This window comes from Lissotriton helveticus, chromosome 1_1 (genome assembly GCF_964261635.1).
Source record: "Lissotriton helveticus chromosome 1_1, aLisHel1.1, whole genome shotgun sequence".
NCBI classification, from domain to species: Eukaryota; Metazoa; Chordata; class Amphibia; order Caudata; family Salamandridae; genus Lissotriton; species Lissotriton helveticus.
The window spans coordinates 901,625,970-902,202,685 of record NC_136057.1 but is presented as its reverse complement, the minus strand read 5'-3'; the positions used below and the strand labels follow the sequence as shown (position 1 = coordinate 902,202,685).

At 45.4% G+C, this 576,716-nt stretch overlaps 3 protein-coding genes across 5 annotated transcripts in view; 1 reads left to right on the top strand and 2 right to left on the bottom strand.

Moving 5' to 3' along the window:
• Positions 1 to 205,436, top strand: part of VEZT (vezatin, adherens junctions transmembrane protein) — a 280,161-nt gene extending 74,725 nt beyond the window's left edge. The window contains exons 2-13 of one of the 3 annotated variants that reach the window (XM_078675924.1): positions 10,657 to 10,791; positions 48,177 to 48,266; positions 53,930 to 54,108; positions 59,605 to 59,886; positions 60,022 to 60,099; positions 71,839 to 71,988; positions 127,539 to 127,686; positions 136,057 to 136,388; positions 159,998 to 160,191; positions 169,557 to 169,657; positions 192,730 to 192,937; positions 204,305 to 205,436. In XM_078675924.1, coding sequence (XP_078532050.1) covers positions 10,657 to 10,791; positions 48,177 to 48,266; positions 53,930 to 54,108; positions 59,605 to 59,886; positions 60,022 to 60,099; positions 71,839 to 71,988; positions 127,539 to 127,686; positions 136,057 to 136,388; positions 159,998 to 160,191; positions 169,557 to 169,657; positions 192,730 to 192,937; positions 204,305 to 204,879 — 2,472 coding nt within the window. In that variant the 3' untranslated portion in view covers positions 204,880 to 205,436. The remainder of the gene's footprint in view (positions 1 to 10,656; positions 10,792 to 48,176; positions 48,267 to 53,929; positions 54,109 to 59,604; positions 59,887 to 60,021; positions 60,100 to 71,838; positions 71,989 to 127,538; positions 127,687 to 136,056; positions 136,389 to 159,997; positions 160,192 to 169,556; positions 169,658 to 192,729; positions 192,938 to 204,304) is intronic. The other 2 variants (XM_078675941.1, XM_078675933.1) reach the window with 2 other exon arrangements.
• A 16,520-nt stretch (positions 205,437 to 221,956) lies between these two features.
• On the bottom strand, positions 221,957 to 537,556 carry LOC144771275 (uncharacterized protein C3orf20 homolog). The gene is made up of 11 exons (XM_078655868.1): positions 537,439 to 537,556; positions 506,442 to 506,573; positions 445,236 to 445,346; positions 383,916 to 384,069; positions 364,164 to 364,401; positions 341,285 to 341,371; positions 337,701 to 338,028; positions 323,527 to 323,643; positions 259,715 to 259,857; positions 233,334 to 233,435; positions 221,957 to 222,748 (listed from the first exon to the last, which is right to left on the bottom strand). Exons 1-11 carry the CDS (start codon positions 537,541 to 537,543, stop codon positions 222,694 to 222,696), a joined length of 1,572 nt encoding a protein of 523 aa, XP_078511994.1. The 5' UTR covers positions 537,544 to 537,556; the 3' UTR covers positions 221,957 to 222,693.
• LOC144771259 (uncharacterized) lies at positions 267,333 to 271,160 on the bottom strand. Its single transcript, XM_078655867.1, has 2 exons — positions 268,223 to 271,160; positions 267,333 to 267,867 (listed from the first exon to the last, which is right to left on the bottom strand). Exons 1-2 carry the CDS (start codon positions 270,768 to 270,770, stop codon positions 267,710 to 267,712), a joined length of 2,706 nt encoding a protein of 901 aa, XP_078511993.1. The 5' UTR covers positions 270,771 to 271,160; the 3' UTR covers positions 267,333 to 267,709.
• Positions 537,557 to 576,716: the final 39,160 nt, after the last annotated feature.

Sequence of the window (576,716 nt, the reverse complement as noted above, 5' to 3'; positions counted from 1 at the left end):
CATCCTTTGCATCTGACGTGCGGCGTTCCAGTTGGTTGAGACGGTCATCGTGCTTATCGACCTTTTCCTTCAGCCGATCAAATCTATCAGCAGGAAGATCAATTTTGTTGTCAGTTGCTGTCAAGCGCTGCTTTAAGTCCAGGAACATGGTGCATATATCGAGACCGGGGGGCATACCCCCGACCCCCCACGATGCCCCTGCACGCCTCCAAGGGGCATCTCAATGGCTTTTGTCTGTCGTTGAACTGGGGTTCGGGCGGCCGTCTAACCGTTTCCCTCGTACAGCAGCAAGTCCGGTAATTCCAAGGCTGTCTTCGGGCCCTGCCAATCCCTGGGCTACCACAGAGGGCAGGAGCAGGCCGGTGAATAACTCAACTGAAGCAATGGCGAGCAATCCCATCCTCATTTGGAGTGGTGTCCTGATGGAGAGAGCCGGGTGGACCACAATCCCAAGGCCACCGAGGGCTCACAACGCCCTGCCGGTCCAGCCCCCCCACACCCCAGCACCAGGGGGCATGGACAGGTCCTCAATATCGTACCAGGCAGGTAATGAGAGTGTACGCAATACGGCGATTAGCGTGCCCTAAGCAGTGATAGGGTACAGAGGGGAGCTTGAGGCTGAGGTCCAGAAATACAACTGTGCACAACAATCGCCGCTCCTCTCATGTTCTAGGAGCTGTATGCCCCTCCAAAGGTCAGACTCATCCCTCAGGGTCCAGCATGTCTGGCAGGCACAGCCTGGGATGGGAGCTACACACCACCAATGTGCACCACAAGCTCATCACTCGGGCACTGCACAAGTCCTTTATCGCGGCAAATCCTCCCAGACCAGGAGCAGCGTCTACCTCTTTGAAGACCCCAGAGACCTCACCGACCCCTTATACACTCATCGGTGGTACAGTGCAGATCGATTGCTCCGAGAGGTATGGCAGGTAAGACTGTGGTGGGTCGCTGCCAAATACAATGTCAGAGCAGTGGTCAGCGACCCCACATGGCCTCTTCATATCACGGCTGGTCCTCAAATTCCTCTCCAGAGCTAAGCGCCGTTGCGCAGCCGCGTACCTCTAGGCAATACATGGGGGAGAGCCCCAGATGCGTCGGCGCCTGCCTGCCACCCCCAATCTGGTGGGCCTACCAGGGAACACAGCAACCGAAGCAGGCCAAGACTGGTCCTCTCCACTCAAACCGCCCTCCCCCCACCCTCCCATACCCTATGGGCCTGCACTACAAGTTAGGAGGTGCCCTATGCCCCCAGTCTGTCAGGTAAATGACGGATTATTATCCCAGGCCTGTAGAGCCTCAGCAGAGTGTGGCCATCTTGCGGTCAGGCTCTATAGCGCCCTCTAGGCCCTGATTCCTTAGAGGATATTTCTAACTCCACACAGAGTGACTGGAAACCCCGTTAGACAGCATGTTTAAACTTTAAAACCCCAATCAGGACAAAATCGAGAAATAATCAAAGCAAGCTCCTGTTTTCTGTCTATTTGAGAGAGAAATATATTCTCTCTTAAAAGGATTAGCCACCCTCTAAGGAGCGATCAGCCCCAACGTTTTCGGGTATTCCCCAAAGCTCTTTGTAGTTTTAGACTTCAACTGCATCTTATTTCTAAATGAGGAATCGAGGCCTGGCTGCTGTAGATGATGAAAATCACCTCCAGTAACCAGTCCCTCAGCACTTGCTAAGGATAAAAACAGTTTGTTAAATGGAACAGGGTCATCTTTAACCGGAGCGTACAAGTTAAACAATGTTACTCAGTATTGCTGAGGCAGCTGGTGCTGATCCTTGGTGTCTGTGCATAAGACATATGTGTGAGCTTTAGTTTGCGTTCTGCAAGCTTGCAAGCGTGTTTTGCTATTGTCATCCCACTGATATAGGTTTTAAATGCCTCCCAGCTCGTGACATATTCTGCCACAGAATCTTTATTGAACTGAAAGTATTTCAGTATACCCGTTTTTATTAATCCATGGTAGAACACTGGGTTTAATAAGGAGTCTGCTGGAAATCCCCACCGTGTCCGGGGCAGTCGTGAAATGGGGAGTGTGAGCTTCAGCCTAACTGGGGAGTGATCAGAAAATATGCGAGGCAAGTGCACAATCTCGGTAGCCCAAGTTCTCGTCTGCTGAGAGGATAACCATTAGTCCAGTCTTGTAAATGACTCATGCGGTGAGGAATAGAATGTATATTATTTTATGACGATGCACACACTCTACCATCAATTCGGGGTGACCATGTAGAACCGTCAAATTTCCAGCACAAAGGGTATTATGTCTTTCTTCATGTTCCATTAAGGAAGTTAAATATGCACACACGCTCTAATGCAACAACTTTTGTCATGTGAAGTTGCACCTGTGCACAGATGAACTATGTTAGCCCCTCGATTAAGCATTTATCCACCATTGCTGTATCGGGTACCCAGGGATGCCGTCTAACCTGCAGCATTTAGAACTTGTCTGTTTCCATCACAGGCCTGCCACCCACCTGTCAAAGAGCAGTGGACTTTTAGTACGAAAAAGCCATCCGTATCACGACAACAAAGAGAGTCCTCTGCTTGCCCTCCCAGATCCACTTGTGCTGTTCTTGCATCCGATTGAAAGGCATTTGTAGAGTAGGTAGTAGTAACGTCTGTAAGACATAATTGAATCACACCGCCTCTCTCTGGTAACACTTTTCAGAAAAGAAAGGAAGGCTGAGAAATCTGGAATGTTTCTAGTACCTGATATGTCCTCATCCTCGAGGTCCTGATTACCTGGATATGAACCAACTTGGGTATGAAAATATGATTGCATAGATATGAGCCTACCTAGGTATGAAGACCTGCCTGTCTGTCTGTCTATGTGTGCATGTCTGTCTGTCTTGTAGGTCATCAGTTTGAGCTACTGTAATATACTCTACACTTCATCTTTTCTAGATTGGTGAAATAATAACCAAATGTGTTGCCTAATGACCGCATGTATAGTGCCATGTGCAACTGATAATACCCCTTGTGGTATGCACTATAAAATGGCCAATAATGTTGATTCACAAAATTCTTTCTCAAACAACATTTTTAGTTTTTTGAAATTCATGCCTCCGTTAACATTTTATTAACGCAGTATATAGTTCAGGTTACATTACCTAACGCATGAAAAAAAGCGATGAGAGAGGTTAATTAAGTTTAAAACCACTCAATGTTTGTCGAAAGAGTAGACGGTACACATTCTATTAAGGGTGGCACGTTTATGGAATTAACTTGTTATTGACCACAAAGAAGTGGTTATGATAGTGAAAGAAGTACTGATGTGGTTTTTGGGGGTTGGAAAATGTTCTGTGGGGCAGGGGTGTCAAGTGCTTAGTGTCCTCTTAAACTGAAGTTCCCAGCCCGGGAATTGAGGCTCAGATGTTTATAACGACTTCAAGCCTACTCCGCAATGAAGCAGTCTTTGGTCGTAAGTTGTTCCATTATAGTCTGCCTGAGGGCCAGTTTGGATCTATATAACCATGTTTCTTCCACTTGCCTACAGGAGCTGCTACTCTTACATGTTTTAACTCGCTGTGTAAACTTTTTTGTTAAGATTATACAATGCGCTTTGTATTATTTGCCCGTTTTTAAATATTGCAAAGGAAACTGGGTCTATGCTTGCGATTGTGTAGAGAGATGTCAAAGAAATTGGTGACTATTCGCGACATCATCTCTTTACCTGATTATAAGGAGAGTTGATCATGTTTTGAAAGTCTAGTCTGAGAAACCTCCAGTCCGTGCCTTATAGTGTGGTGGCGCTGCAAGGCCCTGCAGGAGACCCGCAAGAGTGTAGATTGCCATCCGATGCCTTTGGTGAAGGGGTTAACTGAGGAGGGGGTTCATAGCATGGTTCAAAAGCTGTAATGAGTCTGTGATGACTTCAATCAATCAATCAATCAATGGCATTTATAGAGCGCACTACATACCCGTAGGGTCTCAAGGCGCTTGGGGAGGGGGGGTGCCGCTACTGCTCGAACAGCCAGGTCTTCAGCTTCTTCCTGAAGGAGAGGTGGTCTTGGGTCAGGCGCAGGTCGGGAGGGAGTTCCAGGTTTTGGCGGCCAGGTAGGAGAAGGACCTTCCTCCTGTAGTCGCTCTTCGGATGCGGGGGACGGCGGCGAGGGCGTGGTTGGCTGATCGGAGGTGGCGTTTGGGAGCGTAGAAGTTGATTCGGCTGTTGAGGTAGCTCGGGCCTTGGTCGTGTAGGGCTTTGTGTGCGTGGGTGAGGAGGCGGAAGGTGATTCTTTTGTTGACGGGGAGCCAGTGAAGGTCTCTCAGGTGTCCGGAGATGTGGCTGGTTCGTGGGATGTCGAGGATGAGTCTGGCAGAGGCGTTCTGGATCCGCTGGAGTCTCTTCTGGAGCTTGGCGGTGGTACCGGCGTAGAGGGCGTTGCCGTAGTCCAGTCGGCTCGTGACGAGGGCCTGGGTGACGGTTTTCCTGGTCTCGGTGGGGATCCACCAGAAGATCTTCCGTAGCATGCGTAGGATGTTGAAGCACGCCGAGGAGACGTTGTTGACTTGCCTGGTCATGGAGAGGGAGGAGTACAGGATGAAGCCCAGGTTGCGTGCATGGTCTGTTGGTTTGGGTGCGGTGCCCAGGGCGGGAGGCCACCAGGAGTCGTCCCAGGCGGAGGGTGAAGAGCCCAGGATGAGGACCTCCGTCTTGTCGGAGTTCAGTTTCAGGCGGCTGGTCGTCATCCACTCGGCTACCTCTTTCATCCCTTCGTGCAGGTCGGCTCTGGCGGCGGCTGGGTCGTTGGTCAGGGAGAGGATCAGCTGGGTGTCGTCGGCGTAGGAGATTATGCTGAGGTTGTGTTGGCGTGCGATGGCCGCGAGGGGGCTCATGTAGACGTTGAAGAGGGTGGGGCTCAGAGAGGATCCTTGAGGGACGCCGCAGATGACTTCGGATGCCTCTGACTTGTACGGTGGGAGGCGGACTCTCTGTGTTCTTCCGTCGAGGAAGGAGATGATCCATTCCAGCGCCTTGTCCTGGATTCCGACGTTGCTGAGGCGCTGTACCAGGGTGCGGTGGCAGACAGTGTCGAATGCCGCGGAGAGGTCTAGGAGGATGAGGGCCGCTGTTTCTCCGTTGTCCATCAGGGCTCGGATGTCATCGGTGGCGGCGATGAGGGCGGTCTCGGTGCTGTGATTGGCTCGGAAGCCGGACTGTGAGGGGTCGAGGGATCCATTCGTCTCGAGGAAGGCGGCCATCTGCTTGTTGACGGTCTTCTCGATGACTTTGGCTGGAAACGGGAGGAGCGAGATGGGGCGGTAATTCTTGAGTTCGGTGGGGTCCGCTGTGGGTTTCTTGAGTAGAGCGCTGAGTTCGGCGTGCTTCCAGCTCTCAGGGAAGGTGGCGGTGTCGAAGGATGTGTTGATGATGTCTCGCAGGTGGGGTGCGATGACAGCGTCGGCCTTGTTGAAGACGTAGTGAGGGCAGGGGTCAGTCGGTGATCCGGAGTGGATGGAGTTCATCGTTTGGATGGTGTCTTCGGTGCTGATCGGGGTCCAGGCGTGGAGGGTGGCGGTGGGGGGTGGTTGTTCGGTCCTGGTGTGCGTTGGTTGGTTGCTGAAGCTGTTGTGTATGTCCGCGATCTTGTTGTGGAAGTATGAAGCGAGGGAGTTGCAGAGGTCTTGCGATGGGGTGATGTCGTTGTTTCCTGCGCTGGGGTTGGATAGCTCTTTCACGATGTTGAAGAGTTCCTTGCAGTTGTGTGCGTTGTTGTCCAGTCGGTCTTCGAATGCAGTTTTCTTGGCGGCGCGGATCAGCTGGTGGTGCTTCCGGGTGGCCAGCTTGAAGGTGGTCCTATTGTTCGGTGTAGGTTCCCTTCTCCAGACTTTCTCGAGGGCTCGGCAGTTCTTCTTGGAGCTCTTGAGTTCGTCGGTGAACCATGGGGCTTTCTTGCTGCCGGGTCTGCTGGGCGGGGTCCTTAGCGGGGCGAGCTCGTCCGCGCAGATGCTGATCCACTTCGTGAGGTTGTCGGCAGCCTGGCTGGGGTTCGTTGAGCTGGCAGGAGGGTGCTGGCTCAGGGAGGTGGCGAGCTGGTCTGCTGTGATCTTGTTCCAGCTTCTGCGGGCGGTCTGTTGCTGGTGGTGGTGGGTCGTCGTTCTCTTGAAGGTGAAGTGGACGCAGCTGTGGTCCGTCCATTGAAGCTCTGTGGCGTGGCTGAAGTCGATGTCTGGGCTGGAGGAGAAGACTGCGTCGAGTGTGTGTCCGGCGAGGTGGGTGGGGGTGGACACCAGCTGCTTGAGTCCAAGATTGGCGAGGTTGTCGAGCAGGGAGCTGGTGTTGCGGTCGTTGTTGTTCTCCAGGTGGAAGTTGAGGTCCCCCAGGAGGATGTAGTCGGTGGAGGGGAGGGCGTGCGGGCTGACGAAGTCGGCGATGTCCTCGCTGAATTGTGTGCGTGGTCCCGGGGGTCGGTAGATCAGGGTGCCTCTGAGGGTGGTGTTCGGGTCGGTGTGGATCTGGAAATGCAGGTGTTCGGCGGTGGTCAGGGTGTTGTCGATGCTGGTCGTGAGCCGGATGGTGTTCCTGTGGATGATGGCGATGCCTCCTCCCATCTGGTTGGCGTTGCGGTCCCTCCGGACGATCTTGTAGCCTTCTGGGATAGCGATGGCGATGTCGGGCGCTGAGGAGGCGTTCATCCAGGTCTCCGTGAGGAAGGCGACGTCAGGGGCAGTGGTGTCGAGGAGGTTCCAGAGTTCGATGGCGTGTCTGTGGACGGAGCGGGTGTTGAGCAGGATGCACTTGAGGTGGGTGCTGCTGGTGTTCGACTTGGCGGGTGCAGGTGTGCGGCAGGTCCGGGTGCAGGAGAATTTGCAGGCGTGGCAGCTGAAAGGTCCGTGGGAGCGTCGTGGTGAGGCTTGGTGGCAATCTGGGAGTCGGCCGGTGTTGAGTGCGATGAGGGTGGCGGTGGTGTACGTCAGGTGGGTCGGTCGGGGTCTTCGTGGGCCAGGGGTCCTGGCGCTGGTCGCGATCCGGTCGCGGACGGGCGCAGACGGGCTTACCTTTGGCGCGCCTTCGGCGCACAATCGGCGCGCCCGCTGCGCGTCAACGCTGCGCGTTCGCACGGTCGCCATATAAGGCGAAGTGCGCGGGTGGGCGGAGCAGCTGCGAGGCGGGAGCGGGGAGGGAACAGAAGGAAAAAAGGGGCGGGGTCAGCGGTGGTGGCGGGAAGCGGGGGGCGGCGAGGAAGGCGGGAAACAAGAAGGAAAACGCTAATACGGGCACAAGCTGACAAAAACAGGCACAAATGAAAGTCAAAAAACGCTAACACGGGCAAAAACTACTAAAAAACAAGCACAAATGAAAATCAAAAAACGCTAACACGGGCAAAAACTACTAAAAAACAAGCACAAATGAAAATCAAAAAACGCTAACACGGGCAAAAACGACTAAAAAACAAGCACAAATGGAGAACAAAACAAAACAAAACAAACGACAGCAGGGTCAGCCGGCAGCGAGGCAGGCAGCGAGGCAGAGGGCAAGGCAATGGGGCACACGCAGCAGCTGGTGGCCGTGCGGCGCGGGGGTGTCCCACAAGTGGGTCACACTCACCTGTGTCGCACGGTCGCCATATAAGGCCAAGTGCGCGGGTGGGCGGAGCAGCTGGGAGGCGGGAGCGGGGAGGGAACAGAAGGAAAAAAGGGGCGGGGTCAGCGGTGGTGGCGGGAAGCGGGGGGCGGCGAGGAAGGCGGGAAACAAGAAGGAGAACGCTAATACGGGCACAAGCTGACAAAAACAGGCACAAATGAAAGTCAAAAAACGCTAACACGGGCAAAAACTACTAAAAAACAAGCACAAATGAAAATCAAAAAACGCTAACACGGGCAAAAACTACTAAAAAACAAGCACAAATGAAAATCAAAAAACGCTAACACGGGCAAAAACTACTAAAAAACAAGCACAAATGGAGAACAAAACAAAACAAAACAAACGACAGCAGGGTCAGCCGGCAGCGAGGCAGGCAGCGAGGCAGAGGGCAAGGCAATGGGGCACACGCAGCAGCTGGTGGCCGTGCGGCGCGGGGCCAATGACTTGGCCCGGCTTCCATAGTATAGACGTATTCTCTTGTTCTTGAAGTTCCTTCTTACACGGGTTGGTGGTCCTAAATGTATTTCATTGAAAAATTCTATTTTTCCGGAACCCACCACATCTGTGTTATTCCTTTCACGTGCCCATGATCACTTTCCCCCTGCCAGCTCGTGATTTGAAGAATGTGACTCAGCAGCCTCCTCTTACCTCACATGCTATGAATTACTGACGTTTGGGAGAAGTGCTTTTAGGTCTCGCCTATACAGTACATGCACTGTGCTGCGAGGCATATTGTTTACAATTCCGTAGGCTTAAAACCCGCCCACAGCATTCTATTTATAGTTGTTTACGCTGTCACTCTCATTCGAAATCTTTTGATTGCTTAGCTCCCGTAGGGTTTTCGTTCGTCCTTTTTATCCCCTCCTTGGAGCATGGACCAAGTACGTGTTCTTTCTTGTCTTTGTTATTCCTCATCTTTTTGCAACACATTTTTGTTTATTAGCGTTTCTGTATTTTTCCTGGACATGAAGTATGATTTCCGACTTATAATACAGGCATATGGCTTCTTATTTATGTTGCTTTCACCATATCTGCCATCTCTATCGACCTTATATTTACTTACTTCCACAACTGTACTACTCTGCGCCACTCTACACCATTCCACTCCATCCCACTCCGCGCCACTCCACACCGTGACACTCCACACCGTGACACTCCACACCGTGACACTCCACACCGTGACACTCCACTCCGTGACACTCCACTCCGTGCCACTCCACTCTGCTATGCTCCACTCTACGATGTGCTACTTTATTCTACCCCGCCCCACTCTACCATACGCCCCTCCGATCTACCATACGCCCCTCCACTGTACTCTAGTCTACGCCATTCTACTCTATGCCTCGCCACTCCACTCTACTATATACCTACAGATGCTATTGAAGATCTACAGCACCCGGCCAGATACAACTTGTGAGAATTCTGTATTCGCAGGCACTTCATTATTGATCACACATCTCAACTGCAAAAAAGTATGTCGGCAAATAGTTAGAAAACTAGTCTGCCTTAGAAAACTAGTCTGACATTATAACATTCTACGGTCTTTGAGTTGAAATTTGGTGTCTAAATAAACAGATCTGGTCACAAAGTTTTGCCCTTGTAAATGATTGACTACAGAATGTTTTTAGGTGGTGGTGCATGTGTGTTTCATGTTGAAACCTACCAAGGTGCTTTACCAAGGCTTTGGTGTGATGCTCTGCAGAGTCAGACATTTTCACTTAAGCTATGCTGCAATGTCAAAAATTGAGTAAATAAAGGGGTGATGATATGACCGCTGCTGGTGGTCACATCTTTCCACTGGCGCTTGCATGTCCAATGACATGTACGTGCATGCATCAGAACGCATGCGCACCCCTGGGGATTGAAGCAAGCACCATTTACTTTCATTTTTTATTTGCCAATCCAAGATGGCAGACGCCTCTGGGGTCTGTATATACAAAGAATTAATACTTGTTTTTTTTTTATTTAGAAAAGTGACCATAGGGGTTGGGTGGTAAGTGGGGCATGGAGAGGAAACGCATTGCACTAGAGAGAGACCTCGGAGGAGCAGGGAGAGAAGCCCCTTGGAGAGAAGAACACAGTGCATGGGTAGTTGGGGGAGAGAAGAACATGGTACGCAGGGTGTTGAAAGAGAAGAACATGAGAGATTGAGAATCAAACACACAAGTGACAACAGCACTGGGTGTGGAAGAGAAGCACAACAGTGTGAGAATAACTCCAGATTGCGAGGGAGGGGAGAAGTAAATGAGAGAGGAACACAGAGCACTGGAAGGGTGGGCATTTTGAGGGAGCACCTGAGGAACAGAAGGAGAGAGCTGGAAAACACATGCACTCTTATCGACCATGAACTAAAAGAAAAAAAAACATTTCTTAAAAGTGAGCAGCAGAAGGATAGAGTCCACCCAATCCGAGAGATGGTGAAAAAGCTGTGCTCCAGGGGAGGTACAAACACAATATGGACACGATGGAACCACTAAATAAGAAGTAAGCAAATGAGTAACAGTAAAGCCAGCCAATGATCATCAATGTGCGGAACGAAATTCCCTGTAAGTTCTTGGTATGCCCACACTAGGTCTTTTGCAGCCAGAGAGCCCACGCGGCCTGGTACTCTCGACCTAATAATGGTGATAGTGCAAATATAACAACACAATCTATCAGGTTGAAATACTAACTCAAAAAGAATACTGTTGAGGGATTGGTGTACTGCATTAAATCATATGATTGCACCGAGGAACAGTAAACTTTATAAAGCTGATGGGTGGAAATGTTTTACTATATGATCTTTAGTTTTAGAAAAATAGATGTGTGTGAATGTACATATAGTATGCGTAAGCATTTTGCACCTTTGTAAAAATAAACAAAAAACTTGACTCCATGCACCATGTTAGAATACAGTTTGTGAAAACAGTTGCCAGTCAGTCTTCTAAAGAAAGCTAGCATCATGTGGTACGGTGTTTAGTGATCTGATACCGTAGTTGAACATAGACGACTGTTTCCAGAAGTAATGATTAGGTAGGCTGGCGGAGTTTCGTCTTCTTCACTGTGTGCCCTCCTCTTCTGTTTCAGAACTCTCCCCTATACCAGTACTTGCAGGATCTAGGCCACACTGACTTTGAAATATGCCAGGCACTGCCTCAGGAGTCCGATCAATGTGCAGCAGAAGATGGTCAGCGGAAGCAAGATCCCCTCACCCTGCCCGCAGTGAGTTTTTACGCCGCCTGTTCCTATCTTTCTGTATTTCTGTCTATGTGGCTAATGCATCTGCCTAACCAATCCTTTTTGGGAATACTTTTTTGGTGTGTTTTTTACATTTTGACATTTATAGTAATTCATGTTGAAAATATCAGAAGCATTGCGTTGAATGACAAAAATATTAAACTCGTGGGATTGATTGGTGTTTTAAGTGTGCATTATTTTACTCCCTGCCAGTTAGCAAAGCATATAGACCAGGACCGAGGGCAAAGAGGGGATTAGAAAGAGACGGAAGTGAAAGATGACAGGGGAACATCCACATTCCATTACAAAATATAGTGTTGGTGGTGTGGTCTAGAGAGCATCAGAGAGAAAAAATCTGTCAAAATGATAAACATCCCATTAATGATGTTAAACGATGCATAGACATGACAGGTGAATATGTATGTGTTAAGCTTCCTTGTAATTCTACACATATAGCCAATAGGAACATCAGTAAGAAGAACATAGACTCGTAAACATTTAAAAAGGAGAGTGCCTCCTTTTTCGCATTAATCAGAAAGGGCTTTTGTTGCCATCATTCCAAAAAAAGAAATAATCTGTACTCCTTGTAATGTATCTATCTAGACATGAACAGGTTTCTCATGTATAAAGTTCTGTCTTTATGCAGCTACCCAGATCCTAGCGCTATCATCCCAAGTCTATGTGTGTATGTTTTGTGTATGTGTGCGAACCGTACATGTATAGTGTGTGTAAGTGAGCCAGAATAATGGAGGCCTGTGGGATCCACTTTGGATGCCTCACACCTGACTTGCGGTACAAGGTGGAGGTGAGGTTGTTTTCACAGTCAGTTTGCTTACATTGCTGAAGCTGGAATGAGGAGACATAGACAGTGAAGTGAGGAATGAGGAGACCAGGCTCCTTTTAGAAGTTCAGTTAGACCTTTTGCTGAGCAGGAAGAAGCTGATTGGTCTTCCTGAAGCACTATCACTTTGTAGATGGTGGATGTGAGGGGTGGGACTGCAGACTCTAGTGTGCAAGTTGAAGGGAACCCCTTAGATGAGGCCCAGCCTTTTGTCTTACCCCGATCACATTCTTCAGTCTGGCTTATGACAGCCCAGTGCAGAACCTTTCATCTCTGCTGTGGGTGCTCCAGGCTGAAGACAATCCTTACTGATCATTCTCCACAAAGGCTATGTCTGAAGAGTAGCCTGGAAAAGGCGCTTAAACTGAGAGCTACTTCAAACTGGTTCCGAAAGTGGAGAAAATGCACCAATTTCTCCTTCTACTTGTACTATATAAAGTAGGACCCACTGACAAACTTGTTGTTCCTGGTCCACATTCTCTGTGTCAACGGATGAGAGTACTCTGCAAAATACTTAGAGGGTTCTTGTGCAACCAGAGATGGTGTCTGTCTGACAGTTAGCTTTCCAGAGTTGATAGAGTAGTTAAAGCTGTTCACCTGTCATGCAGCCTGCCTGCCTGCTGAGAGTGGGAAGGAGCCTGCTCATCCTGCAGGAGGAGCAGCTGTCCTGGAGGATCAAGATGCAGTGTGACTGCACAATGGTAGAGCTTGTCAGAAGATGACGACAGCGGAAAGCGATCTCCATGCGCCAGAGTCGGCAAGCAGCAGACTACCCCCCCCCCCCCCCCCCCCCACCGAGGTTCCTGGCGGGAGCCATGCAGCATGACCAAAGATCGTTGGAGCCCAGTCGGTGCTGTGATCCTCAGTGGCATGTACCTGAGCTGCTGTGGTAGCAAAGAAGTTGCACTATCCCTGGCGGTATAGGGCCGCACCTGCCCAGACCCATCCGACCCAAGTGGCATGCACTGATCTTTTTGCACTTGCTGACCTAGCCCATGTGTCATACAGTGTCTCCTAGAACAGCCACCTCTGCCTGAGAAGAGCCACCTCAGTCCCCATAACACAGAGCTGTTGCCTCTGTGAAGTACCTGACCACCAGAGGAATCCCCCCTGACAAGAATTGGCAGTTCATGCTCTCTCATAAACTGGAGACAGGGTGAGTGGAGGTGGAACTGGTCGACTGCCCAAGTGCACTGACCCAAATATGGATTGAGAACTTCGCTTGGTGAGAAAGTGAACTGTGAGAGACACTGCACAGTAAGACAGTAAAGCAGTAATCCTCCCCTGAGCCTGATCACACATGACCGATCCAGGGAGGGAACCGCCTGGACTACAAGAGGAGACTTTGGCCAAGAGTGAGAAATGATCCCGACAAAATTGAGCATCCAAGATACTAAATGGCACCTTGTTCATGTTGTATGTGTAGCGTTTAGTTTTAGTGTGCATTAAAGTTCTTTCCTTCTTCAAAGTAAAGCACTTGGATGGACAATCCTTTATTGCACTAATGTTTGTTTGAGTGTGCTCGAGCACCGCCATTTTATCGCCCTGAGAAGCCTGTGACTATCTGCCATCACTACCATTGAGTCAAGCATTGAAAGGATTATACTTGGCCCAGTTTGCAGAGCCATGTTAGGATGGACCCCAGGACATCAGAGTCAAAAACCCTCAACCCTACTTTTCTACTGGCAGTCCTAAGGGCCCCTTCCTCTTCTCAGATCTCTTAAGAATTTAATGAAGGAACTGCAATGTGTGTACACATCAGAGTCCTAGTGGTGGATACAGTGGTGGATACAGTGGTGCACATTTTCAACAGTTGTCCTGAGTCCCGGCCCATGGGCGGGATCTCTTGTGAGTGCCAAGGATAGGGGACTCAAGGCTATCAGTACCACTGTGAGTGACTGTAGGAGAGTAGGGTCTGCTATCCTATGGTCACCCCAAATTTTTGCTTTTTGCTTCACTGGTTTATGACTTAATGTGGCTGTGGGCCTGCTAATCAGACCCACAGCCTGCTGTTCTCTCTCTAAATTGTAACCCATGTACTTTAGGTGCATAACGAAATTGGAACTGGTTCACCTTATTGGCCCCTGTAACAGTGTACCCAGGTACCCAGGGCATAGGTGCTTCCAAGGCCTACCAGGGGCTGCAGCATGTATTGTGCCACCCCTGGCCTGGCCTCCATATTTGACACAACTGGCTGATCACTCAGCTGGGGTAAGTCGGTGTAACCACCCCTTACTTAGGTGTAGTATGCCTATACCTAACCTAAAATGGACACATATGTTCCTATCAGTCACTCCTATGGAAGGCCTCATCAATCCTGGAGGCAGAGTGCTTGGAAATATGTGAGATGGTGCTCTGGCATGAGCTGAGCCTGTCTGCAGCTTTCGGAACCATGTCCTTTAGCTGTTTCATGATATTGCCATACCATATACTCTTAAGTGCATTATGAACCTCGCGGTTAAATGCTATCTTAGGTTTGGCTTTATCAAAACATGTCGAGTAAGGTGTCATACGAATTGGAATACTACCCCCTCGCCAGTTCTTGCGACGGGGGTAGCATTCCACCCTTCTAGAGGGACACGACATGTACCTAGCCTGAACACCGGTTAAAGTTAAACAGAGCCTTAGCATCTCAAAATGGATGCTGCCACCACAGACACAAGTCTGACCTCCTGCTGCTGGGAGTCCTTCCAGCGAGGGCAGCTTGGACAAAGGGTTTCCTGCCTGGGGAGGTGCTAGCACCACCCCAGACAGGATTTTGTGTATTGGGTAGGACAGGGCTGAAAAGAATCAGACATGCCTGGGGCACACAAGGTGTCCCTGTGCATAGGCCAGTTCAAACCGGTGCTGGGGCTTTCCAGCCCCAGTCCTGGCGCGAAACTGGACAAAGGAAAGGGGGTGTAACCACCCCCTTCCTGGTTCCACCCAGAGGAGGGACCTAGTAGGTGATCCGGCCCCCCAGATTCGAATAAGAGTGGGAGCTGTGTCCTGAGACTTCAGATCATCCTGAATCAACTTGAAATACAGAAGAAGACTGGACTTCGACATTCTGCTGCACAGAAGACGGAAGAGAATCTCCCTTGTGGCCAAGGAGTGACCACCCTGTGAACACAGGCACCAACCAGCAACTCGACGTCTGCTTTGCCGCCGCCTCCCGCTGGAGCCCGAGCCCAGAGCCTGACAAGACCCAGACTTCCAGACTTCTCACCGCCCGATCCACAGTCCCTGCAAAGAAGGGACCCGTGGAGGCACCGAGAGACGTGGGACCGGACATCTTGGAAGACCCCCGAAACGCTGACTGCGCAGCATCAGAGGCACCCTCGACGCTGTGCTTTGGGGTTTGAGAAGCCCCAACCTCGAGCAGCCCTTGCACCGAAGATCAGCCCCCCAGCATCTCCACGATCTGCGTGGGGCCCTTTTGCATCGTGCCACTCGACGCGCCTAACCGTCCACTTGCCACGCGGCTAGTGGCCATCTTGGCGACAAAACCTACAACTTTCACTGCGTGTCTGGTTGCTCCAGACTTGCCCTTGCTCCTGTAAAAAGGAGCCCCTGCTCTGACCTTGCTGGTCCGAGTAACAAACCTTTCTCGATTCCTGCGTGGCTTGCAGTAGCCAAGGCCTGTTTGCTTCTATCAAGTCGCTGACACCGCCAACAGCGAGAAGCCTGCGTGGGACAGCTCGTGACCGACTCCTGGACGTCTTCGACCCCTCGTGTCCACGTGGCTGCAGAGAGAAGCTACACCTCGACGCCTGTTTGCACCCGACATCGCCTGGTTCCACTCTGGTTCCACGGTAGTCACTGGCTAGTGACTTTGAACATTGTCCCCTCTGCTTTCAGGTCTTCACCTCTTCAGATCCACCCTTGGATCCACCGGAACTCTTCACATCGAGCCGCCTGCAGCATCTTCAGCTCCAAGCACCATCGACCTGCGTGACGAAACCCGACACTACTTCGACCCTATGCACCCGCTTCCTGTGGGTGAGGTAACTCAGCTCCGCCGGTGTTCCCACACTGGTACACACCTCTAGTGTCTGTGTCTCAAGTTTCAGCTTTCTAGGTCACCCGGAAGGTTCCTTTCTAACTAACTTTGTACTTTTTACGCACCATTGACATTGCATTGGTAAAGCGTGCACTTTCCGCACTGCTCCCGAGTCCCGCGGGCCTTTCCCGACTTCTTCACTGCTAGTCCCGAACAGCTCCAGCGATTCCCCAGGCCCTAGGCCTCTTCACTTTCCCCATAGTGGTTCTTATACCACTATTTTAGTATATGGTTTAGGTGGCCCCTAGGGCTCATCCATATTGTGCAACTTTTGTGTATTTAAACTGTGTTTTGTTTTAACGCATTTGCTTCTGTGCTCATAAAGAGTATCAGGGATATTTGTAGTAATAAATCTATATATATTTTCAATATATATCTGTGTGGTGTCCTTTCATTTGGTATTCAAGGGATTGTGTATGGTAAAACAGCTTGCTTCACATGCCTTTACAGAGGTTAGCCTAAGACTGCTTAGTCCATGCTACCCCTAGGATAGCTTGTCTATAAGGTTGACTTTACAACCTGCACCATAAGGGTTGCTTGGCATGATACAAGGTGATCACTAGAATTAGTGAGCATCATATATCAGGCCAACTTCTCACAGTGACTTGTACTCACTCCACAGGATGCTATGGAGTGCTTTCAGACTAGTTTTCAGAAGGTCTTTTTACAGTATTCAGATATTGTCTGGCCACCTTCCTTTGAACCAGCTGTTGACAGTCCAGAATTTTCTTTGAAGAGATTCATGTGAATGTTCCAGTGATCCACTGGTAGAATATAGTGATGTTAACCCAGAGGTTAGCTTGAGATAATTTATGTTTTTTAGAGACCCCGCCAGTTATGGGTTGCTACACTTAAACACTGCACTTTTAAGGAAGGGGACTAGGTGAAAAGTATTTCCATGAATGACTTATGAGCGACATCGACTATTGCATTGGAAGTTCTTAATCTGTCTGGCTGGAGGTGTGCGCTCCGAATTCCGATTTTAAATGTCTATGAAAACCAGATAAGTTATACATTCTTAATTGACAGTTAGTTGAGATTCTAATTTTACTAATACAGCTGAACAAGATCGTCCATGTGCTATGATTCGAGTTAGCTTGAGTTCTGTTCTACTGCCTCGTGATAGCCAGTATTATTGCTGGAGCTCTGCGGTCGTGTACATAGCTCCTGCCTCACACGAAGCTTTGACGGGGGTGTCCCACGAGTCAAAGATAAGACCCGATAGGAGTTTCTTTGATGGGAGTAAATAACACCTTCATATGCTGCGGCCATTAGAGGGAATATGCGCGTGCGAGCGAATGCGCGTGCGCACGACGCGCTTCACTGGTTCGCTCTCCCGCTGCATGACCAGGCAGAGTCATCCTTCCAGGATGCATGAATAATTCAGGTTACCCTCACCCGCTTGCGATAACATGTTTACTTTTTTCCCCCCTAAGTACTGGTGTGCTTCGGTCAGGCCAGACCCTGCCTTTCTTTCAGGCCCAGACACCGCCCAGGAGGCTCAGTCATGAAGAATGATGACTTTGCAGTCTATGGCGTGCTCCATCTCACTTCCTTATTAGATTCCCATCATGCTTTTCGTCCTTAAGTGCCCATAAAGCCCGTGGGCGTTCGGTTCATCCAGAAGCGCTTCTCGCTGAGCCTCATAGAGTCCACTTTACGTTTTGAGTGTGTTCTGTGTTGTATGCTCGCCATTTGGAGCGGAACGGTGCATGGATGTGTGAATACATAGAGTGGATATTTGTGACAGTACTGAGATGCGCGCCTTTGCTTTGGTGTTGCTTGTGATCTGTTACGAAATAGCTCATCTGTACCTTTAATTGTGCTCGCTAATAAACATTAGACCAGCTTCTTGGAATCTCCTTTTCTGTCCCAAAAAAGAACAGAAGGTCGGAAGGGTCTCTTTGTTAACACTTCTCCTCTAGCAGTGACCGCAAACTGTGTTAGCCAACTTAGCCCATTGTGCCTTTGCTTCCTCAGGACTTAATTTATTCTAGATTTCTTTAGTATTCTAATGCTCAATTTCCCCCAAACCGCACAAAATGCAGCTTTCTTGTCTTCATCAGGCTAGTCCTTCCTCCTGCCTGGTAGCACTTAGTGCCCTGCGCCGCCCTCACTTAACAAGAGGGAAGCATCGTGTGCTTGAAAATCTTTCACTAAACAGTTAGAGGTTTTTAAATAAATAACATTAATATTCTGCTCATGTTAAGAGTAGCCATTTTCTGCATCTCAGAATGATGGAATCCCAGTCAAGTCTTGTAATTTGAATTCTCTTTATAAAGGAGCAAGAACAAGAGATAGCAGTGCCAAGAAGTTCAATGAAAATTGATCTAAGATTAAGGGAATTGTTTGTTCCAAACTCCCTGCTTTTAATTTGCACGGTCTTTGAATGCATCATTTTACTCTAGGTGCTGTCTGGCAAATGTCGCACGTTTTATGGCGAAGAATATTTATTTTATTAACATACAGCCTTCAGTGCAACGTTTATGGTGTAGCACTTGGGTATTGGAATGCGAACAGTTTTGGGTGAAAGCTCACTACTAAATAAAATGCATTCATTTCCCTTTCAGCAATTGCGTTTGAATATAAAATAAAGCAATTCACCTAGAAATCAGTCCGTTCCAAAATGTGTAATCACTGAAATATGCAGATAATTATTCTTCTAATAACACTCCGCATAGCTCAAACGTAAAAATAAGAATGTGTACCACATAAAGTTGCGCGCGTATATCAAGAGGGAGAGGGAGGACTAGATAGCTAGTCCAGATCCCCAGGGGTTTATATATAGCATCAATAAGGACTAGCCAAGGGTGACCTAGGTAGGACTCTAGGCTGTATGTTATCAGCAGGTGTTCATGAAGCCCTCACCCACCAACCTAGTTGGTGGCGTGCTTCATCATCGGGCCCACCACAGTGACACCTAGCGTGTCCCGGGTGTGCTAGGACGCCTGATTACACGGAGCAGGTATGTTGCTGAGAGTGAAGTGTGGTGAGTGAAGTAGTGAAGGTTAAAACGGCATCACAGTGATCCCAGTACCCGAGGGTAAATTAAATTTTAATAACTGGGTCTCCGTGAGCGGTTAAAAGTAAGGCAGTGGGATGCTGTGGTGGTGAAGTTAAGACCACCTGCATCCGGTATAGGTCGACATGTTTCAGCCAATGCCTTTCGTTATGCTGGCTTTCCTCAGGACCATAAAAGTGTGCGTGCAATTTAAAAGGTTATTATACTTATTAAGTGAGTGTTTATCGACTATGTGTCGCACTCGCTAAGGTGCTCTACGTGTATGAGGGGATTCCCTCATCAAGCATACCTTAACATGTAACACAAGACATGTAGGACAAAAACGGGACATACAGAAGAGTTTATTAGCATATGTCTTAAAGGTCACTCGACATTATGGCCGGCTTGTAAGTGCTTCGTGGGAAGGAAGGACTATAGCACGGCGAAAGTGTAACAGCATAGGTGGTGCTGTTAGTGAATTTATCGGGAGATCCTAGCGTGGTGAGGCTAGAGAGCGAGCATCACACAAAGAGGTGGGATGAGCGTAAGTAAAAATGTTTCTCAAGCTGGCGATTTGCCTGGTATGCCTCCTGGAGTGATTCGGCAAGGGGATGACCCTGAAAGGGACCACTGAGAGTTAGAACCTGTAAGGAGAGAAACGCTTACCCTGTGGATGCGTGGGGTTCAGCATTCTCACAAGAATGTCGGTCAATGCCTGCAGGGTACCTGTTGTGCCGCCATCAGCCTCCGGAACCCGTGTGAGGGTCGCGGCGTTGTTAAATACTGTTCGTAAGTACCAGCACCTGGAAGAATGGAGAAATGGTAGAGAGACTCTCGTGCCTGCACCCGCTGCTAGAGCGCATGTGTGGAGTGGAGATAGAGCTGGCGCGTGCGCAGTGTGGGCTGCTACTGCGCATGTGCGGTAGTTCTGGGTATAGCGCATGCGCGGTAGTTCTTAGTATAGCGCTTGTGGTATCTCAGTATGGGGGGGCAAGGCATTAGCGCCTCTGTAGTGGGAACCTGGGTGCTCCGGCGACACACCAGAGTCGAGGGGCAGAGTGCACTAATTGCATTGAAGGATAAGGCGCCCCCACAGTGGGCAGCTGGGGTGCCCCGAGGGCTAATAAAAGGGGAGGCGCAGTAATAAGCCCAGTAGGATGGGTGGGCCCCAGTAGGGGTGGGCAGTGAGTTATGGCCCAGACAGTGGGTTTTGCAGAATCAGGGGAGCCACCCAGGCAAGAGATCATAGGTTAGCCCATGTAGTGGGGGTCACAGGTTAAGGGAATTCCATGGTTTGGCATCATTAAGTCCATGTTTATGGAGGGAAAGGCGGTAGATCCACCGCTGTTCCTTACTGAGGAGGAACTTGTCATTATCACTCCTGTTGGTAGTGAATTGTTCAATCACGGTCCAAGTCAGATCATTTGGAGTGTGGTTGGAGTTCAGGAAATGTTCTGTCAATTTGCTGATGTTTTTCTTGCATCTAATTGTGCTTCTGTGTTCCACCACTCGTGTACGTACTTTGCGTGTGGTCATACCTATGTAGCGGAGGCCACATGGGCAAGTCAGGAGGTAGACTACATTGCTGGAGTTGCCATTGGTGTGGTGGCATTGGGTCCATGTTCTACCTGGTTCCAGGGTTTTGGTGTGTCGTGTGAGATGGCATACACTGCAATCGTTGCAGGGGTAATGTCCCGTGACTTTTGGGAGGCCCCAAGTGTTGAGGATAGTGTTGGGTCCCATGGTGTTTTGGGGCTTGGAGCGAGTGGACACTAGTTGGTCTCTCAGGTTGGTAGATCTTTTGTACGCGAAGCGTGGTGTCTCCCACGTCTTCGGGCCTGAGATAATTATTTTCCAGTGTTTGCGGATGATCTTCGCAACCTGGTTGGAGGCCGTGTTGTATGTTGTTACACAGGTCATGGGTTGTTCTTGGGGCTCTTTGATGATTGTTTCTAGAAGTGCCTCCCTTTTCTGGTTGCGGGCTCTCTTGCTGGTCTTGGCGATGATGGCCTTGGGGTAGCCCCGTTCCGATAGCTTCTGTGCCAGGGTGGTTGACTGTTTCTTGTAGTCTGCTAGTTGGCTGCAGTTTCTCCGGATACGCAGAAACTGTCCATAAGGGAGGTTCTCCCTAAGGGATCTGGGGTGGAAACTTTCGAAGTGCAGCAGGGAGTTCCTTGCCGTTGGTTTATGGTACGTAGTGGTCGTGATGAGCCCTTCTTTGACTGTGATGTTAAGGTCCAGGAATGCTATGGTAGTGGCACTTGCGGTGCCGGTAAATCTCAGGTAGGGGTCTCTGTTGTTTAGCCAGGTGAGGAAGCTCTCCAGGGTTTAGTTTGAGCCTTGCCAGATAATGAGAATGTCATCGATGTATCTGTGCCATTTCTTGATGTTTGCAGTGTAGGGGTTTGTGTCAGTCATGACATGAGTCTGTTAAAAATGGTGGACGTATAGTCCTGCCACACTGGGGGCAAAAACGCTGCCCATAGATGTACCGTTAGTTTGTAGGTAATGGGTGCCTTCGTACTCAAAGTAGTTATCCTTGAGTGCAAGGGTTGCACAGTCCAGGATGAATTTGCGGGGTGTGTGGTATGTCCACGGGTTTGTGTGAGGATGTTCTGAGCACCTGAAGGGTGGCATCTTGTGGAAGGCTGGTATAAAGGCTCTCAATATCCAGCCCTACCAGTAGTTGAGTGTTCACATCAAACGGTTTGTTGTGGATGATGTTGAGGAGATGTTTCGTGTCCTTTATGTAGGTGGGGGTTTGTTGGACTAAGCGGTTGAGGAAGAAGTCACAATAACGTGATAGGGGTTCTAGGAGGGAGTTTATGCTCGATACTATGGGTCTCCCCGGGGGTGGTAATATGCCTTTGTGTACCTTAGGTACGGTGTAGAAGTAGGGTGTTCTTACATTCTTGGGGCAGAGGTAGTCAGCTTCCTGTTTGGAGATGTGTTCTAAGTCACACGCTCTCTTCACCAAGTTCTGTATGGTTGTTTGTAGTGCTGGAGTTGGGTCCTGATCCAGTTTCTTGTAGTTACGAGTGTCGCTAAGTAATAGTCGACTTTCTAAGTCGTAATCCGTCTTGTCCATCAGGACGATGCCGCCACCTTTATCTGCTGGTTTTATTACCAGCAAACAAAGAGGAGTTAGGTCCATAGCGGGGCTGAGGGAGGGCTGGACCCTATATATTGTGAACCAACAAAATGTGCCCCCTCACTCAATCACTTGAATGTTATTTCAGGACCAAATAAACATATACATTAAATCTGGTCTGGTATCTTTATTTATACCTTTTATGACTGATTTTTTCAAAAAATATTATTTCATATGGCAACAGTAGAATACGACATACATAATTATTTACAAAATAAAGCAAAACTTCATTAACACAATACTACTACCCCACTCTGTGAACATTATTTACATGTGACATTCCAATGACGACACAATACTCAAATCATAACCATCGTCACAAAGCAGTTTCATAAAACCAAAGAAATTTTTTTCAAATTGATCAACACACATATAAAGAGCCAATTCAAAAACAAGAGAAATAGCGTGAAGCACGTATAATTCGATAATACGAATTATACGTGCTTCACGCTATTTCTCTTGTTTTTGAATTGGCTCTTTATATGTGTGTTGATCAATTTGAAAAAATTTTCTTTGGTTTTATGAAACTGCTTTGTGACGATGGTTATGATTTGAGTATTGTGTCGTCATTGGAATGTCACATGTAAATAATGTTCACAGAGTGGGGTAGTAGTATTGTGTTAATGAAGTTTTGCTTTATTTTGTAAATAATTATGTATGTCGTATTCTACTGTTGCCATATGAAATAATATTTTTTGAAAAAATCAGTCATAAAAGGTATAAATAAAGATACCAGACCAGATTTAATGTATATGTTTATTTGGTCCTGAAATAACATTCAAGTGATTGAGTGAGGGGGCACATTTTGTTGGTTTTATTACCAGGGCTGGGTTGTTCTGGAGGTGTTGGATGGTATCCCTGTCTTCTTTGGACAGGTTATTGAAGTACCCCGTGGGTTTCAGTTTTTCAATGTCAGTACATACCGCTTGTTCAAACGTGGTGATTTTGGGGGGGATGGTAGCAGGTGGGGGAATGAAGGTGGATTTTGGTCTCAAGCCGGTGACATTAGGGTTTTCATTGGTGATGCTGTCAGTCGGAGTGGATTTCTCAAAGAACGCCTTGAGTTTCAATTTGCGGAAGAACTCCGCCTATTCAACATGGAGTTTGAACTTATCCAGTCTGGGTGTCGGTACAAATAAGAGACCCTTTTCTAGTACCTATTGTTCTTTGTTTAGCTGAACGCTTGATAAATTGAACACCAGTGAGGTCACTGTCTGCTGGTGCCCAGGAGGTCTTTGGTTTTCTGGCGTGTGTTCGCACTCACCGGGTTCTCCTCCTCGGCCCAAATACTTGTTGGTGTTGATGGTTGGGCCTTCTTCTGCCGTGTGATCTGCGGCCCTGGCCTAAAAAAGGCGGTTGTGGTCTGGGGTTGCCTGCGAAGAGTGGCATGGGACCCGGTGGGTACATGGGTGAGTAGCCAAAGTAGGGGTTCTGCATGTGGCCAAATTGTGGTGGTGCCCCATAGAATGGTCCGTGTTGCGGTCCTTGCAATGTCTGTGGCCATTGTCGCCCACGGCGTCCTCTGCCTCGTTGCCGGTTGGATCCAGTGCTGGAATCACTGGAGGCTGAACTGTTGTCTGCTGATGAGTCATTGTCTGTGTCCCCTTTGGGTGGTGGGACGTAGTCTTCATCGGAGTAGGGATAGGTTTTGGAGTAACTGAATCTTTTCAGATCCTTTTGAAATTTGTTGATCTTCGCTTGGGTGAGGTATTCTTTATACTCGTTCATCTCCTTATTTTGATCATCGAGTTTTTTCTTAAACGATGTAATGGTTGTCTTGAAGTGGCTTTCTGTGGTCTGGATGTCAATGATGATGGCATCTGATAATCGTTTAGCTGTTTTGATGATCAGCACCATCCAGTCTCTGGTGCAGTGCCAGGCAATCTGGGCCCAGTCTTTGCGGAAGTTGGCATCATCTAGGAATATCCTAGGGGCATTGGTCACCAACAGGCCTCTGGGTGCTGTGTTGGTTCTGAGATATTGGGTCAGGATGACTCCATGTAGGATGGTTCTGATTCTGTTGCGTTTCTTTTCGGTGAGTGTCTCCCAATCAGTGGTCTGTGCTATCGAGGTCGAGATGTTGAAATCCGCTAGGAGGGAGGGATCAGCGAGAATCTCGCTGATGTCGTCCTCGCTAAAGGTGAGTCCATGGTTTTCTGCCATGGTGCAAAAAAGAGAGAGGGACTCTCGCAGCTGTGCGCTGCTTGGATATGCATATATCAAGAGGGAGAGGGAGGACTAGATAGCTAGTCCAGATCCCCAGGGGTTTATATATAGCATCAATAAGGACTAGCCAAGGGTGACCTAGGTAGGACTCTAGGCTGTATGTTATCAGCAGGCACCTAGTAGGTGTTCATGAAGCCCTCACCCACCAACCTAGTTGGTGGCATGCTTCATCATCGGGCCCACCCAGTGACACCTAGCGTGTCCCGGGTGTGCTACGATGCCTGATTACAGTGGAGCAGGTAAGTTGCTGAGAGTGCAGTGTGGTGAGTGAAGTAGTGAAGGTTAAAACGGCTTCACGGTGATCCCAGTACCTGAGGGTAAATTACATTTTAATAACTGGGTCTCCGTGAGCGGTTAAAAGCAAGGCAGTGGGATGCTGTGGTGGTGAAGTTAAGACCACCTGCATCCGGTGTAGGTCGACATGTTTCAGCCAGTGCCTTTCGTTATGCTGGCTTTCCTCAGGACCATAAAAGTGTGAGTGCAATTTAAAAGGTTATTATACTTATTAAGTGAGTGTTTATCGACTATGTGTCGCACTCGCTAAGGTGCTCTACGTGTATGAGGGGATTCCCTCATCAAGCATACCGTAACATGTAACACAAGACATGTAGGACAAAAACGGGACATACAGAAGAGTTAATTAGCATATGTCTTAAAGGTCACTCGACATTATGGCCGGTTTGTAAGTGCTTCGTGGGAAGGAAGGACTATAGCACGGCGAAAGTGTAACAGCATAGGTGGTGCTGTTAGTGAATTTATCGGGAGATCATGGCGTGGTGAGGCTAGAGAGCGAGCAACACACAAAGAGGTTGCATGAGCGTAAGTAAAAATGTTTCTCACGCTGGCGATTTGCCTGGTATGAATCGGCAAGGGGATGACCCTGAAAGGGTCCACTGAGAGTTAGAACCTGTAAGGAGAGAAACGCTTACCCGGTGGATGCGTGGGGTTCAGCATACTCACAAGAATGTCGGTCAATGCCTGCAGGGGGGGGGGGGGTGAAAACTACCGTGGATTGAGGGTCTGAAGGGATAGATTATAGACCTCTAGGTGTATGTTCCCACTAACAGTCTAAATACCAGATTGTACACCTATGGTCTCTGACGTGTATATGAGCAAATAGGTAGTGTCTCTCTCAAACAAAATACTACAAGTGAAAAATAGCTGGCTGGGGAAGACATCCCTTAAGGATAAGAACCCTCACTCACCCGAAGGTGACATGCTTCATCATATGGGTCCTCCTTACCAGTGTAGAAAACCTAGTCACCACTGGGAGCTACTACTTCGGTGTTTAAAGAAGGAGCTCAGAGATGTTTTGGGTAAGGAACAGGATGGTAATCCCATATGTGAGATGATGGATGTAGTGAGGTATGCAGCGCTGTGTTGAGGAGTGGATGGGTGACATTAAAACTGTCTAGGTAGAATCACTACATAACTTTATTAATGTGTTCTACTTGACAGGGTTAAAATGAAACAGCACAGCGGTATGGATATAAAACCACTGTCACTTAATGGTCGACATGTTTCAGCCTGTTGATCTATTCCAAAGTATCAGCAGCTTTCTTCAGGACCAGATTTACTATGTGCTAATGCTGCTGCAATAGAGTGAAAAAATTATGATATTAGAAAAATGTAAATAAAGTATTATACAACACCGGTATTCCTGCGTTTCATTTGTCTGTCAGGTCATACCCAGGTATCTATAAATAAACATAAGTAAAGAAAGAGAGGGAGAGAGACATAAACAGATTGCTAAATTATCACATGAAATACTATGCATACTAAGTGCATTTGTCACTTTATTGCAAGTATTATTATGCTATGAAAATAGACATAGGTAACAAGGACTTGCCCTCAATTGTAGGATAGTCCTGCCGCACCTCTACCTGGCTGGCTGCTCTGGAAGGAGGCCCCGCACTGCGGGAAATGATACAAGTGTCTAAATAGGTACACCATTCTCATTTCACAAAAATATTGCTTTGTCAAACGGGAGAGCCAAAGTACTACTAAGTATAACAAAATAATGACCCAAATGTGCTTAAAGTAATAGCTGTGGCATTGCAGGTTAGAACTACAGAATGTAAGCTTAACCACAAATGAGGTAACCTGTTTTGTTACACTATGCATAGCAATACATCAAAAAGGGTTCGAAGAGTGCCTAGCAACTAAACGTCTTACCTGTCCGTCGGTACCTCGATGCCCAAGAGAGCTTGCCCCGGGAGGTACCGAGCGGAAGGCAGACAACTGTATTTATAGTGGCCTTATAATTGTTTGCAGCCGTGCACGAAATAAGGGGGTCCTAATGATTTAGTAGTCCCAAAACGCGCCTGTATTGTCACTGCGCATGCGTCAGGGAGTGTAGTTTAAACCCCGCGCATGCGTGTTTAATATGGGGAAAGGATGTACTGATCTTTTGCGCGTGCGCGGAAGAAAATATATGCACTAGTACGCGAAGTATGGATTAAAGGCTTAGAGGTTGATAAGCTAGTGTTCCTGGCGATCCATATAATGGTGAATAGAAGGAAACGCCTGTATTACCGCTGCATATCTGTCGGGGATTGTTTATAAAGCCCCGCACAAGCGTGCAGTAGAGAAGAAATAGTAATTTTTTATTTATATTGCGCATGCCTGGAAATCATTAGTTAATATATGTGCTAGTACGTAATGTACAGAATCTAGTATTTTTGGTAGATCATATAGTGATGAAGCTGGTATCATCACACAAATAGCAAAACACCCTTACACGTAAGAAGAGATTAAGAGAGGCTCATGCTGTGAGTATGTAAATGTTAAGCCTCACGCAAGCATTATAATCAGTTATGGTAACACATCTAGAGTATATGTACTCTACATAATTCAGGGTCATAGATGGTGAACCAAAAAAGTGGAGGTGAATTCATAGTCCACCTAGTTACCTGACTCTTCTTGTATGCGAGAAGACAAACCTTATTCTCATTGTGTATCTCCGAGTCACATACCTGGTTAGAAACTATCTACCTAGTCGCAAGACTGTAGACTCATTATAGTTGTGCCTGTGTATTCATATATACTAAGGGTAGCTATCCAACTATAATGGTTGTGATGGAGATATCGACTAAGGACCCAATTGTCTTTATCTATGTCACCTAACTCGAGTACAGAGAGATTCTTATATGGAAACCCAGGGTATATCATCATTTAAGCCCACTTCATCTGTTTTAAGTTTGTACACCCACTGTTGTTCTTAACGAAAGAGAAAATTTGTGGGGTCTGCCAAATGTGGTGGAATCCAGGGTTTTTCCAATACCACCCAGTGTAGGTCAGTGTCAGCATGTCCTTTGTCAATGAAATGATTGGTCAGTTTGGTTGACCGTTTGCCGCATCTAATTGTGCTCATGTGTTCTTGGATGCGGATCTTAATTTTTCTAGTGGTCATACCCACATAGCGAAGTTGACAGGGACACCATATCAGATAGATCAAACGGTCGCTATTGCAATTTGTATGTTTTTCAATTTTCCACGGGCATGATGTGCCTATGTCTATTTCGAGAGTTTTCTCAGTTTGGGGACAAACTGTACATGACCCACACGGAAAATGGCCAACTAACTGGGGCATATTCCACAACGTGGTCTGTGACTCTGTAGTCTTAATACCCCGTGGTCTGGTATGGACCAATTTGTCTCGAAGGTTAGCACTTCGTTTATAAGCAAACAAAGGCCGCGGGAGGGTGTTGTTTGTTAAGTTCAGAACCCCCCAGTGTTTGTTAATGCTCTTTTTCACGGAATAAGAAAAGCTTGAGAAGGTGTTGACAAACGTTATTCTCTCGTTAGTTTCTCTAGTTGTACTTTTTTCTAGCAACGCTTCTCTATTATTGTTTGCTGCTCTTTTCTTGGATTTACGAATTAGTTGTGTAGGATACTTCTTTTCTTTTAGATCAAACGACAATGCATTAGCATGTTTTTCATATTGTGCCATTTCGGTGCTGTCGCGTCTTATTCGTAAGAATTGCCCAAACGGCAAATTTTCGCATAGGGCTCGTGGGTGATAACTCTGGAAAGGTAACAGAGAATTGCATGAGGTCGGTTTTCTGTATAATTCTGTCTCTAGAGCTCCATTGTTAGGTTTTATTAATAAGTCCAGGAACGGTAGACTAGATCTGGAAAATTCAAGAGTAAACCGTAAGAAATCATCCTGCTGATTCAACCATTCGTGGAACAATTTAAGTGTGTCTTCGTCCCCTCTCCAGATGACAAAAATGTCATCTATGTACCTTTTCCAGGTGCATAGATGGCTGAAGAACGGGTTGCTAGGTGTTAATATAGTCTCCTGTTCAACTTTATGGACATATAGGTTAGCCAAGCTGGGGGCACATACACTGCCCATACAAGTACCCGAAATTTGGAGGTAACAATTGATCCTCAAATTTGAAAAAGTTCTCTTTAAGCACTTTCCTGGCACAAAACATCACAAAATCTATTGGTGTTATACTCTCCCAATTGAGGTTCTCAAGCATGATTTTGATTGTGGCCAATGTCTCATCCTGTGGAATGCAGGTATAAAGAGATTCCACATCAAAGGATACCAGCCAGTCCTTTTCTGTGTCAAATGACAACCCTTGAATATCTGAAAGAAGGTGCTTGGTATCTTGGATGAAGGTAGGCATTTGTGATACCATAGGGCGAAGAAAAGAATCCACGAAGGTAGAAAGTGGTTCGAGTAGGGAGCCGATCCCCGAAACGATCGGTCTCCCTGGTGGTGGTCTGGTGGCTTTATGTATCTTAGGCAAGACATAAACGTACGGTGTTATTGGAGCCGTAACTACCAGATAGAGTGCCTCATGATCCGTGATCCATTTTTTCTCATTGGCTTCTTCCACTTTGCTGGTGATTTCTTTAATCAAACGTCTTGTTGGATCCAATTGCAGTTTTTGGTAAGATTTTTGGTCATTGAGTTGACATAAACACTCATCTCTATGAGTCTCGTTGTTAAGAAGAACTATCGCTCCCCCTTTGTCAGCGCGTTTGATGACTAGATCTGAGTTGTTAGCCAGATTGCGTAGAGAAGTTTTTTCCATTCGGGTAAGGTTTTGATATTGATTACGGTTGCTGCTCGTAATGTTCTCAAAATCATAGTGTACAGCTTCTTCAAAAGCAATGATGCGTGCTGGAATCATGTGCATCGGTGGATTGAAAGTTGATTTTGGACGTAATCCAGTGTTGGTAACGTTTGTCTCTCCTTGTTCTCTGTCCTTAAAAAAGGCATTGAGACGAATTTTTCTGAAAAATGATGCTAGCTCTTGACGTGTTTGGAACGCATCCCCTTTGTACGTAGGCACAAAGCCAAGCCCTTTCTTCAAGACTTGTAGTTCAAGTTCAGTAGGTGCATAAGAGCTCAAATTGATTATTATTTGTTTGTGCCGCTCGTTGTCGCTGTTCCTGGGGGTTGAGCCGTCATCGTTGTCGCCACAGGTGAGTTCCAGCTCACCCTTGTTTTCGGACCTCTTCTTCTGCCTCTTTGGTTGATGGGGCCAAACCCTAAAAAAGGCTGTGGTGGCATCATCTGATTGTACGGAGGGTACGGAAAAAACTGTGTTTGTTGTTGGTTACCCGGTGGAAATCCAAATGGTGTCGGTTGCCACCACGGATTATATCCTTGCCCAAAGGGATTACCCCTTCTGGGACCTCTTCCTCTTCCTCGCCGATTGGATGGTCTGCCAGTCTGGCCACCATAGTTCGTATTGTCATCCATGTTGGAGTCATCTTCGCTTGATGAAGTGGAATAATTTGAACCATATCTACCACATCTCCGGTTGAATTGTGGTGGGACATAGTCATCGCTTGTATATGGATATACTTTATCCATAGCGAATTTATCCAGATCCTTTTTAAATTTTGTAATTTTTGTGGTTAAAATAGAATCCCTAAAGTCTGTGTTATTTTTGTTTGTATCTTCAACTTGTTTTTTGAAGGATTCCTCTGCTTGTTTTTTATCTGATTGTTTTTTGTACACTAGACTTACAATGGCTTGCTTAATACTGGCTTCTAGTGTTTGTATTTGCACAAGGATTAGGTCGGCTGCCTTCTTTGCAGTTGTAATAATCAGTATTAACCAGTCTCTGGTGCATTTCCATGCGATGAGAGACCAGTCGCGTAGGAAGGTTTTATCACTGAGGAATAGGCGCGGGGCATTTGTGAATATTAAACCAGATGGTGCACAATTAGCCCTAAAATATTCTGTCATTACGAGCCCATGTACTTCCGTTCTAGAGTGTGATTTTTTCAGTGTTGTGAGTTTTGCCCAGTCATCTTTAGGTTTAGATATAGTGTTGGGAGTAATATCTAAAATACTGGGAGTGCTAAGTATCTCACGTGTCATATCTTCATCAAAGGTCAAACCTAGTCTCTCTGCCATTTTTATACCTCGGGCCTTAGCACTTGCGCCACCCAGAAGGACAGAAGCCACCCCGTTCGAGCTAAAGCAACAAAGAAACCTGACCTGACAGACAAATGAAACGCAGGAATACCGGTGTTGTATAATACTTTATTTACATTTTTCTAATATCATATAATTTTTTCACTCTATTGCAGCAGCATTAGCACATAGTAAATCTGGTCCTGAAGAAAGCCGCTGATACTTTGGAATAGATCAACAGGCTGAAACATGTCGACCATTAAGTGACAGTGGTTTTATATCCATACCACTGTGTTGTTTCATTTTAACCCTGTCAAGTAGAACACATTAATAAGGGTTATGTGGTGATTCTACCTAGACAGTTTTAATGTCACCCATCCACTCCTCAACACAGCGCTGCATACTTCACTACATCCATCATCTCACATATGGGATTACCATCCTGTTCCTTACCTAAAACATCTCTGAGCTCCTTCTTTAAACACCGAAGTAGTAGCTCCCAGTGGGGACTAGGTTTTCTACACTGGTAAGGAGGACCCATATGATGAAGCATGTCACCTTCGGGTGAGTGAGGGTTCTTATCCTTAAGGGATGTCTTCCCCAGCTATTTTTCACTTGTAGTATTTTGTTTGAGAGAGACACTACCTATTTGCTCATATACACATGTCAGAGACCATAGGTGTACAATCTGGTATTTAGAATGCCTGCAGGGTACCTGTTGTGCCGCCATCAGCCTCCGGAACCCGTGTGAGGGTTGCGGCGTTGTTAAATACTGTTCGTAAGTACCTGCACCTGGAGGAGTGGAGAAATGGTAGAGAGACTCTCGTGCCCGCACCCGCTGCTAGAGCGCATGTGTGGAGTGGAGACCGAGCTGGCGTGTGCGCAGTGCGGGCTGCTACTGCGCATGTGCGGTAGTTCTGGGTATAGCGCATGCGCGGTAGTTCTTCGTATAGCGCTTGTGGTATCTCAGTTCTGGGTATAGCGCATGCGCGGTAGTTCTTCGTATAGCGCTTGTGGTATCTCAGTATAGGGGGGGCAAGGCATTAGCGCCTCTGTAGTGGGAACCTGGGTGCTCCGGAGAGACACCAGAGTCGAGGGGCAGAGTGCACTAATTGCATTGAAGGATAAGGCGCCCCCATAGTGGGCAGCTGGGGTGCTCCGAGGGCTAATAAAAGGGGAGGCGCAGTAATAAGCGCAGTAGGGTGGGTGGGCCCCAGTAGGGGAGGGCAGTGTGTTATGGCCCAGACAGTGGGTTTTGCAGAATCAGGGGAGCCACCCAGGCACAGAGATCATAGGTTAGCCCATGTAGTGGGGGTTACAGGTTAAGGGAATTCCATGGTATGGCATCATTAAGTCCATGTTTATGGAGGGAAAGACGGTAGATCCACCGCTGTTCCTTACTGAGGAGGAACTTGTCATTATCACTCCTGTTGGTAGTGCATTGTTAAATCACGGTCCAAGTCAGATCATTTGGAGTGTGGTTGGAGATGAGGAAATGTTCTGTCAATTTGCTGATGTTTTTCTTGCATCTAATTGTGCTTCTGGGTTCCACCACTCGTGTACGTACTTTGCGTGTGGTGGTACCTATGTAGCGGAGGCCACATGGGCAAGTCAGGAGGTAGACTACATTGCTGGAGTTGCAATTGGTGTGGTGGTGTTTTCGGTAAATAAGAATATGCAGCACTGCTGTTATTTTACAGTATTATGAAATTCAGAATTTACAACTGAAATTTGGAGTAAATAATTCTAGTGGTCGGACCAATACAGAGTAGGTTACCGAAGATTCTGGTATGTTCTGTGAAAAGGAGATGCTGCTCTTTAAATGTGTCCAGCAACTGTGTGACCAGTAGAATAGGGCCACTGGTAATGTAGAACCCGCAGTCCTTCGTTTCGTTTGATTTAATTTCAGGCGTCCAATTAAAAATAAATTCCTTAAGTAGACGCTGCCCAGTGGAGATGTCTAGGTGAAGGTTCCGCCAGAGCCTCCAAGATCTCCTTACCGAGCTGGGCTTTGGTGGCCGCGAAATTAATGTTCCAGTAGCTGAATATGCAACAGTTTGTCTGTAGTACGATTATTCTTACATGGATCGTCATAGCAGACTACCCCGGACATCGGCTTGCACCCCAGGCACTCAGAGGCTGTTAATAGTGAGCAATGGATAGTCCCTGAACTGTAATGGTCGCCTTCTCCAGGCTGCGCTTCACTGAGGACTGATGATGCTCCAGCGCTCTTCTATCAAACAGATTGGGTGCTTCCCTGCCTTGGAGCTCACTCCATTTGTGCTATTTCTTACTTTCTTGAAAACAATGAATGGTGACAGGTAAGTCGGTAACAGGAATCATTTTTGAGGCATTCACAGGTTAAAGGCAAACAAAGCTCGGCTGGAAACCGTATCTGCCTATTTCCTGCCAAGTCTGCCCAGCAAAGCTCTTCTCATCTGGAGTCTCAGGTTGCTGATATGTAACGAATGCGGCACACAAATGACCGCTGCTCATAACTAATTTATTCATTGGCACAGTGTTGTATAGGGCCTGCACACACCTGAAGGGTCTCCAGGCACATCCACTCCCTTTTGTCTCCCACCATTTAGTGACCTCTTATCTCCTCCTCCTCCATCTTTTCTTGCTCTGTACATTCCCATGGAGTTCCTTGTTTAAGTTGTTGTCCACAACAGTGCTTGTTTCTTCTTTGTGACATGGACTATTGCATTGGAAGTTCTTAACCTCTGTCTGGATGGGGGGTGGAGGGGAGGGTGTCTGGATACATTCCACACTTCGATTGTAAATCTCTATCAAATCCATATAATTAAATAAAAAATACTTATTTCACAGCTAGAGATTCGTATTTTAATAATACAACTTTACAATATCATCAATGCGCTGTGTCAGTGCAAAGATTTTAAAATTTCAGTGTAAAAAGTCAGACACACCCAAATACGGTTCACTTTCTAACAAAATTCTGAAAAAAATTCTGTTACAGTACCATCATTTTTCTGATATCAAGACCTACATTTTGTTTTTTTGACCAGAGGCATCTATAGTCTCACAGCTTTCCCCTAGCCAGAGGACACGGGCAACACTCTTCAGTAGCATAGCTGGCTACTGACGTTTAATGGTTTTGATACATTCTCAAGCTAGAACAGACCAATTATTTAAATGAAAGAATCGTTATGATTTTGCTTTGAAAATGTGTGACTTACTATTGTAGTACTCTTGGTTTACCCCTGAGTTTCAGTAATGGTAAGCCAGGAGAGTAATCCTGATTTACCCTTGATTTACTCCTTTAATTCAGGAGTAAACGAGTTGTACAAGCCGGGTGTACTACATTAGTAAGTCTCAACAAAATCTCTTTGAACCAGGCCCTGGGTGTTATGAAAAAAAGGAGCAAAGAGGCTTTGTGGTACTGAATAGCAAATTATTGGAGCCGGGGTAAGGGGAGAGCATCTACAGGTGTCCTGACACTAGTTTCTACTTAGGTGATTAAGAGATCAGTGGAGGTTATAAATGTGTCAAGTGGCATGCATTTTTCAGTGGTTGAATTTAGCTTGAGAAATAACATTCTTAGATACTCCCTTCTTATAAATGTCTATATCCATAAAGAAGGTCATTGACAAATGAAAGGGTGGCTAGAAGTATTTGAATTTTTTTCCAGCACCTTTTAGCAAAATACCTGGAAGCAGTCCTAATAATACCAGGAGATGTCAATGCTCGTCTCTTTCCCAAACAGTTGAACCTGCAGCTGGAAGAAGTTTTGGAATCTTATAACATTCCCCCAGCGCAGTTTCGTCCTGGTGTCATCAAAAAGGAGGCCAGTGGTTGGCGAATCATGGTCTGATTTATTTAAATGGACGATTCAAAAATGATTTGCCAGCAGCAGCAACTTTCCGGCAGGGCCAGTCCTCAGGCCCCATTGACTATATATTTATGTCCTTTTGGCAATTCAATCATTTTCAGATGTAGGAGGTGGCAAATAATGAGGGTAGTGATCATTGGGCAACTACAGCAGTTCTTGACTTGTGCGAGCCAGGGTCCGCTGACAGGGTATTGCCTTTAGGAATGTCCTATCGGCGTAGGCTCTCAACACGCTTGGACTCTATTCATCTCCAACAGTTAGCCGCCCTCCAATTAGAGGAGAAGATTGATATCCCCCCCAACTATTTTGATGATATTGTGCGGTACAATAAAATTGTATGGCAAGTTTTGGGTTGTATCACAGTAAACATAAGTGGGAAGGGTATGCGAGCAGACCCTCGTCCCAAAAGGGGGGCTCGTTGGATTCCACCTGCCAGGAGCTGAAGCGATTGGTGAGACCGAGAGCCAGGCTCCCTATCCTCCCAGGAGCTGGCTAAGATTAAACTCCAATATAAATGTCTTGCGCAGGCAAAAAAAGCAGCCTTCTACCATAATAAGGTGGAGGAGATGCAGGGAATTATCCTGTCCAAGGATCAACAAAACCTTTGGACAAAAGTTAACGCGTTTAGTGCGCCAAATAGGAGAACCCTCATTTGTGTGATCCCAGAAGAGCAGTGGGCTACTTATTTGACAGACCTGTATAGGGGTTCTTCTGGTTCAGATAGATCCCAGACAATTCCTAGGAAAAAAACTCCCCGTCACCTGTTTATCAGTTAAGGAAGTAAAAGCTGTCATCGAGAAAGTAAAGCTCTACTGAGCTGCTGGCCCCGATAATATCCTGGTAGTAATAATTAAGATGAATAGTGTTTGGTGGGCCACGGTTTATTCCTCCCTGTTTAGTTGGATCGCCACGTCTGGCTCTTACCCTTTTTAGGTCTCGTACCTGGCCATCGCTGTCTTGCCTTCAAGACCTATAGTCACCAGCTCTGCTTCCCAGGATGGGCACGTGCAGCATGACTGAACCGAATCAGGTTATATATATATATATATATATATATATATATATATATATATATATATACGCACACGCACTCACTCGCGCACACTCGCTCTCGCGCGCTCTCTCGCTCTGCTCCACGGGCACAGGAGTGCGGGGTAGGCTCCCGTCTGGTTCCTGTCTTTTTGCGGCCCCAACACAGGTTGCCTGGCTTCCTGTCCAAGGCGGGCTGCGGCGGTGAGTTTGTCAATTAATGTGCTGGTCTTTTTTGGGGTGTTGCATAAAGGTGTCGGAGCGCTTTACATAAGCGGTGCATTTCAGACAGACGCATTCATTTATAGGCTCGAGGAGAGGGAGCAATTTCCTTAGCTTTCCGTTGAGCACTGGTTGCAGTACAGACGTGTGCATTCATTTTTAGGCACAGGGTGAGTGAGCGACTTGCCTAGCTTTTTGGGAGCACTGGTTGCATTACAGAAGGACGCATTCATTTTTAGGCACGGGGAGAGTGAGCGATTTGCCTAGCGTCCCGTGAGCACTGGTTGCAGTACAGACGGCAGGTTCATTTTTAGGCACGGGGAGAGTGCATGGCACGATTTCCCCATACCTTACTTAGCCAATTATTCCTCGCCTACCATATTAAAAGGAGAAACTTTACCGCAGGGGTGGAGCGCAGCTGTCCTTTGCAGACGGAAGTCACAGCGCTTGCTGCTGTGTGCACTGAGGCGCACAGACCATTCCTGCCATTATTAATATTAATTAAGCATGGAGCCCGCTCCTCAATGGGCCCTGACAGAAGTGGATGCCTGCTTGTGCCCTGGAGGAACTGCAGGACTACTCATCGGCACAGAGTCTCTTGAGGACGCGTCCGGTAAGTGTTTTATTTTATTATTCTTTTATTTTATTTGCACAAGTGTCCCGCCCCCCATAGATGCAGGCCGCCGCTCTTCAGCAGTCCCCACTGTCCTTTAGATGTCCTCTTGTTGTCCTTCCCACTGTGTGTAGTTTCCTGGTCAGCACGGATAGATGGATTTGATGCTAGGGCTTAGTTTGTTTCTTCTTTAGCCGTTCTCACTTACATTGGCATACTGCTTGTGACAGGGGCTTGGACTTAAAGTCTTTTTTGGGCCATTTGTTGCCAGTTGCAGTACTTTCATGGCTATATGTGGAGGAGCCTTCGGGAAGTTGCTTACTGCGGGACTTTGAACTACACACCCCGGAATACCACACTTGTGAAAGTGGTGATCTATGATGAAAGAAACTCCGTGATGCACGTAACGTGACCCTCAAAGGACCGTGGTCCGTGGGAAGTGGGCCATGGACTGAAGGATACATGCATCAGCTTTAGTACGTAGAGAAGCAAGGAAAGAGTGGTGAGAGCCTGAGGATCCTTTTATTGCCATCATGTTGCATGTATGCAGGCAGAGGCACTCAGGCCACAGAAGCTTAAGGCTGCACGTGCTATGCAGGATGTGCCAGCTGCAGCACGGAGGCGCCCACAGATTGTAATGTTTGGAGCTGCAATGTAATTTTCACCACCCTAAACAGTCGCAAAATAACACATGAAAGAAAAACACACTCTGCAAGAGGTAGAAACACACACAGTCACATGCACAGGCAAACACACCAAACAGCTGTCAAAAGTGGTGGCAGGGTAAAACGTAAGATATATAAATACACATTTAGGCCACCACGGCGGCAGCAAATAGAGAAAAGGAGGAGTTGCACAGACCAGCACATCCAGATGTGCACGCACAGATGGCGTGCACCACACGATCCACTGATGTTGCGAGGAATGCAATGCTCACACTCTTTAAAACACAAACTTTCAGGAGTAAAGTAGGCAGCAGTTTTTATTTGATTATCTGTCACAGCAGGGTTGTAATATTGACCTCCACCAGGCTGGGTGTCTACTTGTAAGTCCAATTCATTTCTGAATGCTCTCATATGTGCTAATGTCACCAGCACACTCGAGAGTACCTGGAAATACTGGAGCTCACGATCTCTTGTTGTTGCTTTGGCGGCCCCCTCCCACGGGCTCGCGAGCCGCGCAGCACTTCTCCAGCACAGCTGCAAACCCCGCATGCGCTGCCACTGGGCACGCCGATTTGCACGCTGACGGCGTGCCTTTCACTTTCACTTGCTCTGAGATGCCGAAGCCCCAGGGGAGAAATCACCTCCGCAAGCAGAGGCAGCCCAAGTGGCTAGATGACCTCGGGCTGTGTGGAGACGGCCAGCCCCGACGCTCATGCGGGTCAGGACACTGGCTGCTTAAAGAACTGCAGAGGAGCTCTGGAAGACGGGCCAGCACAGCAGACGGGCAAGGTAGGAGCTGGCGGGCCTATCTCTGAGGTCTCACCTGTGTTCTAGATGTTGTGACGCCTGCCGACAAAGAGAAAAACCCCTGCCTGAATTGTGTGCGACTGCTCTGTTACTGACAGCTGCCTGAATTGTGTGCGACTGCTCTGTTACTGACTGCTGTCATTTGAGGTGAAGAACACCGAACACGTCGGATTGCATGGCATGGGGGGCGCACTGAGTGGTAGGAGGAGCGGCCTGGACCACTGTATGTCTATGCTGAACCCCCTCACTCCTCAACCCCCACGCCCCCCAACCTGGACTGTTGCAGAAACCCATGGCCCAGTAGTCTTTCAGGTAAGTTTAGGAGCATCATCTCCCTATCAAAGTAGTGCCTGGATTAGGTGATTCCAGGGAGATGCGGAGATGTTTCTGATCAAAAGCCAGTCACTCTCTCGAAGTCCCTCATGTAGGATGCACCTCCCTGTACCCAGGCCTGGTTCCTATGTGCTTTATCTTTTCTACACTCCACACCTCGCCCTTTTTTCTCTGACTCACCTTCCTCTCTCCCAACTTCACCCTCCTTTCTCTCCACTTCAACTTACTGCCCACCCACTTCACCCTTCCACCGACTCAATTACAATAACTTTTATTTAAGTATTAATTATTTAAAAAAATTAAAAGCCATTGTTATTTGTAATATCAATACATCTAAGTCACGTAAATACAACACATACTGCATTACAAATGCTATAGGGGTCACAATTGCAAAAGTTATAACTATTGGCATTGTCATACACAATGCCAATAACTCAAACTTTAATGTTGCGAGACCTATTGCATTGTAAATGCTTGTTCTTGGAAAGGGTCTGTAGTAAAACTTATTTTTAAAAAAGGAAGTTGTACAGACCCCAAACATTATAGGCTTATTAACCTCCTGAATATCTCACTAAAGATCTTCTCTACGATTATTTTATCCAAACTAGAAGACTGGGCCCTTGAAACCAAGAGAATACCAATAGAACAGGTTTTTTTTCAGGAGGGTCACTCCACTATAGATCACTGTTTGCATTACGGGCCTTTATCCGGGAGTCATTGGAGGTAAATCAAAGGCTGTGCTGTTGTTTTGTAGACTTTAGGACAGCTTTTGACTCTGTGGATAGGGTTATCCTTTGGGGGAACCTTGTTGGCTGGGAGCGTCCGGTAAACCTCCTGAGTGTACTCCTATCTTTGCATTCTGGTAATTGGGCTCTTATGGATCTAGACAAGGCAGGTTGGTTATCCCAAAGAATCTCCATCGAGAATGGCCTTCGGCAAGGGTGTGTTTTACCATCCCTGCTTTTTAGTTTATTTTTAGCTGACCTTCCCGCCTTGATCTCCATTACAAGTCTTTTTTTCCCCAAAGTTGGGAAACATCATATTGACTGCCTGCTATATGCAGATGATTTGGTATTACTGGATGGTACTCCAATTGGTCTGCAGAGGAAATTGGATGCTTTAGCAACTTATAGTAAGCAGAAACAGCGTTGCTTCAACCTGGAAAAGACCAACATTTTGGTTTTGGGCAAAAAAGTAAGGAAATTGAATAGGCACTTGAAAACATGGGAGGTGGAGCAAGATGACCAATATAAATATTTGGGTCTGACCTTTAGGAGGAACCTAAACTGGGACCCGCATCAGGATGATATTAAGCAGAAGCCCCTATTGCAAGCCGGTTGCCCACCAAGATTTAATAGTAGCTTTCTTATACTACACTACTAAAGACTTATGAAGGGAAGATTCCCCCGCTGGGTCTGTATGGGGGAGAGGTCTTTTCCCTTGATCCAACATATAAATGGGATAGATTAGAAGGGGCAGGGCATAGAAGGCTTTTATTTCTCCCTCCAGGGCACCATGTTACAAGCCGTAAGGAGAGAGTGTAAGTTTGTTTCCTGGAACCTGATGGCCTTTACTCGGGCCCTAAGATATTTTAATACACTCTCTGATGATGATGAAGTGTCCAAAGTTTCCAAATTGTGTTTGGAAGAGATTCAACGTAGTGAAAGAAGGTGGGCAAAGGATGTAAGAACCAGATTAATTGCCCTTCGGAACCTCTATACAGATAGTGGGCCAATTCCATCCTGGTATCCCTTACCAGGCAAGCCGGTATTAAGAGTATGTTGCTTTGGTGTCCGAATCCAACAACTTATCTTACCTGAGCAAGAAGCAATCTATCAGCTTTTCACTTTCTACTCTGGGTCAGGACAGTGTCTTTCCCAATTTGTTACAGTTACCAGATCCAGGGTTACAAAATGAAACATTAAGGGTCAGGGTGGGATGTAATCCAATTTACTCATCCTGCCCAAAGCGGGCCTGGGTCCAGGACAATAGTGGCCTCTGCCCCTGCCCCACGAATGTAGAATGATTCTGGCTGCATATACTAATGGACTGTGTTTTTTATTCCGCAAATCGAATTACGTTTTTAAGACCTCTATTTTTTAGGTCTCGGGCCTAGGGTCACACTGCGTAAGCAGTGTGGGCGGAGCCCGGATTTTATGTTTTGGCTACAGTGGGGCTTGAACCCGACCCTCTTCTCCATTGGCTGGCTTCCTAAACGGAGGCCAGCCATTGGAGGAGAGGGGCATCACTCTGTTCAGGCCCCGTCTTTTTGCGATTCGCGGGCGTGTTTTTTGCAGTTTTTAAGCCGTGACGTCATCCGTCACTCAATTGCAAAAACCATGCCCCCGAATGCGAAAATGGCTTTGCTTTTCTTATGCCATTTCGGCTCCACCGCCGCCGGAAGAAGTCGCTGAGTCCTCCGCCCCAGCCAGTGAGTTATTCCTCGTTGTGCTCGTTTTTCACCCCCCTGTCCCTCGTCCCGCTCGCTTGTCTGCCTCCCACTCCCCTGTTCCTCGTTGTGCTCGTTTTTCGTCCCCCCCCCACTTCCCTGTCCCTTGTAATAAAAACTGCATTCACTTGTTGATTACTGCAGCTGGGGAATGTTTTTTAAGCAGGGGAAACTGTAATATGAAATTGGATGATACTGCCTTGAACAACGGATACTATACTGTAAGCATTATTCACATTGGTCTACAGTGATCACACACTCCTAGAAATCCAGACTGGGGCGCCAGATGTCATTTATTATTCATTACCGTTGTGGAGTGAGGGGAGAAGCAGTGGCACATCAGAGATGGAGTCCTAAATGAGTTATAATGTCTCTCTCGTCCTTTAAAAGTAGTAATAAAATGTATAGCACTGTCAGCGAATCTAAATATGTGGTTTACGCCATGCTGTTTTTTTATGCAGTCATAAACAACTTTTTTTAATCATATCCGGGGCAGATAAATCCGAGCAGCATGTAAAATCTCATTTACTGTGCTGTGTTGTGCTCGTTTTTCGCCCCCCCGCACCCCCCTGTCCCTCGCCCTGCTCGCTTTCCTGCCCCCCCACCCCCTGTTCCTCGTTCTGCTCGTTTTTCGTCCCCCCCACCCCCCTGTTGCCCTTGTCCCGCTCGCTTGTTTGCCCCCCACCCCCGTGTCCCTCGTCCCGCTCGCTTGTCTGCCCCCCCAGCCCCTGTTCCTAGTTGTGCTCGTTTTTAATCCCCCCCACCCCACTGTTCCTCGTTGTGCTCGTTTTTCGTACCCCCACCGCCTGTCCCTCGTCCCGCTCGCTTGTCTGCCACCCCCCACCCCCCTGTTCCTCGTCCCGCTCGCTTTTCTGCCCCCCACCCCCTGTTCCTCGTTGTGCTCGTTTTTTGTCCCCCCCACCCCCCTGTCCCTCGTCCCTTGTCCCGCTCGATTGTCTGCCCCCCACCCCCCTGTTCCTCGTTCTGCTTGATCTTGCATTTCCAAAGAGTGTTAGCTGTTTCTACGATGCTGTGATTCTGTATTTGTTTCATGCAGCAGATTACTCTTGTACAGTATAGGGTACACCTAAACTGATGAACTGAATCACCTCCTGGTGTTTGTAACATTGACACTGTTAGCTCTGGAGTTGAGGATGAAGGCAGTGCACATTTCTCACTGCTTGTGCGTGGGTCATAAAAGTGTTCAAATTTCAGGCCATCCAATCCTTGGCCGCTCTGCAGAGTGCACGTAGCTATGGTCAAGTATTCTAGTTGTTACTGTGATTCTGTGGAAATGTGGGTGAAGAGCCACTGTTGTTGAAATATTTACAATGCGGAAGTGAAAGAAAATGCAGTGCTTGCAGGTGAGTGGGTGCGTTGTGTGTTTGGGTTGGGGAAGTGAAGACGATGGGAGGTACATTCAGGAAGGAGAGAGTGGAACAGTGGCGGCTGGTGACATTTGAAACCGGTAGGGCGTAAACTTTCTGTCGGAGTGCACCGTGGCGAGCGAGTGTAGCGAGCGAACACGAACATCTTAAGAGGTGGTCGGGGGGTTCAAACGCGAGAAAATTTTGAAAAAAGAGTGGGTAAAGGGGGCATTTTCAAGGAAATTTGAGAAGCAAGATGGTTAATAAAGCAGTTGTGAAAGTGCAGTTACTACATTAATAAAGGGAGCCATATAACAACATGTAGGTACTGACACAAAGTTGGTTTTATAAAAATGGGTCTAATTGGTAAAAATGATAGCACAAGTAATCGAATACATTGGCTTGCAGCCATACAATATTCAGTCAGGTCTATGGGGGAAAGCATGTAATATTGCAATAATTCAGGGTCTGCCACATTACCTAGGAGCTATATATTTCCAAAGCTGAAAATCCTCTGCATATAAAAATGTTGTGCCAAATACAAAAATGGATGCAGGGTGGTGGAGCATTGCTGCTACAGAAAATGCAGTGCTGGCCTAACTAATACAGTTGGCCTAGTTGCATCTCCAAAGTTGGAAACTTTGTGCCAGTATCTAATAGCCAACATTTTACATGTGCATTAATAACGTGGGTTGCTTCTAACGGTATGATGATACACCAGCATACCACACCCTGTGACATCACAGACCGAATGTTCACTGATGCTCATTGGGACAGAAGACAGCTCACTGTGCCAATCAGCCACTCAAGCTGCCTGCTTTGCAGTTTGTGATGCAATGACAGGTGCAAGTAACCAAATATACAGGTTCCAGTTTCACACATTATTAGCATTCAGTAACTACACGTACTGCTATGAAGCCAGCACCCACTCTGCTAAAATTGGAAAAACAAAGATTAGATTGACATTGCAGATTCTACAATTGAACATGTGTAGTAAATAACACTGCCACGCCTGAAACCTAATTGTGAAGTTATGCTAAGGACCACTGTTCCGCCATAGTATATATTAAACTGCATGCAAAGGACCATTGTCATTCCAGAAAACATGTTATCCCACAGCAAAAGCACAATTACCATGCCGGAAGTCGCATTGCCCAGGGAAGGAGCACAACTCTATCATGCCAGATGAACTAACATGGAAAGGGTACCAGATAGGTTTAATTAAATAAACTCTACCCTGGGAACACATATGAAGCCCTCTTGAGGGGAACCAACCAGATGTTTCGACCGTCCGTCACCTCTTCACACAGCTTTTCTTCCTGATCCAAACATCAACATTCCATGGAAGGCATCACACAACCACTCAGCTAAGGCGGCTCCCAGAACATTCTCCGCCTGAGCACGCACACAGCAACGAATACAGGCAGCACCTCAGAAAAATCATCACACCTAGGCAGAGGCTTTAATGCTGAGGAATTAATATACAGTCCACCAAAACTACGAGGCGCACAGTCCTGCTGTACTCTGCTCCTTTTTCTGAGAACTTCCCTTGCACAAACATGTCTCCCAGGCAAGTAATATACACAACTCCTATTTACATTTAACAGTAGTCACTCTGAGCCCACGAATTTTTGAGTAGTATGGTGAGCATGGCATACTTGTGTGGTGGACATTTGTAAAAAAAACAAAAACTGAAGCTAACATTTGAATATTTGTCCATCATATTCCTCGTCCTTACTTCGATAGCGCGCAAGAGTCATGACAGTGGCAATAAACCTTGTTACACTGAAATTATGAAAATGTCACACTCACACATAAGCAATCTGAACATGGGATAATGTACATATTTGTTTATAGGCATTCATATTAATAATATATGTTTGGGTAATGAATATGGGGCACTTGTATATATACAAACAAAATTATTAATTTATCTGAGAAGGTGCAATGCAAAGGTTCTCCCAATTTAGTGGTCGCAATGTAATGACTCCCCATGCAATTAATGCAGACTACCTCTCTTTCACGAGACGCCAAGCAGCAGCGTACCCATGAGGGAACAGCCAGGCATAAACCATGCATGCAGATCCACAGACATTTTTATACTATTACTTTTGTTGTGGAAGAGGCCAAGAGGGCTTTGCCTCTTCTGGGTCATGGCCTCTCCCAATTCCAAATGTCGAAATACTACATTGTACTCTTTGCTTCTGCATATATTCTACATATTTAAAATTACACATTTATACATATTTATATATTTTAAAATAGGCATGTAATTCTTTGAATTGGTGTAACTACTAAAACCACCAACTTAGATCTACAGCTAAGGGCATAGGTGATTGGCAGTTCACTTCGCAAAGTGAAAGGTCAAGGATCTTGTTTTAAAATAAATAACCTGCACAGAATTAATGTTTTCACGGATGCTGTTCACAGTTTTATCCATCTGCCTTTCACTGGCCCTGACTACCGACCTGCAGGAGGCGGAACCATCGTCCTGAAGACTTTCGGTCCGTTTCCAGATCCCACTGACACGCTGGATGAACATGATAAAGGCACGTGCACAGCACTGCACACAATACCGGCCTCGGCATCACTAGGTGACCTGCATCCGGTCTGGGGTGGAAACTTCAGAAATAAATTATGGGCGCACTTTAACCTGCGATGGCGCTGCGAGGCCCCAGCACTGGCAACACGTGCGCTAGTAGACACATGCCTACAACATGAGAGGAATGGCATGCAGGCCAGCAGCTAATGCTGTTACTCGTACTCGGAAGGGCCAAGGGCTGAAATTAAATAATATATGTGAAAATAAAATAAAAAACGTACCGGGTCCGCGCTGGCTGCAGCCTCTACTCGGGTCCCGTTGGCGCCTGAGGAACAGCCTCTCCGTCCTCTCCGTCCTCCGTCACTGCTGGCAACACCTCGCTCTCAGCCAATCCGATTGACCTAGGGCAGTGTTACGCTCTGCCCATTAGGAGACCGAGGCCTTTGCTCAACCCTCGCTTTCATGCCCAGCAGAACAGACACTAGTGCGCATGAGTGGGCACGGAGGAAAATTCGACCTCCGTCCCCACTCATGCGCACTTGTGGTGACAAACAAACATGACGTGGACCGCCCACCGGGGTGGGCGGTCCGAGTCATGCTGACTGACATGATTGTTGTCAGTTCAACCTCGGCGTCTTTTTGAACTTGAGTAACCTCTGAGAGTTTACTTATCAAATTGACGCCGAGGGAGCTGCGTGTGCTGGCGGCTTGTGGGGCAACGCCCCAGCGCCCTTAATGGACGCACCGCCACTGGAGTGGAAAGAGATGTAAGATCTGTTGATGGGCGAGATGTGGGGAGAAAAAGGGAGTACATGTCTAATGGTGATCATAACAGGAGTGACTGAGACGCTGACGACCACTGCCCCCTTCCACAGGCCTCAGTAATGTTTAAATACCGGTCAGGTGGCACACTTGAAATCACAGATATGTAGTTTATCTTTAAGCACTGCACTTAATTATGTAGGTGTTTGCCCCTTTTAGAAATCTCTCACTACTTTCATCCCACTTAAAGCCAGGTATTTTCCACCTTAGGGAGATAATAGGCTGTGTCTAGAGCATGTATTTAACCCACCAAGCTGTTATGCCAGTTATTAGATCTAGAAACTACGTTCCTTGAAGTTTCGGTCACTTTGGAACCAGGTTCAGGAGATGATGCAGCTCAAGTAATTCCAATGAGAAGGTTTTCATAGTGTGACTGTTCGTTGGGAATTCGCTTTTAAATACAAGTGACGTTTTCCTCCTTGCTTTATTCTAACCTTTGTTCCAGAATTTATTTTAGAGGACACGAGAAGTAGGCAGTTTTCCATGAATAATTACCATTTTGACAAGGGCTGCACTGTACAGAGTATGGGCGAATCCCCCAGTCAGGGGAGAGAGAATCTTTATTTCCCTGCTTCAAAGAAAACATTTTGAGCCCCCCTGCATTTCTCTAAATAAAATGGCAAACACTGAACATACGCAGGCATCTGTGTGAAAAAGAGTGTTGTTGAGGTGACCAGAACACATCCAGTCACACCTCTCACTATATAATACTCACTCTTTCACTTTTTACTACTCGCTCTCTAATACTCTCTTTACTAATAACTCTATCCTACTCACTCTCAACTACTCACTCTACTATACTACTTACTCTGTGTGTGGGTGCTAATGCAATAAGTCTCGCATATGCAAGCGATTAAGCTATTGGCAATGTAAATGACAATGCCATTTATGTATGATTTAAAAAAAAAAGAAAAAAAATCATGAACAATGCTAATAGCTCTACCTTTAATTCTGCCGAGTCCATTGCATTGTAAATGCTTGGTAAATATGGTACTCTTCATAGGGGAAAGCTGTGGAGTTATCAGAAATGCGCTATTTAGATGTGGCAGTTGCAATTGCTCGGTTTTTATAGTCCATTAAATAGAATTTTATGATGAATTACAATGTGAGGGGTAGTTGGGTAGTAAGACTGGACCTTTTTATTGATTTTAATTGTTAATTGTGCTTTTTAGACTGTTTTATGGACAATCGTCTAAACACACTTATTTTCTACCTACCTTTCTGAGCAGCTCACTGGCAGAAATTGAAAAACTGTTCTCTCTTAGGTGGTCTAAGGTTATCAGGATGTTCTTCTTAGTGAAAGAGCCAGTCATTAGGTGTAAGTAAACGTTTTTCTCACCCTGTGAAGAGAAACGTGAAGCTCCACCCTATGTTGATCATCCGTGATACCTGCAGGGCAATCTGGCTTTAAACACCCCTTGGACTCTGGTTAGGAATTACAGGGACCATAAGGATAGCATAGTCATTATTGAAGTTTGGGTAAATGTCCTTGTTTTTTAAAATCTATTTATGTTCATTCCACTAGTCAAAATAAATAATAAACGTTGTCAGTTGATGAGGTTCGGATTAGCATGCGGGCTATTCTGTAAAGGAAGCACATTTTACAACAGTTGGTTTGAATGTAGTTTAATGTATTTAGGAAAGTTTGTGAATTGGCCATAAGAGTTAAGGTAAGTGTTATTTAAATAGTTAACTAATATACATAAAAACATTTTTGGCAAAGGACAGTGTAGAGATTAGACTTGAGGAAAAGAGAATACACTTTAATTTTAAATAAAGTGTATATAATTAAATTCAAATTCTATTTTATTTAAAACAAACATTGGAGTGAGGTTTTGAATAGGGTAAGATACATTTTGTAATCAAAAATGATTTAATACTAAAATGACTGAATATTTATTATTGGCAAGAGATACAGTTAGGCGTTAGGGATGCTGAAAACTAAAATGAGAAGATCGTTTGATGTAATGGAAATTTTAATATTAAAATGACTGACAACTTAATGACAGATTAAATAAAATGGTCAATGAAGAATAATGGTAGGTAGGACTGGAGAGATAGTTGTATGTATTCCTTTAGGATGACTGGTTTGTAAACTCTTCTCCTGCTCGAGACTGGTAACAGAGTGACAACAAACTTCCTTTTCTCCCTCTCAACTGCAGAAGTTAAGACGTGGTAATAAGCAGGAAACCTGCTGCACTAGACTCCAAAAGCCAGTTTTACTCTAAGGTCCTTTTCGTATAATCAAGCCTGGATGGCAGGCTAATACATCATTTCTAGTTTGACTATTGGCTGTTTTTATGAGTTCTTTTGTGTGATGGTCTGGGATCAGATTCAGTTTTACTATAAACTTTAATCCTTAATCTAGTTTGCTGATACAGGCTATCTGTTCATAGTCTAGCCTTCAGAGTCAATAAAAGTTCTAATGCACTCTTTGGCGAGAATGGTAAGTTGAGTTGTAGCCAGTCTGTGCACTTGAGAAGTCTATGATGGGAATACTCCTCGCTTTACTCCCCTACTTCTGGTGGGGCCACAGTGTGTGAGCGGGATACTCCGTCACAAATACTCCCTGACCAACTGCAATTCATGTGTCATAAACAGGGACCTCCAGTTTGTAAGTCCACCTTCTTAATACCTTAACTTCCTTCCCCTGGTGTCTTCAGCTGACGTCCTACTGCAGAGAGCAGTAATATGTCGCTAGTGCAGAACCTTGCTGTTGCTAAATCCAAACTTTTGATAATTGTTCTTTTCGATATTTTTCTAAAATGAGGGTTATTTTTTGTAAAATTATTTTATTTTCTGTGAATGAAACCAAACTAAATTAAAAGTTCCACAGTAAGCTAATAGTGGGGCAATTCTAGATTGGGCATAAAAAAAGTAGTGTGGTCTAAATTACCTTGTAATTAGCCCCTTTTCCTTACCCTTGATTGTTCTGATGTTTAATATTTGTTTTTATCACAAAGGGAATGACTGTTTCATATTATTAAATTTAATTTCTTTTCTTTTCTTTTTTGTTCAGCTACACATCTTTTCAGGCCTCGTTGACACTTTGAAGAGCTGGTCGCCGTTTCCATTGGATAGAAGGAAAGATAACACATTACACCAGTTGGTAAGTTTACAAACCACACCTTTACTGTCTTATACATGGGCTAGTTTGTAGGTGCTTGTTTATGCAGACATTCTTCCTACACTCCTGAACCGGAGCAAGTTCAGTACAGTGATTAACCGCATGCGTGCGGGCGGAATTCCGCCCGTACGCTGGGATTTACTCATTCCCATGTTTCATGACGAGCTGGGCTCGTCATGAGCGTGCGAGGAGGCTACCTCATGACGAGCCCAGCTCGTCATGAGCGTCGAAGGGGTTAAGTAACTCCTGTATGAACCAGAACAACTAGCAAAAACAAACCACAAATAAGATTTTTTCTAACAGGTGTGCGGTCCTTACAATGGGGTGTCTCTTTGGCAGTGCGTATTGGGGGTTGGCCAAAGGGCCTGGCCTACCACCATGCCCTGCGATTAACCCCCTCCCCCACCCCACAGTGGATTGGTTGCACAACCTTGCTGTGTGTAGCCAACCATGTACCATGTGGTGGAAGCTTGTTCAGTGGCTCCTGCTGCGCCTCATGGGAGGGCTGCGGGAGTACCACTGTACTGGCTGCCTGAAAATGTTATTTTAATCGTAATCTTGGGGGGAGGGGATTGGGGGTTTGTTTGTGGCCCCGCAACGACCCAGACCGAGAAGGGTAGGTTCCTACCACCTGTTTTTCAGGAAGGCTCATGACAGTAACTTTTGTAATGATCTTTGCTATGCCTAACTATTGAGGAGAAGTGACTTGAACCCGAATTGGGATGGTCCCTTGATTTGTATTATTAAGGTACCTCATTGAAAGGTCATCAGAGTGATTGGTTCATTTTCCATAACCAACCACCTGTGTAGCTAGTGCATCACGATAGGTCCTGAAGAATTGGCGAGTGATTTACACACATAGGGCAAGAAACATGTTGACCATGACTACACACACATAGACACCTCCAACCATTATAATCAGCGGTATCCCTATTCTGGTTTTAATTGGGACAAGTGGGCTTGCAGATAAAATTTCATTTTGGAGCACCACCTCGCCTCATTTTATTTCTCCTCACATCACTTCACATCTACACCACTAGGCCCTCACACCCACCTCACCTATACGGCTTGGGAAAAAGATCTCCGACAAAGAGCCACTCATAGGATGCCCGTCGCACATTGCAGCGCCGGCCTGACGAGGAGCAGGCCCTATGATGAAGCATGACACCCAAATGGGTCTGTGAGGGCCCCACTTCCCAAATTGGGAGACACCCACACTCCACTACTAAGTAAGGGTGTTGACCAACCTAGCCTCCTTCTTCTTTCCCCACCCTACAAGAACTGCATACTCCTTCGGTGCTACAGTGGTTCCGCTGTGTCCTTCCAAAAGGCACCCGTGGCCCATCCAGATGAAAATTCCTGGAGCCGGGCTTGGACAGGATTATGTCTAGTGTGCAGAGTCCAGAGAAGCATAGTTTGGAGTAGAGGAAGGCAAGTCAAGCGTTCATCCAGGTGTGACAGAGTAGTGGTGCACTGTAGGACAGTACCGGACTGAGAAGCATAGTTTAGATCAGTAGAAATCAGAAATATTAGATGCATAGCTCAAGGCTACAAATGTGAGAATAAGATTTCAGACGTGCAGCAAACTGCAGAGATGCGGGCCTGAACAAGGCCAAACCGAGAATTCACCCTTATTATCTCTGCCAATATCCTTTCTGCCCCCATCCTTTGTTTACTCTCCTCTATGTCCTCATCCTCCTGCACATGACCCGTTGGCTCACACTTCTCGCGAGAAGTGACAAACTCCTCCTAAACAAACCTTTTGTTAGGAAAAGTGCAGAGTTTTGTGTGTAAGGATCTTGCTCAGGGAAACCCTACGGGACCAGTTGCCAGTGTTCTGCTTACTTCTGTTTTAAAGCTACGTGGCTGCCTTAACCCCTTCCACGCTCATGACGAGCTGGGCTCGTCATGAGGTAGCCTCCTCGCACGCTCATGACGAGCCCAGCTCGTCATGTAAAGTGCGGTTTTAAAAATCTCAGCGTGTGAGCGGAATTCCGCCCGCACGCATGCGGTTTTAAAGCAGCAGTGTGACTTTTCCTTGTCGGAGACACTAATTGGGCCTATTGGAACAGTTTTCATTTCAGGTTTACTCTGTGAAAGAGAGTTTTAGTGAATAGTGCCACACTCTGTGCAGGATTAAACATTTCCAGCGAGTTATTAATATGTAGAGTTACATTTTATTAAAAGACCAACATTGGAAAGACGATGTTACTTCAGATGCGCATTCCATTTTTATAACTGCAGAAAGAGCTTATTCTCGTCTCAAGGTTTGTTCTGTGATTAAACACACTGGAGAGACGCACATTCTTTAAGGATATTCAGGATGGTACCTTATTTGTTGTTATTGATAACTTTTTATCTGATTTTATTTCAGATTAAGGTTTGTTCGGTAAGCTTTATGTCAATGCTTATATAGGTGCGAATTCTTGCATATTTCAGTACATTATGTCATGTGTAACTGATGGAAGCATTAAATCATCATACAAAGTGGTGTGAAGCAGTACTAATCTCTTTTTTTAATATGGTTTATATGGCACACATCGATTTAGTGTTGTGTCTACATAGCGCTATTAAAATGGCGCGTTTACTATTATCCAAATAGCGTCTGTTTGAGTTAGAACCTATAAAGATCGAAACTTACATGTGCTTTACCCAGCATTTAAGCCTGTGCCTTGCTGTATGCACATAGATTTCTGCAAAAGATGCATTAACCCATTGTGCTCCATTACTGCTTTATAGTTGCAATTTTAATTAGTTGAGACACACAGCACTACCCTTTAAAGATACTCCTATCCCTTTGATATCTCGACATTATAGCACTTTGCTGTGTTTGTCCAGAAAAGTAGCTAAAATAGGAAGCTGGACTTAAAAAATCGATTGTTACCTCAAACAAGCATTTGCAAAGTCAATAGGTCCCGCCTTTGGAACCTACTGGCTTTGCTGTTTCTTTTTCACAATGCCCGACAGCATCGGTAAAAAGCAATGCTTTTAGTCGATGCTGCTTAGCAGTGGCAGAAAAATAAGCTTTGTGAAACCCAGTATGTCTCGCCTATGTGAGCTATTGGCCTTGGTAATTATTTTTAGCCAAGCTGGACAACAGTGCGGCTGCTTTGCAGCATGGCTAAAAATAAAAAAGGTTACAACATGGCCAGCGCAAATGTGCTTCTTTTTAATAACAGAAAAAAAAGACATTCGGCTGGGGGATGAGGCAACACCGAGGGAGGACGGGCAGAAGAGTAGGACGCAGTTGGAGGAAGAGGACTTGTGAAATACAATAGAAAGCTTACACACAACGGAGGGCGGGCAAGAAATACTGGGGGGAGCGGGGGTGGGGAGTGGGCAGTAAGGGCTGTGGAAGCAAGCTGTCAACGGAGGTGGGCAGGAGGTGCTGGGGAAGCAAGATGACAACTGAGGGTGGGCAGTAGGGACTGTGGCAACACGCTGACAACAGAGGGTGGATGAGGGGACAACAAGATGACAGCGGAGGGTGGCAGACAGGGGAAGCAAGATAACAATGGAGGATGGACAGGAGGAGCTGGGGAAGCAAGCTGACAACAGGGTGGGCGCCTTAGGCTTGAGCTGCCTGGTAGGTTTGACCCAAAAAGGTTAAACGTGACTGGGCCGCTAATGCTGTGTAGATTTTAAAATTGTTTAGAAACATGGTGTAAGGCCCTTGGTATTTCAGGTTCCCAGACTGTGGAGTAACCTAAAGCCGAGCCTGAGGGCAAAACCTAAACCACCCTCACTGGAAACTAGGGAAAAGAAGTGTTCAGAATGCCTATGGGTAAGAGTTCGCAACTAAGGAATATCAGATCTGGGCCTTTAAGACCACAAACTTCTCCTTACACTCCTCCGTACAACCAAGTGATTTGAAGTATCCACATGGTGATGCATGGTGCTTTACAAACGTATAGATCAATTTGTCAATAAAGAAAAAGATGTTATACAACACTGAGTTAATAAGGAATCAGGAAAGGGTTACGTTTGTTAGCAAAGCATAGGTTTACTTCACAGGTATAGTCATTCTATACAGTTTCCTCCCAGTGATGTGCCGATGACTACAAAAACAATGACTATTAAAAAAAAGCTGTGGCAAAGCCCTTATTGCACTCTTTTGTTTTTTAAAACATGCAACGGCAAAGCCAGTAGGTCTGGCAGTTTTGTTAGGAGAAGTGTGTGGTAATAGTTGGGTAATCTTGTGTGTATTGTTCCTTGCAGTCCTTTAAAGAAAATATCAACATAATGCTACATGTGGAGAAGTGTGGCTCAATGGTTAGAGCGGCAGACCCTGATGCAGAGGTCTACCCCGGGACCAGGGTTCAATTCCCCGCCTCGGGGGGGGGGGGGGTTTTGGGCTAAAAAATTCCACGGACCTGATAATTCTCGCCTCGGTGCCTATTCCAATCATGGAGTCCCACTCTGCAACTCTGGGCAATAGCTTGCTTAATCTCCACAACGGCCCCCACAACGCTAAGGATGCCTGGCCTCCACCTTGGGGGTGCCCAGGAGTGGACACTTCCCAGGGAAAGCCAGGATGGGTTCCACAGCGGTATTCGTACAAGCGCCTTGAGACCCTTGCGGGTGAGTAGTGCGCTATACAAGTATCAATTTACATTTACACTTTTGGGCGTTAATAATATGAAAGCCGGGAGCAGGGTGGCTTTGTTGAGCAGACTGCATTTAGAGAGCTAAGCCGCACACTCAGAGAAGCATGCTATGGAAAGAAGTCAGAAGATGACGTTTGTGTTGTGTGTGAAATTTGAAAGGTCTAACCGGCAAAATATCCTATAGGAGATACTTCTGACAATGGAAAGTATTTTCTGTGCATCTTTAATAAAGCCTATGTGCGTACAGGTCCTGAGTTTGTGAACAAAATTAGCTGTAAATCCACAACATGTTTTCATAACAGTAAAGTAAAAAAAAAGTGCAATGTTGAAAAGTACACAGCTTTAGCATATTGTAGAAACAAACAGAACACACTTACTAAACAAAAAAAGCCATAAACCAAGAATTAAAATGTCACGATGTCAGTAAGTCAAATGTATCAAAGTACACAAACTGTCTATGAATTAAAAGTTCTATTCCTGTTTCTTCTGCATTTTCACTAGAGCCAATAGCCAAAATAGAGTGGGAGCACAAATGGCACAATGTAACTTTCCACTAAATGCCCTGACCTTGATGGAGAGCACCAAAAAATGGCAAACTGTGAAAAACCCATGAATTGAAGGACTGAAATGGGCTTACCAAAAGCCTAGTCCCTCTGTTATTATTCTTATAAGTATATTTTTAAAGTCTGAGGTATCCTAGACAATTAGAGCTGTTTACTTCGAGACCTAATAATACATTGGAACAACGGGAAGCTTTGATTAGGAAAGTAATGGAATAGCAGGAGAATAGGGAATTTCTTCTGTAGGACTATCAGAAGATTAGTTGGCTTGGTAGTTGATACCCACTGCCAGCGTCTTTATTTTAGTAATAACGCAAATTTTAATATTCACTTTTATGCGTTTGGATAATCAACTTTTCTTTCATAGCATTGTCACATTAGGGGAAGAAGGAGGTTGAAAACTGTGCATTTTGCTGCTCGCTCCATAGGATGCTTCACCTTTTTTCTTTTCCTCCACCGCACTCTTTCCTGATGTAAGGATGTGGGATTTCGCCTCGACTCCCTGTGTACCATCCTGCGACAGGAAGTTCTGCTGCAGGAGGATGTGGAGCTGATAGAGCTTCTCGACCCCGGTATCCTGTCTGCGGGACAGCCAGAGCAACCGGAAACTCGACGACATCTTCCCAAGCTGCGCTCCCTAGCAACTCCTAATATTTGGTAACTTTCAACTAGCAGACTTGTGTGTCCTGTCCTGTACAACACTGTCGCTGTCTCTGCATTGTGATTCCCTAAGACTGTTTCTGTCACTAAGGTAGTCCTAAATGTCACAGAGCTTCATGTCAGATGTGAGTAGATCCTTGTCTTTCAGATGTGCACTTCTTAGTGGATAAGTAAGACTACAAGTATCTTAATGTAATGAAAATAGCGGGCCAGAATGATCTACGCATACCTTTCATGACAAGATATTAGATTGCTGGATATCATTTTGTAAATGTGCTGAGCTTGGGCTGGAGTGTGAAAAAAAAGTCTGGATCTAGTTTGGCTGATACCACTCAAGAATACAGTCTTTTTTCGATTTGAGCTATGCCAAATTCATATCTAATTTCTGCAGCTAAGTACATGTGCCCAAGAAGAAGGGAGAGTGTTGTGAACTTGGAGTTAAACCTTGCTACTTCCTGCTTCATCCTTTCCACTAAAAGTTACTGAGAAACTTTGTAGCTTGCATTGCTAACATCACGGTGCTGTCTCACATCCAATATGATATAAAATGCTTCATGTTACAAAAAATTGAGATATTATCCAGTTTTTAAAGTCATGTAGGAGATGCAATTAATTATTTATATAGCTACAAGCTGTTTTATTTACTCCTTTTTGATGGAAGAAGTTTAACTAGAAGGACCTGCCCCCATGAAAGCATCATTTCTCTTCATTGCTTTCCTGCTTATCCATGAATTCCTGTTTTCCCTCCACTGCTCTACATATACTCTGTATTTTGTATTTCCACCAGCATGGGCTCACAAACACTTTACACCCTTTGTTCCCCTCAAACCAGTCATCCGATTATAGATGATCTGTCCGGCGCTGTTGTGAGATTGGGGTGTTTTCATTGACCTGGAGTAGTCAGTGTTTGTTGGCTGTACAGAGCAACAAGACCATTGTTGTTCTGCTTAACTTCTTTAACTAAAGCAATTAATTTGGAAATCTGCATGTTTTTTTAGTGATGATTTGCCTATGCTAAAGTAGCAAGAATTTAGGTAATATTGAGTAACCAATCTCAAACAGTTCTTTATACTTTCTCCTTGGGCGGAGTGGTTTGGCGTAGTCAGATAGCACATTTTAAAGACTCACTTGCATCAAAGGGTCAATTGATGGTGATTAATGTCCCAGTAGATAGATAATTGAGTTGTTTAATTTGTGTGGACTGGCGTATTTAAATAAATCTGGAGTAATGCGCTTTTGGATCTTGTAAGGTGATTTTGTGCGTTTTTTATAGAATGCATCGGTGATGACACCACTGAGACAAGGCCTGTTGCCTCTACTTCAATATGAAATGGTTTACTATGAAAATCTGGTATTGTGATGGTGGCGCATGGGGATGGTGGGTGTCTGGCACACACTCTCATCCACCCCACAGCCCCCCTACACACACAGGGCGTGGGAAAATCAGGGGGAGAGGGATCTCGGCCTGCAGCTTGTTTAGAAGGAGGAAGGCACGTACAGATTTTTCTACCTAGAGTGACAGCTACGACTACTAGTGCCCATTAAAGCCAGATGTGGAGTTTGTCCCCTTTAGAGCACAGAAAGACAGAGGAAGGGACAGCCACAGAGCTCTCCATATGTAAAGCTCAGGAAGGATATAGTAGGGCCTACAATGATGATCCCAATGTGTAGATGTGGTGGACGGGTGTAAGTGATTCCATCATTTAGGTCTCCATCTGTGAAAGGTCAAGAGAGACAATCACCTGAATCTCATTTGAGGAGCCTAGCGAGGAAGAGTGCAGCCACAGAGCTCTGCATCTAAAGGAGACCGGAAATAGTGTAGAGCCCAGTGGAAAACCATATGGGTCTACATTTGAAAGAAAGCAGACTGAGGAGGGGCTTCTAAGGTGGTCTGTGTCTGACGAGTCCTCATGAAGTAGGAAGAAGGGAGCAGCCATTGGAATCTCAATCCGTACAGAACATATTAACATAGAAAGGGAGGGCATCCACCGAGGAAGAGATCCCAAAAAGGTGTGGTCGGATGGAGCCAACGCTCCTACCTCTGCTTCAACCTTCTTGGAAGTGTAGCCTAAAGAGTGTGAAGGCAGGAATTTCAAGGTGGATCTGAACCTAAACTAATCATGGACCTCTACCTTGACTGAAAACATTGGCGTCCTTCAACCAAATTGTGAATGAATTGTTTGAGTCACTGGTAAACAATGATTCAAGGTGGACCCAGTGGGCGACCCCCAACCAAAGTGCACTCATTCATACATCAATACCAAGAGATAATGAATGGTTGCTCATATATTTATGAAAAGTGGCGACACCTGTTGCCATTCACTCAAGTGAAGATATTGACCTACGTTCATGTAAAGGATGCCACCTTCGAAGTTGTAACCTTCTTTCCAGCCTCTTTCAGAGGGTACCTGTAGTTTAAACCTGTGTTAGACCTCTGTCAGTAGAACCTCCATCAGTGTAGGATCATGGGATGAGACTGACCAAGGAGTGTTTACTATTGGCATGTGGAATGTTCCCTCATAGTCCTCCCGGAGTTCCACCAGTGACTGCTTCCCAGGCATTGATGATCTTGCTTGCATCAGCGTCCCGATAGGATGAAATCTGCGGAGGTGAAGGCAAAGCAGCATCCACGAAGGATTCAAAACAATCATTGAACTTTTATAACCAGAATGTACAGCGAACTCGCGCCCAGCGGGGCGGGGACTAATTATTTTAAAACACTTGAGAAACTATGCACGCTGTTGCCTTCCTCCGAATGCCAAGCCAATGATTAAGGAAAGCTATTTCCGAAACGCGTATGGTGAGAAAGGCACACAACTTCGTTGTGAGGGCTCGTTCAAGTTTGCTGCTGCCTGCCAATAAACTAAGGTGAAGTACAGCGTTGTGTGAGGGGGTTTCAGTATATGTGTGTATATATATATTAGAAACAATGTTACTTGACACTATGAGCTTACTTTGCCATTTTTTGCAGTTGCAAAGCCTGCCGTTAAACAATATGTGGCAATGGATTTTAGCCATGCTGAGATGGCCTTCCAGCGAACAGTGGTCACTTTGAAACGTATTAGGATGAGATTGTGAGGAAGGGGTGTACCTTGCTTCCGAAAATGCAATGCAATGCAGTGTATCATCGGTTTGCCAAAGCTGCTGTTGTCACAAACCATTGATAAGATATTGACACCTGAAAAGGAGTGGCATCCATTTTGTGAAGTTGATAGCTCTCCCTCAGGAAGTGGAACTGCTCTAACTTTGTGAATTTGGGCTGTCTGCATTGGGGGGAGCAGATAGCGGTCCAGGTGACCCTTGCACTCTTCCCCACCCTCACTACAAAATGCATTGGAAAAATTTTGGCATTTGGTGAACGTGAATAAAAGGATTTCGAGTATGTTTCTGACAGGCTTTTATCCCTGCATTTGCAGGCTTTCATAGGTATTTGCAAACTAAACACATATCCCATTAACATTAACATGGCAGACATTCTGAAAACCTATTGAATGCCGTTTTTGCACTCTGGCGGATTAGTAGATCCACTGCAGTGGACAAATTTATATTTGGTCGCATTGTTTGCATCTGCCATGTGACTCAAGATAATAAAGCAGAATCTTTATGGACTTCTTTAAAAGGAAAAGAACGAAGTATAGCAAATTGGCTTCAAAGACCAAATCTTAAAAGTGTCTGTCAGAGTAAAAAAAGGAGAAAAAAACTCAGTGGGCAAGACATTAGTTATTTCTCACTTTCTTTCCTATGCACCCATTCTTTGGAACATTTTGGGAAGGGATTTAAATCTATGTGACATTTGGGCATTCTAGTTCATTCGATGGTGGCCCGCTTCGTTAGCAGGTCACGTGCGGGTTGCACAGCTTGTACACTTGGGTATTTCCAAATTAATACTCATTCACCATAGTAATCAAATGTTCATCATTTTTTATTTCCTTCGTTTTTGTCTTGTCTTGTCGTTTTTTACAAGGCATCACGTCAAAAGGTGACATTCATAGTATTTTTTAAGTTGATTTTATCCAATGCATTGCCCATCCAGGCCTATACACGAATGTATCTTGAATATCAAAACATCCACCAGTTACGATATTATGTCTTCACTCAATGCATTTCGGTATTTAACCTTCTTCAGGAGTATCTACAAATCGTAAGAATATCTCTATTAACAACAGATCACCTGTACATCCCACCCAAACAATAAACATTCAATATATTCATCATTACCCCACAACCCTACTTTGCCTTTCATCACCCTTATTTTATGCTCAAAATTATTATCTCAACTTAAAGTCAAAATGTGCCGTCCATTACGTTTTCACTTATTCCCAGTTTTACATAAACCACGTACTCTTCAAACCTCCCACCCTTAAATCAACGTTGAAAAACATCCCTCATCCACCTTCCGCTTTCTCCCCCCGATTTACCAGAGTTTCCCTTGCTTCCCTATTCCTTAACCGTACTTGATTTAAAACACCTTTTCCAACCCCTCGGCATACCTGGTGTAAAAAATCTCCCAGCGCATCACCCCGTCCTTCGCTGTTGAAACTTGTTAAGAACCACAATACTGTTTCTCACAAATTTAAAGTAGTTGTTCCCTGCCCCTCCTTTCCAAACACAGGTGCAAACCATCACGTGTTCTCCCGTACCCGCCCATATCCTCTCCAAAGTCTGCCCACTGAAAACTCTCAGTAAGTATCACATTCCCATTTCTCCACTTCTGTGTGTGTCATTTAAATTCAAAACAAAAACATCAATGCAACATTTAAACATCTAACAAATACACAGTACAATCATCCCTATGCGAGATTTTCCAGTAATCCGACCGTGACGTGGCATGTCTCTTTCGACGTGAGGCTTTCATTTTCTTTTTACTGAACTCTTCGTTTATCCTCTTAACCGGGTGCTAACAGGGGTTTGAAACGGTAAGTATTACGACACTGCAAATTGTGTCCTGAAGCACACCTCATATATTCTGAATTTCTTTTTTAAGTAGTCTTGTAATCCGTTTTGCGTGCAGCACCCGTAAATGGTGCGCCGTTTCTTACACACCAAGGCATAATAGTTCATTCGATGGTGGCCCGCTTCGTTTGGGCATTCTCCATTCAGAAACGTTTTGGTTAGGATACGAACTGGTTACTTTTAGCAGAAACTCTATTACTTGTGAAGTTGTACAAACCTTGCATTAGAAAGGAAACCCATCATTCAAGGGCTTTCTGTCACACAGAAGGCAACATCATGGGCTTCTCATTAGGCTGGATATTGGAAATTAATTTCATTGCAAGAGCAAAATGGCAAGTGGTTAGATTAGTAAAAATGCAGACTGAGTGGCCATTCTTCTCACTATCCGCCACTCTTATAAATGTACTTATGTTGTTTTTTGAATCTTTTATGAATGATATAGTATTTATCTGTAAACAACAGTAAAAACGGAAAACAGGGAGCCTTATTTATAATGCACTGTATCGTTGCTGATTTTTTCCGATATTATTTTCCTTGCAGGGATATGTCTGTGCTGCTTGCTTTTGCCAGTGCTCTGTTTGCGCTTCAGACGTGGGATGCCTCCTCATGGTTGATGTGGGGTCCAGGTCTCTCTGCATTTGCTGCCTTTTTATATGTGCGCCTGGTCAGCAAGTGGCGGCTGGCCAAGCTGCAAATAAGCCTGAAAAAATACCGGACACAGCTGGAAAAGACTGTAGCTGACAGCCGCGCATTTACCAACCTAGTCAGGAAAGCTTTAAGACTTATTCAAGAGACTGAGGTCATTTCCAGAGGGTTTACTCTGTGAGTATTTCTCTTAATAACAAACTAACATCAACTGTTTTAATAATGGAACAACCTTTTAGCACATTCTCTTTATATAGTGGTGTTCATCAACATTGAAATGTGAGGTAACATGAAGTTCTCATGTTGTAACAGAATCTTTTGGAGTGAAGTGGTGCGTTATAAGAATTGGTACTTTTACGTGTACATGTCCACAGATGTACATATTATCAAGTGAGTATATTATGGATTAAAACCCTAAAACCACTGAAATGAACCTGTTATTGTTAGCTCTGCAAAGCATAAGTTCAACTACAGCAATGCAAACCCTAACTCCGACTTAAAAAATAATCTTTTTAACTTTTAAGAAGGAGCTTTTGGGGGACCCCCACACCTAGGTCAGGGGGGGTCATGGTGTGCCCACACTGACCCTTATGTGGCATTTTGATTCTTTTTTCAGAATGCAGAGACTGTGCCCCGCCTCTTGTAATGCCGGCTTCAAGAGAAACTTTTCTCTCTCAGCCAGACAGTCAGTTTTGGTTTCACAGACCTTGTAGAAAAAAAGCTCCCTTGTTCACTGGAGGGTGTGGGAGAGACTATTTTTTAAGTTAGGTCTGCAAACTGTCCATGAACTTGTGTACAAGGTCACTTTGCAAACTAATGGTCCAGATAGTTCTACAACTTACCCTTTTAATTCCACCTGACTCACTTTTGTGACACTGATTTCTAATTACTGTGTAGATTTACACCAAATAATGCATAGACACTAACTACCCTCAGCAAAGTTATAGTTTCAAGTGTAGTGCAGTTCTGTTCAGTGTTTTTGTAGCAGAGAGCAGTTTCCTAAGGAGGTTAAAATGGGAAATACTGTTTTTGACCCACTTTACTCCCTTCTCCTGAATGAATCTGCAGTCCATGCCAAACCAAGTTATATGTGGCTTTTTCAAAAGATGCTAAACTTCCCTGGAAGGAGCTGAGGTGGATTAAGTTGTTTTTTGGAAAGTTTTGTGCAGATGCATAGATTAATCAAATAGCCCCAAAGTTATTAACAAAAAAAGGCTTTTCCTATGGAAACTCACCCTTAATTATAACCGCATATTGTTGACCTCCACTGTGTAAAAAAAATGTGTGCGTGTGTACATTTGAGTATATGTGTACATATTCTGTTTGTTGTGTATTCACTAGTTTTTGCAATTATCCTAATTCTCCTTATTGAGTACAATGAATGAATCAATGTTTACACTGCAGCACATTGTATTGTGGCATTAAAATGTTTGTGATTTTTGAATTACTGAATGTGGGAATGGGCATTTAAAGGATATTGCCATTACACTTGATGCATGTCACTGCCATGGTGAAATGTTTTGTGAAGCTGTGGTTATCTTGACAATAGTGCTAAATTGTACTTTTATACTCTTGAGACTTCTAATTTTTCCCTCTCTTTTGTGCACATGAAATCTTTAAAATGGAGGTTATCTTGGATTTGATTAACATCGCTTTGGTATCTTTGTGGAGTGATGTGGTGTACAAATATTAGAAATTAATAAAGATTACAAAGTTGATGCACACTGTCTCATTAGATTATGGGAGACCAATCATTAGAACTCGTATGATACGATCCTCAGTAGATGGAGATTCACTTTGGAATGTTTATTATTTATTTATTTGAAGGTTTTATATATCACTAACAAGACCCCTGCAGTATCGGAGCATTCTACACATTTCAAAGAACAGAGACATATACTATCAATATTATAATAGTCTAGAAACAGCACAGGATATGGCAGATCTCCGATGAGGGAGGGATTGCCTCAATAATAGGACAGATAGATCAAACAGTAATATAACCAGCGAGCCGTAATCATGAGCAAACTTGATGAGTCCTTATAAGCTCAGAGAGAAAAGTTCCTAGGATCTAGTTTAGAAATGTGTTCATGAGTAGTAGTTCAACTTCTTTCTTGAAAGATGCAGTTGAGCGATTCAGTCTGCAGGAGGGGGTTCAAATTCTCGGGGTGATGTCAGAGAAGGCTCTCCTGTAGGTTTTCTTTTTAGAGAATCTCAGTGGTTCCAGCAGTAAAGTGCCAGAGCTTCTGGAAGATCTGGAGCCCCCAGAGAGTTCAAGCTTCTGAGCAAGATAACTTAGGAAATTGAAGTGTAGGGCTTTGTGGGTCATGCATGCAATTTTCAGCGGAATTCTTGCTTCGTAGGGGAGCCAATTGAAGGATTTCAAATCAGCAGTGATGTTGTTGTTTCTTTTCGATCCAGTGATGAGCCTTGCTGCAGAGTTGAGGGAGGCACTAAAGGGAGCCGTTTTGGCAGGAAGATTTTTAATTTTCTTAAGATGTTCATTTGGAGGTTCGCTCCTTTGGTGGCAGCACTAATGTGCTTCTGCATGTTCTTGAACTGAGGCAGGCACTTGAAGCCTGTTAGTTGCATCATCCATTCGTTAATGACGGGTGACTGTTTATGTGGGGTGATTAGGAGGAATTCAGTTTTGAGATTGTTTAGTTGGAGGTGGTTGCATGTCAGCAGTTTTTAGGTTTTGTAGGGTAAAGTTGAGGGCATTGATATCTTCAGGGGAGGAGACTTTCAAGTATAATTGGGTGTCATCAGCATACATGTGATCGTGGATGTTGGATGAGCTCAGAATTGACGTTAGCGGCTCCATGAACAGGTTAAAGAGGATAGGTGAGAGGGAGGAACCCTGTGGGATGCGTATTCTGACAGGGCCGGACTTAGACAGAGACTGATTAACCTTGAGTTTTTTTAGCTCTGTTTCGGAGAAACTAGGTGAATCAGTTTGAGACGGTCCCTGTGGGTCCCTACCTATATTCCAATGGTCTAATAGTTAGTCGTAATTAACCATATTGAATGCTGAAGATAGGTCAGGGAGAATAAGGAGGCATGATTCGTTTTGATCTAACGTTTTTAGCGCATCGTCCAGTATATGTGTAATTACTGATTAGATGCTGGGCCCCGGGCGGAAACCGGATTGTAATTGATCAAAAATACCGAATTGATCGTTGATGGATGACATGGTATATGGGCTTTAGGGTCTTGCAAAAGTGCTCTCGTGCAATGTTAACAAGCTGAGGAATAAAATTAAATGTGGCACAGACATCCACTTTTGACAAAGGCATAAGCCCTTCCTGGTGTTGTTCCAAGAGACCCACTTGATTGGTGCTGAATATCAGTTTGTGGGACAATATGCCAACTGTTCTGAGGGCCCCAGGAGGTGACGATTTACTCCCTTAATTCTCTAGTGTTTATGATGACCCACAAATATGGAGACTGTGATGAATAGTACATTATGGCTTGAGCCACAGTGTGCACACACAGGTCACAGCCATGAGGGTTACTGCCCCCGAATCTTCAAAATAGAATTCTAACAGGAATGTTTCATTGCTGTTGGTGGCACCAGGATGAACCTGCTACTAAAAGATGACTTCAGTGATAATAAGGGTCCCTCTAGAGATGGATCAGGGTCCCATCCCCACGGGTCAGTCCCACTGACTAATCTGGCCGGATTAGTCTTTTAGGTCTATGGGTCTCTTGGATGCCTGAAGACTCTGTAATGTGGTCAAAGGCTGTACTCCTTTTTCTCAGGGGTACTTAGTTCCATATCAAAGGTCAACTGCTTTTTTTACCACACTTGTATGCTCCTATGTTGTATGTTGTGCATTCAGTAGACTTCCTAGCAAGAGATATATCTGACCACTCACTATTGGTATTGACATTTGGGAGTCACTAAAAAGACGAGAAAAACATATGGGGATTGAATGCATCATAGCTTACCGGCAGATCTTTAGATAAGCAACCAATCATAATAACCAAATTATACTTTTTGGAAAATAATCGATAATTTCAAGCCGGGGTCAGCTTGGAAGAAGATTTTAAATCAGTAATTCAGAATCAACCCATGTCATTGGAGTCATATAAAAAGTAGGCATATAGTCGGGCTATCAAGGTAATGGAGGGTGAGATTATCAGCTTTAAAGGGCTAGAAAGAAGCACCCATCCCTAGTAATAAATAAAATACTACACCGTTTACAGGATGACTATAGGGAATTGGCTCCTGAAGCAACTCATTTACACTCCTGGGAGGAAAAAGGCAGATCCAGGTGGCAGGAAACAAGGGAACAAGTTATTAGCGTGGTTTACTCGGAGAGTCGCAGCTATATTGTGGGTGGGTTCATTATCTGATGAGCACGGACGACTGATTACTACTTATATGCAAAAAGCCAAGCTAATTAGAACTACTTTGAGAGCCTGCATAGCTCCCTACACAGCTTTAGGCGAGAATTTCGATAGCTTCTTGGAAATTGTACTCATGACACATCTGACATAATGAAAAAGATAACACCATGTGGTAACCCAGTACGCCATCTGCACAGTGCTCATATAAAAGCAAGTGGCTCTCGTTCTACCTACAGATCTGTAACCGCAGTCGTTTCCCATCACAAAATGCTTTGGTTAAATTGCATTTTTTATGGATTCTTGTTTTTTCCTTTGGGAAAGTCTGATATTGTGTGTGTGTTTTTAGAGTGGTCCACTCTCCATCCTGTGGCTGAGGGAAAGTTAACTTTCTTAGTAGTTTCAGTTCATCCAAACAGCCACAGTAGAAGTACAGAACCACCCCTGTACTTCAAGGCTCAGAGGGCCAAGCAGGATACACTTGTCCACAGTGCCGAATGTAGTGGCGGAAATCAGAGGGGAGATGAAGGCGCAGTTTTGTTTCGGATCTCACGATGTAGGTAGTACTTCTCTAATGTTGATTGGGGGGGCTTAGTTCAATGTCCACGATGGAAACAAGAAAGGAATTTGTTGAAGACTAAATTGATTTGAGGATCGTAGCTGCGGTTGAAAGTGGCCGCTCGGAGCATTCTTGAAATTCATTTGAGCCTTACCAGTAGAGTGTGATGTACTAAGAAGCTTTGTCATAAGCTGTATGAACCTGGGAACGTCCAACTTGAAGGTCATTGAATCGCAGTTGTCAGCAAGAGCATGGGTGGGTTCCCTTTGTGGATTGTCGTGGTGAAGGAGATCTTGCAGTGTTGTCGAGCAGTCTTTGATGGTGGGTCTTGTCCATTAAATCTCTGTGAATGTGCTGGGTGGAGAGAGGGCAAAAAATTGACATAAATATTCAAATAAAAAGGCTAAACATTTCGAGTAGTTTCTCAATAGTAAAGATACCTAAAAGGAAGTTCATAATCAATACGCAGGGTTTCCTTTTCTTTTGTCGACGTCATTTTTTCTACCGCCCTAGTTCTCTTTTGCTATTTTATCTCTAAATGTGCCGAATTTCAGCAGTTGTCAGTATTTCAGATGACTTGATTGCTGCTCATTTTCAAGTCCAAAAGACTTTAAAAGCTGATATTTTTCTCAGCTCTCTTTAGAACACGGTGTGTTTAAGGAGTGGACAAGGTCCAAGATTAAATTAACCTAATACATTTTTAAAAATACAGTAGGGACCCTGTTATGACGCATAAATCATGCATAATGATGCCAAAATGTGCTGCATGTTAAAGAATGGCTGAATTAGCAAGGTAACCCAGGTATCACATTTGTTGCTGTGGATTTCACTCTGCTTCAAGAAAGCTGCGACTCTCATCCTGGAGAAGTGCAAATTACGCAATTTTGGGTCTTTTTTAGTGTGGGGTAATATGATGACTTGCGGATTGTGTGTCAGTCCTCTGCTCATATCCTCTGGGGATGGTGTGGGCATGCTCTGACACAGCCGAGCATGGTAAGACATCACTGTCACAGTGAGACACCAACTAACCATGCGGTCTAAAAGGAAGCAGAATTTCCTCCTTGGTTGCGATTGTAAACCAGCTGCCCATGCTGTTCCGCTTGTGGTCACTGCATGACCTCAGATAATCTCAAGCATATCATAAAGATTGTGAGTGCTTTTTATATATAAATAAATGATAATGCAGGCTAACCTGGGAGTACATTTTGGATGTAGATTTAATGCTCTAGAAATGAGCTCGATTTGGAGCACTTGAGATTTGCACCCTCCACTGTTCAGGCTTCTTCGGAGACCCAATTAATCCCAACTAGGCACCTCAGCGTAAACCTACTCACTCAATGCTCATAAATCATTGGCGTCCCTGCAGCAACTTCTACAAGCTTACCAGTTTGTGTGAAAACAATGCAAAGTGACTTTTACAACAGACAAAAGGCTGCTGGTTGTAAGAAAGTAAGACTACAGCTAGTGTGGGTGACCCTCGTTCTTCTATGTTATGAAGTGGTTATGCGTGAGACCAATTCCGTTTGCTTTTCTGTTCACTCTTGGTTGGTGTCGGAACTCGTTCGGGTGGCCACAGGGCTATTGGGCTCCAGCTTAGGCGATGGAGATCGCTTGCCATTGGTGCAGATTTCCTCTCCTCATCAGTAGTGGCGGCACCAGACTTTCAAGATTGAGGTAGATTGACTGGTGTCACAGGAATGCATGGTGGGGTACAATATTGATACAGCTCACTTGTAAACTGTGCTGAGAGACTAGGTGACCCCTTAGCAGGACTGCTACCTCCTGGATTGCTCTGTTCTGTCCGGTGGAAGCTGTTCGGTTCCTTAGTTTTGTACCATGTTAACGCATCCAAAATGGATCCCACTGGCCGCAGTAGTCAGATTCACACAATACAGCGTCCTACCGCAATACATGTGCTACATATGCGCTGCATACCCACGCACTTGACATGCACACATAATGTCAGCACGAGGTTCTGGGTTTCACATCACAGTGCAACTTTAAACGAGCAGGGTCCGTAGAATGCACTTACAATGATGGAAGGAGGTCTGGTCACACTGAAGATTAAAAACACAATATGCTACCACCACGGCCTACTGTGTTACACCCATACCATGGACAGAAGTCCATTGCCTACTATAAGTCACAGGGCAGGTCCTGGAGCTCCCATTGTCCGGGGCATGCCAGGCGTCTTTGCACACTCTCGTTTAGTGTGACACCAGGGCCAAAATAGAAGTATGAATACCAGTTTCACTCTCAGACGGGCACTGAGGACAGCACACATGCCCATTTACCATGAAGCATTCCCATCCCAACAGGTGAAAACTTTGGAAAGTAAGTGTTTTGTGAGTAAATGAGGAAATCTTTGAATGATGGGGCCATCCTGTCTCTAGACAGCATAGGATGAAAGTCAAGAGAATGCCTCAAGCAAAGACTCCATGGTTAAAATTTTGACAGAGCATAACAACCCACGCAGGATAACCAAAATGGATAAACAGGGGACAAAGACACAGTCACTTTTAGGGCCAGTACTACATCAAGACAGTGCTAATCAACTACCTAAAGTGTGACCAGCTACGAGTCGCCATATTGACTGTGGTCCCATTTTAGGGGCAGGGAAAGTGCTGGGTGGCAACATGTTGCTTTGCATTTGGAGACAAAAACCATTACAGTGACCCTGGGTCATCCGGAAGCCTTTATGCAAGTGAACCTGAGCCGAGCTCGGTCTCTATGCTATGGACTATTGGAAAAACGAAAAATGTCATAGCAACAAAGGTACTTCACTTGACAGTTCTTCAGATTAGGTTGGAAGGAAGTAACATTTTACTCGATTCTCTTGAAAACTTGGGAGCAAAACGATTGTGGCAATTAAAGAAGTAATTATCATTCCAGGTAGGATTATTTGTCTCTTAAATGTGTGCATTTCTCTGTCGTGCTCTGGGTACCTCTCAGTCTCCTCGCATTTTCTCTTTTAATTTCTTTTTACCCTCAAGGGTGTCTGAAGGCAAATCAGTGTTGTAAGAGGCCAGCACTTGAAATGAAAGACACCGCAGTGATGGAGCTCTCCTCGCCAGGGAGGCAGTCTATGGAAAGGGCTTTATTCTGAGAGGCCATTATCTTCTAGAAAAAAGACTATTGTGTGAGACTACCGGAAGACCCTAATACAAGTAATAGTATTAGATCATCAATCAAACTACCAGAGGCTGAAGCCAAAAAAGCACAATATAAAATTAACATTGAGTCCAGTGCTGCCCCTTCCACTGCCCATGCACCCATTTATCGTTTTTTCTCTCTCTCTTCTTCAGGGGAAGATTCAGGCTTGCACTACGGTTTCGTTTTGGTCTGCAGGATTCCTCCCTCCAATATCACCCCACAGATTTCTGGTTCTAACCGTAATCTCCCATTGAAGAAAAAAGTTGTTTGTGTTCCGTATGCCTTTAAAAAAGTAGAATGGCTGCCTTTTTCCCATCATGCCCAACTTTGCTTCAGTCCGGATAGTTACATTGTTCAGGACCACCTCAGAAAGGGTTCAAATTGTCCATCATTTTGGTGTCAGCAATTACTGATATTTCTTGTGGAGTCATTTGGAACAGTAGCTTTGCTGCTCATTTGTACTGTATTTGGTTTTCTCTATTATTGAAAAGAAGAAACATTGACATAACATGAACAAGTGTAAATGGGCATTGTCTTTATTTAAAAGAGAAAAGATGCACGATTTGGCATTGAGCTACTCTTTTGGATGGAGGTGGGGTCAGGACACAGATACTGCTCAAACCCTGTTGTCTTGCACCATGAACTAATCTTCGAGATTTCCCACTCCAGTTACAATGAATAGCTTTACCTCAGATAACCTTGTGGGGTCTGTTGAGGTTTGCTTCAGCCCTGCTGATTTAGATTGCCATCTGAGGTCATCATTCTACGTTACCCAAGGACGAAATGCAGGGCTACAAGCAGACGTGATTAATACAAATCAAGTGTCAACCTAATTTTTACAGCTCTCCTCTTAAAGCATTTTTATTGACAGATAAAGAATTATAATGAACACCAGTTTGGTGAATATCTGGATACTCCCAGGCTGCTTCACATGCAAGTTCAAGCAGGGGCGTGCAGGAGGGAGATATATTTTACCCCTCCGGGAGAGCATTAAAAGGGAGTACAATACGTCGTTGGCTTTATTTTGACGCCTATAAAAGAGTGACCTGCTTACATAATGATGTGACTGGAGTCTACTGCAATGCGCCTAGAGGCACAGTTGTTTAATGAGATTTATTTTCCCTGCATGCATCCAAACCCGTTTAATCAGATTCTTATTCTTACTGAATACCAAGCAGTCTATTGTGGGGAGCCATCTACAACATATAATAATACAATTTAGCAAGAAATATTCTTAAATGTTTCTGTCGGTGTGACTGTGGTCTGACATTCCCCACTTCACCAACATCAGCAATATGCTTTTATAAGCTTCTTTATGCTAAGGAAGGTATATCAAAGAAACTACAGCCTTCCCGGGTTTCTCAGATTAGATCCACACAACCGTCCCTTTCCATGTTTTATGAACAAATTATCTGAGAAAATTTATTTTTGGTGCAGTTACAATTGAAGACCAAATGGTAAACAAAGTAGATTTGTTTTTACAGTGCTCAGCAGCTAGATATTTAATAGCTTTCAGAATGAGTGTTGTCCAATATCATATGCATGGTGGAATATAGATCCAGCCTGAAGCAGCATTGTTGAAGTGCTCACTCACGACAACCTCCACTACCTTTCTTCACATGGCATGATCAACAAGCTCTTTTAATTCATCTCTGTTACTAGAAGAAATAAAATCCCTCCTGAGCACCCCTAGATCTGTTCAGTGACACCATTCCTGCCTCCCTAGCCAATGAGTGTACCCCATTCCTTGCCCTCTCCATAACCAATCTCCTAAACAAAATCCTCTTATTTCTGAGCCTTGCAGCACGGTGTCTTTAACTCCTGTCCCCACGAGGTCAAACATTTAACACTTCTTCCTTGCCAGTTACTGAAGGAACTGTATTCTACCATGGTAGAGCACAATGCATGAGGGCCAATCGTTCTCGGCTGCAATGTTTTCTGCAGACACACAACACCCTAGACCGTAGTCAGTATGTATTGCAAGATCTCAGTCATTAATGAAGTCTAGGCTGAGACCTTTTCAGACTCCGACATCCTTCTCGGCCTTTCTGTAGCATTCAACACCGCTGCCTAACCACGCCTGTATTCTGAATTCAGGTGATGTATGATACATTAGTCTGTTTTCTCCTGCTTGTGATATTGACTTCTCCTAATAGGTCAAATTAAGGTAATCTTTTAGATCAGTAGCCATTACCTACAGTGTTCTGTGCGACTTTACATGTTCCCATCCCCTTGAACATCTTAATTAGCTTCTTCTCTTGTTCCTGCTAAGAGCCCTTAGCCTACCTTTTTACTTCTGCACAGACAACAATCAAATCTACTCCCAAATACAGATCCCTAGCCATGAATACTGTTTCCCCCCAGGGAGCAGTCTATAATCTGCTTCCACTCCATCCCTGTATTTCAGTTCACCCATCACCCTTGCCTCCCATGTCAGATATCTCCACCTCAAAGATTCCTCCTGAATGTGAATCCCTGTTTGGCCTCCGATATAGATGGCTTAAACTGTTACACATTCATCATACTGCTGTTCCTTAGAACGAGCCTGTGCATTACCTCCAACCTTCACATCGAAGGTATTGTTCCCATCCTAGTTTATACTCATACCCTCTATATCAGAGGACCAGCTAGACAGATACTAAGTAGAAAAGGGGCCAAAAAACAGAAGACCGAACGCCATCTTCACTTCCACAACTCTCTGCCTCGCTATCAGAGTTAGAAAAAACATTAACAATCCTCAGCCTCGTCCATGTGCTTCACAGGAACTGTCCCTGTACCTCTCTGAAAGTATCTACTCTATACTTCCAAGAGACCACGCCAACTTCAACTTTTCAACTTCTACTCCACCTAAAAATCCGAATACATCGGATGATTCAATAAACAATTCACCTTAAGAGCCCCCAGACTCTCCAGTTGTCCGTCCTCACTTTTGGCTAGATCTAGACCTAATCTTCCAAAAACATAAATACTCCGCTCTTTCCTTACATGGGATGTATTTAACAATCTGGCATTTATGCTCTCAATTACTGTACGCATATATTCTGTAACCCTTTCCCTAAAACCATTCTTTGCCTCTTTTAAACCCATTGCTGCGGGTTTCTGTTCCAGTCATTTAGCACTTCCTGCCTTTTATGCTCTGGGACAATTTGGTTCATAGTCTGTACATTATTAATACTATAAATAACTTGCTAAATTGTATGAACATTTTTTAATACAATATAAATACAAAGATAATATCAAATGGCAAAACATAAAAACAAACCGGTAGGCCAGCAAAGCACAAGGTAGAATTAACTGAAAGTGACCACATCAGTGATATAAAGGCCTCAAACCCTAAAGTGGGGAAAAAAAAATAACTCTCAAAATATTGACTTGGATTTGAATAGAAGACCAGAATACGAGATAGGTATCCTTTTCTGTTTCAGGGTCATGGTGATATACCTGTTGCATGGGTTGTCGAATAAAAATGCATTATGCCCTTTCAGGAGAGCTGACATTCTAACAGAATAGCTGTGATTGCTTTTCATTTCTGTTGACTGTGCCCATTTGCGTGGACTAAACGTCAGGCGTTCATATTTAAATTTTTTATTTACCACTTTTCTTACAAAATTTAAAATGGTGATATCAAACAGGCACGCAATAATGCTTAACATATGCATACACTGGTTCTGACGGTATTATGTTGATAACTATCACAGTAAGGTTGGCGGGACAGTCCTATTACTGTAGCTAATCCATCTTTGGAGAAAGACATGACACTAGTTGGTCCAGCATTTGTCTTGTCACTCGCCCGCATAAGTGGTGTGACAGTGACTGCCTCCTGCCACACGCTCCTTTGTTCATTACAGTTTTTTAAACAGACCACCCCTCGTGACCGATAGATATTGATGCTGTAGTCTTGTGGTTCCTTAGGAGGGATAGTCTCAATGCATGCCGCCGCCTCCTCCTTTATTTTCTTTATCCAGTGGGTGTGCCTCATAAGTGATTGACGTCAATGCTGCTGTTGATGCTGTGCTTTGGGAGGCGCGAGGACACCTGTACAGATGTATCACATTTTACTCTTCAAGTTTGCTTGACAGGGTCAGTGCTGCTTGCCCCTTCGACAAAGCCGGTCAGCACCCCAACCAGCACCTCATTGGCCTGCGAAAAGCTGTCTACCGCTCCGTCCGAGCCAACTTCCGCCTGTCAAGACTGGCCACCCTCTACATGCTGAAAAAATATCCTTTTGTATGCCCCCGAGCAGTGGGGTCTTTCCGAGATGCACTTGGGAGACCCTACTACTTACTGCTCTTTCACACGTGCAACACACCATGTAAAAATTGTAATGTATCATGTAATTTTAGACCCTCTTCTCGAAGGTGCAAAGAAGCTGAATGACACCTTATGTTTCACTTTTAATTTAGAAGGAGCTACTGAATAGGGGCACTAAGAATTTGCTTTCACGCCTGACTGCAAAGAGGGCATTAGTGTTTCCCTGTTATAAATTCAACAGCGATGTATACTTCTTTTAAATTAAACTTGAAGGGCAGCAGAATTACCATTGTAAGGTGCCATGTTTTTTTTTCTGCTGAAAATGGTTGCATAAGCAGCACCGTTTTCTAGGGCTGAGACATGGGTTCATCCTCGGTACCTGAAGGTGACACTGGAAATGGGTGAAGCCTGCATAGTAAAAGAAAGAGCCTTTACTGCAAACACCGTGTACATTTGATCAGTCACCATTCGTGTCCTAGGTTAGTTGCTGAACTACTTATGCCGATGTCAAGTTCAGGAGTTCTTATGGGTTTCATGTGTATTTTGTTTCAAGCATTGCAAACTTGGGCCTGTCTATTAACAATGCAGCTGAAGACTGTGTTTTTATGTTGCTGTGCAGTTTATCGGCAAGATGCTCGCTTTCCTCTGTCCTGCCTCTGTGATGTTTGACATTCGTAATTTGAACAAGAAGACACTTGAGAAGACAAGGAGGGTTTGTGTTGACATGGCAACAGGAAAAAGACGGCCGTCAAGGTCACCTTTGAATTCATCAAAACATTGAAAACATTTGAGTTTTGCATTGGCTAGATTGTATATTTTTTTTTACTAGCAAACTTAGTCAGTGATTGTGTATGGCCCTATTCACGCATGTGACTTTTAGGAACCAGTGTCATAACAATAAGGTATAATACCCTTAGGATTCTCTCTGACTATGCTTTTAAATCTACTGATCCCCCATGGTATGGACTTACCAGACCCAGTGCAGCAAATTTCAATCCAGGTTTCCAGGCACTCAAATGTTGCAGAGCACCCTCATCCATTAGAATTAGTTCTGCAGAGCATCCATCATCGCATAGGTGTAGATGACATTCTAATATCTGAATGAGTGTAAATTCCATACCAATTATCGCTTAAGGCTGAGAAAACACAGAAGTTCATAAATCAGTTTGTAAATGTTAAGATATGTTCTTTGAGATCCTTTTTTGGAATCCATATTCATTGGCACTTTAAGAAGGCCTTTATTTATGTATCTTCAAGGAAAAGAAGTGCTGGAGTGATCACACAACATAACAAGCAGTGGCATAGCCAATAGGTCTCGCCTTTGGGAACTTATAAGTATTTAATTATGAAGCACAAGGGCTTATGTTGAAAGAGAAAAAGTATAAAGTGCCCCCATGCCTTTTACGTCATGCTGCGTAGATATACACCCAGGAGCAGCAGGAGCTAAAGAACCCCCACCCCCGGACACTGATCAAAGCTAACTAAACACAGCATTATCTGTCTTCAATAAATACCACCCTATGTTCAGATGTCCAGAAGCGACACTGGCAGGGCAGCGTAGAAGGGAGATCGGGGGCTGCGGGAAGGATGCCCACCACCCATGCCAGCACCATTCCTAGTCCCCTCCATTGCAAGGTGAGTAAGGAGATTGGAGGGACTCTGTGCTGGGCAGCAACTTACCTCGCCGGTCTGTTCCTACAGCAAAGGGAGCATATGAATTCCCTTTAACCTCGCTGCCACGATTGAGGCTGGCACTCACTTGGGGCATTTGCATAGGTAAGCTTCAAAAGAGAGGCACTTGGGTGCAGTCGGGGGCCAGTAAGGGGGGAAAGACCTTGCTCTCCTTTACCCTCTGCTTTGATGCAAAGCAGAAGGTGGAATCCTCAGGTTCTTAGGGGATGTATGCACTACACGTAAGAGCCATGGGCAGGTGACAGCAGTTTCTCAAGGACAACTGTGATGAAGAACGGCAGTAAAAGATGTGAGAGTGTCAGAGTCTAGGTGACACAGTGGACTCAGTACATGGCGTCTGTGGTCCTTCCGGGATGCCGATATCTGCTTTCCTACATGATGCCGTACATTGAATTCAAGGCATGCGCCTTTCCGATCTCAACAGCATCCCGTGTCTTCCCAGGAAATAGTGCCACACAAGGCTTCCATTTATTAAGAGCTGCTTCCGGAGAGCCTCTGTACATGAACTTTGCAATTCATTCTAAAAAGAACATTTGGTTATCTCTGCGCCAGCTTTAGATTATGTATTCGAACATATGTTTAGACTTCATTCTCCGTGAACAAGTCGAAAAAAGTGCAAGAGAAGGTAACAGTGGGAGGAAGAGAGAAATAGAAAGAGGGGAAAAACCGAGAATAAAAAATGACAAGACACAAATAGAGACAGCAAGGGATGATAAAAGGGGAGTTGGGGGACATAAAAGAGTACGAGAGAGGTGAGTGAGGATGTGAGAACCCGGAAGAGTGGGAGATACCGAAATAAAAAAGACAACAATGTGTATGTGACCAAGAAGAAGGGAAAGGCTGCGAATGTGTTGCCTGGGGACTGTTTGTGCTCGTATGCAAACAAGAAATAGAGAAGCCCGGGAGTGGTGCGCGCTTGCTTGTACCCGCCACTGCACGCGAAGAGAGCAGTCTGCTCATTTTCAAGCACTGCACTCGTGCTTGTGGCGCACCGCTGCTCGCTCCCGCAAGGTGGATGCCGCCACAAGCACGAGTGTGTGCTTGAAAATGACCAGAGCGACGGCTAAAGGTCCTCCTATGCAGCGCATGTGTGCTGCGTAGGCGACACCTAAAAAAGTGACGTAATTAATATAGCAGTGAACTGTAATTCATGACAGGCCAACTAGACATTGAACAGATGAGCAGATGTGTGTTGTTAGCAAGCCTGTAAATCTATATCGCGGAAACGCCAAGACGTCTTGAGCCTTGTAAAATATCCTGTTGAAGAAATTGGACAGCTAAGGTTTAGAGGAAGCCAGGATAAAATATTATGAAATTAGTTTACAGAAGTATACACTGATCTATTTGTACCACCTATTTAATCCTATCTCTTTCCTTTTGCAACAAGTTTAAAACAACTGAGAGCACAAAAGTGTGTGTGTGTGTGTGTGTGTGTGTGTGTGTGTGTGTGTGTGTGTGTGTGTGTGTGTGTGTGTGTGTTTGTGTTACTATCCTTGTGGGGACTTGGGTATGATAACACACTCACGCTGTGGGGACTTGATTGCACTGTGGGGACCTGAACCCAAGTCCCCACAAGGTAATGTTTACTAAATGATTGGAAATGACTTCAAAAACATCTGTGCCAATTTTTACAACTTTTTAAAAAATTGCCTTGTGGGGACCTGTGTTTCACCATGTGTGTTTATTTTTTTGCTCGCTCTGCCCCTGTAGACAGGAGGTGGTACTGCAGCCTCAAACACACTTAGCATATTAAACACACTTTCTCTATCAGCAGAAAGAAGAATCATTTTAAAGGTTACATTTTGCTGAAAACAACCACTTTTCGGTTTATTAAAAGACTGTACAATTGAAATAAAGGCCATGACTTCTCATTTTCTGCATTTAAGAATGTTTTTTTCAGCTGTTTTTAAATTATTTTACTAACCAATTTCATCTAGTTTCTTGCATTAACAGTACATTTTAGATGTATTGTTTCACATGATAAAGCAATTAGTGATTGCAGTTTAATCATTCACTGGAACTGAAACATATCTGACAAATATTTTACAACATAAGTTCTGTCCTTATGTTTTTGTAGTTCAGGGAATTACTGTTCACATTTATATTTACATTTTAGTAGTGGGAATTTGAAAACTTTTAAAATGAAGTCATTTTACATATTTGATGCTACATTAAAGACTCATCCTCTAATTTCACTGCAAAATATTTTTGCACAATGTTTATGGCGTTCAAAGGGAAACAGTTCATTTTTTCACTTTGCCCACTTCCACATGGAAAGTTTAGCATGTGTGACGATTATGATGCATATGTCTTGCATGCAGCAGATGGCTGGGAGAAGCAGGCCAGTCGTACATGCTGTCAAGCCCCAAAAGCAAACTTCCTTCACAAGACATAGTCCTGTCCGTGCCTCAAGCCCTCATGTGAGGGAGTGACACTGGAAATTTCTGTGGTCCTGCAGCATAACATTGAACTGGGCCCCTGAAAGGTATTACTGGAATTATTGGAGGGAATCGGTGAGTCCCGGGCTGAGAGGAGATTCATTGGGGTGGTATATCTGGTGGCGAAAAGAGATATAGCCCACTGCCAGAGGCACCTGGAGGTGTGGCAGAGGGGCGTCGACTGGTGTGGCGCCAAGAGTGACCCATCAAAAAGCACTGTGGTTGCCCTCAAAAGCATGAAAATAAATGGGGAAAATGGTTTGCTCATAACAGACTGCTTTTCTAATGCTATATTGTAGTTGGGGAAGTGCTGGTGCCCCTGGATCAGACCCAGTGGAAAGTAAATTCAGTATTGTCCTTGTATGTGGATGTAGCTGTGTAATACACAAATGTAATAACATTTTGTTATTTAAAAAATTATTTTTACATATATATTTATTAAAGACTCTGAGATAATGTTGTTCCAACTGAAATATTATGAGCTTGGCTTAAATGGAAACCTTACCAACATTGTAAGGATGGATGTTAACGTTGGTCTTGCAGAGATTCAAACATGTGACCTGTAGATCATAGATGTCAGTAAACTGTTTAACTCACTGAGCCAACTTGCACCTCACCTACAGATGGTCAATTCCACATTAGTGCTCTCGGAAGATGACTTTACTGGTGTATATTTACTACCATGGTGGCTTGATAAACCTGATAACATTCCAGAAATTGCCTGCCCCCTAAGTGCACAACTAGAGCAACCAATGCATCATCATATGTGAAACCTGCCATTCTTGAACTGTAATCTAATGCCTAATGTGTTCTGACTCTGACCTTAACCACCCTCTTCCCATTCAGTATTCAGGAATGTATGACTTACATTATCTACAGAAGAGAGAGGGCACAGTAAAAAAAACAGTGCAGCAAAATGCACGAAAAAACACCTGCTAATCAAAATAATGCATGCCCTGTCTATATTTTTCTATACTCCGAGAGCATTGAAGCTTATTTTCAAGCAGCCTCTATTTAGTACAGTCTTGTATCATTAAAGCAGTTTTTTTGCTATAGATGCCTCCCCTTGTCTGGGTTTTTACTGCATTTAAATAGGTGTAGATTTGTATTCTTTTTGTGCACAAAGCACTTCTACCCCACCCAAATCTCGAACAGATGTATTATAGGGGAAAGTTTCATACATTTTCATATTCCGACAGAAGAATTAACATGTGGGGGAAGACCGGAGATGCAGTCAGGACAAAAGCGTGGTTTTTGTTCTGTTTCTAGGGAAAGTCCCGGTTTTGTGCACTGAGTGTACTTTGGGTAAGCCCTCTTCAGCCACTGCTGTGCAACTTAGTCAATCACATCAGCTATTAGCTGTTCGGTGTACGTTCCACCACCGAGTGGTCATACTGTAAAGCACAAGGGGAAATGTACTTTATTAAAAATGCAATATCACGCTTTTTTCGCACATTGAAAATACATTACAAAATAATTGTCTTGTTCCTTTACCACAGCACTCCCCCTTCCACTTACTGCAAATAGGTGTTCATTGCACCCTGCAACAAAGAAAACGTTTTCTTTTCTGCCCTGGAGTATTAGGGTGAGCAGTTATTTCTACGGCCCACATGTCTCTGCCTTCACAATGTCCAAAGGTTTGTGGTTATGCAAATATCCTGTTAGGGCGTACGTAATTTGCAGTTGCTCACATTCTCAACTTCCCACAGCAGAATAACAGAAACAACTAAATTAGGTTGCTAAATGATTTTAAAATAATAATCCTGCGAACACTTAGGGGCAGATTTATGTTAACTGGCGCATCCCCAGGGATGCGCCAGTTTATGTGCGCCACAGTGCGCCACAGCTCCGCAACCCATGGTGCGCCGCATTTATAATGCGGCGCACCATGGGGCAAAAACGGCACAGATGCGTGACGCATCTGTGTCGTAAAGGTGGCGCATTGCTGGAGTTGCGTCGCAAGCGCGACGCAGCTCCAGCAAGGCTCGGGGGTGCCCCATCTTAACAATGCTTCATCAAGACCTACGCCTGCTTCAAGCAGGCGCAGGCTTTTGACGCAGCATTGGCCTGAAAGTGACTGAGTGAAATCTTATAGATTTCACTCAGCCACTTTTGCGAGGCGCACCTGCCCCGGAACGCCCACCCTGCGCCGGAACGCCCACAAGCGGCGCAGGGCTTTACAACGTGACGCATCTGCCTAGATGCGTCACGTTGTAAATCGTTCGTAGGGATGCGCCACGTTTACGCCGCCTTGCGTGACGCACCAGCGGCGTAAACGTGGCGCAAGGGCCTCATAAATCTGCCCCTAATTTTTTAACAGAGCAGGCAGTAGATTTCTAGGACAATTTGATAAACATTTCCTCGTTTTCTTGCTCGCAGGATATGTATTAAAACATGTAGTACTTCAGGATTGTCCTAATATGAGAAGAACACATACATTTTGTGTGCCATCACAGAGACTTTTTTCTTTTAAAAATAAGAACCCCTTCAGTGCCCCATACACTGTGGCAGCCTTCCCCCCAAACACAGGTTAATGTAGTGGGTGAGAGCCTCCGTTGTCATGACCACGGCTGAGAATCAGGTGTGAATGGGCCTCTCCCAGGTTCAGCATAACAAAGGCCTGAGAGCCTGACCCTCCCAGCTACATCTCGGCCTGCTTCACACCCTGGCAGCAGTAAGCGTTCACAAGGCAGCAAGCTACTCAAGGCAAACCCCTGCACTGCGAGAATGCAGCTGGGAGAGGAGATCGAAGAGAGCTGATGTCTACGGCTGACATTTGCCTCCTCCAAATGAAGTTGTCAGTAGGAGCAGTTAGTACGCAAAACACGCTTTCCATAAAACGCAGTAGCAAAGTATTTCTTTAACTTTCTTCTACTAAGCGGAAACAGTCAGTGTAATTCAGGGACAGGTGTTCCACAAGTGGACAGCAAACGCACTATTTAAAGCACCTTTTGAAGAACATTTCTTTGCTTGATAACAAATTATATTTCTCAATCGAGACAGTATTTCTCCACAATCTGTGATGTTGCCAACCTCTAGTCATAATACTGTACCCAAATGAAAATGGAAAATGTTTAAGGGTCTAAAAAATCAATTATGAATGGAATAAACCTAAACCGGGTGTTACAAGAAGTCTGTGCATTCAGACGCATAGAATCATTAGTATTTTACACAAAAAAACGATTTATTTATATGCAATGCTACATGTCTGTAAAGTGCTGCTGACTTTTGCACCTCGACCCCTGGGTTTTAAATGTCGCTTCTGCACATAGATAAAACATTTTGCAGTCAGAGCAAACCTCTTTATCTCCCCTCTTAACTATGCTGCTATTCTCCAATTTCTGGACACATTTTGGTTTTTCTGATCCAGTCACTACTGGTCTTGCACCTATTTTTGTTTGAGAAGCTTCTAATACAATACCAGTGTTCTCTGCACACCGTTCCACTGTTCCCAGACAATAGATGTGTGCACTTAATTGAAAACAAGGATATATCTAATAATAAAACTTGATTTTGCCAATGGATAGCATTCATACACAGAAGATTGGAACATAAGCATCATAGACAGAGGAAATCACAGACATTAGACAGGAGAAGGTTGACATAGAAAGACTGAAAATGGGTAAATGTGGGGAAGACACAGACATACAACAACACAGGGTGACTAGAAAGGAGTCAGGAACAGAGGGAAAAATTACAAGAGAAAACCTACATCACAAAGGTAGGGGAAGTCACAGACGAAGGCATACACTAATTTAGAAAGACATGAAAAGAAAGACACAGACACACGAAGACCAGGGGAGATCATGCAGTGAAGTGAAGCTGAAAAGGACCAATGGGAGCCACGAAATCAGAAAGACATGATTAATAGAGGCATTATTCAAATACCATCTAACGTAACATAGCTTAAAATTATTCCTAACCATGGCAAATAAGTATCGATTTGATCAAAAGCAAAGAAGTGTTGGCACGGTCCACAAAAAGTTTAAAAACACTGCAGGGAAGGGGTTTTGGAGGTTTTCCCATTAAATATATTTAATTCCAGCAATAACGTCTTGGTAATGTAAATTGCAAAATCAGTAGACATGTTTAAGATGTGCCATTGAAGGTACTGCAGCTCTGGCTAGAACTACTGGTGGTTTTCACGAAAAGTACAGCAGCACCACTTTATGAGACATGTAAGTATTATCCAATAAACCTATGGGAGGCTCAGCCTTACTGGAAAGTGTTTGTTCTAAATATAAAATTGTAACTGACTTGCTGACAAATTATTGAATACCAGTGCAGAGTTGTCTTTTTTATCCTACTGAACCAATAATCCTAAAATACCAATACTGCGTCTAGAATATACAATGCAATATTCCCTTCGGTATTCCTAAATCTTCAATGAAATCAGTTTAAATATTTCTATATCAATGGTTTTACATCAAAATAGTCTCAATTACGAGAGTTTAATGCAATGCACAGAGTATCTACAAAGGTTAACCCAAGCACATTAAGTCATTACAGCTTAACAACTCATATATATCCACAAGTGTTTGTTGAACCTTAAATTAATCAAATTACCTTTACAATTATGTTCTAACATAAGTATTATAAGGTGTTTTATGAATAAAAATCTGCTAGTTTATCATATTTTTAATACTCCTTTATAAGCAGGAATATCTGTTCACACCTGGTGACAAATTTTTGTCCTGCATCATTACTTGTTTGCTGCTAAGAACTGCCAGTACTGGCAAGAGTATAGCAGCGGCAATGCGAAGTGTTGACGTTGCTTCATCAAATGTAATGCATCCCAGCTGAGGAGAGCACAGTGACGGTGAAGGCATGCTGGGTACCTGAAATAGATTCCATATAAGCAGCCTAGCAGTAGCCTGACTCAATAAGACTCAGAGGTGTGCCTGGTTATTCAAGAGCCCTCCCCAGCCCTGTGAAGCTCCAAGAGGCCATGTTTTCAGTTTCCTGCACATGCAGGCTTCAATACCTCCTACAGTAACAGTGCATACACCAGACTCAGCACGTGAATGTCTGTCCAATCTGGTTAGGCAGCTGTCTAAACACTGCTACTTCTGGGCTTCAGTGCACTAGAACTGCTACATATGGTGGAAAGAAGAAGTTCTTCTTTTCCTAGGGGGTGTTACATTGTGCAACAAACTTACTCAAGGTGGTGTACCTTTGGAGGAAAACAGCACGTCTCTGGTTTGTATGCTAGCTGATTGGTCAAGCTGTATTTCTCTGGTTTTTGTGCTCAGGACACAGGTGGGCATCGTAGCCACCCAGACCGCATTGCATGTCCGCAGTCACAGTCACCTGGAGTGGTGCTCCGTGGCCTACGAAGAATACCATTTATAATGGGCAGGGGCTGGAGCATGGAAGACTGCAAGGAAAAGGGGATGTCAGATGTGGATTTTTTCTTTTCATGCCGATACAATGCCATGCTCCTGAAGAGAGAGGCTATCCTTATGTATGGCTCTTTGCAAGATAGTGGCTTTTTCACAGATTATTGCCTGACGATCCCAAGCCAATATGGGGTTCATTATTTTTCTGGGATGTCATTTCCTATATATATCGTCCATATAAGGAAGGATTGACAAGAGATTGATATGTCCCAATACATTTGATACCCTATATTTCGTCACATTTATTTTTCCTTTGCTTTTATTTTTGGCCCTGTTTTTCGCTCCACTTTTCCTGCGTGCGAGATACCATTGGAGTCCTTGTTTTTGGAAGATCTTGTTGGACAGTTTCTCTGCCCGGTTTCAGGACGGGTTCGCTGCCTGCTTATCTACATCTGCCAAGGAGGTATTTTCTGCCATTGTGGATTTTTACTCCTTTTGGGACAGTGTTAAGGAGGCCCTTGACACCTTTCACATGTATGTTAAATGTGCAGGACAGCACCATGGCTTCTGGCAGGAGACCTTTCCTAAGTCCTTCACAAAGGACACTTGAAAGACTTTCAAAGCCTCTAGTCCTTTACAGGGGCTTGGACAGAATTCCCATTTTCGTTGCATAATGCTGCACATGCCCAGCCAAAGGGGAATAAGGCACAGGCAAAGGCGTAGAGAATGCAGCAGGGAACATGAGCCTGTATCCATTTTTGGCACCAACACTCCCTTACAAAGCCATGTAGGAAAGTAGTTCAAGTGCATTACCTTTGTGAGTTTCTGCTTCTGTGGCTAATGATAGAAATGGCACTAGCTTCTGAAGTCCAGTTTCAAGTCCCACCAATGACTAATGTATTCCTTGCAGTAATGTAGTGCATGATCTAAGAAAATACTGTGCAATAATTCAAGGAGGATTAACTCCCTATTTTTACCTAAACCTTGATTTATGGTGTTCCTTGGGATCATGTCCCCCAAAAGCTGTACGCCAAGGTCTTTGGAATATGGAGGACCCTGGACTGCTCCTTTTCACATGATTTATGTAGAAATCATTCAAATTTAGTAGATCTAACTTGAAGACCAGAGCAGCTCTATAACTTCCATCGTGGCAATATGGTCATTCTGTAAAACATTTCTACTTTTTTTTTTTTATGTACACCATAATTTAACAAACATATTTTTACAATTAAGTTTTGACAAATTGAAATCATTGCTTTTCATTCCTTTTTAAATTTAAGTAGCTAGGACACTGTTTTTTTATATGTCAATTTTTAGTGCAGCCATGTACCTTGAGCATAGAGGCTCATCATCCAAGTATCCATTCTTTTATTCCTGGTCTTGATATGTCACTCTTAAAAGTGCTGTCTACACTTTGTCTTGGTAAGAGGATTCAGAACTCTGTCCAACTTATAAACCTTAATAATGAGTAGGGTTAATTGCTTCTTAATTCAATTTGTAAAATCCGCTATTCCCTGAAGTACCCTCAATTGGTTTGTTCCACAAATTGGATTTTTTGCGTAGAAATGCAGGCACGCATATTAGTACTTCTACTTTGCACTTTTCTGAATGACAGGTATTCATTTCACCACCTCCCTCATTATGTCACAAATGGATTCAGCAAACAGACTTTCAGTTACAGGACTCCCGACAAGAATTCAAAGGGAAATAGAAAGGAAACCCCTACACATAAATCTAGGAGACCAGATCTCCCTTTCTTTAAAAGCCCTTTACTTGCTTCCAATCATGACAATCTATTTTTAAGACAGTCTGCCTTGCTCATAAGGCCACAAATGGAAACTGTCTAGCATATCTACAAGTAACGCTCAAGAGGAAAATAAAAATCTGTATTCTCCCTAGTTGATTACAAAAGACTTTTGAGCCTTTTCAGGTTTCTCACCTCTGAAGCATTTTAAATGTTGATGACTAATGGCGGCCTGGGATACCCAATGGGTGCTTGTGGTGTCTGTGGAATTTGCACGATGTGCCTTCTTGCTCTGTATGTGCTTTGAAGGTGTTCAGGAGAGGGAAACAAAACTTATAGTGGACTCCATGAAGAGGAAATATAGCTCTCACTCTAGCGGAAGACCTAAAACATATTCTCACACCACGACTAAAACACCTAGTCAGAGACATAAAAAGTATGATGGAGCATTGTAGATCTTTTCAGCATTATGGTATGAACTGGGAGAGGCCTAACAAAGATAATTGTTATTCTTCTGAGCTGGTGCCAGTATTAGAGCCCATGTCAAAGTTAGCTTTTCCCAGCTGTTAGCATGTCTTCTGGGCAGGAATTCTTTTTTATACAGGCCTTGTTGGAGATATTTGGTAAAGGCCCTTATTGTTCCCCAGTTAATGGAGCTACGTATCTGGTAGTGGAGTCCATGAGCAATGTACCATTGAAGTCTACTTCGGCATTTATTATTTGGTGTCAGTGGTTCCTTTGACTTCGACGTTGGTACCAGTACCGTCTATCAGCGTCAATTTTGGCACCAGTGATACTGGTTATGAAGCCAGTTTCAGCAGCAAATTAAATCTGAGGCTTTCCCAACAAAGGATTATACTTTTGTTATTTATTTTCTAGCGTAAAACTTGTTTTGCACTTGATAGTTGCCTAAATGTCACACCATTAACAGAGCATTGCATAGGTGCTACAGAGGCATTCCCATGCAACCACCCACAAAACCCTATCTACTATCAGTAGCAGACAGGGTTTTGCATCAAAATTAACACCACTTTAAAGCAGGCGTTAAAAGGAGAAATGTTTTCATTTACTTTGCATGTGTGTTGCAGAGTACATCACACAAATAAGGAGTAGGAAAAGTCTAAGCATAGTATTTTGTAATGGAAGGGAACCCTTCCATAAAATCTATGCTAGACTCGGGCACACACCCTTGCACTATGGAGCAACGGTGTGTGAATGTTGCTAGGCAGCAATATTTTGCTCTTGCATTATAAAGAGGGAAACCATATATCTGTAGAAATGGCACTCTTGCTTTCTCCCTGTCATGCAGCGCAGCACAGCCTTTTTGGCTGCTGCACTGTGTTGAGTGACACTTTCGTGGATCTGGTCCTCAGTCTTTTGTAAAAGAAATTTGTTTCCTGGTGAAAGCAAAGATTATGACTAAGCAATGTATGCAGAAAAAGCATGACTTTTTTTGATCTGATTCAAACTCAATTAAAGTGCACTTTTTTGTTGGAAATTGATGAAGATGATACAAGTAAGGTAGATAACCTGGCCCTTCCTCTTGATTCAGGCACTGCTTCATTTGCACATCTGTTTGGATAGAGTGGGTGTGGACTTTTGGGGGGCAAGGGAAATGTATGGTTTTGAGTGGTTATGGGTTTTTGGATGATTATGGAATTTTCAGGGATTAGAGTGTGTTCCTTGGGTGGTAAGGTACTTTTCAGGTTTAGGGTGGGTATGGTTTTTTGGGTAGCCAAGGAATTTTTATGAGGTTAGGGTGGGTATGAGTTTTTGGGAGGCGAGGGATTTTTTAAAGTTAGAGTAGGTCTGGGTATTTGGGTGGTAAGGGATTATTGGGGGTTCGGGTCGCAAGGAATATTTAGGGTTTAGCGTGAGTATCACTTTTTTGGGTGTTGAGGGAATGTTTAGGGCTTAGAGTGGGTATGGGTTTTTGGGTGGCAAGGCATTTGTTAAGGTTTAGGGCGGCAAGGGAATTTTTATTTCTTGGGTGGGTATGGTTTCTGATTGGCAAGTGATTTTGTAGGGGTTAGGGTGGGTATGGTTTTTTGGGTGGCAATGGAATTTTGAAAGTTAAGGGTGGGTATGGATTTTTGGGTGGTAAGACATTTTTTAGGGTTTAGCCTGGGTATGGGTTTTTGGGTGGTAATGAATCATTTAGGTGTAGTGTTTGTATGAGATTTAGGTGGCAAGGGATTTTTCAAGGTGGGTATGGGTTTTTGGGAGGCAAGTGAATTTGTAGGGTTTAGGGTGGGTGTAGGTTTTCGAGTGGTAATATTTTTAGGGTTTATGGTAGGTATGGGTTTTATGGGTGGCAAGGACATTTTTAGTGTTTAGGGTGGGTGTGAGATTTGTGGTGTCAAGGGTTATTGTAGATTTTACATGGTGTATGGGTTTTTGGGTAGCAAGGGTATTTTTAAGGTTTAAGGTGGGTGTGGGTATTTAGGTGGAAATTGATTTTTTAGGGTTTAGGGTGGGCATGGGTTTTGGGTGGCAGCAGAACATCTAGGGTATAGGGCTGGCATGGGTTTTTTAGTTGGTAATGAATCATTTAAGGTTTAGTGTTTGTATAGGTATTTGGGTCAAATGGGATTTTTTATGATGGGTGTGTGTTTTTGGGTGGCAAGTGAAATTTCGAGGTTTTTGAATGGTATGGGATTTTTAGGGTTTAGGAGGAATGGTTTTTATGGGTGTCATTGGAATTTTTTGCATTTAGGATGGGTGTGGTATTTTTAGTGGCAAGGGCTATATCACGATAATATCACGCTATATATGATGAACCCCCAAGAAAACGTGTCGCCCATGACACGTAAAGTCGTACGATATGGTGGACTGTCAGATGTAAACATCAACTGGAGCAAATCTGTGGTCCTCCCTTTCACGTTGGTCTGGGCGTCGGGTCCAATTCGATATTTGGGCATATGGTTCAGCAGTAACATGCAGGAATTATGGACCGAAAATTATGGCAGGGTGGTGGCCTGGATTGAAGACAGGGTGAGCCAGTGGAAGACCATCCCCCTCTCTCTGGCAGGCCGCACAGTGGTGGCCATGATGATTATATTACCGAAACTACTATATCTCTTTGTTAACATCCCTTTACCACTCCCAATGCACTTTTTAATCTCATTCGGTCACTCATGATTGAACTAGTGTGGGCACGCTTGGATGTATTATACGCTCCGACCATGCCACTTCTCAACAACCCGCTGAACCCCCTCCCCTTATGGAACGCAAGGCGCAGAACGACGCTTCTAGCCATAACCTAAAATTGGCCACTTATATCCCGCAGGTACCTTTCTCAGGGTGGGCATGGGTTTTTGGGAGGCAAGTGAATTTTTAGGGTTTAGGGTTGAGGTAGGTTTTTGAGTGGTAAGAGATTTTGTAGGGTTTTGAGTGGTTAGGGGTTTTATGGGTGGCAAGGGACTTTTTAGTGTTTTGGGTGGGAGTCAGATTTTTGGTGGCAAGGGATATTGTAGATTTTAGTGTGTATGGGGTTTTTTTGGGTTGCAAGGGAATTTTTAAGGTTTAGGGTGGGTGTGGGTATTTGGATGGCAAGGGAACATTTAGGGGTTAGGGCTGGTATGGGTTTTTTAGGTGGCAATGAATCATTTACAGTTTAGTGTTTTTATGGGTATTTGTGTCACAGGACATTTTTTATGGTGGGTATGGGTTTTTGGGTGGCAAGTGATTTTTTGGGGTTTAGGTGGGTGTAGGTTTTTCAGGGGACTTGGGCATGTCTATGATCACACACATTATCTTTGGCAACCATGGTAATATAGTCACACACCACTTCTGTGGGGACTTTGACATCTCTAAAATCACACACTATATCTGTGGGGACCTGGGCATGTCTATAATCACAAACTATCTCAGTGGGGACTTCAATATCTCTATAACAACACACTATCTCTGTGGGGATCTTACACCGAAGCTGCTTCTCTGCAGCGGCTTTTTCACAAGCAAAACCTGGCCTCCGCGCACGCCATCAAAGCGGCTGTGGATCCTCTCTGGCTCCCTCTCCCCACCCTTAGAGACAAGTCTAAAATCGACTACATCTTTATTTCTGATCGTCTGGTATCACACCTTACTAACTTCTAAGCCGTCAATAGGGAGGAGAGTGATCACAGGCCGCTGGATTCCCCAAATGTTGCTAAAGGCAATAATTGCACTACATCAGGGGACCTGTGTCCGTATCAAGACCAGCGAAACCACTGTAACAGCCAAGGTGCCAACCTATAACAGCCTGAAACAAGAGTGTGTCCTTGCCCCTCTACTCTATAATCTTTACACTGAAAAGCACTGGAAGGTGCAAGTTTACTAACACCAAGGCTGGGGAAAGTATGGCTCCAATTTCTTCAGTACGCCGCCGATATTGAAATAATGACTCACACGTGGTCTAAATGCCCAACACAGGTATAATTGAAAAAATCACCTCCTGATGAACCAGGAGAAGACCAGGATACTCATCTTTGGGAAGTACCACCGAAAGAAAACAGCACAATGGCACCTAGGCGATTTGCAAATTAAAACATACACAAGTTATAACTACCCGGCCTCAGGCTATGGGAAGGGGAAAAACCAACAGCCCACTTGAAACATATATGGAGCAAGGGGGCAAGCATTATTCACAGTTTGAAACGCCTAAACCAGCGACTTCAGAGGCTGACAGCAGTACCCATCTTGAAAGTTCTAAGAGCAAAACGTGTTCCCTCTCTTAACTATGGTCAATTAGTCTTTCCCGGCGCCTTCAATAAGCTCCTCATGAATGTCCAAATCTCTGCCTACAGGAAGGTTCTAGCTCTCCCACGACAGGCCAGGAGAGCAAGAGTAAGGCTGGAGCTGGGACTCATCTGCCCGGATATCACTTGCTCAGGGGACATATTAAAATACTATATTAGAACTCTGTGTGCCTCTGCATCCTCACTGAAAGCTCAAATCAAAACAATTTTTGAAGAGGGTGGCTCTCCATCGCAGGCCCAGTTGGTAGCAGCTATAAGGCTGCTTGAAAAAGAACATATCTCTCCACCTATTCCGCTGACGGTGGGACGAGTCAACGATGCCCACTCTCTCCGTTGCTGTTCACCCTTGCAATGGAACCGCTGGTGATCAGATTTAGAAAAGGGGGAGAGCTTTGGGGTATACCACTCGAAGGACGAATTCACAGTGTCTCTTTACGCGGATGACCTCCAAATATATGTGAGACATTACAGCGGACCTCACACCTTTGTGGGCCACACTTGAAGACTTTGAGAGAGCCGTGGGTTTGAGTGTGAATTTGGCCAAATCTACCATTCATCCCCTTCATCCAGACACCCCCCAATGGGAGATAACGGCAGGTGAAATTAGGTTAGCCTGGAATGGGACTGCTCCTAGATATCTGGGAATCAGGCTGTACCATACTCAGTGGGATCTCATTGAGGGCAACCACTTTCGGGCCCTGCGGGGCATCAAGACCCTGGTCGCCTTCTGGCAAATGCTTCCATTGGCCACAATAAAGATGGTGGCTTTATCGAAAATTATCATAGCCCCCCGTCTTCTCTACTTTTTTGTGAATGTCCCAGTGATCCCTCCATGGGCCTTTTTCCAGGAGCTATATTCCTTACTGCTGATCCTGGTTTGGGGCAGAGGTCGTCGCAGAGGTATTCTGACGACATTACAGCTCCCTTGAGACTGGGATGGCCTGGGAGCCCCATCCTGTAAGGCCTACATCCTCACAGCACAACTGCAATGGACCTTGCGTTGGACAGTGGGGAGCCATATAGAAGAAACTGAAATATCAGCGGAGACACTGTCAGTCCCAGATATCACCCAAATGCTCCTCCGGGGACAAGACCACATCCCCCCACTCTGTCTTGGTGGAGGTAGCCAGATCCTGTATAGTGTGGACAATCGTCTTTCTCGAACAACGCCAATGTACTCCCCCTTATTGCCAGTAGCGGGTCTGCCTAGGGGTTATAGCTACTACACATCTAGGGATTTACAAACTTGGACAGAACATGCACTCACAGAGGTGGATACCCTGTTCACCGACAGCCAATTGACCTCGTTTGAAGGTCTATCAGAGGGAATCGGGCTTCCGGCAGGACAATTCCTGCTCCATAGACAACTAATAGCCGACTGTAGAATGTAATGTAATTGGTTTTTTATATCGCGCAACTATCGCTCCAAGGAGCATCTAGGCGCCATTTACTGATCCAGAGATGTAGGAGATAGGTTGGTTACTGTAGAAGGACATGGGATCTGATGGGGGGAGAACCCAAAACACACCCGACAATACACTCGATATTAAATAGGAGAGCAGGGAGACACCTTATCAATTGGATCTACAAATCAATCATAGCTCTCACATGTGCACCATTAACGAGATTACGGCTCAAGTGGGAGGAGGAATTTGGCTGGATATTACATGATAAGGAATGGTCAACAGCCCTAGAACATCATAAAAAAGTGTCATGTAACCAATGCTTTAAAAACATCCAATTTAACATTCTACACCGCGTGTACCTCACCCCAGAACGGCTCAAACGCTTCTTCCCTGCGACACACTTTGAATGCCTGCGCTGCCACACAGCAGAGGCTCCCTGCTTCTATGGGGACTTCACAGACTCCTAATTCTGTCATGATTTTTGGAAGCTGCGTCAGTGGCACCTGCACCACTTGGGGGTTCATTAGACATGTTTCTGGTAGTTTTGGAAGGTGTGTATTTCTGTGAGTGTATCTCTGCGACCTAGGTGGACTCCATAAAATCAAAACTCTCTGATGGTTTGGAAGTCAAGTCTTCCAGCGGTATTCCTGACACCCCTTCTTGATGGCCAAAGGACAACTAAATAATCAGTTCCATGGTTGTTTATGGAAACTACATATTTGACTGGTGTGCACCCATGCTGCTTCTATGGAAACTTCATAGACTGTTAATTCTGTGATGATTTTTAGAAGCTGTGTCTTCTGATCATCAGTTGCACCTGCACCACTTGGGAGGTAATTAGACATTTTTTATGGTGATTTTTGGAAGGAGTGATTTTCTGTTTGTGCATTGCTGAAACTCCATAGACCTAAACCTCTGGGGTGGTTTGGAAGCTAAGTCTTCAAGCGAGTGTCCTCTCACCACTTCTTGAGGGCAGATAGAAAACTAAATAGTCTGTGTTTTTGTAAGCGAAGTGTACCCTGGTGGTTTGCAAACTGCATCTTCCAGGGGGTTACACCCAAAAACTCTTAATTCCCTGAGATTTGAATGTTGAGTTTTCCTCTCTATTTCAAAAACTGTTGCTTCTTCATCAGGAGTCTCCAAACTTTCTGTAATGAAAGCTACTTCTGAGTACTGAAAATAATCCTGAGCTGCCATCACATTTTATAGCTGTTACAATATTACCACATCTGAGTTGACATTTTTAGTGCCCATCCTATTCATAGTAGAGGTGACCAACATTAGTATCAGAAAGTGTGTAATCTAAGTGAAAGTCCTCCACATGCCTGATGAAATAACAGCCAAAGCAGCCTTCTAGAATAGGTCTTCCCCAGACAGATAGCTATATCATTCAAATTTCAATACGTTCTGAAAACAGTTATTTTGTCCGCAAACATAAGCATATCAGTTTGGCTCAATTTCAATTGTTCTAGCAAATAAATACTTCAACTTGGGATATACAAACTCAATTCCCCAAGGAAAAATATATTTTTCTGAAAAGAAAGAGACAATCCTTGGGTCAAAATTGTAGCATGCTTTATAAAATCAGCCTTTCATTTCCTTTAGGTACTCAAATGTACAAACCCCTTGAATGAACAGATTATGCCTTAGGTGCCCAGGTACTGCCATTACATCTCACTGATGTCCAGCACAATGACAAGGATGCTTAAAATATAGCAAGCAATGCCACCACTGTGCAATAATGCAGTGGCTGGCCAAGAACTCACAAAATATGTTGATCATAGCCATTATTATGTCGGGTGACAAACACAATGCCAGGGTTGGCCACCATTGGGGAGGCACCAACTGAATTCTGATTTCCATTTCAGACAATGCAAAGACCACCATGGACAGGACCAGAGTTGCTGAATTCTCACTGCTACTTCTAACTGCTTCTTGTGACACAGTTCACCACCACTCCCTCATAGTAAGCCCAGATGAACTTCGCATCATTACAAGTATTTGTGACTGCCTCGCCTCCTAACTTTCCATTAAACCCAGCATAATCTTGCTGTTCAATTCACATCACCAAATGTCAACATCAATGATACTGTTCCTTAAAACTCCCTCATTTCATTATTACCCTTTAATGCCTACCTAAGACCACTACCTAAATTCTTCAATTCCCCCAACCTGACATGCTATAGGTGCACTGACCCCATGTAGGTCATGTTAAAGTTGAAACAACAGAGGGACCTGGAAACGTCAGGACTAGACCACTGTCTTAAGTCAATTCCAATGAATACTGATTATTTCCCTTAAACTAACCTGGTCCAAAACAGAGATTCTATCCTAACATGAAGCAATTGGTAGAACTACTGGCAAACAAGCATTTGAAATCAGGAATTTAGTGCAGCATCAGCCATATTGACAAAAGTGAAAAACCTTGGAGTGACGATTAATTGTAGCCTTTCCCCATATTCCCTAAATTAACTAAGTCACAAGAAATGCTTTATACACCATGCAAACTCTAATATGCAGTTTTATGCATTTCACATTACCTCCCATGTACCTGGCTGCTATCTCACTCACCCTTTCTCCTCTTGATGACGAAAAGACACTAGTCTAGGACCTTGTTCTGAAGACAGCAGTTAATCCATCTACATGACCACATCTACTCTGCCCTGCAGCACTCTGTTGATTCCCAATTGCCAGATGCTCTGCCTTTAAGACTGAACTTCTTTACCTATAGAGCCATCTATAGGAACAGCCATTCAGAAATTAGAGCAACCAGGAGAATCAAAAACAACATATTCAATTGCTTGTAATTCCTCATGCCGCAGAGTTTCAGTGGGGACTTCTCCTGCTTTCAGCAGGCAAAGTCACTAGGGGGGAAACTCCAGGTCTTTGGAGGTATTGCAGAACCCATATTTCCGATGCTGAACGGTAACTTTAATTGTAGTTCCCATCGGAAATAATGAGGCTACTCATAATGAGGGCCTCTATGTCCTTTCTCTCCTTTTGCTTCGCTACTTGCTAAGGTACAACAACAATAAAAAAGATAAAAACACAACTATGGTTCTCATGCATGACATTGAAACACTATTCAACTAAGTCACTTGACACCCACACTTCCATGAAGTAGCATGCTACCCCTCTTAAATTGAAACAATTTATAAATGCAACTGCAACACATTATCAACAACAGCCAATACACACACTAAACAAAGTAGCTAACAAAATTCTTATGCAGCCCAAAAATATGCCATATACTCAACTATCACAGTGCTTCTTTTGATAGCACTCACTTTTTTCAAGTCCCTCAGCACTTCCTCTATTGAATCTGTTTTCTTTCAAAACTGCCCTACTGTGGCTTTGAAGAAGGTGAGCATGGAGTTAGGATTGAAGTGAATCTCCTCTGTGGGGTCAGCCAGTGTCAGGCACTGCCTCACTTGATTTTGATACGATTGTCAGAATGGTGTTGGATGGGAGAGGAGGGTGGCTGTGGTGAACTACCAAGCATTAGTGATTGACTAAAGAGCTGGAAATGCTGTGACAAGAAAACTTTGGGCCAGGCATCTACTGACTGAGCAAGATAGCGACCAGCAATTGTGGGTCACCGTTCACCTTTACTGAGGAGGAGCAGGGCCTCTGGCATGATTCCAGGACCTAACATAGCAGAACCTATCTGGGTGACTCCCACTGCCTGTGGGAGGAGGAAAAACGGAGGAGGTCCAATGTAGGGAGACCCTTCACCTAAATATGGTGGTAGTTCCTGGTGATCAGTGCTGCTGGCCTTTGTCGGAAAAGGCAGAGATGAAGACTTGGGGGCAGCTAAGGTCCCATAAGTGAGAACCTATGGGTTTGCATGTGTTAAGGTTGGTCTCCTCTTTGGAGTCTTTGCCATCCTGAGGGAGGAAACATGGATGTCTGCAGGCACACATAAGACATCTGCTGATTGGGAAAGGCAGCCCCTGAACACTGATACAGCATGGAAGATAGTGATGAGAAAGGAGACAGTCAAGTCTTCATAGGTGTCCATATACAGGTAGCATAAGACTGTCATGCAGCAAGCTATGACGAAGGTACACCCTCTCACAAGGAGATAAGAGGTGAACTTTCCTGCTGCTTATAGTGACAGAGAGTATGGGGCCCGTGGCTGTCCGGTCATCAACAACTGTGTCAGCCAAGGGGTGGCTGGTGAGAGTGAGGCAGGGTGGAGGATGTTTAAAAAGTCATGCAAGAGTCCTTTCAGGATTGGACTGGGGTTGACACGCACGTCCTGGGTTTTGCCCAATAGGGCAAAGTTGGGAAAGTGTATTTTGTGCTTGCTACAACAGTTACATGGAGAGGTAAGCTTGCAATTAGAGAGGAGTTTTTGTTAGTGATTCATGTGGCTAGAGTAATTTCCACAAGTACACAATATGAGATGTAAGAGGGAAGTACAGCAATTTAGATAGGACAAAGATCTCAAATCAGGAAGGGACTGCTGGATTAAGAAATTCATGTAATCTCCTTTAATGTATGAGTGGTGTAATGCTCTCTAAGCCTAATGACCCTTTTAATGTAAGAAAATATGTAGGAACCACAAGTCAAACAGTAAAATATAATTTTTTTGTAATTGATCTGTTTTGTTTCATATCCCCAATGGCCTGCAAGTGAAATGTTTTTTGTCATAGATACTGGCTTTTGCCTCTAATGGACATTAGTTTCAGACATAGGGAACAGTGCCCCCGGCCTACTCTTTCGTTGAATGGGATAATTTGAGAGTTTAATGTAACAAAAATACATTGTGACAGATTTACAAGCCCCATGCAACACTTTTGCAGTGCCATTGCCTCACTTTTGTGACGCAGCAGCGGTTTAAAAAATGTGGCCAATTTAAAACGCGATGCATCTAGGGAGATGTGTCACGTTGTAAAGCCCTGGTCACATCATACCTGCATCAGGTATAATGTATCATTGCTGGAGTTGCGTTGTGCTTGCGACACAACTCCAGCAATCATGACTTTCGCCCAAACAAATGCCTCACAAATTTTGATGCATCTGTCAATCTTTGCGCCATGGTGTGCCGCCCACTTTCTTGTACATCTACACCTATATTTTTTGTAATTTTATTACTTTATGGATTTTTTTGTAAAATTCGACTTAGCATTGATTGATTGATTGATTGTTTAGTGGTGTGATATGGCAATCCATGCTCATTCCTAGCTAAAATGGGGGTAATTTAACCAAATAGAGCATCTTGTTGGTATTCTAGACTGATGAGCATATGGATTTTGAGCAATCAAGTTATCTATTAGCAGGCGCCGGCCTTGTGTTATATTTTATATTTTGCATTCTGAGGCTTGTTGTCTAAAATCTGAAAAGCTAAACTAGAGTCTACAAAATATAAAGAGTGAAACCAATATGTTTGGGATTCCAGCTTGTAAGGGCTAATTTTCTGAATTAAAAAGCCAAGACTTGCTATAAACCTGTATCCATAAACCAGTCCCACAGTAGGTCATGGAAAACGTTTATCATTTTACAGATGCAATTCAAATCATGGAATAATCACGACTAAAGCAAAAGCAGTAAATATTTTTGAGGAACATACTCTCTTTAATAAAGAAGTTCAGATTGTATTATTTTTCAAAAATAGTTACAGATTTTAAATGCGTGAGTGTGCATTTTTCTTGGTGTAGACTTGTGCTTAATTTCCTAAAAATGGCTTACTTTCAATTTTTGCAATGGATTTCTAAGTGAGCTTTTTAGCGTGCTCAAATGCCACTTCTCCCAGTTCTGAGAATTAAGGCACTCTCTCGCTGTCCATCACTGCAAAAGAATGAACTTCATCTGTTCCCCATCCTCCTTGGCGCCCTTCCCCCTCCTGTAGATCTGCAGGTGAATGCGTCTTTTGTCTTGTCTGAGGCTGAGGAGCAGGTGTTAATGGGTCACTGCCAGGGGCGCTCTGCATGACAAAGTGCCCGAGTCTTTACCCTCCCAGCTCCAGCCGAGCCCCTTCCTTTCTCTTGCCCAAGTTAATGTTTGCAGCTTTATGTAGCGCTTATTCGACCCGAAGGTACACGGGCGCTTTACATTTTTTAGGCAATGTCTGTAGGTGAAATGCAGACACCTCGACAAACACACAGCACACCAGCATGACATCAAGGTTGCTTCTACATTGAAAAAAAAAAATTTCAGTTATGTCACCTTATCTTTGACTTACATAAAAAAACGAACTTGCTTCGGAAGCAGATGTCCTACAAAAGTATTGTATCTCACTTCAAAGTGGAGATGGTTTTCCAGGAGCAGTTGCAATATCAGTAACTCTGGCTTAAATAAATACGTGCTGTACACGTTCATGCACAAAAGCTGACTGAATGCCAAATGTGTTTCTTTTTAGAGTGGGACCTTTCCAGTAATTAAATGTAGGCATTTGTCATAAACTAACCCTCTACTAGAGCACTCCACGAGCTGCATTTCTTTTAGTAAAACATATTTCAGTGTACTGGTCTTTCCAAATCCAATATTGTTCTGTAAGTAAATCACCTAGAAGGCACTGCAAAGGATCTTTGCTCTGCCCACTAGGCAACTTAAAACATAGGCAGCTGCATCTATGGATGGCTATGGAACTAAACAGATGCTGTACATGTAACTGGAACACAATTTTCAATAAGATTTCAAATCAAGTTTTTGAATACTAAAAGGCATGAAAAAACAAACAATTGAGATGTATCAAACAGGACTGTCATTTAACTTGTGCTGTTATCAAACTTTTAAAGAATTCTGCACATTTATAAGTACGGTGTTTAGGATGGCCAACTTTACATTTTCACGTCGCAGGACAATTTGTATGTGTAGAGAGGCACTGTCTGCACTGAGACATCAGAAAATGTTTACTGGCAGCACGGATATTATGAGTCACATAGCTACTATGGTGCATTTTGAGGTTTTAATTCTAAATCCCCTCCTCTAAATCAGGTAATTTTAAAAGATATAACAGTCCGAGATTGATTTTATGTGTGTGAGTATAATTCATAGTGTTTTTGAGTTCTAATCTATTTAAAATCTTCTGAACTAAGCCTTGACTACTCGCTCCTGCAGCCTTTGAGACAAGCTTAGAAAATGAACAAAAAGGGGTAGATTTACAAGCCCCTTGCGCCTCTTTTATGCCGCCGTTGTCACTTTTGTGACGCAGCGGCGGCGCAAAACCAGCGCCATGCTGCAGGGTATTTACAACGTGACGCATCTGGGAGATGCATCACGTTGTAAAGCCCTGCGCCGGAAGTAGGCGTTCCTGCGCAGGGGGGGCGTTCCGGCGCAGGTACGCTTCCTAAAAGTGGCTGAGTGAAACCAACAAGATTTCACTCAATCATTTTTGAGCCCATGCTGTGTCAAAACCCTGCGCCTGCTTGAAGCAGGCATGAGGATTGACGCAGCATTGTAAAGAGAGGGCACCCCAGGGCCTTGCTGGAGCTGCGTCGTGCTTGCGACGCAACTCCAGCAATGCGGCGCCTTTACAGCACAGATGTGTCACGCATCTGTCCGTTTTTGACCCATGGTGCGCCGCATTGTAAATGCGGCGCATCCATGGTGGCGGAGCCGTGACACACAATAACTGGCGCATCCCTGCTGATATGCAGGGATGCGCCAGTTATTGTAAATCTGCCCCCCTAGTCTCCAAATTTTATGAAATAGTTGCAAGTTTTAAAACAGTGGTGGTACATTTCAGTATCTATCATGAATACTACCCAGTAGTCACCTACTACCATGGGACCTGATCCATTTGGTACATCCTAGTCACAGAACTAGGATTATTGGCATCTATTTTCAGCTTTACTGTAAGAGATCGCTAGTACCGAGTTTTTGAGGTATTACATAATATGGGTTCATGAATAGAATGGCATCAAAGCATCGGGGGCTTATTCACAAGCCCTGTGCGCCACTGGAGCGTAATGTTTTTGGATGTTTCAGTGGCGCAGATAAGGTACCCTGCATTGTTTTTCATGGCCTCTTAGATATGGTGTAAGGCAGCGCAAGTTGCTGTGTTGCCTCAACCCGCATTAGGGAGGGGTGACGTGGGCGTTTCGGTGGGTGTTCCTGATGGATTTGACACATTCCCAGATTTACAACGTAGCGTAAATCTGAGAATGGGGTGGCATAAAGAGCAGGGCACATAGAAAGAGCAAAACACTTCAATTTTTTTTTGCAGGGAGGTATACCTTCCTGCACAAAAATAATAATTCATACAACGCACAAAACCTTGCACCATGGTGCAAGTGTGCATGCATTGGGGCAAGGCAGCCACTTGTGTGCCAGCGCAGTGAAAGAGGACAGGAATGCACCATATCTCATAAATACTGCACATTCATCCCCTTTTCTTTTGACGCAGGGCAGCACAGCAACAAGCTTTGCGGTGAGGCCCTGATGGAGCAGTTGATGGTGTAGCGAAGCTTGGCACAATGGAGGCGGCTGCTCTATGGAAGATGTGGTATGAGCAATGATCCAATGTGGCTCCTGAGTGGATGCTCTTCAGTCTTGAATGTGTCAACTGTGGTTTGCGGAGTCCATTTGAGCATGATCTGTTGGGGTGTGGTGTGGTTGCGTGCGGTGGTGGCGGACATAATGGCAAGGTCTTGGGTGTTGAAGCTGTAGTAGATATGCCTGATCTTGCAGTGGAGGAAGGTGCCAAGTTTGTTGCAGAGGTCTTGGCTGGCTGGGATGTCTGTAGTGTTGGGCCTGGCGAACTCTTCGATGATGGGAATAGTTCTTTGCTGTTGTGTGCATTAGCATTTATTCTGTATTGTAACGCAGTTTTCTTTGTGGTTTTGAGGAGAAGGTGGTGTGCGCTGACAGCCGATTTGAAGGTTGCGTGGGTTTCCGGGTTTTGTTGTTTCTCCATCTCTTCTTAAGTTGTCCGGACTCATGGAGGGCGAGAGTGAACCAGCTGGCTTTCTTCGAGTGTTGCTTGCCTGGTGTCTTCAGGAGGAGGCCAGAGTGTTGGCACAGTTGGAGATCCATTGGTGAAGGTTTTGCGCTTTAGTGTTGGTGTCTGTTGGTGTTGGCGGAGTGGTTGTGCTGAGGAAGTCGACGAGAAGTTCTTCTGAGGCCTTGTTCCAGCTATGACAGGGATGATGAATATCGTAGTGTATGGTGGGCATGACAAAGGCGAGATGCATGCAGTGGTAGACAGTCCAGCAGACTTCTGTGGTGTGTTGCTGTAGGTGATGTTTCCGCTGGCAGAGAAAATGGGGTCGAGCATGTGCCCAGCTGGGCGAGTCAGTGTGGTGACTACTTGCTTGAATCCAATTGTGGCAAGTTTCACAAGTAGGGAGGCGGTGTTCTGGTCACTGGGGTTGTCCAGGTGGAAGTTGAGGTTTCTGATTTGGATGTAATCGGTGGATGCTAGAGGTTGGGGTGAAATTAGGTCTACGATGGTGTTGGTGAAGAGCGAGCACGGGCCGGGGGGCCTGTAGATGAGGGTGTTGTTGGTCTGGATCTGGAAGTAGAGGTGTTACGTGGTTGTCATTGGGTCATTTGAGTTTGTGGTCAGTCGGAGGTTGTTCTTGTGGATTATGGCAATACCTCCTACTGGTCGGTCCATGCAGTCCTTGCAGGTGATTTTGTAGCCGTCGGGATGGTGATGGCGATGTTAGGTCTGGATCAGGGGTTGATCAAGGTTTCCATGAAGAAGGTGATGTAGGGAAAGGCCACGCTGAGGAGATCCCAGAATTATTTGGAGTGTTTGTGGAGGGATCGCCCGTTGAGGAGGATGCAGTTGAGTCGGTCGAGTGTGCTGTTGGTCAGTTGGGTGACAAATGCAAAACAACAGTTGATGGACAGAATGCAGAACAATGTCATACATTCACCCCAGTACAGGTATCTGGGCCTAAATCCATTGAGTTTTGCACTCCACACCACCCCAGTTCAGACATGGCCATATGCAAATCAGCCTTGACCCTGTGCCTCATGGGAACAGTCCAGCCCGAACTGCCAAGCCATGTCTTTACTGGACCCGAATCAAGCATCCTACGACTGGTTTCTAGCAATCAGCCTTCTTCAGCCAGGATAGCTTGACTCAAGTGGTGTGGAGAGCATGGGACTCACGTCTGAGCATACCCATCCCACTCGGGGTGACAAATGCAAAACAACAGTTGATGGACAGAATGCAGAACAATGTCATACATTCACCCCAGTACAGATATCTGGGCCTAAATACATCGTTTTTTTGCACTCCACACCACCCCAGTTCAATCAGCCTTGACCCTGTGCCTCATGGGAACAGTCCAGCCCGAACTGCCAAGCCATGTCTTTCCTGGACCGGAATCAAGCATCCTAGGACCGGTTTCTGGCTATCAGCCTTCTTCAGCCGGGATAGCTTGACTCCAGTGGTGTGGAGAGCATGGGACTCACGTCTGAGCATACCCATCCCACTCGGGGTGACAAATGCAAAACAACAGTTGATGGACAGAATGCAGAACAATGTCATACATTCACCCCAGTACAGATATCTGGGCCTAAATACATCTTTTTTTGCACTCCACACCACCGGTCCTCGGAAGCTGGTTTCCGGTCCAGGGAAGGCATGGCTTGGCAGTTCGGGCTGGACTGTTCCCATGAGGCACAGGGTCAGACTGATTTGCATATAGCCATGTCTGAACTGAGGTGGCAGAGTGGGCTAAAGAACGGTGATGGATCAAACCCAGATCTTTTGACTGGGTGTGAGTGTTTGATTGGTTCAGATGTTCCGTCCATCACCACCCCCTTTTGTACCGCTTTGGCCGCCATAAGAGTGGCAGGGTATGCTCAGGCGTGAGTCCCTTTCTCACTTTGCCACTGGATTCAAGCAAGCCGGGCTGAAGACGGCTGTAATGCCAGAAACTGGCCCTCGGAAGTTTGTTTCCGGTCCAGGGAAGGCATGGCTTGGCAGTTCGATCTGGACTGTTCCCATGAGGCACAGGGTCAGACTGATTTGCATATAGCCATGTCTGAACCAGGGTGGCAGAGTGGGCTAAAAACGGTGATGGATCAAACCCAGATCTTTTGACTGGGTGTGAGTGTTTGATTGGTTCAGATGCTCCATCCATCAACACCCCCTTTTGTACCGCTTTGGCCGCCATAAGTGTGGCAGGGTATGCTCAGACATGAGTCCCTTGCTCACTTTGCCACTGGATTCAAGCAAGCCGGGCTGAAGACGGCTGTAATGCCAGCAACCGGTCCTCGGAAGCTTGTTTCCAGTCCAGGGAAGGCATGGCTTGGCAGTTCGGGCTGGACTGTTCCCATGAAGCACAGGGTCAGACTGATTTGCATATAGCCATGTCAGAACTGAGGTGGCAGAGTGGGCTAAAGAACGGTGATGGATCAAACCCAGATCTTTTGACTGGGTGTGAGTGTTTGATTGGTTCAGATGTTCCGTCCATCACCACCCCCTTTTGTACCGCTTTGGCCGCCATAAGAGTGGCAGGGTATGCTCAGACGTGAGTCCTTTTCTCACTTTGCCACTGGATTCAAGCAAGCCGGGCTGAAGACGGCTGTAATGCCAGAAACTGGCCCTCGGAAGCTTGTTTCCGGTCCAGGGAAGGCATGGCTTGGCAGTTCGATCTGGACTGTTCCCATGAGGCACAGGGTCAGACTGATTTGCATATAGCCATGTCTGAACCGGGGTGGCAGAGTGGGCTAAAGAACGGTGATGGATCAAACCCAGATCTTTTGACTGGGTGTGAGTGTTTGATTGGTTCAGATGCTCCATCCATCACCACCCCCTTTTGTACCGCTTTGGCCGCCATAAGTGTGGCAGGGTATGCTCAGACATGAGTCCCTTGCTCACTTTGCCACTGGATTCAAGCAAGCCGGGCTGAAGACGGCTGTAATGCCAGCAACCGGTCCTCGGAAGCTTGTTTCCAGGGAAGGCATGGCTTGGCAGTTCGGGCTGGACTGTTCCCATGAAGCACAGGGTCAGACTGATTTGCATATAGCCATGTCTGAACTGAGGTGGCAGAGTGGGCTAAAGAACGGTGATGGATCAAACCCAGATCTTTTGACTGGGTGTGAGTGTTTGATTGGTTCAGATGTTCCGTCCATCACCACCCCCTTTTGTACCGCTTTGGCCGCCATAAGAGTGGCAGGGTATGCTCAGACGTGAGTCCCTTTCTCACTTTGCCTCTGGATTCAAGCAAGCCGGGCTGAAGACGGCTGTAATGCCAGAAACTGGCCCTCGGAAGCTTGTTTCCGGTCCAGGGAAGGCATGGCTTGGCAGTTCGATCTGGACTGTTCCCATGAGGCACAGGGTCAGACTGATTTGCATATAGCCATGTCTGAACCGGGGTGGCAGAGTGGGCTAAAGAACGGTGATGGATCAAACCCAGATCTTTTGACTGGGTGTGAGTGTTTGATTGGTTCAGATGCTCCATCCATCACCACCCCCTTTTGTACCGCTTTGGCCGCCATAAGTGTGGCAGGGTATGCTCAGACATGAGTCCCTTGCTCACTTTGCCACTGGATTCAAGCAAGCCGGGTTGAAGACGGCTGTAATGCCAGCAACCGGTCCTCGGAAGCTTGTTTCCAGTCCAGGGAAATCATGGCTTGGCAGTTCGGGCTGGACTGTTCCCATGAAGCACAGGGTCAGACTGATTTGCATATAGCCATGTCTGAACTGAGGTGGCAGAGTGGGCTAAAGAACGGTGATGGATCAAACCCAGATCTTTTGACTGGGTGTGAGTGTTTGATTGGTTCAGATGCTCCGTCCATCACCACCCCCTTTTGTACCGAGTTGGTCAGTTGGGTGGCTAGAGAATCTGGCATGGTGGCATGAGTGTGGCTGAAGTTCTGGCAGGTCTTCTTTGGTGACACGAGGTGGCAGGCGGTATGGCATCCTGAGTTATGGGCGAGGAGGGTGCTGGCATCATAGTGGTTGAAGGTCCGAGAACAAGGGTCCCGGGGGGTTGGGCAAGGTCCAGGCACAGTCGGGTGCAGACAGGCCTGCCTTTGGCACACCAACCGGTGCAGCCAACATTAAGTTGTGCTAAAGGGCTGGACAGCTGGAAGACCGGAAATGCGGGAGCGGGAAGGGTCACTGGAGGGGGGCGGGCCATGGGGATCACACCAACAGTGACGAGAGCGGCAAACAGAGGAAAGAAAAAGGTAAAAGAAGAAAAAGCTGAATAAAGGCAGAAAGGCGGAAATCAGAAAAGAGGCCGAGGGACAGCACAGCAGCAGAGCAGTGACGCTCTACCACTAGACCACCTAATATGAGGCGCAGGCAGTGCCCTGCGGGTGGACGTGGGCCTCGACCAAGGGTCAGCAGCAGCTATGAGGCAGAGTTTCACTGTGAAGGGAGCAAGTAGAAAGTCCTTGTTTGCTATTTCCACTCCAATCTAAGTAAGTGTATGGATAGTGTTGGACTTCAGAGGGGTTCAAATGCCATTTCCATTCTACCCTAAGCAAATGCAGGGAAAGTACTGAATTTCGGAGAGGATAGATTTACTATCCCCACTGCAATGTAAGCATTAACTGGGAAAGTGTTGGACTTCAGAGGGATTAGATTGGCTATTCCCACCCCAAATATATATGAAACAGAAGGAAAAGTATTGGCCTTCAAAGGGGTTACATTTACTATTCTCAATCCATCAAAAGCAACAGTAGGGAAAGTGTTGGACTTTGCAAGGGTTATATTAACTATTGCCACACCAACTAAGCAATAATAAGGAAAGCATAGGAATTGGATGGACTATATTGATTGTTCCCACTCCAATTTAAGCAACAGTAGGGAAAGTGTTGGACTTCAGAAAGGTTACATATACCATTCACATACAGTCATTAAAAAAAAAAAAAACATATATATATTACCTACTGGCAATAGCCAGTAGGTATATATAGTTAGGATTGTTTTCCATAGGGAAATCGCAACATTCTATTGGGAATAACTTTGGCGCCGGTTGAGGAATCTTCCTGAAATTTTCCTTAACTTTGCCTCGCGGCGCTCCGGTCCTTCCCTGAAAGTTTGGGGGGGTTCGTCAAGCGGGGGCCGAGATAAAAGGGGGGTCCCAAAACGTGTTTTCCCCATGTTAATTTCCATAGGGCGGTTGGACTCACTTTTAGCCCGAACGGCTGAATGGTTTTCCACCAAACTTGGCAAAATTGTAGGGACTGGTAGCCCGATGTGCCTTTGCTATGTCTCAAGATATGTGCTCCAGTGGTTTTTACGAAAATTAACTTTGCAAAAATATATATTGGGCTACATTGGGCTATATATATGTTAGAGCCCAAATGTAGCCCAATGTAGCCCAATGTAACCCAAAGATGGCCACCAGAGACAAAAAAAACAAATGTAGCCCAAATATCAGCCAGATGTAGCCCAACTATAGCCCAATGACAGAATGTCCCAGAGTGTTCTAAAGAACAACTAGAGCGCTAACAGTCTTACTTATGACAAAAGTATGGCACACCTGAAGTCATCTTGATTGGAATAAAGTGTTAACACTTAAAACATTTAATATGGAAAGGAACAAAATGAGGTGGTTCATTTTGCCATAGAAATTATGATTAGTGCTGAAGAAAGAAAAATGAGGGCACATTTTGAGTGACTTCTCAAATCCTCTTATATTTCATGAAAAAAATTCTGATATGCAGTCTCCCAAGATGGCCACCAGAGACAAAAGAGCCTGTGCTTAAAAACTCCGTTAGCAAAGCAGGCATTTGAGATTTAAAAAACGTTTTAATATATAAAAACGTTATCCGCTAATAGAATCAGCATTTAAAAAACCTTGCGAATTCAATGAAAAAACCATAGGTTTCAGGCCTTATATAGTTAGGAATTAGCATTTAAAAAACCTTGCGAATTCACTGAAAAAACCATAGGTTTCAGGCCTTATATAGTTAGGAATTAGCATATAAAAAACCTTTGAAATTCACTGAAAAAACCATAGGTTTCAGGAGTTATATAGTTAGGAATTAGCTTTTAAAAAACCTTTTACATTCACTCAAAAAACTATAAGTTTTAGTGGTGTTATAGTTAGCTGGACATTTTACTCATACAAAACCATTGAAATTGCTCCTATATAGTTAGTTGTACTAACTATATTTCGCGCACCCGCAATCCACTGCTGATGATGTCACATATTAGATCATTCATGACATGGTCAGTGACATCACTGATGACATCTCAAATGACATCACTGATGACATCACTGATGACATCATCCACGTGACAATCACATACACCTTTTCATACACTATTACAATTTTTCATCACTCATTTGTAAACTACAGAGTATCATATTTAAATCCATTGTCACAGCAATACAAGTATCTAAAAATCCACTCAGTGATTCATAGAGGTATACACACATCTAATCACTTACCTATGGATTCACTCATACATGCTGTCAATGAATAGAACACTATCAAAAATACTTATACATCTATATCGACATTAAACAACAGCACACATCCTATTCACATATGAAGTCATCCTACTCACTTATGCAAACAATGGATCATACTTACATATTTACTTAGCAAAACACTTATACAAACACCACTTCTTCTATTTATTTAGATAGTAAGTCATACTTAGTGAATTATAAAATCATTATTACAAGTATACAGTTATCCATACAGTCACTCACACAATCATTGTGTCTTATGTATACTTATTTATATACAACAACTGACACATACACTGCCTTTTATTTTTCTAGTTTGTTGGACCTGTACCATTGAGAAATATATTTGCTCATCACCACACCCATAAAGATATTCACTCACCCAAACAACTGTTAGAACATGTAGTTTTAACTTCATATATCTACTGAATCAACTATTCACACATCTTTGGACAGTCACACACCCCTCACTGAACCACACACACTTTCACACTCCCATACAAATACTCAGTTAACTAATCGATAACTAATATAGACTTTCACATAGCTAGTAACCAACTGTAGAATCAGTTTTCACAACAACTGACAAAGTGATACAGATATTCACACAGTTTAGTCACTATCCACTATATTTAGTGAGACATTATAAATTGGTCAAGTAAACAGTCAATTACACTGCTACTAAATCCTCCATCCAAATATTTATTTATATATATCCACTTATTCTTCAATGCAAATTGCTATATATATAATGCATATTTAAATAATGAAGCAAACCACATTCACTGGATGATGTCATCAGTGGTGTCATCAGTGATGTCATTTGAGATGTCATCAGTGATGTCACTGACCATGCATGAATGATCTAATATGTGACATCATCAGCAGTGGATTGCGGGTGCGTGAAATATAGTTAGTACAACTAACTATATAGGGGCAATTTCAATGGTTTTGTATGAGTAAAATGTCCAGCTAACTATAACACCACTAAAACTTATAGTTTTTTGAGTGAATTTCAAAGGTTTTTTAAAAGCTAATTCCTAACTATATAACTCCTGAAACCTATGGTTTTTTCAGTGAAATATATATATATATATAAAGCATATATATATACATTTATATGGATTTGTAATTCAATGGGCATGAGTTAATATAGGAGGTATGGGTGTATATACAATTTATATGTAGTTGTATAGGTATACTATGATATGTACATAGTCATGTTTAAATGAGTCAAAAATATTGCATTCATGCAGTTATAACTTTTCATTTAACACAGGTTTTTGTTTCAATTGTATATAGAGAAGAGCACATAGTTGTCAAGTGAACGCGTGTTTCTTCTATGTTCATACTTTGAGACCCACGAAAATGGGTGGAGCATCACTGGTTAAAAAAATGTATAAATTTGTAGCTGACCTGGTGCGCGGTGTGTGACCAAGGGCACTCGGTGCTCGAAACGCGTAACCAGCGAGGGTTTGATTAAAGAATCCTTGACTACAGCCATTGGGTCCGTGTCTTCGTGTTTTCCACAACAGGAGTGTGGTCATCTGAAGATCGCTTGGTTTATATATATATATATATATATATATATATATATATATATATATATATATATATATATATATATAAAATATGATTAACCATAGTGAAACTGGAAAATACATATTCTATACATTTAAATAAAAGGCACAATTTATTATAAATATACAAAATAAATATATAATCAAAGGAAATATTTAAAAATAGGTAAAATTCACTTCTCTAACTACAACTGAAAAAACTAAACACCAACAAGATAAATTAAAATATAAATAAAGCAATAATAAAATTAAAATAAATGAGACATATAAAAATAATAAATACAATATACACTTGCTGACATATATTACTAATTATTTCTTGCATAGTCTAAATAAAACTATTTTTTCATTTTAAATATTCATTGAAAACATTTTACCCTATTCCCCTACAAACTGAACATGCTGCTAAATTAGCTATAACTAATTATACTATACTAAATATAAATAAAAAATCTGAAATTAAACCCAAATAAATGAAACAACAATTAAACAAATAAAACATTACATACTAACCATTTATATATTGATTTTACCTTACATTACTGAACATTAAAAAACAATTAGTTAAAATGTAATTAATCTCCCTCCATAAGCCCCTAAAAACGCAATATCTGGCTACTAAATTATAAACTACTTAACATAGGTATTTGTAGACGGCACATTTAAAATTGCAAACTATATTTAAAAAAAGACAATTTTACTAATATATGTATATATATATATATATATATATATATATATATATATATATATATATATATTGAATTAAAAAACATGATTATTACAACTATGCTATAGTACACAATATTAATTACAACAATTTTCTTCATACCGATATTGTATACAATATAACCTACATTTTTAAGTTTGATATTCTGTTCCAGAGGTGATATTTTTGACAACATATTTATGTCACATGATATTTTGGAATCAATATTTGTTCCATTCACCATATTTAACATGTGCCCATTATAAAAATTTCCCTTTTCTCATGAAAAGTGTAAGTACAGAACTATTAGTCATTTTCTCTACTGTGGCACAAAGGGAACACAAACCTAATTGCTAAATGAGGAGCTTATTTATGAGCCCCTTGTTAAACTTTTGGCCCGCTGTTGCATCACTTATTGTGAGGCAACAGTGGCATAAAAAATGTGCCATGTTGCACCATATTTACAAAGTGATGCATCCAAGCAGATGCGTCACTTTATACAGCCCTGTGCCACATTATACCTGCGTCAGGTATAATGTATGTAGGGTGGGCGTTCCCCCACAAAAACACTACTGCATTACAACTTTAGGCCTGCCTCACAGCAGGCATAAAGGTGATGCAATGCAATTGGAATAGGCTTACCCTATGCATTTTAGGAGTTGCATCATGCTTACGACACAACTCTAGCAATGCGTGGGTTTCACGCCGACAGATAAGTCAGGATTCCTGAAGTATCTGTCATTTCTTGCGACATAGTGTGCCGTACAATAAATGCGGCACATCCGTCATGTTGCAAGGAGAGCGCATTGAAAAGTGTTGCATCGCTGCTTTCAGGCAGCGATGCAACACTTTTTTATAAATGAGGCCCTTAGTATTTAAGACTGTATGTACAAAAAGCCCACTGACAAAAACACGTTTTTCAACTTTGTGAAGGACTCCTATCTTTAAAATGGGCACATTGCATGACTATCAAATTTTCCTTCTCTATTCCTGAACAATGGATTCACCGGCTCCTTTTAGGAAGCCTAGTTTTATACCCCACACACACCGAAGTACAACATTTGGGCTCACTCCTCAAAAATATTTTTGTTAACATTGTGAAAGATTCCTATAATTTAAGTAGGCACATTCTGAGGTTTTTATTCCCATGAAAAAGAGAGCTGTATGTCAGCCAAAGTGACTTTCTCTACTCTTACATTATGAGCATATCACCTCAGTTCAGGAATACAATTTGTAAGATTCTTGTATATGATTTGCCCTTCAAATAACAAGACCATCAATGCTAAGAAAGTCTCTTGTAGATGACATGGGCACTTTTGAGAATGTTTAAGCCTGGTTTAAGAATTTCTGTTTTACACTCCAAATATGAAAGGTTGAACAATAGATGTTTCAACTTTGTGAAAGTTTCCCATGTTTCACCTGAGCACATTTTGAGAATGTGTCTTCCCCTAAAAAGGTGGATATACCATTGTCAACTTGATTTTTTTCTACTCTTGAACAAAGGACAGCTAGCTCCATTCTGGTCATCCACTTACAGAATTTGTGCTCCCAAACACATTAAGGGGTAAATTAGGATGGCGGACGGATCGCCACCGCTAATGCGGCGGTGGCGATCCGTCCGCCATCCTTGCCAGTCCGCCACCTATTTTCCCCCCGCCATATTACAGTGGCGGAGGGGAAGACCATACGCCTTGCGACCGCGGCGGAAAAGGTCTAATATGGTGGCGGTGTCTATCAGACACCGTCAGCCATATTAGGATGGCCGGATGCAGATGCCTTTCCGTGGTGGCAATGCCGCCACGAAAAGGCATACACGCTTTGCTTTGGGGGCCCGTTGCGGGCCCCCAGGGTTAAGGGGGGTGTGAGGGGTGCACATGGGGGGTACCATAGGACCGCGCGGTGCCTGTCATGTTGTGCTGTGAAATGCACAACATGCACAACATGCATTTTTGACATTGCGGCGGACGGCACCGTCGGCCGCAATGTTAAAAATGCGGGATGTACCCACCACTGTGGCGGGTGCATCCTAATTCGGGGCACGGTACCTCCGCCCTTGTGGCGGATGGTCCCTGCCACAGACAGGATGGCGAACGGACTTTGTCCGTCCGCCATCCAAATCGACCCCTAAATGTTTAAAGTTTGTTAAACAAGGTTTATGTGCATATATATATTGCAACCTGGGTTTTGTGGATTCCGGAGTGCTTCCTAATCGCCAGTGGTGCTGGTTGGAGGCGATGCCACATCATACCTCTAACAATTGAAAAATCACACTCAGGGCCGGCTTTAGCTCTGGTGGCGCCCTGTGCAACAACGTTTGTTGGCGCCCCCCAATGCCCACCTCCGTCAGGGATTCCCTCATTACTACCCTTCCACCGTGCCCCTCAAGACTCCAAAACTACTCTTTCCCAGATGCATTAAATTAGATTTATAGTGTCATTCATACCAGTGTAGAGTGTCAGAGCCTTTTACATCACACATATTACACAGAGACATGCAATCCAGTGGCGTAGCTAGCCCTTTGGCCGCCCGTGGCGGTCACTGAGTTTGCCGCCCCGGGGCGGCTGATTGAAGAGTAGGGCAGAGTTTGTGCCTCGAGACAGCAGAAAAGAGCCCCAAAACTTGTTCCGCCGGGTGTGAAATCCCCCCTAGATATCCCACTGAATCAATTACACAGGTGTAAATCAGTGTATGGGAAACATTGCATAAAACAGACTGGGGATATAATCACAACACTCTAACCTATACCATGCAGTTTTCATGCAGCTCCTTGATGACAGTTAATTGCTCACTGTTCTACATCAGGATTTAAACATATAAACTGCAAGTAACAATAGGATCTCTCCGATAAAAGCAGTAACCTACTGACTTACTTATATTATATGCTCTTTGTGATGTGCATTGTACATGTTCTTTGCAGCCGCCATATTAACCCTCTGTGCTACCTTACAATGAATCAAAACTTCCACTTGACAAAGATTGAATCTCTCTCTCTCCCGAAAGAACATTAATCACCGGAGTTATCATGACATGTTTATTGTTGCATGAAAATTGTTGGAGGCAAAGAATGCAGCTGCCTACAACTTACTTTGTTTCAATTCCTGAACTGAAAGTGAATTACACAAAATTGAGCTGGTGTAGAATGTCTAGTAGTTATGGCAGTAAGAAGACATGCTGATGGTGCAAGGAAACAGTGGAGCTCTGCTCTATGTGCCTGGATCAATTAAATGAAATTCCCGTACGTTCATGCAAAATCTTTTATTTTATTTTCTGACTCAGTGCAGGGCGTTATGCAATGCAACTGGCATCTATTTCAGAGCACAGATGGCGCCCCCCTGACCTTGGCACCCGGTGCAGTGGCACCGCTCACACCCCCTAAAAGTCGGCACTGATCAAACTTCTCACACGAACAATGGACTAGCACTGGTTAGCTAGAAAGAGCCCCAAGAGCAGGTAGAAGTAATAATTTGAGAGAAAGAAGAGCTTTGTGAGGCGAGGACCATATCATTCTTGAATTATGACAAAAATTATAAAGATGAACCAGTTCTTATATCTATTTCTCTATTGTAATCTTCCTAAAGTGTCAGAATGAATCAGTATGGGAGTTTATTGCAATCAGAAATACAGTTTTATTTCCCTGATTTTAGGTTATACTTTTTGGCCACTTTTTTTCTCGCTTACGAAGTTTGTTGAAAAATGAGAGTTCGATATTTTATCATCAGTTTATGCTGGGACCTAACTGCAATCAATTTTTATTTCGTGTTCACGATCCTAACTACTTCAAAAGAGTAAAATTTAAGACTGCGAGACATATTAAGAAAATATGGGACCAAATTATGACCATAGATAAGATTTTTTTTTTTTATGCTGAACTCAGAATATGGGGCAACCCAGGATTGCCTGACATTTTTTCAGACGGGATAGGGAATCTCTGGGCCGGACATGGTATTAACTCCTTGGGTGATTTATATGGCCCAAGTGGCTTTCTAGATTTTGATGTATTAAAACTACTATTTGAACTAAATGATGGCATGTATTTTAAATACATTCAAATACGAGATTTCTTACTTCGCAAAATGAAAATCGAAGAAGTGGCCCATTCAGATACGTTAGCATGTCTATACTCGGATAAAACAAAATCGCTTATAAGCATGGGCTATGGATATTTGAGTCTAGGTAAACAAGATGATAGTGGGAAAATAGCGGCCAAATGGTCGACAAGATTGGGAATAAATATCAATCCCTCACAGATTTCACTTTCACTATGCCAAATAAACCGGGTTGTGCAATCTTCTAATCTGAGGCTACAGCTATATAAAACTATTACTCAGTTATACTATACGCCTCAAAGGATCTCTAGCTGGGCATCAGGAAATCATTCAACTGATCGTACAAAATGTCCAAAATGTGATATGGAAGCAGCAGGCATTGAGCATATGCTTTTCTCCTGTCCAGAGTTAGTCCTATTCTGGAAGGGGATAACTGACGTTTTGACCAGAAAGCAAATAGCTACACCATTGCTTTCGGCGCATTTGATATTACTAGATATACAAGATGTTTGTTGCCAGCATAAAGATTTGCTAACTATACTATATGCCTGCGCTAGGTTAGTTATAGCTAGAAGCTGGATTTCCAAAGATCCTCCGAAAATAACTGAATGGTGGATTTTGATAAGCAAAATAAATGTAATGGAACTTTCATTAGCAAGACTACGAGGCCCTAAGGCTTTGGCAAGAAGGGAAAAAATTTGGGGAACTTTTTTTGAATTGTGAAATAGAGGTTATAAAGATCTGATGAGACCAGCTTAACTACAGTGTCAATATTCTGTATAATATATTTTTGAAATTATATTATGTTTCTCTCTGTCTTAGATGTTAATTGTTAGCTTATGTTGTTTCTATTTTGTATGTATTTGTTATACTATGAAAATTTAATGAAAATGTTCTTCTTGCAATATCAATAAAAGTATATATAAAAAAAAAGAAATACAGTTTTATCTTCTTAATGGAGACTAGAGTTGATAAGATGTGGGCTAGAAAAGAAAATGAGAACTCAGATACTTGGATTTTTAAGGAAGTGTGAACCTTCGTGGATGAACACGGTTTAAATCAGTTAATGCTGCATTTGAAGTGGGATTCATAGATATGGGATGATTCCAGTCTATCTCTAGTGGGGCTTGAGTAACACTATTATCACATCACATCATCTAATGTGCATATATACAGTGCACATTCACACCTGAGGGTATCTTGTTGCTGAATACCATATCTTTTTTGTTATTCCAGTAAATAGTACTTACAGTATAGACCTTGGAAGGAATCAAGGCTGAGTGGTAGCACCAGGATTAAAAAATGTGAGAGTGGTCAACACATATTCCTCAAGTGGATTCATTCATTTAATAAGCCACCAGACTAATACAATCTGTATGGGTTCTTCAACATACCTATCATTACACATATCACTGTGTAGACTTGAATATGACTGTAATCACATATTATCACTGTGGGGACTTAAACATCACTGTAATCACACAATACCTCTGTGAGGACTTGTACATGACTATAATCATGCATTATCTGTGTGCTATCCCTGTGCGCAGTGCATCCCATTAATCGCACACTATCTCTGTGGGGACCTGGGCATGTCTATAATCACACACATTCTCTGTGGGGACCTCAGTATCTCTAAAATCACACACTATATCTGTGGGGACCTGGGCATGTCTAAAATCACACACTATCGCTGTGGGGACCTCAAGATCTCTATAATCACACACTATCTCTGTGGGGACCTGGGCATGTCTATAATCACACACTATCACTGTGGGGACCTCAACATCTCTATAATTACACACTATCTCTGTGGGGACCTCAGCATCTCTAAAATCACACACTATATCTGTGGGGACCTGGGCATGTCTAAAATCACACACTATCTCTGTGGGGACCTCAACACCTCTATAATCACACACTATCTCTGTGGGGACCTCAACACCTCTATAATCACACACTATCTCTGTGGGGACCTGGGCATGTCTATAGTCACACACTATCTCTGTGGGGACCTCAACATCTCTATAATCACACACTATCTCTGTGGGGACCTGAGCATGTCTATAATCACACACTATCGCTGTGGGGACCTCAACATCTCTATTATCACACACTATCTCTGTGGGGACCTCAACACCTCTATAATCACACACTATCTCTGTGGGGACCTGGGCATGTCTATAGTCACACACTATCTCTGTGGGGACCTCAACATCTCTATAATCACACACTATCTCTGTGGGGAACTGGGCATGTCTACAGTCACACACTATCGCTGTGGGGACCTGGGCATGTCTATAATCACACACATTCTCCTAGGTGACCGTGGTAATACTGTTGTCACACACCATCTCTGTGGGGACTTGAGCATTTCTGTAATTACACATAAGCTCTATTTTGGCTTGAGCATCATCAGCTTCGCATTCTCTGTATGGGGCTTTGTGAATACTGAAAAGTAGTAAAGTTAGACTTTTGGTCTAAGTCTACATTTGTGAAACTGAAAAGTAGAAAAGTTAGATTTTTTCTCTAAGTTTACCTTTGTGAATCGGGTCCTATTTCAAGGAGGCCTTAAACACAATCATCTTCATACACTATCTCTGTGGGGACTTAAACATTGCTATAATAACACACTATCTTTGTGGGGACCTGAAAAAAGACTATAATATAACACTAACTTTGTGGGGACTTTAAAATCACTATAAAAACATACCATCTCAGTGGGGACTTGAGTATTCCTGTAATTAAATGCAAGCTCTGTTTCGACTTGAAGCACCAGGGAGTGCCAAGAGGTACAAGGTCAAGACTGATATACATATAGCTGAGTCTAAACTGGGGTGGCGCAGTGAGCTAAAGAACGATGATGGATTCAACCCAGATCTGTGACTGGGGGTGAGTGACTGAAAATTTTCAGCACTCCATCCATTATCTCCTTGTGTTTGCTTTGATCACCCCAAGTTGCCAGGGTATGCCCAGACGTGGGTCCCTTGCTCACTTTGACACTGGATTCAAGCTAGCCTGGCTGATGAGGGGGTGTTCCCCCGAAACCAGTCCCAGGATGCTTGTTTCCGGTCCAGAGAAGACCTGTCTTGGCAGTTCGGGCGGACTGTTCCCATGAGGCACAGGGTCAAGACTTATTTGCATATAGCTGGTTCTGAACTACTGTGATGAAGTGAGCTAAAGAACAACAATGGATTCAACCCAGATCTGTGACTGGGGGTGAGTGACTAAAAAGTTTCAGCACTCCGTCCATCATCTCCTTGTGTTTGCTTCGACTTTAACATCATCAGCTTCACATTCTCTGTATGGGGCTTTGTGAATATTGAAAAGTAGTACAGTTAGACTTTTTGTCTAAGTTTAACTTTGTAAATTGGACCCAATTTTAATGAGGACTTAAACACAATCACTTTCATGCACTATCTCTGTGGGGACTTAAACATCGCTATAATAACACACTATCTTTGTGGGGACTTGAACAACGCTGTAAGAACACACTATCTTTGTGGGGACTTTAACATCACTATAATAACACACCATCGCTGTGGGGACCTCAACGTCTCCATGATAACACACTATCTTTGTGGGGACTTGAATATCGCTATGATAACACACTATCTCTGTGGGGACTTGAGCATTCCTATAATTACACACAACCTCTATGTGGACTTGAACATCATTAGGTTCACACTCTTTATAATGTGATTTAAGCGTTGAATGTGCACACTTTTTCTATGGAGACTTAAACACAATGATCTTCACCCACTATCTCTGTGGGGACTTGAAAATCTATTTTGGCAAACATGTAAGCAGCTAATCTCTGGGTTCCACTTGACCATATTCCTTGGTTTCATATGTTCATTTCTTTGTGTTAGGTCTCTTATTTCCTAAGATTTTAAGCACTAATAAATAGGTTAAATACAGCTTTAAGTGTCTTTCTTTAAGCATGCTATGATATTTTCTGGCACATTAACATAATCTGTGTTTAATGTAAACCCCTAGTATATATGCAGCAATTTATATATGAATAGATTAAAAGGGTGTTTGTGTGTATTGTTGATAAAATAAACATTTAGTAATGTGCCTTTGTCTGTATTCAATCACAAATAGTGTTAAAGACTAGGTCCCCACAAGGATGGTAGCACATGTTCAAGTCCCCACAAGGATGGTGCTGTGCGCACGGTTAAATAAGAATATATTTGCAAATTTGAAGCAGGATCCTGTATCAAGAATTTTTTCTTAACATTTTTCTGTTATTAGTGTGTTTTAAAAACATTAAGGAAGGTTAGTCCCCACAAGGCAGGTATTCACACATAGTCCCCACAAGGATGGTAACGTGTGTGTGTGTGTGTGTGTGTGTGTGTGTGTGTGTGTGTGTGTGTGTGTGTGTGTGTGTGTGTGTGTGTGTGTGTGTGTGTGTGTGTGTGTGTGTGTGTGTGTGTGTGTGTGTGTGTGTGTGTGTGTGTGTGTGTGTGTGTGTGTGTGTGTGTGTGTGTGTGTGTGTGTGTGTGTGTGTGTGTGTGTGTGTGTGTGTGTGTGTGTGTGTGTGTGTGTGTGTGTGTGTGTGTGTGTGTGTGTGTGTGTGTGTGTGTGTGTGTGTGTGTGTGTGTGTGTGTGTGTGTGTGTGTGTGTGTGTGTGTGTGTGTGTGTGTGTGTGTGTGTGTGTGTGTGTGTGTGTGTGTGTGTGTGTGTGTGTGTGTGTGTTTTTTCGTTTTCTAGCTTGTTATTTACTTAAAAACATTTTTTTAACACTACTTAGTTACATATTTTACTCTGCATTTTTCTGTAGCGAGGGCCACTGCAGCATTTTTGCTGTATCTTTGTGTTTTTCCAATCATTTTTTTGCAGGTATGACTTCCACACTAAGTATCAAACTGGCACTACTCAGATGAAGGAGTATAAACTGTGCTGTAAGAGGTGTTGAGGCACCGAGAAAAAAAACAATTCTTTCAACAAGTAAAACTATCAGGATTTAAGAAAATGCTTTTTTTTTTTTTAATTAAAAGAAATAAGAAACTTCATAAGCGACTGTCCCTTTAAATTAATAAGTATTTCCAAAAACAAAAATTATTTCAAAACAATGTAATTTTTGCATTTTATTAAGTCTTACAAAGATATGTACGCGTTCCTTAATGTTTCTTCTGGGGCTTTTGGTCGATAGAGGCAACATTAAACATAAACACGTGGAAAGTCACAACTAAATCCACACAATACAAAAATAGACAACTTTCGAAACTGAATAACACATTACAAATAGTTTAGAAGGTGCAAACAGAGAATATCAGGACAAAAAATTGAGATAGTTCAGTTTATCAGCATCAAACACTAACAGAAAAATACTGAATTCATTGTAGGATTTTGTTCTTGCAGAGCTCTGCCCTTACCCAATCATGATATGCTTTAGAGATGTTACGGTGTTAGACAGTGGTCTATGTTGTCAAGAGTAGATGGTGAAAACCATAGACTGTCTACGTTTGACAGGTCTCATCTGCCATTAAACTTTAGGAACACATATGACCATCTTCTCAAATGAATCATCTTGACTTTTAAGTATTTTTTGAAAAGTCATCATTTTTGGGGTTGTTCTCCACCATCTTTCTCTGTTGTTCGATTGTAGTAAAAAGGATTATCCATCCAATGTGAAATGCCACCATGGCTGCAAGTACATCCCAGAGCAGGGATGCCCCACAGTGGCTCACAAGGGCTGTAGCCATGCCTTGTTTTCTGGATAAATATTGACTAAGTTTGTGATTGCCAATTACCTTCTTTATACGTTTAGTTAAATGCCTTTGATGTTAAGGTTGTTTCTCCAAAAAGATGTGCACACCTCCTGCAACCCATTAAAGTGTCAAATTTGGTCAGAATTAAATTAGATAAGATGGGACTTAAATTCAAACAATGGGTGTCTGCCTTAGATACATAACTTGTTTGGTTTAAAGCGTGAATTAATCTAGAGTTCTGATACCCAGGACCATATACTTGTCCTACGTTGTTTTTCTCACTATGCTAGTCTAGACAGAGACCAGCCAAAGGCAAATCACTCTTGGTCTTGCTGCTATAGGCCCAGCCCAAACTGCCAGACCAATCCCCTCCCTCTAAGGGAACCCGAGTAGTCTTAGATCAGTTTCGGCCTTGTTGGGAAGGTGCTGCTTGAGTCGAGTGGTACAGCACACAAGGACCCACGTCTTAGTATACCCTGTTGGACTTATGGCATCGCACAGAGAAAAACAAAAAGAGATGTTTGGCCTGTATGTTTGTGATATTTCTATAGTGCAGACTTGACCAGAAGTCAGCGGAGCATTGTAAAAGGACAATGACAAGCATAAAGTAAGTGAGTGATTAGAGAGGAATGCTTGAATTTACCTCAGCCACTGGCAATTACTTAGCCGAAAGTCTCTAGCTACACATCACTGATTAAGGCTTAAGCAGGCTGAAACCAATTTGACATTTTGGGTCGGATCATCTACTGGCACAGAAGGTGATAAATGATACACTGGAATGCAGTTCTGGGCAATTGCCAGTGGCTAAGATTAATTTGCTTTTGCTCAATTGTTTGGGCATGGTACCAAGAAAATCTACACCTATTCGCGCAATATTTTGGTAACCTATATTTAGGACACAGTATTTCTAAATAATGTATGTGTAGTAATAATATTCCTACATGCAACCATTGTGTTTGTTCCATTAAAATTGATACTAAGCCAGCTAACAAGAGGGCTGTTTAGTGCAATGAAATAATCATGATTTTTTTTCAAGGTGTTCATGGTAAACTATCTGATGCTTTTTATTTCTCCTTCTCTTTTCTTGCCAGGCTTTCCTTTTGTGATCGCAAATAACAAGAAATCCGTGTAGATTTAATTTATTCTTATTGGGAAAAGGTAATTGTTAATTAGCATTTGTACAGCACAGAGTGATAGGCAAAGTGGGACCTACTCCAGTCATCCTTAACATGGATAGGATATGTTAGAATATACTTTTATTGCGTGTTCTTAGTAATGTATCTTGCTGTTAATTTATTTATTGAGTTTTAATATAATACAAACGTGTTTCCAATAAAAGAGATGGTTCTCTTTACATTTCTTTCATCCCAGTTATAAGATTTGTTTATGTTTTCATGCATTGTTTTATTTGGGTTGGAAACACTGGCTGATGGCTGATTTGTGGTTTGCGGAACAAAATGGAGGAGTACTACCCGATGAGGGTATGTGAAGGCTCTTGTCTGAACTCAGGAAGAATTGTTCCTTTGTTAGGAAACCCCTCACTCACCACCTAGTGGTGACTTGCTTCATCATCGGGGCCCACCCAAGTGGCCTAGTGTCACTTGGGTGTGCTTCAACACCTGCAACTGCAGTGGAGCTGGTAGTGAAGTGTGGGGTGCAAACAAAAAAGAGTGTGAGTGTTAAAAATTGTCCTGGTATTCTTTTGTATAGAGTTTTAATAAAAAAGATACTGGACAAAATTAAAAGATAAGGTTGAGATAGTAGTGGGGAAGTTACGGCCCACTTATCTCTGTTTTATGTGTTGGTCGACATGTTTCTACCATAAGGGGAAAATCCCCGGTATTCCTCAGGACCAAAACAAGGAAGTGGGTGGTATGTGTCCCCTAAAAGACACACCCAGACCTAAATCCTTGGACAGCCAGAAGAAAAATCAGCTTCTGGGACGCACACCTAAAATAGAGGGTGCTTTAAAACAATGCTGTAGCTCAACTCGAGCTGCATCAAGCAGGAGGGGGGCGCTATGCCGGTAACAACATAGTAGTTGTCAGGGCGAGATCAGGCGGTTCACCTACTTCCCCGTGCTCGCTGCTCGGTAGGCCCTACCGAGCAGCGAGCACGGGGAAGTAGGTGAACCGCCTGATCTCGCCCTGACAACTACTATGTTGTTACCGGCATAGCGCCCCCCTCCTGCTTGATGCAGCTCGAGTTGAGCTACAGCATTGTTTTAAAGCACCCTCTATTTTAGGTGTGCGTCCCAGAAGCTGATTTTTCTTCTGGCTGTCCAAGGATTTAGGTCTGGGTGTGTCTTTTAGGGGACACATACCACCCACTTCCTTGTTTTGGTCCTGAGGAATACCGGGGATTTTCCCCTTATGGTAGAAACATGTCGACCAACACATAAAACAGAGATAAGTGGGCCGTAACTTCCCCACTACTATCTCAACCTTATCTTTTAATTTTGTCCAGTATCTTTTTTATTAAAACTCTATACAAAAGAATACCAGGACAATTTTTAACACTCACACTCTTTTTTGTTTGCACCCCACACTTCACTACCAGCTCCACTGCAGTTGCAGGTGTTGAAGCACACCCAAGTGACACTAGGCCACTTGGGTGGGCCCCGATGATGAAGCAAGTCACCACTAGGTGGTGAGTGAGGGGTTTCCTAACAAAGGAACAATTCTTCCTGAGTTCAGACAAGAGCCTTCACATACCCTCATCGGGTAGTACTCCTCCATTTTGTTCTTTTGATCCTTGACCAGGGAATCAGGAGTATTTCCCGTCCGACGTTCACGGACACAACTCCTTACTCTCCTACTTGTTTTCCAAATGATTTGTGGTTTGCTCCACAATATGAAGTTATTTGCACCGACAGATGAATATCACGCGGTCAAGGGCGGGTCTTGTTTTATACCAGTGCCCATCCCACTATAACTGCGACGCTCGAGAGGCTGAGGACTCTGGGTAATGTTGTTTCCTTGGCAGGGAGTGCGAGGATGCTCTTCTGTAGAGGGAAATAATTGTAAAAAACAGTCCACAAAACAGGGCTGATAATTAAGTGCCTTAATATCCATTGGTAAACCAATAGTATCAGAATAGCAGCACACAAAACAAAATACATTGTACTGTATTGTATTTCATTCTTATATAGCGCGAACTGTCACCCTACGGGTATCCTGGCGCTGTAACCTAGACAGATGGAGTCAACAGAGACGGACTTGATTGTTAGTGGGGCGCGTTGCTCTCATTCCTGGGGAATAGCCAGGTCTTCAGGCTCTTTCTGAAGCACAGCAAAGAGCTAGCGTGTCTGATGCTCTGAGGTAGCTCATTCCAGAGGCGTGATGCTACTGTGCCAAAAGCCCTGCCTCCCATCCGAGATTTCTTAAATCTGGTAGTTATTACCAGATTTGCGCTGGAAGAGCGAAGGTGTTTGGTAGGTCTGTACCAGGTAAATCTCTCTTGCATGGATAGAGGGCCAGTATTATGCACAGCTCTGTATACAATGCATAGAGATTTGAAGCTAACTCTATCCATAATGGGCAGCCAGTGGAGATCTCTCAGAGCCGTTGCAGTAGATGAGCTACATTGTCTGTTAAGTGCCAGCTTTGTAGCTATAGATTGGACTCTTCGCAACCCCTGTAAGATATATTGTGAAGCTCCCAGATACACGGAGTTGCAGTAGTCCAGCCTACACAGAATTATGCTCCTCGCCACCTGAGGTCTAGCCTCATTAGGTAGAAGAGAGAGAATCTGGCGAAGCGCTTTTAGCAGAGCAAAGCACACACTTATCGTTTTGTTAGCCTGTGACAGCATTTGAAGATTTTCATCCACCAGGACACCCAGGTTGTGTACTGTTTTGACTGGGGCCAGGGGGTCATCCTTTCGGGGTAAGTCTAAACTCACGTGGTAAGAGCTGTGTCATTTTGGCAGCCGAGCAGTATACCACCTTTGTTTCCCCTCCGTTAAATTGCAAAGAGTTTACTTTGAGCCAGCCAGAGACTCGACGCATACATTCCTGGAAGGTGTTCATTGACACCGCATGCTTCCCTTCCAGGGAAAACACCAATTGGTTGTCGTCGGCATAGTTGATCAGATCTATCCGATAAGATTTTATAATAGGGATCAAGGGGCATAGGTATATATTGAAGAGAAAGAGGCTTATTGCCGAACCCTGTGGCACTCCATGACACATCGGAGACTTGGATGAAGTAAACTGTGTCATGGTTACAACCTGTTGTCTTTCTGATAAATACGATTGCAGCCATTTCAGGGCACGACCTTTCCCACCCAGTCTCTCCAGCCTTCCTATCCGCACTGCATGGCTTACCGTGTCGAATGCGGCCAACATATCCAGCAGCACTAACACAGATGAGTTACCAATGTATGCTCGTATTCGCAGATTGTCCAATACAGTTACCAGAGCTGTTTCCGTCCCATGGCCTGGTCGGAAGCCGAACTGATCCCTATCCAGTAGGTGATTATCTTCAAGGTAGCTCGATAGAGACTTGCTAACAGCCTTTTCCTGATTTTTTTATAGGATAAGGCAGGAGGGATATAGGCCTGAAGTTAGCTGGATTTGTTGGATCCAGAGAGGGCTTCTTGAGCAGGGGAGTGACCACTGCCTGCTTCCATGCCTCTGGGACCACGCTTTCCTCCAAGGATTGACAGCAAATCCATCGCATCCAAGGGAATACTTCTGGCCCATACTCCTTCCAGAACATATGGGAGAGCGGATCTAGGGGAGACCCAGAGGAAACACTTTGAGCGAGACTGTTAAAAAGCTCTTTAGTGAGTGGCTGAAAGCACTCCATTGATTGGAACTGTCAGTCAACCACTCAGTTACTACTATTAAGGCTGGCCTACTAAACTGCAGATCCCTCCCGAGACATGCTGATGACATCTGGATGCTATTGGAGGATTCTGAGTGGGACGCCTTATTCCTTACGGAAACGTGGCTGTCTGAGGAAAATATGGCCTCCATATCACTGGCAGTCCTGCCTGGTTTTAAAATGAGCTTCTCGAATACAGAAAAGGGTAGAAGGGGGGGTGGGGTAGCTATTATTTTTAAAAACAAATTCACATTGGCGTCGTCAACTCCTACCACTATTTCTGGCATAGAGGGACTACTTTTCTGCCTCCAAATTAATCCTCAACTATCCGTAGCCGGTCTGATTATTTACAGACCCCCGGATTGCTCCTCAATAAATACTTGCGAACTCATGGATTTTATAGTCCAAAGCTCTTTGGCTCACTCATATTTTATTGTAGCTGGCGATTTCAATGTTCACGTAGACAGACCGGATTGTCCCCTGGCCATGCAACTTATCTCAACACTGGAAGCGGCGAATCTACCTCAAATCATTTTGGAACCAACGCATAAGGCAGGTCATATGTTGGACCTAATTTTTTCCAACATCATGGACATAACAGCCAAACCCCCACAGCCATTGCTATGGACGGATCACTTTCTAATCCCTTTCTCGTTCTCCCTCCCCCCCAGCACCAAACAAAGGGGAGACGTTCTTATGTACGCAGAAATTGGGACAATATATCAGCAGACTCTCTCTGCCCCGCTCTTGCAGCTACCCCCCTGGCTTTGTCTACGGACGTGAACATTGATGCGGCGGCGCTGAACTGCTGGATTGGTAATACGGTGGATATTATAGCTCCTGCAACAGTCGCTACATCACGTAGAGAATCCCCCTCCGCCCCATGGTTCTCCACTGAGCTGAGGGGAAAAAAAAGCAACTGTAAAAGGCTCGAGCGACTATGGCGGGCAAACTATTGCGACTCAGCAAAAACTTGCTACAAAGAAGCCCTCCGTGATCTCCACCAATCTATAAGAAAAGCGAAAAAGCTATTTTTTGTGTCTTCCATTCAGCAAGCGAAGCAATCTAGCAAAGAAGTTTTTAAGATTGTTCAATCTTTTCTCAAACCTACGGCTATCGAGACTGAAGTCACTCCGTCGGAGAAACTTTGTGAGGACATCTCAGACTTTTTTGATAAAACAATTGTGAAGGTCTATGATACCTTCACTAGTCCCAAGTCCACAGTAATGACGGATATGACTGATATAGTGCTGCCCTCCCCCTCCCTAGCTCAATTTTACCCTATCTCCCTTTCCAAGGCCTTGAAGGAAATACAAAAATGTAAAGCAGGGGCCCCTGATGACCCTTGCCCGCCCAAGCTTTGGACAATGATGTCGGAGGCGATCGCTATACCGCTCTCACACATCTGGAACACTTCCATTGCAACAGGTATATTTCCTGAGTGTTGGAAACACGCCACACTCCTTCCACTGAAAAAGAAGCCTTATCGCGCCCCGGATGATCCACGTAATCTCCGCCCAATCTCCCTACTAGCAGCCCCTGGCAAAATGCTCGAAAAATTGATACAACGTCAATTGAACAGATTTATCGAGGATAAAGAGGTTCTGCATGAAACTCAGTCAGGTTTCAGATCGGGATTCAGCACCTTGACCGCCCTCATTGAAGTGGCTGAGTCGATTAGGTGGTCTCTAGATTCAGGAGCATCAGCTATGCTGGTGCTCCTGGATCTATCAGCCGCATTTGATACGGTGGATCACGGCAGATTGCTGTTACGGCTGAGGGACATAGGTTTGAAAGACAAGGCATTGAGCTGGATACAATCCTATCTTACAGCTCGCACCCAGAAAGTAGCTCTGGGCACCTTTGCCTCAAAACCTAAACACCTCTGGTGTGGCGTCCCTCAGGGGTCGGCTCTCAGCCCATTACTTTTTAATATTTATCTAGCCCCACTTTTCACCCTGATTTCAAAATGGGGAGTTAAGGCAATTTCGTATGCAGATGATACGCAATTAGTCTTCCCCTTTTCTGACGTATCTTTTAGTAAATTGAGGGGCTGTCTTCGAGATGTTGCCAGTTGGATGAATACCAACAAATTAAAATTGAACGCTGGCAAAATGGAGGTCGTCTTTTTTGGCAAACACAATCGCCCCCCCCCCCAGATCTGTGGTGGCCCCCTGAAATGGGTCCACCCCCTCCACCTAGCACCAATGCGAAGAATCTGGGCGTAAGATGGGACAAAGGTCTTTCCTTATCCTCACATATACTACAGATCACATCCGGCTGTCTCTTCAAACTGAGGACCCTTCGAAAGTTCCTTGATCTTTTGCCTGTAGATTGTCGAAAAATGGTAGTCCATGCAACAGTTACATCCAGACTCGACTACGCAAATGGCCTCTATCTCGGCCTACCAAAATACTTAGTACATCGCCTGCAGATCGTGCAGAATGCGGCTGCGAGACTGTTAAAATGCATCCCTTTTAGACAGCATGTCTCTCCGCATCTACACGATCTGCATTGGCTCCCTGTGGCTAGCAGAATAAAGTTTAAAGCTCTAACCTTGGCATTTAGAGCACTAAGGGGGACCTGTCCCAATTACCTAAAACTCAGACTCCCCCGGTATCACCAGGAGAGGTGCCTGCGTTCCAACTCTCTGCTTCAGCTCCTCGTCCCGCGCGCCAAAAAAGCTAGACTTGGAGGCAGGTCCTTTTCGGTTGGCACGGCATTACTCTGGAATGCCCTGCCTGCCGCCATCCAATCTGCCACGACAGAATCCTGTTTCAAGAAGCTACTAAAAACTTGGCTCTTTACCCAGAAAAACTAAGCACTCCCCCTCCTGTGCTCTGCCTAAACAAGAAATGTTCATCTAGCGCCGGGACACCTCCTTGTGAGGTAGCTGTTCGCGCTTTACAAATATCAGTATTATTATTATTATTATTATGTTATTATTATTATTGATATTTCTGCCCAGGGTTCCTCAGCTAATATCTGGGATTGTGTCTCCTGGCTGCTAATATTACCTGGATCAAAGCCTCCAACAATGTTGGCGATCTTTTCATCAAAAAACGCGGCGATTTCATCAGAGTTTCTGAGGTGCAGCCACTTTGTTGCCCGTACAAGCGGGACTGGAGAGATCTCCTATAATATTAAAGAGGGTTTTTGTACTGTTAGGTGCTTGTAGGATTGAGCTGGCATAAAAGAGTGCTTTAGACTTGGCGATGGTCTCCTTATATTAAGTCTGCACTAGTTTCAGTTGTTTCCTTTCTGATTCTAGATGAGATCTTCGCCACCTCCTCTCAGCCTGTCGGCAAGTGTTCCGCATTAATTTCAGCTCCTCGCTAAACCAGGGAGCTGAGGGTTTTCTTCTATTCTTTATTCTATTCATGGGAATATGCCTATCTAAAATATTGGTGATGTGATTACAGTAGGTTTGATAGTTCTTATCCACGGAATCACCTGAAACAAAGAAGGTTTGATTGGAGAATATTAGGTCTGTGCTGTTTTTAGACAGTTTGGCCCAGTCTCTTCCCCTTCAAAAGGTCGCTAAGCAGTTTTTATTGCCCGTGTAGTTGGGTATAGTGATCCTAAAGTGGATTAATGAATGGTCAGTCCAGTTTTGGGGCAGTATATCAATCACCTCCGTCTCTGACTGATTCGCGAACACTAGATCCAGCACGTGTCCTGCTGAATGGGTTGGTTCTTGTACTAACTAGTTTAGGCTAAGGTTCTCACATATATGTCGCAGGTCTCTCAAATGACTCCCTAGGGTCCCATTATCCCATAAGTTAAAGTCTCCTAGAAACATCACTCTGGAGTGTGTCAGAGCCAGAGCAGCAATAGTGTCAAGCAGTGCCTGATACTGAGTGTCTGAGCCTGGAGGTCTATAACAGACCATGCCGGTTAGTAGTCTTCCTTTTGTCTCCTGCAAAGTGAAGCCCAGTAACTCAATCCCAGCAACCTCGTAAACCTGTAGGGGTGCGAGGTTCCATCTTTCTTTGAATACTACCCCGACCCCCCCACCTCTTCCAGAGGCCCTAGGTTTGTGAAATATCTTATATCCTCCTGGACAGTCAAAGCCCAGCTCACCAGAGGAGTTAGTGCTGGTCCAGGTCTCTGTGATGAATAAAACATCCAGGTCCATATCTTCTAACAGACTTGACACTTCCTGATGATGTTCTACCAGCGATCTGCTGTTAATCAGGCCACATATTAAAACAGCACTAGCCTTTGTCAGAGCTACATGATATTCCCCTCCCACTTCCCACTCACCGATACTGAGCATCAGTTCCTTAGAGTATCTTATCCTGCCTTTTTCCAGCCGGGCAGCTTTACTGGCACTAGGCGCGGCCGGTGTGCGGACGGACGCAGACGGGCTTGCATCTGGCGTGCCATTGGCGCGCGCGCGCGCTTGCATTGCTCCTCCTAAATAGGAAGGCAATTGCAGCCACTAGAACGCTGACCAAGATGGCGCTAGAGGACGTGCAGTTTTCCCTGGATCCCGCTGAAATAGCGAAGGTGAAATGAGGAATTTTTTAATATGCGGGTAAGTGATCAATTAATTTTTTTTCTAAGAAATATTTTAAACGATTTAGCATTAATTAAAAAAGTTACATCAGACCCCCCGTTTGTAGCCTCGCAGCAGCAATTAAGGATCAAATGCGAGCGTCTAAAATAGGTGCTTCTTACACCAACAATCAGAGCGTGGCAAAACAGATTACAACAGTGATATGTATCACTAAGGAAGGCACCATTTAACACATAGGCGGGTACCAGTCAAAGGCGGGCAACATGCTGACAAAACCACCCATACTTGGCTGCAGCAAAGGGTCCATGAAGTCTGCCACACAGTGATGTGTGACACAGGGAGGAGGGCAGAAAGGCGACTCACGTCTCAGGTCCCTAGGGCCGCTAGCTGTGACCATGACACCTGCTAAACACGCCAAAGCGAAATGTCTTGGGGTGGTGGGCACGGGTTCATTGTGAGGATGTTGTGATGAGATTGATGTCATTTTCTTGGTGTGCATGTTTACTCTTGCTAATGTTTTACTGTACTGATATTGGCCTCCCTCGGGAGCCGGCTCTCTGTTTCAATGTGACCTGTTGTAACTGATGGAAAACAATACTATTTGCTTATTAACAAAACAAAAAACATAAAGTCCCCTATCATGACTTGCTGGAAAAAGGGTTTCGACAAAAGTCGAATACTGGAAATCGTCATATATGAGTCTAGACTGTGCCTAACAACCACAACAAGATATGGTGGAGTTGGGAGGAGTGCTGAGAGATCGAAGGAAACTCCTGATGTGGTGCCATCCACAGTGACTGACTGTAAGGTACTCAGTGATGAAGCTAAGATGTAAAAGTAGATTTATTTGTATGGTTTCCGATTTCTGATGAAGAATTGCTATGTCTTCTGAACTGATATCTTATAACTGTGTTTGTGCTTATGATGCCAAAAGTTTATTGATTTATTTTGTTGTAGCGTCTGAAAACCGGAAATCTAATATAGAATTTGTATTTTTTTTAATGTAATGAGTTCAAGCTGATGTTTGGATTGGTGTCACTACAACGCATGCTTTTACATCGCATGCCTTTACAACGCGGTTTTTACATCGCATACCATTACAACGCATAATGCTTTTAGGCGCTGGATAGTGAATTATTTAATTTACTATTCCAACTCCAGTCCCCGTGGATAGCAGGGAAGGTGTTGGATAGTATATTAAATACATTCCCTATCCTAGAGCGCCCCCCAGCGCATTGCGTTGTAATGGTTTGCGTTGTAATGGTTGCGATGTAATGGTAGTGCGTTGTAAAAAATTCGTTGTAAGTGATGTTCCCCTGATGTTTGCTTGTGGCACTTGTTAATCACAGAGTGACTTGTTGTTGTGTTGGATCAGTAATACTTCTGGTGATTGCCTTAACTCTGTGTGAACCTATCCACTGAACTCTGAGATTGACAATGTGACCAACTACATCTGCGTGGTGCCTTTGAAAGACCTGCGACTGGGGCTGAGCAAGGTGCAAGTGTCGGAGGAGGAGGCGCACAACCTCACAGACGGCTTCAGCCTGCCAGCATTAAAGGTAATCCACATCATCCAATTAATCAGACAGCTGGCTCCTTGGAAGTGATGGTGAGGATGCCAATCCCACATTTAGTCTGTTTCCAACATGTTTATGCTTTGAGTTCAATTCCCAAACGTTGCCACATTTATGGAAACTGTGATCTCACATATACTTATGTATTTCTGACAAGAGCATACAGTTCTGATTCCTTGATTGATCCTACTTGCCTCTTCATGTTGTAAATTGCCCTTCATAATTTTGTCTGGTGTACTTCTACACAATGGATCTTGCTGTGGTTAAGAAGACCCGACTCCAAGCCATGTCACATGGAGAATTAATTATATAATAAGGAATTAGGACCTTTCCGAGTGATTTGCAGGGTCCCTAAAGTTAAGGTCTCACCTTGAAGATAGAGTCTGTTTGGTGGCTGTAGGACCCAGTTAGTTGGAGCATTCTTTGCTCCCATTTTCCTTGGGTGCCAGAGACCCTTGCTGGTCACTGCATCGACCGCAGAGGCTTTTTTTTAATGAAACTTTATACTGTCTTTTTACTGTGGTTGCTACTCTCTACATTTTGTTTTTCTTGGTGCTCTAGTTTATTATCCCAGATAGGAACTATAACGTTAGTTTATCCTGAGGTGCCTGGTTCCCTGCTCTAGGTGTCGTTGGGCGTTGCTGTATACCAGACCCTTCACACTCCATTTAGCACCGCTTCAGCCTTACAGACTTCATACAGATCTTTGCCAAAGGAGGGGAAATTTCCTTAATGACAAATATCTCGGAGGTTTTTCCGAAGGCCATCCTGCCTTTCGTGGTAACCCTCTAGAAGGACGAGTTTGCTGCTGTATTGTTTCACTTCCCAACGTCTACCTATAATTCTTCAGTGATATTTAACACTCCCACAGTTATAAGTTGGAGAACTTGCCATTACATTTTCTTATTACTGCTTTTGAGCTTTGTTAAAACTCGGTAAGCAGTTAACGTCTGTTCTAGAGTCCACTAAATCCAATATGAAGTCGTTATTTGCGATCTTCAGAAAAAGTATTGGCTACTCAACAACTTAATGTGCCTTCTCTAAAGATTTGTTTGTAACCTGAAGTTCAAATATTCAAGTCCCGAGGCTAACTCTACCTTGCACTATTCCAAGGTGGATAAAAGAAAATACCATTGTCTTGAGTCATTGTAACCCATTTTATTAGCCCCAGTATAGTAGTAATTTCTGAATCCAGTTTGAACTGTGTGATTGGTTCAGGTTGGTTACTATTATCAAATAATTTGGCTGCAGAAGGGTGTGCCTTCTGTTTGCCCATCACATTTTTAACAGCTCATCTGGGAGTCTTTAATTTTTTTATGGTGAGAAAGCATACTATGAAAATGAGTTTCTTCTGCTCGGCACAACTGCCATTCATCCAGTTTTATCCAGGCTGGGTGAGTGATTCATACTACAGCCACTAAAGGCAAAAATTCTTTAATGTTTTGGTTAATTAAAACCATAACAATTTTACTTTTAAATTACACAGATCTAATTAACTGCCTTATCAAATAAGATGCATAAGTGTTAAATAAATTGTAACAGCGCCGTGTGATGTCACTTGATAAAATAATTTACTGATGGCAACTTCAAAGACAAAATAATTTACTGATGGCAACTTCAAAGACATCTGCTTGTTTGAATGAAATAAACAGTTTCGATTGAAAAATAAGACAACAAGTAAGAAGCTACATAAAGTGCAACAATGCTAACAACGTCCCTCTAAAATCACTACCTTAGCTGGACACAACTATTCATATTAGTACGGGAAAATGGTTACCTTGATGCAAACTAATTTTGGCCCACACCATTGACAGAATAGCCAAGACTGACCCAGTTGTGTTCTCAGCTAGCAGCCTGTTACATCCCTTCAGTATTCCATATGTGCAATCATCATGCAATGCGTCTCATAATCCAAGAGAGTTTAGATAAGTGCCAGATAGGATTTTAAATAGACTTGCAGGCACTGGTTGTACTTAGTTCAGGATTTAAGCAGTACGGCCTTTCCATAATCTGATCAGTTTGCAATTCAACTGTGGGTCAGTTGGATTAGGACTTTCTATTATCGTTTCTCTGCATGTACGAATGCCTCTGGCGTTAAAACTCAGTTTTAATAAAATGGTGCGTGGTATGTATAAATGGGGTTTGTACAAACCAGGTGTATAAAGTCCTCTTTCTTAGCACCACAAAGTTTACATGTTGTTGGACCTTTTTATTTCCAAGTGTGGTTGACAACCCAGCACTGGCAATTGGCCAAATCGAATGGCCAGCAATTTTCGCTTAATTTGTGGAGGGAATGACAGACTTAAATACAGGGCTGGTTTCAAGCTATCATAGAATTCAAGCATCATCCAAGCGTGAGATTGACGATTGGAACCATTTTTTATCTATCATATACGTGTGCATTTTTGCAGCTTTATTCACCGCTTGTTTGAAAGTCAGAAAGAGCAGGTTCTTAATCCAGAGTTCTATTAGGTTTGTTGATTTTTTAGGGTTGTCCATTTTTGAGGTATATGGGTATTTATGATAAGTAGATTGAGGATCTTTTTGCAAGGCTTTCCATAATGATATGTTTAGTAAGCTTTCTTGATCTGACTTTATTTTATACCAGCACTTTATTGTAGTGTACGTTCTCCCCAATATTTGATTTGCAAGCCCGAAACTCTAGTCAAACTTATGCCGGGGATGTCATTTGGGGAAGACTGAACACCTGCTTAAAAGCGCTAACCTAGCGCTAGTCCAAGAGAGCTGCATCCTGGCCTCACACGGCAACCCTAGCATATGCCACGGTACCTAACAGTTTAGCCGCTATTACTCTGAGAAGTGGCTTAAAAGAGAAACCATCCAATTTCTTTGCCAGAGTGTGGAAAGGAAAATTAATGCATTCAGTTTCTTTGACATATACTGTTTTTGCTCAGAGAAGTTTGCGCTGTTGTCTAGCAAGTATTTCTAGCTGTTGACCTATTTGTCTCATCCAACAGATTTTGGCTGGGGTCCCGGGTCGATTGGTGATAGTCATTATTTTACTTTCTGTTGTATTGATCTCAGGCCGTGCAACGTGCAGTGTACTGGCTGCGAGCGTAGGCTGTGAGCTGCATGCCGGGGGGCCTGGAAGGGCAGACGGGAGGTTTGGGTCTTCAGGTATTAGATTTAGGTGGCCGGGGGGCTGGACTGCTGATATTTCGCAGTGCTTGAAGTCGTGCTGAGTTGCTGTGGCGTGTGACTCGTAGCAAAAAGAGTACTTAATAACTTAACATAGCGACTAGGGTGACACATTTGGTGAGGTCAATTCAATTTTCATTACTTGATAAATGAATCCTTGAGGGACTCTTGTTCATTTCCCAAGCTTTGCAAACCACAAATAGACATCTTAGAGGTCAGCTCGTGGACCATAACGCTACTGATATCTGGTGAGCAAATGGGCGTTTAGACATCTATACCTTTAGCTTTATTGATCTGACTGAGAAAGGCATTGTCCTGCTCAGCTCAGATGCAAGTGAGGTTGGTGTGCACGATGTTTGCAGTAGCTGCCCTGAGCTGATTACACTTCTGCTACAACCCTTGCTACTGGAATGGAGAATTTGTTGATTGACACGGTCAGCAAATCCACTGCCGCCCACAAGTGAGGCAACCTTTTGAGGTTCAGTGAATACAAAACCTGCATCTGTTGGCTATGTTCAGTTGTACCGCTGCTTTCAATAGTTTCTGAGGACCTATAATTCTCACATCCCTCTGTATTCCATTGTAGCCATTTTAGGGCTTGCTTACTGGCTGTCCTCCTCATATATGATAAAATTGATGGGTGCCATCAGCACTTCCAAATGACTGGATAAGCTGTTTGCAGCTGATGGTTATAAATTATTTGCCAGAACTGTGCTTGCTTTCGCTCCGGTGAGAAATACATTCAGATAATCAGAGGTGAGCATTGTAAGCAAATCCTATTTTACAGCTGCGCTCTGCAGGCCAGAAGCTAAAGTTTCCAAAGTGGCTTCAGTCTGTTTGTTTTCACTTCTTTAGTCAAGTGCTAAAGTGTACCGAATTGAAACACAGCAAACTCTTGCAGTCCACCGACCGCTTCTAGGTGCTTTTTGTTGGCGATTTTTTTATTCTTTAGGTGCGGGTTCTGTGGCCAGTCTTTACTTGCAGATGTTCGTCGGCTGTGCGCCTTGTCCATACTGAGCCTTGTCAGCTCTCTTACTGCAACTCATTGGCTTTTCTGCTAGTATTATGAGTAGGTTTGTGATTACTCAATTAGGATAAATAGTTAAAAATGAATAATATTGGACTTAAAAAGCCCATTATAAGCACTCAACAATATACCAGTGATAAACCACCTTTCCACCTTATAGGTTCTAAATTGGCCACAAGTATATCTAATGCAGTTCGGTTTTGGAGCATGCTTAACAGTTTTATACAATAAACTATTTTATAATAAGATGAAGTATCCTTAGACTCTTGGGCCTTTTAAGAAATTCACAACAGCAGCAGGTAAACAGAAATAGTTGTAAAGACAAACTTGAAGACATCAAAGGATTTGACTGCGCAGAGGAGTCTCTATTAGGAAGAAAAGACTCCGTCCTCTTTGTATCATTTGATTTGAGTGTCACTGTGCAGGCAAAGCCAGTCAAGGCGCTAACTTCTGAGATCTGTCTGTGTCCCGCCTAAGGTGCTGGGTTATATTCTTGCACCGTTTACTCATCTTTCCACGGTCCATGCAGTCAGTGGTGTTGAGCGGGGTCTTGATAGGAGCTTTTATTTATCATGCTGCAAACCAGCAAAATTATGGTAGTCAACACTATATGAAATATTATTATTCTTAACATTGGCATTGAAGGTGGGACAGTTGTACCAATATAAATAAGCAATAGAAGATGAAAGACAACAGATTGAATAGATTTATGAAAAACGATAAAAAAGATGCTACATATTTCAGACAATACAAGGAATCAAAACAGCATGCCTTGTGGCTAAGGAACTACCACAACAGTTGACAACAGAGAATTGAAATCAAAAGATGATGCATTACTTGTAGATCACCACCACCTGTAATAGTGGGCAGTTTACCAGTGTTTTCTAAAGTCACACTTTTTGTAAATCCGCAGGGCAGTTTCTGATACCAGTCAAGATACAGTTGAACATTGGGTCACCGAGTGTGCGAATTTTAAGGCAGAGAATTTGCACAGAGCAGGGCGCTGTTTCCAGACACACTTATGAAGCTAGAAAGAATCACAGCACATTATCAAGTTATGCTCACGTATGGGACTGTCTCCAGTATCAACATAAGATAGAAAAGCAGACCTGCTTGTAAAAGAGAAAAACATAAATAGGGATAGAATTGCAAAGTATTTCTCACCAGTGACTACTAAATCCTCCTGCAGACGAGGCAGAAGATCAAAAAATACTGGTAAATACAATTCATCATTACTACATTCTGCAGTTTGAGCATCAGGATCAGTGGCGTAATGAAACATGAGGGACCCCCCTGCAAATTTCACAGAGGGGGTCCCCCATGCCCCGGACCCAGTCAAGAGCTTTAAGGACAGTGACATCACCGCCCGTGCACAGTGCAGTAGGGGGCACCCTGGAGCCCAGGGGGCCCGCCTGAATGTTTGGCGCATAAAAGATCCTCTGTGCTTAATAATGCTGCAAGCTACTGTACTTCACTCACAGGCGATTGAACCGTGCCCAAACGTCAATGGTTCCAGAGGGTGCTTTGATATTATCATGTAAGCACCTTGCTTCTCAGCTCACACCCTGTTCGTTGCCGTTACAATTACGTTTATCCAAGCACCAAAAGCTGAAATTCGATATGCATTTTGCAGATTTCAAGTAAGGATATTTAGGTCGGAGAGTTATGTTTTTTTCCTACAAGCAGGTTCATGGCTTTCCAGACACCTATAAAATAATTACTTTTTTATGGTAGGAGAGGTTATCTTTAAATCATTATAACATTAATTATAGCATCCGGTCTATTGCTGCGATACCTTGGAACAGTTACGACAACGGGGCATGTGTGAGTAATCCAAGGAAAAGTGACTAAAATCAATAGTAATTAAGCTGGGGTACTGAGGTCATCACTCACCTCAATGCACCGGTCACCTCTATAGAGGTAAGAATTAGAGCCCACCTCCTGTCAAACGGCGAAGGCGATCCCCCCCCCCCTTCTCCAAGGGCAACAGAGCCCTCAATGACAGCACCTGACAGAGAGACACTCTCCTGTTAGTGTGGGGCGGGGGAGACTAAGAGCTCCATGTCTGAAACACAGCCCATACTCCATACCCTAATATCCTTTGCCCTCCCCAGTGCAAGAAAGGCCACGGACACAAGTCCTTTTCCCACAACATAGCCACTCCTTCATAAGCACATGTTCACCTCTTAACAGTGTCTTAGAGCTGATCAGGTTTTTTTGTTCCCCCAACTCAACCATGAAGTTGTATCGACCCCAGAAGATGAGAGGCTGAGTAAGTCCATCATCATTCTAATTTATGAAGACATGGCTGTAGACAAGCTCCTTCTATGCTGCATTAATCTACGAGCCATCAGTAGGAAACCCGAAAATCACCAAGGGAAAAAAGCCAGTTCCCAGGCTGGAATTTGAAGACAGAAGGCCCTTGTATATTTAGAACCATTAACCACCACTTTTCACAGCACGCGCTGTGATGTATTCCTATAGGTTCTGTATCGATCCCCCTATTCCTGACCCTGTTCTGGTTAATAATTAACTAGCAGCCATCCCACGGTACAAAAAACCGTTATCTGATTAAGCCACACCACGGCACAGGAACGCGTTATCTGATTAGGTCATAACGCTTGCCATCTAATTAGGCAAGCACTATTCCTCCAGCCCCTGATAAGGCATACGGAGTTCTCAAAACAAATCAAACCTATGACAACCTGGGAAAATCCCTGCGGCCATTGTTTTGATTTCACCGAGAACTTCAGTAAAGAATGTGCTAACGACCAGTCCGTATGACATCCTTATTGACGTATCTATGTCCATCCTTACGTCAATCTCGACACCTTACAGGTATAAATATTACCGACATTGCCTTAAGCAAACACACGTGGTGGTGACGAGATCGGAGCAGCGAGACTTGCCGAAGAGGCCAGCACAGAGCGGACCCCGCTGGCGCTGCCCCGCCTTCCTGACGCGCTGAGAACGAGACGCTGCTTTTCTCCTGCCGAGAAATCCAGCTCCGGCGCTTCCAAGCGGCCCTCGCAGGCAGCTGGAATATCAAGACCAGAGACGAGAGATACCAGCCCTCAACCATTCCAGATCTCAGGTACAGAACTGAATAACCCCTTGCAGAGAATTCTTGAGTCAGTCACTTGGCAAAACAAACTTAAACTTAAACTGCTACTTATCTACTCCCGCCCACGTATTAGGCTTAGGTCAGGTACACTGGGGTAGGCGTGGTTAGAAGCACCAGTTGAGTACGATTAGTCAAATGTATATATGTATGTATCTATTTTATCAATTTTAAATATCATATGGCTTAGAAACCATATCAATGCTTCTACAGTATTATTTTATACTCCTGCTTTTATTGTATGCACTTTACTTAACCATAAGTATCGCAATAATATCGATTCATTTCTCTTGTACGAGAAAAGAGACTGATCAATAAATAACATCTTTTATTGAACACGCCCGTCTCTTCCTTTTCTCTACAATCTGGTGAAACTAAGAATGCACTGAACTGACTGAGTAAAATAAGTTGTCTTTTGTTTTCACACGACTCTAGAGATACACTCTTGATTAGGGGAGAGCAAAGTTGTCATGTTCTATGGTTGTCAGAAACTAAATCCCTTCTTGTCTATCCAGGGAGGTTAAACTCCTCCTTGCCTATTCGAGAAAGTTTCTAGTGAACTCTGAGCTAGCTGGCAAAACCAAAAACTTTAAGTCTAATATCGTCAGTAGAAGACCTAGTTAACCTCCGTCCTAGGTCTATACTATTGAAGGTATTATTCCAATGCGCAGAGCCTATTGGGATAATAGGAACTACACTACAGCGCCCGAGCTTTGGTAGCGTTGGCTTTCAAAGCAGTAGGGCACGCCATGGGTGCAGCAAGCAAGGTCCAGAGTTCTACACGTTATTAAGTTGTCAGTCAAAGAATGCAATATACTGAATATGAAAAATATGTAAAAAGATCAAATAAGAGTTATATGCAGAGATTTAAAAAGTCCAGGATCCCGCTGCATTGCATCACATCCTCTACACTGCCAGTATCCTCAGTTTGTTGTGTTTCTGAACAGATTTCTTTTAAGGCACAACAACACTTCCCAATGTGTCTAGAAAATCTATATAGAATGCTAACAAACAAAATAAATAATCTTACTAATTGTTCTCTTTTAAGGTCTTGTTCCAGCTGTGGATTGGGCAGAGCTCAGAATTTTACCGACGTGTGGCATTGTTGCTCTCTCCAGAGAATGAATCTCCTGGGCCACTAACAACTCTGGAATGTTTGCCACACTGTATTTGGTCTGATGTGGCAATGGACTTTCCTCACTCTCAGGCCACATGCCTAGCCGAACTGAAGCGAAGTTATGAATTTTACCGGTACTTCGAAACCCAGCACCAGTCCAGTTCAGAACGCTCTACCAAAGCCAAGCAAAAGATGGGGGAACTGGACAACCTCCACCGCGCCATCCGCAGCCTACAGCTTCATCTCAAGGCTTTGCTTAGCGAGTGAGTACACCAGAGACCACAGAAAATGTTGCTTATGTGCTGTGGCTGTAGGCAAGCTTAATCTATGAATGATTTGTTGGAGCATAGATCTTAAGAAACTGTTACCAACCTGGAAACCAAGTCCACATTTCCCAAATTTCTGGTTGGTTTCAAGGTCAGTGAGCGGTTTTCAATCCCCGGTGTGTTTAGTGGTACTGGGTTCAGCAAAGGCACAATTTCTCTGAGGCTGTGTGCTTTACCATACCAAAGGTAACACACTAGATTTAGGGACAGTAAGTACTCTAAACATTAACGGTATAACGCGCTTGTTCTGCCCAGGATGCACACCCAGTCTCCTACTCTACTGATCCAACTAGAAGACTTCATTGTCCTTTTGTTTACATCTATTTTATGCACGGTTATTCTGTAGACTACTGCGTTTTACCAGAGGCGAATCGTGTTTTTTTAAAAGAACATAATCAAGATGTATTGGTTTAAAAAAAGATATTTTAGTTGAAAAAGCTGTAAAATAACGTGAATTTCTGTATATCTGGATTCTTTGGGGATTGTTTTAGCATCTTCCTGTCACTGTTCTGGACTTCTACTCACGTTCAACAAATGTCATTATATTGCTTGGTTTACACGGCTAAATGCAAATCTCTTGAATCGCCTGAGCTCAATGAGGAAAACAGTCACATATAGTGTAATGATGTAACTCCGCCAAAACTAGTGAGGGGCCAATATTTTCAAATAATTTGACCCCCCTCACAGACACATACGGCTGAGCAGGACCTCTAGAGGCTGTGCCCCTGCACCTCTCTGTTCACAGGGCCCAGTGTTACACTGCTGGTGGGATAAGACACAATCACCAGGTAGTGGAAGATAAATGGGTTTGAAGTTTACTCTTTTTACCTGTACGTGGCTAGTGTCTGGACCAGCTGTGAAGCCAATGCCTTTTTGTCAGTCATTGTGACCTCTAGAATTTTTTACTCTGCGTAGTGGCTGCTTATTAATTACTTTATCTGGGTGGGAAGGTGTGTTTGTATGTGGCAGAAAGGTAGCTAGGCGTGTGTGGATGTACTTCACATTCCTTACAAATTCTTTATAATAATAAATAGCATCACATCTTCTGAAGCCCAATTGCCTTCGATACAGTATTTTGTAGAAGCTGAACTTTTTTCCATTTTGCCTCAGAGTTTCTTGACACCTTTATTTTCGCAGGGAACCGTATATCATAATCTTGCATTTTATCAACAAGAATTAGCTTTTTCTTTTTTTTTAGAAAATGTATTCAAAGCGAATATGTGCATTGCTTAAATAATTTGTGTTGAGTATAAAAATATAATTTAGAAGAAATTCTGTGAAGTTTCTTGTAAAATTACATGACTGATGTAAATATTGAACATTTTGTGCTGAAACTGCTATGAAACCACAATATTTCTTCAGTAAGCGTAAATGGACCATGCGTAAATGGATCATGTTAGGCATGTGGCAAGAGGAAGTCTGCAGAAATTCAGCATGGTGCTGAGGCGACAGTGGCCTTCATCGGATTTGAGTGGCAGGAAAAGTTGGTAGATTGGCAAAATAATGGCCCAGTCTCTAGCTTAGCTCTTGACCCCTTGAATAAGTGTTGTACTGCTCTCCTCACACATTCTGCCCTGGCATCCGTGTTGACTGTTGTTTGTGGTAATACCCTCGTGCTGCCCGGTCAGTTAGTTCACACCCTTCTCTGAAGCTGGCAAGCTAATGACGTAGCAAATTAAATGTTTCTATTTGTTTTGTTTACAGTATGTACAAGCCATGGTTATGACAATGTAAGTTGTTTTCCTTGTAGGAGGAAAATGGGGTCATAATTTGCTTGGTTTCTTCAGCCCAGTAATGCAGCGGGAAGTGAAAAAACTCTTTGAATCTAAACATTTCCTTCCCGTTTGTAGACATTCGGGACACTTGTTCTGATGTTGGGGAAAGTACCGGTCAATTTTGAGCAGTATATAGTATTAGCTATGGGCACTTATAGCATGTGTGTATATTTAAGTTATTCCCATTTTCCCATTTTTGGGAAGAATGTCGATAAAGAACACAGCTATTCCATTTTGTAATAGTAACTTTTGTAGTGAGATCACTATATTGTGTCATCCTCTGAAAGTCATGCGTAAGATGGTGACAAGCATGAATCATTGCGTGCTGTCTTCGTAAAGCAACTTTTTATTAAGTGTGCACATAGTTCTATATGCTATGTAGCTACAACATACATTCCAGATGTTTTTTTTTCCAAGAGTGCAGAGTTCTAGACCCAGAGGTGGCAATTTGTCATGTATGTTTTTTCATTGATCCCTTGTAAAAACGAAAACCTATTTGATTGGACTACTGGAGGAGCAGTGAGACTTGCTAGCCAACATACCCCGTCGATTATGTTTTTAATCTGTTCACTCTGGGCGTCTGCCGAAACCTGCTACCGACTGAAGCTACAGACCTGCATACAGTGGTTTGCTGTTTCGGTGGAGGGGAAGCAGTGTGACTCTAGAACATTGCAGCTGGCCTGTAACGCATTTTATGCGGAGAGTGGTGCAGTGGAGTGTGACGGCTGCCTCCGAAGGGAGTTATCGTTGCCTTGTGTCCAGTGGGCCTGTCTGTTGTGATGGACCAGTGAGAACGGAGTGCATAGGTGCCCACAAATGATGGCACTGAAGGTGACTCGAGACTGGGGTGGCCTGGTTCTTCTGCGGCGACCGTGTCCCTCCTATAGAACTGCTGTTTTGGTGGCTGGTGGGCTCCTTAAACTACACTGTTTGTCAATAGCGAACATAGGCCATCCCTAAAATCACTCATTTATTTTTTCAACATGAAATTTCAACACCAATCCAGACTAGCTGTAAATGCAAATTGTCCTCAATTCGAGGAGAGGAAACCTATGAGTACTGGGTGAATACTGAAGCGGGGACCACCCCCTGACAAAGGGCCAGATTGGCCCAAAATGCCCTGGGGACAGTTTACACTCATCAGTACACTGGATTGGTGTAGGAAAGTGGGGTTCTGTTGTAGTAAACCCACCCCCCCACACACACACACACTTTTTGCCAGACTACTGATGCATTTTGACTTGATGTGCCCTGGGTCCCTGTCAATCAGGTTCCCAGGGCCTGTGTTCTTTCCCCAAAACTAACCCATTTGGACTCACTAGCCACAGGTCAGCCCATGGTAAATGTTACCACAGGTACCCAGGGCACTGTGACCAGGAAGACCTCTAAAGGCTGCAGCACCTATTGTGCCACCCTTAGAGGCCCTGCACCTTTACACTCACACACTGTCTTTGCAGGCTGCATGTTTTGGTGCTGACCAAATTGAAGAGTCGACATTGCACACATCTCTGTGTGCCATGCCTGCAACCTCTGGCTGGGTGCACTATACCAGTGGTGAGGGTACAGGTGCATGAGCCCTGTACCCCTACAGTGTCTAAGTCTATTATTAGACATTGTAAGTGCAGTGCTGCCTTTAAGAGTATATGGATGGTGCTGGGAGTTTGTCATTACAAACTCCACAGCACCATAATGGCTACACTGAAAACTGAGAAGTTTGGTATCAAACTTCTCAGCACATTAAACCCACACTGATGCCAGTGTGGGATTTACTGAAAAAATGCACACAGAGGGTATCTTGGAGATCCCCCCTGAAAACTAACCTACCACTAGTGTCCAGGCGGAGTGGCTGCTTTCAGCTGCCACCACCAGACATGTTTCTGGACCCCTGGGTGGAGAGCCTGCTGATCTCTAGGGCTTGAAACAATGCACACCCTGGGACGAGGTGCCAAGCCTCCTCTCCCAGGATGGGCAGGGTTCACGAAGGAGAAGCTTCAAAGGCTTGCCGCCTTTGTGAGCTTGCCCAGACTACTCCCTACTTTCAGCAACTGGTTCTGACCCTCACTTTGGGCTGGAGGACCAGCGGGAAAAACAAATGAGGAAGAGAGGTGTGCCCACCTCTGCCAATTCCACCCTTCAGGTGGGGGAGGCGAGGAGAAGCACAACTCCCAGTCCCCACTATCTTCCAGATGGGGGGGACTCGGCTAACCAGGGACAGGCTCATGCCCCCCTCCCACTGGAGGGTGGCATAATAGGGGGTGTACCCACCCCATGGAAGCAACCATTGGTCCCTGCCTTTGACCTGCCTGTAACGTCCCTAAATCTAGTATTTTGGAGAACCCCATCACTTTGCTGCCTCAGACAAGAAGAAGGACCAAACAGCTGTGCTGCAGCTAACAAGAGGAAGACGCCCACTGACTTGGCCCCAGCCCTACTGACCTGTCTCCACCTCAAACCTACTCCTGCGAAATCCCGGTGTGTCCTGCAGCCTGCAACCTCGAAAAACCCCGAAGGACCTGCCTGCCTTCAACTATAAAATACTTTGTCTCCCGTGAACACCTCTGGCCTTGGCCGGAAACCTCAAATCCACACCACTCTGCACCCGCCGTCCACAGCCCGAGCTCGAGTGGGCAAACACCACGAGGAGGTGACCCCGGCGATCCTGACCCGAGATCCGGCGACCCCTAAACTGCCTCACGCCGACACCTGCAGTCTAAATCCAGAAGGCCCCCGCAAACGGGACCATGAGCTGGTAAGAAGGTCCGACTCCAAAAGGCACCCCTACTCCCGATGCCCCACGGCCTTGTGTGCCCAAACCAACGGTGCCTAACCAACCCCTAACTTCCCAACTTATCTCTTGAAGTGGTGGTCGCACCCAGAAAACCTTCGCCCCCAAACCTGCAGTGTCTTTACAAACTAGAGGCTCTCCATTGAAACCAGGGTGTCCGATGTCAAAACAGAACCCTGCACCCGGCCACCCTAGCGCCGCTGAGGGTGCACCTTTGGTGCCAATTTGTTTCCCCATTTGCCTTGAGCTAAAGTCCAGGAGCTTTGGTCCCACAACCCAGTGGCCTGCTTGCCAACAGCCACCAACCGGAGGCCGCCTATCCCCTATTGGATAACATTGGGTCTCAGCACTCTGTACCCGGCCGCCCTAGTGCCGCTGAGGGTGTAACTAGAGTGCATCATTGACCCTGGGGGACCCCTGAGTCTACCCCAGAACCTCAACTCCCACTACCAAATACCTCGAAACTGATAACACTATTTTCCTCCATAGGATAACATTGAGTGTTTATCCGGAAAAATGTGTGTGGAGTTTGAGAAACGAAAGAAGTTCTTTAAATTGCATAATCTAACAAAAACGATTTTACTTACCTGTTTTCAGGAAATGTCCCAGAGTAGTATTTAGGTATACTGCGCCGTGTAAGCCTAGTAATCTCAAAAGTTACTTACCTGCTATTTTACTGAAAAGCCTATTCAGGTCTTTGTACTGCATTTACTAAGTATTGCAGTTCTCTGCATCCATACTGTAAATCTAATCAAAGTGCATATACAATTATCATTCCAACTGTATTTCAGTTGCATTACTACTGTAAAGTACGTATTGCTTACCTGTGCCAGGCTTGATTGGTTCTTGAAAATAAAATAACGAAAAGAATATTTTTATACAAAAACAATTGGTCTGAAGTTCAGTGTGAATTAATTTGGTGACTGAGTGACAAATGCTTAACACTGGCCTCTGATACTGCCTTACTGCTCGACTACACAACCACAAATAGAGAGTAAGGTTCTATCTAACTTTACCTCTGCCTACCTTTGGGGTTCCACTGGACTCTGTGCACACTATACCTCACTTTGGTATAGCATATACAGAGCCAGCTTCCTACAATTGGTGTTTAAATTTCATGTTGAAAAAATAAAAGTATCACTTTATTAAGAAAGCTCAATAAATGAGTGATTTTTGGGATGGATTTTGGAACCCAACCACTAGCCTCTTTGCAGCACTATGATCCCCAACTAAAAATGTTCACATAGTTTGACCTCCATAGACACTGCTGTACAGACCATACAGGACTCGCATGTATCTAAAGGCCAACACTGGACATGGGGCTACTGATTTGTCTCTCTTACTTCAGGACTTGTGTACGGGGGTTGAGTGTGTTACCAGAACATAAAAATGCATCTCTGAAGTGGAAGACAAACTTCCTACCTTTTGAATCAACAGTGAAGCAACGTATCGATTCAACCCCTCTGCTCAACATCAGTGCTGAGGCTTCAGAACATTCCCCATGGGAACATTATTCTTATTGTTGGCATCCCGGAGGGAGCCAAGAGAAATGGCTAAAATCCTAGATTTCTGCAGAAGATCTCTCTGCCTGCCTTTTTGAGAGGCTTACAGGGTATGGTGGCATGGCCTCACCTTGGTGCACAACCCTTCATCATTAGGTTGCTAAACTACCGGGACATGCGTACCATCTTGAAAGCTGCTAGATCTAACGGGAAAAATATTTCTAAATGAGACCCTTAGAATGAGTTTCCCTGATTGTACAAAACAAACTCAACGGCAAAGGAGGACCTTCCTAGAAGTAAAGGCAACACTTAGAGTGATGCAACTAGACTATAGATTGTTATTTCCATTAATATTGTCATCTTCTAAAATAAAGCTTTTTTCAAAACATTCAGTTCGGCTGGACTTGGATTGAAGAATAACCAAAGGTACATTTACAAAGCCCACACTTAAACTCCCATGGCCAGACCCATGAGGAACACCCTTGACTTAAGAGAGAAACTAGGGCCCTAAATAATAGATGGGTGGGCCCATAATTGTCTCCGGTGTCTACAAAGCTCATGGAACACTTAAGACCGCAACATTAGAAATAGCAGGGTCCTTTGCTGATTACTATTGTACACTATATGCTGCTCAGTTCCTATCTGATAGGAATACATTTCTCCCCTGAAACTGGACCGGATTTCTGTGCAACTCAATTGAACAAACCTATATTTACAGTTCCTGCGTTTAAATATCTGGGCATTCAACTTGCCCTAAATCCCTCGAGATGCAGTGAGCTAAATTGGCTCCCCTTAACCTCTTCAGTGCTGCGCGAATTTCGCTGCAGTGCTGAAGGGTTTAAAATCGTATTGGCTCATGACAGAAATGTTCCGTCATCAGCACCGGAGCACCGACGCTGATGACGGAACCGTTCCGTCATGAGCATGGAAGGGGTTAAGGAGGTGATCTAGGGACATATCCGAAACTGGAGCAGGCTGCCTCTTATTACTCTTGGCCGGGTGGTGTTATACAAAATGATTTTACATCTCAAGATTCTTTGTGTTTCAGAATTATCCTTTCACAATACATATGCAATACCTCATCCAGTTACGGTCTAATGCCATTGCCGACGCTCAGGTCGGTATATGATGGTGGCATGGATATGGCGGATATAAACATCTGTTACTGGGCAGAACAGTTGACCTTTAAAAATGACTGGACATTCGAGGAGAGTGATGGCCCAGCCTTTCAGACTGAAGGTACTCTTTTAGATGACGGAGATTTAGTAGTCTCTGTACATCCATAGGATAGGTTCACCGCCTCCCCCATACCATAGAAGTATTTAAACATTGGCAGAGAGCTTTCAGGTGGATAGGATGGGATGGCTAGCTTACCTCCAATGAGCCCCTTTTGGCATGGGACAGCTCAAAAGCAAACAAGCCAGCTAAAGGAATTCGACACTTGGGATATCATTGGTATCTCCTTGTTGGTTGAGGTATAGCAGGGTACCCATATGAAGTTTTTTAATACCAAACAATACGAATTTGAGCTATAGAAGACACAATTCTTTAAATACTGCAATTACGCTACACATTGGAGCATGACTGCCTTAAATGTTCTGTGCTTTCTGAGTATAACTCCCATGGTGGCCCATTTGGTCTTAAAAAGAAATGAAAAGGGGTGTACTTTTAAGATTTATCGATCTTTAATCATTAACATTTCTGCTGACTAATCATCACTCATTAAGTGGGAAGAGGATATCGACACACTGGATTAAACTGGCTGGAGAGCTGCACTCCTTGCACCCAGGGAACTAGTATTATTGACCAAATATTGTTTCATACAGCTTAAAAATGTTTATAGAGTTTATCTCACCCACAATTGCTTGCGGGTAGTGGGATTAATCTATGCTCCTACCTGTACCAGATGTCTTACAGATATGGGCACTAAGACACACATGGTGTGGTCCTGCCGTATGATGGTAACCTTTTGGAAATATGCAACCGATTCAATTAGTGAGATGCTGAGGAAGCTTATTGACCTTCTCCCCCTTACGTCTGTTTTCTGGAGATACTAGAGGAAGGTGTGTTTCCGTTAGAGCAGGGGACTTTAATGAGCATGGGTAAGCTACTAGCTAGAAGGAACACCATAGCACTGGAAATCTGAAGCGGAACATTCACACTTCGCCTGATTGCCGGTTATGGACTGGTGCACAAAGTTAGAGAAACCTATTTATGTATTTTAATCTGAGTGATACATGATGCATCATAAAGACGGTCAGTGATTATAAACCTTAATGCAATAACATCCACTTTTACGGGTACATGGAATGATTCACCTCAGTGGATTGGTGGGGTTTTGATGGGGCTCCAGGGTTATTTGACCTAATTATGTATCCTGTGATCAAGTTGTGCCTACCTGTCCAGAAAGGGATTCGAACAGCGGCTTCTTCCTCCTCCTTCTGGCTTCATTTAGTGGTAGACTAGGCATGTCATGCAGGGGGTGCTGGTTACCCCTGTATTATTTAGTGTGGGGGTGTACTCTTGATATATGGGAGAATCAAAATGGCAAGCTGTTTCTGCTGAAGATGCGTTGAATGGACTTCCCAATCTCATGTAGGAATTAAGGTCTAAAGGCCGGTGGGTAGAACCATGTCGCAGCTTAGACGCTCCTGTAGCTGGGCTTCAGGTGTTTTATCTACTTTGTGCCATGGAAAATTATCACTGTCTTGGCACGAAAGTCTAGATGATAACGGTGTGCCACTTTTGCCAAAAATGTATGTGAAGTTACTGTATCTTTAACATCTGAGTAGCAAAACTTAAAGGTTGTGATATTGATATTTCAGTAATTATTTTGCTTTTCCTTATGTCCATTTTAACGGTTTCCTTTTGCCCTGTTTATCTCATTACCTTACAATGTCTTTGAGCCTGAAGCCAAAATCACCCTCCCATGCATGCCCTTGAGAGAGCGCAAATCGAGAAAAAAATAGAAGTGCACCATATTTACAAGCACGTTGTATCAGTTTAGTAAAGATTACATAAGAGTGTCGAATTTATAGAGTGAAAATACATTAGAGTGTTTAATTAAAATAGAATGCATATATCAGTGTGAAAAGCTAATGTAGAAGTGTGTAGAGATGTTAGAATGATGTTGAAATCCCATGTTATGTGGCTGTTGTAGAGGAGAATGTAATGCTGCTAAACGTAGAAATGTGTAGGCCACATGGCAGTTCACAGAGAATGAAAGGTGCTGTTACACTCTCACATGATATGGATTTTTAATGTTGTTATAATTCAAAGTATTATTGATCATAGAACTGAAATATATGTTTTATAGAAGTGTTTCATATAACCATTGTGTGTAATAAGTTAGAATACTGTTTAGACTAAGAAATTAAAGGTTTACAGAGTGCACAGGCCCGTTTGATGTAATTCTAATAGGCCTGAATAGATAAGGTCATTTCTTTTGATCTGCATGTGTTATTTAGAGGAAGGTCATGCTAAGCATAAATTGCGGAGCCTGCTCGAAGGTTTACGACTTAGAAGATACGGTGGAGGCCGGAATTTGGGGCCCACTGTACAAGTGTCTGTTTGCAGGTGCGAGGAGGTTCCAATCAAGAGAGTGATGAATAGAGTTTTGTTCAGGGAGCCAGGCACAGGCCTGGAGGAGGCTTCAGGAATTTCCTGGGGGGTACCGTCCTGCCGGAGAAGAGCCTGAGAAGCAAGGTCAACGCTAACGATGGGCCCAGAGGAGTATCAGCATGGAAAATGCCAGAACCGACACCACGTGAGGGGCGTCTCTAAAGGGCGTTTCTATTGTAAATGTGATTTTGTATTAGGGACAGCACCCCTGGGTGGAGTTAGGGCAGATGGTCTGAGGAACCTAAGAGAGCGGATGGGTAGGCAGATAGGATAACTGCGAGACACCGATTCACAACGAAGACTAAGGGAAGCGAGTGATCTTCTTTGGAAGTCACCACGGCTGACACCTTTTTAGGTTAAGATTTTACTAAGTAGGGATGTCACTTAGTCTAGTGTAGGGACAGTCTAATCTGGATTTTCTTCCTTTCTGTAAATGACTCACAAGTTACAGCTTGTGTCTATTCTTGCAACTCTGATGATTTTTGAATTGGTTTTGGTGATATTCTTCTGCCGACTAAGAGCATTTAGAAAATTTATGTTTGTGTTGATACCAGTATATCTTTTGAACCTTATTTTGAGATGTTTGTATCTCCAGTTAACTTTGGCTTTATAATAAACTTTTAAAACGTATTCGTTGTAAGTGGTTCTTTAGAGTGGTGTAAGTCCTTAACTGATTGACCTAGTAGTGGATTGCCTTTTACTCTATGACAGGTATCTACGGTTCAGTCGACCTGAGTTGGGATCTAGATTTATAGCAATAGATCAAAATTCCCGCCGTAACAGTTGGTAGCAGAGGATGGTTACCTTCTAGAGGAAGGTGATCTAGACTAGGTTAAGATTACCCCAAGGTCCCTAGAGATCGAGAGATGAGCAGCGGAAGAATCGCCTGCCGAAGAAGGTGCTGACGGTGCGAGAGAAAAGCAGCAGGGTCGGACGAGAGTGAGTATAACAAGGGTCATGCGTTGACAGATTGCGGTGTTTTGTGTTGTATCTGTTTTGTAATGTCATGCGGAGTTGAATGCCCGTAGTGTGATTGAGAGAGGGTTGTGAGCGCGCGCAACCTGGCAAACTGGTGAACCGGTGAACTGGTGAAAATCTTAAGTTCGGAGAAGAGCTTAAGTGGTTCGGGTGTATCGAACATCCAGAGTAGTTGTCGACCAGAGTAAAGGGGGTCATGAGGTACCATTGATCGCCCGCAGGACCGAGATAGGGGGAACGCAAGAGTGAGTGTGTGGGTAACGGACGCAGGTCGAAAGTTACCGTGTGTAAGTAACCTATCAGTTAAGGCGATTGTCTGGACGTACACGGAAAGACATTTCGTCAGTTAAGGTGACAATTACAGTTAGACTGTGGGCGTACAGTCAAGGAAAGTGATCGCTTGGTCGGAAGTAATCATTTTTCAGAGTATGGATGGGACGCATGCATGACCGGGAGACAAGCTGAGAAAGGAGGAGAACTGCTGCGAAGGGGAGACGAGTGACGTCAGCGAGAGCCGCGCTGTGATAGGCCGGTTGGTGTGAAGCCGCGCTGTGATAGGCCGGTTGGTGTGAAGCCGCGCTGTGATAGGCCGGTTAGCGAGAACCGCGCTGGGATTGGTGGATTGTCATCAGGAAGTAAACGAACGCGGAGAAAATAGAAATTTTGTAGATTTTGAACATGAAGTGTTTTAAATGTTTGAGAGCGATCTTTAAGAGAAAAAGAAGAGTCTTATTACGGGGAAGAGGCACCGCCAGAGGGTACACCAGCTCACTATATGGCAACGAATGTTGGGTTGCATACTATACTGTGGCTTGATACTTGGAGTAAGATTACAGAAGGGAATGAGGAACTGACTTTTCCGAAATACGGAACGTTTAGACTAGAAGTGTTGCATCAGCTGAAAGCAGTTATGTCCTCATTGAGACCTTTGCCTAGACCAACACAGTTTGAGGCCCTTAATGCGTGGATTAGGGCGGCGCACGACAGGAATCAGAACAGACACCAAGAAAGGGTAAGGCGATCAGTAAGGGCAGTGCAAGATGCCAAATGGGATGCGGAAGCCAAGAAATGGAGGGTACAGACGATTGAAGTGGATAAGTTGTACCCAGTGAGAGAGGTTACAGGAGAAAAGAGACCCATAGAAGAGGATGACGAGAGCGAGTCGGAGGATGGCCTAATAAATAGGTTGTTGATAGATAGACCGCCTCCGGACAATAGGGAGATAGAAGGTACTGAGCTCCCAAGGGAAGATAGGGTTGACATAGAAGGGAATAGGCCACTCCCTATAACGAATTGGGTACATACCAAAGGTGAGGAGACACCTCAACATAGTCCTGTACAGAGAGTAGTCGGAAGGGTTGTGGTGCAGAAGATGCCAGCAACAGAGAGGGTTGAGTCTTATGGATTGCCAGATGCTCTTCAAGTACCCGTTACCATAGGTCCTATAGTGTCGGTTTATCGCCCAGAGAAAGGGAGAGAGGAAGAACAGGTACGGCTAGACAGAGAAAGAGTTGAGATGGAAAGAAGGAATAACACGACAAATGCCTGGAGGCAATTGCCAGGACCGATAACGTGGAGCACCCCATTGGATTCAGCAGTGGATCCCGTAACAGAACAGGGGGGTCAGAGAGGACCGATGGACCTGAGGGGACCACGGCCGAAATCCTATAAAGAGTTGAGGGCTGACTTGAAGGAATGGGATAGGTCCACAGAAGCACCGAGCAACAGGTCAAGAGCAGAAGCTGAATGGGGAAGTCGAGGCAACGGGACATTATCTCACTGCGGGGCTAGCGAGAGCAGTCAGGAGTGGGACGGTAAAAGTCAGGAGAGTAGAGGAGTTACACGTCATATCGACGGTGGAAATGGGCAGGAGCGAAAAGGTAGAAGTACGGAGTGTGGAGAGACGTCTCGTCTCATTCAAAGTGAGGGAGACCAAAGGACACAAGAGTACAGGGATAGGTTTAAGTGCACTCTCCACGTACCTGATGATAACGTACAGCACTGGAATCGTGGGAACATGGGGAACCGCGAAGGATCTTGCCATGCGTCGAGTGATCAGAGATCACAGGCAAATTGCGAAGGCATGGGGAATAATGGAATGTCTTACCATGCACCTAGAGAAACCAGGCAGAATGGGAAATGTGGGACTATGGGAAATAGAGAAGTGTTTCACTATACACCCAGAGAGGATGGAACTGCATGGGACCTGGAGAGATGGGAGCATGGGAGGACTCCCCATAACACGCCTGAGCCCAGACGTAGGACTCAGAGCTGCGATGGGAGAGATGTAAATGGACTCTCTAGAGATAGCATACTGAAAGCTGTGATAAAAGCCAAAAGACTCGATGTGACCAGTTTAAAATCTGACCTGGACGAGATAATAGATGGTGCGTTGCCTTTAGAAAGGATTGACATGTACGAACAAGATGAGCTGCTGTTTATAGCAAAGGATATTACTCGAAAGGCAAGAGCAACTCATGAGAAACTGTCTGAACTGGCAGACAAGTATATGGTAGATTTGTCCAGAACAAAGGCATTGCAGGGTAACCATAGGTTGCATTATTCAGATCAGGACCTAGAAGAGAGGAGGACAACTGGATTAAAAACACACATAAGGGAACTGATCACAGGAATAAGAGCATGGAGAGACCTGGACAAATGGGAAGAGAGGTGGTCCAAGAAGGGAACTGTTAGGTGGAGCGCGAATGTGATGTCTCCGGAGGGAAGGCTACTGCAGATGGAGGCATTCCCTTTGCGAGAAATAGCGAATGGGAGTTATGTACACGTGCCCTGGAGTAGGGGAGATTTGGCTGCATTTACCAACTCATTTCCGAAGTTAAGGGAAAGTCCCGTAGAGTGGTACAAGCAGGTAGAGAGGTTTGTCAAGATTTCAAAAGTATTGTGGATTGATTTGAACACCTTATTCGACATTGTGGTCCCAGGAGACTTGTGGATAGCATGCAAGGTTAGTGCGAATGGCCAACTGCAGAACCAGAAAGGGATGCTCGTACTAATGGACCGTCAGAAAGAGTAATGTTAAAATATGAAAAGGTGATGACATGGCTGAAGGAGAAGGTGCCACCACAAGATATAGATTGGGTAAAAATAGACCGAACAAGACAGGAACCCAAGGAGACAGTTCATGAATTTTATGAGCGATTGCTGAAAACGTTCAAACAATACAGTGGATTAGATGTAATGGATCCCAAAGATATAGGACAGTTTGTATCGAAGTTCGTTTTGGGGTTGAGACCTGATATTTGTTTGATGATTCAGCAACATTTAATTTGTTGGCAAAACAAACCATTGGATGAAATTTTGAGATACGCAAGGTATTGCAGTGATGAAATAGATTCCAAAGCAAAGAAACTAAAGGAGAAACTGATGATGGTGCAGATGCAGTCGGCTGGAAAGGGTGGACAGCAGCAACAGGGAACAGGGACGATGGGAAGGAAATCAAATAGTCAGAATAAGGACAACGAGGAAAACCCGAGACCTAGAATAGACGTTGCTACATTGAAAAAAACGACAAAGTGTCACCAGTGTCACCAGGTGGGACATTGGAAACGCGAGTGTCCCTATAACCCTGAAAACGGAGACCTAGAAGTAGAGGAGGAGGAAGTTCAAGAAGTTCCAGTTCAAGGGGTGACAGTGCCAAAGAGTAAGGTGGCCAAAGGGGGGACTTCGGCTCCACGAGCTCAGTTCCCGCAGCCACCAAAGATTACGACAGGGGGAAAGATCTATAGACAAATGCCTCTTTTTATAGACGAAGAAGAGTGTTACTACGTTGATCCATTGACGGGACGCCGTGTAAGTAGAGAGGAGGACTGTACCCTCGGGGCAGTTCTAGAGGTGGATCAAAGAGGACCGTTTGTTGAGGCTGAAGTGGCAGGGTGTCCTACAACATTCTTAATAGATACCGGAGCTACTCGATCAACTTTGAGATCGGCAGTGGTTCCAGATCTACCAATGTCGGGGGAAACAATTCAAGTGGTAGGAGTCGCAAATAGGAGAATGACTAACCCTTTGACGGAACCAGTGCTAGTGAGAATAGGAAACTACACCGATGAACATCAGTTTGTAGTATGTGATTCTAGTCCTGTGTGTCTGTTAGGAAGAGACTTATTGTGCAAACTGAACTGCACAATATACTGCACACCTCAGGGAGTGGAGGTACAGACTACAGACGATGATGCTACCTTTAAAGTTGCAAATTCGAGAGTATGCGTAGAACTGTATCCTACCCTGACTGTGGAGGAGCTTCCTTGGGACGTACGAGATACAGTGTCATCAGAGGTATGGGATTATACTGGAGAAGAGATAGGATTGATCAAAGGAGTAGAACCAGTGAAGATCATGGTAAAACCAAATGTTGAATATCCAAGAACGCCTCAATACAAATTGACCCTGGAGACGATTGCAGGAATAAAACCCGTAATCGACTCTATGATTCAACAGGGAATACTGAAGGAAATCGTGGGTAGTCCATGCAACTCCCCGATTATGGGTTTGCAGAAACCTAGTGGGAAATTTAGAATAGTACAAGATCTTCGAAGGATTAATAACATAGTTGTTTCATGTTGTCCAGTGGTACCGAATCCATCAGTGATATTGTTTCAGATACCATTCCAAGCTGAGTGGTTCACAGTGATAGATCTTTGTCAGGCTTTCTTTTCAATTCCATTAGATGAGGAGAGCCAGTTTCTTTTCGCTTTTAAGCTGGAAAATCGTGTCCTAACATGGTGTCGTATCCCACAGGGGTATACAGAAAGCCCATCAATTTTCAACCAGTTATTGAAGAAAAATCTTGAAAGTCTAGTACTGCCACAGAACTCGGTTCTGGTCCAGTACATAGACGACCTACTTGTTGCGTCAGGAACGGAAGAAGCTTGTAAGATAGATACCATCGCCTTGCTGAACCATTTAGCTGAAAATGGGCATAAGGTATCTCCGAGCAAATTGCAGTACTGTCTGACAGAAGTACAGTACTTGGGTCACCGGATAGAAAAAGGAAAGCGCAAGGTGTCACCAGATAGGATAGAGGCGATAATGAAGATGAACTCGCCTACGACACAGAGAGAAGTCAGGATGTTCCTAGGAATGGTTGGTTATTGCCGACAGTGGATAGCTAACTTTTCCCTGAAAGCAAAACCCTTACAAAAACTGACGCACAAGGAGGTGAGTGATCCGGTACCATGGGACAAGGATTGTTTGATGTCGTTCCTACAGCTGAGAGAGGACTTGTGCCGTGCTCCAGCTTTGGGGATGCCTGATTACGAAAAACCATTTTCACTTTACTGCTGCGAAAGAGAGGGTTGCGCTTTGTCAGTTTTAGTACAAACTCATGGAAATGCCCGTAGACCAGTTGCATACTTTTCGGCTACTTTAGATCCGGTAGCCGCAGCGTTGCCCGGATGTCTCAAATCCATTGCTGCAACAGGTGTCAGCATTGAAAGGTGTGAAGATATAGTAATGGGACACCAATTAGTGGTGTATGTACCTCATTCTGTAGAACTGTTAATGACCAGGACCAAGACACAGCACTTAACCAATAATAGGCTCATGCGCTACGAGCAAGTTATTCTTGCTGCGGAGAACGTGACCCTTAAGAGGTGCTCTGTTTTGAATCCTGCTACATTGATGCCACTTCCTAATGATATAGAAGGCGAAGAATGTGAAGATCACGATTGCCTTGATGTGACTGAACTATGCACCAAACCAAGACCAGATATTGTGGATGAGCCGTTGACTGACCCTGATCAAATTTTCTTTGTTGATGGCTCATGTTTAAGAGACGATACTGGTCGGTTGAGAGCAGCTTATGCTGTTTGCACCATTACTGGAGTTGTGGAAGCCGCTTGCCTGGAAGGAGTACACTCCGCTCAGGTAGCCGAAATCATTGCATTGACACGTGCCTGTTTAGCAGGTAGCAAAATTAGAGTCACCATTTATACCGATAGCCAATATGGTTTCGGTGTAGTTCATGATTTTGGGCAATTGTGGTCTCAGAGAGGTTATATGACCTCCTCTGGTTCGCCTATTCGAAATGGGGAATTTGTGCGACTGTTGTTAGAAGCATTACAAGGTCCAGCAGCAATTGCGATCGTTAAATGTGTAGCCCACACCAAAAATACAGATTTTGTGTCGCAAGGTAATCGATATGCAGACGAAGTTGCTCGATATTGTGCGGAGCAAGGATATTCTTTCACGGAAGTGGAAGTAGGTGGGACTCAGGAAAAGACAGAGTTAACCATGATGCTAGAAACAGTTGATACTTGGGAGGATTTAAAAGACATGCAAGAGAACGCACCTGATTCTGAGAAAAAGGCATGGGAAACAGCAGGTTGTGTGACAAGTGAAATGGATTTGTGGGTTTCAGCAGATGGAAGGGCAGTATTACCTGATGAATTAGTGAGTCCAATGGCACGACAGATACATGGTCCAGTACACTTAGGAAGAGATGCCATGCTGAGGTTATTTAGGCAGACTTGGTATAATCCAAAGTTTAGGATTGCAGCAGAAGCAGTGTGTCAAAGATGTGTCACATGTCAGCAATTGAACGTAGGGAAAAGAACACCAGTTACAATGAGTCACATTGGGGGGTCTGGGGGGCCTTTCAACCGAATGCAATTAGATTTTATTGAGATGCCAAAAATCAACCGCCTCAGGTATGTTCTGGTGGTTGTATGCATATTTTCCAGATGGGTCGAAGCATACCCTACACGCAGGTGCGATACACTCACAGTAGCAAAGTTGTTGCTTAGAGAGTTGATCCCACGCTTTGGGGTGCCGACTTCCTTGAAATCAGACAGAGGAACGCATTTCAACAGTGAAGTTGTGAAGATGCTTTGCTCTGCATTAAACATTGATCAGAAGTTGCACTGTAGCTATCGACCAGAGGCTTCAGGTATCGTGGAGCAGATAAACGGAACTCTAAAGTCCCGAATAGCCAAAGTATGTTCATCGACGTCCTTAAGCTGGCCTGATGCTCTGCCCTTGGTACTCATGAGTATGCGTAGCACACCAGACAGGAGGACAGGTCTCTCTCCACATGAGGTTTTAATGGGGAGGGCAATGAGACTTCCGTCTGTTCCAACTACAGCGTTGTTGAATATTACAGATGACCTGATCCTGGATTACTGCAAGGGACTTTCTGATGTCATTCATTCTGTGTCTCTTCAGGTGCAGGCTGCTGAAGTTCCATCTTCAAGAGACCTATGTCACGACTTGTGCCCTGGTGATTGGGTGCTTGTGAAAAAACACGTCCGGAAGAACTGCCTAGACGTGCGCTGGAAGGGGCCCTACCAAATAATCCTGACAACGAATACTGCTGTAAAGTGTGGAGGGCTGCCAAACTGGATTCATGCTTCCCATACTCGAAGAGTTCCAGCACCCTTAGAAGAAACAGCTCCTCTCACAGATGAAAATCCAGCTGTGGACGGCGAACCACTAGAGGGGATCAGTCAAGCTGTGGGGGTGTCGAAAGAAGTTGGGAGTGCTACAGATCAAGCAGAAGAAAGACAGGACGACAGTGAAACTGAAGTTGCCACTGAAGGAGAAAGTTGCTGTGAATACGGCTCAGACACGGATCAAGACAAGAGTGATCAAGAACCGAGTGTGAGGACAAGAAATAGGAGAACAAGGCGTGGAGAAGCTAGTTGGCCTGAAAGAAAGAAGAGGCCGAGCTTGAAGCCAACTCCAGAGAGAACTCTTGCTCCTATATCTGAAGACTCAGATTTGGACGAAATTGCACAAAGACAGGAACAGGAAGGTCCGAGAAGATCGAGGAGGGTGCGAGTGCCCTGCAGAAGATACGCTACTCCTGAGTGGACCTACCTAGCAGCAGATGTCCAGTGCACGGAGATCCGGGAGGGTGAGGGAAGTGACAGTGACCAGTACTGACCCAATCATAACATTGGAAGTAGTGTTGTTGGTACCAGGAGTGGAGGTCGAAGGGTTGCTGACACTCACTATCCCCAATCCTCCTTATCTGAGCAGGATAAGAGAACTGGTTTTAAACAGAATAGAATTTCCGACCTTTTGTTCAACGATGCCAACACTCGAGGAGATCATTCTTCGTTTAGAAATATTAGAATACGTGATTAGAGCCGCTGGAACACGTATGATTCCAGATTGCTAAAGACTTTGCAAATAAACAGATTGAAAGATAACCTAGCGCCAAGTGGAAGAAGAAGAAATTTAGGGACTTCCCATTTAGTGGACGTAGAAGGACTAGGGTTGTCTGTTGCTATAGAACTCAAAGACTGATCTTGCAGAAGGGATTATCAGCTTCCAGGTGTGGTTCGGAAAGACTGAATAAACAAAGAAAAGAGACTTTGTGTTGTGAAAGAAAATCAGAACTACACTGTCTTGAGATCATGGAGGCCGGCAACCCAAACCGCAAGACAAAATGCATAGTAGGCACACTTTTAGTGGGAGTAATTTTTCTTATAGTTTTAGTAGTTACTATATCATATGTAGTGGGACATGAAAATGAAGAGAAGGCAACAAAGGAAGCAAAAATTGTATCGATACAGAAACCTACTACTGCTGGTCAAAGGGGGGACAATACAGAGAAAGATAAAGCTTTACTAGCAGCAGAGACTCGTAGGTTGCATGTGGATGAATCACAGGGAAATTTCAAATCAAATGCATATGCTAAATTGCTTTATGAATATATTGATGCTATGGAGGCAAAGGATTGCTATGTGTGCATGCAATTGCCAGCCTCTGTAGACGAAGGTATTAGATACCATCATCTTCCATTGACTTATGGAATCACATGTAGTTTGTTGCTTAGTATATTTTATGAACGTGATGGTTTTGAGTATTATTTTTCAAATTTTGATGCTGTTTTACCAGAAGTTCCAAACTACAAGCACATGAACAAGTGGGATTATTATAAGAGTGAAGATAGATTAAAGAAATTTTTCATTCCTTGGAAAACGTTGGATACTTCACATGCCCGAAGAAATAATTTGACTTGTAAAGTGTCAGAAATTGAGAAAAGGTTTATAGGACAGGTGGATGATCGGTATAGGAGACAGAAGATCTTAAAGGCTTCAAGCCAATAGAAAACAGATTGGACCGAGGAAGAAAGGTCACACAAAAGAAAGGGTAGTAATGGTCCAATAGCTTTAGATCGAGAGCAAAAAGGGAAACTGTGTATATATAGGGGTAAAACCTATTATGAGAATGTGTTTGTGGGAGAAGTAAATTGTGAACATGCTTTCCAATTAGAATATTATACAAAGGATTTCTTGAAGGGAATGCAGGTGATCCCGAATGTATATTTTGTTTGTGGAAGAAATGCATACGTGAAACTACCGGATAATTGGTATGGATCATGTTATTTAGCAATTGTCTTTCCCAAAATATATCATGCTAAGGATCTAGAAATTATAGAGGGAGGAACTCAAGCTAGAGGAAGAAGGGATGTAAACTATGAGGAGGTAGTTGGAGACGTATTTGGTGCTATGTTTCCTCTTTTAGGGATAGTACTGAATGATGTCAAAATTAGAAGATTGGCAACAGTTGTAGATAGGTTGTCCGCCAGTACTGCTAGATCATTAATGCTGGTGGAGGGAGAGATGCAATCGATAAGGGCAATGGTTCTTCAGAACAGACTTGCTCTAGACGTTCTGTTAGCCAAAGAGGGAGGAGTCTGTAAGGCTTTGAAGGTCCAGGAATGTTGTACTTACATTCCAGACAATTCAAAACCTCTAGAAAAGTATATACGGAACATCACTGAGATTCATCATGAGATTGAGGATTTGACACAGGTAAATGTGTGGGAAAAAGTAGGTCATGAAATGGGTAAAGTTGGAGGTTGGTTTGCCAACCTAGGAAAGGGATTCATTTGGTACATACTGAAACCTATCATCATAATAGTGATTTGTATAATCACCTTGTGGGGATTGGTGCGGCTGTACCAATGGTATAGATCAAATAGGTTGCAGAGATCCATGAGAGAGCAGGAGAGGAGATTAGCTGCGATGCAGGATAATCAGTACAGGAGTGTGAGGGCTCTAGAGATGATGAAAAGAGAGAGTACTGCAACGAGTTCTGTTTGATTCAGTTCATACCTCAGGGATGGTGTTGTGATGATGATGACTACTAAAAGTCATCAAAGGGGGGAACTGAGAGAGCGCAAATCGAGAAAAAAATAGAAGTGCACCATATTTACAAGCACGTTGTATCAGTTTAGTAAAGATTACATAAGAGTGTCGAATTTATAGAGTGAAAATACATAAGAGTGTTTAATTAAAATAGAATGCATATATCAGTGTGAAAAGCTAATGTAGAAGTGTGTAGAGATGTTAGAATGATGTTGAAATCCCATGTTATGTGGCTGTTGTAGAGGAGAATGTAATGCTGCTAAACGTAGAAATGTGTAGGCCACATGGCAGTTCACAGAGAATGAAAGGTGCTGTTACACTCTCACATGATATGGATTTTTAATGTTGTTATAATTCAAAGTATTATTGATCATAGAACTGAAATATATGTTTTATAGAAGTGTTTCATATAACCATTGTGTGTAATAAGTTAGAATACTGTTTAGACTAAGAAATTAAAGGTTTACAGAGTGCACAGGCCCGTTTGATGTAATTCTAATAGGCCTGAATAGATAAGGTCATTTCTTTTGATCTGCATGTGTTATTTAGAGGAAGGTCATGCTAAGCATAAATTGCGGAGCCTGCTCGAAGGTTTACGACTTAGAAGATACGGTGGAGGCCGGAATTTGGGGCCCACTGTACAAGTGTCTGTTTGCAGGTGCGAGGAGGTTCCAATCAAGAGAGTGATGAATAGAGTTTTGTTCAGGGAGCCAGGCACAGGCCTGGAGGAGGCTTCAGGAATTTCCTGGGGGGTACCGTCCTGCCGGAGAAGAGCCTGAGAAGCAAGGTCAACGCTAACGATGGGCCCAGAGGAGTATCAGCATGGAAAATGCCAGAACCGACACCACGTGAGGGGCGTCTTTAAAGGGCGTTTCTATTGTAAATGTGATTTTGTATTAGGGACAGCACCCCTGGGTGGAGTTAGGGCAGATGGTCTGAGGAACCTAAGAGAGCGGATGGGTAGGCAGATAGGATAACTGCGAGACACCGATTCACAACGAAGACTAAGGGAAGCGAGTGATCTTCTTTGGAAGTCACCACGGCTGACACCTTTTTAGGTTAAGATTTTACTAAGTAGGGATGTCACTTAGTCTAGTGTAGGGACAGTCTAATCTGGATTTTCTTCCTTTCTGTAAATGACTCACAAGTTACAGCTTGTGTCTATTCTTGCAACTCTGATGATTTTTGAATTGGTTTTGGTGATATTCTTCTGCCGACTAAGAGCATTTAGAAAATTTATGTTTGTATTGATACCAGTATATCTTTTGAACCTTATTTTGAGATGTTTGTATCTCCAGTTAACTTTGGCTTTATAATAAACTTTTAAAACTTATTCGTTGTAAGTGGTTCTTTAGAGTGGTGTAAGTCCTTAACTGATTGACCTAGTAGTGGATTGCCTTTTACTCTATGACAGGTATCTACGGTTCAGTCGACCTGAGTTGGGATCTAGATTTATAGCAATAGATCAAAATTCCCGCCGTAACACCCTTTTGTTGGTTAGGTTTGCTTTTATAGACGTTATTTTGTGTTTCATTGTCAACAGTTGCAGTACAAGTAAAATATACAAAAACAATACTGCCATCTTCCATCATGTGACATAAGGCATTGCTGATCCATCACAGATCGACGACGTCCATTACATTATGCACTGCCTTAAGCACACTTCAGCAGAAAATCATGCATTCTTCCTTAGTGCTTTCAATGTGCCCTGCTTTTCTACAGTTCAGGATCATGTTGCAAAAATGATTTTCTGCTCTTTCTTATTTGACGTTCTTTCACTTCAAAGATTGTTTCAGAGCGGCTTGGGTGCGATAGTTTCACAGAGTAATTGCTTGCCCCAGATACCGACAATGTCTAAAATTGCTCAGATGTGCATGATATGAGGAAAAAAAAGAAGGAAAATGCTCCGGTCCATAGTGAAGTAAATACACTCCATAGACTTTGAGGTTTTATTATTCAATATATTTATTGAAATTTCAAAGCGCACTATAATTATTTTTTTATTTAATATTCTCTGTATTGAACTCTTCGCTTCTCTCAACCTCTCAGTTAGATTAGATTCCGGTATGAATAAAAAATATAAATATTTAAAGTACATTACTAATCATATATTATTATATGTTTTGTTCTATCTGTCTCACGTTTTTAGAGAATACTCTTCTCGAACTCGCACCCTGATCATTAATTTATCCCTACTTGCTAAATTTATGACTTCAGCTTTTGACCCGTCTAGTTAATACTTTCAGTCTAGACCTCCAATCTTGGAAACTAATCTCTTACCTGTGTCAAGTGCATTCTGTAGTTACATGCCTGAATCATCGGAGGGAATATTTGGATCCGAAGTTCTAGCGCCATTGACTTGTATTCAAATCTAAACCGCACCCGCTTTCAGCACAATATTGCCCCAAAGACCTGGCCCTTTTGTAAACTGTACCAGCATTTGGTAATTACTTACTTACAGTTTGTTGCATTAATGACGCATATGTTCTTTCAATAGTTTACCTTTTGCTAAATCAAAACCAGTCTACCTATTCAAGGAATAATTGTTGTTTGCAAGGCACCGGGAATTACACCTCATTCCAAAACCATAAGGAGCAGTTTTCTAATCTTCAGTAGAATACAAAAGATAGCATTTGTTTAAAAAACAGAATCTGAATTGGACCATTATATCTCTCATGCAGTTTATACAAAGTCACAAAATAAATGTGTCAAATTGAAGCCATGACCACCCAGACGTGTACAATACTTTTTTTGCTTCTTTATCCAGAGTGATAATTCTGGAAGATGATGTTGAAAAACTTGCTGGCTCCAAAGAAACACCAGAGCCGGAAGCGGAAGCTTACCAGGTGCTAGAGCAGAAGCTGAAGGTGATCCACCCGCACATGCAGGCAAGTAACAGCTGCTGGGAGGAGGCCAGCTACCAGGTGGAAAGAATGATCCGAAGACGACCCGAGAAAAAAGGTACCCACAAAAAGCTTTTGCTACCTAACTTTTAAAGTATCTGTGGAGACCACGCTTTGTTCCTGTGCTTTAATATGGTGTTGCATATACATTCCAGTTGTAAAAGACCCCATTCACTTGAATTTACTGATGATGCTGGGTTTAATGTAGGGCTCCAGTGCCTTCGATGTTTGTGTGGTAAATGGAGTGAGGTGTTGTCAAGTTATCATCAGTTTGAAGTCCAGGGTGGGCCAGGCCACGGAAAATTGAACAATTTGGTGAAATGTTGGTGCCTCTGAAAGGACCGCATAGCTGGCAAAAGTCAGTCATGTATTAGCAGTTGTCTCTCGTGACTAAAATCCTAACACTGTTCATTTTTATGATGTTGCACCATTTTAGTAAATCTTCACATTTACTTAAATATAGTTCTGCCTACATTTTCAGTTAGGGGGATTGGTGAAATCCAGAAAAAAAGATTTTTCTTTATTTGAATTCTATTTGTCCAACAACCTCTTTTTCGATTTAAGTTGTCATTATTATTTTTCACAACTGAGAACACAAATCTGCGGTGCTTGGGTATTTCCTAGTTTTGCAGTAAAGTTCCTTGAGCATGACACACCACTCTCACTAGAATGGAATGTCAGGCCTCTGCTGGTGACATCGGATGTGGTGAGAGATGGGCTGATATCCAAACCTGGCGCCTGTACATTGGCAAAGAGGAAGCCCTTCCTGGAGTATTTGTCCGTAGACATGAAGCAATGGTTGGGAAACAATTGATCAGTTCTATCCACTTCAGATACCGTGCCAACTATTTTGATTTGTGTAATATATTGACTGAGTTTCGGCTCAGGCACAGTTAGTTATAAGAAGCCTTCATCTGGAACAAGAGATGCTTACAACAATAAATATTGCAAGGATCCATAAACACATCGGAATCTGTGATTGGAAACATTGGTGAAAAAAAGTAACCAAAACACATGAAGGGCAATGTATTAGTTACATGAACCTAGGTCACCAACACTTTCGTTGTGAACTCTAGATTGAGTTGACTACTCTGCCCTCCCCTTATAGTGTGCCAAAGGCCACGCGCAGCAAGGGTTTGTTACAGAGCCAGGACGTATGCCAACCCCATCGCAAGCGACCAACTCCCTGTCCCCTTCACCTTATATACTTAGCCCTTTACCTTTTAACCGTATACATATAACCCTGTAGTGTTAACCTCCTATAATCTTGCACCCTATATCCATAAGCCTCTACTCTTAAACCTATAGCCTGTACCCTTAACTCTGTATAACCATGCATCCTTACCTTTCACAGTGTATACTGTATAGTGCTTGAAATAGAAAAATAGAAGTACCTGCTTGTTTTGGTGAAGTGCTGGTACTCTCCAATTAAAGTATTACATTTCTCTTCAGAAGTGCCAGTACTCTCCTTCTCAAAATGAAAAAGTGCCGGTACTCGGTACTAATAATAATACCAGCATTTGTAAAGTGCACAGCTACCTCAGGTCTGGTGTCCCGGCGCTGGGGGCCGTCGGGAAGATTAAGTGAGCTAATGCCCCGCTGGGCTAACCTGCCGCCAGGGATCGAACCGCGAACCCCTGTGTTCTGGAGCCAGCCGCCCTGGCCGTTGCACCACACCTCTTCCCCTGAGTACCGGACAGAACCGGGCCATTTAAAGCACTGATCCTGTACCTGTAACCCTGTACTCTTTACTATTAACTACGTACTCTTAACCCCTATATCTTTAGCTTTACACGCTGTCCCCTTGACTCTGTATTCTAAACCATATATTCCCATCCCTGCATTCTTGACACCTGCACCCTGAACCTTGTATCATATACTCTTAACCCTGCACCCTTAGCTCTCTGATCTGTTCCTGTAACTCTGTACCCTGTTCAGTTAGACCTTTAGTCTTAACCCTGGACCCATTGCCCTCTAACCCTGTTTCATTGACCTGTACCCCTAGCTCAATACCTTATTTTGCGATATAGCTGCACTCTGATGTAGAGACTACAGTGTATTGTACTGCAGTTTTTGTGGCGTCCATGTAATGAACCTCCCCCGTGAAGGTTGGTGTCTTATAAGAGTGCCGGATCCTCCCTCACCGCCTGGCGGCGCCTGTCAGCTGTCGCGCGCTGGCTCAGTAGCGCGTGCCACGGCTGCTGTGCAACCCATGGGGCCTGAGAAGGGAGCCAGAGGATACGGGCAGAGAGGGATGCCGGTTTTCACCCGATCATTCGTCTGACTCAGAGCCCGCATGTTCTACCTCTGGTACACGTGTACAACCAGCTGGAGGCCCCATGGCCGTGGGAGAGGGATGAGCCGCAAGCAGAGACTCGTTCAGGCTTTTCTGATCATGATTCCGGCAGAAAAACAAGAGCGAGCGATCAGACACCAGTTCGGTCTCTGACCACTGAATTCAGGGCCGCAGCACGCCCAGGGCCGGCCCTGGCTGCTGTGACTCTCGAGGGGCGCCTGCACTGCCCGGGCTCGTCCTATGCAGGGCGGCGTTCAACAGACCAGGGCAGCCTCCTGGAATCCGAAATCCAGAGACCGGGGAACGGTGACAAACTTGGTTAAATCGTTTCCAGATAACCAGGAAACAATTACACACATTTACAAAGTATGCAGAATACAAGACCTGACCTAGACACTGAATGTACTCCAGGTCTACAGTTTACCTACACACTCATACATCCAATATGTTTCAAGCAGCAGAAAAAAACCTATTTCAGAATGGCTTTTGCTTTCGCTATTTTAATCCGGGTGTGACTTCGTGATTCAAGCTACACCTGCTTTACTAATTTAGTTTGATTCCGTCCCATTCACGTTTTCTATCCTTATTTATTTATAATTAACACTTAATGTGGCAAGATTTTCTATTCCAATTGCAGCCCTGTGTGTCCGCGCATAATGAACCATCATCGCAGCCTTCGTGGCTTCTGCGAGTGGTCTTGCAGGCTGACCATTGACGCGTTGTTAGATAAAACACCCCAGGTATTCCCTCCGTTCGACAAGCTGTGCTCCTATGGGGGAGCCCAGCGCCTTTTCACAGACAGCCAAAAAGCCATCTATTTAGGGGTAAGAGGTGGAGCGTTCACTCTACAAATCAAGCTACGTGGATCTTGTAAATCACACATCAAGAAAGGTGGCATTATGCAAGCTTTTGCACATAAAGGCCTTATTCCTTGGTCTCTGTATGCCCCTAGCTAGATGTGGGGGGAGGGGGGAGGGAGGTGTCAAACTGCACTCCATTATCAGTCCCTTTTGCCTCCACAAAGAACGGTCAACAATCCTTCAGACTGTCAGTCTGTCGTGCACACCACCACAGTGCTTCTGCCTGCCTTTCTGAAAGAGTGTGCTGGGCAAGGTGCCTTCCATGTCTTTAAGACGGGTTTGTTGTCCCCTTTTAAAGGTCATATGCATACGTGCTGGTCAAGAACCCTCATGGCCCTAGTCATAAGGCCTTCCCTATGGCAATGCGATTGGAGGCCTCCCCAGTCATTGCTTTCACTCTCGCATGGCCATATTTCCACATGCCCCCAAGGCTGTTCTCTCATTTATCCTGTAAGGATGGCCATGCAGTTGCCATACATCCGGCATTGCAGATGTGTTTGTAAAGGCCTCTCTTTCAATAATCTATTACCTGATCATGCTGGGTGCAGTTAAGCACTATCAGTGGCACCTGTGCTTGTTTCCTGCATGCTTTACATCACAGGGTAGGAACAAAACAGGGTCTTGGCTCCTCAACAGTAAGGGTAAGCCTATTTAAACTACAAAAACAACACAACTGCCAATACTGGAAAAACTTTTTTCTTATTTAGCAAAAGACTGCTATGAATAAAACATTGCAGTCAATTCTCACTTTTGTTGCTGATTTATTATAGTCATTTTTTCAATCAAAACGCTTTTTCATTTTTTTTCAAAAAACATTTCTGTGCATAAACAAATACAAATATACAAAATATGTACAATTTTATACAAAATATACAACAACAATACCAAAGACGACAAAATCTTAATTCCTAAACAACACAACCATAACAAAGTTGTCTCACTACAGGCACTCAATACGCATTCACACACAAACACTAAACAATACCTCTGAGGTATAGGTCAATGTCAACACCCGATATTTGTATCGGAAAAGGTTAGAAAAATTAAATAAATCCCAAATTTTCAAAGGTTCCAACAGCTCGAACAATTGGAAATATTTTAAGTCTTAATCTAGTTTCTCTAATTTATTTAATATTGTTGACAATTGACTGCAAAGATCGACGCGTTTCGAACTCCCTAATTGCGGGGTTCTCCTCAGGATCAAAACTATTTCTACAAGAAAAAATATATATACCAAGTTAGGCTCCCTCGTCTATCACTAGCTTAATCACTACCTAGAGCAGCCACCAGCCGGCTTAGGCCAACATACCTTAGAACTCCTATGTAGGGTGTCTCTCGGGACTGGTATAGGTGTTGTGATATGAACACTGTAACACAAAGGGTACAAAGACAAATGACACGCGGTCCCCTCGGATCAACAAGGCTCCCAGCCCGGGTCAACTGGAAAACATTTGCACTCACCTCACAAGCTCATAGAATCACTTGGAGTGTCTGTGAACGAAGAGGAATAACACTGTGGTTGGTATAAGGAATTCCGTTATGCTTAAGAAATAAAACGCTGCACTGCCTATAACTTAGGTCACCTACCCGGTGTGGGCGTTGTGGTTGCTTCACCGGGAACGCTTTTAAAACGTGGCGTGTATTTTATTGAAAAGTCGAGTAACTCGAAGCTGCAGCAAATGCACCATGCCCTGTAAAAAACGCCCGTAGATTAAAAAGGCGTTCCATTCTGTTCTTTAGTTTACCAAATAACAAAAATTACAGTTATGACTTATCGGTTTCATTACAAAGCCTAATTTAAGTCCGAAAACTTACTTGTCAGGCACTAACGGGGTAGCGTAAACACAGTGTTTCCAGTCGGTCCTTCCGCTCGGGTCTATTTCTGGTCATGTGACCTGATGTGTATTTAAAGGGGAAAGGATCGCATTTGTTCTGATTGAACGTTTTTTCATACGAATTAAAGCACAGGCGCGAGTGTATCATAGATTGCATACCTACCCCGTTAGTGCCTGACAAGTAAGTTTTCGGACTTAAATTAGGCTTTGTAATGAAGCCGATAAGTCATTATTGTGATTTTTGTTATTTAGTAAACTAAAGAACAGAATGGAACGCCTTTTTAATCTACGGGCGTTTTTTACAGGGCATGGTGCATTTGCTGCAGCTTCGAGTTACTCGACTTTTCAATAAATTACACGCCACGTTTTGAAAGCGTTCCCGGTGAAGCAACCACAACGCCCACACCGGTAGGTGACCTAAGTTATAGGCAGTGCAGCGTTTTATTTCTTAAGCATAACGGAATTGCTTATACCAACCACAGTGTTATTCCTCTTCACAGACACTCCAAGTGATTTTATGAGCTTGTGAGGTGAGTGCAAATGTTTTCCAGTTGACCCGGGCTGGGAGCCTTGTTGATCCGAGGGGACAGCGTGTCATTTGTCTTTGTACCCTTTGTGTTACAGTGTTCATATCACAACACCTATACCAGTCCCGAGAGACACCCTACATAGGAGTTCTAAGGTATGTTGGCCTAAGCCGGCTGGTGGCTGCTCTAGATAGTGATTAAGCTAGTGATAGACGAGGGAGCCTAACTTGGTATATATATTTTTTCTTGTAGAAATCGTTTTGATCCTGAGGAGAACCCCGCAATTAGGGAGTTCGAAACGCGTCGATCTTTGCAGTCAATTGTCAACAATATTAAATAAATTAGAGAAACTAGATTAAGACTTAATATATTTCCAATTGTTCGAGCTGTTGGAACCTTTGAAAATTTGGGATTTATTTAATTTGTCTAACCTTTTCCAATACAAATATCTGGTGTTGACATTGACCTATACCTCAGAGGTATTGTTTAGTGTTTGTGTGTGAATGCGTATTGAGTGCCTGTAGTGAGAAAGGTTTGTTATGGTTGTGTTGTTTAGGAATTAAGATTTTGTCTTTGGTATTGTTGTTGTATATTTTGTATAAAATTGTACATATTTTGTATATTTGTATTTGTTTATGCACAGAAATGTTTTTTGAAAAAAATGAAAAAGCGTTTTGATTGAAAAAATGACTATAATAAATCAGCAACAAAAGTGAGAATTGACTGCAATGTTTTATTCATAGCAGTCTTTTGCTAAATAAGAAAAACGTTTTTCCAATATTGGCAGTTGTGTTGTTTTTGTAGTTTAAATAGGCTTAGCCTTACTGTTGAGGAGCCAAGACCCTGTTTTGTTCCTACCCTGTGATGTAAAGCATGCAGGAAACAAGCACAGGTGCCACTGATAGTGCTTAACTGCACCCAGCATGATCAGGTAATAGATTATTGAAAGAGAGGCCTTTACAAACACATCTGCAATGCCGAATGTATGGCAACTGCATGGCCATCCTTACAGGATAAATGAGAGAACAGCCTTGGGGGCATGTGGAAATATGGCCATGCGAGAGTGAAACCTTTTTGTTTACCCAAGCCTACCCCTAAAACTCCTTACTGCCGCCTCCACTGATCATCACTAGCGCCATGAAACCGTTGGGTATGCGAGCGCTGTACAAATGTTTTTAAATTCAAATTCAAAAAATTCAAAGCAATGACTGGGGAGGCCTCCAATCGCATTGCCATAGGGAAGGCCTTATGACTAGGGCCATGAGGGTTCTTGACCAGCACGTATGCATATGACCTTTAAAAGGGGACAACAAACCCGTCTTAAAGACATGGAAGGCACCTTGCCCAGCACACTCTTTCAGAAAGGCAGGCAGAAGCACTGTGGTGGTGTGCACGACAGACTGACAGTCTGAAGGATTGTTGACCGTTCTTTGTGGAGGCAAAAGGGATGATAATGGAGTGCAGTTTGACACCTCCCTCCCTCCCTCCCCCCACATCTAGCTAGGGGCATACAGAGACCAAGGAATAAGGCCTTTATGTGCAAAAGCTTGCATAATGCCACCTTTCTTGATGTGTGATTTACAAGATCCACGTAGCTTGATTTGTAGAGTGAACAGTATTGGCAGTTGTGTTGTTTTTGTAGTTACATCACAGGGTGACAGATGTGCTCTTTTAGGAAGGCTGGATAATTTGCTGTTATGTGAGTTAAGTTAGACATCAGCTACATTTGTGGTGGGTAGGTTGCATGTGTGTCTTCATACTGACCATAGGCAAAACGAGATCAGTAGTTATGGCTCAGAAATTTTGACATAGTTAAAAGATATTTACAATATTTGACCATTGTGTGGACACTTGAAACTGACAGTGCATTTCTATATATATATATTTTAACTCTGCTGGACTGAAAAAATATCTTGTGCTTAAGGTGCAAAAAATCTTGAATTGGCTAACGCGATTTTAAGTTTTAGTAGATTCATTGGGGTTTTCAGAGCAACAATCAGACAGTGGAATAACTCCTTTCTGACTTTCTCATTGTTGAGGACTGTGATAAAGTCTATGTGGGCAAAAACTATTTTGGAGAGAGTTTCTTTTAATATATCTTTGACAGCCTTAGTTAGTTTTACACTTTGGTTACTTTAGGTAGGTGACTACTCCCTCTTTTTGTGATACAACCTTTACTGTATATGCCTTTACCACGCAAGTAACACACAGGTAACTTTTTGTACTTTACCTATCAGTACCTTGCTACACAAGTCCTTTTTTCCTCTAAATAACATCATTTTCATGTTATCTTAAAAATGAATTAGATGCGGGGAGAGCTAAAGGGAGGTAAGGATGATTTTAGTATACAAGGGTGGGTAGAGGTAAAGGGAGATAAGGAGTTACAATTAAAGGGGGAGGTTGGGGTGTATCCCCGTCCCCCAACCTCCCACAATTCTATATGGACAAAGGCGAGTTGGGGGTTCCCCAAAAAAGAATTGATGTGTGTGTGTATATATATATAAATATATATATATATGTGTAGAGACAAACGCACTCACATTTATATGCACACACACAAACATATATAAATATATGTAAAAAAACAGTGGTGTTACATGCATGGTAATGGCATGCATTATAAAGACAATACTTTCCCCTTTTTTAAAGTGAGTTCATTTAGTTATGCTAATGCTTGTGTTAGTGAATGGTAGTCACCAGTGTGGCGTGTGTGGTTTTTTTTAAGAGCACCAACGCAATAAGTTCTTTGAAAATCATTATTAGCCCTTTAGTTTAAATGTGTTTACAAGTAAACCTCCTCCTTAACGAAAAAGAAGAAACAGTAAAACATAGTAAAGGTTTAGTGAGATGCTGCATAATGCATGCTGATATTTGCAACTGTATACGGACAACCTTGGAAATTGTTAATAAATTGTTCATTGTACATCAAGCCATTTATTCATGTGTCTTTTACAGCACTTGGACGCCACTCTACCGTCAAATATATATTATACAAGTGTTAGTAATCAATTCATTTACGCTGTGTTTTGTTCTGCAGCAGCTACTGTTCATTTCCAATGAGGAAAATGTTCTTGTAATGAACAATTATTTCTGATAATGTAGGAATGTTAAATAATTGACTAATAAACTATTGATTTGCAAACACCACAAACTAGAGACAATTTAGGTTGTAGTGTGCTTTATCTAAAAGGCGTATTTATATTACCATCTACTGAATTTTCAGTGATTTCTACTAAGAATTCTGTATTAGTGCTTATCACATAATGTTTCTTTATTATCCAATATGATTTTTCTGCTATCTACGGTCCCAATTAATGCGTAATCTAGCTGTGTGTGTGTGTGTATACATATATAGTTTTTTGTCTAGCACAACAGACAACAACTGTGAGGTTACAGCTTTTCACAGTTTTGTGGCGGGCTGTTGATAGAGACTAAATATGCTCCAATGCAAATGTATTGTAGTGACAGATTGGAGCAAACATTTCTAAAAGATGTCCTTAATATTCAACATGCTTCAAAAGACAGATTTGGATAAAACCAATCCACTTCGAAGGATAGATTTTCTTTTTTCTTCCTTTAATAATTACCCCATAACTTTAATTCCATGATCATTTTAAATACATAGCTAAAATGTCAGTTTGTTTTAGGAAGTAAAAGGCAAATTCGTGCATTTGAAATAGGGAGAGGATAGAATAATCTGGTTTGTGTTTAAGATGCGTCGCAAAAGCTGTGAAGTTAGCTAAGAAACAAAAAATAAATATTTTTTAAGCAAATAGTATTGTTTTCATTTTTGGAAAAATAAGAAAATCAAGCTGAGCAATTGCTTACATGAGATGTTAATATTGAAGTTAATCATTCATTTTTAGCTCAAACAATCTCTTACCACTTGTTTTTACTTTATTAAGACAACTCTACAGGTCCATGTGAGAATTCCCATTGTACACCAGTACCTGTGACCTCCCCTCCCCTCCACATAGAGGACAAGGATCCCATTCCAGAAGAACAGGTAAGACCATTTACGGCAACTATTCCACATATCCGGACTAGTAGCTCCGTATTGTCCAGAATATTTAGATCAATCATCCCCCTGTGTGAGGCTTTCAAATTGGGTTACTGGTCGAGGGGGGTGAAACCCTACTCAAGCATCAACCGCACAATTCTTGTCAGGGTGAAACCCAAGTGTTAGAAATGGGGTTCTTTAATTGGCAGAGGTATGTCCTATGTCCAAATAGGGACCCTTCCTTGTAGTCAGAGTAAGGGAGTTTGACTTTAGATAATCCCCTGCTCACCCCCTTGGTAGCTTGGCATGAGCAGACCGGCTTATCCCACAGGCAAGGTGTAAAGTATTTGTACCCAAACGCACAGTAACACAGTGAAAATACCACAAATGTACACAAAACCAGTAAAGTATCTTCATCTAAACCAGACAAGACCACAACGACAAAAATTCAACATACATGTACCAAGATATACTTTTAGAATGGTGACTTCAACAATAGACCTTGTAGAAACAAAATAGCTCCAGCTGGGGCCATTATGACATCATGACAGGCACAAATACAAAGTATGTCGCTGACTGCGAGGTGTGCGGATCGGGCACGGAGTCAGACGGACCCCCAAAACAACAGTACCTTGAAACTAAGTCAACAGACGCTCGCGGCTGCATGGAGGTGAGGCGTCCGTGTTGAGGCAAAGCTGGTAGCCATGGGAGAGGCAAGGCGTCTAGTCCGTGAGGAAGCGAGGCATCGAATCTAGGACTGGGTAAGTTAGGCGGCGTTGGTTCCGGTGATGTGATGCAACGTTGAGGAGTTCGTGAAGTCACCCTCGTCAGTTATTGGCTTTGCGATGCAGGTGCGGACGGATTTGGTGCAAGCGTGGGCATCTGGAAGGCCGATAACTGCAGGCATCAAAGGGCATCAGAACTGCGGTGCAGGCAGGACGGTGCGTCTTGCACTTCACGAACGGTGCCCCATCGTGGCAGGTCACGGCATCAATGGCGGCGGCGCTGACGGCGGCAGAGTTGTTTTTCTTGCTTTGCAGCACCAACCACACGATTCGCAGTGCCCAGGAACTGGTATTGATGCCCTTTTGAATACAGGATCCCACAGAGGAGTCTCTGTGCTGGCCAGTGGGTGCAAATGAAGGCTCTCTGGCCATGAGACTTCAGAACAGAAGGCCAGCACACACATGCCCTTGGTGTTTCTTCTTCAAGCAAGTTCACAGCAAAGTTGCAGTCTTTGTCCTCTCCTTGGCAGAAGGTTCCTCCTGAGTCCAGAAGTGATCTTATTTCTTGGGGTTTAAGGTCCAATACTTATACCCCATTTTCTCTTTGTTCTTTTTGTGGCAAGGGACTCTGAACCCAGTCCAAACCAGTTCTGCCATCGCTGGTGCAGCACGACAATAGGAGATGGGGACAGCATTGCGCAAATGAGACACCGCCTATTAGGGTGCAAGTAAAACTCCTCCCACCACTCTAAATGCAGCCATGGTCTATTTAGTCCAGCTGTGAGTCATCCAGGAAAGGCAGGACACACCACAACCCCTCTTGTGGCTGTCTACAGTGAATGCACAGCCCCAGCTTCTGTCACTCCAAAACCAGACAGTCAATACACAAACATCAGAGGCACACAAAATGGTTAAAAAAATAAAATGCCTTCTTTCTTAAAAGTGCAAAAGCTAAACAATGTGCCGGACTCTCTACTATTTTTTGAGCTTGTATCCCTTTTACTCATAAGCCAAACACATTTCTTTGTTTGTACCTCTATTTTATTTATACTTTTTTTTTTAAAGGAAAATTCTTTTCTTATTCCAATTTTTCGAATAGTGAAAAGAAAGGACAAGTAGTGCACATTTTTACATATATTACAAATACATTTACATTCATTTACAAACAATTTACTATACATACTCAATCACAATACGTACAGCTATATACAAATACCATGAAAAGGAAATTGGTGAATTAAAGTGCAATTTGTACAATGCATGAATAAAAAAAACATAGATTTAGAATCAAATATCTATGTAATTGTAAGAGCATATAGTCGTTAAACATTTAGTTCATAGAATAGGAGAAAGATCCCATGTTCTTCTATGCTCTTTTGGCAAAAAAATCCCACACCAATTTAGAAAAGTAGAGTAACATTTAATACATTAATTGAGACAAAAACAACAAAAAAATTCAGTCAGTAGAACCAGAGATATGCAATTTTTAAGATGTAAGTGAAATTAGTGGCCAACAGCACAAGGCGCCAACTGTGGTTGTCTGGTCGCGCCGGACTCAGACAAAGTCTCATGTTCAGACCAACCACAATGGAGTGCGGGCCGGATACTGGGACTAAGTTAGGCCCGCTCAACAAAGTACTTTAAATCTTGGTTGTGAAGAGTTGCAAGATCCCACATCAAGGTTGCCTTGCGCAGCTGCAGTTCCAATGGGCTTCGTGCGGCAATGCATGGTCCAGCGTCGAGGATGTGTTGCACAGCGGCAGTTCTGATGAAGCCATCAACGAGGCCTGTGTTGCGAGGTCCTGCGACGTCATCAAGGATGCCGTGGATGGAGACTTGCGATGCAAAGTTCTCTGTCTTGGATATGTTGTGTAGCAGCGGTTCTGAGGAGCTGTGATCTACGATGCAAGGTCCTGAGTCTGGAATGCTGCAGCAGTTCTGCCCAAGAGGCCAAAGCAGGGTTGGCAGAGCACCTTCAGGCCCACTTCCAAGTGTCCAGGGCTGACTTGGACACCACTTTGGGGGAGTAGGCAAACTCACAGTAAACAGGGTCCAGGTGCTAGGTTCAAGGTGGTTGGAGCCTTTCCTGTCTCTGAGGCTCTGACCAGAAGGCTAGCCAACTAGCCCTTGAAGTCTCTGGTGGTCCATGGTTCAGGATTCAGGTCCAGTCTTTTTCACTCAGGCAGCAGAGCATCAGAGAAGCAGTCCTTCATGCAGCACAGCAGTCCTTCTGAGTCTTCCAAAGGTCCAGAGGTGTACTGAAGAGTTGGGTCTGAGGGTCCACTATTTATGACTGGTGCAAGCTTTGAAGTAGGAGGAGGTTCTGGATGTTTCCTCCCCCTAAGGTGTTTGGAATTTCCTGCCTCCCTTCCCTGGCGCCAGCTTGTCTAGGGGCACAAAAGACTAGTGTAAAACCCTTGTGAGTGTGTTGAGGCACAGACTTGGTAATATGCAAGTGAGGTAGGTGACCGCCTGCCCTCCTATCAAGTTGCTATCGCTGTCTGAAAGCAATACACAAAGACCAACAGTCCGCTACACCTACTCATGTGTCCCAGGATACAGGCCACAGGCATCAGATGGTTAGGACAAGAAAATGCCAACTTTATCAAAGAGGCACTTTCAGAATTGTAACTTAAAATGTGACTTTACTATTAAAGATGGTTTTAAATTACAATTCTTTAGATACCAAACTCAACAAGCCTACCTGTTCCCAATTAAAAGTTATCAATTATTAAACATAAGACAACACAGTGTAATCCTATGGGAGAGGTAGACCTTACAATAGTGAAAAATGTATTTGAGAGTTTTTCACTACCAGTACATGTAAAACTTAAAAATACATGTCCACCTTTTTTAAATGCACTGCACCCTGTCGAATGGGCTGTCTATGGCCTACCCTAGGGGTGACGTGTATTAACAAAAAGAAGGTTTGGGCAATGACAAAAGGTCAAAATGGTAGCTTAAAACTGCACACACAGCCTTCAGTGGCAGACCTGAGACATGTTTTAAAAGGCTACATAAGTGGGTTGCGCAAAAAAGGGCTGCTGGGCCACTAGTTGCATTTAATTTACAGGCCCTTGGTACATATAATACCACTTTACTAGAGACTTACCAGTAAATTAAATGTGCCAATTGGGTGTAAGCCAATGTTACCCTTTTTCAGGGAGAGAGTACAAGCACTTAAGGGCTGGTTAGTAGTAGTAAAGTGTGCAGAGTCCTATGGCGAGCAAAATGAAATCAGCAAAAGCAGGAGGGTTGAAGGCAAAAAGGTTGGGGGAAAACCAATGTAACGATACCAGGCCCAACATATACTTAACATACGAATTCTTACAATGTGCGGTAAAAGCACAAAACATGCCTGTGTGATAATGGCATGTGTGGTGAAGGCTGCATGTAAAGACATTGCATGGTAAAGGCTGTGTTGTAAAGTTTCACTCTTATTTTAACAGAGATACTTTTAGTTTGCACAGTGTGAGAAGTTAGCCTAGCATATGATGTCCACTATTCTAGTGGGCACCTGGCACCAGTCTAAACGACCCTTATTGATGGTGGTTGTAAAGTCAACCTTATAGACAAGCTATCCTAGTGGTAGCATGGACCAGCAGTCATAGGCTAAGACTTCAGAGAGCATGTAAAGCAAGCTGTTTTACCAATTATAATCCCTTAAATACCAAATGAAAGGACACCACACAAGGTATATATCAAATATATATGTATTTATTTCTAACACAACCCCTCTGCACTCTTTATGAGGTCAGAGATCGAAGTACATCACAAGTTACTCAATTAACATATGATGATAAGTTGCACAAATACAGTTTTGCCCTAGGGGTTTCACAAACTATATACTAAGTAAGTTGTATAAGAACCACTTCAGGAATAGTAAATAGGCCTAGGGAATCCCTGGGGCTACACTACACAACCAAAGGTTAGGGAGTAGGAGACCCACGGGAGACGCGTGCAGAGTGGGAACACAGTCGCGAGTTACCATTGACTTATAATGGAGAACGAAGAAGTTACAAAGTTACTGTTTTAGGGCACTTCCGGATGGACTATGACAAAACCCCTTTAAACTAGGACACTTGGATAGTCAATACCCAAGGGAGCACCGAAGTACTCTAATTACCTCACCTAGGGAAGGCGGGTGCATAGGTGTCTTTTCGTGTCGGATTTCGTCGATGCTTTCAATGGAGATCTGCAAAAGAAGTGCTGCAGGCGGCCAAAGGAAGAGTGTCTGGGTGGATGGAAGAACTGAAGAACCTCAAAGCAAAGGGGACAGAGTCTGGGTCACTAGCCAGTGACCAGGAAGGAACCAGGCGATGTTGCGATGAAATCAGGTGAAGAGGTGAAGCTTATCTCTGCAGCCACGAGGACCAGGAGGTGTCGACGACGACCAGGAGCTGGATTCGAGCTGTCCCACGAAGGATCTAGTTGACTGCGGTGTTGGTATCCGGACTGGACCCCACAAGCCTTGGTAAACGCAATCCATGCAGTAAGTGAAGATTGGCTTCGAGTCAGACCAGCAAGGTCTGGGAGCTTCTCCTTTGTAGGGAAGCTGGTGCAAGCCTGGAGCAACCAGGAAAGCAGTTTAGTTTCAAAGGTTCGTCTTCAGAGGGCTCACTAGCCAACGGACTAGCAACCGGGAAGACGCATTGAGCTGAAATTCAAGAGCGGGCCCCACGCGGCAGTCGTGGAGTGTGGAGGGCTGAGCTTCGGTGCAAATGGCGCTCGGGGCTGGGGCTTCTCGTACCCCAATGCACAACTGCGAGGGTGCCTCAGTAGTTGCACTGTTAGCAAAATGCAGGATGTCCAGGGTGTCCGGTCCCACGTCTCTCATGTCCGCCCCGGGTCTCAGCTTTGCTGTGGATGTGAGTCAGAGAAGTCTGAGAGTCCAGTTCCTGAGTCGCTGAGTCTTCGGGATCCGTCGGGAGCATCGACAAAGCAGACCGGCAAGTTACTGGTGGTGCCTGTTTGCACAGGTTGATCACTTCTTGACCACAAGGGAGATGTCTTCAGGTCGAAATAGAATGTCGAAGGTCCAAGAGTTTTGTTTCAGAGTTTCGTTCCAAGATAATCTAATGTCCTGGGGACACAGCACCTATGTTTATACTAAGAAAATGGGCTGGATTACCTGCTAGTTTCCTCCTATGGGTGGACCTAAGAAGGGGGTGGTTACACCCCTTTCCCTTTGTCCAGTTTCGCGCCAGAGGGGGGCTGGAGTGCCCCAGCAACTGGTTTGAACCGGGCTATGCATGGAGCACCTTGTGTGCCCCAGGCAGTGTCTGGAAAAGCATCTTTCCATTCAACCCACCCTGCCCAATACACTACAGGCTGTCTAGGGAGGTGCTAGCACCTCACTCGACAGGAAACCTATTGTTCAGGCCTCCCTTGCTGGAGTTTCCCCCAGCTGCAGGAGGTCAGACTCGTGTACGTGGCAGCAGCATCCATTTTGTGATGCTGAGGCTCTGTTTAACTTTAACCGGGTAAAGCAGTAACATGCATTTCTGTAGTAGGGGATCTCTGTGTATAGCCATAATCTAGTGAATAGTCCCGCTCATGTGCGGGGACCCCTGAGCAATCAAAAATAATCTCTTAAGCTGTCTTCTGTGCAGTCCTGTATAGACACTTAAGAGAGAATTACAGACAAAATAATGCAGCCTATACATGCAAGGCTACACTATCCGGTACTTCAACTAGAAATGCAAAAGATATTCCACCATTATCATATTCAGCCCAGTCTGCCAAGTTTCACCCATAGAGAAACTTCCCCCCTTCACCAAACCCTTGGAATGATAGAGAGGAAAGTATGGACAGACAAGCCCCCCATAGGCTGCCATTATGTGGCTTAAAAAGGGATACTGTGTCTTTAAGGAAACTTTCCAGAACTCTCTTGGTATCCCAGAATGCACAGCAACTCCCTCCACTTTCAGTTCTTTTTTCTGGCTCCTGCTAACAGGACCCTGGAGCATTGAGCTCTCCCTTTTTGGGTGTTTTGTGTAATTTTTTGGCACTTTTAAAGTGTTCGAGTGTGTTCACGCAACGTATTTTTGCTTCTGCTTTGCTGGAGTTTTCAGGTGCTTTTTTGTCAAATATGCCTGCCTTATTTGATAAATGTCCTGAGTGTGCCAGGAAAAAGGCAAAATCAGATCCACACAGGGTGTGTATCCTGTGTCTCCCTTTTTCTCATGTTCCTGAGAAGTGTGAGATCTGCCAGCAGTTCTCCAGCAGGACCCTGAAGGACAGACAGAAGATCAGGCTCCAAGGATTGGAGCAAAGAAAGCAGCAGGGTCCAGGTGGGTCTGGGCATGATGGGGCCTCTTCCTCTTCCCGTGCGTCGGCCTCTGGGGGGCTCCCCAGTAAGGAGAAGGCCAGAAAACGCCACCGCTCTCCGTCGGCGTCGATAGCTTTGGCGTCGAGAGGAATGACCACGGTCTGCTCCCCGTCTCCCCAGGGCTCTGGGTCGAAGCGACGTCGAGGGGATTGACGTCGAGGCCTCCGACGAGGTCGACGTCGAGGACCAGGGCATAGGTGCATCCAAGGCCTAGCATGTAGGCCGAGCTGCAGCATGTATTATGCCGCCCCTGGCTGGTCTTCCAAACTGACACCACAGGCTGATCATTAAGCTTGGGTAAGGTGGTGTGATCACCCCTTACTTAGATATAGTATATCTATATCTACCTTATCTATCGACACATAGTAACATATAAGTCACTCCTATGGCAGGCCTTAAGAATCCTGGAGGCAGAGTGCTTGGTTTTATGTGAGAGGGTGCCCTAGCATGAGCTGAGCCCCTCTGCAGCTTTCGGAACCATGTCCTTATAGCTGTTCTATGATATAGCCATACCATATTCTCTTAAGTGCATTATAATCCTCGCGGTTAATGCTAACTTTGGTCTGGCTTTATCGAAACATGTCGTGTAAGGTGTCAACGTCGAGAGGGTTCAAGAAGAAGGCGCTCGCCGTCGAGGCGACACCGCCGTTCACCATCGATGCCGACTCGACGTTCGACGTCAAGAAGGCGATCATTGACATCGAGAAGACGATCATTGACGTCGAGACGACGATCATCGACGTCGAGACGACGATCATCGACGTTGAAAAGGCGCTCCGCGTCAAGGAGAAAAGCATCGTCTTCCAGGAGGCGTTCCAAAGCCGGGACTGAGTCCTCGGTTTCCACGAGTCCATGGTCACGGCGGCGCCGTCGTTGGGCTACCAGTGGTGCGCCCTCGAGGTCTCCCCCGTCAGGTCAGGCAAAGAAAAGAAGGAGAGTGGAAGAGTCTCCGGGCCCGGAGCACTCGCAAGTCTATTCGCCCTCCAAGCCAAGGTCACTTACACCTCCTCCGTTACCCAAGGACCCTCCTCTGCGTAAACCGACGCCGCCTCCTCAACGTCCTCCTCCTCCTACACCACCACCTCCGCCGAGGTCTGTCTCGTTGCCACATCTCCCGACGCCGCCTACGGGGCCACCAGAACCTAGGCTCCCGTTTAGGCCTCCACAGTTCCCTCCTCTACGGCCCGTGGACCGTCCGAGGCCACAGAGGTCGAGATCTCGCTCCAGACGGAGGGATAGATCCAGGAGTCGCCGTCGCTCTTCTACGAGATCCAGACGGCGCCACAGGAGGGGCCTCTCAAGATCCTGCCACCCGGATTCATCCAGTGCCAGGGACTACTCACCTACTCTGTTGGACTCTCCATCGGACGAGGGTGTCTCCAGTAGACCGCATAGTCTCCTTCCAGGACGTGTTGCTGCGAGGGGCGACTAAGCTGGGCATCACGCTCACTGTGCCCACCATCGACTTCCGTCATTTTCGAAACTCTGCACAAGAAGCAGTTATCTCGCCCTTTGCTGCCCCTGGTGCCTGGCCTGGTGGAACCTGCCATGGAGCTGTTCCTCACCCCTGTGGCTGCAGAAGAAATATAAGGCTCCTGAATCGGACCCGGCGTTTCTTCGATTGGATCCCGTACCGGACTCGGTGATTGTGACGGCAGCAAGAAAACAGCACGCCACCACCCCGTCATCGACAGTGCCTCCTGACAAGGAGAGACGCTGGATGGATTCGGCAGGCAGGAAGGTTTGCGGGACGGCCTCCACTTCAATGAAGGCCGCAAGTGCTTCAGCACTGTTGGGACGTTATGATCGGGCTCTGTGGGAGTCCCTCCAACAGATCGCGGACCGCCTTCCCCGGGAGAAAAGGGAAGATTTCCAAGAGATCCTTACCGAAGGACTGCTGGTCTCCAATCAGGTGATAAGCTCGGCTGCGGATTCCTCCCTATTGGCAGCCCACGGGACTGCCATGGGGTCAACCTGAGGCGCCATGCCTGGTTACGTTTCACATCCTTGAAGCCTGAGGCGCAGCAGAGAGTTGTCAACCTACCCTTTTCAGGCGAGACCCTCTTCGGGAAATATGCGAACGACGAGATAGCCCACATGAAGGCGGAGGCGGAAACCCTGACGGCTGTCGGGTTGGAGAAGCCTAAGGAACAGAAAAAGACCTTCCGCCCGTTCCAGAGGCGGTACGGGGCGAAAGGTAGAGGGCAAGGTCTGCAAGCTGGACAGCAGCAACAGCAGCAGCAGTTCCAGCGGAGACCGTTCCAAAAGCGCCAGAGGGGTTGAGGTGGTCAGCAGTCTGCCTCCGCGACTAAAGGCCCGGCTGGGTCTAGGCCCTGAGGTGCTACTTCCCCTTCATCCGTTACCCGCTCCGGTAGGGGGAAGCATCCAACATTACTTGGCAGAGTGGAGAAACATTACTCAGGACAAGTGGCTGCTGAATATTGTTTGCAATGGATACAGTCTTCGTTTCACTGGACCGCCTCCAGCAATTCCACCAGTTGCCTCGCACTTCCAGCTGTGAGAGCTCCAGGCGGAGGCCGATACCCTGTTAAGAAAAAGAGGGCGATAGAAGACGTCCCTCTGTCTCAAAGGGAAAAGGGTCTTTACTCCCGCTTCTTTCTAGTATGGAAGAAGGACAAGAACGAGTTCAGGCCCATTCTGGATTTGTGACAAGCAAACAAGTGGATTCGCAGGGAAAAGTTTTGCATGCTGTCTTTGCTCTAGATTTATCCTCAGCTGCAGAGAGGAGACTGTGCGCGATAGATCTGCAAGATGCGTACTTCCATGTGCCCATTGCACGGAAACACCGGAAGTTCCTGTGCTTCCTCGTCGGCACCAATCACTATCAGTACACCGTACTACCGTTTGGACTGAAGTCTGCACCCAGGACTTTTTCGAAATGCATGGCTGTGGTGGCAGCGCACCTGAGAAAGACCAAGGTGTTTGTCTACCCGTACCTGGACGACTGGTTGATCAAGGCCTCCACCTTCCAGGAAGCACAATTGCACTTCAACAGGACGGCCGTCCTGCTGAACCGACTGGGGTTGCACATAAATCTGTCCAAGTCTGTACCGATTCCGGTCCAGTGCCTGCAGTACTTGGGAGCCTCCATCAATACGCTGTCAGCAAGTGTGTCTCCTTCAGAGGAGAGACACTTATCGCTCCTTCGGAAGGCTAAGGCTCTCATAGCTGCTCCATCTACAACAGTGAGGACGGTGTCTTCTCTACTGGGATCGATGGCCTCTTGCATCTTCCTCACTCCGCATGCGCGCCTACACATGAGGCCGCTGCAGGAATGTTTGGAGGACCAGAGGAAAGGGTGCTGGGACGACAGGATCCAGTTGTCTCTTCACGCCCAACAGTCCCTGAGATGGTGGTGCTCGGCAGAGAATCTCCTCAGAGGGGTGCCTTTCCACAAGGACATCCCGACTCAGACTATCGTGACGGATGCGTCTCTCCTGGGCTGGGGAGCACATTCCGACCATCTACAGATCCAAAGGACGTGGTATCTGGCAGAGTCCACGTATCACATCAATTTCTTGGAACTTAGAGCTGTTCACTTGGCACTGAAGGCTTTTCATCCGTCCTTCCAGACCAACTCCTTGCTTGTGCAGACCGACAATACGACCACGATGTATTACCTCAACAAGCAGGGGGGCTTAGGTCGCGCTCACTTGTCACAGGAAGCGCAGGCGATCTGGCGCTGGCTGTTAGCCAGAGGACTGACGATAATGGCGACTCATCTGCCCGGTGTGCAGAATGTTCAGGCGGACGCCCTCAGCAGGTTGCTTCAAGAAAACCACGAGTGGGTCATAAACGACGAGGTGCTCGACGACATCTTCGCCGTGTGGGGCACTCCAGACGTGGATTTGTTTGCCACTGCTGAAAACAGCAAATGCCGCGACTTAGCCTCGAGGTATTATCAGCCGGGGACTCTGGGGAACGCGTTATGGATCAGCTGGTCAAACAGCTTTCTGTACGCTTTTCCACCCATTCCCCTGATTCCGGCGGTGCTCATCAAGCTGGCCCAGTCCCGGGTGCGGATGATGCTCATTGCTCCGGAATGGCCCAGGCAGTGGTGGTTCACGGATCTGCTTCACCGGTCGATCCTACCTCATCGGCGGCTGCCGTGTCGGCTGGACCTTCTCATGAAGTTTGGGGGGCAAATGGTGCACCCCAACCTCTCATCGTTGAGTTTGGCGGCATGGCTCCTGAGATAGTGCAATATGGCCACTTAAATCTTCCTGAGGATTGCATGGACATATTGAAGTTGGCTAAGAGGCCATCTACTAGGACCTCTTATGCTTACAAATGGAAGAGATTCTGCATCTGGTGCAAGTCTAAGAACTATGATCCGTCGACTTGCAATGAGGATGTCATCCTTCCATACCTTCTGCATCTAGCTCAGTCTGGCCTTAATTTCCATTCCATTAAGGTTCATCTGACTGCTTTGACTGCTTACAGAAAATGCCCTTCGCAGACGTCCTTCTTCCAGATTCCTGTGATTAAGGATGTTTTGGAAGGGTTGAAGAAAGTGTTCCCTCCTGTTCGGCTTCCTTCGCCTTCGTGGGAACTGAATGTGGTGCTGTCTAGGCTGATGAAGGAACCTTTCGAGCCTATTCACAAGGCTTCACTGCAGCACCTGTCTTGGAAGGCGGCGTTCCTCGTGGCCATTACATCGGCCCACAGGGTGAGTGAAATTCAGGCATTGTGTTGCCAGGAACCTTATACTGTATTTCATGCTGCTAAGGTTGTGATGCGTACTCACCCCAAGTTCCTTCCTAAGGTGATTTCTGATTTTCATGTTAACCAGACTATAACTTTACCTATGTTTTTTCAGAATCCTTCCACTCCAGCGGAAAGATCTCTTCATTCCCTGGATGACAGAAGGGTGTTGAAATTCTATCTGGATAAAACCAAGGATATTCGTAGGTCAGACCAATTGTTTATCAACTATGGGTCGGTCAGGACTGGTCTTGCTACCTCTAAACAGTCCATCTCTAGGTGGATTGTGTCCTGTATCCAGTTATGTTATCAAAAGGCTAATAAGACCTTAGGGGGTAAGCCTAAGGCTCATTTCACCAGGGGCAAAGCGGCTACGACAGCTTTGCTCCGTAATGTTCCCATTGCAGACCTCTGCAGGGCTGCCACGTGGAAGCCGGTCCATACCTTTGCGAAGCACTACTGTCTGGACTCTGATGCCAGAGCAGATGCTCAGGTTGGGCAGGCTTCGTTGCGAAATCTGTTTGCACAGTAGTGGTGTTGTCTTTTTCCTCCACCGCCGGTTTTGTTGTGGGGATAGGCTTGCCATTCTATTCACTAGATTATGACTATACACAGAGATCCCCTACTACAGAAGGAGTAGTTTCTTACCTGTAACCCCAGTTCTGTAGTAGGGGTATCTCTGTTATAGTCATAAGCGCCCGCCCTCCTCCCCGGTGGAGAAAAGGATGGAATATGGATTGCTACAGGTCTAGCTTTATACACCTCCAAAAAGAACTGAAAGTGGAGGGAGTTGCTGTGCATTCTGGGATACCAAGACAGTTCTGGAAAGTTTCCTTAAAGGCACGGTATCCCTTTTTAAGCCACATAATGGCAGCCTATGGGGGGCTTGTCTGTCCATACTTTCCTCTCTATCATTCCAAGGATTTGGTGAAGGGGGGGGAAGTTTCTCTATGGGTGAAACTTGGCAGACACTGCTGAATATGATATTGGTGGAATATCTTTTGCATTTCTAGTTGAGTACTGGACAGTGTAGCCTTGCATGTATAGGCTGCATTATGTGTCTTTAATTCTCTCTTAAGTGTCTATGCAGGACTGTACAGAAGACAGCTTAAGAGATTATTTTTGATTGCTCAGGGGTCCCCGCACATGAGCAGGACAATTCACTAAATTATGACTATAACAGAGATACCCCTACTACAGAACTGGAGTTACAGGTAAGAAACTACTCCGTCTTTTCCGTCTAGAAGGGTGGAATGCTACCCCCACCCCCAGAATTGGCGGGGGGAGGGGTAGTATTCCAAAGTGTTTGACACCTTACACAACATGTTTTGATAAAGCCAGACCAAAGTTAGCATTAACCGCGAGGATTATAATGCACTTAAGAGTATATGGTATGGCTATATCATAGAACAGCTATAAGGACATGGTTCCGAAAGCTGCAGAGGGGCTCAGCTCATGCTAGGGCACCCTCTCACATAAAACCAAGCACTCTGCCTCCAGGATTATTAAGGCCTGCCATAGGAGTGACTTATATGTTACTATGTGTCGATAGATAAGGTAGATATAGATATACTATATCTAAGTAAGGGGTGATTACACCACCTTACCCAAGCTGAGTGATCAGCCTGTGGTGTCAGTTTGGATGACCAGCCAGGGGTGGCATAATACATGCTGCAGCTAGGCCTACATGCTAGTCCTTGGATGCACCTATGCCCTGGGTACCTATGGTACACTATAAAGGGGCTCACAAAGGTGACCCAATACCCAATCAGGTATGTACCTAAAGTACATGGTATCAATTTAGAGAGAGAACAGCTGGGCTGTGGGTCCGATTAGCAGGCCCACAGCCACACTAAAGTCGAAAAACCAGAGAATCACATCAAAAAGTGGGGGTGACCATAGGAAGGAGACCCTACTCTCCAACACACAGTACTTTTCCCCACCAATTATTTTGTTTTAAACACCTTCAAATACTGCTGAACTAGTTAACATTGCCGCACCATGCAGACAGCATCTGCTCTGTGTAAATAATATTAGCGCTCCTCTTATATTGTCCTGATGAGAATAAGTATACCCCATAAGAGTCCCAGTCTCTTTCCGCTGATGTGTCCATTTCTGCCAAATGGTGTCTTGACCTTACAAATAATTTCAGCACTATCAATGTATGTTTATGCTCGGCTTCATATTTTGTAGATTTTTTGTGGACACCACTTTTGCTCATAAATCACCTTTTCCTTTAGTATTACCCTCATGCACATTGCTTTGTCCACTGGGGATGATTCATTCCTATAGCTCAGGCTTTTGTGTGATATGAGAGGGTGGTATAACAGGGATTAATTGCTTTCAAAGAAAGTACACATTTTTGGGTTTCAAAACTGACTGCTGTCCTGTCACATAAACAAGGTCTTGCTCCAAATAGAGGCATCTATTTCTGATGTGAGTACTGCACCACAAAGTGGTATTTTCACATTGTGGTCTTACCAAACCAGGTGGTCAAAGTGAGGGCAGGGAGCACATTGCCAGCATTTAACTATTAAATTAGTTATTGTAGGTTCGAGTGAACTGCTGTCACCCCAGATTTAGAGATGGAGACAGTGAAAATGTGAAAATTCACAGAGAGGAGCGTTGGATCCACGTCGAAGGGTGTGGACAATGGAGAGCAGGATGTCTGAAATCTGGGATGGCACTATATGGATCTAGTGACCTTACTCCAATGCTGCTTTTTGCCCCAAGATGGAGCCAGCACCAGGTGCGTGAGAGTTATTTCAGAGTTTTGGAACCAAAACTCTGAAATAGCTCTCACGCACCTGTAAGTGGTGCTGGCTCCATCGTGGTGCAAAAAGCAGCTTTGGAGTAAGGTCACTGGAGGTCTCTAGTACACCGGAGCTATTCAGATGGTGAGGAATCGGCAGGCAGATATAGTATCCACAAAAAAGAAGGTTACCGGAAGTAAGAAACTTTTTCATCTGACAACTTCTTAGAGAAAGTCTACTTTAGGAACTAATTGAAACACCTAGGGGAATCTAGGAAGGATCACAGTCTTGCTCAACGCGTCTCCGCCCATAACCAACAATGGAGACATAAGATAAAATTCCACTGATTCCATCATTGAAGTTAAGTCCTTAAGTGTTGTGTGCTCATGTATGTCTACTCCAGAGCTAGACTCCAATTTACTAACTCCCCAAAAAGGGTGTATCAGTTTACATAGCAAGTATCTTTATTAAGTTAGGTTTTGATACAAATATTTCAGTTATGCAAAGGTCTAGGATAAGTTAACCTTATACGTGGTACCATTTGGCTGTTTTGAATAAATATAAGGGTACCCAGCATTGGAATTATTTGTATAGTATGGCCTTTCATTGTTTAGTATGGTATGGTTTGGCGTGTCTTATGGTATGGTCTGGAATGGCTTGTCATTGTATAGTATGGTAATGCTTACACTGTTATTGTCTAGTATCGTATGGTACAGGTTGTGATTGTATAAATATGCAGTGGCATGAACTGCTTGTGTGGCTACAGTGTTAGTGCGAAGAAGAGACACATCAGAAAAATACATGCAGTTGCACAGACTGCTTTAATTAAAAGCTAAAATTGCATGTTGAAAAAAAGGAAATGCTTTCCAACATTAAACAAGTCAGTAGGTACAGGATCATCCTGAAGGATCTGAAAGAATGTTGTAGTAAAGATTGCACTAGGACAGCAAACAAAGTATATTTAAACATTAAATAAGTATGTTCCCACAGTATCGCTATGGAGCTTTTAAACATTAAATAAGTCCATGGCGAAGGTGTAAGTGCAAAGAGGCCCAGCAGACAAAAACATGCAGTTTCACAAACTGCTTGTCGTGGCTACATTGTTAATGCGGAGAAGAGGCACAGCAGAGATAAACATGTAGTTGCACAAACTTCTTTAATTAAAAAAGTCAATTTGCATGTTGAAAAGAAAGAACATTCTTTTAAACAATAAAAAAAGTCCAATGCCTCAGTGTCGCTTGTAGAAAATAAAAACAATGTATTAAAGATTGCATTTGGAAAACAAAGTGCTTTTGAACATTAAATAAGTCCATTGCTACAGTATCGCCCGGAAGCTTTTAAACATTAAATACCTCTATTGCTACAGTGACAAAGGGCCTCAATCTAAAGACAATTATCTATACTTAGACTATGCTCCATCGAAGACGAAATGTTGCACATCAGCAAAACATTCACCCCCAGTCACAGATCTGGGTTTAATCCATTGTTATTTTACTCACCACGCCACCCCAGTTCAGACATGGCCATATGCAAATCAATCTTTACCCAGTGCTTCATGGGAACAGTCCCGTCCGAACTGCCAAGCCATGTCTTCCCTGGACCGGACTCAAGCATCCTAGGACCGGTTTCTGGCTATCAGCCCTCAACAGCCAGGATAGCTTGACTCCAGTGGCGTAGTGAGCACGGGACCCACGTCTGGGCATACCCTTCCCACATAGGGTGAACAGCAAAACACACAAGATGATGGACGTAATGTTGCACATTGGCAAAACATTCACCCCCAGTCACAGATCTGGGTTTAATCCATCGTTATTTTGCTCACCACCCCAGTTCAGATATGGCCATATGCAAATCAGTCTTGACCCTGTGCCTCATGGGAACAGTCCAGTCCCTGGACCGGAATAAAGACTGATTTGCATATGGCCTTGTCTGAAACTGGGGTGGTGCGGTGAGCAAAATAACGATGGATTAAACCCAGATCTGTGAATGTTTTGCCAATGTGCAACATTCCGTCCATCATCTTGTGTGTTTTGCTGTTCGCCCTATGTGGGAAGGGTATGCCCAGACGTGTGTCCCGTGCTCACTATGCCACTGGAGTCAATCTATCCTGGCTGATGAAGGCTGATAGCCAGAGACCGTTCCTAGGGTGCTTGATTCCGGTCCAGGGAAGACATAGCTTGGCAGTTCGGACTGGACTGTTCCCATGAGGCACAGAGTCAAGACTGATTTGCATATGGCCTTGTCTGAAACTGGGGTGGGGTGTTGTGGTGAGCAAAATAACGATGGATTAAACCTAGATCTGTGACTGGGGCTGAATGTTTTGCCAATGTGCAACATTCCGTCCATCATCTTGTGTGTTTAACAAAAGATCTCACAAGCATCAGACCTTGCTCTGTCTCTGGCAAGCCCTAAAAACAGTCTTAAAAATCAGTTGCAACTGTGCAAGGGTTTGAATGGTAAACACATTAAAAATGTGAGAAGGAGATTAAGATCTCATTGAGGCATTATGAAAGGAGAGGGAGTAACTATGTTGTTGATGCCCTTCAGAAACCTCATGACTATGGGTGATTTGAACAAGGAGGATTGGTCTGGAATACCAGAGGGATGCCCTTTGCTGTGCTCATTGCACAACCTTGTTGAGCTAGTGATGGAGCAAGGCATATGATGTCTGATAAGTGAGCCCTAGCAGGCTCTACTGAATTGTCTGTATACACCACTTGATGAAATTATAATATACTGTTTTAGTGAAAGGCTCAAGAGCACTGAGTACGACATCCGCCACTTCTAGAGGTAGAGGGAAGAAAGCTGGGGCTTCCCTGCTCAATCTCCAGGCATGAACGTTCAATGCCCTAGAAGTTGGGGTGCAGCACCTGTCCCTGCGATTGCAAAGGACGTCTACCCTGTAATGAAGATTGAACAAAGGGCAGAAGGAAAGGCTCATGTGCCATACCCTTCACAGCCTGTTGGGGATATTAAGATGGCTTGTGCCTGGTTGAAGCAAATCTTCTTCAGCACCTTCAACAAGGTTATGGGGGAAAAGCTTAGTGAAGCAGAAAGTTACACCGCAACCAAAATGTCTCCCTCAAAGCTCTTTGCAACAGATGCTCGAGGGCACAGAATATCTACCATTGGGTGTTGTGAGTTGCAAATTGGTCCACCTGGCATTGGTTCCAGGGTTTGAAGATGTATTGAACCACTTCTGGGTGAAGCTTTCACTTGTGGTTGATAAGGTGACACTGACTCACTATCTACTTACTTATGCATTTAGAACTCCAGTCAGATGATTGACAACCAACCAGATTTGGTGCCCTTGCAAACAGGACCAGAGCCATATTGCTTGCCGAGATACAACCAGACTCCTCCCTCCTTGTTGATGTCCCACATCACGGTTGTGTTGTCCATCAAGATCTGGACAGACTGCAAAAGATGGGAAGATAGACCTTGAGTGCCAGCCAAATCGCCCACAGCTTTTGTAGATTGATAAGCAACATCTGCTCATCTGGAGACCAAAGGCTTGTGATCTCCAGGTCCACCAGAAATGCTCGCCACCATAGGGTGGAAGCATCTTTAACAACCGTGGCCACTGCTGGTGGCGATTGGAAGGGGTCCTTGCACCAGGTTGTCCTCCAAACTCCACCACAGCAAGTCTGCCACATGGTTACAAAATGGAACAGCTCTCTGGCTTGTTGGGACCACTGCCTGCGAAGGCTTCACGTGAGGGGACTGTTATGCTGATCAGCATCAGTGACCAGGAGAATGCAAGAAGCTACTGGCTGAACTAGTAGGTGCAAGAACATCATTCTTGGAATGTGTGTTCTCATCTGAAACGTCAGGTTCATAGCATGAACATTCTTTATCCTCTGCGGAGGGTGAAAGGTTCGATCGGACATAGTGTCCAGCACTTCCCCTATAAACAGAATGCATTGAGAGTGCACCAGGTGAGATTTGGGCTTGTTGATGGGAAGACAAAGATGGAACTGCAGAGATACTGCCACTTCCAAGTGGTGCAACACCATCTTCAGGGACTCTGGTCTGAGGATCCAGTTGTCCAGATATGGAAACACTGAGATTTCTGAGCACCTGAAATGGGCAGTAACAATCTTACCATGAAGCATAAATACTTCCTGTGTGACAGCAGAACTGGCATGTGAAAACCGCATCCTTCTGATCGACAAACACAATCCAGTCTTCCGTTTCCAGGGTATGTAATACCTATGACAGGGACAGCATTTTGAACTTTTCCTTTTGCAAAAAACATTTGAAGATCCTTAAATCTAGGATCAGATAAAGTCCGCAGTCCTTCTTCAGACCCAGGAAGTACAAGGAGTAGCATCCCTGGCTCCATTCCTGCTCTGGCACCAGATCCACCACCACTATTTGCATGACTATCTCTGCTCGTGCTGAAGGATGGGAAAGTAGTCTGCTAGAGGGGTAGGGGAGTAGCAGGGACGAATGGATGGAGGGTCTTTCTATTATCTGCAAAACCATGGAAGGGTATGGTAGAAAGCCTTTCCACAATCTGCAAGACCTGCTGGTTATGTTATGTAAAATATTTGCTATAGCGCACGTCTCACCCGGGGGCCTCTTGACGCTGTTTCGGATCCTGGCAGCAGGAGGAGACCAAGGAAGGTTAGTATAAGTATGCTTTTACTAGTTTCCTGAATTTGCTATATGTGGGAGTCTCTCAGAGGGTTATAGGTAGTTCATTCCAGTACCCTGGGGCAAGATAGGAAAAGGCCTTTCCCCCGGTCCGAGTGTGACTAATTCGGGGCACGCACAGAAGGGCTTGGGTACTGGATATGAGATTACGACTGGGGACGTAAGTTGTCAATTTATTTTGGAGATAAATACATTTTTGGTCCACAGTTATAACCTTTAGTCCTTTGGAACATAGGATACCTGTTCTCCAGCTAGCACCCTGTGGTCTGTCAAAAGGGAACTAGGCTGCTTTCCTGCGGTGGCTAGGGAAGAGGAAGAGAGGGGAGGGGGAGGCAAGGCATGGCTCGTACCTTTGCTACAGCCTCTGTGTTGTTTGTACAGTGGATTCTGTTGCTGTTGTTGGGTGGTCTGTGCTTGTTCTTGCCTTAAAAGGAGAACCCTTTCTAAAAGTCCTGAAATTTCTTATACTGATGGTAGTCCAGCTGTTGTGCCTGTAAGCCAAGCTACCTGGATTTGGTCTTGCTCTTATCGAAGCTCTCAAGAGGCAAATCCTTCTTTCGCACAAAAGAGATGAGACCCATCAACTGGGAGATCTGTCAAGATAGACTGGTCATTTGTTGAGAAGCCTGAGTTTCATAGTCCAGAATGGTGACAAAGAGAAATAGATCTCCTTATTGCTTGCGCTGTGGAGTCTACCATGTCTATGGTTGACTGTATGACTTGCTTTGCCACAGTTGTCCGTCCCCCATTAGCTCTGTGAAATATGATCACACGTGCTCAGGTATGGGACTACCACTTGTGCCATAAACCACAGGGTGTGGATATAATTACCCATAAGGCATGTGGCATTGAGGGATTTGAGAGACATGCTTCCTGCCAAAAATGATTTATTGGCAAATTGCTCAATCCTTTTAGACTAAAGCACATGGGGGGGAAGCTTTGAGGAGCTGGAAGTTTGGATGATTTGTTGATGAGAAAGCCGAGTGACCATATGCCGGTCTTCTGCCCACTGGTCACTGTGGGAAAGTATAGTTCCCACTCAGGTCAAATTTCAAGACCACTAGCATCTCTTTGTGAAACATCGTCCAGGCCCATGGTGGTAAAATGTACGTCATACCCATCTGGGTCTTCTACGGGGTCCTCAAGTGGGTCCGAGTCACCAAAAAATCCATGGCCTTCTTCCATGAGGCATTGTGCCTCTCTTCTTGATCTGTGGTGGAGCTGGTGATGTGTGATCTGGAGCTGATGGAGAAGAGCCGGTTTGAATAATGAGGAGTGCTGTGTCAGTCGTGGCGCCTGAGCTGAGAACCAGCATCGGAAATGGAAATATTGGAGAAATGGGGCAAAAGGAGCCAGGGTAGAGCCACTGGTATCACGCTAAAGGTGAATCCGGTAGGACCCACGGGGCTTGAAAGCGCTCCAGAGTGGACCATGGCCCAATGAAATAAGTCAAATGTGGCATTCAAGAATAAAGCTGTGTTTGTTCTAGGAGCTGGTAGTTCAGCATATTACTGACAGGGTTGGGGCACGGGTGACAATGCCATAGGCCTCAGCGGATCAGAGACCAACACTTCATCTGCAGGACCTGCCGATGCTGGATCCTCTGAAGGAATATAAATATGCTCCGGCTCAGACAAGCAATCCTGTAGCGATAGAAGGTGCCTTGGTGACTTGCTGGTCTATGAACTACGTCAATCAGAGTTGTGATGTTGCTTCTCCTTGTGCTCCTTGTGCCATGAAGAGTTTGGCTTCCCTTTCTTTTATGGCCTTAGGGTGTGTGTATGTGTATATGTGTATATATATATATCATGGTCCAGATTGGGTGTTACGGTAATAGGAGATATGCTATGCATTTATGCATATGATGAATATTGTTACTTTGTTTTGTACAACAACAATAATGCATTTAAGCAGTTATTTTACTATTCACAAGAATGTTTGTCATTTATCTGCAAACAGTAACCAATCTGAATCACCAGTAATAATTATTTCAAGCATGCAGCATAAAGCGATGTGTGTTTCCTTTGGATGCAACCATCTGTATATAGTCACTGTAAATAGAGGCACTATGCCTTTAAATTTCTTGCTATCTGGTATCAGACACAACCATATGATTCACGTGTGGGAGGTGTGGCCCAATGGGTGGGCTTTCACCAAGCAGATAAAAGAACTTTCCAAAGTTTGAAATGTGGTGTGTGAACAAGAGTACGCCAGTACTCGAAACGTTACATTTTGGAAGGCACTTAAAATAAACAACATCTTGCCTGGACAACGTGGGGTCTGTCTCTTCTCTCGCCGCTGCTGTTACCGCTGCATGTGGAGGTTTGAAGGATTCTTACAATATATATATATATATATATATATATATATATATATATTTCACAGGACATTGCATCATGGTCCAACTTCAGGCACCAGAGACCCGTGTCATTCTGGTTCATGATGCAAATTTGCTCATTACAGTCCCTGCAAGCTTGAACCTGAATGTTTGGGAGATTAAATCCATAATGCACCTTAACAATGTTTGAGAAAGACAAGATGTTGTGTGGAATTCCTTGAGAAGAGCTAAGCTTCGGACCCCGGTCGGTAATGAGGCGTAAAGGGAACTGGTGTCGGGGCGCCGGTGGGGGTGATACATGGATCCAGTGACGTCATAGTGGTGCCGTTTCTGGCGTCAAGATGGAACCATCACTGCTGCCAGCATGGAGAGCTATTGAAAGTTTCTAGAGTCTGTCTGATGCCCGAGATATTCAAAAGGTGAGGAATCTGCACGTAGAAGTATCCATCAGAACATAAAGTGTCATGTGCTCACCCTAGTGTAGAGACTCAAGAGAAAACGTGTTTCATTTAAGTACCAGGCAAAGTTCCAAAAATGGTCAGAAGTTGGTTTATAAAAGTGGACCTGGGATTTACAGTTCAAAGCAATTACTAAACACTGTCTGCTCCTGCATGATACAGTTCTTTAGTTTAGAGTTCTATCCACACCCATTTTGCACTGTTGCAGTATTTCAATGCTTCTATTAATTTAAGTGGGACATCATCGGGACTGGTTCACTTAACCGTACTGGAAAATAGGATGTCTTACACTGACTGTGGTACTCTGGCAAAGTTTCTACCCTGTGCTGGCAGGAATTGCTAGTAGTCTGTAATGTTATCTCTATGTTTCTATTCAGAGACTGATCTGTTTAATGTACAGAGTGGCCATTTGGCTTAGTGGGTGGGCTTTCTTTATATACCAAGTTCTTTAGGTTTAAGTCTATTCAACGAGCCAGCTATTTTCTTAGTGTATTTCAGGAGTTACATGTGCAGATCTCTAGGCATATTCTATAGAGCACTTTGGCGTATTCAGGGTGCAATTTTTTTATTTTGTTTCTATGTTTTTTCCCCCACGGTGCAGAGGTGCGTCTTATTATAAACAGCCTGCCAATCGTCTCAGGAGTAACTAATGGTGACAATCACTTTTAATTCGATTTTTTTGTGATCTGCTCCAGATGAACGAATGTAACTTGCATAGAATGAAAGGAGTGCGACCATTTCTGGCAGCTCTTTGAAGAGATTTTAGCATGTCAGTGCAAAAAAGTTTGATGTTATAAGCAATTTGGCTATTTATGGTACATGCACAATGTTTGCTGCTTGTTGAAGTAACTTAGCAATCCTTGATACACGCTGGTGCCCTTGCCCATAGGTCTCCTGCACTAAAGCAAACCCTGCTTGGGAGCAACAAGTGTAGAGCATCATTCTAAACTCCTAGTCTTGTTCTGGTTGCCATGCACCTTCTAGGACACAAAGTGCACCCTTCCCTCCAACTGCTTGTTGCACATTAAACCTCACTCATACGCTACAGTTAAATCCCTATTTTGATGGGTGCTTTCCTTTGCTTTACAGGAATTTGAAGCAATTGTGGAGGAAGCAGATGCAGATGACGAATATCGAAGAGAAGATTACTATTGTCTGTCACAGGAGGAGAGAGAGCGGCAAAAACGTGAACGGGAAGAATCCAAGCGAGTCCTACAGGAGTTGAAATCTGTGCTGGGGCTGAAAGCTTCAGAGGCTGAGAGGCTGAAATGGAAGCAGCTGCTCTTCAGTGACCATGGTGAGCAGTGGTAGCATCAGGGAGGACTTATGAGGTTGTTTTTTGAGCAGGCACAAGCTCTGCTCCTTGCAACATGGTAATTTCCAGCAGCTTTCAAGCTTGTTTTATTGGGATTTATGGTTAGGTGTAAGAAGATATATAAATATATTGGCTGATTGGGGGTTGCTTTTTTCTGCACCTTAAGGTGTGGTTTGAATTCTTGTATATTTCAGGAATTACATCTTTTCTGTGACAAACATCCTCTTCATCGTCCTTCGTCCCCTCGTCCTGTTGCTCTTCATCTACACAGCTTGTGTTGGGCTATTGCCATGTCAGGGCAGCTCTACCTCCTTCCACTTCTCCTGAGAGACAGCTCCTGTTCGAAGGCTGTCTGAGTTCTGAACCTCTCTATCACTGGCTAGTTGGAGTTTGAGAGCCTGCATGGCTTGTATAGCTCTACCTCCTTTTCTAGCTACAGATAGCTGAAGCCAAGAAAAATAAATACCTTAGGTCACTACTACATATAGCAATACACAACATAAAGAAAGGCCACAAAAGGTCAGACCCTTCAAGCCATTGGGTTGCTCCTGTTGCATCCCTGACACACCAGTCCAGGGTGAGGCCATGGAAGCTGCATGTTATGTTAATTTCATTTAATATAGCGCACAAATCACCCCGGGTGGGGTATTTCAATGCTGAAAGCAGTCACAGGCAAAACTAATTGAGCTCCGTTAAAATAGAAACGTCTTAAGCATTTTTCAGAATTTAATATAATCCGTGGAGAGTCAAAAATGAAGGGGTATGTTATTCCAGGATACATGGGTGAGGTAGGAATAGGCTTTGCCACCACATCTCGTCAGTCGATTACGAGGTACTGTCAGCAGAGTTTTGTCCATAGATCTTAAGTTTCTGGATGGTGAGTGATGTCCGAGTTTCTACTTCAGGTAACAAAGTCCTTTATCCTTCAAGGCATTGTGTGTCAAGCAGCAATTAATGAAAATGCTTAGTTTTCGTACCGGTAGCCAGTGAACAGCTTTCAACAGTGGTTTAGAGGCAGAGCCCGAGGAGAGATAACTGAGAAGACTAGCAGTGGTGTTTTGAGCCACTTGTAATTTGGCGAGAAGTGTCTCATTTGCTGAAGCCAATAGAGCATTGCCATAGTCCAGTCTGCTAATTATCAGTGCCTGAACTAATGTTTTTCATGCTGCAATGGGAAGAAATGGGAAGGCTTTCCTCAGTAGGCGCGTTGTATTGAAACAACTGCCCTTGCTAGATAGTACTTGTTCTTTCATAGATAGAGCTTGATCTTTTGTTACTCCAAGATTTTAACTGCCAGCCTAGGGGTGGGGACATCACCAAATACTGGTGGCCACTAGTCATCCGAACAGAGATGTTGGGCCTTACCAAACAGCATAATCTCAGTTTTTCAGCTGTAGGCAATTTGTTTTCATCCATACCGAGATCGCTATCATTCCTTTGGCAAAGTGATCTTTTGTTATGTCCAGATCTTTGTCAAAAGAGATGACCAGCTTTGCGTCATCAGCATATGCTATTATTTCAAAGCCAAAAGATTCTGCAATCTGAGCAAGGGGCGCAATATATATCTAAAATAAGGTAGGGCTCAGACAAGAGCCCTGCGGAACAACCTTGTTAATTCTCATTGTATGGGATTTAAATGGACCAAGAGAATAGTTTGAGTTCTATTTCCCAATCTTGGAAACACTTAAGAGCTGAATCATAAATGTCTCTTACATGCCGTCCCTGTGACGTCCTCGTATGAGACACAGTATGAAAAGCTGCGGACAAGTCCATCAGCACTAACCTAGTTGGAGATCCCGCATCGAGCAAGAGTGTCAATTAATCAGTTACTACTAATAGTGCAGTCTCCATACTGTGGGAAGGCCTAAACCCTGATTGAGAGGGGTCTAGGATTTTATCCTCCTCAGGATAGGCTGACTCCTCCTCCTTCTGCTGCATTAGTTGACAGGCTGCAACGGTAGCATCACTCATTCTCCACAGCTGCTGTCTGACCAGAGGCAATAGTAAAACTGCATTTCCCCTTCTGACTGTCGGTCATAGTATTTGGAAAAAATATTTATTTAGAAGGTGAGCCATGGCACTCACCTTAGCATGGTGAAAGGAGATAGTATGTCTTAGGCAGCAAAAACACAGATTTTGGCCACTGATTTAAAAAAAAACTAAATTCCTCATTTAGATGACGCCTCAAACTAAGCACCCAAAATGCACTTTGACGTTTCCTTTTATGAATAAATTGAATGGATATGTTAACAAATTTTAAACTTTCTGACAAAATGTGGTCAAACTTTTGGACTGTACTACAAAAAAAATACATGAAGCTTAACAAGTAATGTCGGTCTATACTGCAACTCCACACTCCTGTGCCTTTTGCCTCATGATTTATTATTTCACCAAAACCTCTCACTGTCATTAAAGGACCATATCACATGGCTACGTTATGAATTCCCCAATTATAAATTCCTACAAAATCTCTGTTTGGATGAGTGGATGCAGTCTAGCATGCAAGTTATTTTCTAAAGGTTGGCTGGTGAGGACGTTTAATAAGCTCTCCAGCAGTCTGTAACAGGATAGTGGGGTGAGGTACTGGAGGGAAATAGAAACTTAGAATTTGGCACTGGATAAGAACCACCAGGCTCATCCTTTCTGTTTGTCACATACCCACTTTCTAAGCGCACATCCAAAATGACTTCTAGCGTTGTCCTTGGCCCTTCTGACTACTATTGTTAATTTTTGTTGCACGCTTTTCAAACAGATTTAGTTTCTATGTCTAGCTGCTAAGGGACTATTCTGTGCACTCATCACCTAGACGAAAATACAATTATTTTCAAATCTTAGTCCCGCAAGGTTGCAGAAGTTGTGGTATAGTGATTAGGTTATTGCCTAATAAAATACAAGTTCTGAGTTTAAATCTCTGCTTCTACACGTACCCACAATGAGTGAACCTGGCTCGTCTTTCTTATGTCACACTTCACTTATATGCTTCAATTTGTAGTGCTTACTAATAGTCTATAACCAACTATATGAAGAACTATATATTAAGGATAGGTTTGTGTCTCTAAACACCACCCTTCCACTCCGTTAGCATGCTCATTATTGCTTTTTCCCATTGAACAGCGCTTTCTAGATTCCTGGGAAGAAAAGTAACTCTTGCAATCAAAATTCACTATTAAACCACCTATATTCATGAATGTCTCCATTGTTTTTTTTTACAATTTGTATAGGTGTTGATTGTGGGCACTGTTTTAACTATTTCCATGGGCTCAGATAGCATAGAGAACAGATCGGCTGGTGGTTACTTGACTGGAGGACCCAGCGGACACTTGGTGCCGAAAGGCACGCTAGAGGGACCTGGATGAGTGCCAAATATGCATAACATGGCCTCCCTGAAGGCCTCGACCTGCTGTAGCATCTCTGATGGCCCGTGGAACTTTGGGCGCATAAGAACCATGTGTGGAATCTGCTCCTTACGCGAAAAAGTGGAGCGAAAGTAGTTGGCACCTTGACACCTTCGCGACTTCTGTTTTGATAGAGAGCGATGGGATGTTGTCAAGTCCCGCTTCACTTTCTTTTATTTCCTCTTCTACTTAGACTTTGACATACCTGATGATTTAAACCGCAAAGAGGATCTGTATCAGGACTGGTTTCAAGAGCAGAAGCTGGTACTTGCTCTCAATAAAACACAGAACTTACATGTGGTCCGTGACATCTTCGGATGGTTGGCGTCGTTCAGCTTCGCTTCACGTTCCTGAATCACCTTTGGATGTATGAGGGGCGGGCACACTCACTGCATTACTTGGAGCCGTGTCCCGAGCCCAGACACCAAAGGCACACCTCGGGTGAATCCTTTACTGACATCTGTTTGCATGGTTTCAACTCTGAAGTTTTTGGTTATCCACTGGATTCAAATTTTAAAAGTTGTCAGACCAAAAATGGGAGCAGAGCTCCTGATCTGCATTCAGAGGTGCGAAAGAAAGAAACTTATGTTGGCGTGCAGGAGTGAAACTTATTTGGCTCTGCATAGTCACTTAAGGGGAGGAACGAAGCCAACGCAGTGCTTCATGGCACCACCCAGCGGCGTGCAGGAGCATTGCTGAGAAATGTTTGAGATCCAGGCTTGCACTTGGGATAGTCTAAAGGTGAGAAATCTTCAGTTAAAAATAAACTTTATAGATAAGAAACAAAAACTAGCTTAGTCACACCATGCTGTGCACATGATTGGCTCCAAGTTCTTTCCATACAGGTGCACTGCACTATTTGTGTTTATATCAGTTTGACTTCGCTACACAACTTCAGCCTTTAAAAGGCTCAGGGAAGAGTGTCCCCCTCTGTGTCACCCCTTCTTTTCCATGTGCTAGGCAGAGCTGCATCTCACAAAGCACCAACGGGGCAGTGTATTATTAGAAAATGATAACTGCATAAGACACATTTTTTAATATAAATTTGCCTCTCTATGGTCTCACCTCACTAAACATTCAGTGTCTCAGTTTATGCTTCAATAGCTTAATCACACAACCTTCACATATTACATTTGTTTTAGATAAGCCCCTACATTCGTTATTAGGTCTCGCCTACGCAGTGCACATGCGCTGCATAGGAGACCTTTAGCCGTTGTGCGGCTCTTTTTCAAAGCACATACTCGTGCATACAGCTTGCAGGAGTGCGCAGCAGCGCTCCACAAGCACGAGTATGTGCTTTGAAAAAGAGCTCTCCCCAGCGCGCGGGCACCACTCGCTGGTGTACCCCTCCACCTCTCTCTCCCACTGCAGCCTGCACGCCTTTTTTTCTTTTTAAAAAAACTTTCAGCGCGAGGCGCGCGGGTTTGTCTCTGAGCTTCCGTTTCACCCCTCTCACTCTTGTCTCTCTGAGCTTCCATTTCACCCCTCTTACTCTCGTCCTCTTTCACTTTCCCTCTCTATTTCTTTCGGCTCTGCGTATGTCTTCTTCCTGTCTCATTCTCTTTCTCTTATCTGTTGTTCTCTCCGCTTCTGTCTCTCTCACTTCCTTTTCTCTGCCTACTTTCCAAACGTTCTCTCTTTCTTTCGCTCTCTCTAGCTCTCTTTGCTCGCACTTCCTCTTTTTCTCTCATGCTTTCTCTATTGAAGCTGTTTCCTATGGAAAGACTGTCATGGGACTTGAGGTGTCGGGATAGTAAATCTGACACACTGTGGAAATCTCTACTTGTACATTTAAAGGCGGGATCACTAGCCTTGGCTTGTCCCAGGTCACTTGGCCCTTTGATAGTTGGAATAGGCAGATGCATAAATCTGAGAGGATTCTGAGTCGTAAGAGATGTATTTGGGCACAGATGGACGAGACAGGGTGTCCTCAGCTATGCACACATTTATTCTCTCTGTTTATTGTTACTGACGTATTTTGCAATCCGTGAGTGGAGGGTGGGAAGTGTCTTGTCACTATGTAGGTATATCTTTCTCCTATGTGAAATGTCATATAAGCCAGTGACTTGATTTTATTCAATGTTGGGAAAACTTAAAGGAAATAAAAACATATGGCGTTTTTCCCAAAATTTATTTGTGCTGTGAGGTAATGACCTTTAAGCCTGTTTTAAGGCATGGGCGGGCTTCTTGGCCAATTGCCGAAGGCCCCCATCTTTTAAGGCCCAACCTGTTAAAGTGATCAAAACAGAAGACTATCCCTCGCTCTTTCTTGTTCTCTCTCTTTCTTTGTGTTACCATCTTCTCCTTACCCCTTCTGACTCGTCCTTTCTCTACCTATCCCACAATTCTCAACCTCTCTATCCACCTCTTTCTCTACCTCACCTACATCTTGCTCTATCATCCATTTCCCTGTCTTGCTAACCCTTCTTTACCTCTCTACTTTCTGTCTGCCTCCTATTAACTTACTCTTAGCTCCTGTTTGTTTTGCCTCTCTACATCCCACCTCTATTCACATTTCCCTCCTTCATCTCTCCCTCTTCCTCTCTTGTTGTAAGTTAACTATCTTTGCCTGACCAGAGACTAAATCCCTGCTCTTCTCTTTAACTTACTTCTCCACATACCACACTGTGACTATCTGTCACTTCTCTATACCACCCAATACATTTCTTTCTCTGTCACACCTTTCTGTCCCATGTCTCATTCCTTTACGTAAACACTCCCCTTTTACCTGTCTATTTATACATGGCTACTTACCTACCACACTATTGCTCTACCTTTAAACTCTCTCTGTACGTCACACCTCACTTTCAATAAACCACAGTGCCCCACAGCACTTACCGCTCATGACCTCAACTTGCCACCTCTCTCCGATCCTACCTGTAGATCTCTAGCTCTCGGTCAGCTCTCTGTCCCTCTCTTCTCCTCAAGTGTCTCTCTCTCCCTCTCTCTGCTCTGTTTGCATCTCATCCCCCTTCATTTCTCTTCCATTTACTTCACCTCCCTCTTAATTTCATCTCTTTATCCTACCCTATCATTTTTGCCATCTATACCTTACCTTTCTCTACCTCTCACATGCCTCTTTCTACCTCACCATTCTCTTTTATTTCTCTCTCTGCCTCACAACTCACTGCCTTATCTCTCTCTTCCCCACCTCTCATACACTAGCTAGCCTCTCAATTTACCCCTCCTATTGGCCTTCTATGTCTCTCTTTTTATTGATGTCCTCTTTCCCTCACCTTTCCCATTATTATATTTCTCTCTCTCTACAATGCTCTCTCTACCTCTTCCACTCCATCTATCACTCCCTTTACTTTCATCACTCTTTCTATCTCCTTCACTGTTTCTGTTCACTCTCTCTGCTTCCAATGTCTCGCTCGTTTAATACATCTGTCTTACCTCTGTCTCTCTCTCCCTATTTCACAATTCTCTACTTCTCCCTCTCCCTTCCTCTGTATTAACCTCATCTCTCTAACTCATCTGCACCTCTTTTCTCTCTACTTCTTATATCTTTCTATTTTTCATCCCACCGGCTCTACCTGCCTCTCTGCCTCGCTACTTTGTTTACCTGACCTGTCATTTTGTGCTTCACCTTTTTATTTGTGCTATTATTATAACTCACCTCTTCCTATCTTATTTCTCTCTAGACCTTGCCCCTCGGGTTGGCACCTTTCTTACCGGCCTACATTTAAAACTGCATGTCAGGCCTCTAAAAAAAAAAGCATTGGCATAGCCAATAGGTCTCGCCTTTGGGACCTTATAAGTTTTTAGCCATGCAACAGTTGATGTTATTGCACCAAGGATATTGTGCTGCATAACTGAATACTTAAAAGGTCCCAAAAGCGAGACTTATTGGCTGAGCAAAAGCTTGTTATTACTATCTTTAATAGCAACATTTCTTAAAGATTACCTACATATTATAATTGAGCTATAACAATGACAAATATTCTGAAGCATATGTCTTACCCTTTCTTTAAACGCCTCATCACTTTGCATAAAAACTATTAGAACTACACTCCACTTTGGTTATTCAAACTCTAAGAAAGAGGCAAAGCGAGGGAAAACTACAAAATAGAGCAAGAAAAGGGACGGATGCCTCTGGCTCTAATCCTCAATAAGGAGCCTAGCCACCAATCTCTGAATCTCTGCTAGAATAAACATAGATTAGCGCATTAGTTGGTACAGAGATAGCTTCTTTTTCTGATGGAGTTTGGTAAGCATTATGGGAAGTAAAACTCCGGTTTAGTTAGTCTTTTGTTGATTAAAGTGCACAAATTGTTTAGTGGGTGAAGGGTGAATGGCATGGTAGAGGACTCTTGTTGCCCTCCAATCATCTTTCTTATTGTGCCCCAATATATTGGCACTTGCTTATATAAAATAAATGAATAAGTAAAAGTTTTGTTCTCGCATCTGCTTGACGTATTTTGTCTTGCATTCCTCCACAATTTATACCCAAACATTGGTGACTAATGCACAGCCTGTTTGAGTTTTTGGATGTAAACAACGTAAGTGACTTGGCTACCTAGATCACTACTATTTCAGAAACAGATGTTTATGGGATGTTTTGCGTTTCATCTGCACATCAAACAACATGAAACTTTTAAGTTTAATTACCACTGTAATCGGGCATAAATGTTCTATATTTCAGGTCTGTTCCTGCTTTTTGTCAGGTCTTATGGCGCCCAACATGCAAAATGTTAATGAATGTTTTTGCTTGTGCATCACTTTGTGACTTGTTAGTAGAGGTTCTTGCCTTTTTCTACCTCCCTCCCACCCCCACTCTAAAAAAAAAAAAAAGCAAATATTTTTTTTACAGGAAACGTTAAAAGTATTTCCTTGTTATAATGCGCCATTCGTAGTTCATAAAGAATTTATTCATCATATCTTTTTTTCCAGTGCTTTGAAAATGGCATGTTAGTGCCACTGATTGTAACTGTTGATTTCTAGCAGTTCAGCGGGTGCAGTTCATGTCCAAGGTGTCAGCTTCATTTGCTTACCTGCGCCAGAAGAACTATCTATGCTCCATCCCAAAAGTCTTTCCATACTTTTTACATGTGTACTGTTATCAAGTTGAGATTTTATAAAAATTGCCCTGAACGTTTGTGGTCTTTGATAGTTGTGGTTAGCTAGGACCCTTCTCTGTAACTTTTTTTTACTATAAATGTGTTTCCAGAACTCCCAAGAACACGAGTCGATGGATGACCATGTTCTTTTTTGTAATTTTTGTTTTACTACATGTAAGTTCAATTCTCTCAAGGATATGAGCACAGCTTTTGGATGATGCTGCTTAGTTTGTGTGCTTGCATTTATGCTAGGGGCATTCATCTGAGCTTGACTGATGCCTTTTATATGTAGTCCTGGTCATGCAGGTCTGCATTGGTGATCTTGTCATATGTTGCTGGAGCAGCTTCATGCCAAGCTCTCCGTTACGTGAAATGGCTGAGTTTAAAGTGCTTTGTTTAGATTGGCCTATTTGTTCAGCATTGAGCTCCAAAGTGGTTCTTTGTTTCCTGGACAAGTCCAGTGAGATTGAGATCAGCATCAATGTTTATGGCTCTGTAGATAGATATCATATGTTGAAATTGGAGGGAGCTGATTGGAATGCATCAGTTGTCGAGTTTCGCCCAAGGAGATCATCATGACATTTCCAAGTAACTTCTCAGTAGAAAACATCCAATTCTAAATCATAGACCCAACATCTTTCCAATGCCCGCAAACGCTGTCTGGTGCTACAGGCCTTTCCTGGACATCCTCAAGTCCATCTAGTCTTAAATGTATATTCAGGAAGCCTGGCTGATCTGCGTCTGCACAGTCAAAACGTTCGCCTGAAAGCATTTATAGAATGGGAGGTACTTAAAGTATGGTTGTCAGTAGTAAAATGTCAACTAGTATTGGTAGTCTCAAAGTACAGCGAAACTGTGAGGGCAGTCGTTTCTCGGAACCAGTAAGGGCATTGATTTTGGTCATGGATGACTATGTGGACTCCTTCACTGGGCCATTAGGGTTCCTTGCAGAAACTCAGAACTCACTGCAATTCTTCCCCAGTGTTAGGAATAGCCTAGTTTTGCCTGTTTCGCCCAAGCTAGTAATGTTGGGGCTCACTATTCAAATCCTAATTAATACAAAAGCCAACTCCATCAGTAGATAATTCAGATGCCTTCGGTAAAATGGATTAATGGTAGAATTGATTCCTGTGATCAAGTCTGTAAAGCCACTGCTTAGCTGTTCCCTGATGAAGATGGTGACTGATATGGGTTTAACGAAGCCTAATGGGGTATTGTGCAAATAATTTTTGATTCTGGCAGCAGCAACGTTTTTACAGTCTTCCTGTCTGGACATTCTTATTGTTAGACAACATGTATTTAACTTAATACATGGGTGTTCCATTCCTTCATCTCTCCTGCATTTCCATTTGCCATTTTGTTTTATAGTACAGACTTAGCATTCAGCAAAGGAGTTTGATGAAATCAAATCCACCCCTGTAGCAAATGGACTGTCGAGAGTTTTTGAACCTCTGCACTTCTGACTGCATGGTTCAGCTGAATCTTTTGCTGTCACTTGGTTAGTCTGGATTGTGGTGCTTCTATGCATCTCTTCAAACCTTCTGACACCACTATTGGTTGTTTGCTCTTTGTCCTCCATCTAATGCCTCAGCTATGATAGCTCTCGATTGGCTGTCAGTAGCCTTTGGAATAACATTAAAGCTACGCTAAAGCAAGCATAAAGCCTTTCAGTGCAATCGACTGGAATACTTGCAATTTTTTGTCGCAGTAGAAATTGAATCAATAGTTAAAATGATGCAGCATGTTGATAACCTGCAAACAGAAGTTGAACCTGCGCAAGCACTGATGCCTCAGTGTACCGGGCCTTAGCATCTGGAACATCTTGATTTACCCGTGAGAGCACAGCCGCGCCTTCATTAATCTTGTGTAAAGATATTTGAACAACCTAACTTTCAATTGTTAATGGGAACTATAGAATGCAGTCACGAAGTAGCTTTCTCTTCTCCAGATTAGCCTCAACTTGCTCACCCCCTTGTCCTACATGTTGTTCAAGTCGCCAAAATGCCGGCACTATATCTAAAATGTATATTGTTAAATACATCTCTTGTAGCGCAAACTGTGTAGGATATATGATGTTTTAATTTTCCTTGAATTGTGGGCGTTTCTAGTAGTCTCTTGTTATCATCGTTTTATTTTAGAACGCTTCACATCAACATCTCTCTGTAGGTAGATTTTTTTCACTTCCATGAGACTCCAATCACAAATTGATGGGACTTTGGGTTGTACCTGACTGGCTGGGAGCCAGTACTTGGACGTTTGTCCATACCTGACACAAAGCAATAAACCATGTAATCATATGGCAATTTTGCCAATATAATGTGCCTAATGTCAGCATGCTTCTATAATATTGGTATTCTGCCAGCAAAAATCCTGGACTGCTCAATCTGCTGGCCTGTATTTTTGGGCAGATGCAAATATAATCAGGGCCGGACTGGGAACCAAAACTGGCCCTGGCAAAGAGCTTAGCCGGCCCCCCTGGGAGCGGCCGAGCTGTTTGCCAGGGCCAGTTTTGGCCGGTTTTCCCGTAACAAAAATGGCCCCCAGGGGCCCAAAAGCGGCCCCCACCCTAGCGGCCCACCGGGGAAACGCCCGGTGCCCACTACGGCCAGTCCGGCCCTGAATATAATTATCATACTTCATTATATAAATGGCATTTCTCTTTACTTACGTTTAGGTCACATGATTTTATTGAGAAATGGGAAAATATACGCAATGTTTAACATAGAGTCAGATAGAAAGCCAAAAATAGTATGATGGTATTCTTAAGTGAAGAAGTGAGTCCATAAGTAAATGTACAAGGTTTGTTGCTGGCATTAGGAAGATAAACTTATGGCATATTGGAGCCAAGTAAAAATGTTAATGACCCAATGTGTTTCATTTATTTTCTATTTTAGCTGCGGTGACGCCATTATCTCTGCTCAACTCTCTGGAACCTGTAGGTAATGGAGCACCGCGCGCATCCTGTGAAACAGAGACCAATCATGATGACATAAGCAGCAGTGTTCACAGTGACATAATCAATGACGCTGCCAATGCGAAACCGAGGACTGAATACATTTCTGAAGAAAGGGTGACCAAGGGGAGCCCAGAAATTTGTGCCGAGCATGGTGTCCGGCCAGAGAAAGAGAAATCGTGTTACCAGAGTGACGGTAAAGAAGATGCCCCACAGAATAACAAGGCGGAAATGGAAACTTCTGAGCTAGCGCCTAAAGAAACCGTTCAGTCCTCCATCAAAGACAGACTTGCGCGACTCCACCTATCCACGGACTTCAGCTTCACCTCGGGGCTAGCAGCCCAGGTCGCTGCAAGGTCTATCGCGTTCACGTTCATGGATGAGCAGCAGACCTTTGGGGATGATGAGGACGAGGAAGTGGAAGACACAGAGGGCATTGGGCCAGAGCAAAATGTACATTTTGTTCAAGGGGGGAAAAGCGAAGAACAGATATCAACGAACGACGGGATATTGTAATGTTTGTTTATATAAACTTGTCTGTAAAATACAAGATGGCTACCTGCTCAACACTAAGACTTCAATGTAATAATACAGGGACTGAGTTCGGAAAAAGGATGGCGAATCAAGGTCTTGGTTAAAAAAAAAAGACGTATTTATAAAAACTATTATGGCCTGCATTTTTCCAGTGTTGCTTTTTGGTAACATTGACAAACTAAAGAGGAAAATAACAGAACAAAGAAATGTGACTTGTCTTCTCCTGATGTTGTTTGTTTTAACTTATTTAATGTTTGTCCTTTTATTTATTTATACGATTTTATCAACAACTTTGTCTTCAACTCACCCTTGTTTAAAATTTTGTTTGCAGTTAACAATGTTAAATTAATTAGGAGGCAAAAAGGTTGGGTTCCAGAAATGAGAACCGCAGCATTGTATGGTCCTTATGCCGCAGTCACATGTTCTTCCATATTCAATGTATATTGCTCAATGACTGTGGTCATTTGTAACTATATTTGTTGTTGACCTATTCTCACTGATGCTAAAACGTAGATTTTCAATTAAAAGATTTAAATAAACTCTTGTTTATTCAGTTTTAATGGGCTAGCGTTTGGTCTCCAAACAAGTATGGATTAATCCTAAACTTTTTTTCCAGTCTGAGTTCTATTTTTCTCAATCAAGGATAGCATTGTGGGTCACTTTACATATTAGGTTTGCAGTAGAGTCTGCAGGGGCGGCTCCTCTGTTGGAGCGGAGTAGCATCACCCCACTTAAAAAAAAAAAAAAAGCCCCAGAGATGAAAAATAAAATGGTAATTTATTGCCATTTTATTTTTCATCCTCCATCCCTAACAAAGCGTCAGAATGGGGGCGGGCCGCTGCTGAGTGGCAGCAGCATGTCAATCAGCAGGGAGGAGGGTGGACTGGCTGTGTTTAAAGTGCGCATGTCTTTTTGCCCTGCTGTCCTGCGACTGCAAAGCCACACATGCGTACTTTAAACATCTCTAAACCCTGCTGTCTGAAGATAGCTGGTTAGAGCAAGCCAAAGCCTCCAGAGTGCTGTGGAGCACAGAGTGAGGCCGCCCCCACTAATCCTAGTGCTGTTCTCATGCTGGAGAGACAGCGCCATGATTGGCCAAAGGAGTTGCTGCATCCAGTTCCTGCGAAAAAAGGAACTAGGCCTAATAAATGCTAGTAAGGAAGAGAGAAGAAAATAATAATAGAGGCGATCCTCTATTATTATTTTCTTCTCTCGTCCTTACTATTATTTATTCTGCCTAGTTCTTTTACGCCTCTTTTTTCACTTGGTTATTTGGCTCTCTGATGAGTCATGTCTTGTCACACTCACATAGGGGTGTCTGTAAATCTGACCGTCTAAATAAATAAGAAGCCCCTTCTACCTCTTTAATTCTAGAGTACGATATATTTTCTCACTAAATATGTTTCATTTGTCATAAGCTAACAACCTGATTTAGAAAAAGGCAGTAACCGTAATTTTAACCAAAAAGTTATGGTTTTTCTGATTGACTCAGCAGTGGTTTAAATGTCCGGTATTTAGTTTTCTAGATGGTGGGTATCCCACTGGTGGAGACTCCTCCACCTTCTCCTCTTTTAGCCACTGTGTCCACCTAGGTCCATAAATGGTGGCAGCTCAGCCGGAGAAGCCACTGTGTATGGATGGCACAGTTATCTCTGTGAATGACTGTCATAGAAAGGACAGCAGATATGCAGTAAATAGTGAACATGTTGTGCACAAAATGTTGGAATACTCCTTATAAGAATGTTAAGAAGACCAAATATGTGGGCTCTTCCAATGTGCCTCCATTAATGCGCTATGGTTCTAGTACCCACATCGGCTGCCAGAAATTCTGCCTGCAGTGATGGATTTTGGTGGGTTTCCCGCCAGAGCTAATTATCAAAAGAGGCGTTTCTCATGACAGGCATAGTAGTTTGCCGCTTTAGGCACACAGGAACGAATACACACGGACCCAGTTAGATCCCTTTACACGCAGCACAGCCTTGCCCGTCGCTCCAATGAATCCAATAAATCAAGTTTATCAATATATATTCTTCAATTTATGTACTCTTTAATTCTATTCCTTTTCCATTTTTAATCGATTTATTTTATCCATGCCCAAATTTGCTTCAAGAATAATTACACACAGGAGGTGTTTCCACATGTCACAACTTTATTTAGAAATGCACCCAATGCATTTCGGGAAAAAGGATTTCCCTTCGTCAGGGGTATCTATAAAAAACCCATAAACACAGCACCATTAGTTTTTGAAATATTTGCCACTTTACATCTATGCACAGACACAATGCCTCTCATGATGCTTCTCAATGACCTAATGAACTGTATTTATCTATTAGTAGCGCTGCATGCACATGAAAACTCGACTTTAACTTTCATCATGGTTCACAAGTTAATAAAAGCTGAAACCTCGATTCGATTTCACTGCTTCTTTGAGAGAAAGACACAGCATATCTCTTTACATTCTTGGATTCCTGCCATTGACCCCATTAACCCCATGTCAGTCCTAAAGCTTTAGTAACTCAAAATAATTGCGAGCGCGCTTACCGTGACATGGATAACTTTAAAAACATCAGTCTGAGACCTTAGTTCAATCCATTTCTAAATTGTTATGGCGAGTGCCTCTGCACATCTTCATTCATTGTGGCTTTTTAAACAAATGTAATCTCCCGCCACCATGTGTAGCTCCTCCCCATGCCTTCAGGTGTGCAGTCACTTAACTGACAGTTTAAACATCGAAATTTCGCGCTCTCCCTTTAATGAAAGATCAACTGTAGAACTACAATTCCCAGAATGCTGTATCTGTGTTCTAACACGAGAACATTATACTTTTTCTCTCCCCACTTAGATGGTATGTAGTTTTAAATAATAATTAAATAAAACATATGAACTGAACCGAACACTCCTAATGAGGGCAACCAAAATACAATCGGGTAATGTGTCATCTGTCATTTCTCACGCTAAATCCAAACATCCTCCCTCCCATTATAAAACACAAAAAGTCTCTTGCGTCTTGGTGTTATTCCCATGTTTCTTGTAGCTTCTATATGGAAACCAACACTCCTGTGTAGATGGGAAACCTTACTAGGGTTGTTATTGCCATTTTCCTGCTTTTACTGTTCATCAATGTCCTTGACCGTGGGTGCAATCTCGCCATTTTGGACGGAATAATTCATACAATGCACATATATGGTGGTGAGATGCACACCTTTGTACTCTTATTTTGGCAGTCTTTTTTAACTCTGTTTATCTGCTTCAAACCTATTATGGCGTGCAATGCGAGGTACGCGCTCCGTCCAATTGCGCTTGCAAATTAGAAACGAATACACATGGACCCAGTTAGATCCCTTTACACGCAGCACAACCTTGCCTGTCGCTCCAATGAATCCAATAAATCAAGTTTATCAATATATATTCTTCAATTTATGTACTCTTTAATTCTATTCCTTTTCTTCCTTTTCCATTTTTAATCGATTTATTTTATCCATGCCCAAATTTGCTTCAAGAATAATTACACACAGGAGGTGTTTCCACATGTCACGACTTAAGGCACACAAGCAAAGTTATTTCCATTCCAATCTATTGTACATCACATCTAAAAGAATTAGTAAGCTTGTATCTCACTCAAAGTAAAAACACTGGAAACCAAAATGTAATGTGTATGTTTCTTTATCACTTTTTGTGTTTTGAGAATGAGACATGAAACTCAAAACCATTGCTTTTTTTTTGTTAGGAAAAAAGAAAGTTCCAAAAGAACATTTGATTTACTCAGTGACCGCAAGCTGAAGATTTCTTACGAAACATTTACGGTTTTCACAATACCAAACTTTGCACATGTTCTATAAGGAACCATCACCCCTGGCAATAAGGATGAAAGGATTTTGCCGCTCGTTATCTTCCAGAAACCCATGAGAAGGGTCTCCCTGTGAAGGACCATCCACCTTATACAATCGAATGGAGACTTTAGATGCACACATTTTTGGGGGGATTTGCTTCATTCAAGTTTCATAGCCCATTACATTATATTGAGAAGAGTGTACCCTCAGTTTGTGCTCCGTTTCTTCCAGCCCGGTAAACGATCCAGTATAGTGCTCTGGATGATGGCCATGTCTTCTCAGTTTTAAGACAACACTACAAGCTCTGCATCATGCATTGCCATTTTCTCACCCAACGATTATGTATTCTTTTTCATTAGATCTACTTTATCCTTAGTTGTCCATCATAAGACATCATCATAGGAAGGGCAGTGCCTTGAGCGGGTGAATCATTCTTTATTTACGGTTTCCAACAAAGGGCCTTTGGCTACAATGTTCCATGCGACTGCCAGAAAAAGCCAACTTAATAGAATAACTTTGTCACTGTAAGAAGGTCATTTTGAATGTCTTGTCACAAATCTTTCTACTTCAGACATGGAATAATAGTGGCAGTCGTGATGTAGCATTACATGGCCAGATCAAAATGAAGTGCCGGAAGCTTTTCATGGATTTCTTGTTTCCGTGGCAGGCGCTATCCATCAGTCTTCTCCATGTCAGGTTTTTGTGCAGTGAAATGATATTGTAAAATGCTGTGGGAAAAAGTCGTCACTCATAAGGGTTTGTTCAGAGTTGAAATGGATGGTTTTGAAATGTGGAATAGTTGTAAAATCATGTCAGTTGAGGTGGGAGGCACGATCCATCAGTCTTCTCCATGTCAGGTTTTTGTGCAATGAAATGTTCTCTTCCAGGGGATACTCATCAATAGTCATAAGCACTGAATAATCTCCGCCCATAAGCAGGAACCTGGAACATATAGACAAATACATATATATGTGTAAATATATAAAAAGAGTACATAGTACTAAAAGAATTATACACATATACATGTATAAACTAATAATATGCAGCCCTAATCATAACCTATAGGCTAATAACGCCATCATTACATACTTTCTTCAGAATGAAAATAATCTATAAAAACCAACGCAAGAAAACAGCATGAGCCTGAAATGCATTCCACAGACAAACAACCTTTTATTTTCATCAAAGAACATGTAATAAAAGGCAATTAGCCTAAGTAGAGTGCATAAAGAAATAACATCCCTGTACAGAAAAGCAGACTGTCACCTCGCCTTTAAGGCCTCTGAGAATCTGAACACTTTGCCTTTAAGGCCTCCAGGGGAACCCTGCTCCCATCATACCCCACAGGTGGCAGTTAGGTCAGTTCTTTATTCCGGCTTGTTCTGTGAGGAACCTGGAACTTGAGCTCTACTGAATTTGATTGTTTTTCAGTCAGAATTTGTTTTTTTCTCACTTTATTTGACAGTAGTGACTGCTGGTGGTATTTTTCAATCTTTTCTGACTAATTCATAGAGAGTTTTTAGTCAGTTATGCCACCTTTATTCTACAAGTGTCCTTCCTGTGGGAAGAAGATGTCGAAAACAGTTCCTCATTCTGTTTGTGTGGTTTGTTTCGCATCCACACATGACATAGAGAAATGTTACCACTGCCTCAAACTTTCCAGAAGAACTCTTAAGGAAAGAGAGAAGATTCGTCTTTTGGGGCTTCTGGAGAGGGAGAAACATCCTGACAAGGGTGCAAGGAGTGAAATCTCGTCTGGAAGACCCTCCTCTCCTACAAGACATCGAAGATCTGCGTTTCCTGATGGTAGAAGCAAGAAAAGGCGTCATGAGACACCGTCGACGTCGAGTGATAAAGTAAGATCGACGTCAGGTATGTCGACGTCGAGGCCAGTGGAAAGCAGTAAATCGGCGTCGAAGATATCTCCTTTAAGACGCAAGTCGACGTAGAAACGGAGGTCAAGATCGCCGTCAAGAAGCTTTTCGACGTCAAGGCATGTGGTGTCGATTGCAGTGAAGCCGGCGTCGAGGGTGAGAAATAGATCGACGTCGTGGGCTAGAAGTAATTCAACGTCGAGACCTGAGAAGAGGAAAAGATCAAGGTCGCCGTCGAGGCATGCTTCGGGCTCGAGGTATGAGAAGTCTCGTTTGAAGTCAAAGAAGTTACCAACTTCAAGGAAATCGACTTCGAGGTCTCCGCCACCTGCGTCAAGGTCGGCGTTGAGGCAGTCCAGATCAACCTCTCGGACCCGTCATAGGTCTTTGTCGAGGTTGGAGCCTGACCTCAAGGACGCCTACTGACCAGCCAGGGTCGACGTCGAAGGATTCGACATCGAGGGCTTCTTTGAACAGATCTCCATCTGTCAGAGCCTCTCCTCATCTGGCATCTTCTATCGTGGCTCATTCTGGTTCGACGTTGAGGCATTTGACGTCGAGGGACAAACAGTTGGATCCTGGAGAAGGAGCACATAGACTGACGTCTAGATCTCCACAGTCTATTAAGAGTTCTTTGTCGTCGTCGATGGGAATACAGATTGTGCAGGTGACCCCGGAGGGCTCTCCGGTGCGCAAATCACCTCCTGTTGGCAGGTCCCCTAGATGGTTGGAGAGCGTCCATCATTGGAGAATGCAGCCCAGAACTGGTGATAGACCTCTGGAATGTTCGAGACCACCGGCTGGTAGGTCTCCAAGACGATCTAGATCTCCAGTGGACAGGCGTTCACGTTCAAAGGACCGCAGTAGGCCTCATCGGTCTCCTACTCCTAGGAGAAGACCGAGATCTCCTACCACGTCCACTTCAACAAGGTCATCTTACAGAGACTATTCTCCCACCATTTCATCAACGCCTCCTTCAAGGATATCTCCAGTTGATGATCTAGGAACTTTCAGTGAAGTATTGTGTCGAGGGGCCAGCAAGTTTAATATAACGATGTCTGTACCTCCAGTTACCTCTTCTGGTATATTTGAAATATAGCATCATAAGTCATCAGCTAGACTCCTACTACCTTTGGTGCCAGGACTGATAGAACCAGCAATGAAGACATTTTTAACACCGGCTACAGTGGGCTCTGGGCCGTCCAGAATTGCAAAGAAATATAAGGCTCCAGAACAGGATCCTTTATTTTTACGTACTGACCCACCACCAGATTCACTCATAGTGGCAGCGGCTAGAAAAGTGCATTCTGCTACTTCCATTTCGTCTGCTCCACCTGAAAAGGACAGCAAGAACATGGACTCCTTCGGACGGAGAATGTGTAATACGGCTTCTTCTGTTATGATGGCGAGTGCAGCGGCTCTGCTGGGTCGCTACGACCGTCTTCTATGGCACTCTTTGACGAGATTTACTGAGATATTGCCTAAGGAGGATCAGAAGGATTTCTTAGAGGTTGTGGAAGAAGGTGGTTTGGTTGCCAACCAAAGTATTAGTGCGGCTGCTGACTCTGCGGATTTAGCAGCTCATGGTTATGCTCATGGCATCTGTTCCAGACGGTCAGCATGGCTGCGCCTCACGGGCCTTAAGCCCGATGCCCAAAGAAAAATAGTTAATCTACCTTTCAATGGATCAACGTTGTTTGGATCTCATGCAGATGAAGAGATGGCTAAAATGAAGGCTGAACTTGATACTCTAAAGGCAGTTGGTTTAGAGAAAAGGAGTTTCGTCGCCGTTTTTGTCCCTACAACAAGAGGTCGTTTCAACAGCGTGGGCAATCGTCGAAACTGGACTTTGCAAAATCAGGGCCAGTCTCAACAGAGGTCGCAGTTTCAACAGCGCAGTCCTGGGCGAGGCAGAGGTGGAAACAGACAGCAGTCTTCAGTTTTAAAACAACCTCAGAAACAATGAGACAGAACTTCCTGCAAGGCTGTGGTCCACTCCCGTAGGAGGAAACATTGCTTTATATTTGGACGAGTGGAGAAGATTGACAAAAGACAGGTGGGTCATCGACATCGTTCAAAACGGATATCTCCTCAAGTTAAAAAAACACCACCTTTCATAAATCCCAAAAGTGTTGTTCATCAAAATCACAGTCTTCTGCAAAAAGAAGTAAAAATCCTTTTAAGCAAAAAAGCCATAGAGAGAGTCCCGCTTCCGCAGAGAAATCAAGGGCTATACTCTCGCTTCTTCCTGGTGAAAAAGAAAGGTCCCACTGCAGAGTACAGACCTACACTGGATTTGAGATTGCTGAACAGATTAACTCGAAGGGAGAAATTTCGAATGTTTGCACTTCATCAAATATTCCCTCAACTCCATCAAGGGGACTGGATGTGTTCCATCTATCTGAAGGACGCATACTTTCATGTTCCAATCTCAAAGAGGCATCGCAAGTTTCTAAGATTTCAAGTGTCTGTTCATCATTACCAATATGCAGTACTTCCGTTCGGACTAAAGTCAGCTCCCCGAACATTCTCCAAGTGTATGGCGGTGGTAGCCGCTTTCCTTCGAAAGCAGAGGATTTTCATTTACCCTTACTTGGACGGACGACTGGCTCCTAAAAAGTTTGTCTCCATCCCTACTGGAAGATCATCTTACAAGATACCTTCATCTTCTGCACAAGTTGGGTCTTCAGGTAAACTTCAAGAAGTCCATACTAAATCCAACTCAAAAGATTCACTACCTGGGAGCCTCCTTGGAAACAGAAAAAGTAAACGTGTGTCCTTCGGAGGAGAGGTGGTTATCAATTCGGACAAAATGTCAGCTTCTTCTTCATACCACTTTCCTGACAGTTCGCCAAGTGTCCTCTCTTCTGGGGTCGATGGTGTTGTGCATCTTTATAGTATCAAACGCAAGATTGCACAGGCGTCCTCTACAGCAGAGTTTAGAGGATCAATGGATGCAGATGTCGGGGTGCTGGGAGGATCGGATACTCCTTCATCAGTCAGCCAAAGATGCCGTACGATGGTGGATGAAGAGGTCGCACTTAATGAAAGGAGTGCCTTTTCATCAAGATCCTCCGACGCAAACTCTGATCACAGACGCCTCTCTACAGGGTTGGGGTGCTCATATGGGCCCTCTGCAAGTACAAGGGCTATGGTCAGAATCCGAGAGGGGCTATCACATCAACCTGCTAGAACTCAGTGCATTCCATCTAGCTCGCAAGACCCTGTTTCCATCATTCAAGTCTCGATCCCTCCTGATTCAAACAGACAATACAACAAAATGTATTATTTAAACAAACAGGGGGGTACCTGTCAAGGACTCTCTCCATGGAGACCCAGACCATATGGAACTGGTTGCTAGCAAGGGACTTGTAGATAGTAGCTGTACATCTGCCGGGGACCCTCAATTCTCAAGCGGATTTCCTCAGCAGGGACTTTGTCGAGGCTCACGATTGGGTCCTCAACGACGAAGTCGTAGACAGTATCTTTCAAGCATGGGGAACTCCAGACATCGACCTGTTCGCAGACGCGGGAAACGCAAAATGCCCCGTCTTCGCGTCCAGGTTTCCCCAGGTTGGATCTCAAGGGAATGCCCTTTTGATAGATTGGTGTCAGAACTTACTGTACGCTTTTCCACCGACCCCATTGATACCAACAGTGATCAACAAGATGTACAGAACCAATTCCAGGATGATTCTGATTGCTCCCGAGTGGCCACGCCAGTGATGGTTTCCAGACCTCCTTCAATTGTCGGAAGTGCCACACAGGAGGTTGCCATGTCGCCCGGATCTTCTGTCCAAGCAGAAGGGGAGAGTTTTCCACCCCAACTTATCCTCCCTACGCCTGGCAGCATGGCTCCTGAAGTCATCCAGTATGGGCATTTGCAGTTGAATCATGACTGTATGCATATCCTTAAAGAAGCAAAGCGACCTTCTACAAGGAAATCATATGGTTTTAAATGAAAACAATTTTTTCTGTGGTGTGTGAACAATGGTCATGACCCTGTCCAAGGTCAAGAGCAGGTGATTCTGCCTTATTTGTTACATTTGGCGAAGTCTGGCCTTCAGTTTAACTCTATTAAAGTTCATCTTGCAGCGATCACTGCCTACAGAAAATCACCTAATCAAACTTCTTTCTTTAGGATGCCGGTGGTGAAATATTTTCTGGAAGGCCCACGAAAGGTGTATCCTCCAGTCAGAGCACCTTCTCCGCCTTGGGAGCTTAATGTGGTATTGACAAAGTTAATGGGTGATCCTTTTGAACCTATCCACAAAGCTTCCTTACAACGTTTAACTTGGAAGTAGCCATTACTTCTGCTCGCAGAGTGAGCAAGATCCAGGCTCTGTGTTCTAAGGAACCTTTCACTGTGTTTCATGCTAATAGAGTAGTACTCGGGATGCATCTTGCTTTTCTACCCAAGGTTGTTTCAGACTTTCACATTAATCAGACTATAACTTTGCCGACTTTCTTTCCAAATCCTACAAATCCTCCAGAAAGATCTCTCCACTCTTTAGATCTTAAGAGGGTTCTCAAGTTTTATTTGGAAAGAACAAAGACAATGAGAAAGTCAGACCGTTTGTTTGTTAACTATGGTCCTATTAATACGGGGTCTGTGGCTTCCAAGAGATCCATATCTAGGTGGATAGTTTCTAGCATTTTACTAGCTTATCAATTAGCTAACAGATCTTTGTCAGGAAGGCTAAAGCCTCATTCTACGAGAGGGAAAGCTTCCACCACAGCTATCCTTAGGAATGTTACTATAGCAGAAATCTGTAAGGCAGCTACATGGCTTTCAGTCCATACTTTTACTCGCCATTACTGTCTTGATTCAGACACGCAGGCAGATGCTCAGGTTGGGCAGGCATCACTAAGAAACTTGTTTGCTAATACTAGCTAAGATATGTGTGTCAAACTGATTTAATCTCTATTTTCCGCTCGCTCGCTTGGAAGTGGGTATGAGCTTGCTACTCTATTCAGTGCTTATGACTACTGATGAGTATCCCCTGGAAGAGAAGGATTAGTTACTTAACTGTAATCCTAGTTCTCTTCCAGGGGTCTACTCATCAAAGTCATAAGCACCCTCCCGCCTCCCCGGGCGAGCAGTAGCATTATGTTTTAATATGTTATTATTGCATTTCTGTATGCAGGTTCCTGCAAGGTTTCCTGTACCGTACGAAAGAACTGACCTAACTGCCACCTGTGGGGCATGATGGGAGCAGGGTTCCCCTGGAGGCCTTAAAGGCAGTGTTCAGATTCTCTGAGGCCTTAAAGGCGAGGTGACAGTCTGCTTTTCTGTACAGGGATGTTATTTCTTCATGCAGCCTACTTAGGCTAAATGCCTTTTATTACATGTTCTTTGATGAAAATAAAAGGTTGTTTTTTTCTGTGGAATGCATTTCAGGCTCATGCCGGTTTTTTGCGTTGTTTTTATAGATTATTTTCATTCTGCAGAAAGTATGTAATTTTGGCGTCATTAGCCTATAGGTTATGATTAGGGCTGCATATTATTAGTTTATACATGTATATGTGTATAATTATTTTAGTACTATGTACTCTTTTTATATATTTACACATATGTATTTGTCTATATGTTCCGGGTTCCCGCTTATGGGCGGAGATTATTCAGTGCTTATGACTTTGATGAGTATACCTCTGGAAGAGAACTAGGATTACAGGTAAGTAACTAATCCATATTGTACAATGCTGTGGCAAAAAGTCGTAACTCATAAGGGTTTGTTCAGAGTTGAAATGGATGGTTTTGAAATGTGAATTAGTTGTAAAATTATGTCAGTTGAGGTGGGAGAAGCCTTAAAAGTTTCAAATGCCTTTCCTGGTGCTCCGGGCCAACCAGAGCTCTTTTAAAGGTTCCATTAGTAAGAGTTCGCTTTCCTTGGGAGCTCGTTGGTTCTCAAGTTGGATCACTTCTAGACATGTTGTCATACCTGTTGAGTGTTTGTTTAAGGCATGATAGGAAAAGAAAGTTTAAAATAAAATTCAAGTAGAGCATTGTGCTGGAGGATTGTCATTTAAAAATGGTTGTGCGTTAATCTATGAGGAGTAAGGTATAAGTGGTTACAGAATCGTGTAGTCTACAAAAAGGTGAGTTCAGTGTCTTTGGCACAAACACTTCAATGTGTTTAAATAGTACTCGTACTGTACACGTTTTCTTGACCAAAACAATTTTGGAAATAGTCAACAAAGTTCTCAAAGTCTAGATGATTGATATTTGAGGGTAGTAGACCGAACATTTATGTTTTGACGTATATTACACAGTGATGAGAGATTCAATGAAAGCTCTAGAGTGGCAAGGAGTAGGACTGACTCTCATTATTAGTTTGTTACCAGAGTAGACTAGTATTGGTTGTGAGATTGTAAGTGACCGTTTCTCTCGTCAAATTAGATTTAGTTACAAATGATGAGATATAAACTTCATCCCGTGACACATTTAGCAAGTTAACTCATCAAGAAAAAAGTAACATAGGAAGGAAGTGGTGATGGGAAGGTGCATTATGGGAAACGAATTACGTTATGCGAATACTACTGGCCAAAATAACTCCTTGTCCTTTACATCTGGTCAGAGACTCGTACCAAAGTAGGCCGGCTGCTTTTTTCAATTATTTTTGGACGGCTTTAATGTACAGCTTCAACAGAATTATCAACTGGTTTCAGAATTAAATCCTTAGGTTTCAATAAAATGTTTCAAAATGTGAACATTTTGCAGGAACTTCACTGAGTTTCCTCATCAGGTCTCTGTGGGTCGCAACCACCATATGAACCTGTAGTAAATGTGATATGAATTGGGCTAATATGTACGGCACTGGTCCATCTCTGCTCTGCCAGGATCTGCACACTATTGCTCCAACCTCCAAGAAGTTCCAGTTCTTCAGATGGTCTTGTCCTTCTACACAACCTTCAAGTAGGAGTAACTACTTTGTTTTTTCCTTTGTATTGTGGCATTTATATTCTTGCACGTATAATGCAGAACTGTGACTGCATAAGGACAACAGAAAACCCGCTCTGGTTTGGGAAAGAGTTGAAGATATGCTTCTTAAAGACTATTTCATCTTCATGCTGTAACAGTATGCTTCAGCTCTCAGGATCCGGCTATTCTTTAATCATTGCCTTCGATCCAGTGCGGCGCTCATTTGGTTAAGTTTGCACCATAGCGATAGCATGTACATACCAGAAGGCATAAACACAGGATTAGAGGGACAACCATTTACAAGTTACTTGGGGCAACGTGAGACCTCTGATACTGCAGTGTCAAATAATGTTACACAATAATAAAGGGAAAAGCAAAGAAAGGTCAACATTTATGATGTTTGGAAATTAATACTTATAAGCAGGATCCCACTTATGTAGACTAATCCGCACCGTATTAGAGAAAAGGAGTTCTGTGCACTCATCAAAATTATTTGAATCTGCCCTAGATATTATCACACCAGCTGCCGCCAGAAAACTTTACCTCCAGTTTAGGTATGGGGTGTTGCCCCTTCGTTGCTTCACCCACAAATGGAAGGATATGCAAAACCCAAATTGTCCGGCGTGCGATTGCCCTGATGAGACAGTATATCATGTGTTCTTCAGTTGCCCCGGCCACTACAAAGCTAGAAAATGCTGGCTGGTGCAGATCTGTAGGAACCTTGGGACTAGACAATGTGTGGAGGCTTTTAGGATCCTTCTGTATGATACAAGAATCCCTATTGTCGGGGAGGAGCCTAGCCTGAGAGCGAAATGGCCGCCTTTTAGCTCGGCTCCGTCGGCCCTCCGGCCAACCTCGTATATCCTGCACTATATCCTGTACTGCGATGATACTTCACTACAGATTTTGGAATTTAACGACCCACTCTTACTCACCGTCTGGTCCGGAAGCTCCTGCGTGCTGTGGGTCTGCAGCTGTGCCCTCGGAAAGATTGGGGCCTCCGGGTGCTTGAGACCAGGACCTCGCCTGTGGGACCCGACCGGCGGTGCTGAGATTGCCGGCCCGGCCGCGAGAGTGAGCCACTGGTGGGAGCCGTTGTGTGTATGCCCCGGTAATCCTGAACCGGCCCCGATTTGTGGACCGTGCGGCTGGAGGGGGACGAGATGTGTTGGGGGCTAACAGTGTGAGGGGGTCCCTTCGCCTTTGTTCTGTCCGGCAGCCCTGGACCCCGTGCCTGGCTCTGCTTTTGGGGCCCGCCGCTGTTCGGAGGGGGCACCCCCCCCATCGAGCGCCTACCCGCTCTGTGCCGGTGAGGCCGTTGTTGGGAACCTCCGGAGATCTGTAAAGTCCTATATTCGGGAACTGTTTGGGGGCCCGCGGTGGAGTGCGGGGCGGCGAAACTCACAAGATGGCTGCCGACACCGTGAGGGGTGCTCCGCTCTGCACCGAAGAACTTTGCTGGCCGGATTGCGCGGGGGCCTGGGCGTGTGCTCGTGCGCCCACGCTCGGAGATGTCCTAGACGCCTTGATGTCCTTATACGCTGTCTTGGCCCCCGGTGCTTCTACCGACCCTCTGCGGCCCGCCGCCATTTCGGGTCGCCGCTCTTTCATGCACCCCCATCGTCCTGATGCCTCCATTGCTTCGCCCCCTTCGGCTGCGCCAGGAGTTGCTACCGCTGTTCTTCGGCCGCTTGATGGGCCGGTGGCTTTTGAACCTCCGCTTTTTCACCGCCCGGACTTCGAGGACTTGCACACGACGCGAAGATCTGCTCCATCCCGGACAACTGGGAACTATGGTGGACCGCTGTTTGCTCCCGCTTCGATGGAATCGAACTTTTGCCCTGGAGGGGTACCCTTGCATTGTCGAACTGCGAAACTGGGCTCCGGCTTGCCTTTGCTTGCCCTGTCGTTGCTGCTACAATTGACTGGCTTCATTGACTTTTTGTATTTCATTGGTATGGTAGCTCTCCCTAATCTACATCACTGCCGTAACCCTGGTCAACATTGCGATTATTCTGTGCTGGGTGGTCCGCTCCATGTTATCCTCTATTGGGTTGGTTTCGTGGTTAGGAAGGGCTGGGGGTAAATTGCGCAACACTGATAGGCTGCTGATTTACTTGTCCTTTGCATTGATGCTTGTATTTTCGACCTTGTGAAACGTTCGAATTTCCCCCTCCCCCCCCCACCGCGGGTTATTGTTGTATGTGAAGGTGTTGTACTGACTTGATAGTTACTCAATTGATGGTCCGGGGAGGGTCGTGGCCGAGTGTGTTTGTTCGTACCCTTTGGCTCCTCCCTCACATTTTATTTTTGTTTCATAATCCCTTTCCTTCTTCTTTTTGTCTCCTTATTCTACTTTCTTTCTTTACTATATTTCGGGTTTCGGATTAGGGCGACAGGCACGCTGTTTGGAGGGTAGGCCGTAGCCTTCTGCAGGGGTGCGGGGTGGGACGGGTGGGCGGGGTCTTTCAGGTGTTTTCCTTTTTTGGTTCTATGGCCCTTTTCTATCCCTTTATAGAGGTGCCGCTTCTGTCCTCGCTTCTCTGACATAGTGGGTCGGGGTCTGTTGCTCTGCCACTTCTATCAGCTTTGATGTTTCCGTCGCGACTGCCGTACCCTACTTCTCGCCAGCTCTCCACTTTCTTCTGTATTATTGGTCGCGGGACGCTTGGCCCGGGGTGGCGCCCATCTTGCACGATTGTGTTTCTCCTTTTATATTTCTTTTCTTTGTTTCTCCTTTTTCTCCTTACCCTGTTCCTGCCCTTATTGGTTTCCTCCCCTCAGTCTCCCCCCTGTTTTTCCCCCTTTCCCTCCCTTCCCCCCCCCCCTTTTTCCCCAGGCTAGTATGGCGAGTAGGTTTAGATCGTGCAGTTTATCCGCTCCCCTTGCATTTGTTAGCGTGATACTGGGTGGGGGGCATGAGATCCTGATAGTACTTGTATGCTTCTCTAATATATTTTGCGCTTGTTTTGTGCTACGATCGACTCGTGTCTTCGCAACCTCCTCCTCCCCCCCCCCCTCTTCCCGTTTTGGCATGGGTATGTTTTTGTTTATTGTTTTTCCCGTAGTTTATGAGTCTGCCATGAGCCTTGTCCCCTTATTATAAAATGGACCTCACTGTTCCTGATATTGGGCCGTTGATATCGCTTGTCCTTTCCTTAGTTTTGTTTTGAATAGGTTTGCCTACCTGCCAGCTGGCCTTGTATCGCTTATTTTGATTTTTGTCATTTTTGACCTATGGCCGGCCGGATTGGTTGTAGGCCCACGCATGTATATCCTATTGATGCAAATAAAGGTCTTCAAAAAAAAAAAAAAAAAAAAAAGAATCCCTATTGTCTATTCAGTCGCAGGTTTTTTATTTTCCATGTGGTGCTCTCGTAGGTACTTTCTAAAATCTTCGAATCAGGCAATAGATGCCCTGAGACCAAAATCATAAGTACTGTAGATCTTGTAAGTTGGGTAGTCCATTCCCTAATGGTTATTTCATGAGTGTACAGTTTTGTTATCCTGATTTGATTTTAACCTGTTTGCTTACTGTTAGAGGAACCCCAAAGCAGTTAGTCTATTCATTTACTACTGTTAAAATGTAATGTATAGACGTAACCTTTAGCAGGAATGAAAGCCTAATGTGAGGTTTACGCCAATTTTTAAATGATAAGACCTGGTCACCTTTTTATGAACTTTTTATACTAATGTAATTATTTATTTATTTATTATCTGCACTAAGCACTTTCCATCTATGTATTCTTGCCTAGGGTCCAGTCCAGACGTGATTAGCCATTCCATACTATCAGGATTGTGTATTGTTGTATGCCTATTTTTATTTTCTTGTACCCATTGATACTGATTTATAGTGTTGCTTTTACAAAACATATGTAACTTAATTATGAGGTTCTTTTTTTCCCTTGTATGTATTTTTGATTGTACTTTTGAGGTCGTAATGACCGAAATAAAGTTTATAATGATGATGATGAAAATTAATGCAACTTGTCCAGAACAAATAAACACAACCACAAGTATTTTTGTAGATGAACGTGGAAATTAATTAGCAGTGTAGTTGTTTCATGGGGAGTAGTGTCATTATTCCCCAGTCAGTGATACTCATTTTACTTGCATAAATAAACCTACCCTCATTCCCCCACATCAGCAGTCTTACTAACTGGTTTGCCCCATTAACTGGAGAAGACTCAAATAGTCGTTACTGTATTTAGCTTAATCACATCCAGGTAGTAACACAAACATCTTTAATAGTTTTGGAGCAGTGCTGGAATAAACTATGGATGGTTGATCAGGCAAGTGAGCAACGATAGCTCTGTGAACTATAACCGGTCTTCATAGTCTCTCCTCCTTCAGTATCCTTCCTGGTGATTTTGTATTTCACTTCAGTTTATAGTCCAGAGAAGGACATGTACCTTCCTTATTATATGCCTCAAGCAAAGGAATAATGAAGGGGACTGTGTTTGGCTTATACTTGATTTACTGATTTATTTCCATGGAAACATGTACATGCATGCTTAAGCGCACTGTGTAACACTGTGATATGATGAAAAATGCAATAAACATATTCAAAAAAAAAAAATGCATGCTTAAGCGCACTGTTGCTAATCATTCGATGTGGGCAAAAAGGGCAGGGGAGTATCTGGACATGATAACCGAGTATAGTTTATCTTTGGTATTTTGATGCTCCTGGTGAAGCGATTTGCAGTTTCTTTCACTAATTTACATAGTCATTATATGGCCTTTCACATTGGATTGCATGATATATAGTTGAAGGATTGCAGCTTGCTTTCAGTGCATCTCTGTGATTGACCATACCTAACAGTAGATGGCAACATCCTTGTGTGCCTGTTGTGTGAAAACAGGTTTGGAATGTTCTTATGGTGACAGATAGTAATAGCGGAAGGCCGTAGAACCAATAGGCCTCTCTTATAATTGGTACTACATGTCCCATTTCAGTTTCTGATTTGCAATGCATGTTGCACTGATGCTCCTTCGACCATGGTTTGTTTGTAATCTCTTCAAAGCGAAATGTCTTTTGGTCCTAGGGTGATGATCTAACAGTCGCTTGGAGTAGATAATCCAGAGTGAATGACTATAGTTGCACTGTTTTCTATTGGAGTAGGTTCTTAAAACCAATTTCCAAATCCATAGACTTGTTTCGATTCTATTTTCAGGAACTTCTCATCGTTGCAGTGTATGTCTCAAATACTTGAACACCTGCAGATCTGCAATATAAAGAACCCGTTATCATGTTATACAGATATTGGACATAAGGGTATGCACAACATGAATTTAATTAGAAAAGATAACATTTTTTATGGAAATTGATGATGGCATAAAGTTTAAAACCAAAAAGCTGCAATCGACAATGAAGCACTCGGAGTTTAATTAGATCTCCAGACTCTGAAGTTATCTAGCTTATTTTGTCAAGGATTACTTTGCGCGTAGACCCAGAATGCAAACTTTTTTTTTTAACTGAATGGTTATATGATCAATTAAATTGAGTGAAAGCACAATTATCAAAGCATTTGTCTTGATTACTCCAGTGTGTCAACATTTACACCAAGTAGAGCTGGTGCCAGTGCCGGTTTAAGGCCATTTGAAACATTTCTTTGGAAAGGGGTCCCCACGCAGCAATACATGCTCCGTGGCACACTGTCTGCTACTGTAAAGATTAGGGACTACTTATTGGTGAATCCTTTTGTATGGTAACATTAGCGTGCTGTGAGAATCATTCCTTCTGCTTTTAGGAACACCCGAAAGCTCCTCAGCTGTCAAGTAATGCAATATATGTGGTCAAATGACGTGGAAGAGATGTCTTTTTGTTAGAGCACTGTAGTTAAGATTTTGGACTGTACATGTTCTTGGATTGTCGCCTCTTACTGACAAAATAGACACTTAATAAAGGTCATCTGAAAGAAACACGTTAGTGATAGATTCCTTACCTTAGAATCACCCCCAGACGTCAGACTGGATCCGGAAAGTTTTCGCCAGCAGTACCCCTGGTAGGCGTCATCGTGCGGCTCTGCGTAAGTCGTTGGCGTCGTAGTCGCCGAGATGACATTGTATGAGCAACTTAGACGCACCCACGTGCGCTGACGTCAGTTCTTTCTTTTTCCGCGCCAGCAAGCACAGACCCGGGGAGAGCGGCACCCCCAGTCACTTGTTGACTGAGTTATTTTTGGGACTTTTGTCTCTGTTTTTTGAGTCTTTTGACTCCTAGTGTATAGGGATGCCCGGTTTTAAGTCTTGCGCGGCTCGTCCCCGTACAAAGTCGATAACAGACTTGCACTGTGAGTGTCTCTACTGCCAGGGGCGTGACCACGGCTGAGTCGTGCCCCGAATGCATGGCCCTGGCTCCAAAAATTTTGCGGGAGCGGTCCCAAAAGTTGCTGGAGGCCCGGGAGTCGGCTCTGCGCCGTTCAAGGTCCCGGTCCCGTGGGAGGTCGAGGGACTGGTCACGCAGCCACCATCACCATCGTTCAACAGAGTCAGGTAAGGCGAAGCACAAAAGTCGAAGAAGCGTCATCACTATTCGCCTTACCCTAGCCTGTCGTGTGACATGGCTGAGGATGCAAGTGGTGCCACAGCCGCGGCTCCGGCAGAGCCTGTGCAGTTGCCAACGGCCTACCCGCCCTTCCCTGGTCCTTCGACGACTCTGGCCCAGCTACAGGACTTCCTGTCAGCCATGGCCCGCCTTTTTGACCCATCGGGCCCTGCCGGAATGGCTTCGGGCCCCACGGGTCCGACTGGGGTTCCACGCTCCTCTTCGTCGCCGGCTCCGGCCCGACGTCGTTGATAACTCCGGTCTCGACGCCGCAAGACCCCATAGATCCATGCATTGATGCCAGCTGATGTCTGGTGGCGTTGTACGACCTCCACCAACATCGACGTCTATGGCTCCGCCACCGGCATATGCTGGCTCCATGGCCGACGCCTTCCCCGGCTTCCACTCCGACGTGGAGACGGCGCCGGATCCGTGTCGATCTACGCCGATACCAATGCCGATGGGGAATTTCTATCCCTTTCTCCATCCGTCTCCCTCTTTTCCGCCTGTCCAGCAGTTTTGGGAGGAAGGGGAGTCCTGGGAGGGGTCTGAGGACCCTTTCGCAGCCCAGTGCGAGTTGGACCCAGACTGGGAAGAGGATTTGAGGGATGCAGGTGACATGGATTTTACTCCAGAACCTGGCACACTGTCTCCTTCTACCGTGGCTACGGAGGAGGGTGGTACAGATTCTGTGGTGTTGCGTAGAGCAGCCGAGGCTCTCCACCTCGAGCTCCCTACGGTGGCAGTCAGGTGTAACTGCCTGACAGAAGTGCTCCGGCCAGCGTATTCCTCTACGGAGCCGCTGTTGCCCTTTAATGACGCACTTTCGGACATTCTTTTGGGCACCTGGTCCAGGCCCAACACAAGGGCTCCTGTGGATAAGAACGTGGCCCAACGCCATCGCCCAGCCGACCCTATTTTCCTCTCCCAGCATCCAACCCCTGAGAGCTTTGTTGTCCAAGCCTCTGCGTACCCAAGCGCATTTCCTTCCTCACCTCCCGAAAAGGAACCCAAGAAACTGGAACAGTTTGGGAAGAAACTGTTTACTTCCGCCAGTTCAGGGCTGCGGTCTGTGAACACTGCATGCCTCTTGGGCCGTTATTCTCATTCTGTGTGGGACACGGTTGCTCAGGTGCTGCCTCAGAGTCCGGAGGAGGCCTGGACGGTGCTCTCCCAAGCTATTGCTGAGGTGAGAGATGCTGCCAAATTCACAACTCGTTGTGGCCTTTACACCGCCGACTTGCTGGGCAGGGCGATTTCCACAACAGTGGCGCTACGCCACCACACCTGGCTGCGGACAACTGGCTTTTACAGGGATGTCCAGAACACTCTGATGGACATGCCCTTTGATGGCACTTGCCTCTTTGGCGACAAAGCAGACAGTGCGTTGAAGCGTTTTAAGGACTCACGGGCTATGGCTAAGTCTTTAGGCCTTTCGGCCACACGCATTCCTTCAGTTTCTGCTTTTCGCTCCTTTCGTGGCCAAAGAAGGGGCACCCACACACGTTCATTTCAGAGCCACAGGCATGTGCAGCACCAGTCTCACCGCAGCCATGGACGTGGGACCTGCAGAGGTGGGTCACGGCGCCAGCAGGCGGGTCAGTCCATCACCTCCCCTGCCACCACTGCCTCCAAACAGGTGGGTTTTACAGATAGTCCGGAAGGGGCTACTCCCTCCCCTTCGAAACTACCCCTTCAGCCATGCCACCTCAGTACCACCGCATGTCGGGGGATCACTTGGTAACAGGAAGTTGCGGCCCTCTTGGCCGAGGGGGACATCAAGCGCGTTCCGACGCCAGAATTAGGTTGTGGTTGTTCCTCCCACTACTTCCTGGTTCCAAAGGAGGACAAGGGCCTGTGCCCTATCTTAGACCTTTGGAACATCAATCGATTACCCCGGAAGGAGAAGTTCAAGATGCTCACACTTGCTCAGGTCTTGTTTGCCCTAGACCCGGAAGACTGGATGGTATCGTTGTACTTGCAGGACGTCTATTTTCATATCCCCGTCCTGATGGCCCACCAGCGGTACCTGCGGTTCACGGTAGGCCACGAGCACTTTCAGTTCATCGTGCTCCCTTTCGGCCTTACCAGCGCCCCTGGGGTGTTCACGAAAGTGATTGCGGTGGTCGCAGCTCATCTGCGCAGATCAGGGTTTCAGTCTTCCCCTATCTCGACGACAGGCTGTTGAAGGCGGGCTCACCCCAGGCAGTCGTCTCCCACCTCCAGACTATGGCCGACCTCCTGCATTTTCTGGGGTTCTCCATCAATGTGCCGAAGTCGCACCGGTTCTAGACACGGCACAGTTTTGGGTTTATCCTCCCGAATAGCCGGGAAATAAGGGCTATGATTCCGATCTTTCGGCCCTTGTCCTGGGTTTTGGTCAGGATGACCTTGAGGCTGCTGGGCCTCATGGCCTCCTGCTGACCAATCATGCCAGGAGGCATATGCGGGCTCTCCAGTGGGACCTTAAGTTCCAGTGGGCATAGCATCAAGGGGACCTGTCCGAGCACGTCCAGATCTCGGAGGACACTGCACAGCAGTTGCAGTGGTGGCTCACGAACCAACATTAGATCAGCGGCAGATCCCTCTCCCTTCCCCAACCGGAGCACACAGTGGTGACAAATGCATCCCTCCTGGGATGGGGCAGCCATATGGGAGAGGCGGAGATCAGATGCCTCTGGTCTCCGGCGGAGTCCAGGGTCCATTTCAACTTTTTGGAGTTCCAGGTGATCCTACTTGCACTGAAGGCATTCCTTCCCTCTGTCAAGGGGAGAGTAGTGCAGGTGTACACAGACAACACCACCGCCATGTGGTATTGCAACAAGCAAGGCGGTGGGGCCGTGGACCCTATGTCAGGAGACTCTGCGTCTCTGGACAGGGCTGGAACATCAAGGCATTTCCTTGAAGGTTCAACAATTGGCAGGTTCTTTGAACACCAGGGCAGACCAACTCAGCCGCAGGTGCATGATGGATCACGAATGGCGTCTGCACTGGCAGGTGGCGCAAGGACTTTTTCAACAGTGGGGAGAGCCTTGGTTAGAGCTATTTGCCACAGAAGATAACGTGCAATGTACCACTTCTACCCAGATTGTTGAAGAAGATAAGGCGCGACCGGGCCCAAGTTATTCTTGTGGCCCCGGACTAGGCTCGAAGAGTTTAGTTAGTATCCCAAGCTACTCCGTATGAGCATGGATCACCCGACCCTTCAGGAGGATCTTCTGTTGTAGAAGCAGGGGACGGTCCTCCACCAGAACCTGTCCAACCTCCACCTACATGCGTGGAGATTGAGCGGCGACAGTTGATTCCTTTTGACTTGCCTCCTGAAGTCTGTGATATCATTCTGGCAGCCAGGAGTCCCTCCACTAAATCGGTATACGCCTGCAGGTAGAACAAATTTGTGGCATGGTGCACAGCAAAGGCTGTGGATCCCCTCCCTGCCCCTCTTACACAAGTCCTTTTGTTCCTTCTTTCTCTGGCCCAGCAGGGCTCTGCTCCTGGCACTATTAAGGGCTACCTTTCTGCAATTTCAGCCTTTCTCAGGCTCCCTGATCAGCCCTCTCTTTTCAAGTCCCCTGTTGTAAATAGATTTCTCAAAGGCATTACACACCTTTTCCCCCCTATTCCGTTTGTTATGCCGCAGTGGGACTTGAATTTAGCTCTTACTTATTTGATGTGCGCTCCTTTTGAGCCACTTCACAACGGTCCTCTTTGTTTATTGACTTTGAAGACTGCTTTCCTGGTTGCCATCGCCTCCGCTAGGCGCGTGAGTGAGCTCTAGACTCTTTCCTGTAAGCCTCCCTTTCTGTCGGTTCATCAGGATAAGGTTGTGCTTCACTCGTCCTTCCTTCTTGCCAAAGTTTGTCACTGCCTTCCACATCAGACAAACTATCACCTTGCCCACTTTCTTTCCGCCTCCTCACCCTTCCATAGAGCAAGAGAGGCTCCACCGTCTGGACCCAAAACGTGTGCTCTCATTCTTCCTGAATCGCACACAACCGTTCCGGGTGGGTGACTAGCTTTTTGTTGGCTACGTATGTGCCAAGAAAGTCTGGGTTGTACACAAGAGGACTGTCTCCAGCTGGGTCGTCTTGTGCATCAAGGCCTGTTATTCTCTGGCTAAAAAGGAACCTCCGGTGGGGTTGCGTGCCCATTTTACCAGGGTGACAGCAGCTATTACTGCATTGGGACGTGGTGTCCCCCTGCAAGACATCTATCAGGCAGCCACGTGGACCTCGCTGCACACTTTTACCAAATTATTACTGCCTTGACAGTCCAGTCCGGAGAGACGGCTTCTTAGGCCGTTCTGTTCTCCGTGACTTTCTAGTGTGATCTTGGTTCACAGACCCACCACCAGGGTTGGTATTGCTGGGGCATCTATTCTAAGGTAAGGAATCTATCACTAACGTGTTTCTTTCAGATGAACAAGTTACTTACCTTTGGTAACGATATATCTGTGAGAAACATTAGTTAGTGATAGATTCCTTGCCACTCCACCTATCTTCGACGTTCTGCGACCTGTTTTCTAGGGTTAAGGTCATCCCTTTCAGGAGCCTAGTTTCAATGTACCAGTGGTCATTATCTTGCATGGCTCTGCATTCCTGGCGCGGAAAGTCATGTACAGAACTAGCGTCAGCGCGCGTGGGCGTGTCGAAGTAGCTCCGAAGACATCATCTCGGCAACCACGACGCCAATGACGTATGCGGAGCCGCACGACGACGCCTACCGACACGCAGGGGTTCTGCTGACGAAAACTTTCCGGATCCAGTCTGATGCCTGGGGCTAAATCTAAGGTAAGGAATCTATCACTATCTAATGTTTCTTACAGATAGATCGCTACCGAAGGTAAGTAACTTGTTCAACAGTTTTGGGAGCTTAAATGGGCAGTCAGATAACTGATCTTCTTCCTAGCGATACCCATCCTACCTGGGTACTATACCGAATAGCAATCAATCTGGGATATACAAAGTGCTGCAAATCACTCATGAGGGTCTCTAGGTGCTGGAATAGCTAGCTGCTTCCTGGTGAAATGGTCATTCGTACAGCCAGGTCTTGAGTCCTTCCCTGAACTCCCAGAGCGATGGGGCGGTCCTGAGGTGCAGGGGAAGGTCGTTCCAAGCCTTGTCTGCCAGGTGTGAGAAGGAGCAGTCTCTGCTGTTTCAGTGGATCCGGGGGTGTCTGCGAGGAAGAGGGAGGTGGATTGTTGGTGTCTGGTCGGTTGATGGAATGTCATGCATTTGTTGATGTATGCTGGTCCCTCGTTGTGCAGGGCTTTATATGCATGGGTCAACATCTTGAACGGGTATCTCTTCTGGATCCAAAGCCAGTGTAGCTTATTGAAGTGCAGTGTGACGTGGGTCTATTTGGGTAGGTCGAGTATAAGTCTTTCCGCTGATTTTTGCATTGTTTCCAGTCTCTTCAGGTGGCGTGTGGTGATTCCTACGTAGAGTGAGTTCTTGTAGTCCAGTCTGCTGGTGACAAGGGCCTGTGAGAGGGTGCTTCTGGTGTTGACTGGTAGCCACCTAGGGTAGGATGTGGAAGCAGGCGGATGAGACTGCGTTTACCTGTTTCCTCATGCTTAGCTTGCTGTCCAGGAGGATGCTGAGTTGCGTGCCTGCTCTGTCAGGATGAAGAAGGGTCCAAATTCAGCAGGCCACCATGTGTCATTCCATGGAGAGGTGCTGTACTCAAAGATGAGGTATTCCCTCTTGAGATTGAGACAGTTGTCTTCATCCAGTCAGTGATGTTCATCATGCATCTGTAGAAGTTGGCTCTAGTGGTAGAGTGGTCTTCTGGCCGCAAGAGGATGAGCTGGGTGTCATCGGCATAGGAAATTATGTTCTGTCTGCACAATCTGACTGTGTTGGCCAAGGGGGGGAATCATGTACCTGTGGAAGAGGATGGGGTTAAGTGACAATCCTTTGGGAAATCAGCAGGTGAACGGTGGGAGACCGACTCTCTGGATTCTTCTGGCGTGGTATGAGGTGATCCATTGGAGGACATTTCCCTAGATTCCGATATGGTGAAGTCTGTTAATCAGGATGTGATGGGAGACTTTGTCGAAGGCAGCTGATAGGAACAGGAGGATGAGGGCTGCTGTTTCACCGCAGATCAAGAGGAGCCTGATGTCATCGTTGCCTGTGATTAGAGCTGCCTCGGTGCTGTCTTTGGCTCAGAATCTGGATTGAGAGGGGTGCAGAAGGTTGTTCTGTGCCAGGTGTTCAGTGAGTTGCTGGTTGATTTCCTTCTTGAGAACCTTCACCGGAAAGGGGAGCAGGGAGCTGGGCTGGTAGTTTCTCGTTTCTGCTGGGTCTGCAGATTGTTTCTGTAGGAGGAACCTCATTTCTGCATGTTTCCAGTCCTCAGGGAAGGAGGCCGAGGTAATGGAGGTGTTTAGGACTTTCTTGAGCTCGTCGCCAATCGTCTTGCTCCCGAGGCTGGAGATGTGGGACAGGGGTTAGTGGGTGCTCCAGAGTGCATGGAGTTCATGATGGAGATTGTCACATGAGTTGTGAGAGGGACCCACTGAGTGAGCAGGAGTTTGGAGTTTGTGTTCGTTCATGGATATTGTGCTTCCATTCTGCCACAGTCGCTCAAGTAACAACAAACTGAGTCCTTAGTGTGTGTGCCACCTGTGTACAACATATAAAATAAACCATGGCAAAATACATGGCGGCATATGTACTCTTCAAATGTTTCAGTCAGAGAGGTTCTTTTTAACTATTGACTAAAATGCTATCCTAGTTTTGTTTATTATTATGAAGGGAGACTCACTTGCATGTCTCGGGCAAAAATGCTAACTTGTTTACGAGTAGCCTCTAGATACAACTGTTACTAGAGCCTAATTATTGAGATGCGGGAACCCAAGCACTTCACTGTAGAGCTAGGTAGATAGAAAGGCAAAACATATGCAGGGCTGGTACTACTGCCCATATATTGATAGCCACAGACATTGTTGATGTGAAATTTAGATGGAGAGTGGGCTCTCTACTGGTCTTCCAAATAGCTAAGAGAAGCAGTAAGGTGGAGAAGTGAGTTCTTAAAGGGGACAATTGGACATATACTAATTTGTGTTCCCGCTGGCAAGTTATGCACTGTGTGAGTGTTACAAACCGGGGAAACATCATGCTGCAGCCCTATCTGATGGGAAGTCCTGGGAGTTACAGAGTATTGCTTTCTTACTTAACGTCCTGTCACAGCAAGTGTGAACATTTTTATGATGAGACACCAGGGAGAGGCTTTACAGAATACAATAAAGTAGGTGAAGGATGTGACTGCCCCATTAACTGTCCATAATAAATTATGGAGGAGAAAACTCCAAAAGTCAACATATTCATTTCTTAGTATATTGTGCTTTTCTCATACAATTGGATCAACTACATTCGATAATAATGCAGGTGAGCTCCCAATATAGAAGTATTTCAAATAATATTAATTTCAGGTGAGTAGTACAACTCAATTACTATTATTTCATTTATATGATTATAAAGTACCAACATGTCACCATGAATAGTTCATAGTGTAATGTAGTTTAGAGAAAGGAAAGGGGAAGGGTAGCAGGAACATCTTGCAAGCGAGCAGAAGGAGCCCACCGACAAAGGGGAATGATTCCCAAGGTTGTGTCTGTGCGCTCCAAGGCTTCCTTAAAGATTTTTGTTTCCAGAGAGCCACATGCACGTTTTAGTGGTTGGGGAAAACATTCCTGAAATAACAGGCTTTGTCATTAGTAAATTCCCATTAATGAAATAGGCTCAGGTAATGGCTCAAGATCTGGACCACGTTTTATAAAATTGTGCATCTGGTTTGTTACAATTTTGGTGCAGCCCTGGGACAAAATTGGTGTAGGGATTTACAAAGTGGATTTGTAAAAATATATATATTTACTTGTGTTATATGGATTGAGCATGGATGGTCCGGTGCATTCACCCATTTTGACACAAACTCATATTTACAAAAACTTGTCATTGCAGGTTTGCTGCAAAATGGTGCGCCTACCCGAAGTTGGTGTAACAAGGAGAAATATCTTAATCTCTCCTCATTTATTCCTCTTTGCATGTGTCCTGTATTCTGCACAAACTATCTGACCTTATGCAGGCACCCGTGGTAGATAAAAAAAATGACAAAACAGGACTTTTAACAAATAGGATTAGAAGAACAAATCAGTCTTGGCTAACAGATTTAAACCCATCTTTAATATACACTACTCACAAAACAATATTTATAAATTTAAAAATTACATTGTTACTTGAGAATTCAACTTATAAGTAGGGAATTTGCCTTTACAATATTAAAGAACAGTATGAAATAATGTGTGCAATATTGTGCTTCAATTATTAATGTGCATTACTGAAACAATAAACATGATTACTCTGTTTGCTTGTTTCTCTCACCCTCTGACCGCCCCCACCCAATTATTTTTTTTATTTTATTATAAAAGGATTAGAATTTTATGACCCATGCACCACCCCTTTTTTCTGCAGGGGTTTGAATTCAGTTATGTGGACCCTGTAATTACTAGATGCGCTAACGTCCTCAAACATTTATTTTCAGCAAGTCCGACCTGCCGGGACTGCAAAGGAGGAAAGTGTACTGTATTCTCTGCGAGTGGAGTTTGGTGTACTAAGCACCGACATCCTATTATTCCCCCCCCCCCCCCCCCAATGCAGAATAGGGGCAATTTATCGCATCTGATCAATTCCACACCCCATGAGTCAGACGTCGCATTTTATCGGGTGCCATAAATTGCACCTTTCCTCCGACTCACTGAGCACACCATTGAATTTAAGTTTCGATTGGAAACTAACCATGAGATTGTGACCAATAAAACAACTCCTAATAAATTATTGCACGTCAGATGTTTTTATGTGGCTTAAAGTGAACTTCTAAATCACTGAATCAAAGGACCTCGATCAGTCTGTTTTTCTAAAGGTTTTAGAGGGTGTTAAAGTAGTGCACCACACACTTGGGGTCAAATATTGCAGGTCTAATTGGAAACTACTAATTTTTTATTGCATAATATTAAGTACTCAATCGATCATTTCCTCACATTCATCAAATAGTATGAATACATAGTTAAATGTATATTCTGTAGAGTACATCATATTAAAACGTCATTTAGGTCTCGGGCACAAGTTGCTTAAAAAACGTTTGTCTGTAATAGGAAATGTTGCCTTTTTTGATGCCCTGCCAGAATCTTTTATCCTCAAAGGACATCTACACCGTGCTTGACTTGACCCAGATCACTTTTAAGAAAGCATCTTTGCTACCTGTCAGTAGTCATTGCAGTAAGCTCGCCGTCTGGTGCGGACTCTTCCAGTTGAGTTATCTTGGTATCTGTGGCCAGTGAAGATGGAAGATTGAGCCCTGGACTGAAACACAAAAGATAAACTTTAGCCTAGAGGTGAAAACACAGACTTTTTAGACACCATGGGCCATAATTAAAGCTTGGAAGATGGGATACTCCGTCAAAGCGTGACTGGTATCATGGCCACTGTATTCTAAGCGACACAGGCTTTATTGAACTTGTAGTACACTTTGTGATGGAGCTTCCCCTCTACCAAACTCTAAATAAGGCCTAAGTCTCTCCAAACCCAAAGAACAAAAGCAAATTGAAGACTAAAACTGTGTAATTAACGAGCAAATTAAGGCATTGTTTTTAATTCAGAAAGTTCCTTTCGCAGTGGCCTGCTTGGCGCTATTTATTTAATTGTATTGAGCCGCGGTGAGGTGCCTAAAGACATGTAATACAAATACTACACTGTGGGTGCTGCATTTGACATGATCTCAAGTGCCCGTTTTCACTGTCTTGGGAACAGGCTTAGAGCTGTGTGTTGTCTGAAGTATGTGCCATGGAGGTGCTAATGACTCTTCCCCCTCCCTTCCGGCTATATGAAGACCTCAGAGCAGTGGGGTTAAAGTGAAGCTAAGTGGTCTTCAAGCATTGAGATGAGACACTGCGCTCAGATTAAGGGTTGAAGGAGTGGTGACTGACAGGATCTGAATTACACTGTCCTGAGTTTCCTGTTAAATAGTTCCATTACTCTTTGGTGACATTTTCATAGTTCTGACACTTTTCCTTTTGCACTTTCAGAATACTTTTTCTTCTTTTACAATTATCTTTAGTACCCTCTTACCTGCAAATTAGTTCACTTATAGTAGGCATCTAAACTGCGATAGGTTACCACTAAAAGGAACAACGTTTAACACAATTCAAGAGACTCGCTCTTGTTCTGCTAATGCGCACTTGTCCAACCCTTTCCTGGCGCCCTCGTGTCACTCCGCTGCTCCCTGTTGGTTAGGTACACTTCAAGGCAGATAGCTACACGTTACACGTATGGATTTCTCCAGGAGACACTCAATCCACTCATCAATGTTGTTGGATAACAAATAATAGGGGCAGAGGTAGCCATTGCCCTGACAGAGCTCTAGGTGAAAAATAAGTGTCCTCACTGACCTAAGAATCATCTCTCCCAGCCTCGGTCCATCTCTTTCCTCCCTGTGTTTTGCTAAATCAATGTTCTGTTACATAAGCAACCCAAGATGACACTAGCAGATCGGTTTTCATCTATTTCCATGAATTACCACTAAGAACTCCAGGTGTCCAAAGGTGAGTCAAAGTTACTATTTCCGCAATCCACTGTCACCAATTTGAAACCAATGTATGGCTCAAATAATTTAATCTGGAAGTACTTTTACCAGGAATACCTACTAAAAAGAAAGAACGTTTTCAACGAGATCCAAATATGGACTATTTGAGGATAGAGTGGGTCGCAGAGGCATCTAGCATAGATTTGTGGTTGTGCTATATAGAGGCATTTTAGTTTTCTTTGGACAAAATATTAAATTAGAATTGCAAGAATGGGGAGGGGGCTTATCAGGAAATAACACGAAACGTCGCATTTAGTTCCTCCATCCGTTGCTGTGCATCATGCAGCAGTGCAAATTGTGTACTCATTGCGACCATTTTCGTGAATCAATCCTTCAGACATGCTGCACAGCAGTCACTTTATCTCTAACTGAAGTTCAAGCATCTCTTCAGCCGTTAGCTCCAGTAGCTAAAGAGCTTTCCAACCCCAGCGCAGGAAACAACGACATCACCCCATCGCAAGACCTCTGGGACTCCCTCGCTTCTTACTTCCACAACAAGATCGCGGACATACACAACAGCTTCAACAAACAACCAACGCACACCAGGACCGAACAACCACCCCCCACCACCACCCTCCACGCCTGGACCCCGATCAGCACCGAAGACACCATCCGCACGATGAACTCCATCCACTCCGGATCACCGACCGACCCCTGCCCTCACCACGTCTTCAACAAGGCCGACGCTGTCATCGCACCCCACCTGCGAGACATCATCAACACATCCTTCGACACCGCCACCTTCCCTGAGAGCTGGAAGCACGCCGAACTCAGCGCTCTACTCAAGAAACCAACAGCGGACCCCACCGAACTCAAGAACTACCGCCCCATCTCGCTCCTCCCGTTTCCAGCCAAAGTCATCGAGAAGACCGTCAACAAGCAGATGGCCGCCTTCCTCGAGACGAATGGATCCCTCGACCCCTCACAGTCCGGCTTCCGAGCCAATCACAGCACCGAGACCGCCCTCATCGCCGCCACCGATGACATCCGAGCCCTGATGGACAACGGAGAAACAGCGGCCCTCATCCTCCTAGACCTCTCCGCGGCATTCGACACTGTCTGCCACCGCACCCTAGTACAGCGCCTCAGCAACGTCGGAATCCGGGACAAGGCGCTGGAATGGATCATCTCCTTCCTCGACGGAAGAACACAGAGAGTCCGCCTACCACCGTACAAGTCAGAAGCCTCCGAAGTCATCTGCGGCGTCCCTCAAGGATCCTCTCTGAGCCCCACCCTCTTCAACGTCTACATGAGCCCCCTCGCGGCCATCGCACGCCAACACAACCTCAGCATAATCTCCTACGCCGACGACACCCAGCTGATCCTCTCCCTGACCAACGACCCCGCCAAAGCCAGAGCCAGCCTACACGAAGGGATGAGAGAGGTAGCCGAGTGGATGACGACCAGCCGCCTGAAACTGAACTCGGACAAGACGGAGGTCCTCATCCTGGGCTCCTCACCCTCCGCCTGGAACGACTCCTGGTGGCCTCCCGCCCTGGGCACCGCACCCAAACCGACAGACCATGCACGCAACCTGGGCTTCATCCTGGACTCCTCCCTCTCCATGACCAGGCAAGTCAACAACGTCTCCTCGGCGTGCTTCAACATCCTACGCATGCTACGGAAGATCTTCTGGTGGATCCCCACCGAGACCAGGAAGACCGTCACCCAGGCCCTCGTCACTAGCCGACTGGACTACGGCAACGCCCTCTACGCCGGTACCACCGCCAAGCTCCAGAAGAGACTCCAGCGGATCCAGAACGCCTCAGCCAGACTCGTCCTCGACATCCCACGACACAGCCACATCTCCGGACATCTGAGAGACCTCCACTGGCTCCCCGTCAACAAAAGAATCACCTTCCGCCTCCTCACCCACGCACACAAAGCCCTACACGACCAAGGCCCGAGCTACCTCAACAGCCGGATCAACTTCTACGCTCCCAAACGCCACCTCCGGTCAGCCAACCACGCCCTCGCCGCCGTCCCCCGCATCCGAAGAGCAACTACAGGAGGAAGGTCCTTCTCCTACCTGGCCGCCAAGACCTGGAACTCCCTCCCGACCGACCTGCGCCTGACCCAAGACCACCTCTCCTTCAGGAAGAAGCTGAAGACCTGGCTGTTCGAGCAGTAGCGGCACCCCCCCTCCCCCAAGCGCCTTGAGACCCTACGGGTATGTAGCGCGCTCTATAAGTGTCATTGATTGATTGATTGATTGATAGCTCATTGCATTTTTCCAGATACCCACCCCAAACCCATTTTTCCTTACTGCTTCCCTTCATTTCTCGCTCACTCAGTCTCATCATTCTGTTGTGTGGGTCACACGCCCGGTCCCTGTCTGAATCCCATTCCATCATGACGCTCAGTCATCACTCGCCTGCCCTAACCCAATCGTGGCCAGTGGCCTACCTCCTGTTATAACACTGACCGCAAATCCTCATCCACTTTGGCTTATGTATCTTGGGCCCACATCCTCTGATCCATAATGGTGCTTGGGTCCTTCATCTCCCAGCCCCATCCCGGTCAGTATCCTGTCCCTCATCCATCTCACAGCGCTTGCACACTTTCCACCTTCATCCCTGTCAGTATTACGTCCCACCATCATCATGTTCTAACCCTGCTATTCCCGGACTCCTTAATGATCTTGTTTAGAGTGCATTAGAATTAGTAATTGACCTCCAGCTAACCTGGCAGGAAAAGTCATCCGGATCTCTAAAATTGTCAAAATATATTCACCCTTGTTAGGAAAATGTGTTGAGCGATATCTTTACCATACCTTACAGAAAGTCCTACTCTGTCCTGCCAATGTGTGTTTCCTCATCACAAGGACCTAGAGTGCTTTGGCATGTCACTCAATACACTCATTGATCTCCGAGCAAATTTTGAAAACCTGGACATTTGCACCATAGCAATCGCTCCTCTTTGGAAGTTTGGCTGACTTCGCGCTTATGTGCTATCTCCAGATCGCAGCAGCCAACATACACCTTTTTTCCTATGATGTCAACCGTGACATGCAAACACCTTGTTTCTGTGCAGAAAACAATATTAGCTTGAATTGGGGGAAGAAGGTCTGACAAAGATCAAAGGGTGATAAATTCAAATGTCAAAATGTTATAACTTAAATTATTAAAATGCCAAAGTGTTGCATTTCATTTGGTTCAATGTTAGATATAGTGCAGACTAGTGTTGTAATAACAGAGCTCTCCACAATACATTATGATTTTCGGCAATGTTGGCATGCACTCATAATATAATGCTTGGTATATTTGCATGGTGAAACAGATCTAATCTTCGTTAAAGCCAAATTCTGTAACTTCATTCACTACTGTGCTCTGTATCATGGGCTAAGTAATGGTCCTAAGCATTTTTGTCATGTGCACCAATAACACAATGTGTATCAAATAATACAGCATTAACTTGCAGTTTTTTCTTATGTACTGTTATGTATAGAAAAGCCAAAAGTATTGTCTATGTCACTGCGTGTTCAGTTTTCAGGACATGGCTAGTCAAAGCATGAGCTGTCTTAAAGAGACATCTACTACCATTGGTAAACTTCAGCATCACTCATTTTCTTTGATGATATTCGTCATGGCATGCCCTATTCATGTGTTTGACCCTCCCATAGTGCATGGAGCAACTACGTGTTTCCTTACACTGCTCCTTGTTTGTGGTGCTATTTTTTCATTTGCTTTCAAGCCCTCCATTGGAGTGCTTGTTTTTTCAGACCGTCTCCCTTGTACACATAAACACATACCACTAAAATCCATGCATGTGTACATAAGTGGATGTATTGCTTTAAGTTATTAACACACAAACAGCACTATTTTTTGTTGATGTTGCATAATTCGATGGTATTGGGGCGCTCGCCCCATCATCCGCCTTGCCATAGCACAAATACAAGCTGATGGTATTGGAGCCCTTTAAGTGCTCACCAGTTACATTACACAATGACACATTCATTTTTGTTGCTGATCCTGCTTCAATTAAGGTTTTTGTCCCACGCCCCCTCGTTGTTGCTTGCCCGTGTCCCCATGCCCTCCTGCTTGTTCCATTCTCCATCTTGCCATAGTGCTAACACCAGCCCATGGTTTTGGTGCACTGAGTGCTCACCAGTTACATTACACAACAACACATTTATTGTCATAGTCAAGTGGAAGCGTCAGTGATTTTCCCAGAATCACATATTGTTCAGCCAACCCAGAGATTTCAACTTGGATCCCACGTTTCCCGATCAGCAGCTCTGGTCATTAAACCACATCCTCATTTCACTTCAAAGCTCCTGAACTGTTTCTCACTATCACTTCCACATTTGTTCAGCAAGACCTGGTCAACATTGAATAAGCACTGGAAAAGCGAAGCGATCTCGGCAATGCCGGATCTCTTGGCCTTGTCAATGTGAATGTCTTTTAGCCATGTTGTCTAGCAGCACAACAACTGTTCAGCATGGCTGAAAGTCACTGACAAAAATGCTATGATGCATAGCAGATGTGCTGTTAAACAACACGGCTAAAAGACATTCACATTGACAAGGCCACTAGCTCGGGCATTGCCTAGACCTATTGGCTTTGCCAATGCTTGTGTTATCTGCAGGCTTTGGTCAACATTTTCAATGTTTACAAAATATAGCTGACAAAACTTTGAATTGTGGTTTTGGCGTAAGGCAACATAAATGTAACCCAATTAAAGTCTCCACATGAGCCATCATTCAAAACAACATTTAGCAGAGGCCTGCTTAGAGCACAACAAAAACCAAAGTAGCCTCCTCTACGCAAAATGATTTCCCGTCATTAATAGGTTTGAAGGGGGGATCTTTGGTATCACAGACTATTCACAGAGCTTTTTTGGCATGTACTCAGAGCAGGATAAATCCAGAGGGGCTGCAACTGTGTTCCTCGAGATCCCACAAGTTATGTCAGTGGACAGAGTGCTTTACCTGCGCCCTGAGGCGCAATGGTGTTTGTGCTAAAAAAGAAATGCAGAACATACCGATTCAAGGTCTCAAGAGGGATAGCGTAGAAGTCGAGGGATTTATGGGAAATACTAAAACAAGCATAATCATCATTACATAATATGTGCTGCACACTTCATAGCCGATTTGGGAAAAGAGACATTTTTGAGAGTATATGGATTGTGAAATGATCTTTCCACTACATGACACATGGTGCACACCTTCTAACGGCCCCACTTTTGCAGGGACAGCTCATTCTCGTTTCCTGCATTTTTCTTTCCACTTATTACAGGTGTCTTCTGCTCGGCATATTTTAAAAGGGAGTTCCAATTTATCTCTCCGTTACCTAATGTTGGGAATGGAGGTTTTCACTTGGAAGGGGCTGACATCAGATACCACAGGCAACTGATAAATAAATAGCACTACGGTGGGTAGAGATGGGGTTTACTTTGCAGGGGGGCCCCAACGCAAGTTTTGTTACGCCTGTGCTGTCTGTCAGAATGCACCAAACTTGCAATCCATATCCAACTAGATCAATGTTTGCTTCAACCTTTATCTGAAGCCACTGACAATATGATTGTTCGGAATAGACCCAGGGGAAGGAGAATTGTATAAGAGAGATGGAGACACTACATCCTCCTTTTGACTGGTCGCAGAGTATTCTACGCGACAGGAGCGTTGCTATCTAAAGACAAGAGGAAGTCTTTCTGGATAACCTAGATCTTAATATTGCCTATGATGTACCATTTAACAATCTCTGTAATTCTGGCTCTCAATGATCTGATGAAACACAGTTTGAATCTATGGAGTGTATATAGAATATTTTGAGCTATTTTGCATTGCTTGGTATAGCCAGCTATAGGAATATGTTTTGTGGTTCGAGAAGTTTTCGATTATGACAGGTTCCTGCAACATGGGAAATGCACATTAGCATTACAGAGGTCACCTATAAAAAGCAATAACTGCTAAACCAATACTCTAAAGAATCCCACAAAGTAAGGAGGGGATTATATTCTTTATTGAAATACAGACAAATATGGATCTGCAGCTTCCTATCTAGCAGCATTTTTCAATTGTCAAGGTTGGAACCTAAAGATTTCATGATATTCACACATTCTAGATTCTACAAAATACCACAATCCAACATTTCTCCCTTTCCCTCATCTCCAACAATGAAACCAAACTATTTACAAGAGAACAAACTCAACTAAGAAATATCCATATACACGTAAAAAACCGGTTGTTCTTGCCAAAATGCACCACGAGGAGAGGCGACTACCCATAGTTAAATAAGATGGTCCCTTCACCACCTTCTACTCTCATAATATCAACCACTTTCTTCTCATTTACCTCACACAATTCCCTTCTCACAACTTCTGGCACTACAGCTACTTTACCTTTATTCCACACTTCACCATTATCCAACAGAACCACGCAATCACAGATGTCCTTCACCCAAACCAGCTTGGAAAACTTGCTAGCCTTCTTACCACAGCAAACACTGCATTTAATTCTCACCCAATCACCAAACTTTTAAACAACACACACTCTTCTCATCTCACCTTTACTTATCTTGCGCTTTCATCCTGATAACACTCATTACCTCAACTTCTATTCAGTCAATTGACCTTGTTGGGTAGACTTATAGCAACTCTACCTCTCAGCAACATGAAGAGACATGTATTTATTTATTTGCAAAGTTTTATATAATGCTGGCTAGACCTGGAGGTATTAGAGCGATTTACATGAGGATCAGCGGTTTACAAGTTACATAATTACATCAGTTACAGGAGCCAAGTATAGACATAGGAAAAAAACATGAGATTACACAATAATATGAGTAATTAATGCATAGTATAGCCAAGACCCGGTGGAGGGGAGGAAAGCAAAGCGGGCAGACGAAGAAAACCGTGTCAGATGTCCGGCTGGGTAGGTGCCGGCCGAGGGGGTGAGCCCGAGCCAAACTCCTTTATAGCTGCATAGGACAGCTCCACAGGGCATCGGCCAAGGCTGCACAGGTACCGCTGTAAGTACGAACAGTTAAGGTATCCGCCCAGGGGGCATCGTCATAGATTAATCAACGCAACATTCCCGTTGTTACAGGGAAGCGCAGACCGCCTCGTGCTCCAACTCACCCCCAGGTCAAGAGTGGAGAGAGCAGGGGGGCGTGGCCAGCAGCATGGAGGAGTAGGGCGTGCGTCGGCTCGGCTCCCGGTGCATTGCAGTGATCCGCCAACTATCCTAGCCAAATTATCCTACCCACCAACACGAAACATACGGGGAAAGTCATCCGACGTTCCAGCTGCTGAAGATCTGTGCCGCTCGGGCACCCACGGACGGTATTTGGCAGAGAGGAGATCACGCTCCGGAGCGGGGTTGCTTCCCCAAGATGGCGACCAGGCTCGTACTGGCGGACCGAGTCTGACCGTCCTCCGGCTCGGGGAAGTACTGTGGTCGGAGCATCCCCACCAGCGGGATCGGGAGACTCCCCAGCCTAGCGAAGAGGAGCTCCGACGCCCTACACCCGCTCCCTTCGCTTCATCCCCGGTGAGTGGCCGCCGGAAGGGGGAAGACGAGCAGTGCCGGCAGCGGAGGAGAGAAGTGCCTGGCGAGGCTGGTTGTCAGGGGAGGAGTCCGCCGCGTAGACACGAGGAGCTCCGGGGGACTCACTGAGGGAAAACCCTTACTTACTGCCGGATTGGGGGGCCGCCGGTGCGGCCGAGGGGACGAGGAGGGGGAAAGCCCCTCCCGCATCGGGTGCCGGGAGCCTTTCCTATCTCGCGCCGGGCCTGGGGAGACAACACCGTCACCAAAGACGAGGGCTGGCCGATAACGAGAACTGCACCAGGGGCAGCACTGCAGGTGAGTGAGTGTGCCTGCGCCCCCCCCCCCCCTCACACCCACGAGTACAACCCGGGTCTGGGTCCACGCTGAGGGCATACTGTGACCCTGAAAATCGAGTGGGGCACGGCGAGGAGGAGCGCCCATACTCCATACAGTGCTCCGGCCGCTACCTCCGCCCCATTGCCGGAGGGCCCGAATCCCCAGATCCCCGTCATATGAGGGACTGCCCACAGCTTTTCACCCCAGAGGAGACCATCTGATCCCCGGCTCCTGGACTGCCTGTGCGGGTGTGACGGACCCTGGCAGTCACTGCGAGAGAGGAGGCCTCAGTCTTTCTGAATTGCGCAGACGCGCTGCTGCCTTGCAGTTGGGAGTGGGCCCCGCGAGATTTTTAGGCCGCTACCAGAGACCCCTGTCCAGGACCAAGCCTGGACATGGGGAAAAGAGATCCCCCGCCAAGGCCAGCCAGACAGGAAACTATGGATAGTTATGCTACGACGCGGTCACAGAGGGAGCCCCCTCCTGCGACACTCGACACACGCATGGACACGGCCATCATCATGGAAGCGATCCAGGCCTCCAGGGCGGATATTCAGAGCTCCAGGACGGCACTTGAGACGAAAATAGGCGAAGTGGGTTTGGAGGTCCTTCTACTATGCCAAGACTTCCGGAATTTGACAGAGAGGGTGACCACCACTGAGAACAGGATTGGCGAGACGGAAGATTCACTTACAGTTCTCCGGAAGGATATGGCCGAGCTGCAAGCATCCCACAGACAACTGCTGTGGAGAGTGGATGATGCCGAAAACAGGGTGAGGCACAACAACCTCCGCTTCGTGGGCTTTAGAGAAGGAATTGAACACTCTGACGTAGCAGCTTTCCTCCGTGACTGGCTAACTTCGACTTTTCCACAGGCCCATTTTTCGAACTGTTTTATAATAGAGAGGGCGCACAGGGCTCTGCTCATGAAACCGCCGGAGGGGGCTCGGCCACGTCCGATCATCGCCCGCTTCCTTAACTTTGCGGACAGAGATCTCATTCTGAGAGAAGCGAGAAAAAAGGGGGAGCTCAGACTGGACCATACCACTATCATGATATTCCCGGATTATAGCCAGGATGTGCAGAAACAAAGACGCTCCTATGACTCAGTCAAGGCAAAACTACGTGACCTTCATATATCCTATATGCTGCTCTTTCCGGCTAAACTAAAGGTGTTGTTTAAAGGCAGATCACTCTTCTTCAATCGCCCTGAGGAGGCCTGGCAATGGCTGGAGGAACGTCCGCTGCTCCGAGAAGCTGAGGAGGAGGGCCGCAAGATCCGTTCTGAAATGGCGGCAGCCAACTTCCGGAACAGCCCGACGACAACACAGAGATCTCACATCCCGAGAATGCAACGTCACTCACTCTTGTCGACAAACCCGAGGCCACCTGCGGCCCGCAGGGGCGACAGTGACCGGAATGCGTCCTCGAGTGGGAATACGGCAACGGGATCCAGAGTCAGCAGTCTGGCCCACCCTAGCATCGAAGGGAAGGAAGACACTGAAAATGAGCATATGTCAGACTTAGAAGATTCAATGGACGGATCACTGCATCCGCTGGTGGCCGCGATCCGTGAGATGGAACAAGGAGCAACGGGAGGCACAGATGACCATGGCATGGACACGCAAGATTCCCATTCATGACGAACTATGGCACTGATATCCAGGGTGGCAGTGCACCGTTGCCGAGGACACGCAAGTTGCACCTGCTACCCTCTACTTATACACTGAAGTTATTGTTACTTGTTTGCTGGGTTATCACCCCTAGGGGCCCTTAGGGCTCGGGTTCCCCTACACTGTCGTTAAGTGGACAGTCAAGCCGGGGATAACTGCGGCTGAAGCCCTGGTGTTAGGTTAACTGGGAGGGTGAGAGGGTGGGCGATAGACCTCTACTGCCTGGAAGTCCTGTGCTTTGCTGGTTGTGAGTATGGGATGGACGGGAGGAGAAGGTGGGGTGGGGGTGGGGGGGTTCTGGGTCGTTCACACTGTTGGATGGGGAAGTTGTTGGGAAAGGGGGAGGGGGGACAGTTGCTTGTATACAGTCATGCGTTTGATTGCACCACTCTGCGCCCATGCCTTGGGAATCACTCACACTACTGCACTGATACCTCAGAATGGCACTAGGGACACACTCTACCGACCACCGTAACCTTAGCATCATGTCTTGGAATGTGAACGGCCTAGGCAGCAAGAGGACTGGTCAACGCTTATTTCAAAATAGTAGGACCAGATGTGATTTTTTTACAAGAAACACACCTGAAGGGATCGCATTGCTCCTTCTTAGCCAGAGGGTGCTATAGAGTATTGGCCCACGCGGGCTACACTACGGATTCCAGGGGGGTGGCCATAATCTTAAAGAACTCCTCACCATTCTGCATTACTCGCACTTGGGATGATCCACAGGGGACCTGTATAGGGGTTCAGGGAACATGGCGCAGACGCAAGTACACGCTCATATCAGTATATGCGCCTCCCAAACTCCAGGCTAACGCACTTAAAACACTAGCCAACGTACTCCTAGAATCGGCAGACACCATCCAACTGGTGGGCGGTGACTTCAACGATGTCATGGATAGGGCGAAAGACCGTTCTGGGTTGCCACCTCCCACAAATACTCAGACCCCACTGGCCCAGCTGATTCACACTATTGGCCTTACTGACATTTGGAGATGGTTACACCCGGACCAACAGACATACTCCTTCTACTCAGCCTCACACAAGGTATTCTCCCGGCTAGATTACATCTTCATGTCCAGGCAGGACTTGACCCCAGGCACTACTGCAGATTACAAGGCGAGAGGAATCTCGGACCACTCGCCGCTATTGGTACAAGTGGGACCGAACCGACGGCAGGCTGGGACCGCTTGGCGGTTCGACGCCTGGAACCTTAAAACCCCTGCCGTTTTAAAAGGAATCCGGGCTGATGTACGTGTCTATTTGGCCGACAACGATGGGTCAGTGGACTCGGGAGTCACCCTCTGGGAAGCCTTAAAACCCGTCATGAGAGACAGGATAATGAGCAGACTAAGCGAGGAACGGATGAAGCTCCAGGGCACGGTGGCAAGGGTGGAAGAGACTATACTAGGCCTAGAAAGGGAACACCTAGCTACGAAGTCCCCCACGGTATTGCGGAAACTCATAGACGCGCAGCGACATTATAGGGACCTAGTGACGGACGAGGCCAAGACTCAGAACCTGGCCACCCTCCATCGTCTATATGACGTGGGGGATAAATCAGGTAGGCTACTGGCGTGGCTCGGCAGAAAGGAACGGGCGGCACGCTGGATAGAGCGAGTTAGAACGGCAGACGACAAACTCGTCGACACCGATACCCTCATTGCTGACACCTTTGCTACCCACTATGAGAGCTTCTACACTGCCAGAGACCTGGGGTCCTGCGATGTTGCTCTTCGTTACATGACCCAGACTGAGGTGCCCACGCTAGACCCAGAGGCTATAAAGACATTGAAGGCCGATATCACGGTGGAAGATATCTCTTTGGCCGTTTCTAGACTGAGATCGGGGAAGACCCCGGGGCCCAATGGTTTCCCGGCAGAATTCTTCAAGTGCACAGTAGATATCCTTGCTCCGCACCTGAGAAATCTCTTCCTATGTGTATTTCAGGATGGCAAACTCCCCACTGATCTGTCCACGACAATCATCGTCCCTATTTATAAGGAGGGTAAGCCACGAGAGGAGTGTGCGTCATACAGGCCTATTTCCCTCCTGAACACCGAGGTGAAGCTCCTTGCGACAGTTCTGGCAATGCGACTGCGGTCTGTGATACCTGACCTGATACATCTAGATCAGACGGGCTTTCTACCTGACAGGGCCACTAAATTCAACCTTCGCCGCACATACAATTGGCTGCAAGAGGTAAAAGACAGAGAATCCCCACATTGGTTTCTCTCCCTCGATGCGGAGAAGGCTTTTGATGCGGTTCATTGGCCATTTTTGGAAGGGGTGCTGTAAAAATTTGGGTTTGGCCCTAACTTTAGAAATTGGGTTCGACTTCTCTACACCGCACCACGAGCCAGAGTACGAGAGAATGGTAGCCTGTCTCGGGAATTCCAGATCCGGAGGGGTACCCGTCAGGGTTGCCCCCTGTCGCCTCTCTTATTCACACTTACCATCGAAATCCTGGCCTCCCGGATTCGACAAAACCCCGTAATTAGTGGATTTAAACTATCGGACTCGGATTTGGCCCAGGAGAAGTTGTCCCTTTATGCAGATGACGTACTTCTATACATCACTAAACCTGTCACAACCATCCCAGAACTTTTTCTGGAACTGGAAACGTATGGTCAACACTCTGGGTACACAATAAACTGGAGTAAATCCATTCTTTATGACCCAGGGGGGGGCTGCCACAGGTCACCACTGCCACGACAATTAATTACTACTTCTGAAGGCTTCCAATACTTAGGAATTTATATCACCCTGGATAAGACGCTTTCGCTACAGAAAAACATAGAAAGGGTCACGTTAAACACTGCTGCGGACATGGAAAGATGGAAAAGTTTGCCACTCACGCTCTTAGGCCGCGCGGCCATGTATAAAATGATTGTCCTCCCCAAGTATTTATACGCCCTACAAAACGAGTATTATCCCCTCCCGGCGACACTACTACGTAAACTCCACTCGGACCTCTGGTCCTTTCTCTGGTTAGGAAAACACCCTAGGATAGCGCTGACCACACTGCAAAGACACCAATACAGTGGCGTAATCTCGCTACCAAATCTAGAGGCATCTTATTGGGCAGAACACTTGATCCCAATAAATGAATGGCTACACACTCCGGCGGATCATCCCACGTACGTGTTGGAACGACATATCCCAAACTGGGTTTCGCCCGGGTCATGGCACTGACACCGCCCTTCTGACCGTTATCGAGGAGGCAAGGCGCATTTTGGATTCAGGAGGGTCAGTGGCAGTAATCCTCCTGGATCTTAGTGCAGCCTTCGACACAGTCAACCATCGTGTCCTCCTCCAACGGCTGGCGGCAGCAGGGCTCACCGGGATGGCGCTCAGGTGGATAGAGTCCTTCCTTGCCGGGCGCACGTTCCAGGTATGGGACAGCAATCACCACTCGTCCACCCTCCCCCTCACGAGCGGAGTCCCCCAGGGATCATCTCTAAGCCCTACGCTTTTTAATGCTTATATGGCCCCCCTTGAAGACGTGGTGACACCCTTCGGCATCAAAATTGTGAGTTACGCGGATGACACACAGCTGGTCGTCTCCCTATCCCAACTAGACGATCACCCAGACAATTTGGCAAATTGCCTCACGAAAATCTATAGCTGGATGTGTGAATCTTCACTCAAATTAAACGGGTCGAAGACCGAAGTGATGCTCATGGGAAAGCAATGGGTGACCATCCCCCCATCAGCCTGGCCAGACGTGTTCGGGGAAATTCCCACCCCGAAAAAAGAAATTAAGACCCTAGGAGTCTGGCTAGAACCCGAGCTATCAATGAAAACACAAGCGGCCAAAACTGCAGGAACCTGTTTTGGGCTTATGCGCACCACCCGCAAGATTCTTCCCCTACTCCTGCCCACCTCCAGAAAACTCCTAGTCCAAGGGCTAATACTGTCACGGCTGGACTACAGTAACATGGTTTACCTGGGTGCCCCTGAGGCCACCTTGGCCAAAATACAACGAACACAGAACGCTGCAGCCCGACTACTCATGAACCTTCCCTCCAGAGTGTCAGCTAAACCTGCCCTCAAAGCCCTGCACTGGCTCCCGGTGCGTCAAAGGGTGGAATTCAAAGCCATGTGCACGGCTTACAAACTGATTAATGGAGCTGGCCCCCCGATTCTCAGCGACCTGGTAACGCCTTATATAGCTCCCAGATCCCTGCGGTCCGAGAATGAACATCTAGCCATCATCCCCAAATTTAAAAAAACACGCACTGGTGGCCGACGCTTCTCTGTGAAAGCTTCCACCAGATGGAACTCACTCCCCCGTACCCTCAGACTGGAACCCAGCTATCTTATTTTTAGAAAAAAATTGAAAACACTTCTATTTCCGAAATAACGTCCCCCCCCTTTTTTCTTCCTTTTTTCTCCTCCATCTCATCTGGATATCAAAATCATTACAGCGCGGGGATGCCTTCGGGTCACCAGGCGCTCTACAAGTCGTTAAAATAAATAAATAAATAAATAAATAAATAAATAAACTGTCCTCTTACAATATCTATCACTATCTATACGGGGGCCCTGCTAGTCGTTCACTTCTTCCGGCAACCCTGATAACGCTGCACGCCTGGACTGCTGCCATGAAGCGAACGGGATGGGCTAAGACTCCCACTCGACAGACACCACTATGGCATTGTGTGTGGCTACATGAAATACACAAACTGAGGGGTTTCAAAAGGTGGGACGACATCGGCATCTCTACTGTCGGAGATGTAATAGCCAATGGAGACTTGAAATCCTTCCAGGCCCTGAGAGTTGACTTTGGACTCCAACACACACAGTTTTTTAAATATACCCAGTTCCGCCATGCCTGGAAGACACAAAATGTACGCCTGTTAGAACTATCAGAATATGCACCACTAGAGGGGAGACTCTTACAGGAACGAATCCAGGGAAAAGCTGTCTCACTCACCTACAAAACATTAACAAACAACATGTTGGGAGACCTAGCGAAGCTTAGAAGTACATGGGAGAGTGAGGTAGGGGTCTTTGAGGACTTAGATTGGGAAATGGTGTTAATGCACCCCAGAGAAGTGGCGATAAAATCCAGGCTCCGCCTCATTCAATACAATGTACTGCACAGAACATATTATGACAGGGTTCGTCTCTATAAGATGGGGAAAACGGAGGATGACAGATGTCTTAGATGTCGCAGGGTGGGTGGTGGTTTTTATCATGTCTTTTGGTCATGTGAGGTGATTCAAACTTATTGGACACGCATTTTCTTGGAATTGCAAGAGATACTGGAGATACCAATCCCACAGGAGCCCAAGCTAGCTTTACTGGGGATGTCTAACGACATGGATCTACCACGCCCCCTCACGATCTTTTTGGTTCTAGCCTTGGTAGTGGCTAAAAGGGACAGCGAGATGCTGGGGATCTCCGGTTCCCCCTGACGTGCAAGACTGGAGGACCGGGTTAGATATGTACATGGCAGCTGAAAGGGTGACCTACAAGTCTAGAGATTGCCCTAAGAAGTTCCGAAGGATTTGGTCCAAATGGAGACAGTATCATGGACTAGATGGAGGGTTGGGAGATGGCTGAATCTCTTTCTACCTTATTAGATATGATGGTGCTGCTGGAGGAGCGGGGGGATACGCTTGAGAACAATTTACTTTGCGATTAACCTTCTTATTCAACCTTGTGAGCTACTTCATGCCAACTGCTCACCATTGCGGGGAGGAGGGTCAGGGAATAGAGGGGTGAACGTTACTAAATGCATGACTGTACTGTTGAGCTTTACTCAAAATGCAAATAAAAATGTTAAAAAAAAAAAAAAAAGAGTGGAGAGAGCAGAGATGCAAGTGACCGTTCCAAAGTCTGTAGAATTGAGAGACAAACCATTGTCCTCATCTATAGTCCTGTTGGCAGGAGTGAAACTGAAGAGGGGTTGTGAATAGAAACCTGAACTTCATCAGAAATTAGTCCTCAATAGGCCCCCATAGAGACATTGCAGATATTGATTCTGGGTGCCATTTTAGAGTCAGGCAAGCCGCGGCCTTACCTCTCTTTGCATTAGCAGGTCTCGCTATGCCCCAGGTAAGGAGCGATGATTATGGGGATCTGTTTAAGCCCGTGACTCTACAATTTGTCTTGCCTCTTGTTCTGTGATTCTTTTACTCAGTAATGCCTTTGATCCAGTTTATACAATCGGGATCCTCCCTCACTGGTGGCATTTCCCTGGTTGGTACCATTTTAGGGTCAAGCGTGGCATATCCCGCTTAGAAATATTAGCAAAGTTTTTTATGGGGGATAGATTCAGGCACCCTCTGGTCCTCAAATCTCCCAATTGGATCGCCTAAGGCTTTCTCCGCTCCCTCACTCACCGCCGCTCAGCCCCTGCAGCACGTCTGCTAAGGCATGCGGGACTCTCGCAACACTGGAGCCGACTCCAGCGTGCTCCCGGTGTTTTCACCGGATGATGCTGTGTCTCGCGTTGTCACGGAGTTTCCCAGGTACTGGTGGATCGTTGGGTGGTTCTCTGGCTTAGTGGTTGCTGCCTTGTGGGCTGAGCGTCTGCGTCGCTCCGTGTGTTCAGGGCTTCACCATCGGTAACAGCTGCTCCACTTCTGCTGCAGGCGCCCACCGGGAATGCAGAGGGGGCCGCTCCTCCGATGCAGACTCCCGGGGGCCCACTCCTGATGTAACGGCCCCTGCTCTTGTTACACAATAAAGTAAGTCCGCTCCGCCCAATGCGCCATTTTGAGGCACGATCGCCAGGCGAGTTTTAGCCGATTACAAGGTAACAAAGCAGTTTGGGGGAACGGCACCCACAGTGGCAGACGCTCCCAATGCTCTGATGTCGGGAGTGAGTTTTTCCTGCTGGTTTTGGTGTGATGAAGCACCGCGCTTGGTTGCTGTGCGCGGGGCTTCCACGGAGCTTCGGCTCCGAGCAGCCATGATGGAACCAGCTCCGAGCAGTAATCTTTGCTGGAATAAAGGTTGGTGCACATCATTCACAGCATCTTCCTAAGACACTCCTTCTAACACAAATTATTCACAATTGATAACGGGAAATGTTATCACTTCTTTAAAGTACTCTACAAAGCCACAGGACTTTGGACTGACAATGGTATAATGAAGTCCTAACATGCTTGATGGCCAACGTGGCTAAATATACGTCGCCATCTCATTGCAGTATTTATACAGGGCTTACTACCCCATGTGGGTATCACCAAATGAGGCCCATTGGTAGTAATTAGCTTTTCTGGGTAACCATTCCTATTAAAATCATCTGACATGAAATCTATTACAACTTCAGATGTTACATTATTTATAAACCTTATTTCAGGCCACTTCGTATCAAAATTGTCTATTACAAAACCATTTTAGAAGATCTGTTAAACCCATACGGGATGATATATCCAAGTGTAATTTGTGCCATGGACAGTCCAACGCCTCAATTGGCTTCACCAGCAAAGGCAATGTTAAGATTTCTTATATACAATGCACTCAATAAAATCTCAAACATGATGTTCCACAGACTTGTGCAAAGATGGCCACCTAAAATCCTCACAAATTCTTTTCATGGTCTGCAGCACTCATGAAGTTAGTTCCAACACTTTCTTCCTCATACCCAAAGTACAACCAGTAAACCCAGACCTCTCAATACCATTCATCAGCCACATGCTTGTAAGCACCCACTTCCATATTAAGCTCCACATGAGTAAGCCATGTACTATTCTAATGTACACAAATCAAAATAATTAGCAATTTATTCCAACCACTCTTCTGTCAAAGGTCCTTATGATAAACTTGCCACGTTGCTGGGCACCCATTCCTTCTCAATTCACTGTCTTCCACCGCTAGTAATGGGAATTGGGACAAAAAGTAAAAAAAGTCAGCTGTCATGTTCTTAAATTGAGAAACATATTCTACATAAACATGTACTCCTGGAAGATAGTACTCCTTTTGGCTACATAAGTAGTTAGAGTACCACCTTTCATACTGAAAAATACCAGTGGTTTGTGATCTGTTCTAAGCACAAACTCTGTCCCCTGAGTTTCATCCTAAAATGGTGCACCCCCCAACAACATGCCAAAGCCAAGCTTTCAATGGTGGAATATGTATTCTTGGCACCTCTCCAACCCCTATAGGTAAAGGCAACCACCTATTCACACCCAAATTGTATCCACTGCATCCATCATAATAATGCTCTTGCATGAAGTGTTAAAGGGCTTTAACGGTTTGGCACATATGGTGTTATGTTATGTTATTTCGGTTCTTCTATAGCGCAACAGCTACTCCAGAAGGAGTGTCCCGGCGCTTTGGCGAAGGAAGCCCTCAAGGCGGCAACACAACACAACAGCTGAGGAAAGTGGCAAGCCTATCTGGTAAAGAGCCAAGTTTTTAAAGCCTTTCTAAAGGACATAAGACAGGAAATCTGTCTGAGAAAAAGCGGAAGCTCATTCCAAGCACGAGGAGCCAAATGATGAAAAGAGCGACCGCCCTGTCTAGCTCGTTTAATGGCCGGGACTACCATTTGAGACAGGGAGGCAGACCGTAAGGCTCTGTTGGGTTTATACAGAGCCAGACGTTTCCTAATATATCTGGGACCGATGGCGTGAAGAGCTTTAAAGGTCAACGTCAGGCTCTTAAACTGAACTCTCTTGGTTATGGGAAGCCAATGCAGCTCTTTAAGCAGCACGGAGGCACTTGCACGTCTAGGGAGCCCGTAGATGGCACGGGCAGCTGAATTTTGGACTACTTGAAGCCGCCTCACCAGGTATTTGGGAAGCCCTAGATAGAGGGCGTTCGCGTAGTCCAATCTGGACCCTACAAGTGCCTGAACAATGATCCGTCTGTGTTTGATAGATATCAGGGGCAAAAATTTTCTAAGCATCCGGAGGATGCCGAAGCATTTCCCCGAAAGGCTAGATATTTGGGGCCCATAAGAAAGATCATTATCAATAATGATTCCCAAATTTTGGGCTTTTGCGCTTGCCTTAACAGGTGGAAACAAATCCTGAGGCCACCAGCTTTTCCAGACTGGCTCAGAAGCAAATCCAAAAAAAAGCAGCTCCGATTTATCGGAGTTGCATTTTAGACCATGCTCCCTGAACCAGCCGAAAACCGCCTCTAAACCGCTTCTGATGCGGCTCCCATCAAACACCTCGTTCTTGTTATGGGTAAACAAGAGTTGGGTGTCGTCGGCATAGGACACGATCTGGGCGCCGAAGGACTCCGCTACCTCTGCAAGGGGGGCCAAAAAGATGTTGAAAAGCAGGGGGCTAAGAATAGACCCCTGAGGGACCCCTACTTCCAGAGGTGCTATAACTGCGGAATGAGGAGGCGCCCAGATCGTTTGTCGGCGGTCGGCTAAGAAGGATTTAAGCCAGTTCCACATCGTCCCCCGAAGACCACATTCCCAGAGACGTATTAGGAGGGTTTCATGGGGAACGGTGTCGAACGCCGCCGACAGGTCCAACATGACCAACATGGCCTTTCCTCCCGCATCCAACACCTCTCTGATGGCGACAGTGACTTCCAGCAACGCGGTCTCCGTGCTGTAGTTTGCACGAAAACCGGATTGGGTGTTGTGCAACAGATCGTTCTCTTCGATGAAGTCAGAGATCGCTCTGTGCACATGTCTTTCTGCCACCTTCGCCAAGGCAGGAAGGAGAGATATAGGCCGATAATTGGCATGAACAGTGGAGTCTAAAGCTGGTTTTTTTTAGGAGTGGCAGAATAAGCGCACACTTCCACGCCGGGGGAACCACACCAGAAGACAGAGAGGAATTAAGAATGGAGTTAATGGGACCATTTAAGGCTGGGGCTATTTTCTTGAGACAGGAGACCGGGCAAGGGTCCAAAGGTGAACCAGACTTCAGCCCGGTAAGAAGGACTAACGAAGAATCAAGACTTATCGGGGGAAATTCCCAGAGAGTGGGAGCCACAGCTAGGTTGGGGAGGGAAAGAGCACCCGATAGATCCACCTTAGTACCATTGGAGTAACTGGCCAAGGAATCTTGAATAGTCGTTATTTTTTTGACAAAATAGTGTGCCAGTTCAGTCAACCAAGATTTTGAATGGGATTGAGCCAGGGTACTCAGGGACGGCGCAGTAAAGTCCTTAACAATTTTGAAGATTTCCCTGCATGTGTTTCCCGCGTCGTCAATACGACGTTCCAGATGAAGTTTTTTTTCATTCCATATCAATTTGTGGTAGGATCTAGTCAAAGTTTTAAGTTTGGCTTTAGCCGAAGGGTTGTAGTCCTTCCGCCAAACTCTTTCGGCTCTCTTGCAATTTTGGCGAGCTTCCCTAAGCTGAGAAGTGAACCAAGGAGCAGAAGGCCTCTTATTTCCCACCTTGGCCATTTTCTCAGGAACGAGAGCTGCCAATCTTGCCGTGAGCCAGTCGATAAAATAGACTAGATCATCTTCTACGTTACCCGATAAAATACAGGGTGCAGCTTCCATCGCCTGTAGTAGACTCTCATTTGAGAGAAGATGAAAAGGTCGGGACGCACGCTTGGAAGGACTAGTAAGTTTCCTTCTGGGGGGTGAAACACAGGAGAGGAAAAAAGTAATCAGATAATGATCTGACCACAACACCGGCTGCGGCGCTTGAGAATCAATAGGACGGGAAGAATAAACTTGGTCCAGGGTGTGGCCTTTATTATGTGTAGGTTCATGGATGAGAGGTGACAGTCCTAACATAGTGGTAATATCTGTCAATTTAATAGTGTCTGGATTAATAGCGTCATCCATGTGTATATTTAGGTCACCAAGCAATAGGCAGTGTTCAGATTTTAGGCACGGGACTGAAAGTGCTACCTGGAGTTCCTCTAAAAAAGGGCCTATAGGGCCAGGAGCTCTATATAAAAGGATGCCGGTACAGGCCTGAGATGAGGAAAGATGAAGTGTAAAGCCAAGGGCCTCTGTCTCCTGAATATTATCCACCGGAAAAGTGGTGCAGTGCAGCTGTTTGTTGACTATAATGGCCACACCGCCTCCTCGTCCCGACACTCTGTCTCTCCTAAAGATGGAATAATCAGGAGGGATGGCGTTGACTAAGTCGGGAGTCGAGGAGTCATATAACCAGGTTTCTGTCAGGAAAAGACAGGATACATTAGAGTTGTACAACAAATTCCAAATATCAGGCGCGTGACAGCCTAGGGAGCGCGTATTCAGGAGTAAACAGACGATGGGAGATGATTTAAAAGTCGGAGTGGCTTTTTCGTATTTAGGAAGGCGCCAACCACAATTGGGGCAGCCTTTACTTAACGCCCGACTACCGGGGAAAACATAATGGCAACGACCTACATGAGGACGAAGAGTTAAAAGAGTTTCAGATGAGTATCTATATGACATGCTCAAGACAGGCGATAGTAATGCACCTAACAAGAAGTAGAGCCAGCCAGCCGTCCTGCCCCGTCTGCTGCCGGAACGCTGACGGGCGCAGACGGGCAGGACTCTGGCACGACTCAGGCGCAGAGAAGGCGCCACCCTGCGCGTCACCGCTGCGCGTTGAAAAAAGGTGGAGCTTTAAGTAGGCCGGCGTAGGTAGCCTAATCAGGCGCCACGACCCGCACCAAGATGGCGGCGTCTGGCTTCCAAACCTAACAAGTATGGCGCTCCCACACACCCCAGAACCGGACCCGCTAAATAGCGGTGCTTTTGTAGATTTTAAATGTGGGTGAGGGGCAGAAATAGCGCTACAGCGAGCAGCTAAAAACAAAAATTATTTTTAGGTTAAACAAAACTAAAAGGTTAAAACGCGCTGAAAACAGCAGTCGTCAATCACCGCAATAGCGCGAGCGCACAAACCAAGCAGCGCTAGGCAGCCTGTCTTCAAGGGACCTTTGCAAGGAGAGCCCCTGCTTGGGTTCCGCCTTAAGTAGGCCGGCGTAGGTAGCCTAATCAGGCGCCACGACCCGCACCAAGATGGCGGCGTCTGGCTTCCAAACCTAACAAGTATGGCGCTCCCACACACCCCAGAACCGGACCCGCTAAATAGCGGTGCTTTTGTAGATTTTAAATGTGGGTGAGGGGCAGAAATAGCGCTACAGCGAGCAGCTAAAAACAAAAATTATTTTTAGGTTAAACAAAACTAAAAGGTTAAAACGCGCTGAAAACAGCAGTCGTCAATCACCGCAATAGCGCGAGCGCACAAACCAAGCAGCGCTAGGCAGCCTGTCTTCAAGGGACCTTTGCAAGGAGAGCCCCTGCTTGGGTTCCGCCTTAAGTAGGCCGGCGTAGGTAGCCTAATCAGGCGCCACGACCCGCACCAAGATGGCGGCGTCTGGCTTCCAAACCTAACAAGTATGGCGCTCCCACACACCCCAGAACCGGACCTGCTAAATAGCGGTGCTTTTGTAGATTTTAAATGTGGGTGAGGGGCAGAAATAGCGCTACAGCGAGCAGCTAAAAACAAAAATTATTTTTAGGTTAAACAAAACTAAAAGGTTAAAACGCGCTGAAAACAGCAGTCGTCAATCACCGCAATAGCGCGAGCGCACAAACCAAGCAGCGCTAGGCAGCCTGTCTTCAAGGGACCTTTGCAAGGAGAGCCCCTGCTTGGGTTCCGCCTTAAGTAGGCCGGCGTAGGTAGCCTAATCAGGCGCCACGACCCGCACCAAGATGGCGGCGTCTGGCTTCCAAACCTAACAAGTATGGCGCTCCCACACACCCCAGAACCAGACCCGCTAAATAGCGGTGCTTTTGTAGATTTTAAATGTGGGTGAGGGGCAGAAATAGCGCTACAGCGAGCAGCTAAAAACAAAAATTATTTTTAGGTTAAACAAAACTAAAAGGTTAAAACGCGCTGAAAACAGCAGTCGTCAATCACCGCAATAGCGCGAGCGCACAAACCAAGCAGCGCTAGGCAGCCTGTCTTCAAGGGACCTTTGCCTTTCCATTTTCTGGAAGGCATCCCCACACTTTTCCCCACACATTCTTTTGGCTCTGTCCCAGCTCCAGACATCTGGTGACCCAAAGAGTCTGCTCTCTCCACTCCAATTTCAATATTTTCCCTCCTCAGGTCATTCCTTGTCTCTCAAACCCCCCCTTTTCAATTTCTCCTCATATTCCTGCCTAAAACTAATATGTCATGCTGAAAATATGCGACACCCCCGAACCATTCCTATCAATGGTAAATGCATCACTTTTAAAATACAATGGAAACTCATGCAAGTCTGAATGGCATCCTCTTGAAAATAAAGCCTTCCTCTGGAGGCGAGAAGGACATTAGTCTGATATAATTCCACTTATTGGTATGTTGATGACATATTCAATGTTGAAAACACTGTAGCTCTCTTCAATAATTTCACTTAAATTCGTAAAGGAATTGCAATCTACCCAAATATTTTTGTTGAGCTCGCAAAACTCCACACATATCAACTTTCCTCTGAACGTGCGCACCAGGACACTAGGGACTAACCACTCACTGCTTTCAATTTCCTCTGCGATATCCAGCTGCTTCCTCAAACTCTCTTGCAACCCAACTGAGTTCCTCCTTACTTTGTGCACACAGGGAGATAGATTATGCTAGAGTCTTATTTGATTAATAATGCCCTTCAATTTTCCTAATCTGTCAGAAAACATCTTGGTATAACGATGCTCCCACTTCTCTACAAACATATACCTAATCTCGCTCTTTCAAAGTACCTAGTCAGGAAGATTTGGGATCTAAGATTGTGTAAATCCTTCATATAGTCATCCGTATTTTCCAAGATCCTTGCTATAACTACTGCTTCCTCTAACATTTATCCTTTTGTGGACAATAATTCCTCTTGGATTTTCCTACTGTTAGTTTTTACAACCAAGTGGTCTCGTATGATCACTTATGTAAGAAATCAATATAGACAGGTAGCTACTAGTGCAGCCACGTAATTGACCACCTAGCACTTGCATGCCTTTGAAAAAGTTCTGCTTATCTAGGACTTTGTTCTTCTTCAGACAACATTTCTTAACTACTAGTTTTATCACAGTGGCATATTTGTCCAAAACTACCACATTCCCTATGAAGTGGGTTTAAAATACTGCATCCTTCAGGACCTAAACAATGTTTAAGTAAAACGAACTTCTTTATTGCAGTAAATGCACCACTATTAATTACTTCTAAAAAAAAAAAACCTTCCAAGCACTGCATCCAATTCAATGGGGGCCAGTTGGGCATTGCCAAAAATGGTGGAGGACTTACAACCTCCATGGTTTCAATGGTGCTACCTATGTGGAGAAGTGTGGCTCACCGATTAGAGCGGCAGACCCTGAGGCAGAGGTCTGGTCCGGGACCAGGGTTCAATCCCCGTCACAGCAGGGTCTTGGGCTCAATATCCTCGGATCCGATAATTCTCGCCTCGGTGCCTACTCTAATCGTGGGTTCCACTCTGCAACTCTGGGCAATAGCTTGCTTAATCTCCACACCGGACTTAACAACGCTAGGATGCCTGGCTTCACCTTGGGGTGCCCAGGAGTGGACACCTCACAGGAACAGGCCAGGAAGGGTTCCATAGCGGTATTCGTACAGCGCTTAGAGACCCCTGGGTGATAGGCGCTATACAAGTGCAAATTACATTTACATTTACATATGTAATTACCTCTAAACAAGACGAGTGACTCATCCAAGACGTGTAGCCAGTTTAACAATGTTTGGTTCTACTTGTCACATATCTTCATCTGTCACGTGCAGCTTAAGCCATTATGCAGATTTAGTTGTGGAGTACAATTTTTCATTTACGTCCTTGTTTTATATTATTCCTTTTTCTTTGCTCCTTTGATGAAGCAGCTAGTTATCATTTCCTGGTGTGCCACCCAAAATGGCGGCACATCGGGGTGACCTTGCATGTGCACAGTCTTTGGGCTGCTCAGTTGCCTGACCTGCATGTTGCTTCGATAAGGACAGACTGAGGATTGGGCAGGCCATAGCCTCACAAACTGGCACAACAGCTGAGATTTCTAATAACGCTATGCTGTTGGACAGTGTTGCAAGTGCCAATGCCCAGTACCATCTGGATCATACCGAACACACCAATGCATAGCTGACTGTCCACCTTGCTCGATTTCATGATGTGTCCCCTGCCTCCCTGGTGCTCAGAGACCTGTTTGACAGTGTCTGTCAAGCAGCATGAAACATGTAGTCTTTTCAATTCACTGATGTGTCTCAATTAGTATGTCCATTTGACACGTGAAGCGTCTTTTTGGTGGGGTCCACACTCAGCAAAAACTACACTGCAAGCCCAACTGCTGTACAACATAGCTAAAAGACATTGGCAAAGCCAATGGTTCTTGCATAGGTGAGACCTATTGGCTTTGCCAATATTTGTTTATACTTTCTCGATTTAGGACACTGTAGGCATTATGTGATGCCCGGCAGACAAGGAAAAAACATCGACATGGACAGTTTGATGTAATAAAATCATCCAATGGATAGAGGGCAGCTTCAAATATTCTCGAAACATTTTACAGAGGAAAACAAATTCTTCTCAGTAGCAGAAGCAAATGTCACCAGTCTAAAACCAGAACAACAATACCTGAACTTGAAATCACTGGGCAAGCAGAAGCCCATGTGGTAGTCGTTCCTGGTTTTCACAATTTGTTTGTGGAGATCTTTAATTGACTTGCTGTAGCCGTTGAAAATGTAGTTGGCAAACATGAGTTTTCCTTTGATGTACATCTGGCATAGAACAGGAGAGAAAAAAAAAGATAATTACATACAATAAAATTATTTTTCTTCCTGAGTTTCTCTCGGTTACCAAAAACACTAAATCTCACCTACCTCTCCTCGCATAGAATCGCAGACGAAATGCTATAGATTCCTTTTTAGGTCTCGCTACCTGTCAATGCGCATGCGCATTGAGCAGAGCGAGACTATAGGGGCTTAAATAAGCTTTACCTAGACTGGCGATTGACTGGCGATTTGATGCTGTGCCCGTGCGCTTTTAGGTCAATGCGCAATCGCATTGACCTAAAATGCGCGTGCACATCATCAAATCGCCAGTCAATCACCAGCAGCACTCCTCCCACACCTTTGAAGTGAAGCTTAGCTTCACTTCAAAGGCCCCTGCTGCTTCACACCCTCATGCCGCTCTCCCCGCTCCGCCCCCTCCCCTGCCCGCCGTGTCGCATTTCTCCTCCCCCCTCCCCACAGCAATGCCCTCCGCCGGCCGTACTTTCACTTTGACGGCCACAGGCCGTCTCTCGTGTTTCTCCTTGTCTTGTTTAAGCTTCTAACCTGCAAAGCTTCATTCTCAGAGGCTTGCGAATCCCGATGTTCAGCATAAAACAGCACAGTGCAGGAATACCACATCTTTCACTAATATGGGTTTGGAAATCACCGTAAGATACAGCAACCTCTCCTAGTGATGTCCCTTTGACGTTTGAGTTTAGCAATAGGATTCTTATTCCACCGCTTGTTTACAGGACCTTCCCCCAGCGCCTGCCCCCTGCCCGTCCTATCCTTCAGTCCACGGGCAAAACAGCAGACAGGGCACTCCAGCGCTCCAGGCCGGAGCCCAGGAGCCGAGGCTGCAGCCCCTTCCTTTTCTTGTTTAACTTTCTAATTTAGCGTTTCCTTTCTTTCTCTTCCTCTGTGTCTTTTATTATTTTCTGATGTCTGCGCCGGTCTCGTTTCCTTATACACTCTTTCACTCCCTCTGTATTTCTCCTTTCCTCTCTGCCTTTGTCCTCGTTTCACCCCCTCTAAATCTGAATCTAACTTTTCTCTCTCGTTCTCTTTTTTTGTTGATACCTTATCGAGCGGGTGTACCAAGAACTGCATTTTGTAAAGGAAATCCAGAAAAGTAAAACAGAGGGAATGGGTACATTGAATGATTTTGTAGCCCAGTTTAATTAAAACAATTTATTCAGCAATCCATCCAGTAATAAAGAAAAAAGCACATCAAACTTACAATAAGGCTCATAAAATGGTAGACAATTGTGCGTGCACCTTAATATGGAATTTTAAAAACACATACACTTCTCCTGCATCAATAACGTTAATTACTACTCTAGCACACTTTGTAGGGCCTCACCACGCTTCTGTACAATGACCAAGCACTTAATATGTAAAAAAGGTTGTACGGGCTTTAAAAAATCTCCACTTTTGTTCCAAAGTTTCCACTTAATGTGGCTATATTTTTTAGTCTTAGTGTATTTCTCTAGCTATACTGAGTTTATTTCTATTCAATTATACTAATAAAAATGTGAGTTGCAGACCTGCCAACTTAATAGATTTCACTGTTTGTGGCGGAGACGTGGCCCTGAAAGGGGCGGGCTTCATGCCGAGAACTGTTTCTGGAAGAGGCACTCTGCCCCCCTTGATTGCCTCCCCTCGAGGAAAAAAACAACAAAAAACAAGTAACAAAAGCTTGCTGAGCTGTAGACGATGTCCTGGGGTCTTTTCACACTTCTTAGTTGGCATCAGCTACTCTGAGCCTCCCAAAACATCCGAAAAGAAACTATTGCGCAGTGGTCTCCAGCAGTTTCCCTCTCACCGTGTGAGGGCAGTCGATATCGTGTGGCACACTGTTGCATGGTGTGAGTTCGAAGGTCTGGAGATGTAATGTATCTGTAAACAGATGTGGATATTATTAAATTGTACTCCTCCGATGCTCCCTGCCTGGTTACAAAGCCAACAAGCTGGTTGAAACGGTTGTAACTTGACTGTGCTTTTCAAATGCTATCTAGACATTTTACTGGCTTCTTTATGCCTGGCATGGAGTAATAGCTTTATTTATGCTCTAACCGTACTTGGTAATTGCACTTCTAAAGGTCCCGCATCCCCAGGCATACTTTGGCCGGTCCTTAAATTCAGATGGAATTGAAGAGCCTGCCTGGACTTTCCATTCTGTTATTGCTGTGCTGCAACATAAACAGGGTATGCGCCTATCATCTTTGGCCTACAACGAGTTTCTTTTTTAGCTTTTTATAGATGCTGTCATTGATATTTTCCGTTTGTAAGAGACGAAAAAACGAGACCGCTAAATCATTTCAGCAGAGAAAAAACAGATACTGTGACAACTTTAGGAACGGATTATCAACGTATTTTCTAGGCAAAATGAAGAACATGCCCTTCCATCCCCACTCTTACCACTCTCCACTCTGTCCCCTCCCACCACTCTCCCCTCTCACCACTATCCCCTCTCACCACTCTCCCCTTTCACCACTCTCCCCTTTCTCCTCCTCACTCCCCTCCCTCTCCCCTCTCTTCTCCTCTCCAGCTCCCCCCTCTCCTCACTATCCCCCTCTCCTCACTATCCTCACTCCCCCACTCTCTCCTCTCTCACCACTCTATCCCCTCTCCTCACTCTCCCCTCTCCTCTCTCTCCTGACTCTCCCCTCCCCTCAGTCTCTCCACTCCTCTCTCTCCCCTCCTCTCCCCTCTCTTCTCCTCTCTCCTCTCCTCTCTCCTTTCTCCCCTCTCCTCACTCTCCCCACTCTCCCCTCTCACCACTCTCCCCTCTCTCCTCCTCAATCCCCTCCCTCTCCCCTCTCTTCTCCTCTCTAGCTCTCCCCTCTCCTCACTAGCCCCTTCTCCTCACTATCCTCACTCCCCTCACTCTCTCCTCTCTCACCACTCTATCCCCTCTCCTCACTCTCCCCTCTCCTCACTCTCCCCTCTCCTCTCCTCTCTCTCCTGACTCTCCCCTCCCCTCAGTCTCTCCACTCTCCTCTCTCCCCTCTCCCCTCCTCTCTCCTCTCTTCTCCTCTCTCCTCCTCTCTCCTTTCTCCCCTCTTCTCACTCTCCCCACTCTCCCCTCTCACCACTCACCCGTCTCTCACCTCTCTCACCTCCCTCTCCCTTCAATCTCCCCTCTCCTCACTATCCTCACTCTCCCCAATCTCTCCTCTCTCTCCACTCTTCCTCTATTTCTGTCTCACTCTCTCTTGCCCCTTCACTGTCTTGGCCTCTCCACTCTTCCTCTATTTCTGTCTCTCTCTCCTGCCCCTTCACTGTCTTGGCCTCTCCAGTCTTCCTCAGTTTCCACCTCACTCTCTACTGCCTCTTCACTGTCTTGACCTCTCCACTCTTCCTCTATTTCCGTTTCAGTCTCTCCTGCCCCTTCACTGTCTTGGCCTCTCCACTCTTCCTCTCTTTCTGTCTCGCTCTCTCCTGCCCCTTCACTGTCTTGGCCTCACCACTCTTCCTCTTTTTCTGTCTCACTCTCTCCTGTCCCTTCACTGTCTTGGCCTCTCCACTCTTCCTCTATTTCTGTCTCACTCTCTCCTGCCCCTTCACTGTCTTGGCTTCTCCACTATTCCTCTATTTCTGTCTCACTCTCTCCTGCCCCTTCACTGACTTGGCCTCTCCACTCTTCCTCTATTTCTGTCTCACTCTCTCCTGCCCCTTCACTGTCTTGCTTCTGTTTATTGTATTTGCACAAATCTAATATCTTGGTCTATTCCTTTTCAATAATCAGGCATTTTTGTTTATTAGGTGTTTGTTTTTAATGGGTTTATTTATAGACACTTTCTATCTATTTATCTATCTATCTATCTATCTATCTATCTATCTATCTATCTATCTATCTATCTATCGCCCTCACTATCTATCGCCCTCACTCTATCTATCGCCCTCACTCTATCTATCTATCGCCCTCACTCTATCTATCTATCGCCCTCGCTCTATCTATCTATCTATCTATCGCACTCACTCTATCTATCGCACTCACTCGATCTATCGCACTCACTCAGCACCACCACTCAGGGGCACCACAGCATTAATCTGTGCAACCATTCAACAACAACTGGTTCAAATATGCTCTCTCAATGTCTCAAACTTTATTACAATTGTCACAAAAAGATGTTAATATTTCACTTCTGTTCTTGGATTTTTGTCACAATAAAATACACTTAATACCATCTTCACAAAAGTTATTTACAAAAGTTTAAGCTATTGCTATTATAAATTACAATAACTTTTATTGAAGTATTAATTATTTTAAAAAAATTAAAAGCCATTGTTATTTGTAATAGCGATACATCTAAGTCACGTAAATACAACACATATTCAGTACAAATGCTATAGGTGTCACATTCGCGAAAGTTATACCTATTGGCATTGTAAATGACAAAGCTATTAATTTAGCTATTTTCAAAACCAACACAGAAATAAACAAAAATGCAATTTACAATACCAATAGCTCAAAATTTCCTAATGCGAGACCTATTGCATTGCACTATTCACTATAATACAGTCCACGTTGATTGAGCACAGGGTCAAAGAATGAATATGCTACTTACCAGTATGCATCTGTTCTTGGCATGTAGGGCTGCTAACATTCATATCTAGTGCATAGATCGCCGCCTAGTGTTGGGTCCGGATGATGGCACATTGTTGTCCTGGAAGAGTCTTCGAAGTATCACGAGATAGGTGGCTCCTCCCCTGGACTACAGTGCGCATGGGCATCGACTCCATCCCCAGATTGTTTTTAGCCATTGTGGCAAAGATGGAGTGAAATAGTGTAAAGGATGTCCATGCTAATGATTGAATGCAAGAGAGTATCTGCAGCTGCTACGGGCACCGGGGAGGAGGGCGGGCGATATGAATGTTAGCAGCCCTACATGCCAAGAACAGATGCATACTGGTAAGTAGCATATTCAGTTCGAGGCATGTGGGCTGCTAAATTCATATCTAGTGCATAGAATACATAGCAGTCCCTCCATTAAGGGCGGTTGCCCGTGCCAGCTGCAGAAGCCTGAAAGAGTGTTTTGAGAACAGCCTGTCCTACAGCTGCTTGCTGTTTGGAATGCACATCGACACAGTAGTGTTTGGTAAATGTGTGTGGTGTAGACCACGTAGCTGCTCTACAAATGTCTTCCAAAGGAATGTTGCCCAGGAAAGCCATGGAGGCCCCCAACTTGCGTGTGGAGTGCGCTCTTGGGGGTATTGTTAAAGTACGTTTAGCTTTTTGATAACAGATTTGAATGCACTTAACAATCCATCTGGCTATTCCTGCTTTGGAAATAGGGTTGCCTTTGTGCTGTGCTGAGAAGGCAACAAAAAGTTGTTGTGTTTTCCTAAAGTGTTGTGTTCTGTCAATGTAGTACATCAACGCCCTCCTAACGTCCAATGTATGAAGCATTCTTTCCGCTACTGTTTGTGGGTTTTGAAAGAATGCGGGCAGGTCAATAGTTTGGTTGATATGAAACTGTGACACCACCTTAGGAAGGAATTTGGGGTTAGTGCGGAGCACTACCCTGTTGGAATGAATTTGGATGAATGGCTCTTGGATCGTGAGCGCTTGTAGCTCACTAACACGCCTGAGCGATGTAATAGCAATGAGAAAAGCCACTTTCCATGTCAGGAATTGAATCTCGCATGAGTGGAGTGGCTCAAAAGGTGGTCCCATCAGCCGAGTGAGGACCACATTGAGGTTCCACACTGGAGCTGGTGGTGTTCTCGGAGGAATGACTCGTTTCAGTCCCTCCAGGAAAGCTTTAATGGCAGGCACCCTGAAAACAGAGAGATGCTGCCTGTTCTGGAGATAAGCCGCTATGGCGGATAAATGTATCCGAATGGAAGCGTACGCTAGATTGCATTTGTAAAGATGTAACAAATAGCAGATGATGTTAGGAATGGATGCATCTAGCGGGTTGATGTTGTGGTCTGTACAGTAAATGACAAACCGCTTCCATTTTGCTTCATAGCAAGCTCTGGTGGTGGGCTTCCGTGCCTCCCGGATGATGTCCATGCATTCCGGAGGCAGGTTGAGGTAGCCAAACTCTAGGACCTCAGGAGCCAGATCGCCAGATTGAGTTGTTGCGGATCTGGGTGCTGAATGTCGCCATGGTTCTGCGTCAAGAGGCTTGGGGAGAGATGCAGCCTTTGATGCGGTACCACGGAAAGTTCCAGAAACGTGGTGTACCATGGTTGGTGTGCCCACGTTGGAGCAACCAGGATGAGCGTCATCGAGTGTTGCTTTAGCTTTCTTGCCACCAGCGGAATGAGAGGTGCTGGGAGAAAAGCGTACGCAAATCTGCCTGACCAGTTCATCCATATCGCATTCCCTTGCGATTCCGGGTGAGGGAACCTGGCGGCAAAGCTTTGGCATTTTGCGTTTTCCCTTGTGGCAAAGAGGTCTATCTCTGGATGACCCCACTGCTGGAAGTACGGGTGGAGTACTGATGGATGTATCTCCCACTTGTGCATTTGATGGCTGTACCTGCTGAGCAGATCCGCCATCTGATTGTCCTTGCCCGGGAGGTGTTCCGCCATGAGGAAGATGTTCCTCTGAATGGCCCACTTCCACATGCTCTGAGCCAGATGAGACAGCTGTGGCGAGTGAGTACCTCCCTGCTTCTGGATGTAGTACATGGCTGTCATGTTGTCCGTCCGGATCAACACGACCTTGTTGCACAGATGTACTTTGAAGGACTTGAGCGCCATGAAGATTGCCATCAATTCCAGGTAGTTGATGTGCAACTTCTGCTGCTGGGTGGACCACAGTCCCTGCACCGTGTAGTGGAGCACATGAGCTCCCCATCCTTGGAGAGATGCGTCCGCTGTTAGGATAATCTGTGGCACAGGCTCTTGGAACGGTCGTCCCTTGCAAAGGTTGTGTGGATTCCACCAATGCAGAGAGTTGTATGCCCGACCGGTCACCAACACTAGGTCTGTCAGTTGTCCCTGAGCCTGTGTCCACTGATTTGCCAAGCATTCTTGGAGTGGACGCATGTGCAACCTTGCGTGCGGGACTATGAAGATGCAGGAGGCCATCATGCCTATCAACTGCATGAACACTCTCGCTGGTAGGGAGTGTTGTGGTCTGAACCTCTGGATCAGCGACTGAATGTTGTCGATCCTGACCGGGTTTGGCTGAGCCATAGCAGTCAGGGTATTTATTGTCGCACCCAGATACTGCCGCACATGGGCTGGTTGAAGGTGCGACTTTGGGTAGTTTAGCGAGAACCCCAGACTGTGAAGGAGGTGAATGGTGTGGGACATGTCCGCGGCGCACTGCCGTTCCGACTTTGCTTGAACGAGCCAGTCGTCTAGGTAAGGGTAGACATGTATGTTCTGCCTCCTGAGGTGCGCCGCAACTGTCGCCAGACACTTTGTAAATACTCTGGGGGCAGTGGTCACTCCGAAGGGTAGGACCTTGAACTGATAGTGCCTGTTTTGAATGGTAAACCTGAGGTATTTTCTGTGGGATGGGTGGAGTGGTATGTGGAAATAAGCATCCTTGAGGTCCAAGGTTGCTAGGAAGTCCCCTTGGTTCAGCAGGGGAAGAATCTGCTGCAGTGTAAGCATGTGAAAGTGTTCTGACAGTATATACAGGTTGAGGGGGCGTAGATCCAGAATGGGTCTGAGGGATCCGTCCTTTTTGGGATAAGGAAGTACAGGGAATAGACCCCCGTGCCTTCCTCCTCCACTGGTACGAGCTCGATTGCGCCTTTTTGCAGCATCACCACAACTTCCTGCTGCAATAAGTGCAAGTGCTCTGCTGACATAGGACGTTGTCTTGGGGGAATGGTGGGTGGAGTAGATGTTAACTCCAAACAATAGCCGTACTGGATAAGCTGTCTTACCCACCTGTCTGTGGTGATGGATGTCCAGACTGGCAGGAACTGCTGGAGTCTCCCCCCGACAGGTGTTGGATGGTCGGGGGCAGTGACAGAGAGTCACTGTTTGTTGGCGGCAGAGGAACGGGAGTTGTTGTTTCCTCTGCCTCTGCTCTTGGCACTGTAAATGTAAATGTAAATGTATGTGTCTTGTAAAGCGCACTGCTGCCCTGAGGCGTCGTTGCGCTGTAGACCGCTGGGGAACCCGTCCTGGCTATCCCTGTGAGATGGTCCCTACTGGGTATCTCCAAGGTGAAACCAGGCATCCCCGGCGAATGTGGGGGGCCGTTGTAGAGATGAGGCAAGCTAATGCCCAGAGTTGCCGAGTGTGATCCCTGGTTAGAGTAGGCACCGAGGCGAGAATTATCGAGTCCGCTGACCCTGGTCCACGACCCTGCCGCGTCGGGAATCGAACCCTGGTCCCGGGCCGTTCTCTGCTTCCGGTTCTGCCGCCTCTAACCAGTGAGCCACACCACTCCTGTTACCTCTGTAACCCCCTCTACTCTGCTTGGGGTACGGGGATTGTGCACCACCTTTCGTGAATTGTGTCTGTTGACCCAAGTGTCCTCTGGTAACACCACGTGCTCCTGAGCGACGAAAAGTGCTCCCCCTGAATTGTTGAGACTGAAGCGCCCCCATGGACTTAGCGGTCTCATTGTCCTTTTTAATTTTTTCGAGGGTGGTGTCAACATCTGGGCCAAACAGTCTGTCAGGATTAACGGGCTGGTTGAGTATTGTTGTTTGAATGTCAGGTTTAAATCCTGATATGCGAAGCCATGCCTGTCGCCTTAACATGACGCTACTGTTAATCGCCCTAGCCGCTGTATCAGCCACATCAAGTGCACACTTGATTGCGGCGTTTGAGATGAGCTTTCCCTCTTGTATGAGCATTTCGGCCGCCTCCTTAAACTCATCAGGTAGGTGTTGAAGGAGCTGTTCTAGGGTGTAGTAATGCGCCCTATCGTATCGTGCCAATAGTGCCTGTGTGTTTGATATACGCCAGATATTGGCAGCCTGCGCAGCCACCCTTTTGCCCGATGCCTCAAGCACTTTCGACTCCTTGTCTGGGGGAGGAGCTTCACCCGTAGTTTGGGAGTTTGCCCTCTTGCGGGCATTGGCGACCACCAACGAATCCAGAGGCAACTGTCCCCGAATATATGCAGGGTCCCCAGGTGCTGGCCTGTATTTTTTCTCGATACGTGGGTTTACCACTCTCGCCCTGGTAGGCTCTTTAAAGATCTCTGGGGCATGCTTAAGGACACCTTTTAGCATAGGAAGTGTCTTAACTGTTCTTTCTGAGACAGAGAAAGTGTCGAACAAAAAATCTTCCTCCACCGGGTCAGCATGCATGTCCACATCATGATTTGCAGCTGCCCTCTCTATCAAAGCATTAAATGCTGCTGAATCCTCAGTTGGTGATGTACGTGCACCAAAACCCTGTGGGTCCTGTACCACCTGATGTCCTCCCTGGTCACCAGTGTCGTCATATGAGTCCTGTTGACTATCAGGGTCATTGGCAGCTGGGAAATTGTACTGGTCATATTGGTTATCATCCTCTCCCCCTGACTGGTTGGGAGAAGGTGATGGACTCCTCCTTGGTGGTGGCTGAATAGGTTCAACAAGGGCAGGAATGTCCTGTGCCGCCCTCTTCTTTTTTAGTGGAATGACATAGGATTCCAATGGTTGGGAAGTGATCTTTCTTTTATAGAGGGTCAATTTCCCTGTTGTGGCATCGATGTAATGCTCAGATTGTTCTTCTGAGGTATTGTTCGGCACCGATTTGGGTGCAAACGCCTTTGGTGCCACCTTAGGTGGCAGAGTGTAGAGAAGCTTGGTAGAAGTCTTCGCAGGTGTGTCCACCGGTTTCGGAGCCGACGGCGTGGGAGCCGTTGACGTCAAAGTCTTCTCCCGAATACGTTTGAGGGAGTCGGTGACTTGTTTTGTGAACGAGGCGGAGGGTTTGGTACCCGACGCCCGATGTTCGTTAGCGTCGGAGGCGCTTGGTGTTGACGAGCGTGCCGCCGACGAATCTTCAGCTCCAACGGCTCCTGGCTCCATCGTAGGCTTAGGCGCCGACGCCGTTGCTGCAGACCCGGCATCCGTGTGCCGATGCGTTGTGCCTCCGGCCTTCGGATCGTGGCTCTGAGTCGACTTCGCTTCGACCGTGCGTTTACTTGCGGGCGCCGCAGCTTTGTCCGAAGGCGTGTCAACAGCCTTAGTGGAACGTGCCGGAACGACCGTGCTCGAGGCGTGATGGACAACCTTCTTAGAGGACGGCTCCTTGGCCACCTTCTGCTGCGCTGTCGACTCGACAGTTTTCTTCGACTTCGGAGGGCCGGAGGGCGACGGAGTAGATGAGGGAGCAGGCTTAGATATTTTTGTTGGGACGTCGGCCATTTTAGGTGTTGTCGATTCCGAAGGTTTCGGTTTCGTTTTTGGCGGGACGTCGGCCATCTTTGGTGTAGTCGATTCCGAAGGTTTCGGTTTCGGTTTCGATATGCGCAATGGCGGCTCCGCTGGAGTGTCCGTGGCCGGGCCAGAAGGCGGGGCCGGGGATAGCGGTGCAGGGTCGTGGGTAAGGCAGAGTGGCGATCCCGTGACCTGAGCCTGAGTCATGTAACTTTCGGGGCATAGCTCTTCCTCCGAGCTATCTTCTGCGGCCCCATAAACTTCTTCGTCGTCCCCTACCTCCTCGACGTATTCAAGGTCTTGGCCCTGTCCTTCGACGTGTTCTTCGGGATCGGCCTGGACCTCCGTCGACGGGGGTGAAATCTGAAGATGATGGCTTTGGCCTTCTTCTGCGGGGTCGTCGAATATGTCGTCGGGTGCCGGAGCCGCTCGCTGGGCCTCAAGGCGCACCGCGCGCCGAAGCTTGAGCGTTTTCTTGGACCTGAACTTAGAGCAGGCCATGCAGTTTTCCTCGTTGTGGTCCGGCGAGAGGCATTTATTACAGACTGGATGCACGTCGATATGTGGATATTTGGATCCACAGACGGGGCAGAACTTGAACGGACTCCGCTCCATGATAAGTTCATCGGGGTCTTGCTGCGACGAGAGGGCCTCGATGGTGGAAGAGTCACTCGACTCCACAGAATTCCGGCTCAAAGAGCTTGATGATGCTCGAGACCGCACGCAAACAATACCGACGCAGGTAACGAAGGCCTTTTGGCCTTAAGAAGAGACTTTTACGATTCCGACACGGAGACGTCGAAATCACATCCGAACCCAATGGCGGAAAAAAACAATCTGGGGATGGAGTCGATGCCCATGCGCACTGTAGTCCAGGGGAGGAGCCACCTATCTCGTGATACTTCGAAGACTCTTCCAGGACAACAATGTGCAATCATCCGGACCCAACACTAGGCGGCGATCTATGCACTAGATATGAATTTAGCAGCCCACATGCCTCGAACAGGATTATTGTCATTATAATGGAAATGAAAACAAGGCATGCGCAACCCACCATCTACAACCCTTACATTAATATCGGTCAGTGATTGGTACAAAATAAGTACCCCAAAAATGTCATGCCACATCCACCACCACATCCACCACCACATCCACCATCACAACCACAGCCACCACCACATCCACCACCACATCCACCAACACATCCACCGCATCCACCACCACCACATCCACCGCATCCACCACCACCACATCCACCGCATCCACCACCGCATCCACCACCACATCCACCACCACATCCACCATCACCTCCACATCCACCATGACATCCACCGCCACATCCACCACCACCACCACCGCATCCACCACCACCGCATCCACCACCACATCCACCGCATCCACCACCACCACATCCACCACCGCATCCACCACCGCATCCACCACCACATCCACCACCACATCCACCATCACCACCACATCCACCACATCCTCCACATCCACCATGACATCCACCGCCACATCCACCACCCCATCCACCACCACCGCATCCACCACCACATCCACCGCATCCACCACCACCACATCCACCGCATCCACCACCGCATCCACCACCGCATCCACCACCGCATCCACCACCATATCCACCACCACATCCACCACCACATCCACCATCACCTCCACATCCACCATGACATCCACCGCCACATCCACCACACCCACCACCACCACACCCACCACCACCACCACATCCACATCCACCACCACCACATCCACCACCACATCCACCACCACATCCACCACCACATCCACCACCACATCCACCACATCCACATCCACCACATCCACCACCACATCCACCACCACATCCACCACCACATCCACCACCACATCCACCACATCCATCACCTCCACATCCACCATGACATCCACCACCACATCCACCACATGCACCACCACATCCACCGCATCCACCACCACCACATCCACCACCACATCCACCACCACATCCACCGCATCCACCACCACCACCGCATCCACCACCACATCCACCATCACCTCCACATCCACCGCCACATCCACCACCACATCCACCACCACCACATCCACCACATGCACCACCACTGCATCCACCACCACATCCACCACCACATCCACCACACCCACCACCACCACCACATCCACCGCATCCACCACCACCACATCCACCACCACCGCATCCACCACCACCACCGCATCCACCACCGCATCCACCACCACATCACCACCACCATCACTTCCACCACCATCACTTCCACCACCACATCCACCACCACATACACCACCACTTTCACCACATCCACCACCACATCCACCACCACCACATCCACCACCACCACATCCACCACCACCTCCACCACCACCTCCACCATCACCTCCAGCACCACATCCACCACCACATCCACCCCCACATCCACCCCCACATCCACCACCATCACCACCACATCCACCACCACCACCACCACATCCACCACCACCATATCCCCCAGATCCACCACCACCACATCTATGTGTGTGTGTGTGTGTGTGTGTGTGGCTGTGTGTGTGTGTGTGTAGGTGCAAATGCAATGTTCTTGGATTTTCGTCACAATAAAATACACTGAAAATAATCTTCACAAAAGTTATTTACAAACGTTTAAGCTATTGCCATTATAAATTACAATACATTTTATTTAAGTATTAATTATTTACAAAAATTAAAAGCCATTGTTATTTGCAATATCAATACATCTAAGTCACGTAAATACAACACACATTGCATTACAAATGCTATAGGTGTCACATTTGCGAAAGTTAAAACTATTGACATTGTAACTGACAAAGCTATTACTTTTGCTATTTTCAAAACCAACACATAAATAAAAAAAAGTGTCATTTACAATACCAATTGCTCAAACTTTCCTAATGCGAGACCTATTGCATTTCCAATGCTTGTTATTGTATGTTTGTAGTGATTGGAAATATGTGTTTGGCCGAGCATGGCATACCCACGTAAGGTTTGCTTACAGAGCTGCAATGTGATCTTACTGAGCTCTTTGCTCTGTTTAAACACTCCCATTAGATTGCAATAGTTTCAAATCAACTTAAAATAGTAAAACAGAGACACTGCAGCAAGGAACCCCAAACCTACTCCTTTTTTTTGCACACCATCAGTGATCTCTTTTCTTTGGCCCCTTGGCACAGCCCTTAAGCGGTCCTCTACCTGGAGTGCCTTACCGGAAAGCAGGATTAAACGCAATTGTAACATTGTGTGGTGGAAATTCCTACAGCCAGGCTTCGTGGCTGTAAGCATATACCCCTTCTCAGGGCAGGGCCAGAGGAAACTGCACATTTTTCTCAAGTGTGGGATGGGGCAGAGGAACCCTTGCCAGCCTGGACATTTATACTTTTCAGCTGTACTGATATGATGTTGAATACGTTAAATAATTAACCTCATTGGCAACTGGTGGAGGTTAAAAAATAGAAGGGAAAATGTGAAGCAAATGGAGCTTTATTGCACCTTTTCCAAGGCTCCAGCGATGATTTTCAACTCCTAAATCCCCGAAATAGAAAATACATTAAAAACACAAATTAAGAGTTACACTGGTGAAAGAACAGACCTACCCAAGCTAGAGGTTTGACAAGGTTGAATTTCAGCATTAGGGGGAGAAAATCTGCCTCAACCTGCAATCTAAAACGTAAACAGAGTTTGAAAAGCTGCCTCCTTGCAAAAATAACCAGCTTGCGTAGGAGGCTGTTGCAGCGCTGCCAATTGGACTTCTCCCAAGTCCTTGCTTGGTTAGTTCGCCGCCACTTAATTTGCAACAGTTCCCTGAGGCAGCAAATTAACTTTACAAGTGCTTTAGAAGTCCTTCAAACACCTGTAAAGAATGTGCACAGAAAATGTAAAGAAATTTTCGTCAAGCTCTTTATTGGGCCTGGGTGAGCATGTCCCAATCTTCATGGAGTGGAGGTAGCAGGAGAGTATATGGAAGCCTGGCAGACACAATTTGCATTTGTGTATAATTGTTTGGAATGCTAGTAGGTTTTGCGCGGGTGAGTTGTAGGCGTGAGTTTGACAGAAGAGGGGCGGTACCTCTGAAAGAACCCCCTCTGCTGCAGGATCTCTTGAATCTATACAATTGTTGCTTTTTGTTCTTTGGTTGATGTTCAGAGATATCACCCCATGAGCTAGGTGTGTTTGGTGCATTATGGTGAATACTGGGTGTTGGCACCTCACCTTTGTTTTTACACTGTTCATTATATTTTTGTTGGGAGGTTTTTAGGAGGAACCTATATTGTATAATGCGAAAGCCGGTGGCACGTTTGCATCAACTCTTGGCTGTTGACCCACTTTTGCACATGTAACAATTGCCAACGCATGCCACTGTAAATTTCTGCCGCAGGAAATAATGACCAAATAACATATTCATTACATTTTGCTACAAAGTAAAGACTATTTGTAATACTGTATCTGGCATGGGAGTGAGAAAGTAAAAAAACTGTAGCCATGACCACTCCTTAAATGCGAAAATGACGTTTGGTAACTCTAAACTGGATTCCAAAATCAGGATCCAGCAATAGAGTCTTGAGCCGGATTACAAAATCATTTGAGTTTAAAAGCATAATTGTGAACTACATTGATGATTAAAACACATATATTATAGAGTTCTAGATGCGCAGCAGATTCTGCCTTTAACCGCATGCGCGCTAGCTGTTTTCCCGCTGCGCGCTGCGTTTTTTCAAAAGCCGTGTTACATGACGAGCTCAGCTCGTCATGAGCATATGAGCGTACGAGCGTCGTCACTCATGACGAGCTGAGCTCGTCATGAGCGCGGAAGGGGTCAAACATATCTAACAGCAAACAAAATATCCCTATTTGTGTGCATCAGCAATGACTTTGCGTGCTGAAGAAAGGCATTAATGTGACCAAGTGGAGGAACATAGGGCCTTATTACGATTTTAACGGATGGGATACTCCGTCACAGAATGCCACGGATATCCTGTCCGCCGTATTACAAGTTCCATAGGATATAATGGAATTGTAAAACGGTTGGACAGGATATCGGTCATGTTTTTGACAAAGTAACCATGTAAAATTGTAAAATTGTAAATTGATACTTGTATAGCGCACTACTCACCCGCAAGGGTCTCAAGGCGCTTGTACGAATACCGCTGTGGAACCCATCCTGGCTTTCCCTGTGAGGTGTCCACTCCTGGGCACCCCCAAGGTGGAGGCCAGGCATCCTTAGCATTGTGGGGGCCGTTGTGGAGATTAAGCAAGCTATTGCCCAGAGTTGCAGAGTGGGACTCCATGGTTGTAGATGTACTTTGCTCCTGAGGCGGAAGCCGGGAGATTACGCTCGTGTCAACTTATTTTAAAGAACTGTAACTGTATTTTAACTTGTGCACACTCACCTTTGTTTATTTGCACTTGAGCTCTTGACCCCAGAATTCCTTCGGTTTGCTTCCCCCGCGCAGTGGATCTTAGCGCTGCTGCGGGACTCAAACACTCTCGCCGCCATTGCCCACGAGATCACTGGCCACGCCCACTTTCGGAAGGCCACGCCCCATACACCCTACAAAAATGCGTAATCCTCGTACGCGCAGCGGGCGCGCCACCAGCGCGCCGAGGGCACGCCAAAGGTAAGCCCGTCTGCGCCCGTCCGCGGCCGATCAGGCCTAGGGGCGTCCCACCATGCCCAGATTGTACAATATTCCTCTGTGCAGCTCTGTAACCTTCAAGGTCCGTGGCCTTTAGCCGACTCCACGATTTCGCACATTGGTAGAATGGGATTGACAGCTTCTTGCCCACTCCCCTACTTCCCGTTCCTTCCCCCCTCTCCTTTTCCCTCCCCTGCTCCGTCTTGCGATGTCCCTGTCTTTCCCTTGCTGGCTGCCCTCTCTATTTACTATCTCAATACCAGGTCAGCATCCATCAGGATTCAAGCAAGCCGGGCCGACGAGGCTGAAATGCCAGAAACCGGTCCCCGGTAGCTTGTATCCTTTCTGGTGAAGAATTGGCTTGGTAGTTTGGTCTGCCCTGTTCCCATGATGCACTGGGCCAGGGACAGACTAATTTGCATATAGCCAGGTTCTGAGCTGGGATGGGGCAGTGAGCTAAATAACGGTGATGGATCAAGCCCTGATCTTTGGACTGGGTAAGAGTGGTCTGCTTAATTCAGACACTCTGTTCATCACCACCCCCTTTTCTGAATCGTTTTTGGCCACTATAGGTGTGGCAGGGTATACTCAGACATGAGTCCCTTGCTCACTGCTCCATCAGGATTCAAGCAAGCCGGGCCGACGAGGCTGAAATGCCAGAAACCGGTCCCCGGTAGCTTGTATCCTTTCTGGTGAAGAATTGGCTTGGTAGTTTGGTCTGCCCTGTTCCCATGATGCACTGGGCCAGGGACAGACTATTTTGCATATAGCCAGGTTCTGAGCTGGGATGGGGCAGTGAGCTAAATAACGGTGATGGATCAAGCCCTGATCTTTGGACTGGGTAAGAGTGGTCTGCTTAATTCAGACACTCTGTTCATCACCACCCCCTTTTCTGAATCGTTTTTGGCCACTATAGGTGTGGCAGGGTATACTCAGACATGATTCCCTTGCTCACTGCTCCATCAGGATTCAAGCAAGCCGGGCCGACGAGGCTGAAATGCCAGAAACCGGTCCCAGGTAGCTTGTATCCTTTCTGGTGAAGAATTGGCTTGGTAGTTTGGTCTGCCCTGTTCCCATGATGCACTGGGCCAGGGACAGACTAATTTGCATATAGCCAGGTTCTGAGCTGGGATGGGGCAGTGAGCTAAATAACGGTGATGGATCAAGCCCTGATCTTTGGACTGGGTAAGAGTGGTCTGCTTAATTCAGACACTCTGTTCATCACCACCCCCTTTTCTGAATCGTAACTGTATTTTAACCTGTGCACACTCACCTTTGTTTATTTGCACCTGAGCTCTTGACCCCAGAATTCCTTCGGTTTGCTTCCCCCGCGCAGCGGATCTTAGTGCTGCTGCGGGACTCAAACACTCTCGCCGCCACTGCCCACGAGATCACTGGCCACGCCCACTTTCGGAAGGCCACGCCCCATACACCCTACAAAAATGCGTAATCCTCGTACGCGCCGCGGGCGCGCCACCAGCGCACCGAGGGCACGCCAAAGGTAAGTTCGTCTGCGCCAGTCCGCGGCCGATCAGGCCTAGGGGCGTCCCACCATGCCCAGATTGTACAATATTCCTCTGTGCAGCTCTGTAACCTTCAAGGTCCGTGGCCTTTAGCCGACTCCACGATTTCGCACATTGGTAGAATGGGATTGACAGCTTCTTGCCCACTCCCCTACTTCCCGTTCCTTCCCCCCTCTCCTTTTCCCTCCCCTGCTCCGTCTTGCGATGTCCCTGTCTTTCCCTTGCTGGCTGCCCTCTCTATTTACTATCTCAATACCAGGTCAGCAGTAAAGCACTGTCACGAACTCTTCGTTTTATTGGACTCACACAAGCCGGATCTCCTATTTCTTACGGAGACCTGGTTTTGTGAGAACTCCCTGCCTTCCCTCTTGGCTGCCCTTCCTGCCTCATATTATGCTCTGCGCGCCGACCGACCCTCCGGCAAGTCTGGTGGCGGCGTTGCTTTGATTGCCCGTACAGACTTTTCCTTCCTGCCTCTAACTTTCTCTTCTATAGGATCGTCAGACTTTTTAGTTGTCCGCTCATCGTCTTTTAAAGTCCCGCTCACTTGCTTGCTTATGTACCGACCCCCTCAACCCTCTCAAAACTTTCTCCCTGATTTCCAAAAATTGCTGGCCACTCTAGCGGTCAACAACTCTTCTATCTTGGTATTAGGAGATTTCAATTTTTGCCTTCAGACCCCGCAGAGTGCTCGACTTCTAAAGAATTCTCGGACACTCTTCGTTCCCTCAATTTCGATTCCCATGTTCACTCCCCTACTCACATTCAGGGTCACACCCTTGATCAGGTTTGGTCCCTTAATTGTCCAGTAGCTTCTTTGTCCATCTCCCCCTGCACATGGTCTGATCATTTCTTGATTTCCTTTTCCCTTCACCTCAGTCCAGCCACCAAGCCCCCCCCTTCTTAAAAATATCTGGGCGCACTCTTGGAACAGGGTGGATGTGGCTTCTCTGTCTGCCACACTTTCTGTATCTAGTCCCAATCTCCACGGTCTGTCGTCCTCCGCACAAGCTGATTCTATTAACTCCTGGCTTCGAACAGGCTGCGACTCGGTTACTCCCCTTAGACGGGTGTCCTCCAGGCGTGCGAACGACGCGAACCGCTGGTTCAATGAGGAATTGAAGGCCACCAAACTAACTGTGCGCCATGCGGAGCGGGCCTGGAGGCGAGATTACTGCCCTAATTTTAAAATCCAATATGTCATCCTTCTTACCCAGTATGAAAAATCTATCTTGGCTGCAAAGACTGCTTATTACTCCTCAAAAATCGAGGCGGCCGAAAACCAGCCTAGAGAAATTTTTTCTATTGTACATAATCTCGCCTTTTCTGACAGAGTTACCCTAAAACCTTCCCCTTCCCAGGACCTATGTGACTCCCTCAACACTTACTTTCTGGACAAAATCTCCAACATTAAAGCCCTTCCCCTCCTCTTTCTTTTGTTGATCCCCAGTGTCCATCAGTCGGGGCACGTCTTGATTCGTTCCCCCTCTTGACGGAAGAGTCTTTTCTTTCCCTCCTTTCTACGGTTAAATCAGGCTCCCCGTTAGACATCTGCCCTGCCCACATTCTTAAGCACATTTACTCAGTCTGTGTGCAGCCCCCTCTAAATTTTCTTAACAGCTCACTAGCTCAGGGCACTGTTATTCAACCTCTTAAATCGGCCATCATTGTCCCCATCCTTAAAAAACCTGGTGCAGATCCCTCCGCTCCTGCCAACTACCGCCCCATTTCCTTGTTGCCTTTTCTGGGGAAGGTACTTGAGCGCCACATGACCAGAGCGCTCAGTACCTTTGTGGAGGAGAACGGCGTTTTAGCCCCCCCTCAGGCTGGTTTTCGCCCCGCACACTCTACGGAGTCCGTGGTGTTATTGGTCCTTGACAACCTCAGGGAGGGTATGGACACTAACCATCCCCAGGCCCTGGTCCTCCTTGACCTTTCCGCCGCCTTTGACATGGTTGACTATTCCATCCTACTTTCCCGTGTCAGGGCGGCGGGGTTGGAGGTTCGGCCTTGGTCTGGCTGTCCTCCTTCCTGAGGGACCGCACCCAGGCAGTGCGCCTGGGCGACTTTTCGGCGGACTTCCGGAAGGTACAATGCGGGGTTCCTCAGGGCTCTTCCCTTTCCCCTCTTTTATTTAATTTGTATATTTCCCCTCTTATTTTTGCCCTTCAGCAAATGGAGGTCTCCGTCTACAATTATGCGGATGACCTTCAGCTTATTTTTAATCTGTCCCCATCCCCTGACTCCATGCTTAAGTTCCAGACCGTTATGATTTTTATCCAGGACTGGATGAACTACAACCACCTGAAATTAAACCCAGACAAAACTGAGCTGGTTCTGACAGGTGGTTGCTCCAGTCCCTGGACCTCTCTCTTCTGGCCCCCTTCCCTGGGTCCCTCCCCTTCTCCATCCTCTTCTGTGAAAACCCTTGGGATTAAGCTGAATGACCAACTTACTTTGCACTTCCAGGTCAGCCTAGTGGTGTCCTCCTCCTTCCTTTCACTGCGCACTATTCGCCAAGTCTCCCGCTTCTTTTCATTTTCCGCTTTAAAACGTGTAGTCCTGGTGATGGTGATATCTCGCCTCGATTATGGTAATGCACTTTACTGTGGCAGGCCCGCTTACAGTCTGCGGCGTGTACAGTTGGTCCAAAACCAGGCCGCTCGCCTGGTTTACAATTTGGCCAAGTCCCACCACGTCACTCCTCTTCTTAAGTCCTTGCACTGGCTTCCTATCCGAGAACGAGCTCAGTTCAAGATGGGCTGCATTACTTTTCAGGCAAGGGCTGGTGCAGCCCCTGCCTTCATTTCTTCGGAAATCAAAGTTTATGCCCCTGCCAGGGAGCTGCGCTCATCCTCCCAATATCTGTTGGCAGTCCCCCGCTTTAGGCGCAAAAAATGGGGGGGGGGCACGAAATTTTCCACACTTGCCCCCGTTTTCTGGAACTCTCTTCCCGCCCACCTCAGATCTTCTACTCAATATTCTTATTTCCGAAAGGCGCTAAAACTTTTCTTTTTGCCCAAGCCTTTCCACTATTGTTCTGCTCTGCCTCTCTCCTGATTTCTTGTTCTCTGGGCCCTGTACACTTCAGCGCCATGAAACCGCCAGGTGAACGTGTGCTCTATAAATGTTTTAAACTCAAACTCAAACTCATGGTTGGAATAGGCACCGAGGCGAGAATTATCAGGTCCGTGGAATTTTTGAGCCCAAGACCCGCCGAGGCGGGGAATTGAACCCTGGTCCCGGGCTAGACCTCTGCATCAGGGTCTGCCGCTCTAACCATTGAGCCACACTTCTCCACATGTCGGCCAAGATTGTAATCAGGCCCATAGTGATGTTGGGAAGGAGAATGTAATGCATCCTGGAGTCCACGTCATGGACTCACCTTGAGGAAACCTGCTTTGAATCCCAGCTTCCCCACTGAATTATATTGTGCAGTACAGGGCAAAATCACGGACTCTTGGCACCTTAGTTTCCTTATCTTACTTAATGGGACATCAAGAACGAGATTCAGGATGCTGTCTGAAACATGGACAGCCATAATCCCAAGCAGGCAAGATTGGTCAGTTTCTCCAAGATGCGATGTTTGCTTTCATCATCATACAGGAGAACAACCTGCTCCAGAGGAGGGAGACCCCAGAGAAGCAGGGAGTCAATGCAGTCTGGCCTGAACCAAGACACTACTGACGGCTTCGTTTAAGGCAGATGATGACATGTAGCAGAGCAGACCATCACCCTGCAGGTTCTCTACTATCACTTCTTTTACACTTCCTGACAGATTCTATGGACTGCTGTCCGCGCCGCCTGTCACCACCTGACCTGAAGCAGGGTTGGGCCTGTTGAATGGCGTAAAGCACTGCAGATTGACAGGAGCAGTGATATAGTGAGCCACTCCAGGGATCATCCATCCATCAAAGCAGCAGCGATTGAGACCAATATTGGCCTTCGATCAGTGGAGTGTGGCTTCTTTCCTGGTGCTGGGCAGCCAGAATGCGTCTCTGGCTTGCAACTGATCTGTAACCAGCGCCACTTACCAGTGATTACTCGGTAGAGTCAGGCTGCACCGAGGAATATGACAAACATTTCAAGAGCCCGCCTCCTGGCTAACGGAAGGATTCACCTGGAATCAGAAGTCAGGACACCGGCCGGGTTAAGATTTGATATACTCCTTCCTATATTTTGCCCTCTGTTGCACTGTTCAGTCCACTGATTTTCGGGGGAAGTTCCACTGATTTCCCCATCATGCATGCTGTGTCTCAGAATCTGAGACGTGTTCAAGATAAGGGTTAGATGGCGTGAAGATTCTGCGGTTTGGCACAGCACTTATTTGGAATGGAAAGTGGTGCCTTAGATAAAGACTCTGGGCCCGATTCACAGAATGAACTTAAGACTAAATCCTAAACTTACTACTATTTGGTATTCATAGAATGCACTTACTACTTTCGGTATTCACAGAATAGATTTAAGACTACTAACTCTAAGTCCGAAATCGGGGAGTAAATTCCGGCCCGGAGGTGGAGCTTCCGGCTTGGGGGCGGAGCTTGCGGCCCGGAGGCGGAGCTTCTGGCCCGGAGGCGGAGCTTCCGGCCCGGAGTTGGAGCTTGCGGCCCAGAGTTGGAGATTTCAGCATGGCAAAAATCCCCACCTCCGAGCCGGAAGCTCCGCCCCCAAGCCAGAAGCTCCGCCTCCGGGTCGGAATTTACTCCCCGATTTCGGACTTAGAGTTAGTAGTCTTAAATCTATTCTGTGAATACCGAAAGTAGTAAGTTTATTCTGTGAATCCCGAAAGTAGTAAATTCACTCTGTGAATCCCGAAAGTAGTAAGTGCATTCTGTGAATACCAAATAGTAGTAAGTTTAGGATTTAGTCTTAAGTTCATTCTGTGAATCGGGCCCTCTCACTGTAAGTCTTTGCCAATGCAGGCCCCAAAACCAAGGCGAAGATGAAGTGCTACGACTAGGGAAGGCAGCAACTACAAGTGGCAAGGTGACAATATCCAGGCACTGGATGGCTCCTTCCCTGTACAGGAGGCACCACCCACTCTTCAGGAGTGGCACTTTGTACATCAAGGCCCTGTTGATTTCTGGGCTGAAAATTAAGGTTTTTCCCCGGTATTAAACTGCTGTTTTTCAACGCTGCTCAATCAACCTGCATAGCAGGCATAAGTAGGTCTGCGGCATTCTGGCATGCCTTTAAACCTGTTGGCTGTATCGAATGTTCAGCTCCAGTGCTGAACGTTCGGAAAACGGGTGGGGCACCGTCGGCCAACGGACGTGCGCAGCACTACCAAGGTAGTGCACGCGACGACCGTTGGCTGACGGCAGCAGCCAACGGGTTAATAGCGTCTGCCTTAAAATATCCACTACATTTCTGCTCATGGGAATTGGAAGAGTTCACACGTTTACTGTGAGAGCTTGTTGACCAGTTGTCTCTGAGCCCAACCCTAACACTAAACTGTGCCTATGTATTACATTGTCTCTGATCCACAAGCCATGCTCAATCAGTGTTACACAGCAGTTTTCAATTGTATCTCACACAGGGCTCTTTCCGGTGTTCATACCTATGCTTTGCACACATCGTGATGTTAAGTCTGATCAATATGAGGGCTCCTGTTGTGGAGTGTTGGTAGGCCCCGTGGCCATGACAGTCACTCTCCTCTACCTGCAGACACTTCCTCTAGTATAGTGGACGACTGGCAGGGACTTCATAACGCAACACCGTGGGGCTGCAGAAGTGGATGTTTTACTCTAGCTACTACTACTGTACCTACTGTAACTTGCCACCAGCTATGTCTCCCTCGCAGCACGCCATGGAAGCCTCAGGTGTAGTAGGGAAACAAGTCGCCACCCCATCCTGAGCTACTTTGATGGCTGCATGGGTGACCCGGATGTGCATCCGTTTCCATATAGTCCCATCAGCAACAAGTACTTGGGAACAAGTGGTGAACCGAATAGAGTTGGGATGGCATTGCCTGGAGGAGTGAGTGAGCAAGATGTCATGCATCAGATTAGCACTGGATGGAGGCCATTTCTGCAGCCTTTCCTTTTCTTGGTGGGCATGGTCAGGCAATAGTGTTTTTCTTCACAGATTTAGCCTTCCATTTGGGCTGATGAAGACTGTGTAATCTGGAATATGATTCCTGTGTTCTCGATATACTCTTTGTTCTACGGGTGGGTTTGGCGTGGATTTCTGTACCATGCTTGGCTGGGAGACTGTCATCTTAGGTTTCGTCAACCATGACATCACTCGATTTAACCTTTGTTGTCTGGGAACATAGTCACCTTAGGTGAGAAAAGACTTACAGGCTCATTTCAAGTGAGGTGCTAGAACCGGGTGGACAAGGAAAACTATTTCCACTGCACCGCTTAGGATTGTGCATCCAATTCTAACATTTATGTTGCAAAATTGGTAATAATGTGCAAAAGGGTTTTTGTTAACATTTTTGATCCATGGCATTCTGTGTTATTGTACTGAGTAGTACCTCATTATACCGGAGTCTGGTGGACATTGTGAGTGCAAACCGCCCAGGACTGAGCGTAATTTCTGCAAAACTGGAAAGGGAATTCGAAGTCTACCTTTTGGGAAGTAGTAACAGGCTAATAAGTTATTACCCCACGTAAAGGCACCGATGACTCTTCCCCATAGATGCACGTGCTCAAATGCACACTTGTGTCAAAAAACAGAGCACGTGGCTATTGCATGCAGAAGAGCTGCTCAATGAGCCCACGCCAGAGCGAATGCAGACACATTTTAGTTGGGCCACTGCCCCTACGGGTTTCATTCCCATCAGTTCCCTTTCCCATGCTTTTGCAGCCTTCGGTGCAGAAATTAGTTCTTAGATTCTAAGCATGAGTTGCAGAAGGGGGAGAATTGAACATGGCCTACTTAAGCTCTGGGGGGCTGGTTCTGTCTCTTTTTGCCCAGGACGGCTCTGCGGCGAGGAATGCAACCCTCCATGGAAACTACCCGATAAAGTCATTGTAATTGGAAGCCGGCGAATTCCCCCACACTGCACGCCTTTTGAATTGGCGGGAAACACCTCAGCGAACGTGACATCTCATTCTTACACCAATTGAAGTTTTATTTCTATAATATAGCTACTGGAATTTCATGGACTTGTTTTCCAGACGGGCCAGGCACTTCTTTGAATATTTCGGATTTGCGCCAGCCGCCATGAACTACTTTGTCGTGTTCCAGATTCTTCCGCATTAAGCCTGAGCACTTCCACGCGGAGATCCGCAGCAGGGCACAAGGCCATCCTTTCACTGGGGCTGGCCAGCATCTCGGCCCGGTCCTGCCGAGCTACTGTATGTCATGTGCACCACAGGCTGGAACAAGGCCGCATTGTCCTCCAAGCTTTTCACAAGCTCGAGAGGACTGATGCAGGAAAACCACAAGCTAAACATGCACACATTCTTCTGCCAAGTGTCCCCTGCCTGCGCCAAAACCCGAAGAAATGTTTTGAAAGCGTCGCGCTTTGCCCTACTTTCATACGTTTTTGTTTCAGGAGTTTAATTTCTTATGTTGTCAGCACCAATTTGGTTACAGACACACTTTGAACACATTTTAAACGGACTACTTCGGGTCACATGCTGTGCAGAAATGCTTCAATTTAACTTTTCACGTTTTAGGCCAGTGTTGCCACTTCCAAAATACTGGTACTTAAGTGCAAAGTGATCCTTGTTGCTGGTCAGCAACCCCTCGTGTTTCACAATAGCCAGAGCCCCATTTTAGTGGTGGGTAAAATCTGTTTGGCAAAAATGTGAGATGATTGTAAAACACTGTGAGAAGTTGGCCTGATGTATGATGTCCACAGTTCTGGGGGCACCCTGTATCAGTCCAAACAATCCCTTATGGTGGGGGTTGTAAGTCAACCTTATAGACAAGCTATCCTAGGGGTAGCATGGACTAAGCAGCCTTAAAGGCTTAACTCCAAAGGACATGTGAAGCCAGCTGTTTTACCATATGCAATCCTGTAATACCAAATGAAAGGACATTATATATTATCAAAATATATGTATTTATTCTTAGAATAATCCCCACTACTATTTATGAGCAATGAAGCACAAGCATTTAAATAAAAGCACAGTATAACATAGACAAGTTGCACGTTTTTGGATGAGGCCGGTGGCCACTCAAACCATATATCAAAAAAGTGGTATAACAATCACTAATCGATCGGGGGTAAGGCCTAGGGCCTTGTGAATCGCTGGGACTTCACTGGACTAACAGCAGTTAGGACCGGAGTAGCCCGCGGGATTCGGGTGCAGTGCGGGAAGCACGGCTTGCACCAATGTAAAGTCAATGGTGCGTAAAAGTTACAAAGTTATTGCAAAAGGAGTCTTCCAACTGGACTAGGACTACCAAACTTTAGACTTAGGCACTAGAGGTGTGTACCAGTGTGGGAACACCGGCGCTAGTAAGTTACCTCACCCGCAGGAAGCGGGTGCACAGGTGCCAATCTGTGTCGGGTTTCGTCACGCAGTTCGATGGTGCCTGAGGATGAAGATGCTGCAGGCGTCCAGAAGAGAAGTGTCCGGTGCGATCCAAGGGTGGATCGAAGCTGAAGGGTACCTGAAAGCAGAGGGGACAGAGTCTGGGTCACTGGGCAGTGACCAGGAAGGAACCAGGAAGGAACCAGGCGATGTCGGGTGCCTTGTCTCCGCTGCCACGTGGACTCTGGGGCACCGAGGATGTCCTGGAGTGAATCACCAGCTGTCCCACGAAGGCTCTCGCTGTTGGCGGTGTCGGCTTCACAATCGGAGCCAACAAGCCTCGGCAAAGGCAACCCACGCAGGATTCGAAGAAGGCTTAACACTCGGACCAGCAAGGTCAGAGCGGGTGCTCCTTTTCAGGGGTGCGAGGGCCAGTTTGGAGCAACCAGACCAGCTATGTAAATTCTTAGGTTCATCGGTTCTGGGGCCACGAGCCAACAGGCAAACGACCAGACCAACGCGTCAAGCAGGAAGATGCAAAAGGGTCCCACACAGCACTCGTCAACTGTGGAGGGGTGAGCTTCGGTGCACAAGCTGCTCTGGACTGGAGCTTCTCAAACTCCAATGCACAGCTTCGAGGGAGCCTTGGGTGCTGCATGGTCAAGGCTTCGTTGTTCTTCCAAGATGGCCGCTCCCACTCTTCAGGTCACCTCCACGGGTCTCAGCTTTGCAGGGACTGTGGATCGGGCTGTTAGAAGGCAGGCACGCTGGGTCTTGTTGATCTCTGTTGCTTGAGTTCCGGCGGGAACTGCAACAAAGCAAACGTCGAGGTGCTGGATGGTGCCTGTTTGCACAGGGTGGTCACTCCTTGACCACAAGGGAGATTCTTCAGTCTTCCACGTCGAGTGGGATGTCGAAGGGTCCAGAGTTTCGTTTCATAAGTTTCAGTCAGGATAATCTGATGTGCATTGGCACTGCTCCCACCTATATTCCAAATCTGGGGGCTGGATTACCTGCTAGGTCCCTCCTATGGGTGGGACCCAGGAAGGGGGTGGTTACACCCCTCTCCTTTGTCCAGTTTGCCGCCAGGACTGGGGCTGGAGTGCCCCAGAACCGGTTTGACTGGAATCTGCCCAGGGACACCTTGTGCCCCCCAGGCAGTGTCTAGTTTCATTCAACCCTCCCCGCTACAATCCACTATCTCCTGTCTGGGGTGGTGTGACACCTCCCTGTGACAGGAAACCCTTTGTCCAGGTGTCCTCTGCCAAGTTTCGGTCAGCAGCAGGAGGTCAGACATGTGTCTGTGGCAGCAGCATCCATTTTGTGATGCTGGGGCTCTGGTTAGGATTAACCGCATTTGCAGTAAGTAACATGTCTTCTCCCTCTAGAAGGGTGGAATGCTACCCCCGTCGCCAGAATTAGCGAGGGGGTAGTATTCCAAAATGTATGACACCAAACACGACATGTTTTGATAAAGCCAAACCAAAGTTAGCATTAACCGCAAGGATTATAATGCACTTAAGAGTATATGGTATGGCAGTATCACTAGAACAGCTATAAGGAAATGGTTCCGAAAGCTGCAGACAGGCTCAGATCATGCTAGAGCACCATCTCACATAAAACCAAGCACTCTGCCTCCAGGATTGTTAAGGCCTGCCATTGGAGTGACTTATAGGTATATATGTGTCCAGATATAGGTTTAGACATAGGTATACTAAATCTAAGCAAGGGGTGATTACACCGCCTTGCCCCAGCTGAGTGATCAGCCAGTTGTGTCAATTTAAGAACCAGCCAGGGGTGGCAAAAGCTATGCTCCAGCCCCTGGTAGGCCTTGGATGCACCTATGCCCTGGGCACCTATAGTGCACTGTACAGGGTCTGATAAGGTGTCCAGTACCAATTTGGTTATGCACCTCGGGTGCATGGAGTCCATTTTAAGAGAGAGCAGATAGCCTGGGGCCCTGATTAGCAGGATCCCAGGCCAACTAAGTCGAAAACCAGCTAAACACTAGGCAAAAAGTCTGGGGTAACCATAGTCAGGCATCCACCCTCCTACAAACACTATTTGCTACTTCTGCCTTGCAGAGCTATTAGGACGCAATGGCTGTTCTATAATTTTCAAAAATATGAAAAGAGTTGTTTAATGCAAAATATTGCTTTGGGGCATTTTCTTTGCACAGCTGGATTTTCAGAGATCGTGTAGGTACATACAGAGGCGTTTTAAGGCATGAACAAAGTGGGCAGTTGCCCAGGGCCCCCACCTTTTTAGTGGTCCCATGAGAAAGTAACATTTCTCTCTATCTCACCTCTTGATATCTCCTCTCTTTGCCCAGTGGCATGTTAAGGATGTTTAGAGCCAATCGAATGACAGATTTAATCTGCCACCTTGAACTAGCAGAAAATGGATAAAAAAATCCTTATTGGGGTCCCTAAAATAGGTGTTGCCCGGGGCCCCAAAAATCCTTAAGATGTCACCGGGTACATATGTATGAGCACCATTGGCTTCCACCCCAATCAAACATTACTTAGAATTGGTCTGAAAGGCAGGCAAATCAGTTTGGCAGTGACGTCTCCACTCAGTCAGTGATGGACATGAAAGAGAGACCCTTTTTAGGTCTCGGCTGGTGAAAGCAGCGCGCATGTGCTGCTCTCTGAATTCGAGAGCTTCTTGGAATCAATACAGATTTCGAAGCTCTAGGAGGCGGAGTTGAAGCCCGGCCCATCTTTTTAATTGGATAGCGTCATCTTCCATCCAAAATGCTGGGTTCGGATTGTAAAGGAGGCTTCTTAGTCCCTCCTTGTTGCCGCCTTGTCTCCTTTTGGCCCCGCCCACCGGGATTGGATCATTTACTGGCGGTTTTATATGGGATGCTTTAATTCTTTTGTGGACACTATTTTCTTTACCAAACAATGTGGGAGAATGGCGGTGCTTGCCCACACAGCACTCACTGGACAAAGGCGGGCGCTACTCGCTAAAGACAGTGCACTGCGCTCTGTTTGTGTTTGATTTTTTTGTTTAACTTTGAAACTGAGCGTGCGCCGCTTCACGGATACCGCGCTCGGATTATTTATATATTTCTTAACTTTAACACTGAGCGTAGCGCCCACTTCAAGGACACCGCTCTCAGTGTTAAAGTTAACAAATATATAAATAATCCGAGCGCAGTGTCCGTGAAGCGGCGCCACGCTCAGTTTCAAAGTTAAACAAGAGCGCAAAGACAGTGCATGAAATGTTGACATTCATTGATCTCTCTGCGTTTCACTTGTTCTGTCTGCTCTCCATTCTTCGGACACTGCTTGTCCATGTGCCCTCCACACTAGTTGCATTGCATTTATCTGAGCAGTCCAAGTTTCCCTCACTGGGCACGTGCCCTCCAAGTTCCACCCACTGTCTGCCCACGTGTCTTCAAAGCTCCTCACTGCCTATTCGTGTGCGCTTTAATCTTCTCCCACGCTAAAAGCAACTCACTTGTGCCAAGGGTCTGCTGAGGATCCAAGATGCTGTACTTTCACCTTGTTAAATTGTGCATTGACGTGCACAAGTACATCTGTGACTCCTGTGCTTGAGGTGAAGTGCAGCCAACGTGTGAATTATTTGGAGAGGTGACAAACAAATGAGGGTTTTAGGTCACACTACAGCGAAAAGGGATTGCCTAAGATGTGAAGGGACCAATTTGCACGCTGCTACTTTATTTTCCCGCTCACTGATTAGTGAAAATCTAAGAAGTAATGACGCGTATGGCATAATATACCACCTCAGAGAAATCTTCTTTGCCACGCTATTACTTGCTGTAAGTATGTCGCGCCACAGTAAACGCTGTACCCAGACCCAGGCGCCCTCGTAACCCTGAGAAACCAGTCATTAAGGAATGGCAGTAATTATGCGTTAATTCCCAGCCACTACTGATAGTAGACGTCTTGTGATGTACTCGCCAGTGCCTGGTTTACCCTCTGTCCATCCACAGTGACACCCCGGTCGCAGTCTCTGATCTCGAGGCCTGCGGTACCTGACCCTGCTAACATGTCACCCCCCCCCTCCACATACACACTCACACACTTTCCCTGGGGACCTTCCCACACTCCAGTACCGTGGCACAAGGGGCTTTATTGAGTGTTAGTTTTAGGGCTTTTATTGGAGCCCAGATTGGAATGCAAAACTATGTGCAGACCCTCAAGAGGGGACTGGACCCCTGCAAGAGGCCGTGTGCAAGCTTGCAGAGAGTGATGGATGGAATCCGATATAATATGAGGGTTTGATTTGCTTTGCCCCGAGTATTCTGCAAAGTGAAGTATCTCAGTATGAAAGTATTTGGCTGCTTCACATAGTTACACGCCGGCGTTGAAGTACCGACGGACAGAGCGGTGCTTCACTCTTCCCCTGAGCCGCTGCCAGGTGGGGTGAGGCTTTCATTTCTTACAAGTTATGTGAACGACATAACCTGTAAAGAACGAGACCAGACTTTTTCACCTAGAAGCCACAGGTGATCTCGGTACTTGTCTGTACTTGTCTTTTCGTCACTAATTAACACATTTTCACCTTTATAATTTTGCAGTAGCAGTTAATTTGTCGTAAGGTCCTGAAGAAAGCAAGGACACAGTTGTCCCTTATTTTCTGAAACATGTAGACCTGGTTCCATCTATAGACAGTATATATTTTCGAACTGTCTTCACAAATTTTTAACATTGGTGGAGTGAGTATCACCTGAATAAAATTTGTTCTGTACTCCCTCATCCAAATTTTAACACACACTTTACTTTTTTGCATTATTATTTATTCACTTTTTAGCACTGCACTGCATCAGTTACCCTACACTATTCCACTCATTCATTGTGAAAAGTGGTATACCATACTACCGGTTTTCTCAAATAAGGAGATCTATCTACATCTTGATCCTCTTTTTCTTGAGAATAACCTGCTTGGGTAGATGGTAATGGAAGAAACCAAAATGATGAAGGGCGGTTCCGAGTGGTGACTGATGGGTATCTTTGACCATCCCTGAAATTGTCATAGTAAATCTTTTTTACTTGAGGTTCATTGCAACTTTATTTGTTGAACGTTTTCACACATACTACTAACCATTCATTTTTCCTCTTGAGACCCTCTGGTATTTTGTTGTTGTTACATTTTTAAATGACCATAGTTGCATTTACTGGACTAGCAGAGGTAAAACGATACGTTTGATGCACAAGTGGTGTGAGACCCAGCACCGCAACAAGTAAGACACCTTAATACTGTCAGACAGGAGCCACCAGAAAAGTAACAAGTATAACAGCAACATACTTTTAGATTCAAAATGCAGTGCATCGACATGCAATATATCAACACAAGCATTGGCAAAGCAATTTGCTGCAGCTTGTGTTTATTGAAAAGAAATCCACAAAGCTAGATTAACAGTCAGCAAGTCAATGACATGAAGAGCCGAAGTGCAAGATTCCCTACCCGTGTCCCCAACAATGATCGTACATGTAGCAGCAGCAAAGATTGCTTTACATACATGCACATTTATTGAACAGTCGCAGCACGTCAAGCAATAGGGTAAGATTCCCTTAATCCCCCCCTACATACAGTAGCATTGTTACAAGCAGCAGCCACCCTGCATGCGCGGGCAATACAAGTCCCTGAAGTAAACACAACATTAGCAATCAATGCAGCATCTATGCACACTTCCACCAGCACAAAACAGGTTCCCCATGTGCAGCAGTAGTGAAAGATTTCCTCACAGGCAACATAAGTGGGTGTAGGTGTGTGTGAGAGAATGTATGGGTGGTGTGCTGTAGGGCCTGCTGTGGTGATATGTGAGGTATATAGAACACGTGATATGTGTGGTGATATGTGTGTGATGTGCAAGTGGTGTGGCGGTATTGGGGTGAGTGAGAAAGTGAGCGGTATTAGTGTGTGTGTGAGAGAGAGAATGTGAGTACTATGATGGTCTTATATATGTCTCTTAGTGTGATTTATGTTTGTTGGTGAGATGGTTGTGGGTATGTGTGCATGATGGGGAGTCTGTGAGTCGGAGCACCACAACAGCAAAGTCGGAGGCTGCAGACAGAAAGCCCAGAATGAGGTGCAATGAATAGTTAGGAGGATAAGATGAACGTGAATGGCTGGAAGGCGATGAAAGAAGAACAGAACAATACGAGTTTTGGATGGGGCATCAAACGCAAACAGCAACGACTGTATTGCAAAAAAAGAACCGACCCAAGTGTAGGAGGAGGAGATTGGCCGCATATGGCTAGGAGAAGCCCCACACTCCAGTTCAAGCAAGATGCAAGCTGCCAGGACTACAAAAAAGACTCAGTACCTGTCTGGAGGAGGGAGGGACTTTCTCCATACAGCGTTCAAGCGAGAGCCATCAACTTATAGCACAGCCACAAAAAAGAGAAAGGAGAAACTCCTAGTTACAGGCCTCCCACTGTGGAGGTCTTTCGCCACTAGGGCAGAAGAGGGAGGGGGATGCTTGAAGAGGACAATGCACAACTATCCTACACTTCTGTCACTATGTGGTCGCACACCTTTCCCAATACACAAACTCGTCGAGGCTGCACTCATCCACCCAGGTTCCTGATCCCACTGCATTTCCAGAGCTCCTTTCTCCCTGAGAAGGCTTTGTACCAGTCTATCGCTGCAGAGATAGCCCTCCTGCAACATAGGTGAGCTCCTACCAGAACACATCATCTCTTCTGAAGGCAGAGGCAGGGAAGCCCAGGGCACTGCTGCTGCTCCAGTTGCTTGACCACATACATCAGATCTCCTAGCTTAAAGGCGCCATGACCCATTACAACAGGCACCCAGTTTCCCATGCATTCCAGTTAGCACTGTCTTCTTTTGCTTGAAGGCATGAAGTAGCCAGGATTTGGTGATGCAGATTGTTACTTCGGTGCCACCAGGGCCTTCGGCATCTCAGATACAGTGCTTAATTTTTGCTGTTGGTTGCAGGCAGGGCTCACCAGCACTTATTTGTGGGGACTGGTACTTATTGATCCAGATTCGGAGAGAAAAAACACAAAATGGGGAAAGGAGTAAGAGGAGTGTGGAGAAAAGGAAACAAATAGGGAAAGAAGGGATGAAAAATAACCTGCAAGAGTGATATAAAGGGCTAGGGAGTGTCTTTTGGTCGATTAAAGAGGGGGCTGTGAAATCAAGACCACAACACAGCCCTGGGTATTCAGCACCCCGACCTTCGATAGTGCCGGTCATGGCCGTTTGAGCATAACTTGGGCTCCAGGAATGACTCTTTTACAAATTATGCACTGTTCAGATCTCAGCTATCCCCACCCTATCAAATTGACTTATAGTAATGATTGTTGAGGGTGTGTGTATTACACACTTTTACAAATATATAGTGCGTCACAGTTTTGGTTCACACATCCTTGCAGTGTGGGTTAAGACCTTATGCCACTATACTTACACTTCGGAAAATCATACATAACACAGTTTGTTGGTGCTGGTGCATATCAGAAATCCTATAGTTCGAGCCATTATAGTTATGCGTTTAAATTTGACTTATGTTAGACAGTCTATACTGCCACCCAGTGGACAGACATGTCTAGGCTGTCTATTTTTACTGACAGTCTCCCGAGCCCTGTAATCATCTACTCTTCTATAGGATACAAGTTATTGCCTGCCAACAGTGGAGTGGAGCGAATAGGACGGAAATGTGCATTAGGAAGCATTAGGATTTTATAAGAGGAAGAAAGTAGTAGGCAGATACAAATTGCATATGTCAACAGCAGTGGCGGCTGTTGAAATATAAAAGTGGTAAGGCATAGAAGTTGGGGCCAAATTTGACATAGTGAGCGAAAAAAGAGTGATAAATAGTGCATTTTACAGCATATTTTAATGAATAATTTAGTGAGAAAGCAAGAATGTTTATAAAACAGTTATGAACATGTAATCTTGAAATATGTAAACACATTAAACACTACCCCATATCCTACTGCAATAAATATGTTCATTATTCACAGTAGTTTGCACATTGTACACTGAGAGACCTTTAGGCCCTTTAAAGTGTGTGCTTGTGATGTCTACCACTGTGTGCATCATGAACTTTGGAATAAAAGGCTCTAACGAGGCTTTGGAAGCATCTAGTGCTGGTGGCTGCAAGTAGTCATACAGAACTATGTACACATAGGGCTTTAAGTGGGATGAAAAAAGTGTGAGTCTGGAAAATTAGTGTGACCTTAACATCTAAATTAACTTTCTGTGATTACCCTAGTGTGCCACCATACCCGTATTTTGGTTCCTCTCTGAGCTTTCTGTTATTGCATCCAGATATATAAAACAACGGACATACACTTAAAACCAGCCACAGGACCTTTGGCTTTGTCAATGAGTGTTATCTGTTTAAGATAAATGAGTAACAACAATGATTTTTTTGTAAATAATTAATATGGAAAATGTTTCAATTCTGAAATTGCGAGACTGTGAATTAAGTATTACTGAGGCCTGTGGAAGGAGTATTGATCTGCAGAATGTCTTAGTCACACCCGTAGTGTGCACTGCATGTTAGACATGTATGCCCTCTTTCTCTCCACACCTCATCCATCTGCATATCTTACACCTAACCACTTTACACTTAAGAACTGTCTTTTCACTCTCTTCATTAAAGCACTTCCTTGCATGCCGGTCACTCACTTCATCAGCCCCACAAACACACAACACACCTGCTCTCCTCCAAGCACTGCATATTCTATTACTTTCATCGCATCAAAATTTCGACAACTGTGTTCCTCGTTCACACATATTTACACAGAATCGCAATTTCAACTGGAATATGTGTCCATTGCTCTGTGCTCTCTGCAAAGAGGCCCAGGATTGGATGACCGTGTATTCTGAACACCTTTTGACCCACTGGACAGGCACAGCGAGAAACCCGAACAGCCTTCAGCCTCAACTCTACAGCTCTCGATAATAGCCTTTATAAAAGCTTGGCGGCGACTCAGTTCAAACTATGCATAAATAAGAGTAATATGCTACACACAAAAACCGCAAACACAACATCCTGAAAATAGGGAAAGTTCTTAAGGAGTCGCAAAATTAAGTATGCATGTGAAGTGTAAACCTGAACAAAATCGTTACCATGAATTACCTAAACATTTTTAATATTCACTGTTCAGAAATCATCAGTGTTTTGCCGTTGCTTGAAGTAATGCAGTAGCAAGGCGCCAAGGCAAGCTCCAGGGACGGTGATTTTGGATCGGCTCATGCAAGGCCGGGTTCTTTCTACCCTTCTGTTCAAAGCAGCAGCAACAGGTGTTGTACAATTAGACTGCAGTCACTGCACAGTGATACTCTCGTGCTTCGTGATTATTGAATGCATGAGTTTTCCAGGAAAGTGTCAGAATTCCAAATCAAACCACGACAGCAGATAAAAGTGCAGGGTGCACGTTCAATGACATAAGTGCACACACCATATCTCAGAATGCAGTACATTGCTCCTGGCACATCATAACAAGCAAGCACAGAGAATGCGCTGAGATCAGCGTATGGCCTTAAATAGAGTCCTTTTAAATGCACAGCACGGCTCCAGTGAACTAACATGATGGCGTCACACAGCTGACATGGTGTTCACAGCCACCATCAGTCACACTGTCAGAATGGACAAGCTCAAATCAGCGCTGCCTCTAACGTGTGATCCATTCCATCGATTTTCTTGAAGCAAGACTCATAGGGAAAATGACACGCTTACGGACATGTTACCTACTTCCGATATTTTGCATGTGCCAGAAGTGTGCATACAAGTGCTCTGTTCTGTGGAGGATTACTGAGGCCATGAAATGGGGGGCTTAGGGGGGACCCCGACCGCAGGGAGGTCCCCCCCCCCCGGGCAGTTTGGGTGGGGCGGGGGGGGGGGGGGTGGTGGTATAAGCAGGACACTGGGCGGGTTTTTTCTATATTGGGCTGCTTTTTAGTAGCGCCCAGTTTTTTCCTATAAATGATTCCTGACTCCTCCCCCGGCCACCATTTTAGTTTTCAGTGACCTGGTGGCCGGGGCTATAGTGTTTTTTGTGCAGTTTAGTCAGTTATTAGGTGTTTTTGTAGTTTCAATGGCGGCTGAAGATTACCGCGTTCTGGAAGCCATCCGGCTTCTTAGCGAGGCCGGTCGTCTTGACCTTGTTCTAGGAGATGTGGCGGGGCCTTCTCGGCCTCAGCGCCAGGCCTCGGCTGGTGTCGCAACGGTCGTGGCTGCGTGTATGACGCCGAAGCGTCCGAAAATGGAAGCGGTGAGTGAGAGGGGCCGCCCACGTTTCCGCAAGGCGGCCCCAGGGTCCAAAATTCGTCCGGCTGCGGTTCGGGAGGCGGGTACTGAGCTCCCACCGCAGCCGGAGGTCAGGGGGGCTTTGTTTGCTGGGGAAGAGTCACGCTTTGGGCTGTCGGAGCTGCCTCTTGCTCCGGCGGTTCTGGGGCGGCTGCATCAGCTCCCGTGCAGCGGGGAAAGCGCGGACGGCGGAGGGGCTCAAAGAAGCGTTCCGCTTCTGAGTAAGCCGCTCAGGTTGTGGAGTCATTGGAGCGAGTAACGGTTGCGGGAGAGCGTGAAGTTCGTTCTCCTGCTCCGTTGAGGTTGATGTCTGGCACACAGGGAGAAGGAAGGCAGGGGCTGGTCTGCCCCCCTCCCTCCCTTATAATACGTAGGAGCATTTGCTTAGTACGGCTGTGAGTGTGGTTGGGGACACGTTTACTGTCCCTCCCCTCCTTCCTTTCGGCCTTGTTTTTCTGGGGGGATGAGCACACATTTACAGGTGGAGGGACATGAAGGCGCAACGGAGGTTGCCCCCCCCTTTTAGCCCCCTCCTTTTTTCCCCCTAGGACTTTCCTAGGGTGGAGGTTGTTTTGGTCCATAGTGGGTCAGTAGGTGAAGGGGAGTGGGCGCAGGTAGGAGGAAGGGGTAGCTCCCCACAAGAGACAGCCTATCCTATGGATTTCCGTCCATCCCGCTCCTGTAGTTAGGATCTTGGGGGACAGGTTTTTGGGGGCTCTAGTGTGTCTCATAGGTTTGTTGGAGGGCACGCTGAGGTACGTCAGAAGGGTGGAGAGGCTAGATCCTGGGAGGGTTTAGATATTTTTCATTCATGGTCAGAGGGGCTGCTGCAGGAAGCTGCGACAACACATGCAGGAACAGGTACAGGCTGTCCCCAGCCTATGGGGGGTTTTATGGCTTCTTCTACGCAGCCACAAAAGGATGTTGTTAAGGCTTTTATGGTTCAGGGGTGTGGAGCAGAGAGTATCAAGGTTCAAGGAGGTCAGGTGTTGGGCCAGGCGTCCTCCACAGTTCAAGCCATGTTAGACTGGAGTAGTGGGGATGAGGTAGAGGATTCTCCCCCTCCGGCTGCGGTTTCGCACAAGGTAGAGGTTACAGGGTTTGGCCAGTTGGAGCCGGTTAGGAGTGAGGGGGCAGGTGCGCTGCATGTTGGTCAGGATAGGAGAGAGGCAGGCAACTTTAAGGGGCCCGGCACATCAGTCCAAATATTTTCTCTACAGGCTAGGGAGTCTCGCGGAGCGGCAGACTCGGTAGGGCGGAGTGCGGCCCAGTGGCGCCGAGGAGAAGGGAGGGTGGAGCCTGGCACGGCACATCCCGTACCGTTGGGGGATCCTGGCGCGGTCAGCAAACGCAAGTACGGCGCGACTTCGCTGGCCCCAACTTTAATTTCTTCACGTCGGATGGATTGGACTTCAAGAAATGTTTCAGATGTTGGTCAACGTTTGGGGGAGTACCGGCGGGTACAGTCGGCTCCTCCGCATGGTGTTCTTCAAGGGTCTGGTCAGGCCCATTTTTGTTGTGAAGGGTCCGGTAAGGCCCATGGTATGAGAGCAATTGCTGGCCCTGCACAGTTGGAGGAGCCTCTGGTTTTGGACTATGACGGGGATAACCCAGAGGAAGGGGAACTACGTGAAGTCGAGGTTGGGCGGGGGTACTTCTCATGCTTCTTGTAGTTTTTTTGCAGGCACCGGCTGTTATACCGCCCAAGAGGGCTGCAGCGTCTGGATGCAGAAGAGAGCGCGGCCCCTCGGTGAGGGTTCCTCGACTGGTGGATACTGTTGAACACGTGTCATGGCGATCGGTGCCTGGTCAAGCCCCCTTGTTAGAGCCAGGTGAGAAATCTGCTCCACGGGCCAAACCAAAAATGGTGTCTGTGGGGACAGGGGGAGAGGTTGTTGAGGGAGAGACTGATGGTAAGCTTTACAAGCTGGCCAATCTCGGACTCAAACAACTTGTTGACACCCCCACCCACCTTGCCGGACACACGCTCGACCCTATCTTCACCTCCAGCAAACACATCTCCTTCGACCACACCACGGTTCTCACACAATGGATCACCCACAACGCTGACAAATTAGCACCCTTGAAAAACCACCAGATCAAACAAGGTAGCAAAAAGGCCCCTTGGTTCAACGATAACCTTAAGAAATCCAAGAAACTCTGTTGTACCCTCGAGAAAACCTGGAGAAAAAAACCCAACCACGAACAACCTGACCACCTTCAAGGACGCCCCCCGCAAACACCACCAACTGATCCGATCCACCAAGAAATCAGCATTCAAGGATTGACTCGACAACAACACCCACAACAACAAAGAATTATTCAACATCGTCAGAGAATTTACCAACCCCACCGCCGGCACCAACGACATCACTCCCTCCCAAGACCTCTGTGACTCCCTATCCTCTTTCTTCCACAACAAAATCGCCGACATTCATAACAGCTTTGGAAACCTGTCCGAAGAACAACCCACTCCACCCACCTCCGAACCAAAACAACACTCTCACAACCTTTGCGCCTGGAACCCTATCACGACTGAAGACACCATCCGCCTGATGAACTCCATCCACTCAGGATCGCCAACCGACCCATGCCCCCACCACATTTTCAACAAAGCAGACTCCATCATCGCACCCCATCTCCGCGATGTCATCAACTGTTCCTTCAACTCTGCCACCTTCCCAGAAAGCTGGAAACATGCCGAACTCAGCGCCCTTCTGAAGAAACCCACAGCGGACCCCTCTGAACTTAAGAACTACCGCCCCATCTCACTCCTCCCCTTCTCAGCCAAAGTCATTGAGAAAGCCGTCAATAGTCAGCTCGCCGCCTTCCTTGAATCCAACAACTCACTTGACCCCTCACAGTCCGGCTTCCGAGCCAAACACAGCACCGAAACCGCCCTCATCGCTGCTACAGACGACATCCGAAAGCTACTAGACAACGGAGAAACAGTTGCCCTCATCCTACTTGACCTCTCCGCCGCCTTCGACACAGTCTGTCATAACACCCTCATACAACGCCTCAGCAACATCAGAATACAAGGAAAAGCGTTGGACTGGATCCTCTCGTTCCTCGCCGGAAGAACCCAGAGAGTCCGCCTCCCCCCATTCAAATCAGAGGCAACCGAAGTCATCCGCGGCGTACCACAAGGGTCATCACTCAGTCCCACCCTCTTCAACGTGTACATGAGTCCCCTCGCATACATCGCGCGACAACACAACCTCAACATCATCTCCTACGCTGACGACACCCAGCTGATCCTCTCCCTCACCAAAGATCCTAACACCGCCAAAACCAATCTACACGAAGGAATGAAAGAAGTAGCCGAATGGATGAACAACAGTCGTCTAAAACTAAACTCGGACAAAACGGAAGTCCTCATCTTAGGATCATCCCCCTCGGCTTGGGACGACTCATGGTGGCCACCGGCCCTGGGCACAGCACCCATACCTACAGATTACGCACGTAACCTGGGCTTCATCCTAGACTCCTCCCTATCGATGACCAGACAAGTCAACGCCGTCTCATCATCATGCTTCAACATCCTACGCATGCTCAAAAAAATCTTCCGCTGGATCCCCACCGAAACAAGAAAGACAGTCACCCACGCACTAGTCACTAGCCGACTAGATTATGGAAACACCCTCTACGCCGGAACCACAGCCAAACTACAGAAAAAACTCCAACGCATCCAAAACGCCTCAGCCAGACTCATACTGGACATCCCCCGTCAAGCTCACATTTACGGTCATCTGAAAGATCTCCACTGGCTTCCCGTCAACAAGAGAATAACATTCCGTCTCCTCACCCACGCACACAAGGCCCTCTACGACCTTGGACCCGAATGCCTCAACAAACGACTATCCTTCTACTCACCCACCCACCAACTACGTTCATCCAATCAAGCCCTCGCCACAATCCCGCGCATCAATAGATCCACCATGGGAGGAAGATCTTTCTCCTACTTAGCAGCCAAAACCTGGAATTCTCTCCCCACTCACCTCCGCCTCACACAGAACCACCTCTCCTTCAGAAAGCAACTAAAAACCTGGCTATTCGATAAATAATACACCCACCCTCACTCAAGCGCCTTGAGACCCTCTGGGTGAGTAGTGCGCTATACAAATTATTGAACTTGAACTTGAACTACAAGGGTCGTTATGTTAAGGATCAAGGGGTTGGTACTCAGGATGACACAAAGGTGGAATGTGGTATGAACACTGAAGAGGCCACAATGGGCAAAGACCCATTACATAGCAAAGAATTAAAGATTAAAAAGCTGCCTTATATGGGCGTTACGAAACCTTTGGGTGCTCATTTGATGTTGGCCACGAAAGAGAGGATATGGAAAGGTGAATATGTGGAAATTTTAAAACTATTGCATAGAGAAGTGCGCCAGAAGGAAGGATCTAAGGAGGAAGAATATGAGCTAGCCAAGCGCCCGAAAGTTCCTTTAACTATTGAGAATTGGACTGCAGCGTTTTTGATTTATGCCAGCGTATACTGCGAAAAGTTCCCAGAGCGCTGCGTTGCCATTTTCAAATACATGGACGTCATACGGAAAGCTCAAATTACTGGTAGTGGTTTTGCATGGGCTCAGTATGATGAGGAATTTAGAGCTCGTTTAGCTTGGGATCCAGAGGCAAAGTGGGGGGAGTTGGATACTGATCTATGGCAGCACACGATGGGAGCATCAGCTGGGTGTAAGATGATTTTTACAGCTAGTGGTTTGCCCTTAGTTTATCGGCCCTTTCAGGGGAAGCCCACCCGGGGAGGGGTGGGAAGTACTGCAACAACACAGGCGGGAGTGGGGGCATGCTGGGATTTCAACAAGGGTATGTGCACCAGGGAATACTGTAGATTCCGTCATGAATGCTCACAGTGTGGTAGGAAACATCCGTTGGTCAAGTGCTGGGGTGCAGGGAACTCAGGTAGTCAGCAGTGGTCACGGCCAACAGCTAGCGCCCCAGGTACATCACAGCAGTCTCAGACGCCTAGAGGGGGAAAAGGTCCACAGGGTGCTGGGCCTAAAGGCTCATACTCCGGTTAAACTGGAGCAGCTAGCAATGGCACTACGAAGGTACAAAGATTTGAGGGTGTAGCAGATGTTATTGGAGGGTTTTGCAGTAGGGTTTCGACTTGGTTACAACGGGCTGCGGCGTTGGTCAAAGAATTTGAAGTCAGCTGAGAAACACAAAGAAATAGTGCAGGAAAAACTGGATAAGGAAGTACGAGAAGGGAGAATGGCAGGTCCTTTTGATGACTGGCCGTTACAAGATTTGATCGTGTCTCCCATTGGGGTAGTTCCCAAGAAGGAGGCAGGTCAATTTAGGTTGATTCAACACCTATCATGGCCAGAGGGGTCTTCAGTCAATGATTTTATTGAAGAGGAGGCGGCCTCTGTGTCATATTCTTCGGTTGACGTTGCTGTGTCACTGGTAGTGGCTGCAGGCGCAACTGCTGAAATGGCAAAATGCGATATTAAATCTGCATTTCGATTGCTTCCAGTCCATCCAGAAGATTGGAATCTTCTTGGGATCCATTTTGCTGGTAAATGGTACATGGACAAAGCATTGCCAACGGGTTGTTCTATGTCTTGTGCCCTTTTCGAAGCATTCAGTACCTTTTTGCAATGGTTTTTTACCCAGCGCAGTGGCCATGAGTTGGTAACGCACTATTTAGATGACTTCTTTTTTGTGGGTTCCCCTGGTTCAAATGACTGTCAAATGGCCCTGGACATATTTCAAGGACTCATGGAATTACTTGGGGTACCTTTGGCGCCGGAAAAGACAATGGGTCCTTGCGCGACCATGTCTTTTTTAGGCATTGAACTTGATTTAGTAACGATGCAGGCTCGCCTGCCTGTGGACAAAAAAGTGAAAATGTTGGAACTTATAGTGAGCATGTTACAGAAACAGAAAGTGACCGTGAGGGAGGTGCAAGTTCTGTTGGGCCATCTTAACTTTGCATGTCGGGTGGTCAGGGCAGGGCGCACTTTTTGCAGACGCTTGGGTCCAGCACTGTCCGGTCAGCATTTGCCCCACCACCATGTCCGTTTGTCAGCCGGAGTAAAAGATCTGCGAATGTGGTCAGTTTTTTTTTTGCATTCTTTTCATGGAGTGCCTTTGGTCAGGGAGGAAGATTGGGTCTGGGATATTCAAATCTTTTCAGACGCGGCAGGCAGTGAAGGTTTTGGCCTTTATTGGCAAGGCAAGTGGTGTGCTGAACAGTGGCCGGCTTAGTGGAAGGATGGTGGGAGGTCCATTACCTTTTTGGAACTTTTCCCGGTACTAGTGGCTCTGACATTGTGGGGTCAGGATTTGGCCCATAAGAAAGTGCTGTTTCGAATTGACAATATGGCTGTGGTTGACATCATTAACAGACAATCTGCTAGAGAGGAACAGATTCTGAAACTCCTCCGAGTTTTCGTGTTGGGTGGCTTGAGATTTGACATCAGTTTTAGGGCCTTACACATCCCCGGAGTGAACAATGACATTGCGGATGCTTTGTCTCGTTCGCAGTGGGAGAGATTCCATGGGCTTGCCAAGGACGCGGACAGGATGCCGACCCCCATGCCGGAACATCTGTGGTATGTAGGCAACGTAGGGTCATACAATTGGTGGTAGGTTCTTTGGCAGTTTCTACTCGAGCAGCTTACACACTAGCTTGGAACACATTTTTAGCGTCAGGTGCGTGCAGACGAGAATCTGGTTGGCGGAGGTCAGAAGATGTCATTCAGTTCATTCTGGATTTAATGGATAAAGGCCTGTCTAGAGTGATGATAGCTGGGAAGTTAGCGGGCATTGTTTTCATGGGGAAACTCCTCTGGGGCTACACTCCTTCTGCAGGGGAGGTGGGGAAGAGGATGTTAGAGGGTTGGGCTAGAGAACGGGGTCCAGGTCAGCTTGCTCGCTCCCCTTTGTCTTGGCAGACTTTAGCCAGGGTGGTTGATGTGTTGCCATCAGTGTGCAGAGATTCTTTTGAAGCTTGTCTTTTTTCTGCGCTCATGGTGTGGATGTTTTTTGGGGCTTTTCGTGTTTCTGAACTGTTAGGTTCTAAGTTTATCCAGGGTTTGTTATGGCAGGATGTTCATTTATCAGACAAGGGTGTCCACATTTGGTTGTACCGGTCAAAAACAGATCAGAGAAGTAAAGGGAAAGGCGTTTGGTTGGTTGCGTCCTCCCCCCATGGAACATGCCCGCTACAGTGGGCGCGGCGTTGGTGGATATTGTCTGGTGGGGGTGTGGAATCCTGTGTTTTTCAACACGCTGATGGGTCTCCGGTCACCGACTACCAGCTTCGCATGGTGCTTCGGAAAGCTTTGCGGAGTTTGGGTTTAGATGAATCTAGGTATAGCACTCACTCTTTTAGGATTGGGGCTGCAACTGAGGCGCATCAACGGGGTTGGTCTAGTCAAGATATCATGCGCTTAGGGCGATGGTCATCTAATTGCTTTCAGTGCTATGTGAGGAATGAGGGGGGGAGGCGCTTGCGGCATCTGTTTTGTCATAAGTCTGATACTGCTTTTCTTATTGCAGGTTCTGTAGCTGGTCCCCGCGCGGCAGAGTTGACCATCTGGATTGTTGGGCATTCCTTTGTTAAATGGGCTCATGTTCAAGCTTGTCAAAGTTATTTTGGTTCCTCTTTAGGTTTTAATGAACGTTTGTTTAAGGTAATATGGAAAGGTAAGGGAGGGATGTTGTGGAGGGAGTTGATTCCTGCTCTTAATTCTTGGTTGGTTGGGGGTCAGTGCCCAGATGTTTTATTAATACATTTAGGCAGAATGATCTGTGTGGAGTAAAGGGTGTGGTTTTATTGAGGGCCATGAAACGAGACCCTATGCTTTTGAAAGACCAATGGTCTGGATGTCATGTGTTATGGACAGAACTGGTTCCACGCAGAGTTTGGAGAGGGGCTCTCAAGCCTAAGGCAATTGATAGGGCACGCAACAAGGTAAACTTGGAGGTGTCCAGATTTTGTAGAGGTTTGGGTTTTGGTAGGGTGCTTCACAGTGACATTCAATTTGATGCAGTAGAATTCTTTAGAGGTGATGGGGTACATTTATGTAGGTTAGGCATGGAGTTGTATCTTTTGGAGCTCAGAGAGGTTTTATCGCGTTGTCTCACAGTTCGGGAATTTGCGGTTTAAGCTTTGGTCGGTTGTTCTGTTTTAATTTGCTGTTGGGGGGCAGAAAGAGGGAGGGCAGTATTCCTCCCCTCCCGCTTCCTGGGTGGCGGGGGTCAATGGTGTTTTGCCAGGGTTGGCAGGATTTTGTGGTTTGTTTGTTAGGTTGGGTCATGGTCAGGGTGAGGGTGAGTTGGGCAGGCTAAGCTGTTGGGGTGATTCCTGTGGTTGGGGGAACAACATTGGTTGAGGGCAAAACGGGGAGCTTTTGGATATTGGTTTTTGGGGATTTGTTAAAGTTTAAATGATTATATAAGGATTTGCATAGTTGATATTGTATAATTTTGTAATGTATGGGTGGGGCCAATGACGTTTTAGGGTTGGGGTCTGGGGGTTAAGGTAAATGTTATTTAGAGAGGCGTAGTTTTGTAAGGCGTTTGCCGAGGTTTATAATTGTTAATGTGCACCTGTTTCAATAAAGCGGCCTTTTTCACACAAAGAACGGTTTGTGGTCTGCTTCCCCCCCCACCCCTCCCTCTTAAGGGGGGCTTGGTGGGGGGCTGCCGACCGCAGGGAGGTCCCCCCCCCCGGGCAGTTTGGGAGGGGCGGGGGGTGGTATATGCAGGACATTGGGCGGGTTTTTTCTATATTGGGCTGCTTTTTAGTAGTGCCCAGTTTTTTCATATAAATGATTCCTGACTCCTCCCCGGCCACCATTCTAGTTTTCGGTGACCTGGCTATAGTGTTTTTGTCCCTCCCTCCCTCCCAATAATTTGTATATTTCCTGATTTGGTTATATTTGACTAATTTAAGTTTTGGTGGTTTTTGTTGGAACAGGTTTACATGGGGTTTTGGTCTTTTTGTATTGTCGCTTGGAACAGGTGCAGGTGCGGGGGTCAATGGTGTTTTGCCAGGATTGGCAGGATTTTGTGGTTTGTTTGTTAGGTAGGGTCATGGTCAGGGTGAGTTGAGCAGGCTAAGCTGTTGGGGTGATTCCCTTGGTTGGGGGAACAACATTGGTTGAGGGGCAAGCCGGGGAGCTTTTGGATATTGGTTTTTGGGGATTTGTTAAAGTTTAAATGATTATATAAGGATTTGCATTGTTGATATTGTATAACTTTGTAATGTATGGGTGGGGGTGGGGCCAATGACGTTTTAGGGGTGGGGTCTGGGGGTTAAGGTAAATGTTATTTAGTGAGGCGTAGTTTTGTAAGGCGTTTGCCGAGGTTTATAATTGTTAATGTGCACCTGTTTCAATAAAGCGGCCTTTTTCACACAAAGAACGGTTTGTGGTCTGCTTCCCCCCCCCCACCCCTCCCTCCCAAGTAGCAGAGTGTGAGAGGAGGCGGATGCTGCTCAGAAAACTCCAGCAAGTCACTCTGCTCACACTTAAACATTCTTAAACAATACCGTATGTTGTACTGTGGGAAGGTATTCACTGGCAGAATGTCACGGAAACATGACCAATCACTGTGTGGCTGTAACGTAAAACCACACAGTGTTTGGTTGTGATCTATTCATGCTGCCCAAGTGCTGCTTCATGTGCGTGAGCCTTAGACAGGTTGCACCCAACTAATCTAACCAATCTAGTCCCTGTTCTCTTGCGGTTTGTAATAGTAAACAGCATGAGAGGAGCGCCTGGGTTGGTTGGAGTAAGGTTCCGTGATTTTCGACTTTGCTTCGTAGTCAGCCGCCATTTTGTAACAGCCGCCATTTTGTGTCGCCCTCACTCAGGCGACACTGCGAACATGATGTTTTTGCCTTTTCAGCTGCTCGCCTCTCCCGTTAAAGAGTAACCCTTTTGTCCTTGTTTAAGAAACCAATGTCAGGAATTGGCCGAGTTAGTTAATCCATGTCTAGACTGATTGATCCTTGTCTTAGTTGGCTGTGTGGGTCTCACCATTCTTCCTTTATCTTATCCTATTTAACTGGCATTCACTATTCTTTCTGTGTATTCTCTTGTTACACAACTGTCCTTTGAGGCTCGCAAATACGTCCTGCCACCTGCAAATTGAATTACATGCACTAGCATTGATTAACTTGAGGGGAGGGGAGAACACAGGGTCTGATAGAAGGGCGTATTCAAGATACCCGATAGCTTGTTTTTGAACTTTTCCCATTTGTCAGTTCTGTATGTTTTGGGAGTGATTATTGTAAATGTATATTGTATAAAAGATCGTGCGCCATGGAATGAAGTGGCAGTCTCCTAAGAATGTACTTCTGTACTTCTTGGATAACTGTGCTTCGCTGCAGCTAATAAATCAGATTTTCTACGCCGAAGAGAGTGTCTCGTGTCTCTGTCTGATAAGGCAGGTGAACCCGGAGATATCAGGCGTGCCCTGCGCCGCTAGGCCCATAAGGCCCAGTTCTCCAATTGGCATCCCAACGTGGGGCGACTTCAGTGGTAGCGGTTCAGCCCGAAGATCGTGAGGAGCCTCGCAAGAAAATTCTGGAGGATTCGCGAACCACGTCAAGCGACCCCTGTATGTCAAAAGTGGACCGAATGTCTTTTTCAGCGCGGCTACTCCTTTCCGACGGCTGCAGACGACTGCTGCCCTGACTGTCGCCCTGCCTTGGCCCTCTGGTGATGATTGGTATCGCGAGACGTTAGACGAACACCTGTTGGCGTGAGAAAATACTTAGTTAAGTATACGTGGGTAGCTCCCACTCTTTTTGTTTTGGGTTTTTTATTCGACAAATGCATTAGTCGAAGCCGAGGGGTAAGTACGTTTGTGCTGTAATAATTGTCTTAAACCCCTTGAAGTTCGAGATTAGTCCAGTTCATTACGAAATGCCTGGACTTAGTAAGTTTAGGAAATTTTGTTGTTTTAATTGTAATAGGGATTCCCAGCTCGAGGACTCTTGTCCAATTCCTCCGGTTGGAACTCCCACTTATGAGCTCTATTCCAAACATGGTCTTGGTCCTATTGTTTTTAATGACACATGGATTCGATATACAAAGAAAGATAGTGTGTTGCAGTGGCCGACAAATGGTAGCTTTGAGCCTGATATATTAGACAATTTAGAAGCGATTTTGTTTAAAAGAAAAGCCCGGCCGGCAATGTTTGACTCTTTCCGCCTTTGGCGTAAGGAAGCCAAACAGAAAGAAATTAAACAAGCGAAAAAAGATAAGAAAGCACAGGATATGACGATCTTACAGGCTGCTCAACAGTTCAAAAATAATGAAGTTGATGAAATGATTGATGTTTCGGAACGGCAGCACCGCATGGCAATAGATAGATGTTATCCAGTGTTGCCTCCTCCCACAAAAGGTAAAGATCTTGATGAAGATTCTTTCATGTCTCATCTGTTGTGATTACCTCCACCTTATGTATTAGGTGCTAATGCACCCCCATTGCAACCTATTGTTCAGCAACCTATTGTCCAACCAGTTATTCCAGTTCCACCGCCATTGCCTCTTCCAGTATTTCAGCCTCCGCTTCCTTTGCCACCGACTTCTGTACCTCAGTCTCCTTCACCGCCAGTTTCTTTTACTATTGATAGCTCTTCTCCTGCTGTGCTTAACACGATGTCTCCAATCTTACTGTCTGATTCTCCTACGGCTCGTCAACGATTAGTTGAGACCGTTTCCGGTCTTTTGTCGCCTTTCTTCGGGTCTCTTAATCTGACTCCTGCTTTGTCCCGAAGACAATCCTGTAGCCAAATTCCAGATACTGCTGAACGAATGAGGTTAGATTCTCTCGCCCGCAATTGGATCATGAGTGGTCCACTGTATAATGTTCGTGATATCTTGGATACTTTCCTTCAGTGGAATGCGCCTACGCAGAGATATGTTTTTAATGTTATGTGTAATACCCTAATTAAAGGATGGGGTGATATGGGTTTGGATTTACCTCCTCAGGGTTTATCTGATATACAGGCTACCTTCGATAAGGTTCTTATTGTGGGTTCCGATGTCGAGGATGCTGTTCGAACAGTTATTGCTTTTAGGTCTTCCTTTTTCACTCAAGCTTCTCTTGAACCGGATCCTGCGGTAAGGCATAAGGTGAAACATTATCCTATGCAAGAAGTTCCTCCTATATGGAGAGATGCGGTTGCGCAAGTAGGTAATGTTCCAGGTGTCCCTGCTCATTTCCAGCATATATGGGTACATGATCCTTGGAAAAGATCTGAAGTTCTAGCGCTTAAACAGTCTCTACCGGACCCTCGTAAGAATCCTGCTGGGTATTATAAAGAATTGTCCCAGACAGTTGATGCGTGTGTTATGAATTTGGCAGATATTGACTTACTGATGGGTAATGTAGTCCCTCAAGCAATATGGGCTCGGATTCGTAAGGAAGATCATGATCAAGCTTTGGGTGGTACTTGGGTTGCTTTAGCTGCCGCAGATGCGCTACAAGAAGGTGGTGCTAAACCCGATGCTTTGATCACTGAATTGCCTGGTAGAATAATACCTCTAATGAAAACAATGATGCCTGCCCTCCGAGTTAATTGGGATAAGTTAGCTGCATGTAAACAGAAGAAAGACGAGAGTGTCTCTGATTTCTTTACTCGCTTCGAGGAAACATTCATCGACCATAGTGGTCAAGATATGAGTGCGGAGGGTGGACAGCGATTATTTGTGGATAAATTTGTGTTTAATTTACTTCCCGAATTATCACATAAATTGAAAGATTCCGAGAGTTCGTGGGCCGTTTCTTCATCTGCCCAGATATTAGCTACTGCTCAGTATTACGAGAACAAGGATAAGGAAGAAAAGGATAAAGCAGAGAAAAAGTCTAAAGAGTTGAAAACAAAAGTTCTTTTGCAACAAGCTTATCCCCCTCGTTCTGCTCAGAATCAATCTCAACAGCCTCCACAGTTTCAGAAATTGTTACAGAAACCTACATCGTTTGTTCCACGAGCTTTATTAGGTCCTAATCAATGTGCCTATTGTACAGAGGAAGGTCATTTCAAGAATAGTTGTCCGGTGTTATTGCAGCGTAATGGTGTACTATCAGGGCCACAAGGTCGTGGTGGTTTTCAGTCAGCACCCAGGGGTAGAGGACGAGGTGTGCCGTCTCAAGGACAGCCTTCCTTACCCCCACAGAATACTATGAATTATTTTGATCAGCAGAATTCTCAGTCTGCACAGTATTACAATGACGATTATTGTATTGAGAACGACACTTCTGACTTTTCCACTAGCTAGGACAGCTGTAGACAAAGCAAGGGAGTGGTATCAGTTCCAGTGGATCAGGATGGGCCTTATGTAACCATTGTTGCATTGGGTGTTTCAGAGCCGTTTCTTTTGGATACTGGTGCAACGAGAAGTTCTATTATTCACTCCAAACTCCCTGGGGCACCTTTGTCTGGCTTAACGAATGTTTCTGTAGGATTCTCTGGCGCCCCAGTTAGCAATCCAGTTTCATGTCCCTTACCCATTTCTATTGGTCCTTACGATTTGGAAGCTCCGCTCATTTTAACGACTGGTTGCGGTGAGAATTTGTTGGGTTTGGATTTATTGAAACGTTTACATGCAACGTTGTATAGTTCCCCCTCTGGTGTACATCTTACGTTGGGAGATAAATTGATTTCTCCTATGTATCTGTCTAAAGATCAACTACCACTTGAATTGCGTTCACTTCCTGCTACGCTTTGGGCCACGGGTCCGAATGATGTTGGTTTGCTCAAAATACCACCTTACATGATTACTGTCAAGCCAGATGTTCAGTTGCCACGTATTCCTCAATACAAGATTTCTAGTGATGGTGAAAGAGCTCTGTTGGCTATTGTGCATGATTTAGTTCAGAAGGGTGTCATTGAAGAAACGAGAGGAAACGTTTGCAACAGTCCTGTTTTGCCTGTTCTTAAATGTACCGATCCTTCTAAACCACCTGTGTATCGTTTTGTGATTGATCTTCGAGAGGTCAACAAAATTGTTGTCCCTCAGTTTCCTGTTGTTCCGGATATTACTGCTTTGCTCACAATGGTACCTGCTTCGGCTGCTTGGTTCTCAGTTATCGATCTTAAGAATGCTTTCTTTAGTATTCCTATTGCTGAGGAAAGTAGCTTAAGGGGGGCTTGGTGGGGGGCTGCCGACCGCAGGGAGGTCCCCCCCCCCGGGCAGTTTGGGAGGGGCGGGGGGTGGTATATGCAGGACATTGGGCGGGTTTTTTCTATATTGGGCTGCTTTTTAGTAGTGCCCAGTTTTTTCATATAAATGATTCCTGACTCCTCCCCGGCCACCATTCTAGTTTTCGGTGACCTGGCTATAGTGTTTTTGTCCCTCCCTCCCTCCCAATAATTTGTATATTTCCTGATTTGGTTATATTTGACTAATTTAAGTTTTGGTGGTTTTTGTTGGAACAGGTTTACATGGGGTTTTGGTCTTTTTGTATTGTCGCTTGGAACAGGTGCAGGTGCGGGGGTCAATGGTGTTTTGCCAGGATTGGCAGGATTTTGTGGTTTGTTTGTTAGGTAGGGTCATGGTCAGGGTGAGTTGAGCAGGCTAAGCTGTTGGGGTGATTCCCTTGGTTGGGGGAACAACATTGGTTGAGGGGCAAGCCGGGGAGCTTTTGGATATTGGTTTTTGGGGATTTGTTAAAGTTTAAATGATTATATAAGGATTTGCATTGTTGATATTGTATAACTTTGTAATGTATGGGTGGGGGTGGGGCCAATGACGTTTTAGGGGTGGGGTCTGGGGGTTAAGGTAAATGTTATTTAGTGAGGCGTAGTTTTGTAAGGCGTTTGCCGAGGTTTATAATTGTTAATGTGCACCTGTTTCAATAAAGCGGCCTTTTTCACACAAAGAACGGTTTGTGGTCTGCTTCCCCCCCCCCACCCCTCCCTCCCAAGTAGCAGAGTGTGAGAGGAGGCGGATGCTGCTCAGAAAACTCCAGCAAGTCACTCTGCTCACACTTAAACATTCTTAAACAATACCGTATGTTGTACTGTGGGAAGGTATTCACTGGCAGAATGTCACGGAAACATGACCAATCACTGTGTGGCTGTAACGTAAAACCACACAGTGTTTGGTTGTGATCTATTCATGCTGCCCAAGTGCTGCTTCATGTGCGTGAGCCTTAGACAGGTTGCACCCAACTAATCTAACCAATCTAGTCCCTGTTCTCTTGCGGTTTGTAATAGTAAACAGCATGAGAGGAGCGCCTGGGTTGGTTGGAGTAAGGTTCCGTGATTTTCGACTTTGCTTCGTAGTCAGCTGCCATTTTGTAACAGCCGCCATTTTGTGTCGCCCTCACTCAGGCGACACTGCGAACATGATGTTTTTGCCTTTTCAGCTGCTCGCCTCTCCCGTTAAAGAGTAACCCTTTTGTCCTTGTTTAAGAAACCAATGTCAGGAATTGGCCGAGTTAGTTAATCCATGTCTAGACTGATTGATCCTTGTCTTAGTTGGCTGTGTGGGTCTCACCATTCTTCCTTTATCTTATCCTATTTAACTGGCATTCACTATTCTTTCTGTGTATTCTCTTGTTACACAACTGTCCTTTGAGGCTCGCAAATACGTCCTGCCACCTGCAAATTGAATTACATGCACTAGCATTGATTAACTTGAGGGGAGGGGAGAACACAGGGTCTGATAGAAGGGCGTATTCAAGATACCCGATAGCTTGTTTTTGAACTTTTCCCATTTGTCAGTTCTGTATGTTTTGGGAGTGATTATTGTAAATGTATATTGTATAAAAGATCGTGCGCCATGGAATGAAGTGGCAGTCTCCTAAGAATGTACTTCTGTACTTCTTGGATAACTGTGCTTCGCTGCAGCTAATAAATCAGATTTTCTACGCCGAAGAGAGTGTCTCGTGTCTCTGTCTGATAAGGCAGGTGAACCCGGAGATATCAGGCGTGCCCTGCGCCGCTAGGCCCATAAGGCCCAGTTCTCCAATTGGCATCCCAACGTGGGGCGACTTCAGTGGTAGCGGTTCAGCCCGAAGATCGTGAGGAGCCTCGCAAGAAAATTCTGGAGGATTCGCGAACCACGTCAAGCGACCCCTGTATGTCAAAAGTGGACCGAATGTCTTTTTCAGCGCGGCTACTCCTTTCCGACGGCTGCAGACGACTGCTGCCCTGACTGTCGCCCTGCCTTGGCCCTCTGGTGATGATTGGTATCGCGAGACGTTAGACGAACACCTGTTGGCGTGAGAAAATACTTAGTTAAGTATACGTGGGTAGCTCCCACTCTTTTTGTTTTGGGTTTTTTATTCGACAAATGCATTAGTCGAAGCCGAGGGGTAAGTACGTTTGTGCTGTAATAATTGTCTTAAACCCCTTGAAGTTCGAGATTAGTCCAGTTCATTACGAAATGCCTGGACTTAGTAAGTTTAGGAAATTTTGTTGTTTTAATTGTAATAGGGATTCCCAGCTCGAGGACTCTTGTCCAATTCCTCCGGTTGGAACTCCCACTTATGAGCTCTATTCCAAACATGGTCTTGGTCCTATTGTTTTTAATGACACATGGATTCGATATACAAAGAAAGATAGTGTGTTGCAGTGGCCGACAAATGGTAGCTTTGAGCCTGATATATTAGACAATTTAGAAGCGATTTTGTTTAAAAGAAAAGCCCGGCCGGCAATGTTTGACTCTTTCCGCCTTTGGCGTAAGGAAGCCAAACAGAAAGAAATTAAACAAGCGAAAAAAGATAAGAAAGCACAGGATATGACGATCTTACAGGCTGCTCAACAGTTCAAAAATAATGAAGTTGATGAAATGATTGATGTTTCGGAACGGCAGCACCGCATGGCAATAGATAGATGTTATCCAGTGTTGCCTCCTCCCACAAAAGGTAAAGATCTTGATGAAGATTCTTTCATGTCTCATCTGTTGTGATTACCTCCACCTTATGTATTAGGTGCTAATGCACCCCCATTGCAACCTATTGTTCAGCAACCTATTGTCCAACCAGTTATTCCAGTTCCACCGCCATTGCCTCTTCCAGTATTTCAGCCTCCGCTTCCTTTGCCACCGACTTCTGTACCTCAGTCTCCTTCACCGCCAGTTTCTTTTACTATTGATAGCTCTTCTCCTGCTGTGCTTAACACGATGTCTCCAATCTTACTGTCTGATTCTCCTACGGCTCGTCAACGATTAGTTGAGACCGTTTCCGGTCTTTTGTCGCCTTTCTTCGGGTCTCTTAATCTGACTCCTGCTTTGTCCCGAAGACAATCCTGTAGCCAAATTCCAGATACTGCTGAACGAATGAGGTTAGATTCTCTCGCCCGCAATTGGATCATGAGTGGTCCACTGTATAATGTTCGTGATATCTTGGATACTTTCCTTCAGTGGAATGCGCCTACGCAGAGATATGTTTTTAATGTTATGTGTAATACCCTAATTAAAGGATGGGGTGATATGGGTTTGGATTTACCTCCTCAGGGTTTATCTGATATACAGGCTACCTTCGATAAGGTTCTTATTGTGGGTTCCGATGTCGAGGATGCTGTTCGAACAGTTATTGCTTTTAGGTCTTCCTTTTTCACTCAAGCTTCTCTTGAACCGGATCCTGCGGTAAGGCATAAGGTGAAACATTATCCTATGCAAGAAGTTCCTCCTATATGGAGAGATGCGGTTGCGCAAGTAGGTAATGTTCCAGGTGTCCCTGCTCATTTCCAGCATATATGGGTACATGATCCTTGGAAAAGATCTGAAGTTCTAGCGCTTAAACAGTCTCTACCGGACCCTCGTAAGAATCCTGCTGGGTATTATAAAGAATTGTCCCAGACAGTTGATGCGTGTGTTATGAATTTGGCAGATATTGACTTACTGATGGGTAATGTAGTCCCTCAAGCAATATGGGCTCGGATTCGTAAGGAAGATCATGATCAAGCTTTGGGTGGTACTTGGGTTGCTTTAGCTGCCGCAGATGCGCTACAAGAAGGTGGTGCTAAACCCGATGCTTTGATCACTGAATTGCCTGGTAGAATAATACCTCTAATGAAAACAATGATGCCTGCCCTCCGAGTTAATTGGGATAAGTTAGCTGCATGTAAACAGAAGAAAGACGAGAGTGTCTCTGATTTCTTTACTCGCTTCGAGGAAACATTCATCGACCATAGTGGTCAAGATATGAGTGCGGAGGGTGGACAGCGATTATTTGTGGATAAATTTGTGTTTAATTTACTTCCCGAATTATCACATAAATTGAAAGATTCCGAGAGTTCGTGGGCCGTTTCTTCATCTGCCCAGATATTAGCTACTGCTCAGTATTACGAGAACAAGGATAAGGAAGAAAAGGATAAAGCAGAGAAAAAGTCTAAAGAGTTGAAAACAAAAGTTCTTTTGCAACAAGCTTATCCCCCTCGTTCTGCTCAGAATCAATCTCAACAGCCTCCACAGTTTCAGAAATTGTTACAGAAACCTACATCGTTTGTTCCACGAGCTTTGTTAGGTCCTAATCAATGTGCCTATTGTACAGAGGAAGGTCATTTCAAGAATAGTTGTCCGGTGTTATTGCAGCGTAATGGTGTACTATCAGGGCCACAAGGTCGTGGTGGTTTTCAGTCAGCACCCAGGGGTAGAGGACGAGGTGTGCCGTCTCAAGGACAGCCTTCCTTACCCCCACAGAATACTATGAATTATTTTGATCAGCAGAATTCTCAGTCTGCACAGTATTACAATGACGATTATTGTATTGAGAACGACACTTCTGACTTTTCCACTAGCTAGGACAGCTGTAGACAAAGCAAGGGAGTGGTATCAGTTCCAGTGGATCAGGATGGGCCTTATGTAACCATTGTTGCATTGGGTGTTTCAGAGCCGTTTCTTTTGGATACTGGTGCAACGAGAAGTTCTATTATTCACTCCAAACTCCCTGGGGCACCTTTGTCTGGCTTAACGAATGTTTCTGTAGGATTCTCTGGCGCCCCAGTTAGCAATCCAGTTTCATGTCCCTTACCCATTTCTATTGGTCCTTACGATTTGGAAGCTCCGCTCATTTTAACGACTGGTTGCGGTGAGAATTTGTTGGGTTTGGATTTATTGAAACGTTTACATGCAACGTTGTATAGTTCCCCCTCTGGTGTACATCTTACGTTGGGAGATAAATTGATTTCTCCTATGTATCTGTCTAAAGATCAACTACCACTTGAATTGCGTTCACTTCCTGCTACGCTTTGGGCCACGGGTCCGAATGATGTTGGTTTGCTCAAAATACCACCTTACGTGATTACTGTCAAGCCAGATGTTCAGTTGCCACGTATTCCTCAATACAAGATTTCTAGTGATGGTGAAAGAGCTCTGTTGGCTATTGTGCATGATTTAGTTCAGAAGGGTGTCATTGAAGAAACGAGAGGAAACGTTTGCAACAGTCCTGTTTTGCCTGTTCTTAAATGTACCGATCCTTCTAAACCACCTGTGTATCGTTTTGTGATTGATCTTCGAGAGGTCAACAAAATTGTTGTCCCTCAGTTTCCTGTTGTTCCGGATATTACTGCTTTGCTCACAATGGTACCTGCTTCGGCTGCTTGGTTCTCAGTTATCGATCTTAAGAATGCTTTCTTTAGTATTCCTATTGCTGAGGAAAGTAGAGATCTCTTTGGTTTCTCTCTCGGAGGCTGAAGCTTTAGATTTAAACGTGCACCTCAAGGCTACTGTGAGAGTCCTTCCATTTATAGCCAAGCTTTGAAATCGCAATTGGATTTTTCTCTTTGCCTTCCGGTGCTACTTTAATTCAGTACGTGGATGATTTATTGGTGGCTGCTGATTCGGAAGATGTCTGTAAAGATGCGACTATTTTGCTTTTGCGCCACTTGTCTGATTTACATCATAAGGTGTCACCCTCTAAGTTACAATATTGCCGACAAGAGGTTACCTATTTAGGTCATCTCTTGTCGAAGGAGGGAAGGCGATTGACTCCAGAACGTATTCATGCAATTTCACGAATGTCTGTACCCTCCACGCAAAAGGAAGTGCGTGCCTTTTTGGGTATTATCTCCTATTGCAGACAGTGGATCCCAAATATTTCTCTACTAACTAAACCTTTGTTGGCAATTACTCTGAAAGACACACCCCAACCTCTTCCTTGGACTGACGGATGTCAGAAGAGTTTTTCTGATCTACGTACTGCTTTGTGTTCTGCTCCTGTGTTGGGTACTCCAGACTATAGTAAGCCTTTTACACTCTACGTGCATGAACGAGAAGGTTGTGCATTGTCTGTTTTAACACAACAATTTGGAGACAAACAAATGCCATATGCCTATTTTTCGGCTACTTTGGATCCAGTAGCCAAGGCATTGCCTAGTTGTCTCAGAGCAACAGCAGCAGCGGCCATCTCTATTCGATAGATCACACTCTTGTTGTTATGGTACCACATGCAGTAGATACTCTTTTTAATAGAACGAAAACGCAACATCTGACGAGTGCGCGTTTGTCTGGGTATGAGTTGACACTTTTAGCAAGTCATATACATCTCAAACGATGCAATGTTTTGAATCCAGCAACGTTGTTACCTACTCCAGAAGAGGAGGGTACACAAAATCAGCATGATTGTCTTCTCCGAACAGAGGAGGAAACTAAAGGCAGAATAGATCTAAAAGATACACCACTTGTGGACCCGGATGGGATCCTATGGGTAGATAGTTCGTGTTTATAAGCTTCCTAATGGTGATTCGACTGCAGCCTATGCTGTTACCACCTTGCATACAGTAGTGGAAACTGCACGTATTACACACAATTCAGCACAAGCAGCTGAATTGATTGCACTGACAAGAGCATGTGTGTTAGCGAAGGGAAAGAGAGTGACTGTTTATACCGATAGCCAATACACCTTTGGCGTGGCTCATAGTTTTGGTCGCTTGTGGAAGGAAAGAGGATTCTTTACTTCCCATGGGACTAAAATACAGCATGGTCAGTTGGTTATTGATCTTCTTGAATCACTTACTTTGCCTACCCAAATAGCAATTGTAAAGTGCAGGGCGCATAAGAGGATCACTGATGATGTAGGTCGAGGGAATGCATTCGCAGACGAAGTAGCGAAGGAAACAGCGAGAAACGTTAAGAGCCATATGTATGTTGCAGGCCCTGCAAATTGGGTTAGAGAAGGAGGTATGTGTGAAGACACAGTGGAAAGTGTTAAAATGATTCAAGCAGAAGCGACTGAGAAGGAATTGAGCAAGTGGAGATAAAGTACGGGAATGTTGGATGAGACAGGATGTTGGACGGAATTGTCGGAACACCAAAGATGGTTGGTACCAGATGCCTATATACTACCTGTAGTTACTATGGCGCATGGTCCAGCTCATATCAGTGTGATAGGAATATGTAAGCTTCTGACTCCAGTATGGCAGAATTAAGGTATTCCTAAATGTGTGGAAAATGTAGTGAAGCATTGTATTGTTTGTTTAATGCATAATCCAGGAAAGGGAACCCCAACTCCGGCAGGTCATTTTTCTCCCCCTACTTATCCTTTTGAGGTTTTACAAATAGATTACATTCATATGGACGTTCCAACAACCTTAAGTATGTCCTTGTGGTGGTCTGTGCCTTTTCCAGATGGATAGAGGCCTACCCCCTAAAGGATAATACTGCCTTGTCCACTTCCAAAGTCCTTTTGAAAGAATTCTTCCCAAGGTTTGGTTTGCCGCGCATTGTCTGGAGTGACAATGGAAGTGAATTTGTGGGTCAAATTATGCAGAAGGTGTGTGCGGGTCTTGGCATTAGACAGAAATTCCATGCGGCAAACCATCCTCAGTCAGCGGGTTTGGTAGAGTGCTATAATGGCACTCTCAAGCTCAAATTAGCGAAGATTCAGGCCAGCACAGGCCTCGCTTGGCCTGACGCTTTACCTTTGGCACTTCTCTCTACGAGAACAACTGTGCATTCTCGTTTAGGACTTAGTCCTTATGAGGTAGTTTTCGGACGCCCAGCCAATGTTTGGGGAGTCCCTCGACCTAAAAAGTACTCAGATATTCCATATCCATTGTTGGTTGACTACTTGCATGACCTCACCACTAAATTACATGTTATTCATCAACAGGTCCAAAATGCTTTGCCGGAGGCCTCCTCAGATCCAGGTCATTCCATCCGACCTGGAGATTATGTCTGTCTGAAAAACTTTCAGTGGAAGAAGAATCTGGAACCTCGTTGGGGGCCGCCGCGACAAGTCCTTTTAACAACACGTACAGCTGTGAAGGTCGCCGGAAAGAAAAACTGGGTCCTCGTCGTGCACTGTAAGAGGGTACCCCTGCCTTTACCCTATGATCAGTGGGTTCAAGAAGGCATTGGCGATAACGAATGTGAGCAAGTACCCCGATTTGTACCTTTTAGTAGTGCACGCCTGGACTGGACAAACTCTGAAAAAGAAGATGATGATGTGCTACAAGAAGCTGTACCACCCCATCTAAGACTGGACACGACTAACCCAGAGACTCTGTTTAAGGACCAAACGGTACCTGGCAAAACCCGGTACAACCTAAGACCTAGGTTGTCTAAAGTCAATTGAACACTAATCGAACACCTTTTTTTCCCTTTTTCCTTTGATTACTTTTTAAAAAAAAGACATTTCCTTTCCACTATCCATCAAGTTGCAGGGTCACGATAGGAGTCTTAGGCTGTGACCTGAATAGTGACTAGGTCAACAGGACTTGCAGTGTCATAGGACGGCTAATAATCACACCTAAGTGATCTAGGAAGATTATCGTGAGCAACGCCTTTAGAGAAGTGGATACTAAGATGGAAGGGAATGATGTTATGATTGTGAAAAGAAACAAATATAAGAAATTGCTATTTAGTCGATGTGGCGTAGCACTATGTATTCTAGTGTGTTTATGTATTTTATTAGCTTTTGTGGGTTGGATTGTCCACACCATGCAGCAAGCACCTGTTTCGACTTCTGTTCCTTTGCTCTCTTCTCCTACTGACTCCCCGCATAAGTTCTACACACTCCCAGATCATGAACAAGTTAGGAGACCAGAATATTTCAACAATTCTTTCATCCAGTTGTTACATCAGCATCAACTGGTAGTTAACACTACTGATTGTTGGGTTTGTGGGCTTTTGCCCCATAACGCTGAGAAAGGGATGCCATATTTAGTTCTCACGTTTTCATATGAAGGTTCCGCTTGGGCTTATTTGGCTATGTTTTCCAATGCATATCAGAACCAACTTCGATAACGCTGAGAAAGGGATGCCATATTTAGTTCTCACGTTTTCATATGAAGGTTCCGCTTGGGCTTATTTGGATATGTTTTCCAATGCATATCAGAACCAACTTCGATATCCTCCTGGTGATATCTATACTGGTGGATCAGACTATAGTCATAGTCCTTTGATTAAAGGAATAGTGACTATGGCCAAAATTGCCAACGTTAGTAAGATTCCCGTGGATGAGAAACGAGCGTATGATGGTTGGAATGTGACTCGTTACATTACTAGCCTCACTGACAGGGCTAAAGAAAGAAGATCCTTACCAATTTGGACTGTACCTCATGAAGGCACCCTGTGTTTGCAAATAACGGGTCAGAATAATAAGAATAAACAGGAAAAGAGTGTTTGTTCCCATACCTATGTCTATTCCCCCTTGATTTCCTCTCCGTTAGTCCCATCTCAAGGTACATATTTCGTTTGTCATGATAGGGCCTACACATGGCTTCCTGCCTATTTTTCAGGAACATGCTATATAGCTTTCCTTCTTCCCCCTACATACACTGCTCCTTCAGGACACCACAGGAAAAGATATGGTAGAGGGGTTATTGATCCTGGAGACACAGCTGGACAAGAGGGAGGAGACTTTATTAAAGGGTTTCTTCCCTTTTGGGGCCCAATGGTCAATAGCAGAAACATTAGACAGTTGGTTTGTGTTGTCGAGGTTACGATAAATGTAACTTCCGGATCCTTGAGTAATTTGACGGCTAAACTTCAGACGGACCGTCTTATGACTTTACAAAACAGAATGGTGTTAGACATTGTCCTTGCTGATAGAGGAGGAGTTTGTAAATTGATTGGGTCTAGTTGCTGCATTTACATTCCGGATAATGCTTCTATAGTATACCAAGCCATTTCTAAGCTACATGTCATTTCCGAGTCTATTCATCAGGACTCAGGAGATTGGTCTGTGATGGGATGGTTTTGGGGACTACTGTCCACATGGGGATGGAAGGTGTTAACTTTCCTTGGAATGACTTTAGCCATCATTTTCTCTTGTTGTCTCTGTTTGCAATGTGGCCCCGCTCTCTGTGGTCTTTGTGCCACCTTGTGTGTTCCAAAGCCTGTATCACAGCAAACAGAAAACATTAAGATGATGTTGCAGCAACAGCTCAATGACCTCATGACCATTGACATTGACTCAGACTAGCGTGAGTCCTTTGCGTTTTGCCTGAGTAATGGCAAAAGGAGGGTCTGAGGTTCCGTGATTTTCGACTTTGCTTCGTAGTCAGCCGCCATTTTGTAACAGCCGCCATTTTGTGTTGCCCTCACTCAGGCGACACGGCGAACATGATGTTTTTGCCTTTTCAGCTGCTCGCCTCTCCAGTTAAAGAGTAACCCTTTTGTCCTTGTTTAAGAAACCAATGTCAGGAACTGGCCGAGTTAGTTAATCCATGTCTAGTCTGATTGATCCTTGTCTTAGTTGGCTGTGTGGGTCTCACCATTCTTCCTTTATATTATCCTATTTAACTGGCCTTCACTATTCTTTCTGTGTATTCTCTTGTTACACAACTGTCCTTTGAGGCTCGCAAATACGTCCTGCCACCTGCAAATTGAATTACATGCACTAGCATTGATTAACTTGAGGGGAGGGGAGAACACGGGGTCTGAAAGAAGGGCGTATACAAGATACCCGATAGCTTGTTTTCGAACTTTTCCCATTTGTCAGTTCTGTATGTTTTGGGAGTGAGTATTGTAAATGTATATTGTATAAAAGATCGTGCGCCACTGAATGAAGTGGCAGTCTCCTAAGAATATACTTCTGTACTTCTTGGATAACTGTGCTTAGCTGCAGCTAATAAATCACATTTTCTACGCCGAACAGAGTGTCTCGTGTCTCTGTCTGATAAGGCAGGTGAACCTGGAGATATCAGGCGTGCCCTGCGCCGCTAGGCCCATAAGGCCCAGTTCTCCAGGAGCAGCCAAACCCAGCGCTCATAAGGAGACTGAGGAGCTGTGGTTGCATTTCCCGATTACTCAACACAGCACAGATTGAAGAGGCTTCAAGTGCGCATGTCAGGCTGAGCATCGCAAGCGAGCCGACCAATCTTACATGCACTCTGCAAGCTTTAGGACATTGCACATCCCTCCTGCCAATTGGCAAGAATGGCCATGCCCCCGTCCTGCCCTCAAAAACACTCAAGCAAGGTGGCAAGGCATTTTTTTAAACATTTATTTAGTAATGAATATTTGAATGTATGTGATGGCTCCCAGTAAGGGGGGGGGGGGGGGGCGATGCTCTAACGCACCAAATGAGGAACCACCCCTGATGTCAATCTCCTCAGGATCCTCAGGTCCCCCAAAGTTAAGGATGCCTTATCTCCGTCTTCTGCCAGAGTGACCGATCCTCATCCCACACTGCACCCCACGCACCTTTTGTACCAGATATTTAATAGTCCCTTGTCCCGCTGTTAGGCACAGAACTCTGTTTCTTCCTACACACTAATATGTTATTTAGCTTTCAATATAAAGGGCTACTGGGAGGAAGTTTGTAGTTACCTGCTAAGTCTGCTACCCGTACACAATAACTAGCAGCATTTCCCCTCAGCCAATTTTCACCTGACCCAGTAGGGATATTTTTAGACAGGAGTTCAAGGACTAAAACTCTGGATCCCCCTGGACCCTCAGCTTAGGGGTGCACTAAACTGCATGTATTTTTGGAACTTCTCAAGAAGGAAGAGTTCCAAAGATCATTAGACTAAAGGACTGACTCAGGATAGCACATGAAAAATGCTATTTAATGAATCGTCCTTGTACGCTTCAGGACTCCAACTGCCTTGGAGCTTGTTCTTTGCTGCCTTTTGCCCACCAAACCGAGTACAAGGAGGCCTGTGATGCTTTACAAATAAAATAAATGGATTTTATGGAATGAAAAAGGATAGTGAAGGGATAGAAGAGAGAAGGGTTTGCATTTAAATAGTGCTTCCTGCCCCTGCTGAGGTGTGGAAGTGATTTTCGGCGGGTATCTCGCTACTTCAGGAACCCAAACAGGATTGGTGGGGAATTAGTCTAGGGAAATATGAATTAATTTGAGTGGTGGACATGCTAGTCTGTTATTTGGATTGAAAAGGATAGTAGAGGGATAGAAGAGGAAAGGATCTAGATGTTTTTTGAGCTCATAACAGTAAGAGGAGGTTTGGGATGAGTAAAGGTGGGGGGTGAGTTAGAGGGAAGGGTTTAGAAAGACTTGTTTGGGAGATCTGAGTAGTAAAAGAGGTATGAGATGATGCAAGGAGGAGTAGAGAAGGGAAGAGTCTAGAAAGAGTTATTTTGGGGATTGTAGTAGTAGAATAGGATTTGGGATAAGTGAGAGTGGAGGTAGAGAATATATTGAGAGCGGTATTGGGTGAGAAATAGGGTAGTGCATTGGAGATGCTGAATTAGAGGCAAAGTAATAAATATAAAGATACATAAGTCCATGGAAGGTATATATGTAAAAGGAAGGTAATCTATGTAGATTTAAGTTGTATTTAATAAACTCAGACTTTCAAATGTTGCTGTATTTAAAGTGTTTTTTTGGCAACCCAATAGTGAATCAATTGTATATTGTGATATGCACAAACTGCATTCGGCACACATGACTGTCTAACAAGTTCAATTGCAGGGGGATTCACTGTGCTAATGAGCTCATGAGATTGATTAACTATCTGTTAAAAAAAGACCCCATCAGTTCTACAGTATGACTAAACTATACAAATAATCTCCACTGAGATCAATTGTGTGGAAATTCGACTCTCTCTACATATTTTTGCAACTATTTAGAAGTGGCTGTTCTTTCCATATGGTTAGTACATGACCCACACCTAATTAGACATTGAAAACATTTGTAGTTTATACTTTAATAAAAATAAACAAAAGGACTATGATAAAGGTTTGAGCTTAAATAAAAAGTGATCTTATATTGAATTTTCGGACTTCGTTAGATTGCATACCTAGGCACGATTGCCTTCTTCAAGGTGGGCTGCTTGAGGGATATTGAGAGAGGAAGAGAGGACTCATGTCAGGCAGGGTCACTGGTCCCTTTGATGTTCCCTCAGCCAGTATGATTCTATCTGGCATCCAACGCTTGCCCTGCCCTTTCACCTCATTATGGACCTGAGGGGGCAGTTGGGAGACACCTTCTCCTTAAGGGTAATCTATCATACAGGGGATGCAGTAGTGTCTCCATCAGCTTGCTCCCTTTTGGATAGTTCTGGAAAAACCCCATTCAAATACAACTTTGACACACAGACAAGTTTGACACAAAACTCACCAGAAACATGCCAGGAGCAACAATGTGCCTTTCCACCAGCAGGCACCCTCCCCGGCCTGTGAACTCATCCGCGCTGTCAATGTTATACTTCAGTAGGCGGAATGAATCCAGACGACTCTGCAGCAACAAAAGGGAAATTGGGGTTTAAATGTTTGCATTGACGATGCTATTTTAAACAAGCACTGGCAAAGCCAACATGTTAAGTTATAGTAAATACGTGCAATTTCTTTCATTGCAAGTGTATTTCACAATAATAAAAAGAAGAAAAAAAAGAATTCTGCCAACTAACCGTAGCAGGCGTATGCTTGCATGAGAAGTTTTAATTTAAAAACAGTACAAATGCTTCATAACAAGGAGCTGTAGTTAGAATAATTGCAAAACCCATTTTTTAGTTTTATTGTACGTCAACAGAAAATATGCTCATAACTGGCACAACAATGCACTATTTGCATTGGATTACTGTGACCTAAAGGCATAGCTTACAGACACAAGAAATGGCTAAGTAAAAAAACATCAAAATTATTAAGAGTGCAAAAGCAAAGTGTTATCAAAGTAAAGTATTGGCCCACTAACCCTGGCACTGAAATTTAATTTTTTTTAGGTGGCTCTACAACGCAAGAGAGCCAATGTCTGACGTGTGTTGACTCAGTTCTTCATGCTGTCTCCTGTGGTGGGTGAAACATGTGAATGACAGTTAAGCAGACCAAAGGATGTAAAGAGCTCCCCCAAAGTCCTTCTATGTAAGTATATATGTATGTATGTATCTTTTTTATAGATTACTATTCCTGATTACTTGAAATAGATGCGACTACTAAAAACTCTCGCTAGAGCAGACCGAAAAATGAATAACATAGTTATGTAATTTTTCATTATAGCTTTAAAAGAGTTAAGTTGAAACAGCTAGGCTACTTTACAAACATGGAACAATGAACGCTCACTTTTGAATGATTTTGGGGATTTTGATGGTGCTACAGGGCTAGTGCCGGCTTTAGGGCAGTGTGACAGATGCAGCCACATTTGGCGCTGACCTATGGTGCGCTGTGTGTAGAAATAACTTATGTAACTTATGTATATAAAAGCACCTTCTGAAGAGTTTCTTGTGTATCCAGCAGTTTTCAGGCAACAATAAAAATGTCAATATAACTGGTTATTAATGTACTTGCTTGAAGAGAGATGGCATTTTACCTAGTGGCAGTTCTTTTACGTTCTAAAATATTTTATTGATTTTGCAAGTCAAGTAAAAAAAAAGAAGGGCTATGAGGCCAACATTTATAAGAAAACAAAGACATAGAAAATGGCAAAGAAAAACTCAAATGGCTGCACACATGTGTACCTCCACTCCTCCAACCTGACATCCGTCAATAGAACATAATGAAGATCCACATGCAGCAGTCAGTGTCTCACTTCCACTCTGTCCATCCTCAACCCGCAAATGGCCGGATTTCATCATCAAACAACTGACACACTGGGGGAACAGGTTCCAATTGTATGCCCTGGTTGTCCGCCCACACCTGCCATATCTTGGGGTGCTTCTGGATGCAACCTCTTGCCTTATACACTGCCATTTATAAACCCGTACAATGGTCCCTACCTTTCTTCACACAGCGAAGTCCGGGAGAGTCATAGCCTTCCACTCCCATGCTCTGTCCTGCTTTGCTAAGGGTTTATCGCAGTTTAGGCTCATAATAAAGTAGCGCAGGTTAATGTACCTGCTGCAAAGAATATGTAGCATGCAGATCACAGAACTGTATTTTATGTGGATAGGTCGGTGGTTACTGCTTTTGTCACATAAATGATTTTGTTACTTGCAGTTCATAAGTTACAATCCTAGTATAGCACAGAAAGCTATGTGAACTGTCATCAAACAGTTGCATGCAAACTTCATGGTACAGGTTAGAATGTTATGTTTTTTTCCAAGTCTTTCATTAACCTAATGTTGCTTAAAAGGGTTGGTTTGCGTTGAAATACTTTCTTATTCGAAAAGCCAATGGCAACCACTGTGGCACTTTATGAAATCCCAAATGTGTTCTTCTTCGAACCAAACACCTTGTAATCCTCATTTCTCATGTAACATTTCCTATAGACTGATAGACATATGCAGGAGTCATTGTCTCTGTATAATGTGTGTGTGATGTAAAGTGCTCTGACAGCCTACACTGGTATGAGCAGCGCTATAAACCAAATTAAATGCATGTGAGAGAGGTGAGTTATGAAGAGAAAGGAACACTGTTGAATGGTGATAGAGAGGGAATATGTGGAGAAAGGGGTCATGGGGGTGGGTGCCAATAAATATTGTTGCACTGGGTTCCACCAGCGCTAAAGCCGGCCCAGGCAGTAAACATCGAATATCTGAATCAATACACTATAAAACCAGTGCACACAATCCCCAGGGTTGCAATGTTAGACCCATTCATCAACAATGAGTGATGGTTACTAATGTGAATGTGAATGTTCTGCATTTCACTACTGTGCACAAGGCTGTGATTCTTTTAGATACACTGATCACACTTAACATTACAAGCCGTTAAGACAACAGCTCATGGCATGAACAATATTCTGAGGCTCATCCTCGTGGTCAATATTTATTTATTTATAAACTCATCTAGGGATCTCTCAACCCACAGAGAAACTGAGCAATGACCTTTAATCAAAGAAATGTAAAAACAGATAGAAAAAGAAAGCAAGACATGACATCTACAATGAAAATAAAATTAGGACCCAACAATATTGAGTTATTTTTATTCAGTGGCTAATACTCTGCCATTCAGATGGGAGGAAAACTATCATACAAGGGAGGTATTCAGTATGCTGGCACAATGCAGTAATGCAATCAGATAAGAGTGTTCGAAGAGCATGATGAAACTGTAGTGGTATGTTTATATTTTGTGAGAGAAATTGGATTATTGGTTGAGAGGAGTGAAACCTTTTTCAAGCAACAACCACAATCCTTGTCAGGGTGAAACTCAAAAAGTCACTAAATTAACCAGTGCTTAACCCTCTGGTAGCTTGGTACAAAAGAAATCAGGCTTAACTTAGAGGCAATGTGTAAAGTATTTATGCAGCACACAAACTATAATAGAGTGGAAAAACCAAGAAAAATCCCACACCAATCTAGAACAATAGAGTAAACTTTAATCAAACAAATGATATCAGAAAGACAAAAATCCAATTAGTTGAACTGGAGAAATGCAGTTTCAAAGTCTTAAGTAAAAGTAGCGCAAACAAATCGCAAAGCAGCAACTGTAGTTATCTGGCCGCGGCAGACCAGAACAAAGTCACAAGTTAAGGAGCTCCTCAATATGGGCACAGGGGCTGCACGCCCACTCCTTTTATGCATCTTAATATAAGCTTTTTAAAATAAATGACAGTAAAATGAACTTCCGAAAAGTATGATATGGTTCATATTTTTAGAAGGCCTTCTGTGCCTGTGTGAGCATGTACCTGACAGAGCCCTGCTAGGGCTTATTTGTGCACAGCACTTGTCATTTCTCCACGTTCCTCCAGAGTGCAGCTTAAAAACAACCTCGGACGTTTTCTTTCCAATCCTGGGCTGTTCAAGTCTGCATGCCACTCAGCAGTAGTTACTCTACCCTTTACCATCTTCCCAGGGGTGAGGTGTGGCCAACAAGCTTCACTGACCACACCCACCCTGTGATGCAAAAGGGTGGACTTAGGAAGCATGGGAAAAATGCCACAGACAAACATTTTGTCAGTCTGTGGTGCCAGGTCACCTTTTATTTTGTTTATTTCAAATCAGAGAAGGAGCCTATTTATGATCGGTAAGAGCACGCACAAGAATCCTAGATTAGATCTTGCTGTGGTGACGTGGCCTTTTCCGGAAACACGACCAGATAAGCAGCTGCCTCAAAAACAAAGACAAGTAAGCTGGGAGAAGAGAGTAAAAATCTGTTCCCTCTCATCTTTTTCTTTCACTTTCTAACTGTTGCGCTTTCTCCTCTGCAGCACCAATGGGATCTGTGTTAAACTCTTTACTGCCACAACTGCATGTGGTTGTTGTATCTCCAATGCAGGTTATATTTGCTAATTGCTGATCCAGTGGGAAATCTAGATGGAATCTGGAGGCAGAATAAAACCAGTGCTAGCAAAGTTATTGAATGTGGAGTGTGTGTAGGTAAATGCGTAGACTGGTTATATAAATTGGGTGAATGATAGTGGGAAGCTTGATGCGCATGGCTGGATATAAGTGGGCAGGTTATTAATGTAAGGTGGGTGAAAGTGAATGGTTGAATGTGTATAGGTTAGTGTGTATATTGTGTAGGTTAGTGAGTGACCTTGAGTAGTTGAATATGTAACTGAGTGGATGACTAGGCATGATACCGTGGGTACATAAAAGATCATTAAATCACCATGAATTGACTGAAATATAACCTGCTGCCTACAATCATATATTTTAATAAATGAAAGTACAGGAGTGAGTGTGTGAGGTAGTGTTAATTTGGTGAATGAGTGGAAGGGTACTTGAGAATGCATGACTGAGTGTGTGAATGAGTGAGAGGGTGAATGGCAGAATGGGGGAGTGTGTGGATGGGAGTTTATGGTTCAATGGGGAATGAGCTGTGTTGCTTCTTAGCTGGATCTGGCATCTACTAAGCCGTCTGACAAGGCTGATTATCTGTATTTGACCCCATGGTTTGAACTTCAGCTTCCCACTTAGACTTTCATCTTTTAAGGTCAATAAAAAGATGACCATTAAGTCGCGTAAAAATGAATATCTGTTTTAAACTTCCCGCCTCACCACTTTTTTGTCATCACCAGCCGCCACTGCTGACCACGATGGAGTGCTGAGCTGGTTCATGACAGAGTACCTGGTTGTAATTGGGCAGAGATGCGAGGTCCTGTGTCACGCTGCATCCATTCCGATGAGTCCGCCGATTGGGAGCTGCGAGGTGCTGCATCGAGTTGCATTGTGCTGCATCAGTTCCATTGAGGCCACGATCAGGAGCTGTGAGGTGCTTTGATGCAAGGTTTTGAATCTAGTAGCATTACACTGCGTAGGTTCCGATGAGGCTACCAATGAGGAGCGGCAAGGTGTTGCAGTGTGAGGTCCTACATTAAGTTGCGTCATGCAGCTGCAGTTGTGAGAGAACTCTCAGTTGGGCCACGAGGAGTACACTCTGATGCCAGCCAAGAGTTCAGAACCTGGGGAACGCATAAAAGGAATTACTCCAGTGAAGGCCAGCTCCCAGGCACAGAAAGGTCCAGTTAGTTCTGGTCAGCTGGGCAGATGCAGGACCGGTCTCCAGAGCTTGTTATGTCCCTTTAGCTCACACAGGATGCCAGCCATCTAGCCCTTGGAGTCACTCTGGTGGTTCTGGGTTCAAGGAGCAGGTCCAGGCTTCCTTCCCCAGGCGGAATGGCAGCAGGGCAGTCAGTCCTTCCAGAACGATGGCAGCAGGGTAGTCATCTGGTCAGTTCTTCCTGAAATATGGCAGCAGGGCAGTTATTCAGGCAGCATGGCAGTCCTTCCTATGAGTCTTCTACAGGTCCAGAAGTGATCTGATGAGTGGTTCAAGAGGTCCAATATTTATACCTGGTGCCAGCCTTTGAAGTGGGGGGACACCTTCTACAAGCCCCACCTCTGAGTCTGGAAAGTTATTTTCTTCCCCTGATAAGGCTACAAGTAGTCTAGGGTGGCAAAAGACTGGTGTCAAGTTCATTGATGAATGCTGGAGACAGCCCTTTGAAATTTAAGTGAGGCAGGGAACAGTTCCATTCCAACCATCCTGCCAACACAGAGTCCCCCTTTGTATTACTCTCGGAGAGGAATACACAAATTCCAACAGTTAAGCTAATCCAGCCATATGACTTTAAATCCAACTTTACATTAAACAGGTGTTTAAATTACACTTCATTTAAGCGTAAACATAAATGTCCTATCTGCTCCAAAATGTAAGTTATCATTTATTAAGAGTAATAAGGTAACCCAATGTTATTCTATTGGAGAGTTGGTCTTGCAATAGTGAAAAACAATTTTGAGAATTTTTCACTACCAGGACATGTAAAACTTAAATCCACTTGTACTGCTTTTTAAATACAATGCACCCTGCCCTATAAGCCTTAGGGCCTAACATAGGGGTGAATTATAAGTATTAGGAATGGAGGTTTGGAACTGGCAAAAGGTTTACTTTGACACAACAGAAGAACTGTCACTGGTCTGTTTGAATAATATGGGCAAAAGCACAAAGCTCAGTATCTACCTGTGGAGTGTATTCAACAAAAAGGAAATTAATCCCATCAGCCCACCCAAATGGCAGAGCATCATCATCATCTGGGATACCTCCAAATGATGGTCCGGCTAAGGAGCCACACACCTGTTGGTATTGTGTGCTTCTCCAAACCAAAGGAACCACCAGTGATGGATCATACCAAAAAGGAAAATGTGTTCGTAATGGTGTGGGATATCAAATTTGCAGTGAAAAAAATATGTGAGAGGAAATAACAAAAGTGCAGTCTAAAATTGGCTTCCATGACATGAAGAGAAACTTTAATAGAGAGATATCATGGTGTCAATATTAAAAATGAGTGTGTGACAGTTTGAAATAATAACTTTCTACTAAGGATGGTACTTGGTCAACATGTTTCAGCCTATTGTAGGAAAGGATGACATACCAGGCTTTCATCAGGACCTCTGGAACACTACTGCAAGAAGGAAAATAACGTTGTGAACATAATAATGATACCAAACGTCCTTAAAGTTTCTCTTCATGTCATGGTAGCCAATTTTAGACTGCACTTTTGTTATTTTCTCTCACATATTCTTTTCACTGCAAATTTGATATCCCACACCATTACGTTTGGAGAAGCACACAATACCAACAGGTGTGTGGCTCCTAGCCGGACCATCATTTGGAGGTATCCCAGATGATGATGCTCTGCCATTTGGGTGGGCTGATGGGATTCATTTCCTTTTTGTTGTATACACTCCACAGGTAGATACTGAGCTTTGTGCTTTTGCCCATATTATTCAAACAGACCAGTGACAGTTCTTCTGTTGTGTCATATTAGGAATAGGGTTTTTTTTTCTGTCACTTTGGTCTCTAAATATTTTTTCCCCTGAGACCCTCTACCAATTATTTATTACAAAAGGTTTACTTTGCCAGTTGGAAATGACAGTGTAAAACTGCACTACAGGCTGCAGTGGTAGGCCTGAGACATGATCTAAAAGACAAGATCAGAAGGGGACCCAACGAATGCTGCAAGCCCACTCGTAGCATTTAACTTACAAGCCCTAGATACATGTAGCACGTTCTTACACATAAATTAAGTGTGTCAAGTAGGTGTAGGTCAATTGCACCATGTTTTAGGTAACGCACACATGCACCACTGCTAACAAGTGGTAAAGTGCACAAAAACAAATGAAGCAAAACAGAGGGGGGGAGGAAAACGTTTGGAGTACTACCACCCAAGGGTGTCAGCTGTAACAATTTGTATGTATTTTTATAAGAAGTAAAATAATTTCTAAAAGAATATATATGTGCATAATACCATTGATGGAAGTGAGGTTTCACACAGATGTGGTGTTAAAACGTATTTTCTGAAGAATGTCAGAAATACATCAGCATCAATTAATGATTATAATACACATATTACATATGTACATGAGAATCCGATGTAGGGACAGATTTCTGGAATGAGTGGGCAGTGGAGTATGCACTGGGTTGGTCTTTAAGCCGAAGAGGGTGATATTCTTTTTTCTTTTTATATAGTGTACACTTGGCCTAATGGCATTGGATTGTTTTCTATGAGCACCAGTTGCATTACCCAAGATTCTTTTTTTTAGGCATGTGGTGATTTGCTCAGAATCACAGGATGTTGAGTCAATACTGAAAGTCGAACTTGGTTTCCCAGATCCAAAGTCGCCAGCTCTTGACCGTTGCACCACATCCTCTCCCCTGCCTTCAATGGCAGAGGCAAATACAGGTAGGGGAGGATTTGCTGATAGTTTGTTGGATTGTTATTCCAGTGCAGGGATCCAAGACGTTTGAAGGACGTAGACTTGACCGGGTGTAGGTGGTTTGGGAAGAGACAGGAGGGTGCAGCTATCTGTATACAGTTGGTAAAAAGGTGCACAGTCTGCAGACTTTTACAGATGTATGGGGCAGATTGGATCTCTGTATTTTGGCAGTTGTACCTTTGACATTTCACAGGTTAAAAGCTACATCAGTTGCGGGGCCTGAAAAGAGTAATCAAACCTGTCCTGAAGCTGATTACCATTTCCCTAACATTCTTATCAAGGAGTGACACCACAAACACCAGGTGTTCTCACCATGCCAGCCATGTTTGTCATGTCTTAAGTCTTCAGAGGCCATCTCCACCTAATGGATTCTGGATGATTCCATCTGCTTTTCGAAATTATGCTCCAATATCATTAATTATTTTTAATGGCGTCTAGTGATATTTTTATTTTTAGCAAATAAGATTTTCTCTGGTTTCTTCTAACCCCAACTAGAATATTTGACAGGAATAAAGAAATTATCTTGCACACACTTAGTAAGAAAGACAACATCCCTATCACTCTCATCCTACATGACTGTACTTTGCTCAGGACCAAGGCCATACCCACAAAGGACCACATGACCCTTCCTGCAGATGTTCCTCCCCTGCAGTGTCGGGACATTTTGTCATTGCTCCTTCTCAGTTAATGGTTTGTAAGTATGAGGGAGTAGGCCATCAGCCTTTAACAAGCATGCATGATAAAATACCAACAGAGTAGGGTGATCAGCAAAACAAACTGGCCAACAAGGTTCAGCCATACACACAGAGTGCAGAGATGGGGACACCGCAGATTTGAAGGTATACTTCTTTATTTTCTTTGACATTTACATAGTGATCCGTATACTTTTGGTTTTGGGTTGACACTGTAGTGATTTCAGTAGTTCAGGGCTCACTTTGAAAATGACTGAGGTTTCCATGGCGGACTGGAGTCGTCTAATTCGACTTCTAGGGATAAATTGTTGGTAGTGTGAGTTGGAATCTACCTCTAATATATAACTGTGTCAGCTTTAATAAATTGTGCATGAACGTTTTTGGGCTTGGTAAGGGAGACCGGAGGACTGTATCAAATCACTTATGCATCAGCATGGTCTTTGTGTGCAGGGGCGGTTCCTCTGCTTTGGCGGAGGACCATTGCCCACTGAAAAATAAAATGATAAAACCCTTTTATTATAGTTTTATTTTTCTTATCTTATTGCCAGGTAAGTTTAGGACGGGGTTGGGGCCATGCTGACGTGAGTCACATCAGCAGTAGGAAGGAGTGGTAGGCAGTTATAAGTGCACATGTCAGTTTGGCTGGCTGTCTCATGCCGGTAAAACAGACATGCACACTTAGGTTTCTCCAACCCAGCTGTGCTGTACAGCCGGTTTGAAGAAAAGCTGCAGGCTCCCTGTGCCTGAGCGAGTGTTAAACCAGCCCACTCAGGCCAATCTAGGCACTGCTCTCATGCTAGGTGTAGCATGAGAGCAGCATCTTGTTAAGGTGGGGAGCCTGTGCAAGTGAAGCCCATCTACTTCTGGGACAACAGGAGCAATGAGGCGGCCGGCAGTGGGAGGGGAGCAGCAGGTATGTCTTTTTATTTTATTTTTAAAACTCAACGCCAAGGCCCCGCCCTACCACTTTACTATGGCAGCAGCCGCTATTGTGCGTGTGTGTGCCTACTGATATAAGAGTGTGAAAAGCAGCTGATGGTAGGAAGTGTTATTGAGTGCCTTATAAGCCAGTGAACTGCATAGTTTAGTTGCGTTGAATGTAGGTAAGTTCTCTCTTAATGTGTTCTGTTACAGGGTGGTGTGAGGAGAGTCCTGTTGGTCCTGAGCACCTTGAGACCCCCACGGCTGAGTAGCGCGCTTTATAAACCCCCTGATTGATTGATTGAGGGTGTCATGAGCATATCCATGCTATATAGCTCATGTATGTTGCAAGTCCAGAGCATTTCTGTGCTGTTTTGAATGTGTGTTCAATCAATGTTCTGTCTAACATGCAATATTGCGGTTTTGCGCATTGCATGCGATTTTAGAGATGAGCTGTTGTGAACAGACGGGTGCCCAAGTACTTGGCATATCTCAGTGGTTTCAGGTGTGTATAGCGGGATACATATGTTATATTGGATGTATGTGAAGACTGTTGTTAAATGTTCCTTTTTGGAGAGCAATGCAAACAATGCAACATTTATGTCGCTTAAATGAGATAGCTTACTATTTAGTTATAACAATAGCTGAAGAAACAAGATAATCCATTACTTGCCCTCTTACACGAGGAGAGGTTATATGAATGAGGTCACAAGTGTTGAAGTCTGCTTACAATCTGTTACTGTAGCTATACTGGGGGTCCACTCACAATCCACTGCCACAGCTCTGCTTGAGTGTACTCAGAGACCTTGTGACCTAGGGGCTTGGAAAGGAAAGACAGAGGAAGGCTCTCCTGGGTCAATGGCAAGGATCCAGTCACCGAGCCACTGAAAATGTAGCTGGTGTTTGGGAGCAGGAATTTAATGTTACTGTAGTGTGATGTAGAATTCCTTAAAGAGGTGCCCTTCAACTCTTTCATAAATGGGAACCGCCCTGGTGTATACAGGGTCTTTGTTACTGATCATGAGATTTAAGCTGGACAAGGCCTGCTGTATCAAGTCTGATGATGCCCTAGTTGGGAGTATGCAGAGAACTTCATAGATGGTGAGCTTGCAGCCGAAGAGTGTACATATACCCTCATTACGATTTTCTTTTTTTGGGGGCGGGGGGTTATATTTGAAAGATTGTGCACCTTTTAGCTTTCACAAGAGAAGGGGAGTAGACTTTAGAAGGATTGATACTGTCATCCTAACCTTTATCCTCGGGCAAGTCTGTTTTTTATTCCAAACACATTTTATTGAACTTCTTGACCAAAAAGTGAACATATACTGTGGATACCCGGCCATACAGTACGTTCCAGGACTACGCGATCATATATAAAATACATCTAACAGGAACAGTCATTGCAAAATATATCATTGTAAATATAGGAGCTACAGTAGGCAATCAAAAGAAACATAATGAAGAAGAAGACAAAAGCAAGCAAAGCTTAGAACTACCCCCCTCCCTAACCCTAAACTTGACACCAGCTGCCCACAACGCCTAAAGATAACAATGGAGAAGGGGGGATGATCATGAGCCACAGTAGAAGTTAACAAGCATGTGCAATGCAATTGGTCTTTCATTTACAAGAGTTTGAGCTATTGGCATTGTAAATGACAATGCCTTTTATTTATGTATTTTGAAAACCTGCAAGCGGTGTACAAACATGCACTTTGTACTTATAGCCGTTGCTTCTGAGACGCAAGGCTGGAAGTAAAAGAGACGTAGTTACTGCCAGCCTTGCTTCTCGCACTTGATCAGCAGGCACTTTGGAAATATAGTAAAATCCAAATAATGGCAGAAGACCCCAAGTTACTTCACCTATCCTGTGTCCCTAAACAATTTCCCAAAGGATTTTGTTTTAAACCTATGTATGCACACCATAGGACATTACAAATTTAAACAAAGTAAAAGTGCACCACAGATAATATCAGTATTAACAAATTTCCGGATAGGATTCCAAAATTTATACAATTCCTCTCTTTTCTTATTCTTCTAAAAACTGTTGCCAAGTTTACAGCAGAAACAGCCAACATGTTGTCTCGGGTTATAGGGATCACAAGACTATTTATGTTTTTTTGTTGTGTTTATTGCCAGGTAAGACAGTCCAACATAACCATTGGTTCCTCCTCTTCTTGGGTAATGGTACTCTCCTTCTGATTCAAACGTTCTCCACCTGTACGATCCACGATCCTCATGGAACGCTGCTGGACGACTCGTGGGGTCATTGGCCTCCTGGCGTTGGTTCCTGTGGCTTGCGGCAGGTATCTGTTCTCCGTGGGTCGTCTTCGGACTTTGTCTCCCCTCGTGGCTGCTGCACAGCGTCTTCAGTTTCCGCAGCAGGGGATCCTCCTCTTCGCTCCAACGTGAGAGAGCCCTTGCTATCCTGTCCAAGGCACTCTTTCTCTTCCGGCGTTGACAGGTCACACCTCCAGGGGGCGTGGCTCAGAGAAGCATTGGCGTCAGACAGTAGGGTCTTAAAGGGCTTATAATAGAAATAGTTAGGATCGTCCAGGGCATACCATAGGTCACTGGGAACCTCTGGGGGGCCAGAAGGAAAACAGAGGTGCAGGCCAGTGAGGCAGAGTCTCTTCTTCCTCCTTGGACTTGGGGTCATCAGGAGTCAGAGCCTGACACACGTTTTGTCCATAACAATGGACTTCTCCAGGGCACAATGTCCCCAAAGTAATAGCATTGGACACATTTCGGGAACGCAGCAAAAATCATAGTCCCAAACGTTATGTAAATACAAGTCAGCAAATCGTTGACCTCTGGAAGAACAGATGATGCAAGATATATTATCATCCACAAATACTCATATGAAGTTACTCAGTCAGGTCCCTGGGCAGCAAACATTAGTTCTATAGTAGAGTATCACTACAAGGAGTCCATCTACCCTGTTGTGGCACTTGAATCAGTACCATCGACTACAAACAGACAGTCGTCGTCTAGTACTTCCTGTATAGACATTGTTATGGCTAAAACACGTTGGCTGTTTCTGCTGAAAACTGACTGTTTCTACTGTAAACTTGGCAACAGTTTTGAGAAGAATAAGAAATTAAAAGAGGGAAATTGTATACATTTTGGATTCCTACCCTGAAATTTGTTTATATTGTTATTATATGTGGTGCACCTTTACTATGTTTAACTTTGGAAATATAGCCTTACGCGTTGTTTGTGATGACTTATGTAAACTTTGAAACTTGAATATTAGTGAAAGCTTCACAATTACTGGCTGGATGTGTGGCCCATGCTACACAATGCAAACCGGTTCCACTTTGCTGAAACAGCAAAGCTAGTTCTTTTTCAGGATTTGCTGGACATTGACAATACCACATCCCATTGGAAGAGGGGGATGTTGATGACCTTGATGGTAGCAAAAATATGCATAATCTGATAGTGATGCACCCCCACCGTGTCAACACGGATTGAATGGATGAAAGAAATGTTTAGATTAGCCACTTATGGTAGAAGCATTTCCAAACTACAAGACCGACTCAAGAAATTTGAGGAAGTCTGGGGACCATTCGTACACCTCATTGACCCATAGGTCATTACGCCAAAACTGTCATTTTCCCTTCCCCCTTCAACCCCCTCCTATTTTTCCCTAACCACAGTGGTTAGATGTCTATACCTTCAGTTAGATCCAGGGGGAGGTTTGGACTGGAGAATGAGTAGTCCATGATCATGATGATGACATTACACCCTAGAGTGGGGGGGTGAGCAGCTCCAGTCCCTTCTCTCCGGTGGACAGGCTATCATGTTATATCCGAGCTTCGCTTCACAACCAGCCGACACAATGATGGCCCACATGAGGGCTGATTATCATGATCCTGACTTCATGGAACACAGGGTGTGGTGGACTCAGGATTCTGTCCCTTTGTATCTCCTGCCGATGGCCGAAGAGGATCCCAGGGGCGGGTGGGTCGGGAGGGGTGACAATGGGGGACATGGAATGGCGAACAATACTCCATGCGTGGAAGAGGTGTGGTGCAGCGGCCAGGGCAACTGATTCCGGACGCTGGGGATCACGGTTCGATCCCCGGCTCCGGTGGCAGGGGTCTCTGCCCAGCACCATGTGACTCTGGGCAATAGCTTGCTTAATCTTCCCGACGGCCCCCAGCGCCAGGAAACCTACGAGTAGCTGTGCGCTTTACAAATACAGGATTATTAGTATTATTATTAGTGGCCCCGGATGATGCAAGGACGGTAGCTTCTTACAGTGGTGGGGGGCTTTGCTTCACTGAACTGAACTACTCCGGCCTGCTTTGAATTGTGCAGAACTGAACTGGACAGATACGGAAATGGGATGGATGGAGTTTCATGGTCTGTGTCTCTTCTTACAAAAGGAAACAGTTGTATACTATTTTCTGTGTGCATGGCCATGGAATGGTGAGATGAATAAGGTTAACTGGGATGGCCCCCTGATTATTCTGTATTGCCTGTGCTAGCGGTGTCAGCTCATTATGTATTTCAGACGAGACAATAAAGAAATGTATAGAAAAATAGAAACATGAATATTATCAAATGGCAGTGAAATGACTCACCTGCATGCACGGCATGCACCTGTACTGGTTCTTCTTTTCATACAGCTGTTCCAACAACACGTCCTCCCATTGGTCCTCCGGGTCACTCGAGGACACAATGCATACCACGATGATTTGCTCTAGGGCAGACAAGTGGCTGTTGATCAACTGATCATACTCCAGGTCGGTCACGTACGGGATCTGGTGATTGCTGCACCTGCATGTCCTGCCTTCTTCACCCATTGCAGCTCTCCGCAGGACAGCGGGACAGGTGTTATGGGAAGCAGACCAAGGGTGGTGCTGGCTGTGGAGAAGAGACAGCCCGGGCACCAGAGCAGCATCTTGACTACTGAGAAACCCACAATTAAAATCATGGTTGCCTCACAGAATGGATCCCCTGCATTTTCACAGTATATTATATTTCATTATTCTTTAACGAAGCATTTACTGCTGCACCCAAGCAATGAGTGGAGGAGTCCTATCACTACGTAGCGCGTTGTAATACTACTTATACTGTTCACTTGGTAGCCTAAAAGACCCTTGGTCCTTTCTCAATTTTTCTTATATTCCATGAATTGAAATTGTTCCTGTAGGAAACATAAACATTGGGCATTCTTGTGTATTTTAAATATAACCTAACAGAATGATAGAACATTTTATCTTTAAACATGGTTAAGCCTTGAGACTAGGACAAACGACAAGTCCTACGGAGGAGGTACCACATATGGACAGGAGTAGACCTGCTGCAGGTGGTCTGTCATGGAGAGGCAATGTGTGCTGACAGCATGGGACTGAGAGGCATGGCCTGTCAAGGAGGTGGGTAGAAGGAGTAAGTCAGAGAAAAGCCTTCCATAGTTTGGTGCTGCAACCATAAAGGTGGAGGTGGGGAGATGAGGGAGGTAATACAGGGGAAAGTAAAGGGAATTACAGAGGATGCCCTGGGCAGGCTGGCGAAGGGACGTTGCAGCGGGCGTTCGTTAATACAACTTGAATCATAATATTTTCAGCACCCATTTTTGGACAAACACCTATTTTCACAGTTTAACTTCAAATAAATTCTGACGAAGGTGCAATTCGACCTCATCACTCCTCCTTCCTGGTTCTATAATTATCTCTTGAGGCTGTACCTGTTTAAAAGGTTTGCAAACCCCAACAAGCTGTACATTACACAAACCCTCCCTACAGGCTGAAACAGTAGCAATATCATTATACATTGATTTTTTTACGAGTATGTTAATATTAGGGCTAGAAACTACCCACGTCTCAAAATCTAGGAATTTAAGAACGTTTTCTCAGGCTCTGTTCCACCCTCCTGCTACCAATGTCTTACTGTTGCTCTTTAGAAAAAAAAGAAAACAACAACATTTCGTTTTTATTTATTTGTTAATTTGGAGGGCACTTTTTATTTTTTACTATGGCATTTGGATTGTGCTGCTTTTTAATTTGTTGGGCTCCCGTCTTGTGTACTTGTATTAGCTTATTCTCAGAACTCCTTATGAAGCACTTTCATCTCTTCTGGTTCGATCTGTGCTCAATATAATTTGGAGCTAGAATTCATTAAAATAAATACACTTTCTCCTGCCTATTTGCTTTAGGGTTATGATATTGGTAAAGTGACCAGAAATACAATAGTTGCTTGCATTGATTGGGAGCAGAGCAGAGGGAGCGCCACCCTTTGAGAATAAGACCTATTCATTGAAGTAGCAAGGCTTTACAAATGAAATGCTTAAAATCGAGTAACTAAGTGCTGTCACATCATATTAAACCATTTAAAACATAATAAATGTTAAATATTCTTTAAGAAAAGTGGCTATAATTCATTTACATTTTGGTTTTCATTGAAACTGATGGTGACTAGAGATAGCTGTAGCCATCATCAGGGCAAGGTACAGGAACAGTTTCAGTGGATGCCTTTAAAAACCACTGTGCTTTTTAGGTTGAGCATTCAAGACCTCATGTATAAACTTTAGTATATATTTATATGTGTCTGTACTTTGTGGCTCTGGTGATCAGCCCTAAGACTTGTCTGCTTCCGCTTAGGGACTTTTTTTCTGTTCAACAGCCTCCATGTAACTGTCTTGATAGAAAACGACCAGTAGATGTCAGTAAAATACCAGAATTGCTTTCTGCAGCGGGACTTTCCGTTTTTAATTTTTCTGGCAACTGGCTCTATTTAACTTTTGTGATCGAAAACGACCAGCAAAGGTAAGGAAATACCAGAATCACTTTGGACTATACCATTTCCAGAGGAAAGGCAATATTTATATCTATGTGTTCCAATACCTGGTGTGTCACACAGTTTGGTGCTTACTTTCCCTCCATGTTCAAGAACAGTAGATGTTTCAGCACCCAGGCTAATGTGCTGCATAGCTAAATACATATAAGGTTCCAAAGGCGAGACTGATTGCATTGCAAATGCTTGTTTGCTAAGCCTAGATTGAGGCCAGTGTAGTTTATATAACAGATGACCCATCGACTAAGAGAAAGTAATATATTCAGAAGACTGTCTGGAAGGCCTCAAGCTTTGAAAAGCATTAGAACATAGTTTCACAGAGGCAACGGTGACTGCCTAATCTTCTCCCACCAGATGTTTGAACATCTCTTTGAAAGCTGCCATTTAAAAACGGTCAGTTTTTACCATCTAAGTCATGGCTACTCACAAACATTTTTCCGGGGGCCGCAAAGTCTGGCCTCTGGTGTGACCGAGGGCTGAACTAATGCCAGCGGGTGTGGGGGTGTAAAGTGGGTGGAGTGGTATTGGAAGGGAAGCATGTATAACTAGTGGCTGAACTCAATTGCGCAATATGAAACCATAAAACCTGGGATGAATCCCGGCTTCTCTTCTTGACCAAACTGTACTGTGTGACCCTGGGCAAAAGTTTTATTTCAATTTCCCTCTTTTTTCTTTATTATCACATATGTGAGGACCTCGAAATACATGACTTCAGGAAGCGCTGTACAAAACCATCTCCTGTACTTGAATGTAATCACTAATGGCATAGTTGTCAGGGTTGAGTGGCCTTGGGGAGGGGGGGGGAGCATGAACATTTCTAAACACACGGATGTAAACCACTTAAAAAATACTTCTGAATGCACTGCTATAATTTGATTTATTAAGGTGAAATTGTTCTACAAGTCAATGAAATACAGTTTGCGAATTTTGAAAAGACTATCGTATTTTTACATGTTGGCTTTCTTTAAGAATGACGTGTTCCTAAAGTTAAAGGCCTAGTTACTTCCTTTTGTTTAACTGCAATGAACCCTGAATTAAGCACTTGTTGTATATTTAGCATTATTTTAATGTTAGTTCTGAGTCGAGTAAACAGCAGCCCAGTGTTGCTGCTGCTCAGGGGGCAGCATGTAAAGGTCAAGATGGCCGCATGCGGCTCCTCGGCCGTGCTTTGAGTTTCATGGATCTAAGTGGTGAGTTTTATACGCTCTACTCCGTAGAAATTCTCCCAGTTACTCCCCTCCACAGACGTCTTTGGTTGCATAAAGTAAATAAATAAATAAAGCTTCTCTACAATATTTTAGTAAACTTTTCCAGAATACCTTTCTTAGCGCTTCACTGCACTGCGACACCTAGTGATAGATACTTTGCTTACCCTGATCTGTTGGGGTCACTTTTGTTGATCCCGGACTCAGTATTCAGATGGTATGGTTTGCGAATGCTGTTCTGTACAGACGAGGGCCTGTGAAAGAAAAAGGACAGTGGTGAGACCAACACTACAGTATTTAACAAATCCTTTCAAACACATCATGATCTTTGAGGGAGCTCAAAAAGCACTTGTGTACTTCCAGTTCCTAGTTTGAACTGGTGGCTTTCAGTGCTCGGCACTGACACCTAATTGTCAACGCCGGCACTTGTGACAGTCTGCCACAGGTGGTGCTGTCTGGCTAATTTAGAGATGACCACACACAGTTAATTATTAATTCATTATACATTCAAAAAGACTATTATCTGCCATCCAAGCCATTCTTATAGCTTTAGGGACCTGTAAAAGTCCGAATTGTCACACTTAAAGGAGTGTGATGGTTAGGAGTTGTGTTGGTACTATCATTGGCAGCATGGCAGGGGCAATATGTGGTGCAAGCTGCAATGACCTCCTGACAAGAGTCCTGGCACTTATTTATTTTACAAATTAAGCACTATTAGTATGACAGCAATGTACACTAAATATTGCAGAGACCGCATTCTGGAGAATCTGTGTGTAACAGCTTCTTTTTGGGGAGTGTTTCACTCAGAAACACTGCACTAAGGGTATAATGAGAGGCTAGTACTGAGGGGACAATGAGAGATTGGTATGTTAGTGATTTAGAGATAGCTGTAACACAAGCCAGTGACTGGAAGAGAAAGGTAGCGGCTTGTACAATACAAGATACTAGAGAACACTACAGTAATTGCAGGAAGTCTAAAGTGGTTTCATGTGACACTGTTTGTTGGTGTTCTCAATTGTATTTAGATAAATGTTTTGTCTTCTTTTTAGCTGCCTGATGGCTTCTTGTAATAAAGATAATACATAGTAAATCATACAGGCTTGCATACATACATACATACATACATACATACATACATACATGAAGGGGCTTTGGGTCCGCCTCCTCAAATCGGCCACTGTTTTGTTGGTTTAGCCCACAGACACCATATACGTAGTGGGACAATGCACCTGTCCCCTTCAGCCATTGCTGTGTTAGAAGTGACAGTCGGATTTTGGATCAAGCCACAGGACAGCCGTTTGGTATCTAGAGCGTCGGGCAAGATGAGTGGGAACATGCTGATTGTTTAATGTGCAAACACACATCCAGAATGGGATAGCAATGAGAAGGGAAAAAGTCTGTCACTAGCTGCATGGCCCTCTAACCAAAATTTAGCAAATTGCAGATGTTTAAAAACAAATAGAAGTAAGTGCTGAGCAGGAAAGCATGCTTTTAAAAAATGCATCAACAAAAGATTTGCAGTGTGTGCTCAGATCACCATCGTCCTATATTGCCGGAGTTATACAAAAATCAACTGTTTTTATTACAGTTTTGCTCATTTCTAAGTGGTAGTCTATTTTTATTGTTTTTGAAGTTTCTATGTACTTGCAGTTTGTGGTGGAAATAGATGTGAAAACCCATGGGTGAACCCAGAAAGCTTTGCATTTCTGAAAACTAGATACAATTCTGAATTCAGCAAGTTGTCAGTTGTGTAAATTACTCGTGGTTTTCCCAAAGAAACGAATAACTGGATTTTTATCTGCAATATTTTGCACCAATTGTTGCTTTACGAATGTAATATACAATTATTTCCCCTAAGGTATATATGTTGTTTGTCGAAAAACATGCGTTACACAGAGACAACAATTGAGCTGCAAGTTATAATGATTTTTCATTGTGCACCGACCATGCTTCAGTTCATATTGTAAAGTCTAACTAATTAACATGGTTAGGAAGAAAATCTATGCATTTCTGAAAAATGCCTAAGATACACAAGTTTAAGAATAGTGGTTGATGTATAACTTTGAAGTTGAGGTTACCTATACTATTATGTGATTCAGACGGCATTTTACCAAATGTATTCTTACTTGCATTCTGGTTTATATTTGGAATCCAAAAAGTGAGAAAAAAAATAATTTAAGAATAACACATATTATACTATTCTATGTTCATACACTCCTGCTGATAAAAACAGTACCCCACTTCTATAGATGTGCCTATTACCCACAACAGGAAAGGCCCAAAACGCAATGTGGAAGCATAATATTTTTGCCATGGAAAATGATCAATTTTAGGAATGTGGGAAGCAGGATTTGTGCCCAGGTACACCTGCTACTCAGGAACTTTACCTTGTACCCCCAATTGGGACCTCTCTGGCCACATGTCACTCCTTTGTAAAAGGTACCATGGGCTCCAAGGGCACTGTGGCCAGGGAAGGGCCCTAATGGCTGCAGCACTTATTGTGCCACCCTTAGAGGACCTGTACCTTTACACACACACACTGCCATTGCGGGCTGCGAGTTTGTGGTGCAGTGTAAAGTGAAGAGTCGACCTGGCACACATCCCGGTGTGCCAAGCCTACAACCCACTGCGCTGGCATAGGTCAGCCACCCCTCTAGCTAGGTGCCCAATACCAGTGATGAGGGTACAGGTGCATGAACCCTGTATCCCTACAGTGTCTAAGCCAATTCTTAGACACTGTAAGTGCAGTAATGCCATTAAGAGTATATGTTGCTAGGAGTTATACCGAACTCAACAGCACCATAATGGTTTTACTGAAAACTGGGAAGTTTGGTATCAAACTTCTCATCACATTAAACCTAATGAAAAATGCACTCAGGGGGCATCTCAGAGATGCCCTTGAAAAACGACCAGCCTCTGGTGTGTCCCTGACTGGTACACACCAACCTGCCACCACGAGACATCTTTCTGTAACCCCTGGGGTGGGAGCCTTTGCTCCCTGAGCCCAGAAACAAAGCCTTTCCTGGACAGGGTTGTTCACACCTCCCCCAGGCCTGGAAGAGCCATTTGTGGCAGGGGCACTTCAAAGACCTGGCAGCCTTTGTAATGTGACCCCCAGGCTCTTCTACTGTCAGAAGCAGGCCCCCTTCCTGTCTCCTCTCCTTTTCGGCAGGAAGACAGGTGGGACAAATTAGCCAGCCCAGAAGGTGTGCCCACCTCTGCCAACCCCACCCCTCAGGTGGGGGAGGCGAGGTGAAGTCTACCCTTCAGTGCTGTCCATCTTGCAGATGGCAGGCTCCCAATCCCAATCAGGATTAGGGATTGTGCTCATCCCCCACGTGGGGTGAGCACACCAAGGGTGTAGTCACCCTAAGGTCAGTAGCCCATTGGCTACTGACCTCGAGACCCCTAAAATGCACCCTAAATACAGTATTTAGGGGCCAGTCTTGAACCAAGAAGTCAGAGAAGAAACCAGAAGAAGAAATGAAGAAGAAGGACCGATCAGCCATGCCGAAGCTAACAAGAGGAGGATGCCCACTGACTTGGCCCCAGCCGGTAGGCTTGTTCCCACCTCGAACCTACTGCAGGAAAAAAAATGGTGTGTCCTGCCGCCAGCAACCTCGAGAAACCTGGAGGACCTGCCTGCCTTCCATTCCAAAGACTCTGTCTCCTGTGAACACCGGATTTGTTCATCAACAGAATCCAGCTTCGCAAGGATCCGCGGGTCTGCACCACTCTGCAACCGAAGCCCACGGCCCGAGTTCGAGTGGCTCAACACCAAGAGGAGGTCTCCCCAGCGATCCTGACCCAAGATCCGGAGATCTCTGACCTGCATCAAGCCTCCAGGCGATGCCTGCAGCCTCAAACTGGAATGTCCCCCCAACCGCAACCAGGAGCTGGTAAATAGATCCAACCCTAAAAGGCACGCCTGCAGCAGATGCCCCACAGCCTTGGGTGGCCCAACCAATGGTGCCTAGCCAACCCCCAGCATCCCAACTTACCTCTCCAAGTGGTGATCGCACCCAGACGATCTTCGTCCCCGAGCCTGCAGTGTGTTTGTAATCCGGAGACTCCCCATTGAAAGCTACAGGGCGCCTGACGCCAAAACAGCCCTCTGCACCCGGCAGCCCCAGTGCCACTGAAGGTGCACCTTTTGTGCTGGCTTGAACCCCCATTTGCCATGAGCTTAAGTCCAAGAGGTTTGCTCCCATAACCTAGTGGCCTGCTTGTCAGCAGCCACCAACCGGATGCCCCTTATCCTCCATTGGATCACATTGGGCCTCAGCACTCTGCACCCGGCTGCCCTAGTGCCGCTGAGGGTGTAACAAGAGGGCATCCTTGACCCTGGAGGGCCCCTGAGTATAACTCCAGAATACCAACTCCAACAACAAAGTACTTACCTGCTAACCGATAACACTATTTTCCTCCATAGGATAACATTAACTGTTTTTCTATGCAAAGTTTCTAAGTGTGGAGTTGGAAAACCTAAGAAATCCTTTAAAAATTGTGCTAAATAACAAAAACGCCTTTACTCACCTGTTTACAGGAAATGTCCCTGTACAGTATCCAGGTAAACTGTAGTGTGTAAGAAAAGTAACCTGCAAAGTAATCTGCTGGTCATTTTACAAAAAAGCCTATAAAAAGTATATGTACTGTATTTCCAGAGCATTGCATTTTCAGTAACAATACTGTAATCAAATCAAAGTACATTTACAATTGGAATTCAAACTGTTTACAAATTACATTACTACTGTAAAGTATTTATTGCTTACCTGTGCCAGGCGTGCTTGGTTCTAGAAAATAAAATAACTAAAAGAATATTTTTGTACAAAAACAATTGGCCTGAAGTTTAGTCTTTGAGTGTGTGAATTCATTTGCTGACTGAGTGTGTACAACAAATGCTTAAAACTGTCCTCTGATAAAGCCTTACTGCTTGCCCACTCTACCACAAATAGAGAGTGAGGTGCTATCTACATTACCTCTGCCTACCTTTTGGGTTCCACTGGACTCTCTGGACACTATACCTCACTTTAGTATAGTATATACAGATCCACCTTCCTACACCTGGGTTGTCTTTGATTTATGTTGTGCACTGCCTTGAGAAACCCTAAGTCTGTGTGATCAGTGATTACTTTCCATACAGTGTTTCTGCAGACACCAAAAGGGTTATTACCAGCTAGGAGTTCATTGTCACATATTGTATCATTATTTTCAGAGTGGCTCAGTTGAGATTGATTTCCTTAGTTTGATTTTGTATTTGGGTCAATAGTACCCTGCAAGCAGAAGACTTGTAGCACCCGTATGAGCAGTAGCTGGTCTTTAGAGGTCCCCAAGAAAATATAACTCTGGTAATCCAGGCAAGATAGCTAATCGGTACTGGTAAACTCAACAAGGAGCGAGTCCAGGAAAGAGAGATTGGAGCAGTGACAAGATATAGCTAGTCTGAAAATGCTACATGAACAATGCTAGTATCCATATAAATAGCTACTATGTTGCTGCCTTCTAAACAGCTTTCAGCCTATCTGGCTTGCCAAGGGCACTGCCCCTCTTTCCCATGCTCTTCCTCTGCAGGTTGTGAAGTGTTAGGGTCATGCAATAAGGGGCAGTGAAATGTGTATTCTGAAAGACCAGATGTTGGTGGCTGCACAGAGGACTGGGGGAAGGGGACAGCTACGGAGGACCATCGACCCCTTAGTTTAGACTCGTGCCGTGCCTTGATAACAACTTTGTGTAAAGTTTGATGGTGAAAAGTATACATACAATAAATAAACAAAGTTAAACAAATATCAAAGCAACATCATGTTAAAGATTGTAAAAGATCAAATCAAATGTTCCTTCAATTCTCTCAATCAGCCTTTTATTTATTTATTTTTTAAATAAGAATTTTTATCCTACATGTGTCCAATTCAGAAGACTGAAAAGCGATAAACTTACATTATACATTCTCGTTTGCAGAAGCCTCCACTGTTCAGGTTGAATCTACAGATAAATTCACTAGGTCATAACGCAACCTTCTCCTAAAAACACATTTAATACCCATGCCTGTTGTGACCTCAGGACTGGGCAATCATTTTTTTTTTTTTTAAATGGAAAAATGGAAAAAGTCCAAAACCTGGTGTTAGCGCACCAGTGTCTCAAGCTGCCTACTTAAGGACCAGTACACCACGGGTTGGGCGAACACATACAATGTGCTGCACGCCCATCACAGAAGTGGGGCTGGCCCACACACACCAGATTCCCATATTCTCCAACACTAACTCCATATTGCAGCATGGCCACTCTGGTAACAGACATGCTGCACAGTAAGACCCTACTTGGATAACATAGTGCTTTAAGCATGCCTGAAAGAGTGTTATGAATTGCATCTCCACATGGGCTGGGAAGCATTTCATGGAAATGATTTAGGACATGGAAATCTTTTAGATGTACCCTCTGTGAGAAGTTGGCCTGATATGCAGTGCTCACTATTCTAGTGATCACTATGTATCAGTCTAAACAACCCTTATTGATGATTGGTTGTAAGTCAACCTTATAGACCAGCTATCCCAGTAGCATGGATACGAGCAGTCTAAGGCTAAGACTCTAGAGGGCGTGTTAAGCCAGCTGTTTTACCATCACATTACCCCTTGAACACCAAGTGAAAGGAGACCACACAAGTTGTTATGAAAATAAACAGATATTTATTTATAACAAGACTACCCTGAACTCTTTATGAGTCAGGGAGCTAAGCACACAACAAAACTCTTAAGAAAATACTTTAAGTCGCACAATTTACACAAATGCCCTAGGGGCACGAAAAACCATATACACAGTAAGTGGAATGCGAACTTGCTAGCAGGTAAGTAATACTTTTCTAGACTTAGGAATCGCTAGGCCTACAACTCTAAACACTGGGATTAGATGCAGGAGGCCTGTGGACGTCGTGTGCAGAGTGGGAACTCTCACGCGTAAGGCGGGAAAAAGTCTATGGAGACTAGCAGTTGCAAAGTTACTGTTCTCGGGCGAACCCGACTAGGTGGGTCGAAAACAAGAGTGGATCCGAACACTTAGGGTGTTGGACTATGCTGGAGCACCAGAGTACTCAGGTTACCTAGCCCAGGGGCTGCGGCTGCATAGGGTTGAAGTTGCGTCGGAAACCCTCGTTGAAGATCCAGGAGCCTGAAGAAAGAGTTGCTGGCAGGCGGCCAGTGAAGAAAGTTCGGAGTGATCCAAGCCTGGATCAGGGAAGAAGAAACCTGTAAGCAGAGGGGACCAAGTTCTGAATCACTAGCCAGTGATTTGAGTGGGCACCAGGATGGCACCGGACGAAGTCACCTCAGCCAGGTGAGTGGGCGCTGCTGGGCTCTGCAGTCTCTCGGACCAGGAGGCGTTGTCGGCGACCAGGATGGAGGTGCGAGCTGTCCCACGAAGGTACTTGCTGTCGACGTCGCTGGACCCGGGATTGGGCAACAAGTCTTGGCAAATGCAAGGCCCACGCGGTGGACCTAAAATGGCGTCTTGAGTGGACCAGGAGGGTCCAGGGTGCTCCTCTTTTGGAGGGGAGCAAGGACTAGTCTGGAGCAACCAGACCAGCAGTGGTTGTCGTCGTGGAGCGTCGTGAGAGGGCCACTAGCCAACGGGCAAGCGACCTGGACAACGCGGTTAGCAGCAAAGAGCAGAAGGGCCCCACGCAGATCTCGTGGATGCAGGGGGGCTGAACTTCGGTGCTGGAGCTGCTCAGGGTCGGGGCTTCTCTTACCCCAAAGCACTCGGTCGAGGGTCACTCGGTGGTCGTGCTGGACAAGCGTCGTGCAGTTCTGAAGATGGCCGGTCCCTCGAGGTCTCGTCACACCCACGGATCACAGCTGGGCTGATGATGTAGGTTGAGGTCAGAGGTGCCAGGGAAGCCGGTTCTCGTTGTGCTGGAGCAGTCTTGATCCGAAGGAGAGACTGGCAACAAACCGCGATGCTTGGTTGGTGCCTGCTGCTGCAGGGTGACTAATCCTTAGTCACAAGGGAGAAATCTTGAGAAGAGTCTTGAGTTCCTTCTTGAAGAAAGTAGTTTCAGGATTCAAAGATGATCTGATTTGGAAGGGGGCCAGGTCCTACCTTTATCCTGCAAAAAGGGGCTGGTACGCGACTAAGTCCTGCCCTATGGGTGGGACTAGGAGGGGGGTGGTTACACCCCTCTCCTTTGGCGGGCTTTCCCCAGGCCAGGGGCTGGAGTGCCCCTGGAACTGGTTCCAGCCGGCCTATGCACAGTGAGCACCGGGGTGCCACTTGCAGTCACCTTCCTCTAAAGCCCTGCCTACCTAGAATACACAAAATCCTGTCTGGGACGGTGCTGGCACCGCCCCTGGCAGGAAACTCTTTGTCCTTGCCTCCTGGGCTGGGAGGACTCCCAGCAGCAGGAGGGCAGACTTGTGTCTCTGTGGCAGCATCCATTTTGTGGAGCTAAGGCTCTGTCTGACTTTAACCGGGGTTACAGGTTACATACATGTCGTGTCCCTCTAGAAGGGGGGAATGCTAACCCCGTCGCCAGAATTGGCGAGGGGTTAGTATTCCAATTCGTATGACACCTTACTCGACATGTTTTGATAAAGCGATACCAGAGTTGGCATATAACCGCGAGGATTATAATGCACTTAAGAGTATATGGTATGCGATATCATGGAAACGGCTAAGGGATAGATCCCGAAAGCCGCAGACAGGCTCAGCTCATGCCAGAGCACCATCTCACACGATTCCAAGCACTCTGCCTTCAGGATTGTTAAGGCCTGCCATAGGAGTGACTGATAGGAGATCTGTGTGTCCATTTAGGTTTAGATATAGGAATACTATATCTACAGCAGAGGGTGAGTACACCACTCTGCCCCAGCTGTCAAGCAGCCAGTTGTGTCTGATTTAGTTAGTCAGCCCAGGGGTGGCACAATACATGCTGCAGCCCCTGGGAGACTTCTGGGTGCACCTCAGCCCTGGGTACAGGGACTTGAGAGGGCCCAGTGCCAATTCAGTACCTGGGTACAATTTGGATTTAGAGAGAACAGCTAGGCTGTGGGTCTGATTAGCAGGCCCACAGCCAGGGAAAGTCGTAAACCAGTGAAGCAAAAAGCAAAAATCTGGGTGATCATAGGATTGCAGACCCTACTCTCCTACATGACCCCCCCCCAAACTTTGGGACAATAAACTAACCTTGACCAGGTGAGTCTTCTTGCTCTAAGTGGAAATACCTGGAGAGCCCATCAGCATTGCCATGATCAGTACCAGGTCTGTGCTCCACTGTAAAATCCATCCCCTGTAGGGAAATGGACCACCTAAGTAGTTTGGGGTTTTCACCCTTCATCTGACTTAGCCATAAGAGGGGCTTATGGTCGGTCTGAACTGTGAAGTGAGTTCCAAACAAGTAGGACCTCAACTTCTTCAGGGCCCATACCACAGCAAAGGCCTCCCTCTCAATAGCTGACCAATTTTTCTCTCTGGGGGTCAGCCTTCTGCTAATGAAAGCAATTGGCTGGTCGTTGCCATCAAAATTCAGCTGAGATAGAACAGCTCCCACACCCAACTCAGAAGCATCTGTTTGGACAATGAATGGTTTGGAGAAGTCCGGACTCTTTAGGATAGGTGCTGTGCACATGGCCTGCTTTAGGTCATCAAATGCTTTCTGACAGCTTTCTGTCCACTGAACTTTCTTTGGCATCTTCTTACTTATCAGGTCATTAAGGGGGGTCACTATGGACCCCTAATTTCTGACAAATTTCCTATAGTACCCAGTCAGGCCCAAGAAAACTCGAACCTGAGTCTGGGTGATTGGAGGAGCCCAGTCCTTGATGGCCTGTATCTTACTCTCCAATGGCTGAACCTGGCCTCCACCTACAAGGTGGCCCAGGTATACAACCTGTGTCTGCCCTATCTGGCACTTAGTGGCCTTGATAGTGAGGCCTGCCTTTTGCAGGGCCTCTAACACTTTCCTCAGGTGGACCAGGTGATCCTCCCAGGTGGAGCTAAAGACAGCAATATCGTCCAGATATGCTGCACAGAAGTAATCCATCCCAGTGAGAACTTGATTCACCAGCCTTTGGAAGGTGGCAGGTGCATTTTTCAACCCAAAGGGCATTACCACAAACTGATAATGTCCACCAGGGGTAGAAAATGCTGTCTTGGGCCTGGCTTCCTCAGCTAACCTGATTTGCCAATACCCAGCTGTCAGGTCAAATGTGCTTAAGTAGTTGGCAGAAGCCAATCTATCTATAAGTTCATCTGCCCTTGGTATTGGGTGGGCATCAGTCTTAGTGACTGCATTGAGGCCTCTGTAGTCTACGCAAAACCTCATCTCTCTCTTACCACCCTGGGTGTGAGGCTTTGGCACTAGAACTACTGGGCTAGCCCAAGGGCTATCTGAGGGCTCAATGACTCCCAACTCCAACATTTTCTGCACTTCTGTTTTGATGCAGTCTCTGACATGATCAGGCTGTCTGTAGATTTTACTCTTGACAGGCAGACTGTCCCCAGTGTCCACTTCATGGGTACACCAATCAGTTTGACTGGGTGTCAGAGAGAACATATGTCTGAAGGATTGCAGAACTTGCCTGCAATCCTGTTGCTGATGTTCAGAGAGGCTGCCACAAAAGACAACACCATCTACTGATCCATCATCAGGATTCTGAGTGAGCAGGTCTGGAAGAGGGTCACTCTCTTCCTCCCGTCCCTCATCTGTGGCCATGAGCAAGCTCATGTCCTTCTTGTCGACATATGCCTTGAGCCCGTTCACATGGAGCACCCTGAGGGGGCTCCTGGGGGTTCCAAGGTCCACCAGGTAGGTGACCTCTCCCTTTTGCTCAATGATGGTGTGGGGCCCAGACCATTTGTCTTTGAGGGCTGCTGGAGCCACTGGCTCCAGTACCCACACCTTCTGTCCAGGCTGGTATACAGTCAGGACAGCCTTCTGGTCATGCCAAGCTTTTTGGAGTTCTTGGCTGGCCTCTAGGTTTTTAGATGCCTTCTCCATGTATTCAGCCATCCTGGAGCGGAGACCAAGTACATAGTCCACTATGTTGGTTGCAGGCTTTTTGAGAGGTCTCTCCCATCCTTCCTTCACCAAACACAGGGGTCCTCTTACAGGATGCCCATACAAAAGTTCAAAAGGGCTGTAGCCAACCCCCTTCTGTGGGACCTCTCTGTAAGCAAACAAGAGGCAGGGTATCAGGACATCCCATCTACGCCTGAGCTTTTCAGGTAGTCCATGAATCATCCCTTTGAGGGTCCTGTTGAATCTCTCAACAAGCCCATTGCACTGTGGATGATAGGGTGTGGTGAACTTGTAGTTAACACCACATTCCTTCCACATTGCAGTCAGATATCCTGACATGAAGTTTGCACCTCTGTCAGAAACAACCTCCTTAGGGAAGCCCACTCTGGAGAACACTCCAACTAGGGCCCTTGCCACTACAGGTGCTGTAGTGGTCCTAAGTGGAATAGCTTCAGGATACCTGGTGGCATGGTCCACCACCACCAGTATAAACTTGTGCCCTGATGCTGTCTGGGGTTCCATTGGACCAACAATGTCAATCCCTACTCTTTCAAAGGGAACCCCCACCACAGGTAGTGGTATGAGGGGGGCCTTTGTTGTGCCACCTGACTTACCACTGGCTTGGCAAGTGACACAGGAGCGACAAAACTCCTTGGTATTCTCATTCATGTGGGGCCAGTGAAAGTGTGAGACAAGCCTGTCCCAAGTCTTTGTCTGACCTAAGTGACCTGCGAGGGGAATCTCATGGGCCAAGGTGAGAAGGAAACCTCTCAGAGACAAGGGGATGACCAGCCTCCTGGTTGCACCAGGCTTGGGGTCTCTTGACTCAGAGTACAGGAGTCCATCTTCCCAGTATACCCTGTGGGCACCTGTGGCATTCCCTGCAGCCTCAGCAGCAGCCTGCTGTCTGAGGGGTTCAAGGGAAGGGCAGTCTAACTGTGCCTTCCCCAGGTCTTCTCTGGAGGGTCCCCCTGAGCCCAGAAACTCAACTTGATCAAGTTCAAGTTCTTTAGGCTCAGTTTCCCTCAGCTCTCTCAGATCAGCCTCCTCAGAGACTTGATCCTCAACCTGGGGCAAGGGGGAAGGCAAAGCCTTACCCTTACTGCTCTTCTTCTTGGAAGGTGTCTGGTCCTTTCTTCCAGGATCCAGCACCTGTTTAGTGGGGCATCTTCTGGCCTGTGACCTAGTCACAGCAAGCACATGTGCTGGCAAGCCTAACATTTCCATGTGAGTCCTCTGCTCCACTTCTGACCATAGGGATGACTCCAAATCATTGCCCAACAAACAATCCACTGGGAGGTCTGAACTAACCACAACTTTCTTTTGGCCACTTACCCCTCCCCAGGAGAAAGCAACAATCGCCATACTATGACTGGTAGTGACGTTGCTGGCATTGGTCACCAGGAAATCTGTACCTGGCATGATCTGTTCAGGGTCCACAAAGTTAGGTGTCACCATGGTGACACTGGCACAAGTGTCCCTATAGGCCTGAGCCATTTTGCCATTAATCAAAGGTGTCTGCCTGTATTTGCCCAAAGTATTGGGACTTATGTCAGGGGATATATCCATATCCCCTGTACAGACAAGGACAGCCTGAGTGAGTGTGCCAACTAAGTTGTCAGACTCCTCAGTTCCCAAGGTTAACCCAACTAATCCCTTGGGAGGTGCACTACCACTACTGACTTTACTAGGGGGTGCAGTTGCCTTAGGGGCTGTAGTGGTAGAGGTTTGCCCTCCTCTTTTGGTGCACTCACTAAACCAGTGAGACTTACTTTTACAGTACTGGCACCAGCTTTTTGACTGGCCTTCTTGAGTCTTCTTTTTCTGCTGTGAAGCCTGACCCCCACCCTCTTTGGTTTGTTGGGGACCTGTTGAAGACTTCTGGTCATTTTGTTCACTCTTAGTGTTACCCTTCTGGTCTGCTTTCTTCTGACCACCCTGGTTCTGGTTCTGCTTGATCCTTGTTCTGACCCATTTGTCTGCCTTCTTTCCCAATTCTTGGGGAGAGGTCAGATCTGAATCAACAAGGTGCTGGTGCAACAAATGGTTCTGACAAATATTTAAAATTTGTTCTCTCATCATCAGATTATACAATCCTGTGTAATCAGTAACCTTGCTACCCAGCAACCAGCCCTCCAGAGCCTTAGTGGCACTATCCACAAAGTCAGACCAGTCCTGAGACTGAGTTTTCTGGGTGTCTCTGAACAGCAACCTGTACTGCTCAGTGGTTAAACCAAACCCATCAACCAGTGTATTTTTCAGGACCTGGTAATCATTAGCATCCTCCACTCTTGTAGTGAGGAGCTTGTCTCTACCTTTACCATCAAAGGAGAGCCACAGTATAGCTGCCCACTGACTCGGGGGAATGCCCTGCACAGTGCAGGCCCTCTCCAGAGCAGCCATCCATTTCTGGATGTCATCCCCTTGCTTCAAGGGGGGCACTATTTTTGTCAGGTGTTTAGTATCTAAACCCTTCTCTCTATCTCTTGGGAGATTGCTGCCACCAGTGGGAGCTAACCCACTCATCTGCTGCTCTCTAGCAAAGGCAAGCTTCTCTTTGGCCAGGGCAAGTTCTTCCCTTTCAATCCTCAGAGTAGCCTGTCTCATCCTGGCTTCATGCTCCATTCTCTGAGGGGAAGTCAATGGAGAGTTCCTTCTCCTCTGAGAAGAGGCATTAGAGTGCAGAGATCTATTGGAGTCCCTAGAAAGAGATCTATCTCTCCTAACTTCAAGGTTAGGCCTACTTAGGGTCAGTACTGGGGGTCACCCAGATCCTAGCCCAAGTAAGTCTATGTTGGCCCTAGTTAGCCTTCTGACTACCTCAAGACCTTTGTCTACCTCATCCCCAGAGAGTTCCTCAGGTTCCTCCTCCTCAACTGCATTTACAGTGTTGTGGAGGTCTGGATCCCCAGTGGTACCCTCTAAGGCTGGCATATTCCCATCTAGCTGAGAAATCTTTCTCGCATCATATGTCTCTAAGAGACCTATCAGAAAGGGAATGGTGGGGTTAGACCCCTGTTTCAGTTTCCTGGAGGTACACACTTGTCTCATCTCCTGGAAACTGAGAGCTGCATATCTTGATTTGACCTGTGGATGGTCAAGATCCACAAGGGGAGTCTCAGTAGATTCTCCTTGGGTAGACATGCTTTTTCTAGTGAGGTGTAAGTGGTGCACTTACCTACACTATATGTTTGCCTACTGATCCCTTGCTAGAGTTGTAGTTTAGGGTGTGCTAGGCCCTAGGAGCTACAACAGCTGGTTCAGTAGAACTCAGAGTATTCTAAGCTAAGTTATATGTACCTTAGTACTTATGTGATCTTTCACAAGATATTCTTAGGATATGTGTGGTAAAACAAACAGCAAGCTCAAATCCCAACCGCTGCTCACCAATGTGAGAAGTTGGCCTGATATGTAGTGCTCACTATTCTAGTGATCACTATGTATCAGTCCAAACAACCCTTATTGATGATTGGTTGTAAGTCAACCTTATAGACCAGCTATCCTAGTAGCATGGATACGAGCAGTCTAAGGCTAAGACTCTAGAGGGCGTGTTAAGCCAGCTGTTTTACCATCACATTACCCCTTGAACACCAAGTGAAAGGACACCACACAAGTTGTTATGAAAATAAACAGATATTTATTTATAACAAGACTACCCTGAACTCTTTATGAGTCAGGGAGCTAAGCACACAACAAAACTCTTAAGAAAATACTTTAAGTCGCACAATTTACACAAATGCCCTAGGGGCACGAAAAACCATATACACAGTAAGTGGAATGCGAACTTGCTAGCAGGTAAGTAATACTTTTCTATACTTAGGAATCGCTAGGCCTACAACTCTAAACACTGGGATTAGATGCAGGAGGCCTGTGGACGTCGTGTGCAGAGTGGGAACTCTCACGCGTAAGGCGGGAAAAAGTCTATGGAGGCTAGCAGTTGCAAAGTTACTGTTCTCGGGCGAACCCGACTAGGTGGGTCAAAAACAAGAGTGGATCCGAACACTTAGGGTGTTGGACTATGCTGGAGCACCGGAGTACTCAGGTTACCTAGCCCAGGGGCTGCGGTTGCATAGGGTTGAAGTTGCGTCGGAAACCCTCGTTGAAGATCCAGGAGCCTGAAGAAAGAGTTGCTGGCAGGCGGCCAGTGAAGAAAGTTCGGAGTGATCCAAGCCTGGATCAGGGAAGAAGAAACCTGTAAGCAGAGGGGACCAAGTTCTGAATCACTAGCCAGTGATTTGAGTGGGCACCAGGATGGCACCGGACGAAGTCACCTCAGCCAGGTGAGTGGGCGCTGCTGGGCTCTGCAGTCTCTCGGACCAGGAGGCGTTGTCGGCGACCAGGATGGAGGTGCGAGCTGTCCCACAAAGGTACTTGCTGTCGACGTCGCTGGACCCAGGATTGGGCAACAAGTCTTGGCAAATGCAAGGCCCACGCGGTGGACCTAAAATGGCGTCTTGAGTGGACCAGGAGGGTCCAGGGTGCTCCTCTTTTGGAGGGGAGCAAGGACTAGTCTGGAGCAACCAGACCAGCAGTGGTTGTCGTCGTGGAGCATCGTGAGAGGGCCACTAGCCAACGGGCAAGCGACCTGGACAACGCGGTTAGCAGCAAAGAGCAGAAGGGCCCCACGCAGATCTCGTGGATGCAGGGGGGCTGAACTTCGGTGCTGGAGCTGCTCAGGGTCGGGGCTTCTCTTACCCCAAAGCACTCGGTCGAGGGTCACTCGGTGGTCGTGCTGGACAAGCGTCGAGCAGTTCTGAATATGGCCGGTCCCTCGAGGTCTCGTCACACCCACGGATCACAGCTGGGCTGATGATGTAGGTTGAGGTCAGAGGTGCCAGGGAAGCCGGTTCTCGTCGTGCTGGAGCAGTCTTGATCCGAAGGAGAGACTGGCAACAAACCGCGATGCTTGGTTGGTGCCTGCTGCTGCAGGGTGACTACTCCTTAGTCACAAGGGAGAAATCTTGAGAAGAGTCTTGAGTTCCTTCTTGAAGAAAGTAGTTTCAGGATTCAAAGATGATCTGATTTGGAAGGGGGCCAGGTCCTACCTTTATCCTGCAAAAAGGGGCTGGCACGCGACTAAGTCCTGCCCTATGGGTGGGACTAGGAGGGGGGTGGTTATACCCCTCTCCTTTGGCGGGCTTTCCCCAGGCCAGGGGCTGGAGTGCCCCTGGAACTGGTTCCAGCCGGCCTATGCACAGTGAGCACCGGGGTGCCACTTGCAGTCACCTTCCTCTAAAGCCCTGCCTACCTAGAATACACAAAATCCTGTCTGGGACGGTGCTGGCACCGCCCCTGGCAGGAAACCCTTTGTCCTTGCCTCCTGGGCTGGGAGGACTCCCAGCAGCAGGAGGGCAGACTTGTGTCTCGGTGGCAGCATCCATTTTGTGGAGCTAAGGCTCTGTCTGACTTTAACCGGGGTTACAGGTTACATACATGTCGTGTCCCTCTAGAAGGGGGGAATGCTAACCCCGTCGCCAGAATTGGCGAGGGGTTAGTATTCCAATTCGTATGACACCTTACTCAACATGTTTTGATAAAGCGATACCAGAGTTGGCATATAACCGCGAGGATTATAATGCACTTAAGAGTATATGGTATGCGATATCATGGAAACGGCTAAGGGATAGATCCCGAAAGCCGCAGACAGGCTCAGCTCATGCCAGAGCACCATCTCACACGATTCCAAGCACTCTGCCTTCAGGATTGTTAAGGCCTGCCATAGGAGTGACTGATAGGAGATCTGTGTGTCCATTTAGGTTTAGATATAGGAATACTATATCTACAGCAGAGGGTGAGTACACCACTCTGCCCCAGCTGTCAAGCAGCCAGTTGTGTCTGATTTAGTTAGTCAGCCCAGGGGTGGCACAATACATGCTGCAGCCCCTGGGAGACTTCTGGGTGCACCTCAGCCCTGGGTACAGGGACTTGAGAGGGCCCAGTGCCAATTCAGTACCTGGGTACAATTTGGATTTAGAGAAAACAGCTAGGCTGTGGGTCTGATTAGCAGGCCCACAGCCAGGGAAAGTCGTAAACCAGTGAAGCAAAAAGCAAAAATCTGGGTGATCATAGGATTGCAGACCCTTCTCTCCTACACCCTCAAGCTAGGGGTGTAGCTTTCAATTGTGCAGACGGTGCTTTGGCACCTAGATCCATGCATATGAGGGATCCTCTACACTCCAACTAATTCTGTATTTTACTGCCCAGTACCCATCTTGGGTTGGAGCCCACTTTTGTTGGTTGTGTTAGGGCCCATCACATCCTAAGTGAAGGATAGAACCAAGATCATACACACTAGGTTCACGCTTTTCATATGAAGTACTATACCTGGTATTTACATCAGTGGCAGTGCGTCCATTTGGGCGATGGGGCGTTGCCCCACTAAGAATGGATACATGGACATCCCACTAAAATTTCATTCAGTATTAAGTTAACAAACATACACATTAACAAAGTAATCTTGCCGCAGCTGCTACCGCCCGGGACAAGCCCGGCTCAATCGGACGGCGCTGGCTGAAGGGGTGGTGGGCGGGGCTGCGGCAGCTTGAGTGAACGCGGCAGCGCAGCAGACAGTGCAGCAGCAGTGCGCATGTCCGTATTTGGGCTGGTCATTTTTATGACCAGCCCGAAAATGCGCACACGCCGCACAGTAATACCTTCCCTTCCCATAGCGACTGGTTAGGGACCCGAGGCCTAATGGGGCGAGGAGTAACCATGCCCCTTAGCCAATCCTGGTGCAGTGGTGCTGCAATAAAAATGCCAGGATTGGCTGAGAGACCGCGCAGCCTGAGGCTGAGCAAGCAATGGCATATGCTTGACGCGCGTGGGTGGTGGCACTGTCGCACTTTGGCCAATCACTGTGGCTTATGTGAAGCCAGGCAGTAGTGATTGGCCATTTCCTACACTGTCGTCATAGCGTCCGGCTCCGGCACGTCACCACGCCACAGAGTCACGAGTCGCACTCACTCGCACCACATAGACAGACCTCGGGCCGGTGTCGTGTCTCTCTATAATAGTGTACTGCAAAGTTAAGGTAACAGGTGTACCAGTTGTTGTAATTACCATTTAATGTTAAAGTTTGTGAAGCGGATAGACCACCCAAGACACCACCATATATGAAATGTGCTGCCGTACAGTTCGCCATGAAAGTGGGGGCCCGCTGCGCATGGCTAAGACCTGTTACCTCACCACAGACGCTTTGGGACAATCAATTTGCAGAATAGATAAAAGGCGAGCGTCCATTTTTTCTTCCATATATTTATTTCCATTGGGAATGGGGAGTGTGTGAGAGGTAGGGGAGGAGGGAATGGTAAAAACAAAGTGCTTCACAGCGAACACAGTGGTAACAAGTTATGGTGGCAGAAAAGCAAGGTGCTGCTTGCTTAGGTGAAACGTCTTGACAGTTCGAGGCGGCTAGTACCCTTGCTTGCACAGTGCCCCCCAGAGCGTCTCAGCAAGCCAGAGACGCCTGGAAGTGCCATTACAATTCTCTCAACTTTACGTGTTACAAAATGTGGAGAGCAGAGGGCGCGCACCGTAGAGAGTGCTCCCCCTTTAACCAAAAATGCCCTTTTGCATTCTTATACATCGAGAACCTCCCCACCTACCCCATTAGGTCATATTTACAAAGACGCGTAAATAAAAGCTGTTTAAGCGAAGAATGGTTCTACATTGTGACTCTTGGCCTCGCTGTGCATGCTGGCAAAGGATGGCAATGAATGTGTGTGGGTCAGGTGGGAATTAACACAATCAGTATTATCTGCATGACAAAGGGTGTGGCTCTACAGGTCCTTTTCCTATGCCATCACATATGAGAATGGCTTCCAATACACGAGTTCATGGAATGTTCTGTACAAAAACAGTCTGATGTATTGGGGTGAACTCTTCTGCATGTGAAAGAAATACTATTTATTGATTTTAAAGAGAGTATAACATTGTCATATGATGGGTTTTGTACGAATAGAGGCAAAGTATTTTCAGGGCGCGGCTCATGCACGGGCCAAGGCTGAAAGGCCCGTGCCGATCCCAATACACAAACCGCCCAGGGGCTACTACGGGTCCCCAGACTTTTTCCTGTTTGCAGCTGTATGTTAAATAAAAAACATCTGTGAGTGTGGTACTCAGAAATGCATTGTATCTCGAAGTCTGTTATGAAGCTCCGTGGTTATACTGAATAAGCAGCTACCTATGGTATATGACATCTCTTTATTAATGTAATATCTTCACTTTCACAATTGCTTTATTAACCTTCCTGCTTTCTCAAATATGTTTGAGAATGCACCATTTTTCCTCTCTTTTTTCAAAATGTTCTCAGGGGGAGGAACCCCCCCGAATTTCCCTTAGGTTGTTCGGGCTGGCTCGCTGCGCTCGCTCGCTACGGCGCAGTATGCTAATCATTTTACACCTCACCACTTTCAAATGTCACCAGCCACCCTTATTTACATTGGTATCACAGTGCCTTCGTCTGTGCCAGGTCTGAGCTTACACCAAAGAAGGGAGGGCAGGGTTGGTGCAGAAACAGGAATCTTCCATACTGAACAAGGGATCCACCTACTTCAACACCAACTACAACAGGTCCAAGTTTCTCACTCAAAGTTTGTGCATGAAGTTCAATACCTAATGCTTGTGCACAGCGTAAAATGTGCACATGCTGCATAATTTGCACAAGTGATTTATAAATAACACCATAAACAAAATATTCTGTTTTACATTCTGTAGGCCACTTTGCAGTCACTGATTAAAAAAGTATTAATGTTTCGCTAACCCTAAAACTAGCTTATAAAATCACTAGTTTACAAAATTGCCATATTTATTAAATTACAAAATTGCCGTATTTATTAAAAACTAAGTTAACTCCACCTAAGACAGCAGAGAACAGAGAAGGCTTACGTCATCACGTATTCTTTGCGAAGATAGTCGTCCCAGGGGAAAATATGTGCACTTATTTTAAACAGGTGTGTGCATTTGTTTCAAAGTTTGTGCACATTTTTTTTAACAGTGCTGCATAAGATGAAAAGTATCTACAAAGATTTACAGCAGATAAAGAGTTCTATTGGGTATGTTGAAATTTCGCCGCTTTTCTGGAAAAAGTTCAACGATTGTTGGCATATGGATCAGTGACATATTTGGGAAATACTTCTAAAAGAGGCTGCAGGGGGACTGGGAGGTTTGTACATTATCTCATGGGCTCTGCTCTTCTGCTACACAATGCAGAACACTCTCCTGTTTCGTTCTCACAGCATCATCGTGGAGGCCGCCTGGCACTCTACAACATGCAAATTCAAGAAATCGAAAACCAGTTAGTGTGAAAGTACTGGAAACTGTAGCAGGCACCTGCAGGATATTCGAGCTTCGCTGTACAGTGGTGGCTCCTCAGCTGAGGCGGAGGAGCGTCGCCTCACTGCTTTTTTGAAGTGAAACAAAGGGAAAATAAAATTATAATAACTCATGTTATTATCATTTTATTTTCTCCTACTTCCGCAGCTTTGTGTGAGGGGGTGGGGCAGGGAAGGAATGGTAGTACACTCCCAAATGCGCAATGAACACGGTGCTTAGACCAATCACTCCACTGCTAAGGCAGAATTCTGATTGGCTGAGAAGGGAGCCTGTGTGTGATTCTATTGAGGCTGAGCAAGGGAGGGCTACGGAGGAGTGAGGCGGCGAGAAGGTATGTTTTTATTTTGTATTTTATTTTTTTATACCTGTTTCCCCCGTGTCCTCAACCGCCCTCCCCTACCTCCAATCCGTGCCGTCCGCCGATGTTCGCTGATGCTTAAAGTTACCATTCTTTCAGGGCAATGTATAAATCCTAGCTTGGATTCTCAGAAACTGCTTTACAGTGCATTACAGTGAATGTGTTTTCAGCATGTTAAATCCAGCAGTCAGAGTGCATTAACCGCTACAGCGCTACTGCGTTTTCCCGCTGTGCGCTGGAATTTGAAAAATGCGCGGTTTGTGACAAAGCCAGCTCGTCATCCGCGTAGCGCAGGTAACGCCCATGACGAGCTGGCTTTGTCATCCGCATCGAAGCGGTTAAAAAAAGTATCAGAACTGTGATGCTGTGCGCAAGGATGGCCGAATGAGTGAGCGTGGTTGCATTGTAAGAAATATATATATATATATTTGTAACTTTTTCCATCTTTCACCTTCAGGTAACTACATAGAAATTAACACACAGCTTAGATGAAAATTACATGCAAGTTACGTAATCTGTGGGAAATGCACACTAGTGTGCATTATGAAACCTCTTTCAGTTAATGCACTGCACCAGAGTGCCGCAGAATTATATTCTGGTTGGAGCAGTGGAGTATAGTGACATGTGAATGTTTAGTGCTGCACAGGGGTCAAAATGCATTAAAAAATAATGGGAACTGTGACGCTGTGCACAGTAGGGGCGGGGTGAGTGAGCATTGGGGCTGGGTTAAAGGCATGGCAAAAAAAATATTCTGTAACTTTTTTCGGTCTTTCACCTTCAGGTAACTACATATAAAATAACACACAGTTTAAATGAAGATTACGTGGAAATTAAGTTTATCAGTGGTAAATGTACTATGGCGCATTATGAAACCACTATTAGTTAATGCACTACAGAGATCTGTGTCTGTAACCAGAAAGCCCAAGAACTGAATCCAGGTTGATGCAGTGGGCAATAATGACTTGCGGCCAGTCTGTACCAGAAAGCACTATGAACATTTAAGTCATTATTTTAAAAAAGCATTACACACAGAATAGGGTAGGACATTTCAAAATACACAAAAAGGTTTAAGATAAAAAAAACATTTCAAAATATAGATTATTTTGCAGAATGTAAATAGTGTAATTGCTTTTTTGTATAACTGTCTGTTAAAAGCACACACTTCTCAGCTTTGCTGGTAGTTCTATGCTATAATCCCTCCCAAAAAGAATAAATGTGTGTCATCAGGAAACTTGAAGGGAGTCCATCAATTAAAGACAATACCGGCTAACAAGAAGCCTTTACATTTGCAGATTGACCAGTTGCGCACATTTACATTTCTTACAGTGAATACGGCTTGATTAGCTGTTTGCACCTCCCTCGGTTTCACAGCGCAGGAGAATCTCTGCTTTACACTTCAGCTGTAGCATTTAGCTCGCGGAATTAACCATCTCAGGATGGTGGTTATTTCACAAAAGGTAGGGGGCACTGTTTTTCTTAAATTAAAAAAGTATGTGCACGTCATACCCCTCAGATCCCGCCCACTTCACCCGCTTCTTTAATCACTTAGGGCCAGTGGTATCAACGGGTTTTGCCCATTCTGTGTCTATGGGGAAATGTGTTGATACATATGGCCCTTAATCATTAACGATCCATGGTGTTGCCTCGAGTAAAAAACACACTGTTCCATCTGTGAGACATTTAATATATACATGGAATATTAGTTAGAAATGATATTAGCAGCAGCAGTGGTGAAGTATACTTTCTGCCAGCTTTTCCAAAAGTGTTTCTTTCTCATATGTGGCACACACACTGTGTTTCCCCTCAGTTGTTCCCTTTACTCTGCTAGGATGGACCATCCCTCAACCAGTGGTGCAGCAGGTGCTCTGGCACTACGGCCTGGAGGACTGAGGGGCCCACTGACCCCTGATCAATGCTGTATTTTATTACCTAAACAACTCAATTTCCTTTGCTTGCACTGGGCCCCTTGGCATCCTTGCAACACCACTGCCCTCATCATGTGTTAATATGGGGGTTGACTACAGTGCACAATTTGAGCCGGTGGTTGCCAGTGGGGTCCACCGGCACTCGTTTTTGGGGCCGGGCATTTATTTTTCCTCATCAGATATTGACCACGAGCAAGAGAGAGAAAACACACAAACGGAAAAAAGGAGGAAGAGAAAGACAGCAAGTCTGGCATAAAGGGAGAAAGGAGGAACCTGCAAACGTGCAGTAATGGGTCAGAAGCGTTTGGAAGTGGATCTGAATTCAACACTATGCAGCATTGGTATTTGGTGGACGTTTTTTACTAGCACCTCCAGAGCCAAGCTTTGAGCACCGGAGCTCAAATGAAGCACTTGGGATCATTTACCTTGGCGATGAGCTCTTCAGCATATCCCACTGAAAATTGCGAGCAGGAGCCGATGGGAAGCGGCCATGCAGAGTATACGCTTCAATCCATTGATCCACACCTTCCACTTTCTCCTTCACCTTCTGCGATTCTTGAGTGGCCGTGTTGGCAGCAGGAGGTGCTGCGGACTGAACTTTGCGGCTTCTTTGAGTTTTGAGTGGCCCGCTGGACAACCCATGAAGGTGTGGTGAGTCGATTCCTAAAAATTCAAAAGCCAGCATTACCAAAACAAATATTGTCAAGTGTTTTGTGGGAACGGTGATGAAACCAGACAGAAAGGATGAAGTGCCTGTGTGGAAAATCTTTAGCTATCTGATTAATACATTAACAGGCTTTGACCAGTAGGAAGGGTCTTTTACCAATGCTTCATGAAAGAGAAAACATAAATTACTTGCCTTTTATATTTCCTCCCATTACATTGTGTTGCAGCTGCTGTTTGCCATTTTCAATAAGGAAAAGCAATGACAGTTGGAATGCAAATGGATGTCATTATAGTGGTTTCCCATTGGGGCACAATCCCTGCCCATTCATGAAACCCCAGCTACCTCAATTTATTCTGACCCCAGCATTGTTTCCTATAGAGTCTCTGATACTGCTTTTCTGGCAATTTTAAGTGCTGGAATACTCTTGATTCAGTAGACTATGCAATACGAATACGTTACTTACCTTTGTTGATACTCTTTCAGATGTATACTCAGTGGCGTAGCAAGGGGGGCCGGGGGTTGTGGTCCGCTCTGGGCAGCACAAGTTTTGGGGGCAGCGGCTCCCGCCGCTCCCACATGAGTTTGCCACCAAATACAGGAAATCTCGCCAGCCCCCCCGCTCTTCAGCGTGGCAGGGACCTCCACGGGCGGTGAAGTGCCTAGCTACACCACTGTGGATACTCCACCTAACTGCAGATTCCTCGCCTCAGAATAATCCCCAGTCTCCAGACTGCCTCAGGACCATTTTTCATATCAGTTCTCTTGCGCACCAGTAGGTGGTGCCGTACGGCTCTGTGTTGGCTTCACAGTGCCCCAAAAGATGGAGAGAAGCCACATATGAGCTCCACCCCTTTGCGGTGAGGTCAGTTTCTTTTATGGGATAAAGACAAAACAAACAAAAGGACATATGAAAGCTTTGCCTGTAATGGGTCAGTGTTCTGAGCAACACACCATGTTACGTACGTGTCCCAGTGGCCGACATCAATGGATTTTGGGGAGACATCCGCCGAAAGGGGTTAGAAGACGTTCACCACTTCAAGCAACAAATCAAAAGCAGTCAATCGCCACTTCTCAGTGTCAGGTGTAGATTTGGCTGGAGGACCCAGCTCTGTTGTTGAGACAGGAGGTCTTCACAAAGTGGCAGCCTGATTGAAGGACAGATGCTCATCCCAGGAACTCCAGGTACTACACTCTCCTGACCCCATACAAGGCCACTAGGATGACCCATCCCCCTCTGCTAAGAGTCTCGGGGTCACAACTAATGGTGACCTCACTATGAAAACTCAGATCGGGTCAGCAATCTCTACTTCTTTTTTCCAGCTAAGACAGATAAGGAAAGTCAGTAGACTCCTCACTAGGGAAGCACTTGTGCAGGTTGTTCTAACAATGGTGATATCACACATAGACTATGCCAACTCTCTGTACTTTGGCCTTCCATTATTTCTAGCCAAAAGGCTGCAACTTGTGCAGAATCAGGCTGCTAGGCTGATTTTCCAGCAGCCAAGATGGCAACATGTCTCTCCCCTGTTTTGAGGGAGATGCACTGGCTTCCTATACAACAACGCTGTGCCTTCAAGATCGGCTGCCTCATCTTCAAATCCTTGCATGGCACCAGTCCAAAATGTATCTCTAGTCTTACTCAAAGACATACACCCACCCGCAATCTGGGGTCAGCCCATTTGCACTTTTTGGTCATACCCCCCTACAGATTGAAGCGACTAGGTGGATGCAGGTCCGCATTGCTGGCGCCTAGATTTTGGAATACCCTTCCACTTGACATCAGTTCCTGCACAGATCTCGCAAGATTTAGGAGACTTCTCAAGACATGGCTGTTTACTCAGGCTTATGAATAAGTACCAGGGCTCAGGCTACTCCTAGGAACAGTGCCAAGAAACCAATCGGTGTACGTGCGCTCTATACATTTTTTAACATAACATAACATGGTTGACGTTCTTTAGCACTCTGGGCAGGAGAGGTAGAGGTGGGAAGGTGTAAAGGAGAGCCTTGGTCTATTCCAACTGCAATTCATCATCTAACAAGTTGTCTTGCGGAAACTACAAAGGGTAGAATTGTTCATATTGTGTGTTCTCAACAGTGAACCAGAATAACTTGTGATCTGCCAGATAATGTCGGCTCAGTTTGCCAGCTATGGCATTCAGGATCCCGGCCAGATGATTTGCGATCAAGAACATGCCCTGGCACTTTTAACCACCTCCAGAGATGCGAAGCCCCGTGGCATAAGACCTAGGACCACACTCAACCCCCACTTGTTGCAGTACCACATGGCGTTAGTGTTGTCTATGAGAACCTTCACCAGCCTCCCCTTGATGGATGGCAGGAAGGCCATCAGAGCGAGATGAATGGCCGGCAGCTACAGCACACTGACGTGGAGCAGGTTCTCTGAAGGAGACACGAGTCCTCTTATTTCTACCTCTCCTAGATGACCTTCCCAGCGCAGCAGTGAAATGTTCATCACCACCATCAGCTCTGAATGGGGAAGGAAGGAGGCTTGCACTCGATCGTCGCCACTGCAGTTCTTGAGCTGTCCGCTCTGAGTTCTTGTTGGTATCACAAAGGCTGCCTTGATGCTGAGCCCACTGGAACTTCAAGTTCCATTACAGAGCATGTATGTACAACCTAGGATAGATAATGAAGATGATACATGAGGCCAAGAAGCCTCAAAATCACTCTCACTGTTCTCCAGGACTAAGCCTGAAACATCAAGATCATAGCCTGAGTGCTTCTGTGGATGAAACATCCTGAACTCCATCTTATCCAGGACTGCCCCTATGAATGGAAGCCTCTGTGAAAGAATGAGGGGAGACTTAGGATTGTTTATACTGAACCCTAACACTGTCAAGAGTTCAGCCATCGTCTGAGGGTGCAGACTGGACTACGGAAAAGCCCTCTACGCCAGCATCAACAAGACTCTGCTCCACAAACTTCATACAGAACACCGCAGTCAGATTTTTCCTCAGCATCCCTCAACACAAACACAACACCCAGCACCGGCGTAACCTCCACTGGCTCCCCATCGAGAAAAGAGTAACTTTCAAGATACTCACCCGCGCCTACAAATGCCTCCACAACACCGGACCTCAACATCTCAACGACAGAATCTCCATCCACGTACCGAATAGGAACCTCTGATCCGCCGACCTTGCCGAATCCCCACGCATCCGCAGAGCAAGAACAGGGGAAAGAGCCTTCTCCTACATTGTGCTCAAGACTGCAGATCAACATCAGATGTGTTCCCACCCAGCACATCTTCAGGAAGACCCTCAAGACCTGGCTCTTCAACTAACCGGAGCTGCTCCGCCCCCCAGGGTATTGAGACCCTCACAGGTGAGTAACATGCTTTAAACGTCCCTGATTGATTGATGTCCACAACTGAATGCAGTGTGTCTGCCTCCAGCAGCCAGGCAATACAAGTACTCCTGACCTCTAAAGTTAGGCAGCAACCCCCACCATCACTTTCGTGAACACCCGAGGAGCACTGGTGAGGCTGAAGTGGCAAAGTGGAATCCGCCTTCTCTCTGAAGAGGTGTGGCCTATCAAAGGGCATATCCAATAGGGAGGCCTGTACATCACCAGAGAATCCAATGAACCTCAACCAGAGGTATCTACGAAGGCCAACACTAGCTCGGACTGCTCAGGCCAGGCAGCCGTGGTATCCAGACTGAGTGGGAAACATACTTTTTTGCATCCTGCCCATGCTGTATCATCTGGGACAAAGAGGCTCTATGATTTTCCTGTACCTCTGGCAAAACCTTGCTGGCCATGTTCCAAAGGGCATGCGTATAGTGGACCAGCAGGAACACTCCGTTCACGGATCACAGTGCCAAACTGTAGGCAGAAAGCATGTGTTTGCCAAAGCATCAATCCTCTTGGATTCTCTATCCTGAGGAGTCATTGGAAATTCATTTGGATTCCCTTTAACTTGTAAAAGACTTCACAATATGACTCTTTGGAGTGGAGTTCATGGCTAGAACAATTAAGGTCACCAGGCACCAGTCAATGGGTGTACAGACATAATATCGCCTTTTTAATATCGAAGTACAGAAATATCGAGTTGTGAATATCGAAGGGACAGAAAATCGACATCAAGAATATCAGTGACCAGAATATCGACCTGAAGGTAAGAAATATTGTTGTTGTTAATATCGGAATCAGTAATATAGTTTGCCAAAATATCCTTTTTAATAATATCAATGTTTATGTTAGTGTTATGTATTTTAGTATGTATTTTATATGTATATGTTTCATATGTTTTGTTTTGTTATGTTTTGTATTTTATTTTAAATATATGTATTACATTTTTAGAAGTTAGAAATTTTTTAGAAAGTCAATTTTGCGTTTTAGTACCGTGGCGGGTTGTGGGTTTATAGGGGAATAGGGTGGGAAGTAATTTAATTTTAATAAAGTAATTATTAATTTTTATTTTTTAGTATTGGTAATTAATGTATTGTTAATTATTAATTGGTAATACATTGTATTAATTATGTGATAATTATTAATTGTGTTAATTTTTTAGGGGAGCGGGTAGTAGGTTTATAGGGGAATAGGGTGGGAAGTAAATTAATTATAATAAAGTAATTAGTAATTTTTATTTATTGGTATTGATAATTGATAATTTAGTGCTAATTAATTATTAATTGGTAATACATGTTTAATAATTGATTTATTGATTAATTGATCATTATATTAATTGTGTTAAAAAAGTGGAGCGGTTTGTGGGTTTACAAGGGAATAGGGTGGGAAGTAATTTAATTTTATAAAAGTAAATATTAATTTTAATTTATTGGTATTCATAATTAATTTATTGTTAGATAATTAATTGGTTATTTCATGAAAAAAATTGCTATCCAACACTTTCCCTACAGTTGAAGTCTCTGGAGTGGGAATAGTAATATTAACCCTTTCGCTATCCAACATTTTCCCTACTGTTGCACTCTCTGGAGTGGGAATAGTCATTTTAACCCCTTCGCTATCCAACACTTTCCCTACTGTTTTACTCTCTGGAGTTGGAATAGTAATTTTTACCCCTACGCTATCCAACACTTTCCCTACTGTTGCACTCACTGGAGTGGGAATAGTAATTTTTACCCCATGCTATCCAACACTTTCCCTACTGTTGCACTCTTTGGAGTGGGAATAGTAATTTTAACCCATACGCTATCCAACACTTTCCCTACTGTTGCACTCTCTGGAGTGGGAATAGTAATTGTAACCCCTACTGTACCCAACACTTCCCCTACTGTTGCACTCACTGGAGTGGGAATAGTAATTTTTACCCCTTCGCTATCCAACACTTTCCCTACTGTTACACACTCTGGAGTGGGAATAGTAATTTTATTCCCTCTGCTATCCAATAGTTTCTCTTCTGTTTTTGTTTAGGTAGTGCACAATTTTTTTTAAAAAGATAAAACATATTGTATTTTTTAAATGTGTTGTATATAATTTTTATATTTTTATTTACATTATTGTTGTATGTGTATATATTTATAATTAATAAAATGTTTAAATGTTTAAACAATGTATAAGTTATCAAAATATTTATTTATGAATATTATTAAGTATATATTATATTTATATGTATATGTTTAATTTATTTTTACATTATATGTATTAGTTATAATTTCTAAACATTGTAAAATATTTTTAACTATGTTTCTTTTAATTATATGTATTATTTACTTTATTTTACATTATTTTCTTTACATAAAAAAAGATCTTTTTAACACCGATATTTTTGACATCTGTATTTTTAATTCGATATTTTTGTACTTACCATAATGTAGATAGGACTTCGCTAATCTGGACATCAATATTCTTGTGTCGATATTTCTGTACTTCGATATTCTGACTGTCAATATTCTGTCAGTGATCCCCAGTTTATGATGTCTGGCAACCTGCTTGTTCATTGGTAGGCAAGAGCATGGTTTTGACCAAGTAATCATCAGAGGATCAATGAGGGCTTCATTAAATGATGTAGGAGCTCAGATGTTGCTGGGCTTCTAAAATTGGAAGCTGAGCTCCGCATCTGAGTCGGAAGGCGTGGGAAGAAAGTAATTAGCAGTGTGCAGGGGTAGCGCATATAAGCGGCTAGGTTCTGTACTTCCAGGGTACTGTGGAGTGAACACAAAGCCACACAACGTCATCTAGCTGAGCACGAGAGCCCGGTTATGAAACAAATCTCCAGATCCAGTATGGCACCTGGGGGATATTCTAAGGTGAGGAACCAGCAGTATCTATTATAACATGTACTTAAATGAAACAAACACAGATCAAAAGTGCTGATTGTAGTAAGAATTTGTGCAATTATTGTTTATTAAAAGTTGGCAGGTGAGCATTAAGATTATCAAGATTGAATGAATGTGTGACCAGTGTCACATGAATATATGTATGTATGCATGTATATAGTATTTCTCTAGCGCAAACCTAGCCAAAAGGCAGCAAAGTGTGGTACCTGGTCAAAAACAATCATAACATTAACAAGTAAGAGGTGAGGCAGCTGGCTTGTGGATGGTTAATACACCGTGACATAGTGCTCTATATAGAGGTGAGTCTTCAACTCGTCCCTAAATTCAAACAGCAGTGGGGAAGCCCTGGTGGATATCTGGGTGTTGTCCCAGATCCTGGGTGCATAGATGGAAAAGACCTGCTGCCTCATTATTTTTCTTTTTTACAATTCTTAGTCTGCAGTCTGATGGTATCCTAGTTGCGGGTGTGCCGAGATCCACCATAGATGGTGAGCGGGTGCTGGTTGCAATAGCTCTGTAAATTATGCAGCTTGCTTTGAAAATGGCGCAGGTTGGCAAGTAGAGGCGATGGAGCTTGATTAGGATGGGGGTGATGTAATCAAATTTTCACAGGCCATATATGAGACGGGCTGTAGCATGTTGGATGAACCTAAAGAGCGCCAGTGTGGAGTATGGGAGGCCAGAGGGCAGGGAATTTCCACCATCCAGATGCAAGACAAGGACTTGAACATCAGTTCTGAAGTCGCTTTCTTAAAGAAAAGATTTGACTTTCATTAGAAGAGGGAGATGGTACCAGACTTTTTTTTAGCAATTTGTTTCTTAAAAGTGAGGTTGGTGTCCAGGGTGGATTTAAGTGACATGGCATTCGATGAAAGTTGGAGTTCAAACCTGTCAAGGTTCATGTCACTCAGCAGCTCCATGTATAGGCTCAAGATGACAGGAGTCAGTATGATAAGGGTTAATACTCTTTTATAATGTATTTAACACACCAGATGGTTAGTGGGCTTTATATAACCTGGTTTCTTGAGCCACCCTCTCTTACTCGAGAAGGGTTGCTAGGCTCTGCACCTTGACTACTCAATGATACCTCAAATTCTACACTCCTACTTTACTATATTCCCCCTGCAGTGATGTTTCCTTCTGTTCTTTGAGTTTCCCAATAACCTAGGGTCATTCTTGTCTAGGTCACCTCATGTAGAGATGGGATTAATTCCTATGCATTACATTAATATAATGTTCTTACTAACTCCACATTACTACATCATAACTAGATGGCCAACAGGTAGAAGATGTGATTATCAACATGCTCTACCATCGTCAGCATGAAATCTTCATTTTTTTGTTGGCGTACCAGTGGACTAACCTTGTCTTTGCTGTGGTGCTCCCCTGCATGGACATAAATATCCAGGTATACCCTAATCCTGCACGCCTCTCTGAGGTGGACAATGCAAGTGCCAGAAAGGTCCTAAAACTCACCCCATTGACAAGCACACAAACAATTCTTAATTTGTACCGGATTGTTCAATTTATGTGTTTTGTAACTACAGCTGAACAGAAGCATGCAATAGCTCAGTAACACTTTAAAGACTGCCCTTCTTCTTTAACTTGGTGAGTAAAAAACAACCGTGAACTTCAATTCGTATAACACAGAGGTACTTGTGTTGGAGGGGATTCTTCCATATTGTATAATGGCCATTCTGCTTATGACCCTACAGCCAATATCGCTGGTCCAGAATCCAGGTCTCCTTTTTTATAAGGACCAACGCTGATTCCCCAAACTTCTCAAGGTTCTTCTACCTCCTTTCTTAGTCTGAGCAGGATTACGAAGAGTCTTCCCTATGTTACAAAGCATGCTCATTTTCTTGTGATCCTAGCCACTGTATCCTATTGTAATTCACTTCACTTGGGGCATGGCTGCTGCTTGGTCTTCTGCCCTGGCCCCTATTTCCAATCAATTGAATAACCTGCATTTAATTCCTATTTGGAAATTAGCTATGTTTAAAAGCTTATGTATCTGTCACCAAGTAGTGCATAATCAAGACCGAGGGTTAATGTGGGCTCCATTTTCCTTTTGCTATCATATGCTTCATTTTCAGTCCTCTTTGTTTTCTCAATATATTCAAAATCAGGAGAGCACATCTGGGTGGTCATTCTTTTTCATAGGTGAAAGCTCAAGCTTCGAACCCTCTTTTGACAAGCATCTGCCAACCATGTGGCATTTAAGAAACAGATGAAGACCTGGTCTTTTTCCAGTGACCAGCTTTTTGTATTTTTTGCATTCTTAAGCCAGGAAGCCCCCGCTTTACAAAACCAGGTAACTCCTATGAACCAGGCTTCCGTGCCTTGCAAGCCAGTAACTGGGTGCAGCAAGGCACCATGTTAACAGCATCAAACGTACATAAATCATCGATAAAAGCACTGTTGATTCACTGGGGATTTAGACCTTTAACCGCTTCAAGTACTGGCAGATATAGATTGACTTGATAAGGCTTTTGGGACAGATTCTCACTGTGAAATTGCATGTGTGGGTGGGTACCCAGATAAATATCCTTCTGCCACACCTTCAAATTGATTTCTTGGAACGTAGCAGGGCTTTTGTCCAAGTTGACCTGCCCAGAATGGTGCCCATTTATTGATACTTATGAAATGTGTCTATTTCAAGAAACTTGCCCCCAGATGCATCAGGCATCCATTTTGCGATTCCTTATTAGTGAAAAATAAGGATTTGCTAATAAGGAATAGCAAAATGCCATGCATGATGAACTCGCTTTAAAATGAGCTATTTCTTAAAATTCCTTAATTGCGATTCACCAATTGCGAGTCGCAATTAAGGAATACCTCCCTATTCATTCCTATGGGCCTAGAGGCCCATAGGAATGAATGGGAAGACAATCTCAATTTGCGATTCTCAATTAGAGAATCGCAAATTGAGATTGCAATTTCAAGGGTGCCAGGGTGTCAAAAGGACACCCTGTTGCACCCCTGAAATCTGTATATGGGTACATCTTGCACACACACATGCCCTAAGGGCATGTCTGTGTGTAAAATGGAACTTTGAAAAATGCACTTTAGTGCATTTTTCAAAGTTTTGGCAAATTACCATGAAGTTCAACTTCATGGTAGTTTGCGCCCTCTATTAGCGAAATTGCTAATTTTTTTACTTTAATGCATTGCATTTAAGGAATCTCAATTTGAGATTCCTTAAATGCAATAGCAATTTAAGTAATCGCAATTTAGCGATTTCTTAAATTGCGATTTTTGCATTTGGGATGATGCATCCCAAATGCAACAAGCATTGGAAATGCAATAGGTCTCGCAATAGAATAGTTAGACATTTTTCTTTTTGCAAATGGAAGAGTGGCGTTGCGTGGATGAGTGGCGTTGCGTGGATGAGTGGCGTTGCGTGGATGAGTGGCGTTGCGTGGATGAGTGGCGTGTGTGAGTGGCGTTGCGTGTGTGAGTGGCGTTGCGTATGTGAGTGGCGTTGCGTATGTGAGTGGCGTTGCGTGTGTGAGTGGCGTTGCGTGTGTGAGTGGCGTTGCGTGTGTGAGTGGCGTTGCATGTGTGAGTGGCGTTGCGTGTGTGAGTGGCGTTGCGTGGATGAGTGGGGTTGGAATGCAATAAGTATCGCATTAGAAAAGTTGTAGTTATTGGTCTTGTAAATGACATAATTTTTTTTTTTTGCGATGTTAAAATTGCTATATTGATGGCTTTGTCATTTACAATGCCAATAGTTATAACGTTTGCAAATGTGACACCTATAGCATTTGGAATGCAACATGTTTAGTATTTACGTGACTTATATGGCAGCTCTGGTCGTTATGCTACATCTCTAGATAGTTTTATCTTCCGCAAATGTGACACCTATTGTAACACAATATGTGTTGTGAGGGTGAGTGAGGGTGAGGGGTTGAGGGTGAGGTGTTGAGGGTGAGGGGTTGAGGGTGAGTGAGGGTGAGTGAGGGTGAGTGAGGGTGAGGGGTTGAGGGTGAGGCGTTGAGGGTGAGTGAGGGTGAGGCTGAGGTGTTGAGGGTGAGTGAGGGTGAGGCTGAGGTGTTGAGGGTGAGTGAGGGTGAGTGAGTGTGAGGGGTTGAGGGTGAGTGAGGGTGAGGGTGAGTGAGGGTGAGGGGTTGAGGGTGAGTGAGGGTGAGGGTGAGTGTGGGTGAGGGTGAGTGAGGGTGAGGGAGGGTTAGGGTGAGGGAGGGTGAGTGAGGGCGAGGGTGAGTGAGGGTGAGTGAGGGTGAGGCTGAGGGGATGAGGGTGAGTGAGGGTGAGGGGTTGAGGGAGGGTGAGGGTGAGTGAGGGTGAGGGTGAGTGAGGGTGAGTGAGGGTGAGTGAGGGTGAGTGAGGGTGAGTGAGGGTGAGTGAGGGTGAGGGGTTGAGGGTGAGTGAGGGTGAGGGGTTGAGGCTGAGTGAGGGTGATTGAGGGTAAGGGGTTGAGGGTGAGTGAGGGTGAGGGGTTGAGGGTGAGTGAGGGTGAGGGGTTGAGGGTGAGGCGTTGAGGGTGAGTGAGGGTGAGGCTTAGGTGTTGAGGGTGAGTGAGGGTGAGGAGTTGAGGGTGAGGGTGAGTGAGTGTGAGGGGTTGAGGGTGAGTGAGGGTGAGTGAGGGTGAGGGGTTGAGGGTGAGTGAGGGTGAGGGTGAGTGAGGGTGAGGGGTTGAGGGTAAGTGAGGGTGAGTGAGGGTGAGGCTGAGGGGTTGAGGGTAAGTGAGCGTGAGTGAGAGTGAGGGTGAGTGAGGGGTTGAGGGTGAACGGTTGAGGGTGAGTGAGGGTGAGGGTGAGGTGTTGAGGGTGAGTGAGGGTGAGGGGTTGAGAGTGAGTGAGGGTGAAGCATTGAGGGTGAGTGAGGGTGAGGGTGAGTGTGGGTGAGGGTGAGTGAGGGTGAGGGTGAGTGAGGGTGAGTGAGGGTGAGGGGTTGAGGGTGAGTGAGGGTGAGGGGTTGAGGGTGAGTGAGGATGAGGGGTTGAGGGTGAGTGAGGGTGAGGGGTTGAGGCTGAGTGAGGGTGAGGGGTTGAGGGTGAGTGAGGGTGAGGGTGAGTGAGGGTGAGGCTGAGGGGTTGAGGGTAAGTGAGGGTGAGTGAGGGTGAGGCTGAGGGGTTGAGGGTAAGTGAGCGTGAGTGAGAGTGAGAGTGAGGGTGAGTGAGGGGTTGAGGGTGAACGGTTGAGGGTGAGTGATGGTGAGGGTGAGGTGTTGAGGGTGAGTGAGGGTGAGGGGTTGAGAGTGAGTGAGGGTGAGGCATTGAGGGTGAGTGAGGGTGAGGGTGAGTGTGGGTGAGGGTGAGTGAGGGTGAGTGAGGGTGAGGCTGAGTGAGGGTGAGGGGTTGAGGGTGGGTGAGGGGTTGAGGGTGAGTGAGGATGAGGGGTTGAGGGTGAGTGAGGGTGAGGGGTTGAGGCTGAGTGAGGGTGAGGGTGATTGAGGGTAAGGGGTTGAGGCTGGGTGAGGGTGAGGGGTTGAGGGTGAGTGAGGGTGAGGTGTTGAGGGTGAGTGAGGGTGAGTGTGGGTGAGGGTGAGTGAGGGTGAGGGTGAGTGAGGGTGAGTGAGGGTGAGTGAGTGTGAGTGAGGGTGAGTGAGGGTGGGGGTGAGTGAGGGTGAGTGAGTGTGAGTGAGGGTGAGGGTGAGTGAGGGTGAGTGAGGGTGAGTGAGGGCGGGTGAGTGAGGGCGAGGGTGAGTGAGGGTGAGTGAGGGTGAGGCTGAGGGGAGGAGGGTGGGTGAGGGGTTGAGGGAGGGTGAGGGTGAGTGAGGGTGAGGGTGAGGGGTTGAGGGTGAGTGAGGCTGAGGGTGAGTGAGGGTGAGTGAGGGTGAGTGAGGGTGAATAATAATGGCACCTCAGCACCGGTGGTGTGAATGCTCATAGGATATTTTTGACTACTGTACATTCTATTGGATACGCTATTTTGCCAGCTCACTGTAACATTAAAACTGGTTGGTTTAAGTCTAACAAAAAATATGATAAAGCTGCACGTGCCTTTTCTTTTTTAAATGTGATGCAGAAGAAAATTATCCATGACCAATAGGACTCTGTCAGTACTGCAAACCTAAGTTACACATACGTCAGTCCGTTCAAAACGAAGACCACAGTTACAAACGGCAGCACCATTCTCAACTTCAAGATGGTGACTATTAAGTTTGGTTCTTTGTTTCAACCAGAAAGTCACAGTGAAAAAAATGAAACTTATTCTTCCATTAGTCACAGTGGGTGGGGCTGAGTCGAAAAATAAAGTGTAGTGTAATCTGCTGCAAAAACGAAGGATTTTGCATGCATAAGAATGGAAACACTTGCCATGTTGCATTATAATCGTTAATAAAGAGGGGCACAAAACAACTGTTTTTGTCCTCTTGTATTGAAATAAACATCGTAAAAGGATGATAATCGCGTGGTAAGCTACACAAACTTGATTCAGTTTAGCTTTGCCGAACTTGTGTGGTGAGGGAAGGCTAGGCCTGCTACTTTTGGTGCTATAATGTGATGTGCAAAAATATTAGTACCATTTAGAACAAGGCTTAACGAATCATTAACAAAAAAGGAACATGTAGAAATAAAATCGTTCTTATGCAACCTGTTCCTATCGAATAACTTAAACACTATTAAAACATGCTCACTAAGTGCAAACAGGATCATTAAAATACTATGACTAATCAATAAAGAGACCTGGAGCAGGTTCTATACAAGATGGACAGATTGTGGCTGGATATTTCTTAAAGGGAGTGGGGCGGACATTTCCTTTCCAAACAGCTTCGCGCGGCCCATATGTCCAAAGAAATAAATCAAAGATAAGACCGGCTGATTGTACCCGCGTTGGTGGGATTCGGAGGCAGTGGCACAGATGCCGCTGATATGCTTTTAATTTAAAAGTAAAGCTTTCTTATTGTAAAAATGATTTAAGATGCCAGTGATAATGGGATGAGCTGGATGAGACTACATGTGTTCTGTCGGGGAGGGGTGGGGGTGGGGGGGTTGGGAATTAGGGAGGGCGCTGACAAATCTTTATCAGCTACAATAGCACACAAGTGCGCGCTGCATACAAGGGCCGTTCATATCTTCGTGGTTCTCATTTTTCACAGATTTGCGGGGCTTAGCTCGACATACGGATGGCATTAAGAGCATTACAGATTTAAAAGATGTGATCATCATGAGAACAAGAAGAGAAAGTCTGCAATGAACCCAGAGCTGGGCGAGCAGGAGGACTTTCCTTCATCTGGCACAGATATTCGACAGCACTTGACAGAAATCAAAGGAAACCCGTTTGACGGCCATCATTACGAGTGCTTACCCAAAACCCAGACACCAAAATTAGTATGAATACAAAATCTCCCGTTTTATTGAATAAATAGTAGTGGTAAAGGATGTACAATAAATAATTCTGCTGGATGGTCTGAGCATTCCACTAGAAAAGTCACCAACAAAGCGAGTTTCCAGCAAATCCACCGATGCAATACAATGCAAGTATTGTGTGAGCAGTTTTAGCTTTAGCTTTAGACAGCTGCGACACGGCAGGCAGGGGAGGAGAGTAGGAGGAGGAGGGGGGAGGAGAGTAGGGGAGGCACGGCCTAGCGGCCGTGCGCTTGAAAGTAGATCAACAAGATTCTGTGATCTGCGACACGGCGGGCAGGGGAGGGGGCGGAGCGGGGAGAGCGGCATGTGGGTGTGAAGAAGCCGGGGCCTTTGAAGTGAAGCTAAGCTTCACTTCAAAAGGTGTCGGAGGAATGCGGCTGAGGGAACAGACGGCGATTGCGGCTGAGGGAACTGATGTGCACACGCTTTTAAGCTCAATGCACATGCGCATTGAGCTTAAAAGTCACGGGCACTGCAAGGAATCGCCACGATTCCTTGCTTGTTAGTTAAAGGTTGTTTAAGCCGCAATAGGCTCGCAAGCTCGATGCGCATGCGCATCGACAGGCGAGACCTAAAAATACCGGTCGCAAAGGGGCAGATTCTGAGAATCTGCCCCTTTGCGAGCGGATTTTAGCTTGATTTCACCTGGGCCTTGGTCGTTAAGACCTTGGTACTGTGTAGGATTCACCACATACTGCCAGGTAGCTGTTACATCTTGGAGCGTAGACCATCGGGGAGTGTCACAATTTGGGTTAAACCCACCCTGTCATGTAAGATCCAGGAAATTAAGTTATGCTCGCCTGACTTGCTGGGTGTTAATTAAGTTCTTTCTCATAATGTCATCTGTAACATCTATAATGTATATTGCAGACCTGTGGGTCATAAATGAGTTGGGCAATTGAGCTGCTGTCCTCGCACTTAGCAGCACTCCCAGATTGGATTGTAAAAATTGTGGGTGGTGATTTGAATTGCCTATTTGAACTACTTGACGATAGCATTGAGCCTTATTTAACGGAGGAATATCTCCTCTGGCCCTTTCTGGAGCTAGTGATCCCACCTGTAAAACAGTGGTCTCCACTGGCCATTTAACTTAATGCACTCATGTTGAATCAGGGCTTAAGAGCCTTCAATGGGGTCAAACTCGGATAGAGGGGACAACCACACTATAAACCGCAGAGCACAAGTCTCATAGACTACACCTTGCTTGATGTTCGCCTTTAGATCAAATAAATTGACATGGCTGTAATACCCCGATATGATAGCAATCATAATGTGCTAGCCCTTGATCTGAGGATATTGGTCCCCACTGCCCGATACATCATGATGAGCCTTTTGATAGAATGCTAACCATGACCACTAATAGATGCAGGCTTAAATTGAGTGCATTGTCTCAATCCAAGGAATCAGTTCAAGAATTATACAATTAAGTTGCTGATGATATATGGGGTTTGATGCCATTACTAGAACTGCCTTTGGAGAAGGGGGAGGTTTGACCAACATTAGCACTCTCCATAATCACCTGTTTCGAAAACTAAGACAGCCTATCAGTCAGGAGACATGTTCCCCCCACCTGGTATAGCAGTCAGTGTAGTGGTAGCGGAGCAAGAGCAGTGCTCACTGAAGCCATCAAACAGCAAGATAGGTTGTTGATCCAAGCAACCAGGAGGGCATAGAAAAATGCCCTCCAGGAAGCAAAGAGTGAGTGGGAGTACAGGAAATGGGAGGGCTTGCTGGCCGTGGTAAAAGGAGGTGACCACCGTTCGTTTTGGAACATTGTCTCAACTGGCAGCGCCAAAGGGTTTTGTCCCATCAAAAACAACATCACGATAGTAAAGATGCATAAGGGCTCTCAATATCACCCAATGTCACCAGTACTCCAGGTTTATAACAGCCAGGCCTGTACTGAGTAGAACTATGAGGCCACAGGGAGGTGACCACCTTGGTTGGAGTCAAAAGCTGCTTTATGCGTCAATTGACTGGCCTTCCCATCAGCACACAGCTGCTCCCCCTAAGGTTAGATTTGGAGCTATGAAGCATTGCAGACAGAGCTAGTGTAAGGCCCCAGTTGTATTGGGGAAGGCTTTGGGCCACACCAGAGCTCTGTGCTTACCAGTCAGGCTTAGTTGAGGTGCTACGCATCTCAGGCTCAGGCAACATACCTTAGCTCAGGCACATAAAATCAATTCTCACTAAAATTGGACTGGAGAGAATGTGGGATGCTCCCTGGGAGGCCTGTGCAATCACTAAAGAATCAATAAAAAGAGCGTACTGGCAACACACACTGGGCATAATGCAAGGCCAGCCTAGCGTGGGTCCTCTGATGTCGACCTCCCTAATGTTAAAGGACTGTTATGAGGAAGAGAGGTTCCTGGATGACACAGAACCTAAAACTGGCCGGAAGCTCTACCTGCAATTTGGGTATAGGACCCTGCTGCTCTCTTCCATTACAGCAAGCTGAGGGAGTGAAGCACGGCCAAGAGGCACGGCAGTGCCCATCCTGTACTGACCCAAAAGAACCAGATAAGCATGTTTTATTTTTCTGCCCTATATACCAGGTGTTAGGAAAAAAAATGGATCTTACCACTCTGCCGTAATATAGGGGTCAGGGATTTTAGAGAGGCTCTGCAAATTTCAAAAACTGACACTAGTCAATGTGTAGTCTTTTGTGGTCTCGCAGTTCTTCCTTGCCATGTGGAGAATCAGGCCCAAAAAAGTACTCCAACACGTGCTGTCAGATAATAATGACCTATTAAGCATATATCTACTTTTGCTTATGTATAGCTTTTTTTCATTTTATGCACCTCTATCTTTAAGGTAACATCTAGCTACTCGCTTCATATATGTCTATTGTGAGAAGTTGGCCTGATATATGATGCTCACTAGTTCTAGTGATCACCTTGTATCAGTCCAAACAACCCTTATGGTGATTGGTTGTATGTCAACCTGATAGACCAGCTATCCTAGTAGCGTGGACAAAAGCAGTCTTTAGGCTAAACTCTTTTGGCATGTGAAGCCAGCTGTTTTACCACAATATAACCCCATGAATACCAGATGAAAGGACACCACACAGGTTGTTATGAAAATAAACGATATATTTATTAATAACAACACCTCTGAACTCTTTATGAGGTCAGAGGGCTAAGCACATGACAATACTACAAAGGAAATACGAGTTCGCACAATATCTACAAGTGTGCCTGAGGGGCACGGCAAACCATATACTCAAAACAATGGAATGCGAGGAAGGAAAGTACTGTAAGGAGATCCAGAGGCTGGAGGATCGCTGGGACTTCGCTACGAACTAGGTAAGTAAGGAGCAGGAGGCCCACGGGACTCACGTGCAGAGTGGGAACTCTCACGCGGGATGCGTACCAACGTCTATGGATGCTACAGTTTACAAAGTTACGGATTCCGGACGAACCCGGCTGGATGGAGGGAAAACAACAGTGGACCTGGACACTAGGATAGTGGACCCAGACTTCAGCACCTAGAAGCTTTAGTTACCTAACCCACAGGCTGCGGGTGCATAGGGCTGAAGTTGCGTCGGGTTTGCTGTGTTGATCCCGGTGATGCCTGAAACAAGAAGTTGCTGGCAGGCAGCCAGATGGAGGAGTCCGGTGGTTCCAAGGATGGAACTAGGAAGAAGGAAGTCCTGAAAAGGAAGGGGACAGAGTCTCGGCCACTAGCCAGTGACGGTGCTGGAACCAGGAGGGAACCAGGTGCTGTCGCCGCGCTCAGGTGAAGGAAGGGTCGCTTCTCTCTGTAGCTGCGCGGACCAGGAGCTGTTCTTCACGACCAGGCTGGAGGCACGAGCTGTCCCACGTAGTCTGCTGCTGTTGGCGGTGTCGGATCGTCGATCTGGACAACTGGCCTTGGCTAATGCAAGCCACGCGGTGGAACAAAGATGGCGTCTGGTGTGGACCAGGAGGGTCCGGGGTGCTTCTCTTTCACAAGGAAGCAAGGGCCCGTCTGGGGGACCAGACTAGCAGTGTCGAAATCTTCGGGTCGTCGTCTCAGAGGTCACTAGCCAGCCGGCAAGTGACCAGACAACAGGAAGGGCAGCAACCAGGCAAAAGGGCCCCACGCAGATCACGGGGATGCTGGGGGGCTGGTCTTTGGTGCAGGAGCTGCGTCGGTGTAGGGCTTCTCAGACCCTGATGCACTTACTCGAGGGTCACTCGGAGGTCGTGCTGGAAGCGCTGTGCAGGTTTCTTCAAGATGGCCGTCTCCACGTTGCTCGTCGCACCCACGGGTCCCAGCTGTGCTGTGGATGTGGGTAGAGGTTAGAGAGGTCTGGTGGTCCGGGTCTTGTCGAGCTGGATCGTCGGATTCCGGGATGGAAGGACTTTGCAGCAAACCGCACAGGAGCTTGATGGTGCCTGCGAAGCAGGATGGTCACTCCCTGACCATAGGGGAGATTCTTCAGTCTTCTGGTGTCCAGGAGGTTGAAGGTCAAGAGTTCTTCGTGGAAGTTGTCAAGAGTAATCTAATCTGGAATGGGACCAGCTCCTACCTTTATTCAGCTAAAGGGGGTTGCACTACGACTAGGTCCCTCCCCTGGGTGGGACCAGGAAGGGGGGTGGTTACACCCCCTATCCTTTGTCCAGTGTACCGCCAGAGCTGGGGCTGGAGTGCCCCAGCAACTGGTTGGAACCGGTGTATGCACAGGGCACCTTGTGTGCCCCAGGCATGTCTCATTCCTTTCAGCCTTGGCCTACCAATACACAAAATCCTGTCTGGGGTGGTGCTAGCACCTCCCAAGGCAGGAAACCCTTTGTCTGAGCCTCCCTCGCTGGAAGGACTCCCAGCAGCAGGAGGTCAGACTTGTGTCTGTGGTGGCAGCATCCATTTTGTGATGCTGAGGCTTGAGTTAACTTTAACCGGGGTTTACAGTTACATACATGTCGTGTCCCTCTAGAAGGGTGGAATGCTAACCCCGTCGCCAGAATTGGCGAGGGGTTAGTATTCCAATTCGTATGACACCTTACTCGACATGTTTTGATAATGCTATGCCAAAGTTAGCATTTAACCGCGAGGATTATAATGCACTTAAGAGTATATGGTATAGCGTTATCATGGAACAGCTATAAGGACTTGGTTCCGCAAGCTGCAAACGGGCTCAGCTCATGCCAGAGCACCATCTCACATAATTTCAAGCACTCTGCCTTCAGGATTGATAAGGCCTGCCATAGGAGTGACTGATAGGAATATATGTGTCCATTTTAGGGTTAGATATAGGAATACTATATCTAAAGCAAAGGGTGATTACACCACCTTGCCCCAGCTGTCGTGCAGCCAGTTGTGTCAGATTTGGGTGGCCAGCCAGGGGTGGCATAATACATGCTGCAGCCCCTGGTAGGCCCTGGGTACACCTATGCCCTGGATACCTAAGGTATACTGTACAGGGACTGGTAAGGTGGCCCAGTACCAATTGGTAAATGCACCTAGGGTACATGGTTGTAATTTAGAGAGAGAACAGCTAGGCTGTGGGTATGATTAGCAGGCCCACAGCCAGGGAAAGTCGTAAACCAGTGAAGCAAAAAGCAAAAATCTGGGGTGGACATGGGATTGCAGACCCCACTCTCCTACATCTATGGTTTTACATTTTCTATGTATATCATATTTGTTGCCATTTATATTCTGACTTTAACAATTGTGCATTGATGTTTTTATGCACTTCGATGACAATCTGCCGAGTAAAGTTTGTGTGAACTAAACTGAACAATTCAAAAGTTACAATATTAACGATCTTTTTTAAATCCAGGTTCACCCAAAGTCTACACAATCCTTCCATATCCTTTAAAGGGCTCTAATGTGCACACACTGTAATATATAAGGTGTATTAGATTTCTGCTCAAAGGTTTCCCCCTAGAACATCCCAAGGGTCACTGTTGACTTTGAGGCTGCAACTGACCTGTGGCTATGCGATAGTGTTCCATCCAGTCATCCAGAATGTTCCGGATCTTTCTCTGCAGCTTCCTCAGTTCTTTAACAGCATTAAAATCACTCACGTGACTTATATCCACCTCTGGGATTTCTAGGGTCTTCACCAACTCTGCTAAAAATAGCTTATTCATTTACAAAAGAAAAGATTGCATATTGTTATTAGTTATTTATAGCATTTCTTGATAAAATCAACAATATTTCTTCCTCAAGAGTGCTGATAAGAGAATAAGTATAACTGCTCAAATCCCTGTTTCAATGGCTATAAAGCAATCAAATAACACATGAAAATGAGACATGCGTCTGTTTGATAAGTTATGCTGCTGCTAAATACATATATATTTGAGAACAAAGGGGAATTTCTGAGCAAATTATCATTTGTTGCTGAAGGGCACTGTTACCAATCAAACCAGTTAGCGCCCAAAATCAATGTCTTAAAAATGCATTACAAATGTATTGCTCATCATCATATTTCCCTTAATCTGTCATAAAGGTTAGTGTTTTAATGTGCAGTTCACTCATTATAAATTGTCCTATCATGTCTTCTTACCAGTATCGAATGAATCATCCTCAACGAGTTTGTAAAATATTTTGCAAAATGTAAGCAGAAAGTATGAATGGAGTTAACAGGGGTGCCTCGCTTGAAAGACAATTGTCTCTTGCTGTTAGTATTGTTAAAAATGGCATCTGGCACAGTCCTACTTGTATTAGTACTAGCAAGCAGAATTAGTAGCATTAGTAGTTTGTGTAGCACTAAAAATAGCATAAGTGCATGCAGCAGTGCCACAAAGAGACAAAGCACTACTACTAGCTGCAGAAGTACCTTTGGCAATCATACTACTGCTAGTAGCATTTAAAATAGTAACAATCCTGCCGCTATTAGTAAATAACGGTTGTTGAAGTTATAGTACTAGTAATAAGAAAATACCTAGATGCGTCAGGTAGGTATAAAAGGCCCTTAATTGTTAATACCATTAGTAATAGTAGTGGCAGCAGTAGTAGTATCTAGAGGCCTAGGCCCATTTTTATCAAGGTTTTGCATCACCCTTGTACCACGCAAGGGGATAAATGAGATTTATCAAGCCACGTACGGCCATCTTGCATGGCTTGATAAATTTAGAGTAACGTAAGGCAGCGCAAATCGCTATTTTGTAACATGAAGTCAATCTGCTCGCTCATTTTAAGGCACACATATGCATTCCCACTTTACCTGGGTAGTTAAAAAAACCTTTAGGACCATAAATTCTCATGGGAATATTGCACAAATCATCAATTCTTTCTTACTGGTCTTATATCATAGTTTGGGCAACATCCAGATTCCATTCTCTCAAGAGCAGCGATCATTCTTCTGACAATGATAACTTCAGCATTGCAAGAGAACCATACAGACCATGACAGATTATTACAAATTTGGCCTGTAGTGGAAGATTTCTCTTCCAGGTTTCCTGCAGTTTATATTCTAGAGCAGAATACAGCAAATGAATGAGTTTTTGATTATTTACAAAGAGTGGCTACTGTTTAGGCATTATATAAAAAGTAAGAGAGCACAGTACAGCATCAAGATTTAATTGTTGTTTTAGAGTTGCACTGGTTATTCGTGCAATCCGAGAGTGTATGTTGGCGAGGTGTCCAGTATAAATCCTTTTGGTTGCCTTCCACATTAGGAACCAGTAAAAAGACTGTAAAGGATCTTGTTTAATCATTCTTTCATAAGGATTATAAACTTTATGTTACAATTTCAGTGAAGTAATAAAATATTGCAGAAATCTTTACAACGCTGGCACTTGGCAAGTGGGACATATCAAACTTACTGCAAAGGATTCCCTCAAAAGCTTGTGTGTAAAATGTACATAAAGGTCCGTGAGGTGCCTAGGAACAAATTGCTTATTGTGAAATGTATAGACAGCTGGAAAGTACATGTGCTCACTACATTTCATTATGAGAGCATCACTCCAGTCATTGTTTGGGATCAGGTAACTTAAGTGCATGAGCTAACTGTGTTTGGGATTATAACAAGTATATGAGTGGAGTTAAGGATAAAACTGGGCAGGTGCGACTCGTAAAACTCACACCTCCAACTCATCTATAGTGGAGGATGTTGCAAGGTTGCAGGGCTGACACTCTGCAGATCACATTTGTGTTGCCTAGAAGTAGAGGTAACCATATCAAAGATGCAGAGTTTGTACTCCACAAGGAACGAGGAGGGAGTCTTGTTACGGCTACCCCCAGTGTCCATCTAAGCCAGGCCTGTGCCTTCCTACTTGTTTCACTTTATACCACATAATAGAGAAGCTCTGGGAAAGAGAGGGAGGTGGAACAGTCAGTTCAAAAGTTAGTGTGCACCTTTAAAAGGCCTTGCATTGATGCATACTTTAAAAAACGCATGCCTAAGTGGTCAATCCAGCCTGTCAAACTGTTCCACCTGAGTTGGATTTTTTCCAAATAGTTCTTATCCAAGAAGTATCAGAAATCTTACCTGCTTTTCTTACTGAATGAGATTTGAAGCACTATATCTTCACTAAATCATGTAAATGGGTACACATTGGTCTTGTTTGAGGCCTGCTTGCATTTTTTGGCTGTGGGCCTTATTTGTTGAGTAGCTGACTGGTTACTCCGGCAAAGCCTGGCGGATGTTCCGTCCGATGAATTGCCAGGCACTTGGCAGACAGGACATCTGACATCTTTTGAAGGCTTACCCTGCTCCCCCAACTCTAAATAACAGCCTAAGCCTTTTCAAAAATGCTTTTCTGGGTATTTAGGAGAGTCTGCACCATGTTTTTTCTTCAGAAAGGCAGAAGAGGATGGATTTTGTCACATAGCCAGTGAGGACCCAAACTCCACCCAGAGAAGGGCACCTGAAAACACACTTAGCATACTAAAGGCATAAGAAAGAAGATTAAGACAAGTAAGACGAGTCCTCTTGAGCCAAACCAGGCTGCCATAGGGAGGTTTTAATAAAGGGCCACCTACGCAATATTAGTCAGGTCTTTGACTATCTCTTTGTGTCTTCATCTGCAATTTTCATCTGAGTCTAAGCATGGCCAAGACATATGTTTTATAGAAATATTGTGTAAGTGGACTGCAGATAACCAAGGTAGGAGTGACACATAGATCACTTCATACACCACAATGCACATAGGCCATACTACAAAAACAATTCTCCAATCACATCCAGGTCCATCTGTAAGGGACCCACAGTCATGGCACTTTTTTGCTATACATATGCCGGACAACACAATAACAGGAAGTTCTGCACTGCTAGATGGGAGGATCTGATGATAAAGCATGCCACAATATGTAGGTGATGGTCTACATACCTACACAAATTTTATAACATAGTCAATGGAATAAAACAATAAACAACAATGAAGTGTGGAAACGCCATAATTATCTGTACTCAACGTCTTGTATTACTGTCAATGAGGACTGTTACACCATTCATCTTTCTTATCCTGACTAAAATTATATGTGACATCTATGAATGTGTTTTTGTACGAGTGAAGAAAGGTCTGACACTGCAACTATGAGCTGTCAATGTTGACTTTAAGTAGGGTGTGGCTGGAGAATTTGCCGGTCGTCACCTTGGGAAACCTACCATTCCCAGACACTTCTGAAAAGTACGCACTCTGGGGAGTCCAGGATAGTGTGCTTTGCATAAATATATATTTTCACATTTGCGCACCTCCACTACTGCAAATGTCAAAGCATGAATGAAAAAATTGAAATTCCACACATTTATGTGACTAAGTGACAGAAAACACATGAAAATACAGGGAATGGCAAATGCTTTACCAATCTGCAATTGCATTCTTCTCCAGATGAAAACATGTATGAGTGGCAGGAGTGGCCAGCACAGGCAACAGTGGTGGGGTGGTAGGGGCAGGGGTAGGAGAGAAAGTCAACAGAAGACGGGATAGGCAAAATTAAATAAACAAATAAAGCCACTGACTTTGCGCTCGCCACATTGCTGATTCGGCGATGGGGCGAGTGCAAAGTAAGTGGTTTTATTTAATTTTGCCTATTCTGTTGTCTGTCGACTTCCCCCCACCTGCCCCACCCCAGCCCCACCACTCTTACTTGTGCCGGTCACACCTAATGAGTGGGGCTATTTCCAGAGACAAGAACAGACTAAATCAGTCCCCATGCAAAGACCACATTTTTAGTACATTGAGTTTATTCGGTCAGAGTTCTTATCTGTTCCTATCTTGCGCAATAGAGGCAGCCACACAAGTGGGCTACATTTTTATCAGAAGTGTGGGAATGCTGTGATGTATGACTTTTGTGGATGCTCACAGTTTCCAGAATTTTCCCTCACAGAAATGTGAGAAAACCTGTTATTTATTGCCAATGTTTTATGTTTGCAGAGCTTTTTGGGTAAGAAAAACTGGTGAAATCCACATACGTCGCACCAACCTAGACTCTCCCTGATATCTAGTTTTTTTTAGAACTGTCTGGGGTTGGTAGGTTTCCCTGGGTGCTGGCTGGCCTGGGCACAAAGACCGCAGCTACTCACATCCACAGAAATATTGAAATGCCAAGGAAAATCTTGATATTTCCACAATGTATTTAAAGTGGGGCTTTCTTGTCGTGGGCGATAGGCCCACTCACACAAGTGGAGCACCGTTTTAAGTGGGAAAAGTCTTGGAAAACAGAGAAGTAAAACATTTCTTATCTACGATTAAAATTAAGAGAAGCGTGGAAAACAGAGTGGTAGAACGTTTGTTATTATCTATTGAATTCCAATCCATTTTTTGCTTCCACAGGTAACCCGTGTTAAAGAAAAAATGCATTCTGAAAAACATGTTATTATGGGTCACCTCAAACCAGAGTCATACGAATAAACACTACTACTCAAGTCAGATTCTTGGGCACATTTCAAAAATTCATAGTTTGCTTTTGTGACCTTTTTTCATTAATTCTTTTTTACCTTATTAATTGATACATTGTTAATACACCATGACAAATCGTTACAAGCTGCAGCTCAATTAATGGTTGTAGGAATGGCTTGTTTTTGGACTACTAACTAACATATTATATCCTAGTGGCAAGAAGAGTCTGACAGACGTTGATACTCAGCACACGGGTATTTACAAAAAAATGAGTTTTTTCAGATATGTCTCTGTAAAGTCAGGTGTTTTATTTAATCCTCAATGCATATCTGCGAGTATTTACATACTTGCTTTTTTATATTTGTGAACATAAAATCGGAGTAGAGATATATTGGAAAAACCTAGAGATGCATTGTGAAGCCTCAGAAACAAATAGTTGAAAGAGAGGACTTCATGGCTAAGTATAACAGCCTTAAAGCACTTTGAAGTACTCCATGATTCAGCTCAGTAAATCTTTGGTGTTTCTCGTTACTCATCCTACGTCAGATGATCTTTAATGAGCTTAATTGCTTTCCTTGTTAACAGGAATTATTCTGTTTCGACATCTGACCCGCCCGCTATTACTGCAAAGGACCTTCATGAAACATGTATGAGCCGCGCGCTGGAGCTCTGTAATATTACCTGGCCGACACAGGCACAAAACCATTCTTCACAACCATTTGAAGAATTAATATTGCATGCGAGTAAGTGGTTCAGAGGCAGCATTTCTTTTCTCTCTCTTAGAACCTTTTGTTTATCTGTTCTACTGACAATTCTTCAGACGCTGGCTCTACTCATAAAAAAATGCATCTATAATCTTGGGTGACCTATTGCACAGCTGATCTGATTTAAAGTGGCACAGGGCAGATTGTTAAAAAAAAAAATTGCAAAATAGGAACAGCACCCCATTTCCTTCAGGGTGACTAGGTGGTGAGATCATATAACAGAGGACTGTTCTTCGCAAGCGGAGGAGCAACTTCGGTACCACGAGGGTTATCTTGTTATAAGCGTCAGACCACATGACGACATTGAAAGGGCAGCTCAAGCTGTGCTATTATGGATTGGAGCTTTTAGGGTCTGCATGAAAATCTTGCTACTGGTGTTAAAGGAAATATCTTTTTCTGCAGTAGATGGGCAACCCAGACTCCTTTTCAGAGTGAGGCATCCCAGGTATGAACCTCTGTCAAGGGTTCACGCTGATCGGTAGCAGTCAGAAGGGGTTTCACATGCTCTATGATTCCTGTTATGTTATAGGGACAGTAGTGGGTAAACCCTAACAAAATGTAGATCCTACAGGTACACCATGGTAAAATTCTGGTAAACAGTTGAGCACAAACAATCCTTTTATAACCTAGCATACGAACATATGGCATATATGATAAATGATATATATGATATATATATACATATATATGTGTTTGTGTGTATATATATATTCACTGAAAAAACCATATGTTTCAGACATGTTATAGTTAGGAATTAGCATTTAAAAAATCTTTGAAATTCACTGAAAAAAACATTGGTTTCAGACATGTTATAGTTAGGAATTAGCATTTAAAAAACCTCAGAAATTCACTGAAGAAACCATAGGTTTTAGGGGTGTTATAGTTAGTTGGACATTTCACTCGTACAAAACCATTGAAATTCCCCGTTATAGTTTGTTGTACTAACTATAACTCACGCGCCCGCAGTCCACTGCTGATGATGTCACATATTATATCATTCATGACATGGTCAGTGACATCACTGATGACATCACTGATGACATCTCAAATGACATCACTGATGACATCATCCACGTGACAATCTGATACATCTTATTATACACTAGAATAACTTTTCACACTCATTATAAAATATGAAGTACCATATTTGAAACCATTGACACACCAATACAAGTTTCTCCCGTAGCCAATTCCGGGCACCGGGGACCCCATCCCCCGGGGCATGGCCAATTATTTTTTTGTTTTTTATGGAGGAGGGCTGCATAGCACCCCTCCTGAGGCCACTTCAAGGCCCTCGGACCCCATTCCCCGGGGCCGGCCTTTTAAAAAAATTATTTTTGTTAATGGGGAGGGAGCCGCGTGGCCCCCCTCCCGTGCCCCGGGGTTGGCCCTCACCGTTGGGGACCGTGGGGGGTCTCCAATCCCCCCACGGTGCCGCCGGCTCCCCGCATCCTGCGGGAGTCGGTGTTCTATCGATATCTGAACCCCATCTGTGTGTGTACCCCTAGGAGATGCCTTCACTTTGCACATGCATGTTTTGGGTAGCGCATGCGTGTTAACCCCTCCCATGCTCGTGACGGAACCGTTCCGTCACGAGCATCGGGTGGGCTGTGCTGGTGACGGAACGGTTCCGTCACGGCCCGCTCGCCACGCCTGCGCGGCGCGAATTCCTCGCCTGCTCTGACGTTCTAATGGGCGGGCGGGTCCGTGACGGAACCGTTCCGTCACAAGCACAGCTCACCTTAGGGCCGTGACGGAGTGGTTCCGTCACGAGCACGGGACTGCCGCGTGGCCCCGCCTCCCCCTTAGCGCCGCGGCGGAATAGCCGCCGCAGCGAAGGGGTTAATGTTGTACATGCGCACAATACGTCCCACCATCTGGCCGTGTACCCCTAACGTATTTCATTTTATTTGCGCATGCTCAATTACAACATGCCCAAGCACAGCTCTCACACCCAGTGACATCATGCTCAACCAATCATCGTTCTGCAAAGCATTTATAACCTTCCAACCTTCTCGAACTTTTCTTATTCCACAGTCACAGCCCTGCCGATAGTGTTCACTCCTTGCATCACGTCGCTGAACTCAAACTTTTCCTATTCCGCAGTAACAGCCATTGATAGAGTTTGTATCCACTTCTTCGTAGGTGAGCACTTTTTTTAAGGGTAATTAAGTTAATTAATCTGAACGATCTTTAAGTACAGCGTAAATGCACATTTTTGTTAGATTTGGCAATGCTGTTTTTAAGCACGCTTTCCTGCTTTTTTATATCGTTAACGTTGTCTTCGTAACCTTTGTTTCTTTGCAAATCACTTAATCCTGCTGCGTTTCTTTAATTTACCAAGCGCCACGTGGCTGCTCCCGCAGCAGTGTGCTACGTGCTGTTCAAGTTAATGCGATGTTGTTTTTCTCGTGTAAGTAGTGCGTCACGTGCCCCATGCATTGTAAAAGTAATGTTTTCGGCAATGGTATATTTTAGCACGGTTTCCAGATTTTGTATGTCGAATAACTTGCCTTGGTAGCCGCTGTTTCTGGGCAAATCACTTAATCCTCTTGCCTTTCATTATTTAAGTAGTGTGCCATGTGCTGCTTCCTCCCCATGCACTGCACATATAATCGATTGGCCAATGTTGTATTTTGGGACGCTCTCCATGTTTTTTAATAATGTTAAACTTGATTTGCTATCCTTTGTTCTGAGCAAATCACTTAATCCTGCTTCGTTTCTTTAATTTGCCAAGCGCCATGTGGCCGTTCCCACAGCAATGTGCTACATGCTGTTCAAGTTAATGCAATGTCGTTTTTCTCATGCAAGTAGTGCGTCACTTGCCCCATGCATTGCAAAAGTAATGTTTTCAGCAGTAGTGTATTTTAGCACGGTTTCCAGATTTTGTATGTCGAATAACTTGCCTTGGTAGCCGCTGTTTCTGGGCAAATCACTTAATCCTGCCGCCTTTCATTATTTAAGTAGTGAACCACATGCTGCTTCCTCCCCATGCACTGGACATGTAATCGATTGGCCAATGTTGTATTTTAGCACGCTTTCCATGTTTTTTAATAACGTTAAACGTTATTTGCTATCCTTTGTTTTGTGCAAATTACTTAATCCTGCTGCGTTTCTTTAATTTACCAAGCGCAATGTGGCCGTTCCCGCAGCAGTGTACTAAGTGCTGTTCAAGTTAATGCGATGTAGTTTCTCTTGTGTAAGTAGTGCGTCACTTGCCCCATGCATTGCAAAAGTAATGTTTTTAGCAATAGTGTATTTTAGCACTGATTCCAGATTTTGTTTGTCGAATAACTTGCCTTGGTAGCCGCTGTTTCTGGGCAAATGACTTAATCCTGCCGCCTTTCATTATTTAAGTAGTGAACCACATGCTGCTTCCTCCCCATGCACTGCACATGTAATCGATTGGCCAATGTTGTATTTTAGCACGATTTCCATGTTTTTAATAATGTTAAACTTTATTTTCTATCCTTTGTTCTGTGCAAATTACTTAATCCTGCTGCGTTTCTTTAATTTACCAAGCGCAATGTGGCCGTTCCCGCAGCAGTGTGCTACGTGCTGTTCAAGTTAATGCGATGTAGTTTTTATCGTGTAAGTAGTGCGTCACTTGCCCCATGCATTGCAAAAGTAATGTTTTCAGCAATAGTGTATTTTAGCACGGTTTCCAGATTTTGTATGTTGAAAAACTCGCCTTGGTAGCCGGTGTTTCTGGGCAAATCACTTAATCCTGCCGCCTTTCATTATTTAAGTAGTGAGCCATGTGCTGCTTCCTCCCCATGCACTGCACATGTAATCGATTGGCCAATGTTGTATTTTAGCATGCTTTCCATGTTTTTTAATAACGTTAAACTTGATTTGCTATCCTTTGTTCTGTGCAAATTACTTAATCCTGCTGCGTTTCTTTAATTTACCAAGCGCCATGTGGCCGTTCCGGCAGCAGTGTGCTACGTGCTGTTCAAGTTAATGCGATGTAGGTTTTTCTCTTTTATGTCGAATAACTTGCCTTGGTAGCCGCTGTTTCTGGGCAAATCACTTAATCCTGCCACCTTTCATTATTTAAGTAGTGCGCCACGTGCTTCTTCCTCCCCATGCACTGCACATGTAATCGATTGGCCAATGCTGTATTTTAGAACGCTCTCCATGTTTTTTAATAACGTTAAACTTGATTTGCTATCCCTTGTTCTGTGCAAATCACTTAATCCTGCTGCATTTCTTTAATTTCGAAGCAGTGTATTTTAGCACGGTTTCCTGCTTCTTTAACTTGTCTTGGTTTATAATCTCAAGATAACCGGTGCTGCCTTCATCTTAAATATATGGAACGTTATTGAGTATTTGAAGGGTCTATGTTCTGTGCTGCATTTGGGAAGAAAGGTAGCTTGAAAGGTATTTCATATTTTGAAGTTAGAAAGGTGGTGTAGTATTTCTGTAGAAACATCTTTCCTAGGAATTAAAGCTTGGTAGTCGAATGTTCTGAAACTTCAACGAGAGGGGTGAGAGGTGCTGCTCCTGTTCCCTGTGGCTTATAGGTAAGTGCTGCACCAGAGTGACAAGGTTTTGTGGTCCCCATTTGTAGGGCAGGTTTTATTCAAGGCTTAGAGTACTAGTGGTAATCATTGATATACAATTGACAAGTTAGTCAGCACTTTCTGGTACCACCAACTTGAGATAACTACAGTGCGTAGGGCCGACCATTTTACAAACAGAGTCCAACCTCTGTGTGTTTGCAAATCACTTAATCTCTCTGTGGCACTTAATCTCTCCCACGCTGATTGTGAAGCACTGCGCCACGTGGCCATGCCACGCACAAGCCTCATTGCTGAAGCGGCTTGTTTTCACTAAGTTACAACTTGGCATCTTCATCAAAGTGGCCTTTCCTTTGAGGCTTCCTTGTGGCCTCTGTTTCTGAGTATTTACAGCAACCACTTATTCTCCAGACCCTGAATGTGAGGCGACATGATTATGAAGTGCTGCACCACGTGGCCGTCCCTTCTTTAAAGTTTGTGAATACAGTGAGGGGTCAGGGGTGGGGGGGGCAGTTGTTATATTATTGGTGTATTCACTCACATATTTAGTTATTTATGGTATTGTAATGTACTGTGAGCATGTGATGATATTCTCTTAACCTTGTTTTTATGTTTATCCTCATTTTAAATAGAAATGGATGCCACTAAGTACCAAGATCTTTTTCATTATGTGAGACATAATGTGTATCCTGAAGGTTTCACTAAAGTCCAGAAGCATGGATTGCATAAACTGTCTAAAAAATTCACCATTGACGGTACTATAATTTTTTAATTCATGTTTTTTCATTGTAATGTTTTAAAACTGGTTAAGGAAAGGCATGGTCTCATTTCATGTAATTCTTTTTGACATGCATAGTTACTGTAAAATGTTTCTTTTCTCTTTTTACAATAGATGGTAGCTTGTTCTACACTGGTAAAGAAAAGAACACTAAAGTTGTCATTGGTGCTGAAGCAGCCCAAAAAGTTTTTTCTGAATTCCATTCATCTCTTATTAGTGGGCATTCTGGTATCAACAAAACGAAAAAAAAGCATGTCCTCCCGATTTTATTGCCCAAATATGGCAATTGAAATTGAACAATGTGTGAGTTATAATTTTTCTTGCTTCTATAAAAAAAAAGTATGTACATTTCCATTGTGATAGTCTTATAGACGTTTGTTTCTGAAACCTATATATTTCTCATTTAAATACTCGTTACACGTTTTCCGCCTGCACTTGAGATACAAAGTAAAAATGTTGTTTTGAATTTTTTTATTTGAAGACATGTCTTTCAATTTTCCTTGATGTTTACTTCTCAATTTCTAAATCATGGAAGTCTAAAAAGGGTTCTATCAGATCAAGGCCAGGAGTTTGTGAATGAAGTGAGTGACCAATCTCGGCCTAACATTTGTATAATGCAATGCTATTTCTGATTTTGCTTGATAAATATAATTATACCTATTTTTTTAGGTTAATTCAGAGTTATCTAAGCTTTAACAAATAGTACGTTCTGTAAGTGCAACCTATCACCCTCAGACAAATGGTTTAGATGAGCATACTAATATATAAGCTGTACACCTTCAGAGAAGGAGAGTTAGTGCTTCTGACAAATTGTAAGCGAACAACAAGAAAAGGAGGCATTTTGGAGCATAAGTTTACTGGACCGTACCGTATTGCCGATATGCAAGAAAAGCTTGTAAAATTAGTCAATAATGCTAGCAAGATGCCTTTACGTACAACTTATAATCTCGACATGTTGAATCAAAGCGAAATATTTAACATAACCATTCGTATGTCTCTAAAAGGTTTTCCTACAGATATTGAAGCGTCCCGAATATGACCAATGGCAGTTAGTGATAGAATCTAACCAAAAGTAACAGGACAGCTACAATTGTGGTGTTTTTTGCATGCTGGTAATAATACTTCCATTATGGGTTTTTTAAAACATTAATTTGTTGAAGGTACATTACTTTATGTTATTTTAAGTTATTAACTGTTGTCGTTAGAATAGTTGTAAATAGGTAAGAGGGCTTTTAGGGATGACACTTGTGAACGCCTACCGAGCGCGTCCATAGTGCCCATCGGAAGCATATTGGTATTCGCATATGATTTTGTCTAATAACTAGTATGGTCCTAACGCGCTTGGCATATGATTTTGTCTAACCACTAGTATGGTCCTAACACGCTTGGTTTGAAACCTCTGATGATTGCTTTTGAACCCCAATCCTATTGAGAACAATTGTTTTTATGTACATTAAAATTAAGCTTGGACATATGTACAATATATACATTTTTAACTCTTTTTTCAGTTTGCAGAATGTTACATAAGTCAGCAGCCAATTGCTGAGATTGAAGAAAGTATATCCCCCTGTTCTAACTCATTATACAGATGTCTCAACCATGGGACAAACTGGTCGCCACAAGCTAAATGAAAATTGCAATGGACCTAATGGAGTCATCAGGTGTGACTTTAACATTTCATGATAGAAAATGTATAATACCCTAGTGGTGTCATTAACTTTGGATTACTTGGTACTTTGTTTTGTCTTTGAATTTTTTTATAAAAAGGCACAGATTAAATTTTTAACATAGTATAGTAAGATCAATCAATCAATTAAAACTTTATTTCGGCAAGCAATTGCCATAAAAGCATCATGGTAAAACTTGTAATACAATCCATCTGTAATCACAGGGAAGATAAATAAATATTTAAAAATTATTTAAATACAATGTTAATCAATATAACGATTTGATAAAAATATAAAAGAGAATATAAAAGCCCGGCCACATCCCCTAATACATCACAGTGGGACAATAATACATTTACATCATCCTGCATTATCTTTTTGCTGCTGCAGGCCCTTGAGAAGGGCCCTGCGAGTGTGCCACATGTTAAAAAGGAAACGAGAAACGGAGTAAACAATAGGTATTTGCATATTAGTTTTCAAAATCCTATATACTTCACTACAGCGTCTAGACCCCAAATTTCTGCAAAGCTGTATCAACCAGCAGCTTCTGGCCTTTCCATAACCTCCGCAGACAACAGCACATGAATTTCAGTTTCTTTGGGGTAATTACAGGCGGGGAAACTCATGTTCAAAGGCCCCTCCCACCTTTTAGTAAAGGTACGCAGTGTAAGAACTCCATGTCTGAACTGGATGAATAGCTTTTTAGCAAGAAGGGGCTGAGTAACGTCCAGTGCCTGTTCAAAACTATAAGTTATTTTTATATCAAGGATTGCTGCCGTTAAAGTGCCAGTAGCGGTTCTCTGTATTAGTTCATTGAGCTTATAGTAAGATTTTTCCATTATGTTTATGAATTTAAGATTATGTTTGTTATCCTGTCATTACAAATTGTTTGAACAGTTGTGACTGTCCTATGTACTCGATCGGTAAACCCCTGGAAACATGTCGAAAATATTGCAAATTAGGTACTACAATTTTTATCATTGCTGTTATGATGCACTAATGTACATCTTTTTTACATTTAGAGTCTTTCTCTACTGTATGCAGCCAAAAAAATTCACAAATTTTTACGGATAACGTTTAGGTAAATACTCTCAATACGACTAGTCGACGAAGTTAAAAAGTAACGGATATAAAAGTAATGGATATAAGTACTTGAGGGGTTTTTGGTGGCAGATAATCGCCAATTCACACTTGTGGGGATGGGTCTGATACAGGGTGGATCTCAGTATAACTAATGGATGTGCAAGGGTCTTTTCTGAGTTGCATCCGCTATGTTGGTTCACTGGCTATACACCCTTTCTAGTAATGGACTCATTACCACTGTGCCACTGACTGGGGACAGTGCACTGAATCTATGCAGAATATCGAGGATCAAAATATCGACAGACAAAATATCGACGCTGGAATATCGAAGGCAAGTATATCGACACCCTATGTACAACATGGTAAGTACAAAAATATCGAAAATAAAATATCGATGTCAAAAATATTGTAATAAATAATATTTTTTTTTTTGTAAAATAAATAAAGTGAAACTAAGTAAATAATACTTATATATAATTTAAACTTATTTAAAAATATGTTATAATGTTTAAAAAGAATAATTAATACTTATTTAATAGTAAACATTTAATTAAAATTAAACATACAATATATAATATATACTTATTTAATAATAATATCTATATTTTTTAAATTAAATAAAAAATATTAACAAATACTATAAATTACAAATACATCAACACTCATAAAATAATAACATAAATAATAATAAATAATTATGTTTAATAAATAAAAACAATTAAATATACTTTCAATATTAAAAAAATTAATTTACTACAACATTATATAACATATTAAATACATAAATAAATATAAATAATATTGGATAGCGTAACAGTAAAAATTACTATTCAAACTCCAGAGGGTGCAACATTAGGGAAAGCGTTGGATAGCGTAAGAGTAAAAATTACTATTCCAACTCCAAAGGATTCAACAGTAGGGAAAGCGTTGGATAGTGTAGGGGGGAAAATTACTAGTCCCTCTCTAGAGAATGCAACAGTAGGGAAAGCGTTGGATAGCGGGTGGGTAAAAATTACTATTCCCACTTCAGTGAGTGCAACAGTAGGGAAAGCGTTGGATAGCGTATGGATAAAAATTACTATTCCAACTCCAAAGGGTGCAACAGTAGGGAAAGAGTTGGATAGCGATAAGGGGAAAAATTACTATTCCCATACCAGAGAGTGCAACAGTAGGGAAAGCGTTGGATAGCATACAGGTAAAAATTACTATTCCAACTCCAGAGGGTGCAACAGTAGGGAAATCATTGGATAGCGTAGGGGTAAAATTACTATTCCAACTCCAAAGAGTGCAACAGTAGGGAAAGAGTTGGATAGCGTAGGGGGACAAATTACTATTCCCACTCCAGAGAGTGCAACAGTAGGGAAAGCGTTGGATAGCAGTTGGGTTAAAATTACTATTCCCACTCCAGTGAGTGCAACAGTAGGTAAAGCGTTGGATGTTGTACGGGTAAAAATTACTAGTCCAACTCTAGAGGGTGCAACAGTAAGGAAAGCGTTGGATAGCGTAGGTGGAAAAATTACTATTCCAACTCCAGAGGGTGCAACAGTAGGGAGAACGTTGGATAGCGTAGGGGGAAAAATTACTATTCCCACTCCAGTAAGTGCAACTGTAGGGAAAGCGTTGGATAGCGTAGATGGAAAAATTACTATTCCAACTCCAGAGGGTGCAACAGTAGGGAGAACGTTGGATAGCGTAGGGGGAAAAATTACTATTCCCACTCCAGTAAGTGCAACAGTAGGGAAAGCATTGGATAGCGTAGGTGGAAAAATTACTATTCCAACTCCAGAGGGTGCAACAGTAGGGAAAGCATTGGATAGCGTAGGTAGAAAAATTACTATTCCAACTCCAGAGGGTGCAACAGTAGGGAAATCATTGGATAGCGTAGGTGGAAAAATTACTATTCCAACTCCAGAGGGTGCAACAGTAGGGAAAACGTTGGATAGCGTAGAGGGTAAAATAACTATTCCCACTCCAGAGAGTGCAACAGTAGGGAAAGCGTTGGATAGCGTACGGTTAAAAATTACTATTCCAACTCCAGAGGGTGCAACAGTAAGGAAAGCGTTGGATAGCGTAGGGAGAAAATGTACTATTCAAACTCCAAAGGGTGCAACAGTAGGGAAAGCGTTGGATAGCGTAAGTGGCAAAATTACTATTCCAACTCCAGAGGTTGCAACAGTAGGGAGAGCGCTGGATAGCGTAGGGGGAAAAATTACTATTCTCACTCCAGTAAGTGCAACAGTAGGGAAAGCGTAGGTGGAAAAATTACTATTCCAACTCCAGAGGGTGCAACAGTAGGGAGAACGTTGGATAGCGTAGGGGGAAAAATTACTATTCCCACTCCAGTAAGTGCAACAGTAGGGAAAGCGTTGGATAGCGTAGCTTGAAAAATTACTATTCCAACTCCAGAGGGTGCAACAGTAGGGAAAGCGTTGGATAGCGTAGGTGGAAAAATTACTATTCCAACTCCAGAGGGTGCAACAGTAGGGAAAACGTTGGATAGCGTAGGGGGTAAAATTACTATTCCCACTACAGAGAGTGCAACAGTAGGGAAAGCGTTGGATAGCGGTTGGGTAACAATTACTATTCCCACTCCAGTGAGTGCAACAGTAGGGAAAGCGTTGGATAGCGGTTGGGTAACAATTACTATTCCCACTCCAGTGAGTGCAACAGTAGGGAAAGCGTTGGATAGCGTATGGGTAAAAATTACTATTCCAACTCCAGAGGGTGCAACAGTAAGGAAAGCGTTGGATAGCGTAGGGGGAAAATTTACTATTCCAACTCCAAAGGGTGCAACAGTAGGGAGAGCGTTTAATAGCGTAGAATTTTATTTTAACATACTTACAAATGATGTTTATATTTGAAATAATGTATAATTAATTTTTTTAATACATCAACATCAATAATAAACTATTAATTAATAAAACCAATAACAATTGAATAATTAATTGACAATAAATTAACAACAAACACCAATAAATAATAATTATTAAATATTACTCAACAAATAAATATAAAAAATAAACTATCATAAAAATAATATATATTTTTTAAATTTAAATCTCAATTAAAAAACAATAAAGAAATAATATACAAAATACAATACATTTTTAAAAAATATTTACCAATTAAATAATGAATTTCTCTACTGAATAAAAAATAATTTCAAATTACAAATATTAATTGCCAATTAAATAAATTAATTATATATTAAAATAATTAATTGCCAATTAATAATTAATTTATACATTAATTATCCATAAAAAAATGTTTAAATACATAAATATTTACAATTAAATTACTTCCCACCCTATTCCCCTACAAACCCACAACCCGCTCCAGTACTAAAACATAAAATTTAATAAAAATTAACATTAATTATCAAATAAATAATTAATTTATCAATTAAATTAATTAATTGCCAATTAATAACTATTTACAAAATAAAATATACATTAAAAATAATTAATTAATTACTATTAAATTACTTCCCACCCTATTCCCCTATAAACCCACAACCCGCTCCAGTACTAAAACATATAATTTACTTAAAAATAAATGTATTAATATATATAAATAATACACATATAATATAAATTAATTTAAATATTTAACAGAAACATAGAACACATACATAATAAAAATCATAAAAATAATAAAAATATAGATATTTGTGACATTGATATTACTTACATCGATATTACTTACATCGATATTACTTACATCGATATGAATAAATTTGATATTACTTACATCGATATTACTTACATCGATATAAATAAATTCGATATTACTTACATTGATATAAATAAATTCGATATTACTTACCTTAGGGTCGATATTCTGTCCTACGATATTCTTGACATCGATATTCTGTACCTTCGAAATTTAAAACACGATATTTTGGTAGGTCGAAATTTCATACTCAATATTTTGACTGTGCACCCAGTGCACTATGTTTAGCATGTAAATAAATGTAAGTTAGCAAAACAAAAAACTATTGACCGGTATACAATCCGAACAGAATAACAAATCAATTTTCACTATCTTCCCAACAGGCACTATGTCAAGAATGCAGCCAATGGGTGCACTTCAATGCATAGAAACAAATGCAACATCCTAGTTACCTTATTCAGATTACAACTGTAGGAAATGTATGTATTAATAAAAATTTATTTACATGGTAAAGATGTGTTTGCATGCTAGCGGTGGATTTACATACTCTGCATACTCCTGCCATCTAGTGTTGTGTCCAGATTATCATAAGTAGTATTTCTTTGAAGAAGTCTTTCAAGTTGGGAGTAAAGTCACTCCTCCTTTTTTAATTAGTCTGCTTGAGCATCGACTCCATTGTTACACTCTATTCACACATGAGGTTGATAATGGAGTAAGTAAGTGTAATATAGAGTTGTCAATGCGTATGTAAAATAAATAATAACATGAAACAACCACAGGTGTTGGTGGGTAGGTAGGAGGGCACATGTGAATCAATATTTAACATTCCAAGAATAGAAGCCGACACTGTTAATGCCCTAGATATTGACCCTGTTTGCAGATTCTTACATAAGTCAATAGCCAATGCTTGATTAGCCAATGCTGTATTTTAGCACGCTCTCCATGTTTTTTAATAACAAAAAGAACAAAGCTAAAGAAGTGTTTCAGAATCCCTACTGTAAGGCTGTTCTGTGATGCAAGCAAAACATAACTGTAGTTAATACGAACTTTAGAATGGCTACATGATCAAACATGAGACATGTACCAAATTGCCCAAATTAAGTTTACACTTTTTACAATAGCAGTTAAGATGTGCTAATGTACATATCTTTTACATTTACATTCTGTTGAATTGTTCTGCGTTGTCTACAACACAAAAATTCAGACATCAACTCAATTGGTGCGTTTTGAGTGAACAAAAACAAGAATCGTACAAATTTTATGTACGACACTATTGCTTCCAAGCGCCCTTTCAGTAGTTTCTTCCATACAGCCAGAACTTTTTCCATGGATTTAGATGCATAATCTTTCACATCTGTACAACCATAAGTGAAAGAAAATGTCAAATTTACGGCAGCGCGTGACGTCATATGCATATCGGACGCTGTGGGTGCGAAACTCCCGCGATTTTTTTAATGTTGAAAAACTTATTTATATATATTGAATATAAATATTAAGACAAGAGCTTTTCTGAATATTGTTTAACTTTATTAAAAAGTACATCACTTTTTAAGGCAATTTTGCAAAGTCGCGCTGGGTGCATCCTACGTGCACCCCATGTGACCTCAAAAAAATAAATTTAATTGGTTCATTACACTTCCTATTGAAACTATTTAAGGACCGCACCCATTTCAATCACTCTTCTTAGAATTTTACTTAGGGAAAGGCCTCCTAAGAAGATCTGCTGCTCTTTCTTTTTTGGATAACAGATTTACTTAAAGATACCATGGCTGCTAATCCACCATCATCCTCTGATTCAGAGAACTCGTCAGAGCAAGAATTTGTTCCTGAACCTCCACCAAAGGAAAAATATACCAGCATTGTCTGGAAAATGTTCACCTTTCCACCTGGCTTAATAAAAGGTGAATGCAACAAAAGTTACTTGCTACATATGTAAGACTGTGCTTTCAAGAGGAGACCCCAATAAAAAGTACTTGTGTGGAACTGCAAGTATGCGGAAGCACTTGCAGACCAAGCATCTGGTCAACTTTGCAAGGGAGGAGTTAAGGAGATTGAGGGAGGCTCTTCCTGCTTCATTAGAAGGCCCTAGTACCAGTGGAGCAACACCGTCAACCTCTATTGCACAGCCTAATATTCATCCTCAATTTAGAAAACTTAGAATGACCTGTATAAAATGCGGATGGCTGATAGCATATGGAGAGCAGTCAGTGGATCTTTCCACCAGGCTTAAAAAAGGTGAATGCAACAAAAGTTACTTGCCGCGTATGCAAGTAAGTTTGGGAGAGTACCAACAACTACAAGTCCTGGTTTCTTGAAGTTACAAATGACATTTCAGGACAAGTAAATGCCAGAGACAAAGTTGTGTCTCATTACAGTCTCATACATACATACATATATACATACAAGAGAGGATACTGTAATTCATCTTCCTAGTACATTTAAAACGATCTAACATTAATAAAAAATGACGCTTCCGGACGAATAAATGACGGAGACAAAGTTCTGTCTCATTACAGTCTCATACATAAATACATACATACATACAAGAGAGGATACTTTAATTCTTTTTCCTAGTATATTGAAAACAATCTAATAGTAATAAAAAAGGCAGCACAGTTTACCTTTCCTTCTTACCTTTTTACCTCATAAGTACTGACCTGCCCATAACACACACTGTCACATTCATGCAGTCATTACCAATTCCTGGTTTGTTTAAGTTACAAATGACATTTCAGGACGAGTAAATGCCAGAGATAAAGTTGTATCTCATTACAGTCTCATACATAAATACATACATACATACGTAAAAAAGAGGGACCGCCACCCCCCGGGGCTTCTTTAAAATGGGTGACGGACCGCCACCCCCTGGGATTTTCAAGTTAATATATGGGGGGGGGCTCATGGGGCCCCCCACAGCCCCAGGGACCGCCACCCCCTGGGGCTTCTTCAAAATGGGTGGGGGGCTCTAAGTTAATATATGCAGGGGGCTCACTGCCCCCCCCCCCGCAGCCCTGGGGACCACTACTCCCTGGGGCTTGTTAAAAAGGGTGGGGGGCTCTCAGGCCCCCACAGCTCCAGGGACCGCCACCCCCGGGATTTTAAATTATTAACAGGGGCGGGCTGAGGCTTTCCCAGCCCCGGGAACCACCACTCCCCGGGGCTCCAGGAGGGGGGCCACGCGGCCCCCCTCCTGGAGCCCTCAACGGCCCTGGGGACTGTTAACCCCCAGGGCTGGTGTTCTATCCATCTGTGGACCCCTATGCATGTGTATACCCCCTATGTCAAGGGGGAGCTGATATAGACAGGTTCTGTCTGTCTGCTGCTGCTCCCGTATCTGTTTGTGACGACTAGTACATTTCATAGTTGAGACATCTGTGTAATGAACTGGAAAGGGGAGACCCCTGTAGGAAATCCTTAACCTGTAACTGTTAAAAAGGTTTGTTGGGCGATTTTCTATATGCAGTAATGGCCAACAAATGAACTCTGATTGAGGCATATTTAAGACCTGCCCTAGCTAAATAAAGCAGGTAAAGAAGAATCTCTACCTCCTGCCCCTTTTGTAGGGTCAAAGTGATTTGCAACACACCATAGATAGAATCTCTTCCACTTAAATGCGTATGATACTCTTGTGGAAGGCCTCCTAGTCTCTTTCAGAATGTGCATGCAGTCCTGTGGCAGATTTAAGTGTCCGTATTGTAGGACCCCAGGAGCCATGCTGCCAAGTTCAATGAGGGAAGGCTGGGATGGAGAATCTTCCCACCCATCTTCATCAGTAGGTCCGCCCTGGAAGGTAGTCTCCTGTAGGGGAGTACCGATAACTACAAGTCCTGGTTTGTTTAAGTTACAAATGACATTTCAGGACGTGCAAATGCCAGAGACAAAGTTGTGTCTCATTACAGTCTCATACAAACATACATACAGGAGACAATACTTAAATTCTTCTTCCTAGTACATTTAAAACGATCTAACATTAATAAAAAAGGTAGCACAGTTTACATTTCCTTTTTACCTTTTTTACCTCACAAGTACTGACCTGCCCATAACACACACTGTCACATTCATTCAGTTATTACCAAGTCCTGGTTTGTTTAAGTTACAAATTACATTTCAGGACGGGTAAATGCCAGAGACAAAGTTGTGTCTCATTACAGTCTCATACATAAATACACACATGCATACATACATACAGGAGACAATACTTTAATTCTTCTTCCTAGTACATTTAAAAGGATCTAACATTATTAAAAAAGGCAGCACAGTTTACATTTCCTTTTTACCTTTTTTACCTCACAAGTACAACAACAACATACTCTGACCGCAAAAGAAGATAGACTAGAAGCCACCCAAGCTAACAGTGCAGGCATCCCTGGGCCTATGCATACACCAGGACAACACCCCCGAACATCACAAGAGGAGACAGACATCACACTATCCAGAGAACCACAGCAACCTCAACACCTAACGCCACTATGTGACGCAACTGAGACAAGAGACAGCCGGGATTGTGAGGGTTCAGATAGCACAGAAACACTGGGTCTACTTGCAATCACCGTGCCGGCACAGGAACGGATCGAAGAAAAAGTGTGGCCACGACAAACAATGACACCATCAAATCTATCGAAGGGTGAAGATAAAATGATTGAAGAGAATATAGAGAGAAGAGATTCCTCAATAATACCAGAGAATACGAGGACACTACAAGCAAGGAGGGAAGATTCGGAGAATTCTACGACACTACAAGCAAGCGGGGAAGAACCAACGAGGTCCCCACAAGAGATGCCCCCACCTAACAACAGGGCATTAAGGAGAACTACAACACCAAATGATATGGAAGATACCAACCCGCCAGCACTCTCCGCATATACTACAAAAAAACTAGCCAGAAACTCATCAAACGCGCCTCTCGACCACCCAAATTATGAAGATAAAAACGAGAGAGTGTACACTGTTAATACTGCAGATCAGACCAGGGCAAACACCAGAGGAATACAGACACAAATTGACAACATGGCACGTGACATCCAAAACATGTTGAAGACAACGGCAAAGATACTAGAAATCACAGCAGGCACACAATCTAAAGTTGAACGCATCCAAGAATTAATGCTGAAAACACCAGGAAATAAGAAGGAAAGGACCGGACCACTAATAGATCGGCAAAATAGACCAGACAGAAACATTAGGCACTTATCAGAAGAAGAAACACTTGCATTGCTAAAATCTTACGAGCCGACAGAATGCGATGGGGGAGAGAAAATCCGAATTGTACCAATTGACACAAATAGAACAGCGAAACATAAGGTAACGAAACCAAACCTTAACAACCTACAACAAGTCCAGCTATCCACCAATGTGAGTGAAAGGGACCAGAGCAATACAAATAAACATCTGAAATGCCTACTGCTCAACTGCCGATCCGCAGTAAAACACTCGTCCAACATCGCTGCATTGATCATTAACATGGAAATTGCCCTAGCAATCCTAACAGAAACATGGCTGTCGGAAACATCGTCTCCCTGCATGGATCTGCTAGTGCCCCCACAATACAACATAGTGAGACTAGATAGACCAAAGAAGATAGGTGGTGGAATAGCCTGCATCCACCGATCAGACATAGAAATCAAACAAATTCAATCTGATCCACCGGAATCTTGCGAATATCTAGGGCTTAATATAAAATCAATAGACAATGAAAGATGTACTCTACACGCCTTGTATCACCCCCCAGGGAAGAATGAAACCTTCATAGACCAGCTATTGGAGATTATAACGGATAACAATAACACGCACTCCAACGACATATTCTTGGGCGACTTCAACTTGCACTGGGAAGACAAGAAAGACAAACAGATCATCGCTCTAAAAGACTTCCTAACTGAGCTAAATATTTCCCAAGCTTGCACACAACCAACACATACAAAAGGAGCAACGCTAGACTGGATATTATCAAGGAACAAGAACATATTGGTCCAATCCGTTACGCCATGCGACTGGTCGGATCACCATATCATCATCTTCCTAATTCCAACAATGGAAAGGAGAAAGACAGCACAGCCCGTTAAACGTAAAAAGTGGTCACGAGACACGAAGGAGCCAAATGTGGAGCGATTAGTGGAGGAATGTGAGAAAGACCTGAAGCCACCTAACAGCCTGAGGAATGTGAATGAGCTAACAGAACACTACACTACAACAGTAACAAAAATAGTTAACACCACCATGCCACTAAAAATGAAAAGAGTCTCTGAAAAGGACAAGAACCCATGGTTTAACGAGTCATTGAACGAGGATAGAAGGAAACTAAGAATGGCCGAAAGAAAATGGAGAGACCACCCGGCAACACCAGAACTTAAATCACTGAGAAAAATCAGAAAAGAATACAACAAAAAGATCCTTAGATCCAAAAAAGAATATATTAGATCAGAATTGGACAACGCCAAAAACAGACCACGGAAACTATTTGAAATTTTAAAACAACAATCCAACAAACTAGCAAAATTGGCCCAAGAAACCACCAAGCTGTGAAGAATTCTCAGAGTTCTTCACTGAGAAGGCCAACAAGTTGGAAATAGAGCTCAAGACGGCAGCGGACAATCTGCACAAACAACCACCAAGTCTGACCATTATCACACCGACACTTAACCACAATGAAGCAAAAAACAAAGCACACTGAGATACCTTCGAGCTATTTAACCAGACCATCATAGCCGAAATACTAACGGAAATCAAACCGAATAACCACTATAATGACCCACTCCCGCCAAATGTCTACAAAAAATAAACCACATCATCATCCCAATATGGACAAAAATAATAAACGCCTCCCTATCACAAGGGATCCTTCCAGACTGCTTAAAAACGGGACAAGTTGTCCCCATCATCAAGAAGCCAACAGTGGACCCAGCAGATCCTAACAACTTTCGCCCAGTTACTAATATCCCACTAATGGCCAAACTAATCGAGAAATGTGTACAAAACCAACTGAGCCAACACATCGCAAATTTTAGGTTACTGGACGACTGTCAATCGGGATTCAGAACAGGACACAGCACAGAAACAGCGATCCTACATATCGTCGATGACGCAATACAGGCCCTTGACCGCAATAGGACGTGCTTACTAGTCCTTCTTGACCTGTCATCGGCATTCGATACGGTAAATCATGAAAAATTACTTGAAAGACTGCAAAACAGGATGGGAATGACGGGAACGGTGTTGAAATGGTTTGAATCCTTGATTCATAACAGATCACAAAGATTTTGGGTCAATCAGACACTATCCACATCATGTCCGAACTCAATCGGAGTTCCCCAAGGATCGACACTATCACCCTCTCTTTTTAACTTGTACGTCGAACCTCTGACAGAAATCCTCTGAAACGCTAACATAGCCTATCACATGTACGCGGATGACACGCAAATATACATCAAGATAGAATCCCTGGAAGACATCAAGTTAATGAATGAGGCATTAAAAAAGGCACTAATTTGGCTTACAAGTAATCACCTGAAGCTCAATGCACAAAAAACGGAATTCCTATTGATCTCACCTCCTAAGAAATATTCTGAAGCGGAAGAATGGACCAAACTGATCACAGCGTTAAGTTGTACCCCTACGCTAGTAGACTCAGCGAAATCATTAGGAATCACATTAGACAAGAACCTAGACATGAAAGCGCACATAAACTCAATGCCAAAGAATGCTCGCTTTCACCTGAACTACCTAAGGAAAGTGAAACCATTTATCTCACCGGCAGATCTCAAACTAGCAATACAATCACTAGTAATCTCAAGGATTGAATACGGTTGCACAACCTTGGCAGGCCTTCCAAAAATATCCACGGCTCCGCTGAAAGCATGCCTCAATGCGGCTGCAAGACTTTTAACCGGATCGAGGAAATTCGACTGTATCTCCCCGCATCTAAAATCTTTAAATTGGCTACCGTACGAAGCCAGAATCCAATTCAAAATGGCATGCGTCACCCACAAAGCCCTTCATTACAGAACACCTAGTTACTTGGCCCAGAAGATCGAGCTGTCTGGAGGAGGAAGGCCGGTAAGGAGCGCCAATCTGCTAATGCTGAAACCACCCATCTTCAGGAAAAAGAAAACGTACAACAGAGCTTTCACAGGGGCAGCCCCCAGAATATGGAACTCGCTCCAGCCAAATATCAGAAAAATTACAAACACATCAACATTCAAACGAGAAACTAAGATCTTCCTAATGAGTAAGTTCCTGACATAATGAAGACACCACGAGAACTGGAGGTGATTGAGTCCTGGAACCGGGATGAAGAATACACTGTTTAAGAACAAAGTAGAACATTCTGAACAGGATTACAGACTATCCCTTACAAATCGTAGTATATATATATGCCAGGATATTTATTCGGTCTATACCTCCGCATCCCAGCGGGAAAGACTTATTATAGAGCTTTAGACTTATCTACCTCAATCAATATATTAAGTTGCAATGTTATGTTTTAAGGGAATTAAGCCTCGACACTTCTACCTCACTCAATATATTATGAGGCAATGTCTACGTTATGTAAGTACATTACCACAGAACAGCACTATTTATTCTAGGTTTTTCCTTTGCTATACCTCGACGAACACCTAACCTAGCTCATGACAATGGGAAATATTTACTGTATAACTCGACACTTATCTACCACTCATTATAATATTGTAATACTATGTTATGTGAACTAAGCCACTCGACACTGATCTACCTCACTATGATATTATATGATAATGTTATGTTATGTGAATCACATATGGACAGAATTTATAGCTGTCTGTGAAGCGCTCTGATACCCAAGGGTCAAGTTCGCGCTATATAAAACTCTCTAAATAAAAATAAAATAAAATAAAGTACTGACTTATAACTTCTACGAAAAGGCATCTTGCTAGCATTATTGACTAATTTTACAAGCTTTCCTTGCATTTCAGAAATATGATACGATCCAGTAAAGTTATGCTCCAAAATGCCTACTTTTCTCGTTGTTCGCCTACAATTTTTCAGAAGAACTAACTCTCCTTCTCTGAAGGTGTACAGCTTATATTTTTTGGAAACTCTCTTTTTATATTTTTATTTCAGTTTTTCCTGGACAACCTCAATATTCGGCTTTGTCTGCTTCTGCAACTCTGCTTTTCTAATTTTCTCTTCTGCGATAATACCTGCATATTCGCTTTCTGTAGGTAGTACAAACTCAAGCTAATAAAGGAAATATTCTCAGAAAACAACATTCAACTGTCCATTCTGGGTGAGGACACCCCCTTCGGCTACTATTTATTCAAGTCGCGAGGTAACTTCTCCTTTTGTAGTTAGTCCGCTTGGGCATCAATGCCATTGTAAAGGAAACTTAAAACTCAATCATGTGGCTTCAATCGTAAAGCCAACAATGCATTGCCCAACTATAAATCCCAGTTGTTCTGATGCTCATTCACGTACTTACACAACGTGCTCAAGTTGGACAGTCTTCACTTTTAAATATATCAGGTTTACTTGGGTTTTGGTTCACCTCATAAAGGCAATGTTCCTGCCAGAAAGCAAGTCACCACCAGACAACCTCAATATTCGGCTTTGTCTGCTTCTGCAACTCTGCTTTTCTAATTTTCTCTTCTGCGATAATACCTGCATATTCGCTTTCTGTAGGTAGTACAAACTCAAGCTAATAAAGGAAATATTCTCAGAAAACAACATTCAACTGTCCATTCTGGGTGAGGACACCCCCTTCGGCTACTATTTATTCAAGTCGCGAGGTAACTTCTCCTTTTGTAGTTAGTCCGCTTGGGCATCGATGCCATTGTAAAGGAAACTTAAAACTCAATCATGTGGCTTCAATCGTAAAGCCAACAATGCATTGCCCAACTATAAATCCCAGGGTTCTGATGCTCATTCACGTACTTACACAACGTGCTCAAGTTGGACAGTCTTCACTTTTAAATATATCAAGTTTACTGGGGTTTTGGTTCACCTCATAAAGGCAATGTTCCTGCCAGAAAGCACGTCACCACCAGCTTTTTGACTTAGCCTAGTACCGCAATACCCATTTCCTGCACTACTCTGCAACAGATTATTTTTCAAAATGGGTTCAGGCATTTCTTCTGAAATCTAAGGCTGCAGCCGTAGTTGCTTCAACACTGTTGCACCTGTACTTATGCCATGGAAGGCCGAAAATAGTTCTATCAGATCAAGGCCAGGAGTTTGTGAAAGAAGTGAGTGACCAATCTCTGCTTAACATTTTGATAATGCAAAGATGATATTTTCTATTTTCCTTGCCAAATATATATGTATATATATATTTGTTTTTTCAGTTTAATTCAGACTTATCAAAGCTCTTAGAAATAGAATGTTTTGTAAGTGCAGCTTATCATCCACAGACATGGTTTAATGAGTGAACTAATGCTACCATTTAAAGGTAGTGCTAATTCTTCTTCTTTAAAAGTTTGTAAGTACTTGAGGGGTTGCTCTCATGGCGGTCTTATTGCATCTGTTGAGGGACCGGAAGGGTCATTATGGTGTGACAGAAGGAGCTGTGAGGAAGATGGGAGGAGGGCAGGAAGTTGATGGGGTGATAACAATTACGCTGAGGTAGATTAAGGGATGAATACAAAGTCTATAACGGAACCCCATTGAGAACAAGTGGGATGGGTGAGATGCTGTTTGTATGACATTCAGTCAGGCAGCTCGCAATATTGTGGCCCTTGCTCGGCCCAACTCACCCATGCACAAGGCCTGCACTGTATAGTAAACAAGTTCCCCTGTAGAATTTACTAACATATATATATATATATATATATATATATATATATATATATATATATATATATATATATATATATATATATATATATATATATATATATATATATTTATATATATATATATATATAAATATATATATATATATATATATACATACATAGGTACAACTATATTTTAGTCTTAATAACTTCATTCTCACCATCTGCGTCCAAATATACTAACAATAGACTGATTCCCATGCACAATATCATCGAAAGGAGGAGACAGCCTAACCACGTGACTAGATACACTTCTTCAAAGAAAAACAACTTGCAAACATCCCAACACAACACAAGATGACAGGACTATGGAAACCATTTAAATCTACAGCACTACATGCCAAGAACAAATGATTACTGAGTAAGTGACATTTTCCATCTGTGAGATGTAAGATCTGTCAGAAGTAATGAAACATGTTCTCAGTGAAGTGAAATGAGTTATTCTAATACATTGAAACTATTTTCACACCTTGTTTACTGTTCTATCAGTGTTTGTGGTCCTCACTTTTAATATTTTGAGCTACACTGAAACTATTTTTACAACTTCTTTACTGTAATATCAACATTTGTGGTACTCACAAAAAACATATTTTGTGATACATTGAAACTATTTAAAAAACTTCTTTACTGTAATATCAGTGTATGACGTGATCCGGAAAAAAAATGAAGATACATTGAAAATATTTTTACAACCTCTTTACTATATTAGCAGCGTTTGTGGTGATTACTATAAAATGTTTTCAATATTTATTTTGGAAATCAAGGAACAAGGTTTGTACTTGCGGAAATTATTTTGAAAACATTCACTATTTTTTGATACATTGAAAGAATTAAAAAACTTCTTTACTGTAATATCAGTGTATGACGTGATCAGAAAAATAAAATTAAGATACATTGAAAATATTTTAATTACTGGGGAAGGAGCTGTTAATAGCGCTACGGCACCCACAATTTTTGAAATCCTTATTGGCCCAATTGCCAGACAATGTTTATTTATAGAATTGGATGGCAGTTACTTTAAACGAACACGATTTAAAGTCTTGAACAGTGCGTTTAAAGTCTGGAAATCCATTCGTAAGTTGCAGATATTGGGGAAAATCTCATATTATACTCCCCTGAATGCATTTAAACACCTACCAGGAATATTTGGGTATAATATTTCTCAAAATTGGAGAAAGAAAGGTTTTAGACAACTAGGGGATTTGTACTCTACTAATGGTCTATGTAAATCATTTGAAGATTTAGTTTTACAATATGGTCTCCCCAGGGCACAGTTTTTAAAATTTTTGCAAATTACAGATTTCTTATTTCGAATCAAAGTTAATATGCGACCTGATGATGTTGTAGAGGGGGTTAGACGACAGCTTAAAATTGGAGCTTTATACCAGATTTTGCTTGCTGGAAGGCCAGATGATATTGATAGGCATAATATTGGTCGGAGGGTCTGGGAGATTCAGATATTGTGATTAAGGAACTTATTAGTATGTCAAGAGAATCGTTAATGTCCGCAAATTTGAAAATTCAGTTTTTTAAGACGTTATTTGATTTATATTTTACCCCCGCACGAATGGCCAAGTGGGGGAGCGGGTACGATGGGAAATGTTTTCGTTGTGGGGAGGATGATGCGGACAGTATTCATATTTTTTTAGATGTGATAAATTGTATAGGTTTATTTCAGAAATAGAAAAGTTTTTGTCTTTGGTTATATATTTTCCTGGGACCATTACTCCTGCCATGATGTTATTGAGAAAGACGCCTACAAATAGCTCTATGAATGTTTTAAATCAACATCGATATTTGTTTTTTTTCTCCATGACTGTTGCTCGTCTATGCATTGCAACGAAATGGCTGCAGAAAGATCTGCCTAAATTTGATCTATGGCTAGGTCGAATGTATAAATTGTATAAACTGGAATGGGGTTTATTTTCTGTTAAAGGTCTTAGGAAGCGACAGATTGGTATAAATATTTGGGGGGCTTTTCGTGATTATTATGAGGGTTGATTTGAATTGAATTGAAAGGTGTATTGGTTATTTTTTTCAAATTTGGACTATTGGTTTAAGCAGTCTTTTATGCATGTATGTATTTCTTTTCTTTTTCATTCTGCTTATATAAGGATCTATGTAATCTTGCTGCTATGAAACTATAAATAAAAAAAAGAAAAAGAAAATATTTTTACAAATTATTTACTGTAATATCAGCGTGTGTGGTGCTTACTATAAAATGTCTTTAATATTTATTTTGTAAATAAAGGAACAAAGTTTGTACTTGTGGAAATTAATTTGAAAACATTCAATAAATATTTACAATAAATAAATATGGTGTCACTATGCATTGTGTCACGTGCTTTATTAAAATTATGCAGAAAAATGGTCCTTTTAATTATCGTGACGCACACAGCCAGACAAGAATGGACAGTGCAACTGAAGTGCATTACAGAAAGGTAGCAAACATGTAATTTGATGAAGTGAAGAGATTTGATTGATAAGGCATAGCAAAGGAGGTGGCAACAACGGGGAGGACGGTCCATGGTTGGTGGAGGCTGGGTTTGTAAATCTGTGTCCTACCTACTGTGTTGCAAGCTTAAGACACAGTAACAACAAGAGCCCCTTACTTTGTGTCCCCCATTATTTTGTCAATTAGGGTGGAGCGAGGGAATGGAAAGGAGTAAACTACATGTCTACAAGTGTGAAACAGGAAGATTCAGAACACTAGATCAAGCGTTGATGAACAAAGGTCACATATAAAAGAAGAAGTTACACAAAGGAAGGCTGCGCAAGAAGGAAGGCTGATCTTGTACACAAACAGGTAAGTGAGCAAAAGAACAACAAGTGAACAAGACTAAGAACACTGGAACGAACGGACGCTGTGGAATAGATTGCGATAAGAGGTAGAAAGATACTGTAAAAAAAAGCAGAGTTCAAATAAAGAAAAGTTCAAAAAGATGTCATACGTGATGACAAAGACGCTGGGGTAACACTGTTGGCCAACATTTTAATAATGCCTCCCGGGATTTGGTCCCCCCTAGGTCAAATTAAAACAAAAATGCATATGAAAGACACCTTTGGAGAATTGAAGACACTTTTCCCCCAAAATGCCTTTGTCTATTCTAACATATGCCAAAGGCAGATATTGAACTGGTCCAATCAATTTTGTCCACAGATTGAGAAAGCTAGGAAACATGAATAAATCTGTTTCTGCTTTTCTCTGAGACTATAGAATGGGGTCCATTTACCACAACAATCTGCATTTCAATATGCATGGCATCTATAGGAGAGATGGTGTACATTTTACAGATGAGGGGAACAGAATCTGCCTGCCCTCTCTTCCAAACAGGAAAGCAGTTTGCAATGACAAGGTGGGAGCTGTGAGGCTCCCGCCCTGCCATTGCAAATGGCATTGTCCTGGGGGTGGCCACCGCAGGACACTGCAGGAGCCGGCCCTGGGGGGTGGCAGTCTCCAGGGCCATCTTGGGCTCCAGGAGGGAAGCCAGGTGGCCCCCTCCCACACATTAAAGAAGCACCAGTGGGTTGGGGTCCCCGGGGCTGGGGGGGTCCTACGACCCCCCCACCCTTTTTAACAAGCCCCAGGGAGTGGCGGTCCCCGGGGCTGCAGGGGGGCCAGTGAGCCCCCCGCATATATTAACTTAGAACTCCGGGGGTGGCGGTCCCCAGGGCAGTGTGTGGGGGATTGGGAATTGGGACCCCCCACACTATTTTTTTTTTTTAATGCCCCCGGAACTTGGCCGCCCGGGGACTAATAATCTTTAAACCGCGGGAGCCCGCGCTTCGGTTTTTTTTTCGGCGGCGAAATGCGCGGATCCTACATGCATCCCGCGATTTAAATTTTTTAATCCTAGAGGTCCTTGTGCAACCCCCTGAGCAGGCCTAGGGGGTCAGGGTGTGTCTACCCTGCCCCCTTTCCGCGGTTTGCACACATATTTCATAGACTTCTTCACCCTCGCTTCTACCGAGGCACAAAATGGCTGCCAACAGTTCCTGGTTTCGAATGTTTTCAACTACTTGACAGCCAATTAGCATTGAGCGCGCGATCGGGATGGTGCGCTTATGCTACGATGCCAATCCTCGCACAATCCGCGGATCCACCGCGCCCATAGAAATATAAATGACTTTAACCGTAATTTTCTCAGGAACTACTGAACAGATTGACACCATATAAGCAAAAGGCACAAGTCGGAACTGAGGACTACCTCTCTGCCAAATTTGGTGTAATTCCGTTCAGCCGTTCGGGCTGTAGCCGTGGCTAAAGGTATTATGGGAAATTGCATAGGGAAAACAAGTTTTGGGACCACCTTTTTTCTCAACCCCCACTTGACCAAGCACCCCCAAACTTTCTGGAAAGGAGCGGAACTGAGCTGGCCAAACGTTTGGAAAATTTCAAGAAGATTCATCAATCGGCGCCAAAGTTATTGCCAATAGAATATTGCGATTTTCCTATGGATAATAGGTCCTAACTATAACTACCTACTGGCGACCGCTAGTAGGTAATACATATATATAGACATATATATATTATATATATATATATTATATATATATATATATATATATATATTACCTACTGGCGGTCGCCAGTAGGTATATATAGTTAGGATTTTTTCTCTATGGGATTTTTGAAAATTCTATGTCTAATAACTTTGGCGTTTGTGGACGGAATTTGGTGAAATTTTCAGGAAAATGGAACATTTTGTTTCTGAGCAGCCCCTGAAAATTTGGGGGGGGTTTCGTCAAGGGGGGGCCGAGAAAAAAGGGGGGTCCCAAAACGTGTTTTTAACATTGAGTTTTCCATAGGGCGGTTGGCCTCACTTTTAGCCCGAACGGCTGAATGGATTTGCACGAAACTTGGCAAAATTGTAGGGACTGGTAGCCCGATGTGCCTTTGCTAGGTCTCAATATATGTGCTCCAGTGGATTTTGAGAAATTAACGTTCAAAAAAAGATATATATCTGTAACAGCGGACCGGGCAGCGCTCCAGTTCGCGTACTTTTCGCGTTACGGAGCTTTGTGAAGCGAAGCTGATTGGTTCTCCGGCGTCTGTAAACATTCCAAACAGTCCGTAGCGGCCGCCATCTTGTCTCTCGGTAGGATCGAGAGACAAGAGGAGGCCAAAGCGAAGGGGAAAATGACCATAAGGGGGCATAGTAGATCCTCCCTGACCCCCTAGGTTTTTTTGGTGGGGTGCGCCCGGTTAGCGTAACGGGAAGCGGACTGGGGAGCGTACTACAAGGAATGAAGAATGATTGACTTTTAACTTATTGTATGTTTATAGACTTTTTTTAAACTTTTTTTTCTGCTGAGTGACGTCTCGGCCTATCTTCACGGGATGCAGTCCCTACCATCTCGGCGTTTAAGCCCAGGGGGACCGGTAGTGTGGGAGAGATAACGGGGCATATTATCAAGGGGGTTTATCTCCGCTTTTTTGGCTTTAAAAGCCAAGAAAGCGGAGATAAAATTATCTCCGTATTACCTAGCTGTCGCTAACACCAGTTAGCGACCGCTAGTAGGAGATAGCGACCATCTTGGGCCCCACTTTGCATGTCAGTGATATTTATCACTAATGACATGCAAAGTGGGCATGCCAAGATGTTAGCGACTGGAAACAGTCGCTAACATCGCTATCTCTTATTACCAACTTTTGGAGATATTCGCGCTAAGCGCGAATATCTCCAAAAAGTAACACCTGCCCTGAGCAGTTCTTAGCCATGTTATCCAATGGGAGGTGGATAACATGGCTAAGAGCATTAGCTCGGTAATGCATGAATATCGCTGACTTTTCAGCGATATTAATGCATTGCGGCCGTTTTTTATCGCATTTGCGATAAACCTTGATAATAGCAAGGTTTATCTGCGATAATTTCTGACGATGCTTAGCGGTAAAAAATTCGTTGCTAAGCATCTTTAGGGATAAATATCGCTTAACTTTGGTAATATGCCCCAACGTCTGTTAACGTTCGATTCGAAGGAAATCAGGAAGTGTTGAAAAACATTGTCTGCGCCATCTTGCCTTTTTTCAAATGCCACACTTTTGTCGTGCACGGCAGCCATTTTAGATGACTTGACCAGACCCACTCTCTGCACGCTGTCGATCCTTAGCATGGCTCCCCACCCTCGCAAGCATCTCCCCCAGGCACTGGTCACCCCCGCTCTCTGTCTTATGCATGGGCAATAAACCTCCCCCCATCTGCGCTGCTCTTCCCTGAGAATCACACCCTGTGCCCGCCCGACACCTCCCTTTCGCCCTATTCACTACCGCACCCTCTGACACTCCTCTTCCTCTGTGTCCGATTGTCCAGGCCGGTCCCAGGCTATCAGCTAGCCTTGCAGATGTAGTTTATGGCCCCAGCTGTAAAGAATCACCCCTCTTCAAAGGAGTTATAGTAGATCAAGGCCCACACCCGATGAGATCCGTCACACCACACGCGTTCCTACTATCTGAAAACCATCCTGTATTGTGATTGGGGAGGGGACCGAGCCTGAAGCGGAAGATTCCAGGGATGACTCTTTGTACATCAAAGTTTTTACAATTATGTGTCACATTAAAAATATATAGCACTCCAACAAAGTAGTAGGATTATAAAACTTTAATAACTTATAAATATATACAACAAAATAAAAACAGTAAAAACATTTAAACATTTTTAGGGAAAAAGAAGGAACAATGGTCAGTAGCGGTCGGTTGTGCGAATAGTCCCAAGGCAGCACAACGTCCAGATTTCTGGACGGCACCCAGGTGATGTTGCCTGGGTGCCGCACTGATTTGGGTATCCGGCGTGGGGCGTCCCGGGGGGTGGGTCGTCAGTAGCGGTCTGTTGTGCGAATAGTTCCAAGGCAGCAGAACGCGCTGAAATGTGGATGGCACCAAGGTGATGTCCAGTAAGTTGCCGCCCTCCGAATAACGGCGTGGGGCGCCCCGGGGGGGGGGGGAGGCGGCGTGAACGGGCCTCCCCAGGTGGAGCCTCGTCTGCTGTAGTGGGGCGCCCCTTTACCGTTTCAGTTGCCATTCCGTCCGCTTTTGGTCCACTGTGTCAAAATCCGCAATTCAGCTGAGTTGCGCCCACTCTTGCGGTGCAGCGATAGGCGGCTGTCACAGGACTCTCAAAATGGCGGCAGGCTCTTTCCTTTTTGGGCCTGGTCCACTGAAATGGCCCTGGGACACCTTGGAAATCGGACGCTTGTCTGCTAGGTCTTGGACCCCATTCTCGAAAGCGTCCCCTCCGCCTTGAGGATTCTACAAAAGTCTTGGGGGCCCCCGACTCCTGCAGGCTTCCGGTGGGGAGCGGCTGCCATGATTGCTCGCGGAATGACCACGACGGAGCCACGAGATGGTGGTGCTTTTATGCTGACGCCAGCTTCAGTCTGAAACATCCAGAAACAAGGTGGGGCTTTCATCGTTTGGGAAAAAAAAAAAGTTTTCATCCAATGAAAAGTGTTATTTTTAGGTCATATGATCAAGCCTTCCATCATTAGGAAACCAAAAGTAAAATGAACCAATGAAAAGTTTTATAAACAAGTCACATGACCTGTTATGCGGCATAGGGTATAAAAAGCGTAGAAAATCCGTTGGCACGTGAGGCGGCGTCAGTAGCGGACCGATGTGCGAATAGGCCGAAGGCAGCACAACGCGCCAAGATCCGGATGGCACCGAGGTGGTGTCCAGCAAGTTGTCGCACTGGTGTGGCCATCCTACAATGCTGAAAGTCGGCGTGGGGCGCCCCGTTGGCCTGTGAGATGGCGGCAGTAGCGGACCGATGTGCGAATGGGGCCAAAGGCAGCGCAACAATATTTTCTGAATAGAAGATACCACAAGGCGCTGAGATGCCAAGATCCGGATGGCACCGAGGTGGTGTCTAGCAAGTTGTCGCACTGGTGTGGCCATCCTACAATGCTGAAAGTCGTCGTGGGGCGCCCCGTTGGCCTGTGAGATGGCGGCAGTAGCGGACCGATGTGCGAATGAGGCCAAAGGCAGCGCAACAATATTTTCTGAATAGAAGACACCACAAGGCGCTGAGATGCCAAGATCCGGATGGCACCGAGGTGGTGTCTAGCAAGTTGCCGCACTGGTGTGGCCATCCTACAATGCTGAAAGTCGGCGTGGGGCGCCCCGTTGGCCTGTGAGATGGCGTCAGTAGCGGACCGATGTGCGAATGGGGCCAAAGGCAGCGCAACAATGTTTTCGGAATAGAAGACACCACAAGGCGCTGAGATTCGGTTAGCACCGAGGTGGTGTCTAGCAAGCTATGCAGCTGAGTTGCGTGCGCACTTGCGGCGAATAGGTCGAAGGCAGCACAACAATGTTTTCTGAATAGAAGACACCACAAGGCGCTGAGATTCGGTAGGCACCGAGGTGGTGTCTAGCAAGTTGCCGTACTGGTGTGGCCATCCTACAATCCTGCTCCGAATAACGGCGTGGGGTGCCCGAAGGGGGGGGGGGGAGGCGGCGTGAACGGGCCTTCCTAGGTGGAGGCTCGTCTGCTGTAGTGGGGCGCCCCTTTACCGTTTCAGTTGCCATTCAGCTGAGTTTCGGCCGCTCTTGATGCTACAGCGACAGGCGGCTGCAACAGGACTCTCAAAATGGCGGCCTGTTCTTTGGATTTGGGCCTGGTCCACTAAAATGGCCCTGGGACACCTTAGAACTCGGACGCTCGAATTGTTTTTCCTTTCCTCTACATGCAAAAAAAGGTAAATGCCCGGTACGTTACACGCTTCATCTGCCACGATGTACTCTCCAGAGGAACCGAAAAAAAATATAGTTATGGTAACTATACCATGCATCGTCATATGGAGAGGTGGCACCGATTAATTATAGTGCTGCATAAAAGAGAGATTTGGAGGAGAACCCCCGACCTGCCAGTACATTCATCAAAGAAGTGGCACTGACAGCATCAGAGGCAAGGGAAACGGTCCCAAATATTTAGAAGAACTTTGGAAAGATTAAAATGACATGTTTAGATTGTGGCAAATTAATTTCATGTGGACAGATGAGTGTTACTCTAATAAATACAGCATATGAACATCATCATAGTCGATGGTTGGTAGAGACATTTTGACTATATCCTGGACCTGCCCGTCCTCGCCCAAAATGGCGCCGGAATAAATGGGACTCGTAACTCCTTGTTGTGTACTGGTTGCACAACCTTGATATGACGAGATACGTATGCAGTTTTGAAGCACATGGCGGGCGGGGACGAGAATAGATTGAATATTTCGATATCCCTATTGATATTAAGTTCTGATGTGTTATTGATTACTGTACTATTGAAAGTTCGAATTAACGTCACCCATGGTACTTGCCCGCAAATGTATATCTAGATAATTTTATTGTAACTGGCCCTGTCGTATTTTAATTATAAAATGTACGTCCACCGATTCCGCAACTGTTAGACACTTTAGTTCTTGCAACCTAATGGCCCGCCCGTTACGTTCCTCTACAGTGTAAATGTCTACTCATCATATACGATTACAGTTTGCTCCGTGGCCGGCCCACGTGGTTATAGGCCCGTATTTGTATAATGACATTTTCACAATAAAGGTTTTTAAAAGAAAACATGGTAGTAGTATATACATTGGTAAAGTTTTTAATAATAGTCACTGTTTTAGAATCAGTAAAAGGCAAGTGAAATAAAGCAGACCAATTACATGAAGGGTAAAAGGTATAATACGCAGGAACGCAGTAAAGATAAATGGTCAAGGGCTGTTGTGTTTTCTACTCCTGCAACATAAAGTGATCGATAAGAATCTCATATTCAGGCGTATCGGCGACTAAGACAGCAGGCCGACCCTCTTTTGCTCAACGGCTCCGTCATGGGACGAAGAAACGCCCTTTTTCTCGAAAAAGGAATATATTTTACTTGCAGGACAGTTGTAAATTTTCCGGGAAAGTACATTAGCCTGGAACATTATAACATATATTTAAGAAAAAATAATGTTCGAAAGTAATAAAAAGCGTAATTTTTAGGTCATATGACCAAGCCTTTCATCATTAGAATAAGAAAAGTAAAATGAACCAATGAAAAGTTTTATTAACAAGTCACATGACCTGTTATGCTTACGTTACGCGCTGCGCGTCGCGCCCCGGATCACTTCCGGATGCGCTAACGCGGCGCGTCATATGACGCATTACGCGACAACGCAGGTCCAGAATATAGTCAAAATGTCTCCACCAACCAGCGGTCGGAACACAACCCCTTTCAGCAGGCTAAATAGTTCTGTTAAATGACAACAGAAGGGACAGGCAACAAGAACCATCAGTCAAAGAGGGGAGGGCTAGTTCTTCTCTACCGGGTCACGTTGGGGCGCTACCGGAACTGATCGAATTGGTAGTCTACAGTGTTTCTGGATGTTTCAGACTGAAGCTGGCATTAGCATGAGAGCACCACCATTTCGTAGCTCCGTCGTGGCCATTCCACGAGCAATAATGCTAGCCGCTCCCCACCAGAAGCCTGCGGGAGTCGGGGGCCCCCAAGACTTTTGTAGAATCTTCAAGGCTGAGGGGACGCTTTCCAGAATGGAGCCCAATCTCTAGCAGACAAGCGTCCGAGTTCCAAGGTGTCGCAGGGCAATTTTAGTGGACCACGCCCAAATCTGAAGAGCCGGCCGCCATTTTGAGAGTACTGTGGCAGCCGGCTATCGCTGCACCGCAAGAGCGGGAGCAACTCAACTACATGGTGAGCGAGACGCTGTAGTCGAAAGAGCGGGCCGTAAACAGCTGAATAGCGGAAGAGGCACAGTGTAGCAAAAGCGGGCGGAATGGCAACTGAAATGGTAAAGGGGCGCCCCACTACAGCGTGTCTTTAGGTGAAACGGATTGTGGGACAAGGTCAAGAATGGAAGAGTTACCAAAAGGAAAAAAGTTCCGCTTGATCCCGGGAGCCGGCCACCTATGTCGGGGGCGATCTCAGGCTACACCAGGAGAACACGACTTGGGGAGGGAGCCGGAGCCAAGCGCCCCCTCCGAGTCCGCGCCATCACACCGTCCCTCGGGGGCCTCCGTCAAGCGGTTCAGGGTGGCACCGCATTACATTGTTCACAAATGCAGTCACGTCCTCAAACAGCCCCCACTTTACTTTGAGAATAGTGAAGCTGAAGCAAGTGCAAATAGGCTTCAGACAGTGTTACAAGCACTCCTCAAAACTTTGAACCATCAGAGTGCATGAGTTTCATGCTCGATCGATTGAGCTAGCCGGATCGGGCAACAAAAAGTATAAAATAGTTATGTAAATAGTTGTTTAATAAAATGTTTTACCCTGTTACTTTGCTGGTGTGTTGTATATATTTGTAATATTTGCATAGAGTTTATCGTTATTTTGGGCGGGGTGGGTGGCGGAGCCGAGCTGTATTGCAGCCATCATGGTGTGGAGTTCAGTTCATCTCAATAGTTTCGTGTTTGTCATGAGGGGTTGTTCCTAATGTTTCTATTTTAGCGAGGTCAAAAAGAGATCCCATTAGTGGCCTACTGATTTTGCTCGATTCCTTTTGTTTTTTTACATGATTTTTCGCTATCTGCAAAGACTAAACAGAGTATTGCGACTCTGTGCTTGTTTGTAAATAGAGAATGAACCAAAGAGAACCAATTCTAAAACAGTAAATGCTTGGATAACAATCAATCAAATGGAGAGAGAAGCAGGCACGCCGGATTACAACGGGGGCAAAGGCCTGCGTTAACTACCCTTCACTATCTGCAAAGAGAGAGTACTCCTAATAGAAATGAGGGGGAGGGGGGAGGGCAGCATTCAAAGCAGATCAGTGTGCATAAACACGAAAATGTTTTTACTTACCACGTACTTGACATTCGACAGCTTATGATATTTGCTATTAAAAAACCATTGAAATTCACTGAAAAAACCATAGGTTAGAGACCATATATAGTTAGGAATTAGCATTTAAAAAACCTTGAAAATTCACTGAAAAAACCATAGGTTATAGACCATATATAGTTAGGGATTAGCATTTAAAAAACCTTATTTTACTCACACAAAACCATTGAAATTCCATATATAGTTAGTTGCACTAACTATATATCGCGCACCCGCAATCCACTGCTGATGATGTCACATATTACATCATTCATGACATGGTCAGTGACATCACTGATGACATCACTGATAACATCTCAAATGACATCACTGATGACATCTCAAATGACATCACTGATGACATCACTGATGACATCTCATTTGACATCAATGACCACATCACTGATGATATCATTCATGTGACAATACAATGCATCTCCTCACACTTTAATATAACCTCTGTTACACCCAGTGTTAAATACAGAGTATAATTTTTGAAACCATTGACACACCAATACTAGTTACTACATACGCACTCAGTGATTCCTATGTTTACACACACATTCACTCATTTACCCATACAATCATTCATACATACAATCACTCATCTTTACAACACTATCATATGCACTCATACACCTATACAGACTCTCACACTCTGTCACTCATCCATGGAGTTACTCACACACCTAGTCAGTCCTGTAAATAATCAATCACACTTCCATTTTCTAATCTATACAGTTAAACATAGAGCACCTTACATTTTGAAACATATACTAACACATACTTACTCTCTTATACAATCATTGATACAAGTACACATTGATCTGCACAGAGTCAAACACCTCCCAGCCAGCCACACACACACTCAGTCTCCCATACAAATACTTGGGCAATCAATCAATAACCCATATAGTTACTCATATAGCTTCTGACCAACACATGCAGCAGTTTACAGAACAACAGACATAATGATGCACAAATTAAGACAGTTTAGTCACTAACCCATGCACTCAGTGAGACACATTTAATCACTCACTCATACAGTCAGTCACGCACCTACTAAATCCTTCATCCAGACACTTCTACATCTACTCATTCTTCAATATGTAAAACATATTTAAACTTTACAGAAACACACAGTCACTGGATGATGTCATCAGTGATGTCATTTGAGATGTCATCAGTGATGTCATCAGTGATGTCACTGACCATGTCATGAATGATGTAATATGTGACATCATCAGCAGTGGATTGCGGGTGCGCGATATATAGTTAGTGCAACTAACTATATATGGAATTTCAATGGTTTTGTGTGAGTAAAATAAGGTTTTTTAAATGCTAATCCCTAACTATATATGGTCTATAACCTATGGTTTTTTCAGTGAATTTTCAAGGCTTTTTAAATGCTAATTCCTAACTATATATGGTCTCTAACCTATGGTTTTTTCAGTGAATATATATATATATATATATATATATATATATATATATATATATATATATATATATATATAAATATTCACTGAAAAAACCATAGGTTTCAGGTCATATATAGTTAGGTATTAGCATTTAAAAAACCTTGGAAATTCACTGAAAAAACCATAGGTTTCAGGTCATATATAGTTAGGTATTAGCATTTAAAAAACATTTTTTTTTTTTGCCTTGGGGGTCCTTGTGGGACCCCCTGAGCAGGTCTAGGGGGTCGGGGTGCTTCTACCCTGCCCCTTTTTTGAGTTCTACACGTTTGTTTTTCTGCTTTCCTGTGCCTCAGACTACCGAGGCACAAGATGGCTGCCAACAGTTTCTGTTTTGGAGTGTTGACAGACATTGGCAGCCAATCAGAATGCATCTCGAGCTCAAAAGGTAAGCTTACAGTAAGCTTACAGTAAGCTTACACGTAAGCTGCTATAGATATATAATTTTTTTTGAACCTAAATTACTCAAAATCCACTGGAGCACATATCTTGAGACATAGCAAAGGCACATCGGGCTACCAGTCCCTACAGTTTTGCCAAGTTTGGTGAAAATCCATTCAGCCGTTCGAGCTAAAAGTGCGACAGACCAGCCTATGGAAATTAACATGGGGAAAACACGTTTTGGGACCCCCCTTTTATCTCGGCCTCCGCTTGACGGATCCCCCCCCAAACTTTCAGGGAAGGACCGGAGCGCCGCGAGGCAAAGTTGCTCAAAAATTCAGGCAGATTCCTCAACCGGCGCCAAAGTTATTCCCAATAGAATGTTGCGATTTCCCTATGGAAATCAATCCTAACTATATATACCTACTGGCTATTGCCAGTAGGTAATATATATGATTAAAAAAAAAATATATATATATATATATATATCCTGGTACACCACTTTTCCACAACAGCTCCGTTCTGTTCAAGTAGGGGCGGACCACAGGTAGGTGTTTCAATTATTTTTTATTGTCAGCCACAACGCATTTCTGGACAGTCACTGGATGATGTCATCAGTGAGGTCATTTGAGATGTCATCAGTGATGTCACTGACCATGTAATATGTGACGTCATCATCAGTGCATTGCGGGGGCGCGAGTTATAGTTAGCTCAACTAACTATAACGGCAGTATTTCTATGGTTTTGTATGAGTGAAATGTCAAACTAACTATAATGTCCCTGAAACCTATGGTTTTTTCAGTGAAGGTTTTTTAAATGCTAATTTCTAACTATAAAGTGCCTGAAACCTATGTTTTTTCTGTGAATTTCAATGGTTTTTTAAATGCTAATTTCTAACTATAACGTCCCTGAAACCTATGCTTTTTTCAGTGAATTTCAATGGTTTTTAAACGAAAATTTCTTATTATAATGTGCCTCAATCCTATGGTTTTTTCAGTGAATCTCAAAGGTTTTTTAAATGCTAATTTCTACCCATAACATCCCTATTAAGTCTCCTTCAATCCTGAAGGTCCCTGTTGGCCAAGTAGCACACCAAGTACTTCCAGTAAGCGCCACAGAGCTGCGTTGCAGAGAGGTGTTCTGAGGCCGCGCCCCTTTTTACACCACGCTGCAAACACGGCTTCTGGTGCACTGCTGCTCGGAGGATGAAGTCCACTTGTGTCCCCGGGGCATGGCCACATATGTATATTTTTTTAAAATATTTTTTTAGGAGGGGGCTGTGTGGCCCCACTCCTGAGGGCTCTGTTGGCCCCGGGGAACCCATCCCCCGGGGAGGAATGTCTTACATTTTTTTTTTTATTGATGGAGGGGGCTGAATGGCCCCCCTCCTGGGCCACTTTTGGCCCTGGGGACCCCATCCCCCGGGGCTGGCCCTTTGAGTTGGGGACCGTGGGGGGAGCCCCAATACCCCCACGGTCCCGCCGGCCCCCGCCTCCTGAGGGAGCAGGCATTGCTTTTCCACAAGGGGTGCTGCTGATATGCAGCTCCCCTTGTGGAAAAGCAATCCTACTTCGCTTCATTGAAGCGAGAGCAGGTTTCCCTGCTCTCGCTCAATGAAGCAAAGCAGAGTTTGCTATAGCAGAGCGGGAGCCGCACGGCTCCCGCCCTGCCATCGCAAACAGCAGTGTCCCTGGGGTAAGCACCCCAGGACACTGCAGGAGCCGCCCTGGCGGGTGGCGGTCCTAGGGCCATCAAGGGCTCCAGGAGCGGGGCCGCGCGGTGTCCCTCCCAACGTTTAAAGCCCCAGGTAGGTGGCGGTCCACGGGGCTTCCCCCAACCCTTATTTAATGAAGCCCCAGGGAGGTGGTGGTCCTCGGGGCAGCATGGGGGGTTGGGACCCCCCCATGCATTATTTTTTCTTAAAAGCCCTGGGGAGGTGGTGGTCTCTGGGCTGCGGGGGGGCTGCATGCCCCCCACACATTATCAACATAGCCCCGGGAAGGTGGTGCTCCCCGGGGCTTCAGGGGCCGCCACAGGCCTCCCCTACAATAATGAGGATTGCCCCTGGGACCTGGCCCACCAGGGGGCTTTTTTAATTTTCTACGGGGTTTGCGCACCCAACGCAACCTGGCCGAAAATGTTTTTTAAAAAAAAGACATTTTGGGCCCTGGGAGTCCTTGTGGGAGCCCCTGAGCAGGCCTAGGGGTCAGGGTGATTATACCCTGCCACCTTTTCTTGTTTTTTATATTTGTTTTACTGTCACAAGATGGCTGCCAACACTTCCTGGTTTGGAGTGTTGGCAGCCAATCAGAGTGAAGCTCATGCCCGGGAGGGTTTGCGATCCCACCTTGGTGCTTAGATATCAAAACTTTCTTTTTCTAATTTCTCAGCAACAACTGAACAGATTTACACCAGTTAGCTACCTTGTTGCCAAATTTGGTTTAATTCCGTTCAGCAGTTCGGGCTGTAGCTTTGTCTCAAGTTTCCTATGGAGGACAGATATCAAACCCATTATTTTTCTAATTTCTCAGGAACTACTGAACGGACTTACACCATTAAAAAAAAAAGGTCTCTTTCTGAACCAAGACTTACCTTTTTGCCAAATTTGGCGTAATTCCATTTAGCAGTTCGGGCTGTAGCTTTGTCTAAAGTTTCCTATGGAAATTAACATGGGAAAAATGCATTTTGGGCCCCCCCCTTTTTTCTCAGCCCCCACTTACCGGCCGGAGCTGGCCACTCCCAATGCCCCAATGTATACAATCTGCACCTTCCCTACCTACCTCCAAATCATGTACACCACTCTTTTAGATGACAATTCTTCTCTCAAGCTATAGCTCCATCCAGTTTACTAGGCTAATACTTTTTCCATGCATGCAAAACCATAGGACACCATGCACCTACATCCCACATTACCGAGCTGGACATACACTATTTAGTTCTTACGAGGAAATTAAAAAAGCATTAGGATAAGGCCGTTATCATATCCATTGATTAGTCTCATAGTAAAATATGGCTATGGGATAATCAGTGCACTTTTCATTAAACATGAAGTTAAAAAGGGTGTAGGGCTGGTGGTAAACTCTCGGATGTATGACGGTACAACGCGTACCGTTACAACGCGTACCTTTACGACGCAGGTTTAACAACGCAAGTCGTTACAACGACTTGCGTTGGGGGGTGCTGGATAGTGAATAGTTTAACGTACTATTCCAACTCCAGTCCCCGTGGATAGTAGGGAAGGTGTTGGATAGTAAATTAAACTATCCCCTATCCTAGAGCGCCCCCCAGTGAAAGTCGTTGTAACGACTTTAGTTGTAAATCCTGCGTTGTAACGGTTCCGCATTGTAACGGTTCCGTTGTAAAGGATGTTTCCCTAAACTCTCACTATGGAATAGAAAAAAAGAGGCTTGGATGATATAATGTTAGGAAGGTCAGTTAGAAAGAACCAAGGTTCACATCTTCAGTGCTAGACTCAAGTGTGCACTTGCAAACAAGATGTATAACTTTGATATACGTGAATTAATGAAAACATGAAAACTGGGAAGCCACATTGGAGAAAAACAATTCATGGCAAACTAATTTTAAGGTAAGACAAGTGAAAAGTGTACAGAAAGTAGGACATAATACCTGGATTTTTCATTCACGCACTCTTAGTGTGGATCACGGTGATCTGCACAGCACTTAGCCCGGCTAGTGTTGTGCACATTCAAAAGCTCTTAGTGTGAACCATGGTGATCTGCACACAATTTATCCCAGCTAGTGTTGTAAGGTGGAATAAATCTGTTAGGACTTAGCACACCTTGAAAACATCATCACAGTGATTTTTCACATACATTTATTATCCCCCTAGCTGGCATTTTGGGTGTACACAATGCAACAAAGTGTGATTTCACCACATGCTTTTCTGTCATGTCCGGGTTTACCTCCTGTGAACTGGGAGCAATGGAAAGAAGTATTTGAAGCATATTTAGAAGCCATTGAAGGTGATGTGTTTACCCAAAAGAAATAAATTGCATTAGTGCATCACTCCTTGGGCACCGAGTGCAGAAAAGTATTGAAACATCTACCAGCTGCAACAGTGTTGGGGGGAGGGTGATGTACTAGATGAGTATGTGCCAGCCATTAAAGTGCTAGACTTAGGTTTTAGAAAGAAAAGGAATGCCTTTATGGAACAGCACAAATGTTATAGGGGACATCAATTGCCTGGTGAGTCAGTAGAAACATGTGTCAGTACCTTAGGGTATTGGCCTTCACATATGACTTCAAGGCGTTTGAAGATGAGGTCATGCGTGATCAAGTTGTGGACAAGTCCAATAGCAAGAAAGTGCAGGAAAAGCTGCTCTTGACAATGGACAATCTCACCTTGGATAAGGCTATTGAAATAGTGAGTAGGATTGAATCAACAACTAAGTTTATGGAACAAGTCTCCATAGGTACACAAGTGCATGCCCAGCAACATGAAGGCAAAACAAAGAAAAAGTGGTCCAAGAATGAGGAAAGGTAAATACCGTAGGGGTATTCTTAATGTGGTAGTAAAACTCATTTAGGAAATTCATCCAGTTGTCCTGCTACTGATAGGATATGAGGGAAATGTAAGAAAAGGGGACATTTCCCACGTCTGAGAATGGAGAGGTAGAAGTATTGGGTGGTCTTGTCTTCAAGAAGTCTCAATGTATGGTAGATGTGAACAGAATCACCATTAGTATGATGGCTGATTCAGGGTCATTTTTAACTTTGATAGGTATGGATGAGTGGAAAAGATTTCTGAACTTGCAGATGACAAGGTCAAAAGTGAACCTGGTAGCATATGGATGTAAGCCCATCAATGTGGTAGGTGAACTTGATGCCACTCTAAGCTTTAAAGGGCATGTGATGTGGCCCAAGCAATGGTGTATGTGGTTATGAAAGGCTCATGTTTGCTGGGTTGGTTGGAGCAGAGAAATCTTGGAATCATGTTAGATCCCAACAGCCCAGAACAAGTGATGTTACGCAGTGAGAAAATGGGGGTGTTGACTGTTGGCAAATGTGTGTGGGAGGATACTTTTCCCGAAGTGTTTGGCAAGAAGTTGGGAAAAATCAAGGGGTTCATGTACCAGATTTGTTTAAAAGCAGGTGCTGAGCCAATGGTGCACATGGCAAGACATGTTCTATCGCCATGAGGGATGAATTGAATAAGGAACTGGAGAAACTATATTCGCAAGTTTTAATGGGGCCTAGAGAGCACAGAATGCCTTTCTCCAGTAGTACTAGCTAGGAAGGCTAATGGATCATTGAGGATGTGTTTCGATCTGAGGGATGTGAATGAAAGCATATGGGTTGACAGGCATCCCCTACCCAACATTTTAGAAATGTTGATCACTCTTAAGGGGGCAAGGATTTTCACTACATTGGACATGTCATCTGCAATACCATCAAATCACATTACATCGAGGCTCTCGACTTTTAACATTATTCGTGACTCAGGGTGGTGCTTACAGGTTTAAGCAGATGCCTGTTGGATTGGTTGAGGCCTCATCTGTGTTTCAGCATGTTCTGAAGGCCATGTTTAAGGGCATTGAAAACGTGAGGTGCTTTCAGGATGACATACTAGTTTTTGGTGCTGATGATGATGCACATGACAAAACCCTAGCATTAGTGTTGTCTATTTTGAAGGAATAAGGGGTCACTTTGAAACCAAGTAAATGGCGATTTGCAGTAACCAGTGTTTGAGTATTTGGGACATAAATTGTCTGGCAGGGGAGTGGAACCAAAGGAGAGTTTGGTGAAGGCAATTAAAGATTTTCCTGCACTGCAAAACAAAGACCAAAGGCCAGATGTAGGTAAATATCATTTACCGATTCTAAAATACCGAATTTTACCGATTCGGTATTTTAGAATCGGTAAATGATATGTAGCTAATGATTAGGTAAATTTTACCAAATCGGAAAAATTCGGTAAATACCAATTCGGTATTTACCAAATCGGTATTCCCCATTCATTCCTATGGGCCTGGAGGCCCATAGGAATGAATGAGAATTACCGATTCGGTAAATACCGAATCAGTAATAGGGGGTAGACCTACAAGGGTGGCAGGGTGTCACATTGACACCCTGTTGCACCCCTGTATAGTGCATGGGTGCACATGTGGCAGACATACATGCCCTAAGGTCATGTATGTCTGCCACATGGCACTGAATAAAAAGCAAAAAATTGCTTTTTGAAAGGTATTCAGAATTTACCACCAGCTAATAGTTGGTGGTAAATAACGAATCCTTAAATGTAAAAAGCACTCACTTGAGTGCTCTCTACATTAAGGATTCGGTAATTTACTGAATCGGTATGTTAAGAATTCGGTAATTTACCGATTCCTTAAGTTACTGATTCGGTAAATTACCGAATCCTACAATTTGGCCACCTACATTTGAAAAGCCTAATTCCGGTCGGTAATGGCCGAAATTCGGTAATTTCGGCCTTTACCGATTAGGCTTCCTACATCTGGCCCCAATTGTGGTCTTTCTTGAATGCTTGAATTTTATTTGCATTTTGTACCATAATGTGCAGGAAGGACAAAAATGTGGAGAGTTTTTATTAAAGAAGAGTGAAACATTTAATTGGACTGGGGAGGTGAACATGGAGTTTGGTGTGATAAAGGGGGAGATAGCCAAGGCTATTCTGCTCAAAAGACTTGACATTGAAAATTAGAGGAAACATTTTAAATGAAAGATAAAGTTCAGGAAAAATCTAAATTTACATTAAAGTTCAGTGGAGCTGAGGGGTTTTTGGGTTCAAGGTTGGGTGATGTTTAGGGGTGATGGGTTTCTAAAGGTCGGGGAAGGGTGAAGTTCATGTATAGAAAGTGGTTTTTAGAGTTCAGAGGTGGATGAAGTTTAGGGGTAGGGAGTTTTTTTAGTGATTCGGAATGGGCGGAGTTTAGGGTTGGTGAGGGGTTTTTAGAGTTCACTGGACTTTTTTATGGAGTTTAGGTGTGCGAGGGGATTTTTAGTGTTCAGGGCCTGGTGAAGTGCAAGGGTGTTGAGTTTTTTTTTATGGTTTACGAAAGGGCAAGTTTAGGGATGGTAAGGGTTTTTAAGGTTCAGTGATGTGTAGAATTTAGGGGTGGTGGAGGTTTTATAGAAAACAGGAATGGGTGGAGTGTAGTGTGGTGTGAAGTTTTTAGGACTAAGGAATGAGCAAGTTTAGATGTAGGAAGGATTTCTAGGTTCAGGGATCGGTGGAGTTTAGGGACAGTGAGGGTTTTTTAAGGGGTCAGGGTGGATTGTGATTAGGGGCATGAGGGTTTTTCAGGGTTCAAGGATGGGTGAGGCTTAGGAGTAGAAAGAGTTTTCAGGGTTCAAGAAGAGGTGTCATTTAGGGTTAGTGAGAGGTTTTACCACTCAGGGATGGGTGGAGTTTAGGGGTTGAAAGGGTGTTTAGGGTTCAGGGATCGGTGGAGTTTAGGGGTCCTAGATGGGTGGAGTTTCGGTATGGTGAGGGTTTTTTTGGTTCACACATCGGTCGAGTTTAGGTGTAGAAGGGGTTTTTAGGGTTCTGAGATAGGAGGAGTTTAGGGCCCATGGATGGGCACAGTTTCGGTATGTTGAAGGGCTTTTAGGGGCAGGGATGAATAGTGATAGGGGTTCTGAGGGGGTCAGTATGGATGATGTTCATGGGTGGTGAGGGGTCAGAGAATTAAAAGCACCTGAAGTAATTGTTTGACATTGTAAAATATATAAATCCACAATAATGCCTCCTGAAGTAAAATACTGAAATAAATACCTATGGCGCAAATGTTTCTGAAAGTAAGACCTGCAAACATTACATTAAAACGTTAAGAGCAAAAGCTAATTTCAAAACAAAGGCATTTTATCAATTGTTTTTTAAGAAATGGTGATTGCCATTCAGCCTGCAAATTTCCTTTAAACAGTTTAGGTAAGATGGTTTGTCAGTAATGATATTCCATGAAAAGTTTTCTATGAAATTACATACACAGCTGTATAACTCTTACTTCCTTCAGACATACGCCCTAACAAGGCTGAAAATAAAAAAGGACCAGTGTCTGGCAGAGATTTGTCGACCATTAAGGCAAACATATTTGGAGCCTGCTGACCAGAGACTGGAACAGCCATTCCTGTAGTCAAAGAATGGTAAATAAAGGTATGGACCAATGATTGCATGTCTGCTGCTGACAGGCATGGGGTGCACCCCATGGCTCAGTAAGGTTGTTTTCCTGCTCAAAAGTGCAAGTACACTGTCCATGGAAGCCTTTTGATGCCTACAAAACACTTAAATAGACCACTTGATCAATCTAATGGCTATTGGAGTATTCCAATCTCAAGGGAATCATTACAACAATCATGTTGTCAATTTCAAAGTGCATTGAGACATTTTGTGGTTTGTGTCGCAACAGTATGTTCCTGAAACGAAAATTTCTAGGTTTGTAGAGGTGTCATTGCCCATGGTTCATTGGTCAATAACAAGTCTATGTGCGCACTGCCCAGGGGGCAGCAACAATTCAAGGCATTATCACAGTTGCACAATCAGTTCTTATAGAGATAATTTCATGGCTCAAGTAGATCATTTCATGGTGTCAATTATATTCAGCATGCAGCTAATTTTATGGCTCCTACTCACAAACAAATGTCTCATGTAGGCTCTTTTGTGACTTGTAGGCAAATATCCGGCTCACTGTGGCAATTAATCAATAATATATAGTTGGTTTCCCATAGGGTTAAATCAATTATCAACAGTGCCCTCTTGCCCAAAACACACCTAAGTCCTTTGCGGTTAATCCAAGATACTGATGGCGGCTGATGCTGTGGTGTATAAACAGATGAGATCTATTCCTGCTACTTCTGTCCTGATGAGGCCTGGAATTTATTGAAGGCTGAAAAGTGTTCAGGTCATGAGACGGAGGAGTCCAGCTTTAAATTAAGGACTGTGCATACATTTTCTATAAGTGGTGACTCAAAGGGTGACAAAAGTGCTTTGACCCTCCTACCACTTTATATTTATGGACTACCTCTAACGTATACTATACTGTAAAATTGAGAAAACTTGGGCATGTGTAAATACATTTTGTTAGCAGAATTTTTGGGTAAATGGCTTTGTAATTTGTATAAATACGATATGTTTCAGTATGCAATATTTTAATATATTGATATCAAATGTGTAGATACTCCGTGGATGATGAGTAGATGAGGGCATGATAAACGAAGTATTGATGTGTTAACCTGATTTAAATAGCATTCACAATGGCAATTGGAAAGTCATTAGAGCATTGTTGATAATTAATGTATCCCTACAGGAAACTAACTATATATGATTGTCTATGACCCAGGTTTCGTTAGGATTATTTGGGAAGCCCCTCTATAGTTCAATCATTGCAGCAATTAAACAGATTATGATATCAATGATATGGCTCATGTAAGAAACTTTGCAGCTCATGCAACACATTCACAGCTGATTTATCTATTTGTGCAGTGACACAGTGTATTCAATTGAGGGTGATAACAACACCATGATTGTTATAAATACTGAAGACAATATTGTGATGCATTTGGCAGTTTCAAGACGTGGTACAATTGTATTTGCGGTCCAACTGCAATTTCGCAACTTGATACATCCTGCAATATTACCAGATGCATTGAAGGTACCATTAACCCAATGCCCCAGTCTTATGCTCACATTAAACTTGCTACTGTATTAAAGGGGTTGCAGTCTTAAATGGCATTACCTTAAGCAACTTTAATTAGATGCATTACCACCTGCGTTTCTAAACTGAAAACCCAGCACTGGAGCAGTATGTCCCAGTGATGCACAGCTAAATGACGAAGTTAGGGACAAGAAATCTGTTATCTTATTTAGAATACATTAAGTTTTGAAACATTTTTCTATTGCTTCTAACTGGGTGAGTGTGGTAAACAGGACTATTCATGCAGCTACAGAAGGGCAGGTGCATCATAGAAGTCAAGGGGGTAATTCCAACCGTGTCATCGCATCTTGTTCTTTAATGTACACTGAGTAACATGCATGCTACATGTATGAGATTCAAAACCCACCTTCTTCAGAGTAGCCCCCGGTAGGAAATTGGGTAATGGTTGTATGGGGAGAAACCCTACTCAAGCAGCAACCACAATTCTTGTCAAGGTGAAACACAAGCAAAGCCCAAATGAACCTGTGCTTTACCCTCTGGCAGCATGGCACAAAGTAAGGCTTACCTTAGTATGTATGCAGTACTAAAGTGAAAACGCAACACAAGAAAAATCCCACACCAATTTAGAAAAATAGAGCAAATGATTTGACACCTATACAACACAAATCAAATCATTAGAACCGGAGATATGCAATTTTAAAGAGTTCAGGTAAGGATAGCACCTAAAGGCACAAAGCACCACGTGCGATTATCTGGTTGTGCAAGACTGGGTGAAAGTCACAAGTTCAGGCCAACCGCGATGGAGCGCGTGCCGAATATTACCTTCTAAAGTGCAGCGCGAAGAGGTCCATTGGCGGTGAAGAGGGAGGGGGGGCGCGAGGAGCAGGGAAAACATCACGGATGGTCCTCGTACTGCGAAAAACAGGCCGAGCATCGTGGGCAGTCGTCTTTGAAGCACGAAGATCATGTCAGGCATCATGGATGGTCATTGCTGGAGATTCACGCTGGTGGCCACTGTGGCCTGTTGATGCTGTAGTGCAAATTGCAGATCTACTGTTGCTAGTTGTCATTGGCGGTCACTGTAGCATGAAGCGTCGGGTTCACCAGAACTTCGCATTGGCGGTCGGCATGGGCGACAAGATCTTGATGAAAACAGATCTATTCGCAGTCACGAAGTGCCAACAATCTTTGAATTTCTTTTTGTCTTAAATGGGGAGCTCACTGATGTCACATCAAGGGTCCAGGACCTGAGGGACACCTCCTGAGGGATCTGGAACTCATTCCAGAAGAGGCCATAAGGACTCAAGTAGGTCCAGGCAGCAGGTCAGCTGGGCAGATGTAAGGGACCTCTCGAGCTTGTAACGTCCCTGTAGCTCAGAAACAGGCAGTCAGTCAGCTGACCCTTGGAGTCGTTTCAGCTGGGATGGAGGGTACAGGTCCAGTCTTCCTTATCAGCCAGCAGGGCAGCAGAGTAGCAGTCCTTCTTACAGCAGAGCAGCACGGCTTCGACAAGTCTGAGGGTCCAGTATTTATCCTTGGTGCCAGATTTGAAGTAGGAGACGTTTCTGAAGGGTTCAATCCACAGAGGTGCTTGGAATAAATGCCAGCTACACCTAGTCATGTGACCCAGGATAGAGGCACCAAATGGTTGGAACAAGAACATGCTTACTTTCTAAAAGGGACATTTTTAGAATTATGACTTAAAATCCAAATGTATCATTAAAGAGGGTTATAGATTACAATTCTTTAGACACCAAACTCAATATTTTTACTGGCTCCCAATTGAAAGTTATCACTTATTAAATGTAATAAGGTAACCTAATGTTATACTATGTGAGAGGCAGGCCTTGCAATAGTGAAGAAACTAATTTAAGAGTTTTTCACTACCAGTACATGTAAAAGTTAAATATACATATCCAACTATTTAAATACACTGTACAGTGCCCTATTAGCTTTTTAGGGCCTACCCTAGGGGTAGCTTATATGTAAGAAAAAGGAAAGTTTAGGCCTGGCAAAATGTTTTGTTTTGCAGGTCAAAATGGCAGTTTACAACTGCACTCACAGGCTGCAGTGGCTGGCCTGAGGCATGTTGAAAAGTGCTACTTAAGTGTGGGGCACAATTAGTGCTGCAGACCCACTAGTACCAATTTAACTTGCAGGCCCTTGTTTGTTTTTGGTTTTTTAAAAAGTTTTATATAGCGTGAACTTGACCCAAAGGTATCAGGTATCAGAGCGCTGTATTTTTATTTATTTATTTGTGCAATTTATATAGCGCACAAATACACGAAGGTGTCTTGGCGCTGAAAGACAGTAATGCTGAGCTGTTGGAATAATTAATTACTGGTTGAAGAGCCACATTTTTACTAGCTTCTTGAAAGTAAGAAGGGAGGGGCTGGCCCTGATGTAAGGGGGCAAGGTGTTTACATGTGCACCAGTTTCATTACAGAAGGACACATTAATTTTTTGTTGTTGTTAGGCACAGGGAGATTAAGTGATTTGCTCAGAATCATAGGATGTTGAGTGTCTTTGCCGAGACTCAAACCCGGTTCCCCAGAATTAAGGTCAACCGCCCTAGCCGTTAGGCCACATGTAGTACCACTTTACTAGGGACTTATAAGTAAATTAAATGTGCCAATTGGATGGAAGCCAATGTTACCATGTTTTAGGGAGAGAGCACAAGCACTTTAGTACTCGTTAACAGTGGTAAAGTGTGCAGAGTCCTAAGGCCGGCAGAAACAGGGGGATTGAAGTAAAACCATGCGACAGATGCCAGGTCCAAATTACATGGTTCACTACATAGTTATTTCAGTTGTGGTGCAAATCAACATTTAGGTTTAAATGGCGTAGGCAAGATCTTTTTGGTCAGTAGATACACATGTTTCTCTGCCCTTTTTTGGCATTCTCCTGTTCAGCTGACTTGGTGAGCCAGGGATGTTGGGAAAATGTCCTCTAGGTTATCAGCTCATGGAGCTTGATGATTCAATTCTCGATCTTGGAAAGAACAGAGGTTTGTGATCAGTTATCTGTTCAAAAGTGTGACTGTGCAAAAAGATTTGAAAGTGGCTCACCTGAGAAATGTGATGGCCTGTTTTTCTTTCTTAGAGTACCTTTATTCGCTGGTGGCAAGTGCTTTATAGGCAATGCCACTAATACTTGCTACTCTAGTCGATCATCTGGTATTGTTGGCACACTCCGACTTTCTTTGTATATTTACATTGATAACGAGGCATGATGACATCGAATGCCTCCCTTTGTGTACTAGTCTTTTCTCTTTAGGTGATCTTGCAGAGTTTCTGAGTAGGTCAGGAGGACTGATGAACCTTTCACAGTATGTCCCATTTCCCAGGATGTTCCTCACTTACAACATATTTTGGGAGTGGCTGTTGACTTGAAATAGTAACTACTTGAGGCCAGGTGTTTTACACCGTGTTCATGACTATTCATCCAAAGACTGCAAAGGTCACTTTCTGTAATTCACTGGAAGAGGAGACCACTGTCTTAAAGTCTCCTAGGCATGATATAGCCCATATAAGATGGTCATCTGTCAGAGCTAACTCCCCTAATCCATGGCTAAGGGGAGTGGCTTCCCACGGACAATTGCTCGGCTTTTGAGACTACATGCATCACATACAAGTGGATTCATTTGAATAATCCTGAATACTTATTTAAAAACTTCAACTTTCTGATAAAAACAGAACTTAAAGAAACCATGCTCTAGATAAGCTTTACAGCCTTAGATTGTAACGTCTTCCACAATCATACTCTGAAAAGGGTCCAAGGATTTGGAATGCTATACTGACACACATCTCACAGGCCACATCAATCTCTGCTTTTATTTATTTATACATTTATAAAGCGCTTAGTTACACCGCCGGTGTGTTCCCGTGCTGGAAGCAGGCTATCATAAGGCAGAAAAGGAAAGGCTAGAGTGACCACTCAGCTCTCAGGCAAATGACTGGAGGTTTCAACAGTCTATTCTGGTTTGATGTGGGGAAAAGCCATGTCTTTAGGTTTTTGCAGAAGGTGGCTTCACAGGGATCCGTTCTAATGTCTGCTGGCAGTGTGTTCCAGTGTTTGGCTGCCAGGAATCTAAAGGAGCGTCCACCCATCTTTGCCTTCTGTATTCTTGGTATAATTACCAGAGCCCTTCATTTGGATCTAAGGTTCCGGCTGGTTATGTAGGCTGTTATCATTGCTTGGAGATACCATGGACCTTTTTTCGCCAGGATTCAGTGGCAGTAGCACATTGTCTTGAACAATATTCTTTTCTCCACAGGTAGCCAATGCAGGTGTGCCAGGGCTTTTGTTATAGATGTTCGCCTTGGGAGATTCCTCACTAGGTGGGCTGCAGCGTTTTATATCGATTGCAGCTTCTTTAGCCCTTTTTTGGATGAACCTAAATAGAGGCCATTACCGTAGTCCATCTGGGAGGTGACCACAGCATGTACTATTGTTCGCCTTGCATTGATGGGTAATAGATCGAGGATCTTCCTCAGTACTTTCAGGGTCCCGAAGCATTTACCCGTCACTTTCCGGATTTGACTTTCAAATGTCAATTTGGAGTCAAACCACAGTCCAAGGTTTTTCACTTCTTCCTTAGGGGTTGGTAGTTGACCCAGCATCTCAGGTCACCAAGCAGATGTCCAAACAGATGGAGCCTTTCCTACAATCAGCACCTCTGTTTTTTTACCATTGAGCTTCAGGCAATGGTAAGACATTCATGCTGCTACCTCCTCCAAACTTTGGGAGAATTGGTGGGCTGTAGTTCTGGATTTTGAGACAGTGTGACAATTAGCTGAGTATCATCTGCATATGATACAATGGTCACATTATGACCTTCCACTATATCTGCAAGCAGCCCCATGTATAAATTGAACAGCATGGGGCTCAGAATTGAGCCCTGTGGGACTCCCTGTAACAGGGGGATACACTTGGATGTATATGAGTGTTGAGTAACCTGGAAACACCGTAAAGACAGGAAAGATGTCATCCAGCGCAATGCCAAGTTCTTCACGCCGCACGTCTCTAATCTTTGGAGAAGGAGGCCGTGGGAGATGGTGTCAAAATCTGCACTTAGATCCAACAGTTTCGGTGGCCAGGACCAGAGCCGATTCAGTAGAGTGCGCAGCTTTGTAGCCTAATTGCGAGGGGTGAAATAGGATATTCCTGTCGATATGGTTCATTAGCTGTTTATTCGTTATTTTCTCTGCAATTTTTGCAAAGAAGGGAAGTAATGAGATTGGACGTAGATTCTCTAATACCGAATGCTCTATTGATGGCTTTTTTTTAGTGGGTGTACTAGTGCTTGTTTCCATTCATGAGGTACTTCTCCCAGTTGAAAGGAGCAAGTAATTAACTCCGAGATGAAAGGCATGATAAAGTTGCATCCCTGCATTTGAATCTCTGGGCATGCTGGGTCCAGTGGGGATCCAGATTTATTTCCGCTAGCTAGGCCCTTCATCTCTTCTAGTTCTGGCACCTTGAATTCATCCAGGGTTTCTCCCTTAAATACTTTATTTGGCCTGCATTCAGTGTTTCTGCCCAGGAGTTCTTCCGTAGGGAAGGAGTCATATATTTTTGCCACTTTCCCTGCAAAGAAATCAGCGATTCTATTGCAGGACTCTGCCGATGCGGCAGTTGGCTCTGATAATTTATCGGTTGACTGTAGTGATTTCAGTATGGAGAACATTTCTTTTGAAGAGTTTTTTGCCCTTTCAATTTTCTCTGAGTAGAAATCACATTGTATTTTCTTAATAAGTGTATAGTATATTTTTTGTTCTGTTTTAAACTCCTCATACAGTAATTCTTGCACCATCTGCACTCCAACTGTTTACACTTTTTTTGGCCTTTATTAATGGTTCATTAAACCATGGTACCGATGCTTTCGACCTCTTAGTAATAGTAGTAGTCCATGGTGCTACCTCATCCAGTGCAACCGTTATCCATGTTTCAATTGGGCTCCTTTTTTCAGTGAGACCTGTTAGAAATGGGGGTCTCTAGTAAGCAATAGTTTGCACCTTTGCCTAGTAGGAACCCTTCTTCCTAGTCTGGGTTAGGGCGATACACTTCTAAAATAACGCCTGCTCACCCCGTTGGTAGCTTGGCAAGAGCAGGTAGGCTTATCTCAGAGGCAGTGTGTAAAGCATTTGTGAACACTTACAGTAATACAGTGAAAACACTACAAATGGACACCACACAAGTTTAGAAAAATAAGTAATCTTTATCTAAACCAAACAAGACCACAATGACAAAAATCCACAATACAGTAATTAAAATGTAATCCTTAGAAGGCAAAAACTGTTCTGTCCATAGCAAACTATAGATGTTACACAAAGTACCTTGGATCCTTACTCCAGGGGAGGTATTGCATCGGTTCCTTACTGCCACGCAGGGGAGGTGATGCATTGGTTCCCTACTGTGCGAGGAGGTGATGCGTTAGTTTCTTACTGCGGCCCCAGCGTTCTTGTAGATTTGGCGACCTGGTGCGATGCGTGGGGATCGAGGATGCGTAGTTTCACGATGTGGCAGAGGCGGCAATAGCGCTGCGCTGGTCTCTCCAGCTGCGGTCCCGCGAAGGGTTGGATCTTGTAGCCGCAGAGAAGGGCCTGCGCTGGATTCGGTGTAGTGATCTCGCACTTCGAAGATCGCTGCACGGATTCAGCATGTGGAGTTTTCTACAGGCACGGTTAGGCTTCATCTATTTCTTCAAAAAGAACAATTGATGGACAAAATGCAGGACACTGTCATACATTCACCCCAGTACAGAGATCTGGGCCTAAATCCATCGTTTTTTGCTCACCATGCCATTCCAGTTTGAGCCCAGCCATATGCAAATCAGTCTTGACTCTGCCTCATGGAACAGTCCAGCCCGAACTGCCAGGCCAGGTCCTCCTTGGACTGGAACCAAGCATTTTAGGACCAGTTTGGGGTTTCATCCCTCATCAGCCAGGATAGCTTGACTCCAGTGGCACGGAGAGCACAGGACCCATGTCTGGGCATATCCGTCCCACTCGGGGTGACAAATGCAAAAGAAGAATTGATGGACAGAATGCAGAACAATGTCATACATTCACCCCAGTACAGAGATCTGGGCGTAAATCCATTGTTTTTTTGCTCACCATGGCATTCCAGTTTGAACCCACCCATATGCAAATCAGTCTTGACCCTGTGCCTCATGGGAACAATCCAGCCCGAACTGCCAGGCCAGGTCCTTCCTGGACTGGAAACATGCATCCTAGGACCGGTTTATGGGTTTCAACCCTCATCAGCCAGGATACCGTGACTCCAGTGGCATGGAGAGCACAGGACCCACGTCTGGACATACCCATCCCACTCGGGGTGACACAATGCAGAACAATGTCGTACATTCACCCCAGTACAGAGATCTGGGCCTAAATCCATCATTTTGTGCTCACCATGCCATTCCAGTTTGAGCCCAGCCATATGCAAATCCGTTTTTACCCGGCGCCTCATGGGAACAGTCCAGCCCGAACTGCCCGGCCAGGTCCACTCTGGACTGGAAACTTTGTTCGCCCTAAGTGTGGCAGGGTATGCTCAGACGTGAGTCCCTTGTTCACTTGGCCACTGGATTCAAGATAGCCTGGCTGATGAGGATTATGACTCCGAAACCGGTCCCAGGATGCTTGTTTCCGGTCCAAGGAAGACATGGCTTGGCAGTTCGGGCTGGACTGTTCCCATAAGGCACAGGGTCAGACTGATTTGCATATAGCCATGTCTGAACTGGGGTGGCTGAGTGAACTAAAGAATGGTGATGGATTAAACCCAGATCAGTTGACTGGGGGAGAGTGTTTGATTTGTTCAAACGCTCCGTCCATCATCCCCTTTTGTATCACTGGACTGGAAACAAGCATCCTAGGACCGATTTATGGGTTTCACCCCTCATCAGCCAGGATAGCTTGACCCCAGTGGCATGGAGAGCATGGGACCCACGTCTGGGCATACCCGTCCCACTCGGGGTGACAAATGCAAAAAGAAGAATTGATGGACAGAATGCAGAACAATGTCATACATTCACTCCAGTATAGAGATCTGGGCCTAAATCCATCGGTTTCTTCAGTGGCTAAGCGGCGATGCATCGGAAACAGGAGCGGATCCGTCGGAGGAACAACCCCCAAATGCCCAACACCGCAACAGCCACCTCTTGGAAGGTCATACTCCCAACAAGGAAGTTCAGGGGAGCTGCTGGTAAAATCTTTGTATCCCTGAGGCTTCAGAACAGGAGGCAAGCTCTACTTCAAGCACTTGGAGCTCATCTTCAAGCAGGATACACAGCAAAGTCTATTCCTCTCCTTGGCAGAAACCGCCACTGCAGGCCATCCCCAGAGAGCACACAGCAAAGGCGCGGTACATCACCTTCAGCTTTCCCAGCTCTTCTCCTTGGCAGAGGTTCCTCTTGAGTCCAGAAGTATTCTAAAGTCCTGGGGTCTGGGCCCCAATATTTATATTCCATTTCTCTTTGTTCTCTTGTGGCAGAGAGACTCTGTGCTCAGTCAAAACCAGTCTGTCCTCTCTGGTCCAGCTTCCCGGCAGGAGGTAGAGACAGCATTGTGTAAGGCAGACCAGGCCCATTCAGGTGAAAGGAAATCTCCTCCCCTACTCTAAATGCAGCACAGGTCTATTCAGCCCAGCCCTGACTCATCCAGGAAAGGCAGGACACACGTTGACACCCCAAGTGGCTGTCTACAGTGAATTCACATCCCCAGCCCCTGTCACTCCACAGCCAGACAGCCAATCCACAAACCAGGAGAGGCTCACAGGATGGCTAAGAAAGAAAATACCCACTTTCTAAAAGGGGTATTTTCAAACACAGTATGTAAAGATCGTCCTCACAAAAATTGCATCTTTATATTCTGAGTTCAGGCATACTAAACTTCACATTCCTATCTTGTCCCAATGGGACATTATATTTATAAGATGTTATAAATAAACTCCCATTCTATCCTATAGGACAGATAGCCTTTCAATAGTGTAAAACGAAATTCACTCTAGTTCACTATCGGGACATGCTACACACACCAGGACAGGTCCTAACTTTCACATACACTGCACCCTGCCCACTGAGGTGCCCTGGGTCTACCTTAGGGGTGACTCACATGTAAGAAAAGGAAAGGTTAGGGCCTGGCAAGTTGGTGCACTTGCCAGGTCGACATAGCAGTACCAGACCTCACACAGACACTGCAGTGGCGGGTCTGAGAACCTTTTGCAAGACTGCTTGTGTGGGTGGCACAACCAGTGCTGCAGGCCCACTAGCAGCATATAACTTACGGGCCCTGGGCACACACAGTGCACTGGACTAGGGACTTTGTAATAAGTCAAACAAGCCAATCATGGAAACACTAGTCCATATTCACAATTTACAGAGGGAGCACTTAAACTTTGGCACTGATCAGCAATGGCAAAGTGCCTAAAGCATCTCGACCAGCAAAAACGAAGTCCAGCACACAGCAAAAACACAGGAGGTAGAGGCAAAAATACAGGGGAAAACCACACCAAGGATGCTAGGTCTAACAAGACCTCTAGAATCATTCCCTTAAAATATTTTGTAATGTCTTCTCTGCTATTCTGTTTGGTCTTCTCGAATGCTATACTAAAAAGTAAAGTCATCTTTTTGGAAGACATAGATTTCATGTTTTCTGACCAATTCTTTGCTTGCTCACCCTGTGTCCATGGTCCTAATGTGCTTCTTCAGGAAAGAAGTTATATAGAAACCCCTATCTGTTCACTAATTGACAAGGTATCCACCTCCAGTCTTTGAAATGATGTAAACCTTCCCAATAATTAGGCAGTCGTCCCCACTTAATGACTAGAAGTCCTCCTTTAATTAAATGAAAAGGCATTTGTTTTGCTTACTGTTTTCTTGGACACTCTCTTCGTGTCTTTTTCTTTCCCTTTTTTCCGGTTTGTTTTTGATAGTTCTTTGGCTGTTTTCGATGTGAAGTTTTCACAGGTTAGGAGCAAGCCCTGTAAAAAGAGGAAGCACAAGCATTGACAAAACTGGTTTGTCTGTATATGAAAAACAGTTGTGTATTGAACACAGAAATTTATTTTGTGTTCTTGTCGATTATGGCTGAATAAAATAGTTATTTACAGATAAAAGTATTTTCCGAGTGTGTATGTGTGTGTAAAACAGAAGTAACAGGAGTATATGTCTTGTTATTCTACCGACATTTTAGCATTTTAAAGACGACAGTGGTTTCAGAGAAAATCACAGCAATATCTTCAGTACTTTCTACCCATTGTTACGGCTACATTTTGTTACATAGAAAAGCTCACACTGCAAGTAGCGATTTGTTGTGACGGAACTTACTCATTCGACAAGGTTTTTACAATGATCACACACAGGGCAGACATCTCGTGTCTTTATCACAATCCATTAACCTAGACAGAACACATCAAATACATCTACTCCATATTATTTTAATATAATGTCAGCACAGGTATACATACATATGGTGGCAGACCTCGCAACACTCAAATTACATAATAAACAGGGGGGATAAGGTAGCGTTGTCCAGGAACTCGCTTCACAAGGGTCAGCGCGGTGATTTTGCAGTCACTTAACATGCATGCCAACAACCAATCCACATTGCTATACCTGGCCAAGACAAAAGCATCCAGCATACCATTAGAATGTTTCACTATTGTACACACTTCCAGCCTGTCCCTCTCTGGACACTGTTCTTAGCGTACACACGTAAATACCAGGGGCCAAAACACACCTAATTCACTGACTGAATACATTTATAAAGCACATAGGTTCTCTTGGCCCATACGAAAAGGACACCAGATGACTCAATGCTCTAACAACATTCCTGTCTACAACACCACCCCAGGACTGCACCACATCACACATTCAGGACAACCGACAGTACATTGAAGCCATATTGGTGGCATGAGGGCACTATACCAAAAACAAATATCACATAGCATGATTTGAGATTATATAACAGCTATATTTTCTCTATTTAAAGATTTTGCAGTTCTCCAAGGCACTGAAAGGAAGACAGGCTGATGTCAAAGCCTGACCTGTGCATGGCAATGAAATAGAAGTATTAACTTGCACAGAAGGTTCTATATTCGCCTATAGATAAGTCTGCATCTGCATTCACGTACTGAGATAAAAACAGACCCAACTCAAGAGGGTGGCACTTGAATACATTACTGACTAAGGGTAGAGTCAGAGGGCCTCAGGCAAAGCATGGGATCCTATTGCATGTCCCAATCAATAAATACCAAGGGTGCTGCCACCCCTGGCTAATGTTGCCAGGGAAAATTAGGCACCTCCCATTCTTGCTCTTCTTTGTGCAAATGTGGGGACCATAAAGCACTAGCTGATTAATTGAAGTTTGCAACCGAGGCTGGCCAAACAATCAACACATTTAAATAAGGTACAGCACAATAGGCTCAATAAGGAAAACCGAGAGTGATTAAGTTTTCAAACCATAAATGTTTATTAAAACTTAAAAGTGTACAGAAGGCGAAGTCATCAAATTAGTTTCAACCATTAATCAATATATGAATGCATTACTTGATATGAAGCTCATATTAATCCACGTCTTCAGCAAAAGGGTGAACTAGCATAGAGTTTCTTCAAATAAAAGGCTAATTAAAACCAGTCCTCCCACTAAGTGCCCTAAATCTCCTACTCTGCTCTGCTCTATTCAAAATGTGAAAACGTCTGCTGCTAAATCTATATTACTCTAGCTTAAATCACACAATACTAACATTAGCTACACCTACACATAGTTCTCATAAAACGATCCAATCAGGTGAGAGTGAAAAGATGCAGTCTTGAGCTCATTAGTTTCTCAAGACGCTCCACAATACAGCCTCTCTAAGGGTCCTTTAAACTTACATTTACCTGCAACAAAACGAGATACATTGGATCAGCCGGTACTCAGCAGGTGCTTTCTCAGATTCTATAACAATTATCACATTCCACAATGAATGTGACAAAAATAAAACATTTAATTTCATAAGAAAGTAAAGAAACAGAACACCATGTTTAACAGCATTGAAATTCAGTTAGACTGGAAATAAAAGTTCACATGTCCTAAAAAACAGATGGCAACCAACGTTAGTCATTTTAAACTCAGGTCTACATTAGCTATGGTTAATCTAAACGTGTCTAATACATTTACGTTCTTACATGTTAATGCAATTAATGGAAACAATATAATTAGAAAAAACTCTTCACCACTTTGGATATAATTTGCTATATTTTTGTCAAATGTGATTTTTCTAGTAATATTTAGGTGGAATGACATCCACAATTTCTCCACCTGGATCACCAAATGCGCCAACAGAGTAGCCCCGATGAGACCAGCAAAAGCCAATATAATTCCAAAACAAGCCAGCTGGTATACCATAGAACTCAGACCCACCAAGCACATCTGCTGCTGTCTCGAAAAACAATGGTGCAACACTAAGAACTCTTCCAACAGAGCTGCTCACAAAGCAGCCTTCAGCAACTATCACCTGCGAATCAAGGACATCAAGATAGCAGTCATCACTGCCCGCATTGATACTGCGGGTAACCACACAAAGGAACTCTTCAAAATGGTCAAGGAATTCTCCAACCCAACAGCCACAGAGAACACCATCAACCCTTGCCAAGAACTCTGCGACACCCTCTTGGACTACTTTCATAGCAAGATTGCCTCCATCTATGACAACTTTGACCCCTGACTCACCACTTCCAGCATCAACAACCTCAACCAACCAATGAACACCAGTCGAACGATCATGATATTGTCTCCACTCATCACTCAGACCACTACTGGCATCATTTTGTCCATCTACTTCGGGGTGCCCACTGACCCCTGCCCCCACCATCTCTTCAACCTCAGAACCAACCCAATCAGCACAGACCTCACCAGCATCCTCAACACCTCTATCTCCACAGAAACCTTCCCAGACAGATAGACACACACAGAGATCAGACCCCTACTGAAGAAACCCTCAGTTGCCACTGGAATCTAAAAATTATCAACCGATCTCCCTGCTCCCCTACCCAGCCAAAGTACTCGAGAAAGCCATCAACTCACCCAAAGGGGGAGAGGGGTTGGCCTAACGGCTAAGGCGCTCGACCTCGGACCTGGGGAACTTGGTTGGGAACTTGGTTCGAGTCTCGGTAACGACGCCAAAAACCTCCTGTGATTCTGGGCAAATCACTTAATCTCCCCGTGCCTAAAATGAAAGTGTGTCCTCATGTAACGTAACTGGTGCTATGTAAAGCGCTCTGATAACTGATTCGGTTCGGTTCTAGTTCGCGCTATATAAAACTCTGCAAAAAAAAAACACCTGGAACAAAACCATCTACTTGATATCGCACAATCAGTATTCAGTGCCAACCACAGCACTGAGACCAAGCTGATTGCTGCCACAGACAACATCAGAACTCTCCTTGACCGCAGAGAAACTGTGGCCTTGATCCTCCTCGACCTCTCTGCTGCATTCAACACTGTGCCCCACCACACCCTCATCGACAGACCCCACAATATTTGCATACAGAATAAATGCCCTCTAGAGGATCACCTCTTTTCTTACAGGACTTACACAGAGCACATGACTGCCTTCCTTCACCTCAACACCCAAGGACATCATATGCTGTGTACCCCAAGGACCATCTCTCAGCCCCACCCTGTTCAATGACTACATAACCCCCCTCGCTGACATCGTCAGATCCCATGCTCTCAATAATCTCCTATGCAGACAACGCTCAACTAATCCTCTCACTCACCTAGGACCCCTCCATCGCCAAAACCAATTCTGCAACGCCATGATCAATGTAGCCAAATGGATGACAGACAACTGCCTCAAACTCAACCAACAAAATAGAAGTACTGCTCTTCGGGATGAACTCCTCCATATGGGACCACAACTGGTGGCCAGCAGAACTTGGACCAACACTCACACCGCCATACTTTCTGCATGCTCCGCAGAATCATCAGATAATCTCAATCAACACTAGAAAGACCGTCACACAGGATCTCATCATAAGCCACCTTGACTATGGCAACGCTGTCTGTGCTGGAATTTCCTCTCAATTCATCAGAAGTCTACAGACCATACAGAACACTGCTGCCAGACTCATCCTGGATTTCCGCAAACAGACCCACATCACCCCCCACCTCGGAATGCTCCACTGGCTCCCCATCCAGAAGAGAAGTTAAAGATCCTTAAACACACCTACAAAGGTCAACACGATCAAGGACCGTCCTCAATCAACCATAGACTCAACTTTTAACTGCCCGCAAGACACGTGCACTCCCATCTCTTGCCCTTGCACACATCCCCTGCATCCGTCGCAGCCGGTGCGGGGGCTGATCCTTCTCCTACATTGCCTCCAAGACCTGGAATGGCCTGCCCCTCCACCTGGTGTGCTTCAGAAAGAAACTCAATACCTGGCTTTTCGAAGGAGACATGGCACCCTCAGTGCCTCAGTGCCCAGTTACCACTAGGGGTGACAGCGCTGCGCTATACAAATGCTGATTGTTGATTGTACCTTACATTAACTGTACTGAATTATTTTTAGGTATTAGATACCATGCTTATTTCTCCTGTAACAACAAGAACTTTCCATTGTTGGCAGAAAGATTTCTACGGGCCCTATAAAAGCAACATTTAAATGGTTTATTGCTGTTGGTACATGAATTTTAGTAATTGTGCTGCATTTCCTCATGACAAAAATGTCCATCTCCTTCCATAATTTGCTGTATATTTGTTATAACTTAATCCCACCAGGAGCAGCCTCCCTGCTGCTCAGCCTGCATCTACCAACTGCCACTCCACACATCTCCAGACCCCCAAGCATCCCGTGACATCACACAAATCCAACATTCCAAACATCATCAAGTACACAAGCACTCACTCTGGCTGAGCAGTAGGGAAGAGACAAGTAAGTTATAACAATATTCTTTGCGAACATGATGAACAAATAAGTCCCCAAAGGAATCGTATTTAGTAACTCAATTCATATCATTGAAATGAATAGGCAGTTAAACTTGCAAACCCAAAACTAAATAAATCATGACAAACACAATTCTGAGACCTGTCAGGAAGTGGGGCTGGAGACTTTGCTCAGTACTTAGCATGGCTTGATCATGCAGGAGTGATATTTCAGGGGACGCGCCTCCGTTTCTTGAGCAAGAACACCCAAAAGGGACACTAGATGCTTTTTTGTTGAGAGCTGAATCTGTTCTCATTAAAGAGATTGAGCTCACCCAAAGACGGTTATCACTTGATCCACGGAGGGTATCAGTTGGGGCTCCTCATACCAGTGTGCAAGAGGGGGTTGGTTCGGCAACGGATCATTCTGTACATCTGCCCCCTGGCCCTTCCCTATCGGTGTTTATTGTACCCGGTTCCCAGTCCATAGCGAGTGATCACAACTCCAGCATTTCCTCCCCCGACATTATTCTAACTCGTCAGCAACGTCAATACCAGGCTAAAAAGGGGGAGGGGCGGGCCTCACTTGCATCTAAAAAGAGGAAGGCAGGTGGGCGCCCTACCACCGTGATTCAGGCTAACAAAGTGGCTAAAACCAAAGGGCCCCCTCGCGGTAAAAAAGGGAACGTACAGGAGGTTGTCATACCTAAGATTTTAGCCCCGTCACTAAGTAATCCCACGTTTTGCTCCAACCCGATGTCCACCGATGTGGAGGTGAGACTTATTGCTAAGTTTGAGGAATTACTGCAGGCAAAGCTTGACCCTTTGGCATCAAAACTGACAGATATCAGCCAGAGACTAAGCAATATAGAACACCATTTATTGGCTAGTATTCCTAGCTGCTCTACAGCTACTAGTAATGCCCCAGTTTCAGCTCCACCTGTTGTAAATTCTTCTGCTGGTTTACTTACCATCCCCAATGTCTTGGTAAGTTTGCAAGTGGTAGTACCCCCCCAGGCTCCAAATGTTATTACACTGGATCATAATCCACCAACACCAGGCAGATGGGCGACATTGGGGCCTGTTAGTCATAATAGGGCACGCCAGGGTGGTTTGGGTAGTTCTCATCACAATGAAATCCTAAACCTACCACCTGAGGCAACACCCTATTCTATAGTTCTTTCTAATGTTCCCCACCTCCAACTTGGTATTGAGGAAAACTGGGTGTCACTGAGGAACAAGGCACTCCATTTTATAGACTCTAACACAGGATTGGGGGGCCAGTTATTTAGGGGCTACAAAATGGCCCGCAGAGTTGCCTGGATAGGAAATTTTAATAAAACTAGCAGAGGCGACTGTGTGGTGGTCAACTTTGGGTCTCCCCATTTAGTTAAGTCCATCTTGGATAGGGCTGGCTCATGGCATTTGAGTGTGGAAAGTATTAACATCTTACCCCTGGGGTATTTTTACCGAGATAATCGGTCGATACATATGGCAGTGGGCACTGCCAATCAGGTTCCATCAGCACAGGGGCGCTATGAGTACAACGTTCCAACCTTCAATGGATTCCACTCATTCACCAACCTGGAGGACATTGATTGACTGGGTATAGCGCCCCAGCCAACCAATGTCTCCCGACGATGGTTTAACGTACATAGAGGTCATGAGGTATCTAGCCCTTGTGGTAGGGACTTTAATGTATCCCAAAGTCTCCGTCTGAGTAGTGAGGTTTCACCGAAGTCTGGTGTTTTAGATCTGGTTGGAACCAGTTCTCCCAGCAATAACATTACATCCCCACCTTTGTTAAATACCGCCATAGGTCCATCACAAAGTTTACCTATGGTGCCATCTGCAGTCCTCAAAATAGTGTCCTGGAATGTTGCAGGGCTTATATATAAATCAGTTTCTACAGAGTGGATTACCTATATTGAAGAACATGATATCATATTCTTTCAAGAAACATGGGCGGTGGACAAAGTGTTTCTTGAGGGATATTCTAATTTCTCTAAGCCTGCAGTACAGGGAGAAAGGGGCAGACCGAAGGGTGGGTTGTCAATTTGGATCAGGCAGTCCCTTCTATACCATCTTGAAGAGATTATAATTGATTCTTTGGATATTCTCACCCTCAAGCTATCCCACGGCAACACTCGGGATACTCTTCTTATTAATGTCTATTCAAGGGGTTTACAAGGTGGGAAGATGTCTGACACAGTAGATTCATTAGATGTCTTTTTAACACACCACAAAGGGTCCTGCAATATCATTATCGCAGGAGATTTTAATTGCACTTTCGAACCACTTGACTGAGGATTCTAATTTTAGCCAGGAGGAGGATGTCCAGTGGTTAATTCCTATACTGGACACTACTCCGATTAAAAAGTGGACTAGAGCAGCGCTTCAGTTAAAAGCTCTGTGCCTAGAACATAGGTTATGAGTAGCGAATGGCCGCACGAAGTCAGATAAACAGGGGGCTGCAACATTTAGCACAAGGGATCGCATTTGCTCGATATGGAGGTTGTTTCCCAGCCTGAAAGCGACCACAACCCCCTTGTAGTTTCAATGCGGGATGCTGCCTCCAGCATTTCGGAAGTACAGCATAATAGACTTGACTACGTAGAGGCCCAGTTGACCAACAACACCAGACGTCTCAAATGGTGCAAGGTAGTACTAGACCCGGCTAAGCTGCAAGCTATGAATTCTCTGGTAGTAAATCATATTGCTATCCTTCAGGCTGAGGTTGCAATTGGGCTGTTCAGGGACGGAGTTGTTTATACACATGAGCATTTTTTTAACCAACTAAAGGATTTTTTTATCACACATAATACAAAAGGCCCTGCTCCTGTCAGGAGTAAAGCAGCACCATGGTATAATTCAGACTGTTGTGCCGCTTACAAACTACTAGCTGCAGCAATAAGGAGTAAGAACCAGGTCTGGATAAGAGAAAAGTGGCATTGTTACAAGTTATCCAAACGTAAGGCACGACGAGATTGGTACGAGGCACATTGGGCGGAACTCCGCCATGCCTGTTCTGGAAGGGACATGTCACAATTTTGGCATCTGGTGAAATGGGGGAGCGGGGCTTCTGCCAAAGCTCCCACTAATCATGTGGTGCCGGACCTGTGGGTTTCACATTTCAAAGGTCAATTTGCAAATAACCCGGGTACACAGGATATTTTTGTGATGCCATCGCCCCCCCCCCACTTAGTACCTCCAGTAAGGAAGTAGAAGTAGCACTCCACAAAGTTCCAAAAGGAGGGCGCTGGGTCTAGACTGCATTCCTGCAGATCTTTTTCTCCAAGACCCGGCATCGTGGACTAAATATATCCAACTTCTAATCAATGCCATCGATCAAGGGGGTGCGGTTCCTAGTTCCTGGGTTGGTGCTGTTATTCTCCCAATTTTTAAAAAAGGGGATCGGTCACTCCCAGGAAACTATAGACCGATTAGTTTGATTGATTGTATTCAGAAAGTGGTAGCTAGAGTGATAATAGGGCGATTACAGTCATGGTTGGATGACTGTCTCATCTTATCAGACCTTCAAGCTGGCTTCAGACAATGTATTAGTACAGTGGACCAGGTGCTAAGGTTTATTCTTATCTACTGGCGCACTGTTACTTTGGGGAAAGGTGCTATTTATGCAGCATTTGTGGATCTAAGATCTGCTTTCGATCTAGTTCCTCGCCCCAAATTGTGGCATAGTTTGTTAAAGCTGGGTATACCCCTGGAAAGTTTGTCGTTTGTAATTAAATTGCATACAGATAATTATGCCCAGGTTAGGTGGTATCTGGCTGGTCATACTGCAAACAAATTCCTGTTGAAAAGGGGGTCAGGCAGGGGTGCGTCCTTGCACCCACCCTATTTTCCATCTACATTAATGGGGTTCTGAAATATTATGAAGATTGTCCAACGGATGCCCCGAGTCTAGGTGGAAAAAAGATACCACTCCTGATGTTTGCCGACGATACTCTTATTTTATCAAAAACAAGACAGGGCCTACAACGTGCCCTGGCTCGTTTTGAGGAGTTCTGTGAGGACCATGACCTTGTGGTCAATGTTGATAAAACTAAGTTTATGGTCCACCAAAGCTCTTCAAAACCTGTCGGCGCAGTTAGGATGCGGGAAGGTGCATTGGAACTAACTGAGGCATTTTCATATCTCGGGGTAACATTAGACAAAAAGATGAGCTGGAAACCTCAAATTGATTGCTTAATGGTTAAACACGCTCAACTTTCGGGGGCGATGCTTAGGGAATTCAATCGTTCCCACACCAAACCGGTGGCCCCAGTTCTCCAGTTCTCCAGATATATAATTCTAAAGTTAGTGCAGCCATTTTGTATGGTTCCGAGTTGTGGGCGTATGTGAACTTGGAAGCATTAGTAGTAACCCAAACAAATTCTTAAGATCTGTAACGGGTGTGCCGCAATCAACCCCCCTAATCCCGCTCTATTTGGACCTCGGTTGTCACACACTAAGAGATGTCGCCCGACTTAGATCAGTCTTATACTGGAGAAGACTTTGGGTGACCCCGGAACTAATCTCCTTTGCATTGGCGGTCCGGGAAATTTGTGATCTGGATGTGTATAATAAAATTGAGTGGCTCAGGGGTATTAAATATATCCAGTGCTTAATTTGTGCCGGTGCTTAGCACCGGCACTTATTTCTCAGGGCCGGGTCTATGTCGTAAAATATTTCAAATTAAATGCCTCTTTGATGCATGCCTTATTAAGAGGCACATTCCGCCTCCCTGGGGAGGGACTGCCCGAGACCGAGAGCACACAGTGGAGCAGTGAATCCTAAGGCTGATAATGATCATTCTTCTCCTCGGCTGTAATCACGTCCCTCCTGTCTTAAAAAACACAACGAAACGCAGGCTCAAGGTCAGATCAGCCTTCTTCTCAAACGGGCACCGTTCCCCACGCTCTAACTTCCGCCGCCTCTCTGCTTCCGCTTCCTGCCCCTATCATGGTCCTGACCTGATGTCACTCGAATAGCAGCAAAAGGCGGTCATTTTCTTTACTGAAGGGAACGTTAAAAAATAAATAATACTGTGGCTCCTGACCTGCTCCTCCTGAACCTCTTCGGAAGGTAATGTGAACTTTCGAATAGATTTAATTTCTCATGTGAGTCCCTGCTCATGTCGGGTGTGATATGTTTAAAACACTTCTACCTAACAAATGTTCATTCGATTTACAACCCATAGAAGGCAAATCGGATCTAATCATATTTTAGAGCCTGGGATATTTTGTGTGTTTATAATTTAAAAAATGTCTTATTAGAGCATTACAAATTTGACTTTTGCTGGGTTGGGGTTCTGTTTTTGGAACTGTGTTTAGACTAGAATGAGCAAAGGGTGCAGAGCACATGTACAGCACGATGGGCTATGTACAGCAAGGATGATTGCATTTAAAGAATAAATAATGGCTCCAGCTAAAGAATAAATAATGGCTCCAGCCTGTGTCCGCACAACACCTGTTGTTTGGCAAATTTTGTCTGCAACACACTTATCTCAAATTCGAAATCCGGCAGGGCTGACACAGCACTTCATCCCGCTAATCATTATAAAGGAATCCTATTTCGCTTGTAAGACTGCAGCCTCTTCTGCAGTGGCGGTTCTTCCATGGGGCGTTTGGGTGCCGCCCCCCCTGCTTTTTCGCCGTGCGAGAAGGCAGAACAAGGGTAGTTATCATATTATATAACTACCATTGTTTCTGCCTTCTCGCATGGCGAGAAAGCAGAACTTCCTGGTTTAGAGTTACTCGAGGGCAGGGGGGAGTGGCTTGGGGGAGTGGCTTGCCCATTGTTGTCAATACTGACTGTTTGGGCAGCCTGAGGCCGCCCAAACAGACAGTATTACCAACAGTGGGAAAGCCACTCCCCCCTGCCCTCGAGTAACTCTCCCTGTTCTCTCTGTATGCTGCACCAGCAGCATACAGAGAGAAAATGACGTAGCCTGGGGCAGCCGGCCGCACCAATGAAAAATGCGGCAGTGGAGAGGGAGGCTGCCTGCTGCGCCGCCTTCCTGATGACGTGCTGGTGCTGCCTGCAGGACTTGAAAGCGAGGACGGCGGGAATCGGGACAAAGTCTCTGGAGTCTTCTGGACGGTAAGTTAAGTTTACTTAACTTATTTATATTTGTATTAATATATTTGTGTTAGTGTGTTTCCAAACCCCTCCCGCCTCCCCCCTCATCCCCTCAGGTCGTCGCGACCAAAGCTGGTGCCGCCATTGGTGGGAAATTTGCACCCAGGGCCCTGCAGTGCTGCTGTCACTCCTTGCGGGATAGTAAGGCACCTCCAGGGCCGGTTGAATTAGGCTGGGCCGAGTCATTCCTGCTGGCTTTTGAAGGAGAGCAGAGGCTCATTGTAGCGGGAGCAATAGTCTCCCACCGCCATCACCCAAACTGGTGTCTTTATGCTGTCACTATACGCAACACAGTGAGGCACCTTCACGGCCATTCGAGGTAGGCCAGGCCAGGCCACGCTCGTCAGTGCCGACCAGACTCTATCACAATGCAGAACTCCCTCCCAGTGGTCTGAAATCATGAGTTATTTATTTTATTGTGCATTCTTAACTCAATGTAAACCCACACTTTAAAAATATGTATTCACGTGAGTATCCTTGTGAATATTTATTCTTGTGAGCAGTGCCGCCGGTAGTAATGGGAATTTCGGTGAAGGTCAGTGTGAGGACAGCTCCGTCTTAGTAAGTGCTGTGGCTGTGGGAACACGACTTTATGAACTTTTTGGGATGTTTTAAGCCAGAATGTTTGAAAGCATATATTTATTTCCTAAATATAGCCTTGATGGATTTTCTTTTCTATTGTGCAGTGAACCGCAGCTGTTCTTTTGAGAAGCCCAACTCATAATTTACAGTTGAGGTTGTTTCAAAGTAGGACATTTTGAGACAATTGTAACGTGATATTGTATTGCACAATGTTTTATATGTGGTTGTCCAAAGGACCATGTTGATTCTTTAGTGTTATTTCGAACTGTTTAGTGCTGGGATCAGGCATTCCTGAAGGGGTGTCGTGTTTAACTTGTGTTTTTAACAGTGCTTGGCAGTTGGATGGACTGTATTGCACCAGTGTTTGTTAATTCTTAATTCTTATTCTCTTGTGTTCTTAGTTGTAAAGTGTTATTTCACTTTCGTAAAAGTATAGTTTGTGAAAATGTAGCAGATAGCAGCAAACCTGCAGCCGTATTACAAATAGGGTGCGCTATCCATGTTTGCGGTGAGGCATACGTTCAAATTTGTATGCTGGGTCCAAATGACAGGTGTACCTGATTTTTTACGCCTGCTACTTTCAAATGTCACCAGCCGCCACTGCTCTTCTGTATGCCATACAAATGGTCAGTACCCTGGAGGGCTGTAGAGCCCAACCACCCGTGGTTTGCATAACTCCCAGAGACCAGCTGCTTTCAAAATACTGCAGATAAGCACTTATTTAAAATGCAGTTAATGTTATATGCTTTAAGTCTGTAAACCTCATGCATTGCAGGCTGCCATGTTCTCATTTGCCACTCTCACCTTACATCTGCGTTAAAATCATACATAATCAACCAATAAGAAATGTATTCCCCACACAACTTCGTCCTATATTAGTTTTATAGCACTAAATACCCTCGCAACAGTATATTGCCATTTCTGACCTCTTTCGATGTGCACCCATACAATAATTACATTACTGCTCGCTGTGGGTTATGTTTTATTTACTTAATTTTTTTGCACAGTTTAAAAATTAGACCTTAACAGATAACGGGCCCTTTGTTACACTGCCGCCCTTTGACACTACTAGCGGACATTAAAACCGGTATTCTTAAAATATTGCCTGTGCCGTCTATGCCTTGAGAAACCACTTCAACTTTTCAGACAAGGTCAGGCGGTTCAGAATCTTTCTGGAGATTAATCATGTCACCAAAAATATTTAAAAGCTTAACATCTGCAGAAGCTGATGCAGCAAAAATATCTTTGTTGACCCTGAAAGGTTGGCTCTTCTTTTTTGCATCAATCGGCCTTAGGATTGCAATGCCTCACTAGCCTAAAATTTGCACTCAAAAACAGCAATTAATGTTATGATGGGAAACACATAAAAAATTACAAAATGAAACTAGGCAATCTGTAAGGAATGTTTTGTTTGTGACATGGTATTTGCACAAGTGCATCTCTAATTAACTGGGCGCTAGAAAGGGTCAGTGTCCCGTCTATGTTTAATGGTGCCCAAGAGGTATTTTGCATCCACTTCTGAGTTTGTTGTGCAGTTCTGATACATTGTATGGTATTTGTGGATTCAGATAGGCCATTGTTATGGCCTTACTACACTGTCCAGTTTGGTAATTGCAGAATAGGCCGGACCGGGGATTTCAGTAGCATCTTACATGATGGAGAGAGATGAGTGCACCTGAGAAGGGCTTAGGGACGTCCACTCCAGTCAGAAGCTGGGAAGAGCTTGAGACCAAAACGGAGAATGCGTTGTAATGTACACTGTGGTACTGCTGGGAACAGAAAGGAACATTTCTGATTCCATGTCAAGGGTAGAGGATGTGGCATAATGGTCACAGCTGCCCACTTTGGAATAGGGGAACCAGGTCCAGCTTCGAGTCTCAGGGTCGGCTCAACAGATTATGATTCTGGGCATATCACGTCATCCGCTCGTGCCTATCAAGCAAATGAATGTATGCTAGGGTAACATAACTGGTGCTCATGTAAACCGCTGTAATATTCCTCAAAAAAAAAAAGGGTGAAGACGTGATGGAGAGTAAAGGTGCAGGGAGTAGCCTGGGCATCCTGGGACATAATCCAGAGAAGAAAATCACCTCCCAAGAAGTCAGCAGTGCCAATTCAGGATGTGGTTGGAGCAACTAGAGAAAGTGGGTGGGGCCACTGGTGGAAGTGATTGGAGCTGAGGGAAGTGGGTGTGGCCTCCCCCAAAAATTTGAGCACCTGCACTTCATATTTTACAAATTAAGCACTGAATATATCCTTACTGAGCTGGGTTTGGTTCGGCTGTGGTCCTTCCCCGAGGGAAGTGTATTTCCTACTAAAAAAGAGTTCAAGACGATATATTGGAACTGGATTTATTCTCGACAGTTTGCATCCACCAATAGTTTGCATCCACCAATAGTTCCACTCGCTCTAGCACCTTCTTATATTCAAATTAGGAACCCAGATTTGAGCAATACTGGGACCTAATTACCTCTACTCGTGACCGCAAGCTTTTCCACCAATTCAGAGTTGGTACCCTACCAACCAAGGCCTTTAGTTGTAAGTGGTTTGGGTCTATAAACAGCATTAGTAAATGCCCATTCTGCACAGATAGGGTAGAAACGGTGGCCCACATTTTATTCGCATGCCCAGCTTATTACAACTCAAGACGCTACTGGATTAAACCCATTTGCATTGCGATGGGGACTAGGGATCACCGTGAGGCATATAGATCATTTAAATCTGCTGTGGACGGCCCCTATGTGGTTGCTTTAGCCAAGTTTCTGGGACGGGTGTGGGTGACTCGATGGGCTGAAGGAAAGTGCCTGTAATTTTTATTATGTGTTTCCCCATACTTGTACATATTTTTATATGACTTTTTAATCTCTTGATGTATTTCTAACTATGAACTGCTTCTAGTCTACAGAAAAGGAAGGTTTCTTATCCTTGTTTTATAATATTTATAGTTTTAAATGATCTATTTTGGGACTCTTTTCACAGTCATGTGTATTGGAATAGTGCGATGTAATGTTTTCTGATCATTCCCTTGATTTTGTATTTTTATATATATTGTGCTGACTTTTGTGATTTTTTTAAATCGAAATAAAGTAAATGTGTGTGATATTCCAAACCGGCTCATGCTCAATTTCTTTCATGGACGCAAACCTTGGCAGTCATCATGTGCTGTTGGTGCTGTTTACACAAAGAGTGTTCTATGCAGCAGTTTTCTGACAATGAGCTATAATTCCCAGCAGGACATTAACTCTTGAGTATTCTGGGGCAATAGTCCCCTTCTCGGATTTCAAGGTGTAGCTTCCCTCATGCCCATGGCATCTTTGCTAGGCAATCGTGTTACAAAGTTGCTGCAGCCAGGTCCTCCTTACATGTATCTTGGATTTCTTTGCCAAGATCTATTGCTTCTTATGGATTCATTTACTACAGTTCAAAGGCCAAATTGCAGTTTATTACTAGAGTAGAGCGAACTTGACTTACAAAAAACTGTTTGCTGCCTCACAGGTTGTATATTACAATGAGAGGAGCTTCAGTTCTCACTTGAGGCGTTGCTTTTTATGAGTCATAGCCCCTCCTCACACTCAACAATGGCAATAAATATCATATTACACTCTGCAAATTCAATGTATCAGCATGTATATGTTTTAGGGTCAGGATAGCTGCAGCTGTTTGAGTGCATCACCTGGCTGCTGAGACCAACCGCCACTGTGCAAGGGAATGTGCACCAGGTGTTGACCATGTGTCCTACCCGCAGGTCATGCAATGTGATCAGCACCAATAACACGGTCAGCCGTCTGCATGAGCTTGCCATGTACTTTTAATGCTTTTAGACATTATTGTGTTTTGTGTATTTTTAAACGTATTTAAACATTTAACTGTATTCTGCCTTTTGTAATTTGCACTTTTGCCGATGTGGGATTTGTTAGGAACAGCCTAGGGGGTTTGAAAGCGCATTGACACAGCTGGTGACCTACCTCCTCCTCGGCGGGGCACAAGGGACGCTAGTTGGGACAGTTTAAAATCCGCTTTGCAGAAAACTATTAGGGCCTCCAAGCGTAAGCTCCCCGGTCCACCACAGCATTTGCTGATTGCGTGGAGGGAGCGCCACGCTACAGTTTACCCACTGGGTAAACTGTCCGGTGGGACAGTCTAGGCCGCCATCTTTGCGGAAGAGACGGTCTAGTCTTTAGCTGCTCTCTGCTATTTAATGGAGGGGTCGACGCGGAAGCGCAGCGGACGCGCGCAGCGGGCGCGCCAAAGGCAAGCCCGTCTGTGCCCGTCCGCGCTCGTGAAGCGGTCAGCGTCACGCACCCTGCCTGTAAGGAATCAGGTATGTGATATTCAGCGAGTCAACTACTTGACTTTCACCCCGAAAATCGGTGCAATCACACTATAGAGGTGGTTAGGATTATGGGGCCCGGTTCATGTATGAAATGCAGAAACCAGATTCCTTTCTGGGTTACAGACAACAGAGTCGAAATGGCCAATGCATAGGGTCCTCAAGATTTTATTAAAGGGGGTTTCATAAATGCACGATCTTTAGGTGGTCATGCCCTTGAGGTTAGGGAGCTGATCATGGAGCACGAGCTAGACTTCCTAGGTATAACGGAATCCTGGCTAACAGAAGATTCTAACCCGGACATTGCAGTCGCCCTACCGCCAGACTTCGTAATATCCAGGGTGGACAGGGAAAATGGGAGAGGGGGTGGAGTAGCATTACTGCATAAGAAGACATTGTCTTTGAAAACTTTTGCTTTACCGGGCATTAGGGGAGCTGAACACATGGGCTTCTGCTATAGCTTCACGCATGCCTTCTCCTTTTCAGGAGTGTTGCTATACCGTCCTCCAGGCAATAGTAAGACATTCCTGGATTCCCTCGGAGACGCACTTAGCGAGGTGATGCTTAGGTACGCCAATTTTACATTTATTGGCGATGTCAACCTCCACCTAGAAACTAGGGACAGCCCGGGGTTCTTTCTTTTGAGGAAATAATTCAAATGTTAGGGATGGAACAAGTGGTCCAGGGCCCTACCCATAGGGCAGGACACACATTGGATGTGGTTTGTACCAATATTAGTACTCTCCAGGTGGGAGAGCCATCCCCACAAATTTGGTCCAACCACAGCTTCATCCCATTACTCATTCCTATTCCTCGGAAGGAGTATAGAGAGGAGAAGCCAGTCGTAGGGCCTTCCAGGAGAGAATGGCAGCGCCTGCTCACAAACAACTCGCTATATATAGCGGCACAAGACAAGGTACCCACCCTCAGGGGAGCCCCAGGGGAGGACTCGAGTAGGTTCCAGGCGTGGATGAAGTCGATAGGAGATGAATTGGCTCCAGTTGGTCGTCCAGCGGGGCAAAGACAAAGTAAAAGGAAACTGCATAAAGATACCTGGTTCTCTAAAGAACTAGAAGAACTCCATCTGCAGTCCAAGAAGTTGGAACGTAGATGGAGAAGGGGGTATGAGGAGGCCAATCTCCTGATCTTTAAAAAGTTCAGGAAATCATACCATGCAGCCATTAAATTAGCAAAAAAGTCCTATTTTTACGATAAAATCGCAAGGGCCAAACATAACCAAAAAGATATTTTTGCTATTGGAAAATCCTTCATTGACCCTAATGGTTTGCATGTCGAAATTCCTTCCTCTCAAAAGTTATGTGATGATATTGCAATCCATTTTGACCAAAAAATTAAAAAGATTCAAAAGAACTTTGTCAACCATGACCATTTGGAGCACATAGTGACAAAGGGGACCTATAACAGCAATGGAAGAATAGACCTCCAAGGGTTTGAACCGGCCACCCTCGCCCAGACGAAAGAAGCTATACTGGCCTGTAAATCAGGCTCCCCAATAGATGCTTTCCCTCCACTGCTGCTACATCACCTAATAGATATCGTTGCCCCAGTGATAAAGGAGATTGTGAACTCCTCTCTTGCCACAGGGACAGTCCCAGATGAATGGAAGTTCGCTATAGTAAAGCCACTAAAGAAAAAAACGAATATTGATTCCTTAGATCTCACTAATTACAGACCAATATCTCTGCTACCCGTACTGGGGAAAATTACAGAGAAAATTGTATATAAGGAATTGGCAGATTACTTAGAGACGACAAAGGCTCTCCATCCTCGTCAGTTTGGCTTCAGACCAAAATATTCTACTGAGTCAGCCTTGTTGGAGATAGCAGATACCATCAAATTTATTCTGGATGAGGGAAAGAAGGCAGTTCTGATCTTGTTAGATCTGTCAGCTGCGTTTGACTCGATTTCGCATAAAATCCTGCTCGCCAGATTAAGTGCATGTGGAATAACATGGATAACATCTTTCCTGACTAATAGGACTCAATCGATCACACTGGGGCCCTTCAAATCATCAGTCCAAGTCATCTCTACAGGGGTGCCGCAGGGGGCTTCTTTGAGCCCTTTGTTGTTCAATGTATATATGGCCCCTCTAATTTCACTGATATCTGACTATGGGATCGAGACAACATCGTATGCTGATGACACCCAACTGAACCTCTCCCTGGATAAGACCTCCTGTAAGGCAGAGGGGAACTTTAAAAACTGTCTGACCTCAGTGCTGCAATGGATGAGGGAAAATCATCTCTGTTGTAACACTAGCAAGACAGAAATTTTACCAATTGGGAAAGACAATCTTTTTCATCCAAATGATTGGTGGCCAGATGACACCACCGCACCACAGTACCACCATCAACTGTGGAAGTGGCCAGAAACCTAGGCGTATGGTTTGACTCTAGTCTGTCCTTCAAGCCTCATGTCTCGAAGCTGACTGGGACCTGTTTTGAACTCATAAAAACCTTGAGGAAATTTCTTAATCTGATCCCCCTGGTGGCAAAAAAGACAGTGGCAGTGGCCCTCATATAATCAAGGCTAGACTACTGTAATAGTCTCCTTGTGGGAATTAACAAAACAATCCTAAGGAGATTACAGGTAGCCCAGAACGCAGCTGCCAGATTAGTGTTGGGCCTACCATGTAGGGCATCGGCTACAGTGGCATTGAATACCCTCCACTGGCTACCGGTGTGTAAGAGAATTCTGTTTAAACTGTTACTAACACCCTTCAGAGCCTTTCATCAAGTTGGGCCAGGTTACCTCTCAGCAAGATTTAAGCCATACACAACGACGAGAACATTAAGGTCAACCACAGCTAACTTGATCAGAGTCCCAGCATTCAGGCTAGTCATCAGAGGCGGAAGGTCAGCAACCGTTCTGGGAGCTAAAGCTTGGAACAGTATGCCCAACACACTTAGGTCCATCAAAGAAGAGGGGCCATTCAGAAAGCAGTTACAAACATGGATTTTCGGGTTGCCAGTGGATTGCTGCCAATTTTCATTTCATTTCATTCACCCGCTGTGCACAACCTGCGGTCAGTTGGACAAATATGGCAGGTAGCGAGCAGGGCTTGGCCATCATCCAACACTGCTGTGCACTGTTGAGGACTGTGCAAAGAAAGCGTTGGCCACACAGCAGGGCGGTTACAAGTCTGGCCAAAGGGGTTGGAAATGAATCATAAAAAAATCAACAATTTCAGTGAAAAACAAGCATTTACAATGCAACGGTTTCGCCTTTTCAAATGTTAGAGCTATTGGCATTGTAAATGACATTTTTTTTATTTATGTGTTGTTTTTGAAAACAGATAAATAAATGGCAGTGTCATTTACATTGCCAATAGCTTAATCTCTCGCAAATGTGAGACCTATTTTACCCTACTGGATGAGCTCAGCAGACAGCAATTACTACCACACACACACACACCCAGAGCCAAAGACACCCACCCAGGAGAGCAAGCACAGCGAGGGGGCAGGGAAGCAAGCACAGCGAGGGGGCAGGGAAGCAAGCACAGTGAGGGGGCAGGGAAGCAAGCACAGCGAGGGGGCAGGGAAGCAAGCACAGCGAGGGGGCAGGGAAGCAAGCATAGCGAGGGGGCAGGGAAGCAAGCATAGCGAGGGGGCAGGCAAGCAAGCACAGCGAGGGGGCAAGCAAGCACAGCGAGGGGGCAGGCAAGCAAGCACAGCGAGGGGGCAGGCAAGCAAGCACAGCGAGGGGGCAGGCAAGCAAGCACAGCGAGGGGGCAGGCAAGCAAGCACAGCCAGGGGACAGGCAAGCAAGCACAGCCAGGGGGCAGGGAAGCAAACACAGCCAGGTGGCAGGGAAGCAAGCACAGCCAGGGGGCAGGGAAGCAAGCACAGCCAGGGGGCAGGGAAGCAAGCACAGGCAGGGAAGCAAGCACAGCCAGGGGGCAGGGAAGCAAGCACAGCCAGGGGGAAGGGAAGCAAGCACAGCCAGGGGGCAGGGAATCAAGCACAGCCAGGGGGCAGGGAAGCAAGCACAGCCAGGGGGCAGGGAAGCAAGCGCAGCCAGGGGGAAGGGAAGCAAGCGCAGCCAGGGGGCAGGGAAGCAAGCGCAGCCAGGTGGCAGGGAAGCAAGCACAGCCAGGGGGCAGGGAAGCAAGCACAGCCAGGGGGCAGGGAAGCAAGCACAGGCAGGGAAGCAAGCACAGCCAGGGGGCAGGGAAGCAAGCACAGCCAGGGGGAAGGGAAGCAAGCACAGCCAGGGGGCAGGGAAGCAAGCACAGCCAGGGGGCAGGGAAGCAAGCACAGCCAGGGGGCAGGGAAGCAAGCACAGCCAGGGGGAAGGGAAGCAAGCACAGCCAGGGGGAAGGGAAGCAAGCACAGCCAGGGGGAAGGGAAGCAAGCGCAGCCAGGGGGAAGGGAAGCAAGCGCAGCCATGGGGCAGGGAAGCAAGCACAGCCAGGGGGCAGGGAAGCAAGCGCAGCCATGGGGCAGGGAAGCAAGCGCAGCCAGGGGGCAGGGAAGCAAGTGCAGCCAGGGAAGCAAGCGCAGCCAGGGGGCAGGGAAGCCAGGCAAAACCTAATAAAAAGGGTATGCATGGAAAACTTGTGCAACACCCCGAGGACACACCGTATGAGCCGCCCAGGAGCCGCCAAGTACACCCGCCTTCCCTCCAATGGAAGTCAGCCCATTCCACCCCCCCAAGAAGGACAATGAACGTGGCTCTCATGCCCAGCGTGTCGCACAGACGGCACCGAAGTGCTACCACAAATAAACGGTTTCGCCTTTTCAAATGTTAGAGCTATTGGCATTGTAAATGACAATTTTTTTATTTATGTGTTGTTTTTGAAAACAGATAAATAAATGGCAGTGTCATTTACATTGCCAATAGCTTAATCTCTCGCAAATGTGAGACCTATTTTACCCTACTGGATGAGCTCAGCAGACAGCAATTACTACCACACACACACACCCAGAGCCACAGACACCCACCCAGGAGAGCAAGCACAGCGAGGGGGCAGGGAAGCAAGCACAGCGAGGGGGCAGGGAAGCAAGCACAGTGAGGGGGCAGGGAAGCAAGCACAGCGAGGGGGCAGGGAAGCAAGCACAGCGAGGGGGCAGGGAAGCAAGCATAGCGAGGGGGCAGGCAAGCAAGCACAGCGAGGGGGCAAGCAAGCACAGCGAGGGGGCAGGCAAGCAAGCACAGCGAGGGGGCAGGCAAGCAAGCACAGCGAGGGGGCAGGCAAGCAAGCACAGCGAGGGGGCAGGCAAGCAAGCACAGCCAGGGGACAGGCAAGCAAGCACAGCCAGGGGGCAGGGAAGCAAACACAGCCAGGTGGCAGGGAAGCAAGCACAGCCAGGGGGCAGGGAAGCAAGCACAGCCAGGGGGCAGGGAAGCAAGCACAGGCAGGGAAGCAAGCACAGCCAGGGGGCAGGGAAGCAAGCACAGCCAGGGGGAAGGGAAGCAAGCACAGCCAGGGGGCAGGGAATCAAGCACAGCCAGGGGGCAGGGAAGCAAGCACAGCCAGGGGGCAGGGAAGCAAGCACAGCCAGGGGGAAGGGAAGCAAGCACAGCCAGGGGGAAGGGAAGCAAGCACAGCCAGGGGGAAGGGAAGCAAGCACAGCCAGGGGGAAGGGAAGCAAGCACAGCCAGGGGGAAGGGAAGCAAGCGCAGCCAGGGGGAAGGGAAGCAAGCGCAGCCAGGGGGCAGGGAAGCAAGCACAGCCAGGGGGCAGGCAAGCAAGCACAGCCAGGGGGCAGGGAAGCAAGCGCAGCCAGGTGGCAGGGAAGCAAGCACAGCCAGGGGGCAGGGAAGCAAGCACAGGCAGGGAAGCAAGCACAGCCAGGGGGCAGGGAAGCAAGCACAGCCAGGGGGAAGGGAAGCAAGCACAGCCAGGGGGCAGGGAAGCAAGCACAGCCAGGGGGCAGGGAAGCAAGCACAGCCAGGGGGCAGGGAAGCAAGCACAGCCACGGGGAAGGGAAGCAAGCACAGCCAGGGGGAAGGGAAGCAAGCACAGCCAGGGGGAAGGGAAGCAAGCACAGCCAGGGGGAAGGGAAGCAAGCTCAGCCAGGGGGAAGGGAAGCAAGCGCAGCCATGGGGCAGGGAAGCAAGCACAGCCAGGGGGCAGGGAAGCAAGCGCAGCCATGGGGCAGGGAAGCAAGCGCAGCCAGGGGGCAGGGAAGCAAGCGCAGCCAGGGAAGCAAGCGCAGCCAGGGGTCAGGGAAGCCAGGCAAAACCTAATAAAAAGGGTATGCATGGAAAACTTGTGCAACACCCCGAGGACACACCGTATGAGCCGCCCAGGAGCCGCCAAGTACACCCGCCTTCCCTCCAATCGAAGTCAGCCCATTCCACCCCCCCAAGAAGGACAATGAACGTGGCTCTCATGCCCAGCGTGTCGCACAGACGGCACCGAAGTGCTACCACAAATAAACAGTTGTGCAAGAGCTCCCCGGAGACCCATTTACTGAGCCGCACACAAGCTGTCCCGGGCCGACCCAGCTCCACAACTACGCAACCCGGCTCTGGCCACGACGCACCTCCAAACCCAAATGCCGTCTCCCCCCCCCAACAAAACATGCAACAAAACACAACCTCCGGCCTCGGGGACTGCAGGTGAGGGGGGGAGACAATGCCCGGGCACTCACCGCAACATGCCAGCGTGTCCAGCAGACCATGGCATCCACAAGGGGGGGCAGGGGACTCACCGCCAGAGGCACCAAAAGCAACCACTGACCCGACGCGTGACCGGCCTGACCATGCGACGCGGACCCTCGTTGAACGAACGAGAACGAGAGCAATGGAGGGGGGGTGGGAGCGGAGACACGGCAGCGGGAGGGGGGCGGGGGAACATCCACAACACGGAAACACTGATGTTAGCCTCACAATCTGGAGAAACCCGAGAGTGAACTTCACCTACCGCCCCAAGAACACCAGGATTCTTCTTTTACTTCGCTTCCAACTCTAACCATCGCCAACCAGAGAGAGATAATTGGGAAAGCTGGGTTTCTTGAGATGGACAGGCCAGGGCGCCGCGCTGGGAGTGTCTGTCTGGCTGCACCTCCCGCCAAGCTCCTGCGATTGGTTGGAACGAGCAGCATGGCCAGCCAATACTGAAGAAAACAACCACCGCTGCACCGGAAGAGGTCGCAGAACTGCCCCGGAAAACATCGCTCAGCCTCAAGGGGACCGACACTCCACAACTGTGTGTCCTGAAACTTTGTAAGCCGAAAACCTGCAGCCAGCTGCTTCTGACAAAAGGAGCGTGAGAGCTGGCTGGCGCGGGAAGATACAACTCCAGCTGCCAGCATCAACGAGGGAGTTGAATTCCGCATGCTGGCAGAATCTAAAGAAGCGCTATAGCTGCAGAGTAGAGCGGAGGCATGCGCCATATTAATATCTGAGAAGACGTCAGTGTGTTTTGGGGCACATGAGTGGCCGGCAGAAGCCCATGATCTGGCAGGAAGTGCCAGTTCTAGCGCCAGGCGGTGAGCATGTGGCTGGAGGCGCTACAGAGTCTCAAAAAGAGCTCCGGGTAGGCAGAAGTCGGACTGCAGTGCTTTAAGTGTGACCAAAAGGGCCAAGGGGACAGCGTTGGAAATGGAAAACAATGTACTTCCAAAGAAAACAAGATGATTATCTCCAAAGTTTGTTGAGGAAAACACAGAGGTTTCGGACAAAAACTGGAAACACCGTGATCCGATTTGAAGTTTTACACAGCACAAAAAAGTAATTGTAGTAAGAGACCATGTTGAAGGAAGACTAGAGAATTCGGGGGGGTGGAATTGCGGGAGGGGAGACGGCACACGGACGGCGGGAGGGGGGGCGGGAAAAGCACGGACAGAGGGGGGGGGGCAGCGGGAACGGCCAGCACTCACCTGGACTTCCTCCGGCGGCGGTCGGCCACGGAATGGCCCAAACAAATTTGCAAAAAATAAAAAATAAACCCCGCCCACGGCCGCATGACGTTGTCAAAGGGGCAGGATGAGGAAAAATGGCCGGAACGCCCCCGAATCTGCTCCGCAATTGACGGACAGATCGCTCTTCCAATGGCTAGCCTCCATTTATGGAGCTAGCCAATGGAAGAGAAGGCGGGACCAAAGCCAGTATTTTCTAACACGAGATTTCGCCTGCGCGAACGCTGCTGCGCAGCTGACGCCAGGCGAAACCTAAAAAACCACCATTAAAAACTGAGTTAAAGTTCTAGCACCTAAAACGAATGAAATTCTCCTGGTATGGCTAACAAAGCACACAACACACACTAATGCCACCAACCTTTTAGCATATTTCTGTCAAGTATTGTGCCAATCCATAAAAAGAGCACAGTTAAGGGGGTGTGGGGGCAATACAATTTTCATTTGCTTTTAAAGGTGTGCGCTTTTTGATCAATCTGCGTCAAATGTGGCAAATTAGTCAATCTTTATTTGGAGCCGGTATCACTCCATAAAAGATAAATGAACATTTAAAAACGATACCGCAGTAAAATCCCGGTGATCTTGTGCAAACAGTTTACAGTAACATGAATTGAAGTACATAAAACGGGAGAGTGATATGGATTACGATGTAATATGAATAAAGCCTCAATAAACCCACGAAGCTAAAAAGACGAGCACGTCACAATTCAAATTGACACAGGGAGCTCGACGGGCGACATTCAGTTATTTATCTTTACAACATGATTTTAAAAGTTTACTGCAAACTGAAGTGCATCCCAATAAAGAAGCGTGTCTACATTGTACTAAAGATAAATACTTCAGAAAGGGCCAAATAAATATCCTTCAAGGTGTGGATCAAAAACTACAAAAAATATACCAAAAGTAAAGTAGATTGTTCCGAAAATAGTCACGTGGACATACAGGCAAATGTGACAGGTCGTTGGTCTGATACATGAAAGCAACTTGCAAGTGAATCGTATTCAAACTAAATGTAGTCAACATCAAACAATGTATGATGTAAACCAGACCGAAGTGTGGCTGAATCCCAGGCATTAGCTGTGCTACCACAGTCTCTTTTGAATTCTACATCAGCACCCTCATCTCCCTGAACTCTAACAACAGCTCAAAATATTTTCCATCAATGTTCTGCAGTACTTTAGAGTCAGTAAAATAAGTTGCTTTACCCATGTTTAACTATAAACATTTGATATAACTTAGCCAAGGAATGCTGTTAATGCCATCCAAAATCAAACAATCACTGATTATTTCGCGATGCAACTTGGAGGCGGATTTTGGACCATACCGCATGTCATAATTATAAAGGCGCTTAAGAAAATGAATCCTAAGTAAACCGCATAACCAATTCCGAATGGCAAACATAATTTGCACAGCTTGAAGGGACAGCCAATAATCTTTTAAGAAACCTTGGCCATATTATCAAGAAAGGGTGATACTTTATTGCCGCTTTTATCGGCAGTAAACTGCCGCTAAAGGAGCGATAATGGGATTGATAATATGCCCTTGTGAATTCCCATAGAAGCCCATGTTCTGGTGTGAACATGGGCTTCTATGGGAATTCACAAGAGTATATTATCAAGCCCATTATCGCCGCTTTAGCGGCAGTTTCATGCCGATAAATGCGGCAATAATGTATCGCCCTTTCTTGATAATATGGCCCCATGTTCCGCTACCTATAAGGAGGCAGCATTAGTATGTCCCAACACCCCAATATTGCAGGCTCTAGATGCAGCTTTACTCTTATATATGTACAAAATTTAATTTATCGGCTTCCGACCTACATTTGCAGTGAATCTCGCCACTGCCAGTATTGATGTCCCAAAATACAGTTTTTCATTAGTCACATGCTTGTCCATGAGTTAGAAGAGTTAAATAAGAGATCACGATAGGAAAAGGTATCTGTATTCAAGATTTATTTCCCCTGAATTATAAACGCATGGGCCTTAATTCTTACCAGGCCCTAAAATCATGGAATATTTTCCCCGTTAAGTTTTAACTACAAATCCTCAATAAATGTAAATAAAATGTTTAAAGCAATTAAAATGCATTGCATGTGCGAGCTATCAGCACAGCATCATCAAAATAAAGTAAGGAGGAGCAGGGGGGCAGACACCTATGTGTGGCACTGAAGGACTGGACTTTTTAACAGTACCAGCGGTGCCAGGGAACAACACCTATAACCTTCATGGGATACCTGTTTCGGCGCACAAACTACAGAGACACGGGACACTTCCTTCGGCGTCAAAGATTCAAGGTTTATTTACTGCAGGGAACACAGAAGTCACAACAAGTACAACACGTGCAACTTGGGGAGACTGCTTCAAATTGGTTCTGTGGATCGCTCCTTTTATACAAAATTAACTCATAGGACAACATGGTACACAAAAGTTTACAACCTGGTTCCCATAATTATCCCTCAGAGGGGTCGCTTTGGTCACTTTGGTACACATAAGGTCCAGAACATAAGTGCGGAAACATTTGGCGGTTCCCAACTGTAAAAACCCATCTTCCCAACATTAGTGAATTCCAATCGGCAGTAAAACAGATCGAAATAGGGACAAAGACAGGTGCAGAGGGAGATGGAGACAGTGGGGAAGTAGAAAAGGGTGTAAAAGGGGAGGTATCGTGAAACACGAGATACAGGCATCAAAGGGACGTGCCTAATGAGATGCACGGCTGAGACAATAAACCGGACGGCAAGATGAGCCTCGAGCGGGGCCATCTGCCTTACAGTATCATCCCCCTCATCGTAAAAGATATTTACAAAGTACATGTGTCTTCCACAAATATCCTGAGAGTCCCAGGGTGACGAAGCGGACAGTGTCCGTTCGCTGGCTACTTGAGGGCAAGAGACAAAATGGATGCCGTATCTAAGATGGAACCCGTGGGTACAGATGAAAAACCCATATATCAAACGAACGGTTTAAGTTAGCACAGCGAAACTGCGCACACTTACTAAACTCGTCATTTGCGGTTCTTAGATACCAGACTCGACCATATTCGTGCGAGTCGAAAACATCACTTAAAATTGTCACGGAACCTCAGACGCTCCTTTTGCCCTCATGTAGGCAAACACTAGTCGGAATCATATTCGATATTCATCAGACCCTCGAGATGTTGCTGTAGCATAGCTCTGTCCAACCGAGACCCTTTGGTAACAGGTGGCTGTCTCATACACGTTGTAGCACAGAGGCCACATAAGGCAGGACCGCACTGCACGCAAAGGCAACACGTGAACAGGAACACTACAACGACTCCAATGATCGTCAGAATTTTCCAACCCCAAGTCGACATCAGGCCCCAAAACCATCCAAGTAGCGTCCAATCCCCTACATCCACGTGTATGGATTCGGAGATCTTATGCAACTTCGAGATGGCTTGATAGACAGTCGGAGCGTTATCAGGAATGAAAATACAGCAGCTCGAATGGATCACTTTACATACCCCACCTCGATCTGCTAAGATCACATCTAAAACCATACGGTTTTGTAACGTCATAAGTCTATCCGCCTGAAGTTCTGTGGTGATATTACCAAGGGCACTGGCAGTAATATTAGCTGTCGATTCTACCACTCGAGTCAACTGTCTCAGGTTCCTACTATTAACCATAGGTCCCCAAAATGGGAGGAAACCCTTGAAAAAGTCTCCTGCCTCTTGACCGGCAGTATCCTCTTCGCTAATTACGCCTCTCACAACTCTAGTTTTGTGATAATCTGCATCTACAGTAAATGTCGGAGGCAACAAGTTTGCGATAAAACATGAGCCCATGAAGTCAGAGGGCAACCATGCATACGCACGATCATGACAAATAAAGTATGTACCCTTGGCAGCCAAAAACACAGGGGACGAGACCATTGGCAAAATATAATTTTCAGTGCAAGCACTCTCTCCAAGTCGGGCTTTCGATCTACGGCCGCGACCTATTAAACAAAAATTGCCAGTGTGGGGTACGACCCATATCGGAGGCGAGCTTTTAAGCTGTTTTTCACCAGTGAACACACTATATTCGCCTCTACTTAGGACCCTATAGGCTTGTACCTCTTCTTCAGGGATAAGCGAGGGATCATAGATATCGCTATCTAAATCCTCTATTGCTATAGACAAAGATTTTTGGTACGAGGTAGGACCAGAGTAGGGGGAACGTGGTTCTCGAATGGGGTGGAAACCCAGTGCGCTTCGAAACATTGTTTGAAATGCTCGAGCAGACCCTTGGGAGCTATACGGTAACACCAGATATGGAATTCCCTTATCCGTAGTATGTGGCATCAACCCACACACCCAACAATTAGTAGTGTTAACCACTAACTGATGCTGATGAAGGAGCTGAATAAAGGAATTGTTGCGGAATTCTGCACGTCTAGCCTGCTCGTGTTCAGGTAAGATGTGAAAAGAATGAGGAGAAACAGTGGAGGTGAGTTTAAAGTCAGGGGTAGGAGTAGGTATGATAGAGGGCAAGAAGTAAGACATTGTGTAATACACTCCACTCGCCAATAACGCAGAAACAGTCACAAACAGTACGAATATTTGGAACACACAACATTTGGTACGACTGAGTTGCTGCAGCTTGAATCTTTGTGCTTGAGCTCTTTCCAAGTCCATCAGCTTTGAAAATGCCATTTCCTATGACCGTCCGCAACGTTTCTTGACGCACTTCGTTCTGTGTAGCAATAGTCAATTCCTAGGAGTTCCCAGGAACCGACGGTCTTTAACCTAGCGTCAAGACCTACTAACCAGGAGGAAGTACACGCGCGGCCCTACGGCCTTTATTTCACAAATATATATATGAAAACAATGTCTCTCAGCTGTGGAAACAAAAAATGTAAGGAACAAAGCTCAATGAATATGTACGAAATAATTACAATAGAATGAGTGTTCAAACTGATCATGGAAAACGGGATAATGCATTTGTCAAGGGACAGAACGGGGTTTTTTATTAGTCTTTAGTGCTGGATCTCAAAAAATATCGGGTTTTCCCAGGACGTGTCTGTTCGTTAAACAAAAGATCCGTTGAAGGGACAACGCCCTGTTGATCAGCTGAATGTTCTGGTCTTGAGTCTTCTGATGACAAGTGTTCAATAATGCCTTTTTGCTGCACTGAGGATTCTCCGACAGGTTGTGCGTCGCTGAAAGGTACAAACGCCGGCAATCCTTCGGTTTCAGTTGATGCAATGCCTTTCCTTACCCATGAGTCTGCTGGCAACGGAATGGGGACTTTCTTGGTATGGGTGGCATGCACCCAATTTTTCCGCCCCTCAAGACGAACTGCAGTTCTCGTGGCAAGGAGGACCTGATAGGGTCCAGTGAACCTGGGATCCAAATTGTTCTTGCGTGAAAAATTTCGCGTTACCACCCAATCTCCGGGCTGGAGCTGGTGGCCTGGACCCTCCGTCTGTGTCGGCAATGCTTCGTGAACCTGTTGGTGAATTAACCTCAGTTTAGCAGTCAAGTCATGAAGATAATCGATCAACATTGGATACTCAAGATCACAAAAGGCACCCGGTCTAGGGACCCCCCAAACATTGGCAGGACGACCGAACACTATTTCATAGGGACTGAGCCCTACTCGGGAGTGTACAGTTGCCCTTGTTGACAGTAATGCTAAGGGTAAAGCGTCAGGCCACGAAAGACCTGTCGTAGCCTGAATCTTTGCTAGTTTTAGTTTAAGGGTGCCATTGTACCCTTCAACCAAACCGGCTGACTGAGGATGATTGGCACTATGAAATTTCTGTACAATCCCTAACCCGCGACACACACTCTTCATCACGCTCCCAACAAACTCACTTCCGTTGTCTGACCACACAACCCGAGGCATTCCGTAGCGGGAAAAATACTCTTTGAGTAAAATTTTTGCCGTGGATAAAGCCGTATTATCCTTAAGGGGGTAGGCCTCGATCCACCTAGAAAATGCACACACCACAACCAGCACATACTTCAAATTATTACATCTCTCCATGTGGATAAAGTCCAACTGGATAACTTCGAAAGGGTACGCAGGAGGGGCAAAATGGCCAGGTGGAGTGGGAGTGCCCTTACCAGGATTGTGCATCAAACACACCATACAATTCTTAACCAAGCGTTCAGCACATTTCGTAATACCATCATTCTTCCACACAGGAAACAGCAATTTACAGATACCTTTCGCGCTAATATGTGCTAACCCATGTGTCATAGTCACAACAGCCAGCACATATGCATCAGGCAACATCCATCTTTTCTGTTCCGATAAGTCAGTCCAACAACCATTCGCATCCAACTTTCCCGTACTTTCTTTCCACTTCGCCTTTTCAGTCTCGGTGGCCTCATTCTGAATTGCTTTCACACTCTCGATAGTGTTCTCACACATACTTGATTCTGCAGGCCACCTAACTGAACTCGTCACATACATTCGAGTGCTAAGGTTCCGGGCAGTCTCCTTAGCAGTCTCATCCGCAAACGCATTACCACGACCAACATCATCCGTCACCTTACGATGCGCACTACATTTAACAATTGCCACTTGCTTAGGCAACGTAAGTGCATCCAAAAGATCATTTACAAGCTGTCCATGTTGAATCTTCGTACCATGTGACGTAAGGAATCCTCTCTCTCTCCACAGTCGTCCAAAACTATGTGCCACACCAAACGCATACTGGCTATCTGTAAACACATTCACCCGTTTATCCTTAGACAACACACACGCTCTCGTCAAAGCAATTAACTCAGCAGCCTGAGCCGAATTCTGACTTAATCTTGCACTTTCCACAATTGTTCTCAATGTAACTACAGCATACGCAGTCGTCACATCACCGTTCGGTAACTTGAAACAAGAACCATCCACATACAAAGTACCATCGGGATCTGTCAATGGAGTATCTTTTAGGTCAATGCGACCCTTAGTTTCCTCTTCAGTTTTGAGATAGCAGTCATGTACTGCTTCACCACTTGATTCTGCGTCGATCGGCAGCAATGTTGCTGGATTCAACACATTACATCGTTTTATCCGTATATGACTGGCCAGCAACGTCAACTCATATCCAGACAATCTTGCGCTCGTCAGATGTTGAGTTTTCGTTCGGTTCAATAGAGTGTCGACTGCATGCGGAACCATTACCGTGAGCATATTATCCATGACTAGACCTGCGGACTGTCGAATGGACGCCGCAGCTGCCGCTGTTGCCCTTAAGCAACTTGGCAAAGCTCTTGCTACTGGGTCTAAAGTCGAAGAAAAATAGGCACATGGGCGTTGCTTACCACCAAAAGACTGTGTCAAAACACTCAACGCGCAACCATCCCTCTCGTGAACGTATAGTGTAAACGGCTTACTGTAGTCAGGGGTACCCAACACAGGAGCCGAACACAACGCATCACGCAATTCCGAAAAACTTTTCTGACATTCTTCAGACCAGGGTACTGGGGATGAAACATCTTTACATGTAAGAGCTATCAATGGTTTCGCCAACAATGAAAAATTTGGAATCCATTGTCTGCAGTAGGACGTAATACCTAAAAAGGCACGAACATCTCTTTGGGTTTTTGGCACAGTCATTCGGGAAATCGCTGCAATTCTCTCTGGGGTCAACCTTCTCCCTTCTTTTGACAATAAGTGACCTAGATAGGTAACTTCTTGACAACAATACTGTAGCTTTGAAGGCGATACCTTGTGGTGCAAGTCATGTAGATAGTGCAATAATGATACTGTAGCTGTTTTGCAAATGGCCTCCGTATCAGCTGCCACTAAAAGATCGTCAACGTATTGAATCAAAGCTGCACCTTTAGGCAATACAAAGGCATCAAGCTGACCTTTAAGTGCTTGGCTGTAGATTGACGGACTCTCACAGTAGCCCTGTGGAGCGCGTTTTAGCCTAAAACTGCGACCTCCTAATGAGAATCCGAACAGGTCTCTGCTTTCCTCTGCAATCGGGATGCTAAAGAAAGCATTCTTTAGATCGATCACTGTGAACCAGGAGGCAGATGCTGGAATCATTGTTAATAAGGCTGTAATGTCAGGGACCACAGGAAATTGCGGAACCACTATTTTGTTTACCTCTCTCAAATCTATTACAAAACGATACACAGGAGGTTTAGTTGGGTCAGTTCGTTTCAGAATTGGTAATACAGGGCTATTGCACACGTTTCCACGCGTTTCTTCAACAACACCTTTTCCAATGAGATCATGAACGATTGCTAACAGCGCTCGTTCGCCCTCAAGAGAAATACGATATTGAGGTAAACGCGGTAATCGCGCATTTTGTTTCAATTGAATCTCATAGGGTGGAATGTCTAACAGGCCCACGTCATTGGGACCTGTGGCCCATAGAGACGCAGGGAGGGAACTCAATTCCGATGGGAATTTATCAACCGATAAATACATGGGAGAGATCACTCTCCGTCCCAATGTAAGTTCCACTCCTTCGGGGGAACAATACAATGTTGCATATAATCGTTTCAACAAATCCAGACCCAAAAGATTTTCACCACAACCTGTAGATAGAATCAGTGGAGCGGTTAGCTCACAAGGTCCAATCATAAGAGGCAAAGGATTAGAGACTGGGTTACTAACAGGGGCGCCAGAGAATCCAACGGAAACATTCGTTAAGCCAGACAAAGGTGCGCCAGGGAGTTTTGAATGCATGATGGAACTTTTCGTCGCACCAGTGTCTAACAGAAAAGGCTCAACTACACCCGATGTAGCCACTGCAACGTAAGGCCCACTCTGATCGACCGGAACTGACACTACTCCCTCTCTTTGTCGTTGGCTGTCCTAGTAATGGTCATTTACAACAGTCTCGTGCTCTACGTAATAGTCATCCACATTATACTGTGCAGATCGAACTGACCCCGCATTTCGCTGGTCAAAGTAATTATTTGCATCTGATTGATTTTGATAACGATCACTCTGATTGTGGGATGAACCACGACCTCTACCACGTGGTGCCTGTTGAGGACCACCACCACGGTTTCCACGTGTCGACACACCATTCAGGCGGTCCCGTAAGGCAAGACAATCATATTTTAGGTGTCCCTCTTTCCTACAATATGCGCACTGATTATACCCAAGTGAAGATCTGGAATCAAAGTTGTCAGAGCGCGGCTGTGTCCTATCGGGCTGTGCTCGCGGTCGATACTGCTGTTGTGCATCATTTTGGTTTGATCGTGGAGGGTATGCTTGTTGCAACAAAACCTTTGTTTTGAGTTCTTTCGTTTTCTTTTCTACACGATCACTTTCTTCCTTTTCCCTATTCTCATAATACTGAGCCGTTGCTAGTATTTGCGCAGGGGTTGAAACTGCCCACGCACTTTCTGAATTCTTTAATTTGTTGCATAGCTCAGGCAGCAAATTTGACACAAATTTGTCAACGAATAACCGCTGACCTCCCTCAGCGCCCATGTCCTGGCCGCTGTGGTCGACAAATGCTTCCTCAAACCTTGTAAAGAAATCCGAGACACTCTCGTCTTTCTTTTGCTTACAAGCTGATAACTTATCCCAGTTCACCTTCATCGCTGGCATGAGAGTTTTCATGAGCGTAATGATTTTCTGAGGTAAATCCAAGATCAACTGTTCAGGTTTGGCCCCACCAACTTGTAATGCATCAGCTGCTAGTAGTGCAGCCCAATCACCCCCTAATTCAGCTGCGTGATTGGCTTGACGAATTTTAGCCCAAACTGGTTGCGGTACAACATTGCCAAACAACATGTCGATGTCGGCAATATTCATAATAGAAGCTTCTATCAGTTGTGATAACTCCTTATAATAACCAGCCGGATTTTTACGCGGATCGGGTAAGGATTGCTTCACTTGCAAAACTTCCGATCGTTTCCATGGAAGATGTATCCACACCCTTCGAAAATGTGGTAAAACCGCAGGGTTAGCTTGCGGATCTCCAGGCACCCACAGTGGCGGGACTTCTCTCATGGGATACTGACCAGGAACCGCTTTCCAGTTCTCAGTGGTATCATCTAATGTCACCCGAGAATGTGCTGTGGATCTGAATGCTAATAAGCGTTCCACTGCACGTCGTACATCGTCTCCTATAATCATACCGTTCGAAAAGTGACTTTGAAGTTCAATTATGTCGGACGGTACATCATCTACATCATTATTGTACCATTCTTCCCTCAAAAAGTTACACATTTCCTCAAATACGAATCTCTGTGTAGGCTCATTAAACTGAGTAAACGTATCAAAGACTACCCGCGGAGTGTAATTAGCAGGATGTCTTATCCACCTATGTGCCATTGTTACTAACGTCTCTTTCTCCCTACCACTAGGGATCTGACTCCGTCTCTGAGGAGTGTCAGATGAATCAGACGAAAATAACGGACCAGAAAGAGGTGAATAAAGGGTAGCAACAGAGTTAGGAACACGCTTACGAACAGAAGGAGAAAGAAAAACAGGGGCAACAACACTAGAGGTGAAGGAAGGCATAGTAGGAACGGACAAGGTAGTTGGAGTAGCAGAAACAACAGTCTGCAAAGGTACAGGTACGGGAGCAGTAGGAACGAGGACAGGTGGTGGAACAAACGTAGGGTTAACAGCGGGCTGGCCCGCAGCCGCTGGAGCAACAAGAGGAACAACAGGAGGAGCTATAGGAGGAACTACAGGAGCAGTAGCACCCTGTACATAAGGAGGTGGTGATTTCATCAAGTATGATAACAAGGAATCCTCCTTCAAATCTTCTTCTTTCTTTTCTAGATTATTCGGTAAAACTGGGTAACATTTATCTATTTTCATGTGATGCAATCTAGTAGCGATTTCCATATCTTTTTCTTCTTTGTCTTGTCTACATTCTTTTATAGCTTGCATTACAGGAACGAACTCTTGCTTTTTATCTTTTTTAAGTTGTTTGATTTCTTTCTGTTTGGCCTCTTTACGCCATATCCGAAAGGAATCAAACATAGCTGGCCTAGCTTTCTTTAAAAATAATTTAGCCTCAAGATTATCTAAAATCGAAAGTTCAAAAGTTCCGTGTGGTGGCCATCTAAGGTCACCGTCTTTCTTTGTATAGCGGATCCAGTAATCATTATATATTATAGGACCCACCCCATGTCGACTATAAAGATCATGTATCGGAGTTCCAACTGGAGGTATCGGACATGAGTCCTCCAACCGGGAATCCATTGCGCAACATTTGAAAATACGAAGCAAATCACTATGGCTAGGCATCGTGCACACTAACCTAGTATCAAACTTCAAGGATTACCGAAGCAATAAAACCTCGTGTAAGTCAAAACCCTCGGTTTTTGGCAATTGCAACTGTCAAATAATACTAAGGACCAATACTAAGAACCACAAATGCAATGGAACCATGCAACACAACAAAGCCTTAAGGCTATTACAAAGCTCGGAGAGCTAACCACAAAGCCCGAGGAGGCTATTACAAAGCTCAGTGAGCTATTACCACAAAGCCTTAAAGGCTAACCACAAAGCTTTCAAAAAAGCTAGAACAACCACTAAGGACTGGGAGCGACCCACAAATACTTAACTCAGAACTTCAATGGCGTCACCAGGAAGGCCCGTCTATCGTCTCGCTTGTACATAAGGTCTACGCCGGGCGTCGAAGACAGGTCGACAGTCAGGGCATCGGTCCGTTGCAGCCGTCAGGAGGCGGGAATCTTCGCAGGGAAAAACTTCGGGCCACTTATTTCGACAACAGGATCGATGAAGCGGGGTGCACCTTCCCTCGGAGATTTCACACGAAGTTCCTCACGATCATCAGGCTTTGGACCGGACCGGTACCGCTGAAGTCGCCCCACGTTGGGCGCCAACTGAAGGACTGGACTTTTTAACAGTACCAGCGGTGCCAGGGAACAACACCTATAACCTTCATGGGATACCTGTTTCGGCGCACAAACTACAGAGACACGGGACACTTCCTTCGGCGTCAAAGATTCAAGGTTTATTTACTGCAGGGAACACAGAAGTCACAACAAGTACAACACGTGCAACTTGGGGAGACTGCTTCAAATTGGTTCTGTGGATCGCTCCTTTTATACAAAATTAACTCATAGGACAACATGGTACACAAAAGTTTACAACCTGGTTCCCATAATTATCCCTCAGAGGGGTCGCTTTGGTCACTTTGGTACACATAAGGTCCGGAACATAAGTGCGGAAACATTTGGCGGTTCCCAACTGTAAAAACCCATCTTCCCAACATTAGTGAATTCCAATCGGCAGTAAAACAGATCGAAATAGGGACAAAGACAGGTGCAGAGGGAGATGGAGACAGTGGGGAAGTAGAAAAGGGTGTAAAAGGGGAGGTATCGTGAAACACGAGATACAGGCATCAAAGGGACGTGCCTAATGAGATGCACGGCTGAGACAATAAACCGGACGGCAAGATGAGCCTCGAGCGGGGCCATCTGCCTTACAGTATCATCCCCCTCATCGTAAAAGATATTTACAAAGTACATGTGTCTTCCACAAATATCCTGAGAGTCCCAGGGTGACGAAGCGGACAGTGTCCGTTCGCTGGCTACTTGAGGGCAAGAGACAAAATGGATGCCGTATCTAAGATGGAACCCGTGGGTACAGATGAAAAACCCATATATCAAACGAACGGTTTAAGTTAGCACAGCGAAACTGCGCACACTTACTAAACTCGTCATTTGCGGTTCTTAGATACCAGACTCGACCATATTCGTGCGAGTCGAAAACATCACTTAAAATTGTCACGGAACCTCAGCACATCTATAGCCCTGCCAACCAAATATTTGTCAACACCATTCATATAGAGAGTAAAAAGGAATGGGGCAAAAAGTAAACCCTTGTCTAACCCCACTTCTAGCTCTAAAGCATTCACCGCTGTGGCCCTAACAGACAAAAGCCTCAGTATCAGTATAGAAGTGCCCATGAAAATAAATTATGCCCACATCCACTCCCATATCAGAAAAAATATCCCACATAAGAGAGTGGTTAATGGATTCAAAGGCGCAGGAAAGGTCCATAAAGGACAAATAAAGTGTCTTCTGATTGGCATGAGAATACTCACAGACCGGGTCAGCTTTGTTCCCTTTCTTAAATATGGGGACAATAACTGCAATAACTGACTTTTTTCCAAGACATAATTGAGCCCGTTTTAAAAACAGCATGGAGCATGTAAATAATGGGGGGTGGGGTGGTCAGAGCGGAGGGGCACAAATCAATACAATCCAAAAACAAATCTAGGGGAATATCATAATACCATCTGGCCTAAAGGCTTTGCCCCTATGCCAACCACAAAGTGCAGTAATAACGCCTTCCCCATCACCCCCACAATCTTCACCATCCCTTACAGGTCTACAAGCCAAACGATCCTTCTCTAAAGAGAAAGTAGCAGAAAAATGAGTCACCCTTGGCCGGAATAATCAATTCTAATGCAGGACTTGACGCTGCACGAAAAAAAGGATTATTAATCATTTTCCAAAATGGGACATTGTTAGACTGCCTACTCACTTCTATTAGAGTATCCAAGGTCTCATCCCTAATCTGTTTCTTCCTTCACGCAAGCATTTTCATACAATGGGATCTGCACTCTTTAATGTCCCCGTTATCCCACCGGACCATATTGAGTATTTGCCTGAGATTCCTAGGTACGTTAGTACATTCGAAAACGACTCCAGCCCCAATTACTGCCCGTCCATGGGCTTCTCATTAGTCCTGCATTTATGCTTGAGGTCAAGGAGGTAAAATACTGTAATGTAATACACCCTGAGGCATCAACATCCAGAACCGCCTCTACCAGGTCCCTGTGCAAGCTCACCAAATCAGATAAGAATTTCCAAGTGTCAATCTCTTTCCATTTTACAGAAACCCCATTCCTTCTGCTAACTCCTAAATAGTCCCTCAATAATGACGGCCCTTCCTTTCCCACTGGAATATCAAAGTCCACGATAAGGGGCATATGATCACTCAGACATGATGGAAGAACCTGAAAATCCCTAACATGATAACTTAAGTTGTGACACCATTATGAAATCAAAGGTACTACATTTACCATTCCCCACAAATGAATGACACATCATCTTGATGGTGCTGGCAAAATCAGAAGCAAAAACAATTATATGCTTAATTAAAAAATTGTTTAGAACCTCCCTGTACCTTGAGTCGGTAAAGTGCGTTCTCTCCTCATTGTCGTTGCCAAACATAGGCGCTCATTAGGATGGCGGACGGACCCCAGAGGAGGAGGGACCGTCCGCAGGGGCAGCGGCGGTCCCTCCGTGCTAATTAGGATGTGACCGCCACCCTGGCGGTCACATCCTGCTTTTTTTTTTTTTTTTAAAACCTTTATTTGCAAAATATGGACACATACAGGCCTACAACCACCAAGGCCGGCCAGCAATACGAAACAATAAAAACAAAGCAGTACACAGCTCATCAGCCGACAACCCAAGGGCCCGGCAGCGGAAAAGCACGACGTGGTCAGAAGCATTTGGTAAATGAGGAGGAATAAAAGGTTTCCATTTTTATAACACACAAAGAACAAATAAAAGAACCCAAAAGAATAGAAAACGAGGCCAATTTACCAACATAGAAGCTGCTACATGTGACATGAGGGGGAGAACGAAAAGCGAACAACAGGAAATCATGGAGATGGGGTGAGGGGACCAAGAGCGAGCAACACTTTACATTAGACAAACATTCCAGATTACTGGAACGTACAATCAGGGAGAACCAGTATCATCACGGGTCTCTACGAAAGGAGGGTCACAAATCCCACCACGATACAAATTCCACGGGCCCCAAATTCTACCCCATTTCTTAGGCCTACCCCGGGAGACGTATACAATTTTTTCCCTAAACATGCACCAGTCCATGTTCTCCTCCCAGGTCGAGACCAGTGGTGCCCTATGAGACCCCCAGAGTTGAGCAATATCTCGTTTAGCAATAATATTTCCCAGTGTGACCCACTGAGTCTGGGCAACGGTGCAGTCATTCGGTTCCCAAATATTCAGCAGGCAGCGCCGGGCCTCAGGAAGTAGCCCGACGCCCGTCACCTCTCCCATCACCTCATGCACTCGAGTCCAAAAAACCACTACCTCCGGGCACTCCCATATAATGTGGAGGAAAGTAGCAAGCAAACCACACCCACGCCGACATAGCCCATCCATCGAATAACCCATATGCGTCAATCGTGGACCCATGACATAGGTGCGATGAAGAATCTTTAGCTGCACCAGCCGGAGACGCGCCGGAATAGCAACTTCCTTTGGGGAAGAAACTGCAGCCTGCCAATCCTCATCATCTAGTTCCAGCCCGTCACTAGTCCATGCCTCACGCAGCTGCACAAGAAGGTCCGAACGGACATTAATGAGTTTCTTGTAGATGAAGGAGATAGTGCTGTCGGGGACATGTCCATCAAGCACTCTATCCTCCAAGGGAGAAGACTCAGGGATCGAAGTGCCAGCAGGGAAAACCGAATCGAGCGCATGGCGGACCTGAAGGTATCGAAAATATTCCCTATCACTCAGTATATATTCCCGTTGCAACTCGTCAAAAGTTTTAACTCTATTGGTGGTCCAAAGATCACCCACTTTGCTGATACCGATAAGGTCCCACCTATCGAAACCCTTCGAGGACCACAGACCACCCAATCTCTCAGCTGCATAGAGAGGAGTCGCCCTAGTGAGTCTATCAGCACAACCCGTGGCCGATGTCGCACTGCCCCAGACACGCAGTGGCACCGCAGTGGGACCTGTCAAACACCGTCCGGCACCCTTGGAATAGAGCGCCCTATTGTAATCGCCTCCCGGGAGCTGCCACTTATCCATATCATAAGCAGGATTATGGACAGGGCCAAACATTGCGTGATTAATAGCACTCAACTGGGACGCCCAATAATAACGTTTGACATCCGGTAAGGCTATCCCACCATCATACCAGGGCAAAGTCAGTTTCGCCAGCGCAATAAGCGGCCTCCCGCCCCAAATCAATTTCCTCTGGAGGCCCTCGATTTCACTAAAATATCCAGCCGGATCCAAGTCCAGCGTATTCTGGAGTGCGTATAAGAATCGGGGAAGAGACATCATTTTAAACAGGGCTGCCCTCCCCAGAGGGGAGAGAGGCAGTCCACACCATGCCGGCACATCCGACCAAAGTCGAGCCAGCGGAGGCAGAAAATTTCGCTCAAATCGGACTTTTGGGTCCATAGAGATGTAAATGCCCAAGTATTTGAAACCATCCCTGGAGACAGGTATAGGGCAGAAGCGAGGCAGAGAAGGTTGTCCACCCGCAAGCGGGTAAATACAAGATTTGGTCCAGTTAATAACCAAACCCGAATTTTTCCCGAAGGAGCTCAGGACGTCAAACAGAACCCCCAATGATTTACGGGGAGAAGTGAGGTACAACAGAATATCATCAGCATACAGGGATACCCGATCCTCAAAGGCAGGAGACCACCGTATGCCCTGGAGCGAGGGCTCCCAATGGAGCCACGCGAAAAGGAGAGGCGACAAAGGGCAGCCCTGTCTCGTGCCACGTCCAAGGACAAAGGGAGCCGAGGCCCTTCCGTTAACCACCAACTGCGCAAGCGGTTGTTCATACAACAGTTGAACCCATCCAATGAACTTAGGACCGAAGCCAAATTTAGCGAGGGCAGCCCACAAGTAGGGCCATTCCACCGCGTCGAAAGCCATTGAGGCGTCAAGGGAGACTAAAACGGCCGGTTCCGCAAGAGATCCTGCCCTCGCCAGAACACCGTGCAGACGGCGCAGATTGAGGGCAGTGTTACGGTGGGGGATAAACCCAGATTGATCAGGGTGCACAAGGTCGCCGATCACCGTGATCACGCGGTTCGCCAAAATTTTAGCAAGAACCTTAGGCTCCACATTCAGAAGCGAGATCGGCCGATATGATGAACAATGTTCCCGGGGCTTTCCGTCTTTGTGAATGACCACAATGGATGCCAGTCTCTGATCACGGGGAAGAAGCCCGAGATCTCGCGACGCCAAGAACGCTCGACGAAGGTGCGGCGCCATTTTAGCAGGACACAACTTATACAGCTCCACTGGTAAACCATTCGGGCCCAAAGCCTTACCAGAACGAAGCGCACGGATAGCGAGTGCTACTTCATCGGTGGAAAAATCCACCTCCATAAGCTCTCTGTCCGACTCCGAGAGGCTAGGCAACGTGATATCGCGGAGCAACAGGTGCGAGTCCGCCTCAGGTCTATCCGAGACCGGCGAATACACCTTTCAAAAGTGCTGGGCAAAGACCTCAACGATCTCAACCGGGTCCACAACTCGCACACCATCCCCTCGCTCAACAACAGGCACAACACGATTCACTCTATCCCGCTTATCAAGCCAAGCAAGCCATTTCCCCGCCTTATCACCCAAATCATACAAGCGTCCCTGCTGTTCAGGATTCATCGCCTTAGCCCCATCAGTCACCAGAGCCCTGTATTCAAACTGTTTGAGCGCCAAGGAGTGTAAGCTAGCAGGCGTAATCCCCGATTCCATCCGTTCTTCCAATTCAGAGATATCGCTTTCAAGCCGCACCACTTCTTTAGTTCTGCGCCCCCTTTCGCTGGCAATCAAAGAGAGTGTCTGACCCCGGATCACAGTTTTACCCGCCTCCCACAGAGTAACAGGGTAGGACACTGACCCCTCGTTCTCGGCAAAGTAATAATACACACATTTAGCCACTACCTTGCGGATGTTGGGGTCACGAAGATGCCACGAATTAATAGGAGCAACACGACCCCCTGACTCCAGCCGCACATCAATGGTGAGCCACAATGGGGAATAATCTGAAATCCCCCTCGCAAGATGCCTAATTTCCCTCACTGAGACCATGTGTGCCGCCGGAATAAGAATATAATCGAGTCGTGACAGACTACCATGGGCCCCCGAGAAAAAGGTGTATTGGAGCTGGCCAGGGTGGAGCTGTCTCCAACAGTCCGCTAAGCCCAGTGTATCCATGAACCGGCCCAACCATAACTGCGCCGTGGGGAGGGTCCTACAAGGGTGTCGATCCTCCTCTCCACTGACCACCGAGTTAAAATCTCCACCCACTACTAGCAAACCATCGGGGAGCCCTAGGATTACTCCACCCAAATCCGAAAATGTGGTTGACTGCAGACCGGGGGGAACATACACAGACAAAATGGAAATCGTCTTCCCCTCCCACCGACCCACGATAGCAGCATAGCGACCCCTATCATCTAGCACCTCGTCATCTACCTCGAGGGGGAGGGAGTTCCTAACCAAGATACCCGCCCCCCTCGACCCAGTGGTGAATCCAGAGTGGGCCACCAAACGGTAGCCTCTCCTATTCAGCGCACGGCACGTATTGCCCACCAAATGCGTTTCTTGTAGTAGTACAATATCCGGGGCGTGACGCTTCAAGTACTGCAAAACTATCCCCCGTTTAATTCGATCCCTGAGACCATTAACGTTCCAGCTCAGCACCCGCAGCCCCCTATCCCCCATCCCAGACAAAAAACAACAGCCCCCCGCCACAGAGCAAGCACAAAGGAGAAAAGAGCGACCAAATCAGAGCCTCAAAAGAAACAAACAAAAAAAGACCCCCCCATCCCCCAAAGAACCCTCAACACACAACCCCCCTCCCTGCACCCCTGCGGTAGACCAGAAAGCCACCCCAACTTGCAGTGTGCCTGTCGCCCCATTAAACTAACCTACAAGAAGAGAGAAAAGTGTCCCCTGAGGAGGAGAAGTCCCGAGTCCAACCACCCCCGGGTATTAATTGCGTATATACATCAATATCACAGAGCCACTGCAAAGCGTCCAATAACGGCTCATCGGCACCGACTCACTACTCCAGGTCTTCCAGGCCGCCTTCGGCACCCCTCATATTCTCCGAGCGAGCATGCTGTGTCGGCAAAGTGTCCAACCAGTCACTGGCCGCCTCGGGATGATCAAAGAAAAATGTACGTTCGTTATGCTCAATCCGCAGGCGAGCCGGAAAAAGCATGGCATACTTCAGGTCCATGTCTCTAAGTCGTCGTTTCACCCCCGTAAAGGCCATACGCTGCTTCTGCACTGCCTGGGTGAAGTCCGGATAGAAACTGATCGAAACATTTTCAAACTTGGTGGGACCAGTGACACGGGATGCCTGCAGGATAGCGTCCCTATCCCGGTAGTTAAAGATCCTGGCTATGATAGGCCTCGGAGCGGCCCCAAGCTTGGGCTTCCCACCTGGAATTCGATGAGCGCGCTCCACTGCAAAAAGATTACTAAGACCCTTTGGTGACAAATAGTTCTGGATAAGGTCCTCAACCAGAAGATCCGTCGGTACTTCCGCGGAAGTCTCCGGAACGCCCACGATGCGGACATTATTTCGTCTGGCCCGGCTCTCAAAATCATCTAGCTGACGGGCAAACGAGTCCCTGGCCATGTGAAGATCGCGGACCTCGGTCTGAAGATCCGAGACATCCGTAATTAAGCTCGCCGTCTTCACATCCAACGATTTGACTCGGTCGTTGGTTTTCCCCAGGTCTGTCCTGATAAGGTTGACCTCAATCGCAACCGTATCCAACTTAGTAGCAAGAGTTTCATATTGCTGCCCCATCGCAGTCTGGATGTTGGCAATGGCGCCCATAACATCTGCCAAAGTCGGCTCCTCATTCACAGGGGCACCGCCACCAGCCTCTCCGGGGGACTTACTCGATCCCCCCGGAGATCCCTTCGGGCGAGTAAAGCGGTCTATAGTCTGGGTCTGAGCGGTTCCCCCTCGATTCGTGCCTCTGGCATGGCGCCTCTCGGGGTCCGTCCTGCCCATCATAATGTTCAACGAGCTCCAAAGGGTCTTCCGAGACCTGGACAGACTGGGCACCCCTACGGCAAACTGAAGGAGTCGAGAAGTCGAGGAGCGACAGCAGAATGAGAGTCTGCGACTAGAGCAGAGCAGCAGTGTCTACCAGCAATGATTCGGCACCAACAATGACCGAAATCGAAACCGAAAGTAGTACAGGGGCAGCGGAGGCGTCACTCCAGCCGTTGTTGTTCAATTGCCACCTGGGCACCTCGGGAACGCGAGCCCCCAGATGGTCACCGCCGTAGGCCTCAGAGAAGGGGTGCAACAAGTCCAGTCCCCGGTGGCCAAATCGAATTTTGGAAAAAGCTTTCGATATCAGCAGGGCATCAACGGGAAGCACCCGTCGTCCAAATCAGGATCTGTGGCAGGATAAATGAGGGTGGCGGAAGGGGTCTCGGGAACCCTCTGCTCACGTGTCCATCTTGGATCCGCGCGTAGCTCCTCCTCATACATCCTGCATTTTTAACATTGCGGCGGGTGCTGCTTGAAGCAGCACACGCCGCAATGTTAAAAAACCATGTGTTCCTTTGCGTGCACGAAGCTGCAGGCACCGCGTGGTGCCTGCCGCTTCGTGCACGCAAAGGCAGGGGGGTACCATAGGTACCCCCCATGTGCACCCACCTTCACTCCTGGGGGCCCGCAATGGGCTCCCAAAGAAAAGTCCGTATGCCTTTGCACGGCGGAAATGCCGCCGTGTAAAGGCATAGCACCGCTGACATCCTAATATGGCTGGCGGTGTCTGATAGACACCGCCAGCCATGTTAGTGCTTTTCCGCCGCGGACTGAAGGCGACCGCGGCGGAAAAGCATCAGACGGTAAAAAGATCCCCCAGCCATCCTAATCTGGCGCAGGGGCGTAACACAGGCCCACGCAGCCCCCGCGATGCGGGGGAGCCTCTAGCTCCAAGGGGCCCCCTCGGCACTGCACTGTGGCCAGAGAGCTCCTGATTGAGCCCGGAGGGGGCCCCTCTAAGTACCGTGCAGGGAGGCCCCCTCACTTTTCGTTACACCAGTGATCTGGCGGGGGTCTTTTTTCAGTCCGCAGCGGTTACCGCCGGCCCGGAGGATGCGGATTAACCGAAATCCTAATGTGCCCCATACTGCAGAATCCCCTGGCATCTAAAAGTGCAACAGTGAATATTAAAAGCACCAGCCCAAACAACAGAAATATCTAAATAACAGTATTAAAAAAAAAAAATCACTTCCCTGTCCAGCTTAAAAACTAAATCAATACGAGAACTGTTAAAAAAAAGTTATAAAAATTAATTAACGTGATCTGTCTCGCTCCTTTCCAGCCATAACAAACAAGTTGAAAATGTGAGGACTTGAGACATTTGTGGCTCAGACTGCCCAACATTCTTTTCGAGATGAGAATCGCCAAGCCGCTCTTCAACCTCCCTCTATTGAATGCAACAGCGGGTGAACAAATGGTACTAGAGTACTCCATATGAAAGGGAAACGCCATCCAGGTTTCCTGCAAACACGCTGTAGAAAACAATGGCTGAAGGAGCACCAGTCTTTGTTCGATAATTTGCTTCTCACTCCTGTAACATTCCAACACAATAGTTTCAGCTCTCTGTCGTTAAGATCTGTGTTACTTGCCATTTCATGGTCTATCCTCCGGCCACTATCTAAGTTCCCATCCAGCCACTAACTAAGGTTTCAAGTGTGGTAAGTAGTTAGCAAGTGATGCCCAGTGCAGGTTTCATAGGTTTAATGAAGATTCAATGGGGGGGGGGGGCAAAGTTAAATGGGATGCAATAATATTTTCAGTTGCTTATAACCTTAGAACTGTTGGATGAATCTACATCAAATGTGCAGGCAGGTTACACCCAAGTTACACCCAGTGTAACTATTTTAGGTTTTGTGCAGATCCATTGGAGGGAAGGAATTAAAGGAGGTCAAAACATTTTTATTTACTATTAACTTCGGCACCATCTGATGGATCTGTGCGAAATTTGGCAGTCTTGGCATGGTGCCCTTACCCTTGGCTTTCTCAATTTCATGCAGGCTCATCAATGGGGGGAAGCCTTGAGGGGGTGGAGGGTGGAAGTAGTGTTCATCTGCTGATATGTTTAGCACTTTTTGATGAATCAACACAAACGTTGGCAGATATTTAGCAGGTTTAACTTACTATTCTGTCAAGTTTTGAACAGATCCATTGGGGCAAAAGAATTGGGATGGCAATTACAGTTTCATTCACTAATAACGTTGGTACTGCTAAAGAAATCTGTATGAAATTTGGTAGCGAGCAAATTAAGCCCGGTAAGCTTTGTGCAAGGCCAGGCAGGTCCTGCAGCCAACCCTCGCAGCACACAGTGATAGATGGTTGGGCACAGGGCCTCGTCAAAAGCTGTATACAGCGCACAATGAGTACGTCTGGCGTGCGCATTGCAGGTTGCCGGCCATAGTTGTTTGGGTATTGGGCCTGGACCTGGAGCCAAGCCCCACAAAACACAACCAAAGGCTGTGTGCAGTGTAGGTTTGGCGGAAAAGGTGGTTTGGGAACAGGGTTGGCCACAGGCCCGGTTCCACTTAGGCAATGGCTATGCAAATCGAGGTTTGAAAAATCAAGTCAATTACAAAGAATGATTAAAATCACAGTGAGTTGTGGTTGTGGTTAGTGGCAGCTGCCACGGAATTGTACAGGTGGGGCATGGGCGGGGGTAGAAGAAAAAAATGTTACTTACCTGGCTGCCGCCTCTCCTCCGTCCTCAACTGTTATTCTGTTGACGCACGCAAGCTCCAAACCTCCCCTAAGCCAATCAAGACGCTGCTGTCACCAGCATGACTGCAGCGCCGGTATTGGTCTGAGAGCCCTGGTTCGACACTCAGACAGGGAGTGGGGGCCTGTACATGTCCTCAACCCAGGTTGTGCAATACAGCCGGGTGGAGAACATGCTAAGTGCACATGACTGTTTGGCTGGCCCAAGACGGCCAGCCAAACCGTCATGCACACTAAAGTGTGACAACCACTCCTTCCCTGCTGGCTGTGATGATAGCCCAGCCCCACCCAGCCTCGCCCAGCCCTGCCCTGCCCCTTAAAACTGCCTCAGTACGGAAAAATAAAAGTGATAATAACATTTTGTTATTATCATTTTCTTTTTTCTTTTTGCACTGCTGAAAAGAGCAGTGGGGCGGAGCTCCTCCGCCTTAGCGGAGGAGCCGCCCCTGGTTGTGAAGTAAACTTGTCAGTCCACTGAAATTCACCTTATGTTTAGCAATGCAAATAACATCACCCACTGTTAGATCTGGGGGTCTCTAGTTGGCAGAGGTAGGTACCACTGTCCAAATAGGGACCCTTGCATCTAGTCAGGGCAAGGAGATAACCCTCTGAGATAACCCCTGCTCACCCTCTAGGTAGCTTGGCACGAGCAGCCTAGGCTAACCAGAGGCAATGCGTAAAATATTTGTTTCCTTTCCAGTGAAGAATTGGCTTGGTAGTTTGGTCTGCCCTGTTCCCATGATGCACTGGGCCAGGGACGGACTAATTTGCATATAGCCAGGTTCTGAATTGGGATGGTGCAGTGAGCTAAAAAACAGTGATGGATCAAGCCCTGATCTGTTGACTGGGTAGGAGTGTTCTGATTAACTCAGATACTCTGTCCATCACCACCCCCTTTTTGTAATTAAAGTATTTGTACCAACAGTCACAGTAACACAGTGAAAACACCACAAACTGACTCCACAACAGTTTAGAAAAATAAAGGTATTTTAATCTAAACTACACAAGACCAAAACGACAAAAATCCAACATACACAGTTCAAGAATATGGTTTCAAACGAGTTCTTAAGGTTGCGTTAAAATTCTTTAGGTTGCGATAGAATTCTCTACGTTACGATAGAATTCTCTACTGATGCGTGAAAAGTTCACAGTTGCGTCACGTTTACTCACAGTACCTTTTAGTTGCAACAAAGTTCCAAAAGCAGAAGCTGGTGTGGTGAAAAACAAGCGATGCGTTGCTCCTGAGACCCTGGGGAGGCGTTTGCGACAGCCCCGCTGCATCAGCGGGCGTGTTGCGACGAATCCGGTCTGTATGGGGAGGAAGGCCACTTGTATGGATTCCGGTGCGTAGGTTCCGTAGGAAGTCTGTTCTCGCAAAGTCACGATGCGACGATCTCGTAGGGGCTGCAACGATCTCCGGGGCGACGATGCGCAGTCCAGTGGTGATCCGCTCTCTCGCAGCTCCTCGATGCGATGGTTCTGCGACGATGCTCGCAGCGACGTGATGCAAGCAAGCGGTGCGGCGTTCTCACCCAGCGACGACAGGCTCTGCGACGACACTCGCAGCGATGTTCGATTCTCCCGCACCGGTCTGGTGCGTCCCGCAAACGAAGGATGCGACGTTTCTGGGACGATCTCGACCTCCGTAGCGGCGGGAAACTTCTCGCACTGTCGGGGATGCGCTCCGCAAGCGAGCGATGCAACACTTTTCAGTTTCAAAAGTCACTCAAGCTTAGTTTCAAGCTTCCCAGCACAGGTACAACCTCCAGAGGCCCCACAACTGGATCAAGCACTCTAGGAAGGACAGAACTCTCTCAGCAGAGTTCAGGGAAGCTGGGGGTGAAGTCCTTTTGTTCCTGGGACTTCAAAACAGGGAGCCAGCTCTTCTCAGGCCCTTGGAGATTCCTTCAAGACAGGGGACACAGCTCAGCAGCAAAGTCCTTCCCCTCTCCTTGGCAGCAAAGCAACAGGTCAGTCCAGCAGAGCAACAGCAGGACAGTCTTCCTTCTTCAGTTTCAGCTTTCTCCTTGGCAGAGGTTCCTTCTTGATTTCCAGGATGATCTAATTTTCTGTTGTCAGGGGTCCTGTACTTATACCCCTAAAGTCTTTGTTCTCTTGGTGCATGTGGGCCCTGAGCCCGGTCTGAACCAGTTCTGGGTGGTTGCTGAGTACTTTGTTTTGCTGGCTGCATCTTTCCTTTCAGAGTGAGGGGCAGGGTCCTCAGCCGCCCAGCAGGGGGGTGGAGCCAGCATTGTGGAAGGCAGGCACAGCCCTATTCAGCCCAGGTGCTAACTCCTCCCACCACTCCAGTTGGAAATGCAGTCATTCAGCCTAGTGCTGACTCATCCAGCCTCCTGGGGAATCCCCCTGGCCCTGTCACTCTCAAACCAGACAGTCAATACACAAACAGGCCCAGGCACACAGAAGGGTCAGACAAGAGAACAGCAACTTTCTAAAAGTGCTGTTCTCAAACACAGGATTTAAAAACAACCTTTCCTAAAAGATGTGTTATTAAATTCTGAGTTCAGGGATACTAGATACTTATGTCCTATCTTATTCCTATGGGAAGAAATGCTGTTAACCACTGTAGCCAGCATCCCCCATGTTAATCTATGGAGCAAGATAGCCTTACAGTAGTGCAGTAGCAGCGCAGCGGACGAGCGCAGCGGGCGCGCCGTTTGCACGCCGTTTGCACGCCGAAGGCGCGCCTAAGGCAAGCCCGTCTGCGCCCGTCCGCGCCAGACCGGGCCCAGGGGCTTGTCAGGCTGGCCCTATCATCACATATTCGGCCACTTCCCTAAGGGACTTACAGTCTCCCAACACCACACTCTCCCCCTCCACCATCAGACGTGTCCTTGCGTCCGGCATCGCCCAGCCAGATCGGCACCTCACCAACCTGGCTGCACCCCTTAATCCGCCTACTCAAAGTAACACTTCCATCAGAGTTCTTTATCTAAACACTCGATCTCTAGTTAAACATCATGCTGATATCTTTATCCTTCTTTCTAACGAAAAACCTGATGTCCTCCTACTTACGGAAACTTGGCTGACTGCGGACTCACTCCCCGACATCTTGGCAGCCCTCCCCCCAGACTAGTACATCCTCCGCGCCGATCGGCCTGGAAACCGCCCCGGGGGTAGGGTAGCGGCCATAATCTCCAAACACCTGCACTCCACTTCTACCTCATCCATCCCCCTCCCGGGTGTCGACAATCTCATCTTTAGCTTAAACATGGAAAGCGGAGCCCTAACCTTTTTTCTTCTCTACCGCCCTCCTCATCCGATGCCAACTTTCGCAGCCACTCTGTCTGATCAGTTGATCAATCTGCTCACTTCCCATCCCAGACTCGCCCTCTTTGGCGACCTCAATTACTGGTTTAACGACACCAATGCCGGACCCCACGCCTTGGAGCTGTTTGAGGCCCTTACCAGTCTGAACCTGTCCCAACAAATCTATTCGCCCACACATATCAAGGGCCGCATTTTAGATCAACTCTGGACCCAAAACCTCACTTTCTCCCCTCCCTCCGTTTCACCTTGTACTTGGTCGACCATCATTTAATAGACATCACCCTCACGATCAGTGGTTACTCCCCCATCCCACTGAAGGCCGGAGGTCTGTCTCGCAAATGGAATGCCCATGATGCTGAAGGATTCCTTGCGAATTTGTCAGATACTCGCCCTACCCTCGGGTCATGCACCAATGTGGATAAATTAGATAACGACATCTCCCTCTGGCTGCAGTCAGCCAGCGATAAATTTGCCCCTCTCACTAAATTTCCCCCGACCAGACACCAAAACTCCCACAGATGGTTTTCTGATGACCTTAAAAAACTGAAATTAAAGGTACGCCAATCAGAAAGGGTATGGAGACGTAATTACTCAGAACAAGCTAGATTACACTATATCTCAGTTCGCAGAGACTATAAAACCGCCATACTCTCTGCCAAATCCTCCCATTTCTCGGATCGAATCTTCTCCTCAGACAATAACTCCAAAGAAATATTCAAAATTATGAATGAATTGACATCGGACGACAGAACCCTCTCAGGCCAGACTCCCACCCAAGTAACTTGTGATGCCCTCAACCTTTTTTTTGTTGAAAAAATCAACAAAATCAAGGCATCGATTTCCATCACCCCCCAGACTATCACTCCGGAAATTCTTTTTAACAACACTCCTACTTTCACTGAATTTCCCCCTATCAATCACACCTCCCTAGGACTGCTCGCTTCCCGGGAAAAATCAGGTTCCCCGAACGATGGCTGTCCACCCTCAGTCTTGCGGAGAGTATGCCACTCTTTACCCGATTGCATCTTACCTCTCCTGAACAGTTCACTCAGCACAGGCATTGTTCCGAGATCCTTCAAAGAAGCCATCCTTGTCCCGCTATTAAAAAAACCTGGCGTGGACCCAGCGGAACCTTCCAATTACCGCCCTATCTCGCTTCTGCCCTACTTTTCAAAACTTCTCGAAGCACATGTTACCAGATGCCTCTCCAATTTTATTGAGTCCTCTTGTTATCTAGAACCCAATCAGGCTGGCTTCAGGCCTTCATTCTCCACCGAGACCGTCATCTTAGCTGTCCTCGACACGCTGAGACGAAACGCCGACTCAGGAATCCCCCAGGCTCTTGTTCTTCTGGATCTCTCGGCCGTGTTCGACACGGTTGATCATGACATTCTGCTCAACCGTGTCGAACAGGCTGGCATCCACGACTCCGCTCTCGGCTGGATCCTGTCCTTTTTGTCGAACAGATCCCAAGCCGTCCGTTTGGGCCCTTACACAGCCCCCAAGACCCCCACAACTTGTGGAGTCCCTCAGGGCTCCTCCCTATCACCTCTCCTGTTCAATTTGTACCTCCGCCCCCTACTCCATTCACTCCGCAATTGGGACATCACAGTCTTTAATTATGCGGACGATCTGCAGATCATCTTCCCACTCAACTCCCCCAATGCAATAGACAATTTTCACTCTGCTATGCTTCACATCCAGGATTGGATGAATTCCAACCAATTGAAGCTTAACCCCGGGAAAACTGAGCTCCTTCTCCCAGGCTCTAGCCTCTCCTCTTGGGGCCCCCAGTTCTGGCCTCACGAACTGGGACCCCCGCCGGCCGCTTCCACCTCTGTAAAAAGCCTCGGCGTAATAATTGACGCCGATCTCTCTCTCCGACCTCATATCAGCTCCGTGATGTCATCCTGCTCCTTTCAGCTCAGAAAGATCCGGAAGGTCAGCCATCTGCTTCCTATACCTGCCTTGACTCAGGTCATCATCTCTCTTGTGCTTTCCCGTCTGGATTTTTCCAACAGCATCTACCATGGACTCCCCAAAACTCTTCTCCACCGCCTCCAGGTGATCCAAAACCAGGCAGCCCGGATCATTTTTAAATCTCCAAAATGGCAATCTGCCAGACCTATGATACACAAACTTCATTGGCTCCCAATCGAACAAAGGGCGGCCTTCAAGCTAGGCTGTCTTACATACAAAGCCCTCAATTGCCCCTGTCCTGCCTTCCTGTCCTCCCTGATCACTCCCTACTGCCCAAATCGCAACCTCCGCTCTACCCATCTCAAATCACTCACCACACCCAAAATTAGAACTAATACATTCGGTAGACGAAGATTTGCCTTCTTGGCCCCGAAATTCTGGAACTCCCTTCCCTTAAATATTAAAACTAGCAGCTCCCTCCTTCATTTTAGGAAGTTGCTAAAAACCGTTCTCTTTCCCCCAATCTGCTAACCCTGCACCTAACCTCAGTTCTGGAATTCGATGTCTTACAGCGCCAGGAAACCCATGGTGTCAGCGCGCTCTACAAATTTCATTAAAAAAAAAAAAAAAACTAAAATGGCTGTAATTCACTACCAGAACATGTTACCTGCACCAGTACATGCTCTACCTTTCACATACACTGCACCCTGCCCAGGGGGGTACCTTGGGCCTTCCATAGGGGTGGCTGATGTGCACAAAAAGGGAAGGGTTAGGCCTTGTCAGTGGGGACACTGACCAGGAGGACATGGCAGTTCTAAACTGCACACAGGCACTGCAGTGGCAGGCCTGAGACACCATTTTAGAGCTACTCCTGTGGGTGGCACAATCAGTGCTGCAGGCCCACTAGTAGCATTTGTCATCACCAGCCCTGGCACACTCACTGCACTTTACTAGGGACTTCATGGTGATACAAATATGCCAAACATGTATATCCAATCAGAATAACAATTTACATAGGGAGCACTTACACTCTGGCACTGATCAGCAGTGGCAGAGTGTCCAAAGCATCTAAACCAGCAAAAACGAAATCCAGCACAGCATCAAAAATACAGGAGGTAGAGGCAAAAAGATAGGGGAAACCACGCCAAAGATGCCAGGTCTAACACCCACCATGCTCAAAACACCGATATGACAAACGTACAGGAACTAACAAACAAAAAGGATCAAGAGAACAACATGAAACTATGGCAGGTGGCGCATCTTATTGTGTGTATTATGAACGTTGCTAACCATAACAGGGGAATTTCAGTGGTTTTGAGTCCAAAATGTTCCACATCATAGAGGAGAGAGTTGGTGACACAAAGATATTTCTAAGATATGTATACTCACTATTACCGTTAAGCATAAAGCCTTCTATATCAAGCTACGTAAGGTATCTTTGTCTTGTAGAGATTCACTACATCCTACAGCATCCCTCATCAATAGAAGTAAAATAGAAGTAAAAGGTCAAAGCAGTGGAGTCCTGTATCTTAGTTTTCTGCGATATTCCACTCCGCTCCTCATTCCTGCCACTGCCCCTCACATCCCTGTATAAGTGGTCACAAGTGGAGGTGGTGAGAGGAGGAAAAGTGCGTTACTCCAAACAGGATTCAACAGTGGCGTAGCTAGCCCTATGGGCACCTGTGGTGGTCTCTGCATTTGCCGCCCGCTGCTGCCGCAGTGAAGAGCGGGGAGGTGGTGGTGCTGCCGGGTATTTTCTCCGTTTGCCGCCCCCTCGCGGCAAACACATTGAGGAGTGGGGGTGAGCTGTTGCTGCCCGGAGATGGCAGGGGACCCTGATATAAACAAAGATAAATGGTCAAGGAAACCATATGAATTATAATGATGGTTTAATGTAAGTAACAGAGTACAAGCTGGTGATCCCATCCAATGCTGAGAAGCAACTGGCAGACTCAGAACACCAGAGCACCAAGTTGCATCGTGACATCAGCGAAGTTAGAATGTTCTTATTTAAAGAGAAAAGCAAGTTATAAAAGAGTAAGAGAATACAACAGACCCCCCCCCAACCTCCATAGCTACGCAACTGGGATTCGTAGTAAAAAGGTTAGTGCATCTTGCTAAGACCCTAGTTTTTAAACATATAGAGGCAATGTGGTATATGCGTATGGTTTTCAACAAACCTGACCATTTTCTATTGCAGCACAGAATAACATATGCTTTTCACAATAAATGTCACAGATGATTTTTTCTTAAAGTGAATTAAAAGTGATGAAACTTAATACCAGAAAACCAAAAGAAGGCATGTGAGAAAACCAAGTGAATAAAAAGAAGATATCATTGCTGTCACATTAGAAGGTATCCAAAGCTTGCCTATAAAGGTTTCATAGGACACACCTATGTAAATCTGCAGGACACCAGAGGAATGGTGCCTAGCATTCAATTAAATCAATAAAACGAATGACCCTGATGAAGGGACTCTTTTCTTAAAGCTTGAGGTGAAAATGGTTGCCAATTTTTCCTCGTCCTGCTACGTAACTCCAATATTGACATATTTGATACGAGACAAAAACTGTAGATTAGAATTCACATAGTTATTGTTGCGGTGGAAGATCTGGTGAAGAAGGCTGGGTGTATGGAGACATTAAAGAGCAGGCATTTGGCCCAATCATTGTTACAAAGGCATCCGAAGAGAAAGCCACGAGAGAAGGTATGAGCATCCTTTCCAACATGTTCAATATCTGAATACACACTACAAAGAAAGTACCACTTATATTGATATAAATAAGTACAGGGGTGCCGCTCGTAGCAGTTTGCTGGGACTTCGTCACACGAGGTGTTCTAAAGACTTCTAGTGCCCGGTCCAAGGTGACGTGACTCTTTGAAAGAATTGCAAAATACTGCAAACTTTGACCCTTCCTGCTGCTGCTTGGTTCCGTGAGGGCGCGGGACTGCGAGTCCCAGGCGGCAGTGCGCATTGGAGATCGAGCGCACCTGGGACTCTTCCCGCCCCCCTCCTTCCGGATCCTTATCACGGCTCGCGGCCCCCGCTCCGCGGGAGCCGCTCGTAACCGTTTGCTGGGACTTCGTCACACGAGGTGTTCTAAAGACTTCTAGTGCCCGGTCCAAGGTGACGTGACTCTTTGAATGAATTGCAAAATACTGCAAACTTTGACCCTTCCTGCTGCTGCTTTGTTCCGTAAGGGCGCGGGACTGCGAGTCCCAGGCGGCAGTGCGCATTGGAGATCGAGCGCACCTGGGACTCTTCCCGCCCCCCTCCTTCAGGATCCTTAACACGGCTCGCGGCCCCCGCTCCGCGGGAGCCGCTCGTAGCCGTTTGCTGGGACTTCGTCACACGAGGTGTTCTAAAGACTTCTAGTGCCCGGTCCAAGGTGACGTGACTCTTTGAAAGAATTGCAAAATACTGCAAACTTTGACCCTTCCTGCTGCTGCTTGGTTCCGTGAGGGCGCGGGACTGCGAGTCCCAGGCGGCAGTGCGCATTGGAGATCGAGCGCACCTGGGACTCTTCCCGCCCCCCTCCTTCTGGACTATTAAATCACGCCCCTTCACGCGCATCGCGGGACGCGCGCGGGTTAGCCGGGCTAAGCCCGGGCAAAGGGCGGGCCGTTTGAGGCCGTTTAGAGACCGATTAGGGCCGGGCTGGGCCACCCCCCTAACTTCTGTTGTGATTTAGATCCATTCTCGACATAAAATCCACCCAATTTTTTTTTTTTTTATAATAGTATTGTAAATATTAACATGTCCCGAGAGGAAGCAGAAGCAAAACCGCGGCAAAAAAAGGGCAACTTACAGGCCCCATAGATAGTTTTATTACGAGGGCAAATTCATTTATAGATCAGAGCATATCACTTATAGAACGGAGAGTATCCCAAGACCTAGCAGAGGCCAGGAGATCTTCTATGGGACACTTGGCAAATGCAAGAACCCCGATCTCCCGTAGGGACCTAAGACAAAGTGATGGCGGAGGCAAAAGGCAGAGCTTACCAAAAACAGTTGATTTATCGGTCTCGCAGCTCTCCGAAACACAGTCAATTTCAGATTTAGAAAAGACTCCAGATTTAGCCCCCCAACTCACCCCGGAAGAGATAAGACAGGCAAGAGGGAGGAGGGAGGGAGCAATAAAGAAAAAGAAACCTGTAGCAATAAGTAGTAAAACAACAGGCAAACCAACCAAATCTCACATTGAGACAATAGAGAACACATCTAGCTCCCCTCTGATGGAGGATCAGAACAGGCACACGGTGATGATACATCATACAGATGATATCCTACCTCCTACTATCTTAGAAACCGCATTAAATTCTTCATTAACAAATGAGATAGTTGACAACTCTAATATCGATTTGCTATCAAAATTCGCCGACCTGCTACAACAAACTTTCACACCCCTACAAGCTAGATTATCAAAGATAGAAACAGCGATAGCTGAACTCTCAGCCCTGATAAAATCAAATCAAAAATCTAACCCAACCCAGGAGGCACAAAAGGCAGCGGCACAAAAGGTAGTAGCACCTAAGCCGCCCTGTGTAACTCCCACTGTCCAAACGAAAAACTCGACCCCTTCATTGGTAGCAGCAGCTAAGCCCACAAATACGACAGTGGTCAAAAATAAAACAATAGAAAAGTCATCATTAAATCCCTTAAATACAACTATCAATACCCTTCGTGAACATACCAATACAAGCACAAAAACAAAACAAACCCAAGTAATTAGAGAAAGGGAGAGAGACCAGCTGGACGTAAGACGTCCCGTTACCCTCCCACCAGAAGCGAGCCCATTTGTTGTCATCATGACTGGTGTTCCAGAACTGGCGGACCAAAATTTTGAACCAAATTGGTCGTTACGAAATAAGATTCAATACTGGCTTAGTATAAATCGCCCACCCCCGCCCTATTGTTCAACCAGAATCTTAATGGTTAGAAGGGCTCCCTGGGTGGGTAACGGGAAAAAAACAATACAGGGCGACTGCATTCTAATTACCTTTGAAGACCCCAGAGTAGTGGAGCATATCTGCTCAGGGGAGGACTTCATTTCAAACGGTGGGATAGGGACAAAACACCTCTCATTCTTCTACCCACCAAGATTCCCGGATGGTCCCCCCCCCAAATGATGGACCCTGGTATACAGTGGGCCCTCGCTATCGGGGCAGAGAAAGGGAAGAGTGGGGAGGGCAACATCAGAGGGGAAGCTATAGAGAACCATCTCGATGGAAGGGTTGGAACGGAATACCTACAACGAACAGGTACAGTGGCTTAGAGTCAGTCGACTGACCATCACAGTCAGGAGACCCAGGGAGCATAAATCCTGAGAAGCCCGACACTCTTTCTACTCCCCACAGTGGTAACGCTCCTAGGCGGGACCCTCAAGCTTTGGGTGTCGTTTCCTGGAATATTGCTGGACTTCGTCCGAAAATTGAAGACGGGAGTATCATGAACCTTGTAGGAAGACACCATATTGTCTGCCTTCAGGAGACATGGTCACCGATAGAACTCCATCTTTTAGGTTTCAAGACGTATTTTTCCCCCGCATTGGTGGGGCCCAAGGGTAGGCCAAAGGGAGGATTGAACATCTATATAGCCAACACCATTCACCAAATAAAAATAATTACTATCGAACTGGATGATAATTTCCAGATTCTTTGTCTCTCCCTACCCAAAAAAGAGTCAGTAGTCCTTATTAATTTCTATAACAACCTAGAGGAACAACAGCTCCTGAGGGTGATACTAAGTCTACATGAGAAACTATCTAACCTAAGGCAGGTAAAAGCTGAAAAGGGCTCCGTATTCTTCTTATGGGGGGGGGGATTTCAACCTACATCACTGCAAACACCTGGGGAAAAATTGTCCCGGGATGGTGACTGAGGAGGGTAATTTTCTTACCCACTTTTGTCATACCAAACTGGGCACTACGATGAATGATCTACTATCAGATCTTGACCTCCTAATAGTTAACACCCTAGATGGCAGCACAAACCGGTTAGAACCAACCTATGTGGGAAGGCGGTTTTATTCAACGGTCGATTATATTCTAATATCGGCTGGCCTCCAAAATAGAGTTAAGCACTTTGAAGTCATCCCAAACGCTCTAAGCGACCATTCAGCTTTTAAACTGGAATTGAATCTATTCCAGCAACAATCCCTACCCTGAATTATAGCAAAAGCACTGAGTCAGAATAATATAAATCTGGGCCAGCTGAATGGATTTACAATAAAGTGGGGGAAGATAAACCCTGGTGAACTTACCGAAGAGCTGATAAAATCTGTATATCCCCAGATCAAAAAATGTCTGAATTTAATGACGGTAGATGAGGAAGTTCTTAGTAACTTCTCCATAATCATGGAAAAAATTAAGTCCCTACTTACAGCAAAACCAATAACCCGACCCTCGAATAACAAAGGGTGGTTTAATCACGATTGTACCCAAGCTCATTCCAAACTCAAATTGGCATTAAACAAAGATGATCGAGATCCACACATAATTGCAACTTTGAGAAAGGAATACCTTGCTGTACGGAAGCAGAGAAAGGCAGAATTAAAGCTGGCGTTGTGGGACGAACTCCATAAAAGTGCATTAGCAAAAAATAGCGAACACTTCTGGAGAGTAGTGAGAACCCCATTCTTGGCAGACGAAAATACTCCAAAAATCGAAGTCGCCATAGAAGAGACTGTGTGGGTATCACACTTCTCAAAAAATTTCCAAAAAAGAGTAACAAACCAAGAATTCGACGGTGAAACTCCCCCAGACGTGATATATCCCATTCCAATAGAGTTCGACATCTCGGAGATCCTTTTGGCCCTAAAACTAAGTAAAAATGGAAAAGCTCCTGGGCCTGACGGAGTCCCAGTGGACCTTTTCAAACATAACACAGACCTCTGGGCCCCCATCCTAACCAGGGTATGCACGGCAGCTGCAAAAAAAGGGCTTTTGGAGTCTTGGACGAGGTCCGTGATGGTACCGATCTTTAAAAAGGGAGACCGCCAGGACCCTGCCTGCTACCGCCCGATTTCCTTGCTGGACTCGCTGGGTAAGGTGGCAGGTAGGGTAATCCTGGAACGATTACAGCAGTGGGTGGAGGAAAGAGGTATTTTGTCTGAGCTGCAATACAGTTTCCGGGAGGGCTTCAGGACAGTAGAACAGGCCCTAAACCTTTCTATTATTATGGGGAAGTACATTCATGCAAAGCAGGACAGACTCTACATGGTTTACGTGGATCTGTCTGCTGCTTTCGATTGTGTCTCCCATACGAAATTATGGTCCGTGCTGTCACAAATGGGGGTAGATTTGCCACTTTTAAACTTCCTGAGGGAATTATACTCTGAGGCCTCTGCGAGAGTCCGTTTCGGTACAAAGGGCGAGCTATCGGCGTCATTTGGAGTAGAGCGTGGAGTCAGGCAAGGATGTGTCCTGGCTCCCTTCTTATTCTCCCTCTATACTAACAGCTTGGAGGTTGAGCTTTTGAGGGGTGCCCAGGACCTCCCACAGGCTAAACAACGCCCGATTCCCGCTCTACTCTACGCAGACGATGCCGTCCTACTGACACGGACTCCTCGCGAACTTCAGAAGGTACTTTTTAGATATTCCTCGTTTATGGGCAGCCTTGACCTCCATATAAACGCAAAGAAGACCTTTGTAATGACGGCAGGCACAGGGAGGAAACGGCCTAAGGACTTAACGATTAAAAACAAAAAAATAGAGCTGACATCTGAGTACTGCTACCTAGGCATCACAATAGATGACAAACTGTCCTGGAAAGCGGCAGTCGAGGCCAGGAAACATTGCTTTAAGAGAGCCATAGCAGCCCTGGTGTCTTTTTCGCAAAAACTGGGTAAACGACCACCCCTGAAACTTTTAAAAATTTATAGAGCTAAGTGCCAGTCAACAGCACTATATGGGGCTGGTATCTGGGGGCATACGGACGTTTCCGCGCTACAGGTTGCTGAAAACGCATTTTTAAGGTTTCTCCTGATGGCCCCAAAGCGATCCTCAACGTATGCGTGCCATATTGAATTAGGCACGCCATATGTGGAGGATCTGGCAAGAATTCAACCTTTGCTCTTATGGCGACGTATCTGGACCTCAGAAAAAAACTCACTAACTAAGAGGATCGTGGCTGATGCCATGACACTAGATCATTCCCTAAAAATAAAATGGTTTGCCTATATTAGGAACTTTCTCACTGATCTAGGATTAGAGATCTATTATTCCACACCGGAAAAGATCAGTGAAATATCCAAGAAAGAGCTAAAAGACATGGCCTTGGGCCACTTGGATAACCTAAGGCTTTGTACTGAATCTGGGAAACCCTCTGTCCACCACACCATCATGGTTCAGACTACATTTACTATCCAGCCCTATCTAAACCTTGAAATAAGTATCTTTGATCGATTCCTTCTGACAAGATTTAGACTAAACTTATTTCATAGGTTAGTAGCTTTTCCCATAATGAATGCCTGGGACCCGATTCTACCCCCCTGTCCCTGAGATGAAAAGTCAGTGCAGTCCAGTTTACATGTAGCCTTGTTTTGCAAATGTTATATTGATCACCGCAAACTGTGGCTATTGTCGTTGTTAAAATCTTGGGGTTATAGACAGTGTCGTCCTACCATGCTGTGCTTACAGTTTTTAGACTCAGAAATTACCTGTTATCATGTTCTTAATTTTTTGAAATGTATATTCAGACACAGGAAAAACCTGTAAAGTGATGTCTATTAACTAGATAACTGTGAAACTTATTTATGTATTTTAAATTATATTGTACTGTAAAATTTCACGTTGAGAATTAAAAAAAATTATGTATCAATATTGCTTTTATGGATTTCTAACTTTGAAACTCCGAATAAAGAAATGTAATAATAATAAATAAGTACAGGAGTGGCATGATACACATATATTGCCTGAGCGCTGCACGCTTCCTGGGGTGTTGTGAGGGGCCACCCTCTCCTTGTCACAAATGAGGCACACTTATACACTCGGAGGTGTAGCTGGTTGACTGGTAGAGACTGAGGCAGTCGGGGGGCTGGTGGGCTTCGTGGCACCTTCCACCCTTGATTGGTAGTCTGTTTTTATGCGTTGAAGCTGTGGGATCCCCACACCTTGTGACCATGAGTGGGTGGGAGGCGTGCTGTACCGTGGATGTCTTCGCAATGTTGATCACTGTAATATGAGCCTTGTGGGCTGACCTATGCGTGATATACCAGCCCATGCCCAAGTACTGCTTTTCTACTGAATGTACCATACATGTTATGCTATATTGGTTTATTGATGCTGTGACTGTCATGTATCTCTGTTGACCGCAATTAATAAAAAAAAGGTTTAATAAAAAAAAATAAAAAAAAAAAATAAGTACAGGAGTCACCTTCAATGTTGCTAATGTATATGGCTTCATATGCAGATGTCATGTTTGAGCTAAGACAGTGTTCAGATAACAGCACACTGGTCCACCTGTCTTTAAATGTATTTCGTTATTAGTTGTTCTTACTACTGGCATAATTCACCTACCAGTTCCTCTATCTTTGGTGGGGTAGCGCCCGAAAGTGGTGAGATGGACAACCGCACACTGTCATGCTGCCATTTGAAGAACAGGCAGAGGGAAAACTGGCCAGTAATCCTTATAGTGATGTATTCATTTACCTGAAATAAAGGAAAGAAACATAAATACATCATCTTCCTTTACTGAACTACAAGTTTGAGCCATAATAAGACATAAGGCTTAAGAAGGATTTATAAAGGACAGGATTGCCATTCGTACAGAAAGCATTACACAAAAGTATCTTATTAATTAATAGGTAAATCTACTGAATGTAGCATCTCAAGCAGCAGAACCTCTCTGTGTTTTGCCCTTAATCTGGGTAGGTATGAATTGGTATTTACAAAGCACTGATGCAGCTTGGAGAAACAGGGCACTGCACCAGGGTAGGTGGAGGAGGGAACGATTGAGTCAACCTTTCAACCTCTCTCCATACAGATAATTCTTTGGGGATCAACTTGGGCCAGACTTAGGGAGTTGCTAGAGCTTATTTTGTGTGCAACAAGGTTGAACTGTGCAACAAAGAGAGTATTTGTTGTGAGCACTCAGTCCACTTCCTTGGGTGCAGGTGTCAGGCAATGCCTGAAGCCGGGTGAGTGACCTCAGATATGCTTGATGTGACCTCCTAGTAATGCAGGCGAAAACTAATTCAAAACCTGCCAGTGGGAAACAGTGCCTCAGCAAGTTGAAGCAGTCTAACTGGAAGCAGCACTGTAAGCTGGGTTTCTCCTGATTAAATTTTGTCTGGGCAGTTGACCGATACAAAGGACTTGGTCACCATTGTTGTCCAGAGAGATTGTATGACTTTATATCAGCCTATTAAAATGAATGGAATGCCAGAAACCGGTTCTAGGAAGCTTGTTTCCGGTCCAGGGAAGGCCTGGCTTAGCAGTGCGGGATGGACTGTTCCCATGAGGCACAGGGTCAGACTGATTTGCCTATGGCCATGTCTGAACTGGGGTGGCAGAGTGGGCTAAAGAACGGTGATGGATTAAACCCAGATCTCTTGACTGGGTGTGAGTGTTTGATTGGTTCAGATGCTCCGTCCAACACCACCCCCTTTTGTACCGTATTAAAATGATTAAGCAGAAGTCAGTGAAGATGAAGAAAATGATCTGGGCAAAGCGAGAATGAGAGAGAATGTAGTGCGATCTGAAGCCCGCAGATCTGCATGCTGTCTTCCTAAATCTGTTATTTTGGTGGCTGAGATACAATTAGGATGGAATGGCAGTGGCAGGTATCTTTGGTTGTGCTTGATCAATTGATTTTTCCAGCACTAATTGGACCTGATTCACAAGAAAGTAGGAAAAGTACAGGCGGGAATTTGTCTGCATGTATTTTCCTAGTTTCTGAATTCACAAACATTGTCAGGAGTACTCCTGGAAATCTGTCCCAGTCACAAGTTTCCAGACATAATTCTGCAAAGATCCTGTGACATTCCCAGCAGGATGCTTGCCCCAGTGGGCGCACTTTTTGTGTGAACTTTTTGTTCTCTCTGCAGAGAATATTTTTTTCCAGGAAGAAACCCCTTCCTCTATATCCCGCAAATATTGGTTTATCCATTGCCCTTCGGGCTCTAGAAAGGGATTTGTGCAAGCCCTTAGCTGAAGTAAAATATCAACCCTTTCCATTGGGGACAGACAGAAGTTTATGAATGCCAACACAGTCATGTGTGTGAGCGTTAACAAACTTCCAAGGCTAACCACGTATTGGAATACCAACTTTCCCACCCCTTGAGTGGGATTCATGGATACAGAGAACTCCGCCCTCATTAAGACATATAACTGGGTTTATGTCGGCCAGAAATGCTATTGTGAATTCTTTACAGATGTATGTAAGGTACATTTGAAATTATCTAAATAAATAGGGCCCATAATTATTTTATGACATTGTCAAACTTTGTCATTCATTAATGAACAAGTTACTTACCTGTGGTAATGCCTTACCTGGTAGAGACTCTATCTAGCCACAGATTCCTTACCTTAGAATATTACCCAGGCATCATAATGGATCCAGAAAATCTTGAGCAGTACCTCTGCATGCTTGTAGGTGGCACCGAACAGTTCCGTGTCTGCGTCATCTGAGCTGGATGTGAAGTGCACAGGGCCTATATAGGTTCCATCCCACTTGCTGACCTCAGTTTCTATGCGACGGTTTCCACACCAGAAGCACGTAGCCACGCCAAGGTGTTGCGACCAATGTGCGAAACAGGCCAGCCAGGATCTTTGTAGGAAGGGAGTTTCAGTACACTGAACGGGGAGGATCGGTAAGGAATCTGCAGCTAGATAGAGTCTGTACCAGAAAAGATGTTACTGAAGGTAAGTAACTTATTTATCTGATAGATAGCCACAGATTCCTTAACTTGGAATAGATACCGAAGGAATCTCTCCCTGGAGGTGGGTCTGCAAACTGGTTCAGACTTAAAAAGGCAAAGTGCCCATCAGTAAGAACCAGACTTTAAATGTAGTAGGGTTTAGTAAATGTGTTCAGAGATGCCAAAGTTGAAGCTAGACAGATATCCAGGACTGGGACTCCGCAAGCCAATGAAGTGATTGCAGCTTTGGCTTTGGTAGAATGAACCTGCAAACCCTCAGAGGGATATTTCTTGGTCAGTGCATAGCAAATCTTAATACGAAGTACAATCCATGGGGAGATGGTCTGCTTCTGCACTGGTTTTCCCTTCTTTGTGCCTGTGAAACTCACAAAAAGCTGATCATCCACCTGATTTTCTTTGGTGTGGTCGAGAATGATAAGCTCTTTTTGGGTCCAGCCAATTACGTCTCTCTTCCTCCTTGGAGGGATGTGGCACAGCAAAAAAAGTCGGCAGTGTGATACTTTGCCTGCCTGACATGGAAAGGTGCCACCACCTTTCATAATAAAGAGGCATGGTGCGGAATACCAATGTGTCTGGGAAGAAGCTCATGTACAGAGGATTGGCAAATAGAGCTTGTCATTTGAGGACCTTCCTGGACGATATTATGCCACCAAGAAAACCATCTTGTATGTCAGGAGTCGGAGTAAACAACTGTGCATTAGTTTGAAGGGCGAACACATCAGGTAGATCAAAACCAAATATAGGTTGAATTGGGACATAACAAAAGGTTTGGGCGGGAAAATGTGTCCCCGCAAGAGATGCCGCGTCTTGCGATCCTGCAACCGGCACAACTTGAGCCGTGACTTTGACGGTCTCTTTGACAACACGGATCTTCCAAAACAAACACGCTACCTATGGTTTCAATCTAACCGCTTCTCCTGACCGGAGCTACTTTCCCCCGTTTTAACGATCAGTCTTGTATGAAAGGCAACTGTTAATATTTCCAAGACAAACATGATTTATATACTTGTCCTGAAGATGATGCCATGTATCTAAGTTTTCGGGATTGAAATGTCATCCACACAATAGTATCATATGTACTTAAAATGCTTATGAATGCTTTGTACAATGATACCTCAAAACATAATCAAGTATGTTCACTGATTATAAGTATACAGACCGCTTTGTTCGCTCTTGCCTGAATTTGTTGTTTTGTCTTGGTCACTGTAGGTCACGGGTTGTGCCCTCTTGACATTACTTTAAGATTTATTTTCAATTGTGTGCATAGTTCAAATAAATTCCTGTCCGGCTGGACAAAAGACATAATTACTATTCAGTTTATGTCTATTCTTACCTTGATCCCTCAAACTACTAGGGTCCACTGTTTTTTGTAAAAAGTTAATGCCAAAGGTCCCTAGTGTATAACCTTCGGGTTCCCTGGTCTCCCATAACAGCAAAAAAGTCGGCAGTGTGATACTTTGCCTGTCTGACATGGAAGGGTGCCACCACCTTTCGTAATAAAGAGGCATGGTGCGGAATACCAATGTGCCTGGGAAGAAGCTCATGTACAGAGGATGGGCAAATAGAGCTTGTCATTTGAAGACCTTCCTGGCTGATATTATGGCCATCAAGAAAACCATCTTGTATGTCAGGAGTCGGAGTAAACAACTGTGCATTAGTTTGAAGGGAGAACACATCAGGTAGATCAAAACCAAATATAGGTCGAATTGGGACATACCAAAAGGTTTGGGCGGGAAAATGTGTTGGAGACCTTTAAGGAAATGTGTCACAACCAGTGACGTGAACAGGGAGGGTTGATCCAGCAACTGCAAGAAAATCGATATGTCGTGCCTAGAGCAGGGCCTTGCCAGGCTAATGACAAAACAAACAACAACACTTCGGAAAAGGATGCGGATATTGGGTCAATATGTTTTTCAGTGCACCAAGCCACAAACTGGTCTCAATGACAGATGTGAACAGTCTTTGTCGATGGATGCCTAGCTGCCAGAATGACATCACATACTTCAGAGGGAGGTCTAAAACTTTCAAATGTCGCTACTCAATCTCTGTGCATGAAGGTTGAGGGCATGCAGGTTTAGGTGCGGAACCCTGCTCTTTTTCCGTATCAGGAGATTCTCCCAAAGAGGCAGCCTGATTGGAGGACAGATGCTCATGTTTAGGAGTTCCGGACTCTCGTCACCTAGTCCTGAGCCACCAAGATGACTTGGTCCTGGTCTGTTCAGATCTTTTTCAGAACTCGAGGGAGGAGAGTTATTGGCAGAAAGGCATATAGGAGTCCCGTATATCAGGCTATTCGACATGTGTTTGAGCGGGAGATGCTTTGGAAACTCCAAATAACAGTGATGCTGACATTGGGATAGGTGTTTGCCACTAACCCAATCTCGGTTCAGCAGCCACCACTGCAGATCTTGTGCAGTCTCCTTCAACCTCCGGACCTGATCTGTCAGATTTCCTTTGTGCTGTGCCCGCTGGGACTTCAGATCCCACTAGACAGCCCATATGTGCCACCTGGTATGTTTCACTAGAAGGATGCAGGAGGCCATCAGATCCAGCAGCCTCAGAGTCAGTCTCACTGACTCTGAGGCTATAATATTGGTATCATAGCCAGATTGTCCTGGACTCTCCATTTCGGTAGAAAAGCATGGAACGACACTGTGTCCAGCATGGCTCCAGTGAAAGAGAGCATCTGAAAAGATTGCTTTGTGAATGAACCAGATCATGTAGAAATGAATGTGTGGGGGCAATGAAAGCCATTCTGGGTATTTCAGTGCAAGCTGAATGTGTTCTTAAGATTGAGTGTTCAGAATGTAACAGGTAGCTCAATTTTGAACCACCTACTTTTTATGGATCATCTAGCACTCTGGCGTAAAGATAGCTGCAATAGTCCAGTTGGGACATGATGATCATGTTAATGAGTTGTGTAGCACTGTGCATCTTTGGGAGAAATTGGGTGATACTTTACACAGAACAGAGGAGAAATGTGCAGGTTTTGAAGATGTGATTGATTTGGTCACTGAAATACTTTTTGGTTGAAAATGAGACCAAGAATTATGGCAGCACAACATGGGTGCTCCCCCAAAAGTGGGACGTTAGTTAAAAGGCATTCATGTTGAAAAACGGGATGTAATAACTTGGATTCTGTTACTGTCTCTATTTACGGCAAGCCAATTATGCTTCATCCAGGAATGGAGTAGACGTCTGGTGATAGCAATGGATTGGATTGCTGTAATCTCTTTTCTGCTTCATAGCCTGCGCGGTGTTGTTGCTGCATGTCTGAAATGAAGGTGAAATTCCTGGATGATCAACATAAGCATGAATAATTAGACTGAGTATTTACTTTTTGAGAATGTCGGTTCAAGGCTTTCTCCAGTGGTTTCCATAACGACTCTCAAGTGCTGCGGGAGAACTTGATTATTGAAGGTACTGGAGCCTGGAGGCTGCCAACAGATGCATTAGGCCAGGCAGTCTGGCGGCCTTCTAGAAGGGCTTCCAGAAGGAGTGCCTGAAAATCCCATCACCCAAGCAGAAGCTGGATTAATTGTCATTTAGGAGGCTATGTAACTCAGGATGAGGTTGAAATCGGTGTTCATTGGTTTGCTGACAGAAGGTAGGTTGGAGATGGGTGAGACATTGGAATGATATGCAGGAGGTGATGCCTGCTAGTGTTGAGATTGCAGTGAGCTAAAAAACGGTGATGGATCAAGCCCTGATCTTTTGACTGGGTAGGAGTGTTCTGCTTAATTCAGATACTCTGTCCATCACCACCCCCCTTTTTGAATCGTTTTGGCCACCATAAGTGTGGAAGGGTATGCTCAGATGTGAGTCCCTTGCTCACTGCACCATCAGGATTCAAGCAAGCCGGGCCGAAGACGGCTGTAATGCCAGGAAACCGGTCCCCGGAAGCTTGTTTCCTTTCCAGTAAAGAATTGGCTTGGTAGTTTGGTCTGCCCTGTTCTCATGATGCACTGGGCCAGGGACAGACTAATTTGCATGTAGCCAGGTTCTGAACTGGGATGGTGCAGTGAGCTAAAAAACGGTGATGGATCAAGCCCTGATCTTTTGACTGGGTAGGAGTGTTCTGCTTAATTCAGATACTCTGTCCATCACCACCCCCCTTTTTGAATAGTGTTGAGATTGCAGCATTATATTTTTAAAGAAAAATCTAGTGCTTACTGACTGGCAAAAGATGTGAATAATTACTTTGAGCAGCGATTCTTAACCTGTGATCTGGGCCACCTAGGGCTCAGCAAAGCCTACTCAGGGGGTCCGCAACTAGCTACGTAGCAAATTCAATGTTATTAACAGATTAATAGCATGTTTACAAATAAAGAAGCAAAATGTACAATTAAAAACTTTCAAACGTTCTGTAAATATGAAGGAATTTGAAATTGGAGTCTAAAAATTAAGTTAATATCCTTGGATTGATTTGGGAAGCAATGAAAGCACACCAAACAAAATACAGAATGGACGAAGGGTAGTTTGAATAGAATTTAGAAAAGCTCTTCTCATTTCAAAATTAAAACGGAGATTTTTTTATATTTGTTTGTGAATTAAATAAAAGATTTCCTCAGTTGTGTACTTGTTTGACGAATGCTTATGAATTTTGTGTATTTTATTGTGGTTCAAATCATTAAAAATTCTTAGGCCGGAGTCCTGGCTTCCATGAATAATGCAGTAGAGCTCCCGGATTCCAATAATGATGCAGTGGGGGTCCCTGGGTTCCAGATTTGATTAAATGGGGGTTCACAGAAGTCAAAAGGTTAAGAACCATGATTTAAAGTAATCATGACTGGAAATGGTATGTGCATGGAGGATGATGGACCTGCATTCAGAATTACTTTAGTGCTGTATGGCACAGAAACAAGTTGTAAATCTGTGAATAGTGACTTACTGCTCAAGTGCTTAGTTACAAATAAGGTAGGAAAAACTCATGGGGCTTACATTACACATTAGCTGCACTTGTTTTTTTTTTTTTTATAAAATTTTTATTTGGAGTCCTCCAAAACGTTTCTTCAAAACAATACAGGTATGGGCCTACAACCTTTCAGGCCGGCCGTTAGGTGAATCGGTAAACGGTACATAATAAAAGAGTACAGCTCAGCATCTCTAACGCCGGAATAATAGTAAATCGGAAGAACATGCAGCACATGTTAGCGTGGGCACCAAAATCAGGATATGAGAGGATTCCATTTTATAACACTGGAGGAAGGATCCTAATACATACAGTCACACAAAATCAATTTCGAACAAGTCATAGAATAGGGTATTCGCCTACTATACCGACATAAAAGGAGAATCACAATGAATACGTGTGAATCTGAATAAGCCAATATACAATAATCACATGCTAACCCATTGTCTACCCATTAAGGTCAATAAATGTAATAGAATAAACGCAAGCGCACATCGCCAAATTGTGACCCAGAAAGAACAAAACTGGACCCCCCATCCCCGCAGCAGTGTGGAAAAGGCAAGAAAGGAAGTACAGACAAAGGAAAATAAGGGCCATAGAACAAAAAGAGAACGAAAACAAATCCCATCCCCCACCCCGCATACCAGCAGAAGGCTACGGCCCACCCCCCATATAGGCATGCCTGTCGCCCCAAGCACCAAAACCCCAGTTACAAGAAAAAGAAGGAGGAGGAGCCCTTCACCCGTCCCCATCCCCCCCCCACCTCCCAGAAGAAAGGTAAGCTCCCCAAGAGAGGAGTTAGCCATCATCATGTGTCCGTTACACACCCCCACAATCACAATAATAAGCCAAACCCTACGTCATCACCAAGAGCACCAAATCGGCAAACAATCATGCGATGTTCATCCCTGGCCAGTCCGAGTAAAAGTAGACAGACACTCCAACACAGCAGTTCCATAGGCAAGCAATCCAGGCACCCAAGTGTGCTTCTCAGGAGACACCCAGGCGCTGAATGAAGGCAGGTGGATGGCGACAAGTCCCCTTCGCCAATAGTCACTGTCCATTAGTGAAGTTGCCCCGTGAAACTGTTCGAGGGTGGGGAAATATAACAAGGATCCAGCAGGAATATCGGTCTCGCAATGCAAGACGGCAGGCTCACGGTAGTCAAAATCCAGCACCTCTCGCCCCAAAGAATCCACGGAGACAAACGACTGAGCAGCGACAGGCGCCCGGTCTAACATATTTCCATCGGCGCCCCCAGGTCCCATGTCAGGAACAATAGCCGCCAGCGAGTCATGGAGGGCAAACAATATAGAGCTCAGGGAGGAATGAAGATCATCAACGGCCAAAAGAACATCCCCAAGTGTGAGCTCCCTTACTCCAATGTCTGCGGTGGTGACGCTCCTCGCCCCTGGGGGCCTCCCAGTCAGAATAGCAAACATCATATCAGACGTCTGGGGTGTCATTGTCGCCAGGCAGAGCGCGCCGGAATTGGGGCAAAGAGAAATAGGACCGTAACAAAGTCAGTTTCACCAGCTCCTCACCCGCCATGCCCAGGGGAGATCCATAATCCAACGCCCACCGCAACCGGCGAGCGATCCAACTGGGGCCATGTCACCCCGAGCAGCACATCAAAGGGGTCAATGTGGGTGGCTGGATCATCATCCGGTCTCGGGTCCCGCGGCGCCGAGAAAGTCAGCCAGATGCGTACCGCGATATCCCAGGCGCCAACATCTCACTCCGCCGGCATCCGTCAGAAACCACAAATTATGACTTCCGCGGGTGTCGACCGGTCTCTCCTGCTGGCCGCGCCCGCTGTTGTTCACTTCCACCCCCGCCACGTCACAGCTCAAGGTCCCGGCGTATGGCTGGCGCAGGCCGCTTTGTTCGCATCGACGTTACTCAGCCATCTGAGGCGATCGCGAACCCGGAGTTGCACGGGATGGCACCTCACTACCTCCGCCATGCGGGGGTATGATGTGGACTCAGGATCAAATACAGGATGTAAGGGAGGGAGAGGGCAAGCAGCGGAGCCGGGCTTCTAAGCTGCCATTTTGGATCCCGTCTTGGCTCCTCCTCCTGCACTTGTTTTTTGAAGAATAAAATTGTGGTTGTATTTAAAAAGTGCTGTGAAGTAGATGTCTCCGGTCTAGGCCCTGACGCTTAGGCAGTATCTCAGAGAGGTCGGAGAGCTTGCATTGATGAGCATCTCATGCTGAAAGTCTTCTGAAGGCAATGCACACTATGTGAACTCTAGATTTAGGTCCCAAAAGGATTGTCTAAGGTTAGCAAAATATTTGGGGAATAACTTGTCATTGTATGTGAATTCATTTTTACCAGGGTTTTCAATGAGTCAAACTAAAAGGAAATTTAAGATTTTTGTGGAGGCATCTCACTTAGAAGTTGATAGATACCCAGCATCCACCCAAAAATTGCACATGGCCAGTCTCCCAACTTTGCGCTTTCTCTGCCTCATTTAGCAGTGAAGGAACTGCAGGGTTTCCACCAGCAGATTCTCCATTCTGTCCGACAGTCTAAACCCTTGATCTGTCGGCCGTGTGACAATGGGGCAGAAAGTCAGAGAGACCTTTTCTCTTCCATAATTACGTGGAATGACTGTCACTGAATTTCCTGCCCAGAAAAACCATCATGCAAGGTGGACCTAGGAAGGAACAAACACATACAATGGCCCAGAAACATAAAGAAATCTCCATGCACATCACGCCAATGATTTCCTGAAACAAATTTCAGCTTTCGGAGTTTGTTTCAACAAAACAGCAGTGTTCCGAGCAGGGCCAAACAAACATGGCACCTGCTCGGCCCTTTGCTCGAGTGCATCCGACGCACCAGCTGTTGCACTGAGGTCATAGAGGTCCCTGCCAGGCAGGCGGCGTTGTCTAATTATAGCCAGAGGTTTCGCTGAGCTAGCAGGCTAGCAAGCCCCACCAAAGTCAGGGAGCAGTTTCAGACACAGGACTAATTCACGGACTGTCCGTAAAAATACTGGACAGGTGATCGCCGTAATTCTCGTGTTATGAGCTTCTCCAGTGGCTAGGAGCCTCTCAAAATGCTATTTTTTGCTCTGGACTTCCCCGTAAACAGAAACATCAATGCACGCACCTACCTGCTTGATGTTGCTTACATGTGAAAATGTTTTGTGTTCCAATTTTTGAACAGGTATGTTTGGAAAGTTTCATTTAACATCCATTCTCTCTTGTTGGGAGTGTATGAAGGTAATGACCCCCAATGGCCCCCAGATTTACAAGCGCTTGTTTAAAGCTGCAGTTTACAGCTGTATATATGACAATGTGTTTTTCAGCTGTCCACAGGGAATTTCTCATGAACTTTAACACCCATTTTAAGGGCAATTACTTGCAGGAGCGTATCTCGTCAAAAATAGCCCTTATGTTAAGGAGGGGCTGAAGTGCATAAAAAAGTATGGGATCCTGAATACAACGGGGCGGGGTTAGTAAGCGTGGGGTGTGGATAAACGATGTGGCTAAAAAGAACAAAATATTTTCATAACTATTTTGTTGGTCTTTCACATTCAGGTAACTACATATAAAATAATGCACAAACCTTAACTGAAAAATAAATACAAGTGAAACTAATTCTTTGGGTGTTTTGCTTGCATATCTATGCACAAACACATATTAGAGACTTGTTTATATTCACACTCATATAGGCGATATCTTTTACTAGGAACTTGTGCTTGTTGGCAGTCATGGAGCACGCACCTGGAGGAAGCAGAAGAAACTCTAGATGTCTATTTGTGCACGCTTATGAGAAGTGTTTGTTAGGAGAAGAGAAAACGGGTTTTAAGCGCACACTGTCACATTGCTGCTCCTGTGGATATGGGCTCTGTGGGTATGTATTTATGGTTAGGTTCTGAAATATAAAGATGGATCTCTGATTATGTACATTCATCTTGCAGAGCTCTGTCAATAGGGTGTTGTTGTTTTTGCACACTGGTGGTGGGGTAGGTGATTGTGTGGGTGTGTGTGTGTGTGTCTGCACAGTTTGCGCTTCTGTCAACAGTGGCCTGTCGAGTTTATGTAAATTCGTCTTGGGGAGTTCTTTGAATCGTCAGTTGTGTTTGCGCACACTCGCTGAGTGGTCTTGATAGAGTCACATGCAGTGCTATAAAGGGGAAGGTACTGCCAAGTATTGAGTACCCGCACTTCTTTACTTTGAACAGGAGAGTATACGCCCTCCTCATCAGCTGTGTGATACGTTTAATGGGACAGGGCCAGCACTTCTGAGTACAGAGGAGTACTCTGGGACAGTGAGTGCCTGCACTTGCATATTTCCGTTTCAAGCGTTGGTTAAGTGTAATTGTTTGTGCAGAATCATGGTTGGGGGTCTCAAAATATGTTTCTGCACATTCATCATGGGGGCTAGAGCGTCGCCTTTTATGAAAAGGGGACTATATTTATGAGAACATTAGGATACCTGCAGGATGCCCGTGGTCCCTGCAGGGGACACCGTAGGAGGGCAGCCCCTCGTAGTACATTTGAGGGAGCCGGGCAGCAGGACCCTGGGGGGGGGCGGCGCGGACAGGCCGCCGGTGAAGGGGCGTGGCTCCAGGTATAAAGGGGCTCCCCCTCCTCACCTGCGTCCTCTTTGCCGCTGCTCCCCCCTCCAGGCAGGTTGCCTCCAGGCCTCCAATTGTTAGGCCCATAGGTAGCCTCCCCCCCCTTCCTTCTCCGTCCAGGACTAGGTTCCCCCCTTACATCGATAAGTTAGCATGGGGATTGTGAAAGGCGAAATAGGGCCAACAGACAGCCTGCCTATGTTTTAATGGTAACAAGAACCGCGTGGTAAACTGAGCATAGTCCAGATACAAAGGCAAATGCGTTAACACGTTAGGCGTAAAATGTTCAGAAAGCATGCACCGCAAAAAAACGACAAAAGGCCGTGCGCAACTCTTGATCTTTGTAAACTAATGTAACATGAAATGAATGGCCGGGTCAGGCAGAGTTACAGCCCCTTTGAGATAACCCTTCATGAAGATTTCACCTTAAATCCCACGTGGTGGGACTCACATTCACAGCGTTCCCCCCGGGAGCACCATCGCAAGGTTTAGAACGGCCCGGAGAACACCCCCCACCCCCGTCGCTCCTCCCTCAGTAGTCCAGTTGCCCAGTGGACTAGGCAGCGTGCAAGGGTCTTCGGACGGTAGCTGAGACTGCCGCTTTGCAGCTTGCCCCGGTTTGTATGGGCGGGGGAAGCGAACGTAAACGGAGCGCTGGACGGGGAGCAGGCGCGGCTGGGCCGTCGGGGTCAGCACAGTCCCGGCGTGCGCGGGCAGTGGCGGCTGACGGTCTAGTGGTGTCTTTAGCAGCGGCGCTACCCTCCTTTGATCTACGCAAACAGGCCAGACTCACTAGGTCCGGAACGATCATGGTAGGGTGGCGGCCTTCTCCGCTGCTGGCACATGTTTATTGGTTGTTCTCTCCACAGCGATGCTACGTTAGCGTGAGCCAGAGGAGAACGTATTAAGTGCACAACATATATTAAAAGCAGCACCTTGAATTTAAGCACATCGCGATTGGTCCGGGCCAACTAGTCCCATAGTGTTAAACTGCTAACATGAACTAGGTGCCGTTTTTAGGTTTCGCCTGGAGCGCGGAGCTTTAGCTCCGCCTCCAGAGAAATCTGTAGTTTTCAGTAAGGGACACTTGAATCCGCCCTCTGTTCCATTGGCTAGCTCCATAAATGGAGGCTAGCCATTGGAACAGAGATCTGTCCGTCATTCACGGACCAGATTCGGGGGCGTTCCCGAGATTTTTTCCATGGGCGTTCCCTCTGTGTAGTCATCGGGCGGTGGGCGGGGTTTCTTTTTTTTGTTGTCCGTGTTTGCTTTTGTCATTCCGAGGCCGACCGCCGCCGGAAGAAGTCTTCCTCTGGTAAGTGCTTGTTGCGTCTCATGTCGTCTGTGCCGTTCCCCCCCCCCCGCTGTCCGTGCGCCGTTCCCAACCCCCCCCCCCTCCTTTGCCCGTTCCCGCCCCCCTCCCGCTGTCCGTGTGCCATATTTTACCCTGGATCTTGTTTTGCAACTTTTGTACTTGCACCAGTGAACTAAGAAACCGGTGCCTTAATCGGTAGCTTGCCCTCATGCGTTTCAAGACTCGTTTTATTTATCTAACACGGCCTCCGCTCTCCCCGCCTCCCTCTCCCCTCCCACAGCAGATCCCCGCCTCCCTCGTCTCCGGCCGGGCTCCCGGCTGCTGCTCTTGTGCTAATCATTTTTAATGGAATTACAATTAGCAAAGCAGCAATTATTAGCAAAGCAATTAGCAAACAGAAAAATATTTGTGTTAAATGAGTTTTCCGATCAGTATCTGCTCCTCCGCTCTCCCCGCCTCCCTCTCCCCTCCCACAGCAGATCCCCGCCTCCCGAGCCGCAGCCGGTCCCGATGCCATAAACACTGCAAGCTGAAGATGGCCATATGGTGACGCCGCTGCCTCAATGTCTGCCTGTAATATTAAGGAGCCGTTCTGAGGGCATACCAGGTCATTTGAATTAGACAAGCACTGTTAATATGCGGAGATTCATCACATTTTAAAGATTTAAACATACGGAGTTTAAGGGATTCGCCACGAATAAATCGCGTCGTTTTAGCCCAAGTGCGGAGCTGAGATTGGAGCAGACCTAAAGCGGGTAACTTTCGCTCTCAGACCAGATCACCTCCCCTATTACTCTCTACGTCCACGTTATTCTCGAGCTGTGGAACCCCAGATCCGTGCTGACGTATACTTGGGCATAAAGAAGATGCTGACCCAGTCTGACCTCTACTTGAGAACACCCGACAGTCAAAACTGAAAGGTTGTCACTTATGAGCAGGGGACATCCAAGTGAAATCCAGGATTCGGCCCTCCAAATGAGAGACTGTTGAGTTGTAGGGCTTCGGTTGTCGATGTCGTCCATTATGGGCCCCTGGCCTTCCCCCCAGCACGATAGCTCAGGGGGTGCACGTGCCTACTGCTGAGGTATGTGTCTAGCTCTCGGTTACGCGCTCAATAACAGCAACGCAGCTGAAGTATTGACCAGATGTATGTGCAACCCTCGGGCCACAAGTTCCAATCACTAGAAAATAGCACATAGGGTTGGAGTGCCTACTACTGAGATGTATGAATGTATGTGTGTGTGTAACACTCAGGTTAACGGTTCCCGACACAGGAAGGTAGCTGAAACTGTCATTGTGCCTGCACCTTACATATGCATTTAACCCTCCGGTCACAGGTTCCAAGCACATAAAAGCCCTCAATGGTCTAGTGCCCTTGCCATAAAGATCTTTATACAACATGCCTATTTCAAGGGCAATTCCGAAATAGCACAGCATAGTATACAGTGCGGAATGTTGGGAGGGGGGAATAAAGTCAAATAAACTACCCAGCAAGTTTCAGAGCCCCAAATATGAAGGCAGGGTTACCTGTCTCGGAGGTGCTTCTGAGAGGCAGTCCGGCTCGGCCACCTTCTACAGGAGCTCTCAGCAGAGAGGCCCGTGGTCGGGGGCGCTTAGCTGCAGGTAGAGGAGGGGCAGCTTCCGGTAGTCTCTGGGAGGAGCGGCCACCATAGGACGAAGAGGCACCTGTGAGAGACTGCAGCCTCAGTGCCTGTGAGAGCCCGAGCTCTGCTGGAGGAGACACGTGAAGGAGGGGGGAGGGGGTGCACGCGGGAGCGGAGCAGAGAGATGCTGCAGCCTGGACTCTGAGCACCAAGGCACCAGACTGGTCCGCTCTTCCCGCTCAATTGACTCATCGCACTTCGCTAGATTCCCTTCACAGTGCCCCCTCAGGGGGGGGCTCAAACACGAGTGGAGATGTAGGGTTCTCTACAGTGGGTGAGGGTGATAACCAAAAGCAAAGCTGCCATTTGGGTCCACCACAAGGAGAGGTTGTGGGCACCTTTCAGGGACCAGGTTAACAGCACTCATCTTAAAAGGGGGATTGGGGATATTGACAACACTGTTGTATCTTCCCAAGAATAAATGAGCGCACTGTACACAGCAAACTATAGCGTCATTTATAATTTAATATCTAGCCTCTCCAAAAGATTGTTTCCCTGCCCCCTGGCTGTGATTGCTTCCCTGCCCCCTGGCTGTGCTTGCTTCCCTGCCCCCTGGCTGTGCTTGCTTCCCTGCTTGCTTCCCTCCCCCCTGGCTGTGCTTGCTTCCCTGACCCCTGGCTGTGCTTGCTTCCCTGCCCGTGCTTGCTTCCCTGGCCCCTGGCTGTGCTTGCTCCCCGCCCCCTGGTTCCCATTCCCCTGGCTGTGCTTGCTCCCCTGCCACCTGGCTGTGCTTGCTTCCCTGCCCCCTCGCTGTGCTTGCTTCCCTGCCCCCTGGCTGTGCTTGCTTCCCTGCCCCCTGGCTGTGCTTGCTCCCCTGCCCCCTCGCTGTGCTTGCTTACCTGCCCCCTCGCTGTGCTTGCTTCCCTGCCCCCTCGCTGTGCTTGCTTCCCTGCCCCCTCGCTGTGCTTGCTTCCCTGCCCCCTCGCTGTGCTTGCTCTCCTGGGTGTGTGTGGCTTTGGGTGGGTGGGTGTGGCTCTGGGTGGGTGTGTGTGGCCCTGGGTGGGTGTGTGTGGCTCTGGGTGGGTGTGTGTGGCTCTGGGTGTGTGTGGCTCTGTGTGTGTGTGTGTGTGTGTGTGTGGCTCTGGGTGTGTGTGTGTGTGGCTCTGTGTGTGGCTCTGCGTGTGGCTCCGTGTGTGGCTCTGTGTGTGGCTCTCTGTGTGTGGGTCTGTGTGTGTGGGTCTGTGTGTTTGTGTGTGGCTCTGTGTGTGTGTGTGGGGGGGGCTCTGTTGGTGTGTGTGGGTCTGTGTGTGTCTGTATGTGTGTTTTTGTGTGGCATTTGCCAGGGATTAAACTATTGGCATTGTAAATGACAATGCCATTTATTTATCTGTTTTGAAGACCAACACATAAATACAAATTTTGTCATTTACAGTGCCAATAGCTCAAACTTTTCAAAAGGCGAAACCATTGCATTGTAAATGCTTGTTTAGCTCGCCATTAGATGTCAGTCTAACAATGACAATGGCCCACGGCCGAAGTGTATGGATTGGTTACTACAATGGTTTTTGTATATTGCTTATAAATGATCTTTTACGTAACCAGCAAGAAGAGAATCATTGTACTGTGTTTCTGTGTAAATATTGTTCCATTCCTGTTGTGTAAATTCTTCCTTGGTAATGGAAAGTATTCAAATTGAAATGCGAGGTTAACCTCCTGCTCGTTATTCTGCTATGGTTTCGATATGCATGCATAGAGGTGTCACGCAGTTAATGTCCACGGTCACGTCCTGAGGGAGCGCATGTGGTAATCAGGGTTCCTTATTACAGGCAGGGTGGAAACAACGAGCAGCAGGTTCGCGGGAGCAAAGGGTGACTCACGCAGCTAAGTGGTAAGTGTGAGAGGAGAACGCAGAGGCGCTTTGAGGCCCCAATAAAGGGCGATGCTTAAAAGTTTGTCAACGGAGGGGGGGTTAGCAGGCAAGGTCACGCCCCCCACCGGTCAGCCTCATCGGCACTAGGACAGGGAAGAGTGAATTTTATTTGTGCCCTCCTTTCATCACAATAGAGGCAGAGTGAAGGACGACAGACTGAAATAACGTTCTCTAAATAGCAAAGGAAAGGACGGTGTGCGACGCCCAGCGGGGCACTATTTCGACGCTCAGGAGCAAGAAGTAAGTTGATCTCGGGCAAGGGAACGGGCAGGGTAAAGAGGGGTAGGCAAACGGCTGGGGGAAAAGAGGGGGGTGGCCAACGTCACATCTCGCAATCCCTACCATCCGCACTCCCCCCCCCCGTCCGAGCGTTCACTCCCTAACCCCTCCCCCCCCCCACCCGTCCGAGCGTTCCTCGATTATGGCATAAGGTTAGTCAATGTACATTTATCTATCTTGCAGATAGTCAGGATGTCTGAGCAGAGGTCTCCACCGCTCTTCTCTTCGTACCAGGACGAGGGGCCAAATTCGGGATCTTCCTCAGAGGCACAGGCAGCGACTTTCCTTCAGCTCGTGAAGACCAATGGCATTGCATGGGCAACAGAGCTGCTCAATGCCAGCAACACTGAATCGGGGTGTCACAGTGACGTTATAGCTATAGAGGAGGATGATACAGAAGGGTCAGGACACCCCAGGGCGTCCAAGAGGGTTAAAATTGCCACAAATAAGGAATTCCCCCCTCCGGCAAAAAGCAAAGGCGGGGCCAAGACGACGGTCGCACAGATACACAACGCGCCTGGAACGTCTGGCAATCACAAAACTCCACAACCCGCAGTGGATTACACCACAAAAAGCGATCTGGGTAAGATCATGTTCACATTGCAAACTTTTATGACTGAAATGAAGGAGAACGTAGCAAACTTGGGAAGGGGGGGCGAGGGGCCTGCCAAGGTGTGGGGGTCGGGGGGGTCAGCCCCTAGATTACCCGCGCCGACCACCCCGGGCACAACACCCCCCCCCCGCCACCGGTCCGGCTGGCTCCTGCGGTACCAGTTCCAGAGAACAATTCCACACCAGATGTAACAGGGCCTGCACCCCCCCAGGCTCCATTGGTACCTGATTCTCCGGTACCTGTGCCATCACCTATAGCAATTCCGCAAAGTGCTATTCCCCCCCTCTCCTCACCCCATATAACTCCCCTTCCGACAGCCACTCCACCGCTTACAGCACCGATACCCGTGCCTACACCGACAACGCCAACAAGCGAGGAGGAGGAAGTGGTGTTAGATGCTCCCTTGCTGTCAGGGCGCTAATCCTTGTCCTGGGAAGTCCCCTTGGTGACAAAAGAACTGATCTGGAAGAGAGAGTTCATCAATATTTTTTCACTGCTCATGCTGGGCCAACAGGGCACAGATCTGCGCAGGGCAGGGCTAAAAGAGGACGAAAAAAAGGTGAAGTTCAAACAATGGCCTGAGAAAACAATTCACACATGGTTAGAGGCTTTCGCGATTTTATCATCTGTAATAATGGAAACATTTTCAGATCAGGGACCTGCTCTGGTGCAATATGGCAGACTAATTCACAACGAGGCGAAAAAGTGGGGGGGCGTGGGATGGTTAAACTACGACAGAGAGTTCAGAAAGAAGATGTCCAAGTGCCCCAAAATGCATTGGGATCACAAGGAGGTGCAACTTTGGATGGATCATATGGGGTCCAGGGCGCTGCAGGGAGCAGGGACAAGTGGCAAAGGGCAGTATGCGCAAGCGGCGACAACAGAAAAAAGTTACACGCAACAGCAGCGGCAAAATGACCAAGGAAGCACACCATTTCGTGGTGCACATCGAGGGAGGGGGCAGAAAAGGGGAGGCGGTAGAACACAGCCCGGAACGTGCAGGCTATTCAGCAATGGACATTGCCACTGGGGGAGAACCTGCAAGTTCACACATACATGCAGTAATTGCGGAGGACAACATCAGGCGGGAGCATGCAGGAACAACAAAGGGCAGACACAGTGAGGGCAACACGGAGGGAGGGGGGGCCCTGGGCAGGGCAACTAACAACATGGCGCGCCCCTGCCAACCGCCCCCCCCCCCCGGACATGGCTTCTCCCCATTTAACACCGCGCAACCTGATCCAGGCACGAGCCTCCCCACCACCCCACCCCCTGCCACCAGCGACACAGGCGATAGCAGTAAAGGGGCCCGCACCTATTAGATTGGACAACTTGATTCCCTTACTGAACAAATATCCCAACAGGTTTGACGGGAGGCTGCTACTTGGGGGTTTTGCTGAAGGTTTCGTGATACCTTATATAGGGATCCAACAAGCACGAGATGCAGATAACCTAAAATCCGCTATAGAAAGACCAGAGGTAGTGAGAGCTAAGGTCTTCAAGGAGATCGAATTAGGTAGGGTAGCGGGTCCCTTCCCTGAGCCCCCCCTTGAGCACTTTGTAGTTTCCCCCCTGGGTATAGTTCCAAAAAAGGAACCTGGGGCTTTCAGACTGATACATCACTTGTCATACCCCGAGGGCAAGTCTGTCAACCACAACTTGGCAGAAGGAGTTTGTTCAGTGTCACACTGCTCATTTGACGTAGCAATGGATTTGGTATGACGGGCTGGCAAAGGGGCATGGTTAGCCAAAGCAGACATAGAATTGGCCTTCCGCCTACTGCCGGTACACCCAAGCAGCCAGCACCTGTTGGGCTTCAGGTTAGGACAGGAGTACTACTATGACAGGTGCATGCCAATGGGGTGCTCCATATCATGTGCATTTTTCGAGGCTTTTAGCACTTTCCTGCAGTGGGTACTGGAAGCAACAGAAGGGGTGGGAAGCATACCGCACTACCTAGACGATTTCTTGTTTGTAGGGAGCAAGGACTCGCAAGACTGCGGGAATGCATTAGCTAAATTCCAAAAAGTTACCAGGCAGCTAGGTGTGCCTTTGGCCCCTGAGAAGACGGTAGGGCCAGCGCAAGTCTTAACTTTCTTGGGAGTGAAGATAGACACCAGGGCAGGTGAAGCCAGACTCCCACCGGACAAGGTCAGCGAGCTGGCGGCACTAATTCGGGCAATGCTGGGACAAGGGAAAGTGTCATTGGAGGACATACAGAGTTTACATGGCAGACTAAGTTTTGCCACCAAAGTGATCCCCGCTGGTAGGGCCTTTGCGCGCACCCTAGCCAGGGCAGCTGCCAAGATAAAAAGAAAACATCATAAAGTAAGGCTCAGCAATGGGATGAAAGAGGACCTACGGATTTGGGGGGAATTCTTGGAGCAATTCAATGGTTCTGTACTATGGAGAGCCCCCTGGACCAGCAGCCAGGAACTGACACTGTTTACCGATGCATCATGCAGGGAGGGTTTTGGCGCAATTTTGGACAGGGAATGGTGCGCGGAGAAATGGCCAAACTCATGGAGGAAGAAAAGAATAACGGCCAACATAACAGTCTTGGAACTATTCCCTATCGTGGTGGCTTTCCACCTCTGGCCGGCAATGCTCTCAGCTAGGAGGGTGGTCCTGTGGTCCGACAACCTGGCTGTAGTACAAGCAATTAACACACAGTCCGCTAGCTGCGCGCTCGTATTGTGCCTGCTCAGGGAGCTAGTGAAGGTATGCCTATACAACAATGTAGAGTGTAGAGCTAGACACATTCCAGGGTCACTAAACACCGCTGCTGACGCTCTCTCCCGTTTTCATTGGCAGCGTTTCCGGGAGGCGTGGCCGAGAGCGAGGGAAGAGATGACACCTTTCCCGGCCCGGCTCTGGCACCTGCTGCGGTGGCGCAGCGCATTAGAGAGCTAGGTGAGCTGGCATTGGCCCCCTGGACAATGAGGAGGTACCAGTCTTGCGTGGAAAAATTCTGTGAAATCATGGGCCCGTGGGAACAAGCAAATTACAACAGGGTCAACAGGGTGCAGGCGTTCATGATTTGGGCCAAAGATGCAGGGAAGAGTCACTCCTGGATGGCGGGCCACCTATCGGCCATTGGGCATCATGCCAGGTTATTAGGGCAGGAAGACCCCACCGCTTCTTTCACAACCAGGGCGGCTCTCAAAGGTTGGGCCAGAATAGTGCCCAAGTCTCCTGACACCCGGGCTCCCATTGACTATGAGACTCTCCAAGGAATGATAGAAGCCCTCCCTTCGGTCGCCCAGTCTGGGTACGAAGCAAAACTCTTTGCCGCCACTTTTAGTTTAGCGTTCTTTGGGGCTTTCAGAATAGGTGAAATTGTAGCAAGGTCCAAGACGGAGCCCTCCCCCAAGGCTTTGCTGATGCGGGACGTACGACTGTCCGCAGAATCTGTAGAGATCCTCTAACTCTTTTCAAAAACGGATCAGAAAGGCAAAGGGAGGGAGATCTCACTGCACCGCCTGGGGAACGACAGATATTGCCCGGTAGCACTGCTGGCCGCCTTCTTAGCCATACGCCCACTATCAGATGGTCTATTGCTTCTACACCTGGATGGGTCCCCAGTCACTAAATACCAGGTGGAACACGTGATGCAGGGCTGCCTTTTCAGGGCAGGGTACACGTTAAAAGGTGTTAAGTACAGCTCCCATTCATTTAGGATTGGGGCGGCCACAACTGCATTCAAGAAAGGGTTACCCGCAGAGGAGATCAAGAAGGTGGGGCGGTGGAACTCAAACTGCTACAAAACCTATGTACGGCCAGTAAGTGTGATTCAGCCCTTTACCGGGAGCAATGCAGGGATCAGTTAGACATGACAAAATGTTGATATGAATATGCACCGTTATGAAAAGGGCGTCTGTAATTTGTGTGAAGTGTGGAATAAAACTAAGTTTGCCAAATCACTGTGTTTTATTTCAGGCACAAATGTGTGGGTGATGGGGCACTCCTTTGTCGCAAGAACTGCAAGATGGGTGAAAGCAGTTCCGTGGAAACATGGTTTCAGCAACACCATTATATCCTGGTTTGGAGTGCCGGGAATGCACTGGGCTGATCTAGTAGGAACACTGCGCAGAACTTTGAAGGAGGGTAGACCACGGCCCAACATCTTGGTGGTGCACCTGGGGGGGAATGATTTAGCAACGATAGGGAAGAGGCACCTGTTGCAGGTGATGAGGGTAGACTTAAGCACATTAAACAGCGAGCTGGGCCCTTGCGGCATCTGGTGGTCAGAGATAACACCAAGACCCATATGGCACGGAGCAAGATCGCAAGAAGCATTGGAAGTAGCCGGCAGGCGGGTAAATGCGGCCATGAGGAAATTTACGGGTTGGGTTTCATTAGGCACGGCCTGCTGCATGCGAAATCTATAGGTTGCTGGGATTCGGACGGGGTCCATTGGTCCAAGGTAGGCATGGCGATACTCTTGCTAGACCTAGGGGAAGCACTAGAAGTAGCAGGATGTAGGTAGAAATAGTGGTGGGGGCTCTGGGTGCAGCGGCAGCCACACCCAGGGCTGTGGAGGAGTTACAGGCGATCCCACAACAGGAAGGCGCAGGAACAGGAAACTGAAGCCTCCAGGACAAGCACACGCGTGCATAAGTCATACATGCTCTAAGGGGTCCTTCTTGGGAACTTGGAGTACGACGGCGCCCCGTTAGTCCTTAGGGCAGTTGTAAACCTGAGCAACCGGGGGCTTGCCATATTTAGCTCCACCAGGCTGGAGAAGGTGTGAGTCACTCTCCCTTGTTCAGTGGGCGGATTATGAAGGACGTTAGGTTCACAGGTGGGAGTGTAAGTGCTCCCAGGGTACATCACCGGGCTATGGCCGCTGGTGAATTTTGGCTAAACTTCAGGTGCCCAGCAACTAGGGGTTGCGGGGCGGATAGGGATCGCCTGTAAGTTAACCCATCTTTTATTTGTGTTACAAATAAACCTGCAATTCCTTTTCCAAACATCACTGTGTTTGTGTCTTTTGGAATGTGCAGGTTGCTGTCGGGGGCGGCGTAACGATAAAAGTACTATGCAGGATGCCCGTGGTCCCTGCAGGGGACCCCGTAGGAGGGCAGCCCCTCGTAGTACATTTGAGGGAGCCGGGCAGCAGGACCCTGGCGGGGGGGGGGGGGCGGCGGGGGGGAGCCGCCGGTGAAGGGGCATGGCTCCAGGTATAAAGGGGCTCCCCCTCCTCACCTGCGTCGTCTTTGCCGCTGCTCCCCCCGCGAGGCAGGTCACGGAAGGCAGGTTGCCTCCAGGCCTCCAATTGTTAGGCCCATAGGTAGCCTCCCCCCCCCTTCCTTCTCCGTCCAGGACTAGGTTCCCCCCCCTTACATCGATTCCCCTCCCTACCGCTCACCCGGAGTAAGGGTGTGAAGTGGGGGGACTGTTTTAACATCTGTCTTATGTTGCAGGAGGAGTTACAGGGCGATCCCACAACAGGAAGGCACAGGAACAGGAAACTGAAGCCTCCAGGACAAGCACACGCGTGCATAAGTCATACATGCTCTAAGGGGTCCTTCTTGGGAACTTGGAGTACGACGGCGCCCCGTTAGTCCTTAGGGCGGTTGTAAACCTGAGCAACCGGGGGCTTGCCATATTTAGCTCCACCAGGCTGGAGAAGGTGTGAGTCACTCTCCCTTGTTCAGTGGGCGGATTATGGTGGACGTTAGGTTCACAGGTGGGAGTGTAAGTGCTCCCAGGGTACATCACCGGGCTATGGCCGCTGGTGAATTTTGGCTAAACTTCAGGTGCCCAGCAACTAGGGGTTGCGGGGCGGATAGGGATCGCCTGTAAGTTAACCCATCTTTTATTTGTGTTACAAATAAACCTGCAATTCCTTTTCCAAACATCACTGTGTTTGTGTCTTTTGGAATGTGCAGGTTGCTGTCGGGGGCGGCGTAATGATAAAAGTACTATGCAGGATGCCCGTGGTCCCTGCAGGGGACTCCGTAGGAGGGCAGCCCCTCGTAGTACATTTGAGGGAGTCGGGCAGCAGGACCCTGGCGGGGGGGGGCAGCAAGGGGGGGGCCGCCGGTGAAGGGGCGTGGCTCCAGGTATAAAGGGGCTCCCCCTCCTCACCTGCGTCCTCTTTGCCGCTGCTCCCCCCGCCAGGCAGGTCACGGAAGGCAGGTTGCCTCCAGGCCTCCAATTGTTAGGCCCATAGGTAGCCTCCCCCCCCCTTCCTTCTCCGTCCAGGACTAGGTTCCCCCCCCTTACATCGATTCCCCTCCCTACCGCTCACCCGGAGTAAGGGTGTGAAGTGGGGGGACTGTTTTAACATCTGTCTTATGTTGCAGGAGGAGTTACAGGGCGATCCCACAACAGGAAGGCACAGGAACAGGAAACTGAAGCCTTCAGGACAAGCACACGCGTGCATAAGTCATACATGCTCTAAGGGGTCCTTCTTGGGAACTTGGAGTACGACGGCGCCCCGTTAGTCCTTAGGGCGGTTGTAAACCTGAGCAACCGGGGGCTTGCCATATTTAGCTCCACCAGGCTGAAGAAGGTGTGAGTCACTCTCCCTTGTTCAGTGGGCGGATTATGGCGGACGTTAGGTTCACAGGTGGGAGTGTAAGTGCTCCCAGGGTACATCACCGGGCTATGGCCGCTGGTGAATTTTGGCTAAACTTCAGGTGCCCAGCAACTAGGGGTTGCGGGCGGATAGGGATCGCCTGTAAGTTAACCCATCTTTTATTTGTGTTACAAATAAACCTGCAATTCCTTTTCCAAACATCACTGTGTTTGTGTCTTTTGTAATGTGCGGGTTGCTGTCGGGGGCGGCGTAACGATAAAAGTACTATGGTCCAGCCCCACGCCCCCACCTCCTTGCAGATTCAAGGGCATCACTGAGCTGAGCCCAGCATCACAGTGCATTTAGGTTGCTGCCCGCACTCCCCTGCTTCCCACATTCCCCTCCTTCCCACACTCCCCTGCTTCCCACATTCCCCTCCTTCCCACACTCCCCTGCTTCCACCACTCCCCTGCATCCCGCACTCCCCTGGGCTCCATGTCAAGTGGAGCTCACTTGACCTATGATCTTCTCTCCAAAGAAGAGGAAGAGGGGGTCATGCCCTGGTGATCCACAGCTGGTGAGGGCTTGCCCGACTTCCGTGTGGTGAGTGCTGACCACACCACACCAGAAGGAAGCAGCAGGCCACGCAGCCAATGAAGGTCTTTCCCGCCTCCGGTTAACACGCCCACCACAAACCAGGGCGTTGCTGTGGATGACATGCTCAGTGTGTATGCCAGATGCAGGAATACTACTCCTCCACACACTCTGAGTTATTTTTAATGGGTAACATAAGATAACTCAGTGTAAGACAGGTCAGTGCGTGGGCACCTACACCGAAACCTGCACACTGAGGAACTGGTTCAAATCTTATTGGAGCCAACGAAACCTTTCATCCTCCTTATGTTGATAACCGTTTTCCATTTAACTGGGTAATAACTACACTGCCCGCGGCACCTCTATCTCTCCTGCTTAATCAACTCTCTTTTATCACCCGCGCACAGAAAACCCTTGTGAAGGAGCAGATCTTGTTTGAACCCGGAGCCTTTAATGATGGAAACCCTCTCCACCCCTCCCTGTACATATGTGACTGACAGACAACTCACCCTTAGCCCAAGCAACTGCTTGTCGTGTAGAAGCCGCAACGCATCACTAAAGGACCAGTGCTGTAACTGAAAGAGTGCACTGGGGCGGTGCACCTCTCAGGTTACACTTACAGCAATGTTGAGACATGAAAAAGCATGACCAAGTATAACAGGCCATAGCATACCATGATATAGTATAGCATAGCATAACATAGGATACGAATAGCATAACATAGAATAATATAACATTTGTACATTCTAAAAATTACTGAATCCAGTCACTGCTATTATGAAGTTACAGGGATGAGGGGGTAACAAGTAGCATCCATTCAGATATACAATATGTTTCTAACATCTGGAACCGCGGTATTCCCTCTCCCGAAACCACCCTCAACCCTCAGCAACCCAAACAGGCACAGCACTAAAAGAAGGCCAGCTCTAGCTACTGTAATGTGACCCACAGCGAGAGGACCTGACCCTCTCACAGCTGTCAGTCTGTCGACACCTCCACAGTGAGCAGAGCGCTATTTATAGACCAGAGATAACAAGCACGCGCACAGCGCCCTGCTGCCTGGAACCAGCTGATATGTGGACAGACAAAGCACTCACTGCGTACAAGCGGCACAGAAGCGTCGCCTTTCCACAAAAGACATATTTATGGTAACTGCGGGTTGTAAAAGGATTAGCTGTAGGAAAGCCAAACTCTCGCCATCGATTCTGCTAGTCTCCTGTTTTTAGAGAAAACGTGCACTGACTTGCAGCATTCATGTTAGATTTGACGTGTATGGTGCTCGGACCATTCGTGGTGACAATATTATATCATCCTTTTAGGGACTTTTGGGTCAGGCTCCACATGCCTGTAGCTTGTTTAGCTTCAAAACCTTCTCTCGTTGGGTGGAGACAGTCAATAACCTCAAGGGAGTATTTGAATCTCCGCATTTTCGAAGCATGCCAGACAGCTGCTGCCTGGTTTGCTAAGAACATCTTGGGAACATTTGGAAAAGCTTCAATGAGAATGCATTCCGCCCATTGCATAACATTGACTTTGTGTTTTATAACTTACATTTGCTTTCTTTCTAATTTCTGGCTTTATTTGTTTGGCTCTGTCTTACAAGAAAACTCTGTTTTTACTTTTCTTTCTCTGACTTCAAAGTGAGAAAATGTTTGTGACAAACATGCTGGCAATTGGGGGGTGTGCTGGACGCAAGTCTGAATGGTGTTATTTTTTTCTAGGACGCAACAAAATCTGAATGTCTGCAAATGAAGTGTGCAGATATTTCAGGATATATCAAAATCAGGGAAGCACAAGCAAAGCACATTTCTTTGTAATTCTGAAGTGTGGTGGAAACAAATATTTGAATATGATCAAAACACATCAATACAACATGCGATGACATTTCCACACATTATCATTTATGCGTGGTATAGTTCTATCAATAAAACTGTATGTGCAAATGTAATGGCCATTCTACTCCACTCTATGACACTCCATTGTATGACACTCCAGTACATTCTATTATGCTCCACTCCATTAAACTCTACCCCATTCTATGTCACTCCACAACACTCTACTCCATTCTATGCCACTCTATGACACAACTCCACTCTACGACGCTCTATGCAAATCCCTCCATGTCACTCCATTTTACTCCACTCTATTCTATGGCTTAATACCCCACTTTACGCCACTCTACTCTGACATTCTATTCCACTCTATGCAACTCCACAAGACTGTACTCCACTCTATGTCCTTCCACTCTACTATACTATTCCACTCTATGCCACTCCAATCTCCTCCGCTCTACGCCACTCTACTCCACCACACTCTGCTCCACGCAACACCCTCTATGCCACTCCACTCTACAACTCTCTATGCTACTCATCTCTACGACATTCTACTCTACTTTACACCCTTCCACTCTACGACACTCTACTCCCTCCACAACACTACACCACCCCACACCACAGTTAAGTATCTATATCTACTCGTCATTCCGGTCACTAACAGTGATTTCCTGATGTGAATGGTGTGGTTGAATTCATCCACGTCTCAAATGTCTGATGCCTGGAATAGTATAGATGTGTTTGATGTGTACTCTCTCTTCTTTCTGCCTTGCCTTCTTGATTTAGAAATTTCCCTCTTGGGGTAATTCTAGATCTATCCTCTCTCTACACCAAACCCAGTCTCATGCTGTTGGCAGTGTCATCTTGAGGATTTTGGGGGCCTGAGACAAGACATATTGAGGAGGCGCCTGTATGGAACAAATTACAATATTTGTACACATTTTCTGCTAACTGAAGCCGGCATGATGCCAAACAATACTTAGGTCCTGATTTAGATCTTGGCAGATGGGTTATTCTGTCACACATGGGACGGATATCCCGTCCGCCGTATCACAAGTGCCATAGGATATAATGGACTTGTAATACAGCAGACAGTATATCCGTCATGTTTGTGACAGAGTAACCGGTTTGCCAAACTCTAAATCAGGTCCTAAATTAAATATGGTTTCCTCAAGACCTCAAAAATCTATAAAATGACAGGGTAGAGAGACAGAGAAAGTGGTAGTAGTAGACAGAGAGGGATAGAGGTTTAGGTAAAGAAACAGGATAGACACAGGTCAAATAGAGAGAAAATTAAATTTGCCAGGGGTGGGTCCCTGGGTAATAACCCACTTCGCCCATGCCGTATGCCATGTCTGTGCCATGTGGGCAAGCTCCCAAGAGGCTCATGTTTCTGCAGAACACCAGGCAGACTGCAACAGATTAACACTCCTACAACTGTCTCATCACCAGGATCTTTTGCTTGCAACAGCTTAGAGGCAAGCGTGCACTGTGGGTGCTTCCTTTCTGCACTTAACATGTAAGAAGAGGGTTATACTCATAGTCGATGTCACTCCTAATGAGGCTTTCTGCTTTCAAGTAGTGCCTTTGGTTCCCTCTGGTCCTTATTTAGGGAAAGGATGCTGCTTTTCACGCCTTCTTAAAGGCACCACCATGGAAGCACTCTATTATACCACATTAATCTACCCAGACATATACCCTTGCACGTTAGAATATAGTAAACCACATTACACCATACCACTAAATATCAAGCTAAACCACACCATATAAGTCCACACGCGAGACCTTCACGACCCATCATACCACACCACAAATGCCCCATACTGAACCACACCAAGGCATCCAACTGCTGTACCACATTACATCATCCAATTCCACCTCACAATATAGCAGATCTCACTCTAAAGATAATTCAACAAAGGGCGATTCCATGCACATCACACCATCCAGAACCTTACAACATCATACTACACTCTCTGGCCATGTTATACTACAAAATATCCAGTATCTGAACTTCAGCCAGTGGAAAGCATAACTAGGGCAGTTTTTGGGACTATATGGTGCTTTCCTTTAAAATACGCTTTGCCACAGAACCTCGACAGACCCTTCTTGAGAAGCCTGAACTCTCTTGTTATGCTCATTCACTCAGTACAATATGGACTAATAAACCACTCTCAGTCAAGTCTTAGTTCACCTCATGTGTGGGTATTCATATCATAATCTAGTGGTACGTGCCAGCAGAGGAGCATTCCATGCTCTCACCTATCACCTTTAAAAAAACTCAGATTGTCTGAACCCTGAAGCAAGAATCGTCATGTGTGATTACGTTGAATGTTTTCTAATGGCATGTGCCAAAAGATGGCCATATAAAGTATCTTCAGGGAGGAGTCACTGCTGGCAGATTAAGTGGCAATGCTCATTTCAGGTCAGCAGCCACTTGGGCACCACTTGACATCTAAGACACATATGTTTGTTATGATTACTTTCTAAACAAAAGAGTAGGGGGTGCAGCTCAATGTCTAGCGTGCCCTCCTGAAGCGCCAGTAAGTATAAATTAGTAATAATCTCCATACTCAGTAAACGAATTGATACCTCAGTCAACAAGTGTCTTCTACTGGATAAACTCAATGAAGTGCAGTAGTCTGCAGCCTGGCTATTACAGAGTGTTATGCAGAGGTCCCATGTCACATCAGTCTAGGCCACGTGCATCAGGGTGAGAGTACCACCACTATATGTGTGTTTTTAAAGTGAGTAACTGGTAAATTGAGGAATGACTTAATGTACACCGGTATAGGAAGAACTAAGAAATATAATGAACTGCTGAAACAAATGATTAGTCTGGTATTAGTGGAAATCTGAAAAGAGGAAAGGTAGCGATTAACTGAACCAACAATAAAATTCATGACCCGAGGATAAAATATGAGAAGATACAAGCCTACTGTAGTAATTAATGACCTATGATATACAGGGGCAATTTAACAGGAGCTTTTACATATTTTATCGGCTCTGGTGTTGCACCCATTCAATATTCTCACCTTTTAGTCACGTTATGTGTTTTTTTGACCTAATATTGAATGGAATGTTGGAGTAAGGCTGGTCTATGTCTGTTAACCATGCTGATGGCGCTATTTTGCCTTGCTGTTTTTAGCAGGCGTGGCGTGGCAGATGTATGCAGGCAGAGTGATTGGATTTGGATAGAAGGGATAGTGGGAGATTTGTCTTTTTGTACTTGCAATCCAATGGGTTACATGTATAGACATCCAGTGGATGTCAAGCTTTTCTGTAGCCATGCAGCAGTTAACATGACAATCCAGCCAGCATCTTGTCTTTTTGCAGTAGTCATCAAGGAGATGGCGTGTAGTAACCCAGTGAGCAGCTTACCCTTTTGCAGCAGTCATCCTGAAGGTGACATCTTGTGGAGTACAGATCCACAGGACAACGGCCTCCAAAGTATCTTTTCACAGTAATCTCGCCACCGCTAGGACTGGGCCAGTCTTTGCTGACCAGGTCCCTTGCTTTCCACCTTGATTTAGCATCACAGCCAGTGGTAGCCAGCAATGCCAATTGCAGTAGTTACCCATGGCTTTGGGGGAGACATGGATTGATCAGCGCCTGATGGTCTTTAGTGCTGTATGTACAGGCCTCTTCTAAAATGCATTTTGTATCTTTGTGGGCTCTTTCTTACTGTACTTTTCTAATCTTTAATGCTTTCTGTAGACATGTGTATGAGTGCTGAGGTTAGGGCTAGAGACAGCTGAAAGGACCAGGTTTTAATTGCCATGCTATCTTCATTCTTGTTTCATTCTAGCCTTCTGGCTTTATCTTTTTCATGATAACATTTCCTCAACCCTCCTGCTTCCTCTCATTTTGAGTAAATCTCAGGTAAAACCGCCCAGAAGAACTATGGGTGCTACACAATGCTGTATTCCCATCGGGCAGTTTTAGCAAGAGATTTTAGGTCCCCCACCTCGGAAAGAGATATAAGAGCCAGTTTGAATTCTATTCATTGGTATTTCCCCTCTTCAACAGGCTTGATCCACATAAATTCCAGGTTATAAGGTTACATATATGTGTGAGGAAAATTGAGGGTGCGCTGAATTTGTAATCTAGTCGCAGGCACCCAGTTCGACGTTTACCAGCCAATGAAATGCTTTTGTGTGAAATTGGGGTGAGAGATTAGCAACTAATATAGTTTTCCCTTTCATTCCTAAATGTTGCCTACAAAGAGTAATTAGTAATATACAGTTATTTGATGCAGTGTTCAAAAAGCTATTGCCATTCGCAAACCGCTTGTAGCTTACTTAGCTCATGCAGTTCTGTTTCTTTATAGAGAATCTGTTTTAAAATGTCCTCCAAAATACAGCACGATTCACAGCAAATTCGACACATTTGAATTATTCTGAACTGCTAATAATATAAAAACAATAGGAATTACCTGCATTAGCACTGGCTCACTCATCTTTCCTATCCGAGGCCAGGTCCATTCTCTCACTATTTCACCCTCTTTATCTGTCATCATGCCACCATCTTGATTGAACATGAGTGCTATTATGCTGCTGGAAACAGAAAAAAGACAAGGGTACAATTGGAGTGAAAGCTGCTTACATCAAACCACAGCCTATATTTATGCATTTATTTATGTATATTAACCCCCAGATTCATCAAGAACACATTTCGCTATTCCTTAATAGCGAAAAATACCGATTCGCTATTAAGGAATAGCAAAATGCTATGCATCAAGAAATCACAAAAAAAATAGCGATTTCTAATAATTCCTTAATTGCGACTCGTAAATTGCGAGTCGCAATTAAGGAATATCTCCCCATTCATTCCTATAGGCCTAAAGGCCCATAGGAATGAATGGGAAGACAATCTCAATTTGCTAATCGCAATTAGCGATTCGCAAATTGGGATTGCGATTTCAAGGGTGCAGGGGTGTCCAAAGGACACCCTGTTGCACCCCTAAAATTGATGTGTGCACATATGTTGCGCACACACATGCCCTTAGGGCACGTGTGTGCATAACATGAAACTTTGAAAAATGCACTTTAGTGCATTTTTCAAAGTTTTTGCAAATTACCATGAAGTTGTACTTCATGGTAATTTGCGTGCCCTAATAGCGAATTCGCTATTTTTTTCACTTTCATGCATTGCATTTAAGGAATCTCAATTTGAGATTCCTTAAATGCAAAGAATTGCAATTTAGCGAATTCTTAATTAGCGATTTTTGCATTTGGGATGATGCATCCCAAATGCAAAAATACCGGTCGCAAAGGGGCAGATTCTGAGAATCTGCCCCTTTGCGAGCGGATTTAAGCTTGATTAATCTAGCTGTATAGTCTCTCTGTATATTAACACTACATATGCACATAAAAAGAAAGAACATGGATTATATATCAAAGCAATATCCTTTCAGGCTTAGAGTGGCGCATAGAATATGCTAAAAAAGGAAGCAAGGAACTCTGGGTAGTTCCCAAATTTGGTGGAAAGCAACTCCTGTATAGAGCACCCTACAACACCAGCGACACTCTCAATCTGCTGACCTCGAATATCTGTTTCTTTCTAACTTACACATGATGATGAACATCTTACTTCACGTTAGTAAAGTGACGTTACAGTCAGGAATTGTAATTATATATGTTATTTATATATTTTATTTTTAAACATAGAAATTTCCTGAAAGAAACCAATGGGTAAAGTGACATTATAGTAACGTGACAATGACAGTTTAAACATACCATTTTTAATTAAAACCACTGAAATTCACCAGTTATAGTTATTTGAAGTTACTATAATTCAAGTGCTTAAGTAACTATAACTCCTGCCCCTGCCATGCACTGATAATTGCCTCCTATATTACATCACTGTAGTGATGCCTCCAGAGAACGTGAAGGTTTGAAGGTAAGATTTATCATAGAATCCAGAAAGGAGACAGCGCGACACAACCGACCAGAATGGACATCAGCCAGCAAGTGAATACCATTTGAATATCCACACCTGTCAACCACGAAGCGCGTGGTGAGGACTCAAATCAAAAGATAACAGAACGTGCAACCCGCTCTAGTATAACACTTGCCTGTCGCTAACTTAATTGTACAACACGCAACAGGCACATTACATGTTATGCCTATTGAACATTACATGTTGCACACATTGGACATGAGGAACAATACAAGAAATACACGATATCACCTCCCACTCCCTAAAACAAAACAAAGAAGGAACACCTGAAATGTGAACAAAATGCAATTAACATGACACAATCTTTGTACCTGGAAGGCATCTTAAAATCATGTACAGGCCTGCTTCTCGTGTTATCTTGTACTACAGAAGAACCCAACATACATCTGAGCTCTGCAACATGCCTAGGAGAGCTGCTAGAAAACTGAGAATCCGTAGAACAAAGTTGCAACCATGACGCCCAATCAGATTGTGAAACTGGTTTGCGTTTCTTTAAAATGATGTTAGCTTGTTGAGCTGGCACCTTCACCAATTGACGCTTGTTCCACCACCCTTTCTTTTCCAATAACGTAGTAGCTTTACTTACTAACCTTAACTACTTTAACACAGAGAGAACAAATTGACTCTCCTTTTTTTACTATAATTGGGCTATTGATTGGAACCCATGCATCTTCATTAATTTCAGAGCACGGGCCCTGGTGTTTGTTATCAAAATTGTTCTTCATTTAGTTCTGTTTGGCTTGTATTGTAGAATTCGAACTACATCTACAACTGCAGGAAACCCTTTTTGTCTCATTTGTTTCTCCAGCCATTTGGGACATAACTTAGTGTGAGCCCTCATGCCTCTCAGTAATAAAAATGGTGTAACCCCATGGTGTAATGAGGTGCATTATTGTAACACCATACTTTTCTTTTTGTTGACTAAACAACTTCACATCTACATTAGCAATGATAGCTGTTTGAACAACTTCTTTGATGACTTTGTTACTTCATTCTACAAGTCCAATTGAACAAGGAGAATACAAGGCTACCTGGAAATGGTAATATCTTATTTGTTGAAGAAATTAGACATATTTTCTGAAGTGAAATGGGTGCCAATGTCAGTGACTACTGCCCTGGGGGCACCTTCTAAATTAAACACTTTTTCTACAAAACGTATCACTGAATTAGTGTCTGATGAACTGGTAAAAGAATAATACATCCATTTAGAGTAATGGTCTACCATAAAATAATATACCCCAGTCTTACTAGTAGTATTACATAAGGTCCAGAAAAGTCGAGTCCAACCTTTTCCCCAAGCGGCCTGTGGATAGGGAACTGGATGTAAAGGACTCTTGTGTGTGCTCCAATGTTGGTCAGAAACCAAACATTCTGGACATTTATCTATTAGTAACTTGACTTGTGCCTCAATACCTGGCCACCAATAATATTGTTTGATGCACATAGAAGTTTTAGTTGTGCCAAGATGGCCTTGATGCACACACTTTATGAGGGTTCACGCGATTCAGACAGATGCACAAATAAGTCACCTCTAAAAAGTAAATTATTAACCACTGAAAGATCACTGGCTACCATTTCAAACATTTCATTTCACAAATTTATTTTTAGGTCACCTATGAATAACATATTTTTTGATTTTGTTCAAAACTGGATAATTCATAGCAGCAGACAGCCAGGCTGATTCTTTAATATTAGCACCACATTCACTACTGTTCTCATCTATTGAGGCTACACACACATCATCAATCAAAGCATCTTCATCATATGAATCACCAATTGGCATACGGGACAAACAGTCTGCCCAAACATTTCTACCGCCTGTCACATGTTTAATCTTAAAGACAAACTCCTGAAGTTTCAATACATGTCTAGTGAGTCTCGCTGATAAATTGCTGTTAGAACCTGTAGAAGAAATGTATACTAAAGGTTTATGCGTTTATGGTTTTACTTGCGACCCCACACATACATCTTAAGTTTATGAACCACCCAAACACAGGCTAATGCCTCATGTTCGATGGTACTGTATTGTTTTTCATATTGCTTCACTGACCTAGAAGCAAATGTCACCATATGCTCTTTACCAGAAACACTCCTAGCATAGTCCAGTTCAAACCAGCTCAGGGAGTTGTTGGCTTCCGCTCCTGCGCGAAACCGAACAGAGGACATGGGTGTATCCTCCCCACTGTCTGAACCCTACCCTGGGAGGGAACCCTGAATAGTCCCAGCCCTTTCCTTAGGGTACTTAAGGGCTTACCAGAGGGTGGGTCCCTAGATTCATCCGGGGACAAGATTTATTTAAAGACACCACTTCTTCTTCATCTGGGCACTCTGGACTTTGCTCTGGGCATCAAGGCTGAAATTGGGAAGACTCCTGCTGCTCCTGATCCTATCGCCCTACTCGTCTGCTGCAACGTCCATGCCTGTGCTCCATACGGGAACCTTCCAAAGCCTGTGGGCATCCAAGACACCTGAAGGAATCTCCCTAAAAGGGAAGAAGCCACTTCCCTGCATCTGCAGGCACAGCAACTAAGCTGACCGGTCTGCTGATCCTGAGCTCCCTCGGACTGTGAAAGGCTCAGCAACACGTGTGGTGGCTAGTCACATCCCTCAAGGCCTGCCCTGTCATCTCACCAAGTTTGTGCCAGTATCCCTCGTCGGCGATGCAGGGACTGAACCCCTGAGCACAGCGTCGATTTGCTGTTGCACAGGCTTGTTGGCTTCCATACTCTAAGAGCCTCGGGATCCAAGTAGCCCCACCCTGAAGCATAGCCTGTGACCAAGATTTTTGTCCTCACCACATCACTTGCATTGGGGGCTTGCATCTTTGGTGAGCTGCTCGAGGTTCTCTTGCGACTCCAGTGCCTCCGTCCTGTGGGTCCTCCTGAGAGTCTCCTTTAATTTCTGTGGACTCCCCTGATTGCTCAGGGCTTGCCCTGACTCCCCTGTTTGTGGTGAGTCACTTTGACTTTGGTGGTCCCGACCCTGCACCTTCTTTGCTTTCCATGTTGTTTGCAGTTGCTAAGGTTTATTTGTGCTACCGACAGACACCGACCCCTCCACTCTCGAAATCCGATCTGGGACAGTTCATGAATGGCTCCTGGTCATCTACAGTGTCACCTGGTCCACACAGCTGCAGAGCCAAGGTCATCTTCAGCTCTCCTGCAGCACCCAACATTGGTGGGAATTCGTCTTCCATGCCTGCTGGTCACTCCTGAGTGGCATAGACTCTGCCCCCTCTGCTTGCAGGTACTCCTCATCTCAAATCCACCTTTGGGGTCCACCGGACACTTTCACCTTCTCCAGCAGCGGCATCTTCCTGAAATTCTCCATTGAGTATAATGGCGGTTTCCGACGGCACTTGACACCTGTGCACCCGGCTTCCCTGGTGTTGGTATCCTAGTTCCTTGGGTATCCACAGGTGGGGTAGCTCTCCAACCTGGTAGTCGGTCTTCAATCACCCAAATCAGTTTCACTCAGCAGTGAGCTAGTGTCAGATGCTGACATCATATCTACAGCCTGTGCATCGGGTTTTTCATTCTGTTTTGACTGTTTTAGGATTGGAGCTATGTTGTCGCTTAATGGAATCACATTTCAGAGAAAAGCTGAAGATTTAGCCGACCTCATGATCCATTTTGTCTCTAGCAAATGTGTATGCTTTTCTTGTCTTGATGCTATCTTCCTGTTTTTTGAGTCGATTCTTGACTTCACTACAGCTTTTGGCAATCAAATCTTTTTGTTCCAAATTGTCTAGCACTTTGTTTATATTTAAATTTCCTTTAAATTAGCCTCACAATCAATTTTGGCATATTTAATCATAATACATACCAGTTTCATTAAAGCGTCAAGGTTGGTCTCTGCTCACTCCTTCAGCATGAGAGGATTAGGTTTTTCAAAGCTGGGTGCTAACATAATGCGTAGACCACGCGGTATCCAACCAGGTTCACTATATGTTTGCAGTGATTTAATCTCCCACCATTTAGTCATTTCGCTTTTCATGTTTTTCTCTAAAGCTTTGCTCAATGCTTTGACATCTTTACTACTCCTATTGAAGGAGAGGCCATCTCACGCAGGCAGAAGACAACCAACATAAAGCAACCTCTTTTTTTCCAAAAATCAGGAGTCTCCTTCCTGAATCGGGTCTATTGGCATGTATGCTTTTCTCAAGATAGATGCATGGCCCACATCGAAGATATCAAGCATAGCTGACCCTTGTAACGCCACGGTGGAGAGCTCACTTTTGGTTCCCTGTTCTTCTGGAAGTGGCATTAACAAGCCGATTCTTCTACCATGTCATCTTCAATTGTTCCTAAGGCCCTACAGTAAAAGTGGCAGGATGATACTATTGAGAGGTCTTCATTTGCATGAAGCCTTTCAGACCAGCCTTGTCCTGCCTAGCCCATTTGTTATCAGTTTCTAGCCTCATCGATACTCAGGACCCTAGGAATTACAAGCATTCGAGCAGTTACAAGTCAGGATGGAGAAGCTGGAGTGGGGGTTAGAAAGGGGTATTCATTCAATTTTAGCTGATTACATCCTAGCATCAATGGCAATTTTTGCCCATTTCTGCTCGACGTTTATTAGTACATCGTAAACTAGTTAGGGAACTAAAGGTGAGTGTACCAGAGAACACTCCCTTTACTCTCAAAGCATTGTCTGCGTAAATGACTACACATTTGTGTTCGATGTATTTAAATAGAGTGTTTGGCGACAGGGTTCTTGATATTTCCTGATGACAATTTTGCTGTTCACTTGAATTTTTATGTTTAGCCAAATATTTATAAGAACATAAATTGCAGAGAGGCCCTCTAATAATATCCTCTCCCCAGTTGCTCATATTTTTTAACACGCATTGGCAAAGCCAATAGGTCTCACTTATGCAAATGCTATTGGCTTTTCCGAATGTGTTTTAGCTATGTTGTACGCTAACATGGCTGCTGTTCAGCATGGCAAAAAGTTAGTGGCACAAAGGAGAGTGGTGTGGTGCGTCATAGAGTGGAATGGCGAAGAGTGGAGTAGAGTCTTGTAGATTGGAGTGACAGAGAGTGTTGTGCATTGGAGTTGCTTAGTGTGGAGTCACATAAAGTGGAATGCACTGGTGTGGCACAGAGTAGAGTGATCTGGTGTAGATTGCATTAGTGTAGAGTGTTGCAGAGTATAGTGGCGTAGAGTGCAGTGGAATTCAGTGCGGTGGCATTGAATTCAGTGGCGTACAATGAGGCGTCGTAGAATGTAGCGGCATAGATTAAAGTGGTGCATAGTAATTTGCAGTGGTGCAGAGTGGAGTGGTACAGAGTAAAGGCATAGAGTGCAGTGGCTTAGAGTGGTGCAGAGTGGAGTGGCGTAGAGCAGTAGCGTCTGGCATCTACGAGGAGAGAGGGACGGGCGCGCGCAAAAATAAAAATTAATACATTTAAAAAACGTTAACGGGCGACCGCGACGTCCTATGCTCTGGACCTTTGCAGAAACTGGAAGCTGTCGCCGGAACTCCCTTGACCAATCAGGCGTTGCTCTCATGCTGTGACTGAGGGAGCATCCTCACTTGGTGGTCCACAGCTCCCTGAAGGTCTGCACTGACTAACTCAGCTGTCTAAAGAGAGCTGGCTTAGAGATGTTTAGAGTGGGCATGTGTGGCTTGCCGTCTTAAGACGACCAGCCAAAAAGACATGCCCACTTTAAACATACGTGCATAGACAGGCCCCCTTCCTCCCTGCTGCTGTCCCTCAGCAGCGACCCCACCCCCGTCCTGACAGTTGGCTCGGGCTGGGATAAAAAATAAAATGGTAATAAATTCCCATTTTATTTTTCACGGGGTTTAGGGGGTGTTAGACCTGGAGTTACCAGTCCACATAGGGTAGACTGGCACAGAGTGGAAAGACCTAAACTCAGAGGCAATTTGTGTCAAGCTTGCATCACACTTCGCACAGTAACTCGGCGTCCATCCACTTAAAAATGACACTACACCAGTTTAGAAAAATACGGCTTGCTTTATAAAAATCTTTTAGTCTGTTTCATACTTTTGGCAGTGTAAAATTTCAACACATTAAGCACCCCCGCGTCTGATTATTTGCTTCAATACAGTTCCACAGTGCCATAGGTAATACACTTTTCCCCAATTCTATAATTGCTCAACCAGAACCTTGGTTCCTTAATCTTCCTATAGTTACTTCACAGTTCAATTAAGTTAGACAGCCAATTTGATACTTTCTTTTAACGAATCAAGTCTGTTCATTCCTGGGATCCTGTCACGGTATCACAACCCTCTTCTAGTAAAGCAGGTAAGTGTTGTAACAAAACCAAGTTCAGGCACAGATATTCCCCAGTGGTTAGATTCAGGCATTAAATCTGGCCAATAGTCTTATACTCTGTATATTAACATTTTCCCCCCTTCTGGCGACTGGATGGCCGTAGTAGAACTCCAGTAGGGGTCTTAGGCTTGACAAGTCCTGGAATGGGGAAGAGCGATTTGGACAGATTAAGCTCTCCTGCTTCTCCTCACGACCTCTACCAGAGAACAAAAGGTTAAGTCTTCCACAAGGCCCTGTTGTGTTTTCTCTGCATCGGGGTCCCGCACCAGCCCCAATTCCCCTGCTTACTTGAAGGCTCAAGGCTTTTAGTCTGTCAACCGGCAACTCGGAGAGCTTACTCCCTCACTGGTGGACCTCCGAGGAGAATACTCGCTCTCACGCCAGTTCTGGATAGCGGCCGCTCCTCCTCAGCTCCGCTGCCGACCTGCCTCCCTGGCTAAGGCACCGATCCCTCCTCTGGGCCTGCGCGATCAGAAGTCACACGGCGCAGCGCCGCCTCCTCCGATATGCCAGGACTCCCCCTGCTGAGCTGCGCGGGTGAGAGGCGTCTCGCTAGCGCGCCGCCCCTTCAGTGAGGAAGACAGGCCCTCACTAGGCCTGCGCATAGATGAGACGCTTCAAGGCTGTTCCCCCCCTCAGCGAGGATGACAGCTGGGTCGGCGCCAAGGTCGGGGAAAACCTCGAAGTCGCACTGCCGCTACCACCGCAATCCTCTCATCGAAGGCAGCGGAGCAGGCAGTACCTCCCCCTGCTGCTGATTTTGGGCGAAAACCCCACTACCCACACGGGGCACCTTCAGGACCGGGGTCTCGGGTCAGGCGTCTGCTTTCCCCCGGCAGGCCACGGCACAGGTGAGAGGGGACAGGCCAACACAGGGACGAGTCTCCTAGAGGACAGGGGGGGGGAATCAAGAACTCCCAGTCTTCGCCTCACCCCGGGAATTATCCAGTGGCCTCGGGGCAGCGTTCACCCTCAGAGATTAGAAGAGGCGAGACATCCTCCTCAGCACAGCCCCCGGCAATTGGTTGGATAAGCTAAGGGTGTGGGACAGCTCCTCTCCTCGCATGGAAACACTAAAGCAGGACTCGTTAGGTACTCTTCCTAGGCAGGGTCAGGTCTACGGTTAAGGGGCGATGACAGTGGTAAGGAAGCAACCCACCAGAGAAGTCAACCCTCACAGTGCCCTATCTACCCCTGACCCCACAGCCTGTACTCCTGCTAGCCCTCAGATACTCAAAATGGCCGCCCAGCTTCTGTCCTTTTATAGCCTGGGCTCTGGTCACTGGAATCAGCTGGAAGGTTCTAGAGATTCCCCATTGAAGTCCTATGGCTCAACCTCTGAGGTAATCAGTTGTGGCAGTTGCCAGCCACCATTTTGTGTGACTAAATTTTCACCATTATAAGGGAACACCTAGGCCTCAAAAAGTTATAGGGATAAGGTAGCACCTAACCCCTAGGACAACACCAAAAATTTCCAGTGAACATAAAAATGAAATGTACTAGGAGGCAAAAAGGGACAAAATAAATAAATAATAGGAGGGACCACCCAAAGGGCCAACAGGTCTAACACGCGTCCCCCCCAGCTGAAAGTGGGGAGAGCTACCCAACCCCTTGGGAGTCCTCATCACTAAGACGGAAATACCTAGAGAGACTGTCTGCATTGGCGTGGTCCACTCCAGGCCGATGTTCCACCCGGAAGTCCATTCCCTGTAGGGAGATAGACAATCTCAACAGCTTGGGATTTTCTCCCTTCATTTGCATCAGCCAACGAAGGGGTCGATGGTCAGTCTGAACCAGGAAGTGCGAGCCAAACAGGTTTGGCCGCAACTTCTTCAGAGCCCATACCACCGCAAAGGCTTCCGGCTCAATTGCACTCCACATCTGTTCCCGGGGAAGCAGTCTCCTGGACAGGAAGACAACAGGTTGATCCAGACCCTCTTCATTGAGTTGCGATAACACTGCCCCAATGCCATGTTCTGATGCGTCTGTTTGGACAATGAATTCCTTAGAAAAATCAGGAGCTCTGAGGACTGGAGCAGCACACATTGCTTGTTTCAAGATGTCAAAGGCTTGCTGGCAAGCCTCCGTCCAGACTACCCGTCGGGGTTGCTTTTTGGAAGTTAGTTCAGTTAAGGGTGCCAGAATGGTGCCATACCCTTTCACAAAGCGACTGTAGTAACCTGTGAGGCCCAGGAAAGCTCAGACCTCAGTTTGTGTCTTGGGGGATCCCAGGCCATGATAGCCTCAATCTTCGCCTGGAGGGGCTGCACCGTTCCCCTGCCCACCAAGTGGGCTAGGTACACCACAGATCCCTGCCCGATCTGACATTTGCTGGCCTTGACTGTCAAGCCAGCCTGTTTCAGGGCCTGGAGAACAGCTTGTAGATGACACAAGTGGTCCTCCCAGCTGCTGCTGAAGACGGCAATGTCATCCAGATAAGCAGCGGAGAAGGCCTCCATCCCAGAGAGGACCTTGTTCACCAGCCGCTGAAATGTGGCAGGGGCGTTCTTGAGCCCAAAGGGCATCACACAGAACTGATATTGGCCCTCAGGTGTGGAGAAGGCTGACCTTTCCTTTGCTCCTTCTGTAAGGGAGATCTGCCAGTACCCTGAGGTAAGGTCAAAGGTACTTAAGTATTGGGCAGCTCCCAGCCGGTCAATAAGTTCATCCGCCCTAGGGATCGGATGAGCATCAGTTTTGGTCACTGAATTCAGTCCCCGGTAATCCACACAGAACCTTAGTTCTGGAGTGGTCCCGGTGGGGCAGCTTTTGGTACCAAAACCACCAGACTGGACCAGGGGCTACTTGAAGGTTCAATTACTCCTAGCTCCAGCATCTAAGTGACTTCACTGTGGATGCTGGCCTTCACCTTGTCTGACAGCCGGTAGATCTTAGACTTCACAGGTGGGCTGTCTCCTGTGTCCACATCATGGGTACACAGGTGGGTCCTTCCTGGGACAAGGGAGAACAGCGAGGAATATTGCTCCAGAACCTGGCAGCAGTCCCTCCGCTGTTCAGGAGTCAGGGATGGTGAGAGAATCACTCCCTCCACCGACCCATCCTTTTCCTGAGACAAAAAAAGATCAGGGAGAGGCTCGCTTTCCTCTTCCTCTGCTCTATCAGTCACCATCATCAAGATGACCTCGGGCCTCTCATGGTGGGGTTTGAGGCGATTGGCATGGAGCACCCGATGGGGCTGCCTGGGGGTCTTAAGGTCCACTAAGTAGGTGGCCTTGCCCTTTTCCTCAATCCCCTCAAAGGGGCCTGTCCATCGATCCTGGAGGGCACTCAGCTCTCCAGGTTCCATCACCCACACTTTCTGGCCAGGCTCCAATTCCACAGGGTGAGCATTGTGGTCATACCACTCTTTCATCACTGCTTGGCTGGCTTCCAAGTTGTCAGAAGCTTGCTTCCACAACTTAGCCATTTGGCTCCGGAAGGCCAGCATATAGCTCACCACATCCTGGGGAAGCTTCCTGGGAGTCTTTTCCCATCCGTCTTTCACCAGGCTGAGAGATCCACGCACAGGGTGCCCATACAGAAGTTCGAAGGGGCTGAAGCCCCCTCCCTTCTGTGGCACTTCCCTGTAGGAAAACAACAAACAGGGTAGGAGGACGTCCCATTTCCTCCGCAGGCTCTCAGGCAGACTTCGGATCATGCCTTTCAAGGTTTTGTTGAACCTTTCCACTAGACCATTGGTCTGTGGGTGGTAAGGAGTGGTGAACCGGTGAAATTATACCGCTGAGTAAAGATCTGTCCTTCTGCCCGAAGGACTGGTGGCCCATAGGATCTGAGGCCCCTCCCAGCGCCGTATCTTCAGCACGGAACCTGGGCGTGCAATTCGACTCATCCCTCTCTTTTGACGAACACGTCAGGATCACGGCTGGACGCTGTTTTGGACTTATTAAGTCCCTAAAGAAATTCTTTGACCTCCTCCCCATTGCAGCCCGAAAATCAGTCGCGGTAGCTTTGATACTCTCCAGACTTGATTACTGTAATGGTTTAATGGCGGGAGTGAAAAAGTCCACCCTCAAAAAGCTGCAGAGCATACAACACGCAGCTGCTCGATTAGTGTTGGGACTTCCCAGAAGGTCATCAGCTTCAATGGCGCTAAACACCCTCCACTGGCTACCTTTACACAAAAGGATCTTCTTTAAACTTCTTCTTACCGTCTTCAGAGTTATGAAAAACTCAGGGCCCCTTTATCTTGCAAAGCGTTTTATACGCTACCACCCCTCGCGTTGTCTGAGATCCTCTGGCAAAAATCTTATCACCATTCCAAGATTTAAGTACAAGACCAGGGGTGGGAAGACCTTTACTGTCCTGGCAGCCAGGGCATGGAACACTCTACCGGTCAATCTTAGATTGACGGACAAGGAGAGCATCTTTAGAAAACTTCTAAAGACATGGGTGTACCAACAATCAGACACCGCAGTATTGGCAGCCATCTAGTTTCAGCTTCTTCACTTTTTCTTCATCCTTTTCCACTTTCATGTGCTCGTAGCACGCTTTCCTAGCGCCAAGATGCTCCTGTTGGAGCGAATGTCTGCGCTCTATAAATACACATAAATATCAAATAAAATATCAAATAACCCCACACTCCTTCCACATAGCCCGCATGTAAGCTGACATGAAGTTGGTCCCCCTGTCGGACACAACTTCCTTGGGGAAACCCACTCGGGTAAAGATCCCCATCAGGGCCCTAGCCACTGCAGGTGCAGTAATGGTCCTCAGAGGAATTGCCTCTGGGTCCGTGTGGCGTGATCCACCAGAACCAGGATAAACCTGTGAGCAGCTGAAGTTGGTGGATCCAATGTCCCCACAATGTCGATGCCCACCCTTTCAAAGGGGGTGCTAACGACAGGAAGTGGTTCCAGGGGAGCTTTCAGCTTCACCCCTGTTTTCCCACTGGCTTGGCAAGACGCACATGTCTGGCAGTAAGTGTCGGACGCCACCTTCATCCGAGGCCAATAAAAGTAGGGGACAAGCCGGGCAAAGGTCTTGTCCTGACCTAAGGGTCCTGCCAAGGGTATCTCATGAGCCAGTTCTAAAAGAAAGGCTCGGTAACGTTGAGGGACAACCAAGGCCCGTGACGAACCGTGCACTGGTGCCTTGGGTTCACTGTAGAGGAGTCCATCCTCCCAGTAAATATGGTAGTTCCCAGTATCGTTACCTGCTGCCTGGGCTTCGGCCTGTCGCCTCAGTCCCTCAAGGGTAGGGCACTCCTTCTGGCCCTTACAAAACTCCTCCCTGGTAGCCCCCCCTCCACATGCCACTCGGCAGGAATAGGTAGGTTCTCCAGGGAGACAACATCCCCTTCCGTGGACTCCTGATCCACCACCACAGGTGGCCCATCCATCTCGCGGGGCGTGGATGCTGAGGCAGGCTTCTCCTGTCCCCGGATCTTTCCCTTTCTGGCAGCTGGCTGTGCCCTTGTTCCAGGCTCCAGCCCTTGCGAACTCCCCCTCCGGGTAGTCGCGGACCTTGTGCTGACACAAGCCCAGTCAGGTGTACCCAGCATCTCCGAATGAGTCCAGTATTCCACCTCCTTCCAAACATTGTGCTCCATATCATTCCCCAACAGACAATCAACTGGCACGGCAGGGCTTACGGCAACTCGAAGTGAACCTGCAACCCCTCCCCACTCAAAGGGAACCTCGACCAAGGGGTAGTGGCCCAATCTGCCGTCAGCCATCGCGGCGGGGTGGAGTACATGTGGAATCACCTTCTCTGGAGACACCAGTTGACTCCTCCCCATAGTCATACTGGCTCCTGTGTCTCTCAGAGCCTCCCCTCTTTGGCCATTGATGGTGACCCATTGCCCATACTTCGTAGTATTTGAGGGCACTTGGATCTTAGGAACCATCTCCCGATCTCCCAGGGACACTAAAGTGACACCTGCCCACTCCCCTCCCTTATCTAAGGGCAACTCCTCCCCGAGCACTACACTAGCTACTCCCGGGGCTTTTCCTCCAGTGGGAGGGGGTGGTCTCTTTGGGCACTTGACATCACCTTTATAGTGCCCAACCCCACCACACTCATAGCAGTGGACAACCCTTGGCTGCTGACTATGGTCAAGATGAGGGTTTCTTGGCGGGTTAGCCTTGGGAATTAATCCTGTTCCCTTTCCCTGGAAACTGTTTTGGGGGCCTTTTGAGAACTCCCTCTTTTTATCTCCCCCCTCTTTCTTCTGGGGAGCGCCCTGTCCGGTCCTCTGGGAATCCACTCCAGTCCCCTTTGAGGACACCCGGGTACTAGCCCAGATGTCCGCCTCCTCAGCAAGCTTCCGGGGGTTGGTCAGCTTGCTGTCCACCAGGTGTTGTCGCAGCTCGGGAAAACATTTCTCGAGTAGGTGCTCCTTGAGGATAAGATCATACAACCCCTCGTAGTCCCCCACCTCGCTGCCTTGCACCCAACCCTCTAGGGCCTTCTATGCATAGTCTAGGAAGTCCACCTAATTCTGTGTGGCCAGTTTGTGACTGCTCCTAAACTTCTGACGGTACTTTTCGGGAGTCAGCCCAAACTTTATTATCAGCGCCACTTTCATGGTGGGGTAGTGGGTCTGCTCCCCCTGCTCTAGGGCCAAAAGTGTATCCCTTCCTGCAGGAGGCATGTATTTATACAAGCCACCCCCCCAGTGTTTTTCCAATATCCCATGGGCTCTTAAGGAGACCTCATAGGCAGCCAACCATTTCGCAATGTCATCCCCCACGCTGTGGCTGGCGACTACGTCCTTTGGCAGATAGGGTCTGGGTTCCTTGGTTGTGTCTCTGGATTCGCTGCCACCAATAGGAGTACTGGGAGTCCCTATTTGCAGGGCCTTGAGGTCTAACTCTCTGAGACTCAATTCGTGAGCCAGCCTCTTTTCCTCCCTCTCCTTCTCCAATCTCGCCAACTCCCACTTTAACTGCCTTTCTTCTCTCCTGTCCGTTAGTTCAGCTTTGGTTAAGCTCCTCACAGAGACACTGCTGCCCTCCCTTGAAAGTGTCCTAGGACCTGTTAGTAGGTTCCCCCCTTCAGGTTGGTACAGTCCATCCACTTCGATGACAGTGTCCCTATCCCCCTCTTCCTCCTCCAACTTCCCATCTAAGTGAGCTTCCTCCCATGCCCTCAAGCTAGTTTGAAGTTCACTCTTTTTCGCACCTCGCTTGAAAAACACCCCCTTTCTTTGACAGAATTCTCTGAGTTGTGCCACAGTATAGGTCTCCAACTCTTCCAAATCAAATTCCATTTTGCCAACAGGGTATCAGACAGCCACCTGGAAGAATTCAAGGAAGGGTATCACGTGAGGGCTTCCTCCACCCACCACCAGGAAAGAATTTGGAAAAACAAAATTAATAATTCGGGAGTCCGCCTGGAGAAAACTTCAGATGTAGGTCTGTGGAACACACTAAGCTACTGCTAAGTGGATGCAAGCACAAGCTCTAATCCCACGCGCTGTACACCAATTATGTTAGACCTGGAGTTACCAGTCCACATAGGGTAGCCTGGCACAGAGTGGAAAGACCTAAACTCAGAGGCAATTTGTGTCAAGCTTGCATCACACTTCGCACAGTAACTCGGCGTCCATCCACTTAAAAATGATACTACACCAGTTTAGAAAAATACGGCTTGCTTTATAAAAATCTTTTAGTCTGTTTCATACTTTTGGCAGTGTAAAATTTCAACACATTAAGCACCCCCGCGTCTGATTATTTGCTTCAATACAGTTCCACAGTGCCATAGGTAATACACTTTTCCCCAATTCTATAATTGCTCAACCAGAACCTTGGTTCCTTAATCTTCCTATAGTTACTTCACAGTTCAATTAAGTTAGACAGCCAATTTGATACTTTCTTTTAACGATTCAAGTCTGTTCATTCCTGGGATCCTGCCACGGTATCACAACCCTCTTCTAGTAAAGCAGGTAAGTGTTGTAACAAAACCAAGTTCAGGCACAGATATTCCCCAGTGGTTAGATTCAGGCATTAAATCTGGCCAATAGTCTTATACTCTGTATATTAACATTTTCCCCCCTTCTGGTGACTGGATGGCCGTAGTAGAACTCCAGTAGGGGTCTTAGGCTTGACAAGTCCTGGAATGGGGAAGAGCGATTTGGACAGATTAAGCTCTCCTGCTTCTCCTCACGACCTCTACCAGAGAACAAGAGGTTAAGTCTTCCACAAGGCCCTGTTGTGTTTTCTCTGCATCGGGGTCCCACACCAGCCCCAATTCCCCTGCTTACTTGAAGGCTCAAGGCTTTTAGTCTGTCAACCGGCAACTCGGAGAGCTTACTCCCTCACTGGTGGACCTCCGAGGAGAATACTCGCTCTCACGCCAGTTCTGGATAGCGGCCGCTCCTCCTCAGCTCCGCTGCCGACCTGCCTCCCTGGCTAAGGCACCGATCCCTCCTCTGGGCCTGCCCGATCAGAAGTCACACGGCGCAGCGCCGCCTCCTCTGAGATGCCAGGACTCGCCCTGCTGAGCGGCGCGGGTGAGTGGCGTCTCGCTAGCGCGCCGCCCCTTCAGCGGGGAAGACAGGCCCTCACTAGGCCTGCGCATAGATGAGACGCTTCAAGGCTGTTCCACTCCCTCAGCGAGGATGACAGCTGGGTCGGCGCCAAGGTCGGGGAAAACCTCGAAGTCGCACTGCCGCTACCACCGCAATCCTCTCATCGAAGGCAGCGGAGCAGGCAGTACCTCCCCCTGCTGCTGATTTTGGGCGAAAACCCCACTACCCACACGGGGCACCTTCAGGACCGGGGTCTCGGGTCAGGCGTCTGCTTTCCCCCGGCAGGCCACGGCACAGGTGAGAAGGGACAGGCCAACACAGGGACGAGTCTCCTAGAGGACGGGGGGGGGCGAAATCAAGAACTCCCAGTCTTCGCCTCACCCCCGGAATTATCCAGTGGCCTCGGGGCAGCTTTCACCCTCAGAGATTAGAAGAGGCGAGACTTCCTCCTCAGCACAGCCCCCGGCAATTGGTTGGATAAGCTAAGGGTGTGGGACAGCTCCTCTCCTCGCATGGAAACACCAAAGCAGGACTCGTTAGGTACTCTTCCTAGGCAGGGTCAGGTCTACGGTTAAGGGGCGATGACAGTGGTAAGGAAGCAACCCACCAGAGAAGTCAACCCCCACAGTGCCCTATCTCCCCCTGACGCCACAGCCTGTACTCCTGCTAGCCCTCAGATACTCAAAATGGCCGCCCAGCTTCTGTCCTTTTATAGCCTGGGCTCCGGTCACTGGAATCAGCTGGAAGGTTCTAGAGTTTCCCCATTGAAGTCCTATGGCTCAACCTCTGAGGTAATCAGTTGTGGCAGTTGCCAGCCACCATTTTGTGTGACAAAATTTTCACCATTATAAGGGAACACCTAGGCCTCAAAAAGTTATAGGGACAAGGTAGCACCTAACCCCTAGGACAACACCAAAAATTTCCAGTGAACATAAAAATGAAAAGTACTAGTAGGCAAAAAGGGACAATATAAATAAATAAATAATAGGAGGGACCACCCAAAGGGCCGACAGGTCTAACACGGGGTATTATTAAGTGGGGCAACGCTCATCTGCTCTAACGGAGGAGCCAACCCTGGCGTAGGGTTGAGTGATGCAGAGGGCAGTGGCACAGAGGAGAGTCGGGTGGCATACAGTGTAGTAGGATAGAGTGGTGAAGAGTAGAGCATAGTGCCATATATCGCAGTGGTGTAGAGTGGAATAGTGCAGAGTAGAGTGGTGTAGCGTTCAGTGGAGGCGAGTGCAGTGTTGCAGAGTAGAGTGTCAGAATACAGTGGTGTAGAGTGGAGTAGAGTGGCGTAGAGAGCAGTAGCATATGGTACAGGGATGCAGAGTACAGTGCAGTGGTGCAGAGTCCAGTGACAAAGTGCAGTTCTGTAGAGTGCTTGGCCTACAGTGCAGTGATTAATAGTTGAGTGTCGTAGAGTGCAGTGGCATAAAGTGTAGTGGAGTGCAATGGCGCAGAGTAGATTGATTATTTTTAGAGTAGAATGAAGAGGTATAAAGTGTAGTGGTGCAGGGTAGATTAGAGTGGAGTACAGTGGACTTCCATAGAGTGCAGGGGCATAGAGGTGAGTGTTACAGGTTATAGTGCATTGGCGTAGAGTATATTGGCATAGAGTGCAATGGCGTAGAGTGCAGTGTTGCAGAATGGGGTAGAGTACAGTGCATAGAGTGGAAATGTTTAGAGTAGATTGGTGTGGCTTAGATTGACATGGCATAGAGTGCAGTGGTGTAGTGTGGTCAAGAGTGCTTTGGCAAACAGGTATAATGTAGATTGCTGTGGCATAGAGTGTAATAGTGCAAGGATCAGTAGTGTGGATTTGAGTGGTGTAAACTGGATTGGTGCAGAGTAGAGTGCAGTGGTGTGGAGTGGTGCAGAGTAGAGTGGAGTAATCATGGTGTGGTAGCACACTGCCATTACAGACAACACATTTTCAAGTGAAGTGACAATTACATTGGCACAGACATAAAGTTTTACTTATAAAACTATATAGTGCATAGACGCAAATGTATCACCAAGTGTAATGATTTGTTTTGATAAAGTATTTGTTTCCAACATACTTCAGAAATAACAAAAAATGTTCTTAATATGTGTTCCTAATTCTGATATATTCTGAAATACTTACACAGTTCATTTAAATGTTGTCATGTGCTAGAAAAACACTCTTTCTACCCCCAGTATCCAGCAAGATTGTCACATAAATCCTCTCACTTTGAAGTCAAAGAAAGAAAGGTAAACAAGCACCCTCGTATGACAGCGTCTGACATTTGACCTCGGTCTGTGAATGCACAGCAAACTTGACATTATAAGAACAAGATGTACAGGAATGTTTACAGAAAGGGAGCACTCAGAAGGATACTGTAAATAACGTTTGGGCAAGGGAAGGTACAAACTCAAGCTGGAAAGCCTAAAACAATTAAAGCCAGCAAATGTAAAGCAAGAAAATGTGAGTTTCAAAACACAAAGCCAATGGCAAGCAACGGGCAGAATGCATTCCAAGGTCAACTTTCTGAATGTCCCCAAGATGCCTTCAGCAAAACAGACAGCTGCGCTGTCTGGTAGACTGCCACCTAAATGGAAAAGGGGATGGCTTTAAAAGAATTTAGGCTGGTGCGAGGCTGATAGAAATTGTTAGATCGGCTAATTACTCTAGATTTCTACATTTATAACAATGCATTTCAAAATTGAAGCTCACATACGTTTGAGAGTTATCACTGTGCTTTAAACACCCATTTTAGAGTAAAATCTTGCCATACAATTCAGATTTTTCCTAACTGGAATAGTAACAAAAAGTCCTATTTTTTAAAATGCACACTACTACTATTACCCATCAACTCTCTTTTCAATAGGAAATAGATCTGTTGTCCTCCCCGTGACAACAGGCTGAGTGATATTTTTCGGTTCCAGCTATAGCCATCTGAGCTCCAAAGCCTTGAGAAAGATTTGTAACTGGATAACAAGGATGCTGTTGTGCACTTTGTTCTGTTTATTTATTCTGATATGTTTCCTATGCTTTCTCAAAAGCTTCTAACCTGCTGTGATGATCTACAAAAGAGGGAGTGACTATAATGTGAAACCTTACACAAGCTGTGACTAGATCTGACTGATTGGATTTCATTTTGTGTTTGTAGTTCAAGTCTAAAAACTTCTGCGGATAATTATTTGTTCCTCTGTGACAGCAATAACAGACTACCAAGATTTAAAGCACAATGCTGCGTAATATAATCAGTGCTTTCCTTCACTAGAGTTAAGAAAACCTGCTTTTCAAATGCTCTTTCTTCTAAGCAATCCATCTGCTAAATGTTGGAAGGCATGTGCATGGGCTAATAACATTACTGACTTTGTAGCCAGTCACGGAGTTATATATTATCCACTATTCTAACTATTAACGTACCTGTGGCTTGAGCTCATAAACTGAGTGAGGGCCACTAATTAGCGATAATGACTAGCTCAGCTATCAGTAATGCTATGTTGTGATTTATGGCTCTAAACAATATAACACTGTAACAACTAACACTTCAAGCCATCAATCGAGTATGAAAATGCAAAACTGAGGGAAACTCTTAAGTAAAGCCTATAATGTCTTTTGACCCTGCAGCTGATGGAGCGAGGTGGAAAAACAAAATTTTGTATACCCCTTGTGAAGTTACTTCCTCATAACAATAATATGAATTAATCGTGTGGTTTTGAAAATTAATCAACGTAGAATAGACTGCATATACACAAGTACACGTGGGAACACTAATATGCTTGTGTTGCAACCATAATCGACTAACTGAGTGATAATGTGATGTCTGAAAATAACGCAAAGGCTATAATTTAACCAAAAAGTGGCATAAATGTGCTTACTGTTTGTCTATTTGTGGCAAAAACATGAAGACAGGTGAGCAAACTACGCATAAATGTGGCTTAATTTGCTAGGTAATAACTAAGAGGGATACCTTAGTAAGGGGGGAGGTAAACAGAAGGGCTATAATTCAATAATTAACGTTCAATTGTGTTTGTTTCTATAATAGTTCCTGTTGTGGCCTGTGAGACCTGGTGCAAAGATGGACGCTTTTGAGACTCCGAGATTGAGATGAATTACGCATGCGCATAATATGAAAAAAAAGCTGCAAGTCAAGTATGAGCTGCTTGTGCTCGAGGGGAGTAGTTCAAGGACAGTGTGCCCTGAAAAATCAGCTGAGTGCCAACAAAATGGATGTTCGTGGTGTGAAAGCGTGAGAACGCAGACTAGTATAACAAATTGAAGGACTGGAAGGAAGCGGATGTATTTTAAAACAAAAAACATTTTATTGAAATGATCATGTGGAACTCAAACAATGACATGATGAGGTTATGCTCATCCACCCCTTGGATTGTCCAATCAAATTAGGAGAAGACCCTAAATGTTACTGAATTTAGATAGATTAGCTAGAGAGAAAAGGTATATAAGAGTATGTCCGGAGTTAAGAGAAAAACTCTCTCTTCTTCGATTTCTATCTGCGTATCCCGACATGCTGCCTGAATGCTGAACTTTCCTGAGGCATAAGAACTTTGATATTTTCTAAACTTTAAAAACTTATTTGAATGAGTTCGGAGCCCTTAGATGAGGTTAATAGTTAGAGAGAATAGGGAGGAACGTTTTGGGAACTATTATGTCTTTGCTAATATTTATGTCCAATAATCCTAATAATAATGTGTTTATTTCTGAGTTTCTGAATTAAATGAAATATAAATATATGAGTTAAATTTCTTTCCCTTCCTTAAATCTATTTCTATTGAATGAATAAAAAGAAAATGAATAACTATAGGTTACGCTAGAAAATCTCTCTTTAAATATAAATTAGATCAATGAAGAACTAAGGTGGTCTTGTTCATCCTTAGCCTAATTTTTACTAGTAGATCTATCGACAATCAATGGTGGTGTGTCTGAATAATTTGTTGTATTGGAAAACCATGGTAAACAATTTAAACTGCAGATGTATATATTATAAATAGGTAGTTAAAATTTTAGACACTCCGCTATGATCCAGCAGCTCTCCTTTGATTTCACACCAAACCATGAAGTAGAGAGAAAAATGTGTATGAGTGACTCGCAGTGTTATGGGCCCCACTGATGAGTAAATGAATGATTTAATACTTCAGGGAAAGGTGATGAGATTTTAGAAATTATTTCCGGAGTAGAAATGCATCACAGCAAAAGAGAATTCAGAAAAATAAAATGAGCAAATGGGGGTTCAAGGACAAGGAAATGGTTAATAAGACCTCACACCTGTGCGCATTGGTCTCACGGGAAAGGAGGGCCCCGTTTGTGTTTGCAGCTCGTCGCAGGGAGCAGCTGTCCAGTCCTTGACTGAACATAGAGTGCTCTTTAGAAAAGAACGCCGCTGGAGGTCCTGGTTGTGGTGCACGTTTACCCCCAAAAGCGTTGGTGCCTGTGGGTACGTAATGGATGGCGTCGGGAGCCAACTCAAACTATTATATCTAAATAATCCTGCAAGAAACTTAAATCTGAAAACGAAAATCCTTATACCTGAAGCCTAAGTAGTCAGTCAGCACCATCTCTCACCAGACCAGGAACAGGAAGGGCACGTTTTAGGGAGGGAGTGGCAAAAACCTAATCAGGGATGATGGACCTTCAGCCCCAGCAGAGGAATTGGGCCAATTAAAGTGAATACAATTGACATCAGCCTATGAGGGGAAGGGGAAGGGGTCGGGCAGAACCACAGGCCTCCTTCTTCAAGTGTCAGAGAAGGCCTGAGAGAGTGGGGAACCACAGCAAGGGCAGATGGTTGAACTGCCACAGAGTTGTCTCTTCTCAGACAAGTGGGGTTTAAGTCCAGGAAAGGTGAAGGAGACTAAAAGGGCGGAGGAAGAACTTGTCACAGCAAGGGGAGGTTGTGACCTTTTCCATATTTTTCTCTTCACATATTCACATTATTCCTTGAATAACTGTACAAAAGAAATACATACACATCTACGGAACAACAGAGACCTCTAATATACACTGTTATTATTTTGGGAATGAGACTTGGGACTATGAAGGAATAATGCAAATGTGAGGAAGGGTTCCGGTGTGTCGGGATGGTATGTAGGGGATATGAGGGTTCTTTGTTGTGAACACTGGGAGTTCATTTCATGGAGCGCTGTGGGTGGAGTATTCTGGGTGGCAGTTGTTGCTGGGCATCTGACGAGACAGCACGAATAAACAAAAGACTCACCTGTTTGAAGAGTGTGTTTCTCCTTTTCACACTTCCACAGTATAATCTATCAATCATTCTACCAAAGGAAGTCAGTGCTCTACCAAAGGAAGTCAGTGCTCTACCAAAGGAAGTCAGTGCTGAATACCTACTTACTTCGAAGTGTGTGACCACTGGTTTATGACAGATGTCCATAATGATTATTTTTTAGCCTATCGTAATTCTTCCCACTGCTAACCACACTATCATATTAACACCCGAACTGCTAACATCTCAATACTTCACAATGGCACATCTGCTAACACCCTCAGCCCTTAAACCACCCAATACCAGAAAGTCCCTTGTGCACATAGCACCTTGATTGTTATGTGGGTACAACACAGGATATCTGCTGACACACACACACCACCACATCTTACTAAGACACAGATGTGGAAACTCAGAAACCCTTTGTCGATGCTGCCCACATACATGTTCTTAGTCTAAAGGAGCTGAACATTTATTGTTATGGGCATATTTTGATCAATTTATCACAAGAAGTACTCCCCTGATATCTTGATCGTATTACACGATTAATGTTTTGGATGGATCCCGATTAACCAGTGATGGGAAATCCCTATGTGAAGTTATGAATGGTATGCCACTAAGAAGTGGGAAAGGAGGAGAGTCCTTTTGTTTTATATACCCTCACACAACCTATTGGTGTCATGCTTCATCATCGGGTCACCCTGACGCCTAAAAGTCAGGGTGGGCTCGACCATATTTCAGGGAGCTCTTAGAGAAGTATTTGGCCAGGGGGAATAAAGATTAAAAATCCACAGGAAGATCCCGGTTTCCCGTTAGTCTTGGATCTGCCAGGGTTATTAAAACTAGAGAAAATAGGGTAGTTTGGGATATTATGATCTTGGGGCCCTAGTGCCAACATGTTTCAGTCCGCTTGAGCTCCTGGAGGGTGCTGGACTTTCTTCAGGGCAATGACGTAGTACCCTCTGGAATAAATAAGAGTGAGGGAATTTCACTATACTATTTATAATAAGGGCAGATAGCTGCTCCTTTACCTAATAGCGAAGGCTTTTATTTCTGATCACTCCATCTGTGGAAAAAAAAAGAACAACAAATCCAAACATAGTGTAGCATTCTTTTAACAATTGTTAATTCACACTGTGAGTTGTGCTGCTGCCCCAGTGTCACAATGACCAGAAAGTGACAAACACAACATCCAACATACCTATTCGGTGTGTGTGTAAAACCAATATGTTTACCTTTACCACACTTCACTATGTGGTTAAAGATCATGTAGTGGCGACATTTTGTTGCATCCTGTCAGTAACTGCATACTAGTGCGTGTAAATCACTGTGAGACATCCGTGTCATTCACTCAAAGTGGAAACCGCTGTTATCATTCGCCGTGAAACACATACACCCAGAACAATCAACTTTCAAACCTTACCCCATTGTGGGAGAAGTTGTACTCCACGTGGGACCTCACGTTATGATGGGTAGCCCTGTAGTCACATACTATTGTATAATATTTTAAAAAGGGCCATCATATAGTCATATTTGTGCATGAAACGAGAATAAAGGCGAGAAACAAAACAAAGCATCAGGTTAAAATTGGTGGGATAAGTCCTCCGTATAGGAGAGAATTCCACTCGTACCTGCATTCTGCAACCATGCCCGTAGTTACTCACGCCTCCAAGGGTCCTGCCCGGCAGTATATCCTATTTGGTGTGGGTCCCACCTGCTCTAAGCAAAAAGAGATCGGAGCGAGCTGGTTAAAAAGGATCTCGCCGGCGCAGGAACGACTGGATTGAATCCGCCTACTTCCAGGGTCGTGTACTAACTGCGTCACTCTACCCCCAAGTGTGATGGGACGTGTAGTCCCCTGTATTCTATACCGTGCAAGTGTATGTTCCAAAACAGAATCGGAATGCGGTAATCTCAAAACCCCATTAGTGGTTTCAAGAGTAAACTACAGAGTTACAAAACACTGGCTGTAGTACTCAGTTGCTGCCAACTACTGTATAAATACACCTGTAAAAAGCCAGCAGAGGCAAAGGACAAGATTAAAATGATAATAAAACATTTTTATTATCATTTTATTTTTAGCCCTGCAAGCTGTGAGCCGAGAAAGGCTGATGCTGCAGCTGCAACACTAGGGAGGAGGGTGGAGTGGTGAGCACTACCAAGTGCGCATTAGGGTTTGGTCGGCCCTCTGGGGCCAGCCAAACCCTAGAGGTCCGACTAAACCCTCATGCGCAATTAGCCTTTCTCCACCCAAGCTGTGTTGTATAGCTGGGTGGAGAAACCAACACAGGCTCCCTGTCTATGTCTGGGCCCCGAATCGAGGTGCTCAGATTGATCCCAGCACTGCTCACATGCTGTGTAGGAAAGGAAGATCTGTTTTTATGGTTACCCCCACTTTTTGCATGGTGCTAAATTGTTATGGACTAGTCTGACTGGGATCCTGCTAACCAGGACCCCAGTATCTGTGTTTTCTCCCCTAAATTATTATGTTCACTACTGAGGTACATCCCAGATTGGGTATATGGTACTAAGGTACCTAGGGCATAGGTACCCCAGAGGTCCCCTATGGGCTGCAGCATGTATTATGCCACTCATGGCAGACCATTCAAAATGCAACTAAAGGCTTGCCATTGCAGCCGGTGTAAGCTGGTGCTAGCTCCGCTGACAAAAGATATATTTCCTATATCTAGGGTCAATGCACTTAAAACCTATGTCACCCCTATAGCAGGCCTTATCAATCCTGAAGGCAGGGTGCTTGGTTCTAAATGTGAGGGTGCCCCTGCATAAGCAGGACACCCCTACAGCCTACGGAGTCCATTCTCCCAGGTTGTAAGTGAAGCAGCCATATACCATATGAAGGGGCACCGTGTAATTATGTGATGACAATCTCAAAATTGGCTGAAACGAATCCTATCATGTTTGGTATCAAACATGTTGGAATCATACCCCCGCACCGTAAATGGTGTGGGAGTATGATTCCAAGCATTGGAAGAGCCCTCTGTTAGGCTCTCAGTGTTCCCGGTACCAGTCCTCTAGACCCGGACAGCAAAACATGGCTGCTGCCGACCAAAGACATGATTCTGCCCTCCTGCTGCTGAGCCAAGCTCGAGCAGGGGAAGGCAGAACAGTAGGTATCCTGTCACAGGGAGGTGTGACCACCTCCCAGACAGGATTTAGTGTATTGGGGTCGGGTAGGTGCGCTTGCCAGCACCACTCAATCTGCTTGAAGGGCACATTTGGTGCCTCCATGCATAGTTCAGTTCAAACCAGCTCTGGGAGCCATTGGCTCCTGCTCTGGCGTGAAACTGGACAAAGGACATGGGAGTGACCTCCCCCCTGTCCAAACCCTCCCCTGGGAAAGTCCCCTGAATCGTTCCACCCCTTTCCTTAGGGTACTTAAGGACTTACCTGGGTGTAGGTCCCTAGATTCGTCGTGGGACATGATTCAATTCAGACACCACTTCAACTTCTACCGTCTGGGCACTCTAGACTTCGCTGAACTTCGTTTGGGCTCGACTTCGTCTCCTTTCCAGTCTGCTGCATCGTCTGTGTCTATGCACCATACAGGAACCTACCAGGGCCTGTGGGCATCCAAAACACCTGAAGGAATCTCCCTTGGAGTGAAGAAGTCACTTCCCTGCATCTGCAGAAACCATAACTAAACTGACCAGTCTGCTGATCCTGAGCTCCCACAGACTCCAAAAGGCTCAGCAATACAGGTGGTAGATCTCCACAGCTCTCGAGGCCTGCACTACCCTCTCACCAAGTTTGAGGCCAGTATCCCTCGTAGGAGCTGCAGAAACCGAACCCCTGTGCACTGCGTCAACTTGCTGTTGCAAAGGCTTGTTGGCTTCCTTCCACCAAGTTATTTGGCTCCAAGTAGCCCCAACCACAAGCATCTCCAGTGACCAGAATCTTTCTCCACACCGCATCGTGGCCTGCATCTTTTGGTCAGCTGCTTGAGGTCCTCTTGTGACTCCAGTGTCTCTGGCCTGTGGGTTCTGTTGAGGGTCACCTTTGTTTCTTTTGGGCTCCCCTGATTGCTCAGGGCCTGCCTGACTCCCCTGCTTATGGTGAGTCCCCTGGACCTTGCTGGTCCTGACATTGCACCTTCTATGACTTCTACGTTGTTTGCAGTTGCCAAGGCTTGTTGGTGCAACTGACAGACACCAACCCCTCAGCTCTCGACATCCGACATGGGACAGCTTGTGCACAGCTCCTGGCCTTCCTCAGCACCGCTCGGTACTCACAGCTGCAGAGTCAAGGTCACCGTCAACTCACCTGCAACTCCCGACATCAGTGGGGATTCATCTTCCAGGTCTACAGGTCACTACTGAGTGACATAGACTCTGTCCCCTCTGCTTGTAGGTACTCTTCAACTTGATTCCACCTTTGGATTCCACCGGACACTTTCTCCTTCTCCAGCAGTGGCATTTTTCTGAAGTCCTTCATTAGGTTCGGCTGCGGCTTCCGACACCACTTCACACCTATGCACCCGGCTTCCTTGGTGTAGGTATCGTGGGTACTAGGCTATCCACTGGGGGGCTGGCTCTCCAACCTTCTGTCTTCCACGGGGGTTCTTCAGGATCCACTGGGAAGGGTCCTTAATCTTTAAAATGGCAACCTTGCCTTACACGTTGATTTGTACGGAGAACGCGGTCGTGTTCCCACACTGCACACGATCTACATGGGGTTCCGAGTCACTCACCTTGGGTGGTTCCTTGGGTCCCCGGCACTTCTACGTCCTCTGGACATTGTCTTGGCACGAATCGTGGTTCTTATACCACTTTCTTGGTATATGATTTGGTCCCCCCTGGGGTCCACTGTGTATTCTGTGCTATTCACGTGATTTCTATGCAAAGTATTTTGTGCATTGTGCATATCTCCGAGTAGGAGATATCTGTATGTGTTAAAGTGTGTTATATAATAAATACATATTTTCATAAATACATTGTATGGTTCTTTTTCATTCCATCTATACCTATACAATTGCATTCTGGTAAAACAAGCTGCTTTACACTCCTTCTGGACTAAGCCTGAAGGCTGCTCTCCACAGCTACCACTTAGAGAGCGTTCTAAGGTTGTCTAAGACCTCTTACATCAGCATATGGGTTGTCTGGACTGGTACAATGTGTCCACTTACATCAGCATACATCATATGCCAGGCCAGCCTCTCACATGCTGGGAATAGCATTCCCAGCATGTGAGCAGCGCTGGGATTGGGAGCCGGGACCCTGCGCAGTGTGCAGCAGGCTCCTGACAAGGACGCGAGGATCGGAAGCAAGGCGGCAGCCATCGGAGCAGGAAAGTTTTATATTATTTATTTATGCTTTTTTTTATTCCCCCCCTCCCCTGCCCCACCACTTCGCAGTACGAGTGGCCGCTACTGCTCCTAGGCCTGCTAGGCCAAGGGATGCCAAGATTTTGAGCAGGGATACATGCCCCACGCCTCTCTCATGCTCTTCACGGGTTCCTGAAGGCGGATGAACAGCAGTCAGGCAAGTCTTAGGCAATGGCTCAAAACCTCGTCAGCCAGACATCCGGCACACGCGTAAGTGAAGGGCAAAGCACTTGGTAGGTTGCTGCCCTAGCAACACAGGAATTAATAATCCCACTCGTGTTAACTTCTGTCCTCACCCCCCATGAAAGCACACAACTTTTATTTAGATCCAAGAGACCCTTGCTCTTTCTAAATTACACGAGGGGTCATCTTCCTGCCCTTTTAGAATTTCTTCCCAAACAATTTCCATTTTCAGCATTTACAGGGAATTACATTTAAGGAAAAACAAAATGAGACACTGTGGTGAAAGAAAACTTAAACAGTTTGCACTGTTTATGCTAGAGCAGAAGCATGGCATGGATTTGGGAGTTGTAGTTTTGCTCAATCATAGCCCAGGTCCTCCTTGATCTGTGAGCCTTGCAAAATTCATCTGTTAGGTATATCTCCAAAGTTAACTATCATCTTGATATGCTCTGCCTCATCCTTTCTCACTCTGTCCACTACCCCTCTATCCCTCTAATAAGTCAGTTCTCTCCTCCAGCAAGAGACCTTTGATACAAAAACAACATTAACCAAGCAGGTGTAATTTCCTGTTTTAGATAACTCCTAATTCAGCCTCTCTGAATTCTGGTCGCAGCCAGCAAGGTGGGTAGATTGAGTCTGCTGAACACAGAGGCTTAAGCCTGACCTTGGGGAAAGGAGCTTTTGTCTCACTCCTGTACTGCATTGTAGCTTTTATATAGTGCTTCATAACACATCACGAGGGCCAAAGCGCATTATCGAATGGGTACACACTACACCACGGGAGTGCCTGGTTGACAGTGTAATAATGCATTTGTTGTAATCCTGAGTAGGGTGTAAGACAACAGAGCTGTCGGTCAGGTCTTGCAAGTAAAGTGTAAAGGCAGCAGTGCTATCGCTCAGGTCACACAGGTCATGCAGGTAGGGCGTAAAGGCAGCAGAGCTAATGCAATGGCCATGCCTTTCATGCAGGACCAGGCATGAACTGTGCAGTTACGACAAGCAGGAAACTCCCTGGATGGGAGGTAGAAAAGGGCTACTCAGAGTCAGCGGGCGGGGCCCTCCTGGCAGACACACAGTGACCCAGATAGCGGCTTCCTCGGTGACTAACGAGCTAGTAATCGCGGCCTGTGCAGAGACGTTTTAATGCATGGGCAAAGTGGGCTTTGACCCAGGGCCCCAGCCTTTCAGGGGCCCCCCTGATAGAGCCAGCTCTGTTCTGCAGAGTCTTGCCATAATTACCTTGAATAATTCTTAAACAGATTTTTTAAAATACAGTTTTCGTTTAATTTATTTTTATTATAGGTGATATGTGAGAGTTGCAGACATTTTGCCGAAAAATGTTGTGTTTGTGTTCCATGCAACATCCATAAAATAGTTTCTTTTAGATCACAACATAACCTTACATATGAGAAATGGAAGGGTACCACAGAGATAATTTGTATTAATCTTAGGGGTTGCTACTGTTTTACAATATGGAGAACACAAGTCACTGTCCCTGAATATCAGATGTACATACATTTAGAATTGTAGCAGTGCGCCTGTGCACAGAGGACATGAACGAGCTGGAACGGGATCATTAATTCAGAGCACTTCCTAACAGGGCCCCCAAAATACGTTTGACCGTGGGCCCCCAACATCTTTCAGATGGCCCTGGGCCTATGCCCTCGTTTCGATGCTTCTGTCACTGGTCAATGACAGCAGACAGCGCCTACGCCGGCTTGCGTGTACATCACGTGTTCAAGAGTCGTGCTGCAGAGCGGCAGAGTGGCCGCCATGGGTCCGCCCTGGAACGTCTTATAATGAGGCAGATTACATGCAGGAATGAGGAGGCAGACTCAGGCCTCTTGGGAAGGTCACTTTATTAATTAACTCGTAGTAGCGGGAGAGCGCCGAGCGTCCTCTCCGCTCCGATCCGCGGTCTCTCCTTGTGCGCATGCGCACTCGCTCTGACTGGGCGCCTTTGTGTGTTGCGTCATGACGCAACGCGCAAAGACTAGAGCACAACTCTACATATCTCCCCTTTTTACACATACACAAAAGAGTCCTCTGAGTCCCTAGGGGCTTAACATTCCCCTAGTTCAAAGTCTCTGAAAAGATTGGGTCTGACCACCACTCTACCAGCGCGTGTGCGTCTTACCGGCGTGGAGGCTTCTCTGGTGCAGTTCTCTGCAGGGCTTACAGTCTTGTCTCTCTGCTGGCTCTGCTCTGCTCCCTTTGGTGTTACACACCTTTCTCCCAATGTTCCCTCAGCAACGGGCTTTTCTTGATCTCCCAAATCCTCGTAAGATCCTTCTTCCGTCTGGCACTCTTCCCTAGCTGATGTACCTCCTTCCCTGTCTCTTGGCCCTGGATCTTGTAGGGCTCTCTCTTCCTCCGCAGGCCACTGTAGGATCTTGTTGATTTTGGCCATGCGGTCTTGGAACCACACGTTCCCGTCGCTGAGTAACGCCGCTCTATCATATACTTCTTCTACTTGCAGAGGCGGGCTGTATTTGCTTTCTCCCTTCCTTTTCAATACTGCCAGTTTGACTCTCACCCACTCCCCTCTTTCGAGTGCAGTCTCTTGGACGTTTCTTCTCCGGTTATAATGGTCGGTGTATACCTTCTGAGCTTTCTCTAGGTTATGTTGTACTACTGCAGGAGACCATTTGCTGGTGATGGTCTTTTCTCTCCAGACCACATTGTCCTTAGTGAAGGGGTGTCTGCCTCTCAGGATTTGGAATGGGCTGTACCCGGTGGAGGTGGGGGTAATTCGGTAGGCCCATATCATCTTCAGTATCTCTTTTTCCCAATCCTTGCCTTTCATGATGGAAGCTTGGATGGACCCCATGATGACCCGATCGAATCTTTCCACCTGTCCGTTGCTCGAGGGGTGGTATATGGAAGTGTGTTTTGCGTTGATCCCATTCCTTTCTGCATACTTGTACCATTTCTAAGAAGGTAAATTGCGGGCCATTGTCGCTCAGGATTGTCCTCAGGATCCCTTCTCTTAGGAAAACCGACGTGAGGAACTTTATCACAGATTCGGAGTCCATTTCTTCTTGGATATGAATTTCCGGCCACTTTGAGTATTTGTCCACCAAGACACATACATACTTCGGCACTCCTTGGTTGTCCAGAACAGGTCCTAAGATGTCGACCGAGACATCTTCCCAGGGATCGCGTGGCTGGTCAAATTTCCCCAACGCTGGTCTTAGAGGCTTCAGGATTTTGTCCGCTCCTTGGCACTGGCAACAGTCTCTCACATGCCTTTCCACTAGTATGTCCAGTCCAGGCCACCAGTACATTTGCTTCACTCTCATTTGGGTTTTGACAATCCCGAGATGCCCTTCATGTAACTGTGTCAACAGGAACGGGGTCAATCTCGTAGGAGGCACCACTTTGTCTCCTCGGTATAGAAAGATGCCCGAGTCACTCACAGACAGTTCCTCGCGGACTTCATAGAATTTCCGGAGTTCCTCCTTCACTTTCTTCTTTTCGGGCCAGCCCTTGATTATGTGTTCTTTGACCTCACGCATCTCTTCATCCTCATCATATGCCATGACCCATTCCTGCTTACTGATCACTCTTTCTGGATCTTCCATTATCGCTATCTCTTCATCCTCATAGGAGAGGTTTGGAGCTTCTTCCATGGCTGAGGCTCTACTAAGGTAGTCAGCCACCTAGTTGCGTGTCCCTGGTATATATTCCACGTCATACCGGTGCTCCAATAGCTTCAACGACATCTTGGCTATGCGAGGCGTGGCAGTCGAATGTCCACTCGAGGTTAACACTTTGACCAGCGGCTTGTGGTCAGTCTGCAATCGAAATCTCGTGCCCCACAGGAACTGCCAGAACTTCCCCATGGCCATACCACCGCTAGCATTTCTTTCTCAATCACACTAAATTTCTGTTCTGTGGGTGACAGAGTCCTGGAAGCAAAACTGAGGGTCTCCACAGTACCGTCTGTTCTCTCCTGTGCGAGGACTGCTCCCAGACCCTTCTCACTGGCATATGTCGTCAGTATGGTCTGTCCCATGGGGTCATATCCTTGTAATGGCACAGCTTGACTTATGTTCCTTTTCAACTCTTCAAATTCTTTCTGCACTTCCTCGTTCCACTTGAACACTGTCTTGTCTCTTATCAGCTGCCTCAGGTGATGTGTTTTAGTAGCGAAGTGCTGGAGAAACTTGCTATAATACTCGGCCATCCCCAGGAAGGATCTCACCTCCTCTTTACTTTCGGGCGCCCTGGCCTCACAGATTGCCTTTACGTTCTCCTTTGTTGGCGTTATTCCGTGTTCTCCTATTTCATGCCCAAGGTAAGTGACCGATGTCATTCCTAGTCGACATTTCTCCCATTCTGCTGTCAGCCCTGTTTCTTGTAGTACACCCAGCACCTTGTCCAATTTCCTGTCATGGTCCTTCTGGTCCTTCCCCATTACCAAAATATCATCCTGAAAGTATTGGATGCCCTCGATGTCCTTGAACAGACGATGCATTAGCTTTTGGAACACCGCTGCAGCTGAGGCAAGACCAAAAGGCATCCTGCGAAATTGATAGCATCCAAAGGGCGTTATGAAGGATGTGAGTTTCTGGCTTGTGGGGTGTAGGTCTATTTGGTGATAGGCAGACGTAAGGTCGATAGTGGAGAACCACTTTACTCCTCTCGTTTTGGCCAGCATTTCTTCTATGCGGGGTAACGGGAATTTTTCCACGATCAGGCACTTATTAAGTTCCCGGAGGTCCACGCACAGACACACCTTGCCATTTGGTTTTCTTGCCACAACCAAGGGCGCCAGCCACTCTGAACTGTCTATGGGTTCGATTATTCCCTGTTCTTCCAGTCTACGCAATCCTTGTTGTACCGCTTCCTTCACTGCTAGGGGCACATTCCTAACCTTGTGGGACACTGGATTGGAATTCTCCTTGAGCAGAATATTGTGCGTGAACTTTTCTAGTTTGCCGATCTTCTCTCCGAACACCCTCGGGAAGTCCTTCTTTAGTTTCTCCAGATCCGGCCAGCTCTCAGAGGCTGTCATCAACACTTGAATGTCTCCTCCAGGGTCCAGTTTTATCCCCAAGTCACCTTGATCCATCCAACCTAAAACTGATGGACCTTTTTCTGCCACATACAGCTTGCACTCTGCTGTCCTTCCTCTGAATTCAAATCGTTAGAGTCCTGTACCCCACCATGGGGATGGGGGTGTTCAAGTATGTCACTGGCCGTATGTCTGGTGGTTCCAGTCTGGGTCCTAGGCTGGGCTCGAACTCTTCCTCCCATACTGATCTTTGGATTATGGTGAACGGGGACCCCGAGTCTATCACAATCTTGATTTTCACCCCTCCTATTACCATGTCGCATTGAGGTTTGCGAGAACGTTTGTTCCCTATTCCCAGCACCTGCTCCTCTATACACAACACATGGTCATCGTCATCCAGTTCGTCCTCTTCTCCTTCTGTGTGGTCTTGTGTTACGTACTTCACTACCGGTCTCTTCATTTTCCTGCGCCACACTTTTTCATAGTGGCCCAGTAGACCACAGAACATGCATTTCGCCCGGAATGCCGGGCAGCGTTTATCCTGGGCTGCGTGGTTCGGACTTCCGCACCTGTAGCACGTGGACTTGTTTTCCATGGGTTGTTTCCTTGTCTGTCCGTTTTTTTCCTCCCATCTGTTAGTCCCTTTACTTCCTCCTGGCGCAGTTCTATTCCTTGCTGAAGGTTCCGAATCTTCAATTCTGTACACCATGGTCTTCCGGGTGGATTCCCTTTTCGCTGCTTCGGCATAACGTATCGACAATTCCGCCTTCTTTACCATGGCTATGACTTCTTTCAGCGTCGCTTCTCCGTGTGCCCATAGTTTGTCTTGCATAGTCCTGTTGGTGGTGTGCATGACAATTTGGTCTTTTATAAATTAGTCATGCAGGGCTCCATATTTACATGTCATCGCTAACTGTCGTAGAGCAGCGACATAATCATTGATGGTTTTTCCTACTTCTTGCTTCCTTTGCTGAAAATTGTAGCGGTCGATGGAGACACATACTGCTGGGCGGTAGTGATTGTCTAGATCTTCTAAGGCATGCTTGAAGACGTCGACATCCGCTGGTGGTCTGGTCGTGGGCACTAAGTTCGTGAAGACTCTTATCCCCTCCGGGCCCAGATTGTGCCAGAGTATCCTTCTTCTCCTCGCACTGGTGAAGGGTTCCCCGTTTTCCTCTTCCAGGGCCTCAAGATAATTTTTGAAATACTCCCTCCAGTCTTCCCACTTCATCTGGGGTTCACCTGGTTTGGGCAAGAACGGGACTGGCGCAGTGAGTGACGACGTCTGCGTGCTCATTCTGGCCTGTTCTTCTGGTTCTGCTCCCTGGTATCTTGGGCTGCCGGACGAGCTTGCGTTCCCACCTTGCGTCAGGCTCGGTCGGGGTTCTCCTGCACCCCCTTCTCTGCGGTCTTCTAGTTCCGCCAGGGCCTCTGTGGGGTTTTATTGATTGGTTCCGTGCTTCACCCCCTTGGTTCCCGCCTTCTGGCCTTGTGCATGCAGTAGGTGCTCTCCGCCTATTTGCGCTTCTGCCGAGCTCTCCCTTCGATCTTCCTGCGCCCTCCTGGGCATTGTTTCTTCCCGCGTCGTCCCCTGCCAAGGTGGACTCATGTGGGGTGTGTTTGCCTCTTCCTTGTGCTGTTCTTCCGTTTTTTTCTGCCTTATTTTTAATTTTTTTTGTTTCTTGTGGGCAATCCCAATCCTCGTCGCCACTATAATGAGGTTGATTACATGCAGGAATGAGGAGGCAGACTCAGGGCTCTGGGGAAGGTCACTTTATTAATTAACTCGTAATCGCAGGAGAGCGCCGAGCGTCCTCTCCGCTCCGATCCGCGGTCTCTCCTTGCGCGCATGCGCACTCGCTCTGACTGGGCGTCTTCGCGTGTTGCGTCATGACGCAACGCGCGAAGACTAGAGCACAACTCTACACGTCTCTGGATTTAACAAATGGGAGACGCATAGTAATGACGCTGCGCTCTATATGACAGCAATAAAGAGGACGCAACATGAAAACTCGCTGGGCCCTCCGTCTCCACGTGACACTAGGTGCCTGACCCCTGCTGACTGCCCAAAAGTGTGACGAGTGTTCAAAGTTAGGAGCTGCACTTCGTGCGGTAGCTTACTTTACTTAACGCACTCCACTAATAGTGTGAAAAGTCAAGTTTGTGTAACTTCTAGCGACAAAGGGTTCACACTATGGGGTCACTCAATACACCACACGACCATGAAACAGTTTGTGGGCCATACATAAGGAACGGTGAGGTGATCCCACGGAAGCCATGTGTTTGAGCTCCGCTTCCGTATCGTTGCTATAGCAACAGACCGCCGCCCACTGTATCTGTTCTGAAAGTCTCTAGACGACACCCAGGCTCGCGCCTTCTGCCCAGTTCTGAAGGTGGAGCAACCTAGTGCTACTATCAAGCCTACTCACCCAGACGCTCCTCTCCTTAGGACCTTATTGAAGAAATGATCTCACCAATAGGGGTATGGCCACAACTGCACGCCTCCAGCCTACATGGGACAGCTGGGTAGTCACAAGCTAGCAAAACTCCTCAGCACAAGGGTTGAAATCTGTGCAAGGCAGTTCTATCTCATCATACACGTGTGGGTGCAAGCAAGGGGCAACCAATATGAAATGCACCCAGCGGTATGAAAAACACAATGATGGTATAAAACAGGTGACTTTGCATGGTAGCACATGTAACCCATAGCGCTCTAAAGCCGCAAGCCTGGCAGCAATCGCTATATTGTGCATTGGAATGTAGCACTAGCTGCAGGATACTCCTATGGGAGCAAGTTTTGTTGTGCTTTATAAGAATCCGTAACATAACATTTAAATGTGGTCGTCATTATTGAAACTGATCAAAGTTTTTATGCTTATTTTCCTTCACATTGTATTTAAACCCTGAAATATGCACACTCAAATATAATGGCAGAAACAAGAGGCGCAAATGGATAAGAAAAGATAATCCATAATGAGTTAACAGGAGATGTTGTTACTAATTAATTGAAAGTTACTCATCACATACATCTCAGGTGGATGAAAGGCTGAGGTCCGACTAAGATTTATAAAAAATAAGACCCACAGTTTGTACACAATGCTCTGCAGGTGGTACATTAACCCACTGAGTTATCTTGCTAGTGATTAATGCAGTCTCGGATGCCGGTTTATAGGGCCAAGTTTTCCACAGTGGATATATGGACACTCACAAGCAGATATCAGTTACTTACAGTTCATGGCCAACGAATGCATCACAATATCAGTCGCACGTGAAGAGAAATTCAACTAGGATACAGGCATTTACATACTCTTGTGCTGCCGTCTAGATGATTTGAAGTTTTGGTATGGAGGTATGAATGATATTGTTATACTTAGTAGTGCTATTAACACTAGTAGTGGTACTAGAGTTATCATCAATAAGTTGAAACATAGAATGAGCTATTTAATCAATTGTGGTTTATTTTTTTTGATTTGCTGTTGTTTTGCTATCTTGAAAGTTTCAGCTCCTGCCCAACAACTCTATTGTAATACAGACGGTGCTAACAGTCTCTGAATAACCCGGTGGTGGCAATGAATCCCATGGGCATGTCCATACGTTGCTGGTTGGTTGCAGCTTGAACTGTTCGTAGATGGTGACGATTTTGTTGTAGAAGAAGTCTGTGAGGGTGTCACAGAGCTCCTGCGAGTGGGTTACGGTGTTCTTGGGGACTCGGATGTTGGACGCTGAATGCAAGGTCAGGCGACCACTCTGGCAGCACCAGCTAAACTAAATGCAAGACGTGTGGCTCATCGAGCTGCCGTGGGAGCTTAGACAGGGACCACCAACAAGATCTTCTAAAGACCAGAAAACTTCAAAAATGAGCCTTCAACCCAGATTCTAAATATGGGGCAGCTCATCTAAAAATGTATCCACCTGCTAATCCCTCAGTATTACACACTAGGCATGAGAAGCCACCGCTGCAAGAAAATATGAGGTGAAAATAAGAGAAGAGGGGTATCATCAACCAAATGCAGAGGCACCCGGGCATCCCAAGAAGTGCTTGTCATCAGTGAACCCCAAACTGACAATCCTGACTCCTCATCCTCCTCTGTTGGCAAACTACCCCCACTTCAGTTCTTTCAGTCAGTTCTTGGTGGAGTGGACAGTTCTGATTTGATTCTTTGACCTGCAGAAAAGAAGGACTGTTGTTCGAGGCAGAGGCCCCTGGGTGTTATATTTACCTGTTGGGAAGACAAACACTGCCCAGTCCAAAGGGTGTGAAGGTGCCAAGCATTGGGTGTTCTGGAGAGTTGCCATATATGTTGGTGTACAGACCCCCACACGCGAGCCCAGAATAGCTCTGGCATATGGCAAGACGTCCCGATGGATAGCTAGGGTGAAAGTCAAGGAAATTACCAGCAGACGGATGTGCCAAACCCGCCACTTTGAACCTACTGTATTACCTGATCAATGTTCGGGGATGTAGCACTACGCAAAGGCTGAAAGTGGGAAAGCAAACCGGTAACTTGCACTTTCAATTTTTTTTTACGTAAAGATGAAGAGCGGAGGGTGCATTATAACTAAAGTCACTTCTTCACTGCCTAAGCGAGTTCATTTTTGGATTGTAATCTTTCTTGTATTTTCACACAATTCCAAGTTTATTCCCACACTTCCCAATATAGTTTGTGGGAATACAATCTCCGTATTTTGTAGGAATTAATCGAGATAGGCACATTATAGAACAGGCATGCAGTTTGGGATACTTTCTTTTATAAAGTTCATTTTTCAGGCAAAAGCAAAGAGAATCTACCAGTGACTCTGTGCTTCGATTCAAGGACAACAACAAAAACCAAAGAGAATTCCCTGTGGCAAGCTGTGTGCAAAGGCATTAATGTCTGTGATCTGCCTGCAATCTAAGCTTTTCTAAGTGAAAGCATGCAGCAGAGGTAAGAAGCAGGGGACAGCAGGTGGCTATCTGTATGTAACTGACAAAATAACAGCCCCCAAGCAAGTGGAGGGAAGCAGTTATAGGCCAATGACTCGGTGAAATAACAGCTCATTAAGCCAGCTCGGATGTCTCAGCAGACTAATGCATCTTCTGCAAGGATCTCTGTTTGACCCAAAGGTCACATTCGATTCCCAAAAGGTCCACTCACTCTTTTACCCACCTCATGTCCATAAAGCAGGGTCGGAATGGCCTGTGGGGCAATTAGGCGGTGCCCAATGAGATGACAGGTGAGTGTGTGAATGGGTTTCTTATGGGACTGTTTTGTGGCCTGCTGGGCCAATTTTTACAGTTAATTAACCTGATATTAAAACAAACATAACCTGCGGCAAGCGCAAATCCATGCAGTCTTCCATACCTTGCAAACCTTTATACAAATGTCTTAACAAAGTTCAAAATTGCCACAATGTGCAACCCTTGGCCAGTTCTTAGCTATGTAATTTACTAATGGGGGAAAATTTTAGTTTGGTGCCCGGGCATATTTTCTGTCCCAGACCGACCCTGCCACTAAGGGGGTTAACGATAACCTTCTGCTACACAGCACCAAGAGAGTCATCGGAATAATTGTGACCTTACAAAAGTCACATGTTTAGATATGTTACTAAAAGAGCTTTATCAGCTATATTATCTGAGGTGCATGCCTGAGAACCAAAACAGCAACCCACCAGTTCTACCTCCAAGTCCTGCCGGACTTGCTGTGGATCCGCTCAACTCTGCCTCCTTCCATTTCAATGACTCAGAAAACTTTCCACATCCATCTCACCGACTAAAGCACGCAGAGGAGAAGCTGCCCTGGGTGCACCTGCCTTCTCCCTGTTGCGTCAGCCCTGACGCACGCTTCCTTCCAGCTGACTGACTTAGACCTGGGCCTTCAGCATCGCTTGCCCCGCCCCCTCTGGCCTAACAGGTTCTCATAGCCATTGCCTCCTCTCCCCTGGCCTCAGCTCTCCCACCTCTCACAAGATACACCTGACATGTCCATGTATTTCACCAGTGGCACGCCCCTCAACGTTCACTACAGCATAAGAGCCTGGAAGCTGTGCCGCACCATAAACTCTATGGAAATGGGAGGGTGAGGGAAGAGCTTAAGGGTCGAGCCAGAGGCGAAAGCAAAGGATGCAACTAGCCCACGTCACACTCAGTCACTGCAGCTACAGAACGTTTGGCAGGCAGGCACGTAACAGCAGGTATTGCCCACAGAGCAAGCCTACTGATA

Excerpts from the sequence above, each read along its gene's own strand:
- LOC144771259 (XM_078655867.1), bottom strand. The coding sequence starts at position 270,770 with ATGGAGCGGAGTCCGTTCAAGTTCTGCCCCGTCTGTGGATCCAAATAT. Across the intron at positions 267,868-268,222 it reads GGGTTACAGAGGTAACAGGA|TGCCAAGAGCAGAGGCAGAG; the intron begins GTGGTGTGGCTC and ends TTACATTTACAG.
- LOC144771275 (XM_078655868.1), bottom strand. The coding sequence starts at position 537,543 with ATGTTCAATCAAGATGGTGGCATGATGACAGATAAAGAGGGTGAAATA. Across the intron at positions 384,070-445,235 it reads AGAGAGTGTCCAAGAAAACA|CTATTTTTAGCAGAGTTGGT; the intron begins GTAAGCAAAACA and ends TAAATGAATAAG. Across the intron at positions 233,436-259,714 it reads CCCAGTGATTTCAAGTTCAG|TCCAGGGCTCAATCTTCCAT; the intron begins GTATTGTTGTTC and ends TTTGTGTTTCAG.